Genomic DNA, 576,716 nt, shown 5'->3' with positions numbered 1-576,716 from the left:
ATACCCTCACAGACATACCCACAAGTATGGTTTAGTAATCTAGGGGTCCATCATCCTAGTCAGGTTGGCAATCATGTCCCGCCCAGACTTGGCAGCATAGGAAGGCTGATGATATATTATATATCCAGTATCCCAGTCACTGGAACTAAGCAGGTAGAATACCAGTAACTGTGAAAGGCAGAAAAACTAATGGTGTCACTGACTGAAAGTCTGACAGAAAGTTTGTTGCACTTCCTTGAATTACTCGGTATCCCATGCTGTTTCACTGAACATCTTCTTCCTATATCCTTCATTTGGATTAGCATCACCCTTTTCCACTCTCTTTGGCTGTTGACTACTGTACATAGGCAGAGCTTCACACTTAACTGCATCCTGAAGACCACTGTTACTCAGGTCAAAATCTTGATAATTACATTTCAATTTGTGAACATTTAAATATGCATTTAGCATCAATGGTTGGCAAGACAATTTATAATCCCTAACACACTTGTGTTTCTTTGCAATTCTATAACAGAAAAATTTGATTCTGTTTTGCTTCATGGCATAACAAATCAAACACCTCATTGAAGAACAGGGAATATTGCTACTATAAAACATCAGTGTTATTAAATAACAGTTAAATAATGATTTCTTTTAATTACTTTACAATTCCATTTCTCTTTCAAACCCATTTCCTAACATCACTTAACAAATAATTTCTTCCCCACTAATTTATTCTCTTGACATCACTACATGTTAAAGTATCATCTAAAATGGGTTATTATATATTTGGCTTATTCTGTTCAATTTACATAAATCATTTCTTCTCAAACTATATATTTTCATTATTATAAAGTTATTATACACAGTATCAGAAGGAACAAAATACAGTCATTACTTTTCTTTCTCATAAAATTCTTAGCTGAGCAGGACTAAAGAAATGGTGCCATGTGCTTGCTGCACATGTTTGAAAAAGACCTGGGTTCATATTCCAGAGCCCACAGAAAAAGCCAAGAACAGTATAATATGCTATGTAGGGAGAGAGGAAACTCACAGGAATTCACTGGCCTGCCAGTTTAACCTAATAGAAAGATCCAAACCCCAGAGAGACCCTAATGCAAAAAAAGCAAGGTAAACAGCTCCTGAGGAAGGATTCCAAGACTGACCTGTGGCTTCCCTGGTGCAGGGTAATTTCCCGAGCTAAAGCCCTAGATCTTGAAGGAGGGTTTATCAACATGGGATGTTCGAAGGCAGGTGAGACAATCCACTCTGCAGCGGAGCTCCTGAAACTGAAGAAATAACTCAGAAGGTTCAGAAAGTCCCTGAAAGGAATTCACTAGATCTGTCTCTCCCCAGGCATATACAAATAGTAAGGACTGCTGAGAGCTATTTTCTGCCAAGTTGAGCCTCCTGTAAGAGGCTCAGACCAGCTAAGCTGCCTGGACAAGGAACAGATCATCAGAAGTACCTGGAGGCTTGGATGAACTGCACAGCCTGGAAGAGGCACTCTCCAACCCATTGAGCTGCTTGCTTGTTCTAGAGTGCAAAGTTTCTAACTTTTGTGAACTGTCATTCATGCTGGGGTAGACTTCTGGTACTGCAGCTGCGTCTGAGTCATCTCTGCTCCTGTAAATAAGCCTTTACCCATAAGCCAGTAAGTATGAAAACATGTCTAAACACTGTTTCCTCTGAGAACAAATGAATATAAACATGACACTGTTTTCCTGTATCTTCACGGACAATAACACCTATTCCAAAGTACTACTCCCCAAACAATGGAATCTTGAAAGTCACAGGCAAGTGGATGAAACTAGAAGAAACTATCCTGAGTGAGGTAACCCAGTCACAAAAACACAAACATGGTATGTACTCACTCATATTTAGATTTTAGACATAGAGCAAAGGATTACCAGCCTACAATCCACACCACCAGAGAAGTTAGGAAACAAGGAGGACCCTAAGAGAGACATGCATGGTCCCCCAGAGAAAAGGAAAGGGACAAGATCTCCTGAGAAAATTGGGAGCATGGGGAGAGGGAGTTAAAAGAAAGAAGGGGAGAAGAGGGAGGGCAAGGAGAACATGAGGGAGCAGGAAGATTGAGTTGGGGGAAGAATAGAGGAGAGCAAGAAAAGATATACCATAATAGAGGAAGCCATTATAGGTTTAAAGAAAAATCTGGCACTAGGGAAATATCCAGAGATCTACAAAGGTGACACTGACTAACAATATAAGCAACAGTGGAGAGGCTACCTTAAATGCCCTTCTCTGATAAAGGTATTGATGACTATCTTATATGCCATCCTAAAGCCTTCATCCAGTAGCTGATGGAAGCAGAAGCAAAGACCCACAGCTAAGCACCGAGCCACGTTCCTGAAATTGAGTTGCAGAGAGAGACAGGAATGATGAGCAAAGAGGTCAAGACCAGGCTGGGGAAACCCACAGAAACAGCTGACCTGAACAAGTGGGAGACCATGGATCCCAGACTAATAGCTGGGAAACCAGCATAGGACTGACCCAGATTCCTGAACATGTGTATCAGTTAGGAGGCCTGGGCAGTTTATGGGGCCTCCAGTAGTGGATCAGTATTTATCCCTATTATACAATGGACTTTGGGAGCCCATTCCACATAGAGGGATACTCTCTCACCTAGACACACATTGGGGGGGGAGGGGAGGGCTAGGCCCTGCACCAGATGATGTGACAGAATTTGAAGTTCCTCCATTGAACCCTCCCTGAGGAGCAGAAAGGAGATGGGATAAGAGGTTGGGGGGGCAGTGGAGGAGGGGGGGGAAAGGGAACTGGGATTGACATGTAAAACAAGCTTGTTTCTAATTTAAATAATTACACACACACACACACACACACATACACACATATATATATATATATATATATATGTATATATAATATATATATATATTATATATATATATATAATAAAGAACAAACACACACACAAAAAAATCAAATTTATATATTAGCCTGCCCCACAAATTTGCTAGAAGACTCTTTAAGCATCTTGGCTTCCTCTTAACAATATGTCAGCCAGAAGCCAGAAGCTCATCATCAAACGTGTGCTGAGGAGATAATTGGAGTCTTTATTAGGGTGAGATATGACTTGGACTCTTCTTTGTAAATTGTGCCTTTTTAAGTTATAGTTCTAAGTTTCCTTTTTTCCTTTTTCTTTTTCTTCTTTTTAAGTTTTCCAAGAGAAGACATATACATACCATTGTGCCTTTTCTTCCTGAGAGCTATTGTCTTTTGAGACTAATTACACAATTAGAATATCATCATCTTAGCTCTTGTTTTTAGTAGACCTTCATTAGTTGGACAACTAATTAAGAAGTGAGCAGTGGGCATGTTTTATAGATTGAAATAAAGACAAGTAAAGTCATGGCTCAATTTTTGACATAGGTTTGAACTATCGAAAGCCTCCGAGAAGCTGTCTTTCTGCTACTTCTCTGTCCAGTACCAGCACACTCTTCATCCTTTCTCAGAAGTGATGAAAACTTGTCTTGGATAGTGGCACCATAAGGTACTTATGTCCCTTCTTTTTCCAAGCAGCATGGCTGAGAGCTGCAAAGGGTGGCTTCACTGGAGCCAAAGAAACTGCTGAGTCATCACCCAGGCCTCCGCTGCCAACAGGGGAGCATTCTTTCTGTGCTTGCATAAATCTTGTAAAATTTCAGAGGCATATTTGAAAAGTGCACCAGAGTTTAACTATTTTTGTTTCCTGAGAAACTTACACATTTCTTATTTATCTGTTTACTTTCTAGTTGTAATTTCATTTCTCTCAGTTTGCTTAGGGGGCAGGGGCCAAGCACTAGAGAGGTTTTATAAATGACAAAATTGTACTCTCCAAATCTCCCTGGAGCCAAAGTACAGTGGAAAAATGTGCCCTGTGTGTCTTTCCACCCCCATTCGATGCCCCTCAAACATTCAGTGGCCTCATAGGAGGCTCCAAACGACCATAACATGCTTTCCACAAAATTCGAGAACAGCCAGTCCAACCCATATTTCTAAACTTGTTCTGGGCTCTCCAAATCCAGTCTTATAGGTTTTATACTGAGAAACTTGTGGTGTTGACTTGTGAAGGATCAGCTCCTGCTTGGACAATTTCTCCATCTAATCTAGAAGTCCCTCCTTGTTAGTTCTATCCAACTGATGGGGAAACTACAGTTAGTATGCATAAGGTCTCCCAAAGGTAGACACTCATTTAACATTCACTGGATGTCTATCCCTTGTAGTTTACAGTGTGCTGTGAATAGAAGATTGAATGAGTCAAAACTGTTATCTTATGCACATTCCACTGTGTGCTTCTGTGAACCAAATGTAAGTTTGACCAAATTAGTCCTGTGTGCTGATGCTCGATGATCTTCCAGGGCATTAAAAGCTCAGGGCAATAATAGGACTCTCTTAAGGGTCCAAGAGGCAATGTGGCTATTCTACGAGGAGATGGTAAAAAGTTGCTGTCTGAGTGTTTTTTCTGTAGAGTAGCTGCATGCATGGCTAAAGACCCAGGAAATGGCAGACCATCGCTAAAATAAACAGTTTCTAAATGATCTCTCCAAATATCAAGAAAGAGTTGTTCAAGGTCCTTGACTAAAAGTAGAATTAGATGTGGTCTTACCTGAATGAATAGCATGAATGAAATATCACACAAAACATAGTTTTAGTTTTTAATAATCTTTAATTAAAAGAAACATACTAGCAGTCAAACTAAAAAGTGAGTGAAGAAAAAAATTAGTTGAGACAATAAAATTGTATGCAGAACTGGATTCTGGAAGAGCTACAGATGAAAGATGCATCTATGTGCCAGCATAACCTGTATCTATCTGATCATATCCCAGCTGCTGCTCCCTCCCGTACAACCTGCCTGACTCAACACAGCAATTGAAGTGAGCTGATTCTCAGTAAACTGCAAGTCAACTAAAGCTGCTACCCTGACCTTTTCATTGAGTTATAGTCTCCTTCACAGAAAGAAAAAAGTGAGCAGAAATGTATTTCTCATTGCATGCACCATCTCGTCCTTCTTCCTTCCCTTTTTGTTTTCTCTTTTCAGCTTTAAATAGCCTTTCATACTTCTTTGTTGTGTGGGCCAGACATGATCAGAGATGATGAAGCATTTGGGCACCTGGGAGGAAGTAGAGAAATGAAGAAAGCACTATAAAAGATATAGATAAAATATGGTCAATGATAAGTGTGTGGGGGCCTTATCATCCCACAGCACAAAGTTTAATCAGGAAGGTGGCTGTAAACAAACAAACAAAAGGAATCAGATAGCAAACCCCTCAAGCAGATGAGGTAATAACAGCTCCCAAACACAATGTCTTACAATTTTTGGTCATCTGAGTAATCTGATTTCCAATCTGAAGCCTTTGCCTAGATTATCTGAAAGCCTGTAAAACTGACACCATGTTCCCTATAATCCTAACATGACCATAAACACTGCATTAATTTTATTCACATTTCTGTGTTAATTTAGTACTTTTGTGTAAACCATCTAGGTGTGATCAGAATGCTGACACTGTAAAGACAGATGCCCAGTAATTAAAAAGTAACAGAGGATGAAAGACACATAATAAGGACCAAGCCTAGAAATTATCTGATGCAGGTTTAATCAAGGATAACATGTAAAATGCTTTGGCAGTTGTAAAGAGGAAGAAAAATGATTTAGTTAGTGTTTCCAATGTTGTGAAGTGATACCCTGACCACAGCAACTCTTATGAAGGGAAGCGTTTAAGTGGGGCTGGCTTATAGTTCAGAAGTTTTGTTCATTATCATCATCGTGTTAATTATGACAGTATGCAGGAAAACATGGTTCAGGAGAGGTAGTTAATTAAGAGTTCTACATCCAGATCCACAGGAAGCAAGAAGAGAGAGATACTGGGTCTGGCTTGAGCATTTGGAATCCCAAAGCCCACCCCAGTGACACACTTCCTCCAACAAGGTCACACCTACTTCAACAAGACCACATCTAATGCCACTCCCTAAGCATTCAAATTTGAGCCTATAGGGGTCATTCTTATTCAAACCACCACAATGAGTATTGTAATTTCAAAATACAGATCCAGGCATAGACTAAGACATGCAGTGGGAACCTTGTGCCCACTTTCCCTGCCTGTTTTTCCTGCTTTTGTCCATTTTGTCCTTCTCAACTGCATCCGTTACTGCCCCAGGACTTTTCTATGTGTGTCTGTCCCCCTGCATTTCCCTTGACTCTGGACCTCTGAGTTTTCAACTTCAGCCTAAAACATCTTGCGTAGCAACAAAGGTCTTATTAATGGTACTGACGGGTTTGCATTTGAATATTTTCAGAGATGTTATGCCAAAGGAATGGTGGCAACATTTCTGGTAACATTACAGGCTGGTTTTAGTAATGGTTTTGGATAGGCTGTGCATGGCTTTGAAGCCATACCACATGAGCTGCCACTCTCTCTACCATATTGTAGGGCTTTTCTCACAACCATGCTTACTGTAAAAGAAAAAGAAAAAAAACTGCAGAAGACTTCATTTAGTTCTAACTTAAATTTGATACCACCCACCAAGAACTCCACCCACCCACCCACCCTTCAGCATCCACAGTGCAGCCTTGTGTATTTTATGTCTTTTAGGAGAGCCAAAAATGACCTGTAATTACAAGTAAATTTAACTATTTAATTTTGTGTCTGTGTTGAATGTATCCTTCACCATTTACAAAGAAAGACTATAGTGTCAGAGCAGTTACTTTATGTGGTAAGCATCATGTTTCCCATTTTCCAGATAGGAAGAATCTTGAGGAAACATCAACTATTAGTTTCATGACCTTCTTGAAGGATCTCTGCCAACTTTAGATCCAGATGTCACACATATGCTTGGCTATTCCTGCCATATTCTTCCCAAATCACTTCCTCTTTCTTATTTTACATGTCCTATTATATCTTATTTTCCTTTTCCTTTCTTCCTTTATTTATTTTTTCTTTCTTTCTTTGTTCCTTCCTTCCTTCCTTCCATCCTTTTTTTGAGAAACCATCTTTCTATGTAGCCCTAGCTGTCCTGGAACTTGCCCTGTAGACCAGGCTGGCCTTGAACTTAGAGATTCAGTTACCTCTGCCCCCTGAGTACTGAGATGAAAAGTGTGGGCCACTACTACAATTGCCTTACATTCTTGGTTTAAAATCAAACAAGCACAACTTCATTTTGAGTAGTTTAGAATGTCACACCCTGTGAGAAAATTATAGCCCTTAGTATTGTAAAGATAAGTTTGGAGGCAAGTAGCCTAAAGACCAAAAAGAGACATGAACTTTGCTTAATCCTATGACAATGCCCGCCGTCTTAAAAAGAAGAGAGATAACTGGCAAGGACAGGTTCATTTCTTACCTATGCATTTATGGCTAATGAACAGATTTGTTCCAGGCATCATTATTTTTTTCAAATATGAAACTTTTACTTAGAGACCTGCATGTGAAAATGTAAGCTAGATATAGTTTTATTTACCTAACTCTTTTTACATTCCAACCACGATTAAGATTACTTCCTGCTCAAGATTTCCACCTTTCTGTTGAGCTCCTCCCTGACCATCAGTCTCAGAGGGAAGGAAGGTTAGACTCAGGAAAGAATCCATTTCTAGTCTGCTGAAAACAGACACATTCCTGGCCAACATCACACCCCCAACCCCAAGCATGGGGCAGTCTCACAGTGTCTGCTCCCTTGTACTTCACTGAAAAGTAGAAGGAAAACAAGGAAAGTTGTAAGAAAGACACAAACCTTTTCACATTAAATCGATTGCCTAAAATTGATTCCTGCAATGTTCTAGGCTCCCCCTCTTCGTTTGTCTACATGGACCCTTGGAATGTTCCTTAAAAGGAAAGACACATAAGCCATTAAAATGGAAGGCGACACTGGTCTGTGTCCTTTCTGGCAGGGGAGTTCTTCCTCACATAAACTTTGCTGTGACGGGATTCTGCTTTTTCCGCTCTCCCTGCCATGGAACAACACCAAAGGAAAGCTGAGAAAGTTCCCAGTTGGATAAACCCGGAGTAAAGTATTTCAAATGGCTGTGGTCCTCTGTGCCCTCTTTGCTGTTTCCCAACTTTCAGTCTTTACTTTGTCACAGGACAGTGAATACAGTTATGTTGGCATTGGTAATTAGGCATCACCCACAGCAGACTCTATTTCTGCACAGCTTTGAAAATTTGGACAGAAAAGCTTAGAATTGCTTAATTCTGTATATGTAATGATCATGTTCATTGAGGTGTTCATGTATGAACATGCTCAGATTCAGAAATGAACAATTTCAGAGATTGTGCAGAATAGGAATTTTTAAAATTTATTTATTAGTTCTAGTTAGGGAACAAGCTTCTTTCAAGTCCCTTCTCCCTCTCCCTCCCCTCACCCCCATCCCTCCTCCCCACCCCCAGCCCACCCCCATCCCATCCACCCACCACTCCCCAGGCAGGGTAGGGCCCTCAACAGGGGCTCTGCAAAGTCCACCAAATCTTCCTGTGCTGGTCCTGGGCCCTTCCCCATGTGTCCAGGGCCAGAGTGTATCCCTTCACGTGGGATGGGCTCTCAAAGTCCCTTCTTGCACCAGGGAAAAATACTAATCCACCACCAGAGGCTCCCTGGAGTGCAGAGGCCTCCTATTGACATCCATGTTCAGGGGTCTGGATCAGTCTTGTACTGGCCTCCCCGACAGCATCTGGGGTCGATGTGCTCTCCCTTGTTCAGGCCAACTGTTCCTGTGGTTTCTCCAACCTGGTACAGACCCCTTCGTTCTTCATTCCTCCCTCTCTTCAACTAAATTCCTGATTTAGGCTCAGTGTATATGTGTGGATGTCTGTCTCTGCTTCCATCAGCCACTGGGTGAGGGCTCTAGGATGGCATAAAGAGAAGTCATCAATCTCATTTTAGGGGAAGGGCTTTTAGCAAACTAGGAAACATGAAGGACTCTAAGGGATAAATGGTCCCCAGGAATGGAAGTGGCATGAACTCCTGAACTAATTGGGAGCATGAGGGTAGGGGGGGAGGGAGCTGCTACAATAAGAGCAAGAGAAGAGGAGTAGAGGAGAGGAAATGGAGGGGCAGAAATACTGAGTTGGGGGAAGAATAGAGGAAAGAGAGCAGGATGAGAGATACCATATCAGAGGGAGCCACTATAGGTCCGAGAAGAGATCTGGAACCAGGGAGATCTCCAGAGACCTACAAGGATGACACGATCTGACAATCCAGGCAATGATGGACAGAATAGGAATTTGTAGCAGGCTTTATATTTGTTTAAAATAATTGCAAATTTTAAAAACCCAATGTGGTACAAAATTAAGATTAATGCATTTGGGATTAATTTACATTTATTTTCAAATTTATAGAGTAGATATATTTTCATAATAAAATATTCAAATTGCATATAGAGAAACAAATAATTTTTGATCTGTAGTCACAAATGGATAGAATACAATAATTTTGTTTGCTGTTTTTACTTGGTGTGCATTTAATATTACATCTTCCTGAGAATACTTTATGAGTGGAGACAGAAAAATCTATAAAAGGCAAACATTCTGTTACTCAGAATTTTGTTGCATGCTTTTTTTTAAATGAGAAAGAAGAGAAGGAATAGATAAATAAAAAGAATTGGAACTCTATATGAGATAAAAAGGGAAAAGGAGAAAGGAGACTAGATTCATAATATGATCTCTCCTTTGTAACTTGCCATTTAGAACAACTACTAATTCAGAGTACTAGCATCACAATTAGGAAATCAGAAACAAATATAGCACGTTAGTGACTCAATATATTCTTAAATTCCCAAGCTACAGTTTCTTCACCTATGGAAATAATTATATGCTTCTTAGACACTTCCAAGCAAGGTGTGGGTTTGGTAGGAGAAAATCAGACCATTCAATACAGTTCTTGGAACCATGGAAAATATATAATTTTTACATAGAGTAGATTTTAAATATGTTACTGTTCCCATGTGGTATTGTCTGAAATCATTGTACTGTTTAGGTTGCTAGGGACATTATGAATATCTAATTTGCAACCTTTTGCTTACTTAAGTCTATTTCTTGGTTCCAGAGGAGAAATTGTCTTCCAATTCATGAGATGTGGTGAAACTTTATCAGAACTTCAGAACTGCATCATTTAGAAGGCACTCTCTTCTATCTAGGTAAACTCTAAGCATCTTTTTCAGATTTAAATATCACTTAGATGTCTCTTATCATATCTTAGATCTGAGATGTCTAGTCAGATGGACATTTGCATTTAAAGGAATTCTTTTACCACTTGGCATTCATGTCCATAGATTCAAGTCCCTTTAGTAAAGGTCCAATCAGTAGTTTCAATCCAGCAAAATCTTTCATAGTTAAAATGAAATAACAAGCTTAAAGAAGATGGACATGCCAATGACTTCACTCAGGCTACACTTTGGGAACAACCGGATTAACATTACAGCCTGGCTGTCCCCTGCTGACAACTGTCATTATTCCAGCATAGTGAGAGGTATAGATGTATATGGTTTCTGCTTCAAAGGTGTGTATGGAGCTTGGTCCTCATCAAATACAAAGCCTACTTGAGTATAAATACTGAGTTATTCTAACTATGCAGATGTGAGTAGGGATAAATTCCTTATGCTTACACAATGCACACCCCCATCAACCCCATGATTTAACTTCTGTACTAACAATTGCCTATCCTTGTGTCTTTAATACCCCTACTTTGCTGTTATATGGAAAATGAATTTAGAATTTTTTATGAAATCTTCATTGTGGGTATACAGTTATGAAAATAATAAAATATTTGTATTTGATTAATTAAGATACCAATTTGCTCAATTGTAGAATGTTGTTGTAGAATGTGTCCACCCTAGGTTTAGTCCCTAATACCATAAAATGATAGATACTAAATTTAAAATATTTATTTCTGTAAATTAAACTGAAATATTTAATAAAAACTTCAGGTACAAAATAAAGTTTTAAAAAAGTGATACACGCAAAGTTTGTTAATAGATTACAAGTTAGAAGGGCCCTATGCTGGTTGCAATGATAATAGCCTATATAGGTCCATATATCTCAATTCTTGGCCTCTAGCTGCCAATTGGTGGAACTGTTTGAAAAGGATCAGGCGGAGTGGCCTTAATTAAGGAGTGGTTTCAAAAGACTTGTAAAATTCCCAAAGTCTTTTTCTGTTTCCTGCTTATGGATTCAGATGTGGGCCCTCAGGCACTGCCCATGCCAGCTGTCATCATGCCTTTTACTTTATCATTATGGACTCTGGACTCCAACCCTCTGGAATCACAAGCCCTATTAAACACTTTATTTCACAAGCAATCTTGGTCATAGTGTTTTATCACTTCAATAGTACAGTAACTAATAAAGTCCATCAGAGATCATTTCATCCAGATATCCTTTCTATCCAGAGAGTTTCACAGAGGTAGGGCTAACATGGTTACTCATTGTCTGCTTGCTCACTTCAAGGGTTAAAGAATTCCTTTCTTCACAAAATGAGCATTTATAGGATTTGCTTGAATTTCCTGTCCATCAGCCTTTTATTATCCCATAGAAATGTTAGTCAGAATAAAGGCATCCTTTCTTGCAATCCTTCCCCCCAGTTCGAAATATAAGAGATTCTATTATACCTTCAGTTACATCTTTATCTTTTCATCCATTCCTTTATTGCATACTGATCAGGATAGATTCTAAATGATGTTGCTTTTTGAAATTATGAACTGCATTTGGTCCCTAATCATGGCATCTAGAACAAGTTTTAATATCCTGGATGTGGTCTGAGTAGTGCCAAATATAATAATGGTTAAAAATAATTTCGTATGATTAGAGCAATATCTTTCTATTGGTGCAGTGTAGAAACATATAGTTGCCATGTTCGAGGAAGGATGTGGATGCTCATTTTCACTTTATTTTGTATATTTTCTATTTTTGTCCTTTTTTATCTTCAAGTAGCAATTAAGGGTTGGTCTTGTTAAAAGAATAAAGTTTGTTTCTATCACTGTCATTCTAAATATTAATTTCATGTCTGTTTAGAGTTCAAGATTAGGACAATTTTTATTAAAAACACATTTGTGCATACACTCACGTGTGTGTGTGTGTGTGTGTGTGTGTGTGTGTGTGTGTGTGTGTGCGTGCATCTGTCTGTTTGTGTGAGTGTGTGTGTGTGCCTGCATAACAATAAATATAAAAGAAAAAGAGGCTATAAGCTTGAGAGTTGTAGGGATATAAAAGGGGTTTGAGGGAAAGCAGTTGGAAGGGGATGGAGGGATAAAAAGGAGGAATGGAAGTGCTTTAATTTTATTTCAACTAAAACATTAAAATGTAATTAAAAATAAAAAACAAAAAGGCTTCTTTTTACAAAACTTACAGTTGAAAATATACAAAAGCTGAAAAACCAGGATTCTAAGTATATGTCAGAGAGAGATGGAGGGAGGTCAGATAAGTACAATTAACATATTCTGGGTGTATCCATTTGCACCCAATGAACACAGGATAAAATTTATCAGAGAACTGAAAAATTTAGGATCAAAACAAATGAAACAGATAACATGGCAGCCAAGAACACTGGAAACTGATGCATACATGTCCAGGTTCAAAACTCAGATCTTGTCCTTCAGCTGAGGACTTTTATTTTGATTCTTTCCCTTTCTTCATGTCTAAAGCAGACAGTGTGATCATGCAATAACCTTCACTATGAGTTCCTTTTAAGGACTTGGTTAATTTGTACAAAGTACTTGGGGAAATACTTAACATGACAAGTATAATATGAGAGTCCACATTAATCTTACTTGATAACATTCTTATCTATCATTTTTGTAACAAGTTATAGACTTATTTTTAATAGTAAAAATTCAAAGGTTTTCTAATTTACCCTAAAAACATATCTAGAAGCTCTAGAGAAGAGCCAGTAGGTAAGCTTATGTACTGCTCTTACAGAGGACCTTAGTAGAGCTTCTAGCACTAATTGTAGGGCTGTTCTCTACTGTCTATGATTACAGCTCCCGACCACCCAGTGTTTTCTTCCCAATTCTACAGAGACTCACACATGTGTGCACATACATATATACATACATACACATATGAATAAATAAAATTATAGCAAAAATTCAGCCTATTATAAAAAAGAATTTAAATTCAACTCACCCATAGTAAATTTAATTCAGAAGTGCATAAAAGCACATGAAAAGACTTCAGTAACTATTCTTTTTTGAGACCTTTGCACAAATAAAATAATGAGCTCAGGTTTTATGTAAATTTTACAAACTATTTTAATAAATTTTATAATTGTATTTTAAATGAGAAGCAAATTAACTTAATTTCTTTATATTAAAAGTAAAAGTTGAATGATTTGAATATAAACCTTATTATTAAGAAATGATTATCATATATTCAATCATTTTGTAGTTAGTTCAAATGGTATGTTTTGTGCGCATAAAAGATTTTGAAGTGTCTTGATATTTTGAAGGGTAAGGAATTTTTGGGAAACAATGATCTTAAAGAACAAGATAAGACATTATCAATACTTTTGCAAAAGCCTCTTGAAGATGCTTCTGTGTACTCCAAAGAATGATCTTTCATACTAGATGGTCCCTGTCTGCTTAATGAAGATGACCTGAGAGGATGTCTTTGCATTCTTGGGATGTCATATATGTTGCTGAGGAACTATAATTTTACTTACATCCAATTTAAATAACAATCTAACACCAAATGAGTTGTCTGAGAAGATTTTAAACATTCAAAGCTGTTATGGTTCTGAATCATTTTAATTACAATTTTCATAAAATTTAAAACAAAATGAAATTCTAGACAGGTCGAGTTCAAGTTCAAGTAAATTTGAAGGCAGTTAGCATAGGAATTAAAGATGCCCTAAGTCTACAATTTGCAATTTATTTTGATGGCTGTGTATAAAGGGGGGCATAAAATCTCATTAATACTTTATACATTTTGTACTAAGTAAAATAAAAAATATTGGATCTTTTTGGATATATAAAATATAATATTTAAACTCAGTCTCACTTTTTGGCTTATTTACTGTGGTTACTAGTACGTGTGTATTTTTATTCACAGTAGTCTGCAAGCATATATCTTCTCTCAACCTCTCTGGGCAGACTGCCAGGAGAGCCAGGGACATCATAATATTTTCCTAACTGGTTTCCAGTGTTTTTACTTTCAGTTCAGCCTCCATCCATTAGCCAAAGAGATACTACTAATGCCTCCTGTGTCTCAGACCCTTCAATGTTTCTTTCCTACTTCCCTAGATTAACATCGAAAGATTTTAATCAAATTGAAGGACTCATCTCTGCTCACCTCTCTAACTTAGTTCTTGCCAATCCTCTTCTAATGTACAGTCCCCATCACAAGGCTATGCTGCCTCTCCCTCCCTCCTTCCCTCCCTCCCTCCTCTCCCTCCCTCCCTCCCTCCTCCCTCCCTCCCTCCCTCTCTCTCTCTCCTCATGCTGCTGCTTGGTTTGAGGTCAACTTGAGCCCTGCCTGCTTAGACTCAGATCCCTCCAGATTATCTGGGACAATGCAATCCCCTACTCACCTTTAGGTGTTTATTTACCCAAAGTTCATTTAGAGACTTCTCAGTGTCCTCGAAATTACATAAAAGACACCCAAACTGCTTATGTCCTAATTTACGTGTTTCTCTCTCCTGTCTCCTACATTTTCTTTCTTTGTAAAATGAGGATCTTCCATATTAGGGCTTTAATAAATATTACGTGAAACAACACATAAACTCATAAAACACCAGGTACCTCATAGTGCTTCTCCCCTGATATCTTTAGGAGCATTTAATAACCTTTAATAAAAATCACACTTGCATCGTGTTTAAAGATTTAACCTTTAACCTTGGTGGGTATATATTTCATTTTATAGTTTATACTGGATGCCTTAAAGCTCAAATCTCAGAGTAATGACTTTAAAAACAATGGCTACCACAGTGGTAAAAATCCCAATGCTGCATCAAATCCAGCCCTACAAAAAGTACTGGAAGGAAAACTCCAACCTCAGGAAGTTAACGTCACTCACAAAAACATGGGCAATAGATAGATAACCCCACATTACCAAAAGCCAAAAGAAAAAGCAGGGTAAATCCACATACAATATCACTAGCAACAACAAATCAAAAACAAACAAGAATAAGCACTCAATGATCCTTAATTTCCCTCAATATTAATGGTCTTAACTCGACTATAAAAAGACACAGGCTAACAGAATGGATAAGAAGACAGAAAGACAGAATCCTTCTCACTTAAAATACTTGGAGGAATTAAAAAAAAACAGGCTTGGTACATTTTTTTTTTACATTTTTTTATTTAAATTAAAAGCAATCTTATTTTACATACCAATCCCAGTTCCCTCTCCTCCCATCTTCCCATGCCCCCCACCAACCCTCCATCCCACCCCCCATCCACTCCCCAAGAGGGTGAGGCCTCCCACGGGGGATACTTCTTATAATAATGAGGGAAAATGTTGCTTAAAATTCACAGAAATAGGAAATGCTTAATAAAAATATAGTAAGAAATTACCAATACGGAGTCAGGTAGAAATATAAGGGTATTTAATAGGGAAAAGCCTTACTTACAGAGCGAACCAGCCAGCCGGTGGTAGTCTGTACAGCAAGAAGCAAAGAGAAACCGAAACCGAAAACGCAGTCCCCCTACTCACTCTGACCACGCCCTCACAAGCCCTCAGGTACTCTTGTAGCCAGCCCCTAAGAAGGCGTGGCTACAGCTTCCCCTACAATTCCCCTTTTAGTCTAAAAGAGGATTAAAACTTATACACTATCCTAAGTGACAACAATGGGGAAAGGGGGCGTAGCATTTTCCAAGTTACTTCCTGCTGAAATGGGACGATGATAGTCATGTGGGGTCCTGTAGAAAGAAAATGTTAGTATCCAGTCCATGTTAGATGGGATTCACTTGATTGAAGATCTCGCTTGAAATCCTCAACTTGATTGAAGTCAGTACCCGAACCTCTGGCCGGAGTGTCAGCTGAAATGGAGCAAGTTGGATCCAGTGCAGTCGAGGAGCTGTGGCCCATTTTCTTTCCAGGGTGTCCAGGGATTGCTGTCAGGCAGGTCTTCATTGGCTGTGTGGGACTCAAACATGAACAGTTAGCAGAGAAATGTTTGCTTGTGTATGTACACATGCTAGGGAATGCAACCATGAGAGCATAACAATTATGAAAGGGTGTACACCTTGAGAGAAAGATCCAAGAAAAGACAAAGACAGTCCCCAAATTCTTCTTTTATTCTGTATTACATCAATTGGCTTCTTGATACAATACAGAAACACTAAAGCTTAGTTAAATAATGTGCTTGGATTTTAGAGGAGGAAAGCCAAATCCACCTCTAAGTCCAGCATTGGTTTAATTGAATAGGGACTAGGAAATAAAGAGAAATAGAGTTTTTTGAGAGACAGCTGTAAAGTTTACCGTATGGCACATTCCTTCTATTTGATGGTTATAGCTACCTTTTCTTCTTAAGTATCTACCCATGCAGTGTCTTTTGCCTTCTGAAGATGAGTTTTCCTGTGAAGATAAAAGCAAAACACTTCCCTTTCCTTTGGGAGGCTTCTATTTAGTTTATAAGATATACCTTAGTAGAATACCTGTCATTTGTCCTTGTCGAGAGGTTTTTCCTTTTCCAGTCGAATCTTGATCAACTTTGATGGTATCCAAAGTGTTTCTTCTCCTGTAGAAACCAATGCAAAACCCCTACCCCAACGTAATACATGTCCTGGTTTCCATGCAGAGGTTAGTACATCTTTGAAGTATACTGGCTGATTGAGTTCAGCAGTTTTTTCCGTAGTCCAGTGTCTTTCTGCAGCTGTTTGTCCTTTTTCATTGGCATTAAGAAAGTTTAGTGTTAATAAAGCATTATGCAACCTATGTTTGGGGGGTTTAGTCTTCCAAGCTTGTTTGTTGAGCATCTCCTTAAGTGTTCTATTAGATCTCTCAACCACTGCTTGTCCTGTAGGATTGTGTGGTATACCAGTAACATGCTTTATGTTATAATATTTGAAAAATTGTTCCAATTTTGTAGAGACATATGCTGGAGCATTGTCAGTTTTTATTTGTGCAGGTATACCCATAACTGCCATCACCTCTAGCAGGTGTATAATAACAGAATCAGCTTTTTCAGAGTTAAGAGCAGTAGCCCATTGGAACCCTGAGAATGTGTCTATGGTATGATGCACATATTTCAAATTTCCAAACTCTGCAAAGTGAAAGACATCCATCTGCCAAACCTCATTTCTCCGAATGCCCTTAGGATTACAACCTGCTGGCAATGGAGTTTGATTATAAAAGGAACAAGTAGGACAGTTTTTCACTATCTCCTTTGCTTGTTGCCAAGTGATAGAGAAGTCCTTTTTCAAACCTTTGCTATTTACATGATGTTTCTTATGAAATTCTGAGGCTTCTAGCACACTTCCAATTAATAAACGATCAATCTCATCATTGCCTTGTGCTAGTGGGCCAGGCAGACCCGTATGGGATCTGATATGTGTAATATACATAGGATTACTTCTGTTTCTGATAGTTTCCTGTAATTGTAAAAACAGAGAAGTTAATTCTGTATTATCAGGAACAAATTCTGCAGTCTCAATATGTAACACGACTCTCTCTGCATACTGAGAATCAGTAACTATATTAAGAGGTTCTGTAAAATCCTTAAGTACCATGAGAATTGCATATAATTCTGCCTTCTGTACAGATGTATATGGACTTTGAACTACTTTACTTACCTCACCTGCTTTATAACCTGCCTTACCTGATTTGTTGGCATCAGTGTAGAAGGTAAGAACTCCAGAAATGGGAGTTTGTCTTACAATACGTGGAAGAATCCAGACTGTCTTTTTTATGAATTTAATTCTGTCAGTTTTGGGATAGTTGTTGCTAATTGTTCCCAAAAAGTCAGTAAGAGCTATTTGCCAATATTCATTATCTTTCCATAAGGAAGAAATTTCTTCATTAGTTAAAGGTACTATAATTTCTGCTGGATCTTTTCCAGTCAGCTGGCGAAGTCTTAATTTACCCTTTAAAATCAAATCAGAAATCTTTTCTATATATGTCTTTAACTTTTTATTCTGTTTATGTGGCAGAAATATCCATTCCAATATAGTGTCTTCCCTCTGCATCAGAATTCCAGAAGGGTATTCTCTGGATGGCAAGATAACCAGAATACAGTCTAAATTAAGGTTTATCCGATCTACATGTGCATTCAATATTCTGTTTTCTACCCATTGTAACTCTTTTTCTGCCTCATCAGATAATATTCTAGGACTGTTTAGGTCCTTATCACCTTTAAGGGCCATTTTTAAATGCTTTAAGTCATGTCCTTCTACACCAATAATTGTCTGTAATTGAGAAATTTCCCCTAATAATTTCTGAAGAGAATTAAGAGTTTGATACCGATCTCTCCTAATTTGTACCTTTTGAGGTCTGATTCTCTGTAAGTCTATCTTGTAACCTAAATAGTTAATAGAATTTCCTCTTTGTATCTTTTCTGGTGCAATCTGTAATCCCCAACGAGGCAGAACTTCCTTCACCATTTCAAACATACGTTCCAAAGTTTCCTTATTAGAATCTGATAAAAGAATATCATCCATGTAATGATAAACAAGAGATTGTGGAAATTTCTTACGAATTATTCCCAAAGGTTGCTGTACAAAGTGTTGACACAAAGTAGGGCTATTTAGCATTCCTTGTGGCAAAACCCTCCATTGATATCTCCTAACTGGCTGTGAATTATTAAGAGTTGGTACAGTAAATGCAAATTTTTCTCTATCATTTTCCTGTAACGGTATTGTGAAAAAACAGTCTTTTAGATCAATGACTATGATAGGCCATCCTTTAGGTATTAAGGAAGGTAATGGCATTCCAGGTTGCAGAGAGCCCATTGGTTGAATTACCTTATTTATAGCTCTCAGGTCTGTCAGCATTCTCCACTTACCTGACTTCTTTTTGATGACAAAGACAGGAGAATTCCAAGGACTGGTAGATTCCTCTATGTGTCCAGCATCTAGCTGTTCCTGTACTAACTTTTCTAAAGCCTCTAGCTTCTCAGAGGTCATAGGCCATTGTCCTACCCAAACTGGTTCATCTGTAAGCCACTTCAATGGCAGGGCCTTTGGCTCCTCTGAAGGTCCATCATTTGTACCTAGTTTCTGTACAGCATGGATGGTTGGTAACCGTTTTCCATAGCGTCTTACCAGATCTTTTTCATAATTTGTATCTGACACTGGAGGAATATTAATCTGAGTATTCCATTGCTGTAAGAGATCACGACCCCAGAGATTTATAGCTATATCTGCCACGTATGGTTTCAGTATCCCTTTCTGTCCTTCCGGTCCAATGCAGACCACTGAGTTAACACTCTGTCGAACTCTAGATAGAGTTCCAATTCCTAAAAATTGTACATTTGCCTCTCTAAGAGGCCATTTCTGAGGCCAAGACTTTTGAGTAATAATAGTTACATCTGCCCCAGTGTCCACTAAGCCAGAAATAACTTTATTATTAATTTTAACTTTTAACTGAGGCCTTTTATCATTAATAGAAGCTTGCCAAAATATGCGTTTCTCATTTTGTCCATTTAATTGATTGTCTTGTTTCTGGATCTGTTACCTGTAATTCTACTGCCCTAGTTAACCTTTGTAAGAAGTCCTGGAACTGTTCTGTAGGTCCCTGTTCTATTCTGGTATAAGCTTCTAGACGTTCTCCTGGCTCACGAACCTTATCCCAGGCATTTAATGCTGCTTTCCTGCAAAGAGACAGTATATCGTCATCATATTCAGCCTGAACCTGTGGGTCAGCATAAATACCCTGACCAAGAAGCTTATCTAGAGGCGCTTCAAAACCTTCCTTTATGCCCTGACGTTCAAGGAGCTTTGCCTCTTCCCTTACCAATGCCTTCCACTGGATTTGGCATGAATTCTCAAGTACAGCTGCTACCAATCGTTCCCAATCTGTGGGTGTCACCCTGTTAAAGGTTGCCCATGAATGTAATAGCTGTTTTACGTATGGGCTATGGAGACCATATGAGACAACTGATTCTTTAATATTCTTAAGATCCTTCGGCTGTATAGGTTGCCATTCATAAACCATTCGTCCATGAGGGTGTTTCTTAGAAGCTGGCTTTTCTACCATGGTAGCTGGGTACACTAATGGTGTACGAGTAACAACCTTAGAAGAATAGTCACGATACCTGGGTGGAGTAGGTGCCTGGGATTGGAGTGATTCTGCTTCTGAGGCATCCCACTGATCTTTAAGCCTAGCAATGATATCCTTTTGAAAAGTTTCAATCTCCTTAATCATAAAAGATTCTAAGCACGTTAGTGAATCTGTAAATTGCTCTAACTGCTCATCTACACGTTTTTCTAGGTCTTTCATATGATCATCCTTAGACAGCATCTGGATGGCATGGAAACTGCCTTCTAGGTATTGGAGTCTAGATTCCAGGTCATGATTTGCTGATTTTGAGTCCTCAGCAATCGACCGTATGGACCTATGTAATCTGTCAGCCCTGTACTGTAAATTATCTTCCAAACATTCAAATCTAGACTCAAATTTCTGATCTGTTACCTTGGATGCTTCAATAACTGATTGAATGGCATTGTCCAATTCTTCAACCCTATGCTGGGTATTTTGCACCGTTGCATCTAGTTGATGAGTAACATTGCCTATCTGAGTTTCTAGCTGGCTACAGATATTCTTTAGCTGGTCATGGTCTTCTGACAGCCTAGCCTCTAAGGCCTCAGACATGGAGGATCTCTCTGTGTTTATCTTATCATAAATACGCTGTATCTCATCAGACAGCTCTGTCTTTAGTGTATTGGACACAGAGCCAAGCTTATCATCCAATTTCTGTTCCACTTGCTGCACAATTGTGGTCTGACCTAATCGTAAAGCTGTTATTTCCTGCAAGCAGGTGGTGAGGTTATCCTTATCCCTATTCCTGTGTCCTCTGGCTAGTAATACTATTTGTACCAGCAAGCTAACTGCCATTATGGCATATAGGCCAGTAATTGGCACATTAACATCCTCCTCAAACAGTGAATTCACGTAATAAGCAAAAATATTACCAATTTTAGCAAATGATAAATATTCCGCCATAATTTTACCTGATTTCTACTCCAGATGCAGTAAATATATTTGATCAGCAGGTAGCACAGGCGTTCAGTTATTCCGAGGCGTTTGGCAGCAGTCGGTCAGCGGTGGAGAGAGGTCACAAAAGCGGCTGCGCTTATCTTAGAGAGTATACGGCCTTGCGGCTACAACCACTGAAACAGATTCGGGCTTTCCCGCAGGCCAGGGGAAGCCACAGCTGAAAGCGGAGGCCTACCTGGACTCTAGGCAGCTAGAAACTGTCTCTGAGCTGGGTGGATGGTTCTGAGCAGCTCAGCAGCAGTGGGTCGGCTGCTAGCCGGGAACGCCTGTGGAGAGTGGGTGCTTTCCGGGCCTAGGCGGCGGGCCCGATGGAACCCACAGCCTGTCCCAAATGGGGTGTGGGTTTCCAATATCCCGCTTCTGACACCAGATATAGTAAGAAATTACCAATACGGAGTCAGGTAGAAATATAAGGGTATTTAATAGGGAAAAGCCTTACTTACAGAGCGAACCAGCCAGCCGGTGGTAGTCTGTACAGCAAGAAGCAAAGAGAAACCGAAACCGAAAACGCAGTCCCCTTACTCACTCTGACCACGCCCTCACAAGCCCTCAGGTACTCTTGTAGCCAGCCCCTAAGAAGGCGTGGCTACAGCTTCCCCTACATAAAAATGTTAAAGAAATTTAAAAGTACAAAGAATATGCTTGTAGTACTTTAAAAGGTTAAATCTTTTCTATTTCAATACATTGCCTTCTTTAAAAAAGCTTAAAATTAACTGGAACTAACTTTGATCGATTTGAGGGCCAATTTAAACATTTTAATTGAAAAGAAATAAAATAGCCCATTTTGATTAAATTGCAGTTTAAAGCTTCTAGTACAAATTAAATGTTATTGTATATTTGATGACTTGTAAAGTAAATATGTCTGTATCATCTGCTAAGCCAGTAAATGCTTCCAAATTGAAGCAATTGTCATTACCCCCCCACACACACACACATATACATGTAAGCATGAACTAGGAAGTGTTCTCTTGTCAGTAACTGTTTAACCTAAGGCTCATGTGGAAGGAGAGTGAATGTTATATGCACTGCTCTTTGCTTCTGTAATTACTCCTCACTGGACATCCCACAATGGCAGTTGCTTGTACCCAAGGTACCCCCAAATCATTTTGCTTAAAACTGAAAATTGAATTTGCTCAAAGAGTTTATTCTTACCAGCCCAGCACATGTGCTGGGGCCTCCCTCATCACTCACTTAAGAAAATGCCCTCTAGGCTTGCCTACAACGCAAAATGATGGAGGTATTTTCTTAGTTGAGGGTCCCTCCTCTCAGATGACTATATCTTGTGTCAAGTTGACATGAAATGTAGCCTATTTATTTTCCCTAAGTTCCACCTCATTTCAGAGAGAAATATATTCATATCTCAACCAAATTTTACACATGCACTGATATCCTTCACCTTCACCAACTCGTCTCAACATACTGATGAAATCAGGTGGCTTAAAATGTGAAGAGTCAAGGCAGGGATTGGAGTACAAGTCCCATTAGTTCAATCACTGGTGTTGAGTAAGCAGTTTAGCTCTTTACCGTCTACTTGACCAATGCCACACAGTGAGAATATGAACTTTGAGATCTACAGAAGCAGCTTCCTTAGGAGTGGAATAATAGAGTGAGAGAAGCTATGAGTTTAAAAGAAGGTAGTTCACGAGGTTTCTATAACTAATAGTTACCAACTTTTTACTCTCCTGGAACTCTTTTTTGTTTTTTGTTTTTTGTTTTGTTTTTTGTTTGTTTGTTTGTTTTTCGAGACAGGGTTTCTCTGTGTAGCTTTGAAGCCTATCCTGGCACTTGATCTGTAGACCAATCAGGCTGGCCTCGAATCACAGAGATCTGCCTGCCTCTGCCTCCAGAGTGCTGGGATTAAAGGCATGCGCCTCCAACACCCGATTCTCCTGGAACTCTTAAGTCTAGATATTACACACATATTAAATTATTTCTTCTGTATAAAATACCTATGAAACAGATAGTATTATTGTGTTTATTTCTAAAAGAGGAAACAAGAGCATAAGAGAATTAAATAACTTGCCAATAAGTAAAAATCTATAGTGTTCAGGAGATCTTGTCCCTTTCCCCCTCTCCAGGGGACGATGTATGTCTTTCCTAGGGTCCTCCTTGTTTACTAGCTTCTCTGGCAGTGTGGACTGTAGGGTGGTAATCCTTTGCTCTATGTCTAAAATCCACATATGAGTGAGTACATACCATTTTTGTCTTTTTGTGACTGGGTTGCCTCGCTCATAGTGGTTTCTTCTAGTTCCATCCATTTGCCTGCGAATTTCAAGATTCCATTGTTTTGTTTTGGTTTTTCCCCCAATGAGTAGTACTCCATTGTGTAAATGTACCACATTTTCTCTACCCATTCTTCAGTTGAGGGGCAGCTATGTTGTTTCCAAGTTCTGGCTATTACAAATAATGCTGCTATGAACATCGTTGAACAGATGTCCTTGTTGTATAAATGTGCCTCTTTTGTGTATATGCCTAAAAGTGGAGTTGCTGGATCTTGTTATAGACTGATTCCCATTTTCCTGAGGAATCACCATACTGATTTCCAAAGTGGCTGTACAAATTGGCACTCCCACAAGCAGTAGAGAAGTGTTCCCCTTTCTCCACATCCTCTCCAGCGTAAACTGTCATTGGTGTTTTTGATTTTAGTCATTCTGACAGGTGTAAGGTGGTATCTCAGAGTTGTTTTGATTCACATTTCCTAATGGCTAAGGAAGTTGAACACTTTCTTATGTGTCTTTCAGCCATTTTAGATTACTCTATTGAGAATTGTCTATTTAGTTCTGTACCCCACTTTTTAACTGGATTAAAAACCCACAGAAACAGCTGACCTGAACAAGGGAGAGCTCTTGGTCCCCATACTGATACCTGGGAAACCAGCATGGGACTGATCCAGACCCCCATGAATGTGAGTGTCAGTGAGGAGACCTTGAAGATCTATGGGGCCTCTATAGTGGATCAGTACTTATCCCTAGCATAGGAATGGAATTTGGGAGCCCATCCACATAGAGGGATACTCCCTGAGCCTAGACACAAGGGGGTTGGCCTAGGCCCTATCCCAAAGAATATGACAGACTTTTGAAGACCCCTATGGAAGGCCTCACCCACCCTGGGGAGCAGAAAGGGTATGGGATAGGTAGGGTGTTAGTTGGGGGGTTTAATGGAGGGGGTGAGAGAGAGGAAACTGGGATTGACATGTAAAATAATTTTCTTTCTAATTAAAAATAATCTATAGTGTTGAGGCTAGACTCATCAAGCAAACATTACAAGGGTTTGCCTGCTTCATGCTTCAAAGGAAAAGAGAGTTGGAGGATGGAGAACGCCCTCCATTCAACAACCCAAGAACCCACAGTTCTCCAGTGGCAGAAGAGTAACCCCTGAAGAGGAAATGGTATTAGAAAATGCATCTTAACTAGAACACATACAGTAACACCAGCTCAATGGGCAGCTGGTGGTGTTTCTAGAAACCAAGGACTCTGAAGAAAGCTGCTGGTGTGGCCAGATTAGGTCAGGCATGAAGTGTAGGCATTTTCCTTTTGACAAGTAGGTGGCATCAAGACTTTAAACCAGACAAATAACTTCATGCACATGGGTTTTGATAATCTGGGGTTTAGTGTTAGTATGTCTTGTGTTTTTAACAATATAGAAATAAGCTCCTATTTTTGTAATGTTAATTTCTGCTATTAGAATTTTCTTTGTCATATACTTTAATATGTGATTTTCTAGCAGTCTGACTTGCTTTCATCTTCCAATGATATGCCTTGGATGGCAATGATGCAAAAGAATTCCTGACATGCAAATCAGTGAGTCTCATATACCATTTCTGATACTAACTTCCTCATGTTACATGACATTTCAGAGTATGACTAGCCTGAAGACTAGCTAATGCTCCCCAGTGAGCAACAACTTAAAAGGTATTTTGTCAACTAATGTAGGTCACACAATTTTTTTCATGTCTTAGAAAAAAATCTATCCTCTTTCTGTTGTATTTCCTTCCTGTATAATCAAATTAAATTATCATTTTATTGCTCTGTTCTCTCATTAAAAATTGATGCTTGCAAAATTTATTGATATTATTTTTAAAATGATGTTTCATGAAATTTTCTTTGCAAAGTATATCAGGTTGACACAAGTGAAATGAGAATGGGGAAAAGAAAATAAACCATGGAAAGTTTAGGTTTAAGGTATTTTCTGTGATCTAGTTTCACACTGACTCAGTCAATATCCATGAAACTAAGTAAAATTCAGAAACATAATGATATATTGGTACCCAAATGAAACATTTCAGAGATAATAAAACTGTTTTATTCTAAGTAATAAATCATATTAAATTTTAAATCATGTGACTTCGTTTGTGATACATTGACTAATATCAAGGGCAATTACATCCACATTAAAAATAAACCTAGAGAAAATAATAGGACTAAATTAACAAAATTAGGTTCCTTATTGTAGCTGGAATAAGTAGCTAGATTTTCAAAGCAGGTAAATGCATGCAATATGATGATATAATTTTAAAGTAGTTCAGAAATTAAGAATGAGCAAAGGGGATATGGAGTACACTATCGGGTAGAGGTGACACTTCAACTTTTTTATGTGCCTATCATTCATTCTTTCCTTCTGTTAGCAGTAATATATTTATAATGTCATAAAAGACTGTTTCTTGTTAATAACAAAATTACAGTGGTTATTAATATGTGATAGATTTATTAACATTTTATTATGGTAGATGAGAAAATGATTTTAACTGTGGAAAAAGCATAATTTTAAAAGAGAAACTCAAAATCTTTTTCTAGTTTGTTTTATTTCTTCAACTGGTTTACGATCCCTTTTGATTTCTTAATAAATGACAACATATGTGTAGGCATGTAGTCCATGTTTGCCAAGTAGACAGCATTTTCACTGTCATGGCATGATTTTAAATCTTGTGCACATGACACTGACACGTTTTCTCTGCTCTTTAAATGAATCATAACTAACATAATTGTATAGTATCTTTCCATAAGAAATGCCCAAATGTATTGTCTTGAGATTGTTAATGTGACTCTTGTCACATGGCTCTTAACTGGCTCATTTGATTTCATGGGGTCCTAAATGAGCCGTTCACGGAAGGTATTTCAAGTTGCTAGATGATTGAGTTCCCAGATAAAACACACAGCAGGCTTTACATTTAGAATGCCCTCTACAGGATGCTGTATTTTAGAATCTGAACTGGGGATGCAATTTTGGGAGGCATGGAACCTTTAAGGGGGTGGGGCCTATCTGGACGGAGGGTGGCTTGAGTGGGACTTGTAGGGGTTATTATCTGGCCTAGTTCCAACACAAGCTTTCTGTTTCCTGAGTGCCCACGGAATGGAACCAGTCATCTCAATCTCCTGCTGCTATAACTGTGAACTACCTTCACAGCCATCCATGCTCACCTTGATGGATTCTACTCCCTCAACCATGAGCATAATAAATCCTTTCTCCTGTCAGGTACTCTGTTGCTGAGGCAAGACAACAATTTAACCAGTTGTCATTAACTTTTACTGTGATAAGACAGTCGAAGAAGTAATGTCTTGGGTGTGCTTTTGCAGAAGGATGGTGATTTTACAAGATTGTATGGTTAGCTGTCATCATGCATCTACATTCAGTGTTTAATATTTACATCATTAGTTACAGATATTTTGCTTAGAACAAATCCCAAACACAACTGTGTTGACCATATATCATTTCTCTGCTCATTTGGATATTTTCTATAAGTGATATATTTCACTAATTTAAGCCCAGAACATACCTTACTAACATACCAAAAATGACTTTGGGTTTAGAGATTTATTATTGTAGGATGATGATCAAATAAATTAAACATTAATGGTGTTGTGAAAAACTTTAATATTACCAGCTAATGATCTTGATTTGCATAATTTAGTTAAAGCAAGCTGCACTATTAAACTATTTTAAGTATCTGCAAACCAATATAATGACACAGTCCATATTTTAAAATAGACATCTGCATTTCACCACAGGGATGTCTGGCCATGGAATGGGGCTTAATGTGCTCTGTTCAGTTCCTCATGAGGACAATTTCACACAATAGCATCTTAGTGTTATGCATTCACTAGTGCCCAGAGGCTCTTCAGAGATGCAGTCTTTAAAAGCACAAGTAATCCAGCCAATCAAAAAAAAAAAAAAACAGAATCATTATATTACTAACATTCCCATATTCTCTGTGTTGGTTTGAATGATGAACCTGAAAAACCACCATAGATCAATCAATAACCTCTCTATGTCACCTGCATTCATATGACATAAGAACCTGGAGACACCACTGAAGATTGGCATCACCATGTTTGCTATGTTCATTCTAAATAGTTTGCTTTGCCTATTGAACCTTTATCATGTCAGAATTATTCAATCCAGACAATGTAGTGTGCATCTAGAATCTCAGCCCTCTGAATGGAGGCCAGTTAGAGCTACATAATGTTTCAAAGACAAATAACAAAAATTGTACATTTGTGTATTTATACAATTAAAATATTCTTCTGGAAGAGGCTAAAGCTGTAGATTCTATAGAAAGCAAAGCAGGATCATGTAGCCTCTGAAGGCACATTCCAGGACTACCACCACCCCGACAAGATCTGCCACAGCTAGTACCCAGGATTCAGAAGAGAGGAAGATGGGGGATTTCCAGGTAGGATTTCTGCTAGGAGGTTCCTTGGTGACAGACAGAGATAAGAATTACCATGGAACATCCAAGAATGGGTTAGAGGGGGAACTAATTAGCCCAAGATAATTCATATGGCAAGAATATGTATCCAGAGGGAGGATTCTTCCAAACCCAGAATTGAGTTTTAAACGGGGACCAACAGGCAAGCAAGATCAACTGAGGCTGGGTTCTCAGAAATGGTGATTATTGTTCTTATGGCCTCATCTCAAAGGCTTTGGTAAGTTGAACTAAGCCAGGCAACCAAGTTGCTGATAGTTCATCAGGGAAGAATGCAATTTTAAGACACTTTGTTCTTTGAAGGCCTCATGGCAGATGGCAGATGGTCAACTACTTCATCAGTTGTTCCTATCATTAAGAGTTTTTCTCCCTTCAGCTGATTGTCAGTTCAATGGTGCCCCTTGGGCCAGTCACCAACCCTCACAAATCAAAAGTAAAATAGTTTAATGAGTTTCAGATGAACATCACAATGGATGGCAGTGTTTCATTAACTTTAAGGATTTCAAAGTTTCCAAAACCTAAATGACTGTTATCCTAAAATTTTGACCAAGTAAGTATCTGTATTTCAGAGCCTCACTCTACTTGTATTCCTGGCTAGTCCCAACTCGTGGGTGAAACCTCCTTCCTCAGGTAATCAGCAAGTGCTTTCTACTGTGTCAACTATGTCACCTTTATAGATTTCCTTTGTAGGCACAGTATTCACAGTGTGATAACCACCATGCTTGACATGGTGGGCATCCCTGTTAAAACCTAAAGAAGTGTTTGAAAGAAAGCAAGTGCCATGAGCTACATGGAAACCACATTGCTTTCTGCTAGAGACATGTGGTGCTGTTCTGACTCACTATCAAAATCTGTCACCATTCAGCCTGGAACAGCAGCTTTGTTCAGTGATCCTGTTCTGGTACCAAATGGAAGAATACCATATGCATTTCTTAACTCTTAAAAGTTTTATAAGAATTTTTTAAGAAAAATCATTCTTTTCACATGTTAAAAACACAGTGTAGTTTACTCTCGAGAGGTCACATAGCTTGGAAGTTATAAGTGTACTTGAACTCTGACTACATTTCCTTCATATCTGTGTCATCATGGTGCTTTGATCCAGGTCAGGCTTTCCACTTTTACATACTTTAGAACAAGCATTGCACCTGTAAAAATGTCTGCTTTAGCTGTGATTTTCTTCACTGCTTTAAGAAACATTTTGGTAATTTCAGAAAATTACCAGATTACCAAACTATAGAGAAAGTTCCAGATGGGCTTCTATTTCAATAACCCCCACAGATGGAATATTGAAAACTCTCCACTTCTGCTTCCTGCTGGGTTGTCTCTACAAAAGGATCACATGCTCCCTGCCATTCTGATCCATAGAGGGCCATGTGACCCCCATTAGTGGGCATGATTTTGGAATGGAGCTTTGAAGATCTTTTTCATGTGCTTTAAGACCATGATGAACAGACAAGAGCAGCTGAAACTATGGAAAAAAAGACACAGAGAAGACTGACACAGACTGAAAAAGATGTGTCCAAAGTTGGCCATAAAAGAAATGTGTAATAATTGGAACTTGTTTAGTTAAGACACCAAGACTAGGTTCAATTTAGGTCAGCCATAATTTAGACCAATCCAGTCGATAAGGGAGTCATCGTGGAGTGATACAGACTCTGGTAAAAAAAAAAAAAAGAAAAAAAGTCAGCTGCTGCCCAAATTTCATTGTACTGGATAGAATTGCACACAAACGCTACAGGGTCAGGAGCTATAATTCTATGAAAATATGGGTGAGTGTTGAATCATTAAAATTCCTTGGAAATAGTCATAGTAAGTGTCTGAGAAACAGTGGTGTAGAAAACATCAAAGATATTCTAGTCTATATGTTTCCACCTGTCTAATGTGCTTCAATTACTAGTTTGGGTTTTTACATTTGTTTTCTGGTTAAGGCTGGCAGAGTTAGCTTTTTAATGATGTTTAGTGATCTTTGAAAGTTTCATGTTGGACATATTAGCAACAATGAAACATGTATTGGCTAGATATATAACCCCAGACATAATAATTACTACCTTTGAACTTTGAAAACATTAGCAGTCAGGTGGCTGGAGTAAAAGCCATACCTGTGTAAGTATGAAAAGAGAGTTGAAATACTAGCACCCATGAAAAAGCTGTATCCACATGCACCTGTAACCCCAAAGTTCTAGGGGTGGAGTCAGGAGGATCACTGAGACTTGCAGTTGCAGGATCAATGAGAAACCCTGTCTTAATAAATTATGCTGGAGAGTGATTAAAGATGGGTGGTTGACATCTTGCTCTGGCCTCCTCAAAAGTGAATACCTGCACTCACATGTGTGCATACATGATAGACTACACACACACACACACACACACACACACACACACACACACACACACACACACACACACACACCACATATATACAGAGGGGAAGAGAAAGAGAAAGAGAGAGAGAGAGAGAGAGAGAGAGAGAGAGAGAGAGAGAGAGAGAGAATAAAATAGCAAGCTAGTGTTACTATAGTAAAGGCACTTGCTACTAAGCCTTTGGACCTGAATTCTGTAACAGGGACTCAAATGGTGGAAGGAGAGAACTAACTCTACAAGTGATTCTGTGACCTTCACATGGGCTATTCATATGCACAAATACACACAAAATAAATAAATAAATTGAATATAATAAAATGAAACTTACACTTTTAGCTTCTAAAACTTTAAAGCTAGAGTCGTATAGTGACCATGATGTCTGTATTTCTTAGTTTTATAGTCTTTGTTTACAAAGGTTACCATTTCAGAACTATTCATCTGGCTGCTATCCACACAGCACACAGCTCCCTCTCCCTAGGTTTCTTTCTTTTTTTTTTTAGTTTTTTTCTTTTTTTATATATTTGAATTACAAACAAGATTGAATACATGACGATCCCAGTTCCCTTCTCCCCCCTTCCTCCTATACCACCCCCCACTAAAATCCTACCTATCATATGTCCTTTCTTCTAATCTACACCTGACTCAAAATTTCTGCTTCCTCATAAACGCTCCCAATTTCATCCCTAGGCTTCTTACATGAATGAACATTGTGCTGTTCATGGTTCTTTAATTTTTGCCTGTTGACCCTTCCATGCGAAGTTCCTATTGTGTCAGTTTCAGTCTTGCTGATTCATTCAGAACTGTTTCTAGCATTAGGATTTTGGCTTGTTTTGTTTTCTTGTTTATATAGAGTTTTACTATTCCAAATATGAAAAACCTCAAGATTTAATTTGGAATTGTAGATGTAGAATTGAAATAAACAGTCTGGATTCATCTATCCATATATTCAATGTGTGTTAGTCAAATTCATTAGTTTTTAGTAATTAGTAAAACAAATTTTAGATAAGCTTGTGGTGTATATTTCTAACAATGATCTCAAGCAAGAAGGTGAAGATGGAGTTAGACCAGAAGCATTAATTGTCACCTAAGTAATATTACATTGCATAATTCCTTGACTTGTCATCTTGAAGAATTTTGAACAGGGTGTTTGTATATTGAGCACAGTATTTATTTGTATATTTGGGATCCCACTGCTTAAGTCATAGTAAGTTCTTCATAAATATTTACTTTATCTCCAGAACAGAAGCAGATTCTGTTTTGACAAATATTTACTGACAGTAGCTACTATTTACTAGGAACATTGTACTAGGCAACTTGATGTTATTTTTTTAGAAAAATCCCTGTGAGTTGCTATTATGGTTTAAAGGTGAAATGTGCCTCCATTGGCTTCAGTTTTTAGGGCCTGTTAGGGGAAGGTGAAACATTTAGGAGTTGGGGCCTAGCTGTCATAAACGTCACAGGGGTGGGGTGGGAGGGCTTTGAAGATTATAACCCAGTCTCTGGTAGCAGCTTCATTCTCTGAATCTTGGTTTTCATGGTATGAACAACCTATACTACACACCTCTGTAACCACAGACTGAATTGTTCCCATGAGCCTTTTCTAGCACAGAGAATAAAAACCTTCTGAAACCATGAAGTATAACAAACATTTCCTTCCTGAAATATTTTCTGTCACATACTTTGGTCACAGCAGTGATAAAGTAAACAATTAAATTTTATATGCAATTTCCATTTTATCAGTGAAGGCTTTAAAATTCCCATAGGGTATTTTATTTTATGCCAAACAACCAGAACTGGGTCATAATTTAAAACAAGGGTATAGTGAGTTAATATTTTATGCTCTTCTTACTTGAGTGCCATTATGTTATATTATTGAAGAAAACAATAACAAAATATCTTTTGACTTCATTTCTAAAAAGGAATATAAAGAAAAATGATGGTAAGTTTGAATGACGATGACCAACAGAGGCTTGTATGTTCGAATACCTGGTCCCCAGTTGATGCGCTTTTTGGGAAGGATTAGAAAATGTAGCCTTCTTGAAGGAGGTATGTTACTGGAGGAATGCCCTGAAGTTTCAACAGGATTCACAGCATTCCCAATACATCTGTCTCTTGCTTTCAGGTCAAGATGTGAGCTCTTGGCTGTCCTTGCCACCTTGCTTTTTCTCCATCAGCATTGGGCTCTAACCTCTGAAACCATAGCCTCATTAAATACTTTCTTATGAAAGTTGCCTTTGTCATGGGGTTTTATCACAGCAATAGAAAAGTTGCTAATACAGAAGGTACCAGAAAGTAAGCTATTTCTATGACAGGCCTGATCATGCTGTTTTTGGAAAATTGTGGAAGAACTTTGGACTTTGAACTCAAAAACTGGTTGAATTCTGTAAGCAGAGCTTAATGGACTTTCCCAGTAGGAGCTTAGATGACAGAAGTGCTGATTGCTTTGAGGTCTGTGAAGGCCTGGCTCAAGAGGTTGAGTGGGGAGCGGAGCAATATTAGCATTTGGGATAGAGATCATTCTTGTGATATTTTGGCAAAGAATGTGGTTGCCTTTTACTCTTGTCTTTCTGAGGCTAAATTGAAAAGTAATAAACAAATTTCTTTAGTGTAGAAGATTTTCAAGACAGCCTTATATCAACTCTGTCACATAACAGCAATCATTTTTACGCTAAGTCTGTAATGAAAAAGAGTAAGAGAGGCAAAACTAAATACAAAATATACAGTTTGAAGAGATAAAGATCACCAGTGTTTGTGCAGAAAGAGATAAGGAGAGCAAGATAAACCCTGATCTATCTTGGGATAATGGGAAGGATGCCCTCAGGATAGGAACTCACAGAGGTTAGCTTCCAATCTGTGAAAGGAAAAGAAAGACCTAAGGAATTTTCTCCTACAACAAATGAAAGCCTCTGCAAATGTGATACTGAGGGATCAGCATTTCTTCCAAGTTGTCACCCAAACTTGGTAGTGTCTTCCATGTTGTTCTAGCTGTAGAGTCACAAAGGAAACCTTATTAAGGGGTTGCGCAATCTTCATCCATAGTTAAAGACAGCTAAGGAGGTCAGGAAACATGAGGCAAGTCTGTTCCTGAATGAAGGCCTTGAGAGATCAAGAAATCCTAAAAAGCATTTTTTAAAAAGCTGTGAAACTGAATTCTGGGTTGCATTTCAAAATATTGAAAAATGTCAGAAGCATGTGCCATTTTCCAAGGCACATGGACATGGTACATGGAGTGGTAGACATGGAGTAGAACCAGCCAATGAGGGGAAAAAAAGTATATTGCAGGCAGAAAAGTAAGAATGGTTAAGCCATCTAATCTCTCTAATATCAGATAGGAACTACAGGATTTGAAGTATTCACTGCTGAATTTTGACCTTCCATTGGTACAGCATTTCTTCACTATTCCCCAGTACCTCCCTTTTATAATCTTGATGCATATTCTGTGTCATGGTATGTTGGAATATGAAATTAGCCTTTTGATTTTTACAAGTGATTACAATTAAGAGATTTATTTGAATCTCATAAGAGATTTTGAACTTCAGGTTTTAAACAGTATTGAGACTGAAAGATTATGGGGATGTTTGAAGTTGGACTAAATGAATTTTGAGTATGATATGGTCAGGAGTATAATGGGGACCATGAATGGAATGTACTGGTTTGTTTCAATAAGATGTTCCTCATAAGTCTTGACCATTTGACTACAACCACATGTTTCCTAGTTGGTGGCTGTTAGGGGAGAATTAGGAGATGTGGCCTTGTTGGAGGAGTTGTCATTGAGGGTTGGCCTTGAGGTATCAAAATCCTCTAGCCATACATAGTATGGTCTCTCTGCCTTCAGTGTGAGGATCAGGATGTGAGCTCTAAGCTGCTGTTACAATGCCATTCGAACCTGCCAGCTGCCATGCTCTCGGCTATGAGGGTGATGTACTCTGATCTCTCTGTAACTGTAAACCACAAATAAACTCTCCCTTCTATGAGTTGCTTTGGTCACAGTATCTTACTATAAGTAGAACTGCATCCAATACATATAGTATCTACATTGGGAGTAGAAAAAGGCCTTGTTGGGCCGATTTGATACACATTCTTATGTAATGTATCCGTCTTCAAGCCTCAGTACTCTTGGAGTTCTTTGGCCTTCTTTGTCACTCCAAAACATGAGTTTATGACATCTAGAATGTTCCAAAAGACATTATACTCTTTCACTACAGCTTTTCCTAATGCTTTTATATTTCCTGTATGCCTACATGAATAGGATATCCGTATGTGCCTATCACTGTGTACCCAGCAATATGTCATAGCCTCTAATGCAGTTTCCTCTACACTGGGGACTCCAGTGTGACTTGAATGACTAAGGAAATGAATGCCTAAGTCCTTAGAGTTGTAGAGAAAGCTTCCAGTTCAACTTCATGACCTCCTTTTCTTTATGACTGTACAGGAATTCCCTAGCCAGATCCTTCCTGGATAATGCAGATCTATGAATATGGAATGACCTAGAAGACCTAGGTTCACTGGACTGGGAGCAGCTAAATTAGACAATAGGATCCCAGATTACATGGACAAACTGCATTCTTATAAGCTCCCGTTAATAAAATTGCCATACTGGGGAGAAGGGCAAGGAAAATTAAAGTTTCCCTAATGTCTTTCACTAAAGTCAATGATTAAAGATTGCAGAACTAGAGACAGAAAGGTGAATGCTTAGACTTATCTTGATTAAACAAAGTGAATAAAATGAGGATACTTTAACATTTATTGCCTCTAGGGAATCAAGTATAACCAAGTGCTACGATAATACAGCAGAACTATTCATAACTTTTATAAACAGTTCTCATTTCTTCACTTTGCTGTCAACTTTTTTTTTCTAAATTGGTTTTCTTGAGACAAGGTTTCTCTGTGGCTTTGGAGGCTGTCCTGGAACTAGCTCTTGTAGACCAGGCTGGTCTTGAACTCACAGAGATCCACCTGCCTCTGCCTCCCGAGTGCTGGGATTAAAGGTGTGTACCACCAATGCCAGGCCTTGCTGTCATCTTTTTATTGCTGAATAATGACTCACACTTATGCTCTTATTGTGAGAAAGTATGTTATTTTGTTTTGAATGATAAGAGAGAAGGAGGGAGGAGACACAATTACTACTTCTACCTCAGTGAAATGAAATTTGGCAGAGACACCTTGGGTTGTATGGCACTTGTAAAGGAAAGGCTGTCAACCCAATAAGTCTGGGGAATGAAAGAAATGATGTTGAATCAAGGAATAACCAGACTCTAGGGTAATTGTGGATTGCTCTGGAAAATTACCTACCATTCAAAAGCCCTAGTGTTCTCTCTCTCTCTCTGTCTCTGTCTCTGTCTCTGTCTCTGTCTCTGTCTCTCTCCTATTTCATAGTTTTTGGTGTCATGTTGAATAGCACAGGTGCTGCACATAGAATTGTCTTTATCAGGCTGGAGAGATGGCTCGGAGGTTAAGAGCACTGACTGCTCTTCCAGAGGTCCTGAGTTCGGTTCCCAGCAACCACATGGTGGCTCGAGCGTTATGAGATCTGGTGCTCTCTTCTGGTGTGCAGATATACAAGGAAGCAGAAGGTTGTATAAATAAAAAATAAATAAAATTTTAAAAAACAATTGTCTTTATCTCAGTGATTCAGAGAGGAAATGTGTTGCGTGTACACAGTCACTGTCAGTCCCCTTCTCCTAGTAAGTAGTTTCTTTTTGCTTTTGTTTTTCTGGTGTGTGGTGCTGACTTTTAATTATCTTTAATGTGCATGTCCTGGTAATGTTACAATCATTTGTGTCTGTTAAATGAAATTGGGGAATAGATACACAGCCTATGTATTTGCAGACTAACCCTTATGTGACTTACCCCTCCTCAACCCCATAAATATGAATAATTCAAAATTATTAGGCAATGAGTACAATCCCTTAGTGCCTTAGTTATTTTTCTATTGCTGTGATAAGACACCATGACCAAGACAACTTATAGCAGAGATAATTTGTTGGGGATTTGTAGCTTTAGAGGGAAGGTCCATAGCCATCTTATTGAAGAGTTTTTGAAGTAGGCAGAGAGAAGTGATGCTGAGGTCATAGCTAAGAGCTTACACTTTGACACACAAGCAAAATCAGAGAGCTGACTGGGAATAGAGCTGCCTTTGGAAAGTCAAACTCACCACTGGTGACACGCTTCTACTTCATCTATTCTGCTCCTGAAGCACTCCTTTGCTGGCATTAAATGGGGACCACTCCTCTACTGCCTGTGGGAATGCAAACTTGTACAGCCACTTTGGAAATCAATATGGCAGTTCCTCAGGAAAATGGGAGTAAGTCTACCTCAAGATCCAGGAATTCCACTATTAGGCATATACCCAAAGGATGCACATTCATACAACAAGGACATATGTTCAACAAATGGAAGCATTATTTGTAATAGCCAGAACCTGGAAGCAACCTAGATGTCTCTCAACTGAAAAAGAAATGTGGCACATTTACACAATGGAGTATTACTCAGCTGGGGAAAAACAATGGAATCTTCTTGAAATTCACAGGCAAATGGATGGAACCAGAAGAAAACATCCTGATTGAGGTAACTCAGTCACAGAAAGAAAAATAAGGTATGTACTCATTCATATATGGTTATTAGCCATAGAGCAAAGGATTGCCAGCCTACAACCCATACCTCAAGAGAAGCTAGGAAACAAGGAGGGCCCTAAGAGAGACATACATGGTCCCCTGGAGAAGGGGAAAGGGACAAGATCTCTTGAGCAAATTGTGAACGTGGTGGGAGGAGAGAGGGAGCTAGGAGACAGAGAAGGGGAGAAGAGGAGGTGGGGAAGACATGAAGGACCAGGAAGATTGAGTTGGTAGAAGAATAGAGGAGAGCAAGAAATGAGATACCTTAATAGAGGGAGACATTATTGGGTTAAAGAGAAAACAGGCACTAGGGAAATATCCAGAGATACTCAAGGATGATTCAACTAAGATTCTAAGCAATAGTGAAGCGGCTACCTTAAATGCCCTTCTCTGATAATGAGATTGATGACTACATTATATACCATCCTAGAGCCTTCATCCAGTAGCTGATGGAAGCAGAAGCATAGACCCACAGCTAAGCACTGAGCCGAGTTCCTGAAATCGAGTTGCAGAGAGAGAGAGGAATGATGAGCAAAGGGGTCAAAACCAGGCTGGGGAAACCCACAGAAACAGCTAACCTGATAAAGGGGGAGCTCATGGACTCCAGGCTGATATCTTGGAAACCAGCATAGGACCGACCCAGACCCACTGAATGTGGGTGTCAGTTAGGTGGCCTGGGCAATCTATGGTGCCTCTAGTAGTGGACATTGGGAGCCTATTCCCCATAGAGGGATACTCTTTCAGCCTAGACACATGGAGAAGGACCTAGGCCCTGCCCCAAATGATGTGACAGACATTGATGATACCCCATTGAAGGCCTCACCCTTTCTATGGAGCAGAAGAGGGATGGGATGGGGGTTGGTGGGAGGCATGGGAGGATGGGAGGGAGAGGGAACTGGGATTGATATATAAAATAAGATTTTTTTCTAATTTTGCTAAAAAAAAAAGAATTTTCTGACCTGAACAATAAAAGGATCTATTTCTTTAGGATTCTCAAATACATTGAATACCAGCTGAGAAATCCAGCCTTGTAGACTGAATAACTATTGAATTCTTGGAATTTCCCTTGGGAGAAGGTTATTGTTGGACTAGCCTGACCACAGCATGGAAGGCATTTTAACTAATCCCTCTTGACTATATATAGATTTATTTTATCAGTTCTGTTCTTCATGAGAACCCTGACTAAAATAAATACCGTATCTTTAAATCAATAATATTTATTTAAGAAACTTACTGCAATGTAAGTGCTAAGATAGTTGTTACACTATGTTTTCTAGGTAATAACAAGAGAAAGAAGTCTATGTATTTGGTAAAACACAATCAAACTAGATCTGATTATGGTTTTCATATGAAGTTGATTGGAGCTATGTACATGGGGTCTACTAATCCATGAGCAGCAACTGCCTTTCAAATTATTTCCCAGTGGCCATTTGGAAACATTGTGCTAATTTGTTGGCATGTCTAGAAGAAATAACAAAACAATGTCACATAGATGTATGCCACTCCAGAAAGTTATACTTCTTTAAGAAACACATGGAAATAAGCACATATCAATAAACTGGTCTTCTTACTCATTTGGCTCAAGAGTCTTTCCTACTCTTAATTAGTATCTTATTCTGAAGGTATGAGAGGCACCACTAAAAAATACAATCTCAGTCAGAAACAAATCGTAGCCTAAAAGCTGCTGGCCAAAGGAGTAGATGTACACCTTAGTGTACCAATACCAAATGCCACATCTAAATAACAGGGAAACTCACATTTCATTAAAAGAATTTAATGTATGTTCATGGTCTGGGGGAGCTTCCTATAGTCAGAAGCTTTGGGTTGAGGATCTTAAGGGGAGAAATGTTATAGTTTTTAAGAGTATAGTTATATTTCAAACTTGAGAAAATTATTTTGGATCAGAAACTTACTGGAGTACTCAGCTTGAGCTACAGTTCACTGAAGACTAGATGGCCCATTTGAGGGATTGCCAGAGGCAAAGCTGGGAAGATGGCCATGTGATGGGTGTGTTGATGGCCCAGCTTGGATGCCAATATGACTACAGCTCATGAGAAATGATGAGCTTTGTAGGAGCATGCAACTTTGGTTCATACAAAAGTGTTAACATGATCTTTCTTAACCTGTCACATATGCAGACAGAGCCAGGTTTAAAGCTCAATTAATCTTACTACCCATTCTCAAACCAATGCTAACTCTGTACCATCAAAAGAAATGAAAGTTTTAGTGTCCTAGGTTGCTCCTTACTAATACCCACAAGCTATTTATCAACTTTTAGCAAGTCAAAAGCAACATCAAACAAATAATTGCTCCTTTCAAAACATTTCCAAGTCATTTGTCTCTCGGTCTGTGCTCAAGACCCCTCTAGCATTCAAAATACCCCTATGTCTTTCCACCAGTGTCTTATTGGAACCTATCATCTAGATTTCATCTTCTTTGAAATTTTTCATCAGAAAATTCTCTACCACAAGGAGACCCAGAATATCTGTTCTCTCATCTTCTATCAGCATAAACTTGCTCATGACCTAAGCTCATTTACTACCAAATCAAGAAGCCTTTGTATATACTTTAGTACATTCTACCTAATACATACACAATAAATGTTTCATATCAGTTAACTAATGAATTGCCTTCTTTCCAGTTAATGTGGTATGAATGCAGAGCTACATTCATAGTCAACAGAATTGCAAGAATTTCTTGGTTTGTTTTCTAAGAGTGTTCATACATACAGAAGGTTGCTGTCTGGGATGGACTAGAATCAGGAATAGTCCTGCAGATTCTCTGCAGCTCAATGAATATGGACTTTTTCTTTCTTTCTTTCTTTGTTTCTTTCTTTCTTTCTTTCTTCCTTTCTTTGTTTCTTCCTTCCTTCCTTCCTTCCTTTCTTTCTTTCTTTCTTTCTTTCTTTCTTTTTGGTTTTTTCGAGATAGGGTTTCTCTGTATAGCTTTGGAGCCTATCCTGGCACTCGCTCTGTAGACCAGACTGGCCTCAAACTCACAGAGATCTGCCTGCCTCTGCCTCCCGAGTGCTGGGATTAAAGGTATGCACCACCAATCCCCGGCAAATACGGGACTTTTCATCTGAACATGTTATAATGTCCTAATAGAAAATAGGTCCCAGTCAAATTTGCAGGAAACTGTCTCCTTATAAAATGCTGTCCTGTACAATTATAGAAAAATAGTACATATAAATTATTATCTGTGTGGATAGTAAGCTACTTTTATTAATACAAAACAAATTTCTTCAGCTCTACAAATTCTGATAATTTATTGTAGCTATAGCTTTAAATTCTTTACATTCTGTCTCAACTTTCAGTTGAAACAGAAACTTTATAACTTGTTTCCCAAGCTTTGTGTTCATTTCCTTAGAATATTGACTGCTTACTGTACCTGGTGCAGTCGATAGTCACTTGTGTTAGCTATTCAAAACTTTTGATTTCCCCATTTCCTTAGCAAAACAAATTAATCAGCTCCAGATGCACTTGGGAGTTTGTTATCCAAGTGGAAAAGTGTTGCCTTGTTCCAAACAGTGCAGAAATGTTGTTGTGTTTATTCCTTTAAAGATGAGTTGCCATAAACACCACACAATTATATAACATTTTTAGGAAACTCTCACCCATATCATGTAGCCATTTCAATAAAACTGAGTACTTGGAAACATGAAACAATTTGTGACTTCACATGTTGATAGATGGCAACTAAATGACATCCAAAATTATGATTGGGAGTCTGTTTCTACTAAGAAAAACTGTGTAAAATAGAGATGATGAGAGAAATACCACTAAAGAACTATGTTACATCAAAATTGTCAGAGGGAAAGCGTGCTACAGGGAGAGATGAGACAATCTGGGGAGCCTGGACAACCTTTTTTTCTGATAAATTGAGATACTTTCTGTGCAAATGGCAACTGTAACATTTTATAATAACACTTTAAACTACTTTGGATGCATCAGCTATTCAATACATATCTATCAACCTGCATGAAAATAAATACAAAATTGACAAACTATCTGAATGTAAGACCTGAATCTGTTAAAGAAAATAGGTCAAATACTTCACAACATAGGAATAGTCAAATATTTTAGGAAAAAACTATAGCACAGGAAATAGCCCCAGGATTGTCAGATGGAATTTCATGAAATCAAAGCTTCTGCACAGGAAAAGAAATAAGTAGCGGAATGAAGAGACAGCCCACCAACAAAATGGAAGAAAAATCATTGCCAACTTTACAGTAAGTACAAGATTTACATATAGTATCTATAAAGATGTGTGAAAGTGGGGTCTGGAGAAATTAGCCAGAAGTTAAAGGCACATACTGCCCTTTCAGAAGACCCAGATTCAGTTCCCAGCATCCATAAGGCTGTTCAAAAACGGTCTATAGTATTAATTCTATGGGATCTGATGCCCTCTTCTGGACTTTTTGAGAACCAAGCATGCATGTTGGGCACTCATCCATATACATAAAATTAAAATAAATTTTGCCACAAACACTGTGGAAATCAAAGTTAAGATTTCTCAAAAAATTAATACTAAAATTACTATAAGATCCAGCTAAACATCTTCTAGATATACCCAAAGGATTGTAAGATCTAGAAATACTGGCTTACCCATGATTGTTGTTGCATTCTTTACCTTAGCCAAGCAGTGGATCCAGCAGAGATGTTGGCTACAGATTAATGGACAAAGGTAATATTGTACATATACACACACAATTAATTTTATGGAATGGGAGAGAAAAATGAAGTCATGAGATTTCATGACTTCATTTTTCAAGAAAATGGGTGAAACTAGAAATTGTGTTAGATGAAGGAACACAGACTCAGAAAGACAAATTTTTGATCCTTATATATGTACATATGTATGTATGGTTATAGATCATAGATTTAGAAGGGTGACCCTCCTATGGGTATACTATGTCTTGAAAAGGAGGCAAAACAATTAAGGAGGTATGGTGGCTAACTTAATGTCAATTAGACACAAGCTATGGGAGAACCTCGATTGAGAAGAATTCTCCAGAAGACCAGGCCCTCAGAAGACAAATGTTTAGAGTATTTTCTATATTAGTGGTTGATAGGGGCAGTCCCAGTCGTTTGTAGGTGCACTCTGGGCTCGTGGTCTTGAGTTCTATAAGAAAACAAACTGAGTAAGCCCTGAGGAGCAAAGACAGTAAGCAGTACCCCTTCATGGCCTCTGAATCAGCTCTTGTCTCCAGATTCCTGCTCACTTTGAGTTATGGCTTAGGCTTTCCTCAAAGGACTTTGCCACAGATATGTAAGCAAAATAAACCCTTTCTTCCCAAAGTGGCTTTGGTCATGGTGTTCCATCATAGCAATAGAAACCCTAAAACAAAGGCTATTATTAGCCATATGACATAAAAGTAGGGCAGGGTTACCAGAGAGAAGAAAACAATACAACTGAACAGGATAATGGGGGAGAAGATGAGGAAGATGGAGGAACAAAAACAAAAGTATGGATACAATGTTGTAATGAAACCCCTTGCTCTGAATGCTAACTATAAACAATACAGTAAAATAAAAGAAAACAATAAAAATAAAATCATGGTGTTTGCATGAAAATATATAAATATGGAAAATTATTATGTTAATCAAAATAAGCTAGAGTTTAGAAGATAAATGCAATATAGTTTCTCTTATGGTTAGAATCTACATGTAAGTGTGGTGTGTGTGTGTGTGTGTGTGTGTGTGTGTGTGTGTGTGTGTGTGTGTGTGTTCTCTGTGATGAATGCTTTACAGTGACAGAAATTCTTATTTATTATACATTATTCCTGTTTTACATAATTAAACATTGTCAATATACTTTGTACATATTTATGTTACATATAGAAGTGCACACTTGATTTAGCACCTTAAATTAACAGCCATTTGATTGCATCTTGTAAGGAGCTGTGCAGATTTCTGAAAACCACAAAACAGAATGAATGGCACTTTTCATTATTTTTGTAAGTTCTGTGGTTTGCAAGGCAATGGAAAATGGAAAGATTTAAGCAGAATTCACATATTACATGCTAGTATGTTTCAACTTGCTTTTAATTTTGAAGGTTGAATGTACAAGCACTTTTGTTAATTTAATGGATTGAAAATGCAATGGATACGGGTGTGTGCATTCTGGCTCACCAAATGGCACATGATATACTTAGTTTTGAAAATGTGTTCTTAATCTAGTTTTTGGTCCACTCAAGTGCTTGTCTACCAACACTTTGGTGTTACCAAGCATTTTCTGTCTTTGTCAGGAGTCAGATAAAACTTATTTACTTCACTGTTTGCAAGTAGGGAAAATGGACTTCACTTGTACTTCATTGTAATCAAAGGAAAGAATAAGCATCAATCAAAGCTATCAATATTTGGGGGAAGAATCTCATTTGCCTATCATTGGCAAGTAAAATTATGAGCAATCTAAATTCAAATATTTTCTATTTCATCAGAAATGCCATGCTTTGACTGTGATCTCAGACAAGTCCTCTTACAATTCTCGGTGGTGTTTTCCATCTTGGAAACAAGGAAAATTACAGTATGTATATGAAAATGGCATCAAAATATTAATCTGCTAGCTGTAAAACAGGAGCCTAATGACTGTCTTGTAAAGTTTCAAATGTGTACATGAGGAATGTGTGGCCTTCAACAAAACTGACAATTGGATTCTTAATGTCATGCTTCACCTTAACAATCCATTATCTTCTATTTTAAGTAATCACATAAACCCTAACAGCTTTTGTTTTGTTTAAATGGAAATCATATCTCGTGTTAAGTTCTTATTGTTTTATGTTACTACTCTGTTAAATTGATAGTCCTTAAAGAAATGTCCCCATGGTTTGAGTCAATTGGTTTTCATTGCTGCTGAATGAATCTCCTCCTCAGTTCCCAGAAGCAGATCAGCTCCTGCCTCAACTTTAGTCCACAAAGAGCTGATGCATCAACTCTTGTGTGCATCCAGCTGTAGACTTTGGCTGAAATACGTAATCAACGGACTTCTGCTAGACTCATTACAATATCTCTGGTCATGATTCTCTTCATTCTAAAGAATACCTATCGAGATTAATAGCTTTTATTTTAAATCCTCATTTGACTACAGCATATGTTGCCAACATCCACTCTGTGTCTACTGCAACTCACAGAAACGCAAATATAAAAATGAAGTGAGTTATCCAGCCACCTATGTGACTTATGCCAGAACAAAGATATTTCTCTCTAATGGGAGGACAACAGGGGAAGGCAAAGCTTATGCCAGGAAAGCTGCACTTCAGAATATGAGAAGCTCATCTTGCTTCTTCACAGGAGGGCATCGCTTTTCCTCCCATTCAGTTCATTTGACTGAGGATGACCCTTTCACATTCTTGTGACACATAAATGTCTACTCACTATGTGAGTCACAGTCTCCTGCTCATGCCAAGAAAGATTTTCATAAAGTAAGAACTTTAAAAAGAAGCTAAGTGGAATTTTCAGCAAATTGTTTGACCTCATTTTATGAGTATTTAAATATTTAAATCATTCATAGAAGTGGTTTGAGATGTTACCATTAAAAATAAATTCCCCAAGCAGCTACATTATTGAATTGAACTAAGCTTTGAAGATGAAATTTGCTTGAGTAAAATAACATAAATGAAAGTAACAGACTTGAGTTGGAAAATAATCCAAAAGTCATGCATTAACTTCTATTTCCAATAAGCAAAGGGAAAAGCATAAGAAGGAATTTTACACTGAGAAAATATTCAGACTCTCTGACATTATTCTACAAAGGACAGACAGCTCTGAAATATGAAAGCATACTTCTACAATATTCTGCTTTGAATTCACAGTTGCATTGTTTTAGGTTTAAGATGTGTTACATTCTCACAGCCACGTAGCTATTTTATACAACTAGGTGATCATAATATTTTTATAACATTTTGTTTATGAAACTTCCTTTCAGAACATCATCAGTAAAACAAAATACAACTTAAAATGCTTAATTGACAGCAGCATAGTTATTCAAAATGTACATTGTGATAGTTTGATATGTCTACATATGGTATGATAATCACTGTGATTAAACCAGTAAATCTACCACCATTCATAGATCTCCAAAACTTTTTCCACCTATCAACAGTCAAATTTTATAGAGTTGAACATTGTTTCCCTAATTTGTTCATAACCTATTCCTCAGAAGTCATGTGAAAATGGCAGGATTTTTGTTACTCTGATGAAATACCTGAATCCAAAATAATTGGAAGCAGAAAAGATGTAATGTGGTCTTCAGAATCTCTGAGTCCATGCCTAGGTAGCTGTGTCGATTCATGGCAAAGCAAAACAGTGCCAAGTTGTTCAGCTCATGGTGGTCAGGAAGGATAGAACAAAGGGGAGGTATAGGGAGAAAAGAAGGTGGATGGGGAAGGAAAAAGGAGTGAGGAAGAAGAGGGGGAGAGAAAATATGCCTGTGCTCACTGCTTCTCTGTTCAGTATGTTCCATGTGGACATACAAACTGTTGGATGAACATGAACCTGGCTCAGGTTCCATGTCTTCTCCTCAGTACTGTGTCAATTCTGGTCTCTTCCCCTCAGTTCTTCTATCAATTCTTGTTGATTCCACCCATGCCTTTACAGACACTGCCAGAGCATGTCTTATTAGGCTTCTAGTCACCTCTCAACCCCACCAACTTAACAAGTTTCCCTATCATACTACCATGCAATGTTTGCATGAGTCGCCAGTGTTTACAGATTTCATTTCTAAGTGAGATCATGAGGAATCTGTCTTCCTATGCCTGACTTATTTCTCTTATCACATTGTCTTGTGGTTTATTTGGTGCTGCAACCATAGATTTTTTTTAATTTATTTTATCACTGAATAAGATTTTATTACAAGGTTTATTTTTGTTTATTTTTTATGTATAGTGTTTTGCCTTCATAGATGCACATAGGCTAGAAGAGGGCACCAGATCTCATTATATATGGTTGTGAACCACCATGTGGTTGCTGGGAATTGAACTCAGGACCTCTGCAAGAGCAGTCAGTGTTCTTAACCTCTGAGCCATCTCTCCAGGGAATGGGCTAACGCAGAGTGTGGGAGACAGAGTGGGAGATCAATGAAAGAGATAGAGAAAGCCACTATGGGGTTAGGGAAAAAAATTGGTGTTAGAGAAATTCCCAGGAATCCACAAAGATGACCCCAGCAAAAACTCATAGCAATAGTAGGGAGGGTAGCTGAAGTGGCCTTCTCCTGTAATCAGATTGGTGATTACCCCAAATGTCACTATAGAGCCTTCATCCAGTAATTGATGTAACCAGATGCAGAGATCCACAACCAAGTTCCAGGAACCCAGTACAACAGAGGAGGGAGGGAATATGTGAGCAAGGGAGGTCAGGATCATGATGGAGAAATCAACTGAGACAGCTGAACAAGCTCATGAAAACTCTAGACCAATAGCTGTGAAGCTTCCATGGGACCGAACTAGGTCCTCCATATGTGGGAGATGGTTGTGAAGCTTGTGATATCTGAGGGATCCCTGGCAGTAGGACTAGGATCTACACCTGGTGCATGAGCTGGCTTGCTGGAGCCCACACCCTATGGTAGGATGAAATACTCAGCCTTAATACATGGGAGAGGGACTTGGTCCTGCCTCAACTTAATGTTCCAGGCTTTGTTGATCCCTCATGGGAACCCTTGCCCTTGGGAGGAGTCGATAAGGGGTGGGCTATAGGGAACACAAGGGGGAGAGGGAGGAGACTGCAAGGGAGAACTGTGGTTCAATATAAAATGAACTTAAAATAACTAAATAAAGATTTTATTGCTGAAAGACAATTTAACTTTAACCTGTTCATGAATGTTTTTAATTTTTTTGACTTGACTATTGTTAAAATGTTTCAAGGAACAATAGGAATATTGATATCTTCTTGATATCTTGAATTTGCTCTTTTGATACAAACTCAAGAATAAGATTGCTTTGTCTTAGAAATAAAACCATAGTTTTATTTCTAACTTTTGAGAAACTCCAAGCTGTTTCAAGTATTCACTACACTGATTTACAATCTTGCTATGTGTGATATCAGTGTTACTTTGCTATTTTCTCCATATTTTGCCAATATTGTCATTTCTTATCATTTTATGACAATTACCATAACAGATGAGGAGTGATATCCCCTGTTAGTTCTTATTTGCATTTCTCTAATGTTGGACATATTTGCATATCTTTGCCTATCATTGTATGCATTTTTTGGAAAAATGTCTGCTCAGGTCCTTTGTCTATGATGTTTCTAATTTTTAGATTTATAGTGTTTTTTAAAGATATATTTGTTTTTTATTTTATGTGTATGAATGTTTTACCTGTATGTGAATGCAGGATGGGAATATCTAGGACATGATGATGCCAGAAGAGGGTGCCAGAACCCTTTGAACTGCAGTTACTGACATGTGGGTGCTAGGATACAAACTCAGGTCAACTGCAAGAGCACCAAGTGCTCCTAACAACTGAGACATCCCTCCAGCCCCTAAATAAGTTTCTTATGCATTTTATAGATTAGTCCCTCATCATATATTTGGTTTGCAAATATGAGACCTCATTCCACAGGTTCCCTTTTCTGTTCTTTAGTGTCATGTGGTCCCTTGTGTCATTTCATTTTTCTCTTGTCTGTGTAGTTCTTGCCATATCAGTAAAAACCAAGGCAAATCCCAAAATAATTTCCTTTATTTCCTGGTTGAAGAAACTTACATGTAAGTCTAAACAATTGTGACTTAAGTTTTGTAGATGGTATTAAGGAACCAAGTTAATTACTTTGCATGTGGATATCCACCTTTCTCTACTTATTGGAGAGATATTTCTTCCTCCACTATCCTCTCTTTTTATTCTTTTCAATTACTTGCTATCTATACATGTGGAACTTTGTTTCTTGACACTGTCTATTTTTCTATGATTCTGTTTTATGACTGCTATATTTTCATTGATTTGTAACTTTTATGAAATTTAATTCTTTTCTTTCCCTGATTGCTTTGAGTATACTTTCCAGTGTGCCAGACGTTCTATGTATGCGAGACTGGAAATTCATTTTAGAAGAACAGATTTTTAGATTATCTCAGATGCATGAGACATTAGCTTATATTGAAAGATATTCCTTTGTTATGTAAGTTTTTGAGACATTGTATTGTTGAGGAAACACATTAAATTTTGTCAAGGCTTTTGTCATCTACTAAAATCGTATTATTCTTGTCCTTTATTCATTTAATATCATATGTAATATTTAATGATTTATATGAGTTTAGGCATCCTTGGATCATGCAAACAAATACTCTCTGGTCTAAGTTTATATCTGATTTTTTATATATGTTCACATATGATATTGACTTATGATTTTATCTTGCTGTAGTTTGTTAGCACTGATATTATGCCTATCTCTTCATGATAAAATAAATTTGGATTTAAATTTGAATTCTCTCAGTTCAGGTTTTGAAAGACTGTGTTCGGTGCTTGGTAGAGCCAGCCCAGGGAAGCATCCAGTTATGTGTTATACTTCACTGAGATTTAGTTTTAATATTAAGTCAGTGTGCTTATTCACTACTAATATTCTTATGTTTTATAGTTATATTTTTGAATATAAGTAAGCTGTAAGTTTCTACAAATTTATCCAATTCTTGTAAATTAACTGGGTCTTTGTATGCATTTCGGCACAGAATTCTTTTAATGACTTTCCATGTGATATCATTTGTAATGTTTCCCCTTTATGTATCATTTTAGACTGGTATAATATTTTTGGTAAATTAAGAATTATAGCTTCTATCTTTACTGATTGATTTTCCACTATTATCTATATTTTGCATATTCTAACTTTACTGTTTTTATCCTTCTGTTGACTTTAGGCTTTGTTTTTCATTTATTTGTTTTTTCTAGAACCTTGAAATGTGAAATTAGTTTATTTTTACAAGCTTTTTCTTACTGGAGGTGTTAACGACTAAAATTTTTCTCTCCAACTTTGCTTTTAATGTACCTATAGGGTTTGGTTTACTGAAGTTGTTTTCATTGGTCATAAGATATTTGTTTTATAATTTTTAATTTTTTCCTCACAGTTTTCTCAGGAGCACTTTTTCATTTATGAATTTTCTGAGTTTCTCCTATTATTATATTTAGTTTTAGATTTCAACCATCGTATTCAGAAAAGAGACCTTGCATGGCCTCTGCCATCTTAAATATGCTAAAACTTGATTTGTGACCCAAAAGTAACTGCAAGTTTGCTCCATGTGTACTCTTTTGCTGTGAGAGAGAATATTCTGTACATTTATTTCACAGACCATTTGATTACTCATGTCCAATATTTTCTTACTGATTTCCTCTTTATTGTTTCAGCTATTGCTGAAAGTGGGTACAGAAAACTCTCTTACAATAAATGACTTTACAGCATCAAGTTTCAGTTTTGATAATATCTACTTGTAATAGCACACTGTTACTGAAAATATGTTGTAGAGACCATTCTACTAAAGGACACAGATTGTTTATCACATAGTGTAATTCATTCTAAATATCTGGAGAAATTTCACACAGTTCTTATAAGATTATATGTTTCTTAAAAAAATCTTAAATAGAATATGAGGCATGCCTTATGCTTATGATTGGGAACTAACTGAATTAGTATACATTTATTAAAATTCCTCAGGTAAGACTTTCATCAAATTAAAGTGAGTTTCTGTGGAAGTATCTTAAGATGAAGGACTATGCTCCCAATTAACTCAGGAGTTCCTGCCCCTACCCATTCTCTGGGGTCCATCCATTTTTCCCTTTGAGTCCTTCTTGTTTCCTAGTTTCTTTGTTGAAAAGGATTGTAGGCTGGTAATCCTTTGCTCTATGTCTAAAATTCATATATAAGTGAGTACATACCATATTTGTCTTTTTGTGACTAGGTTACCTCACTCAGGATGGTTTCTTCTAGTTCCATCCATTTGCCTGCGAATTTCAAGATTCCATTGCTTTTTTCTCCTGAGTAGTACTCCATTGTATAAATGTACCCCATTTGGGAGAGGGAGCTGACAGAATGAGAGCAGGAGAAGAGGAGGGGAGAGGAGGAAATGGAGAAGCAGAAATGTTGAGTTGGGGGGAGAATAGAGGAGAGCAAGATGAGAGATACCATATCAGAGGGAGCCATTATAGGTCTGAGGAGAGATCTGGCACTAGGGAAATTTCCAGAGACCTACAAGGATGACATGAACTGACAATCTAGGCAATGGTGGAAAGGATAACCTAAATGTCCTTCCCCTATAATGAGACTGATGACTATTTTTATGCCATCCTAGAGCCCTCATCCAGTGGTTGATGGAAGCAGAGGCAGACACCCACAGATATACACTGAACTGAACTCTGGAACCTAGTTGCAGAGAGGGAGGAATGAAGATCAAAGGGGTCGGTACTAGGCTGGTGAGACCCACAGAAACATCTGGCCTGAACAAGGGGGAGCACATGGACCCCAGACTGCTGTCTGGGAGGCCAGCACAGGACTGATCCAGACCCCTGAATGTCAATTAGGAGACCTCTGAACTCTAGGGGGCCCCTGGTAGTGGATCAGTAATTTTCCCTGGTGTAAGAAGGGACTTTGAGAGCCCATCCCACATGAAAGGATGCACTCTAGGCCTGGACACATGGGGGAGGGCCTAGGCCTGGCCCAGGATGATGTGGTAGACTTTGGGGAGCCCCCGTTGAGGGCCCTACCCTGCCTGGGGAGTGGAGGGTGGATGGGGTGGGGGGTGGTGAGGTTGGGGGGAGGGCTCGGGGGAGGGGAGGGAGAGGGAGATGGGATTGACATGTGAAGCAAGCTTGTTCCCAATTTGAACTAATAAAAAAATTACAAACAAAAAAGATGAAGGTCTATGAAGAATGAGAAAAGAAAGAAAAGGATCCTTGTTGGATTTCTCCCCTGAGAATAGATGAAATGTTAATAGATGTTCCCCATAAAAACAAAATCAAACCAGTGTGCACTAGTGGAAGTTACCTCTTGCCTGTCACTGAGAAACTGGGTAGGGAGAGTGATAGGATAGAGAGCCACAGAGAAGAGCAATGGAATGCAGTGGCATTATGGAAATGCACTGATCCCAAAGGAATGTCTGGATAAAAAGACTTTCCAGTGGAAGCCACTGAATGGCTGTGCCCATAGTGAAAATGAAAGTAGGAGCCACAGTTAGCCAAGAAGAGCATCAGAGAACATTCCACTGGCCAGAACAGATGATGAAAGCTGAGTAGCCGCACTCTGAGCCAGGTCTGGGAGAGTCTGGAGAGAGAGGAAGCCAAGGTGGGGCTGAAGTGGGTAGGAAAAATGTACCAAATCCCAAGTCATACAAGGAAAAATCTGCAGGGTTATTTGGGTACTCGCTAGTCATTTTCTTACGGATGTAATTGTGGGTTACAAATTCTGTGATTAGCAAGAGCATGTATTGGATGACACGGCTCCAACTAAACAGAGTGGCATTTGAAAGTTATTTGCCGGTACCTTAGTCATAAAGACTATCTACATATAGTAAATCTCTTGCTAAGAATATGGCAAGGTTTTATAAATTTTAAAAGATGAAAATAAATCAGGAGAAGAAAAAAAATTAACCTGGTAGTGTTACAACTATCAATTATCATATATACAAACAGACACAATCACACTTAACAGTGTCCCCTTAACTTGGACAATAAAGGGTGGTAGTTGGACTTTTGGGTCAATAATAAGGTTAGGAAGAAGACCATGATAAGAGAGAGAGAGAGAGAGAGAGAGAGAGAGAGAGAGAGAGAGAGAGAGAGAGAGAGAGAGAGAATAAATAATGATAGTAGAGTTAAAAATCATGTCTTGGAAAAGGCCACAGAGGGCTCTGTGTTCCCACATTTTAGAGATGAAACTGACATCCTTAGAACTGTCTATATTCACACAATTCAGGTGTAATGTCCTATCCACTCATTTCAAAAGCTGTATAAGCAGACATCACCTGTCTTTTGTGACAGGCAGTGTATGCCTGCTTCTGATTCCTTTCTCTCCGTTCTCCCTGAAACTTTTCTCCCTTCCTTTAGTCCCAATTTTTTCCAGATTTAAAATGTCTTCCCAATAATGTCATTCTCTGAAATGTTTAAACCATTATCCAGAGAATTTTAGAGAGAAAAAGAGCATTCAAACAAATCTTTATATGAAAGACATATAACCAAGAGAAGAGTATTCTGAAATTATATGATTATTATACCATTCAAAGTCTCGTTTTGCTTCTGTGAACCTAAAATTCAAGTATTAATTGTTTTAACAAAAAGTAACTTGTATTAAAAACAATGCAATCACACAGAAGCAAGTCACTACTACAAGGATTTTAAGCGATAACTGGTTTTAGGCAGACCTGGTGCTATGGATTTTGTAAGAAAAAAATATCTTAGCAATAATTTTGAAGTGTTGTCAACTGAAAGCTAGATATATCTTACAGATGGATTCCTCTTGTCTTTTAAAAATGTAATTATCAGTGGTCTATAAGAACCCCTCAAAACTTCAGCAAGTAGTAGGCTTTTCCAAGTACTGACATTTTCAGCAAATTTAGTTTTTAAAAGCAGACTTTATGTGACCCTAAAATTTATAGGCGTAAGAACCTCATGTGAACCGGTGCTCTCACTGAGCCAACATACATAAATCACAGTGGCACTGAATGTTGGGAAAGAGGCAGAGCATTAGGGCATTTAGTTACCCCAGCTAAACTTGAACAATTCTCTACAGCTAATTTTCTGATACTGCAAGCTTGGAGATTAGAGTTTCACATGATAGCACTCTCCCCACACCCTTAAACATCTATGAATCTCATGGAGTATGGACAGAAATGTCTAATGGCATTGCCCTAGAAGCTTTCTTCTCTCACTGTGACTCACTCCACCACCTTTCCTTGTAGGTACTGATTGCTGACATTCTCCTTCCTTTTGATGAGTTGTTGGACCACCATGGACACCTCATGGAAGAGACTTGCAAAGTCTATATATATCTTTTCATCATCTCCTAGAGATGACTTTTAGTTTTGTGGGGAAAGCCTAAAATATATTGCCATTGCTTGTTTAGAATAGACATCATATACTAAATTGATAATTATCCACAGCTAATTCACCTTGTCTAAATTTTCTAAAGCCACAGGAAAAGAAAAACATACTTTGTTTATTTAGTATTGTGAAACTGCCATGCCATTAAGTTTCATTCTAATTGAAAAATGATAGAGTCATTCTCAGGGAGAATTGGAAGACATTTTATAATATCAGCAAATGAAGTAAGCATAATGACTCAGAAAACACACATGTTGTTGTGTTTGAGCTGTTAAATTCTAAGAATAATTCATAGCTGTCAAGAACTTAAAATTTTTGTCAACAAATTGAAAGTACTTATATTCCAATACCAAGTTATATGAATTAAAAAAATGTATTTCCAGAATCACAACAGTGTCTACAAATGTTTTATATCATGCTCAATTTACTGATTTTTTAAAAAAAGTTTAAGTTTATAACATTTTTAAATAAAATAAAACAGAATGACACAACAGAATTAGCCAGACCCAAAGTCTACATCTCAGTGAACTTCTATACAGAATTGGACCCCATGGAGGAATGCTCTTTGCTGGCTCACTCAGTGTTGTGGTTTGAATAGTAATGGCCCCCATAGACTCATATGTTTGAATGCTTGGCCCAAAGGGAGTAGCACTATTAGGAAGTGTGCCCTGTTAGAGTAGGTGTGGCCTTGTTGCAGCAAGTGTTGGGGAGGGTTTGAGGTGCCATATGTGCTCAAGCTACTCCCTTACACAGTTGTTTCTGCTGCCTGTGGATCAAGATGCAGAACTCTCAGCTCCTTCTCCAGCATGTCTGCCTGCATGCTGCCATGAGGATAAAGGACTAAACCTCTGAAACTGTAAGCCAGCCCTATTTACATGTTTTCCTTTATGAGAATCACCATAGTTATGGCCATGGTGTCTCTTCACATCAATAGAACCCTAACTAAGATACAACGCTAACTTTCTTATACATCCCAGGTATATACGGAAGTTTCTGTCCTGCCAGTCCCACAGCCCTTTAGTCCCAAATAAGCATACAGAGGCTTATATTAATTGTAAACCATTTAGTCTATTGCTCAGGCTTCTTATTGGCTAGCTCTCTCTTAATTATTAACCCATTTCTATTAATATGTGTATCTCCACATGGCCTTGGCTTATCAGTGATGTCCAGGTCTCTTGTTTCCTCAGCAGCTACATGGCATCTCTTTGACTCTGCCTACTACATTTCTGTATCCCTGTTTGGATTTCCACCTGGATAAATCCTGCCTGTCCTTTGACTGAAACAGCTTTATTCATTAACCCATAGAGAAACATATATTCACAGTATACAGGACACTCCTATCACCAGGCCTACCTGTCTAGGAATAGTGCTGCCCACATTCACCTGGCCTCATACATTGAGTCATTGACATAGCCATCCACCAACCTACTCTGGGCAATCAATGGAAAACCATTCACATAATCGTAGGTTAAGTTAAGGTGACTGCTGAGGATAACTGGGACAGCAGCTACAGGTAATAAAAAAAAGATGTTTTATTCGTACTTCAAGTGTCAACTTGCACAAAATGAAATGTGCTCAGATTTTAGTTAAACTCCTTTATTAGGTTATTTTATGAATTATTTTCATAAGTCTAATATTCCTTAAACAGCACTGAATCGAAAATGATTCAGAAAGTGAAAAAATAAAAAAGTAAATCAAAATAATATTGAGTACTATAAACAAGGTTTGAATTTTACTGTGTAACTTGAATAAACTCCTTTTTGTAAGCTCTGATTTGATTCCAAATATACTAGAGGCAAAATAAAACAGAACTCAGCTGTGAATTGCTTTTTATCTAAAGGAACATTTCTTTGTTTTGCCACTGAATATAAAAAACTATATATTAGATGAATCAGTGCCAGGTGGATACTAAATAATGATTTTTAATATAATTTCTGGGGCACCATATTAAAATTAGTATGGAAATGCAAATATTTGTATTTGTAATGCATACATTAGTATGGAATGAATATTTTTGAACATGAATATTAATGAACAGACTATAATTAAGTAGATTTTATAACAATCTCAACACCACAGTGTACCTAGCTTAACAAAAAGTTAGCATCCTGAAAATAATTGCATCTCACACAGACCACAAGTGTATTTGTCTATTTAGCTATTGGTCTATTTGACGATCATCTATTGTCTGTCAGTCTGTCATCCATTTCCTGTCTAGTTACCTGTCTGTATATAGAGAAGAAATGAGGAAAATAAATGAATGGAGTTGAATTCTAAGAATTGTCATTGAAGGTGACTATGTTGAGCCATTTCTGGAAAAAGCTGGGGGAAAGGGCTGGGAAATTCTTTGGATAAGCAATTGAACTACTTTTTCCATATCTGAATCTAATGCCTTCCCAAAGGCATATCCAATGGCTTATTGAGCTCAACCAATAGCACATGCTCTGGTTTGGTAAATTAAACATCAGCACAAGTAATGAGGCATCTCCAGGCATGTACAAGGTTTTACACCACCGGTTAATTCTTTTCCTTCTTCCCCATGAAACGTCTGTGCTCCACATTTGCTGCCATGAACCACCATGGTGTTTGTTTCTACCATCTCAGTGTACATATGCTGATATGTAAACGCCTCACTTGCTTTAGAAAGCCAGGGACATTTTACACGTAATATCTGGAAAAGTGAAACAAACAAAACTGAATGTCAACACCATAATGAAAAATGGAGAACATTAAAAATAAATCACATGAAAAATCACCACAGAGAAATATTTTCTTTAATGTTTATTTCAGTATTTCAAGGGTAGCACATTTTTAGAAATTGTTCCTGGGAACTGGAGAAATGTTTTAATAGTTAATAACACTGAGTTGCTTTCAAAAGCCCCAGGTTCAATTCCCATCACTTACATGGGCTCACAAGTATCTGAAACTCCTGTACAAGGACATCTGATACCCTCTTAGGCCTCTAGGTACCAATCATGAATGAAGTGCATACACATATAAAACACCCATATAATACAATAAAATAATAACATTTAAAAATTGTTCAGGTTGACTGGTAAGAACAAAATAAAGAAAAGTACTTTGCACCAAACAGTGTAAAACCAATATTATACCAATTAAAATAATAAAATTTTAAAATACTAGTTAGAGTGTGTGCAAGCCCAGTGTGGTGGCACACACCTTTAATCCCAGCACTTGGGAGGCAGGGGCAGGTAGATCTCTGAGTTCGGGGCCAGCCTGGTCTATGAGTAAAATACTAGTTAGAAAAGGCCTACTTAAATTGACAAGTGAGTTTAAGTTTGTTTAAATGCAAGCTTTATATCTGGGAAAATATGAAATAATTCTAAATGTTTCATCATGAAAAATCAAGGACAACATCGCAGGAAATTTAAGACATAGAGATGATCAAAGTTCACATTTGAAAATGACATGGAGAATCAATGATAAAACTGTGAATATCTGTTTGGTGTTCATGGACAAAATATCCACAAAAGCCAACCAATTTATACTGTAGAATGTGCTAGATGAAAGTCCTGGTTCTGTGCACTGTTCTTTGACATCTCAACCTCTGCCCAGGATGTATCTTGATATGATATTACTTTCACTGTGCCTCAAGATTTAGGCTCTACCTACTCCTGTGTCAATATGTACTGTCTCTCTGTCCAGGCTAAGGGGACGTGCATCACACTTCAGCATCTTGCAAGTACATCTAATTCTTCCCTAGCACAGTGTTTTCCAGCTGTACCCAATTTATTGACGACTATACACAGGATGAGGCTTTTATGTTATACGTGCTTCAATGAATGTATCAACAATCCCAGAGGTTCTGCCAGATCTCAGAAGTACCTTCTTAGCTTCCTGGCAGCAGTGATTGCAGACCTTTACTTTAAATCCTCTTGAGTGATGCTCCATTATACTAGGGACATTTAGAATCTTTCTTTCTTCCAACACAAGCTCAATCATCATGCTGATTCCTTGAACCCAGACTGCACATCTGCACTGAAATGACATCAGAGCATAGAAGAACATGTAACCAAGGGCTGTCCCCAATGGGAATTTTGAGGAGAAAAAAAGATTAATTCTTTACAGTCTTAATGTGTAACGTTTATATATAGCCTTTAGCTGATACCCTACAGAGGAGATAAATAGAATTGCCCAAGCATAGGGATCTCAGACTCCTGCACCATTCAGATTGGCAACATACAGGGCATGCATGTAAAAGAAGATTCTTTATCTATTTTATCTTTTCATTTATAAAAATTTCTTCATGATGTCTACTGTCTAAATTTCATTGCTTAAAATTTCAGAACTTATATCTTGTTTCCTCAGATATAAAGACATTGTTAAAATACAAATTTCAAATGTATGAATGCCTAGTAAATAAGAGATACCCCTGTAAATGCTAAGTAAGTAGTGTTAGACAACATTGTGAGTTTAAGTTTTTGTGATAATAGCAGGTAAAGTAACTTTGCATGTATTTCTGTATCGTAATGACTTAGCCAATTGCCTAGGAAATAGGCAGCAGCCAAACTCAACAGAATACAGCAAATCAATATAAAAGAGCAAACACTACAAAAGGACCTGGATGCTAAATCTGGAATGGTTCCTGTCACTTTCACCCTCACAGCTATTTGTCAACCTTCCTATCTTTTCCAGTTGTTCAAAATAATTTTACAAGAAGACAGCACCGAGCCCAATTTCCTGTAAAGGCCAGTTTGAGGTGAAATGCTACAAGTTGGCTCATTTTTCTGTTCCTGTAAGGTCTCTTTCCAATTAATTCTTACAGAGGATTAAATCCTGATTCCTTAGCATAGTGTATGGAACCAGTGAAGTATGAAATACCTCCTTGCTGCTCCCCAAACTTCATTTCCTTTCGAAAGCGACATCCTCCAGTCATACGGAACAACTTAAAATTTCATTTCTCTATGGCTTTGTACATTCCAAACTACTGGAGAAAAATATTGTACAACAGTTTTGTTGCAGAAAAATGGAGCAGATGCTAGGCGTCCCTAACAGAATACTGATCTGATACTGAATTCCCTAACAGAAGTTTGGATACTTTGTTATAATTATTGTGCCATGTAGATAGATACATTATTCACTCAATATCTCTATGTTTTATACAGGTTTCCCTAGTTTTTAACCCAATACTCTATTCTGGTCCAGGAGCCTGTCCATGATTCGATATTGCACTGGTCCTTTGGGCTATGATGGTATCTCAGAGTTTGCTTGGTTTTGATGTCCTTAACACTGTTGAATTGTGCTAAGGAAGAACATGTTAGAGTTGACTTGTTAATTGTTATGGTAAGGCTCATTTGGCATGGCTTTTTGTGGAAAGTCCCATTGGGAAAGTGCCACTAAAAGGGCATCTATCAAGCAATTGGCTGAGTGGTGTTTTCAAGGTCAGTCCCTCATAAAATAAATCTATTTTTTCCTCCCTTTGTGTTGTTTTACCTTTTAGAAGAAAGTCATAATATGCAGGTCATATTTAAGGAGTGAACTCATGTGTTCCCTCTTATTTGTAATTCTTTAGGGTTGATATCACCCCTTTTCTCCCACACATTTATTTACCAATTGAGTGATTTGTCTATTTATTATCTGTATATTTGAATCAACATGGACTAGATCATTGTTCTCATCCTGGGGGTTTCAACCCCTTTGTCAAACTTCTCTCTCCAAAAATACTTGCATGACTCATAACAGTAGCAAAATTATAGTTATGAAGTAGCAACAAAAAAAATTTTATAGCTTGGGGTTACCACAACATAAGGAACTATATTAAAGGGTTACAGCATTAGGAAGGTTGAGAACCATTGGGTTAAATATTAATTTTGTATTTATTGATCAATTTGTGGAATGCTCTACAGATTGCTCCCTATGCTCACTTGAGCTTTATCCACCTCTGACAGTGACTGAATATGTCCTAACTTTCTGGTACTATGAGTTGCTCTCAGATCATCCTACATAGTTTATGATCCACTCCTAGATCCAGATCTTTCTCCAAGAATTCTTGGCTTCTTTGACAGCAAAGTGATCATAGAAATGAAGACCCAAACACTATTAGTGCTATTAGACATGCAACCAGGATTAAGGACATGATAGCAAAACATTCTCCTGATGAGCTATGGCTTCAGCATCACACTCCCTTTAAACACTTACCTTGCCATTATTCTTGAGGACTTTTTATTAATTAATTTTTTCATTTATTTTTACATCCTTACCACAGTTCCCCCTCCTTCTTGTTCTCTCCCCATGACTCCTTTTCCCTCTCTCTGCCTCCCCTCTGAATTCCCATCCACTTCTCCTTTGCTTCTGTTCACAAAGGGGCAGGCCTACTTTTGATAACTTTATATATAAGTAATGTATTTCAACCATGTCTGTTCCATACTCACCATGTCTAACTTCTCCCATGTTTTCCCTACTCTATCAATGTCATGACCTCTTTTTAAAAATCATTACATGTCTTATCTATCTGTATATCATCTGTATCTTAACTACCTACATATGAATATATAAATGCAATCTCTTGTATCCATTTAGTGTTGACCTTATGTATACGCTTAGGGATAACTGCTTAGAATTAGATAAACTTAGAGAAGACTGATTGTCCCTTTTTTTAAAGCAAGGCATTAATTACCAGTAGCTCATCATCTGGGAATGGGCCTTATGAGATTTCTCCCATCCATGCAGTGATGTCAAATGCTAATGTCATTGCACAGCTCTTGTTTAGTCCCAGTGCCTTTTAACTTCTGAATTTTGTTTGTTTTGTTTTGAGACAGTGCTTCATTTGGTTGTCTACAATGAACTAGAATTGGATGTCTATTCCAGAAAGGGTTCACTCTTGCCATCTTACTCCTTCAGTCTTTGGAGAAGCTGGAAGTACAGGCACACACTGCCACAGCTGGCTACAGCTGTGTGTTATTTTCAGAGGTGCAATACCTTCTGGGCTATTTTAACTGACAAAGCAAGGGGAAATGTATATCCATTTCTTTTCAAATGATAATTGTTAAACTACATAAATTTCAGATCTTGAATCCTATTATGTAAGAAAGCCTACTTATGAAAGTAGATTAGAACATTTTCAATCATTATACTTAGAAAATAGTATCTGTACATTAGTCTAACAATTGATTTGACATTTTAGAGTATATTTTCAGCTGAATTGTAATCGTGGCGAAAATAATAGATAGGATGAAAACCTCTTGAGCATAAAGTAATTATTATTAAATCAATCAACCATCTGTATTATCATTATGGAAGTGAATGACATGCTATTGGTAAAGTTTTTGAATTATGTATATACTAAGTGTTTCAGATCTCTATGTGGCCATGTAAACATCACCATGATTAAACATTTCAGTGACTCTGAAAAATTCCATTGTGACCCTATCCCATCATGTCAGTCTAGCCTGAATTTGCAATTGTTGTTTATGCAATTACTGAAATTTCTGGAGATTAATTTCACTCATCATTCAGCCTTCTAAAATCAGAATCAGTCAGGGAATATATTCTCTTTGGGGTCTGATTGTGTTGTGGTTCAACTTGAAGCTCTGAAGATGCGCCATGTTTTGACCTGGATCAGTAATTATTGATTTCCAATGCTGACTGTAGTGACTGCATCACAGCATGTCACTGTTTCTAATGATGAAAGTGTGCCTTGGTGCTATTTTCAACCTACTTTTAGTATCACTTAAATGACATTCATGGAACAGTCTAGTTTTCCTTCTTGGAAATAACCACAGTGCAAAATAGGGGAAATCAAATCAGGGGCTCAACAGCTTTCTTGTACCACCCTGCATTATTTCTACAGCAATGCCGGGATATTTTGCTTTCTTCACATCTTTGTTTGACTACTTAATTTTAGTATTCTACAATGAGCAGAATTTTTAATGACGATGATGAACATCCACTTTATCTTTTATGATATGGAATTTTGTCTTCTACAAGTATCCTTTGTGTTTTAGCAAGCTTGTATAGCAGTAGGTTTCAAATGATTTTTTGAGAAGTCTTTAGTGTTATCACTCTCATTATAAACACACATACATAAAAAGAGTTTAAATAACATTGCTATATAACAGGCAAGGATTCTATCTGATAGCACAGAATAATGACTACAAAGCTCAGGGACCGTAATGGGTTACCTATTTTGAAGATTTGGGAAAGTGAAGGCTCTTAGACCTCCAAATATTATAAGCTATTTCCAATGCTCTGTTACCTTCCAGCATGTGATGGTAAGACCCTGCTGCTGAAGACACCACATCTTTAAGTTACAGAATATGCATACATGAAGCTAGTACTCACCTGGCAGTTTCACCCCTACTGCCTACTTTAACACTGATGGAATATGCTGTGTACATGTAGAGGGCAAATGCAGTCGCCATATATACCCAGAATGAACCCTGTGGGCAATTGTAATGACTGATCTGATGAGATGTGTCACAGATATTTAAGTAAACAATCTCTTTCTAGTTGGCTTTAAATCCTGCTCCACAAGACAGGACAAATATCTGGCACCACATGTTGGCAACCTGTGGCTTGGTATTTCATAGGCCATATCAGGGGAGACTGTACTACTGTTAATTTGTTAAATGGACATATTACTAAGATGGCACCTAATTACTTACTATTATACCCCTAGACTAGTGTGCCTGCCATCCTTGAATCTGAGAAGCTTCTTTTGGAAGTAAATGGCAGTTAATGTAAAGACCCAAAACAAGTCAAGTTTCAAGGGATGAGAAACTGTGGAACGCTCAGTACTAAATGAGATATTAATACTGTAATCTTCCACCCAAGGCTCAGGAATCACTGCAAAAGAGGAAATGGAAAGATTGTAAGACTTATACATGGTAGATGATTACAAGGAAAGTGTTTTCTGGACATAAGGTGGTTGTACATTTGAATTTATAGAAGTTGAGCAATTGTGAACAAGATCTGCTCAAACTCAAACTCAAGTCAGAAAAAAATTCTAACATGGGGAGGGTAAATAGACATGATGTTCCATACCCATCACTTGGTACTAATTTTGATGCTTGTGATATTGGATGGTTACATAGTATTCACTTTTATTAAGTTCATATGCTCATAACAGTCATTTTTAAATTTTTTCATTAGTTATTTTTCATAACAGTCATTTTAATTATTCCTATTCTGGAATAAACTTCATTTGATTATGACATGCTATGATAGTTTATAATTTGTACACTTTGCTGTTTATTTAATTTTTTTGTTCACATCTCTCTGTTTGGCAAGTTTTGTTACAAGTGTCATTCAGTACCTGTGAAGGATTTGGCATCTTTCTATGTTCTGCTTAGTGAAACAATTGTGCATAATTATCATATTTTATCTAGATATTTGATAGAGTATACTTGTGCAGTCTTCTTGTTGTAAACTTTATCGGTGGGAAATGTAGTACTATGTAGACTCAATGAGTTTAAGAAAGAAACACATGAAAATGGGAAGGAATGGTGGTGGTTTGAATGGCGACAAGTTGCAGAGAATGGGATGGACTTGGTGAAGACACATTATATGCGCATGTGGAATTCTCATATAAGGAATAAAAGGTCTGCAGATTATCAAACACCAAACAATGAATTTAATTTCTTTACTTTGTAGGTTTAGAATAATTCCTATTTTATAAATTTTATATCAATCTTAATAAAAATATGAGGGAATTTATCCATCTATAGATTTCTTTTTTTAACCATTAGTATTCATTAAATAACTTATGAATGTCTTCTAATTTGCTAGATTCATTTTATGCAGTTGTTCATATGATTTATGTGTTCCCACAGAATCACAGTTATGAGCAGTGTTGTTCATGTTGACACTAACCATCTGATGTGGGTGATAGGAACAACTGTGTGGTTACCTGAACCAGCAATGAAGCTTGGCTTTTTTACATACAGAGTGCTCATTCTGGGATGTGGAAGGGAAGAAGGGTTTATTCACTAAGACCCTCTAAGGATGCAGAATCTTTATTCTGCCTCTTCATCCTTTGATGCCTACTTTTCACTGAACATTTTAAAGTTCTGTCTCCAGGTCTGTGGATACACTTTCAGTTCAGCCAAGCCACTCACAAGAGTTCTTTCATGTTCCGTGCACATGGTGGGGTTTCCCACCCCACGCCTCTCTCTTTCCTAGCTAGCCTTCTCCTTCAAGTTTTATTGGATGTTCCAAAGCTCATTTGCCAACAGCCTAAGCCAAAATCCCAAGGACCAACCCTACTGCTTTTAAAGAGAAAAGTTCTTCAAATGTGGCATTTGCCTGTGTGGTTCTGTATTTTCAAAAATACGATCTTTCTGCCATCTGTTTGCTGTTGTTTGTTGTAACACTAATGTAAAATATTTAAATTGTAAGAGTCTAGTATTTTCTGACTTCATTTACTGGATATACAAAGGAACTTTATCTGTTTTATTCACTTAGTAGCAGTTTGAGTGTTAGTTATAAGACATATCTCATATGAACTGTGGAAAAAGGAAATTCTCATAAAATGATGAACTGTACATAGCCTCTTTATGGGGAATTTTTAATGTAATGTTTTAAAACTATATATTTCAACTTTCAACAGTTAAATGATACTGCATATCTGAAATAGAGCTTCAAATTTAAAATGTACAACATGTAAAGTACATTATTAGCAAAAACAAACACAAGTTTTATGAATAATATTTTATGAATAATTTATGAATAACTTTTAAGTAACATGGTTAAATAAATATTTAACCTTAAAGAAAAATTAAATAAAAAGTTGAGGAATTACCAAATATGTGAGTAGGCTTTATACAATAAATACATTATCTATTTACCACATACAATAGAACTATCTTTTGTCTGATATGTATCTTCTTTATTTTTTATAAATAAATAACATAATTTTTACTTTCCACATAAGGATGTATAGCAAAGTTTTTGATTACTAATTTATTTTCATCTCATGTTCCTACCTTCAGAAGAAGGAAACGAAGATTTCAGAAACATGTGTCAAATAGGTAAATCCAACAAGTGCTATTTCAAAAAGAAATACATTTTGCTATTTTGAAAAGACTGTTACCAAATCCACAATTTTATGCAAAAATATTTAAGAATCTACTGAGCAATCTACTTAACCTATATTCCCAGACCCCTTCTGTGTGCTTGCTGTGGAAATATTTTACCCTGACTCTGCTCTTAGGTCTCAGCTAAGGATTAGAAAGGAAGAAATCATTCACCTGAGCATGCACATAGCCTCCCAGCAGAGCACATTTGCATGAATACATAATATTAATTGTGAGTAGTACATGAACTGACAAATGTGGATGAGGAGATTGTCACTGAATTTGAGAAAGAAGACCACTTGGACCATTGTGAAGACATGGAACAGTTCTTGGTACAAGAATAACATGGGCTATGGTGAAGACATTGAGTAAAATTAGAGGCAGAAAAAGAATGCTTTGTTTAAAAGTAGTAACTGGAGAATATACTGGTGGATGACTGCAAAGGAATTGTGGAGGGGAGAGGGGGGAGGTGGTATTGCCTGACTGAAAATATATGGTAGATTTTGATTATAAGGCTTACCAAAGGAAAGAGAAATAAAGGAACAGAAGAAAAGAAGGAAAGAAGGAAGGGAGGAAAGAAAGAAGGAATCATAAATGGAAGGAACTCCTCACCACCCCATTTATTATATTATAAGTTTCCATTTCTGAAAACTTCAAAATTTAGACTTAATTCTGTTGGAAAATTGTCTGGTGACTAAGCTGTTCTCTTGAGTAACTGCGTGTGGGCTTTTGCATTGATCATCATCTCTACCTGAGTCAGTTATGGAACATTAAGATTTTTTTTCACAGCAAAGAGCACACAGGATGCTACACAATTGTACTCAAATTGATCAGAATCTCCAAGATGAATCACAGCATCAGTAAGCCATGAGCAGGAAAGGCTTTACTGATAGCCAATCTCTTTCCATATCTCAAAAGAATGTGAGGTGAATGAGTAAAATAATGAATGACTCAAAGGACATCTAAGGCCAACACTTTGGGCAGGAGATAAATCAAATTCTGTGACCACAAACACACAAATGAGAAGACAAATAATTTACATTAAAAATCAGTAAGCGAAAGTTGATTAAAAATTGATGCCATTTAAACACACATATTAAGAATCTATATGATAACAAGACATTGCTATTTTTTCTGTGAAAAACACGAGCAGCACATTTTTCAAGAAACTTAGAATGTAGTTACCAAGACTGTAGAACTTCTTGTTATGCAGGTGGAAGGTGACAGGTGATCTAAGAAGACAATGTCTGTGTCATAGAGGTAGGGAAGGAGGATAATGGCAGAGAAAAACTCCACTTTGCACAGCCTGTGCAAAACACTGCATATGAATTTTCTGATTTTGTTTATTAATGATTTTATGCCATATATATTATTGTTTTGACATGTTTTAAAATTAGGAAGCTGGAACAATAAGGGATTAACTAATAGACTCAAATCTGAATTCAAGTACTCAGACGTTTCCCCCAACTTTGTCCTTTTAAATACTGCACTATATTTACTATCTACTAAGAAAAGACTCTATAAAATTGTGTAACTATAATCACACTGAAATTGGGGGACAAGTGTCCCGAACTGCAGGACATCAACCTGGGGCAAGAGAGTCAGGGATAGGGAATGGGGACAAGAGATGCAGAAAGAAGGACCACAAGACAGGATTCTGATCAAGTGGCAAACTTTGCTTTTCTCAGGCTAGCTTATATAGTCAGGATATGGGGAGGGGCAGAATGGGTTGTTTGTGCACCAGGTGTTAGTATAGGCAGGATATTAGGAAGCCACAAAGAGGATGTTTGGCAGGGTAAAGAGTTGAGTAAGAGGTCCAGAAAGGGTTGCCTAGGTGACTGAGCCTGTGGGTGGAGGGCTGGGTCAAGTTCTTTCTTTTCTTGAGCTGAGGTTCTAAGGAGCTGCTATGCAAAGGTTAACTATGTGGCCTGCCAAGCATGGACTAGGATCTCATGCCAAGCCCTGAGATTTGGCTCCCAACAGAAGAGCATTATGGCCTTCTCCAAAGTCACCAATATGGGAGAGATCAAGATTTTATCCAGAAGATACTAATAATGTCTTGGACTCAGTGTGTAATATATAAAATTGGCAAAAACCACATGCTTTAGATAAAGTATAAGGCTAAAATGCCAAGAGTTCAAGTCTCAAGAATGAAGGGTTTTGTCATCTTTGTTCACCTCACCTTTGGATGGTCAACTTGGTGAAACTTTATGGGTATAGTCTCTGATGTTACTAGAAAACACAGTATCACAGTAAAATCTCTGACCTTGCTCTTGCCACATGTTCAAGACATTCCCTGAACCTTAGGTGTAGGAGTGTTTTGTAGATGTGTCCACTGGGACTGAGCTCCACTCTATATTTTGACTGGTTATGGTTTTCTGTAGTGCTGTTCATCTGTTGCAAAGAGAAGTTTCCCTGATGAGGGGTGAAGAGTACATTTATATGCGTGTATAAAGACAGGTATTATAGATTGTTGTTAGAGATTCTGCTGTTTTAGTAAATTAGTGTTTGTAGATTCTTCACCAATAACTATGACCACTGGCACTAAGTAGTTAGTGGGGCTTCCAGTACCAGGTGTGGTCTCTCTCCTGTTGATTGGGGTCTTAAGACCAATTAGAGAGCTTTTGGTTAGCACAAAGGTATGCATGCAACAACTGCACCTCCAGTGTTATTGTGTCATGCTGGCAATTGATATGATTCATAAATGCCAAACTTGACGGAGAAAAACCCATGAGACCTCAGTCTTACACAAAGAACCATAGGCAACTGAGGGAATCTGGGAACAGGAGAGGTGGTCTTCCCCAGAGAAGAGCATACCAGTTGTTTGTCCAGTGCCAGTCAGCCTTGATAATATGTACAAAAGTGGTATTATACAGATAGACTTAATAAAACATACTTAGAATATATATATATATATATATATATATATACACATGTAACAACATTAATGAATTATAAGGAGAGCAGTAGTGGTATAGGGGGGTGTTTGGAGGGAAAAAAGAAAGGGAGAAATGGTGTAAATTAATTATAATCTCAAAAAAAGAAAGACATGGAGGGAGTGAGGGAGTAGAGAGAGATTGGTCTTGATTTTATGTGTACTGAGATGCCTTTCATGTGGAAATGACAACACTGTAATTTAAGCACAAAACTTCCTTTTCTATTGCCCAGATTGTAACCTTTTCCAAAAGGGATGTAGTACCCTGTCCCTATCCTGACTTACAGATTACTAACTACCAATGTTTGCCTGGGAAGGTCTTTTCCCTATTGTCTGTCTTAAAGGAACATTGATTCTAGGGCTGATGAGCTGGCCCATGGGTTATGAGAGCTGGTTGCTCTTGCTGATGGCATGAATTCAGTTCCCTATACTCACATCAAGCAGCTCACTAGTGCCTGTAACTCCAGCTCCAGGGATTTAGAAGTCTTCTGGGATCCTTATGTACCTGCACTCATACATGCACACATCACCACACAGATACACACATGCACAAATAAGGAAAACTACAAATAGATTTAAAAATAATTATTGATTCTAAACTATATGTGGCTGGAGAACTCATCCACATCCAATGTTGTGGTAGCCCATGTTTGCGGGGCTACTGTCAGATCCAGCTGACTTGCCAGGTTCATACCTGAGAGGGCGAGTGTGAATTGAGAAAAGACAGGTAAAAACCAAAGAATAAGACAGAAACACAGGATTGAGTCAGGAGGGCAAATCGGTGAATATTGAACACCCCAAGTTTATTCTTCGATATTCTTAAGTACCCCAACCAAAAGAGGGGACATTGAAGAAGACTTCTACTATCCTGTATTAGGAGCAAATGGACTTTCTTCCCTTAATCCTCCAAGCGTTTGCTAACCACATCTCTTATCCTGCCTTGATGGTCAAGAGTAAACACACCTGAGCCCAAGTCTGTTGTTATTTAGATAAGACACCTGTTATCAAGACCAAAACATCCTGTAGTAGCCAAGCAGACCTTTAGGTCTTTCGACTCATTAAGGACAGTTTTGAACTCTCTGACCTTGAGGCAAGATCAAGATAAGCCATCTGTATGGGCCCCAACACAATGCTATCATGTCAGAGATGACTAACCAGCTACCAGTGTTGTGCCCAAATTCTGAACCCCCAAATCACCAAGAGGCCCATTTTGATGCAAAAGCAAAGAGTCTTTTATTGTAGTTGTTTAATGAGCTAACCCCATTAGTTTGGGCCCTTCATCCATCCACTGAGGCAGATGACTGGAGAAAAGACCCCCCACAAAACCATGAGGTGGGAATATATGGGATAGCATAAGGGGAGTGTCTAGGGGTACAAAACAGTCTCAGGATTGGTGTGCTTCTGGGCTTGGATGACCTGTCCTGTGTTGATTGGTCATCTGGTTATGGCCTATAGGCTCTCCCAGGGTGCTTGCTATGCTCTGCACATCACTGTTGTGCACTTGTACATAAAGCACACCCAGAGCCATTAGGCAAAGCACCACCAGCTAACTTCTGATTGGTTCCTTGCCACGAAGAAGGCAGCTGACCTCCTAGTGACCATGACAGGAGGGGCAAGGTCAGGTGAGCACATTAGCCTGTTATGGCCACTAAAACAACGGGCTGGTCCATTCACCAGAAGCACAATACTATTGAACATAACCTCTAAGCTAGTGAAATTGAAGTTGAATTCAGGATCCTACCTCTAAATACTATATCCCCTTTTCTCTGCCTTATGTTCTTCTTAAACATGAGGTTGTATTCTCAATATCAGAACTTCCTTATGACAAATACTCATTGGGTATATGGATTAAGAAATCACAGTGAAGGCCATTTCTCAAAAAAGCTTTTATTTTGAAAATGTGCAAGCATATTATAAGAAATGTATAATAAATATACATATACCTTTTAATATGCATAATCAGTTCTTACATTTCTTTATCTCTTGTTTATGGTCTCTTTCATTGTTTCCCCCCCCCCCTCTCTCTCTCTCTCTGTTGCTCTCTCTCTCTGTCTCTCTCTCTGTCTCTCTCTCTGTCTCTCTGTCTCTCTCTCTGTCTCTCTCTCTCTCTCTCTCTCTGTCTCCTCTCTCTCTCTCTCTGTCTCTCTGTCTCTCTCTCTTCTCTCTCTCTCTGTCTCTCTCTGCTCTGTCTCTCTCTCTCTCGTCTCTCTCTCTCTCTCTCTCTCTCTCTCTCTCTCTCTCACACACACACACTTGCATCTGGTTCAGCTTCACTTTAGAAGTCTTGAATACTTGTGACAGATAGATGGTTTGAACAATCTAAGCTCCAGACTTCATTATCTGGATTATCTGATTATTTCCTATGGCAATAATTAGGCTAAATATTCTTGGCAGAAAGACAACCCAAAGGGGCATTGTGTCCATTTCAGTACATGGATTCAATAAGCAATGATGCCAACTTACCACTTATTGGTAGCATTGAGTTAATCAATTGGTTAATGTGGTATATAAGCAGTAAAAGGCTATCATACTGTGAAATATCTGGATTCCTAACTTGGTGCATCCTGTCATTTCAGATTATCAAACACACTTTACCTTTTATATTTTATAATTTCTAATCCACATAATTGTTAATACATTAAAATATTTCACCATCAACGACTCAATTCTCACTTTCCAGCTTCATCTGAATTCTCTAGGATAAATTTTTTAAAAGTCTAAAGTTTAGAATTCACTTTCTTTTTCTGTTTTCTGAGAAGATTTTTCATATTTTGAAACTTTAGTTTGCAGGTTCTTAACATTACAACAGAAATTGTCCAGGTGAGTTTTTCAGTAACATTATTGCTCTATTAATCAAAAAGGGAAACATCATTAAGCACCTAATGTTTTCAATCACGGCTCCAGTGAAAGCCATGGCCCAGAAGGCTTTTCAGCCCATTACTAATGTGTTTTCATTAATTTAACATCAGTATGTGCACAGTGAAGTAAGTTGTCTTTTGTTAATGTTGTATAAATATTGAGCAATTAATTAATAGAATGGTATTAAACTGTGTGATTCCAATTAAGATAGACTATGAAGCCAGAGGAAATAAGGACTTCATTTTAGAATACAAATGCATGAACATTGACACCATCTGAAGTTTTTGCCAAGGGGAATTAATTATTTCTCAGTGTTATATTCTGACTGATACCTAGTCTCACTAGATTATTTTTACTTGAATCTGATAACACATTGCTTGAATAAAAGTTAGTACTGTAATATTACTGGTAGCCTCATTCTAGCATCATTTTGCCTTGAACAGGGTTGTTTGCTGGTATTTAATTAGTTCTAGGCAGTGCCATTTTTTAAAAAATGGAAATTATTCTAAAAAAATCATCAGTGAAATCTCACATCAAAATAATTGTCTTGCCAAGACCGGTTTCTTTATTGTAGGATGGCTGCTGGAAGACTTTTCCTGTGCTACCGTGAATCTAGCTTTTCAACACTGACACAGTTTTTGTAGATTTCAGTGACTGACCAAAGACCACAACAAGATAAGAACAAAACATTTTTCCCAGGCCCACATTTTTCATTTTCAATAAAATCCAGAATTCTAAAGATTACTAAACTGTCAGTAAAAATACAAATTTAAACTTTCACAAAAATCCAATATCATAACTGTCTCTCTCCCCTCTATGATTTCTTAGTAAAAAAGAAATAAAGAAACCACACAAACTGCCAAAAAATTCTTTTTTCCTTCTTCCTTCCTTCCTACTTTCCTTCTCTCCTTTCCTTTTTCACTCCCATTTTCTTGCCTTTCTTCTTTCTTTCATTTTCTTGCCTTTGTTATCTATTTACTAATACCATCAATCATAACATACTAAATATTAAAAATAATCCACTAACAGGAGCTATATAACACTGCCCACTCATTGAAATGCACTCAAATATCTTCAGCTGATGGCTGCCATCCGTAGCAGGCATGTCCAGTCGACATAAATTCTCTGGTCTGTTACCTAGGAAGGAATCATAACAAGTGTCTATTCTTAACAATTTTGTCAGTTCCTAACAAACTATTTTTAAAACATAATGTTCCTGTGTGGTAGAATGTGATAGTCCAATTTAAAACAGTTTAGAGTAATTGAATCTCATAATTTGGAACAGTTATTTAGTCCAGTGTTTCTTTCTTCCTTTTTTTTGTGGAACTTCTTTTTTTTTTTTTTTATTAGTTCAAATTAGGAAGAAGCTTGCTTCCCATGTCAATCCCTTCTCCCTTTCCCTCCCCTCCCCCCAACCCTACCCCCCAACTATCTCCCACCCCATCCACCCTCCACTCTTCAGGCAGGATAGGGCCCTCGACAGGGGCTCCCCAAAGTCTACCACATCATCCTGGGCCAGGCCTAGGCCCTCCCCCATGTGTCCAGTCCGAGAGTGCATCCCTTCACGTGGGATGGGCTCTCAAAGTCCCTTCTCATACCAGGGAAAAATACTGATCCACTACTAGGTCCCCCCTCTAGAGTGTGAAGGTCTCCTAGTTGACATCCATGTTCAGTGGTCTGGATCAGTCCTGTACTAGCCTCCCAGACAGCAGTCTGGGGTCCATGTGCTCCCCCTTGTACAGGCCAGTTGTTTCTGTGGGTTTCACCAGCCTAGTACTGACCCCTTTGATCTTCATTCCTCCCTCTCTGCAACTAGGTTCCAGAGTTCAGTTCAGTGTATATCTGTGGGTGTCTGCCTCTGCTTCCATCAGCCACTGGATGAGGGCTCTAGGATGGCATAAAAGGTAGTCATTAGTCTCATTATAGGGGAAGGGCATTTAGGTTATCCTCTCCACCATTGCCTAGATTGTCAGTTCATGTCATCCTTGTAGGTCTCTGAAAGTCTCCCTAGTGCCAGATCTCTCCTCGGACCCCTCTAATATGGCTCCCTCATCCTGCTCTCCTCTATTCTTCCCCCAACTCAATATTTCTGCTCCTCCATTTCCTCCTCTCCTCTCCACTTCTGCTCTCATTCTGGCAGCTCCCTCTCCCTACCCTCATGCTCCCAATTAGCTCAGGAGTTCCTGCCCCTTCCTATTCCTGGGGTCCATGCATTTTTCCCTTAGAGTCCTTCTTGTTTCCTAGTTTCTTTGGTGAAGAGGATTGTAGGCTGGTAATCCTTTGCTCTATGTCTAAAATTCATATATGAGTGAGTACATACCATGTTTGGTTTTTTGTGACTGGGTTACCTCACTCAAGATGGTTTCTTCTAGTTCCATCCATTTGCCTGTAAATTTCAAGATTCCATTGCTTTTCTCTGCTGAGTAGTACTCCATTGTATAAATGTAGCACGTTTTCTCTATCCATTCTTCAGTTGGGGGGCATCTAGGTTGCTTCCAGGTTCTGGCTATTACAAACAATGCTAGAATACTATCCTAACACATTTGCCTATTTCATTAAGTGGAAAATGACACAAGTAAATCTAACTAAAGCTAATCTTGGGCAATGGCTACAATCAAACTGAATTAATAATTCATTATTCAGTTAGGCCATTTATTTTTAAATTTTAATTTTTGGCACTTAGCTACACTTTGTCTTTTGTTTAGAGAATTTAGTCCATTTTATTTAGGGATTGTTGGTAATATAAAGACTTATTACTGACATCCTGTTGTTTTCTGGTTGCTTCATGGGTCTTGGTTGCCCTCTCATGTCTCCCTTTGTGATTATTTTAAATTAATACCTATTTAGCACTGCATCCAAAACCTCTTATTGCATATTTTTGCCCCTGTCTACATTTTATATTTTTTATTTTACAATTTACATTTTTATATTACATACCCCTGACAATATTGTAGTGGTAGTTATTTTTTAATAGTTTTGAAAGTTAACATTTATATTAAAATGTCCATGGTTTTCACACTACCATTGTAGTATTTTGAATTTGATTATTATCTTTCTCAGAGTATTCATGCTTTTATGTTGCTAATCATTTATAATCTCCTCTCAATTTGAAGAGCTCACTTCCCTATTATCTGTAATAGTTCACTCAACATTTGCTTATTTGAGAAAATAATGATTTCTTCACATCCAAAGGGGAATTATGCTAAATAAAGTGTTCTTGGATGTTTGTTTTATTCCTTGTGGTTGCTTGAATGTAGTTGGCCCCCATCAACTCATAGGGAATGGCACCATTGGGAGATTTGGCTTCGTTGGAGTAGGTGTGGACTTGTTGGAGGAAGTGTGTCACTGTGAAAACAGGCTGTGAGGCCTCATATATGCTCAAGCCATGTCTGGTATATAAACCATTTCCCAATGCCTGTGCAAGATGTAGAACTTCCAGCAGCTACCTTTTAAGACCCATGTCTGCCATGCATGCTGCCATGTTTCACCATAAATTTAATGGACTAAACCTCTGAACTGTAAGCCACCAATTAATTATAAGAGTTGTGGTTATGCTGCCTCTTTATGGCAATAGAAAAGTCAACTCAGATGTTACTTCAGGACTTTGAATTTACAAACCCACCTTCTCCTGGTATGTTAGACTTCTTCTGTAAGGGAGTCTGCTCATAGTCTTCATGTAATTCTTTTATAATTTATGGCATTGGTCTGGACAAGTTTTTAAACATAACCCAACAATTACTAAGAAAAATGGATGGTTAAGATTATACCAATTTGGAAAGCCTTTGTACATCAAAGCTAACAGCCAACACAGAAGTAGTCATTAGTCTCATTATAGGGGAAGGGCATTTAGGTTATCCTCTCCACCATTGTCTAGATTGTCAGTTCATGTCATCCTTGTAGGTCTCTGGAAGTCTCCCTAGTGCCAGATCTCTCCTCAGACCCCTCTAGTATGGCTCCCTCATCCTGCTCTCTTCTATTCTTCCCCCAACTCAATATTTCTGCTCCTCCATTTCCCCCTCTCCTCTCCTCTTCTCCTCCTCTCATTCTGGCAGCTCCCTCTTCCCTACCCTCATGCTCCCAATTAGCTCAGGAGTTCCTGCCCCTTCATATTCCTGGGGTCCATGCATTTTTTCCCTTAGAGTCCTCCAGAAGCTACACATGTATGATATGCATAACTCATGCAGCCATGCACACACACACATGAATAAACAACTTTCTTAAAAGTAGTTTAGAGGTACCCTTAGAAGATTGGTTGGCCCCAAAGAAACAGCTGACCTGAACAAGGAGGAGCTCTTAGACCCCAGACTGATCACTGGGAAACCAGCATGGAATTGATCCAGATCCCATAAATGTGGGTGTCAGTGAAGAGGCCTCAGAAATCTATAGGGCCTCTTGTAGTATATCAGTATTTATCCCTAGGAATGGACTTTGGGAGCCCATTTCACATAGAAGGATACTCCCTCAGTCTAGACACATGGGAGAGGGCCTAGGTCCTATCCCAAAGGATATGACAGATTCTGAAGAACCCCATAGAAGGCCTCACTGTCCCTGGAGAGCAGAAATGGTATGGGATAGGCAGGGGAGGGTGGGAGGGAGAGGAAACTGGGATTGACATGTAAAATACTCTTGCTTCTAATTTAAATAAAAATGGAGATAAAAAGAAGATTGGTTGGCATAACAGGTTTTAGTGTATAAAGTATTTAAAATTATCTTCCAGTGAGATGCCTTGCTTGAAGTAGCAGTTTGCTGTCTCTTATTCCCCTATATTCACCCTTTGTATAATCTTGTCTTCAGTTATTAAGCTTGTTTTCAGATTTCTCTTTCTCTCTATAGACCCTAAACACAGGCATTCCTGGGATAGTTAGACTGTCATTTTCTTTCTCTTTTCTCTGTGTACTCTGCTGACACATTCCTCTGTAATGGTTTCAATAACCATTTCAGCAGCCCATTTACCTATGATTCAGGGCCTCACTCTTTCCAGAGCTGACAAGACCCTGAAAAGTGATACAACCAGTGAGACCACGCTCCCTCTCTCATTACCTTCTGAATATAATCTATAATAAGCATTTGTTTCATCAGTTCTAAAGTGTATAGTGTATCTTTCATCATTGGATCTTTATAATTTATTCTTCTGTGTGGAATAAATTTCAACAGTGAGCCATAAAAGACTAGCCTTCTATCAGAGTGCTTGTTACACTATATACTTGCTGGTTTCCTGGCATGTAGCTTCTAATAAAGTGGCTTACTTCCAGGAGAGCCACTGCATAGAGCTTCTAAGATTCATGACCCAATGCCTCTTTGATGTTCAGATATGTTGGAGGTCTGGACACATACAGGACTACTCAATGTAGCAATAGAAGGAATCCTACATACCCAGTTCTTTCCCTGGTACCATATCACAGCGTTTTAACATCATGTACTGTGTGGAACACATTGTCTTAGTTTTCTATTGCTATGATATAGCTCCATTACCAAAATCATGGGGAAGAAGGGGCTTATTTCAGCTACTATTGTAGCCCAGTATCCAGGAATGTCAGGGAAAGAACTCAAGGCAGGAACCTGGGGGCAGAAATTGAAACACAAGCCATGGAGCAAGGCTGCTGACTGTCTTCCTTCCATAGCATGCCCACTCTGTTTTCCTGTGCCACCCAGGACCAACTTCTAAGGCATGTTTCTACTCACAGTGAGCAGGGTCTTCCTAGGTCAGTCAACTCCCACAGACTCACCTACAGGCAATCCTATGGAGACATTTGCTCAGTTAGGTTTCCTTATTTCCATAGAAACCTATAATGTGTTAAGTTAACATAAAAACTTCTCAGGGGATGCAACAAATATAAAGAACTATAGGCAACCAATGAAAGCTGAGAGTCAACAAGATTGTCTTACCCAGGGAAGAGCACAGCAATTGGTTGCCTAGGGCCAAACATTCACCTCTGAAAACATAAAAACAAGTAGCATTATATGAACTGAGAGGGCTATATTTAGAATATATGCATATTTATAAATATACATGTATATATATTTATATATATATTTGAATGCAATAACAATTAATGAAAAAAAGGAGGCCAAATATTTGAAGGAAAGCAGGGAAGTTTTGGAGGGAGAAAAGGGAATGGAGAAATGGAGAAATGTAATTTTACTATAATCTCAAAAATAAAATAGTAAACTGGGGGGTGGGTGCTCATGCCTTTAATCCTAGCACATAGAAGGCAGAAGCAGGTAGATCTCTGAGTTCAAGGTCAACCTAGCCTACAGAGAGAATGTCAGAACATGCTCCAAAGCTACACAGAGAAGTCCTCTCTCCAAAAAAGTAAATAAATAAAATACAATAGCAAAAAGTAAAAACCCACTAGCTAGCATATATGTATGATTATAAAATGTGTGGTGACTAGAATTTATTTCTCAAGTTCAACCACAACCTAAACAATTTATATGCTTTCCTTTCCATCATTTTATTTACTAATTTAAGATATTATTGTTTCTTTCTTTTCCTACCCACTTCAAAGTCTGCCAGCTTTGTGTTCTCCTTCACCTTCCCTGTGAGCACAGAGCAGGAAGCCTACACCTTCTCATTTCAACTCTGTGATTCAAAGAATCACTGGCCTTCTCCCACAGGATTTTTCTTCCTCTTCCATATTCATCACAGCTCAGGCAGACTCTTCCTTCTAATTCATTTCATACACTCTTATTAATATCTCAATAACCCCATCAATTTTCTTAGTTAGGAAATGAAACCTTGGATCAGTATGAAGATGAGCAAAGAGATTCTATAAACTTGAAGATTTTCTTTTTAGCCTTGATTTTTTTAAGCTTAGAATTCCAGTTGAGGAGAGAGTGGAGGGATGAACAAAGGAGCCAAGACTGTGCTGGAGAAACCCTCAGAAACAATTGACCTGACCTAGTGAGAGCATGGAGACCCTGGTCTTAAAGCTGGAGAACCAGCATTGGACCGAACCAAGCCCTCTGAATGTGAGTGCCAGATAGGCCAGGCCAGACTATGGGACCTCTAACAGTGGAGCCAGTGTTTATCTCTAGAGCTCAAATGGACTCTGGGAACCCATTCCCTATGAAGGGTTACTATTGTAGCCCAGATACAGGAAGGAGGACCTGGGCCCTCTCCCAAATGATGTGATGGACTTCGATGATCCTCTGTGGAGGTCCTCCCTATCCCTGGGGAGTGGGTGGGGATAGGTTGGGGGGTTGGAGCAGAGAATGGGAGAATGGGAAGGCTAGGGAATGGGGTTATTGATATGTAAATAAGAGTGCTTCTAAAATAAAAAAATATTTAAAATGAAAAGTTTATTTTCTAAAGATGTAAACGTTAAAAGGTTTATTATGGTCACTAGATAAGTGTTTGTTGAGCCTCCATCACTTTTTTCAATAGTCTTTTGAATGAAAGGAATAGAAAAAATTAAAGCCTTTTCAAGTTCCTTATCTAGTGATTCATTATCCCTTTTCCTAGAGCATCCATGAAAAATACTGTTTACCAAGACAGTGTTACAGTAAAATTCTAAAAAGAAATTACTAACTAACTCTGTGTCTTAGATTTGGCCTTGTAAAAATGAGGATGAAAATAAAGATGATGATACAGGTGATGATGACATTAATGATGAATATGACAGTAGAGATGGCGATGATAATGATGGTGATGATGATGGTGATGAGCACTGAGTTGCTGACTGTGCTGAGTTGTGTAGTTTTGTAGTATTTGCTAAACAAATAACCACATATTAAATCAAAAAATAGATGCTAAGTGTTTCCACCCATTCCCTGTGGAACTCTGAAGTTGTCTATAAAATGCAGAACTCCTCTTCAAGAAAACTGTTCTCTTGTATGTGCTTGTGTAAGGGGTTCTTCATCATGGCAGTCGTTATTGAAAATTTAGACATTTGCTTTGCAGTTTATGAAGGAAGTAAACGCATGAAAATTTACCAAGCACCTTCTTATGTTACTGTTGGCAGGGCAACAAATCCATCCAGATGCCTGTTTACAACTGAGATCTCAAAAGCAAAGGCAGGGACATCTATGCTCTGAGCAGTCCCCAGGGTTACCAAGGATAAACTGAATATACAGACATCCACACAGTTGCTAGGTGTATTTGGTGGGAAGTGTATCATCCTCTCATTTCCATGGCAATCCTAAATAAATGCAAGTACTCTGAAATCAGCACATCAGCTACACATGGAGATATATTGAGCAGGCTGGTGAGCATTGGCATGCACCAGTAGCTTGATCGTGTTTCTTAACAACAGTGAGTGATCAAATAATGTCTGCTTCTTGTGTCTACTCCCAAAGCTTCACTTCATTTTGACCTTGCTGATGTTTAATGGGAATGTAGAGAAAGAAGTAACAAGGTTAAATTTCCCAGTGGAAAGACTAGCTCAATAGTGTCTTCACTTACCAATGTAGGGAGGAGAAAGAAAGTCTTTGGGAGAAAATAAAAGCATTATTTCAGCACTCATTTTATTAAGTAACCACGAGTCAGTGGTTTATGATCATTTTACCGTCCTTCTTAAAATATTTTAACTATATGATAGCATTATGGCAAACACATCACAGCTAATATCTCAGTTCATCTTCACAGCCACTCTTTAAATTGGGTTACTAGATCATTATTAATTAATTTCACAGAAAGAGGTCTTAAATGATTTGTTTCGAGTCACACGGCACTAAAAAAAAAATCCAAGAATTTTAACCCAAGTATTTTTTACTATTTCATGTTGGGATGAGCTTTTCCAATTGATATAGAAGAAGGCAAATCTTGAAATGAAACTACTGTGCATTTCTTCAAGCATAATTAAGAGGGAGCGAGAATACACACTAATGCTTGAGCTTAGTGACAATTTTGGAAGTAGTGAACTGAGAACAGATGTTTTTTTAGCTCATATCAAACAGTCTCTTTCCTCTAATCATCAAAGTGTCCATGAGTTGACAAAAGAAAACTGAAAAAACAGTAAATGCATATAAAATTTCAAAGCAGAATTAACTCTTAAATTTGAAATCATGCAAACACTACTCAATAAGACAAATGTGTGTTAGAGTCATACCATCTTTTTATTAGTCACATTAAGAAAATCTTATAATATGGATTTGAAAAGTGAATAAAATTACTCATAAACAATTTGGATGTATATGTTCTATAAGAGATAGCATGGCTATGACTACACAAATTACTAATATGCTCTCACTTTGACCTGATAATTTCCCCCTGAGTCTATCATACTTATTTACCCATCTGAAATGGAGTGCACACAAGCTTTTAACTGTAGCAATAGAAACATCTAAATGCCTGTTGCTGTGAACTGCTCTGTGGGTGCTAGGGACTGGACCTGAGTTCTTCAAAGAGCATCCAGTACTTCTATCTATTGAGGCATCTCTCTAGCTCCATTTCATTGAATTTGACTTATGCTGTAGTTTGGGTAAACAGCCACCTGTGTCTCCACTTCCACATGGCAGCTGACAGCCATCTGTCATTCCACTTCTGGTGCCTCCTAACATGCCTGCAACAGGTATCATATACAGACATACACCCATACAGGCAAAACACTCACGCAAAGGAAAATATATTTTAAAATTAAGTAGAATAAGAACCATACAAAATAAGTGATATCAGGACAATCTCTGAGAACCTCATAAATGACTTCTAAGTATTTCTTACCAAGATACTATGATTTTATGATACACTGAAATTGATTTTCACATTTATGAAAGTTTTTGATATGATTTATTTTTAGTAAGTAGGACATACAGGTGACACAATGTTGAGAGACAAGATACCAATAAGTATTTTTGATTCCTGGTGATTCCACTAAACATAGAGATGGATGCAAGGACTGAAAATATACTGGTGTTATTATTAGAGTGATACTATTTCCTCTGGGCAAATCATGTTGGAGTAGAGATTGCTATGGTGATCTACAGAATATCTTGGGCTTGTCATCACAGTAATCTTTAGTAATGTGATAAGATTATTAATATTTCCATCCAGCACACTTTAATTTGAAATCCCATCCACCAATCTTTCTTAACATTTAGCTGTACCTGGTCTTGGAGATTCTAGAGTACACAGGAGATGCAATGCTGACTGGGAGATGGGACTTGAGTTACAGTGTTTTCGTAATTTGTTACCCATGCTGAGGTGGGATTATTTTATGAATACAGCTGCTTTTGAGTCACGAATATTTCCTTTATGTGATCCTTCACCCATGCTTCTAATAACTGCAACAAACTTGTGGATTCACCATGCTGAAAATAAATAAATGAATATGTGGTGACACGTTATTTATGATTTATTATAGCTTGCCTGATGATTCAGAAAGAAATGCCAGCCTCATACTATAGAGGTCAGGCAGTGGTCATACACACCTTTAAATACAGCAGCCATGGAGCTAGGCTGTGGTGATACATACCTTTAATTCCAGGGCTCACTGTTAAGAGGTAGACTGATCTCTTTTAGTTCAAGGCCACACTTACTCCACAAAAGTGATCTAGTCCTAAAAGAAACAACTCACACAAAGCAGCCAGCTACTAGCTCTTACTCTGCTTTATACTCAATGGGCTGATCCACGAGCTCTTCACCAAGCCTGAGAATCTTGCCTCTCCTCAGCATGGCTGGAGAGAATCCTGAAGCTGAACTTTCCTATCATTCATGTGGCTGGAGAATGACTGCCAGCTCTGAGACCTGTTCCTGCCTTAAACACTTCTCATGAGTCCTGGGATTGAAGGCATGTGATCCCAAGTACAGAGATTGTCATTGTGTGAGCTGTTTCTCCTTAGAACTTGGTCAGTGTAGCTCAGTATGGCCTTGAACGAAAAAATCTCATCTACCTCTTAATCCTGAGTCCTGGGATTAATGGCATGTGTCACCTCTGCCTGATCTCTATAGCTTGAGGCTGACTTTGCTTTCTGAATCCCTGACAAGCTTTAATAAATAACAAATAATATATCACCATAGACAGGATTGCTATTTCAGCTGACTAGAGGTAACATCTAGTGGCTTGGCTGCTTTGCTTCTCTGATCTTGAGCCTGAAGCCTGAAGCCTGAAGCCTGAACCCCGATATCAGTTTATGAGTCTTTTTTTATTGTGTTACCTACACAAACAAATACATACATGCATACATGCATACATACATACATACATACATACATACATACTTGTTTCTGCAGTTTGGTTTTAGTTTGAGTGGCTTCCTCTAGGGTTTCTGTGTTGTAGGTTTGGTTTCTGTGTTGTAGGCTTGGTGCAGGTTGTGGTGATACAAGAAATAGTGGGCTTTTAATGAGTGAGATCTCCTGAAGGTGCAAAGACATGCCCTATGAAAGAAGACGACTCCAGCCTTGCCATCTTTCTGTTCTCTGATACATTCTTTCTCATACACACTTTTCTGCTAAAGTGTCTGTGAGTCCTTGTTAGAGCTGAAATTTTGGGAATTCCTGATTGTAAGCATTCAGTCTCCAAAGTTTCTCTTCAAAAAATTAACCTGCTCTTATAGTTTTCCTGTAGAAACACAAAACAGAGTGATCAGTAATAGAGCAATCAGTGTGGGCATTTCAGTACTGAACACAGAAAGATCATATATCTGATACATTTTAGCCCTTAACAAATCCCTACTTCACAGGTGGACTAGGAATGCAAAAGCAGGTATTGATGACCTCATTCTGTTGACTCCTCATTGGCCACCCAATCTTCTGCTGTCTTCTATTTATTTTCCTGGTAAGATTTATCCTTTCTAAATTGAAAGATACTTCCATAGTTCTGAAGAAAAATGTGTTTACCTGCTAACTAGTTGATAAGACTTTGGGTTTCTTAGGGCATTGAAGTATCACTCTAAATCTCAAAACACTCCACTTATCTATTTTCAAGATTGGTTGCTCTAACTCTTATTTATTATTTGATAATAGAGTTTTTCTGTGAGAGGAGTATGTCCATTCTCTATTTGCATATACTAAATTGCTGATTTTATATCCACATATTCCTCAACATTTAGGATTCAGGTGAAAAAAATAATAGTACAGGAGCCCTTTTCCCAGTAAGCTAACAGTTTAACTGATACAGCAATGGAGTAGCACATGTTTGAATGATGGTATTTCCATTCCATAGTAAAAGGAGTCTAATTCAGCTTAGCAGGTGGAATATGAACTACTAATGTCTCCAGGATAAAATGAAAATTGCATAGAGATGATAACTGAAAATAAAAAAGGACTAGAGTTGACTTTCTAAAGTACTTTTGTTTAAACCACTGAAAACCAAGGTGAAGGGCAGGAAAATGTACTTGATAATTAAAGTTCACTGGGGATGTGACTTAATCATTTTATCTGCTTAGTTATATTTGTTCTTCAAGAATACCAACATTGTAGCAAAAAGAAGTCTTTGTTTCTCTTTGCTTGGAAAATAATACAACATTTGTTGGCTTTTGTGTCCCTTCTTTCTTAAAAAAATGAAGACAAAGATGAATATGTTCTCTCACCAAAGCTACATCATCAATTTTACATAGAAACGTAATTACTGAAGATGGATTCTAGCCAGGCCACCTGAATTAATAACCAGCCTGAATCCCCTGATACAGGAAGAGCTGGGAAAAAGACTGTCTGCTGACCGCAAATGGCCACGACCTTTGTTATCTTCTGTATTCGAAATACCACAGGAAGAAGTCAGCTAGAATGATATGACATTGGAATGAATTAAACCATTATAGACAGCTGATGAGAACACTAACATCTTTCTTAATTTGTGCTGTTTACACAGGCCAGAAATAAAAAATGTCAATTTAGTATTTCCAAAATTAATACACATTTTTGTCTTTTTGTTAAATTATTATAACTAATAATTATTTTACCTCTGGTGAACATCTATATCCTCATTATTTGTTTGACTTTTCCACTGCTAGAATGAATACAGATACTTAAATTCTCACTCTGAAATCTTGTATGACATTTATTTATTCTTAGCTGAAAAATGTGTTCTCTAAAGGGACATCTAGTTGATGACTTAATTGTTCATAAATTGAGAGATTATGAAGTATTCAACAGAGAAAACTACTCAGACATAGGTTTAAGCAAACAGAAAGTCTTTATTGGGTGACTGAAACTGCAGTGGGTGTTTGGGATCCTAGTGTAGCCCTGAGCCTTTCTCAGGGTGAGCTTTGGTACAAACAAACAAACAAACAAACAAACAAAAAACCATAACTTGTAATGAAACACCTCAGTTAACAAGTACAGTTATCCAGAGGCAGAAGTACTTAGGCTAAAAATCCAGGTAAGTACTTTTATTGACTTTCCTGGAATTAATGGGCTTTAATGGATTAGGCCTTTGTTCTTCTTATGGCAAATGTTGCTGGCTTACATGCTGAGTGTCAAAACCTAAATGGTGCTTGCATCATGGTATTAATTGTCCTAGTATCTAGGGAGCCTATTATAAGGTTATATTTGTTATAGTTAAAGCCAAAACATCCAAGATAAATACTTTAGCTAACTTAATTCTAAATTCTACAATGAGACTAACAAAAACTTCATTTAACATAAATCGAGGAATTAACAGAGTAATTCTTATTTATTTTACTGAATCATTTGCAATAACTAAGAGAATCTGATTGTAGAAAAGTAGAAATGAGGGACTTAATGGTGTTAGCACTTTCCTCTCGTATTTCTACTATCCTATTTAGTTTTGGCTTTTTTCCTGAGGACCCTTTCTGACTAAAAAACATGTCACAGTTAAGAACAAAGCTCCAAATTCATTTCATGACATCTCAATCAAGCTCTGTTAACCTGTGTTAGATCATAGACAGCCAAATGCTTCATCAGAAAGAGATGGTGGCTGGGTTGCAAATAATTTTCTGATAGAAGAGGTTACAAAAGTCCTCATCAGATAAAACCACCAAGAGCATTGCATCAGTTCAAACACCAGAAGTTCTTCTCAAAATAAAATTTCATATCTGCACAGGAAAAGCAAACAATTACAGCAGCATGTCTGCCTAAGGATGGGTTGGTGGCAGTGAAACTGCTGTTGACAATGCCTATTGAGGAACAGGGAATTCTTTGCAAAGCATAGAAGTGCCTGTTTGCATAAATTTCAAAACATTAAAAACTATAAATTAATTTTCAAATTTTTAGTTATTCCCATAGGAAAGCAATTCAAAAGCATAGCTAAAAATAAAATTGTTGGGGGGCAAGTTGCTCATAAAATAAAACCCATTAAAATATAAAATAATCCTTGGCAAAGACCATTACTACAAAGATGTCTTGGAATCATATAGGCTGATGTTTTATTTCCTTGTAAATGTCAACATTCACTCATTTTTCATTGAACTAGAATTTACTGAAAAGTTTATTAGTAGAATGCTGCTATGTTAGAGAAGATCTGGAATTCTCAAATATTTCAAATAATTTCTGTTTTTGAGGTTGTACACTGGTGTGGACTCAGCAAATCAGACTCTCATAAAGGTATCAGATTTTTTAAAGCATATATTTTTCAAAGAAGGTTAATTATAAAATGGCACATGCAAGTACAAATAAAAAGTGAATGAAACACGCAGATAGGATTCTTGCAAAGGAAGAGCATCAACATCGTGGCCCATGGTTATTATTATCATTATAAATCTTCTTACATTAATCTTCAAGGAATGATTTGTTACAATAGAAGTCAAAACTGAGAGCTTAAGTTTTTCACTTAAACTATCCTTGACATCCCAGTGGCTCATCTCTCTCATTGTCTTCCCTTCAAAAAACAAACAAACAAACAAAAACTTGTCTTCACACTAAGGCACACATGTATGCAGATTGCATCATCGTTCACTTCTTAAAATTATTATTGCAAAGTACTAAAGTTATTTAATGAAGATAGCTGTAACATGAAAAACAAAAACCCAGAGACTGATATTGGGTTTAAGCTTCAAGCTGAAGATCAGTAAAATCAAAGCAACCATCCGCTAGCTTTTACCTCTACCTCAGATGGAAAGGGTGATCCAGCTAGCTCCACAAATCTTCAGACTGCAATCCTAAACTGCTGCCTCTCCTCAATGTGACTGGAGATTAAATCTTCACATGAGGCCCATTGCTTTTTCCTCTTACACCTCTCAAATCCTGGGATTAAAGTCTTGTGAACCCAAGTGCAGAGATCACCTTTGTGTGAACTGTTTCTCTTTAGGACTGAATCAATTTCATATAGCTCAGTGTTGCCTTGAACTAACAGTGGTCTACATAATCTGCTTGTCTCTTGAGTCCTTGGATTAAAGGTATATGCCACCACCACCTGGATCTATGGCTAGCTAGTATTATGGCTGCTGGGATTAAATGTATGTGTTGCCATTGTTTGGCACTATGGCTGTGGCTAGCTTTGCTTTCTGTACCCTCAAGCAATCTTTAATAAATTATAAATTTTATATCACCATAGATAGCAGTATTCTGTCTAGTAAAATGTTTCTGCTCATAATTGTACCTGTCTTCTGAATAAAATGATAATTAAAAATAAATAAATAAATAAATATGAATTAAGATGTTAGCAATAATTTGAAGACAATACAATGCAGAGGAAGGGTGAAGTTAATGGATAAGGACAGGTCATGTAAACCAAAAGCATTGGTGAAAAATGTCCCATCCACTATGTTCAGTAGATATATGGTCTTGAACATGCCAAACTAGATTTAGAAGCAGAATTGTGCATTTAAGTGGAGAAATCATCCGCAGGCATTGCAGATTCTTCTGTAGCATTCTAGAGCAATGGTTCTCAACTGATGGACCACAACACTTTTGGTGTCAAATGACCTTTCACTGGGGTCATCCAAGACCATCCTGCATATCCAATATTTACATTATGATTTATAACACTAGAAAAATTAAGCTATGAAATAGCAACAAAAATAATTTTATGATTTTGGAAGGTCACCACAACATGAGGGACTGAATTAAAGGTTTGCAGCATTTTGAAGGTTAAGAAGCACTATCCTAATGAGTTCTTTGACCTGGCTGGATTATGTACTGAATTACACTGTGGCTGGGAAAAGCTGCAAAACTTGTCAGTTTATTATTTCACATTCATACTTTGTTCAAAATGTATGAAACCTGTCTAAAAGCACCTTGATCTGCAATTTCCTACTCACTTAGGATTCCCCTGAATATGCCACTCTAGCAATATTGCTTCAATTTAGATCACAGAACATGAAATGCCAAATCTAACCACACTGCTTATCCAGCTGCATTTTCTATCTAGACTTTTCCCCCTCTTATATCTGCTATTTCTGTATCTTTTTTGAATGTCACTAATACATGCATATTTAGTATTTCTGACTATCTACTTTCTCATGGGAAGTCTTCTTTGACTCTAAGGGTTTTAGAGTACTACTGTTCATCCATTCTCCTCTTATGTATGTAGTTTTATTTGTGGTTGTATAGCAAGGTAGGCTAAGAACATGGGCTAAGCTTTTTTGGTAACACAAAGTTTATAATATTACATATGTATTGATTACTTAAACTGCCAGTGCCTTGAAGCTCTGTTTGACTTTTACATTCTAGGCACTAAAAGACACAGGTTCGGTATATTCAACAATAAAGTTTTCAAAAAACCATTAAGCTACTTAGTGAAAGTGACTAAGAGTTTCATAGCTAGAAGAATAGAAAAATAGTAACTTTTTATACCATGGCTACCCAGTGAACAAGACATGTTATACCTCTAATGTATTTTCATTTGGCTTGAGGAAAACTTAGTAAAATATCAAATTCCCAGAGCAGGTGACATTTAGATTCATATTATGATTTCCTTCTTGCTAAAATGAGTCCAGATAGGTATATATGGATGGCTAGACTCTGTAAGACCCCCAGAAAGCTCAGGCTTCCAGGATCTTAGCCCAGGACCTCGGCCACCCCAATCACCATGCGGAGTCAAAAGCTTGATGCAAATTGCATGAGGCTTTATTATAGTTGTTTAACGAGCTAACCCAATGTTAGCTTGGGTCTTTCATCCACCTGCCATGGCAGATGGCTACAAAGACATCTCAAACTGGCTTCATAGAGATCTTATAGGGCAGCATAGGGGAGTGTCTAGGGGTATGTACAGGCTCAGTATTGGTGTGCCTCCAGGCTTGGAGGGCTTGCCCTGTATTGATTGGTCAACTGGTTGTTATGGCCCATAGGCCCTCCCAGGGTGGTTGCTATGTCTGCATGTCATTGCTGTGCACTTGTCCTTAAAGCACACTCAGAGCCATAAAGCATAGAACCACCAGCTAACTTCTGATTGGTTCCTTGCCACGAGGCAGGCATCTGACCTCTTAGTGGCCAAGGCAAGGTCAGACAAGCACGTGTTCAGCTGTTATGGCTGCCAAAATGCATAGCTGGTCCCTTCAACTCAAACAGTCATAGTTTATATTTCACTTTTTGCCTATGGGAATAAATTGTCTTTTTCTGCCAAAGATGTGTTAATCATCTTTAATCGTTTAAGTCGGGACCAGGAAAATGCCATTAGATGATCTTGGGGTCCAAACCTCAGGTTCCAGTAACTGGGAGCTCCTTTCTGCATGGAATTGTGGATGTTAGCTGATTTGCTATTGAATAGCATGGGGAATGTCCCCTACTTTGCATCTCTACAGGATTAAGCATTTGAATAGGCCTGCATCAGGGCAGAGGGCTAGATGTGTAAGTAACAAGTCAACACAGATAGAATTAGGAGCAACCAGACAGAGGGGTCGACTAGAGGAGAGAGAAATGGCCTCATGGTCAGGGAAGCATGGTTAGGAAACATCCAGGAAGATGCTGAGTAAACAAGAGCTCCAGTTTTGCAGCAAGGAACTGAGAACTCTCTAAAGATGACAAGATGCCTGTATTTTGGACTTTATCGATGTTGGGTTGCTAGGAGTTTCCAAGTCCACACTCCCCCACTCAGGCCGAACCTTATGGCTACCATGGCTTGGTGCTGAGACATGCTGGGCCACGATGCCCACGACACTTCACAGAAGCTGGAATTGGTTGTAGAAATGCAGCATGTTTATTTGATTCAATATCCACAACTGATTCCCAGGACTCCATATAGTTTCAATCCCAAGACTCCCAGTCCCCAACCCTTATCAGGGTTGCAGTAATTGTGTTGACTCTAATCCCTTCTGAGACCATGGGTCTTGAAGGTCCTACATTCATAAAGACTTTATTTCTCCCAAAGTAAAGCATACCAACTCAAAAGTAATTTTAAATGCAAATGCTTTCTGATAGTACTTTCTAAAATCTCATATTTGCCACCAAATGGAAGTCCTAGCAATTCTATAAACATGATTCTTTGCAAGGGCTATTTTTCAGAGATATCTTAAAGTAAAGGGAAAAATTTGCCTTCTTATAAAATGCAAGAAAAACAAACAAATGAAAAACATGCTAACTAAATTGGCAGACAAATTCCTCCTTCAGAAAAAGTATTTTTAATCAACTGTGGTCTTTTCATCTGGCGTATACATGTAACAATAACTCTTTCAACCAGCCTCATGAGTTCTGCTGCCATGTTAGAGCCCCCAAATATCATACAGAGATTAATATTAGTTACCATGCTGCTTGCCAATGACTAGGATTTATTTGCTAGCTCATTCTTAATTTTCAGCCATAACTAGTGTCCATCTTTTTTTGTAAGTTCATCAGTCACTTTCCTGTGAGTTCTGCATGTCCAGTTTATAAAGCAACAGACAATCCAGGCAAGAGCAGTTTCTTGCCCAAATGGCTAATCTTGCCATCTTGAAAGCAAACTCCGTAACGAGTTTCTTCGATGTCCATCTTCCTCTCAGAAGCAATTGATGTTCCAGGAACAGTTGTGTCTCACTGTCATGAAAAACCCTAAACCATTTAAATGCTATATATTCTGTAGATCTTTGAAAGGTGTAAAATTATCCATCTCAAATATATCTTTGTAGATCTAGAAAAACCTAACTAACCTAATCATAAGTTCTGACTATTATAGGTGACTATATAATCTGTATTTAATTATGCATTACATTTTAAAAGATCAGTATGAACTCAATACCTAAATAAGAGGAGACATATACATACCATAAAATTGACCTTAAATTTGTATCAATAAATGAAAATCCATTCCAATACAAAGTATTATTTATATACCATAATCTCCCTTTTAACTTTAAAAAGGTATTGGTTGTGATTATTAACCATTTAACCAACCCCATTTAAATAAAAACAAACATTTATAAGCAATATTTGGGAATTTGGGTGTCATTCATTCTAAACTGCTTCCTGCTGGTTGGGGCCAATGTCCACACTATGGGGATCAGGAGAAAACACAGAAACCTGGCCAGGTCCTTGTTTTTGTAGTCTGTAAAGCTGAATCATCTCAACTGTTTTAGATATTGGATCACCTGGGACACTGTTTCAGGGGGTCTTGCTTCATTAAACCATATTAGTCTGGAAGGAATCCATAGCATTCCATTTTCTGTGGAAACACAAGCAAAAACCCTTTTCCCAAGTAACCTGTCCTTATATTTAAATTTAGAAGTCAAAGCATTTTTAAAATATATAATTTGGATTAATCAAATGTATTTTAGCAGCTGTAGCTCTTTCCTTGGCAATCAAACAATTTAAAGACAACAATATAGCATATAGTATCCAAACTGTGAGTATTTTCCATCTTTACGTGGCTTATTTATTTATTTTTTAACTCTATTTCTTTTGATTTTATTTTTTCCTTTTATGAGACAGGGTTTCCCTGTGTAACTTTGGCTGCCCTTGAACTCACTCTGTATACCAGGCTGGCCTTGAAATCACAGAGATCTGCCTGCCTCTGCCTCCTGAGTGCTGGGATTAAAGGTGTGTACCACCACTGCCCAGCTACTCTTTCTTTCTTTCTTTCTTTCTTTCTTTCTTTCTTTCTTTCTTTCTTTCTTTCTTTCTTTCTTTCAATCACTTTATCCTATTTCTTTTATATTACAAGCCTATGTATATTTTAAAACACATTGTAAATCTTTAGAGGTTTTACTTTTTCCCTCTAAGTCTGTTTACTGTATATCTTTATCTTTTTCTGGCCTTTTATCTCCTAAACAACATTGCTAAAACTAAAACCATGGCTGTTTTACCCACTCTCTTTCCAAGATGGCCGGGGTATGTTTACTGCCAGCACTGAGAGCTGTGCTCATTGCCTTGGTCTATGCTGCCATCAGGGATATGGTCACTGCCACTGCCAGATGCTTGTATACACCATTCAATTGTTAACAGGGCCTCTTAAAAGAGCGCTGAGTCAGGAAACCTCCTTTAAGGGAGCTGCTAGAGTCTCTGCTTGTCTCTAGCAAAACAGAGACCACCAGAGAAAATTCTGCTACCAAGAAGTCGGGCTTGTCTCTGTTCTTTTGCTTCTAAAATCCCTTTTTAAGCTTTTGTGAAGTTTTTATGTGGAAGTTCATAAAACCATGTGGGTGCCATTTGTAAAGATAACTCTTTCCACCATCTGCCTGAGTTCTGCTGACACATTAGGGCCCCCAAATAACACACAGAGATTAATATTAGTTACTCTGCTGCTGGCCAAAGACTAGGATTTCTTATTTGCTACCTCAGTCTTAATTATCAGCCATAACTACTAATCCATATATTTTATAAAGGCTTATCGAGGATGCCAGCAGCATGTGTCCTCTCTTCCCCAGGATCATATGGCAACTCCTCTTTACTACATTTCCCAGAATCCTCCTTCTCTCCTAGTCCCACCTATCTTACTTCCCTATTGGCCAACAGTGCTTTATTTATCAAAAAATAAGACAAACATATACACAGAAGGATTTCCCCCATCATATACATATATTCTTATCTCACAAAGGTTTTACATATATTTATTTGCATTCAAAATACCTGTAGATGAATATCATAACTCAGTGATTTATAATGTCAAATTTAAATTCCTCATGAATCACTAGTTGAAACATTAGAAGGGACCTATGGTTGTGCCATGTGGCATTAAGCTGGAATGGATGATACAAGACTGGAATATACTATCTGCACAGTTACTTATTCACAGGCTACTGACTGACAGCATCCAAAGCTGTCATCTGGGGCCTTGTTTTCTCTCCCTGTGCACTTTGCTTGGGCTTCCTCCCCATTACAAGAGCAAGTATCATAAGAGAGCAAGTCAAAAGTACTTGACTCCTTCATGACTCAGCACCAAATGTTGCATAAGTCATTTGTGTTGTATTCCATTGAATAGCAATGAGGCCCCATCTGACTCTAAGTACTAATGGTAGATAATATTATTCAATGAAATAGTGCCAACATCTGTTTGTAGGAATGGTCCTTTAGATTATATAGATATATTATGGCCTTCGAATTCTCATTCCTCCCCTATGAAATGTATAGCCATTGATCTCTCAAGTGGCTCTAATTCACTCCATCAGAAAGTCAGCTATAAGTGTAAGTTTTCACCCTGTGAATGGGGCCTGATGACAGTTGAGAGTTCTTTCATGCAGCGTTCACATATATTGTCCTTAAACCAAAGAACACAATTTTTAAAAAGGAGCTAGTTCCCGGAACACATTCACTATCAAATGATGTGAAAATAGTTTGGTAACTGCCATTGTCATATTGATTTTTACTAGGGAAAAAATGAAAGTTAGATGACGGTCCTAACATGTCTAAAGTCTAGCTCTAAGTACACGGTTGCCTTCTTGAACATGATTCTATCATATCAATTCATATGGTGGAGACTGTTCTTCAAGCCCCCTTTTCTCTTTCCCCGGGTCCTGTTCCTGTCTGCTCATTTATTCTTTTCATCCTAAAACAGCTCATTTTTATAGCTTACTTACTTTTGCACAATTTTTCTTTCTCCCAGATCTCAGGAATTCAAGGATTCATTTTTTCATGTTTTATTATTACATTATGTTAAACAAAATAATCATCCTAATAGCATGTGTTTCTATTTATTTACATTTCACTTTTGAAGGAAATCACACATACACATCTTTTCCATTCCTTGAGGTCCCAGTGAACCTATTGCATAAGAGCACTTGAGAATTGTTTAAAGTTTCATTGTTAAATATAGAGAATCTGAGTCATAGTGAAGCTCCTTGAAGGCTCTTTTATAGGCCTGGAAGTTTCGATGAGATATACACTTGAAACATCTGATGTTTTGATAAAGAATTTTACAGTCCAAACCCAGATTTAATCTTTGCTATAAAGTTATCGAAGATAAATTACTACACTGTGATTGAGGATAGTAAATAGTTTTATCTTTGAACTCTGAAACATTAGGTCTCTCTGTAGTTAACAATTTATTGTTTAGTTAGTCACTGTGCTATTATACTTCAATCCTAAGCAACAACAAGAAGCAAAAGAGCACTCACAATGTCTTTCTGGAAAGTCCATCAGCTGCATCACTGAGTTGAATGAGAATATTCCCTTCTTTCCAGGCTTATTGCAGAAAGCAAGCCTGCCAAATGTCTACTTCCACATATAGTCACCTTCCCCATTGGTAGTAAGAAAATTCTTCTATTTTCTACTCTGTTAAGGCTTTCTTAACAGTACATTCATAATTTCCTGCTCCAACCCCAACCATCTGACCATAGTGCCAAAACTACCAATTGGGTTTCTCCATGGAAAATGACTGTTCTCTGTACATAATATGCTTTTGGGAGTAAAGCCATTACATACAGCCTACAATTGAGACACAAGGATTTCTCCTCTGTATCCATAAGAGTACATTGTCTATAAACATTTTGGAATCTTTATTTATATCCGAATTGTCTATTTTTACTTATCTTGTTTGTATTACTATGTATTTGGGAGTATTTATCTCATAGATTGGGTTATAATGCAAAGGTATCTCTTAATCTTGTTTACTTGTTTTTAACCATCCCAGCCTTCACTATTACTAGCACTTTCATTTGGAATCTGTGTCATTTGCATGATTATTTTACATAGTTCTGATCTAGGTTTATTTTAAAATAGTCTTTAGTTACTACATTTAGTAAGTGGTGTTCAAACTCAAGGCTTATTACTAGGTGTGATACTGTTAAAAGAGTGTGATTTATTCTAAATTCACTTAGCTGAAATGGGCAGGCATTGTGTTTACTATGAGAGAATATGCAAACATCTGTTACATTTCTGTGTTACCATCAGTATCATCAGTTGTACATTTCCAACTCTACCAAATGAATCATTTTAGCCTTCTTGTTTTTCATTTTTATGTAGTTAATGTTTTCTTATAAGGAAAAAAATCTGGCTTTTCAGACCTGACTTACATTCAACTGACTGAAATTTCCATGCATCACAAACTCTCAGAAAAACTTCACTCTGCACTTGGAAAGAATAAAGTAAATACATGCTATGTCTGTGATAAGATGAATAAGTCAACCAAGTCTGAATGGTGTGAATCTGAAGGATTTTGCAGATTCAATGTGTCTCCAGGCTGTACTTCTACATTACTACCCTGTAGTCTCCATGCAATGTTGGACCAAATCTTCCTTTATTTTCATTTATTTGGCAAGGAAAACTGCCAAGATGGCCTTTACAAAATTAGATTTAAGTGACAGATTTATCCCATCAAAAGAGTTTTGTGTGTTACACATTTCAGTTACTATGATTTCTCTAACCTTACAAAAGTCTAATCTTTGGAGGTTTTATTTGTTTCCATTGCCCAAATATAGAAAAAAGTAGAATGAAGCCATTATAGTTATCATTTGAGATAGAAAACCCAAATTTTCCTAGAAGAGTATTCACTTGGTTATAATTCATGATTCTATTTATTCTTTATAATAGAATTTTTCATAAAACAAATGATCAGTTTTTCACTGGAATATTCAAACTATTGTTTTGGGCTGATTATTTCTTTGGAGAATTTATTCCTTCAGTAGAAAACGGATACATAAAAGATATTAAAGTTGTTAACATTTTAGTAGTTATTATTTTAACATTTTAAACTCTCATCCAAATGTGTTATGAAAAAGGCGCCAACATTTATGGTTGTATCCTTGATAGTACATGTTTAGGTTAATTAATTAGCAATTGGTCAATCAAAAATTAACATTTCATCTGGGTGGTGGTGGTACATGCCTTTAAAACCAGAACTCAGGAGGCAGAGGCAGAGGCAGGTGGATCTCTGTGAGTTCCAAACTAGTCTGGTCTACAAGAGCCTTCAAAGCCACAGAGAAACCCTGCCTCGGAAAAAAAAAAAAACAAAAAATTAACAATTCTGTTCATTTTGACAATCTAAACAATATTTATAATGAGAAACTGATTTACTGTCCACCTGTGTATCATAATTTTGTATTTTCTAGATCTTCAGAAAGCTAGCAATTATTAAAATAATTTAATTCAAATTTAATGTTATATACATATTTTGTTAAAATTAAATGTATTATAAATTCAAAATTGAGAGACTAACTCAATTTTTATTATTGTAGGTTTTAAAATACACAAGCAGAAAATTTGTTTTGAGCCTTATGTCTATATTGAAAATAGTTTACATTAGAAAATTAAATTATGCAAAACTAAAACTTCTTGAACACATTTAGTGATATATATAGATATAGATATAGATATAGATATAGATATAGATATAGATAGATATAGATAATGTTATGCTGATACTTAACATGTCATAGCTGTTTTCAACTTGGGGGTCAGAGAGGATACGGCTTTCCTTGGGGAATCAACAAATCCTGGCATATCAAGTTGAGGCAGAATCAAGCTAAGCAAGGTATCACACTATAAGGAGTAGGCTCCAAAAGTCAGTTCATTCCCCTGGGATAGGTCCTGGTGCCACTGTCAGGCCCTACCAACACACAGATCAAGTCTCATAACTAGACCACATTCAGAGGGTCTAGTTCAGTCCCATGTAGGTTCCCCTGCTTTTACCTGAATGTATATCTATCTATGCACCATGTGCTTTTGGTGCCTGGGGAGACCCTAAGGGAACATGGGATCCCCTGGACCTGAAGTTACATATCATTATTAGCTACCATGGGGGTGGTAGGAATCCAACCTGGGTTGTCTGAAAGAGCAGTCAGTGTCCTTAAATGCCAAGCCATCTTTCTAGTCCTAAATAGTAAAATTATAAAAAAAAAATCAAATTTTGAAGAAAGACGATTGTAATAAAATAAAACAATGTTTGTAGAGCATGATATAATATATATTAACATATACATGTAGATATATATATATATATTGCAATTATAAAAATATGATACAAATTACAGATGTCAAAGTAGAGAGGGTGATACATAAACTTTATTAGTAAAGTTCTCCTTATTAATGTCAATTTGTTGCAATACAACTGTAGATTTACTATAATGACATGGCAACTAAAATTTGGGGCCAAAATTCTTTTCTATAGACATGGACTCTGTAACTTGGAAAAGCATTTCCATCCTTCTCCCTAGCAGGTCAGGTGATGACATAGCTAATTAACTCCTTTAGCATTCTTTGTACTTTTGGTTGGCCTCCTTGGTGACTTGTCTCACATGAGCTTAGAAATGAGCCAAGAATTTGGTGGAATTTGTGTATGCAAAATGTGTGGCTTTCTTTCTCCAGTCTCACTGTAGTTGATTTTTCTGCTCCATTTCCAAGAAGTCTGGCAGGAAGCCTTGAGCTCTGACCTCTCAATCCTCAGTCAAATAAGGATGCTTATTTTTGCTCAGTACCGTTCCCTGTAGAGATTATGATGAATGCCTTCAGATCAGAGCCGGTTTCACTTGAACCATAGGTATCAACCCATATCCTTTTGAGTCAAAGGGTAGGTTCTATGTGTTTTTGGTGATGCATGTTATCTTTAAGACATTACTAAGTAAACATTTTTCCATGACTGTGTTAATATTATCTATTAAGTATACTAGTATTCTCACAACTACTAATTTTGTAAGTTTCTTTAATTTAAATTAGAAACAACTTGTTTTACATGTCAATCCCAGTTCCCTCTCCCTCCCCTTCTACCCTGCCCCCCACTGACCCCTTATCCCATGACCTTTGTGCTCCCCAGGGAGAGTGAGGCTTTCCACCGGGGATCTTCAAGTCTGTCATATCATTTGGAGCAGTGCCTAGATCCTCCCCCATGTGTCTAGGCTGAGAAAGCATTGCTCTATGTGGATTGGGCTTCCAAAGTTCATTTGTGTACTAGGGATAAATACTGACCCATTACCAGAGGCCCCAAAGAGCTCAGCCATTAAAGGCTAGGCTCACAACTAAAAAATTATGTAAGTTTTAGGAATTTATTGGCAATAATAGGCCTACATTAACAGGTTGAAATTTCAACTGCATTACATCTTGTATATATGGAAGAGCAGTAGTTTATGAGCAGCAAATCAGACAATTTTCCAAAGGTGGGAAGGACTACAGAGGGTTAATGTAAATGAGATCCTCGAGCAAAGGCTGAGTAGTATTCTTTGGCATGGGTAACATATTGAAATGACTACAGACCACTCTGTTTCTATATTTCTCACCAATATGGATCCCTTATTTTCCTATAATCCTATATTTCAGAAAATTGGTTAACAGTAGAACACTCTTTCAAAGCACATAACTTTCTAAAATTCTCTAAGATAGTTTTCATTAATGATCTCAGTGAAGAATTGAATGAACCACCTAAATATGGATAGAAGTATAATTGACAGTAAGGAAAAGATCTCCTTTGCTAATTCCTTATGTCTACCAATGTGTTTCTAATGGACAGGAGTATATCTCTAAAGTAAAATCTGTCACCATGATTATCAGAAAGCTTCCTGAAGTATCATTTGTTGGAAGATTGCTATTTTCTATGTGTTGTGAGACTTGTATATTTATGTTTGTAACTTCCCCTGCAATTTATGGTTTTCATTATAAAGAAATTGGTATCTTTTCTTCAGGCACAATAGCAATATAAATAGTGGTTCTTGAGAGATCTTCAAATAAAGATGGATGTAGCCACTCTATAGTAACACAAATAGAAGTAAAATATTAAGTTGATGGACCTCATAGTGTATGGAAGATAAAAGGCAAGTATCTTGTCTAAAGATATTATTCTTCACATTTCATGTAAGAAATATGAAACTGTTCTTTTTTACACAAAAATGCAATGGAGAAGGTAAATTAATGTTTCATGTAACCATTATACATTGATGCCATCAATATGATAAGGTGACAATCTATGCCACAAGACCAATATCTCTTAAGAGATAATGATAATGAAACACACACACACACACACACACACACACACACACACACACACACCATTAGTATTTTAAAATTAAAATCAACAAATAAACATACCAAATATACATATCTAAATTCTATTTTATGTATTGATAGAGTTTGGGCAAAGTTGAAACATATGCATGGTAGTTTAAATATCCATTAAGCTTTACTTTATTTCACAAACTAGTGAAAAGACTTTTCACTAGGGAACAAAGAAAACAAAGTCATATGGAAGGAAGTGAGCTAGTTTTTTTTTACAACCCTGGATCCCCTGAGAAACGTTATAGGCCCTGAAATCAACTGTGCTAAATTTTGTCAACCAAATGTGCTCTCTACTTATTTTTCTACATGCTAGTTAACAGAGAGAACAAATTGTTGGGGCTTTTTATATGCCAAGCATGGATTCAGGCTATCTATATATCTATATATCTATGTATCTATCTATGTATCTATATATCTATCAATTTATCTATCTACCTACCCACCTATCATCTATATATCACCTATCTATCTTATATTTATCCATCCATCTACCTACTTACCTACCTATCTATCTATACAAATTCATATTGATAATTCTTTCATTTGGAGGTATTTCATTATCAATTTAATGTTCTGCAATTTTACAGGTAATCACAAAATAGAAATTGTATTAGAGTTTAGGCTCAGGGTTTTTCATTTCCTTCTTTGTATTCTGTGAACTAGAGTGGCATTCAGGTTAGATGAAATACACTAATGTATATTTATCATATTCATTTTGGAAACTATTAGAGACATAAACTAGAAGAACACAGCAGATTCTCATTCAGACATTGGTTATCTGGGCCCATCTGCCAGACAGGCTCAGCTTTGTGATCAGTTTGACATTCTACTTCTCATATCCCTGCTCAACATTAAAGAAAAGCTGCTCCCAGTATTAGATTTGTGTTGTTTTCAAGTAAAATGACCTGTATCTGTCCAATATGCTGAGATCCTCCATGAAAACTGAACTTAGTATTTACTCTCAGTGTTGAAATTACACAAATTAATTCGTTGTGAAGACCTCGTAAGTCCATTAGCACACTAGGTAAAAATCCAGAGGATTTTGTTTATACCTTATAATTACCATGCAAAATTAATAATTTCAAAACTTCACAAATAAATAAATTGATATTAAGTAACTTGTGAGAAGTCCTTGAACTAATATCTGTAAAGCAGAACTCAAAGCTGGACTTTTGTCTGTCCTATAGAATGATATTTCCTCATGGTAACATACAGTAGAAAACAAACACGGGGGGGGGGAACCAAAGAAAATCAGGAACTATTTGTGCTGGCTAGTTGATTATTGAATTCATACAAGCTAGAGACATTATCAGAAAAGAGAGATCCTCAACTGAGAAGATGTCTACACAGAATTGACAAGTCACCGGGCGACGGTGGCACACACCAGGACCTGGAAGCAAGCTAGATGTCCCTCAACTGAAGAGTAGAGTGATACTCAGCAGAGAAAAAAAAAATGCCATCTTGAAATTCGCAGGCAAATGGATGGAACTAGAAGAAACCATTCTGAGAGAGGTAACCCAGTCAAAAAAAAAAAAGACAAGCATGGTATGCACTCACTCATATATGGATATTAGACATAGAGCAAAGGATTACCAGCCTACAATCCACACCAGCAGAGAAGCTAGGAAACAAGGAGGACTTTAAAAGAGACACACATGGTCCCCTGGAGAAGGGGAAAGGGACAAGATCTCCTAAGCAAATTGGGAGCATGGGGGAGGGGAGAGAGAGCTAGGAGAATGAGAAGGGGAGAAGAGGAGTTAGGAGGACATGAGCGGGCAGGAATGTTGAGTTGGGGGAAGAATATGGGAGAGCAAGATAATACATACCATAATAGATGGAGACATTACATGTTTAAAGAGAAATCAGGCACTAGAGAAATGTTTTCTGTGTTTTGAAAGAAGGGATTTCCCTGGAATGTTGTGGAAGTGAAGGGAAGAAATGCACAATAGATCACTTCTTTCTGGCAGAGCATCCAAAAAAACATGAAATTTAATGGCTATCTCATCCTACAAGACACATTCTTCAACCTTAATATATTCAAAGGTGGAAAGAGGGTAGCTCCTGCTGCTGTTGTTCAAATGTACAAATTAAGAGATTTTTTTCTTTTTAGAACTATGTTATTGTTCTCTGAAATTGAAAAGAAAACCGTGAAACTTGGTATTTGAAATGACTAAAAATAATAAGCCTCTTTTGCCAAATGACAAAGGTCATGTTTATGACGCAAACCTTAAAATCACTTGCAATTTAGACAAATGGAAGGGTCACTGTAATCAGGAGTGCACTTTAATTCATGTGAAAATATAAACTGGCACAGAAAATATAATGTGCTGGCAGTCCTCCCTAGTCTCCTACTCAAGTTAGTATTGCAGGTTTTAATAGACAAACTATTGGAGTTTTGGCTGAAGATATATCTTATGTTATTTTTTTATATATTTAAACATTTTTATCAAAAGTAAAATTAAAATTTGATCTGAATGCTATATATAAGGGTAAAGTTATCCCTTAATACGAAGCCACTGTTTTTCTTAAAATAAAAAAATTCCCAGTAGACACTTCCCCTCATAGTAAGGCTGGACAAGGCAACATCTTATTGCAACTTGATATTCTGTGTTTGATTTTCATGGGGGGACCTGCCCTTTTCTTTAGAGAAACAACAATGGAGGAGGATGAGTGAATGCTGGGGTGCAGAAGGGAGGCTGGAGGAAGGAACTGAGAGGAGAGTGGAGAAACTGCAGTTGAGATATAATAATAATAATAATGAATGAAAAATACGCCAGGTAAAAACTATTAATCCATTTTTCTTGCCACTATAAAGAATCATAAAGTAAGATTTAAATAATAGGATGAATGTGCGCGCGCGCGCGCGCACACACACACACACACACACACACACACACACAAACACACACACACGAAGTTTTAGGTTGTGATTAAACATTGAAATTTATTCTGAAAAAAATAAATTTCAGAAATTTATAACCACTGGATAAAGTTACATTACAACCACTCCACCCATCATCCCCTTCTGGCTTCTTCCTGGGCTTGCTCCTCCCACAGAGTGGACCTGCCCAGGCAGGTAGAACCACCATGAGTCTGGACACACTTCACTCTTGGTTCCCTCTCATCCCAATGCCCTTTGCTTGGGGAGGGTAGAGGAGAGGGAGAAACCACACCTGCACCCACTGGAAGGGATGGGAAGATGACAGTATAAGAACACACTAAACAGCAGAAAGACCGATATGACACCAACAGAATCTAGGGACTCCACACCAGCAAGACCTGAAAAGCCCAATGCAGAGGAAGAAGAAGAAGAGGTGGACCTTAAAAACTATCTTAAGAAGATGATAGAGACCCTTAAAGAGTAAACCAGAAAATCCCTTAAAGAAACAGAAGAAAAAACAAACAAAAAATACATGAAATGAAGGAAAAGACAAACCAAAAAATTCAAGAAATAAGCAAACCTCTTAAAGAATCTAAAGAAAGCCATACAAATCAACCAAACAAGTGAAGGAAACAATTCAAAAAGTTCAAGCCTTGAAAGCAGAAATAGACACAATAAAGAAAAGACAGAATGAGGGGATGCTGGAAATAGAAAAGATGGGTAAACTATCAGGAAACACAGATGTAAGTATAACCAATATATTACAAGGGATGGAAGAGAGGATCTCAGGTGTTGAGGACTCACTAAAGGATATACAGTCATTGACCAAAGAAAATCTCAAGTCCAACAAATCCCTAACAAAACATCTGACAGAGGCCTGATTACCAAAATATACAAAGAACTCAAGAAGCTAGCTACCAAAACAATAAACAATCCAATTAAAAAGTGGAATGCAGAAATAGAGAATAAACAACACAGGAATCTAAAATGGCTGAAAGACACTTAAGAAAGTGCTCAACATCCTTAGCCATCAGGGAAATGCAAATCAAAACAGCCTATCAGAATGGCTAAAATCAAAAACACCAATGACATTTTATACTGGAGAGGTTGTGGAGAAAGGGGAACATTCCTCCACTGATGGTGGGAGTGCCAACTTGTACAGCCACTTTGGAAATCTGTATGGGGGTTTCTCAGGAAAATGAGAATCAGTCTACCTTAAGATGCAGCAATTCCTCTCTTGGGCATATACTCAAAGAATGCATAGCCATACATTAAGGACATCTGTTCAACTATGTTCATAGCAGCATTATTTGTAATAGCCACAACCTGGAGGCAACCTAGATGCCCCTTAACTGAAAAAAATCATAGAGAAAATGTGGTACATTTACACAATGGAGTACTACTCAGTGGAAAAAAGCAATAGAATCTTGAAATTCACAGGCAGTGGGATGGAACTAGAAGAGACCATCCTGAATGAGGTTACCCTGTCACAAAAAGACAAACATGATATGTACTCACTCATTTATGCTTTTTAGACATAGAGTAAAGATTACCAGTCTACAATCCACACTGCCAGAGGAGCTAGGAAACAAGGAGGACTCTAAGAGAAGATTGAATAATCCCTCGAAAAAGGGGAGGGGGACAAGGTCCCTGAGCAAATTTGGATCAAGAAGGGGAAAGAGAGAAAGAAGGTGTGGAGGGGAGAAGGGGAGGAGGGAGGAGAACAAGAGGACTGAGAGAGGGGAGGGAAAAATGAGGGCAAGAAAAGAGATGCCTTGAAAGAGGGAGACAGTACATCAAAGGTAGTCTCTCCACCACTGCCTGGATTCTTAGTTGGGGAGATACCTGTGAATCCCCTAATATTTCCCCCGTGCCAGACCTCTCTCCAAACCTGTACTGTCTAAGCTGGACCCCGGCTCCACTCTTAGTGGAGAGGATGCCTGAACTGGTCTACTCCAATGATCAGATTGGTGACTACCCCAACTATCATAAAGCTTTCATCCAGTAATTTATGGAACCAGAACCAGAGATCCTCAACCAAGAACCAGGCCAAGCACCAAGAATCCAGTTGAAGAGAGGGAGGAGGCAATATGTGAGCAAGAGAGGTCAAGATCATGATGGAAAAATCTACAGAGACAGTTGAACCAAGCTTGTGGAAACTCACGAACTCTAGACCTACAACTGTGGAGCCTCCATGGGACTGAACTAAGCCCTCCATATGTGGGAGACAGTTGTGAAGCTTGGACTATCAGAGGGGCCCCTGGGAGTGGGACCATGATAGAACCTTGTACATGTGCTAGGTTGTTGGAGCCCATTCTTTAGGTTGGGAAGCCATGCTGAGCCTTAATGCATGGGAGAGGGGCCTGGCCCTGCACCACATATTGTGGCAGAATATGTTGACACCTCATGGGAGCCCTTACCTGTGAGGAGAAGTTAACTAGAGGTGGACTGGGGGAATATTGAGGGGGGAAGGGAGAAGTGAGAGGTAGGATGGGTAACTGTGGTTGGAATGTAAAATAAAATTAAAAATAAAACATGGCAAAAATTTTAAAAATATGAAGTAAAAATAAATACAATTTAGTGCAAATTTGCTTTATGAACATGACCATACTTCTTTCTTTTCTACAGAATAGATTCAGAACTGTAATTCTTGGGAAATTGTTTTAGTATCATTAAAATATATGCATAGAATAGGAATGCTTTCTAATATACCAGGTATGCTTGAGATCTTCTGTTCATTCAGGTTCATACAAAAAATGAAAACTTTTGCTTTTGCATGTAAGGAATTAAGATGAAAATGGGACCGCGTGGTAACTTCAACATAATTTGCCCTCAAAATCTCATAGGTTCTGGCACTATTAGGAGGTGTGGCTTTCTTGGAGTGGGTATGTCCTTGGTGGAGGAAGTATATAATTGTGGGAATGGGCTTTGAGATATTTATCCATTGTTTTATTCTACTTCCTATTGCCTTCTGATCAAGATGTAGTCAGCACCATGTCTGCCTTCATGCCTCCATGTTCCCCCCACTCCCATGATGATAATGGATTGGACCACTGAACTGTCAGCTGCCACAGAAATTAATTTTTCTCCTTTGTAACAGTTGTTGTGGTTATGGTGACTCTTAACAGCAATAGAAACCTTAATTAAGACAGACCAACATGGCAGGGAAGGACTCATCTTCTGCCTACAAAATTCTTCCTTTTCATTACAAGACAGAAGCATGGTACTAACATTTTAATCATTTAGCTTAGGCTTATATTCTGTTGTGTGAGTGTGTCCACACTCAATTCCTTAGTATTTTACTGAAGGACTGTTATTTTATTCAATTATGAATTATTCCAATTTGAACGTTGGAACTCACATTTTAATGTGAAGGAAATTTATTTTAATACACAGAAAATAATCTTCTGTCAAAATCTTTGTCTTAGTGATATTATGTTTTTCAGCTGTCTTGTTTTATATTTTAAGATTAATTATATTTGAAGGTCACTGTTTCAAGACATTGAGCAGATCATAGGCCACATTTGCAATTGTGCTGATGAACCATCACCTGAGAGGTGGTAGAAAGACAGACTGGTTAAAGAATTGTTACACAAACAAAGATAAAGGAGTAGGAAAGAAAATGTCAAGTTGACATTTATGTTTTAATTGTAAATATCTTTATTAACTTCCTTCTCTTAAGGAAGCCATTTTACATCCCACCATTACATCTCAATACAAAGTTCTGAGCCTGCTGTCCACTGCCTGTATACCTATGCATTTTCTTCTGAAAGCCATTTTTCTGAAAACAGTTGACAGGAAGCTCAGAATTAGTTATTAAAAGGTACACTGCTACATTTTGTTTTTGTATGGAAGACATTGTTTATAACAAAAACATTTCTGAATTTTCAATGTGTCTACAGATATAAATACTTTACAATGGGGGGAAAGCATAAATTGAACCCCCAACTTATTTACTCAAGATAGATTTTAAAATCATATTTTCTCATTGTGGTTTTTAAAATACAAAATATGAATTAAAGGCTTCGTTTCAGTTCAAGTAGCAAAGCATTTATGCAATATTTATGAACTACTAGATTCAATTACATTTTAATATTTTATGAATTTTAATAATTTGATACTATTTTGAATAATCTGTGTGGGGATAATACTAGAATAACTGTAAAGAAAACTACACAACTCCACTAATCTCCCCCCCAAGCCCATGTTAGTAACTAATCATAAAGTGCAATGAAATGGTGAGGGTCCCCTTGACTTAGCTACTATGATTTGTTAACTTATCCAACAGGCACTGTAAAATACTCTAGTCAACAAATGCAGAATGTTAGTTCTTCTCAGGATTACATGAACATTCACTAAGAAAAACCACATTCTGGACTATAAAAGTGGCACATAAATTGTTGTTAAAAAGAAGTCAGGATATGACTCATATGTCAAAATAATTAAGCTAGAAAGCATTAACAAAAGAGTAGCTCAAAAAATATCCAAATGTATCAAATAGAAAATGAGAAAATATACTTGTGAAGAAACAATAATAGAGCCTAAAATGAAAGGGGGTCACTTTAAAACATTGAGAGAAGCTTTATTAGGAGGTAGAATGAAGGACTGAGCTATGGACAAAGAAATATAACCACTATCACAGAGGTAATTATGGCCAGAGTGGGAGACAAGGGACACCTTTTCCAGTAGCAGTCAGGAGGCCCCTTCTGCCAGAGGAATTCTCTGGACCAATCCCATGATTGACTTCTTATTAACCTTCTAGGAGTTGTAGGAGTGGTGAGAAGTTTCACATCACATAACTTAGTTCACCATTGTGTACACACCATTGTGTGTATGACAAAGAACAAGGAAGAACCAAGTACCATAATTTGAGAACTGTCAAGTCATACCACAGACAACTGCTTTTTCTTATTTAATCTTTTCTCATTTTACATACCAGTGTCAGTTCCCACTCCTTCCCTCCTGCTGTTCTCCCCACCTTCCTCTTACCCAGCCCCATCTACTCCTCAGAGAGGGTAAGTCTTCCCATAGAGAATCAATAAAGTCTGGTACATGTCTTTGAGGCAGTCCTATGGCCCTCCCTGCTATCTAGCCTGACCAAGTTATCCCTCCAAATAGAATGGGCTCCAAAAAGCCATTTCAAACACTAGGGATAACTCCTGGTCTCACTGCCAGTGGCCTCAGAGACTGCCCAAGCCACACATATGTCACCCACATTCAAAGGGCCCATTTGGACCCCATGCAGGATCCCCAGCTGTCAGTCTTCAACCTACAGGCCTAGATTATCTGACAGACCTTATTGTGAAGTAGGAATTTTGACTGCCCTACCTTGTCTTGGAAAAGTTTTGCAGTTGCCTACTTTTGTGTCCTGTCTGTCAAATTTGGACAACATATTGTCAGCAGTTAAGTCAAGGGCAGTTTCTTGTTCAAATGGATAACTTTTGCCACAATGAAAGCAAACTCCATATGAATCTTGTTAGATGCCCAACAAACATTTTTGAAGTAAATTGGTGATGGAAAGAGCTGGCATGTCTCACTGTGGTGAAAATCCTTATGTTATAAAAATATTTAAGTGCTGTATTCTGTAGATCTTTGATGTGTTTGAAGACCATCTATCTATTTAAAATATATTTGTTTGTCCTTAAAACCATACCTAACATGACTGTAATTTTGATTTTTATAGATGACTAAGTAGTAACCTGCATTTCTTAGTTACCTTAGTTTGTAATAATAACTTTCAAGGACTAGAAATTTATATTACATTTTAAATGAGATGTATAACTATAATACCTTAAATAAGAATAGAACCATATATACATTATAACAAAAATAACCTTAAATTTGTATCAATATATAAAAATCCATACCCATGTAATATATTTAAGACTAATAGTTGTGCTATTATTTTAAAAGGAGATTTAACAATCTTCCCTTTATCCTATCATTCCTATACTATAGCCCCCATTTTCCCTTCAGAAAAATATACTTGAATTTAATTTCCTTTGTTTACATTTTTCCCTGTTTATGATCAACAATGACTTGCAACTAACCCCCTTAAATGATGACAAACATCCATAATCTACTGAACAACAAAAATCACCCATCCCACCTCTTAGGAAGGTGGGCATCATGTTCTCTTGATTCCTTCCTGTTGATTGGGGTCAACTGAATCTATTCAGCATTTTATTATGCCAATCACAGGAATACATCTCCACACAGTACAAATATCCCAACACGTGTGTGTGTGTGTGTGTGTGTGTGTGTGTGTGTGTGTGTGTGTGTAAATGTACATGTGATATGGTTTTTGAGAGTCAGTACTCTCCTTCTCACCTGAAGAACTTGAGATTTAAAATTAATTCAAAAAACTAGGTGGTTAATTCCTTTACCTGAGGAGGCCTTTTTTGATCACCAAACAATAAACTTTTATATAGCCCATAGTTCAAAGAAGAGATACAAAAAATCTGTCTAATATTTTAATTAAATGGAAATAAAAATATAATTTATTACAACATGTGGGATAGAGAATAATCAGTATTTTACACTAGTAAGTGGACATAAAGCATAGTATAAATGTAGGTAAGAGAAGACATTTAAAATATTGACATGTTGAAATTGATGAAGAGAAATTCATTCCTAAGACAGAATAAAGGTAAGTATTATAGAAACACAAAAATCAGATAAATAGTATTATAAAATTATTTAGCTTTAAAGACATCTCAGAAAAAGACAAAAAAGTACTATTAGAAATAAAAATGATGTTCATTTATTATTGATCCACCACATAAATAAAATGATAGAGACACATTTACTGTAGACAGTGCTTCAGGGATGTCTCAGTGGGGGAAGACACTTGCTTGTGAAGAGTGAGGACCAGAGTTCAATCCCTGGAACACACACACTGGAAGTAGAGAACCAAGTGCCAGGAGTTGTCCTCTGACATCCATGCAAATGCAAAGATACTCAGGCACCTTCCACATACGTGCAAGCAAATATAGTAAAATAATTTTAAAAATAAATAAAACTATGAAAAAACTACATGACTATAAATATCATGTTATCTGAAAGTGAACCAAGTGACTGAAAAAGTCAAATTATCAAAGCTTGCAAAAATAAAGATAGATAAGTAAAGAATTAAATTAAGGAGCTAGTATGATTTCTTCTGGGATTTTTTGTATAGGTTTTAGACCTCCTGAACTCCCCTTTTCTCATGTTAGGATGTCTAAGGATTTGTCCTTGTTGAGCTCATGTGAAGACAGTGATGTTGATGAGACTTTATGGATTTAGCTTCTGAGATTCTTAGGAGACATAATCTCAAAGAGCTATAGGCATTTTAGGAAAGTCAAGAGCTGAAGAAATAGTCTTCTGCAGGGAAGTGCACCGATTGGTTGTCCAATATCAAATGGTCAGCCCTGAAAAAACACATACCAGTAATATGAAGACACACATACACACACACACACACACACACACACACACACACACACACACACACACATTTGTTGCATACATGTATGTAACAACAATTAATGAAATATATGAATTGAAATAAAAGAAAGGAGGGGAAAACAGGCGGGCTTTGGAGGAAAGACAGGGCATAGTGAAATGATAGAATTATAGTATAATCCAAAAATAAAAGAATGGTCTCCATTGTTGCAAGGAGAAGTTTCTTAATGAAGGGCAAGAATTACACTTACTTATAGATACCAGTCTAAATATTTAATATTTAGTTAAGGATTATGCTCATTTAGTAGAATGACAGGGATAGGTATTACTCCAAGATCCATGACTCCATGAGCCCAGGGTAGTTGTTTAGATTCCCAGTTCCTGGTATTATTTCTCTCTTGTTGTGTGGATCTTAAACCTAATTAAAGAGCTGTTGGTAACCTCCATGGTATGTGTCCACTATTGCAACCTTAGAGTTATTCTGCCATGCTGGAAATTGTTCTGATTCATTGGCATAATAGTTTGGAAGAACTGTTGGTTGCTTCCATCTTTTAGAAACTTGTATGATGCCATTTAGTACTATGAAAAAGAGTTCTCAGGGAGGGAGCTTTAAGGTCAGTTCCAGTTCAGGGCCTGTGGACCTTGTGTGTGAAGGGCATGGTGTCTTCATCAAAGGGACTCACTTTTTATTTCTGGTTGAGGGGCAACCATGGGCAATAGAAATAGCCTTTATTGTTTTGGGATTCTCTTAGACAATCCTACAATTTCTGTACCTAAAGCTGAAGGATTGCTTTGGAAAAGGGGCTATTGGAAGAGGGAGTCTGTTGTTAGATTGTGTCTCCAAGGAATGTCAGAAGCTGTAGTAATAATGTCTTACTAATATGTTTGCATAAACATGAGCTGAACATGAATGATAATAGTAGACATGATTAGGTGGACAAGGAAAAGCCCATGACACTTCAACCCACCCAAAGAACTACAGGCTACTAAGGAATGCTAAGCATGGGAGAAATAGTCTCTGCTAGGAAAAACATACCCATTGTTTATTCAATACCAAATGGTAAAGCTTCAAAATAAACAAGTAGCATTATACAAACAGAGTAGTCTGTATTTATTTATTTTAAAAAATATATGTATGCTTGTACATATATAATTGTTGGGGAATAATCTGTTTTTCGACTGAGAAGATGTGTCTTTGCCAAGATGCCTTCTGATTGGTTTAATAAAGAGCTAAATGTCCAATAGCAGGCAGGAAGTATAGATGGGACTTCAAGACACAGAGAGGACTTGGAGCAGAAGGGAGGCAGAGAAGCCAGACTTAGAGAGGAAACAGGAGGTGCAAGATGAGAGGTAAAAGTCACATGGTAGAACATAGATTAATTTAAAAAACTATGGGTTAATTTAAGTTATAAGAGCTAGTGGAATAAGCATAAGCTGAGGCCAAGCTTTAATAATTAGAAATAAGTCTCCATATCATTATTTGGGAACCAGTGGTACAGAAAAAGACTTGCTACATAAAATAATAATTAGTAAAAAATCAGGCTGGCAGTTTGAAAGAGAACAAGGAACACTATATTATTAATCTGGTTGTGTTTTGAAACACAGGATTTTTTTTCTGTTTCTTGGTTTATCATCATCAGCATAATACATTTTCTCAAAATTTCTCAGGTAGATGGTATGTGGATATTTTTAGATACAACAAATATGAAAATGATTTTCTGATTAATTTTTATCCAGGTATGGAATCTGTAAATCAAAATAAACATTATTTAGCCTTCTGAAGATATTTGCCAGACTGTGCTCTGGATTTCTTCTGTCAGTACTGAACAATGAAATGTCATTCCAATGCCTGGTTGTTACAGAATTGTTGTTGTTGCTCTTATTGTCCTTATTTCTGCCAAAACATCTTATGGTGCTATGATTTCATAATGGTCTCTAAATATACTGTCTTTTTAAAAGTTATCTATGTAGTGTTGTATACCTCAAATTCATTCCCATTGGTTTATATCCACACTGTACTTTGAATGTTGAGAGTACCCCACAGGCACATATGTTAGTGTCTTGGTGCCAGACTGATATACCTGAGGAGTGGTGAAACCTCTAAGAGGTGGGCACTGGTGGGAATACTTCAGGCTACTTGAGGTGAACTCTGGAATGGCATTGTGGGCCTAGCTACCTTCTCACTATTTTCACTGGGCAACAATGAGGTCATCAGATTTCCTGTGATATTCATCCTGCCATGCTGTTTTCCTTTACTATACAATACCCCTGCCATCCAGGAAACACAACCACTGGTCTTGGATGAGAACTTCACCAACTCAGATCAAGAATACCCCCTCTCCCTAAAATTGAACATTTATATTTATTATAGTGATGGAAAGCTGACCAACACTCCCCTCTGTAGTTACCTGGAATTCTGTTTGGTGTGTCAGGCAAACTCTGATACACCACTTCTCTATTGCTACAAAATTATGGAAGTCATCTATCTGTCTTTCAATACTTACTGCCTTCTACATTTTGATCTTATACAATAACCACCTTATATTTTTAAGCAGAATTTACTGAGAGGGAAGATATGCATGTGTGCCAGTCTATCATGCTAATTGCAATTTTGTGCAACTAACTTTAAACTCAATTTAGTAATATATTTCCTGTGAGATATTCAATTCACTTATTTTGCAAACTTCTGTTGGTCCAATAGTGTTAGTGTTTTTAAAAAACCTAATTTTATTTTGATCATAATACTAGCTCCAAATATAGGCCTTCAGCATAGCATGTGGGAGAAAAACTATTAATTCTGTAGGACAATCAAAGAATTATTGAATAAGAGAATTATTAAAACTAATTTTTTATTAATTCATTGTGAACTGGTAGATTATTTTCAGTATAGATGTTCCTATGTATACTCATACAGTTGGCTATCTTTAGTAATTCTCATCCAGCAAAAACAGTGACAAGAGTAACAGGCTTCATGCAGCTAAATTGCATAGGAAGCTTGTTATGGAGAAGACACCAGACCATTATTAACTTGATTTTTTTTCTCTTGTTTCTTATGTCAACCCTTATAGTTATCTTTCTTATTTTCACTTCCCTGGGGCTCTTGTTTGAAATTTCTTCTTCTCTACTAGAATATATGAACTAAAGGTAAATCAAATTATAAAAACTAAGGCAAAGCATTTATTTAAAATATTGAATTCTGTTACTCTACTACTAAAGGCCTTCTGTCTCTAATATAGTGTAAATTAAATAATGGGAAAATGAAATTTTTTTAATTTAAAATATTTATGTCTTTCTTCTCGTTACTTCTGCTTTTCATGACAGGTTTAATTTTTTCAGTAGGTTTTTATATTTTTGTGTGCTTCTCCGGATACTATAGTTCTCCATGGATCCTCACTGAAGTTGAATTATCAGATGCATCATTTCCTTTAATGAAAAAAGAAATATTTAAATTTCTTAAATAAGTCATAAATCACTGTGCTGCATGAATTATATTATATCATATCACACAATATTTGCCTATCTGGCTCCTGCCTCTGCTTCACTTCATATATAGGGCAGAAGTACAAGGCAACTAACTTCTCTAAAACTTGGTTCCCTAAGATCGACAACCAAGACCATACCAGTTCCTCACACTTGGAATTTTAGTTAAGATAACTAAAAAGGTCATGAACTGCTGCTTCCCCCATGATAATTTTTAAAAGATGTTAATTTTAAAAAGATGACCAATGTTTAGTTTATGCATATGGATGTTTTGATTGCATGATTGTCTGTGAACCACATATATTCAGTACCTTGGGAAGCTAGAAGGTGAGAGATCTTCTGAAACTGTAGTTACTAATGGTTTTGAGCCATCCTGCAGCTTCTGGACATCAAACCCAAGGCTTTCAGAGAGCAACAAATTACTCTTAAACCTGAGCCATGCCTCCAGCCCTCCACAGTTGCTACTACACTGTAGTTTCTGTGTCAGTACTTGTCCCCAGTGAACTGGCCATCCAAAAAACTAAACATCTACTACAATAAAGGATGATTAGTCCTGAGAGAGGGAGATAGAGGTTAGCATTAAATGAAGGCAGTTCCATAGAGTTCAGTTGGAATTTGAGATCTGGTTTTGATGCTTTCTAGTTGTTGCTTTTGGCAAGTTATATAAATTGTGAAGACCTTTCTTTCTTCAATTATAAAATGCCTGTTCATGCAATACCTTCTTCAACTGGCAACAAGACTATCTGGATGGTAAAATGTTCATAAAATGGCTACTATAGCCCATGTCACCAAACTTTGCACATTCCCTGCCAGGATCACATCCTAATGTACTCCAAAAAACTAAAGGCAAATTTTCCATGAATTGATGTTGTACTTATTAATCATTATTTGTTATTAAAACATATATAAATATAAAACACATACACACATATATGTATATACATAAAATGTTTGTAAATATTTTGTGGCTAGTTCAATTTTTATGCCTTTTCTCGACTCTAAATTGAATCTTTTGAGAGCTGTTCATTTTTATTATTCTGTATTACATTTGTTCAATTATTTTATATATGTGTGTGGGCATGCTACATTGTGCATGCCAGCAAACAACTGACTGAAGGCCATTTTCTCCTATCCAGGGATGGAACTAAAGTCACTGGGTTTAATGGCAAGCACCTCTACTCTATAACAATCTCTATAACTCCCCAAATCATGCTAGAGAAGGTTTTAAGTAAAACTTTGGAATTCTGTTTTTTGTTTTGTTTTTGAACCAACTCAAGAGATATACCTTGGGCTTCTGATGAGAAAAGGTCTTTGCAACCTTTAGTTGGATTTGGATTTAGCGTCATCCTTCTTCTGGGATGGACATTTAGTCCTTTTTTTTTTTTATAGGAACTGAGAGAAGATCTATGTGTTCCTTCTTGCCTAGATCTTCTGAGTGGAAATATCTGAATTAGTCATAAAGGACAAATGATGCAGTTGTACAAAGCCTTCATTTATCTTTATGAATCATAACAATCCAAATGTTGCTGTTTAATTTCAGAAGAAAAGCAAATGTCACTTTTAGTAAAATAAACAATGTGAAATTATTACTTTATCTGTTCCTCTGCAAATAAACATGCCTGACATTTAGGCACACTTTCCCAAGTGATATCACTGCAACAAACAGTTCTGTGGAATTAGTTCTGAGAATAATCACATTAATTATACCTCATTAAAATAGATTGTTGGGGGTTATTCAATTACACTGTGAACTCTAAGTTTGCATTTGTATTAGTTAAGTAAAATTAACCTTGGGTCAGGAGGCTGAGTTAGCAACTAGTTGACAGAAAGTAATCATAAAGCATAAGAGGGCATCCAGAAGAGTTAGAATTGCACAGGAAGTAGCCAGTTGTGGTGGTACACACCAGTAGTATTTGCTGAAGGAGGCAGAGGCAGCAGGATATCAAGTTTTGTAGTTGGAATTTTCTTTGGGCTAGCAACCAACTCCCAAATAAAGACCTGGAGACTTCTTATTAATTATGAATTCTTGGCCTTAACTTCAGCTTGTCCCACTAGCTCTTATAATGTAATTTAATCTGTTTCTATTCATCAATTTTGCCTCAGGGCTTTTTACCTTTCTTTCATTCTGTATGTCCTACTTTGCTTCATCCTCAGTGTCTGTCTGTCTGGCCCCTGGCAACTCCCTGGCATTTCTTTTCTTTCTTACCTTGAGCCTAAATTCCACCCCTGTACTTACTCTCCCTGCCCAGAAATCTTGCCTATACCTCCTCCCTTGCTATTGGCTGTTCAGCTTTTTATGAGACGAATCAGTACCTTAGAGAGGCAAGGTAAAACATTAAAGCATCTTTACATAATTAAACAAATGCAACATATTATAACATAGTTAAAGAAATATTGCACAACATAAACAAATGCAACACATCTTTGTATAGTTAAATATTCCACAACACAAATATTTTCTGCATTTTCAATACAATGTCATTTTAGCACACATAAACAGAAGCTAGACAGGAAAAAATTCAACCCTTTGTCTATGGCAATATTTAATGGCATCTATAACAAAAGGATATGTTTTTGAAAATGTAGGGTGCTATTCCTTCCCTTGACTATATGATTATATGATTCAGCTGTAGTGAATATTTTCAAATACCCCAGATCTTAACCATTATTTAAGAAATTAACAATTGTAATATTTACTGAAACATTTTTATTGTACTAAATTCTGGTCTTTTCCTATGTAGATAGCTAATTTATCTTGGTTACTAAAGAGGAACATAAAGATATGTGCTTCCTGGGGCATAAAGCAGTCATTTCCATTTCATGACAGACAGGAATTTGTGAACAAATATGAAACAGAAAGGACAGAGAAAAAAACAAGAATAGGAAAAGGAATAAGCATTATACAAATTTTTAGGACAGGGTCAGTGAGATGGTTCAGTTGGTAAAGGTGCTCAATGCCAAGCCAGACAACTTGAGATCCATCCTGGGGAGCCACATATTGGAGAGAGAGGACCCACTCCTGAAAGGTGTCCTCTAATCTCCAGATCTCCAGATTCAGTGGTACACACACACACACACACACACACACAACACACACACACACACACACACAATATCTAAATATGTACATGTAAAATAAATAAAAATAAATTCTCAGGACAGTTATAGAAGAACAAAAGATACTTTCAGATGTTGCCCCTTATATCAGGTTCAGCGTTTTGTGAGATGTTTATTATTTTGTCAAGTGTTGCCACAGGACAAATATAAATTATAATTTACATTATTTATCAGAAACTGTTATATATATATGTATATATATAATTCATAAATTATAATTTGTAGTTACAGTTATAATTTATCAGAACCTGTTTTTTTCCAGAATTTTTATTTGAATTAGAAACAAGATTGTTTTACAAGTTTTTTTAATCCATGTGTGAGGCCCTATGTGTATTTTGTTTGTGATTCTAGTTAACACATGCATTGTGCATGTATGGAAGTTAGGTTAGTTTTTGTCTTCTACCTTGTTAGCTTCTATGGTCAGGCTGCTTGCCCCATGAGCTTCTGGGGGTTCCAGCCTTTGTTTCACACCTCATAGTAGATTGTTGAAACAGTAGACACCAACTATCATGTCTGGCTTTGTTTAGGCTCTGGGGTTTTAAATAAGGTCCCCATGTTTGTGCATTACTTTACCCAGAGGAGCTTTCAAAAGGTTTCAGTACTCAAAGTAATAGCCTTCAGAAAAATAATGGTGTCATAAATTTAAATACCATCAGTCAGACTCTCCTGTTTCCAGAAAAACCACGAAACTAAGTCAAAACAAAACAACAACAAAAGCCTTGGCTTCTCCTAAAGATGGGGGAGTTGACCCATCAGTTACTAGCTGAGCTCAGCATACAGCCCCTGCTCCAACTCTCACACTCTCTGAATCACCTAAGAACACTCTATACAAAAATCCTTCCATCATTCTGGGCCTCTAAAACAAACTTTCGAGATAGCTTCCAACTACCAACATATTTCTCTTCCCACTGAAAAGATCTAGATGACCAGTATTGAGAAGTTGTCTATACAGGTTGTCTTCCAAGGAGAGTGATCAAAAGTGAAGAACGTTTGCTGCTGGAGAATTGCACATCAGAAGAAATACTAAAGATTCTGTATATATTAAATTTTATTATACAGTAGGAAAGGCTAAAGCTCCTCCAAATAGTGTCTAGCTACATGGCAGCCCACAGAACCGTTTACTTTGCTTTAGAGTAAACTTAGCTCTTATTGTCCTAGAAATATTTCTATGTAGTATTCACTTTCTCTTTCTAATTTTACCCAGTGGGATACTAAATTGTATGGCCTGCATGAAATATGTATATTTTTTCTGATAAAACATCTCCTGATGTGGCAATGGGGATTTGACAACTCAGAGGGGACCATGAGATCACCTGTCCTACTCAGTCATTTCAGTGTACTCTAACACTAAGCTAAGCCTAACAGACATGATGACCTCATGAAAAATGATAATGCCAAGCTTCATGTTGATGTTCATAATCACCATGTCAGCATGAAAAACAAGTAGAGATGGCAGAGGGTATGCCTTGAAGAATACTAAAAATAAACCAATGACAGAAAACCCTACAACATATACTGCAAATACCGGTCTTAGTCCATTATCGCTGATTTCAAACCTTGCTCTAGGAATGTCTATTAAATAATAAGCTGTAAACCATCCTTATACCAAATATTTAAAACCATGAAATCAATAACAACCTATATTTAATCCAATTATTTCACAAAAATAATAAATGCAACCAATCTCTTTACTCTTTCAAATATAAGTAAATGTTTATTTGTTACAATTTGTTTTCAGAATATTTGAACACTTGATACATATTTATTTATTTAGTATTTAAAATGACTCTATAGATGGTAGTTTTGACTACCATCCTTCATGAAACTGATTAACTCATAGGTCTGGGTATATTCCATGACAAGGCAAGTGCTGAGCATCCATGAAGCCACACATTCATACTGCACAACCAGAACCAAATCATGAACAAAAAAATTGATTCTCTATGATTTTAAATAATTTTATCAAAATCACACAGCATTTTTGGAGGTCAGTGGTAAGATTATTTTTTAAATATTATAGCATATTGTTAGAGTATAATAGAAATTAATTCATGTAAAAATGTAGTATGCTTCTTAGACACTCATACTTACTCCTTGCATATAGTCCATAGATTCAAAACAGAAGCCCACTATAATCTTAGTATTAAATATAATAGTTTATTTCAAAAACCATGATATGCATCCAAGTTTAGTTTTTGCAGAATTTTTAATGCAATTACTTGGAAGTGACCTGAATAACTATCATTTAGAGTTTAGCCAAATAAATTATAGAAGACAAACAAAATAGTGACAGGTTTACAATTATAGCTACACAAAAGAGTTTGCGTGATACTTTTGTGTGGACATATTGCTATTTTGCCATGCTTGATGTAAAGCAAAGTATAAAACACTCTGTGTCATAGGTTAGATTTTTTAATTGATTTAATTTAATTTATTTTTTTAATTGCTGGGTAAAAGCTCATATATATATATATATATATATATATATATATATATATATAATATATATATTCATGGCTGTTCACAGAGGCATAGAAGTTAAAAGAAAACTAAAAAGCACTAAGGGGTAAGACGAACCTTCAGAGCCAGTATAGTGTAGCTGAATGGAATAGAGGGGGGATTTTCACTTTGTACTTTGGGATGTTTATGTGGTCTTAATGTGCCCAAAGGTAAATTAACTCAAATTTTAAGATGCACTGAAACACTTTCTGACAACAACTGCCAGATGGAGAATTTTCTTTAAAAATCAGAAATTGATTTATCATTGTAAAAACATAATAGTTAGAGATAAGCCCTATAAATAAGCCTTCTTTGTAGAGTGGCTTAAATGTCAGTACTAAAAGGAAGCAAGGAAGAATAGAAAGTGGTACGTAGTGAGTGAGGGAACAGATAGATTTGCCTGGCTTTCAGTGAGGTTCACATGAACAGAGTGAATTGCCCTGCCCCATTTCCAATGAGAATTGTATGAACACAAGAAGCTCATTGTTTTCCTGAGAGTCTTATCACATGCATCATGAGGCATGGTTACAATTCTAGGTGTTGATACCTTCTGTACAGAGACGATCTCTGCACTCTACTTTGGACCGTTACATTTTTGCCTTTGGAACAATGATGCTTCTGTAAGGACTATAAATAAACACCTTGTTGACTGCTTCCTTCTGTGCCTGAATTCCAAGGATGATGACTCTTTCCTAACAGCTCAAATAATCACCATTTAGTTTTACATCTCCCCAAGCTTCAGCTTGAAGAAGATGCTTTTCTTCTGCCTTTGTATCTGTCAACTTTCTCCACTGGCATGCTCATGTGCTAGCATTGATCAACAAAACCCTCTTTTCCTGAATATTTTTACTTTGATAACTATCACATTTCCTGTCTTAATTTCTTTCAGGAAATCTATCTCCTTAGTGATGTATAATAATGACTCTATTTTAAGACATACCCAATTCAGTGTAATGGAAGTGTTGGGCTCACTTGTCCCTCGAACCAAAGTTGAATGGATAGCATAGAAAAGTAATTTCACTTTCTTGGTCTAAGGTTGCTATTTTACAATAATCTACATAACTACTGCCATGTGCAGTACAACACAGACAAATAAAACTTCAAAAGAATTTTTCAAATGTTACATAAAAAATTGAGAAACATATTTTTGCAAAAGATAAAACTGAGCAACCAATTATCAAGCATGAACTAGGTCTGTGAAGGTCCAAAGGCCAGAAGCTAATAAGAAATTTAAATTACATTGTGCACTCAAAAAGAACTTCCTATACCCATAATTTAATTATGTTCTATGCATTTTCCCCATGACACCAATGCACAGTGTTTTTTGTTTCTCTGGTTAGTACATTTTTTAGAGTACCAAAGATTTATGCTACTTCTGCTAAATCTATGATGCACACTGTGTCAAAGTCTCTAGGGTATTATCAAAGATGTGTAATGTTTACTCTTCCTATCCCAGCATCAACTGATTGCATACTTTTTTAAATTATGAAAATAAAAGCAAGTATACTGAAAGCAGTAGGTGGATTTCATTGAAAAAAGAGGTAACAGTGACATATCAAGCTCTACCCATTTAAGATCATTTTTATTGTGATAACAATGACTACTTCAAAATTTACCAAAAATACTTGCATTTGTTAGACAGTATGAACTCAGTATGACCACGGTGACATTTAATATTAATGTGAGGCAGAATGTATTTCAAATGAGCTTTTAAATTGAAGATATGGTCTATTGTTTCTGGCACAGTAGAGTTTATCTTGTCAATGCTTGTTATCATAGCTCAGCTCTGAAAATAATCACAGAGGTCACAAAACATATTATTATGTTTCTGAAAGGCTCCAACATGAATTCAAGCAATGAGTCTCCCAATTATTTCAATGGAAGAGAGGCACTGTTATTGTGAAAACATGAATGTACAGTGAGTGCATTGCTATTCTGGACAAATCATTTATAGGGAACCTTTAGGAAGATTCTCTTTTAAAGTTCATTTTAAAATAGCAATATTGTTCTAAATTTGAATGGAAAGTTGAGAATATTTCATAGGTTCTTTGTTCCCTCTTAATATGTTTAAGGCCCTGTAATCTAAGGTATTTATTATTGGCTAAAAATTAAGACATTCAATTTCACCACTAATGAAAATTTCAAAATATATCTAAAATATTTTCTTCCCAACCATTTATTTGGATGCTTGAAATATGAAGAAGATAGTCCTATGTCTTTCTGTTTGGTTTCTTTACATTTTCTTTCATTTTATAAATAATAGGGTTGAACTGCATCCAAGATCGTGCTGCCCAATTAATGAGCATCTATCTAGTTTGTGTTTTAAAGTACTAATCTTTATCATTGGGTTTCTCATAGTCTTTTGAAAAGTTTTTCTCTTTGAGAATTTCTCACATATAAGTCCTTTCTGTGATGCAGACAAATAGTGTTCAACTGGAAGCTCAGTGTCCTACTTATTTTCTGGCAATCCTAAATTTTACTCTTAATTCAGTGTCAGTGACTCATCACAGGTTCCCTGTGCATAGCATCTAAGCCTGATGTGTAGAGCATGAACCATGTGCCAGCACTATGGAATGCTCTTTGTTCCATAGTGACACTATGAAATATTCAACATTGGTGCAAGCAGTAGAAGATTTTAGTGTAGCACCTTTCTTCATTTGACATCAGAGAATCTGATTATACTATTTGAGGACTTTCTAACCATCAAGGTCAATCAAATTTGGTACTTATGGCTGTGTCTATAAAATTATGTCTAAAATATTATAAATGCTCTAACTGGCCATGTCAATATTGCTTTGATTCCCTTTTTCTATGATCATGAAGTAGCACTCATTTCCTGTTTCCAAGGTCTAGGATTAAAACCCTATCGATTCTCTCCCAAATCTCCTAACCTCTGATTTTGTTCTCACCTTCTCCAAACCTCACATATAGGGTAAAGACAATAACAAAACAATGTCATTATTATTTGCCTTCTTTGGTTCATCTCAGGGCTTGTGCAATGACACCCATTTCAAATCTATCTACTATATTTATGGAATATAAAGCAAAGGCACACAGAGAGATTTCTTTAGTTATGAAAAGCAAAACATAGTAATTATAAACATTGATTCAATATAAATAGATGTCCCCTCCTTCTCCCAACAGTATTATATAGAAGAAGGAGAAAGTTGCCAGTTGAGGGGTCAAGGGATGTTGTACTAAGAAGGGGATGTTGTCTTCTGAGGCTTTTAAAGCAGAATGTACACATTGAACTTCCCAATTCATCAGAAAATAGTTTCTTCCAATAATAAGGAGCTTGAGGAAACATTTAATGTAACAGGTTTGTAAGGAATATGGTTGTATTTTTATTTTATTAGAGCATAACCCAATCCTGTTGATAATAGAGAAAGTAAGTGGAGAACAGGGATCTAAAAGTACTGAAATGTTCATTGAGGAACAATATATAAAGTTATGTACGATGGGGCTTGGAGAGATGGCTCAGGCATCAAGCACATTTTGGAATCTTCCAAAGGACAGAACCAATATCAAGCAGATCACAACCTCTTGAAACTTGAGCTCCAATAAATCCTTTGTTTTCATCTGACTTCCTTGGGCACACAAGCATATGTGGCATGTCCACATTCAAACATGTAATTAAAAAAGAAATCATGAAGTGATTTTATTGAGTTTGTTCTTCAAACTCTTAGATGTTTCATATAACTTAAGTGTGAGAGCTATTCATGAAGGATAATCCAGCAACAGTATACTAAGAATGAAAGGAAGATGTGTAGGGAGAATGGGGTTTTAGGAAGAATCATGAAGAAAATGAATAAAAGTATGTAGTTAAAAATCTCTTAGTAACAGGACTAGTAGAGAGAGATTATACCATGAAATAAGCAGTTTTAAATCTTCACTCATTGAGGGGAAAATGGCATAGTTGTCCATACTTGGAAATATTATAGTGGCACATCCAGGAACTACTTACCTTTGTTAGAAATTATATTTAATAATGTATGGAGAATCATGTAAGATTCACATCAGTGTGTTTCTGATCCACTGTCTGGTCATTATTATTCCAAAGCACTGATATCATTGATCAGGCTGTTATCTTTATCTATGAGAAAACTAGTAAAGACCTGAATGAATTTGCCCTTTTGCAATCAAGATTTTGAAAGTATCATAATTCCTCTACAGCTAAAATAAGACTATGCAAATTCTTGAAGTGATAACAACAAGTGGTAAATGGCAGATCAGGTCAGTTATAGACCTCCAGGAAATAATCAGAGCACTTGTGCACGGGCACAGTGTAGTCCAAATAAAGCCGTCACTGTCTTCTTTTGCAACTAAGTATTTATCTGTACCTGTTATAGTTATCCTTACTACCAATGACTATTTTCAACTACAAGGAGAGAAAAAGTAGTTATGAAAACTGAAATACTTAGCATCTGACTTATTCTTATTGGAGTCTGAAATGTCCCCAAAGCCTCAAGTGTTGAAGTCATGGTCCCCAAAGTAGCAATGCTCAGAGTTGGACCTTTGGTAAAGTGAGGAAATATAAGGGTCTTGACCTAATCAACACATTACTCTTCTGATAGTTTTTATTGCATGGTTATTGGGAGAAGATGGAGACACAGGAGACAGGACATAAATGAAGACATCCAGTCTTTAGGGACTTATCTTGTTCATGCATGGATGCTTCCTCTCACTCTATTTGGTTTCCCACTAGAGTGAAGTTTGCTCCATCACAATGTGACATTCTGCCTCACCACAAGCAAAGAAAGTATGGATAATTTAGCTAGTGTAGAATAAAAGAAATAGCCTTACTCTTTCAGATATTTCTGTCACAAATAGAGGTGTACATTCTTCCTACCAGTCATATGCACAGTCATTGTGCAAATGGAGTTTGGAGCCAGACAACCACCTGAATTCAAGCACATATTCTCCTTCATAATTGTGTTGTGGTTTGGTCTGAGTTACTTCTCTTACTTAAATTTTCTTATTTGGAAAAAATATATTAAATCCTACCTCATAGGAATTCAATGAATTTTTGTCTTTCTGGTTCTTATAAACATTAAGTACCATAACAAGTTTTAGATTCTTATTCCCATGCTATACCCATAAGACAGAATATTGACTTTGGATGATCAAGAAGCAGAAAATAAGATTCATTTTGAGGAGTTTCGAAGACAAACATTTGAAGGTTTTACTTGGATGTGGATATGAGCTATTGTATAATGTGATTCTCTGCTTATCCCAGAATTCTCCAATTGCTTAATCAAATGCACAACATGCTTAACGCATGCTTTTATTGTTCTTAACCAATTAATGGCCAAAGCCTTTCAATAAATATGCCTATACATATTTACATATATACATTGATATCTTTGTGTCATTTAGAAGTAAATATGGTAGTAACAACATTTTCACACGTGCCACAAGATACTACAATTTAATACAGTAGCACTGACAGACTTCAAACAAAACAGTTGATATCCTAAGGTATTATTAACCAAATTTACTAAATTAATTCAAGAAAAGTATCTTTTACTTTTCACAACAAAGAAAAATATTTGAATACTTCTATAGTACAATGTGAACCAGCCAGGACCAAGGATTTCAGGAGTAAGGCAACAAGTTAAAAGAAATGCAGAAGACCAACTATACTACAGGCTCCAGGAATGTTAAAAATGTTTGTCTTGTTGAGGTCTGGTTTCCAGTAGCCATAATACTCATTGGCAATAAACATGTCACCATAATTATTTGATGTAGGAGATGATTAAATTTAAGCCTGTAATTTTACATTAAATCTATATACTATATTAACATAATTGAATATAAATGGATAGTGTTAAATTATATGCTAATCTATGTCAAAGTATAGAAAAAAAAGTTGAGAAAAGTTTTCTCCTTACATGTTGTTAAAGTTATATTGGAAAATGTATTCTTATATTCTTAAATTGTGAGGAGAGAGAGAAATCCTGAAAAAAAAAGATTATTCTAAAGTTTTCATCTTAATTTGGAAGTACAGGAAAACAAACTGAGCCCTTGGCACTTGGCAAGCAAGAAATTTGTATTTTGTTTTGACTAGTTTGCATTATTATGAATTCTGAGGAGTGGCAAGTAAGTTAATTCTACAATCAACAAGACAAAATATTGATTAATGTAGTAAATGATAATATTAAGGTAAATAAACATGAAAAAGAAAGTTACCTGAAATTTAATAATGTACTTAGTGTCAAATGTAAATGCCATTAGAAGATGGAAATAGAAAGGGTTGGCTAGAAAAATCAATTGTTTGTACAATTTACAGAAACTTTAATGTGATTTGAACCTAGGGCTGAGAAGGTACATGAGGAATCTGCAGAGTTGACCTCTTTCTCAAACAAGTCAATTAGCCTACTTTGAAGACCTCCTTTGCTCTTATGGCAGAAGGAAAAAATGGCCAGAAACTCTCTTCTACAGAGCTAATATTTACATTTCAATTAGAGGAATAATAATAAAAGGCAGCATGATATCATGAACAGGAGATAGGGCCTGGTATTGGAGTGGGGAGTACTCTGATATGAATAAGTTGTAGGGACATAAGGAAAATAAAATTTAATAAAAAAGAAAATAAATTTAAATATGTTAAATAATATAAAACACAGAGACAAGACTTTTCTTGAAGAATATAGTTCTAGATATGCCCTAAAAGATTAGTTAGAATATCAAATTATATAGTCACATGCATTTTTGTAGGGTGAATCTTTATTTTTCACAGTACATATCAGTTATGTGATGAAATCAAAATGAGCTCATGGTTTATAGCCTAGAACATCTTAAAATAAAATCCACAAAGATTTTCTCAAATATTAGCGATTAATTTTTACATAAAATCTACATTTTATTACTTTGCTATAAGAAAAATTGTGTGTTGCCTGACCAAATAGAAACTCACTGTTCTATGTGCTAACATTCTTCCAGAGTTAGGGCCTTCACATTAGTTTTGCTTTACAATTGATAGAGCTTATATGGCAATCAACCAAATTTCAAGCATCTACTGTATTTAAGGTGAAAACAGACTTTGCAATTTTGCTTTGGAATTCTTTTTCTCTACTGTGCTTGAATGATATTCAGTGTTTATAAAGAAGTCTTTATTTTTAAGGTAGCATCTGCAGTTCACTAATTACTGCCTTTCTCTCCAAAGGACTTTTTGTGTCACAAATGATCACATTAGCAAGTGAGTCAAGACTGTGATATTTCCACTAATAAGATATTTGCAAATGAAATGTCTCTGTAGTGAAAAAAGTCCAGGATGTTACTGAGATATTATTATTATGAGACATTATTCTATCTCAGATACTTTCCTAGTACCATTGTGCATGTGACAGAAATACCTCTTAATATGCTCCCCAGAGTTTATTCTTCTTGTCATTCCTGGTAAGAATTCATTGGCTGCCATTCAAGATCTTAACAAAGAGGTGAAGATGGCTAAGGAGGCAAATGGGCATCTATGTGTAGACTTAGCTCAACAATAAATTACCTGAATGGGTATTTCCTTTCTGTCGTCACCTGGGAGCCACAAATGAAACTCTGCTCTGCTAACTTCTGGTTGGTGGTCAGGCTCAGACCCATTGGGGAACAGGAGGGCCAGGCACAATGAGTCATTCAGGTCTGAGCACAAGGAAGGAAGTGCTTAGATGGCCAAAGTGCTATGTGGGGTTCCATTCACATCACCACACATTTCCCTGAAACTTACTTAGGAAAACATTTAATGCTGTTTTTAGTGTGTTCTATTTGTCATTTTGAATCACAACACATTAGCTTCTTTGAACTCCTGGGCACTAAAAATATTTAAGTTACATAAGCATTTTGAGTGAAAGACTAAATGGAGCTTTTAACTCAACAAACTCAAAAGCATCTCCTCATTGCCCTAACGAATAGTGAAGCTCTTGTAAGCCACTGTGGAAAGCTGTGCAGCCGGCCAACCCATGTTGGACAGTGAAGAGGGCACCGGGACCAAGATAAACAGCCATGCATAGTTTCTGCTGCTGGATAGAAAGCAGTGTTTTGCAAAAATATAGACTTCTTTTCCTATTGCTTTTTATAATTCTTGCATGACTTTCTTGTTCAATTGTTGGCTTCATGGAATGCCCTAAATGTTTGACAGTGGAAGGAAATCAGAAGGAAGACACAGTGCTTTTGTACCTACGTGTCCTGTACAGACAGTATATAAATATTAAGGCACACTATCTCGATTTGTGAGGTACCTTGGCCTGAATTTTTTGTTTCCTTCAACATTTCTGGAGCTTTCATTTGCAGTCTAAAACCTTTATGTGTGGATTGCATTTCTATCTTTGATGGCCCTCTATAAGACCTCCTTTGGATATCCACTAACCAGTAAATCTAAGAGATTTGAAATTGACGTGTGTGTGTGTGTGTGTGTGTGTGTGTGTGTGTGTGTGTGTGTGTGTGTATGTGTGTGTGTGTGTGTGAGAAAGAGAGAGAGAGAGAGAGAGAGAGAGAGAGAGAGAGAGAGAGAGAGATATTAAATGCTGAATGATGAATCTTTATGGAGCCTTCTGTTGTAAACAAGTTATATTCTGCACATGAAACTAAACTGTAAGAAAAGAAAGCAAAATAAGCATACAATAGTCATAATATAATTCTCTCCTAGCATGACTGAAAATAAATGTGAAACCCTAGCAAACACACCTACACACCAGTAAAGCAGACCATTCACTTGAATAATTTGTTCAGAAAAGGAAGAAATCTTGGCATTATAAGGGTCATAAAATCTCAAAAAGTATTTTAATTCAATTTTATTATTTGATTTTTGAGTTGACTCGTTTGAGTCAATATATGAAAACTCAAACTGCAAGCTACAATTGGAGTTTGTTTTAAAAACTATAACTGTGCCTAAATTAATAATAATAATAATAATAATAATAATAATAATAATAAACAAATGCTTACTTTCTCTTTCTCAATATTGATCTTCACTTCAAAGTAGTTTCTGAAAGAATGACCTGAAAATATTCTTACTCTAGGGAAAAACAACAAAAGATTTTAGGTGGCCAAATTACCCTGAACCATATTCAAAACATACTGGCATAAATTAGGTATTTCTAAAGTAGAGATATTTGTAAATCTTTGACATTTTAAGAAAAAGAAAGAAATGCCATTAATTAATGTCAAACACAGATGTGAATACAATGAAGAGGACACAGGATATAGGAAAGTATTTGTACTATTTTAGCAATTGAAAATGTCACACAATCAACTGAGGGTTTGGAAGGTTTAAGGACTCGCTATAAAAATATCTAAGGGCTAATTTGTTATAACTGAGCCAAATAACAATATGAACAGAATATTCTGGAAAATTCTGCAAGCATAAGAGAATAGATTAAATACTGTTCATATTTTAATCTTAGAGATAGGGACCAAATAATTAAGAAGAAAAGCAATGTGAAAGCAGGAACATGTACAATAAAGGAACTTTCAGAGGCATCACCATCCCTGACTTCAGGCGCTACATAGAGCTATAGTAATGAAAACAACTTAGCATTGGCACAAAAACAGACAGGTAGACCACAGGAATCAAACTGATAGCCCTGATATTAATCCATACACCTATGAACACCAGATTTTTGACTAAGAAGCTAAAATTATCCAATGGAAAGAAGAAAGCATCTACAACAAATGGTGCTGGCATAACTGGAAGTGGACATGTAGAATACTGCAGATAGATCCATATCTACCACCACGCACAAAACTTAAATCCAAATGGATCAAGACCTCAACATAAATACAGCCACACTGAACCTCTTAAAAGAGAAAGTAGGAAGTAACTTTGAATGAATTGTCACAGGAGACCAATTCCTGAACATAGCACCAGTAGCAGAGACACTGAGATTGACCATTAATAAATGGGACGCCCCAGAAATGAGAAACTTCTGTAAGACAAAGGACACAGTCAACAAGACAATACGTCAGCACAGAGAATGGGAAAAGGTCTTCACTAACCCCACATCTGACAGAGGGCTGATCTCCAAAATTTACAAAGAACTCAAGAAGCTACTCTCCAAAACACCAAACAATCCAATTAAAAAGTGGGGTACAGAACTAGACAGGCAGTTCTCAATAAAGGAATCTAAAATGGCTGAAAGACACATAAGAAAGTGTTCAACATCCTTAGCCATCAGGGAAATGCAAATCAAAACAACTCTGAGATACTTACCATCTTGCACCTGTCGGAATGGCTAAAATCAAAACCACTGATGGCACTCTATGCTCGAGAGGATGTGGAGAAAGGGGAACACTCCTCCATTGCTGGTGGTAGTGCAAACTTGTACAGCCACTTTGGAAATCAGCATGGCAGTTTCTCAGTAAAATGGGAATCAGTCTACCTCAAGCAATTCCACTCTTAGGTATATACCCAAAGGATGCACTTTCATGCAACAAGGACATCTGTTCAACCATGTTCACAGCAGTATTGTAATAGGCCAAACCTGGAAGCAACCTAGATGCCCCTCAACTGAAGAATGGATAGAGAAAATGTGGTGCATTCAAACAATGGAGCACTACTCAGCAGGGAAAAAATGACATTTTGAAATTCGCAGGCAAATGAATGGAACTAGAAGAAACCATCCTGAGTGAAATAACCCAATCATAGAAAGACAAGCATGGTATGTACTCCCTCATATATGGATATTAGACATAGAGCAAAGGATTACCAGCCTATAGTTCACACCTCCAGAAAAGCTGGGAAACAAGAGAACCCTAAGAGTTACGTGGTCCTCCAGAGAAGGGGAAAGTGACAAGAGCTCTTGAGCAAATTGGAAGCATTGGGGAAGGGGTAGGGAGGTAGGAAAAAGAGATGAGGAGAAGAGGAGGGGTGGGGAGAACATGAGGGTTCAAGAAGATTTAGTCAGGGGAAGAATAGAGGAAATCAAGGTAAGAGATACCATAATGGAGGGAAGTTTAAAGAGAAATCTGGCACTATGGAAATGTCAAGAGATCTACAAGAATGAAGCCCAACTAAGAATCTCAACAGTAGTGGAGAGGCCACCTTAAATGCCCTCTTCCTATAATGAGATTTCTGACTACCTTAAATATCATGCTAGAGCCTTCATCCAGTAGCTGATGGAAGCAGAAGCAGACATCCACAGGTAAGCACTGAGCCAAACTCCTGGAATCCAGTTCTAGAGACAGAGGAGGGATGAGCAAAGGGTTCAACACCATGCTGGAGTAAACCACAGAAATAGAGGACTTGACCTAGTGAGAGCACAGGGACCCCAGTCATAAAACTGGGGAACCAGCTTTGAACCAAACTAAACCTTCTGAATGTGGAAGTCATTTAGGAGGACTGGGCAGTCTTTGGGACCTCAGACAGTGGAGCCAGTATTTATCCCTAGTGCACATATGGACTTTGAGAGTCCATTCCCTATGGAAGGATACTTACTCTATTGGCCTAGATACACTTGGGAGGTTCTGGGTCCTCCACCAAATGAGATGACAGACTCTGATGATCCCCCATGGAAGGTCTCACCTTCTATGGGGAGTGGGTAGGGGATGGGATTGAGGGGGTTGTTTGGAGGCCTGGGAAGATGGTAGAAAGAGGGACTGGGATTGATATGTAAAATAAGATTGTTTCTAAAAAAGAAGGACATGAAGAGAGAAAGAAAGAAAGAAAGAAAGAAAGAAAGAAAGAAAGAAAGAAAGCAGGAACATACTACCTTAGGAAAAATACTAGATTCTCCTCATGAATTCCTTCATTCCCCATAAAAGGACCTGAATGCACTTAACTTACTTCATATTTCAGCTTAAATTTGCAAGAATTTTTGTATTACTACGCAGTACTTCATAAATTAAAATGAAGCTAATATAAAAATATTCTTATATTCCACAGAAATACGTCCACCATATATGAAATAACTGATGTTTAACTTCTTAGAGCTTTCATGAAAAAGGTGTCAGCATAATTTATTCAAATCACTTTATATATTTAAAATATTAAATAATACATATACATTCATACTTTTATGAATAATTACCCATTCAATTATATGCAGTTATATCTGATCTCTTAATGCAGATCTTATAATTTAACAAAACTATTCCTTCCTATAGGAAAGCAAGACATGTATTGTAATAAATAAATGACATAAAGTCAAGTCTTATTTTCTGAATTTGAACTTGTCACTATTCAACTAACTTGCCTTATTATTATTATTTTAGTATCTCGAATACCTATAATTTCAAGAGACTGTGGTTTAAGACACAGAAACCTCTGTCTCAGAGCATCCTTCTCCCATTTGGAAGATATTGTACTGAGTTGAGTGTGTACACACAGCGACCAGACATGATAACCTTTTCAGTGACAAGTCAGGACTTCAATTCCTTTACTAACATCACAACTGGAACTATTTCACATCTGTGGACAGAGGTGCAATACATCTCAGTGTTATTTTCCTCATAAGCCCTGGAAGTGCTTACACAATTTTTAATAAATTCAACTAATGCACATAGTATTCTCTGTAGTACCTAATATTCTCCCCCTGCCCCCGCATGTCTAATGATTCAAGGGAGAAATTGAGATGGAAAGAAAATTCCTTTTGAAAGTCAAAAGTATGATCTTGGGTTTTTAGCTCTTCTGCATGTCAGCTCTGTCATATTGTGACACAGTTCCCACCTTACTACTGAATCTTGGTGCTTGTTCAGTGTCTAGGAAAGGGATCATTTCATGTCCTGAACTTCTCCATAGTTAAAATTTCAGAAGAGTAGTATACATACCACTCAGTAAGGTGCCTGTAGTTACATTGTTAAAGCAATAGCCAACAGCAAATTCTTAAATCTACATTATCATATATTGTAAACAAAATAAATTATATCAGTGGTTATTTTTAATATAACCCATTTTATTTATAGCTTAAAATTGATGAGGCCTTTCACCTCTATCCTGCTACCCACATTTCTTTCTTTTATTTTTGTTTGTTTTTGTTTGTTTTGCTTTTTCTCTTTTCACTTGAGGATGGCGAAGAGAAAAATGAATGGCTGTAACTTGTAGGGAGACACTGTAGCCCCGCCTCCTAGTAGCCCCTACAGGTGTGCCTGGCCACACCCATGGGGGCGTGGTCAGGGGAGGTCAAAGATGACGCAAGGACCGCGCACCCATGGATGCCCCTCTCTCTCTCTGGCCCCACTAGCATGCGGCCTCTGGGCAAGCTCTGGCTTGTAGTTTGGGCTCGTGTTTATCTGAATAAAGAAATCTTAGCCTTAGGGACTACAAATCATCTCTGAGTGCACGCAGCACGCAATACTCATCAGTAACTGATAACTTTTTCCATGTCTCTGTATTACATTCCTCCCTTCTGAGCTCTCCTCAATTTTCTTACCTGCCATGTACACCCTGGAAAGTGAATGAGAGCATTCTGGTATATTCAGACTGTGTCACTCTTCCATTTTTTTCTTAACTTTTAGTAGACGATGTGATGACAACTTTTTTATTCTACTTGACAAGCCTTCAGTTCCAAGGAACTGTTGCAGAGCAACGACACAATTTCTCCATCAGGAACTGAGAAGCTATTTGAGGAAGACAGGTATCATCATTGAAAAAAGAATAGATTTTCCAAACAGCATCTATTATTAACAACTACTAGCAATATGTTACAAGAATAACAAGCAAAATGCTGTAAAGTAAGGCAGACCTGGGCCCTTCAAGGGCTGTGTAAGTAGCAGTAGTTCTCACGTTTAGTCATGATTCACAACAACCAGCTGAATTACCCTGTATGTGCTTCTGTGTGTCCTTTGTTGGGATACACATGCATGCATATATATGTGCAGGTGTGCTCACACATGTGGATAGATGTGGAGGCCAGGATTTGACAATAAAATGCTTTTAATTACTTCCTCACTAATTTATTATTGAGTATTTTATATAATAATAGTTATATAATATTTCATATATATAAATATTTCAATGTTGTCTCAAATAATGTAATAGGCCAACTGATTAGTTCAGAATTAGAAAAAAAGAGAATGGAATGGGTGCCTGTGAACTTTGGGGATGGTTTGATTTCTCTTTTTATCTCTTTAGTGAGTTCTAAGTAAAAGCAATAGTGAATAACACACTTTTAAGAATGAAACAGCCCTATCTTGGTAAAGAAATGTTTTGACAGCATATACAATGAAGCCTCCTTGAAGAGACACTTAGTTTATCAGAATGAATCATCATGCCACATGTCATATTGTGGTTTCTTTCCTTTTCCTGTGGCTTCCTCTAAGATCCAAGAAAAAAACAAATCTTTCTTAGTAAAAGGCAGATCCTAGACAGTTGAAGCTTGTTCTCACTGGATACTAATTCTAGACTCGAGCAGAACATTTATTTTTAGATGTAAGTAGATTAATATTGGATGAAAAATCACATCCGCAGTTCAATATTTTCCACAATTATCAATAAAATATGCCATAGTATAAATGATATTTTACACATTCCGCTGAACAGTTTGATAGATTATCAGTATATATGCAGAGACAATGATAAGGAACACGTTTTCCCAACAATATAAACCTGGCCAATTACTGTATGTGCCTGGGTCACCCACTCATACGTCTGACATTTCTCCTCCATGCATGTGATCTGCAGGTGTAATAAGCAATACAGTTGTTCAGATTGAGGTAATAGTTCTTAGAGATTCTGTAGTACTCACAGAAGCAGCTTTAAGAGCTGGTATCTTTTTCATATTACAGTATTGGAATAAATACGGAGCTGAATTAAGCCCAAACTCAGATGGATGATTGTTACCTCATTCATTTCAGTAAGCACTCACATTCGGAACAATTTATCGAAATCCTTGGCCTCCTTTTCCTTTTTCATCTAATGACTTATTTGTAAAGCAATACACAGTAGCTAACTAATGGTCTCCTGGCCACTCCATCTCACCTTCTTTCCTTTGTAGGGAGAGACCCTGATGATGGATACTGCAGACCACGCCCATTTTGGGACGTAGTCACAGGTATGGTAGTAGGGTGTATAAGAGCAAAGGGGGCCAGCTCACTCTCTCTCGGAGCAGGCACTGGGAAGCATTCTGGGTCAGACCACCTCAGGGTCCCAACCTGGTCATTGGTTCCCTTGTGTGAGTATATCCCCCAATAAATTAACGGCTATTAACCTATCTCTGATTCCATTTGTATTCATCAATATTCCTTTGTTTTTACTTCCCATAAAGTAAGTTCGAATAATATTTCTACTGAACGTCCATGGATGTGCACACTACCTTCAAGACAGGAAACATCAGGACTTTCTGCCGCCTCTGAGATTAAAAACCTGGTAGCCACTTTCATCTGATTCGGCTTGAACCTGTCTGTGGCCACTGAGAGAGCAGACTGTTTAAAGTTCCTGTGGCTTGGGTGGAAGCCAGACTTTACAGACATGGTTTCACAGGAGAGAAATTTCTTTCCCTCTTCATAACTGGCCAACGTTTAAACGTTTCAGTGGTAGAAACTGATTGCAAAGCCCCGGGGAAAGAAGATGAGATGGAGTGGGCAGGAGACCATTAGTTAGCTACTGTGTGTTGCTTTACAAACAAGTCATTAGATGAAAAAGAAAAAGGAGGCCAAGGATTTAGTTTGGTTTCTGTATCTGTCTGGGTGCAGCCTGGACATAAAAATGCCTGCAGCATCCCGGGTGCTTCAGTAACACTGACTATTGCTCCAGGTCAACTCTGCGGAGTCATTTTGTCCATTCACTCACTTCCTTATTCACAGTGCACTAACTAGCACGTCCCTCACATTGTGGCAGAGACTCAATAAAACATGTCATTGCTCTAGAACCATTAGTCTCTAAGTGTATCTGGATCTAGTCTATAATCCCTTAATCCCAAAGCAGTGAATTTGCCTGGTACCCTAATGCAGTGTACAATGACAACCTTGAAAAACAATTCAACCTGACTTATTTTTGGAGAAATGTGTTTGATGCTTATCTTCATTTCAAAAGTATTGATGGAAATGGATATATTTTTGCTGTGTTAAAATGCAATTACCTTTGATGGAAAGATACATATTCACAAAGATGTAAATATGATAAAAATACTGAAACACAGTCACCAAATAATATATACAATACAGTTCAGCTTATATGAACATGCAAAATCTGTGATGGTAAATCAGGAAACAATATTTATCTCAGGATTGGAGGTGGGGATATGGAATCAAAGGATATGAATAGTCTTATTTATTGAGTTATGAACTCTATGAGCTATAATGAGGACCAGTCTGAAATGATGCCTATGGGTGCAATAGTAACGTTAGAGGCTTTACGGTCTGCTCCACAGGAGAATACACATTGTAACTCTGGCCCAGAATCAATGTCTGTGGAGTTTATGCATCCCATGGGACAACAAACTATTATTATTTTGCTAAATGCAGACAGTGTCAAAGTGCCCTCTAAGTTTGTATCTGTTTACCAATAAATGGGTTTGGCTCTCAGACTGTCAGAGAAGCTTCTTTGTGCAATGGACAGCAATTAATGCAGAGACTCACAACTAATAAAAGTACAAATAAATATTTTGAGACACATGTCACATTCCTTCACTCTAAGCCTTAGGGATGATAACTGAAGGGAGGACAAAAAGTTGTTAAAGACAAAATTTGAGGAGGACCACAGTAAAACAGTATGTTCTGGATACAGCAGGACTGCTGTATTCAAGAACTCATAGCAGTTGTATGTAGCTGCCTTTACAGGGCCTACATAAGATCAAGCCCATCAACATTTTACCATAGTGAGAGGAGAGTATTGTGATGCCACATTCCTGAGCTGCTGGGGCACAGAGAGTCTATTTTCTTTAAGGGTATGTCACCTAGTAGTTTGAACAAGCTTCTGTGGATGGCCCACACACCCATGGGTATGTGCAGCCCAAAAATGAGTTTCAATAGATTTTATATAGAGATACATACAAGCGGATATAGATATGGATATGGGTATAGACATAGGTGTAGAATATTGTTTTAAGGTATGTGCATTTGTTTATGCTGTGGAACATCTTTTTAATATTGCAAAGATATGTTGCATTCTTTTATGTTGCAATTGGTTAACTCTGTGAAGCTGTGTTACTTTGCCTGTCTAAAGTACCTGATTGGCCTAATAAAGATCTGAACAGTCAATAACACGGCAGGAGAAAGTATAGGCAGGGCTGGCAAACAGAGAGAATAAATAGGAGAATTCTGGTAAGGCAGAGGGAAGAGCAAAAGAACAAGGAGAAGAGGATCCTAGGGGCATCCACTGAGCCACACAGCCAGCCATGGAGTAAGAGTGAAATTCAGATAGATATTCAGAAGAAAGAAAAGGATAGAAGGCCAGAGGCAAAACACAGACAGGATAACATAAGGAAAGCTAGCTAGTAAAAAAGCCAAGCTAAGACTGGGTGGGCATTTATAAGAAAAATTAAGACTCTGTATATTTATTTGGGAGCTGGATGGCAGGCCTCCAAAAGAGTAAAAGAATAAAAAAAACAGATAGATAATATAGATATAGCTATAGATTTGGCTATGGGTTTACCTAATATACTGTGTTTTTGCCTCCACAGTGCTGGGAAATCAGCTACATGCTGCCACACCAGGCTTTTATATATAGAGTCTGAGGATCTGAGAAAGCACTTTTACCAACTCAACCATTCCTTAACCTCAAAGAATTGCCAAAATTTAATAAAAAATTATAAATTAAATCATTGAATTTCATTATTTATCAGTGAGTGATATTTTAAAATGGTATCGCAGTGGTATAACATCATTTAAAATGTTTCATCATGTTATTGATTAGAATATCAATATTATTACAAAATTAGTTCAAATTACATTCTGATTAAAATGGAATCTTTACTACTATGAACCTCAAAGCTCTTTGTAAAGACAGAATAATATACTTGCAAAAACATTGGAAACCTTTGCCTCCATGTATGACTCTTATTTCCTGTAGATGTTGAGTAACTATAAAGCTTCTGGGACCCATTTGTAAATGCTTTAATATATGTAGGACAATTAAGAACATTTATTTGGCAAAATTATAAATTGTAAACCTGTAGTGAATGACCTGAACCACATGAGAGTCTGAGTCCTAGAAATACTGTTCTTTCTCAAGAAGCTATTCTCAAAAACACCAAACAATCCAATTAAAAAATGGAGTACAGAACTAAATAGACAATTCTCAATAGAGGAATCTAAAATGGCTGAAAGACACATGAGAAAGTATTCAACACACTTAGTCATCAGGGAAATGCAAATCAAAACAACTCTGAGATACCATCTTACTCCTGTCAGAATGGCTAAAATCAAAAACACCAATGACAGTTTATGCTGGAGAGGATGCGGAGAAAGAGGAACACTCCTCTACTGCTGTGGGAGTGCCAACTTGTACAGCCACTTTGGAAATCAGTATGGCATCTTCTCAAGAAAATGGGAATGAGTCTACCACAAGATCCAGCAATTCCACTCCTAGGCATATACCCAAAAGAAGCACATTCATATAACAAGGACATATGTTCAACCATGCTCATAGCAACATTATTTGTAATAGCCAGAAACTGGAAGCAGCCTAGATGCCCCTAAACCGAAGAATGGATAGAGAAATTGTAGTCCATTTACACAATGGAGCACTACTCAGCAGAAAAAAACAATGGAATCTTGAAATTTGCATAAAAATGGATGGAACTTGAAGAAACCATTCTGAGCGAGGTAACCCAATCATAAAAAGATAAACATGATATGTAATCACTCATATGTGGACCTGTTTATGATACATATTAGTGACCGTGCTTTATCAGAGCTGTTTTTAATGATGTTTCTCAGAATGGTTTCCTCCCAGATGATGACTGAGAAGCTAATGTAAAAAAAAAAAAATGGTGCCAAGTACCACAAGAGTAACAGAACTGTGCTGTTTTCTGGGATTTTTTTTTTTTACTTTGTTGTTGTTTGTTTGTTTGTTTGTTTGTTTTTGTTTTTTGTTTTGATTTTTGTTTTTTGTTTAAATAGAGTGTGCTGGATGTCTCTACAATTTTGTTCAAATGACTGCAGAACCTGGAAAAGCTGTTGCTGCTATTGATGCATAGCATATTGCCATTATTGCTCTTTTTATATAAATATAAATATATATATAAAGCTATTTGAAACGCAAATATGTGATGAATCCAAGGTGTTTCAGTGAGTGCTCACCTGTGCATGTATACTTGATTTCATCTTTAGTAAGTAGTAACGTTATATGCTTGCCAAAAAAAATATAAATAAGTGACACACTGGAAGACAAATGTCACACAATTTCAATTTTATGTGTAACCTAGAAATGATGAACTTATGGGAACAGAGAGCAGAATTGTGGCTATTAGGCTTCAATGTGGGTCTTTTAACAATGGGGAAATGATTGGTTTAAGGATATAAAACTGCAGTTGGACAAGAGGCATGGACTCCGTGAAGTCTTGAGGTTTACTGAGAGCATGATAAATATGGTTGATAACAATATGCTATATTTTAAAAGTTGTGAAATAGTATACTTTAAGTGTTCTCAAAACAAAAATGATGAATATGTGTGATATAACATGTTAATTGGTTTAATTTAGCCATGCCATTGTGAACATAATGTATTGTGCATCATAATTGTGCATGACTTTATATATGAGCTAAATAAATGAATGGAAAAAAGAAATACTGCTCTTTTCATCATCCTGTTGCAAATGACTCTCCCTATATCTCAGCCCTCCCTTGGCATTCTTATGTCCCAATATTTTTACTTCTTGGTGTCTATCATTTACAAAAGTTCTTCACTTTACAGTGATCTTCCTTTGAAAATGTATTTACTGTGGATGGAGAAATGTCTCAGTGGTTAAGAGCACAGTCTGCTTGGCTAGATGTCCTGGTTTAAATTCCCAGCACCCACATGACAGTTCACAACCACCTGTAACTCCAGTTCCAGGGGATCTGACTTGACTTCTTCCAGCAACAAGAATTCACACAATGCATAGACATACATGCAGGCAGAATGTCCATACCTATAATATAAATCTTTTAAAATGTATCTATTATTATGTATGATGTGGGTGTGGGGTGCATATGTTTCACAGAGACACATGGAGGTCAGAGTACAAACCTGTAGAATTGGTTGTCTCTATCTGCCTTTATGTGGGTTACTAATGTCAACTCAGGATATCAGGCTATTGGTGCAAGCATTTTACATACTTGGCCATCTTTCCACCCCACAGAGCTCCTCTGTCTTTGCTTTTCTATTATCTCATACACCATGGAGTCACCATATATGCCTCTATGGTTTTGAATACTAAACAAGGTTTATGACAATTTGATAGGCACAGAATCAAAAGTAGACAATATTTGTGAGAAAGAAACTTACATCATTGCTATTAATTACAAAGCAGGGACAAAATGTGAGGTATGTCTTAATTATGTCTCTGAAAGGGACAAAAGTTCTCATTGTCCTTACTAGAAAACTGTACATTTTTAATCCCTCTTAATCACCTGAGCACCAAGCTCTATCATTTTCTCAACTTAGTAATACCCAAAATTTCTCTGAAGATTTATTAAGAGGTATATAATATGAAATAAAATAATGAAATATAATAAGAGAATCTAGATGGTGGGCATCATTATAAATTCCATTAACCTTTTTCAAAAGTTATAGCTTGAATAAAATTCTAATATATTCACTAAACCAAATGTCAGACTTGATCTAAGAATTTCTCTGTGGTAATAGACTTCCTAAAACAAGAAACACCTGTGAAAATGTTTCATTATTTCGATTTTCCACCCAATGATAATGTATTTGAAGTGGAGGTTTTACAGACAAGCTATTCTTAGTTTCTGATGCTATACCTTTGTGAATTTGAGTGTACTCTATATAATTACACAGTGAACATCCTAATACACATTTTCTATCTTAAATTAATCTGTACTGACTGTAGTTCTTGCATTGTAAAATGAGCACATTTGAACCTTTTGTGAATGATTAGAGAAAGTTGGCTTTTTTATGGTTTTGCTTATAATTTTAATGAAACCATTGTGCTAAGTGGGTAATGGTAACTCAGTCTATAATAGTGCATATTTCATCACAATTAATATCAGACCATTTGTTGTAAGCTTTTTGTCAAATAAATAACACGGTTATCCAGTAACAGTTAAAAAAGAAATGAATAATTTATGTAATCAGCAAATGAATGTTACCATGAAAAGTGTAATTCTCTGTACACGTTGACAAGTAGCTTTTTGGTATTGAGTATAGATCTTAATTTGATGGTTTTGAAAATTAACTAATTTTTATATACATATAGCTATCAAAGAATATCTATAGACTTAACAATGAGTTTTTAATTAGGAATTTGATACTTCCATATCATATCTGTGACATAACAATAAAAGGAACTAAAAGAACAATATATTAGCAATTATACTTGGAGATTCCAAAACCTCTCTTTCAGTGACTGATCATTAGACAAGAAAAGAAGCAAGGAGACAGAACTCTGAAACATCAATTAACATTTATAATGAAATACTCCTACAACGATAAAATACACATTCTTCTCAAGTAACCATAGAACATTCTGGTTCTTATTCTAGATCCTTTAACAAAAGTCAACACATAAAATGAGCTATAATCAGAAAGAGTATGGCCTCCATTCCAAATATTGAAATAAATGCAATAAATTCTGCAAAGATATGGAAACTATGTAACTAATCTATAAATAAAAAATCTCACAAAATAACTAAGGACCTTGTTCAGAAGTATCATGTACATGAACACACACACACACACACACACACACACACACACACACACACAGCTACAAAAGACCTTAAAGAAGATTAAAGAAACACAGTAAACTAATTGAAATGAAAATCAAAACCATAGAAACAAAGTTTGCACACAAAAACTGGAGCAGTGCTGAGAGGTATCAGAAGCCCTAAATGAACATGTCTGAAAGAGAAAAGTATTGAATCAATGATTTTAAATGGCAGTTAAATAACCTGAGGAGAGAAGAATCAAAACAAATCTAATTGAAACTAGAAAAATAGAAAAAAATCAACAAATCAATGAGGTAATTTTCTGAAAAGATATTAAGAAGGATGGCATGTCTAGCAAGATGCACAATGAAAGTCAAAATCAATATCAGAAATGAAATTAAGTATCTTCTACAAACCTATTAGCTATCAAAGGCTAGCAAACACAATGAACAATTCTATAAATGTTACCTTGACAATCTATAATGATACATTGTACAGAATGTGCAAACTCCCTTTTAAAATGTAAAAAGGAGTCCCATTTGTTAATTCTTGGGGCTAGTGCCAGTGCTTTGAAATTTCATTGAACAGTACTTGCCTTGAAGAATATTCTTTATGTTTTCTAGGAGCAGGATCATGGTTTCAGGTTTTATGCTAAGGTCTTTGGTCCAGTTTGAATTGATTTTTGTACAAGGTAAGAGATGTGGACATAATTGTTATGCAGGTGAATATCCAGTTTTTGATAGCACCATTTGTTGAGTAGTATATCTAAAAGTTTATAAACACACACACACACACACACACACACACACACACACACACACACACACACAGCAAAACAGATATCCCAAAGAATGGGGAAAATCTTTGATCTTCACCAGCTAAATTTCAGAAAGAATCTAACATGAATATTTTCCTAACATCTAACAAAAGGGAAAAAAGACTCCAAAGGAAATAATACTGGCAATCAACAAATGGACTTATGAAATGAACAGGCAGTTCTTAATAAAACAAATGGCAAACAACTATTTCAAATTGTATCTCATGTTCTTTGTCACTGGGAGGATAGAAATTAAAATTACTTTTACATACCACCTCCCCCTGGCCAGAATGGCCATGTGTTAGTTACTTTCTATTGCGGTGATAAACTACTATGACAAAAGTGGCCTCCTAAGGAAGAAAGAGTTTAATTTGACTTAGGACTCCAGAGGGATAAGAATCCATCATGGTGGGGAAGTTTGACAACAATCAGTAGATACCTTGGCCAGAACAAGAAGTAGAGAGTTCACATCTTCAACAACAAATAAAAACCAGAGGAAGTTAGCATGAATTAGGTTACAGATGTATAATCTAAGAGCCTACATCTAGTGATACACTCTTCCTCTGGCAAGACCACACCTCCTAAACCTCTCCAAACAGTACCATTTATGGGTTTCAAGTATTTCAATGTCTGATCCTATGGGAGGCATTCTTCATCTAAAACACCACAGGCTCTTATGATGAAATCAAGAACACTTGTTCACTGGTTTGGAAGGACAATCTTTGTTTGATTTTATTTTTTGTTTTTTGAGATAGGATTTCTCTTTGGTTTTTTGAGACAGATTTGGAGGCTGTCCTGGTACTCACTCTGGAGACCAGGCTGGCCTTGAACTCACAGAGATTCGCCTGGGGAGGACAATCTTATGGTCTTTCTGGAAATTAGTTCAGATATATATTATCTGATATTCTTTAAGCATACAGATGATCTGTTTGGAGGTCTGCAAATTCTAGAAAGTTCTTGATATTTATTACTTCATATTTTCATTTATTTCATTATTTTCGTGTTCATAACCTGGTATTCTAAATAATTTGTTATAAGTTTTAGAAATTTCCCATACCTTTATAATATTTTATTTGATTTCTGTTTGGTAATTGCTTGTATTGAGAAATACTCAAAAGAAATTTCTATTTCTTTGGCCATATCCAGTCTACTCATGAATTCACTCAATTATTCTTCATTTCTGTCAAAGTATACTTCTAGAATTTCCATTTCATTCTTTCTCCCAGTGGGAGAAATTCAATCTCTGCTTGAATTAGCCATCCATTCTTGCATACCATCTCCACTAACTGCTGGATCCATTAATATTTTATGCATACATATTGCAAATTTTTAGTCTGGTAATTCATAACATCTTTGGCATTTCCTGATCTTGGTTTCATTTGCCATTTCTTTTCAAGGTGTTTTTTATTCTCTTGTCATACATTGACATTCTCCGCAAAAAGCCTGACAGGATGTATTCAATAGTGCCTCAACTAACTAAATAAAACCTTAGTGTACAATACAGCATCGTGCTCACCTGGCTAGGAGTTTGACTTAGCTGTGTGTTTTCCATATTGATGGTAGAAGAGGCTAAACATCTTTCTAGTAGTGTTGATTTTGTTTCTCTTTCTTTCTTTTCTTTCTTTTTCTTTGGTTTCACAAGACAGGGTTTCTCTGTATTGCTTTGGAGCCTGTCCTGGAACTCTCTCCATAGACCAGGCTGACTTCAAACTCAGAGATACGTATCTGGGTTTCCTTAAAGGTTACAAAATTCTTCTGAAGATTTTAATTATTTAATTATTTAATTTAAACAAACAAGGAATGTAAAATCTTCTAGTATCTGCTTCCAAATATTGGGATTACAGGTATGTGCCCCAAGCTCAACCAAACCTTTTTTTTCTTAGAGCTGGAAGCTCCCAGTTCCTTGAGCTGTATCTAAGTGTTGATAGACTTCAGCCCAGTGATAAGGCAGGTAGGTACAGGCCTGGGAGAAGTACTCTACAACTCTATGAATGGGTCACAGTCTTTTGTGAACCCATGTGCCTATTTTGGCCTTCATGGTTGTGTTTTTGAGCATTCCCTTCTGCTTCTGTATGAGACAGGGAAACTGGAGGTCACTGCAGATGGGGAGTTCCCACTGTCCTGTATCAGATGAGGCTCCAAAAAAGTATGAGCCTTGGAGTATGGGCCTTACTGATGGAGAACAATATAGAAATGTTTCAAAGTTGCATTCTTCTTCTGCTGGGCAGAAGCAGAAGGATTTTTCTTGACTTGCCCCTGTGAGAACCTGGTAGGGCTACTGAAGCTAAAACTCACAAAAATACGAAGAGCTTCTAAGGCAATCTATTCTCACACAAATGAAGATTGTTAGGGATTCATCAAATTTCCAATCAAGTCTACGTATCAGCTCATGGTCTCAGCAACATCGTCTTCCAAGAAGCCTTTCTCAGTTTTGATGTTCTGTTTTTGCCTTTATTAACAGACATGGGAGGGTGGTCTGCTATGAGGCTTCAATGTTTTTTTTGGAGACCGGGTTTCTCTGTGTAGCTTAATAGACCAAGCTGGCCTCGAATTCACAGAGATCCACCTGCCTCTGCCTCTGCCTCCTGAGTGCTGGCATTAAAGGAGTGTGCCACCATTGTCTGACAAGGCCTCAGTTATTTTTTGAAAAATCAGGGGAAAATACCAAGATAGCCTCATTTAGTTGTTTTGTTGTGGCGTTGGTTTTGGTTTGTATTTTTCTTTATAGTATGAGAGTGGAGGACCTCATTCCTGCTAAGCACATGCTCTACCTGTGCTGTATCCTGACCCAATGCTACACTTTCTAAATAGTGCAAAAGCAAGAAAAGAAAAGAAAATATTCCAGATCCCAGAATAGCCCAATAACCCACAAAACAAAGAACCAGGAAAAAAAAAGTAGAAAGTAAAAAATGAAGGATCAGTCCATCCTAAGGCTAAATTACAGTAAGGATATAACATTAAAATATAAAACAAATTGCATAAATCAAATGAACATTCTGACATACAGTACTATACACATAAATTCTAAAATTTAAAATAAATTATCAACTACTCAAAAAGGTAGAAATGTATAGCTATCAGTAAAACACTTTTTGAGACATAAATGCTAAGAAAAATGCAAAGGTAATAAAAGAAAGCAAAAGCCTGAATAAATAGTAAAATTTTTGTGTCCAGGCAGAAGACTCATTATTAAAAAAAATTAAAGTCTAGTATACATAATGAATGTATCAAAATCTCTTAAGACAGTAAGCAGGGTTGGAGAGATGGCTCAGAGGTTAAGAGCACTGGCTGCTCTTCCAGAGGTCCTGAGTTCAATTCCCAGCAACCACATGGTGGCTCACAACCATCTGTAATGAAATCTGGTGCCCTCTTCTGACCTGCAAGCATACATGCAGACAGAACTCTATATAAATAAATAAATACATCTAAAAATATTTGATTTGATTGATTTAAAAAAAAGACAGTGAGCAAAATTAATACTTCAGGGTGGATATGAGTAATAGTCAAATGTACAGTGGTGAACACCTCAGAAAATACATACATAATAAATAAATATATCAAAATATATGAAATGACTTTAGACATCTAATAAATATGAATTAAACTATAATGGTATACTACCATATACTTTTCAAAATACAAGTATCACATATGACTATTAAAATACAAATGAGAAAACACCAAATGCTGGTTAAGATACACAACAAATACACCCCACACAAATTAATGTTGGACATGTATAATAGCACAGTGCCTCAGAGAATAATAAATGAAAGAACAAAGGAAATAATCATCGTAGCCAGATTTTGTGTACTCCTTATCTAGTAGTGCTTGCAATATTATAGACTAACGTCACAAATAGCATCTAATTACCATCAACTATTCTTTAAACAGTAAACATACTCCACCTTATAACTTGGCCTTATTTTCTCAAACACTTACTCTAGAGAAATAGAATATTGCTTTCCAGTGTTCATGAGGGCACCTGTGTTTTCTCTGGTTCAAACATAATATGTACATATATTGGAATATCACATGGCATCAAAATATGTGAAATTTTGTGTTTGTATGTCCATTAAAATAAATTTTTAAAGAGACTTTAAATTGGCTCCTCTTTGCAAGAAATCCTACAAAAATAGTATAGCAACTTTTCCCCCATGACACTAAAGCACTGAAATAACTCAGATATCCTTGAAAGGTGATTGCTATTGTATATCTATACAGACAGCATTAGTCACATTGGAAAGGAAGTGTAGGCCTATGTAATAACTCATGACTCTCCAGAGAAAGATGCTGTGTGAAAAGCCAACCCAGAATGCTCATATTTTTTATTGATATTTCCTCATAAATACAAAAAATGAAAAAAACCATTAACCAGGTAAGTGTTTGTGAGTGGTTATATGGTGAGTGTGAAATCTGTAGTTTTCTAGAAGGTTTATGACATTATTATATAATATTGCAAGGGTTGGATAGGGAGAACACAAGACATTATCTATGATGTTTCTTTCCTTTGATTTTTCTGTTTCTGTTTTTTTTTTTCGTTTTCTCTCTTATAATGCTACTAATCAAAAGACAGAGAAACTATGACTCTTGAGGTCTGTATTTTTCCTTAAAAATTCATTTAAATCTACATTTCTCTCAAAAGAAAATATTTCATTTGCATTCATGTATAATTAATCGTGTCTGCTGAATGGAACATGAACTGATAGTAGAAAAGGAAAGAAGATCCATTAAAATACAAAACAGGTAGCTTTATTTCAGGCTAATTAAACAGGATTTTTCATTTTATGTGGTGCAGAACTGACAGTTATTTAGTGGCAACTGTTACTCAGATTTTGAATTTTTATCTTTCCTCAGACTAGCAATATGCTTCAGATACTCTCTGATAATGGTGTGCATATCATTAAGCTGCAGATCCCAGCCAACCATGTGACAAGAAGAAACAACCATCACTCTACAATGTCCTCTGTTTCTCAACTGTGATGTTAGATTTGATGGCTGTATGCATTTTTACCTATATTATACATAAATTTGAATGGACTTAGTCTATCATGTCTCTGCAGTCAAGAAGAGTCTGTCTAGAAAGTTATGGGGAAATGAATGTATGGAGTACTGTGAGTGGCAGTGGTAACAATTAGAAGTACTGGATAAAACAGCTAAGTAACTAGGAGGGCCCAAACAGAGATGCACACGATTTTCTGGGAAGGCAAAATAGAAGAGATTCCCTAGTAAACTGCAGGGAGTGGAGATATGGGAACATGAGTTATCAGGTTTGGCAGGTTGGGGGCAAAACCGACGGGGAGAAGAATGAAAGGAGTATCTTGATGAACTGGCCTTCTCCTATAATCAGATTGGTGACTGGCTATCCTAATTGTCCTCAGTGAACATTCATTCATCCAGTAACTAATGGAAGCAGATGCAGAGATCCACAGCCAAGCACTGGGCTGATCTCCAGGAGTCCCGTTGAAGAGAGAGAGGAAGGATTGTGCAAGCCAGTGGGGGTTCAAGGACATGACAGGAGAACTAACAGAGGCAGATGATCTGAGCTCCTGGAAGTTCATTGACTCTTGACCCATAGCTAGGGAGCCTACATGGGACCAAACTAGGCCCTCTGCATTTGTTTGACAGTTGGGAAGCTTGGTCTGTTTGTGGGGCTCCTAGCAGTGGGATCAGGACCTGTCACTGATGCTTGAGCTGGATTTTTGGAAGCCAATCCCCAAGATGGGTTACCTCACCCAACCTTGATGCAGGGGGAGAAGCTTGGTCCAGCCTCAGCTTAATGGACCATGCTTTGTTGACTCCCATGGAGGCCTTCCCCTTTCTGAATGGAGACAGAGGAGGGAGAAAGGAGGTGGGTGAAGGGAATAGGAGGGAGGAGAACGGTGGTTGGTACGTAAAATAAATGAAAAACATTAATAAAAAACAAAAGGAGACCGGGCATTGGTGGTGCATGCTTTTAATCCCAGCACTGAGGAGGCAGAGGCAGGCGGATCTCTGTGAGTTCGAGGCCAGCCTGGTCTCCAGAGTGAGTGCCAGGATAGGCTCCAAAGCTACACAGAGAAACCCTGTCTCGAAAGACCAAAAAAAAAAAAAGAAAGAAAAAAAGGAAAAGAACAAAAGAAAGAAAGAAAGAAAGAAAGAAAGAAAGAAAGAAAGAAAGAAAGAAAGAAAGAGGAAAAAGAAGTATTGGATAGATTCGAAATGAAGCATAGAGGAAGGGTCAATGACATGCTTCACTGGGTATGGGAACTAAGAAGGAATAAAGGATGATTCAGAATTTTGAAAGGCCATTCAATAACATAAAAGACATGATCTGGGTGATAAAATGTAGTGGGAAGCATCTGATGGGAGAATGTAGAGAAACTACCACTTCAAAGTGTGGAAAATACATAGAGAAATAATTAAAATAATAGTAACTTTAATTATCATTGATGTATTTAAATCATTTAAGTAGAAATGGAGCACTTGTAGATCAAGAGGAGTGAATAACTAAGATGTCAATTGAATAAATATTACTCAGAAGAAAATTACTGAAAATCCCTAGGAAGGCTGGAGGTCACCTCAAATGGTAGCATGGCATAGCACGAAGAATGCCATGACACACTTGGAAAAACATGGAGTAGATGGTTGATGGCAGAAGAGAAGTTGGTTAGAACTTGTGGATGAAAAGACTGGGTTGTTAAAAGCAGGTTGGAACATACTGTTCCGTAAGTGGTACTGTCTATCTAACTGAATGATGATCGCTTGGTGGGAAAACATAAACTAGGAGTAGTGAAACACTTAAAGGAGGAAGTTTTATTTAAAGAATACAGGGACATTTGGTATAGGTATCAAGGGTAGTAAGAATTATGTCTATCATGGGGAAATTTCTTAGAGCCTATACAACAATTTGTAATTTATTATTTGTAATTGGAATTTAGAAGTGTTCTAGTTTCATTTGTCTTGCTGTGATGAAACATACTGAGGCAAAGCAACTTAGAGGAGAAATGGGTTTATTTCATCTCACAGATCCAGGTTAGAGTGTGTTCCTGTGTGAAAGCCATAGTGACAGGAGCTTGGGTCATATTACATCTGAAGGGCACAGAGATTATTAAGTGCATACATTTAGTCTTGATTTCTCACTTGCTTGTGCTCACATTCAATTCTCTACTCTCATACAATTTAGGACTCTCTGCTGTCTCTGCCAGGGAATGGTGTTGCTCACTTGCTTGTGCTCACATTCAATTCTCTACTCTCATACAATTTAGGACTCTCTGCTGTTTCTGCCAGGGAATGGTGTTGCTCACTGTGTACAAGGTGTCTACACATCAATTAATTTACTTAAGACAATGTCACACAAGCATGGCTATAAGGCTAACTGGATGAAAAGAATCCTTTATTAAGCCTTTCTTCCAAGGTGACTCTAGATTGTGTCAAGCTGACAAATAACCAACCATCCTAAGAAGCGTGAAGGCTTTTGGTGGTGTGAAAAGACATAAGAGAGATAACTGAGTGAGTCAGGAAATACCTCAAATTGAAATAAATTATATTCCAAACTTACAAATTGAAAAGACAGAAAGAGAAACAGATATCCATTATTGACTATATTCCACATGGTTGGCTAACTGTTTCATATATAGAACATTTATGAATAATATGCTTGTATGATTTTCATAATCAAAAAAATCTTTAATGGTGGCTTCCTTGCCAATGATTGTCTTCCTTGATTGAAAACCACATACACTGTATAGGAATAGAACAATGTTTCTATTTTGACATAAGTAATATTCCTAGGATTATAACTTCAGTTTGTTGACAAAGGACTCTTTCTGATATGTGAAACTGTCCTTGATACTGAGCCAAAAATCACCCTTGGAAGAAGTACAGTACTGTGTTGAACACCGAACTAACTACTTCAATGGCTTTTGAAAATAGCCTGAGTAAAAATACTTTAAGAAATTACTTGACTGAATAGGTTGTAAGCTGTCACAACCTTGCTCTTCTGCCCAATAGTTGGTGTTATTATAGAGATCTGTGTCAAAAAAGTTACAACTCTAAGATATTTATGTCAACCAGGTCTAGCTCAGAGCTCCTGATGTAAGCTTTAGACACAAAGTACAGCATATTTCTGCCAGAGTCCCACTCTGGGTTGATGGATTTGTCTTACAACACAACTCAGGCTTATCATGGTAGGGATAGAGCAGTTCTTTTGTGAAAAGTCTCCAAGGGCTTTGTGTTTGGCAACCTAAAAATTTTAATTTAGGTTAGAGTCTTGCAATGTTTTCTGTAGAGAAAACAAGTTCAAGATCCTTATAATCTGATATTCAACTCTGTGGAAGAAATGTGTGTTCTAGTAAAGTAAATAATCTATTCCTGACCAAGGTATTTTACCCCACCATAACTTTCTTGAAATGAAATAGATGCTTTCCAGCCTGCAGCTGTTAAGAATTCAGAGGCATGCAAAGAGTGTGTGACAGTCTTGTGAGGAAGAACACCTTCCAAACACATGGAAAAGGCCCTGTCAAGATAGAGGAATGAAAATGAATTATAGCATGCAAATGAAGTATCCATTTCATAGTTGAGTTGTAGCTTTACAGTGCAATACCAGATTCATACTGATTCTCCTTTTATCATTGATAGCTTTGCTGTTATCATGAGAGTCTGGGGAGTTAAGGATAAACATCACAATTGATACATTGATGGAGAAGAACAGTATCTAGCTACAACTGTGATGGAAAGCTCTGTGAAGGCTACTTCTTGTGTTTCACCTTCCGATTATCATTCCACCCATGTTGGCTTCATGCAAGCCAACAGCTGAACTACCGAGACCATTGGCCATTCTAACAATCATGTGTATGGTAGACTTGAATTTGACAATGTTTCTATAATTCTTAATGACAGTTTCTCCAAGTTTACTTCCAGGATAATAGGGAAATTACTTTCTCACTCACAAAGTATTTTAAATTATCTTTAATTATTTAGTAAAAACATACCATGTAGTTTAGGAGGAAAACCCCAGAATTAAAAAAAAAAAGTATCTGAAAGAGTTCATCATTTTTAGACTCATTAAAATTTGACTTTGACACAGTATTTTAACACTAAATATGATTATTCTCATTTTATTTTACTTAATTAAAATCTACTTAGAATCCTATGTACTCCTTTTTGCTTATATTAATTAGAACAAATGGGGAAAATCTCGATATTAATTAATGCCTACACTGGAACACAATGGACTTACATGTGATTGAAATCTAAAGAATAGGCCCTCAAGCTTTTACAATATTCTTAGATAAATGCAGATTTCTATGATCAAAGAGAAAATAAAAATCAAGAAGGTATCAAGATATGCACAAATAGGGCAGATAACTAGCCATTTAAGTAAAATATCAAATTACAATTGGCTTTTCATTTGAATTCCTTGATGGAAGCATTATGTGAAAGATGAATACAAGGGCATTATTAGTGAGCTAGAGGTCACAAAGGGCCAGGAGACAAAAGCTGTATTTATCATCTATGAGCAGCAATCTCAGAGCACCTTTCCCATGCTGCTGTCTTTGTTGGTGTGTCTTGTACTTCAGCATAGGAGGAGTACAGGGAACTCGGTTTCCTGGCAACAGGTGAAACACCAAAGACCCCCCCCCCAGTTCCCTGGAATCAGAGACCAGAGTTGCTTTGAGATGGGCACATTTAAATTTAATATTTCATTAAATTGTAGTACAATGCTGTTTGTAGTCATTTGCATTTTAAGCCAATTCAAATACATTAACAAGTAAGCAAATGCCAGTCCCAAACTGAACAACAGCTGTGTATAATATTGTGTATAATATTGCTCATCATCCTCCCCATTAATTTCTAACAGGTCCCCATTCCAAACTTTTTGTCATAATATCAAACTTCTTAAATTAAATACTTAGATCAGTCCTTTGAGAATTTTGTACAATACATTTTGAGCATTTCCACCACTCTCAACACCTCCTTTTAACACCATATCAACCCTCAACCCTTCCACCCTGCCCCTTCACACTTGGCTTTGACATTTATTTTGCTTTCTTTCTTTCTTTTTTTTTTTACTGTGCTAACCAACTCCAGATGGTATTGCCCAGCTAGTTTTGGGATTGTGGCCTGCTATGACTGACTCTCCTCTCTCCAAGACTCTCCAATACCAAAAGCCCCTGTCCTAGTGTTGAGATTACATATCTACCTTCCCCTTTCTAGACTGGGACTTTCGTGTGGCTGGAGCTTGCACAGGTCTTATACATGGTGTCACATCAGTGTTTTATGTGTTTATCTGTCTTATTGTGCTAAACTACTTCTTCTTTTGTTTATAGAGACATGGTCTCTCTGTCTAACAGTCCTGGGTGTCCTGGAACTTGCTTTGTAGAACAGGCTGTCCTCAAACTCACAGAGATGCATTTGCCTCTGCCTCCTGAGTACTGGGATTAAAGTGTCCCACCACTCCAAGCTGTGTCAAAAGTTTTTAACTGGACCATTTTTCTCTAAAGATGCTGACTTGAACTTCTGTACAGTTAGAATAAGAATTCTGGATGGAAGCTATGAATCTCCTGTTGGGTAGACTTTGGGTCTGATTACTTTTAGCATGAGATATTTTTATTTGCCACATTTTACAAAACAGTTTGTAAAATTTAAAAAGATAAAAAATGTAAGCCATTTCCTACTCTAAATAAAAAAGAGAAAAAAATCTGACTTGACTATGTTCCATACTGTCTCCAATGGTAATACCTATTTCACCTTTAACCACATGGATTTTGAACAGTGAATTGTCCACCTGGTTGTGCTATGGCCAAGCCAACTTACTACTTCTTCCTTCCTACTCTGACATGCTATAGGGTGCTATACAGCAACTGATCAAGATTTCCCTAGATAGTCATGCCTGAAATTCAAAGATGAAATAATCTTCCTGCTCTTAAAGAATTTCTACATTGATTTCTATGCCAATTTTGTTTAGTGATTTTTGCTGTGATGTTTCTGAGACTTTCAACTACATTTCTGCATTTTATATATACACTCTCTTTTTGCACATATGGACTATACATTCAAAAAGAAATAGTCCACTTACCATAATCATACATAAGTAATTCTTTGGCTTGTCTGTTACATAATGATCTAAAACATTGCTGGTATATTACATTACCACAGGACCAAATTTGACAGCCTGGTTTATCTGATGACAATTTCTGTGTGTATGTGTGTTTGACATGTTCTGTGAGACATGCAACTATTAAATACCATTTTTAGGCATTGCTAACATATTTTATATTTTTGTGTACTTGCTTGAGTAAATAGACTTATGGTGGCCATGGGTTTGGAAAAGAGAAAAAAGTAGCTGTTTATCTCTTTCTGTTACTTATAAGTACTGTAGATAGGAGAAAATATGTGTTAGATAAATAAAGCGCATGTATTTAACATTTCAAGCAATGTACATAATGTATTAATTCACATAAGAGGTTAAACCAGAAATATCTAGTTCTTTTCAAGAGGTTTACTATCTCCTGGGGAGGATGAGAATTGCCAATAAAATTGTTGAAATGGGGCAAGAAACACTGAAAAGAATCTAACAGTTCAGCTAACCAAATCACCTGTTGTGATTTTAAAATGGTGTTAGTGGATCCCAGTGCAATGATACAGGATAATCTTCCTAGTGAAAAAAGAGTTGCCTAGAAAGTAAGAGGGACATGGTGAAGAAATGTCACAAAACTGACAAAATGAGAAGATTTGTATAAAATAATAGGTGTTTATTCCTCAACGATGTACCAGTTATTTGCTGGTACTCCAATAAATAACCCTTACCTATATCCATATGGGTAAGCAGCCCTGATCAAATGTAGTGCAGGCACTCATACAAATGCAAAAGGCAGGATTTAATAGAAACAAAAAAGAGGTTGATAAAACGGGAAGGGTTGAGACAGGATAGCAGTGGGGATGTATATTAGATATGTACAAAACTGTGAAAGAATAAGATGATGATGGTGATGACCATAGTAAATAAGCATAACTAAACACTGTCACACGTGTAAAATAAGTCTTATTGGAATATTCTGGGAAATTTTAAGCTCAGAGTTAAGGACTTGGACTGTTTTGAAAGACATATAATTTCTTTCTCTCAAAGTATGAATATGAAAAAATAATTCTACTCTTACTCTGTGGAATATCATACTATTACATTGTAACAGAGAATAAAATTGAGTGAAAATAAGTGTCCGTATATATCAATTATATAAAAACTATTTTAATTTAGCTAACATAAAACCATAGTTTATTTGTTTTTATGAACTTTCTAGATGTTAATTCAAAATAAATATTTTCATTGCTTGGCATACAGGATATTATAATTTGGTACAATTATATATTTGTTTGTTGATGAGAGTGCAGTGGTATTTATTTTTCATTTACTTTTATGTGTATGAACATTTATCTGCAATCTCACATGCATAACTGGTACACATAAAGGCCATAAAAGAAAGTCAGATATTCCTTGTAACTCAACTTACAGAGGGTTGTGAAGTACCATGGGTGTTGGGAACTGAATCCAGGGCCTCTGTAAGAGCAGCAAGTGCTCCTTACAGCTTAGCTATCTTTCCAGGCCACAATAAATTGTTGATGTTATACAATGTTATGTCTAAGAAAATGCTAATGATTACAGCCATCATTAGAACTGCTAAAATGGCATAAAATGATTCTTTGGAACAGTATTTGTGTGGCTTTTAAAAAAATCTTTTAATTTTTGAAATTAAAATATAAGTACATCATTTCTCCCTCTCATTCCATCCCTCCAGCCCCCTCCCATATACTCCAAATCCTTTACTTTTCTTTCTAGTACATGGTCTCTGGCATCCTAATAATTGTTGTTCATCCACGAACACACACACACAAAAAAAACTAAATATAAGATAAGTTTAGTTAATGTTATGATACTTGTATGTATATAGTGTCAGAAATGGCCACATGGTATCTTAATGAATTGTGAGAAGTAGTTCTTCCCTGGGGAAGAATATTTCTCTCACTCTCAGCAGTCCTATGTTGCCTGTAGATCTTTGTGTATTTCAGGGAAACAGAGACATTTTTGCCCTTCTGGGTTGTGTGTCTATTTGTATCAGTCTTGTTAAGGCCCTTTTCAGGCAGTCATGGGGTTGAGACTTCATAAGTTTTGTTTCCCTGATAGTGCTTGGGATTGAGTCTCGTATCACATATCCTATCCTGTTCCTCTGCCTCTTACAATCTTCAGTGATGTTCCCTGAGCTTAAATGCAGAAGTTGTGTTATAGATGTATCAACAGTGGCTGAACACCACATGATTGCTTGTTGTCTGAATTTTTTCTGTATTGGTCTCCATCTAATGAAAAAAGAAGGTTCCTTGTTGAGGGTTTAGAGTCATACTCTTCTACAGGCATAAGGATAAACACTTAGAATATGATGAGGGACTGTGTTGATTTAGTAAAATAGCAGCTGTAGGTCTTCCTACAAGACCCACGAACTCATTAGTCCCAGGTCATTGGCTAAGTTTCCAGTATCAGATATGATTTTGGCTCTGTTGAGCAGACCTCAAGTCCAATTAGGGACTGTTGGTTAGCACCAAGAAATGGGTTCCATTATTGTATATTTAGGATTATCTTGCCATGTTGGTCATTGTTGGAGGTCATGGCACCATATCTGGGTAGGATTATTTTTTCCTTTCCTCTTCTGGAAGCCTGCAGGACAACTTCTGGTACCATGAAATCTACTCCTCAGAGAGGATTCTTTCAGGGGAGACAGTGCTGGGATCATCTAAGTCCTGTGTCTGAAGTGCATGGTGTGTCTTCAGCAATAGGGAACTTACCATCAACCTCAAGGAAGAAATCAGGGGCAACTTCAATACCCCATAAATTTGGAGGAGTCTTTTGGACAACTCTTACCAACAACTCAAAAAGAGGTTTATCTGGTCTTTTTTTTTTTTTTTTTGAGTTTGTGTTAGAGGGTCTCATGCTTTTGTATGTGGACATCCAGTTTAACACCACTTGTTGAATATGCTTCATTTCCAGCTATGCTTTTGGTGTCTATCAAATATTAAGAGGCTGAAATTACAGGTGGTAGTGCTTGGGTCTTTGATTTTATTCCACTGGTCTATGTGTCTATTGTTGTGCAATCACCATATTGTTTTTATTACTATGGCGTTTTAATATATCTTTTTTTTTGCTTTTAGTTTTTCATTTTAGAAACAATCTTATTTAACATATCAATCCTCTCATTCCCTTAACCTCCAATCCCCCCATGCTCCCCACCAACCCCCGAACCCACCCCCACCCATTCCCCAAGGATAATGAGGCCTTCCACAGGGGATCATCAAAGTCTGTCACATCATTTGGGGGAGCGCCTAGGCCATATTTCCGACGTCTGGGCTGCAATAGTATTTCTCCATAGGAAATGGGCTCCCAAAGTCCATTTGTGCACTAGGGATAAACACTGGCTCCATTGGTAGAGGTCTCATAGACAGCACAGGCCTCCTAGCAGTCACTCACGTTCAGAGGGCTTGGTTTGGTTCAATGTTGGTTCCCAGCTTTCCCACTGGGATCTCTGTGCTTTCTCTAGGTCAGGTCAACTGTTTCTGAGGGTTTTTCCAACATGGTCTTGGCTACTTTGCTCATCCCTCCTCCCTTTCTTCAACTGGATTCCTGGAGTATAGCTCAGGGTTTAGCAGTGGGTGCCTGCTTCTGCTTTGATCAGGTACTGGATGAAGGCTCTAGGATGACAATTAAGATAGTCATCAATCTCATTATAGGGGAAAGGCATCAAAGGCAGCCTTTCCACTAATACATATATTCTTAGTTGGGGTCATCCTTGTGATCTCTGAACATTTCCTAGTGCCAGATTTTTCTTTAAACATGTACTAGCTCCCTCTATTAAGGTATCTCTTTTCTTGCTCTCCTCTATTCCTCCCCTGGGTCAGTCTTCCTGATCCCTCTTGTTCTCTGCCCCCTCCTCTTCTCCCCTTCTTTTTTTCCTACCTCCCTCACCTCTCCCCCATGCTCCCAATTTGCTCCAGGGTTCTTATCCTTTTCCCCTTCTTCAGGGAACCATGTGTTTCTCTCTTAGGGTCCTCCTTGTTTCCCAGTTTCTCTGGTGTGGATTGTAGGCTTGTAGTCCTTTGAGGTATGTCTAATATCCATATAGGAGTGAGTACATACCATGCTTGTCTTTCTGAGACTGGGTTGCTTCACTCAGGATGTTTTCTTCCAGTTTCATCCATTTGCCTGTGAGTTTCAAGGTTGCATTGTTTTTATCTGCTGAGTAGTACTCCATTGCGTAAGTGTACCACATTTTCTACCTCCATTCTTTGGGTGAGGGGCATCTAGGTTGCATCCAGGTTTTGGCTATTACAAACAAAGCTGTTATGAACATAAATGAACACATATCCTTGTATGAATGTGCATTTTTGGATATATACCCAAGAGTGAAATTGCTGGATCATGAGGTAGACTGATTCCCATTTTCCTGAGAAACTGCCATACTGATTTCCAAAGTGGCTGCACAAGTTTGCACTCCCACTAGTAATGGAGGAGTGTTTCTCTTTCTCTACATCCTCTCCAGCATAGACTGTATTGGTGTTTTTCATTTTAGCCACTCTGGCTAGTGTAAAATGGTCTCTCAGAGTTGTTATGATTGCATTTCCCTGATTGCTAAGAATGTTGAGCACTTTCTTAAGTATCTTTCAACCATTTCAGATTCCTCTGTTGAGAATTCTCTATTTAGTTCTGTACCCCACTTTTTAATTGGATTGTTTGATGTTTGTATGACTACCTTCTTGTGTTCTTTGTATATTTTGGAAATTAGCCCTCAGTCAGATGTGGGGTTTGTGAAGATCTTTTCCCATTCTGTGGGCTGCTGTTTTATCTTGTTTACTGTGTCCTTTGCCTTACAGAAGCTTCTCAGTTTCAGGAGGTCCCATTTATTAATTGTCTATCTCAGTGTCTGTGCTACTGGTGTTATGTTCAGGAAGTGATCTCCTGTACTGACTGGTTCTAGGGTACCTCCTACTTTCTCTTCTAAGAGGATATATCTGTTTTTTTTTTCTCAATTTTCTATTTGAATTAGAAACAAGATTGTTTTACATGTTAGTCCCATGTCACTCTCCCTCCCCTCCTCCCCTACCCCTCCAACTAATACTCTACCTATCCCATCCCCTTTCAGCTCCCCAGGGAGAGTGAGGCCTTCCATAGGGGGTCTTCAGAATTGTTGCATGTAATGTGTGTAACCATTTCCCAGGATTACTTTGAATAATTGTGCTGTCCCTCTGCCATTCTCAAGATCTTGTTGAACTCCAACAACACAAATATTTGACCTTTCGATATTGGCCCAAGGTTCTTGAGTTCCTATGAGCTTCTTTCATTCTTTCTGATTGTTTTTCCTTTCTCCTCCAAATATGTATCTTCCAATAGCTTGTTTTTGCACCCACTATTTTCATAACTATTTGGTCTAGGATGCTGATGGCATTTCTATTATTATTTCAATTTCCTTATGCTTAATGTTTTGTACTTAATGTTTTACACTTTGGTTTTCAAATTTTAAGTCTATCCTCCATATTAAAATTTTAAATTATTTGTCAGTTTTTTCCCTTTTTTAATTTAAAATAGAAACAAGATTGTTTTACATGTCAATCGCAGTTCCCTCTCCCTCCCCTCCTTCCCTGCCCTCCACCAACCCCCTATCTCATCCCCTTTCTGCTCCCCAGGGAGGGTGAGGCCTTCCATGGGGGATCTTCACAGTCTGTCATATCCTTTGGGATAGGGCCTAGGCCCTCCCCCTTGTGTCTAGGCTGAGAGAGTATCCCTCTATGTGGAATGGGCTCCCAAAGTCCATTCCTTATGCTAGGGATAAGTACTGAACTACTACCAGAGGCCTCATAGTTTTCTGAGTCCTCATCACTGACACCCATGTTCATGGGGTCTGGATCAGTCCTATGCTGGTTTCCCAGCTATCAGTCTGAGGACCAAGAACTCCCTCTTGTTCAGGTCAGCTGTTTCTGTAGGTTTCACAAGCCTGATCTTGACCACTTTGCTCATCACTCTTCCTTCTCTGCAGCTGGATTCCAGTTCAGTTCAGTGTTCAGCTGTAGTGTCTGCTTCTACTTCCACCAGCTGCTGGATGAAGGCTATGGGATGGCATATAAGTTAGTCATCAATCTCATTATCGGAGAAGGGCATTTAACATAGACTCTCCTCTGTTGCTTAGATTGTTAGTTAGTGTCATATATTTTAACAGCTGTAATTGCAGTGCCTCCAGAGTTTCTTTTTTTTTTTCTTTTTCTTTTTTCTTTTAATGCCTGAGAATTGCTTTGACTATCTGGGATTGTTTTTGTTGTTGTTGTTGTTGTTGTTACATATGAATTTTACAGTTTTTTTTTCATTTTTTGTGAAGAATTGGATTGGGATCTTGATTGGAATTGCATTGAATCTGTAAATAGCTTTGGTAGAATAGTCATTTTCACAATGTTAATTCTACCAATGCATGAGCATAGCATGTATTTCTATTTTCTAGTGTCTTTTGATATCTCTTTCTTCAAAGGTTTATATTTTCTTTGTGTGGTCCTTCACTTGCTTGGTTAGGAGTTTTCCTAGATATTTTATTTTCTTTGAGCCTATTGTGAATGGAAGTATTCCATGTTATCCTTCTTTGAACATTTGGTGGTGGTGTGTAGAAAAGCTATTTTTTATGCAAGTTGATTGTGTATTCTGCGTGCTTTCTGAATTTGTTTGTGGTTATAAAAGTTTTCAAGTAGAGTTTATGGGATCTCTAATGTATAGTATGATATTAGATATTATCTGCAGATAGATATAATTTGACTTCTGTTCCTATTTGTATATCTTTAATTTTTATCTCTTGCCTTATTACCCCAGATAACACTTTGAGAATAATGTTAAAAGGGAATGGGTATAGTGGGTATCTGTATCTCATTTCTGTCTTTAGTGGGATTGCTTCAAGCTTTTTCACACTTAATATGATCTTGACTGTTAGTTTTTCTGCATATAGTCTTTAATTATGTTGAAATATGATCTCCTATCAATTCATTCTCTTAAAAATTATCAGGTAGGCATGCTGGATTTTTTCAAAGTATTTTTCTGCACCTATTGTGATGATCATGTGATTTTTGATAGTTTATGGCACTTGGAGTGAGCATTGCCATTCCAGGTGGGAAATGTTTATTTAAACTGCATATATGCAAATAGGCATTTGTTTATTAGGTTTGATTTTAGGTAAGTAGATAAAATATGATCCTGCATGATTTTTTCAGCCACCCTTGAGGCCACTCAACCATCCTCATAATAATAACACAGTGAAAAGAAGCAAATAGGAAAGGATGCATGAAGACATGTCATTCTCAGCTGCTGGGATATGGGACTAATTTGTAACTCCAGATAAACCAATTTTATATGTGAGATATATCCAATGATTGCTAAGAATATATAAAGAACCTACTCTGAATATTGAAAAATTAATAAAATATCTATGGCTCCTGAGATATTTTTCTTCCTTTTTTATAATCCATGGATCCAAGGTCACTGTACCAGACTTTACCACTGGACTGTGTGCTTTGAAAATATAACAAGCACAGATTTCAAAGTGTGAGGGGAAGAGGAGGGGCACCTCTGATGTAAAGCAGACCTTCTGGATTAAAAGCTTTCATAGTGAACACGATGATTTGGATTCTAGAGAAGCCTAATAAATATCATCCTTCTTCTGTCTCTGAGTTCAAAGCCAATTGCAAGTTAAACAAACAGCTGAAGAATGATAATATTAGCGTTATTACTGATAAATGCTGATCTGGGAGAACACTGCTGACATCTGCAATTTAGTATATTTGCTAATCCTTTAAAACAGTCCACTGGAATGACGGACTCCAGGTTTTGCTTGGTTCCGAGGAAGCCCGTGAAGCCGTGGTCAATAAGCAGCATCCAGTTCTTCTGACCTGAACCTGTAGTTGCCACATTCATGGGTGCTTCAATCATGTCTTCATAGTTGGAACTTGAAACTATACAATTAATAACACAGTTCCTGTTGAATAATACTCTCCATTGCCCATAATTCTTGACTCATGATTCTCTGGGAAGAGAGTTGTCCCCAATCAGTGTTTCTCTTTCAGGAGCCCACATCATATTTATTCTGTCTATGACTATTTGACAAATCTCTCTGTCTCTGTCTCTCTCTGTCTCTCTGTCTCTGTCTCTGTATCTCTCTCCCTCTCTCCCTCTGTGTGTGTGTCTGTCTCTGTTTCTGCTCTGCTCTTGGCATGTATTTCAAAGAATAAGAGTTTCTTCATAGAATACAAACTATTTAATTGCAATAAAATATTCACTCTTGAGTCTTATTATTTATATCTTCCTCCTTAGTAGATTGGCAGTTCCTCACAAGAAGGGACCATGGTTATTCATCTTGAGATACCATATTACACACACACACACACACACACACACACACACACACCCCTAATATCGATGTCAATTAAGGCATGAATTGAATAGTATCCCAACTATATCAGTCAGCCTGGGAAGAGGTTTATCTGCCCAGATAAAATTGGTTTATTTAGAGTTACAAAATATTATATCAAGACAATAATATATAGGCTGAAGGCTCTCAGTCTGCTGGTGTCTTTCAGTTTTTCCTCATTCTATACCAAGACCTGGGATACTCAGAAATCCACTATTTCTCATGAGGAAAGGTCCATAGCAAAATGTTCTCTATCACAGCGATTTGTTAGCTGCAAAGTGTATGTATTATTTATATTCCAGTGTTCAAAAAGTTTGAAAATTCTATAATAAACATAAAGGAATAGTTAAACACTGAAAATGTGTGTCTAATGAGCAAGAAAGTAGGACATACTTGAATGAATGACTTTTACTGATGCTCCTATCCTGAATTTGCAGTCTTCAAGTACCTGGAACAGTGTGTGGTGATGTGCATGTACCAATAAATACACGTGTGTGTGTGTGTGTGTGTGTGTGTGTGTGTGTGTGTGTGTGTGTGTGCATGTGTATGGAGGTCAGAGGTTGAGAGTGGGTCTCTTCCTTGATTGCTTTCCACCTTCATATCGATGCAGGGTCTTTTAATAACCAAGAGCTTGCAGATTTTTTCTAGTCTATCTAGGCAGCTTGCTCCAGGAATCCCCTGTATCTGCCTCCCAAGACAGATGCTGCAGGCAGGTCACAATGCTGGCCCTGCTTTGTTATGTAGGTACCGAGGATCTAAACTCTAGTTCCACATTTTGCAAACTAGCACTTTATACACTTAGCTATCTCATAAGCTCCTGCAGTAAACTTTCTAGGAGATATTTTATTGTTATATTCATTCATATATTCAGCATATTAAATATCACTATTATTATTGTTTTAACATTATAGATAAAAATGACCACAGACGGAACTGCTGCCCTGAAGGAAATTTTCAATGTCCAAAATTCATACTTAGTAAACCAAAACATATAAGCAGAAAACAAGAAAGGCAACAACAATAACTGTAAGTATTCCATACATTTAAAATTTATTATTTATGTATTTGTTTGAGAAGAGTCTTCCCAAGCAGCACATGGCCTCAAACTAATAGTTCCTTTCAGGTTTCCTCCTGAGCACTGACCCAAATTACAATGTTAATATTTTACAGTGAGGACAATGAGCTTTAAAGGTAACAAATTAATAAACTGTCTGATAGCTTAATGGAACCTTGAAGTTCAAAACCCAGTAGAAACCAAACAATGGCTTAGGCAACACTCACAAAATGAAAACCAATTAAGTTGTATTTATAAACTGCTGATTTCTTCCCATCATGTCACTCACATTGTGTGTTCCTTTAAGTGTTATGGTGAGAAAAAGATGTGCATTAGAAAGTGCCACCATGGCACAACATACTTCCCAGAATCCCTGTCATTCAACAAGTGAGGCAGTGACAGCCCACTCAGCTTCAGTATTGTGAAGCACACAACTGCAGGCATGGCATGGCTGTTGCCTTCCTGAACTATACTCAACTATAATTACCAGAGAGAGATCTGCATAAGATTGGGCTGGCTAATTGTCCATCATGGAGGTGGAAGGAACTCCCGCCTCCTTACCAAGAGTTACAGGAAATGTCAAGTGTCTGTGAGACACTTTCATCAGTGGTGTACCTTCCCTTAAGTAGACCAGGTTCCTGTACGTAATGCCAGCCAAACTACCAGTTCACTGGGCCACACTTGGGTGGGGTCATTTATTTTGGTTTTGTCATTGATACCCTGTCTGAGGTGAGTAGCTCTTTCTTCATATTTATGGAAAATTCTCCACAAAGAAACACGCATAAAGGCCCAAATCTGGGTTAGCTGTAGAGACTAATGATACTACAAACTGGCAAAGGGGGGCATAAAAGTCTAATTAGCCACAAGATACATTTATAAATGGAGCCAGTTGTGTTTCATTCAAGTTGGGACATAGAAGACCCACAGAGCTTCATGGTGGTGGCAGAGTGAGTAGCATAAGCGCTCCCATCCATGCTTTATTTCCAACTTTGGATGAGAAGACAGGGAAAAGAAGAGGTGGTGGTACTTGGGAAATATTAACAGTGAAACATCAAAGACAGAATCGGGCTTTTTGACAGACCTGCAACATGCCGAGGAAGATGCCCCTGCACGTGTAGAAACCATGGCCTCCTTCTAGGCTGCTGGTCTTTTTGAGGTGGTTGAAACGAACTCACAGAGGATCGCAGGGTCCCTAGCCTGTTAAACAACTTGACCATTGGTTATTTCAGGCTTTTTAACCAAACAACATCAGTGCAGCTGAATCACTAAGCTGTATCTTTGTGTATATGACACATTTAAAGGTTAAAAAAATAAAAGTTATATATTAAAGCTACAAATGTGTTAGTTAAAAAGGAACTACAACTTTCTATAACAATCACTATTGCAAAAATGTCTGTTTGACATGTCAGACTTAATGTTTAATGTAATTTGTAATTTGAAATGCTATAGTAAATTATTTTAAAATTTTCTTCCTTAAATATAGGAAGTAGGTAGTTCTAATTCTAATACTCTCTCTGCACGTGGCTTTCTGTTGGCACATGTTCTCAGAAAAGGGTAATCACAAACATCTGCTCTTTCACTGGTATTTTTTCACTAAGACACTATTCCACAGGTTCCTATTGGAATACAAATATGAATTTGTATATGGACTATTGGGACATTGTTTTACAAAGCACTGCTGAAATGTGGGGAATATGTAAAACATGTTGATTTACTATGTTTCTTAGAATCTCCAAGGAAACATTCAAAAGCTTTACTGCCTTTAAAAGCAAAATGAGATCCTTATAGAGGTTTATGATTTGGTAGATTCCCAGATTTGTCTTGGAAAATTATGATTGTTTTTAGGTGCACCATGGTTATCAGCTGAATTCAGTTATTGAGAGGCTCTCAGATAGTGACATGTAGGAATTCTTGTATTTACCTTCTAAAATCTAAGGTCTCCTTGTATGTAATTATGAATGCTGACTGTTAACCTACAGGTATAGGCTGAGAATAGTTCTGCCAAGAGACTTCTCTGGCATAATCTTTCATTGCCTGCATGGGATGCAGGCAGCCTGGAGTTTACCAGGGCCTTTTGGTTTAGCTGCAGGAACATTTGTGTCATTATATCATGTGTTTTTCCATGCTCATCCTTCTAAAAGAAACTGCCTTTATTTACCAAAACTGAAAACCAGGATGGTGTATTTACAATAGCCTTCTTATCTCCATTGCTTAATATATTCAGACATTTGGCAAAATCTGCCTGGTTATCAAAACACAGAACAACATAAACGATGCAGAATTACAACTTGTTTCCAGCCGCCCCGCCCCCCGCCCCACCACTCTCCCCTCTCTCTCCCTCAAATACACACACATTCTCTCTCTCTCTCTCTCTCGCTCTCTCTCTCTCTCTCTCTCTCTCTCTCTCTCCTCTCACTCTTGCTCTCTTTCTCTGTATGGCCAGTACCCCAGTGTCCAGTTTTCTTTTGTTTTTTTGCAAAATATGGACTACATTTAGATTTCAGGATATTTGAATGACTTTGATAGGAATGAAACACCTTGAAGATTGCTACTTAACACATTTTTATTCTATTAACTTCCTGATAATAGAATAAATAGAGCTGAAGGTGACAGAGAAAAGTGGTACATTAAGAATTACTAAAGGAGCAAAAGAAATGGTTCAGCAGTTATAAGAGCTCTGACCACAGTTCAGACACTGGCACCCACCTCAGGGAGTTCTCAGCTGTCTGTAACTTCAGATACCAGGGATCCAATGCCCTCCCTGGACTCAGCCAGTGCTCACATGGGTGTGCACAAACACAGCACAAACACACACTTACAAGCCATAATTAACAGTAAGACTTATAAAAGTCTTTAAAAATTATTAATGTAGAAAAATACTATGTTGGTAAAATGTGTCAAAAATATTATCAATCTAATTATTGCAACAGATTCTATATAAAGTTCAAAAAGGTCGCAAAAATGATGTATAAAATGTATTTGTGGTATTTAATGGATAAAAATGTTGTAGCAATTTACATAGAAGGTAATTTACTTGGAAATAAATTTTATAATAAAATTACTAGCTGTTTTATAATGAGTATTATTAAATGATAAAACACGATACAGAACATTTTGGGGATAAAATTATTTGTTATATAATCTTTTAAAGTATTATATCAAATACATTGTAACATGTGGTTTACAGGGACATATCTTTGAGAATCTGGGGACAATGAAGAATGGAATTGATCAAAGATACTGGTATATTGTCTCTGCAATCTACAATGACATAATAATACCCTCCATATGTCTAGTTTTATGTGAACAGAATCTTTGTTTACCAATGTAGTTGGATAATCTCCAACACAAGTAGTGAATTATTATACTTGATGGAAAATTCCTCCAAATAAACATTTTGGGTCATTTTTATGAATGTATAATTTTATGAACATTAATATTTTTTACTGGAAAATTCTCTGTCATCAACACAGGGATGCATGTTAAACAAGCCCTGTTAGCCAGTAATTTTAATTAAGTCAAAGTTTTTAAAATTTTATTATGTATCAGAATATCTTGAGGACCTAGTAAAAACACACCTTGCTGTTCCCTATTCCACTTTTGAATTCTCTGATTTAGTCAGTTGATGGAGGGCCCTGGAATTTAATCTGTGATAAATTCCTGAGAGATGCTCACTTTCCTGGTCTGGGATCTTACTGAAAGCCAGAGGTCTATAACCAGGCTTCTTACCCCACCCATGTAGTATAATCATCCAGGAGACTATGCCCAGAGCCATGGTCTGGACTCCATCCCCTCAGTAATGTCCTGACTTAAATGTCCCAGAGTGAAGCCCAGATACATAGTGTTTCAATAAGTCCCTGAATAACTTTAATATGTAGACAATTATGTAGCTCATTGCTACACTAGGAAGTATGATTAATATTTTCTTTTTTCTTTTCTCCAAAATGTACATAAACTCTACATTTAATAGACATCAAATCAACCAACCCACAAACAAGATATTACAGTTCCAAGGCATTACACTGAAGTGTGTGTGTGTGTGTGTGTGTGTGTGTGTGTGTGTGTGTGTGTGTGTGTGTGTGTGTGTGCATGTATGTGTGTGTGTGCACACATGTATGTGTGCCTCTATGTATTTCAGAAGAAATTAATAAATACTACAGGAAGAAGAAAAAAGCATTTCTCCTTGAGTCTGTATCATGTCTTGAATATGAGATGACCATTTGAAACAATATTTATTCCTATTAAAATATCCCTTTTCATATACATAAAATTTTATAGCAATATGAATTATTTAAGTACATATGAGGAAAACTGAATGTATTTAATCAACTGATAAATGTTAGTTTCCATTACACAGTTATTCAGGGGGATTAATGGGAGAAATTATTTTAGCTTAGGAAGACTGGAAGAATGGATGTTACTATTTCACCACCTGACACTCTTGTGTCTCCTCAGTGATACATTGGAATTTGAATATTATATCCATATGATCAGGCTATGAAGAATGAAGTCTTAGTAACTATACACAAAATCAAGGTTTTTTATCTAAGAGTAGCTTCAGCGTTCATTGCACAAACCTCCTCTTGTGATGCATTCTTCTTCTATAACTCAGAACAAACCAAAAACATCCACCTATGAAATATTCATGGCATATCTCCCTTTCTTCAAATAAAATAAAAAAATCTTTGTTGTCAACACTGATTATGCTTCTAGTTTGAACACCTGCACTTCTGTTACTTTTGACTTAACTACCTGTGCATTTTAATTACACACATCAAAATAGGTTAGTGGAGAGAAAGTGTGGTGGCTCAAGAAGCTCTTCATGGTTTTATTGGAAAAGAGGGGGTATTTCACTTGTGTAGGAAACACAAAAAAGAAACTAATGAAGGGAAGAAAGAATCAGAGAGGGTGATTTAGAGAGAAAGAGACAGACAGAGACAGAGACAGAGACAGACAGACAGAGACAGAGAGAGAGAAAGAGAACCACCTTTGCTAGATTGCATTTATCAATGTCCTTCATTCTTGCCCTCTTCCTCCATAGATAGCCATTGCATCTTGTTTTCACTTTCATTCTCACTTTGGCTCTCTCTTATGGAATGCTTTGGCCAATGTGATGACAGCATATGTAATGACAGCAGAGACTAGAACAGCATTCATATAGCTAGCTTCCTAGCTCTTTTAACTCATCCAAACATACTGTTATCTGAAGAAATAAATAATGGCTCAAATGCATCAAAAGCTTTAATAATCCTTAGCAATCAGATATTGTGTAAGTAGCCAACCAATGACTCATCCAGCCTGAGACCCATGCTATGAGATTGAGCCCACCCCTGACACTGCCTGAAACAGCAGGATACAGAGGCTGGGTGGCCTAGAAACCTAGGATAGAACCAAACAAGAGTGGAGAAAACAATGTCAATGTAAAGAGGCCTCATGTTATTCTGTTATACTCACAGAGTGGGGCCTAGCCCAATAGTCATCAGATGAGCGTCATCCACTAACTGGTGGAAACAGTTGCAAAGACCCACAGCCAAACATTAGGCTAATCTCAAGAAATCCTGCTGAAGAGGAGAAGGAAGGATTGTAGGTGACAAAGGGTTCAATGATATCACAAGACAACCCACAGAATCAAAGAATAACATGGCTCATAGGGGCTCACAGAGACTGAACCAACAACCAGGGAGCCTGACCTGGGCCCTCTACATATATCTGATAGTTGTGTAGCTTGCTCTACTTGCAGAACTCCTAACAGTGGGAAGAGGGGCTGTCCCTAATGCTTTGGCTGGGTTACCTTGCCTAGCCTTAATACAAGGAGAGGTGCTTAGTCCTACAGAACTTTAATATTCCATGTTTTGTTACTATCCATGGAAGGCCTGCCACTTTCTGAACAGAAAAAGAGGAGGAGTTGATGGGGAGGAAGAGGGGATGTGGAGAAGAAAATGGGAGGAGAGGAGAGAGGGGAAACTACAGCCAAGACATAAAATAAATAAATTTTAATTTAAAAATGAAAATGAAAATGATTTTAGTATTTCTTTATTCTTAACCTAGCCAGAATACCTAAGATCAACCAAACAATGAAAAATAAAGCTGGCAAGGATGTGGGGAACACTCACTCATTGCTGCTGGGATTACAAACTGGTGCAGCCACTCTGGAAATCAGTGTGGAGAGTTCTCAAAAAGCTAAAAATTGATCTAGCATATGATCCATCTATACCACTTGTACCTACGTGCCCATGGAGTTTGACATACTATTTTGCAGACACTTGCTCAAGAGTGTTCATTGTACTGATAGGGGGGAAATCATGCCTGGTTCTGGAACTTCATGAGGCTAGTGGAGACACGGCCTTTACCAGATCTAATTGAATTCCTGGAACTAGAGTTAGGCTTGTTTCTAACTAACTCTTATAACTTAAATGAACCAATTTCTATTAATTTATGTGCTGGCATATGACTCATGGCTTGTTACATTCTCATTTCCTACATGTCATGTTTCCTCAGAGTCTAGATGGTGACTTCCTTTCTTCTTCCCAAAATTCTATTTGCCTTGAAAGTTCTGCCTAGCTATTGGCCACTGAGCTTTTTATTAAACCAACTAGAATGCCACATATTCACAGTGTACAAAAAGATGGTTCCACAGCACTACCCAACAAAGGTATTTGGAATTGAACCTGGGGCCTCTGCAAAAGCAGTACAAGCTCTTACCTTATTAGCCCTCTTTAACTCTGAAATTGGACAACATTAATAATAATAAAGTCTGGGAGATAGATCAGTAGGTGTTGTTTGCTGTACTAGCAGGAGGACTTGCATTTCAATTCCCAAGTTAAAAATAAATGGCTGGGTGTGGCACCACACATCTGTAATCCCACCACCTGGGAAGTAAAGAAGGATCCCTGGGGATGGTCAGCCAGACAATTTAGCTCAGTTAGCAAGCTCCATTCAGGTCCAGAAAGAGACCTTGTCTCAAAACAGAAGTTGGAGAGCAACTAAGGATCACCCAATAACAATATATAAATTTCTCCCCAACACACAGCAGAGAGAATACATGTAGGCATATAAACATATTCAGCTCCCCAAGATGTACCATTTTTGTAAGTTGGGGTAATTATTATATGTAAAATGTCAGTATTAGCCAACACTACAAATGCAAACACTTTGGAAACTGAATGTTGTATTTCATAGCAGTAGAAAAGCACTAAATTATGTAGTGAGACACAAACAGCACAATCAGGACTTCCAAGGCTGAGACAGTAAAGCAAATACAGACAAATAGGATTACATGGGCTGAACAGACTTCTGAAAAGCAAAGCACACTGTGGCTGTGGCTGAAACTGGATTCACAATGAGGAAAATATTTACAAATTCTGCACCCCAATAAGGGATTGATATTTAAACTTAGAATGAACTCAAAGAACTCAACACCATAAATAAAAAATAATGAGATCAAAATGATGAAGGTACCTGCAAAGTCATTAATCAAGGAAATATACAAATGTTCAATGCATATGTGAAAAGTGCCTATACAATCCTTAATGTCTTTATGCATAACTGCACCAAAAAGAGATTTTATTCTTTTTTCTTTTCTTCTTTTTATTAGAAAGAAAATTATTTTACATGTCAATCCCAGGTCCCTTTCCCTCCCCTTCTCCCCTGCCCCCCCCAACTAATGCTCTACCCATCCCATAACCTTTCTGCTCTCCAGGAGGGGTGGAGCCTTCCATAGGGGGTCTTCAAATTCTGTCATATTCTTTGGGATAGGGCCTAGACCAACCCCTTTGTGTCTAGGATCAGGGAGTATCTCTCCATGTGGGATGGGCTACTAAAGTCCACTCCTATGGTAGTGATAAGTACTGATCCATTACAAGAGGCCCCATAGATTTCCAAGGTCTCCTCACTGACGCCCACATTCAGGGGGTCTGAATCAGTCTCATGCTGGTTTCCCAGCTATCAGTCTGGGGACCAAGAGCTCTCCCTTGTTCAGGTCAGCTGTTTCTTTGGGTTTCATCAGCCTGGTATGGACCCCTTTGCTCATCAGTCCTCCTTCTCTGCATCTGAATTTTATTCTTTTCAGCAAAATATTACTTACATCCAGTAGCTCCCTGCTCTCTCCTCTCTGCTCACTGGTGGTCCCTTATTCTTGATACTCTTGTCTCACTACAAGGCTGCTGCTTGTTGTATTGTCTGTGACGTGTGTATATGAAACATCATCTCAATGTTTTCATTGCTAATGTATCCTGAGGCAAGCGTTAATTATGACTGGTTGACATAACTGTTGTGAGAGAGTTCACACACCGATCTATATGGATGATTCTACAACCTCCAGCTGAATAACTCTGGGCCAATACCACACTGATTACATAATATGAAGTGTGATTATCTGAGAAGCATAAGCTGTTTGGGTGGAAAACATTGAAAGAAGTGGCCATTAAAGAGAGCAGAACCATCTCCCCTTTCTAAAGCCATTTTTAAAGCTAAAGAAAATTTACAATGATTTTTTCAACATCAAGACTACGTTTCTCCAATGGTGGTCATATTGCTTTGGCAGTTCCCATGTCCTTTGTGTCTTTTCTCTCTCTGTGAATTAATGGCCTTACTTAACTCACATGAAGTAAAGAGCCCTTATAACCTGCTAGGACATACACTAAGTTCTGCTCCTTTCCTGACCTCATGAGCATGATACATTTTCAAATGATTTACATAACCCCCTTTCATAGTCTTCTTCCAAAAATGAGTTTCCCTTGTATTTTAAATTCAGGCAGTCCTCCCATATTTAAGATCAATGGCATACATTTTGACAGCATTTGAAAGAGTATCAAGATTGAAGTAGTTTATAATGCCCCTTAGCTTTGCTTTGTTTTAACACAAATAATAAGGTCAAATTGTCTCCAAGTGAACCATGTCTAAATAAGCCTGGCTCTTTTCCTCCTTGTTTCTACTTGGCAGGCCAAAGGCTTCAAGGTCAGGTCAAGACCATATCTTTCCAAATTGTGATGGGGCTTGAAGTTCAGCCTCCTCTTTGCTCCATTCCAGACTATTAAGCGCCTTAAAAATAATAATAATGCATCCAGATGGAGTTTTTTATATACTGTACACAAGACTGTTTGGAATCAATTTGTCAAGATGATTCCAAGTTTAACCTCTCAGTGTTACAGAATCTTTCCAAGGAAACATTGTTTTCTAACCACAGCTTTGCATTTAAAATGTTTAAATAATTGTGCTTTATTTTTAAAATAACTGCTATATACAAACATCCTTATAGCTATAACTCTTGAAGTGTAACATACAGCAAACAAGGAGAGATTTGCATAGATGACAGATCACAATTAATTGAAATGCGGAAAAGGTGTCAATTAGAAGTTACAGTCATCCGGTGTCTCCTGGTTTGATTGATAAGAAGCAAGTCAAGTACAAGTTGAGCCCATGGTTTGCTTCACTGTGGGACCAGATGTTGAATTGGGGCTCCTTTGGTGAGGAACATAAACTTTTTAAATGACCATCTTGGGTATTAAGGGTAAGAGGGTGGCAAGGGATGTGAAATGGAAGGTTTCTAGCTCTAATTTCATCCCTTTCACCATGGAACCTCTTCAGCACAGACTTGAATAAACTAAATGAATTATGCCTAATAATGGTATGTAGAAGACTGATATTTACTTCTTCCTTGGCCTAATGGAAATCCTAGGATACAGTTAAGAAGGGAAAAAATACCATGCCTATTCATCTTGCTGACTGTATCTGTGATGGCTTGAGTGCCATTTTCTCACCCTCTAAAGCATCAACATTCATTACAGCCATGTGGATTATGCAATCTTAATATGTTATTTTCCCAGAAAAAATATAGATGGTAGAGTTTTGATGTACTACTACATTGAAAGATGCTGTTTCTGAACAAAATAATTCAGTAACACAAAGTAGGTAGAAGGATCAACAGTCAGAAACAACACTGCCAAAACACTAAGCCCACTAGGAGATAAGCTCCCAGATGACAGAGTCCCTTCGCTTGTGGATTGACACACATTCATTAAAAGTAAATTACTGTTCCCATCTGGTCTCTGACTCATTTGATGGGAACAAGAAGTTCCTTTGGAAGTACAAATAGCCAGGGCGGGTGGGAGTTAAAAAGGCAGGGGAGCATGGGATTGCTTTGTGTAATTTTCCCTGGGCCTCACAACCTCATATAAATTTTGACATATAATGAAAATTTTTCTGAGGAGAAAATGATCCAATCCACCAATGTTTCCCAGTTATTTCTTTCTCCTAGGTTGCCCCATAGATCAATTGAATTTTTAGTCTCTAACAACTGTCCCTCAATCTATCTTTTGAAACTATCTTAAAGTGTTAAATTATTGAAGAAAGGAAAGTATACTTAGTACATTCAATCTTATTCACTTTTGTAGGATCTGTGGGGTATTTCATTTTAAAAGTTAATAAAAATGTGAAATCTTTAGTAGGGGCACTTGAAATAAGTAGCCTTGAACTTTGGTCTGTAAACCTCATATAGTTGCAGGACAGCCTGTCATCATGGAGGGAAGGAGGCCATGCAAAAGAAAAGAATAGACAGTTCTTAATTACCATGACAGAAAAATATGTTAAATTAAATTTTACCTATTATTCTTTTGTCAAGGAAAAGATTATCTCAGATTTTATATGTCAAGCAATTATTTTGCTCATGCCCTTTCCAAGTTCTTAAATTACATTCTATTCTGTCTCAATCTTTTTAGCCTTGATACAACCCATGATGTCAGTAGCATTTATCTGAATTATTTTCACTGGTTTTGGGTGCTTAATCAAAAGATTAAAATTTCAAAAGTATATTTAAATATAATGAATTAAAATCATACAGAAACATAGTATGTTTAAAGTAGAGAAGTAACTGACAGAAAATTGTGTTTGTTATTCTTATGTGTAATCTTAGCTGGGATATCAAGGTAAGGATTCTATTCAGTAGATATTTTACACTCTGTATCTTTTTATCTCAAGGGTTAAAGATCATGAATACTAACCCAAAGATGTTTGCCAATTTTGACATATATTTTCTTTCCTACGTAAACGGATTATTTATTTCCTTTAGTCTTCTTTAAATTTGATATGTTTTTCTGGCAACAGACTTTAAGATATGTGTGAAAATAAATTTGTCTGTTACATCAACAGAGAAAACAATAACAATAACAGCAGGGCATAGTGGCACATGCTTTTAATCCCAGCACTCAGGAGGCAGAGATAGGGAGGGCAAACTCTATGGGTTTAAGGCTAGCCCGGTCTACTAAGTGAGTTCCAGGACAACCAAGGCTATTACATGAAGAAACCCCATCTCAAAAATAGCACACATGAAACAACAAACAAACAAACAAACAAAAAACAACAGATAACATATGCAAATAATCCTTTGCATACAATTTTAACCAAATAGAGTGGGCTTTAGTTTTGTTGATGTTGTTGATTTCACCTTCTCCTACACATTAAAAATATATTTCAACTCAGTTTGAATTAGTCTTAAATCTGAGGCATGAGAGGATCAAAAAAGCCTGGTAACCTTTTGCCCACAGGACCAGAAACACAGCACCATTTTTTAATTTTATTTTAGAAACAATCTTATTTTACAAATCAATGCCCCCATTCCCTAGCCCTCCCAACCTCCCATACCCCCAACCTACTCCCCCAACCCATCCCCCACCCACTCCCCAAGGATAGTGAGGCCTTCCACTGGGCATCATTAAAGTCTGTCACATCATTTGGGGGAGGGTCTAGGTCCTCTTCAGTGTATCTGGTCTGTAATAGTATCTCTCCATAAGGAATGGGCTCCCAAAGTCCATTTGTGCAGTAGGGATAAACACTGGCTCCACTGTTAGAGGTCCCATAGACTGCCCAGGCCTCTTAGCTGGCACCCACATTCAGAGGGCTTGGTTCAGTACAATGCTGGTTTCCCAGCTTTATGACTGGGGGTCTCTGTGCTCTCACTAGGTCAGGCCAACTGTTTCTGTGGGTTTCTCCAGCGTGGTCTTAGCTCCTTTGCTCATCCCTCCTCTCTCTCTACAACTGGAATCCTGGAGTATAGCTCAGTGCTTAGCTGTGAGTGACTGCTTCTGCTTTGATCAGCTACTGGGTGAAGGCTCTAGGATGGCAATTAAGATAGTCATCGATCTCATTATAGGGGAAGGGCATCAAAGGCAGCCTCTCCACTACTGCCCAGATTCTTAGTTGGACTTATCCTTGTGACTCTGAACATTTCCCTAGTGCCAGATTTCTCTTTCAACCTATACTGGTTCCCTCTATTAAGGTAGCTCTTATATTGCTCTTCTCTATTACTCCCCTGTCTCAGTCTTCCTGATCCCTCTTGTTCTCCTCCCCCTCCTCTTCTCCCCTTCTCTTTTTCCTACCTCCCTCCCCTCTACCCCCACCCTAGTGCTCCCAATTTTTTCAGGGGATCTTGTCCCATTCCCCTTCTTCAGAGGACCATGTGTTTCTCTCTTAGGGTCCTCCTTTTTCCTAGTTTCTCTGGTGGTATAGATTGTAGGCACCAATTTTTAATCTTTGAAGGGAACACCCACACTTAATTTGGATCCATGTTATCTTCACAACAGGGAGCCAATTTTCCCTCTAAAACCTCTTAGGAGATGGCAGCCGTGGTGTTTGACACCATGGTTGCCTGCCCGTTTAAACAGTTCACAACCCACAAATTAACTACTGCTGCTCTTAAGTCTGGGCTTGTGAAATGGACTCACGGAAGAATTGCTTACAGATGATGGCTGGATGCAATGGGTTTTCTAGGGATAATGCTTCAATTGAGCATCAGTAACCAAAGGTCTATTTCTCTGCTCAAGACAGAAATTGGATGTGGTTAGTACATTCAGAGATAATCCATGGTTCAGGCCCTGGTGGATGTGACCCTAACTTACAAGTACCATGTGAGTTGAATTTGGTTTCTGAGCCCCAGGCAATCTGGACTCCTTCCTGGAAGACAGCTCTGCCTCACAGTTTTCATGCTGCATCCCTCCCTGTCTTAGACGATTTCTGCTCTACTCAATAATCTCTAGAATATCTCTGCCTGAGAGAAATCCTGGCTGACAATTCTACCCAGAGTGACCCTGCACTGTTTCCAATTCATTTTATTTTTCCTCTGAGGACTAATGCTACCTGAAATCCTATTATTTGTGCAATTTAGGATATTCTTTACTCCACAAGTATGTTAGCATCAGGGGATACACTTAGACTTCCCTGTTGGTACTCCCTTAACTAAGAACAGGAAAAAGATCTGCTACTCAGTCTACTTACAGGCTGAAAGAAATGGGGTTACACATTACTCATGTGATATTAGCAACTGTTCAAAGAAGCAGAAAGAAGGAAAGTGGTAGCAATTTATTTTCCAACCATGAAAATGAGAGAACCCTGAGATTACAAATAGACACATTCCACCAAAAAGGAAGAACTTGAAAGGCTCTAATCATCCAGTATAAAAATAGCTTAAAAACTAAAGAGGAAATGCTGCAGTCTCCAGAGTAAGCATATAAAATGATCTCAGGAAGATCAGAGGATTTGAGCCAAGTAAACACAGGTAAATAAGCACAGCTCCTTTTAGAACACAGTTCCACTGTAGAGAAACAGATGGACACGGATTCCAAATTGAATTAGGAGAGTCACTAAGACAATTGAATGAGAAAAGCCATGTGAAAGCAGAAATAGAAATCAATGAAGGAAAAATTCAGACCTGGGTCCAACAATGGAAAACACATGTTTCCAACCCTGCAGTTGAAGGAACTATACTACCCTATCTGATTTCTAAAAATGAAGCAAAGCCATTTCTAACAAACAAACACTATGGAGTGGTAACTTACATTCCATGTAAAGTTCTTATGACAAAAAGTAGGATGGGCAGTAGAGGGCAGTGAAGATGAATAAGAAAAGCATCTATATGTAAGAAGATAGCACAGTGAAAACTCCTTTATGTGCTAACTACAAACTGTTTACAAATAAAAATATTAAAAAGCTAACACTAGTAGTAGTACAAAAGATAAGCTCTATAGATAGCAATGCTTGTCCTAAAAACATGCATTCAAAACCCAGAAAAACCATCCTTTCTATCATGTAAGAACTTAAAAGGTTGAAGACAACTATTTCAGATGTGAAAGAAGAACAGAAAGAAGTAGAAAATGTAGAACCAAGATAACTGCATTAAAGATAGATGTGAAAATGATCTCAGGAGATCAGGGAAAAATACTCTCTGTAATTTATATATATATATATATATATATATATATATATAATATATATATATATATATGATTGCTGCTATTATTCAAGAAGGAGATTAGGGAGAGAAGACTCCTTAAGGTAGAGAAGGAACAGGGAAAAGCTCAACCGAAGGAAACACGGTCACATGGTAACAATCCTCCAAAATAAAATTTAATGTTAGATAAATACAAAAATTATGCTCATAAAATTGACTTGGAGTTGAAGAAAATCTTTTGAAACATGACAACCATAGAAGACAGGGAAAATGATGTGTACAGTCTTTTCTCTATTAAAGATGTCAAATTTACAATAAAAGCCTTCTCAGGAAGAAAACTTGAGGACTGAGGGCATAGCTCAGATGGGAAGATACTTGCCTGACATTCATAAAGGCCTACGTTCAGTCCCTAGCACTCCAAAATTCAGCCATGGTTGCACATATCTATCATGCCTGTGCTTGGCAGGTAGAAGGAAGATAAGAAAGAGTTCAAGGTTATTCTTGGCTATATAGTGCATTTAAGTCTAGTCTCCTCTTCACACATCCCTGTCTCAAAACATAAAAGGGAGAAAGGTTGGTAAATGCCATTGAATAGTTAAAGGACAACTATTGCCAATATTATAGAAAATCCTCCAGAAGTTTGAAGAAAACATAGTATCAACCATTTAATGAGATCAGTATTACACTGATGGCAAAAGTCACACAAATGCTATAGATTAATAAAAGAAAACCTCAACAGGTCAACATACCTCATGAAAGAAAAAAGATGTACCTTGGAGGGCCTAGAGGAGGGAAATGGAAAGGGAAGTGAGATAACTATACTTAATTAAAATTGAAAAGTAAATTAATACCTACCCAATATCTATTTATGATAAATAAGACATAGCATCTTAGCTGAATAAAGGCAGGGCTACTACACAGAAATAAATAAAAATGAACTTTAGGTATATACTACATCATATAGAAATCTCAAAAGAGTTATATATGATGCATGCGGTGAAGACATGACAAAAAGGGCCAAGAAAACCTTGGACATGAAGAATTTATTCACTGCTGCCTAATTCTTGGTGATTATCTATTTAACTTTATTGTATAGTCTCACACAGCCTTCTACCATGATGTAATACCTCACATGGGTTCTAAAACCTGAGACAGGGAAACATGAGCTTACAACTCTAAAGCCAAGAACCACATAAATATTTCTTTCCTTAAGTTGATTTCTCAGGTATTTTCTGGAAAACGGAGTGTCTCTTCTGTATATATTCCCCCATTAAATGTTTTGCCTAGTCTTAGAAGCAGCAGCTATTTCCTCAATCTATCATTTTTATGATCTTTAGAGTCCTCCTATGTTTAACACCAAACTGTGATGTAGTTAGTAATTATTTTGAAATCCCATCAATGTTACTGCTTTATTTCTGCATTCTGATTAGCTAGACTGGGAAATAAGATTTAATCAAGCTGATTTTCAGTGTGTATCTGCTAATTATGTATCTACATAATGCCAGGACTTATCTTTTGTATTTGAAGATAATAGTCATTGTCCAGTGTGCTAATTCTTTAACATTTTCAAAATGGATATTGTGCTTTTATTTACCTTATGTTCAATAATTGGGAAACTTCCTTAAAAATAACCTTGCTGGCCATATATGGTGATACAAAACAGAATCTCTAGTTTTATGTAGTGGGGTCAAGAGGATCATTATGAATTTGGGGCCAGTTTGGCCATTATGAGACCCTTGTGTGACATAGAAAGAGAGAGAGAGAGAGAGAAGAGAGAGAGAGAGAGAGAGAGAGAGAGAGAGAGAGAGAGAAAGAGAGAGAGACTTTTGTTTTAACAATCATATCAAACCCAGCATCCAGCATTTGGGAAGCAGAAGCAGGAAAGGCCTGGACTAGTAAATTTCAGCGCAGTGAGTACTATATAGTGTGAGGTCTCAAAAACATAAAACAAAACATGAAGAAAAATATACAAATCAATTATTATTTGAAAAGTTTGGACATGGGTGTGTATTTGTCTTTTCTATATAATCTCTCAATATAATCAAATAGTTGACAAGAAAACTCTCTGTGTGGGTGCGTGTGTGTGTGTGTGTGTGTGTGTGTGTGTGTGTCATAACAGATCAAAATTGCCTCAAATTCACAGTGATCTTCTTGATCTTCTTGCCTCTACCACATAAAGCTTGTAATTAATAAATATACATACATATAATAGACATGATAGTTTTTATTTTGCAAAACAAAAAATAAATAATGAAACAAAAGCTATGATATAACCATATAGAACTGTGTAGTCTACCATATATAGGCATAGTCAAATTATAAAGAGTTATTAACTCCACTCATGAAAAGATAGAATATACCCATATACTCATGTAGAGATATAGACTACTGCCTATATAAAGATATAGTCTACACATATAGAAATATAATATACTAATATGATACTATATTGTACCTGTATAGGGATATAGATTACCCATATGGAGCCCTAGGACTTTAGTTTACCTAACTTTCACAGACATGACAGTATTTTTGTTTGATTCTCTGATATTTTGAATCATATACTAGTGAGTTAAAAGCAAGAATTTCTTTATATTTTATTTAGTGTTAAAATTTTTGTTCTTTCATTTATTAAGTGAGTTATCATTGGCTTTCTGACTTTTGGGGTTTCCAAGCACCTCACTCTATCTGAAAACACATTCTTTCAAAAAAGGTAACAGACCCCTGTGTCTAATTAATTTTATACATCAATGCCTTCACTATAAGTAAGGAAAAGTTAGTTCTGTGTAGGTAAATGTGCCATAAGGAAGGAGAGTTGAGACATCCTACCTGCCAGCATGCAGTAATCACTTGCACAAAATACAGGAACAATTGGCCTGAACAAGGGAGAGCACATCGACCCCAGAAGCTGTCTGGGAGGCCAGTACAAGACTGATCCAGACCCCTGAACATGGATGTCAATATGGAGGCCTCTGCACTCCCGGGAGCCTCTGGTAGTGGATTAGTATTTTTCCCTGGTGCAAGAAGGGACTTTGAGAGCCCATCCCACATGAAGGGATGCACTCTGGCCCTGGACACATGGGGAAGGGCACAGGCCCAGTACAGAAAGATTTGGAGGACACTGCAGAGCCCCTGTTGAGGGCACTACCCTGCCTGGGGAGTGGTGGGTGGATGGGGTGGGGGGTAGGTTGGGAGTCGGGGAGGAGGGATGGGGGTGAGGGGAGGGAGAGGTAGAAGGGACTTACATGTGAAACAAGCTTGTTCCCTAAATTGAACTAATAAATAAATTTAAAAAATATTCTTAAGAATGAATGCATAGATGAATACATTAAAAAAATCATTGTGATGTTACTGAAAACAAAGGGAATCTCTGAAACAACAAAATGTGGAGACCTTAAGATCAGAAGCAGCTCCTGTGGCTTCTCCTTCATACCCCAGCACTGGGACCTTGGTAAGTCACATGATACCCAGAGAGTAAAGAGCAAGTGTGATTCACAGAATACTGCTCTCCCACATGCCTGTTGACTGGGGAGCCCATTAACACGGAAACACTGAACACATGTGTTGAATGAAGTCATGTGGACACACATCTGAAAGAAAACCAAGAGACAGAATCTACATGATGACACAAAAGAGAAAAGCAGAACAAAACTGAGATTCTTTTAGAAAACGCTGACTTCCCTTTGGGCTTGCAAGATGATGTGATGCATACTGGTTCCATTATCTGCACTGGCTTGATATCTTCACCTCTAAACAAGAATGATATTTAATGTAGCAAGTGAAGAAGTGATTTGATGCCTTCAAATCAGGTTCTAAAGATATTTGCTGTCTTTAAATTCTAACACTAAATATTCCTGCAGATTCTACCAGAGCTAATAAATGCAGTCATAAATCAATACTGGACCTAATCTTAATCAGAAAAGCTGAGAATCGATAACAATTATCAATTAGATGAAAAAATGGAAAGGATAAAAAGAGCAGTAAGACATATTTATGTGTGAGCAACTAGTCAAAATGCATCAAACACCTATATAAAATAGTTATATTGAATAAAATTTATTAATAATAAAAGTCAAACTAAATGAACTAAAGTGACACCATGGCATTGACTTATAAAGAAAAAAAGATAGAAGGGGAGTAAGGAAACAAACGATGGCGAGGGGAAGGGGGCAGGTGGGAGTATAGTCAGGTTAGCCTGTCGCTGGAATTAGACCCTTATTTAATTCAGGTGTGACAGTTTAGCTCCCTCAAGGGCCAAGGCTGAAGTTGGCAGACTTCCCACCCTGTGGGGTAGAGGTGGAGAAGAGAATTCAATGTGGTAATTAGATGAAGTGTAAATCCCTAAGATTGCTTTTCAAGTAAAACATATTCAAGCACCAGTAAAAATCACTTTTAATGTAATTTACAGAAATTCAAAGTGACTGATTTTTAAATAATCCTCAAGAAAAATCAAGCTTAGCATAAGCTGTTGTGGATATACGTCTGACAAAACCACCGAAGAAACGCTGATAGGAGCATGCAGAACTCAGCTAGAAAGCACCCAGGTCCCCAACATTCTGATCAGCACTTGAACCATGGGGATTGTTTGTCCCACAGAAATAAGTCACAGAGTGCGCTCTCCCCTAAACCCACTGCACACGACATAGCAGGCCCCGTCTAGGAGAGATTTCATCCATACGTGTGAAACTGATCCTCCCACCCACCCCCAAGCCAAGGTTTTGGATGCCCTAAAAGCCTTCTTGTTTCTCCAGTCCTGCTTTGCAGCAGTCAAGTTCAGCATTCACGAACAGATACTATGGGAAGCAGTGAGCTGGCCAGGTTAGTAACAGACACCAGCGAACAGTCCAGTCTCACAAAGGCCACCTTTATGGTCTGTGTTCTCTGCTAATCAGGCTCCAGAGCTCTGACCTGTGCAGTAATTTTAGTTTTCAAAAAATGTTGAACCTCTCTAGATGGTCTATGTACCAATGAGTGATGAAGCACAAATGAAAAGTAGAAAGTGTCATTGAGCATGCAGCTTACTTATTTTGTGGCCTGCTGCAAATCAGCAGAGGCACCGTGGGCTTTAAAACAAAAGTGCCAGATCATACGTTGTCATAATGTTTTCTGTATGTTCTGAACTGTGAGTTTTAATTCCCTTTCATTGGACTGGTGATTGCAGAGAAGGAAAAAGACTAGAAGGATATTTTCATGGGGAATAGCTTTTTAAAGACTGCAATAAAATCTCAATTAAAGGTGAACAAACATTGACTTCAGTATCTTCAGTGTCCAGACCTTTTCCAAAGGAGCTAGTGCTTAACCTCAATCAACAATGTGGGCAATCATAGCTGTTAAAATTATTTTCTACTAAAATGTAATCCAGGCAACTGTACTGTAAAGCCAAAACCAAGAATAGTCAAATGGTGATGTGTGCACATTTTAAAGAAGGAATGAATTTAACTTTATACATAATCTATATGGTGCTTGCCAAGTGAAGAAGTGAGTTGATATGACTTCCGGTTTTCACCAAGATTCCATCCATAAATGAATCATTATTCATTTACTAGTAGCCCATGAGATAACACCATTCTAGAAACACTCAGGCAACACAAATTAACAACACTGCTCCTAATTATTGGTAATATCTCACAATTAGAAAAGAAAAAAGGTGAAGGTAAAGAGGAAATATATCTTTTGCCAGAAAAGTTTCAAATATTTGCAGTGACTGGCACATTTCTAAATTCTGTACACATCTTTCCTAACATTAAGGGAAACATTTTCCCATTACTTCACTACCACCAATGATCCAGGCACAAGTAAATATGAAGAGAAGGTAATTGCTTCTTTTCCCAGTTACTGGGTCATAGGGAAAAAAATGCTCAGCCCTTTTCCTTTCGACAGATATTTTTAAAATTGACTTTTTAGAAAAAATATGAGAAAAATGATTCTCTGTGCTTAGCTCTTACCTTTCCATTGGTAAAAAGCCCTCTCCATGAGAGTGAAACATCATCGGATTTACTAAGCACATCACAGAGGCCATTGCCTAGAATCTTATGGATGTATGCTGCTTGAATGCGTCAAGGTCTCAGTGAATTTGCCTTTCATCGTCTGAAGTACAGAGATTGCAATACAATAGACGGGGGAAGATGGAAATCTTTACATTGCTTACCTACATTACAACTTCTGTCCTAACCCTATCCCCAACCATTTCTTGGTATTTTGATTTTATTGTCTTAAATATTTACTCTGTCACTTTTTGTTTACTAAGTGTCCACTATATACCACACACTGTGTTTGAGAATGTTAATAAAGACTGTAAGATAGTGTTGTATGCTATTTTGATAGCTGTACTTTGTTTATTATAAATCCATGATCATTTTTCTACTATGGGTTGGACATCACTCCTCCTAATATTTTTTAAATTATTATGTGTCATTTTTAAATGTTTATTTTATTTTTTGAGATTATAATTATATCATTTCTCCCTTTCTTTTCCTCCCCTCAAGATACACACACACACACTCACTTGTTTCCTTTCAAATTTATTGTGGCAATTCTTCATTATTTGTTGTTGCATACTCATACGTATAATACACATAAATAATAGACATAATATATTGCATATAATATATAATAAATATATATACATATATTCTGAAATAATACAACCTGCTCAGTCTGTGTAGTGTTAGTTATATGTACATTTTTCAGGGCTGGTGTTAGATGACCAAAATGTGGTGCTCTTCCCTGGAGAAGACTGTTTTCCGGCTTTCTGCATTCCTTAGTTGACTGTAGTTCTTTGCATAGAGTTGAGATCTGCTGGTCTTTCCCCTGTCCACTTCTGCATATCTACTTTTGTTCTTACTCAGCTCAAGTTTGCTCAGTCATATTGATGAGACTTTATGGGCGTAGCTTCTGAGATACAATATCGGTGCTCTTACAATTTTTCTACCCCATCTTCCTCGCTGTTCTCTGAACCTTAGGTATGGGAGTTGTTTTGTAGAAATATCCATTGGGATTGCACTCCATGTCTTTGCACTTTGAATGGTTGTGGTTTTCTTTAAAATGCTCTGTTTCAAAGATATGTTTCCTTAGTGAGGAGGGAGCATGACACTTATCTGTGGGTATAAGGGACAAATATTTAGAATTTAGTTAGGAATTATCATCATTTAGTAAAGTAATGGTTATAGTTTCTCCTCACCCGTGATTTCACTATCCCTAAGAAGTTGTCTAAGTTTCCAGTACCAGGCATGATTTTCCTCTTGTTGAATGGGTTCTAAGTTCAACTAGGAGCTGTTGGTTACCACTAAGTTTTAGTACTATCACTGGACCCTTTGGGCTAACATGCCATGGTAGTCTTTGTTGTGGTTCATAGGTATCATAGCTTAGTGACACTGTTGGTTGCTTTTATCCCTCGAGAGGTTGCATGCCTCCTAATATCTTTATATACCTATGGATAAATTTCTCAATTTCAGAAGAAATAATTGATGACAAAAACCCAACAAGACAAAATTCATGCAGCTAGTTCTTTAAGAGCCAGCTGAACTTAGAAAAGAAGGGATAAGTTTGCATTCACTTTATCAATTAACCTCTAAAGCTAACAGTTCCATTTTGTCTTGTGTTTCTGGAAGTGTCTGCCCCAAATCCATTGGTGTCTGGTGAGACAATGGCATGACATACAGAGGGAGAGGAGATTGGGTATCTCAGCCAGAACATGTGATAGACAGAAGGGATAGAAGGATGGGCATCCACAGTCCTTTTGAGCTTGTGCTTGCCATTACCTAATGATCTCCAAGTAGGCTCCATATCCTGAGTATTGTACCACCTGCAGTACCATTCTGAAACCAAGCCTATGTAACTTCCCCTGTTCAGCCCACTCTTCCAAGCTATACCAGGCACCTTAGCCAATAAGTATGTAGGACAGACTTGTTGGATGTTGACGAGGAAGTCTGTCTGAGTTCAATGGTTCTTGACAAGTTTATTTCTTCACTACATTCTGGAACTAATTCTGGAACTTAGCTAGGGGTTCTATGCAAAACAATTTTACTTTGCTCAACAGCCCAAAAGAAATATAATCATTGATAAAAGTATTTTTCCTCTGAGTTATCAGCTGAATGTTATTTATTTAAAGTTTTTAACAAATTTTAGCATTCACACAAACACAGTAATTAGTTTTAATTTCCTTTGTTGACCTAAAATAAACACAAGATAAATGAAACCTTGGTATACGGAGAATTTATCCTCCCTAAAAGCTAGCTTAAGACATCTTTGGTAACATGAAAGAGTATTTGACAATTCAGAGTATCTTAAAACCCTGATGGCTCCTTCCTGAAAAGGTTGCTTTATGAATTGAACTTCTTTATTGAATGAATAAATTCACCCTCTCAGATTTCCTGGTGCCTATTTCTGTTCAGGGTTAATCCACCTGCTCATACAAGGAAATTTTGAGATTATGAGTAAAAAGCACTCTGAGGTTTTCTTCACCTGTAGGTAAATTGACATCTGATTAAAAGCATTTGGTGGATTAACAAATGTATTCAGTAATAGACCACTTTTATATACAAATTTGAACTCTGTTCTTTAATGTTTTATCATTCTGTCAAACCCTTTATTTTCCATATTATTTTTCTCTTCCTATGTGCATTGTGATATTTTACTGTTTTATGTAAGTATATTTTAATTAGTCATTTTTTGCTTTATTAAATACCTATGGTAATGTACAATATGTTATTACATCTGTGAGTTGGAAAAACTGAAAACAAGTTATATTTTTGCATATTTGTATTGTAAAAAGTATTAATTTATATAAAGTAAAGAGTATATTCTCATCTAAAAATAGCAAAATACATTTTCAATGATTGTTTAGCTTAGTTTATTTTCTCCGTTTTGTTTTCATCTTATTGCCTTCAGTGTTTATATTTAATTTACTCCAAATTCGCTGTTTACTTCATAATCATTATGATGTTTAGTGCCTCATAAAAATGAAAATAACCTTTCAGTGTATTGTTCAGATATTTCAAAATAGGTTTTGGCAATAAATGCCTTTTGATTTATCTTTTTACAGATTCAATGCATTTATTTATTTTGTGTATAAGAGGAATACACTTGCAGAGATCAGAGAACAACCTGCAGAAGTTGGCTCTTCACTTCCAATGTGGGATTCCAGGGATTGAACAGGGATGGTCAGATTTGGCAACAAGTGTCTCTACCTGCTGACTCATCTGTAGAAGTGTGGCTTCTTATACAGGTCCTCATTTCTATACCATGCATCAAGGAGTCTGTATTTGTGTCATTGTGATACTGTTTTAGTTCTATAGCTCTGTATTACAATTTGAAATATGGGATGGTGATATTTCCAAGCAGTTTTTAACTGTTAATAATTTGTTTTTCTATCTGAGGTCTTTTGTATTTCCATAGGAAACTTAAGAGGATTTATTCCAGTTTCTGTAAAGAATTGTTTTTGGATTTTGATGGTGGTTGTATTGGATCTAGAAATTGCTTTTGGCATAATGCCCATCATAATATTGATCTTACCAATCCTTGGGTGTTGAACATCTTTCCATATTTTGGTTCTTCAATTTCTTATACTAGGGTCTTAAAGTTCTCATTGTAAAGTCTTTCAATGCCTTGCTGATACTTATACCAATAATTTTTGAGGCTATTATAAATAGGATTGTTTTCCTGATTTCTTTCTCTGTATGTTTGATGTTGATGCATAGAATTGCCACTGATACTTTTTATGTTAATTTTGTATTCTACTGAATATGTTTATCAGCTATTGTTGTTTCTGATGGAGTCTCTAGAGAATCCATGTATGTTATATGTACATCTATATAATACATATATTATACATAAGGAGGAATTTTGACTTCATCATTTTTTGTTTGAATCCCCTTTATCTTCTCCACTGGTATCATTGTTCTAGCCAAGACGTCAAGTGCTGTGTGGAATAAACATAGACAGATTGAAAATCCTTGCCTTGTTCATGATTTTAGTGGAAATACTTTGAGTTCTTCTCTGTGTAGCACGACCTTGGTTGTTGGTTTATTGTATATTGCCTTCAGTATGTTGAAATATGTCCCTGCATCACTAGATTAATGAAGGCTTTTATCATGAAGGGATATTGGATTTTGTCATTTGCCTTTTTTGAAATAATAAAATAATTATGGGTTTCTATCTCTGAGTCTATTTATGTAGGGAATCCCATTTTTATTCATATCACTATATCTCTAAAATAAATTTATCTTGATCATGGTGGATAATCTTTTTTGATGTGTTCCTGAATTCAGAGTGCAAGCATTTTATTGACAACTTTTGAGTCTATGTTGATCAGAGACATCGGCATGTTATTTTACTTTGTGTTACATCCTTTTACATCAAGCGGGCTTCATAAAAAGAATTTCAAAGTGTTCCTTCCTTTTATATTATATGGAATAATTTAAGGAGTATTGGTGTTCATTTTCTCTGAAGCTGTATTAAGATCTATGGTGCACTTATCTGATCCTGGAATTTTTATAGCTCTAAGGCTTGTGTTTTATAGAATTTGTTTTTATTTTGTTTTTACTACACTTTAATTGAAATATAACTGTATTGTTTTACCCTTTCCTTTCTTCATTCCAGACTTTCCCACGTACACTGTCTCCAACTTCTCCTATGCCCTCCCCCCACTCTCATGTTGATAGGCTCTTTTTATTTTAATATTGTTGTTACATATATGTGTTTATACTTATATGTAGGTATAGATATACCTACATATACATATACAACAGAATCAGACTCTCTTGCCTTTTAAGTAAGAGTCATAGTTCCCTGAGCTCAGTCAGCCTCCTGGGCCCCTGTCACTCACCTCCTGTTTTCCACCCTGGACCTCAGCTTCTCCAACTTGTATTGTGTTCCCAAGTCTTATCCAAAGTCTACAAAGAACCACAGAGACCTAGGTGGTCATCTCTTCAGAGCTCTTTAAGCCTCCTCCTTCTCAAAGCTAAATAGGGACCGTTGTTTTCTTTCTTGGTACCGACATGGAAAATAAATAGGCAACAATATTAGAATTAAACCTATAAATATCTTAAAGCATTTTAAAGAGCTCTTGGCATTGCTTCTCATTCTCATAAATAAAATCTACTGAGTCCATTTTTTGTTGTAAGAATCAGAATACCTGGAATTCTGCTGCTAAGTAGTCTCTCTAAGAAATAACTGCATAAAAAGCCCTGAACAACAGTGATGTCAACAGGCACACAGACACATGGAAAGGGGGAAATCTCAGAGGTATCACCCCTAGATACACAACTATGGGCAACTAATGACAACTGAAAGAAGGAAAATTATCCTTTCCCAGGCATGAACTCTCTAATTGGTTATCTAATAACAATTGGTCAGTCCAGAAACCAAAGCACACAAATGGCTAAATGGATTCAACAGGTTATATTTATATATTTGTATATTTATATACATAGATATGTAATAATAATATCAAAGAAAAAAGAGATCATCAATTTGACAGTGAGGTGATGGGGATATGGGAGATGCTGGAAGAAGGGGACATGGGAGGAAAGAGAAAAGAGAGATGATGTAATTATATTTTAATTTAAAATGTATAAATAAATAAATAAATAAATAAATAAATGGTTTCTTTGTTTTCTATGCCCTTACAAATGCCCCTTTTTATCTTCTCTCTGTTGTTATCTCTCCTAGAAGTCTGGCTTTCTTTGATCATATCAGAAGGATCCCCTGCCTCCTGGATCTGTTGGATTGAATAAAGTTACACCAGATGTAAAAGATAGCTGAGGATGGAGTTAAAGTGGTTTTGCTCTTGATGCCCTACCTGTCACCACCGTTAAATCAAAGAGCAAAGCTGAACATCAAGTTGAAATGAAATCTGAAGAATAGGCACAACCTGAGAAGCTTTTGGAGATGGGGTGGGTTTTGGTGGAGGATGTGCCTTTAGCTCAGGACAGGGAGAGTAGGAGCCTAGATGCTGTTTAACTGGGTTACTGCCCTTCTTGTGGTTTACACACTTGACATTTTATAAATAAATCTTTTTGGAGTATGCTTCAAATGAGCTTGCTTTGTCTGTATTATCTTTCTTGTTGGAATACTGACAGGATACATGCTTCAAGTCATATTAAATGGTATTAACTGAGTTATTTTGTGGTCTGTCTCTGTAAGGCTTTATTGTTACTTATCAGTGTGAGCTTTCTGGCATTCTGAAACTGATAAATCTTTCAGAGCAGAGGTACCAGCATTGAGTGGATTCAGTGGTTTCAAAATTCCAATAAGTTGTTATTAAAAGATGTTTTTCAAGAAATTTGTCAACTTCCACTATGATTTCTTTAATAGCTAAACAAAATCACCTCTCATTAACAGCAGAGCTGTTGTGATACAGCACAGTACCACTAAGTTAGCTTTATTTTGTGTATTTTAGTTAAGCCTGTTGGTTTTCCTCAACTTTGCTCAACTCTAATAGATACCAAATTGTCCATTTAAGTTACATAAGAAATATTGGTAACAATAGAACATGATTCTAGGCTACATGTTATGTGAATAACTTCACCATTATTCAAAAGTCTTTGGACACAACTGCATTATACCAAGGCTTTCAAAGATACTGATGGAGTTATCTGATGCCACAAACCACAATAATGGCGTTAAATTATAGAAGGTTACTACAACCTTAATGCATTAAGACAGAAAATCTGAACTACCATCTGCCTTCAAAATGGAGAAATTAATGTCAGTCAGACTCTTGGGACATGAGCCTTCTGTCCTCTGATATTGTGCTTGCAATTTACTGGGAGTGTAGCTTGGTAGAAAGGATCAGATTTTAAATAGTGTTTAAAAGAGCCACTGACCACTACTTATTTGGAAACACGTTACTTTTATATATAAATCTCCAGCAGGAAAGCATTGCATTGGTCTCTTTTATGAAATCACAAGATCCTTTTGTTCCTGAGTTTGCACATTTCTTTGCTGACATAGATAGATTTCACTGAGATTATCACATCACCCAATTTCCCAACTGCAGATGATTTATAAAGTACATGAAATTTGGTTTTATTTAAATCTTGGTAAGCATCATAGTTCTGAGCTTATTTTTTTAATTTATGTATGTTTGTTCATGTGTGTAGCATATGCCTGAGGTGTGTGTGTGTGTGTGTGTGTGTGTGTGTGTGTGTGTGTGTGTGTGTGTGTTTGCATGTGTACATGTGTTTATAACTACATATACATATCTGCTCACATACATGTGGAGGTAAAATGTTTATGTGGGGTGACTTCCTCTACCAGTTACATAAATGTTATATTTTAATCAGAAATATTATTCATGTATATTAAATATATGAATAAGATAAATTCACTTCTTCAAAAGTTGGAGCATGGAAGAACTAGAGAGAGGAGGGTGGGTGGGAATGCTGTAAACATACTATTCTTCTATGAAATTCTCAAAGCAAACATTGAAATTCCTGCTTTGCTATTTTCCCAACAATAAAGTTCTAACTTTTTAGCACACTGAATTGAGTTTCGTTTTCCAGAAGTACTTTTTGCTACATGTTATCTGAGCTTTGGTTTGAGTCACTACTTCTAAAATGCATGAAATCCTTTCTTCTCCTCTAGATGATGGCCAACCTTGACCCTTTCTTGGAATGCTACCAGGATTTTGAAGGATGTGATGATGTTTGCAGAATTAGGAAGTGCATCACTTGTAGATGCTCTGAGTTCTTGGATTTCTGGTTGACAAAAAACTTCCATTTTTACTGGCCAGAAAGATAGCTAAGCCTGGGTTTTCTCAGTTTAGAAATGATACATTTCTATTTGAAATAAGGGCTTAATAGTAACAAAACTGACTGGGAAATCATTGCTTTATTCTAAAGCTGATTTCTCATCATCATGGCATCCATCTCTATTGAGTCTTTCTCACTTAGTTAGCAGGCGAAATCTGTCAAAAAAATTGTTGCAAGAGTCTCCTTTTGTTTCTGGGAACTCTCACACTACATAGTTCCAGCAAGTGTTCACAATTTTCATTCAGATATGAAGACAAGCCTCATTTAATCTTCCCACTCATCACCAGCTCTGCATCTATCAACAGCACTCTGACCAGGAGGAACATTTCATTTTAGTTTTTTGCTTACCCCAGAAGATTGTCCACCACAAACAATGCATTAAACCACACAATCAACAGGAATGGAAAGACTACCCAGTGCACTGAGGCTCTACATTATTGAACTGGAGAAGCATAGGTGGAATTTTCGTGTGTTCCAGCAGTCACTTCCTAATTAACTACTCAGAGACTTATTATTAATTATAAATGCTGGACCAATAGTTTAGGCTTGCATACCTAGCTCTCACAACTTAAATTAACCAATTTCTATTAATATATGTGCTTCCCTGAGGCTCATTCATGGCTTTTATCTCCTCTATATGTCCTTCTTCCTTTCCATCTGGCTGAAGACTCCTCTAACTCCACCCTTCTTTTTCCCAGCAATCTCTCTGACCTGAAAATCCTGTTAGGGTGTTGGCCAATCAGCATTTTATTAACAATGATAGCAACACATTTCACAAGGGACTGAAGGATTATCCCATAGCAGAGAAGGATTTTGCAGGGGTACACATTAACCACATGTTACTATATGGAATCAATTACTCTTGTTTACTTTTAATACTGGTCATAAAATTAATTGACTGAAAATTAAAAGAAAATGTCAGTCCAAGTCTATGTATTGGGCTTCAGTATTATTTCTTTAATCCTCACCCTCTGAGAATACTTATCACTGGGACTGGTATTTCAGTGTTTAAACACTGCATTAATGTCAAAATAATTGTATAAGTAATAATTATCAAAGAACTTCAAACTGAAGAACTCTTTTGTCCACTCCTACTTAGCTGAGGACTTGGTTGAGCCACACCAAATTCTCACTTGATATTTTCTTGACATTGTTATTGTTCCATGAACCACTTATTGTATAGTATATTCAACCATATATTTAAGGCTATGAAACCAGTATTAATTTATAATCTATAGACAAAGTGAGCTGCCTTCTAATGAAATAAAAACTTATTCTAGGCACATCAATGGTCTATTCATGACATATATTTACAGGTATATTATCTTTTATTGCTGTGAAGAGAAAAATGACTAAGGCAAATTATTAATAAAGCATTTAATTGGGGGCTGGCTTACGTCTGTTTGAAGAGGGTTAGTCCATCACCATCATGGCAGGGAGGATGGCAGCAGAGAGGCGAGAATACTGCTGCAACTGTAGATTAAAGCTTATATATTAATTCACAAGTGACACTCAGAGCACAGCTGAGCCTGATGTAGGATTTTGAAACCTCAAAACCCACTCCAAGTGACACATCTATTCCAAAAGGCCACACCTCCTAACTCCTCCTAAAGTAGTTTCACCAACTAGAGAACAAACTTTCAAATATATGAGTCCATGGGGACATTGTCATTCAAACCACATTTGCTTTCTTAGTAAGTCATTTCTCAATAATGGTCAAAGAAGATCACTACATTTTACAGATTCAGAAGTTTCTAACACTGTATACAGATAGAAAAAAAAACATTGCATGTGTTTTAATACTGTGTATATTCAGGTAGGATATAATATCATCCTACCATGAAATGATAAGGTACATTTTACTTTTTCCTCAGCACATTTCTTTTTTTAAATTTTTTAAAAATATAAATTAGTAACAAGCTTGCTTCTCATGTCAATCCCAGCTCCCTCTCCCTCCCTCCACTCCTGCTCCCTACCAACCCCCTCACACCCCCAACCCATGCCCCCTGCTCCCCAGGGGGTGAAGCCCTCAATGGGGAATCTCCAAAGACTGTTATATCATCCCAGGCAGGGCTTAGGCCCTCCCCCATGTATCCAGACTAACAGAGAATCCCTCCATGTGGGATGGGCTCCCAAAGCCCATTCATGTGCCAGGGATAAATACTGATCTATTACCCGAGGCCCCATGGATTTCCTAGGCCTTCTCACTAACACCCACATTCAGGGAGTCTGGATCAGTCCCATGCTGGCCCTCAGCCATCAGTCTGGGGTCCCTGAGCTCCCCCTTGTTCAGGTCAGCTGTTTCTGTGGGTTTCACCAGCCCAGTCTTGACCCCTTTGCTCATCACTCCTCCCTCTCTGCAATTGGATTTCAGGAGACAGTTCAGTGTTTAGCTGTGGGTGTCTGCTTCTGCTTCCATCAGCCACTGGATGAAGGCTCTAGGATGGCATATAAGGTAGTCATCAATCTCATTATTGGGGAAGAGCATTTAAGGTAGCCTCTCCACTATTGCTTAGATTGCCAGTTGGTGTCATCCTTGTAGATCTCTGGAAATCTCCCTAGCCTCAGCAAATTTCTAATATGCATCAAAGCACACATCCTGAATCTTAATTAATAACAATTTTGCTTCTCCAAGTCTCAAAAAAATAATTGTAATTTAATGATATAATTTCACCATCAAATCAGCCCTTGAACTTATTGTTTTGCATTATTAATGTAATGTTATCCTCATAGAGGATTTTTGTATTTATGTGCTTTAATAAACATATTATCAAGAATTATGAACAAATATTTAGTAAGAAATCACTAGTCAATTCAGAGGAACAGTCCCTGTCATGAAGAACCCATATGTTCGGCAGAGACATCACCCTTGTTCTGAAATGTTGCTTTCTGATATTGGTCTTTAGAAGCACAGCCACAATAAGTTCCCAGTGTCCATAGCAAGAATATCAATTTCTTACTTAATATTTTAGAATCCAGTATGAAGAAGTTATTTGGTGACTTATTCACTTCTGGTTGTTTGACTCATTCTTGTACTGTTCAGCAGGACTCTTGAATAATTTCAGGCAATTTTTTTGCATTATAAGGCTATTATGTATAATTTGGAAGGCACTGTACTCCATCAGCTTGTATTATCCTTAAGATATTAGCTGTCCTAAGCCAATTTTCTAGAATAATTTTTGGTCACAGTAAGAAAACTCACAGCTTTAGCTAACTTCAAACTTCTGACTATCAAATTCTATGCCTGTGGGATAATATTAGACCTTATTTTCTCTTGGTGTTTGGATATTAGGTTTTTTTTTTAATTTTCAGCAGACAAGAAGAACTGATGCAATAAACAAATGTTTTATGGTTGCAAGAATATTCATTGTCCTCAACACAATCCACTTTCTGTCTCAGTGCAATCTATCAATAACTTTTAATAACTTCTCTTGTGTTGCCTTGCATTTTATATTTATTTTTTACAGAATGCCTACATCTGAATATTTTAATTACAGAAATGTGATTATAGGAGATAATCACATGGAAAGTGAAATTTGAAAATAATCAAGGGTGAAGGAGGGACATGTAACACATGGTTGTATTATAATGCTTAAAGGGATCATTTTGTATTTACCTAAAGTAACATGCAGTGTGTGTGTGTGTGTGTGTGTGTGTGTGTGTGTGTGTGTATGTGTGTCTGTTTTTCAGTCTATCTGTCTTAAATGAAGTTATGCTATTTGGTATGATAGAACTCCACAAAAAGAACCATAAAGTAACAAAAACCCCAGTACGAGACACAAGAAACCTACTTTCAAGTGGTTGTACAAAGCAGTTGAAATGACTCCAAAAACAATATAAATCATTGCAGTTACTTTTGGATGCCTTTCATAAGCTGAAGTTAAGATCCTATTATTGAAGACACAGCACTATTAGTATATAGTACTCTGATTATTTGAATGGGGTCTAACCTAAAATACACATTCCTGTGTCTATCTTCCATAGTATGATAAATCACTATGCAAGTTTCCAAGTGAGGGAAACAATTAATAGTCCTACCCAGATGCAATATCTGTGAACCAAAACAATGACCAACATGTCAAAGATATCTGTAAAGATGAAATATTGGCATTAATATTGTTGTCATAACCAGCTGCTGTCTAAATGGTCTTAAAGGCCACTTAACACAAGGAAAACATGCCTGGTAATAGTAAACTAGCCAAGTTCCCTGGGTGAAAGAAGTCATGGATGTTAGAAGAAAACAAATAACCACCATGTTGCTAAGCCAGTCTATTTCTTTAACTACATTGTAAATCTTCTCTTTATACCAACAGATCAGTGTATCTTAATCATATACCAAAGAAGCTTTTCTATACCAAATGGAGACCATTACAGAAATCCACAACTGGACACAATGCAAAGATAAATGTATTGTGAAAAGCTAAGCCCTAACTAGCAGCACAACTGCTATACCAACACGTCAGAGGGTATCATAGAGTGTGGGTGGAAAGATTATAAGAGTCAGAATTCCAGGAAGTCTGCTGTGTAACTGCATCTCTTAGAAATAGCTTAATAAAAACACACTTGAATGAAGACAGTATCAACAGACATTCTAACATGGAGGAGGGGGAAATCTCATAGGTTCCTACCCCTAGAAAACATACTGTGGGAAACTAGTAACTGCAGAAGGAGATGAAGAATTAGCTTCTTTCTTAGGGTCCTCCTTGTTTCTTAGCTTCTTTGGCAGTGTGGATTGTAGGCTGGCAATCCTTTTCTCTATGTCTAAAATCCACATATGAGTGAGTACATATCATGTTTGTCTTTCTGTGATTGGGTTACCTCACTCAGAATGGTTTCTTCTAGTTCCATCAATTTTCCTGCAAATTTCAAGATTCAATTTTTTTTCCACCTAGTAGTACTCCATTGTGTAAATGTACCATATTTTCTATATCCATTCTTCAGTTGAGGGGCATCTAGGCTGCTTCCAGTTTCTGGCTATTACAAATAGTGCTACTATGAACATTGTTGAACAGATGTCTTTGTTGTATGAATGTGATTCTTTTGGGTACATGCCTAGGACTGGAATTGCTGGATCTTGTGGTAGACTAATTCCCATTTTCTTGAGGAGTCACCATATTGATTTCCAAATTGGCTGTACAAGTTGGCACTCCCACCAGCAGTGGAGAAGTGTTCCCCTTTCTCCACATCCTCTCCAGCATAAACTAGCATTGGTGTTTTTGATTTTGGTCATTCTGACAGGAGTAAGATGGTATCTCAGAGTTGTTTTGATTTGCATTTCCTTGATGGCTAAGGATGTTGAACAATTTCTTATGTGTCTTTCAGCCATTTTAGATTCTTCTATTGAGAATTGTCTATTTAGTTCTGTACCCCACTTTTTAATTGGATTGTTTGGTGTTTTGGAGTCTAGCTTCTTGAGTTCTTTGTATATTTTGGAGATCAGCCCTCTGTCAGATGTGGGGTTGGTGAATATATTTGGTCCCCTGTAGAAGGGGAAAGGGTCAAGATCTCCTGAGCAAATTGGGAGCTTGGGAAGAAGGGGGAGGGAGCTAGGAGAATGAGAAAGGGAGAAGAGGAGGGATGCAGAGGACATGAGGGAGCAGAAAGTTGGAGTCAGAGGAAGAATAGATGATAATAAGAATGGAGATACCATAATAGAGGGAGACATTTTTGTTTTACAGAGAAATCAGGCAATAGGGAAATGTCTGGAGATCTACATAGTTGACACCAGCTAACAATCTAAGCAAAAGAGGAGAGGCTACCTTAAATGCTCTCCCCTGATAATGAGATAGATGACTAACTTATATGCCATCCTATAGCCTTCATCCAGCAGCTGGTGGAAGTAGAAGCAGACACCCGCAACAAATCACAGAACTGAACTGGAACCCAGATGCAGAGAAGGATGAGTGAAGAGCAAAGGGGTCCAGACCAGGCTGGTGAAACCCACAGAAACAACTGACCTGAACATCTGGGAACTCTTGCTCCCCAGACTGATAGCTGGAATACCAGCATGGGACTGATCCAGACCCCAGGAACATGGGTTTCTGTGAGGAAACCTCGGAAATCTACGGGTTCTCCTGTAGAAGTTCAGTACTTATCCCTAGCATAGGTGTGGACTTGGGGAGCCCATTCCATATAGAGGAAGACACACTGCGGGTGGGCCTAGGCCCTATCCCAAAGGATACAATAGACTCTAATGACACCCTATGGAAGGCCTCACCATACAGAGGGAGCAGAAAGGATATGTGATAGATAGGGTTTTAGTAGGGGGGGTGGTATTGAAGGATGGGAGGGAGAAGGGAACTGGGATTGTCATGTAAAACAATCCTGTTTCTTATTCAAATAAAAAAAAGTTGAAAAAAATTTTAAAATAGAATTAGCTTTTCTTAGGGATGTGTTCCCTGATTGGTTACCCCACACAAAGTAAACAGCCCTGAAATCATAATATACAAACAACAAAAATTAACTCAGTGGTCATATTTAAATGTAAATATATACACATATTTTTCTGTTGCTGTGATAATCCATGATGATCACAGTAACTAATAGAAATGATTACACTGAATACAAGCAAAAGCATTTCCCTTTCCCTTACATTATTAAACACTTTACATATTACAGATAAAAAACAAATTATCCTCAAGAACCCACACACAGTTAAACATTTATCTTTTAGACTTCTCATAGAGCAGGAACCATTCAGCCATATATGTTTTCATAGGTAGTACCTTTTATAATTGCCAGAAGAAAAGGTTACACTAGTTTCACTTTTCATAGTTTAGAGTCATGTCCAATTATCTTAACTAACAATCTAATTCTTTGTTTTCTAGTTACATGAAATCAAATGTTTAAAGCTTTGTTTTAGCTATAATGCACACTGAAACCTGTGAACACATTTCCCAATATCAAAAAGAACTTGAGCTAACTCTTGGGACTGAATTTTTTCCTTAATCATTAACCTAAACCAGTCTATACTGCTCCTCAAGAGAAAATCATAAGTCCTAGCTACCTTGCACTTTCTTGCTCCCGTATTCCCTTTGTAGCCCTTGCTTGATCATGGTTGGGGAGCAACACCATATCATATGTTTATCTATATTAACTTTCCCACTAAACTAGCCTCTGTCATAATCTCTTACTACATTTATTAAAATACCCTTAATCATCAAAATACTATTTAAACTAACACTACTATTGTATAAAATCATTACTTCAGTTAAACAGTACAGCTTAAGAGGAAATCATCTTCATAATAATCCACAAATAGAAATACCCAGCAGAATGTAATATTTCCATTAGATAACCACACTAAATTAAAGGCAGTGGGGAACCTCCTCAACCACCCATTCACACCATGCCAGATACCAGAGAAAATGGCAGAGGGAAACATGTAAAGACATAGCTCCACAGAGACTCTGGAGCCTTACCTAGCGAAGATTCACCCATCAGTGTCTTTCTTTCTGTTGGGCCAAACTCCTGAAGCTCAGGTGCCGCCTGCTGCTTCTTTGACCGACTGGCAGGGCACCAAATAACATATAAGGCAAAAGGGGTAATTCTCATTAAAACCTCCACAATATACATTTATGTAACAAAGAAAAAGGAGCTATCAATTTGAAAACGGGGAGGGGGGAACCACAGGAGGGGATGGAGTAAGAGTACATGAATGGTGCTGGAGGAAGTAAAAAAAATAGGGAAAGTGATGGAATTATACTTCAATCTAAAATAATTGAAATCAAATATTGCCCTGATTTCATGAAAGTTATAAAAGTACAGTTTTCTCTGGTGTTTTATTTGAGCTTTGTAATCTAAGCTATAAGGTAAAACTAGGCTCTCTGCTATCACTCAGGGCAGCAATGTTTAGATCCACATTCAATTAGACTAATTTGTGGAAATATTGATGCATAGATTTTTTTCCTTTCTCCAAACAAGTCATTGAAAATCTCTTCGAATTTGAAGGTAGAATATCAGTGACGATCTGAAATAAATAAAATGCTATCCATTGAAACTATGGTATGATCTGAATTATGAAATCAATAGCCCTCAAACTTCACTGTGTGCTTGTACCACATGGGAAATCTATGAAGCTCCTCACACCTTCCTTGTGCTATGGTTTACTCACTCAGCAAGGAGTAGGATGTGGTTGAAGGTGTGTTAACCTACCCTAGATGTAGTAAGATGAGCTGGACTCCAGATATTCCTGTGTTAAAATGCACATCTGTATTAGCACAGGCTGTAATTTATAGCCATAAAATATTTAAAATGTAAGGTCCTTTCACAATGATGTATTCCATATAATCCAGAGTCAAGTAGTGATCCAGGTAGCTTACATAAAATATCTTCCCTTCAGAAATCTATTTGGTGCACACGTATGAGGCTGTTTTTCAGAAGTACTTTTTTTAGAACATTTGTAATATAAATTATAAAGATGATAGGAGTTATTGGGAGACATCAATGCTGAAAACAGACATACTAATTTTTATTTGCCAGTTCATCTGGATTATTATTTTCACTTGCTCGATTTGAAATTTCAAGGGTAGATTCAGGTTTACTAATGCCAGTGGGTGTTCCGTCTCACAAATATTTTGGCTTATTTCTTTAACAACTCCACTATCGTTGAGTAATGAAAAAAACAGATTTAACCTTAGTATGTAGGCAGTATAAGGCCTTCATGTGTAATTTTAGAATTATTTGGAAGACTATTTGTACTTTCAGAGGTTTTATTTACTTACTTGTGATTTGTTTAATGAAATCTATTCTCAATGGAATGATCTGGGTAGAATACAGCACTATGGATGAAATAGGTATGTATGTTTCACATTAAAGCTAACTGTCCAGTGGTTATGCAAGATGAATAAAATTGATAAGGTTTCAATCATTAGAAAAAGATCTGGTTGTATTATTGTGCATAGTTGGACAGTGGGAAAGTTTGTTTCAATGCCACTTCGTGATGGGCACACCTTATATAGAGTTCGTAGCAAAAAAAAATGAATAAATAATGTGGGGATAACAACACCACAGACAACACCTAGGAGAGCAATGATCTTAAATAGCATTAATACTATAAAATTAATAATTCCTCCTGAGACTTGTTAGGAATCAAATACTATTTCTAATATTTTAAGAGAGTTAATGGTTCCTTTTCAGCATGACCTCTAATTTGGTTGAGTCATACAATTACAAACACAGGAAGAAGGCAGCTATGATGAGAGCTTGGTGTCCTGCCACTTACCACTTCATTTACTCATTCAAAATGGCTGGCTGCTGGAGCCTGAAGAAAAGTTTGCCAAGAGTTGAGAACATTGAAGTTAAAGTGTCATTTGTAAATAGAACCTGGAAATAAGCACGATACTTTACAAACAACTCTGTTATTTCTAGCACAATCTGAAACAAAGTTGATAGGTAGAGCCATCATACCGATTAAGGTGAAGAGAAAAAGTTAATCTTCCTGAACCTTAATTTGGAGCACGAATGTGAGACCATCCCCTGTAGCTTTGTGGAGGCCAGTCATAATAGAGATAGAACACTAGAAGGAAATTAGGGCCCTACCTGAGAACAGTCTACATGTTTTGTATTTGATAGTTGAATGACCTCACACAATTTCCCAATCTCATCATTATTTATTCTTTGGAAACATTCTCATCCCAATTTCCACAGTCACTCTGTCTAACCCTAGCAAAGAGACACTGCCACCTGGAATGCTGTATGGAGAGGGCACACACAGTAAGTTTAGCTGAGAGAGAAATCATGTTCTATGGATGCTAGTCACATTTATTTTCACTTCTATGCAGTATTCTGTGGTAAAAGACAAAACTGAATACTTCCCCTGTCTTTGACATCCTTTACTTAATTTTGAATTTGTCATTTTTTACAATAGTGTAAGCGTGATAGACAGTCATACCTTGAAGTTTGAATTTTTAAGTTCTTCCTGAATAGTGATGTACTGCATAGTGCTACCTCGTGATACTGGACAGAAGCAAGTGATTCACAGCTCCCAGCCAGCTATTCGATCACAAAGGTGAATAGCCATTTCTTAATAGTGTTATTATGTCCTAACCTTTAGTGTTAAGTAAATTAGGTATAATTTAAGATTAGGTGTGATTTAAGAGCCAGCAAAAGCCTTAGGGACAACCCCTGCTCCCAGTGTTAGGAGTCACACCAATAGGCACAAGTGTCACATATATGTAGTGGTCTTAGGCCAGTCCCATACAGGTGTTCTGGTTCAGACTCTGTGAGTTCCCATGAGCCTGGGTTGGTTGTTTCTGGGAGTTTCCTTGTGATGTCCTAAAAGCTCAAAATCTTACATTTTAAAAAACTAACAAAAAGTGACGGGTGTCATGAATTTATAATATCATTTATAATATCATTACCATAAAATATACAAAACATTGTTTTACAGACTTAAAATTAAGCAAATGCACATTTCCAGAGTACATTCAGAACCATTCACAGTTTAAACCAAAACAAATATAAATGCAATGGACTGATTATAACTCCATAAAACTAAGTGCACAAACATCATACTCATCATGATCACACACCCTCTTCCTTTCCCTGCTGTGGTGAGCCCACCTCTGAGAGATTCCTTTCCAGTGCATATGATGCTTATCAGCTTCCAGTGGTAAATGTAACTCTAGCAAATTGCAGACAATAAAAGTGATCTTTGGTGATTTTCATGTATTTCCCACCATATACAATAAAAATGACAGGGCTAAATATGTGTAAATCAATTTTATATTACTTTGAACATATTTAGTCATCCATAAACTTAAGGAAATAAGTTTCTGGCAATTGATGATCTATACACAAGTTTTGTACTGCCCAGGGTTCAAAACCCTAACCATTGAATTATTCAGCATCAGTCTTACATTTAAATAGTCAAAAATCTTCTAGGAAAGGTTGTCAATTAACAATATTTAAAGACAAAATATAAACATCTAGACAAAGACTTCACTTATGTATATGCTTATCAGAAGAGCTTTATGAATTTCTCAATTTCTGTAAGTGAAATTATCTTTATTTCTTCCACTGAATTTTAAGGTACTCAGATACATTGAATTTCTAATGTCTTTATATTTTACCTGTATCCTTCCTCCGCACACTAATTAAATTCTATGTCTATTGTAATATCTTTCTATTATAGCTGAGATAAGATACATCATATTGTGACCTCCTCAATGAGGGCATTGGAAGATTAAAAAATATTCAAATGTTCAAAAAGCCTATACCTCCCCTTATTATAGCCTTCAATGACTGCTTTTTGTCACATTTTCATCATTCATAGACTTATGTGTTTTCAAAATGTCTTTAACATGGAAGACTGTTGAATTCAATTTCATACACACACACACACACACACACACCTTTCAAGTATAAAAAATAATTTTATGTGAATATGGACATATAAATTTTATATAAATATGTATAAAATGAAACCTGAGAAATACCAAGAAAGAAACAATATGTTGGTCAGACTCTAATCCTCACCCTCATTGTTCACAGGCACCTTTGCATTTAATTAACACATATTCTCTATATTTGGTCTAATTATAGCAAAATTAATGGTCTCTTTTTTGTAGCTCACACAATAATCATATTTAAAAACATCAAAATGGATGAGAGTATTTTAATAGTAGCAAATACACATGTAGCAATGAGAAAATATGATTAATTGCTTAATTGTGAAACATTGGGAAGCAAAGGTACAAAGCACAGTCAGAAACTGTAATGGTAACATGTCCCAGAAGTTTAATTAACCATTTACATAATTTTTATTGCAGCACAAATAGTAAAATCATGTTTTTCATGGTGACATTGAGACCTGACAATGTTCAGAGTGTTCCTTTCCACAACCCATTGATGGAAGACAGAATCTAATGCGTTTTAAAATATTTCTGTCCAAACAGGAAAAGGAGAAAATGTCTGTAGTATAACACTCAGAACAGTAAGTGATTTTTATGACAATATCTAAATGATCCTTCTTAAGTAGTTTTATCTTCTTTTTAATATGTGTTTAATAATCTAGTGTGTTTCCTCTAAATCCAAGGATATCAGTGGGGTGGGGGAAGCATTCAAATATAAAGGATGATTTCTATTGCCTGATTAACACCATTTTGAGAGTGCAAACAGCTCAAGTGTCAGTACAACAACAAACCTGTTGAATGATAATTTTGAAAAGTAAAAGTTTGTGAGTTCTAGCCTCATCCACGAAAACAACTGTATTTACTGACTACATCATAGTTTAGAATATTCTCTCAATGCTAATTAACTTTTCCTATTGTTAGAGGTGCATAATTATGAATCACTGAAGCTTACTCACATGGTGGCTGAGTACAGAAAGTCCTCCAGAACTTTGCTTGAGCTAGAACACTGGCAAAGACATCTTTAACCACTGTAAAAGGAGATGAAAGTTAGAAAAGAATAAAACCAGGCAAACAGACACAGATTCTCTTTTGCAGTGATTAAATGCTCTGCACTCAGCCCAGACGTTTTAGTTATCCAATGATACAGTATTCTCTACACAGATTCTCCAAAGGCCAGAAACTGAGACGTGTGCCAACAGCCCAGAGCTTGGAGAAGCAAATAAAACATCAGAAAAGTAATGATGCTTGAAATGTATTTTGACTTCATTTACTGCTATCTCTATAAAATATAATGGTGTTTTCCCTGTGTGGAACGTTGTCTTAGTGGAACTGCAGAAGATCAAAAATGTTTTCACCTGCTGATCTCTGTAGTAAATAGGAGCAAATTAAGGCTAAACTGATGTTTTCGTGGGTGCTGTACAACAGCACAATTGGTACAAATACTCCTTCACTTTGAAGAAACATTACCAAAAAAAATGTCAGATCTGACGGTTGAAATCAGTCCCCTTAGATTGAAAGCTATCAAGGCATAGCAGGGTTCTTTCTTTTAAAGTGTTCTTTCTTTCTCTGTTCTATGCCTTCCGGAATGGTTTATAATATTAAGAGAAGCTCAGAAAGTCGTTTATGTAGCTGGGTTTGTTTGATTGCACAATAATTCCCTGATTTGATGGCTGACTTTGGTTTATTATATAAATACTATTAAAGGGTGATGAGTAGACATTACATGAGATCAATTTTTTGACACTGTCTGAAATTGAAACGAAAAAGTAAATTTTCTGCTTTCAATTTTTTAAGAACACGGCAATTGTTTCACCCACTAACACCAAAAATGGATAAAGAAAAAAGATAAAAGTTGTGTTCTCAATTTGCAGTTAAATTCCACATCAGAACCATACAGCTAAGTATCAGTCATCTTGCACATATTATCAAGTGATTTCATTGCACATGTAGGATTGTGGATTGACTGACAGGACAGAACCTGTTCAGGGTTAGTTCTGACCAGTATACAGAGGTAAGTGTGTGTGTGTGTGTGTGTGTGTGTGTGTGTGTGTGTGTGTGTGTGTGTGTGTGTGTGTGGATCACATTCCTTCACATTTGTTCTTCTCTCTATTGGAAATGTACCTTATCAGAGCAGATTAAATTATCAGCTAAGGTAAAATATATTAACCCAGACTTGAGTTGGATTCCTTCTCAGTATTTTACCTTTACACGTTTGAGTTGAGTTCTAAGCATTCATTACTATTTATAAATTATCACCTGTTAGTCTGTTACAAAAATGTTTTCAATGAAGCATTTTACAATATTCCTTTAATGTGACCCTCAATTGATACAAGCTCTGGGAAGTTCCATATTATGAAACAGGTAAAACAAAGAACCACAAAAACAATTATCAAAATGTATCTTGGAATTATTTCAGTTTTATTACATAACAGTTACAGTTTTACTCTACAAAAAAGTTTACCCTGGGTATTCAGTGAACTTGCCAATTTTCACAGCCAATATTGCTGATTACTTACAGTACAAAATTTCAGATGTATGAAAAACAACATGAAAATTATGTTTGCATTTATAATATTTATCTTAGTACAATATTAGACAAAGATAGAGCACATAGGAAAACAACCTCTTCAACATCTTCAAACTGTTCAAGGCAGCCATGATTTGACATTAATTCTTCTAATAATGTTGACATTTTATTGACTGAATCTATTTGAATCTCAGAAATAAGGTAAAATACTCTCCTCATTTTTATAAATTAACATTTCAGAATTTCCCACAAGGAATGAAATCACAGTTCTTCCTAATACCTTTTGGTTATTTTTCTTCAGGCAAACAAACCAAATTTATGTGCAGTATTTAAATCAAGATCTGAAAACTTATTATACTCCCTGTTCTCACAGAGAAGAAAAATTCTCATTCTACACATGAAATTATTACCTATTTTGGAGGCCTTATAGTCTTAAAACCAATCGCTGAATAAAGATGTAAGATACAACAATGAACACACTAAAATTTGTCACTTTTGTATGCACAAGCAATGAACTGTCTGTAAAGGAAATGAGTGAATGATTAAATGCTCAATACCTAAAACAGAAAGGAACTACTAATAGATAATTGCAACACATTGATGAAACAAATTAAAGACAGAAGATACATGAAAAGACAGCTGATGGTTTTGGATCATAAAAAATTAAGACCATGAAACATCCACACTATTCAAAGTGATTTACATACTCACTGCAATTCCTACCAACAGTTCCAATGACTTTCTTCATCCTTTTTTTTAAAAAAAAACCTTAAAAATTTAGAAAGAACTGTAAAGAACTCTGGGCACTAAAAGCAATTTTGAGTTAAAAAGAAGAAAGTTGGCAGCATCACATTTCCTAATTTCATGTTATATGACAGGGCTATTGTAAGGAAAGCAGTAAGCAGATGAAGTGAAAAAACGGAGACTAGTAGATGGAAAAGAGAGACTGAAGGAAATCTGCATCACAGCCATTCCTTGACAAGTTTACAAAAAATGCTCATAGAGAACAGGACAGAGTCTTCCAGACATGCTGTTTAGAAAGCTGGTTATTTAGACACAGAGGAATAAAATAGGACACTCTTTCACTTCTATAGACCAAAAGTGGAGTCAATTTGGAGCACAAAGTCTAAAACAATAAACTTTACTAAAAGAAGCCCTAAGTACAAGCTTCTTCTTGAAGTTTGTCTATGTAATGACTTTGAGCAGAAGTAGGAATGGGGGTTGGGGAGTGTGAATACCAGAATCACAGACAACAAAAACAAAAACATGTTTCACTATATTAGACTGCAATGCTTCTACATGTCAGAGGAAATGACAGAATGGAAAAAGCAATATTTAGCATGGGAAAAGAGTTTAATATTTAATTCAACATCAAATATCTAGAATTTTGGGGATATATCCAAGAAAAAATCCAAAAAAACCCTAAAGAATGAAATAACAAAATGTATTAAAAAGAATCAAATTGAAACAAGGGCAAAGGACATAAATAGAATTTCTCAAAAAGGCATAAAAGTGTGGCCTAGTGTTATAGCTCAGCAGGTAAAAGTGGTTGTCACCAAGTCTGAGACAGGAGTTTTATACACTCCTTCCATATAATGGAAGGAGTGAACCAGTTCCTGTGAGTAGTCTTCAAACCTCCATGAGAACTCTGTGCTACCCATACTTACACACACATCACCCCTCTACAAAATAAATTCACAAAAAATCTAAATAGGCAAAATTGTGCCTTAAAGTTCTAGGAAAAAGTGCTGCTTGTCTGTAATCAGAGGTGAATTTTGACTCAAGATTATCAATTCACACCCTTTGGGGTGGTTATTTAAGAAAAAAATAGTAAGTGTGATGATGTGGACCAAAGGGAAGGTATACTACTGATTTGTATAAAGTGGTTTTAGCCTCTGTGGAAAATGTCTCAGAGGTTTGATTAAAGTTTCAAAAAGAACTATCTACCACATGATTCATCAATCCTCATTCTGGGTATAATATCATATGTAATGGAAACAGGACAAAAAAGAAGTAACTTCATTCCATGTTAGTAATAATCCTTTCCACAACAAGCAAGACACAGGACAACCTAGGTATTCTTTGATGAGTGAATGGACAAAAGAAAGTGGTATTTACATATAGAATCAAGTCAACCTTTCATAACAGCATGGAAGAACTGGGAAGCATTATGGTAACTGAAATAATCCAATGCTACATAAGGTCAATACAGGAAACAGAGAAAATTGGCCAAAAGGTACAAAGTTTAAGTTATATGGGGTCATCATGTTCTACATATGTGATTACAGTGTAATGACTACAGTCAAATATATAGTTCAATATTTTTAACACACATATCCTTATGTACACACAAACATGCAATTGCAACTATACCAGTTAATATAGCTGTTGATTAGCCTAATTATGGTAATCATTTCACAACGAATCTAAACACATTAAACTCCTAAATATATTTCTAAAGTATGTATTGATAAAGTAGAATATGTTTGATAATATGTAACTTTTAAAAGCATTAAGAGTGTTGCAGATATTTTCTTTGTAGTAAGTAGTATGAAGTCAATCTCTGGTACAGAAGTATGGGGTATTTTTAGAATCTAAGTCAAGAGGATTGATAGTATTCTCAAGTCAACTCTATTTTACCACCACATAGTATCTCTTATTCTTGGAATTATTATTGACCTAATTCTCTGTCATCTCATCTACCCAAAAATGTCCCTTTGTGCTCATATTACTTATGAGACTAGGTGCAATATTGTGAAGTCATAACATTTAAATATTGTCATGTCAGCTTCAGTAAATGAGATCTCATAAGCACAGTAATATTCACAGACTATGCGACATTTACTTTGTATTTACTGAATATGTTTTACCTCTTATTTCACCCTAAACTTTTTCTTTAAAATATAACTTGAAAATACATAAAGAGAAAATAGACATAATACATTCCAACCACATCCAACTTCTACAGTGGTTGTGGTATTTGGCATTCTGAGTTTGCATTTGTATGTGCATGTTCAAATGTGTGCATGCATGTGTGTGTTTGTGATTTTGTACATGGGTCCTGGTGTTGGAATTTTGGTCTTCAAGCTTGCAAGGCAAAAACATTGCCCACTAAGCTACTTCCATATGTTTACTCTTTGTAACATCTTAATATTTGTGTATGTGTGTATACGTAGACATATATGCATATACATAATATGTATACAGATACATATATACATATGTGTGAATATGTATTTGTACACACACACCCATACACACACTCCCTCAATGAAACTCTTCTTCTTTCCATCAATCCCCTACTTTCTTTGATATCTATTTTTGATTGACTGAATTTAATTTAATGAGTATGATTAAGGCTTTAACTAATGAAATATAGACTACTAATTAATGGTTACCCTACTGAGGAAAATGGCAGCCCCTCCTCATTGCCATTAACTGCCCATAGTCCCTCAATGAGAGACAGAGCCATCTAAGCATTGCATTTGTGACAGCACTGGGCCATTCTTGTCCAGAAGAAACTGCTTTTCAGCACTCCTCTAACCTCTGATTCATTCATTCTTTCTATCCCTTATTCTCTTGTGTTTCCTGAACCTTGATGAAGGTGGAGGAAGCTGGTATAGCTGTCCTGTTTAGGGATGAATACTTCTAGCCACTTACTCTTCACACTTTGGCCAGTTAAGCTTCTCTGATAAAGACTAATGTCTAACCAATGTATGGATATTAAAATCAAACACAAAGAAGTCAATTTGATACATTTTATATTTAGAAAAACAATAGTAGTTTGTTTTCCCATAGGGTCTATGTTATCCCAAGCTACAGGTTCTCATTTAGCTTAATAGGACCATGCATAAGTTCTCTACTGCGAAGCTAGCCTTAGAAATTTACCTTGAGTCTCTTTCAATGCTATTTTCTTTCCAATTGCCTAGAGGTAACTAATATCTTTCAGGATAATACACCATTATATTTATCATAATTTTATAATACACATTTATAAGTAATTCATAGAAATACATTCTAGGTGTTGACCTGTAGGGAGATACTGTAGCCCTGCCTCCTAGAAGCCCCTATAGGTGTGGCTGGCCATGCCCATGAGGGCGTGGTCAGGGGAGGTCAAGGATGACTTGGGAGCAATTCTTAAGGGGGCTGCAGACACGTGGAGACCCCTTCTTTCTGATCTCCCTAGCTTGCTGCCTCTGGGCACTCTCTGGCTTGTGTTTGGCTGGTGTTTATCTGGATAATGAAATCTTAGCCTTACGGACTATGGATCGTCTTCGAGCACGCTCTATTGTCCTCCATTTTTCTCTTTTTGTAGAAGTATTTTATATCTAGTATTTTCTGATTATTTTCTATCTTTGAAACTGTGAGCATTCAATATTGATTTATAATTAAATTGTTTTTCCTTTAATATGATTGCAATTATTTCTCCACTTCAAATCTTTGTTTGCATGTCTCAATTCCCTGAAGAATATTACTAGAAGTGAATAAATAACTTTTGGGTGTTACTATTCCACAACTTGGTCAGATAGTACCACATCACTTTCCAGACTAATTGTTCCAAATACACTGCAAACATCCACACTCTCTCCCTTTGTCTTTCATTCTTACAGAAAGAGCAATACTTGGTTTTACTTGTTTTCCATTTTAATTACGTTTAGCAGAACACATGCAAATTCAGTCATAATATTTTCCAGATGTTTTAGAAAATGGTACTAAAATTATGTCTAGATTAAGTAAAAATAGATCATAGTTGAAGGGCAAATCAATGTCCAGAACTGGTTGTTTGTTTTTGGTTTTGTTTTTTGTTTTTTGTTTTTGTTTTTTTTTTTTTTTGGTTTTTCGAGACAGGGTTTCTCTGTGTAGCTTTGGAGTTGGAGCCTATCGTGGCACTCGCTCTGGAGACCAGGCTGGCCTCAAACTCACAGAGATTACTCTGCCTCTGCCTCCCGAGTGCTGGGATTAAAGGCGTGTGCCACCAAAACCCGGCTCCAGAAATGTTTTTTAGAGAAAAAAAATTAAGTAACACTGGAGTTGTATACCAAGAGGCTAGCACAGTGACACTATATAGAGCAGATGTATATAGTGCTGGAAAAAGCAGACTGCAAGGAGATGTCTATGCATGTGTAGGAGGAGAGAGGATAAGTGCCCAAGAGGAGGCGCTGCACCATTTGTACTTTCACAAAGGAAGCAGAAATCTTGGGTGAGCACATCTGAAGCGAGAAGGCTCCTGCTGTTTCCTGAAGATCACTTTCGGGAGCCAGACAATGCAAATATTGAAAGAAGGACAAGGCTAGAGCAACACTGGAATGAGGAGGAGAGCTGTTGTGAAGTATTAGTGTAAGATGTGTTACATTCATTTGTGCTACAGAATATTTGTTTAATGATGCAAAGATAAGTTGGATTATTTTACATTGCATTTGTTTAGCTCTGTAAAACTGTGTTACTTTGCCTGCTAAAACACATGATTGATCTAAGAAAGAGATGATTGGTCAATAGCTAGGCAGGAGAGAGAAATAGGAAGGGCAATGCAAAGGAAATAAATAGGAGGAGAAATCTAGGGAAGGAAGGTAGGAGCCAGGAGTAAGAAAAGGGAAGGAGAGAAGAATGCCAGGGACCAGCCACCCAGCCACATACCCAACCAAGGAATAACAAGGGAAGAAAGATATATAGTATAAATAAAGGTACAGGAAATCACTTTTTGAACATAACATGGGTAGCACAGACACTGAGACCTACAATTAATAAATGGGACCTCCTGAAACTGAGAAGTTCACAGTCAACAAGACAAAACGACAGCCCACAGAATGGGAAAAGATCTTCACCAAGCCCACATCTGACAGAGGGCTGATTTTCAAAATATACAAAGATTTAAGAATCTAGTCACTGGGGAGCTAGAGAGATGGCGCAGAGGTTAAGAGCATCGACTGCTCTTCCAGAGGTCCTGAGTTCAATTCCCAGCAACCCCATGGTGGCTCACAACCATCCATTATGAGATCTGGTGCCCTCTTCTGGTTTGAAGATATACATGGAAGCAGAATGTTGTATACATAATAAATAAATAAAATCTTTTCAAAGAAAGAATGTTCACATCCTATAAAAAAAAAGAATCTAATCACCAAACACCAACTACTCCAATTAGAAAGTAGGGTACAGACTAAATAGAGAATTCTCAATAGAGGCATCTAAAACAGCTGAAAGACACATAAGAAAATGCTCAACATTCTTAGCCATCAAGGAAATGCAAATCAAAACAATTCTGAGACAACATCTTACTCCTGTCAGAATGGCTGAAATCAAAAACTCCAATGACAATTTATGCTGGAAAGGATGTGGAGAAAGGGGATCACTCCTCCACTGCTGGTGGGAGTGCAAACTCATACAGACACTTTGGAAATCAGTATGGAAAATGGGAATCAGTCTACCATAAGATCCAGCAATTCCACTCTTAGGCATATACCCAAAGGAAGCACATTAATACAACAAGGACATCTGTTCAACCATGTTCATAGCAGCATTATTTGTATTAGCCAGTACCTGGAAGCAACCTAGATGCCCCTCAACTGAAGAATGGATAGAGAAAATGTGGTACATTTACACAATGGAGTACTACTCAGCAGAAAAAAAGCAATGGAATCTTGAAATTCGCAGGTAAATGAAACTAGAAGAAAGATCTTGAGTGAGGTAACCAAGTCACAAAAAGAAAAAACATGGTATGTACTAACTCATATATGGATTTTAGACCTAGAGCAGCAGTAGCAGCCTACAATCCACACCGCCAGTGAAACTAGGAAACAAGGGGGACCCTAAGAAAGACATACATAGTCCCCTAGAGAAAGGGAAAGGGACAAGATCTTCTAAACTAATTGGGAGCATGGTGGAGGGGAGCAGGCATTAGAAGAAAGAGAAAGGGAGAAGAAGAGGGGAGAGGAGGATATGAAGTAGCAGGAAGATTTAGTCAGGGAAAAAATAGAGGAGAGCAAGAAAAGAGATAATCATAATAGAGGGAGCCATTTTAGGTTTAAAGAGAATTCTGGCACTAGGGAAATGCCCAGAGATCTACAACGTTAACCCCAGTTAACAATCTAAGCAATAGTGGAGAGGCTACCCTAAATGCCCTTCTCAGATAATGAGATTGATGACTACCTTATATGCCATCCTAAAGCCTTCATCCAGTAGCTGACGGAAGCAGAAGCAGACATCCACAGCTAAACAATGAGCTGAGCTCCAGAATCCACTTGCAGAGAGTGAGGAGTGATGAGCAAAGGGGTGAAGACCATGCTTGAGAAACCCATAGAAACAGCTGACATGAACAACGGGGAGCTCATGGACCCCAGACTGATAGCTTGGAAAACAGCATAGGACTGTTCCAGACCTCCTGAACAAGAAGTTCAGTTTAGAAGTCTGGAAAATCTATGGGGCCACTAGTAGGGGATCAGTATTTATCCCTAGTACACAAATGGAATTTGGGAGCCCACATAAGGGATATTCTCTCAGCCTAGACACACTGGGGAGGTTCTAGACCCTGTTCCAAATGATATGACAGACTCTTAAGATCCCCATGGAAGCCTCATCCTCCCTGGAGAGCAGAAAGGGATTGAGATAGGGGGTTGGTGGAGGGCCCAGGAGGAGGAGAATGGTGAAAGGGAACTGGGATTGACATGTTAAAGAAGCTTGTTTCTAATTTAAATTTTTAAAAATGTGACTAAATTCACAAGCATTTGATTGATGTATTTTAGGCTCCCATGATCCTGTCTTTTTCCATGTGTTTAATAAACTGTATTACATAAAAAAGAAAGAAAGAAAGCAAAAAGCCCAGAGTCTAAACTTAGGTAAAGAGAAACAGGATAAATCAAGTTAGAAAACCTGGGTAGAAACAATCCCAGCTAATGCTAGGCATTCATATTTAAGAATAAGTGACCCTGGATTTATTTGACAGCTGGGTGGTGGTTCTTACCCCCAAAAGCACAAACTACAGAGAGTTAACAGACTGGGAAGATGGTTTCATACCTTGGAAGCTCCTATGTTTATTTGACTTGTATCACCATGAATGTCAGGCATGTGCCATTTTCTCTAGTTAAGTTCACTTTGAAGATAATCAGTAGATGATAAGAAAGCCTATACTGGACTTGTATTTCTTCTTCAAGTCCAGTGAGGCAGGTAAAGGACAAGGAAGTTCAAGAGTTACCATGAAATGTTTGCTATGGATGATTGTAAATGTTAAGCTGAACGAAGAGCACAAGAGTGTATATTAGTTTCTTATGGGTGCCATAATATAACATGTAGAATAGAAATGTAGGTAGCCAGCCCCTAAGTAGGCGTGGCTACAGCTTCCCCTACAAATGTCCACTTAAATAATGAAAATAAATTTTTCACAGTTTAAAAGGATGGTTTCTTCTGGGTCATTTCTTCCCAGCTTGGAGACTATTAAACTCCCACTGTGTTCTCACAAGCCCTTTCCTCTGTCTGTACCTCTTCTTATAAGGATGCAGCCTTATTGGATCAGAGAACCACTTTGATGCCTCATTTAATCTAACTGCTAATTAATGGCCCATAATCCCAAATGCAGTTAAGTTGAGAGTGAATGCTTTCCCTGGAAGTTTGGTGGGGATACAATTCTGTCCATGAGAGAAGCTGCCCATCAGTGCATGCTGACGAGGGAAAGGGTAATAGGACCAAGGACTTAGAAGATACAGGTCAAGTTGCTAGGAATTTGAAAATAAATAGTTTATAAGAAACATCAAGTCTTTATTTCATGTATACTACTATTATTCCTTACTACTTTACCATACAGCAATGATTATGATAATTTGCTATAATAATTCCTATAATGTAATATATTAATTGCATATACATTTTAATGACATATTTCTTCAAGTTAAGTTTTTCCAAACCAAAATGAAGTAGAAGAGTAAAATGAGATTTAACTGATTTAAAACTTCTCTTCAATGACATCCTCTGGTAAACACACAATAATTGTGAGTCTAACTATGGTGGTTATTATTTCTGTTATTATCAGCCTTTGCTCTACAGCAGGTCATTTGGCTAGGTAATTAGCATATTATTTCTATCACCAAATACAATCAATGTGATTATCCCAATCCTGCCTGTAAGGAATAGAAAAATTTAATGGCTCACCCATAATAACAGTAAGAGCATGGCAAGAAGTGTTCTTGTCCTTTCAGACTCTAAGAACTACATTTTAAAATAGGAGAACTAAGTAATAGCTCCTAAAAGAAAAATAGGTGCATTCATAGAAGTTACTTAACACAGATGTTATGCGGTGTTTTCTGCTTTTACTTGGTTACGAAACTGAGTGGACTCTCAGCCATGCTGTTCTTACATCCCTCAGCTGAGAGTCCTCACTCAGAGACATAATGGCTCAAAACAGGGCTCTACCAACACGTTCTTTTGTCAGGTTCTTAGATTATAAAATATGTCCTAATGTAGTTCCAAAATGTATAGTAAATTAAATGTGTACATGTTTAGTACTGAAGTTATACATTAACAAGATGTTTTAGCAAATTAAACACATCACATCATGAAATTCTGGCAGCATGCACAGTGTGACAGTTTTTATAAACACGAGAGATAAATGCATTCATATTAAATTTCTTTCACTCAAGAAAAGTCACTGTAGATAGATAAGATTATTATATATAGACACAATTAGTCAGTGTCACTTCAAAATTCACGTTTGCTTCTCATTTATTTATGCTACTTAAAGTAATACAGTACAATTTATAGGAAAATATATCTTTGAATAAAAGCAAAATTAAAGAAATAATAACATCAATAATGGTCCATTAGTCATTATGAATGTATTATATTAACCAGAGTTGCTGTCGTTATGAGGGACTGAATGGAAGATTACAGCTCTTACTATCTTCATGGCTTGACTGTAAGGCTGAAACTGTCACAAAAGTAATTGATTAATATATATCAGTAATTCTAATATCCTCTTAGATAAAATGCATGAGGTGCAATCCATTAGAATGCGTTTTTCCTATGTTGTTCCCTTGTGTGTAAGGAAAAGCATGCACATCTCACCAAGCATTTATCCAGGTCTGACTGCATGGATTTAGGCTTGGCTCCTGCTGAGGCTCTATGACACTGGGAAAGTACCATCTCAAAGTGTCATCATACATTTGATGGACAGAGAAATAAGGCTGCCTTATAGGGGACTCAGAAACATTGGATTCATAAAATCAGTTCAATATGCTTAGTAAATAATTTCCATAATTTTTAGATTATTTCATATATTTTAGAGAAAATAATATCATTACATCACTTTTTCCTTCCCTTTACTCACTCAAAAGCCTCCCATATATCCCTCCTTGCTGTCTTTCAAATACATGTCCTCTTTTTTCAATAATCATTATATATTTATCTGTGATAGTTATAATTTCAAAATAAAAATTTCCATTTTGTGTCTCTTGCATATTGTGGTATTATATTTCCTCTGGCATTCCCTGCTTCTCTAGCATTGGCAAACATTTGTGAGTTTATTACTACTCTACCTAGAGATTTGAAATTAAGAGATATGTTCAAACATACATATTGTTCCATAGGACTTACAAAAGGCAACCCAGAGATAAAACAATAATGTCCCCAGGCTGGAAGAATAGAATGTCTCTTAGCCCACACTGTAGGATTTTCTTAGATAAGTGTTGGTTTTCCCATAAGCTCAGACTTATCCTATCAAGTCCTCATATAAGTGGACAAATTAACCTAAGGATGGGAAATGATTGCATCACTCTATCTGTAAGCTGAAAGGCAGGGGTAATACTGATATGCAATTACTAGCAGGTGAAAGGGATGCTAGACATCCCAAACATACTAAGGAGAAATCAGGATAGACAGATATATCAATTAGCTAAACACACCAAGACCTCATCTTTGGAATCTAGTCTCTCCTTTAGGTTGAACCCTTTTCAACTGGGCATTTCTCAAAGTCAGTGGTATTCAACCTGTCGTTCACAGCCCCACAGGAATCACATATCAGATCTCCTGCGTATCAGATACTTGCATTACGATTCATAACAGTAGCAAATTTACAGTTATGGAGTAGCAACAAAAATGATTTTAATTTTAGGGTCAGCACTATATGAGGAACTATATTAAATGGTCACAGCAATGAGAACCACTGCTCTAAGAAATACTACTTTTATACTAAAAATATTCTAGTTTAGATAATGACATAAATAACACACCAACAACATTTGGCAAATCATAGAAACTTTTAAATGAATATTTCCTCAACATTTGTCATCTAAAAATACATTAGCCAGTTGTGGTGGCACACAGCAATAGGATTTGCTGAAGAATATAGATGGAAGAAGATCACAGTTTCAAAGCCAGCCTGAGATACACATAAAAAAGAAAGAAAAATAAATTAAATATTTAAAACTGACAGATATTCATTTATTTATTTTATTTTCTTCTCAAAATCGCAGTTATGATTTATACATGCCATGCAGATAAAATCCAACCAAAAGAAAATACATATGCTAAAAATGACTACTAAAAATGAAAAGTATTATATTCATAGCAAAGGTTGCCTTTGTCGTATTTGTTTCCAATGAAACACTCACCAGACTTCTTTACTAAAGCTAAGGGAACCCAGTCACTATGACAAGCAATACAGAAAGCAGGAAGGAAAGGATTGCTCCTCCCTCAACTCCAAAGGGATGCAGAAGGATGCCTTCTACTTGGAAAAATGAGAGGGAATGAAGCCCACTTCTTATATATGAAACCTAAAAGTCCTGTCATAGAGAAATATGGTACAAAGCACAGTGGTATCACTTCAATCCCCAGGGCAACACTTACCAAACGCTGTTAGAACTGCATTAGCTAGCTGTCTGCCTTCCTCCATCTACTGTTTTCCAGATTTGGACATCACAGAGGAGACAAGACTCAATGGACTGGGAAGATTTCACAAAGGTACTATTGACTTAGTCTTAGGGCTGAGAGATAGGACATAAATATATGGGCATAAATAAAGGGTCTTTGTATCTATAGCACAACTCATAGACAGACACTCTAGACCTGATATGGCATAAATGAAACCTGCATATATAGTAGATACACTTGATTTTAAGCCTGTATCATCGTGTGCTTTAGAAAAATCTTGAGGAACCACCCCATCCTGAGATTGCACCAGTCTCTAGATGTGGGGTTCTGCTAGGATCCACCTTAATGTAAGTTGTGTGACCAAATGACTGTCCCGAACAACATTCCTCAACTTCAGGCAGCACAACTATCATCAGGCCAGTGTTTGTTGATGGACTGTCTACACTGGCACCATCATCAAGTAGAAACCTGTATCCTTATAGAACAGGGTCACATTTTTGCCTTCATAACCTCCATCAAATACTATGGCCCCATTTCTATCCTTAGATAAGCAATCCAGGACCTTGCAGCTATGAGACTCAAGCATGGCCCAGCTCAGCATCAGCACTGTGGCACATAAAACAAACAAGCACTCTTCACCAGCACTGCACTCACTGGAGTTATGAAAAGGTAGTTATCACAAAACCATGACTTGGAATTCAGAGATACCTAGTATTGGACACATCAAAACAACTTCATCTCCTGATTAGTGCTTCTGTATAGAACCTTGGGAACCTCCATTGCCATGTGGAAGCATGCATACCTAAATTGCCATATTCATTCAGGTATGCATCACATGTAACAGGCTGAAACCTTGGGCCATGAGTTGATTTCAGCAGTAAGCAGCTCACAGTAATCAGTATAGGGCACAATCTCCTCCCAGTACCTCACTGATCAGGGTGAGCAGTCTAGAGACAGATAGAGCCCTACATTGCCCAACCCTAGGAAACTGTGTAGGAGGCATATGTTCCACTGTGGTTCCAAGAAGAGGTTCAGAGGCATGGACTACACTTCTAGGTCATCCCTGAGTCATCTTGTGGATTTAGAAAAAACCCGAGCTTGTGCCATTTTTTAGTACTGAAACAGTAACAGTAATGTCATCTCATTCAATAACAGCAGAAGGGATGAAAGGTAGAAATAGAAGAAAAGCATAAACCAAACAGCCTATTTAGAATTAGTAAAAGTATAGGCATAAGCAAATCCCATTCAAGCAGAGTGGGATACCCCTTCCATATCAAGGTCATATCACCTACCAAGAATTAAATGTAATCATAATGCCATTATGTTACCTCTTCTAATGATCAAACTAAGTGCCTGGAAACATCCGAAATAAAACAAGTGTGTGATGAAAAATTTAAGTCACTGTTGTAAGGAAAATTATAATCTTTAAGAAAAAACTGAGAAATAAAATGTCCAGATATCTACAAGGATGATACCAACTAACAATCTAAGCAACAGTGGAGAGGCTACCTTAAATGTTCTTTCCTGATAATGAGACCAATGACTGTCTTATATGCCATCCTATAGCCTTCATCCCACAGCTGGGTGGAAGTAGAAGCAGACACCCACAGCTAAACACTGAACTGAACTGGAATCCAGTTGCAGAGAGGGAGGAATGATGAGCCAAGGGGTCAAGATCAGGCTGGTGAAACCCACAGAAACAGCTGAACTGAACAAGGGGGAGCTCATGGACACCAGACTGATAGCTGGGAAACCAGCATAGGACTGATCCAGACCCCATGAACATGGGTGTCAGTGAGGAGACCTCAGAAATCTATGGGGCCTCTGGTAGTAGATCAGTACTTATCCCTAGCATAGGAATGGACTTTGGGAGCCCATACCACATAGAGGGTTACCCTCTCAGCCTAGACACAAGGGGGGGGCCTAGGCCCTATCCCAAAGGATATGACAGACTTTGAAAGATCCCCATGGAAGGTCTCACCCTCCCTGGGGAGCAGAAAGGGGGTGGGATAGGGGTTGGTGGGGGGTAGGGAAGGAGGGGAGGGAGAGGAACTGGGATTGACATGTAAAGCAATCTTGTTTCTAATTTAAATTAAAAAAGGGAAAAAACAAAACTGACAATTTAAATTTTAACAGGGAGGATAGAATCAATTTAAAAACCAAAGTGTAAAACATTAAGATAAGTGTAATACATTAAGCATAAGGAAATTGATATAATAATAGAAATGTCATCAGCATCCTAGACCAAATGGTTATGAAAATAGTGGGTGCAAAGACAAGCTATTTGAAGATACACATTTGGAGGAGAAAGGAAAAACAATCAGAAAAAAAACGAAAGAATTTCATAGGCACTCTAGAATCTTGGGCCAATATCGAAAGGTCAAATATTTGTGTTGTTGGAGTTCAACAACAGCTTGAGAATGGCAGAGGAACAGCACGATTATTCAAAGTAGTCCTAGGAAATGGTTCCACACATTACATGCAACAGCTCAAGAACACACATTCTTTCCATTACCACATGGAATGTTCTCCAGTATACATAATCGGATAAGTCGCAAAACAAGTCTAAACTGCATTATAAGAAAACTAGAAATCACTAGCAAGAAAAACATAAAAGTGATTGGAAGTTAATCAAGTTAAACTTCAATAGCAAATGGATTGAAGAAGAAATCAAGAAAGGAAATATTAAAAGGCTTGATACCATTGAAAACATACACATGCATTACTAAAACTTAAGGAATGTAGCCAGTGGCACCCAGGTTGATTGTATTCGGTACCTATTCAACAAGCAAAGACACTGAATGAAAATATGCTCTTTTGTGTCACGTAACTAGAAAAACAAAAACAAGTCAAATAAGTGAAAAATGAGAATGTAAATAATAAAAAAATTAACAAACATAAGTGCTGAATCTGCTACACTATGAACAAAATTAGCAAACTGTTAGCCAGGTATACAAGTGGAAAAATTCAAATGTATACACTCAGAGAGGAAGAGGAAGACATTGTAATTGACAACACAAATTTGCAAATGAATGTACACATTTTATAAGCAATACCTGCCAGCTAATTTGATAACCTAAAAGAAATAGAGAAATTTTCGACATTTATGTAAAGGACATCAAAATGGAAAAGTCATGTTGTCTCCATGTGCTCTGGTAAATAGAAATCACTAAAGATGTTACTAAAACACTATTACAGCTTGTGTTCTCTCTGGTATAGTCCTAGGTGCTTGGGGACCATGTGTTATGGTGCAGACGTGAGATGTGGCCATGTCAAAGAACTACACCACACACAATCAGCATAGAAAATGGCACAGAAATAGCATCCATAAAAGCCTTCACAAAAGAGTATGAATCACTTGAGGGGAGTCAATTCCAAGTTACTGAGGAACATGAGCTTTGCCAAGATGTAAAACAAGAAAGGTGTATCTTGCTGTGCCAGCTTGCATTGGTAGCCAGACCCTATGGGCATGGCTTCAAGTGTGCAGACATGACCCCTTATAAAGTAGAGGAGGGGCTGGCTCACACTCTTGGGTTTCAGTGAGAGTATCAGAAGGACAGAGACTGCATCTTCTAGATCAGGAAGGCTGTGGCAGTTATTTACTATTTATTATTATTATTATTATTATTATTATTAGTAGTAGTAGTAGTAGTAGTATTTGATATAAATACCTATTTATCATTTATCTTAAGTCTGGTGGACTCATTTAAACCCTGCATTCAGAAAGGCCTGAAGAAGATGCAATCAAACAATGTGAAGATGATGAGTGCACATGCAGCCCCCATCAAGACACTCGAGAAACAAAAAGAAGTTACGCCTCAGATGTCAAATGGCCCCAACTAAAAACTTCATGAATTTGTTTTCATGGCTTATCCCAAACATGTGAATCAGATTTGTGGCTCCATACCCAAGGATCACAGATTTAAAGCCCAAGGCTCAAACCAAGGCTGTGGTCCCAGCTCTATCTCAGGCCTAAGCCTCAGCTGAAGTTGGAGAGGGAGCAGGGACATACGGATCAAGATACATAGTATCCTTTTCCATATATGTTATGGCTGTTAGCTTGGTGTTTGGTGGGACTCCATACAGTGGGGACAGGTATGTCTCTGATTCTTTTGACTGCTCTTAAGACTCATTTTGCTTATTGTCTTATTTTATCTTGTTTTGTCCTGCCCGGCTGTTGTTTCTTGGAGGCCTGTTCTTTTCTGAAGAGAAAATGCAAAGTGATCTGGAGGAGAGTGGGGGGTAGGGATTGGGAGACTAGGAAGGAAGGCTGTGTATGAGAGAAGAATCTATTTTCGGTAACAATTTTTAAAATGCATTGTATACATGTATAAAATTATCAGAATAAAAATATTAATTCAAATTCAGAAGCCCTTCACAAAAACATGAATATTTCTATACTAAGTATTTATTTCCTTTTACTTTAATATTTTATGCTCAGATAACTCTATTTAAAAATACAAAGTGGATCTTCAATGACTGAGATTCCCTCTTCCAGTCTTGTATTGGTATAAAAACACACAGGTAGACAAACGGAATCAAATTGAAGACCCTGACACCAATCCACACACCTAGGAACACCTGAGTTTTGATGAAGAAGCTAAAATTATACAATGGAAAAAAGAAAGCATCTTCAACAAATGGTGCTAGCATAACTGGATGCTGTCATGTAGAAGAATGCAGATAGATCCTTATCTATTGTCATGCACAAAACTTAAGTCCAAATGGATTAAAGACCTCAACATAAATCTAGCCACACTGAACCTCTCAGAAGAGAATGTGGGAGGTATCCTTGAACAAATTGTTACTGCTTCCTGAACATATCACCAGTAGCACAGACACTGAGATAGACCATTAATAAACGGGATCTCCTGAAACTGAGAAGCTTCTGTAAGGCAAAGGACACAGTCAGCAAGACAAAATGGCAGCCCACAGAATGGGAAAAGATCTTCACTAATCCCATATCCAACAGAGGGCTGATCTCCAAAATTTACAAAGAACTCAAGAAGCTAGTTTCCAAAACACCAAATAATCCAATTAAAAAGTGGGGTACAGAACTAAAGAGAGAATTCTCAATAGAGGAATCTAAAATGGCCGAAAGACACATAAGAAAAGTGCTCAAAACCTTTAGCCATTGGGGAAATGAAAATCAAAACAACTCTGAGATACCATATTGCACCTAAAATAAAAAACACTAATGATTGTTTATACTGGAGAGGATTGGAGAAAGGGGAACACTCCTCCACTGCTGGTGGGAGTGCAAACTCATACAGCCATTTTGGATATCAGTATGGCAGTTCCTCAGGAAAGTGTGAATCAGATTACCTCAACATCCAGCAATTCCACTCTTAGGCATATACCCAAAGAATGCACCTTAATACAACAAGGACATCTGATGAAGTATGTTCATAGCAGTATTATTTGTAATAGCCAGAACCTGGAAGCAACCTAGATGCCCCTCAACTGAAGAATGGATAAAGAAAATGTAGTACATTTACACAATTGAGTACTACTCAGCAGAAAAAAAAAATGAATCTTGAAATTTGCAGGCAAATGAATGGAACTAGAAGAAATCATCCTGTGTAAGGTAACCCAGTCACAAAAAGGCATACATGGTATGTATATGGATTTTAGACCTAGAGCAAAGAAGTAGCAGCCTACAATCCACACCTCCAGAAAAGCTAGGAAACAAGGAGGACCCTAGGAGTCATACATGGTCCCCTGGAGAAGGGGAAAGTAACAAGATCTCCTGAGCAAATTGGGAGCATGGGGGGAAGGGAGAGGGAGTTAGCAGAAAGAGAATGGGAGAAGAGGAGCAGGGAGTAGGACATGACGGAGCAGGAAGATTGAGTTGGGGGAAGAATAGAGGAGAGCAAGAAAGAGATACCTCATAGAGGGAACCATTATAGGTTTGAAGAGAAATCTGGCAGTAGAATAATGTCCAGAGAACTACAAGGATGGACCCAACTAACAATCTAAGCAATAGCAGAGAGGCTACCTAAATGCCCTTCCTCTATAATGAGATTGATGACTACCTTATATGCCATCCTAGAGCCTTCATCCAGTAGCTGATGGAAACAGAAGCAGAGACCCATAGCTAACCACTGAGCCGAACTCCTGGAATCCAGTTTTAGAGAGGGAGGAGTGATGATCAAAGGGGTCAAGACCAGGCTGGGGAAAACCACTGAAACAGCTGACCTGAACAAGGATGAGCTCATGGACCCCAGATTTACAGCTGGGAAACCAGCCTAAGACTGAACCAGGCCCCCTGATTGTGAGTGTCAGTTAGGAGGCCTGGACAGTCTATGGTGCCTCTGGTAGCGGAACAGTATTTATCCCTAGTGAATGAATGAACTTTCTGACCCCATTCTCTATAGAGGGATTCTCTCTCAGTCTAGGCCCTGCCCCAAATGATGTGACAGACTTTGATAATCCCCCATGTAAGGCCTACCCTCCTGGGGAGCAGAAGAGGGATGGGATGGGGGAGTCAGTTGGGGACATGAGAGGATAGGAAGGAGAGGGGATTTAAATGTAAAATAAGATTTTTCTAATTTAAATAAAAAATTAAAAAAATAAAACACAAAGTGTATGCAAGACGTGGTGGCACATACTTTAAATCCCAGGCCCAGCACTGGGAGAGAGGAGTAGATAGTTCTCTGTAATTTTGAGGCCAACTTGCTCTACATACTGAATTTCTAGACAGCCAGGGCTATGTAGTCTCTCTAAAAAAAAACAGAACAAAATAAAAACTTTCTCAGAAAACCAAAAAACAAATAAACAACAACAAAGCAAGAGAAATAGAAATACTACATAAGGACTTGATTTTTTTCATTTTATTTAACTTTCATATGTATTTATGTATTTATTTATTTTACATCCCTGCTACAATTTCCCTTCCTTCTTCTCCTCCCAATTCCTTCACCCCTCCTGTCAGTTCCCCTTCCATTCTTCCTTGATTTCTTTTTCAGAAAAGGGCAGGCCTCCCCTGGATATCAAAAAACAAGGCATATCAAGTCTCAGCAAGACTAAGCACCTTCCCTTGTATTAAGGCTGGGTAAGGCAACCCAGTTTGAGGAATAGAATCCCAAAAGCCAGCAAAAGAGTCAGTGATAGTGCTGTTGACACTTTTAGGAGTCCTACAAGAAGACCAAACTATACAACTATCATATACATGTAGAATGCCTAGCTCAGTCCCATGCAGACTCTCTGGTTGTAGGTTCAGTCTCTGTGAGCCACTATCCGCCCAGGTTAGTTGATTATGTGGATTTCTTGTGATGTCCTTGATGCCTCTGGTTTCTAATCCTTCCTTCCTCTCTTCATCAGGATTCCCTGAACTAGGCCTAATATTTGGCTATGGGTTTCTGCATCTGTTTCCAGCAGTTATTGGATGAAGACTCTGTCATGATAATTGGACTAGGCACCAATATGTGAGTACAGCAAAACATCATTAGGCATCATTACATTGACATTTTTTTCTCCAATCTTATTTAGCTCCATCCTAGGTCTCTGAACTATCCAGTCTCTTGGTGCTGGTACTCCAGTCAGTGTCTGGGGTAGGCTCACTCTCATGGCATGGATCTGAGGCTGGGACAGTCATTGTTGGCCACTCCCACAATCTCTGCACCACACTTACACATCCCATAAGTAGACAGATTGTAGGTCAAAAGTTATGTAGCTGGGTTCATGTTCTAATCTCTCCACTGGAAGTGTTGCCTGGTCACAGGAGATGACCTCTTCATGCTATTTATCCTACTTCTAGGATTCTTAGCTGGGGTCATTCTTGTAGGTTCATGGGAGTTTCCCTTGCACCAGGTTTTTACCTGACCCTGAAATGCTTCCCCCCCCTTTACAGTCATCTTTTTCAGTACTCTTCACCTACTCTCCCACCTGATCCCTCATATTCTCATCTCTACCTGCCTCCAGTCCACCCACAAAATCTCTTCTATTTCCCCTTTGCAAGGAGATCCATGCATCCTGCTCCCCTTGGGCCCTCCCTGTTACCTATCCTCTCTGGGTCTGTGGATTATTGCCTGGTTTTCCTTTACTTTACAGCTAATACCTACTTATGATTGAGTACGTACTATGTTTTTCTTTCTGCATCTGGGTTACCTCACTCAGGATGACTTTTTTTCTAATTCCATTCATTTACCTGCAATTTCCTGATGTTATTTCCAATAGCTGAGCAGTACTCCATTGTGTAAATGTACCACATTTTCTTTATCCACTCTTAGGTTTGGGGGCATATAGGTTGTTTCCATGTTCTGGCTCTTATAAATAAATTTGAACATAGTTGAGCAAGTGTCCTTGTGGTATGATTGTACATCCTTTGAATATATGCCCAAGAATGGGATAGTTGGGTCTTGAGGTAGATTTTCTCAACTTTCTGAGAAGGTGCCATATTGATTTCCAAAGTAGTTGTACAAGTTTGCACTCCCAGGACCTTCATTCTTAACATGACAGATAAATAATTCATTTTGCATGGCTCGTTTTAGTTAAAACCCATTCAGATACATGAGTTACAGATGTTCTCATGGCAAGGCCTTTGGGATGTGAATGCAGGGTGAAAACAAATATTTAAAAATAACTTAAGTAACAGACAGAAAAAAATTACATTAAAAAACCCTAGTGTAGTCTCAAGATTAACAATACGCCTCAGGGAAGGAGAATGTTCGTCTCATTGAAATTGTACACCCAGCAGTGTGGGTGCATGGAAGGTCACAGCATGTCATGTGTGACTGTGGGAGGAGATATGCTGTAAGGACGTCACTTGGCAGATGACAAATGTCCTCCAGGCTTTTCTAGATTAAAACCTGCCAAACATGAAATTTCTACATAAAGCTGTCAACTGATCTGTGGCACTATTGTATCACTACAGATTTCAGCGGAGATAGCCAACAGAATGAAACTGAAACACATGCACCAAGATTAAAAGCAGTGTCGAATGTTTGGGAGCAAAAGAGGACAAGGAATCTACTAATAGAACGTAAGATATGTGGCGGAAGAAGATGAAAAATTTATAACGGAGGAGATAATAACTTGACTCATAGCCACAAAACAAAATTCAGGTCTGTGGACTGTCTCCTTTTCATGTAAATTTAGAGTGTGAAAGCTGAGAGGGCTCTGAAGTAGTGAGGGAGGAGAGAGAGCAGGGTGCCCTGCTTCTACACTGGAATGGACTCCCCTTAGTTTCAACCTAGGCTCTGCCATGTATCTGCATGTGATCTTGGTAAATTAATTTATTGTTACTTTTCATGCAAATATTTCTTTCTCTAAAGTGGAAATGATATCCTTTCCAGAATGCCATGATAGGGTTTAAATTACATAATTCAGTCACAGATCTTGACTCCCATGCCGAGTCAACACCAAAACCCAAAGAATGTTTACTACTTAGTTGTCTACTTGCTTAGTCAAATAATGTGAGAATTAGTCTCCATAGACTAAATGACATTTATAAGATCACAGACAAATTGCTGTGATTGTGAATACTCTATGATTTTCTCTAGTCTCACCTTTGGGTGGTGTCCTGGAGGGACACTAGAATATGATTTGGGGTTGTTGTTATTGTAATTTATAAATTGACTCGGTCAATTTTAGTTGACCAAGTTTAGGTGTTTGTAATCCTTTCAGGTAAGATGATCAGATGTAATCAAGACAAATGATTCACCCAAAGTCACATCATATTGACACTATGTGATTATTTCCTTTTCATTACTTTCATCAATAGAGAGGGCAAAGACACCAGGACCAGGAAAGAGTCATAGCTTCTTATGGGCTTAGTGAAATATTCTGAACGGTTTATGTTTACTTTAATGTAGCTTATTTCAAATATTCTTAACTTGACATTCCATGCCTCATTCTCATTGGTTGTAGGAGCCTTCCTTATTCTGTGAATTTTCACAATGAATTATGAAAGGTCTGTTACTCAAAAAATAAAAGGACCCAGAGATAGTTATTGGGGTTTAAGCTTCATGCTGAAGATCAGATAGACAAAACAGCTGGCCACTAGCTCTTATTTGACCTTAGACTGAAAAGAGATGTTGGCTCCACCAAACCTCGGACTGCTGTCTCCTTGGCATGGCCGAAGGATCCTGAGACTTCAATGTCTTCCTCACCTCAATATGGCTGGAGAATGAATGCTGATACTGAGAACTGCTCCTAACTTATATACCTCCCTAATGCTGGGAATGAAGTCATGTGATCCCAGGTGCTGAGACCATCTTTGTGTGAGCTGTTTCTCTTTAGGACTGGATCAATCTTATGTAGATCTGGGTGGCCTTGAACTCACAGAGATCTGTCTACCTCTTACTCCTGAGTCCTAGGAATAAAGGTACGTACCACCACCTCCTAGCTTCTGGTAGCAGAGATTAAAGGTGTGTGCCTTCCTTCTATGGCTTGAGGCTTATTTTGCTTTCTGAATCCTCAAGCAAGCTTTAATAAGTCATGAATAATATATCATCACAAAGGTCAACTGTGATTATTAATGATGCACTCATCATTCATCTCGATGTAGAACTTCATACTGCTGGCTGTGGAGGCATCAATGCTGCTGACTGATACTGAGGCCAGCAATCTGACTGAAAATGGGCAGGAGTTGAAGAGTTCTTAATATTCATGAAATTTCCAATTCAGTTCTCCCTGTCTTCTCACAACACCAACCTGAAGGTGGATGAATGCTGTCTTAACATTATTCCAAGGATCCTTACTTCTCTTTCCAGGTCTAATATATTGATGGGTTGTTTTCTAAAAATGAGAAAAATCTATTGGCGATACATTTATATTTTAACAAGAATTCCAAGTTTGATTCATTGACATAAAACTCAATAATATTGATCAGCCCTAAGTTTTTTTTTTTTTTTTTTTGGTTTTTCAAGATGGTATATCTCTGTATAGCCCTGGCTGTCTTGGGACTCACTCTGTAAACCAGGCTCACCTCAAACTCAGAGATCTAACTACCTCTGCCTTCCAAATGCTGGGATGAAATGTGTGAGCCACCGTACCTGTCTTTAAGCCCTATGTTTTTAAATGGAAATTACCTCTAATGGTTTTGAAACATCATTCTCCAATACATTAATAGCTTAGTTGTTTAATGTTTGGCAATGTTGTAATTCAGATAATGGATTCAATCATTTTAACACATCCCACTCCATTTTAACACATCCTCTCCCACTGAAAGGCTTCTTTCCAATATGTCCCTTTCCTACCCTCAGGCCCTCTGTTTTATATGCAATGCTCTGAGTTTAATTAGAGTTTCTTGTCCAAGCATGGATGATAGGTTTCCCTTGCTCCTATACAATCCTTTCAACAAGAACATGCTCCCACAAAACCACAGCTATAAAGGGACTTTCATTGCAGTTATTAAGTCACTGAGTTCATATATCTTGGTGTTTAATGAAGTGTCACAGGAAAGGAAAGAAAATTTATAAGTAGAATAAGTCTCAACTCTATTAGGGAAAGATCTATGCCCTTCCATAATGGAAGAAGTTCAGTGTAATTAACCAGGTATCTATCTGTGTCCCTTGTGAAGTGATACCACAATTAGGGCTTGGTGTGTGTCACTACTAAGCACCAAGCAGCATTATTACTCACACCATGCTTAGTGAAGGGAATCCTGTGTTCCTGAGCCAATGCATTAACTTGGTCCTTATACTCATGGCTGGGATCTGTCATGCAATCTTGGGACAAGAGCTATGGTGGCTGAAGAAATAAAGTGACACACCCACAGAGTCTGTCATTTTGCCTGAATTTATGTTAAGACTGATGGTTGTTGTGGATTCTTTGGTAAGCTTTCACATCGGACACAAATACAGGTCTATCCGTAGAGAGCGACTTGTATCTATTCTCTTGTGTAAAATTTTTGTCAGTATTACTCTAATCTGCATTGTTGTAAGACTCTACATATCTATATTCCATTAACTAACTGTGTCATTTTGGGGCCGTCACCCATCCCAAATAAAGGAGGCAACCAAACATTCTGCTTGAAGTTGTGACTACAAGTATATTTTCCTGTCTCACACTCCTTTGGGCCATCCTGGAGATGGGGTCTAATGCCAAATAGATGAACATTTAGAGAGAAACAGAATATTATGAACATATATATGAATCAGGCTAACAGTCATATTTTCTTCATTAGCAACAGATTGTGAAGATCATTGCAAGAACCCATAGACATAGACTGAGGGAGAGCAGATGATTTGAAAGCAACCTGAATAAAAGCAGTCTGAGTCTCCTATTTATACACTTTATAATTTTGGAGCTTACCTAAACTGATTCTTAGACACCATTTCTATATGATCATAAACTTGTGTTGTATACATGCAATCTATAGCAGAGTGAGCCAGGCATCACTCAAGTTGCAGTGGTAGTCATGGATTCTGTGATCATCAGAGTCTTCACCAGGGCCTAATTGCAAGTCAGAAAATGTTCCCAGAAAGGAAGTTGAGTACATTTAGAGGATGGCATTGATTTCCTCCAAAATTGGTTTGTTCTGTGGTTCTGTTTTGTTAAATGGCAAACATCATATAGAACCCTTAGATTCTAGGATGACTTTTTTCCTTGGATGTTCTGTAACTTAAAGCTAAATAGCATGTTATTTATAATGGTGTATTAACTGCCTGAAAAGTTTTGTTGTGTTCCTCAGCAGAAGATGCTACTCTGCAGTGAATTCTAGGTGCATGAATCTCTTACATGGGCAGATGGTACAAAGTTCACTGACATTTTAGAAGATTATCTCAATAGTCTTTTGAACATTTGCTCTGACAGAGAAAGTCTATTGACTTTGTAAGATTTATCTTATGTCATCTAGTTTGAATAAATTTTATTGAGGCATCTAAAGTGAATTCCTTTCCTGCTTATCAGCTTCAATAAATATGATGAAATTTATGTAGATAGGACTTATGTAAATAGAATTAGGGAATATGTTAAGAGGATGAAGACATTCATAAGCTGTATGCTTCCAGTTAGATAGAAGATTAGAAACTATCTTTAAGTGACCTGATAAAAAGAGAAGTCAGAAAAAAACAAGAGTGGGGAAGACTTAAAAGAAAGTGTGTATGACAAAGCCCCATTAAAAATTCTCTGATGTTGAAACCCAGGTAACTCTTTAATTGGAGGTAACTGTAGAACACATGTAGCATAAAAGAACAGGATGAGAATTTACATGAGGTTAATGGTTTAAATGAGAATGGCAATAGGGGCATAGCAGTGAGAGGGAATAAGAGATGGCTTAAAACCTAAAGATGAATGAGGAAGCCTTATCCACTGGCATATAAACTAATTTAATGAACATAATATAAAAATGGAGACTGAAGCTACCTTGCACAGGTGGACTGTAGGGGAAGCTGTAGCAATGCCTGCTTAGGGGCTGGCTAAAGGTGTGCCTGACCACGCCTTCGAGGGCATGGTCAGGGTGATGTAGAGTGAGAGTTGGTCAAGTGGCTGGGTTCTAGTTTCTGTTTCGCTTTCGGCTTGCTGTACAGACTGCTGCCTGCTGGCTGGCTGGGTCGCTCTGTAAGGCTTTTTCCCTATTAAAATCCCTTGTAGGATGGTAATCCTTTGCTCTATGTCTAAAATTCATATATGAGTGAGTACATACCATGTTTGTCTTTTTGTGACCGGGTTACCTCACTCAGGAAGGTTTCTTCTAGTTCCATCCATTTGCCTGCGAATTTCAAGATTCGGTTGCTTTTTTCTGCTGAGTAGTACTCCATTGTGTAAATGAACCACATTTTCTCTATCCATTCTTCAGTTGACGGGCATCTAGATTGCTTCCAGGTTCTGGATATTATGAACAACACTGCTATGAACATGGTTGAACATATGTCCTTATTGTACGAACGTGCATTAATTGGGTATATGCCCAAGAGAGGAATTGCTGGATCTTGAGGTAGACTGATTCCCATTATCCTGAGGAACCGCCATACTGATTTCCAGAGTGGTCTTACAAGTTCACACTCCCACTAGAAATGGAGGAGAGTTCTTTTTTCTCCACATCCTCTCCAGCATAGATTGTCATTGGGATTTTTTTATTTTAGCCATTCTGAAAAGTGTGAGGTGGTATCTTAGAGTTGTTTTGAGTTGCATTTCTCTGATGGCTAAGGATTTTGAGCATTTTCTTAAGTGTCTTTCTTAAGTGTCTTTCAGCCTTTGGTGAAAGATTGGATTCTTTTCAGAAAAGGATTCTTTTCACCAAAGAAATTAGGAAACCTGAAGATAAATGCATGGACCCCAGGAATGGGAAAGGGCAGGAACTCCTGAGCTAATTGGGAGCATGGGGGGAGGGGAAGGGGAGCTGCCAGAATGAGAGCAGGAGAAGAGGAGAGGAGAGGAGGAAATGGAGGAGCAGAAATATTGAGTTGGGGGAAGAATAGAGGAAAGCAGGATGAGAGATACCATAACAGATGGAGCCATTATAGGTCTGAGGAGAGATCTGGCACTAGGGAGACTTCCAGAGATCTACAAGGATGACATGAACTGACAATCCAGACAATGGTGGAGAGGATAACCTAAACGCCCTTTCCCTAAAATGAGATTGATGACCACTTTTTATGCCATTCTAGAGCCCTCATCCAGTGGCTGATGGAAGCAGAGGCAGAACATCCACAGATACACACTGAATTCAACTCTGGAACTTAGTTGCAGAGAGGGAGGAATGAAGATCGAAGGGGTCAGAACCAAGTTGGAGAAACCCACAGAAACAGCTGGCCTTAACAAGGGGGAACACAGTGACCCCAGATGCTGTCTGGGAGGCCAGTACAGGACTGATCCAGACCCCTGAACATGGATGTCAATGAGGAGGCCTCTGCACTCTAGGAGGCCACTGGTAGTGGTTTAGTATTTTTCCATGGTGTAAGAAGAGACTTTGAGAGCTCATCCCACATGAAGGGATGCACTCTTGCCCTAGACACATGGGGAAGGACCTAGGCCCTGCCATGGATGATGTGGTGGACTTTGCAGAGCCCCCATTGAGGGCCCCACCCTGCCTGGGGAGTAGAGGGTGGATGGGGTGGGGGGTAGGTTGGGGTGGGGTAGTAGGGATGAGGGTGAGGGTGAAGGGAGGGAGAGGGAGAAGGGATTGACATGTGAAACAAGCTTGTTCCTAATTTTGAACTAATAAAAAAAAAATCCCTTTTATTTCTACCTGCTTCCATATTGGTAATTTCCCACAATAGTGGACAATGCTGGTTCCAGAAGACATGGTTAGTAAATGAAAATCTCAGTGCATAACACAGGATACCTCCCTACTAGTTATTGGTCAAGAAGTTCAAAAGGTCCGCTACACAATTAATACTACTGCAAATGCTCTTAGTTGCCAACCAAAACTAGTGGTAGGACCTTATTGTTGAAAATGTTGCTCTCTTTTGTCATAAGACCTAAGTAAGGCAATCTCAAACTGACTAGGAAACCCTCTCCCTGATAATCAGCTTTCATAGTACTGGGGAATGCTACGCAGGCTGCTTAGGATACACATCCATCAATTGTCTTGTCTTAGACTGGATTTTGCCTGCTATAATACCTACACAATACACAAGTTGTGGTCACTGGTTCAATAGTGGCATGACAGTTATAGGAGTTACCAGCAATTTTCCAATTGGATTTGAAGCTGCTCTATAGGCGATATATAATGCCAGTTATAGTAAAAACTGGTCAAATACCGGAATTTCAAATATCATAGGCCCTAGGGGAGACAATAATGTTGTTGTTTCCGTAAACGGTCTTGTCAAAAATTGTTCTGAATATTAGTGATCATACACAGGCTTGTGCTTCTATTAACCTTGTTCAGAGAAGTTTCTTTCTGCACTAGTACAGAGACTGAAAGTTGATCAAAGCATTTAAAATAAATTATTGTGACTACTCAACCCACAATGGGATATCTCATTCAAGGTTCATGGAATATCATGATAAAGGGGGTTAGAAAGAATGTAAGAGCTAGGACATCGGGAGAAAAGTTGTGAAATTCTATTTTCTTGACTTGACAATGGCTACTGAACACATCAATTCACAGCAGCTGTGGATGGCTTCACAAAACCTTCACAAGATCAAGCCAGTAAAAGCATTTCATCAAAGTTGTGTGAGAAGTCTCTCAATAATACATCTCTAGGGGAGTGTCTGTTGGTAGTTTATGACTGCTGAGGGAGTAACAATCACTTTTCTTTAGGAATATGTTCATGTTAGGTTGCCCAAGCCTCCATGGATAGATTGCCCTATACTAATGTTCAGTAATTTTATTCAGGGAAAATTGAAAATATAACTATAATAATAACAATAATAGTAATAATATAGGAAAATTAACAAAAAGGAGACCATTAAGTTTGGAAGGAGATGACTTAGGGTTCTTGGGCAAATTTGGAGGGGGAAGTAAGGTTATCAGAATACATTGTAGGCAAGCATGAATTTTTTTTTTTTTTTTTGGTTTTTCAAGACAGGGTTTCTCTGTGTAGCTTGGGAGCTTATCCTGGCACTCGCTCTAGAGACCAGGCTGGCCTCAAACTCACAGAGATCTGCCTGCCTCTGCCTCCCAAGTGCTGGGATTAAAGGTGTGCGCCACCAACACCCCATGGCAAGCATGAATTTTAGCAATTATTTGAAAATTTTATTTAAAATGCAAAACAAAAATAAACATTACAATAACTTTCTGACTTAAAGAAACACAGAAAGATAAGCCTGGGTGATATCTCCACAAAACAGGGAATAGGAGCAGCCACCAAGATGCACAGCCAAATCCTGCAGTTCATTACAGGACATTTTCAGTATTAGCATGTGGAAGCTGCTCTCCTTTGCTGGACATGGACCTTATCAAAAGGCAGAAGTGAGAATGACTGACCTCACTGCAGAGACATAGCCAGTACATGGATATCCCAAGATCGACCCATAGAATTTGAGATTAAGAGAATTACTCACATACTAACATATCTCAGGCTCACTAAGGCACTGCATTTTGATAATCTATTTTAATATCATGAATTTAATTTATAGGCTCTACTATTACAGTAGTGTTCTTATTGTGTGTACATAACTTCTAGCATTTGCTATTCCTTCAAATTGAAGATTTCTACCTTGCTACTTTTGACTAGCAACTCTTAGCTTTCTTAAACATAATTATTTATTGACTTTATTTGGAAATTTCACAACATGCACCCCAAGCCTTCTCACCTTCCATTCCCTCCATATCTGCCCTCACACCTCTACAGAATGATCCCCAAATTAATTAAAAACAAAACAAACAAACAACCCACCTTACTCCACCATCTTTCCAACACCTCTACATTCATCCCAGTGGCACTGGGGGCTGCAGTGTGTCATAAAGTATAGCCCCTTTTCCAGTCAGCTCCACCGGCAAAATGTTCATTGCAATGAGTCATTGGTCTGGTTCAAGACCTCTGGCACACCATCATCACTGGGCCCTCATTGAAACCCCTCTTGGATATCCCTCTGTTGTCCAAAGTCATGGTGATCCTGCAAATGTCAATCTGTAGGACCTGTCCCTTCACATACACCAACAGGTCATAGATGGGGCAGATATAACTCTTACCTTTCATTTTTAAGAAGTGACTTCAAGATTCCCCCCTCCCTCTGCAATTGTATTCCTGGCCTGTGATGCTACACATCCTTCAAATAAGAAAATTATTGGTTTTTTTTCCACTTGAAATTTCACAGCTTCTTTTGTGATCTGTGCATTATTTTTCCAAAGGAACTTTTGAAATCATATTTCTGTATTGTACTGTTTAATTATGTTGTTCTTAAATTTGTTACATTTAATTAGTGTTGTGTGCTTTGAATATAGTTAGTAGGAATGCAGACTTGATGGTAACAGCAGCAGAGTCGTGTAACTTTCCCAGTCTTTTCCAAAAAAAAAAAAAAAAGGGATAGAATAATGCCTAGAACAGAAAGAATGTCTTCCGATAAAAATATTTCCAGGAACCACACAGTCCAAACAGGCCAGATGAACCCAAATCTAGCAAGAGAAGCTTCACATGGGAAGCAATGGTAAAGAAACAAAAAGGGGAGCTTCTAATAGACATTAGGTGCAGAAAAATAGAAATTCAAAAAAAAATCCTCATTTCTACAAAATGGGGTTCTCTACCAGAGAGGAAGTGTGAGTTAGCAAATTGAGGAAGACTACTAAAAATATCCCAAACTACAGAAAGGGCAAGGATACGTGTGACAGTTAGAACACATTGCTATCCTGACCAGCACAGGTGTGTGAAAAACAGAGCAAGGAAGGAGCACTGATGAGTCTGCTCAGTACAAGCTGCACTTAGGGAAAGTTTCTCAGTCAAATGCAGTATAGGGAATTTAAATTGTGATTTGAACACACCATTTTGTTTTTTTATGGAATTATTAGGAAAAAATTAGCTGGATAAATGAGGTTATTACGAAATTATTTTTTGATCTGATTTTAAGTGTTCTGTGTCTTGCACGGTTTGATGATGTTTCTGCTTTCCCTGTTTATTTTCTCCACACTCAGTGCTATTGGAGCACAAGCCTAAAACAGTGGACTGACCCAAGAAAATAAAAGTGACTATGTGAACATGACCACAACATCATAGAACTCTGAGCTATGATCAAGAAATTAAGAGAACCATAGGGATGCCAGAAAGAGTTATGATAAACACTAAAAGCATAAGTGATTATAAAATTTCCCCAAAAGTAGGCAAACAAAATAAATATTCAATCATCAAAGGCACATGGAATCCCAAATAGATATGACTGGAGAAGAAACTATGAGCAAAATAATACAGTGAAAATGTCAAAAATAAAAAGGAAACACAATATTAAAAGCTGTGTGAAATTTGGTGCCAGAGTCTAGGTGTGTATTGTTTAGGTTTGCAATATCTTCTTAGTTAACTGTTCCTTGCTGATAAGGAAGTGCTTCTCTTTATCTTTTCTTATTCATTTTGATTTGAAGTCTATTTTGTCAGGTAAGAGGCTATTGATGTCTCCTTGTTTCCTGCTCCGATTTGCTTGGGAAATTATTTTCAATCCCATCAACTCTAAGGTAATACCTATACTTAAAGATAAGATGAGGTTTTTTGTAGACAGCAGAAACATTGAGTTTTGTCTCTTATCCATTCAACTTAGTTGTAGCTTTCGAACAGGCAACTGAGCACATCAGTGTTTACAGTTGTCTTTGAAAGGTGTCTGATGATTGTTGTCATTGCATCGTTATTTTTGGCATATGTGTTCTCAGCCTCACTTTGGCTGATTCTGCAGTTACAACTCCATTCGTTTTCTTTCTGTAGTCACTTGACTATGCTTCTTCTTTGCAATTTGAAGTATTGCTTTCTGTGTTCTCTGTAGGCCTAGTGAGTCTGGCATGATGTTTTTAAGGTTGTTTACATCATACTGAGTTTTTTTCTTTCTCATTCAACTGCCAGAAAATTTTGTGAAGAACAATAGCCTAGGTTGGCATCTCTGGTCTTTTAGAACTTAGGTACAAATATTCAGACTCTTCATCTACTGATGTTTCTGTTGTGAATAAAGCTGATATTCTGACCTATTTTTCTTTATATGGGACTTGTGGCATTTCTCTGTTAGCTTTCAATAGCCTTTCTTTGTTCTATATATTTAGTATTTATCTATAATATGCTGTGGGGAGTTTCTTTTCTGGTTCTGTCTAGTTTCAGTCCTGTGAGGGTTTGTGTAAGTCTTTCCCTATTCTCGGGAAAGTCTCTTCTTTATCTTGAAGAAGAGCTGGTCTATGCCATTGACTTATGAGTCTCCTACTATATTAGTATAATTATGAGATATCTATATCGTATTCACCTCATCCCAACTCTTCCCTGATTTATCTTCTTATTCTACTGGTAAGACTTTCCCCTGAGTTTTGTTTGTGTTGTTCAATTTTTAAAATTCATCTTTATTTCAATATTTATATCTCTATTTTATTTATATCTCTTTATTGAATTCAGTTTTAATTCCTGAATTGCCTTCATCTTTTCATTAAACCGTATGATAATTTGTTGGACTTCAATTAAGAATTCATTTTATGATCTTTCAGATGTTTATTAGTGTCCTCTTTAAATTAAATGTATTATTTGATCATGTTCATAATTGCTTGCAAGTCTATCCCCTGGGGCTCATCTGTCTGTTTATCAGTTCTACAGGACTATTTCTTGGATTTCTTGTATGTGGGAGTGGGTACTGTCTTGGCCTTTCATATTGTTTGTGGTTTTGTATAATGACTTCAGCATGTGTTCTTCTTTCACTGGTGTGTGCCCGATATGACATTCTAACCAGATTCTGTTGAGTGAAAACTTTTGCTGTCTCCCAAACTTAGGGACTATCATCCCCTAAGATCCATGGACTGTCTAAAAGCCCAAGTGCTGTGCAAGGGAGACCTCTGCAAGATTTGCTTGTCAGAGAGAGGGAGGTTGAAGAGTCTCCCTGCACAATATAGGTTATTTCCTTGTTGTCATTGACCTTGGTTGCCCCATCACCCAGAACTTACACATGAAACACCATTGCAGAAGATACTTCAGACATAGGACTCCGAAAAACTGATTTGGAACTAATTTTGAAACCTCCTACCAAAGGACAATCACTGATAGATACAGGAAAGTTCTGTACAAGCTGCCAAAGGAAAATGCAATTGGTAGTACTATCCAGCTATAAGCTCTGTGAGCCACAGCAATGTCTGGTCTGGCAAGTTAGCCTCACTGGCACAATAGTGACACATATTTTGGATACTAACCCATAGCTATCTGATTGGACCTATACCCTGGGAATTTGTGCCTGGTACTGTAAACCTCAGCAACTACCCATGGCCAGACAAGTGGGAGGTCCTGGAGCACAAACTGCTACTGTCATTTTCCAAAATCAGTCTGGTTTCTAACTATATTCTAAACTGTTATCCTTATCCCAACAAGATAAGTTTAGCAGCCATCCCTCACCAGGGAAGCTGCTTTTGAAGACAGACAGGGGCCACAATACACAGCCACTCCTCGCCAAATAGCCAGAATAAATGGCTGTGGGAAACACTACCTGAATTTGTATATCTACAGTATAACATCTATACTCAAGACTCAGGGAACGTTGAGGAAGAGGGCCCATAAAGCTAACAAAGAGCCAGATGACCAGCATGCCAACTATGAGAGAGTCTCTTTGAAACACAAAAAGTTGGAAACAAGACTTCCATAATGACGACACCAGCTGACATGCCAATTGTGGAAGTGAAATTTCACAAAGCCCCGAATTAACATGTAGAGCTACAGGAAATCAATGGCTGCTGTAAGATAGAGAACCAATTTTCTGCAAAGGTAAGTTTGCTGATAGGTTATTCACCTAGTCCCCAGTGGTCAGCCTTACATGCATGTGCATACAAATAACACTAAGAGAACTTAGTTAGGTGTGTGTGTGTGTGTGTGTGTGTGTGTGTGTGTGTGTGTGTGTGTGTGTGTGTGTGTGTGTGTGTGTAAAACAATAATAATTAAAGAAGAAAGTCCATTAATTCATGAGAGTATGGGAGGGATGAGGAAGGAGTTGGACTGGTGAAAGAGAGAGGTAGAAATGACATAAAGGCAGTGCTCACAAGTGACATTTTTACTATTGAAAAACAAGGAAACAAGAAATGCAGCAACAGACCAGAGTTCATCAATCTGCTTCCTGACAGTAGGAGTGATGTAACCTATTTCTTCCACAGCCACAAGCCACCACAATTCCCATGCCTGCCAAAACCGGATGGACTCATGTCCTCTCAAACTATGAGACAGAATAAACCTGTGTCCCTTCAGTTGCTTCTTGTGTTATATGTGGTCACAGTAACAAGACTAATATCGTAACTAGTATAAATAATGCCTGAAAAAATGATCAAAAGGCAAACTGAAATTTTTTCTTCTTTTTTTAGTTTTTTTTTATTTTTTATATATTTGAATTACAAACAAGATTGAATTACATGACAATCCCAGTTCCCTTATCCCTCCCTTCCTCCTCTACCACCCCCCCAACTAAAATCCTACCTATCATATACTTGAAGATTATTTGACATACAGAAATGGTGAATAGAGTACCTACTAATGCTCACCTACTACTCTGTGAAAACTAAACGAATGCAGCTTCAGAGTGGAAGACATAAATAAAGGCAATCAATGCATACGGACATCTGTTCAAGGTCAGAAATAAAGTCAACACAGTTTCAGAGTAGAGGACATAAAGGCAATCAATGTGTCCAAACAGCTGCTCTACCTCACCAGTGATAGGGAAATACAAACAGAAGCTAAGGAGATGTTTGATAACTACTAGTGAGGAAAGCTAAGTCCCATGGTAGTACTGTGAATGTAGTAATAGCACAATAAATATTTTCTCACACTTGTGGGTTTGCAATTCCGCACAACTGTGTTAGAGAGTAGTTTAGTAGTAACTAGATAAGTTAAAAAAACATCTTGTGCTGGGCAGTGGTGGCACAAGCCTTTAATCCCAGCACTCGGGAGGCAGAGGCAGGAGGATCTCTGTGAGTTCAAGACCAGCCTGATCTACAAGAGCTTGTTGAGGACAGCCTCCAAAGCCACAGAGAAATCCTGTTTGGAAAATCAAAGAAAGAAAAAGAAAAATCTTTCAGTACAGACTGTACATGCTTGTGAAAATTCTCTCTCTCTCTCTCTCTCTCTCTCTCTCTCTCTCTCTCTCTCTCCTCCTCTGTGTGGTTGGTGTTTTTGGTTTGGAATGTGGCTGGTGTGTTTCCTGTCAACATGTACAATGCTCACAGCGCTGGTAACAGACACATGTGACATTTAACTTCTAGGATATAAGGATAGGAATCAGTTGTAGTTGGTTCATATGACATATCAATGACAAAGAATGAGCTAAAAGGACAAGATTCAATAAAACTATATCACTCTAACCTCAGTTACTGTGACAAGTTGTCCCCTCCTCTCATGTGTCAAATACCCCTTCCCATATTTTTGATGGAAATAAAAACACTAATGTGGGAATTTAGTGATCACTTAAATAATTTGTAATATTATGCATCATCAAGATTGTTTAGTCACATCTACAATTTTCACTCTACAATGAAACCCTTACAGATGATAGAAATGGGAACACATATCTTGGGAAATAATTTTTCAGCCTACCACAAACACCTTACCTTTTCAAACCACATTTTAACCACGACTTCTTCCTTATGCCATCACTCAGAAAATGGGATTATGTGATTTAATATCTTGAGCTTATATGTGACCTATTGAATCTTGCTTAATAAACTGATTTCTGTAAGGATGCTAATCATAGACTCTGACTGTCTGGGATAAGAAGTTGGCTCCAATATGAACAAAGCATGTGATCTTAGAAAGAACTTCCTCATTTACCAAATTTTAAAAAATGCAATTATTTCATAACATTGAGTGAGGATTAAGGTAAATAACACCTGCAAAGTGCATGCAGCTGGACAGTGAAATATAGATTCTTTTATGTTGCCATGGTGTTACTTTGTAGAGCTGTATCTGGTTCACATTTTAATTAGTACCAAAAACAAAACAACATGGCCCAGAGGGATTTTTCACTTCCATTTTATGACCACTGATAACTACAGGGTAAAAAGAGCAGGGTGAACTATGATAGGTATGTGTGGAAGCCACTGTGGCTCTCATTTATAGCTCATTGGAAGATGGAAAATTAAGCTAAAACTTAGAATCTAATACATTTAATACAATTTAAGTATTTTCATAAGCGCTTAAAAACAGCTTATGTGTTGCACCAAAATTTTAACAGTTACTTTTATAAAAAATGGAATCAGCATCAGTAAAATTTATATTTAAAACATGGGATGGAGACACGAATTTTTCATGTGCATATTAATATTATAGTGGCATATAATGGTATAATGGGGATAATTATGAAAACCATATTTGCTCAAGAGATCTTGTCCCTTTCCCCTTCTCGGGGAGACCATGTATGTCACTCTCAGAGTCATCCTTGTTTTGTAGCTTCTCTGGTAGTGTGGATTGTGGGCTGGTAATCCTTTGCTCTATGTCTAAAATCCATATATGAGTGAGTACATACCCTGTTTGTCTTTTTGTGACTGGGTTACCTCGCTCAGAGTGGTTTCTTCTTGTTCTATCCATTTGCCTTAGAATTTTGAGATTCCATTGTTAATTTTTTTCTTCTGAGTAGTACTCCATCGTGTAAATGTACCACATTTTCTCTATCCATTCTTCAGTTGAGGGGCATCTAGGTTGCTTCCTACCTATACTGATGGCTGGGAAACCAGCATGGGACTGATCCAGACCCCATGAACGTGGGTGTCAGTGAGGAGACCTCGGAAATCTATGGGGCTTCTTGTAGTAGATCAGTACTTATCCCTAGCATAGGAATGGACTTTGGGAGCCCATCCCACATGGAGGGATACTCCCTAAACCTGGACACAATGGGGTGGGCCTATGCCCTATCCCAAAAGATATAACAGACTATGAAAGGGAACAGAAAGGGTATGGGATAGGTAGGGTGTTAGTGGGGGGGAGCAGCACTGGAGGGGAGGCAGAGGGAACTGGGATTGACAGGTAAAATAATTTTGTTACTAATTTAAACAAAAATTGGAGAGAAAAGCAGAAATCATTATCACCTCCATGATCCTCATCTAAACAATAAAGGAGTACCCTGGAAAAAAATAAAAATAAAATAAAAACATTAACATCATAATGAAATTTTATACATACACACACACATTTGAGTCAAGTTGTCTGTATACTAGCCACACTTTTTGAATGTTCTGGTTACTCTACAGCAGTGATGTAATCACAGAGTGCAAAATGCTAAATCACACACTTAAAACTAATATGATTGCTGTATTAAGACTTCCACACTTCTCAATGGATAGTTTCATAAAACAAAAGATTTGAAGGTTCAAATACAGAAGTGTTCATCACCATCTGCAACAGTGGAAGAGAGATTATTGAGCAGGCTGAAATCAAACTTAATTTTGATACATAAGTACTAAAGTTATTGACAGCACCTTGAGTATAATCAGAGAAATATCAACCACAATTTTGAGGAAGAAAAAAATAGTATATGCTAGAACTAGGAAATAAAAATCAGAAAATAAAATTCCCTTAACTGAATATATCAAATAAGACAGAGATCAAATCTTGCAAAGATTATTTTAAGAGTAAGATGAGAAGTTTGCACTAGACAAATAATAGACAATTAAGTAAATCTGACAAAAAACTCACATGCATGTGTTGCATGCAGTAGTTATAATCACAGTGATTGAAGAGTCACCGTGGTGACTCCAGTGAGTAGATACCTTTGCTTACCTGAGTCTCAGTACACAGAAAAGGTCATGCTAGTGGAAACTGAAAACAATTTGGTCTTGTGCTAGAGGGAAATGATGTTAGTAATTCTACAGTATTTAATATTTTAGGATGCATAGAATTGGAGATATCAAATGCTTATCAAAATTTAAATAGTATTCTATGTGCTAGCCAAAGATGTATATTATAATTAATTATATGGGTTTTTATAAGTGCACAATTTAAGAGAAAAGGAAACTAAGACTCACTTATTCAATAAATTAATTAAAGCTAAACTAAATGTAAGTGAGTCAAAATAAATATATTAACTTTTACCATATGACACAAGGCAAAGGGGGAAATAATTGTTCATAATCTAAGCCTTTATGATTCCCCTTTAACTCTTATTAATTTTTATTAACTTAAAAATAACGGGTCTCACTGTAACATTTTAGTACATGGTGTGTCATCACACAGAGCTCTTACAGCTTACGCTTTCTTTTCGCCTCAGCGTTTCAGTTATCTCTTTCTCCTCTGAAATAGTCCCTCTTCTGCCTCCGTGTCAGATATGGGTATCTATTTTCTGCATGAGAGAAAACATGTGATGTCTATTATCCTTATATCTCCCTACATTGCCTCTCTTTCTCCCCATCCATCTCAGAAGGCCACCCCCGCAATGCTGTCTTTCTTGAAACAGAGCACTTGGGCTTTAATGGATGTTTCATTTCTCATTTCTCTTTGAAGAATGACTCAAATATGAAGTTAATTATGGCTTTTTTGGTTGGCTTCTTCATGTTTCTTAACAAACAGTTTTCATCACTGAATTGTAAGAATTTACCACATATCAATATTTACTTAAATATTCTTTTTTGTAAATAATAGTGTCAAGGTTGTAGATTGTACATTATTTCCTTAAGTATGTGTTTCAAAGAATGGATCTAAGTTGTCAAATTTGTGGGGACAGATTTGTGGTGTTAACTCTCTCATCACTGATTGACAGATCTGCACTGATGGCTTCTCTTTAGCAATGATCCCAGAACTGTGCCTTTATAGTCTCCTTTTCTGATCAGTTCAGAGGATATTCCAATTTTATGGGTCTTTGCAAAATCACTTGTTTCATTGAATTCCCTATTTTGCTTGCTTTTACTTTCACCAATTTCTGCTTCTCTCATTCTTTATTTACTTATCTTTCAATGTAATTTACCTTGTTTTATAGCTTTCTGAGGTAAAAGCTGTGCACAGCAAATTTTAATTCTTAATTGCAGACTAATAAGTTATTTTGTATATACACATGCCAGCACAAATGGAGCTCTCATCTCCAGGGAACAAGATCAGATCATTCATCCTGAACCTAGTTTGAGTGACTACAGCATGGGGCATGGAAATAATTATATAAACTTTATAATCAATAGAAAGTTTTCATTCAAGATTTTGTTTTTCCAAAGGACATCAAGATATGTTACAGCAGAGCAGGATAATATCAGCCATGAATCTCAGATACTGTCCTTATACTGTCCTTAGCCTTGGAATTGATGAAAACTAGAAGCCTGCCAAATGCATTTCAAAATTTTTATATCATAGTCATAAGGGTTGTCCGACACAGAGGTGCACTATGAATGTCCAATAAGGATTCTGTCTTAGTTTGCTTTCTGTTGCTGTGCTAAACATTAGGACTAGAAGCAACTTTATGAGGAGAGTTCTATTTTAGCTTGCAGGTTACAGTCTGCCATCGATGGAAGGAACCAAGGCAGAAACTCAAGGTAGGGGCTGGAGGCAGAACTTGCAAAGGAATTCTGCTTACTGGATTGATCTCTCTGGCTAGGTAGGCCCTTCTATATCAATTAGCAATAAAGAAAATGTTCCACAGACATGCTCATAGGCTAGCCTGCTAGGGGCAATTCCTCCACTGAGGTTCCTACTTGCTAAAAGAGCCAAGTTGATATTAAAAATTAGCCATCGCAGTTACTAAAAATAACCCAAGATGCTATGATACAGGATGTGGAACTCTTTGTCATCATGTATTTCTAATGAGTCAGGCTGTTCTGTAGCATCTGTAATGTAGGTATGACTTTTCTTTTTTATATAGGAACCCCAGTTTACAGAGAAAGATTGATGTTTGCCAAGCATTACATTGTGTGTACATGGAGGTCAAATTTGGTTTTATGTTCCATGGTGCTATAACGGCTCATTTCTAAGATTTGCTAAAACAAATCTGAGGAGGAAGGAGAATAGTCTCCAAGAAAAGGAAATAGTTGGTGAAGTAATTATGGAATGATCCCTGGATCATACCAATTATATTAGTCAGCATGATCAACATGGAAAAATATTTACATTTCCTAGAAATAGCATCCTTGAATGAAGGCAAAGGTGAACTTGTGTGTACACTTAAGGTAATGCCTTCCCCTGTTCTTAAGAGTCAAACAGCAATGAACAGTTTCTATGATACAGGGTAAGTGTTACACTTATTTGTGGTTATGAGGACACATATTTAGAATGTAGTTAGGGACTATGTTGCTTTAGTAAAATGGTAGTTGTAAGTTCTCCTCCAAGACCTGTGACACAACTAGCCTTGTGTGATTGGCTAGGTTATCAGCACTAGGCATGATTTCCCTCTTGTTGAGCAGATCTTCAGTTCAATTTGGGAACTAATAGTCTTCACAAAGGAAGAGCACACCAACTGGTCATCCAATACCAAACAGTCATCCCTGAAAATATACAACCTAGTAATATTATACAGAGCAGATTGTACTTACATATGCATATATATGGCCTTGACTTTTAAAAGGAGCAAGGAGGAGTAGTTGGGATGGTTTGGAGGAAGGATGGAGGTGAAAGAAATGATGCAATTATATTACAATCTTTAAAGAAATAAAAATGTTAAAGCAGCAGAGGATACTCTCATACAAATGAAAAATTTGAATTAATTTAACCAGAGTTTGAAAACGGGTTTGTAGGTCGATAAAGTGATCTGAAACTTTTTTGAAAAAATTATTGTGTGTGTGTCCATGTGAGTTCAGTGTGTGTACATGCATATGTGTTTGTGTGTCCATGTGAATTCAGTGTGTGTGCACGCATGTTTGTATGCGTGTCCATGTGAGTTCAGCACTCAACCTGTGCCTTCTCTCTTTTCACTATGAATGTTTCAGGAGTTGAACTCAGGTTATCTTGTTTGGGAGCATGGAACTTTACTCACTGAACCATTTCTCTGGCCCTGGAATTCTTCAGCCTTGTAACCGATAATGAGATCATAATGCCTTTTTCTTTTGATAACATTTTTTCTCCCCTGGTTGGGGTTTACTGCAGAAGACAGTAAAGGGAGAAAAAAAGAAGGAGGAAGAGGTGAGCTCAGAGAAGAATAGATGAAAGTAGAATGTTAGAGAAAGTTAGACCCTCAGATTTTATATCTACACTTCTGGCATGGTTCCTGAAATTCTCTTATCATTCCCTTTTCCTTAGCATATTTTAAAAAATGATGCACTTCTAAAACATATTTTTGTCAAATAAAAAGTTCATTATTGAGGTCTGTTAATCCCAATTGGGTCATAAATTCTGTTAGTTACTTTGTCTCTTTGTTAAGTTTCTGTCTGTTGGTCCTGTCCAGTGGTGAGAGTGGGGTGTTGAATTCTCCCACTATAACTGTGTGAGGTCTTATTTGTGATTTGAGTTTTAATAATGTTTCTTTTATGAATGTTGGTGCCTTTGTATTTGGGGCATAGATATTTAGAATTGAGACTTCTTCCTGATGGATTTTTCCTGTGATGAATATGAAATGACCTTCTTCATCTCTTTTGATTGATTTTAGTTTGAAATATAATTTGTTAGATACTCAGATAACTAACCCAGTTTGGGTCCATTTGATTGGAATATCTTCTCACAACCCTTTACTCTGAGGTAATGTCTGTCTTTGAAGTTGAGGTGTGTTTCTTGAATGCAGCAGAAGGATGGATTCTGCCTTCGTATCCATTCTGTTAGCCTGTGTCTTTTTATAGGGGAGTTAAAACCATTAATATTGAGGGAAATTAAGGACCATCGAGTGTTTATTCTTGTTTGTTTTTGATTTGTTGTTGGTAGTGGTATTGTGTGTGGATTTACCCTGCTTTTTCTTTTGGCTTTTGGTAAAGTGGGATTATCTATTGCCTATGTTTCTGTGAGTGTAGTTAACTTCCTTGGGTTGGAGTTTTCCTTGTAATACTTTCTGTAGGGCTGGATTAGTGGTTACATATTGTTTGAATCTGGTTTTGTTGTGGAATATCCTGTTTTCTCCATCTATAGTGATAGAAAGCTTTGCTGGGTATAGTAGTCTGGATTGGCATCCATGTTCTCTTAGAGTTGGTAGAATATCTATCCAGGTCCTTCTGGCTTTCAGAGTTTCCATGGAGAAGTCCAGTGTAATTCTGTTAGGTTTGCCTTTATATGTTACTTGGCCTTTTTCCTTTGCTACTCTTAATATTCTTTCTTTATTCTGTATGTTTTGTGTTTTAATTATTATGTGACCAGGGAACTTTTTTGTGGTCCAATCTATTTGGTGTTTGGAGGCTTCTTGAACTTTCATTGGCACGTCTTTCTTTATGTTGGGAAAGTTTTCTTCTATGATTTTGTTGAATATGTTTTCTGCACCTTTGAGTTGGGTTTTTTCACCTTTTTCTATACCTATTATCCTTAGGTTTGGTCTTTTCACAGTGTCCCATGTTTCCTGGATATTTCGTGTTAAGTATTTGTTGGACTTAAGATTTTCTTTGGTTGATGAATCTATTTCCTCTATTTTATCTTCAGCATCTGAGATTCTGTCTTCCATCTCTTGTATCCTGTTGGTTATACTTGCATCTGTGGTTCCTGATTCTTTGCTCAGCTTTTGTATTTCCAGCATTCCCTCAGTTTGTGTTTTCTTTATTGTCTCTATTTCAGTTTTCAGATCTTGAATTGTTTCCTTCACCTGTTTAATTGCAATTCCTTGGCTTTCCTTGATTTCTTGCATCTTTTGGTTTGTCTTTTCTTCCATTTCTCTGAAGGATTTTCTCATTTTCTCTCTTAGGGTCTCTATCATCTGCATGAAGTTGTTTTTAAGGTTGCTCTCTTCTGCTTCATCTGTGTTGGGATGTTCAGGTCTTGCTGGTGTAGAGTCCCTAGACTCTAGTGGCATCATATTGGTTTTTATTTTGTTGGATGTGTTCTTATATTGTCATATTCCCATGTCTTCTTCCAGTGGGTGCAGATGCTGTCTCTTCCTTTCCTGGTGTGTGCAGGTCCAAGGTTCTCTACCGGTGGGTTCAAGAGGGTCTGATACTCTGATGGGTCTCAAAGTGGATGCAGGCAGGTCTGAGGCACTGGCTGTCCAGGTGGGTGGGAGCAGGACTAGCACAGAGATGTCAGCAGACTCAGGGTTTCTTGGTCCTGCAGACCCCAGGACAGGAGTTTCCAGAGTGGACAGGCAGAAGTTGGGCCCAAGGCAGGGTCCAAAGCAACTCACCTTTGCCCTGAGTGGGGCAGGAGTAGGCCAGTGATCTCAGCTGACTCAGGGTTGCTTGGTCCTCTGTTGCTGAGTTGACCTGTGTGCAGACGCCAGGACAGGAGTTCCCAGAGTAGGCAGGTGTTGGAATTAAAGGCTTTTAGGCATGTGCCACCACCACCCGTCTTCTTTGATACTTTTAAATTTTCAACTAAAGTAGACTTCCTTTCATTGCTTTTAGTATCTGAACTTAGAACTTTTAGCATGAGTGCACGTGCCCCCCACACACACACAAACACACACACACATGGAATATGAAATATTCCTTATTTTCAACAAGTTAAATTGCCATATTATTGAGCAGAAATCCAGCTATTAGAAAGCACAACAAATATCAGTATTTTCACACAAATTCTTGGATTTTTCCTGAAAAGTTTAACCTTCTATTATTGTATGAGCTAGAGGGGCTTGTGTTTTGGATCAGATGGATATTGCTATGAGGAGGGTCCTGGTAGCTCTGATTCCATGATCCATTCCCATAATCTCTTAAGTTCATTCTTCAATTTTCAGAAACATAAGTGGCTCAGAAACTGTGTGGTTGTTCCTTTGTGAATTTTCAGAACTAAGCTAATAAGCAGCCCCGTTGATGAAACTGCTGGTCCTGGTGAGAGCCCTGTAGAGATGGAGGAAAGAATTGACTCTTCTACTCAGCACCATTATGTGAGGCACTCACTTAACAGGGGCAAGCTTACAAGCATCCAGAGGGAAGGCAGAATTAGATACCAGAAGTGTGCCAGGAAACCCAAATGCTAGCAAATAAACCACTTTTCTGAAAGAATGGTCTGGAAACAAACATACAACAAACCAAACAAATCTTCTAGCTAAATGCTCTGAAACAAAGCAGGGGAATGTCAAACAACTACGTTAGGATGAACCACCAGACCATCAAGCAAAGCAAAGGGAAGTCAGGCCTCATAACTCATCAATAGTCACCCAGAACATTGAGCACTAAAAAACAATGATGCTACTTGGTACTGATCCAGGCGATAACCTCTGCTGAAAACATCTCCTCCCTGGAGCTGCACATTCAAGAACCAACACTGTCAACACAAAATACACCCTCATCTCAAAAGGAATAATAGATAATTTATTATTAGCCTAATATGTGACCGTGTCATAAGAACATTGGTTCTGTTTCTTCCCTATGATATATTCCAACTTGGGAATGGTTGCACAAACTTTGGTAGTTACAGAACAAAAGAAAGAAAGAAAGAAAGAAAGAAAGAAAGAAAGAAAGAAAGAAAGAAAGAGAAAGAAGTCAGGACATTTTCCAAGTTCATTGGCAGGAACATCAAGCAGGCAGGAGGGTACAGAAAAAAAATCTCTGTCATAGGTCTCAGATGTTGTCTGATCACATTCTTAGCTTTTGGATTGGTGGGAGCATTCTACCAAGATTATATTTGAAATGTTTATCTCATAGTCAAAGCCATGTTAGGCAAAACATGGAAGTGGGCATTGAATTGAAACATTCCCTACTAGAGGGAGGAGATTCTGAAAACAAACAAACATGGCAAGTCTGGGAATACTGAAACTGATAAGATCCATCTGCTTCCTCCATAAATTACAGAAAATATTAAGCAGTAGGTGAGAGAAGTAACTCACCCACTAGCTCAGTTCCTAGAAATGGTTCAAGGAGAGCAAGGACTACAGCCTCCAAGTGATTCATCACCCAGGAAGGAAAGGGATTTGGGGTAATGCAAGTGTCTCTGAACTGTCCCTACCTCTCTCAGCAACTCCTCACTCATACCTCTGCAAGCAACACCAATAAACTCATTGGTTCACCAAATTGTACTTTGATCTGTCGTTATTTGTCTGTTTAGTATTAGCAGATATTTGCTCACCTTTTCTTCAGGAAGTCTCACAGAACAGCAATTCATGGATAATTAAGTGATTAAAGACAGTCCAGGATAATTCGGCTGTGGGCTGGTAACATCGCCACTCAATACAATAGGAAAGTTCTAGTCAGCTAATTAGCCTTGCAGAATCCTACCTGAAAGCTCCTGTTTTGCCCAGTAACAAGCATGAGAAACATCTTGCCCTCACTACCACAAATTCTGAAGCTGATTTCCCCACATGTGGGATGCTATAGGTGTTGGCAAAACCAACATGCAAAAGATAGCCTCACATTGGGAAAATTACCTTTTGATCAGGGGAGCCTCCCAGCTAAGAATAATACCTTGCAGAAACTTTTGTGGCATTTTTTTCCTGTAAATTTCAGTTCACACAACACATTTTCTTTATCTACTCATTCATTTTCAACTGGTAATTTTAATAGTTTTTAATGACTTTTTCTACTGAGCTTTACTGATCCTGCTGTAGAAAATGCTTACCTTTCTAAAATATAAACTCAGAAATATTTCTAGGGTCCCTTCTGATGGTTCTACCTGCTTTTTGTTTTCTGTATAACTGTTGTCTGGCTTTCTTTATAATCTTTATCCTGGTGGAGTCTCCTGTCTGGTATTGAAATTTTAAGAACTGAATAGAAATTACAGACAGCTTTCTTTGAACTTGTCTAAAATCTCAATATCCCCATGTTTTACCCATGATGCTCTCGGGCTGTGTATACTTTTAAAGTACACAAAAATCACACAAGCAAGTGTCACTTAGACCAATTCTCTGTCCAAGACAGTCACTCTTTAATTTCTGTGTATTTGTGTGGGGCATTTCCCGGGACCTCTCATAAATGAGCAGTGTTTTCTCTCATCAGCTCTACTGTCCTCATCTTGAACCACTGAGGTTGCATAGCATCATTGTATAAGCAAGAGAAGGAGCATCTTCTGGCAAGAAGCCATGTATTTTAAGTTCTTAGCTCATACAGCAGTTTCCTCAAACATAAGTATTTTACAGTTTCCCATCCTTATATTTTCATTTGCTTACTAATCCTTACTTTTAAATATTATGCCTGAGTTTTTAATGACAAATTGTTACCTGTAGTTGGAATCACTTCTACATAAAGCTGTTTATGGGAAGAGTTTGCCATGTCTGCGGTATAATTAAAAGAACTTTCTATTTAAATGGACCTCAAAAGAATTGAGTGCTGTTAAGACGGTGTTATATTTGTGAAGACACATAATATATCCTCTAAATTCAAATTCTCTATATTTAAACCCCAATATGCAATACATCATCTAAATTTAAATTCTCATTTAATACATGAACTATATAATCACATATAATGGAGAAAATGTCTCTGAAACTGGACACCCATAATCAAATGCTTTTCTCAATTGTGACTTTTAGCAAGAGGAAACGACTCATGCTGAAATAAAACAGAAATGATCCTGAAGATGGTGTGTGCTCTTCCAGCACCCACTTCATGGTTCATGGGATAAAATACAGTTCCCTGTTTTATAAATTCAAATATTTCTTGAAGACATTCAGTATGCTTCCAAGATGAATGAAAATTCACTTTTATACAGGCAATAAAGAATAGAGAGACAAAACATGAGACACCCTGAATTGCCCATTTGCCACATTTTTCAGGGAGATTTAAACTGAATTTAATTTGCTCTTATTTTGTTTCCTTTTTTGTATTTTATCCTTTTTAGATAAAACTTGACCTTAATGAAAAATCACTGGGATTAGCAAAGCGGGACTTCCTATTTACTTGATAAAGACTATCAGAACTTGCATAGTCTTCTAATATTATCTCAGTGCATATACAACACAGTTGTCTCTTCATGAGATGCAGAATATAATTAGTTAATCCCTTTTCTTGACATATCTGTTAGTTTGCTTTCAATAGGGATATACAAACACTAGCAAATAGAAGTGATATAATTTCATTATAAGCTTAAAAATCATTATTTTAGTCACTTTTATTGGACATTCCAGTTTGTAAATTTTACTGAGGAAATTAGAAGACATATATTCAATATTTATGGACCTGTACTAAGAATTGCATTTTCTTCACCCATGGGCTGAAAGCATCTCAAATGTAAAGAGGTCTATAAACATCCTTAGATTCCCCAGAAAATACCACAATGTCTGACACATCATGAGCAATAATCTTTTCATGCAATTAATGAGTAAATTTTGAGTTTCGTTTTTTTACTCTCTTGTCTTCTTGGCACTTATTTCCAGGTAAGCCAAACAGTTACCTAGCCTCGTGGAAGAGAAAATCAGGTCATAGCTCAGCAAGAAAACTGACAGGCATTAAACTATTCAAGTTTAATAATTAGGGCTAGGGAGATTTGCTCTTTTTATATGCACAACTTTTAAAATAATATTTTATTAGTTCTTTTATAATTTCATGAAATATATTTTGATCATATTCACAGAAAAATAACTTCTTCTGAACTGAGTACTCAACTTACTTGGAGTTTCCTTTATGATCTGTGCCTCAAGTCTAGTTTGTGTTACCTATCTACTTTTGAGAGTCGACCTGTCTTGGAGTGAAACTACAAGGGGTCATATTATCAAAGAAAATGGACTCTCCCTGCAAATAACTCCCCAGTTAGCTGTGATATTTCCTGCCTACTCCCCCAATCCTGGCATTATGTCTAGCTTGAGCGAGACATCTCAATTGGCACACACAAACATACCCAGCCAGTGGCATATGGTAGATATCCAGCTATTGGTCTGGCAGGCAAACTTTTTCCATGAGTGGGGCTTACTTGAAGCAATTTGAGTTTACCTGGCAGGATCACCAACAAACCTTTATTAATTTTCCTCAGGGCTAAATTTCTTCTGCTATGTATCATAGTAGGTTTGTAGAATGAATAAAAAACCCAGAGACAGATATTGGGGTTCAAGCTGAAGATAGAAAAGCAAAGCAGCTAGCAACTAGAGAGTTCTTACCTCTACCAAGGCTGGGGCAATCCTGTTCTCATTGTGACATCGCACTGATTACAAACTCTCCTGTTTCCATCTCTCTTATACCCCCCATCCCTGGTGCTGGTATTAAAGGCATGTACCACCACTGCCTGGCTTCTATGGCTAGCTAGTGTGGCTGCTGGGATTAAAGGTCTGTGCTACCACTGCCTGGCCTGTATGTCTGACTAGTGTGGCTAGCTTTGCACTCTGATCTTCAGGAAAGACTTTATTTGTTAGATCATAAACAAATTATCACCACATATGGTTCACAGAAACTTCACTTGTCTGAGATGTGGTGATCCACTGCATTGACAATATTATGACTCTGCCTGAGATTAGGAAGTTCCAGATAACTACATGTTTTATGCCAGAGAGATACTATAATTTATGTGAAATTGAAGGGATTTGATGGTCTGGGATAAATAACCACTCTAAAGATTAATCTGGCCTCTGCATGCAATATCTGCTAGAACATGTACAACCTATGGTGGGGACCTCTTTAAACTTACAAAGCAACACAACCTATATTTGCATTCAATGGTCTTACTTAACATAAAAGTTAGCACATTTTAAGTTGTCCTGAGAACAGGGGATGGTTTTGCAAACCATTTAACCTATGATGTGATTAGTTTTCACACCTAGGTTTTGCAGTCTGGTAGAATTAATTAAGATGCCTGTGGCAAGCAAAGGTACTCTCTCATAAAACCTTTGTTGCAGAATCAGTACAAATCTCAATGGTTACACGAGGAAGCTATTTTCTTTTATATGACTAAGTACTGTCTTTGAGGAAATCTTTTTGTGCTACTAAACTCTTGTAGACTCTGAAAACATAATGAAAGATTACTATGTGGCTACATAAATTGAACTTCCTACCCTAAAGTAAGGGTTAGTGGATCCAAGATGCCATGAGACTGTATGAATTCATATTTCTGAGTTCCTTAATGAGTGGAAATGACACATACAATAATTTATTTTATTGGCCAAAAAGCACAATATGACATTTAACCATGTATTAATATTCTTGTATCAGCTACACTTACGGTGCTAATGAATTTTAATGAACTCAGAAACTACGGGTTTATATGGAGTTCCACATGATCACAGGAATTAAAATTACTTTCTCTAAAAAAAAAGAGAGAGGCTGGACATTATATAATAGCTGAAATATAGGCTAACTACTCATGGGTGAAGGTGAAACTTCATGGTGAAGGGAAGCCCAAGTTAGAATTTAAATCAAATAGCACTTGTAGTTATTCATTATAAACAGAAAAAGAAGTGGTACAATGTAGGGTTATGTATTAGTCAACACTAAAGGGTTGTTTGAGTGGTCTGGTATGTGGAAAGAACTCAACAGGAAAAAAAGAATTTTGGAAGAGTAATAGAAATGGAACACATCTTGAGGTAATTTTGCCATTGTACAAATATCATAGAACATATGTACATGAATATTAATTGGACAGACCACCACACAACTAAGATGTATGCTCTAGCCTATTGCTCCCATGCCATAAACCTAAACAGCATGTGACCTTACTAAATACTTTGGGAAATTAATGTAAAATTGATGGAAGTTTGTTTATGTAAACATGTCTAAACATACAAAAGGGACAATAATAGTATAGCATAGATGATTTATAAAACAGTGTATCTGCAGATCCAGTACCAAGAAGGAAGCTTACAGGGCTAGCAGGAACTCCATGTAATTAGTGAAGGAGAAGGGAAGTGAGGACAAAGGTCCTGGGCATTACTGTTCATTTCTATATTCTTTATAAATAATGTATACTTAAGCCACACACAATTTATAGAAATATTTCATTTCCTTAATAATGAATTAATCTTAGGTCAATGCAGGTTTTTGCTTTATAAACTTTTTAAAGTATGATTTAAAACTTTTTATTCTTGTAATAACTTGGCTTAAAAGATTAACACAATAAACTACTTTCTTTGTATTTTATTCTATGCCCTCTTCTGCCTTTTAATTGCTTTTACTGTACATGTTTCACAGAGTTTATTTTAAAATGCTTCAAATACTATATCAAAAACTAATACACAGACAAATACTGGTGTAGTCCTGCACAGGCCCAGGTTCATCACTCTCACTGTCTTCTTCCTCCACATCTTGCACTGCTTCAAAGCATTCAGGGCCATGATGCACATATGGTTGTACCATATGGCAGGCAACAGGTCCACCTTCTAGAATACATCCCAAAGGACCAACCGACAAAAAACACTGGAGGAACTCTTTCCACATAGACCTTGCAATTCTGGCAAAGGGCTGAGATCTAGCAACAGATATCATTATTCAGGAGTTCATGATTACCTTCATATAACACAACAGTTACCTAACTGACTAGGTGGCAAACAAGACTTCCTGACCTACAGCGATTATGAAGACTCTGGGGTTTGCAAAGCAAATGTATTAACTGCAACTTTGGCAAGGAACTGACTATTCTCACAGTAGACATCATCAGCAATGCCAAGTGAAGACTTTAAATTTATTTAGAGTCAGCAAGCCCTGGGGTCCAAGGTTGAAAATATGATAGATATTGCCAACTTTTGGTTGAAATACCCTCAAACAAAGCCCACCAAATACCTGTGGATTAAAATAAAATGTGAGCATTCTCCTAGAGGTTGTGATAGTTATAGAAATAAATTTTAAACATACAGACAGTGTTTTTTCATTTTATAAATGATATATATATATATATATATATACAATCTTTAGCTCTTTCTGTATGAATAGTAAGGAAGTGAATATTTTACAAATATTTCAATCTGAGTTGCATTTAAGACCCATCTATTCAATTCACAGAAAACATGAAAAATATTACATAAATGCACCAAGCATAGAAGAAAGTTCTCCCCTACAATTTGTTTCAATTCAAATGGGATCATTATATAAATTTTAAAATTTCTAGTGAATATGGTAAAACATATTGAATGAAAATTTTAAATAAAAATTACATTAAAGCTACTTTAAATACCAATTTAGCCTCTAAATACAATTTATAGTAGCAACAGCTTTCCTTTTAACTGGTGTGTATTTCATTGTCCTCATAACAAGAAAATTTTAATTGCAAAGAAACAAAATAAATTTCCTTAGGGAAAATGAATTACACTTTGAAGAAACAGAATTAATGATGTGCTCAGACAAGCGGTATCTGATAGAGCCTCTTTGTCTCAACTAACAGATTTGCAAGTCTTTATAGCAAAGAATGATTTTTAGAAGTATTATACAACAAGAGGCTTGGTCACAGAGTTTTAAAATGCAAGTTAGCTATTTAAAAATCTGTACATTCTCTATATTTATCTTGAAGCTCCGCCAGAAATATGTTAAAATTATTTGATTATAAAGAAATATTAAACTAGACCACAAGTGTAACAAATGAGTTTGGATGGGGTCATTTATACATAAGCTATATGGACTGGAAAATCAAATTAGTGTGCCTAGTTGTAACTGGAATTATATACCATATATGAAACACAGGAGTTATTTGAAGACAAAAGTAAAAGACCATCCCTCTAGAGAGAAATAATTAGTGGTAAAATAAATTTTCATTAGCAAATGGAAATTCTCAAGCTTCAACAGTTAATGGGGATCTTAAACTCTTAAGATAACAAATTAAACTTCTTCAAAAATATATAAATCATGGGGCAGGAGAGGTGGCTCATCAGTCCAGAGCATTTGCTGCTCTTCCAGAGGATTTGGGTTTAATTCTCAGCTTTCACATGGTTCACATTAATTTGTTAACTCTAGTCAAGTGGGATCTATTACCCTCTTCCGGCCTCCATTAGCACCAGGTATGCATATGGTACACATACATAACCACAGGAAAAACACATAAATATGACACATATGTTATATAATATATAGATATGTGTGTGTGTGTGTGTGTGTGTGTGTGTGTGTGTGTGTGTGTGTGTATAAAGCAAACTGATAAATTATATTATTACTCTGTGCAAAGAATTTTAGGCTAATGGGTGAAAAAGGTGAATGAAAAAAATATCATAGGAAATAAAGGAATAAAACCATTGCATTCTAGAATATTGGGCAGAATATGTTAATATAGAGTAGTCTCCTTTATCTACAGCATATATATTCCAAGACCCCTAGTGATGTATGAAATGCAGGTAATACTAAATATTATAGTAATTAGGTTTTTCTTTTAGAGATATAACTGGCAAGTTTGGGAAGAGATTAATAACAATAATACAATAAAATAAAGAATATAACAGTGTTCTAAAATAACATTATAAAATATACTATATCCCTTTAATTTTTTGTATTCATCATCTCACTTAAAGAAAACACTTTGACTTCTTTTAGTACATGTGAATGGCCAACCTTATTCTTGACAATGCTAAGTAAAGCAGAGTGTCTTGGACAGAGGCACTGTGACACCATGGCAGTGGCTCTGAGAACCAGAATGGGTAGTAAGTAACTAATGGCCAAGAAGGGTATGGTATGGATATTTGGACAAAAGGATGATTCATGTTCTGGGCCAGCATAAGATTTCACTAAGCTAGTCACAACAGCCAGCAATGTCAAATTTATTAATTATGTATTTCTGGAATTTTCCATTTAATATTTTTGTACTGTGGTTGAACAAGAATAGGACTGCAGAGAGTGAAACTGTGGATAAAGAAAAGCTACTATAGTTACAGAAAGATAAAAAGACTCCAAGGCAGAATGAAATCCTATGTAGCTTTGGATCAGGTGACAATCCTCACAGAAGAGGCATTTGCCTGCTTCATATCTGAAAGCAAATCCCATTTAATTTGTAAGGCTGCAAAAAATTTGTATAAATATATAAAATTCCTGCATAGATTCTAACTGATTCATTAACAATTTTAAAATGAGTTGACTACCTTGGTCACAATGCATCAAAACAATTGAAACTTAAACATGCCATTTAAAATCTCCAAGTATTTTAATATATTCATTCTCCTGACTTTTGCTTCCTAGTTTATTTAGAATCACAATATGATATGAATAAGTGGGTTCATCTCTGACTCTTTATTTGTTAAATATACATAGAGTGAAGACAATTAAAGCAATACATAAGAGTGGAGAGAGTCTTGTTCAGATTCAGAATAAAAATGCATAGACATAAAATTAAATGCCAAAGAGCAAAATGAAAACATGAATATAATGAGTGGTACATTATACAAAGAAAAATTCCAGAGAAAGACCCTAGGAAACATATCTGGTACTTAGAATATGGATATGATGGCACATAATGGACAAAGATTTGAAGGAGATATAGTTCAAAGATTGTTCTAGAAACATTCTTTAATAGAGATGTTAATTGCATCCATGCATCATATATGGAATTTCACAGTTTCTAGAAATCAATGCCTGTGAATATCTAATGGAAGTCATTTTTAGTTAAATTGTGAAAGTAAATAGTCTGGGTTGAAGATGTCTACTTTCTTTAGATGTTCACCCACCATGCTTCTACTCAGGTTGGTTTTGATAGAATGATGAGTTTTTCTTTACTGACTCTGGCTTTAAACAAAAGCTGTAGAATATACCAGACATGGGAAATACTTAACTATAAATATATTCTTCATAGATAAGACTCATATTCTAGGTGAATGGGTAAGAAACAAGCTTGCAGCAGAGCTCGCTGTTGAAAAGAGATAGGAAGGGCATTCCAGGCAACAGACTGGAAGGTCAAAGTACAGGATGGAAGTAAAAATGATGAGGACAAACATCTTTCATGCAGAGGTGGAAGGATGGGAGGTGCCCTGCTCACCTCTCATTCTTCAGAGCCAACTTCAGTGCATCCTGTTTGAGAGTTTGCTCCTTTGGTTGTGCTTTCACTCCCAAATTATGTATGAGCAGTCTCTCCACTTTGAGTTTTGAGAATTAATCATAGGCATTTCCTCCACATTTGCCAATACTGACATCTGTCAATTTCCTGCTCCTCCTTCTTTTTTTTTTTCCTTTTAGATGATAACACTCAAGAAATCAGATGAGTCACTCAAGCCAACACAATTGATTATTGACACCTATTCAATGAAAACCTGACCCTCCAGCCTTGTCTATCTAATGAGCCCATCATTTCACATGTTCCTTAGCTGTAATATACTTGGCACCATAGTCAGCACACTGGTTGTCGAGAACTTGTAAAGAGAGAATTAGAAAGCAGATCTTGGAGGGGAGATGGAAATGTTAAATGTGCTTAGAAATATAATTCAGCATGCAGCTGATGTACAAGTATCAATTTTAGCTATAACATTTAGTGTGTTGTTAGTCTTGATTCCTTGGATCTGGAATCAACTAAGAGACCAGCTCCTTGGTGAGTCTTTGAAAGAATTTCTAGGAAAGATCAACAGAGCAGAGAAGAGAAGACCCTCCACTAGAATGGATACCATCTGTGGCACATAAAAAGCTGTAAAGATATCTGAGGAAAAAGCTATGCTGGTGGCTTGCTCACCTTCATTTCTTGCTGAATGTATTAATGTAGTGTTGCTCTTCCTCTTATCATTTGCTGGAATCAGAGACCAACCCCTTCAGGATTCCTACCTACACTAAATACCAATGGAACTCCAGTCAACCTCCAGGTCTTCAGCACCAGTTTGGGGCTGCTGAGGCATCCAGCTGTGTGGACTGAGCAGCTGCTGGGTTGTTGGACTAGTGAGCTGTATTGCATAAGCCCATCTAATAATCCCTTTTCTATATCACATATTTACTCTGTCAGTTCTGTTCCTCAAAGAATGCTGACTAATATTCTCATAGCCACTTGATGGAACATGATATAATCATTGCCAAGTCACCACAGTTTATAAGCACTTATGTTAGAAGTCTTATGAAAGCAAATATATCATCCTGACAACACACCTATGCTTTAAGAGTCTCCGGGAATGTATATTTAATTGTATTTTTTAACAAAACAAATAAAGCAATATCCATCCGTATTAACCTTGTGGTAACTAGTTACACTCAGTTACTGTGTTTGTATTGACTCCATAGCTGACAGCCACATGATCCACAGGTCAGAAGGGATAAATGCAGTCTGTCATGTCAAACTACATCCAGCAAGTTGTCCTTTCTATAGACTCAAACAGTAGTTAAATCTGATGCCATCACAGTGATCTCTGCTGCTACAACACTCATTTGGCTTTCCTTACTCTGATAGATTCAAGCTAGATTCATTGAATATGTCACTAACTCTCCTCCTTACTTTAACTAAAACAGCAGACAGGCTGAAAAGAGGTACATGTCCAAAGCTTAACTGAAGGGAGGAGGGTGAGGTCATCTACACACAGAGTTGTTCTGCATTTAACCTAAAGCAAGCTTGGCATGCCATACCACAGCCCAGTCAGCAAGCTCTGTGGGAGGTGGCGTCAGCAGCCACTGCCTAAAGCAGAACTTCCAATAGTGACGATTTATTGAAAATGACTGAATGGATAAACACTGAAGTAGCTACTAGCAGTCAGTGACTACTCCCTCTGCAAGGACATCACTATAACCCAAATGGGTATATCCTATAAAAGTGGCAAAGAACCAGGACAAACTAGAGAACTCACCATGTCACCACCTCATAGTAAATCCTGGACTTTTGCCATTACAAAGCTCTTTTTGTGATACAGAGAAAATTGCTAGGCGTACACATTATGTAATATAAAGAGAAAGCAACAAGTATCTCAAATATGTAACAAAGATATATACGAAAATCTATCAGAAGGATTACTGCAAATAGACACTCAGGAAGCTATGGTGAACTTTGGCTTCAATTAGTATCAAAGATTTTAAAGATCCATAGTGTGTAGCTATCCAGACATTATTTTCTCTTCTTTCTATAATCTCCCTCTAACAGAATAAATCATAAGTCACGAATCTAAAAATAATAACAAAGCCACAACTTATAAAGAAAGATGTCTTTCTTTCTGGGAAGTAAACGCCACTAAATTACTGGGATTTATGTTATCAAATTTGGTGTTTGAAAATTGGAGAGTGAGGTGGAAGAGATATCTCAGCAGACAAGAGCTTTTGCAGCTCTTCTATATGGCTTGGGTTCCATTCCCAGCATTCACTTAGTAGCTAACAACTGTCTGTAAATAGTCCCAAAAGATCAGCTGCCTTCTTCTGGTTTCCTGCTTTTGACCCTTGCATCACATGTTATGGTACAGTGGAAGTTAGTCCTCAGGAAGGAGCAAATGAAAGCCTCTTCCAGAGGGTTTCCAGTCAGGCCCAGTGAGATTCCTCTTGGCCCTGCATCTTCCCCAAAACCCTAACCAAAAATTCAAAAGTGTGTGTCTCATGCATGTCACTGGTGGGTTTGTTAAATGGTTTTTGGCTCTTAGAGGGAGTATTGCTGTCTCAGATGAGAAAATTTCATTTGCCTCATCCTCGACATATATAATTAGCTCATGCCTTTAATCCTAGCACTCAGGAGGCATTGGCAGGAAGATCTCCATGAGTTCAAAACAAGCCTGATCTACGTAATACCACCCAAGGGCTACCCAGTGAGATGCTGTCTCAAAAATATCAAACAAACAAACAGATTACACTCTTTAAAAAGAAATATAATTCTCATATCAGTAATTTGTTTTTATAGTTAAAAATATCTTGAATCCCTTAAGGACTGAACTGCAAACTCAATTTCTGAATAACATTTTAATTCTAAATAAAAAATAGGTTAAAATTATTGGGTAAAATAATACAGCAAATGTTAAATGCCTGCCTGTGTGTGATATACAATATATTTTCTGCTCTTTCTCTATGTATGTTCAAAGGAACTGGATTCTGAGGAGAACAAATTGCTGAAAGCAAGTCGGTCACTCTCTGTGTCTTCTGCCTTAGATACCCCTTCTGAAACATAAAAGTGGCTACCTGAATATTCCTTAAATCAAATAAATGATGGCATCTTTTTCTTATGAACACAGTGCTTTAGCTGTATGTGGAGAAAAAAACTATGCAAATTTTGCACAAATAGAATTATGAGGTTTCTATCTTTTTTACAAAAAAACAGTAACAAGCTTGCTTCACATGTCAATCACAGCTTTCTCCCCCTCCTCTCCTCTCCTGCCCCCCATCAACCATCTCCCAAGCTCCCACCCCATCCCCCCTCTGCTCCCCAGGGATTGTGAGGCCCTCCATGGGGGAACTCCAAAGTCTGTCATTTCATCCCAGGCAGGGCCTAGGCCCTCCCCCATGTGGTCAGACTGAGAGAGCATCCTACCATGTGGAATGGGCACCCATTTGTGTGCCAGGGATAAATACTGGTCTACTACCCGAGGTCCCATACATTGCCAAAGACTCCTCACAGACACCCACGTTCAGGGGGTCTGAATCAGTCCCATGCTGGCCTCTTAGCCAATAGTCTGGGGTCCCTGAGCTCCCCGTTGTTCAGGTCAGCTTTTTCTGTGGGTTTCACCAGCCTGGTCTTGACCTCTTTGCTCATCACTCCTCCCTTTCTGCAACTGGGTTCCAGAAATTCAGTTCAGTATTTATCTGTGGGTGTCTGCCTTCGCTTCCATCAACCAATAGATGAAGGCTCTAAGATAGCATATAAGGTAGTCATCAATCTCATTATTGAGGAAGGGGATTTAAGGCAGCCTCTCCACTATTGCTTAGATTGCCAGGTGGGGTCATCCTTGTAGAGCTCTAGACATCTCTCTAGTGCCAGATTTCTCTTTAAACCTATAATGGCTCCCTCTATTATGATATCTCTTAACTTGCTCTCCTCTATTCTTCCCCTAAATCAACCTATCTGCTTCCCAATGTCCTCCTCTTCTCCTGGTCTCTTTCTCCCAGCTTGCTCTCCCCTCTCCCCATGCTCCCAATTTGCTCAGGAGATCCTGTAACATTCCCCTTCTCCAGGGTACGATGCATGTCTCTCTTGAGAACCTCCCTGTTTCCCAGACTCTCTGGCGGTGGGATTGTAGGCTGGCAACCCCCTGCTCCATGTCTAAAATTCATATATGAGTGAATACATACCATGTTTGTCTTTTTGTGACTGGGTTACCTCACTCAGGATGGTTTCTTCTAGTTCTAGCCATTTGCCTGCAAATTTCAAGATTCCATTGTTTTTTTTTCCCACTGAGTAGTTGTATTCTGTTGTGTAAATGTACCACATGTTCTCTATCCATTCTTCAGTTGAGGGGCATCTAGGTTGCTTCCAGGTATGGCTATTGCAAATAATGCTGATATGAACATAGTTGAACAGATGTCCTTATTGTATGAATGTGCATCATTTAAGTATATGCATAGGAGTAGAATTGTTGGATCTTGTGGTAGACTGATTCCTATTTTCCTGAGGAATCACCATACTTATTTCCAAATTGGCTGTACAAGTTGGCACTCTCACCAGCAGTGAAGGAGTGTTCCCCTTTCTCCACAACCTCTCCAGCATAAACTGTCGTTGGTGTTTTTGATTTTAGCCATTCTGACAGGAGTAAGATGGTATCTCACAGTTGTTTTGATTTGCATTTCCCTGATGACTAAGGATGTTGAACACTTTCTCATGTGTCTTTCAGCCATTTTAGATTCCTCTATTGAGAATTGTCTATTTAGTTCTGTACCCCACTTTTTAATTGGGTTGTTTGGTGTTTGGGGGATTAGCTTCTTGAGTTCTTTGTAAATTTTGGAGATCAGCCCTCTGTCAGATGTGGGGTTAGTGAATATATTTTTCTATTCTGTGGGCTGCTGTTTTGACTGTGTCCTTTGCCTTACAGAAGTTTCTCAGTTTCAGGAGGTTCCATTTATCAATTGTATTCTCAGTGTCTGTGCTACTGGTGTTAGAGTCAGGAAGTGCTCTCCTGTACAAATTCGTTCGAGGGTACCACTTACCTTCTCTTCTAAGAGGTTCAGTGTGGCTGGATTTATGTTGAGGTCTTTGATCAATTTGGATTTAAGTTTTGTGCATGGAGATAGATATGGATCTATCTGCAGTCTTCTACACACCAACGTCCAGTTATGCCAGCACCATTTGTTGAAGATGCTTTTTTTTCTCCATTGTATAGTTTTAGCTTCTTTGTCAAAGATCAGGTGTTCATAGATGTGTGGGTTAATATCAGGGTCTTCAATTAGATTCCACTGGTCTACCTGTCTGTTTTTTGTGCCAATACCAAGCTGTTTTCATTACTATAGTTCTATAGTATAGCTTCAAGTTGGGGATGGCAATGCCTCCAAAAAGTCCTTTAATGTACAGGGTTGTTTTGGCTATCCTGAGTCTTTTATTTTTCCATATAAAGTTGAGAATTGTCTTTTCAAGGTTTGTGAAGAATTGTACTTGGATTTTGATGAGGATTGCATTGAATCTGTAGATTGCTTTTGGCAAATTGCCATTTTTACTATGTTGATCCTACCTATCCAAGACCATGGGAGATCTTTCCATTTTCTGGTATCCTCTTTAATTTCTTTTTTTAATGATTCAAAGTTCTTGTCATACAGGACTTTCACCTGTTTGGTTAGACTTACCTCAAGATATTTTTATGTTGTTTTGGCTATTGTAAAGGGTTATGTTTCTCTGATTTCTTTCTCATCCCCTTTATTGTCTCTATATAGTACAGCTACAGATTTTTTTTTTTTAGTTAATTTTGTATCCTGCCACTTTACTGAAGGTGTTTATCAGCTGTAGGAGTTCCCTAATGGAATTCTTTGGGTCACTTATGTAGACTATCATATCATCTACAAATAGTGAAAGTTTGACTTCTTCCTTTCCAATTTGTATCCCCTTGATCTCCTTTTGTTGTCTTATTGTTCTAGCAAGAACTTCAAGTACAACATTGTACTTGAGGTTTCTTTCTTAATTTTAGGTTTTGGAGAAAAATACACTCAAAGAGAATCAAGAGTGAGTCCTCAAGTTATTGCTTTCTTTTTCACTTATGTGCATTCTTTTTTAAAAACTTTAAAATTCAGGCTCTCTTCTTGTCAGAATGACACCACTATCTGCTTACCAGACACTACTGCTGATGTTGTCTGGGAGTGACCATCTATGGTAAGGTGTTGCCAGGGATTTTATGCACCTCCCAGTTCCCTAACCTTTTAGTCCCAAGTAAAGACACAGAGACTTATGTTAAACTATAAACTGTTTGGCTGATGGCTTACGCTTCTTACTGGTTAGCTCAGTTCTCCTCATCTAGTAGCCTCACCTATACTCCCAGCCTGGCTACTGGCCAACCAGTGTTTTATTCATCAGCCAATAAGAGAAATATATATACAGAAGGATATCTGCCATCAGTAAGGGACCACAGGATACCCATGGGAGTGACCACCTATGGTGTGAGACTACATGATGCCCATGGAAGTTACCACCTATGGTGTGGGATTTCTTTCTGTTCTTAATTTTCACACTTAACATAGAAACTCAGGATCTGCAAATACTGGAAGCTAGGGCTGTGGGAAGGGCCAGTCCAGCAATTTACTTCCCTGGGCTGTATGGGATGGTAAGTGTCAATGACCCAGACCCCCCTCCTAGTCACCCAAGAGAACCACACTGGGTTGTTGAGACCTCTCAAAGCAGAGTCTCATTTTATTGCATCAAGCATGCATGTATATCGAGTTGAGAAAGTGGGTGAGGACCTTAGGATGGGGTGAAGTGTAAAGGCCAATAATATCTCACCATGTCAGCAGTAGCTGGGCACAGGCAGTTTTGCTGAGACAGATCTCCAAACTAGCCAGGCCCAGGAAGTTCCACTAGGCCTTGTGTCCGGGCCTTTTTATGCCCAACACCCAATGAAGGAAAATTATGGCTCCAAAGCAATAGCACTGTGCAAATTTCAGCCAAACATTTGCATTATAGGTAGAAAATAATTCTAGAAGTCCTTAAATAAAGGAGTATAGTACACATCTAGAAATCTACCTAACTTAAATGTATACTGCTCTTATGTTGACTTGCCATGGTCTATCAGAAGAGATGTCAGCATGATAGCCAAGAGATTTTTGGCAAATACATCAGTCTTTTGTCAGTCACACTGAGTTTTCATTCCTACAATCTCTTCACAAGCTTTAAAATACAAAGATCTTTTAAAAGCCCTACATGAAAGTACATGAATTATCATCATGTGAGTCCTTATCATGATCATTAATCATATGTTTACTCCAATCTGAGAGCTTTGTACCAAATACACTGCAGAGACTCAGAGTCAAAGGAGAGGGAGATCACTCAGGACAGTCTAAGTACAGCTAAGACAATCATACTTCCACTCCCTCTTGAGATTCCATAACTCTGTACACATTTACAGGACTTACTTATATTGCACATATCCGAGTACTTAGCACTCTCCTTTAACAGAATCACCTTGTTAATACATAACATTTTTGTTTGTGTCTTCACTTTCTATTCAGTATGTTGCTTAATGAGACAAATGCCCATTTTGAGTTCGTGTATGAAATTTTGCTTAGAGCCATCATTAAACTTAATAATTAGACTATTTGTTCATGCTTAAAATTAAAAAAGAAGCAAGCAACTGCTCACCGGCCTTAACTAATTAAATGCAGAAGCACTAACCTCGAAAACAGTTCAGTCATAATGTGTAGAAGCACCTACTTAGTTTTTTTCTAGGTAAGATTTTTTAAGTTATTAAATCTGCATTTTTTTGCTACAGCTTTGACCCATGAAGCTCCATAATTCCACAGAAACATTTTGCAAAGCATTGATTTCTGGTTTTATTTAGTATGGTCAAATCAGATTTAGCAGAATTCAGCCTTGTTCCAGCACATCAGGCACAAACAGTCTCTTTGATCTTTTTGCCACTTTCAAGAAACATCTGTATCTTTGTAGTAGACCTGGCAAGAGGGACCAAACATTTGTGAAAGGACAGCGCCATGCACAAGATGATAGAAAGGTCCGCCTGGAGAGCCAAGTGTCCTTGCTAGATGTGGAGACCTCAAGAAGGCTAGCAGGATGTAGGGCTTATAAAGATGGAGTCATTTTCCAGGCTTGACCTTCAGAGGGGAAATTATTCATTCCAGCTTCTGATTGAACAAACACAAAGGGGGAAGCTTTGTTTCTACGGTTCTCCAAACACTTGATAAATAAGGAAACTCACAACCAAGCAACTTATATTTTGCGCTCCCACCCCCCCCACACACACACACACAAGATGAGGCTTCAAACTTCCTTTGTCAAAATCTTTTTGTGTTTTGCATTTGTTATGACAGTGAGGGATAAGAATCCACTTTGTGGATATTCAGCATATGTTAATATCCTGGTACATGCAGGGAAAATGGTCAATCCCCACACACCTCCCCAACCCCAACCCCACCCCCATCAATGTTCACCAATCCTCAGCACCTTCCACTGCTCCTGCTGCATGCTTGAACTGGACTGAACTCACTTTGTACTAGATGAATCCTAGAGCATGCCAAGCCAAATAGCACTCAAACACTTTTCCTTCTTAGTGATGTTGCAAAGGACAAGATGGCAATTCTGGGAGCAGCATGCTGATGCCAAGGAAGGCAGTGAGCACCAACTTGGAGATATGGTTAAGCTAAGCTTCACCTACTATTTCTTCTGATGCTCAGTGGTTTACTTTCCCAAGCAGGTGGAAATGCACCACAGAATGAAAGAGAAAGCAGGGGGCCAGATGACAGATAGCAGACGTTTTCAATCTTAGCTCTGTCCAGGTTTCTAGCACATGTTGTAGATTGAGTGTTCTGTGAAGCCCAAAAAGCATGAACTGAACAGGAGTGGGAGCCAAAACTCCTGATGGCTTATTGAAAACATTCCCAGGCCTTGGAAATATATCCTAATAGGAATTCCTATCATTTCTGGAAAAGCCAGGCAAACCAAGATGTTCTGAGAACCCAATTCCCTTTCTAGCATGAGAATGAAAACAGAAAGTTTAGGCAGCCCATGTTCAAAAATAAACTTAAAACACAGAGCAGAAAAAGCATTATAGAAAACCTCACAAAACTCTGAATTCTCTTAAACTTGAATAGTTGCATCTGGACATGCATTTGCATGTATGCAATCGCATACTTGTGTTTATTAGGTGAAACATAGAACAGACAGAAAAATAATTAACCCAGATTTTAACCTGTGCCTCTTTATTCCTTAGATGCAGAAATGGTTTTACAGTTTAAGAACAAATCACTATATAATCTCTAAGGCAAATTCTATCCTGGTGAACACATTATACACTAATTAACCAAGTTCAGTAAAGAATAATTAATGTATCACAAGGCAAAACATTTGAAGTGTACAGTTATATGAGTTTTGATAGATGCACACACCCGTGAAACCAGCAACATAATCCAAGGGCAGAACACTTTCTTCTCCTCCAGCAGATGCTTGCCGTGCCTAGCCATTCCTTCCTTCTATTTCTATTCCAGACAACTATTGGTCTGTTTTCTGTCAACATAAAGGAGTGTGTGTTTATGCAAACAGATTACATAGCACATGCTCTTTCATGTCTGGTATTATTCATTTGAAATAATGAGTTTTGAGACTCGTGTATGTGGTTGCATGCATCAGTGGTTTCTTCATTCCAAGTAGTAATGATTTTGTTTTTAATCCAGCATCTGTTGATGGACATGAGGGTTATTTCTAGTTTTGATTTATTGTGATTAAATCTGCTATGAACATGCATGTACAAGTTTTTCAGGTATCTATTTTCATTATCCTTAGGTTAAATACTCAATAGTAGGTCAGTTATTTAACTAAAAATTTAAGATCTCAAATTACTTTCTCAAACTGGCTACCTATTTTACAATCTTATCAGTGTACAAGAACTCTTTTTCATCATCACTAAATATTTTCCCTTTAGTATTTTCAACTTCAGACAGTCAAATGCATGTATAATAGTGTATGCATACTTTACATTCTTTCAACATTCCTTGAAGATATGAAGTCAAAATAATTTCATGGGCCCATAGCCATTACTTTATATTTTTGTATGAAGTCAGTAAAATTACCATTTTTGTATGCTATCCTGTTGCTGTTGTTTTTAACTGTGGATAGAAATCCTTTGGCAGATTAAATATATTACAAATGTTTATTATATGTTTTTGAAATGTTTCTGTTATTTATCATTCAAGGAGACTATAGAAGCCTCCAAAGCAATAGAAGTACTTGCCATTTCTCTTTGGTGACCACTAAAACTAGATAATAAGAACTAATTGCTAAAGATACCACATGCCTTAGATGTATAATATTGATCAATTTAACTGGTGATCAATAGAATTGAGCTGGAAGTTTCTTCTCAGGTGGGAAAAGGAAGTTATCAGTGCTCTTAAGAAGCTATGAACTCTACATATGTAATCAACATTCCAAACAACATGCTTGTCTCCACTTGTTTGGTGGTGGCACCAGTGTTATGGGAGCAACAAATTATTCTCTAATTGAACTTGAGTCCAAATCTACCAATATGAATTCATGTCAGGTACTGTGCCTTGTGCCACCAATACTAAAAACCCAGATACAATGTTGGGGTTAAAGCTGCCATACTGATTTCCAAAATGGCTGTACAAGTTTGCACTCCGGCCAGCAGTGGAGGAGTGTTCCACTTTCTCCACATCTTCTCAAGCATAAACTGTCATTGGTGTTTTTTTTTTTATTGTATCCCTTCTGACAGGTGTAAAATAGTATTTCAGAGCTGAAAAGCATCTTGAAGTCCTTTTTGGAAAGAAATAAGTAAACAAAATGAGACAGAATAAAAATGATGATTTAGGGTTCTTCAGCCATGTTGGAAAGCGTTATTCAATGGTTTATTCTTTCCATGAACTGTAAGGCACTTCTATCAAACTCCTCCAGACTTTAGAGTGTGGAGTATCTACTTCTTAGATAAAGATGAGGGTGACGGGGAGTGAAAGCAAACTGTGTGAGCTGCACATGTCACAGAGAAATCCATCACGCCATTCATCAATCAGAAAAAGGAAAATGCTAACTGCAAAGTAAAATGTGACAATGAAAAAATAGCTAGACTTCTGTTCTTTGAAGAAAGAGTGTGTTCCATCCACATAGTATGGAAACTGTGCTGTGTAGGTGGTCTTGAGGAGACTGACTCCAATTAAGTTCCCTTTAACCTCATTGCATTGATAGCTAAGGCCAACTTCTATCTTAGTTCAGGTTATAGCCCACTGGGATGCAGTCTTTTTCCCTATGTATATGAATTAATAAAATTAAAGCTGGTGCAGAATGTTGTCATCAGTAAAGAATCCAGGGCTAGTAAAAGAGCTTAGCAGGTAAAGTCACATTGCACCAAGACTGAAGACCAGAATTTGATCATCAGGTCCCACATGGTAGGAAAACAGCAATGATTTATCCTCTGAGTTGTTCTCAGAACTTATGCACAAATACACATACATGCTTAAGTATCCCACTGTGTACATGAGGGTTCAGAAGACAATTTTATCATTTCAATCCTTACTTTTCAACTGTTGAGTTGTTTGAGGCAGAAATACTGTGAGCTTCATAATAATTCTCCTGTTTTGATTCCTCATTTTGCTGGAGGAGTATTGGGGTTATAGATGTTTACCATTCATCCACCAGTTTTTAAATTTATTCTTTGAGAATTTCATAACATGTGTATAATATATAATGTGTACACGGGTAGATTTGGTAATAGCCTGTAATACTTGGGGGTGAGAAAAATATGAGACCCATTTGACAAATGGCTCAATAAGATGTAATCTATTCCTGGCACTGGGGGTTTTAATTTGATGGTATAAGATGTCTACTTGGGGTATGTCTTCCCCAGTATATAGCAACTTGTTTGAAATTCTTTCATATGTTTCTGTATTTTAGGAAACAACTACAGTAGTAGATTTCCAGATGGTTTTATAAAGGTCTTTAGTGTTAGTTGTCCTCCCCCTATTTCTTCCTTTAACCTGTCTGACTTCTATACCCATTCCTATTTAATCTCCTATTCTAGTTTTCACAACATTTCTTTATAATATAAATTCTACTTCCCCTTGCTTGGCATATGCCATCCCCCCTTATGGTTTCCTAATAGCTACCTAAATGCTCTGTGCATTCAGATTGAAATACACATACCTAAAATTTAAAAGCTAACTTCACCTATGAGACAAAACATGCAATTTGGATATTTTGTGTCTGTTTCCTCTCACTCAGAATGACTTTTTTCTAACTCCATCAATTTAGCTGCAAATTTTATAATTTCATTTTTCTTAACAGTTGAATAGTATCTCATTGTGTAAGTGTACCATATATTCATTATACAGTCGTCAGTTGATTGACATTTAAGCTGATTCCAATTTTTGCCTATTACAAGTAGAACACCAATGAACATAGAAAAGTAAGTTTCTCTGTAATAAGATGCAGAGTTCTTTGGGTATATGTCAAAGAGTTTCACAGCTGGATCTAGAGGCAGATTGATTGTGAACATCCTGTGAAACCTCCACACTGCTGCATCAGTTCACAGTCCTGCCATCAATGAATAAGTGCTTCTCTTTAGATGAATCTCCACTAATATGTGCCACCATTTGTATATTGATTATGGCCATTCTGACTGGGGCAAGATGAAACCTCAAAGTAGTTTTGATTTGCATTTCCCTGATGACTAAGGATGATGAAGATTTGTTTAAGTGTTCCTCGGTCATTAGTATTGTATCATTTGAGAAATCCATGTTTAGTTGTCTACCTCATTTTAAAAGAATTCTTTGTTTTCATGAATTATTTGTTTTCATGATGTTCTGTTTGTTACCTTCTTTGTGTGCTCGATACTAGGCCTCTATCAGATGCAAAACTGGTACAGATGTTTCCCCCATTCTGTAGGCTGCCACTTTGCTGGGACAATGATGTACATTGCTATACAGAAGCTTTAAGGCTTTATGAAAGCCCGGTTGATAATCACTGGTTTTGAGGCTTGTGCTATTTGTGTCCTGTTCAGAAAGCCTTTTCCTGTGTCTATGAGTTTAAGACTATCCATTATTTTCTCTCTAGCATATATAGAATACTTGTTCTTACATAAGTTTTTGGATCCACTTGAAGTTGTTTTCTGTAGGGTGGTAGAATGTCGATCTATTTTCATTCTTCTACATGTAGGTATCCAGTTTGACTAGGACCCTATGTTGAAGAGGCTCTCTTTTCTCTAGTATGTATTTTTGGCTTCATTGTCAAAATCCAAGTAGATGTAGGTACGCAGAATTATGCCAGGGTGTTCAATTCCAATTATTGGTCAATGTCTCTGTTTATATTCTAATCCCTTTTTTATTACTATACTTCTATAATACAACTTGAAATTTGTGTTTGTAATAACTCTTACATACTTTCTTTTTTATTTAGGGTTTTAGCTATCCTGGGGTATATTTTTGTTTGTTGCCATATGAAGTTGAATTTTGCCCATTTCTATGAACATGTGTGCTGGAATTTTCATGGGGGGTATACATTGAATCTATAGCTAACTTTTAGCAAGATAACAATTTTCACACTATTGAACCTACCTATCCACATTCATGAGAGATCATTCCCTCTTCTGATGTCTTTGTCGATTACTTTCTTTGATATCTTTAAGTTTTAATTATAAAAGCATTTCACTTATTCCCTTAAAGAGTTATCCCCTTAAAGTTTTTGAGGCTCTTGTGAAAAGTGCAGCTTTTCTGAATTTTTTCTCGGTATGTTCATCATTTTTATATGGGGAAGTTTCTGCTGTTAATTTTGTATTCCATTGCCTTACTGAATGTGTTTCTCAGCTGTAGGCATTTCCTTGTGGAGTCTTTAGAGTCTTTTACATATAATAGTATATCATCTGAAAATAAATATGTTTGGCTTCTTCCCTTTCTATTTGTTTCCCTTAATGTCCTTCAGTTGTATCATTTCTGTTGCTAAGATATCAAGTACTAAAATACCGGCAAACAGAACATATCAGAAAAATCATCTGCCATGATCAAGTAGGATTCATCCCTGGGATGCAGGGTTGGTTCAACATTTGAAAATCTGTCAGTGTAATCCACCATATAAATGAACTGAAGAAGAAAAACCACATGATCATCTCACTAGATGCTGAAAAAGCCTTTGACAAAATCCAACATCCCTTCATGATAAAGGTCCTGGAAAGATCAGGAATAACAGGAACATACCTGAACATAATAAAAACAATATACAGTAACCCAACAGCCAACATCAACCTAAATGGAGAGAAATGCAAAGCTATTCCTCTAAAATCAGGATCAAGACAAGGCTGTCCGCTCTCTCCATAGCTCTTCAATATTGTCCTTGAAGTTCTAGCTAGAGGAATAAGACAACAAAAGGAGATCAAGGGAATACATATCAGAAAGGAAGAAGTTTCACTGTTTGCAGATTATATGATAGTCTTCATAAGTGAACGGAAAATCTCTACCAAGGAACTCCTACAGCTGATAAACAACTTCAGCAAAGTGGCAGGATACAAGATTAACTAAAATAATCTGTAGCCCTACTATATACAGATGATAAATGTGCTGAGAAAGAAATAACAGAAACATCACCCTTTACAGTTGCCACAAACAACATAAAATACATTGGGGTAATGCTAACCAAAAAAGTGAAAAACATGTATCATAAAAATTTTGAGTCTTTAAAGAAAGAAATTAAAGAAGATACCAGAAAATGGAAGGATCTCCCATGTTCTTAAATAGGTAGGCTCAACATAGTAAAAATGCCAATCTTGACAAAAGCAATCTACAAATTCAATGCAATCCCTGTCAAAATCCCAACACAATTCTTCACAGAATTTGAAAAAACTATTCTCAACTTTATATGGAAAAACAAAAGACCCAGTATAGCCAAAACAACCCTGTACAATAAAAGAGCTTCTAGAGGCATCACCATCCCTGATTTCAAGCTCTATTATAGAGCTATAATCCTGAAAACAGCTTGTTTTGGGCACAAAAATAGACAGTAGACCAATGGAATCGAGTTGAAAGCCCTGATATTAACCGCACACCCATGAACACCTGACTTTTTACAAAGAAGCCAAAGCTATACAATGGAATAAAGAAAGCATCTTCAGCAAATATTGCTGGCATAACTAGATGCTGGCATATAGAAGACTGCAGATAGATCCATGTCTATCACCATGCACAAAACTGAAGTCCAAATGGATCAAAGACCTCAACATAAACCCAGCCACACCAAACTTATTAGAAGAGAAAGTAGGAAATACCCTTGAACATAATACCAGTAGCACAGATACTGAGATCTACAATTAATAAATGGGACCTCCTGAAACTGAGAAGCTTCTGTAAGGCAAAGGACAGAGTCAACAAGACAAAAATGACAGCCAGAATGGGAAAAGATATTCACCAACCCCACAACCCACAGAGGGTTGATCTCCAAAATTTACAAAGAACTCAAGAAGCTAGTCTCCAAAACACCAAATAATCCAATTGAAAAGTGGGGTACAGAACTAAATAGACCATTCTCAATAGAGGAATCTAAAATGGCTGAAAGACACATAAGAAAGTGTTCAACATCCTTAGCCATCAGAGAAATGCAAATCAAAACAACCCTGAGATACCATCTTACAACAATCAGAATGGCTAAAATCAAAAACACCAATGACAGTTTATGCTGGAGAGGTTGTGGAGAAAGGGGAACACTCCTCCACTGCTGGTGGGAGTGCCAACTTGTACAGCCACTTTGGAAATCTGTATGGTGATTCCTCAGGAAAATGGGAATCAATCTACCACAAGATCCAGCAATTCCATTCTTAGGCATATACGCAAAAGAAGCACATTCCTACAACAAGGACATCTGTTCAATAATGTTCATAGCAGCATTATTTGTAATAGCTGGAACCTGCAAACAATCTAGATGCCCCTCAACTAAAGAATGGATAGAGAAAATGTGATACATTTACACAATGGAGTACTAGTCAGCGGGGAAAAAAAAAGCAATGGAAACTTAAATTTGCAGGCAAATGGATGGAACTAGAAGAAACCATTCTGAGCAAGGTAACTCAGTCATGAAAAGACAGGCATTGTATGTACTCACTCATATGTGTATTTTAGACGTAGAGTAAAGGATTGCCAGCCTGCAGCCCAGGCTGCCAGAGAGCCTGGTGAACAAGGAAGGCCCTAAGAGAGACATACATGGTCCCCTGGAAAAGCAGAAAGGGACAAGATCTCCTGAGCAAATTGGGAGCATGGGGGGGCATAGGGAACTAGGAGAATGAGAAGGGGATAAGAGGAGAGGTGAGGAAGACATGATGGGACAGGTAGGTTGAGTTGGGGGAAGAACAGAAGAGAGCAAGATAAGAGATAATATAATAGAGGGAGACATTATAAGTTCAAAGAGAAATCAGGAGCTACAAAGATGACACCAACTAACAATCTAAGCAACAGAGGAGAGGCTACCTTAAATGCCCTCTCCTGATAATGAGATTGATGACTAATTCATATGCCATAGTATAGCCTTCATCCAGCAGCTGGTGGGAGTAGAAGCAGACACCCAATGTTAAACCTTGAACTGAACTGAAATCCAGATGCAGAGAAGGAGGACTGATAAGCAAAGGGGTCCAGACCAGTCTGGTTAAACCCACAGAAAGAGGTGACCTGAACAAGGGATGCTCTGGGTCCCAGAGTGATAGCTGGGAAACCAGCATTGGACTGATCCAGACCCCCTGAATGTGGGTGTCAGTGAGGAGACCTTGGAAATCTATGTGGCCTCTTGTAGTGGATCACTACTTATCCCTAGCATAGGAATGGACTTTAGGAGCCCACCTCACATTGAGGGATACTCCCTGAGCCTAGACACAAGGGAGTTGGCCTAGGCCCTATCCCAAAGAATATGACAGACTTTGAAGACCCCCCCCATGGAAGGCCTCACTCTCCCTGGGGAGCAGAAAAGGTATGGGATGAGTAGGGCATTAGTTGTGGGGGCAGGGGAAGAGGGAAGGGAGAGGGACCTGGGATTGAAATGTAAAATAATCTTCTTTCTAGTAAGAAAAAATAAATAAAGTAAATAAGGATAAAAAGATTTCAAGTACTAAATTGAATAGGTATGGAAAAAGTGAAGAGCCTTTCTTGGTTTTAGCAGAAGTCTTTTGAGTTTCTCTCCATTTGGAATAGTATTGGCTGAGATCTTGCTGTAAATTGTCTTTATTCTGTTGAGATGTATTCATGTATCTGTAGAGTCTCTTGGAATTTTATCATAAAGGGGTTTCATAGTTCATCTAAGTTTTTTCTCTATCTAATGAGATGATTGTGGGTTTTTTATCTCCTAGTCTTGGGGATGAAGTCTACTTAATCATGGTTTATAATCTTTTTGTTGTGTTCTTGAATTCAGTTCTAAAGTATTTTATTGGGAAATTTTTTCATGTATGCTCATGAAGAATATTGGTCCTCTATAATTTTGTTTTTCTTTCTTTGTTGGATCTCTGTGCGGTTTTGGTATCAAGGTAATGGTAGTAGCATCATAATAAAAGAATCAGGAAATGTTTGCATTTTGAGGATTGGGGCTAACTCTTCTTTGAAGATCTGATAGAATTGTATGCTGATTCCATCAGGCTTGGACTTCTTTGTTTGTTTGATTGTTGGTTGAGGGGTTTTAAATTAAAATTTCTACTTCACTGGGGGTTATGAGTCTGTTTAAATTATTAATTTGATCTTGATTTACATTTGATTGATTAGTACCTCTGAATTTCCTGTGCTTAAAAAAATCTTAATTAGCCGGGGGTTGGTGGTGCACGCTTTTAATCCCAGCACTTGGGAGGCAGAGGCAGTTGGATCTCTGTGAGTTCGAAGCCAGCCTGGTCTCCAGAGCAAATGCCAGGATAGGCTCCAAAGCTACACAGAGAAACCTTGTCTCGAAAAACCAAAAAAAAACAAACAAAAAAATCTTAATTAATAAGACTTGTACTCGAGGTTTTAAAATTGTTCTTAAAAATATCTCTGATGAGTTATATGGCAAATTCTAAATCTACCAAAATGTGGAAAACCCATAGGATTTTCTGTGAGATTAAAGGCTAGAGCAATTAACACTGATAAAGGAGAACGTATAAGTAAGACAAATACATCATGTGTCAGCATCTTTAGTTCTAGGTTGACAGTCACATCAAGCATATATGGGCTCTGTTCTCAGTTAAGATAGCACCCAATTGGTCACGTATTTATGAGTATAACATTTTAACACCAAATCAGTCACATGTGCATGTATGAGTGTCATAAGTAGTGTCATTCCACTAACTAATAATGTATAAATAACTGTGTTTTACTCAATGTTCACACATAAATCTCAGACACTCATAGTCATATCATTCTTTGTCCAATGTTATTTGGAAGAAAAATGACATTTTCTCCCAGAATAACAGGAAAAACTGATGTCAGTAGCAAAATTCCCATCTGTTTGGCTATGTGAGGTTCATTAACTCACAAGATAAACTCTCCCAATGGACTCATAATCATATTTTAAAATATAAATTAGAAATTTGTTATTGAAGGTTCGAAATTATTTCCTTAAAAATTGAAGAATCAAGCATGGTTTGTAAAATATGCCAAATGTCTCTTAAGTAAGAAGAATCAAGACCTTACATACTCTCATGTTTTTTCCTCCCAACAATTTGGTATTGACAAAAATATACTGGATCACCTCATGACATTCATAACAGTTTACAAATCATAGTAGAAAGCTAATATTCAGTCTTTTAAAGGATTTTAGGATATTTACAATATTATAAACGGTAAAATATAAAATTATAGTAAGGATCAACCATGTATTTTCTGATCAGACACCTTAACTTTTAAGAAGCACAAGAATTCCCAGTTTTAAATGGGAATTCTTTTAGTATGGAAGCCATTAGAAAGCAGAAATAACTTATTATTTGAATATATAAATTAATGAGTAAAAGCAAACAAGGAAACAAGTAAGTAAATGATCTAGGGTCACCCAACAATGTACATTGACCTAACAGTGACAGAAAATTATGCTCGAGTATTAATGATCAATCATATTCCTATTTAATGTTTACTTCTATTTATCCAACAAGTACTTAGAAGCAGTTATACTACCTAACAGAAAGAATAAATAATATACAACCATCTACATAGTGATATGGTCTCGACAATATAAGTCTTCTGAAAGATCATCATTTATTTTCCAGTAGACTGGAAAGACATCATATTAATAGGCAGAGAATTACACACAAACAAGTAAACAGAGGCAAATAAAAGTTATTATATTATATAATTTACTACATAATTATTATATTTATTGTATTTGTAATATCATATAGCTTTTGTTTGGCTATGTTTACTTGTATGTTATCTATATCTATATCTATATCTATATCTATATCTATGTATATAGATATCTGCATGTGTGTGATTGATTAAGAGGGCTCTCAGAACTAAAATATCCAATGATATCTCCAGAAAATTATGTCAAGAAAATGCATTAGATGGAAATAAATAAGCAACAAAGACTTCAGTATTATTGTAATAAAGGAGAGACAATTCTTGCAACTCTACTGAAAGCAAAATCTACTAGGTTTTTAGGTTCTGGCTAAGGCAGCAGAAAAGTTCCAGAAGATGTTGAGAAGTAGATTGACCAGTGTGTTTCAGTCATCTATAAACTTTTCTTAAAAAAAGAAATAAGAGTTTATTGCCCAAAGCAACTATTAAATAAACATACTTTCTTTCTTAATCACATAGGATAGTGAAGGCTTAGAGGTTCTTGACAAAGGTATTCTTAGTTTATGAAGCTGTTAGGGATTTAAAACAAGATTTATGGCATCTTTTATTGACAGAGAAAATATTATAACAGAAAAAAATCCAATGAAATATACCTAAGTCGATGTGTGGGAGTGCTTTGTAATGAGATAGGAACTCACTTAAATAAATCAAACTGAGAAGGATTGACAGGCCATAAAGTTTAGTTCCAGGCAATATGTGATGAGCAAGGTACCCACTGGATATTAGGCATTCTATGAATATTCATAAAAATTTGTATAATTGATATTTGAGATAATCATAAGAAATTTTCATATATATTCATTCATATAACACATTTCAATAAAAATCTATCCTCCATTTCTTCCTTTCCTTTTTCTTTCTTATATCCCCCACCACTATTCCATTCCAATTTCATCATTTATTTTCCAGAATATTATCAATTTTAATATATAGTCAATAATACTAAGTAGTATAAAAGCAGTTTTTATTTATTTTTGAGGTCATAATTTAATTATAAATTTCTCCCTTCCCTTTCCTCCCTTCTATCCTTCTAGATGTCTTTCCCTGTTATCCTTCAAATTTATTTAACACTCTGAGTCTACTTAATCTGATTTATATGGGCCTGAGTCTCTGGCTGTCTACTGGAAACATGGTAGCATTTCAGGGGACACATTCTTAAACAAAACTGTCTCTCCCTCTGCTGGCACTCATCAACTACCCACAGATCCTCCTCTGCAGCTGGAAGTCAGGTTGTGGTGGCAGAAGTCAGAAGTGTTATTTTCGTTCTTGTGAAATAGTTTTATAGGAGTGCATTTTCCAGCTTTCCATCTGTGACTAAATGAACTATCACCGAAAGCTGTTTTTACCATTGCTATAGGACTGGCTCATAGACTGAGTCTCATAGATATCTCCATGAGATGTCTGCTGTGTAGTGAACCTATCACTTATACCATAGGGGCCTTTCCTTTACAGCCACACATTCCAGTTTCTCAACATAAATAACTTAGACACTGAACAAAATTACAACTCTAAAATTAACTTCTTCTGAAAATTGGAACCACAAAAATATGCCATACAAGGAGTTTGGATGGTATCAACTCTTGTGACCAAGATTAGTCATAAGTTTTTAGTGTCTGTTAATAGAAGAAACCTTGACGTGACAGAAAATTAGATTTCCTAAAATTGGCAAGCTGATACCAGTCATTACTTAATTTAATAACTCATTTCTTATATACATATATAGTTATTTGCTCTTGGGCAGGCTGTAGGTTCATATAGTTAAAAAGTTAAATTCCAGAAACTCACTGAAGTAAGCAGTGTTAGAGATTAAAAGGAAAACCCCTTTCCATTCTCTGTGGCCAATTCACCATCAACTTGATCTGAGGAAAATGAATATGAAAAATCAAGATTATTGTGGAAAAACAAATAACAAATTCTTGTAGTCATGATTAGGTCAACAATCCTCAATGCTTGTCATATCCAGAGAAGGACCAACAGCAGCTTAAGGTTCTGCTAGTCGTCCATAATGAGTAAAATCATGAATTTACAGTTCCAAGCCGATATTATTTTCCTTGCTAATTCCAGGAATTCTGTTTCCCTAAGAGAGTCCTGTGTTTGTGTGTGTGTGTGTGTGTGTGTGTGTGTGTGTGTGTGTGTGTGTGAGAGAGAGAGAGAGAGAGAGACAGAGAGAGAGACAGAGAGAGAGACAGAGAGACAGAGAGAGAGACAGAGAGAGAGACAGAGAGAGACAGAGAGAGAGAGAACAACAGCTTTGAATGTGATTGAAAATAGGGAAAAAGAAATTTAAAATTCATAAGTGGGACTTGTAATTTTAGAAATGAGAGAAAATGATAAATTAGCAATTAAGATGCAGAGAAGATCTGGTAGATGTGAATGGCCATTCTATTTTAACTAATAAAATATTGAGAAAGGAAATACTACTTTGAAAGTCACAATTCTTAGAGCACATTTCAAAGTTATATTCTAGGTCAAGGATTATAGCAGATCAGCTGTGGAGTTTTTCATTATTGTGCAAATGATTCTAAGTTAAAGTCCCAGTACTATAACAATAACAGTTTCCGCCAGCCCCCAAATATCACAGTCTTATATTAGTTACAGCGCTGCTGGCCAATGACTAGGATTGCCTATTTGCTTGTTTTGCCTTAAGTATCAGTCATAACCATTAATCTATATATTTTATAAAGACTTATCCTATTGAGAATGCCAGCGGGCAAGCTTCCTCTTCCCAGGATCACATGGCGACTCTTTACTACATTTCCCAGAATCCTCCTCCTCTCCTAGTCCTGCCTATCTTGCTTCCTTATTGGCTAACAGTTGTTTTTTATTCATTAATCAATATGAGACACATATACACAGAAGGACCTCCACCATCACAGTACCACTTAAACAATGCATTCCATGCCTCATCTAGAAATCAATTTTAAAGCATATTTTATAGTTATTTATTTACTTTGAGTGGTTCACATATGCCATGTTGTATGCGGAGAGAGGGAGTGGACAACCTCCAGGAGTCATTTTTCTTTTTTTCCCTGTGAATCTCAGATTGGATTGACCGTTAAGTTTGATGTCAATACAAGCCACCCTTTATGTCATTTTTTTTAAATAAAAGAGGCTATATTACTTTATTATATGGCTTCTAAAATCATACGAGGCATTGTCTCCATTCTAGATGATTATAAAGAATAAATGAGGACCAGTGGAGAATACAAGGGATATTTGTTATATGAGTTTAGAAAATGGCCCAAGTCACTTCTATGCATTTCCCATTAGGTATTACTGTCTTAAAGATGGCCACTATATGTAACTAAATAGTGGGATCAACTAGACAAATCATTCTATGAAATTCAGGAAGTGAGCATTTTAAAACCCAAGACCTTAAACTGTAAATACATGAAAATTTTCAAATAAAGGGTAGTAGTTGGCCTACCAATACATTTATATCTTTTTTTTCATTATTTCCCCACATAAACAATATACTTCTTCCTTTTTACTACTCTGTTTATACTTCTTAAGGAATAGAGATGATTTTCTTAATTGTAATATCTAGATATAAGGATTAGGTATTTTTGTGGCTAGTGTTAGGGACTAGATGTTTTCATGTTTCTGTATGGCTAGGACTTTCAGAAAAGAGAACTAGAGCTTAAATTAAAACATGTATGAGTGGTCTTCTGAGCCCTACTCCTGCCCAAGTTCCCCATCATCCCAGGATCTCTCTGGGACTTCAGCTGCAGAGAGTGAACCCGCCTGCATAGAGAGGACCCACCCAGACAGGAAGGACCTCTGTGAGTCTGGAAATACCTCACTCTTCCTTCCCCCTCAGCTGCCGCAACCTCTCCTGAGTGAGGAGACTACCAGGAGAGGCAAGACCATCCATATCTGCAGACGTTGAAGTCTTGGCCCACACACACCACCGGGTGACAAGAGGAGATAGAGAGACCCCACCTGCACCCACTGGAAGAAGAGATGGGAAGAAGGCAGAATAAGAACACACTCAACAGAAAGACCAATATGACACCACGAGAATCTAAGGACTCCACACCAGCAATATCTGAAAAGCACAACACAGAGGAAGAAGAAACAGACCTAAAAATCTACTTCATGAAGATGTTCGAGACCCTTAAAGAGGAAACAAGAAAATCTCTTAAAGAAACAGAAGAAAAAAAACAAACAAAAATTCAATAAATAAGTAATTCTCTTAAAGAATCTAAAGAAAAAACAACCAAACAAGTGAAGGAAACACTGGAAACAGTTCAAGGCATGAAAGCTGAAATAGGAACAATAAAGAAAACGTAGAATTAGGGGATGCAGGAAATAAAAGGCTAGATGAAACGATCAGGATCTAAGGATATGAGTATAACCAATAGAATGCAAGACATAGAAGAGAGAATCTCAGTTGTTGAAGACTCGTAGAGGATATGCAGTCATCGACCAAAGAAAATCTCAAGTCCAACAAATTTCTAACACAAAATATCCAGGATATATGCGACACCGTGAAAAGGCTGAATCTAAGAATAATAGGTATAGAAGAAGGTGAAGAAATACAGCGCAAAGGTACAGAAAACATATTTACCAGAATCATAGAAGAAAATTTCCCCAACCTACAGAAGGATATGCCTATGAAAGTACAAGAAGCTTACAGAACACCAAATAGATTGGACCACAAAAAGAACTTCCCTTGCCACATAATAATCAAAACACCAAACTTAGGGAATAAAGAGAAAATATTAAGAGCAGCAAAGGAAAAAGGTCAAGTAACATATAAAGGCAGACCTATCAGAATCAAACCTGACTTTTCAATGGAAACTTTGAAAGCCAGAAGGTCCTGGATAGATGTTCTACAAATACTAAGTGAACATGGAAGCCAACCCAGACTACTGAATCCAGCAAAGCTTTCAATCACTATAGATGGAGAAAACAAGATATCTTATGACAAAACCAGATTTAAACAATACATATCCACAAATCCAGCACTACAGAAAATCCTAGAGGGAAAACTCCAACCCAATGAAGATAACTATAATCACAAAAACATAGGTAATAGATAATCCAAATTTACCAAAGAGGAAAAGAAACAGGAAGACGAAATCTACACGCAATGACACTGCCAACAACAAATCCAAAACAAACAAGAACCAAAAATCAATGGACATTAATATCCCTCAACGTCAATGGTCTTAACCTGCCTATAAAAAGATACAGGTTAACAAAATGAACATGAATACAGAATCCATCCTTCTGCTGTATACAAGAAACACACCCCAACTTCAGAGACAAGCATTACCTCAGAGTAAAGGGTTGGGAAAAGATTTTCCAATCAAATGGACCCAAGAAACAAGCTGGTGTAGCAATCCTAATATCTAACAAATTAGACTTTAAACTAAAATCAATCAAAAGAGATGAAGAAGGGCATTTCATACTCATCACAGGAAAAGTCCATCAAGATGAAGTCTCAATCCTAAACATCTATGCCCCAAATACGAAGACACCCACATTTGTAAAAGAAGCATTACTAAATCTCACTTATAGTAGGAGACTTCAACACTCCTCTTTCACCAGTAGACAGGACTACCAGACAGAAATTTAACAAAGAAACAAAGGATCTAACAGAAGTTATGACTCAATTGGGATTAACAGATATCTATAGAACATTCCATCCAAACACAAAAGAATATACCTTCTTCTAAGTGCCACGTGGAACTTTTTCTAAAATTGACCACATACTTGGCAGCATAGCAAACCTCCACAGATACAGAAGAATTGAAATAACCCCCTATATCTTATCAGATCACCACACTTTAAGATTAGAATTCAACAGCAATACAAATTACAGAAAACCTAAAAACTCATGGAAATTAAATAACACCCAATTGCACCATTCCTGGGTCGAGGAAGAAATTAAAAGTGAAATTAAAGACTTCCTAGAATTTAATGAGAATGTAGACACAACATCCCCAAACTTATGTGACACTCTGAAAGCAGTGCTAAGAGGAAAGTTCATAGTACTAAGTGCCCACATGAAGAAACCGGAGAATAGTCACACTAGAGAATTGACAGAACAACTGAAAGCTGTAGAACAAAAAGCAAACTCACCACAGAGGAGTAGACGCCAGGAAATAATCAAACTGAGGGTTGAAATTAATAAAGTAGAAACTAGGAAAACATTACAAAGAATCCATGAAACAAAGACTTGGTTCTTTGAGAAGATCAACAAGATAGACAAACCTCTATCCAAACTAACCAAAAGGAAGAGAGAGAGCATGCTAATTAACAAAATCAGAAATGAAAGGGGTATATAACAATAGACACTGAGGAAATCCAGAGAATTATCATGTTATAATTTGAAAACCTGTACTCCAATTTGAGAATCTAAAGGAAATGGACAATTTTCTGGATAGATATCACTTACCAAAATAAAACCAAGAACATATAAGCATTTTAAATCAACCTATAATGCCTAATGAAGTAGAAGCAGTCATCCAAAACCTTCCAACCAAAAAAAAAAAAAAAAAAAACACAGGGCCAGATGGCTTCACAGCAGAATTCTACCAGAAATTCTAACAAAAGTTAATACCAGTACTCCTCAAATTGTTCCTCACAATAGAAGCAGGAGGGACATTGCCACACTCTTTTTACGAAGTTACAATTACTTTGATACACAAGCCATACCAAGATACAACTAAAAAGGAGAGTTACAGAGAAATATCCCTCATGAACACCCATATAAAAATACTCAACAAAATATTGGCAACTCGAACCCAAGAACACATCAGAAAAATCATCTACCATGATCAAGTAGGCTTCATCCCAGGGATGCAAGGATGGTTCAACATATGAAAATCCATCAGTGTAATCCAGCATATAAACAAACTGAAAAAGAAAAACCACATGATGATACGACAGGTTGCTGGAAAATCCTTTGATAAAATACAGCATCCCTTCATGAAAAGATCTTGCAGAGAATAGGAATAATAGGAACATATCTAAATATGATAAAAAGCAATATATAGCAAACCAACAGCCAACATCAAACTAAATGGAGAGAAACTCAGAGCGATTCCTCTAAAATCAGGAACAAGACAAGGCTGTCCACTCTCTCCATCTCTTCAATATTGTACTTGAAGTTCTAGCTAGAGCAATAAGACAAAAAAAAAAAGAGATCAAAGGGAAACAAATTAGAAAGGAAGAAGTCAAACATTCATGATTTGTAGATGATATGATCTTCTATACAAGTGACCCAAAAACTCCACCAGGGAACTCCTACAGCTGATAAACACCTTCAGGAAAGTAGCAGGATACAAAATTAACTCAAAAAAATCAGGAGCCCTACTATATACTGATGATAAACAGAATGAGAAAGAAATCAGAGAAATATCACCCTTCACAATATCCACAAGCAACATAAAATATTTTGTGGTAACACTAATCAAAATAGTGAAAGACCTGTACAGCAAGAACTTTGAGTCTTTAAAGAAAGAAATTTAAAAAAATACTAGAAAATGGAAAAATCTCCCATGCTCTTGGATAGGTAGAATCAACATAGTAAAAATGGCAATCTTGCCAAAAGCAATCTATAGATTCAACGCAATCCCCATCAAAATCCCAACACAGTTCTTCACAGACCTTGAAAGAACAATACTCAACTTTATATGGAAAAACAAACCCAGGATAGCCAAAACAACTCTGTACAATAAAGGAACCTCTGGAGGCATCGCCATCCCTGACTTCAAACTCTAGTATAGAGCCATAGTCCTGAATACAGCTTGGCACAAAAATAGACAGATAGACCAATGGAATCAAATTGAAAATCCTGATATTAAACCACACACCTATGAACACCTGATTTTCAACAAAGATGCTAAATCTATACAATGGAAAAAAAGATAGCATCTTCAACTAAAGGTGCTGGCACAACTGGATTCGGACATGCAGAGGACTGCAGATAGATCCATATCTGTCACCATGCACAAAACTTAAATCCAATGGATCAAAGATCTCAACATAAATCCAGCCACACCGAACCTTCTAGAAAAGAAAGTGGGAGATACCCTAATGTATTGGAACAAGAGACTGCTTCCTGAAAATAACACCAGTAGCACAGACATTGAGATCTACAATTAATAAATGGGACCTCCTGAAACTGAGAAGCTTCTGTAAGGCAAAGGACACAGTCAGTCCCAAAACAACAGCCCACAGAATGAGAAAAGATCTTCACCAACACCACATCTGACAGAGGGCTGATTTCCAAAATATACAATGAACTCAAGAAGGTAGCCACCAAAACACCAATCAGTGAAATTAAAAAGTAGGGCACAGAAATAGAGAATTCTAAACAGAAGAATCTGAAATGGCTGAAAGACATTTATGAAAGTGCTCAAAATCCTTGGTCATCAGAGAAATGCAACTCAAAACAACTCTGAGATACCATCTTACATCAGCCAGAATGGCTTAAAATAAAAAATACCAATGATAATCTATGCTGGAGAGGATGTAGAGAAAAAGGAACACTCCTCCAATGCTAGGGGAGTGCAAACTTGTAAGACCAAGCTGGAAATCATTATGGCAGTTGCTCAGGATAATGGGAACCTCAAGAACCAGCAATTCCTCTGTTGGGCATATACCCAAATAATGCACATTCATACAACAAGGACATATGTTCAACCATGTTCATAGCAGCATTGTTCATAATAGCCAGAACCTGGAAGCAACCTAGATGCCCCTCTACTGAAGAATGGATAGAGAAAATGTGCTCCATTTACACAATGGAGTACTACTCAGCAGAAAAAAGCAACGGAATCTTGGAATTCGCAGGTAAATGAATGGAATTAGAAGAAACCGTCCTGTGTGAGGTAACCCAGTCACAAAAAAGACAAACATGGTATGTACTCACTCATATATGAATTTTAGATATAGAACAAAGGATTACCGGTCTACAATCCTCTTCACCAAAGGAACTAGGAAACAAGAAGGACTCTAAGAGAAAAATGCATGGTCCCTAGAGAATGGGAAGGGGCAGGATCTCATGAGCTAATTGGGAGCATGAGGGTAGGAGAGAGGGAACTGCCAGAATGAGAACAGGAGAAGAGGAGAGGAGAGGAGGAAATGGAGGAGAAGAAAGGTTGAGTTAGGGGAAGAATAGAGGAGAGCAGGATGAGAGATACCATATTAGAGGGAGCCATTATAGTTCTGAGGAGAGATCTGGCACTAGGGAGATTTCCAGAGACCTGCAAGGATGACATGAACTGACAATCCAGGCAATGGTAGAGAGGATAATCTAAATGTCCTTCCCCTAAAATGAGATTTATGACTACTTTTTATGCCACCCTAGAGCCCTCATCCAGTGGCTGATGGAAGCAGAGGCAGATATCCACAGATATACACTGAACTGAACTCTGGAACTTAGTTGCAGAGAGGGAGGAATGAAGATAGAAAGGGGTGGGTAAAAGGCTGGTGAAACGCACAGAAACAGCTGGCCTGAACAAGGGGGAACACATCCACCCCAGATGCTGTCGGGGAGGCCAGTAAGGGACTGTTCCAGACCCCTGAACATGATGTCAATGAGGAGGCCTTGCACTCTAGGGGGCCCCTGGTATTGGATTAGTATTTGTCCCTGGTGTAAGAAGGGACTTTGAGAGCCCATCCCATGTGAAGGGATGCACTCTTGCCCTGGACACATGGGGAAGGGCCTAGGCCAGGCCCAGGATGATGTGGTAGACTTTGTGGAGCCCCCTTTGAGGGCCCTGCCCTGCCTGGGTAGTAGAGTGTGAAAGGGGTGGGGGAGGAGGGAGGAAGAAAAGATTGACATGTGAAACAAGCTTGTTCCTAATTTGAACTATTAAAAAAAAAAAAAGAAAAGTCTTTGAGAGCCCATTCCAGGTGAATGGATGCTCTCTTGGCCTGGACACAAAGGGCAAAGGCCTAGGCCCGGCCCAGGATGATGTTGTGGAATTTGGGGAGCCCCATGGAGGGCCCTACCCTCTATGGGGAGTGAAGGGGGGAGAGGGGAGAGGGAAAAGGGATTGGCATGTCAAATTATAATTTTGTAAAAATAAAAAAAAGATGCATTACTGAATAGTGAGAGTAGTGGGGGGTATTTGGTCCTTTTAAAAATATCTTTTGTATTTACTTTTATATTTTCATTTTGAGTAATATATTTTAGAAACATTTCTTTTCCTTAGGAAGTGTTTAAAGTATGAAGAAGTAAAATTCCCTCTCAGGTTCAGGAGCCAGGGTATTAAGTAAATTATACAAAATTCCACATTCCAAGTCTTCTGTTTCCTTGTCTGAAGCAAAGAAAAAAAAAGAGAAAGAAATATTTTTGCACATATCTGGCCAATCTACGGAGGATAAATGAGACAGTAAGATGAATATGGTCATTGTTTTAGATGATAATTGTATGCCCTGAGATTGTGTCCTTTCTCTAGAAGCCCGATGTTGCCTTCTATCTAGTGTATATTAATACAGGTATTTAATATACATCAGCTAAACAAAAGGTAATCTTTCAAACAATATGAACTACGGGTGGATGAAAAAATTTTCCAGAGTTGAATGAAAACTTAAGATTGCCATGCACCTTAAGTGCAGCATACACAAAAGTGAGTCTCAAAATAATTTAAGATTTGACAATAAAAGTAAAAGATAATATAAGGAAACCTGTATGCAGTCATAAACTAATGTGCAATAACTGTAAATGTAAAGAAGAAAATATAAAGAAGGTATAATTTGAAGACAGTACAGAGTGTGGTATGTTTAGAATGTAAAGGTAAGGATATCTCATTAAAATAAACTATAGTAGAGCACATTACTACTTCATTAAGATAATAAATGCTATGTTTGAACAGTTAGTTTGCAAATTTCTTGAAGAAATTTGTTAATGTGCTAAAATTATGAAATTACTTCTGATTTCTTCAAGCTTCTAAAATTTTATATTACAGTGAGGGTAGATTAAGAGTATCTTAGCCTGCTATGGCAGCCCTCACTTTTAATCTCTGCAATTTGAAGGCTATGGCAGGAGGATTCCCTCAAGTTCTAGGCCATCAGGGATTGCAGACTGAGATCTTGTCTCAAATTAAAATCCCCTATAAAGAGTATTTGGAGATCAAGAGAAAACACTAATCCCTCTTGTCTTATTTTTTATTCTGATAGATTATAAATACATATTTAGTCAAACAATGGTATTATAATTCAGATATATACCAGATAGTTTTATAAAAAAAATTAGAAGACTGAACATAATTGATACATCTTATATGGACTCAGAAAACTATTTACAGAATAGGAGAACAGGGTTTGTCACACATTTCATCTCTATGACAAATAGCTTATAGACGCCATGCAAATCTGTGGTGGGGTTATTTTGTTCACAACTTCCGATGTCTTGCTCAGTGGTTGGTTAGTTGACTACACTACCTTCAGGCCAATGACAAGGCAGAAACTTCATGAAAAAATGAGAAGGCTAAAGAAGTAAGAAGCAAAGAGGTGAGAGATTTGGAAGGTTCAGGGTAACATAGATCTCCCAAGGAAGATCCTTTGCTGACATACTACCTCCAGCTAAGCCCCACCTCTTAAAAGTTACTAGTACTTCTAGGAATAGGACCACAAACCTGGGACCAAGCTTTCAACAGATGAGTCTGGTAACATACTGTATTTAGACAACAGCAGGAACCCTTAATTACCAGTAGATTATTTCAGTCATTTAAAATTGGAAGCCAGTTTCATCATGAAAGCTAAACTCAGCTGCAAAGATGTCACAGACCCAGCAGTAGCTTTCAATATGTGGAAGCTAGAGAGGAAGACATGAGTTGTATCAAATCAGGAGAATTTCAAAGCTTGAGTTTTGCCATTACCATCCTATCTTTATAACACTGGGTTTGGTTTGATATTCAAATGGTTCTTTGCAACAGATACTGAGAAATAGAAGGAGATTCTGAGAGTAATATGGAGGGCATAGCAGAATACCAAAATGAAGTCAGGGAACTCATTTGAGAGCTAAGGATCTCAAGTCTAAAATACAGATGGCTGCCCAGGCAAGAGCATCCACAAACAGCAGTATTTTACTGTTGCTAGAAAAGAAACCTTCCCTTGCCTTTCACTTCTCCTCCAGCCCCATGCCTTGCCCTTCCACCAGATGGGTAAGGTTGGAGATACTCCACTCAAGGCTAGCCCTTAACTGTCTAAGGAGTGTCATTTTCATGGTAGTCTTCCCATAGTTCCCAACTCTAATCAAGCTCTTGTTCCTCTCTTCCTCATTCTTCCCTATATCCACCACTGTGTGAAATTATTCTTTTACTGTTTCCTTCAAAGTTTTATTTATTTATTTCAGGATGGGAGAGTGTATCAACAGTAAAGCACTGGTGTAGTATGTGAAAGGACCTGGGTTGATTCTGAAGCAGCAAAAGATAAATAAATAAATTAAATAAATAAATAAATAAATAAATAAAGTATATGAACATAAATAGGAAAACAAAATTTAAATGGTACATGATACTTTATTGTATTACCTTGCAGGAAAAATGACACAGAATGGGCAACAGTTATAACAACAAGTATTCAAACCACTTATTTTAATTACAAAGCTATTTGCATTAATGTGGAAATTTAAGTTTGCCTTTTTATCAATCCGCCTTTGTAAAAGAAAATTATGAAGACCAGCAGGTCAGTGTTATTAGTAAAGGGGCATGATTTAGAGTAATGCAAGAAAAATATCTTCAACTCACAAAGAATTCCCTGAGAAACAGAGAAAGCCAAGTCCCTGGAAGCGCTCAGGCTGAGGCTGGAAAAACATCTCACTGGAGGAGGGATTCCCGTAAGATAACCTCCCAGACCTTTTCCAGATGCACTCCATTAATTTACTAGTGAGGCATGCCCATGTGAAATAAAGGTCAGGAACACAGAAATAGCCAAACACTATTTCACAAACCCTTGTAAATTTTGCAAAGGCTAGTTTTAGAGTAGGAGCTGGAATCGAGTCTCTGGGAACATTTTCAGGAATGCAAGAATCAATGGACGCTTAATGAATTCTGAAACGAAGTCACTGGAGCCTAAAATATAAAAACTATCTGGGAAGTCAAATTCAACTTTAGTTCTTCCCCAGCCTGACTGCAATTTATACTTCAAATTTTCTGAATCACAAACAAGTCTAGAGCTTTCATGTTTTATCTTATCACTGAGATTAGCATAGACCTGTTTGTGAAGTTGATTATCTGTTATCTATCCATCTGCAAGTTATGCGCCCATTTGGAAATAGTTAGGGTTCCCTCACAGGATGAGTTTTGCAGGTCAGAAAAATTAGTAGCCTTAAAAATAATCTTATTGCTGGGTGGTGGTGGCACATGCCTTTAATCCCAGCCCTTGGGAGGCCAAGTCAGGTGGATGGATCTCTGTGAGTTTAAGTCCTGTCTGGTCTATAGAGAAAGTTCCGGGACAGCCAGACCAGAGTTTTTGAAACTCTGTCTCAAAAACCCAGAAAAAGAAAGAGAAAAAAGAAAGAAAGAAAGAAAGAAAGAAAGAAAGAAAGAAAGAAAGAAAGAAAGGAAGGAGAGAAAGGGGGTGGGGGAAGGAGGGAGGGAGAAAAGGAGATAGGAAGGAAGGAAGGAAGGGAGGGAGGGAGGGAGGAGGAGGGAGGGAGGGAGGGAGGGAAGGAAAGGAAAGGAAAGAAGGAAGGAAGGATCATCTCCTCATAATGGTTCCTTCCTGATTCCAGCTTTGGCAGGTGGATCTCTGTGAATTATAGTCTAGCCTAGTCTAGAGTACAAATAAAGAATCCCAGGCCAACTAGAACTGCATAGTAATACAATCAAATCAGAATCCAAACCAGATGAAATAGAATTGTCCTACTCTGTCTAATAAAATGTCATATTTGTTTGGTACTATCCAATAGTTTAGAACAGTCTTTCCTTAGTTCCTTTGCACATATCAGGTTTTTCTTTTTTCTTCGTAAGTGATTTACACAGGCCTGGGTGTACCATCATATTTGTTTTTAGTGAGTTTCATTTATTTACTCAATAAATATTTTTTTGCCTTTTTAAAAGTTTTTTTCATTTTTTGTAATTAAATTTTGTATTGAAATAGATTTTTTTTCATACAGTATATTCTGGTTAAAGTTTCTCCTATCCTTACTTCTCCCAGTTCCTTCCCATTACTCCTCCCATATGGCTCTATATCCTTTCTGTTTCTCATTAGAAAATAAGCAGGCATCTAAGAAATAAAAATAAAAATAAATTAAACTAACTGCACTAAGATAAAACAAAAACCAACAAATCAAAAATGAAAAAAACAAACAAACAAGAAAAAGAGCCAAAGAAAAGGCACAAAAAATGCATATAGACCCAGAGAGAAATCATGCAAAACAGAAATCATAATACATAAGCAAAGGTCTTGCAACATTAAAAAGCAATAAAGTCCTTGACATAATGTCATGAGATAAAGAACATTCAAGATGCCTTTGAGTTTGTTTAATGCTGGTCAGTTACTACTTAGCCTGGGCCTACAATTAAGAATGATTTATTTCCCCAGTGAGATTCCCTAAGATTTTATTTATAAATGTCCATCAATTGGAGGTTAGAGGCATGTGTCTAGTTCTCTCAGCTCTAACACCTGTCTGGTGCAGACCTGTGTGGGCCCTGTGTGTGATGTCACGGACTATGTAAATTCATATGTGTATGAGCCCTGTTGTTTCTGGAAGGCCTTGATTCCTTAGAATCCTCAATCCCCTCAGTTTTACCCTTTTCCTGCCTTTTCTTCCACAGAATTCCATGAACCCTGAGGGGAGGAATTAGATGGGGACATCGCTTTTGGTAATGAGTGTTCCAAGGGCTCCAACTCTTTGCATAATGTCTGGCTGTGTATCACTGTTTTATTTCCCATCTTCTTCAGGAGCAGGTTTTACTTGATGATGGCTACTTATTAGGTACCGATCTATGAATATAACAGATTGTCATTAGGAATCATTTTATTGCTATTCCTTTAGCCTTTTCTTCCACAGAGTTCTTTAGTTTTCCCCTAGGCCCCTGGCATATCTAGTCTCAAGTTTTTGGCTCCTCAGGCAATGTTGAGTATAAGTTGACTCATGGAGTTGGCCTTAACTCAAACCAGATCTTGGTGGGTTATTTCCACCAGCCTTCGACACTATTGTACGAGTGTGTTTATAGGCAGAACACCACTATAGAGAGATAGCAGTGTTTGGAGAGGGACTGGTGTTTGCATTTCTCCTTTGGTATCATGAAGACTGTTTTCCTGTACCATGAACACTAGTCTATAGAGGTGAATGCACTAAGTGGACACCAGCTTGACTTCTCCATGTTGAATGGACTGGGTGTATTTTGTCTCAACAAATGGATCTTTCTGTGAATTTTTTAAAATACCAACCAATAGCCTTGACAATAACCAGAGTTGTTTGGAGATTCCCGTGGGGCCTATTTGGTCAACAATTCAATTAGATGTAACCTATTCCTAGTACTAGAAAGCTTCATTTGGAAAAAAAAAAAAAAGGATGTCTAGTTGGGGCTCTGTCTTCCCTATTATTTGGTGATTTTTTCATAAGATGCCTTCATATATGGATATATTTTAGGAAGCATCTATTGTATTAGGTTTTCATACTACCCCACAAATGGCCCTTAGATTTTGCCTTCCTTCCCCATATACCCTCTGTCACTGCCTTCTTCCTTCCACTTCTGTTTAGATGTTCTGATCATGATTCAGCCTTATTAATTATCTATGTCTAAGAATTTCTTTCTTCTAAGTTCTCTGATTTTGGACCATAATTTCTCATAGTAGTCTCTTGCAACCCTGTTCCTGTATTATCATCTATAATAAACCTACATTTACTTCTGAAATTACTCATTCAATTCTTTTATCCACACTTTTTCAATAGTCATTTTGCTAGAAATGGGAAGCAAGCACCTCATCTCATCAAAGAAGGAAAGACGTTAGGCAAAGATCTCTAGCAAAGTAGAGACAATGTTCAGAGGCTTAAAGAATGTAGATTAAATATATCAGATAACAATAGAAAGCCAGTCACACACTCAACGTGTGCCCAGAAATGACTCCATGTGCTACAGTGCTCAAGTGGTCATTTTCTAAATAACAAAACTCTACTGTCATACCACCTTGAATGTACCCAATCTCATCTAATTAACAAACCTTTTCTTTAACAGCCACAAGAAAAGCTCTTTGTTACTTTTGCCTGATGGAATGTAGGGTGTACTTTTTATTGGTCTCTGTTTATGAAATCTGTGCTATGAAATTTAGAGAGCAGAGAGGTCATCAGATTTAGCTGGCCAAAAATACTTCATGAAACAACTTTAATTGTTAAAGAAAAGCCCTGGTGTGGAATGTAAACACCCGGAATTCACTAGAGCAAACTAATTGACATCATTTAAGAAGTTAAACTTACTCTAATCACAGAAAACATTGGCTCCCTGAAAATGAGGCTATGTTTTAAGAGAAAAGTGTATATTAACTTTGGCATTGGATTTGAAAAATATATTTTATGGTTTATGTGATTTAATGAACTTGGCATATTTGTAAGTAATTAGCTCTCACTTTTCATCTCCAAGAAGATCTGAAATCTGAACCCCCAAGAAAAGTTTCCAGAAAATAAAACATTGACATTTACAAATTCAAATGTGGAAGGATCCTACACACTTCCCTATTTCCTATAGAGACATCCTTGGATATGCATGACTGGGATTCTACACCACCTGCCCAGCAACACTGAGGAAGAGGACTTGTTTAAGCTTCTATAAACTAAGTGAGCTTTGGCATGTAAAGTAATCTTTATCATTGGGTCAGTAATGGAATGCAAGATAGACATTTTTCTCTTACATGATCTCATAAAACTTTGAATTTTAAAAAGTGTGTGTGTGTGTGTGTGTGTGTGTGTGTGTGTGTGTGTATGTGTGTGCACAATGCCATTGGAAAACCACAGAATAGCTGTAGTTATGACCTACAGTTACACGGTTACATTAATGATCTGTAGTTACATGGTTACATTAATGATCTCACAATTTACTTAAGCTTGTATGGATGTGAAGACTCAATTAAGTTTATCTAACACACCAGTACCCTCTCCCACACACAGAGTCTCAGCTGGTTGTATATCTTCCAGGACCTCCATACATACATATACTCTTATTTAGATTGTAAGTTATTCAAGGAAAGGTACCGAAGATTTCCTTCTATTCTATCCCACATTTTGCTTAGTCTTTATCTGAACATACACTGGGAGATAATTAATAAATGTTTCTGTATTGCTTTACTCCAAATTAGAAAAGGGAAATTCATTATTATTACTACCATATTTTCCATTTTCCACTTCTGTTTTGGCTTATAAGGATGGATAAGAAACCCCATCATCTAAGGAAATTTGTCTAGTAGGTTGATCAATGCTCCAAACAAGCTAGTGCAGCAAATGCTGCAAGAAGAAAAGCAAATGCATAGACTGACCCCGGGTCTATGAGCCTCTGTGTCTCAGAGACCTCAGCAAAGGAGTAAACAGGGTCTTAATGCATTCTGCAGATGATACTAAAGTGGGAAATGCTGGAATAGTAAAATGGGCCCTAGTAAAGAAAATAAAGTAAGGTTCAACTTGGAAAAAAGAACTAACACATCGACAGGAAAAATAATTCAAAACACAGATTGAGCAGGAGGGATAAACTTGGATTGCACCACTCACAGCAGGCTGTCCTGTATGGTCCAGCACCAGAGGTGACATGTCACAGTGTTCCTTCCTGGAAGTCTCAATGTTAAGTTTAGGAATTAAAGGTCCATTTTGAACTAGGCATGCAAATATAACTAAATTCAAATGTTATGACTAAAAATGTAAATAACAAAAAATAATAAAGGGAATGCTACATATACATAATATAGTTTCATAGAACTCAAGTACTCAGAACAAAATCAGGTGGCAAAGTACATTTTACAGAATGAAAAAGTGAATGCTAACACTCTACTACACAACACTCATGATTATTTTCGTTTAATAGGGTTCTTAAGAAAAATGTGAATTTAAAATGCTCTTCTATGGTTCCAGTGTTCTGGTAATTTTATTTCTTCATTGTTCCTACAGGGCAACTTATTTACCATATCATCACAGGACCATTTGTGGCTGTCTTCTCCCAGTGTCAGATAGTCAGCCAACTACTTCTAATTCCACCAAGGAAGAGTGAGTGGACCCACACTTCTGTTTGAGTCATACTGGTCATTCTAGTAAGTAATGATTTCTGCAATATGAAATATTTTAATCTAATTCAATAAATCATCCCTGAAAATTGATCACAACTTAAATGTCTATTTCACCCCATCAGCTGGTAATTAGTATATCCACATACCTTCAATCTCATCCACATAGAGAACTTTAAAAGAGCATAAGTGCCTCTCTACACCAAGGAGATTAGCATGAAAACCAGACAAAAGGGAAAAACAGACTAAATATATTATGATTTTCATCATTACACTGTTGCTCAACTCTCATTTGCTCCACCCTGACTTCTTTTATGCCAAGAATATGAAACAAGAATATAAAACAATTATATTCAAGGTTTCTAAGAAAAATCTATTTTTCCTCCATTCCTCAATAAAAACTCTTATATTTTCCATGTGTTGTTTAATATATGCTTTTATTCTGTTCAGTAATATTCAGACTGCAACTGATTTACTAAGTGAGATATCCTCTTGAACTTCAATGACTTCCCAAGATGTAGCTTGAGAGACAAGGTTGTCTAAAACAAACTGAACTAAATAAATATATGAGATGTGGTACGTGTGATAACATACAACAGGCAAGAAACGATGTTCAAGAACATTCATAGAAATACATAAATATTCAACACCCCAGCAAAGTTCACAATTTGCATCCAATAAAAAATTACAATGAATAAAAACAGTAAAATGTGATACACAATAAGGTATAAACAATTTAAGTCAGTATCGATAGATGAGGACATTGAAGCAGGTATTGCATACATAATGCATAGGTTTTAAAATTTAAAGAAATTTGAAAATGTGTTTTCAAATTAAACTTCTAGAGCTAAAAACTATAATATATGAAATGAAAAATACATAAGATAAGATCAATAGTTGAAGAAGAAAGTTTAGAAAACTGAAACATAGAGCTGCAGGAACTATTTAGAATGAAGTCTAGAGACAGGAGTAAGAACCAGTGACACATGGGAAAAAGACAAATTTTATGGGCTTATAACTTAAGTTTTAGAAGAATTTAGAGGCAAAGGGAAAAGAATTTGAAAAGCAGCTAAAGACCTCACATTTGAAACATCTCTAAACCTATGGAGTTTTCATTACTGAAGTCTAAACATAACTGTTTACAAGGACAGTGAAAGATAAAACACACAGACTTTGGATCAAATCTATTATTCATAACAGAGAAGTTCAAGAGTAACATGGAGTGTATAATGCTTTGGAAAGCTCTAAAAAACACACCATGTCAGAACTCAGCCCTTGCCTATTTTGATCGTATTATTCTGGGCTCAGGCTATAGCACTTATATTTTTAAAGCTCCTCAAAAACTTATCTGTTGGCCATGAGAATAGAACATCAGTTTTTCTATTTCAAATAGTCAATGTCTTCGGAAAAAATGATGGTCAATACCATTGTTGTGATTTTAATTTAGGTAGGCATGACTCCTTATTAAATAGCAAGTTGAGCTGATTGATTGGTATACTTACTAAATACAAAAAAGGAAGAGGAAGAAGGAGGAAGCAGAGGAGGAGGAGGAGGAGGAGGAGGAGGAGGAGGAAGAAGAAGAAGAAGAAGAAGAAGAAGAAGAAGAAGAAGAAGAAGAAGAAGAAGAAGAAGAAGAAGAAGAAGAAGAAAAAACATAAAGCTATAATGAGGTTCACTGGAATTATGCTCTTTTGAACCAGTGAGGAGATCATCTTACATTCATGGAATGAAATATTAGTGTGAGAAGACTACAAAATACATTTCCTAATATGTATACACTGCTCTGCCTGCACATACGTTTGCAGGCCAAACAAGAGCACTAGATCTCATTACAGATGATTGTGAGCCACTATGTACTTGCTGGAAATTTGTTGGGGATCAGGAAAGTTCCATTAAGGAATGTCTTAAGGTCCAACCTCCTGTTTCAGTAAACAGGAGTTCACAGAAGCTCCGGCCTACAATTTTATTTCAGATGTGAGCTAATCGGCTATTGAATGACATGGCCTCAGTGGAGAATGTCCCCTAGTTTGCACCTCTACAGGATTAAGCATTTGAACAGGCCTGCACCTGGGTGGAGGGCTAGGTGTGTAAGTAACAAGTGAGGACAGAAAAAGAGTGAGGAGCCAAATAGCAGAGAGGGGTTAAGTAGAGAAGACATAAATAGCTTCGTGGCCTTGGAAGCATGGTTAGAAAACAGCTAGGAAGATGATGAATAAAGGACAGACTCCAGTTTTGCAACATGGAACTGAGAACTCTCTAAAAATGACAAGATGCCTGTGTTGAGTTGCTAGGAGTTTCCAAGTCCACGTTCCCCCACTTAGGCCAAACCTCATGGCTACCGTGGCTTGGGGCAGAGACATGCAGAGCCACGACAGGAATTAAACTCTGTAGCTCTGGAAGAATAGCCAGTACTCTTAACCTAACCACTGAGCTATCTCTCCAGCCCTACATTTCCTAATTTGAAGATGGAGTTGAAAATGGATCATTATTTAATTTAGTAGAAGGCACATGCAAGGAAGCTACTATTCTTACACCCAGTGGTCAAAGACTGAATGTTTTTCTAACATTAAGAGCAAGGAAATCTAATACAGTAGACACTTCCAAAAATATATGGAGATAGATAGATAGATAGATAGATAGATAGATAGATAGATAGACTCTGTGTGTGTGTGTGTGTGTGTGTGTGTGTGTGTGTGTGTGTGTGTGTGTAGTCTATCTAAGTGAAATCATGAAATAACAGTGGAAACAAAGCCACAACTGGACATCTTTCATCACCAAATGCAGATTTTAGTAGTGGGAATGGATTACACTTAATTGTACAAAAGGTTAACATGGGAAACCTACAAACAACCCAGGCTATTGCCAGGCTATTGGTAGCTCTCTACAAACCGATGGTAAGGCCCTATTGCTGAAAACAACAGCCACCTACACAACTCCTTGATCATGGAGAAGTTGAGCTAGTTCCTACCTAGAGCCTTCACCCATTTAGACTAGTGTTAATGATATTGGAAGGTGTTCTGCACACTATCAAAGGAGAAAAGTGAACACTAACCTGGCTACAAACCATTCAATCTACAATGGTGACCTGCTTGCAAGATGCACTGGTTAAACAACTTTGTGCAAGTAATAAACCAAGACCTGATTTGAGTTAATGTCCCCTCTATGAGACTGAACCTATAGCCATACTGCTTGCATGGACAAGAACCTGAAAATAGATAGACCAGAAACAAAGGATTATTATGCTTAGGTCCCATATTAGTACTAAATGATCAATTCTAAGCAAAATCAAAGGCATCCTTGGATGTTCTTTGTCTCATAATGTTGTTAGGATATCTATATGCTTTGCTTTACAGGGCCTTTGCATATATGTTGTGCCTTCTTGTTTTTATGTTTATGTTTTATGGGATTGCTATGCATGCAAATGTGTGTCTATGCCTCTATATATTTTTCATTGGCTCTTTTTCTTGTTTGCTCTTTTGTACTAATTTTAATTGTTTGTTCTGCTTTATCTTATTCTAATTTATTATAATCCCTTAGATACCTGCTTGTTTTCTTTCCTCCTTAAAAAATAAAGTCATTGTTCCAGATCTCCTGAATGAGGATGTCAGGTTGGAGGTCTGGGCAATCTATGGGGCCTCTGGTAGTGGATCACTATTTATCCCTGGTACATGAATGGACTTTGGGGCCCACTCCACATAGAGGGATACTCTCTCAGCCTAGACACGTGGGGGGAGGGTCTAGACCCTGCTCCAAATGATATGACAGACTTTGAAGATACCCCATGGAAGGCCTCACCCTCCCTGGGGAGCAGGAAGGGGATGGGATAGGGGTTTGGGGGAAGGGAAGGAGGGGAGGGAGAGGGAACTGGGATTGACATGTAAAAGAAGCTTTTTTCTAATTTAAAATTGGTCTAATTACAGTTATAAAATAAATAAATAAATAAATAAATAAATAAATAAATAAATAAAGTCATTATTTTTATTTTATGCCCAGCCACAGTTTCCCCTCCCTCTTCTCCTCCCAGTGCCCCCACCTCCCTTCTGCCTTCCCTGACCCCATTCACTACTCCTTTGTTTCTATTCAGAAAAGGGTAGTCCTCTCATCATATCACCAAAACATGGCATATTAAGTTGCAGTAAAACTAAGAACCACCCCTTGTATTAAGACTGGGCAAGGCAACCTATTATGAGGAGTAAGGTCCCAAAAGCTAGTAAAAGAAATGGAGACAGTCCCTGCTCCAGCTGATAGGAATCCCACAAGAAGACCAAGATACACAACTGTTTCATATATATGCAGAATGTTTTCTTTTTCTTAATTAACTCTTCCCTCGTAACCCTGACCACAGTTTCCCCTCCCTCCATCCCTCTCAGTTTCCCCACAATTCCCTATTCCCCTATCTCCTCTCCTCTTCTGTTTCCCTTTAGAAATGAGCAGGAGGGATAGCAATTAAACATGGCACAACAAGTTATAATAAGACTAGGCACAAACCCTCATATCAAGACTGGACAAGGCAACCCAGTAGAAAGAAAAGGGCCCCAAGAGCAGACAAAGGAGTCAGAGATACACTCACTCCCACCATTAGAAGTCCCACAAGAACACCAAGCTACATAACTATAACATATATGCAGAGAACCTAGCTCAGATCCACACAGACTTCGTGATGTTGTTTCAGTCTTTGTGAGCCCCTATGAGTCCTGCTTAGATGATTCTGTGGGCCTTGTCCTTGTGATGTCCCTGGCTCCTCTAATCCTTACTTTCTCTTCCATTGGGGTTCTCTAAGCTCCACCTAATGCTTAGCTGTGAGTCACTGCATTAGAAAAAAATCATCCTGAGTGAGGTAATCCAGACTCAAAAAGACAAACACGGTATGTGCTCACTTGTGAGTGGATATTAGCTGTTAAATAAGAGACAATCATGCTACAATTCACAGACCCAGATTGGCTGAGTAAGAAGGAGGCCTCAAAGGAGGACACATGGATTTCCCTTCCAAGGGAAACTAGAATAGGTTTTGCCTGCTTGTTTTCCAAGGAGAGTCAGATAAGGCATGGATCCAGATCTGAGGGGAGAAATTGGGAGGAACTAGGGGAGAATACATTGTTTAAAAATTAGATTATATTTTTTAAAATCTATTTTCAATAAAATAAAAACATAAAACAAGTATGTAATGTCAAGGAACTCTTCTGACATATACATCTTAAGATCCATGCAGCAAAAATTCAAAACCATTGCTTAGAAGAATCAGATAAGGAACAGAAAAACAAGACCAGAATGTAGAAGAGTTGGCATTTTTCAGATATCAGTTCCACTCAAATTAGTCTCAATCAACCAAACCCCAGATCATTTTCAGCATAAATCAAAAACTAACTCTAAAATGAATGTAGTAGCACAGAAAAGGATTAAAACTAACTCAGCACAGACCCCAAATCACCTCATCTGAAATACTATGAAAGCAGCTCAATTTATGCAGCACCATATCAGTATTAAGAGAGACAAATGATTTACCAGAACAGAATAGAACTCAAGAATATATCAATGCTTTAGGGAACAGAATTCAAGACTATATCAACACTTTAGGGAAACACTCTCTTTTTTTCTTCAAAGATGCAGAGAAATTCATTGAAGAATACTTAGACGTATCAATGAATTATATCATAAAACTTAGATATTCACTTTTTAAAACATAATTTCTAAGCTAAGAATTAACTCAAAATGGATCTCAGAAACAAAATACAAGTATTAGAAAAATCGAAGAAATCTGTGTAATGTTTGCTCAGCTGCTTCTTTATGTGTGATAACAAATATGTGATCCATAAAAAAATAAACTTATTCCATCAAACTTAACATTTATCAAAAGTTTTGTTCAGAGATTTAGAGTATATTCCCAGTAACTTATAACCTTTAAAGTATTTATAACTTACCGATCTACTCACTCTCTTCCAGAACTGGCCTTGTAAAAAGGAATCAGAGAAGCTGTGCCAAGGGGATTGCAGCTATATCTGTCATTTTATTTCACACTGAAAGTTCCGGAAAAGGGGATTTAGGGGAGGAATGACTTATTTTGGTTCAGTATCATGGCAAGGATGGCATGGCCATGCTCATAGGGTGTTCATGGTATGGGAGAAGCTCCTGTACATTAGAGCAGGAATGTGAGGCCATGTGTTTTTGTGCTCATATCTCTGTGAGTCAGCAAACGGAGCTAGGGAAGTTACAATGGCTTTACTATAACCCACAAGGACTGCATCCCAACACCTCACTTCATCTAGTTAGGTCTCACCTCCTAAAGTATGTATAATCTTCCAAAACTGTTACCAATTATGAATATATCAGGAAGCTTTCATATTCAAGCCATTAAAAAGTGTGAGGTTGCCAGGTGTTGGTGGCACATGCCTTTTATCCCAGCACTTGGGAGGCAGAGACAGGTGGATCTCTGTGAGTGTGAGACCAGCCTGAACTACTGAGTGAGTTCCAGTAAAGGCTCCAAACCAATATAGAGAAATCCTGTTTCAAAGAAAAAAAGTGTGCTGTCAACCTGAGCTATAGACTTCAAGGTCTGCTTTGAATTTTCTCATAGAAAGACCATGTCTTTTTTTAAATTAGAAACAAGCTTCTTCTACATGTCAATCCCAGTTCCCTCTCCTTCCCCTGCCTCCCACTGAACCCCTATCCCATCCTCTTTCTACTCCCCAAAGAGGGAGAGGCCTTCCATGGGGGATCTTTAAAGTCTGTCATATCATTTGGAGCATGGCCTAGACCTTCCCCCATGTGTCTAGGCTGAGAGAATGTCCCTCTATGTGGAGAGGGTTCCCAAAGTCCATTTGTGTACTAGGGGTAAATACTGATCCACTACAGTGGCCCCATAGATTGTCCAGACCTCCAAACTGGCCTCCTCATTCAGGGGGTCTGAAACAGTCCAATGCTGGTTTCTCAGCTCTCAGTCTGGGGTCCATGAGCAACCCCTTGTTCAGGTCAGCTGTTTCTGTGAGTTTCTCAGCCTGGTCTTGACCCTTTGCTCATCATTCCTCCCTCTCTGCAACTGGATTCCAGGAGCTCAGCTCAGTGTTTAGCTGTGGGTGTCTGCTTCTGCTTCTTAATCAATCCAAAGCAACAAAACAGAGTTTAGAACAAAAGTACAAATCGATATTCACAACAGTTTAAAGAAAACTGATAAACTCGGGTGTTTATTAATAATTTGGTCAAATATAAATAAGATTATTCCACATATAAGAAAAATAGATTTCTTATCATATAATCTGATTAGAGTTTTACTTTCTTTCTCTCTTTACCACTTTTAGATTTCTAAGGGATTAAAGCACACAAAGAAATGAAATTTGTACTTGTAAATCAAGCACACATTATTCTACTTATTTCTCAACTGAGTTTTTTTAATCCAAATAATAAAGCAAGGCTATCAGTCTTTCAAGATTTATTTTGTTATTACTATTATTCTTGCTATCATGTTATTGGTTGCTTATCTGCTTTGTTATGCCATTCACTTTTACTAAAACAATCCCATAAACTTATTATATATCTCTCGTATAGGAATGAGAACATATCGATTCTTACTACAATGTCCAGTCTCCCTTCTGATTCACAATCCTCCTGCCTCATTCGCTCAAGCACTGTGAATACATATGTGCATAACTGTGCCTCACTTATAATTCTGATTTATAGGTAGTAAGGTTCTCTGAAAAAGTTAAACAATTTTCCAAAGATAAAGTGCTGGTTAAATACCATGTGTGAGCTTTGAACTCAACCATTTAATGCTAGATTCTCCATATAATTGCTACGTAATTAATTCCAACACTGTGAACTTAGGGTTGGGATTTTTATGTACTTTGGCCTGAGTTGCAGAAACATGTTCAAAAATTCTTCAAAATAGAAGGTATATCCATGGCCTATTCCTTTCTCAATACCAAAGGAAAAGCTGTCATTATTTCTTATTATTATACATTTGCAGTTAAAAAGGGACAACCCTTATAATTAGAATCATACAATTAATATAATTGTAAACAAATTTTGGAAATCCAGTTTCTTGACTTTCTGAGTGAGCCGTGTGTGTGTGTGTGTGTGTGTGTGTGTGTGTGTGTGTGTGTGTGTGTGTGTTTCACAAGAACAAACTTAAACTGAGCTCTGTAAATAGCACTATGATTCTCCATGTTACATATAAGGGTACAACTTTCTCATCAGAATTTGAAAACATTTAACCCAAGAATATTCAAACCTTAAAAGCTACTCATAACAGGATTGATGGAGAAATTACCAAAACTAATAGAAGCAGGTTTCTCTCTACATTTGAAGCATTGTCAAGACTTAAATACTACAGCTGGTAGATAATTCCTCTCAGTTGTTATATATTTATTTACTTTATAGTCTCAATCAGTCTATATGGCTTTAGAATAGTAAAGGGTTTTTCTACGGTATTTGTCTATGCTATTCACCACAGCATAGAGAATGAATACTTCAATTGTGTTCATTCCCTTTATTATTGCATCTTACTTCCTTTTCCCTTTCTTCATCCATAGCAAACTACACATCTGATTTCACATAAAAGAAAACAGATGATACTTAAATTTATAGCTAATTTCACTTAACATTGGTAAGGGTATAAATTATGCAGCCTCTATGGAGAGTCTTTATAAAATAAACTTAAAATATCAAGTGTTTACCATCCAAAGAATACAAATTATCTCACTTTGTGGACACTTACATGTTTATGCTTATAACTATGCTATTCACAGTGATGAAAAGACAAGGCCAGTGTGGGTGAGCATCACTGCATGAATGGATACTGTAGCCTGTGTACAGTGGAGTGGTAGGTAGTCAACAGGACAGACTTAATGTCAGAAGAACCACACTTCAGGTAACCATCCAGAGCAGAATGATATCAGAGTTATGATCTGGCTAGGAAGCTATACCAGAATTCAAAGCCAGCCTCCACTGCCTAAAACCTTGACACTGAATGGTTCTCCAGGTTCCAATTTTTGTAATTTTAAAAGAAAAGAATTATATTAGAAAGTAACTATCATGGCTATCTATGATTTCTCTGATCATGAGTTAGAATGGGTTTGTAAAAACCAATCTGCCTGAAAGTTTAATAATCATTAACAGAAGTAAAGTTGTGATTATACGGATTGAACTGGCACCTAGCCAACCTCAATATATAACTTCCATGCCTAGGTGTTTCTCACAGTCTGAGCAGCAAAGCAGAAGACCTGATGCTATTAGTTTAAAACATTGGTAATTCACTCATCAAAGCTCTAACACATTGAAGAAACATGATAGAATCAATTCTATTCTTGATGTCAAAAGTCAACTAAGATATCATCAATTAAATGAGATGTGACTGTTAATTAATGGCTAGAACGAACAGGTAACTGTTTTTAGAACATAGCACTGAAGACATTAATTGACTGGCAACAAATGACAAAGGTTGCTGGTCCCACTGTCAGGCATGATGAGTATCATCCAGGCTCTGTTTTACATCTGCATGCTGTATAAATAGAATACATTTTGTATGCATTCAATTCTACCTGAGGTTATGAAACTGGGGAAATTAATGTCATGCCTCAAAAAGAAAACAAGAGATGCAAACTGGCAACTGCAAAGCTACCGCTTCAAGGTCTGCTCTCGCGCTTGAGCCCTGCTTTGTGTACTCTGGCCTTGCAGACATTTCAGTAGCATCTCCTGGGTACAATAAAGGACCTTGATTTAGAGTGCACACATCCTCCTCCCCATTAGATGCTTACTCAATTGCTCCTGTGAGGATATTATATGACATCAAAAATCCACTGCAACAATGTAACTGGGAGAAAGTGGAAGTGAGAAAGAAGTAGCAAACTAAAAAGAGAATTTTGGTTATGCTGAAAGTTCAGGTGTTTAGTATCAAATTCATTTGAAATAAAAATTAATTGGCTTTGTTTGGAGAATAACTAAAAGACTAAATAAAATTTTAATGTAGTGATCTAACAATTTTCACAAATTAAACCATTTCTAGTTAGCATGACTAACTACTTGAAAAACATGAAAGGCTCACTTTAACATAGGCCCATAAATAATAAATTACTAAGATCACAATTTCCATCCCCCTTCTGATGTTAATTCTGGCTTTAGTTTGCATACTTACCAATCACAATTGTGTGACTATCCATTCATTTTTTTCAAAGGTTATGTTACTGAGCATATCTTCAATTGCTTTATGGGTAAGCGATTTACATGTACTCCAGGAGCAGAAAGATATGCAGATATCCACATGAAAACTTTATGAATAGAATTACATAGACTTGTTTGCTAAAGACATCTTAAGTAAGCTAGAGACAAGAAACTCTTCCTGTAAAAATTATACTTTTACTATTCAGATCATTTAATATTTATTATGAGATATACATTTTAGTATTATCTGTTTGGGAAGCTAGCTTCTTGTATGGCCAAACTAAACACTGAATTATATATACCTGGTGCTGCCCAATTTTCTCCTAAATTACAAGAAAGGTGAGTGAATAATAATTCCATGATGCTTAAATATCTGTGAGGTTGAAACAGCCTGTGTCCAGACACAAATGCTTTTTAAGTACCAATAAATGGCTCATTTGTACAATAGAGTTTGATTGACCTACAATCCTGGAGGCTAGGAGCACATGATCAAGGCTGTGTATAGTCTTTCCCTTCTGAAAAGAGCCCAAAGTTTCTGGATATAAATGATATCTCCCCGTGCCTTCAAGTCATCCCCCCTGTCATTACTGTGCTAAAATTTCCCTTTATTATGAGAACTCCATTTACGTTTGACTCATTAACTAACTACAACAATTAGATGAGCCCTGTACATTATAGTCTTAGGTTAGAACTTTAGGTTAGTATTTGAGGTATGGCTGTGGGAGACATAATTCAAATTGCCTAGAAGGCAGAGAGGTGTTTAAAACATTGTAACACGGGGCTGGCAAGATGGCTCAGTGATTAAGAGAACTTGCTCTTGCAGTAGACCCCTATTTGAATCCTAGCACCACATGGCAGTTCATAGCTATGTATAATCAAGTTCAATAGATCCAATGCCCTCTTCTGACCTCTGCAGGCACCAGATTTGCACACTCTGCACATACACACATTCAGGAAAAATACTCATACACATAAAATAACAAAATTAATCTTAATAATACTATAACAACTATTACTACCCAATTATTGGGTCTACATTAACTGTATTTAATTGATATGCTTAATTATTTATGAAAGGACCTAGGCCATAATTTGCTAAAAGCATACTATAAATTCTAACTTTGTATATCTGTCTATAAAAGTCGTAAATCCACAGAAAGAACTTTAAATACTAACAACATTGAAAAGAAACAAGAAAATAAACTCCCTAGATACAGTAGCTTTATTTTCAGTTTTTAAAAATTGATTTTTTTTTGTGGTTTTCACATCATGCATCCCAATCCCACGAGTGCCCCTCCCCTTACTTTCACCCCCTGACCTTGCAACCTCACCCTCAACAAAGCAGTTTAAAAATAAAACCAGACAAAGAAACAAACAAAACATCTTGGTGTGAAAGCTATAGTGTGGCCCAGTAGACTAATCCCACAGTACACCCTTGAATCTATACATCTTTAGTTATAGGTGTTCATTGCTATGAGTCATTGGTCTGCCTTGAGGCCTCCGGCTTCTGCTACCTATCAATACTGGTTTCTCACTGGGACTCCTCTTGGATATCCTGTTGTCCTGTGTCACGGGCATCCTGTAACTTTGGATCTGAGGGTCCAGCCTCTTCACATGCTCCAGCAGTCCATAGATGGGGTGGCTGTTGTGGTGGGTTAACTCATAGCCCTGGTTCTGGGCCTCTGGGGTGGGAGCTGGTGGCAGCCCACCAGCTTTCCCTCAACTTAGCCACCCACAGGAGCTCTCCAGCACTGCCCTAGCTAGCTCACAAGATGGATGCATCAGGCAGCAAAGAGCAAGGCTGGTTCTCCTACTCACATGTCCTCAGGTCCAGCTCACCTGCACTCATACCACTAGGGCAAACTCTACTGTTTTGCCCAGGTGAGGTGCAGGGCCTGCGCTCCCAATTGCTGGAGTTGGTGAGGGGCAGGATCAGCTCATCCATTTTAATGTCCCTAAAGCTGGCTCTTCCACCTGCCACAGGTGGCAAAGGGTTGTTGGGGGGGGGAATATTTCCCTCACCCATATCACCACTTGAAACATAAAGGATGGGGCCAGGGGCCCCTCTCCTTCTCTCATGTCCACAGGACCCATTTACCTGCAGTCTCACAAGTAGGGTCAGTTCTAGTATGTTCCCCAGGTGAAGCACAGGACTTGCTCTCCCTTGTGCTTCGCCCACTCCATAGTATGGCAGAAAGATGAGAGGTGTGGCCAGATCAACCACATTCATGGAGGAGGGTGTCACCTATACAGTGTCTAAAGTGTCAGCTCTACTGTGCTGCCCAGGAAAGACGCAGATGCCTGCTGCAGCTGGTGAGGGGCAGGCCCAGCTCTTTGCTCATGTGACCCTGGGACCAGCTTTTTCCACAGGCAGTAGGTGGCAGTGGATGAGGGGTGAGGGGTGAGGAGGAGCTCTATATCTCTCTCCCTTGCCTACTGCTGTGTGACAATGGGACTAGCTCTCCCATTCTGATGTCTTCAGGACCGACTCACCTGCACATCTGCTAATGGGGGCAAGTCTACCGTGCCACCCAGGTGAGGTGCAGGACCTGCTCTCCCCAGTGCTGCAGCTGGTGAGAGACAAAACCAGTTCTCCCCAGCGCTGCAGCCACTGAAGGGCCGGGCCAACTCTGTGCAACCTTAACCTCAAAGACTAACATGGCCTCAGGTAGCAAGCCACTGCATGGCCATTGATGGCAACAGGAGCTATGGATGTCATTCCAGGGACAGGCCGCAGCAGAACCATGAACTAAGACTTGGCTCCCAGCACCATTCTAAGATCAGACATCACCATGGTCCTGGGTGTCAGCACAGGCCTCCTGGGTCCTCATGGCCCCTTGTCCTGCATAGAAGAGCAGGCCTCTTATATCAGTCTGGCCCCCGTGGTGATACATCCTTGGTCGTCACCTTGACAACCTCTTGACAACCTCCAGGAGTCCGCAGGACACTCAGTGGCAACAGGAGTCACAGACATCAACAAAGACCCCATAACATGGCCCTTGGCATCAGCCCAGGCCTGGACATCACCATTCCTTACTGTCCTTACCTCTTCAGACCTGCCTCTCTGCCCAGCAAATGAAACACTCTATCTCTCTCTTTCTTTCCCATTTACCCATCTTGTACTCACTTCTAATGATGCCTAACCTAAAGTGTGTGTGTGTGGGGGGGGGTCTGTCCCTATAAAGTATCTTAATGATGTTAGTTTTCTTTAATGGTTTCCAATGGTTTATTAATATCAGCTCATGGAAAGTCACTAATGACATTCCAGACTGTAAGAAATGGCACACAATAATAATGAAAGCCTTGGACTTGACTTGAATAGAATGGACATGTGATCACTACCTTTCCACTTATCATCATAGTGCTAGATAACTCCATGAGTTCTCCATGAAGACCAAGAGCTATTTATAACTTCTTTGAATAGTTAAGACTATTAAGACTACTCTGCAAACAATGACACTCTTCACTAATTTGAGACAATGGGGATTGTTTTAAATAACTCACCCAATATGATATGCCAAATGATTGATATTACAATGTTTTAGAGAAAACTAGAAATAATTTCCTACTTTTGTCTAAAATCTCATTTTCTCTAGAACTTCCTTCTATTTCTTGATTGAGAAAATGATGCAATATTAATTCTTCAGATTACAATATTATATTCATAAATTTTGTGAACATAACAGGCAAACACTTGGACAAATGACTTCTCCCAAAAGCTGCAAATCTTATTCTTATTTCAAAGTAAATTATGAAACAACCCAAATTTACATTACTCATCCAAGTGATAAATCAGATTATGCAATGTGAGATTTCAAAAGACAGCAGATACTAAAAGGACAAACTTTTAAACACAGACCAGTTGGCAGCTATAGTGGAGATCACCCATGCTCATCCATATTCAGCTGTCCTGAAAGCCATTGCTTTCCTGCTTTTAAATGTTCAGTGGGACTTCATGACTGGACAAATGTACGCTTGCATTTATGAAGTCACTGTATGTGAGAAGTGTGTTTGTCACCAGAGAGCAGTGTAGTCTACCCTACCACAGACTATTTGTTTATCTGTCACTTTTGAGCTATTTCAGACTAGTCAAAGGGTTTAGCCATTCCATGTGGTCAATCACAGAAGCCCTGCATACAGGTGAAAAAAAATGATATTGGCAACACACAAAATGAAAGGCCTGCTTACACAGTAAAATCTCTATTCTTCACAGAAGTCTAAATGTATGGGGCAGATGGAGAAACAAATTGCCATCATAAAATTGCCAGCTTTGACATTCCTCAGACAAAAACTGAATGCTTCCAAAAAGGCATAACTCCATGAGCCTTCAAAGTCTGGAGGACTAATTCACTTCAGCGCCTTCATCAAATTGTTACCAATAGTACAATGTCCAGTGGCATAAAACTAATGGGGAAAACAGGAAATTTCCTGGGGCCTTTGTGAAAATTAGGCATTTTATTTTAACATTAAAATTTTGCACAAACTACCCCAAATATTTTGAATTTAGGAAAGTGTGAACCAATCCAATCGCTCAAAAGGTATGTGTTTTGTTACATAACTGTCTACAGCAACTATAAAATTTCAGACAGTGTCCTTGGAAAAGGCATAACTTGTTTTATTTGCTGAACCATTTTAACTGAGCCATCAGCTGGACAGCTGCATCTCACTGCGCTTGATGCTAAGCTTCTCTGCTTAATAGAAGCAACTTTGGAAAATATATTATTTTTGCTTCTTTTAGAGTGTAGGTTGTATTCATATAATAAGATGCTAATCATGACTCTTTAGCACAAAAGTGGTTATGATATATGATATTTGTCAATAATATTAATAAAGTCAATATACATGATCATAGAAAATAGATAAGAATTATAAGCAACTTGCAATCTTTAGCTTGAAGTAATTACTCAATGTCCTTTGCTGTACACTTGTTCACTGAAATAAACCACAGAGACCAACTCAGAAAATGTGGGAAGTATGTGTGAAAAAAAATATGAACCCCTCACAATTTTGATACAATCCTAATCCTAAAAGTCTGGGGGAAGTTAAATATACACAATTTCTATTTAGAAAATCATTAATTACAAATACAGAAATGTTCATTTATTGTCCAAGTTATACTACAGCAAAAGATAAACATAATAGAACACTTGTTAATATAGGAAGCCAGTTCTCAAATTATGAGTTTGGAGGCAGGAGGATGGCTAAGAGTTTTTGCAGCTCTTCCAGAAGACCCATCAATAACTCCCATGACACACATTGTATTGAATATAACCATGTGTAATGTGTAACTCTAACTTCAGGTGATCTAATGTCCTCTTTTGGGCTCCAGTGTAACCAGCACACATGTGGCATAGAGACACGTGTATACATAAAAGTGAAAATAAATCTTTAAAAGGCTTAAAACAAATCAGAGCTTTAGAAATTTTATTGGAAAACACTATATGATGTAAGAAACACTAATAGGTCATATGCAGAACGAAAGCTAGTATTTTATTAGTAAATATACATATAAATAAATATAATTAATAAAATAAATTTATAAAGGCCACAGTATTCTGCATGCAAATTGTAAAGTGGATCCAATGGAATCTGTCCATGCTAAAACATTTATGGTATACATTGTTGGAGTGTGATTGCTTGAGACAATGATTAAATTAAAAGCTTGCATTGTTTACCATTTTAAATTATTTTAGGGTAGTATTAAGATAACACATGCAGTTGTAATACACTATTTCAGCTATAAAAACTTTTTTTAAAAAAAATTGAGATTTAATTTGTTTCACCCTTCCCAGTGTGGGATACCTCCCCTCAAGCTGTTGATGGGTGTCTTAGAGATCCCTTAAACAATACAGGCTATGTCCAGTGCTTTCAGTTTCCCAACAGAACTGATTGCTATGGCCCTATTGCTGAAGATACCACTTTTGTCATAAGACTTAGAATACCCTGGCAGCTACAGACGTGGAAGCTTTCTAACCATCAACTTTTGGTCAGATTTACAGTGACAGTAATGAAACCCTTCCTGTGAAATAGGCCTCAGAGACATTCAGGAAGAAGTTGGTTATTGTTGTAACAGTCATGACATTATTTCACCACGGGACGCATCTACCCTAGTAGGTTGGTATTATAGCAGGCAGCATCTGGCACTGGTTAAGACCACTGATATCTTTTTTTTTTCTCTCAACAGTCCATGTATCACGTTTGGTGCTATAAAGGTAAACCAGCAAAGAAGAAGTTCCCCAGTTAGTTCCAGATTGGCTTCTCCATGCCTTAAATCAAAGTGTGTGGTGTTTTCTAGTTGTGGTGGCCAACCAACAGCCATAGAATACCCTGTCTTGCTTTGAGGGCCTCTAGGACCTCTACAATTAAGAAATAAAAGGGGAGCTAAGTATGAGATAAATAAGAAAATAAGTAGGAATGAGGGCAAGTATATGAGATATAGGTGAAGAACACAGTAAAAAAAAATTGCTGATAGTAACCTGGGTAGAGAGATGTTAATAGCATTGCTTACTACTAACTGAGCAATATACAAACAAAAGCAAAGCCATCATGCCATAGATATGCAGAGTGGAAATTAAATTGTAAAAAATAAGAAAAAAAGAGAATACTTAAGCAGTGAGTTCCTAGAACAATTTGCTGAAGGAAGAGGTGAGTTTGCAGATACTCCTTGTTCCGTACAGTGCTGTTTGCTTCGACTTTTTAATTATTCCATGACTTTCGATATTAGAGGGTAATCTTTGAATTTATGCATATTGAAGTTCTATGGTAATGAAAGGCTAAACATAATTATAAAATTAAATATTCTTAGTGATTGAATACAATCAAATCTGAGAGTTGGTCTGCAGTATTTGAAAGTCCTCTGTTTCCTACCTTAGTAGGGTGGATCCTTGATTTATTAAAACACACCACACACACCAGGACTGACTTTTAGTCTAAAACTAATTGTGGTTCAATAGTAGGTTAAGAAGGTAAATTAGCTGATGTATTTATATCTCAATGAAAGAGGCAACAGTGAAAAATATTTTTTGAAAAATATGTGATAAGTAAATCATAAAAAGGATTCACTTAGCCTGGTTACTTGGTGTGAAATACAAGGATTTCAACTTTTGTCCTAAAGCTTCAGTAGAGAAATATTTGAACACTCAGACTTCTTGAGTCTGCCTTCTACATTCTCATCCTTGCTCATGTCACATTCTGGAATCACTAGAGATGTTTCTGTCAAATGCTTCAAGCCATTTTCTTCTTTTTCCTTATTGTAAAAAATATTAAAGGAGTCAAAACTCCAGCAAAAGTGAGTGTTGTAATCTCTACTGTCCACTCAGAACATGGAGTCTGCCTTCTGTGACAGAGAGAATACTCTTTCTTCCTCTAAATGTGATGGTGACATGAATGCACACCATTCACAAAGTGGCTGCCATGTTCTGGTGTGAGCACTTTTACGTGTCTCAGCCCATGAGTAAGCCAGCTTTAGAGGCTTCAACAATGATATTTTTCTTCTCCCTTTTTCCTTCCCTCCTACTCCTCTTCCCCTTCTTATCCCTTCTTTCCTGTCTCAACCCTGTCTGATGGAATGACTCATTACCCAGCTGTGTTCTCAAAGCGAGTTCTCATGCACAAGTGTGTCAGTGATCTACCAGGGCAGGTGCAGGCACTCCATTCCAGCTGTGCATTCTGTGGATTCTCTTGCCTTTAGGTTGTTAAAACTCACACTAGTCAGAAATGACAAACTCCTAATCTAAACACTCTGATAATAATCTCCTTATTAACTCCTACTGCATTGTGAAAGTATAATGTTTATAAGATAAAACATTTTAAACTATTTTAAGATTATGATCACATACCTATTTCTGCTTCTTACTGTTTCAGTTGCACACTTAGTCTGATTGTTTACATGTTCAAATTCTGCATCATCTAGCTTTCTTGGTTTTTAATTTGGTTTTGCATTTAGTGCTGGAGGTTAATCAAAGTCCCTATGACACATGCTAAGCACATATTTTTCTGTGCCCATAGACTGAGTTTATTTTCTTAATCACATTACACAGTCTCATCATAGCCTAGATAAAGTTCTTGTTGACAATGCACATTACTCTCCCTTTATATGCATACCACATATATACATGCCACATATTTTTCTTCCACCCGTCAGTTGTTGTATACTTAAGTCACTCACTTTTCTGTATAATTTTGCAATGATCATAGAGGTGCCAATGTTTCTTCAGCATATTGATCTCATTGTCATTGGCTGTCTACACCTTGCAATGGTGTTACTAGATTATATGGATACACTTATTTAAATTGTTTGAGGGATTTCTATGGTGCTTCTGCTACTGCTTGTGCTTATTTTAGTTCTCACCCATAATATGAAGTGGTTCCTGTTTTTCCATGTGTATACCTTGCTTCTTTAATTTCTGGATAATAGCTACTCATACAAACACAAGAGAAAAATCTCATATTTTCAGTTCCAGTTTGCCCAATGGTTAATTGATGTATTAACAAGCATCTTATGGCCATTGCTGTCTTCTTTTAAGACCGGTCTTATTTAGGTCTAATGCTCAATTATAATAGCTATTTGGTGGTTTTGTTTCTGTCTCTCTAGTTCCTGCTATGTTCTGTATATCATGGTCTTGTATGGCACACAGTTTTCAGATTCCTTCTCCCATTTGGTGGTTCCTTTACTCCACTGACTGTTTTTTTTTTTTTTTTTTTTTTTTTTTTTTTTTTTTTTTTTTTTTGCTTTGACAGAGATTTTTCACTTATTATGATACTATTTATTCAATTTGCTATGAATGTTTGTGCTTTTGGTGTTTTCTAAATAAAAATCTCATTCTAGTAGCCTCCAATTTTCTTGATACTTTTGGCAAATATTCTTAATTTTAGCGCTCACAAATTAAGATTTGGATTGACTCTTCCAACTGGTAATATATTGGTGTCTAGTCTTCATGTGGGTGGTTGTACACTGTACCCAGAATTTTGTGAAGACTAAGTCTTTTCAGAACTAGCATGTTTCAGGAAAATGGCCAGTCACAACTGGATATATATTCTGTGGTAGATTTTACATCTTTTTCTATGTGTCTGCATTTATATCAAACATTATTCTACATTGCCATAGCCTTGCAGCATGTTTTGAAGTCAGGTAATGCATGCTACATAGCTTGTTATTTTGACTAGTTATCTTTGTGATGTGGGATATTTTACAATTATATACAGATTTAGTATTTCTCTAGTTATTGCAAGAATTCCATTGGTACTTTACAGGAATTGCAATATGTCTACAGTTTTCCTTGAGTGTTACAACCATTTTATGAAAATGGGATGTCTTCCCATCTTTCTATTTTTTTAATTCTTGTATTTTTTTCTAAAAGTTCTCTCATGGCTGTTTTATAGTTTTATGAATGACATTTCATCCTTGACCTTCATTTCAGATAACTCACCACTGGAATACACCAACACTGCTGATATTTTTTGTCATTTTTAATCCTGAAGCATTCCTGAGCTCATCTCAGCATTCCATTTGATTTTTGTGGAAAATTCAGCCTTTTCTATTTATATAGTCATAAGCAAAATTATAAAAGAAATGAGATTAGTGGCCCACACTCCAGTGAAAAGCCATCATTCATTTCTAAGCTCTCCTAATCAACTTAGTAGGCCATGTAAAGAAACAGATAAACATGAAAGAAGGGTCACTTGCTTGGAAGACATCCTGGAGCCTGAAGGGAAGTGGACAAGAGAAGGTAGAGAGTGGATGAGAACAAAGTGAACTAGATAATGTGGGAAATTGTAAAACAATAAAGAGACTGAGACAAAATAAAATAATTATCAAAGAAAGGACAGGCACAAAATGGCTTCTCCCACTGAGTTCTACATCCTTCCAAAACAAAAAAACAAACAAACAAAAAACCTAACCAGAAAACAGCTGTATATGCTAGGTTTTAATAGGCATATGCTTCAATTATGAAGACAATGAAGTTAGATCCTTTATAATAAATCAAGAGCTATATAAGGAAAACCTACAAGACTCCTTTCTATGATCTGAAAAAAAAAAGCAGATTTTCACTTTCACCACTGCATTCAATATAGACCCATGAGGCTGAACAAGAAACGAATGGGCATTCAAACTTGGGACAGCTACTGTGGCCACTGAAAACTTTGTTTAGGATGCTTTATAGAAGGAAAGGAAATATTCCAGGTTTCATTGATAAGATGTAACACAGTAGATGGACAAGGGATCAGCAAATGAAATTTTGAATTAAAGAAAATACAAGCCCATACTCGATTTCGTGAAGGAAGAAAGATGTAACCTGTAAGTAAAACGCTAGATTTGTAACCATGAGTAAAAAGCAGATAATACCAAGTTATACCTAAATCTCTTCATTTGAGGACAGACATGATACATTTCACAATGTAAATTGTGTTTTCAGTATTTATTCCTAGTGTATGAATGGACTTTAGGAGCCCATTCCACATAAAGGGATACTCTTTCAGCCTAGACACAGGGAGGAGGGCATAGGCCTTGCTCCAAATGACATGAGGGACTTTTAAGATCCCCCATGGAAGGCCACACCATCCCCAGGGAGCACAAAGGGGATGGGATGGGGGTCCATGGGGAGCAGGGGAGGAGGGGAGAGGGAACTGGGATTGAAATGTAAAAGAAGTGTGTTTCTAATTTAAATAAAAAATATGTGTTACAATAAATCTTTCCACCAAAAGCCACCCAAGCCCTACCACCATGTGGGCAGTCTCCACCAGCCACCTGAGTTCTGCCCTCTGAGTTAGGGTCCAAATTAATGCAGAGACTTGTATTAGGTACAAATGCTGCTTGACCAATGACTAGGATTATTATCTGTTAGCTCAGTCTTAATTATCATAAATCTATATGTTTTATAAGACTTATTGGACACCTTCCATTGGCGTCCTCCCTTGCCGGTGGATCACATCGCACTGATGGAGGAAGAGCAGAAAGGAAAAGGGGCCACTTTCTGCTTGTCACTCCTTAAATATGAGTCTCCCTGCTATGTCACTTCCTGCCTGGATTACCACTTCTTTACTACATTTCCCAGAATCCTCTTTGACACCTAGTTCTGTCTAACTTGCTGCCTCATTGACCAAATAGTACTTTATTCAACAATCAATGAGATGAACATACACAGAGTACATTCTCCATCAAATATGTTTACATTTAAATAATTTGATATCCAAATGTACTAATTTTGTTTACATTTAAAACACAATGTTACATTTTTTAAATATTTTTATTGTTTGAGGTTTTAATACATGCATAATGCATTTAATCAAATGCACCCATCCCTTGCCCTCCAAATCTTTTCCTACTCCCCTCACCACTTTCCCTCTCTACTTCATGTGCTCTTTTGTGTTGTATTAAACACACTGAATTCACTTGGTGCTGCCCATCTGAGCATGGTTGTTCGAACATCTACTGGATCCTGGCTAGTGTCTTAAGGGCCATATTCCTGAAGAAAACTTATTCTCCCTCCTCAAGAATTCATCAATTAACAATATCTCCTCATCTAAGGGTAGAGCTCCTGGAGGCCCTCCCCTATCCTTTTTGGGACTTTGGCCAGCTTGATCACATTCAGGTCTTAAGGGTGTAAATTTCTAGTGACGGTTCCCAGGAGAAGGAAAAAGGGGCAAAAACTCCTGAGCAAATTGGGAGCATGGGTGGGAGGGAAGAGAAAGAGGAGGAGGGAGAACATGGGGTATAGGGGATTGAGTCCAGGGAAGAATAGAGGAGAGCAAGAGGAGAGATGCCTTGGTAGATGGAGCTATTTTGGGTTTGGGGAGTGGTCTGGCACTAGGGAAATGTCCGGAGATCCACAGGGATGACCCTTGCTGGGACTCTGAGCAATAGTGGAGAGGCTACCTTAAATGCCCTTCCCCTATATCCCGCACGATCGTCTCGCCAGAAAGAACGACACAGGACACTTGGATCCTTCTGCAGTAAAGCTTTAATGCATCTTGAGAGACAGATGATCAGCTTCCGATTAGGGAGACCCTGAGCCAAGAATCCCGTCCCCTTATAAAGGCTCATAAGCTCCGAGCAGTGCGTGTACAGCTGGGATAGGTGGAGGACTCATCACCCTATGATGCCACGGGAGAGGCAAGGCTAGGCAAGTGGAAAAACACTGGGCACATGCGTACCAATGTTGTTTACTTGGTCCGGCAGCGGATGTCAGCACCATCTTGTAATGGCGAATGTGAGTGCGGCTCCTCACACCCCTATAATGAGATTGATGACTACCTTATATGCCATCCTAGAGCCCATCCAGCAGCTGATGGAAGCAGAAGCAAACATCCACAGCTAAGCACTGAGCCCAAGTCCTGGAACCCAGTTGTAGAGAGAGAGGAGTGATGAGCAAAGGAGTCAAGATCAGGCTGGAGAAACCCACAGAAACAGCTGACCTGAACAAGTGGGAGCTCATAGACCCCAGTCTGACAGTTGGGAAACCAACATAGGACAGAACCAGGCCCCCTGAATGTGGGTGTCAGTTAGGAGGCCTGGGCAGTCTATGGGACCTCTGGAAATGGAGCCAGTATTTATCCTTAATATAGGAATGGACTTTGGGAGTCTGTTCCCCATGGAGGGATAGATACATGGGGGGAGGACCTAAGCCCTGCCCCAAATGCTGACAGACTTTGATGATTCCCTATGGAAGGCCTCTCCTCCCTGGGGAATGAATGGGGACATGGAAAGAGGCCAGGGAGAGGAAACTGGGATTGATACGTAAAATAAGATTTTTTCTAATTTAAATAAAAATTCATTTTAAAAAAAGGTTCTAATATTGTTTTGGCAGTGCTGGTATCTTTGTTTTTTTTATTGCATGTTCCTTGGCCTGGGAACTTTGCATCTCTTAGTGCCTCATGATTGAATAGCATAATTGAAGGCATGCAATGATTCTCTCATAGTAAAGCAAACAGGAAAATGGAGAGCACTTTAAGGTTATATGTAGACTCCCCCATCATGTAGAAAAATCATTGTGAAATTAAAGCATTTTTCTTTTATTTCTAATTGTCCCTTGTAAGGTCACGTAAATGACCCCAAACTAGCTTCTGGCAATAGAAAAGAAATGTACCTTGAATCACATTCCAGGCAGTAAAAAAAGTGAATCCTGGAGAGAGGAAGGCTCTGGATTCAGAAGGGAAAGGCCATTTAGTAGGTAACCAAAGAGCCAAGGCTGTGACTAAGTCTAAAGGCAAGCACATGTATAGTTCACTCCTGTGATAGAAAGCCAGGAACCAAAGGATGTGGAAAACTGAACATCAGTATAAATACTTGTTGTTGTTGTTGTTGTTGTTTTAATTTCCAGTATGAAGACATTTTATGCTAAAATCTTTTTGCTTTGTTTGTTTTTCAGTTTTCCTTTGGTTTGGTCTCTTTTCACGAGAAGAGAAATTGCAGTAGCTGAAGTGTGCAAACCGGATGAGAGACTGATTGCTGAACAAACTAGCAGGTTCCCTAAGTAGATGTAATGGTGGCTTAATTTAGAATATGACTAACAGACAGAGTAGAAAATTGACTCAATTTGCATTGCAGAAGAGCTCTTCCGGAGAAGATTGTGGAAATTTGATGATGAGCCAGTACGGAGGAGACTCCAACAGTGACTGTGAAGCTTGTGGCTCAGCTCCCTGGGAAAATAGCACTTCCCCAAAAGGGTAGAATTGGAGGCAAGTGGTGACTCTGAGGAAAATGATGAGCATACTTCCATCAGGCTTAAAACAGCAAAGGCACCCTTTTGGTCAGTTGTTTATCCAAAATTATGACTATAAGAGTCAAACTGGCTAGGTAGTCTAATCAAACTAGCTGAGTCAGTATGCTCTGCTTTCATCTAGAGGCCCTACGTTAGTAAGTAAAGTAGAAAGATCAAAGATGACACATGACTTCAACTACTGACCTACACACACACACACACACACACACACACACACACACACACACACACACACACGCACGAACACTCACACTCACATGCATGCACATATACACTCATAAAACAAGAACAATGAAAACAGACCATATATTGGTATATAGCGATATGACAGTACATGACTCAACTATTTACTCAGATCAACTAATCTAGTAACCCAGGCAATAAATGCAAAGGCAAGTTAAAAGTCATGTAAACCTAGTATTGTATTTCTATACTGCGTATTTTAAAACACATATTAGAACAAGAGAATTAAAGTATTGTATGGAAGCGGCCGATGAAGAGGCTCAGTGGGTAAAGTCAATTTCCCCCAAGCTGACAACTGGACCTCAATCCCTGGGACCAACATGCTGAAAGAAGAGAATAAAATCTCACAAGCTGAGCCCTGACCTCTACACACATGTCATGGCACACAGGAACCCACACAACACACAAACACACAAATAATTAATACATGCAATAATAAGTATTGTACATAAAAAAGATCTGGTTTGTTTTTTATACTCTGCTCTTGATGATAGAATATAAATTTTGAGTTTTCTTAGTTAAGAAAAATAGAAAAGATTGGACAATTTTATAAGACATATTGTGGCAAAGATTCTTTTATTTTCATATTCCCTTTAAACTCTGTTTAAACAAGTAATGAATATCAATCAGGTATTTTAAGTGTCCTTTGGCAACATAGTTCTAATACATTTAGCAACTTGCAAAAGAAATAGAATTCAATGAATTTCAAATGAATATTTTCAAATTGTAAAAGAGCTGAGATTTTTTTAATGAACTTTAAAAGAAGGACTTTATAGTTTTATTCTCAAAGAAAAATGTCAATTACTACTGAGCAAATCATACTCCAGTCTTTGGAACATTAATCTATACTGACATAGAAAAATGTAATTATTATGGTGAAATGAAAGAGTTACTTTATATTTTAAATAAATCATTACATATAAATTTGATGTCCATGAAATAGAACTTTTTGAATAAAAATTAAATGTAACTGTTTAAATTTTTATTTCCTGTAATATTTATCTCAAACATTCTTTTCATAGCTAAAATATATTAAGTAATGCATTAAGAAAATACTATTAACAGTTACAAAATAGTGAGAATGACTAAAAGATTAACAGAGGAGGACAGATTTTAAAACACATTACAATTAATTATAGTAATTTTTCTATCCAATTGCTACCTTCATAACAAGCTTTATTTTAAATATAAAGTAAAATAAGTGATCTCCCTGGCTGGTTAATAGAGGAACCTCACCACCCATCCTCTTTCAGAGCACTTGACAATGTGGATATGTTTATTTAGTAATGTGAGCATGTACATATTTTAGAATTCATCTTTTTACATTATCACTATAATTGCTGGGAACATATGACAGAGACCTAGCATCTAGGTCTCTAGATGTTTCTAGAATAGCAGAGTCATTCTAGGATAGCAGAATCAGCTGAGGAGAAACTGTCACAGTGTAAGGATTCACCATCAACCAGAACACACAGAAGTCACACTAGGTTTGGGTTCTCTGACATTCCTGGTCACACAGATGCTAAAACCATTCTAAGAAATGTTTTTCTCTGCCCAAGACGTCAGGGCAATTATCCTTTCTTGTGTTTCATGTATTATGTGCATATATAATTAAATAGTAAAACTCTTATTTCAACCCACATATCCATATTCTTTAACAAACATTCTTCTGATTAATTGCTCTTCAAGCTAATCAATAAATATTTGAAAACTTGCAATTTGTCAATAATATAAAAGTTCTACTTTATTATTCCTAATTAGTCTTAATGCACAGTTAGCTCTCATTTTGGCATTACACTTGTTTAGTCAGTTTTTTATTATTAAAATGCAATGCATTCCCAGCTCTGAGAAAGATTTCAACATTTGTTAAAATGAATTGAATTACACTCTCCATGAATAATGCATTTGAAACCACACACCAGTGGTGAACTTCCATATTAGCTTCAAATTGCAATCGAAGATTTTCACCATCAGCCTAGTCATATCTCAGAAAAGTAAAGACCTTGTATTGTACCTAATTAGTACACGATTAACAATGGCTCAGTGGTTTATGTTTCTAAATAAAGTCCTGAAGTTTCCAGTGCAAATGTTTCCCACAACTCTTCACTCTCCAGCCATATAAGAACCACCTAGGGGATTCTTATCATATGAATAACACAGTCTATAAAGGCAGTAAAAGAAAGAGTGCTAGCGGTGTTGATTGCTTTTCTGTTACTCTGATTTCTACTGCACGCAGCTCACCTACACCCATAATAAACTAAAGTCACTCTTAGTGTCTTCAAACTAAGGAAGCTGGTTCATCTCTTTATATTGACCTCATTATAAAAGTTGTTCTCTAGCCATCCATCTTTGAAAGCTAAAATATTTAAGGAGATTTTTCAAATTTGTGTTTACATGATACATCATGCCCCCCCCAAATAAAGGCTGTCGTTATCAGCTGTTTGACACAGGTGACTGATGACTTGAGTGTAACAGAATTGTCATTAATTATTTTTCAAAACTGACAGGATTGATTTTTGAGAGGAACATCAAACATCCTTGTTCATTGATTAAATCTAGCTCCATCATCAAGTGCAGAGCCTCAGATTGTTCGTTTTGGCTCTGCCTTGTGCTGTAACTGGAACACCTCAGTAGCTTGTTACAGCAGTTGTTTTCTTTGTCCTGTGGGAGTATTTGTTTTGGTTTTGGTTTTGGTTTTGGTTTTTTGAGACAAGGTTTCTCTGTGTAGCTTTGTAGACCAGGCCTGGGGGGAGTATTTGTGATTATCATATCAATACATAAAACCATGTTTTCTACATGGCAGTGGTAACCACAGAAAGCAGAGAAAAAAAATGACAGGATGCCCCCTAAGATCCCCCTGCCAAAGTCTGTAAAATGCTGGAGTCAAGTACATTCACATTTGTATTAAAAGTTGGGAAATGAAACAAGGAAATACTAGGAATAAGCAACTGCAATAGCTGACATAACCAGAATATCACACAAATTTTAACTCTCAGAGAAGGCATTGTTTTTCTTTGCACAGTGTATGTTAGCAACCTAGTGTTTAACATTCCATTAATCAACAAAGAAACATTTGGGAGCAATAAATCCTCTTGACCTTAATGAAGAAAAGACTGTTAGAGATCAATTTAGGGAAATAGGCATTTGATCCTTAGCAATAGTAGACTCCATAAATAAGAAAGTAAAATTGTTTTTCAGGAAAGTTTCAATGTGCCACAGAGTGCCTCCCATGAAGAGCCAAGGTAGGCAATGTCTACAGTAAGGTTAAGATTTTATATTACCCAGAGGTTTATTCCCTGTTGAGGACATTTTTCATCATATAGAAACTAAAGGTGCGTAAGATGGGAAAGGAATTTGTGACAGCAATTTGATAAGGATAGCCTGCATCCCATAAATTCCCCTATGATAGCAATTTAATAATTTCCAATTGGATATATGAGTAACTGGCTCTATTTATATAGATAAGATAGTAGTTATTGTCATGAATTCTTTCTGATATCATTCTCATACATAGAATTTGACAGATCCATTTAAAAATTACTTCAAAACAAAGTATCACCTAATTTGCTAGCATAAATGGAATAACTGAGGTTAACTATATCACTACACGATGCTAATAAAGGATATAAAAGAGTGTGAGTTCTCCCATGGGGATCATCAAAGTCTATCACCTCATTTGGGCCAGGACTGAGACACCCCCCACCCCTATCTGGGAGGATGAAAGGGAGGGGGAACTGGGATTAGTATGTAAAATAAGATTGTTTTTTATTTAAATTTAAAAAATACATAAAAGAAAAATATTAGTATTTGTCCCAAAATTGTATGTGCGCGCCACGCTCGTGTGTGTGTGTGTGTGTGTGTGTGTGTGTTTGTGTGTGTGTGTGTGTGTGTGAATAAACATAGTCTTAACCTTCTGAAGCATTCCAAACATTCCAGTAACTTCCCAAGACAACATCAGATCAGTGATTGAGAACTGGTTAAAACTATCAGACTGAAAGGGCAGCCTGTGGACAATGGGGTGGAAGGGCTATGATTTGAGGTTTTGCTGATGCTAACATCTGTATTCATACTCCCACTGATGCCAATTTCAAGCTCTCAACATGATGTGAATGTGATCTGGAGGAAAGATGTATAGTAACCAATTATTATATAGCATTTCCAAGATACAGATATAAAACAAGTAAATGGTTTCAAGATAATGGTAAAATAACAAGAAACAGCAAAGTTTGGTTATCTGTTGCATTTTAACATATATTTTATTTAACTGAAAGATTATATGGCATATGATTTAATAATTCCTGTGCCTAGCAAACAGAATATATTTTTAAAAATTAAAGAATCACTTCTGAGTTACTAAGAGCCAAATCTAACCTAAGAAATAGCCTGAATTTTCAATTCCCTTAACTCTAATTATCCTCAAAATGATATCAATGATTGAGAATACATGTATAGATCCATATGTTATGATCAATCTCTCCTTAGACAAAGGACCAAAATCATACAGTGGGAAAGTGTGATCTCTTCATGAAAAGTTGTAGGGTAACTAGATAGCCATGTGCAGGTTAAATAAATTGAACTATTATGTCACTGATTTATAAAAAACAAGTAATGAAACAACTAAACATAAGACCTGAAACCGAAAAATTATAAGAAGGAAACATAGGGAAATATATCTTTAATGTCAGACTGGGCAATAACTTTTTTGTGGCAACAAGTGCATAGGCAACAAAAGCAAAACCAGTCAAGTAGGACTGCATCAAGTTAAAAGCTTCTATGTGAAGACACAGTCAGAGAGTAAAGAAAGAGAATACATGGTGGCTAATAACCACAGTACACCAGGAGTCTTAGTTAAAATCCTCACCAGTAAAAAGCAATACAACTGAAAGATGAGCAATAGAATAGAGATGAATAGATACTTGCCAAAGACAACATATGGAAGACCACAATGAGAGAAAAATGTTCACTGTTATTAATTAGGAAAATGAAAATTGAAAACCACAGATATATTCCTTCTAAGAATGGTTACTATAAAAAGGACAGCATCTTACTGTGCTGATGCATGCCTGTAGTCTCAGCACAAGGGAGAAAAAGAGAGGAAGATCATAGATTTAGGGCCAGCCTGGACTATGTGTCAAGGTCCTGTCTCACAAAGCATGCCAAATAAAAATACCCTGTACAGTATTAAATTGTTCACAGTAATGTAAACCTTGTCAGTTATGGAAACTATAGAGATTCCTTAATACTATAAAATAAAAATATCGAATGGGCCAGAATCTTGACTATGGAGTATACAAAATTAAAGTGTTGGAATGATAACTATCTCAGCACTATTAATAATAAAGTAGATGAGATATGGAGCCAATCTAAGTAATCATCAACAACATATTGGATCAGTAAATGTCACACACACACATACACACACACACACACACACACACACACACACACACACACACACACACACACTTCACACATTATAAAGGAAGAAAATTTACTATTTGCTACAACATGAGAACTAAAGGATTGGAGAACATTATGCTTAACAACAGACACCAAGTACAGAAAAACAAATCCTACATAATTTAATGTTAGCTTTTAGTTAATATAAAATAATACCCATGTAAATCATCTTAACAGAGAAAATCAATAAAATGCATGGTTTTAATGTGTTAGGTCTGCTGTAACTGTTGTTCTGTGGGTTCTGGATCATGTTGAAGCAAGGTTTCAGGGAATGGTGCACATGGAACCCCACTGTGACAGAAAACAACAAAAACAAGTAACAGTGCTAGGGAATTTTTGTCAAGAAGAACACTTCAAAGGTACAGGTTTTCCAACCAGTCTTCAGCTATGAATTCAGCAGTAAATTATTCTGTCAGTGAGATCACAGGCAAGTGAGCCAACAACCCTCAGTAGTACTACCAAGTGAGAAGCAAGCCTTCTGCACAGGAACCTTTGGGAGGCAGCTCCTACCCAAACCACAATCTTCATGTAGGTGTAGAATCTGAAATAGTGAAATTCTAGAAGCAGAGAGTAACATGTTGGTTATCTGACACTGAATGTGGCAGAAGTTAGCAGAATTAGTAGTGGTAAGAGTTTTGTCAGAGGGTACAAATTTAGGAGAAACAAATTTAAAAGATGTAACCATCTGTTGGCCACAGCAAGTAATAATATGTGGTGATATTTATGATTTATTAGAATTTTCCTGAGGAATCAGAAAGCAAAGTCAGCCACAAGCGGTAGAAGGCAGGCACACACCTTTAACCCCAGCAGCCAGAAGCTAGGAGGTAGTGGTACACACCTTTATTCCTAGGACACAGGATTAAGAGGCAGACTGATCTCTGTGAGTCCAAGGTTATCCATAATCTACACAAGATTGATCCAGTCCTAAGGAGAAACAGCTCCCACAAAGATGAATCTCAGCACCTGGGATCACAAGCCTTTAATCCCAGCATTAGGGCAATAAATAAAACAGGAGCAAGGTCTCAGTATCAGGCATTCATTCCCCAGCCTTGTCGAGAATAGAAATGTCCCAGTCCTTTTAGAAGTAAGATCTCTCTGGTAGTTTGGCTGCTTTGCTTCCCTGATCTTTGGGTTGAACCCCAATATCTGTCTCTGGGTCTTTTATTTATTGTGTTACAGTAATGAAATACATTCTTGAAAACCACTGAAAAATTGGATGTTAAATGTTCTGATCAGAAAATTGATATACAAATGTACCAGTTGTTTATTTTTTTCCTGCTGTGATGGAGTAACACAACAAAAAAGCAGTTTATGGCAGAACCAGTTGTTTCTCCCTGCTGTGATGGAATAATGCAACCAAAAGCTATCTATGGCAGAAAGGATTCATTTTGGCTAAATGTTCTCTAAGGCAATCTGTGCTGGAGAGGTAGGTAGAAAAGCAAGTGGCCAGACAGCTGAGGGATCACATCTTCAACTAAGCATGAAGCAGCAAGCCATCTAGAGGTAGCATAAGGCTATAACTCTCAAAGCTCACCTAGAGTGAAATACTTCTTCCAGCAAGGCCATACCCACTAGTTCAATCGTCTCCTCAGACAGTCCTACCAACCAAAGAACAATGGTTCCAATACTTGAGCCTACAAAGGATGTTTCTGATTTAAAGCAAAACAATGAGGTGGTTAGTATGCTGACTGATTCAGTTTAGCCATTAAATAATGTATAGATATATTGAAACACTGTACACAAATCGCACATAACTAATTGCATAAACTTCACAAAATTAAATATGCTTTAAGTTTTATTAAAGAAGAAAGCAGGGCAACATCCTGGAAATAATCTCTGTTTTGAAGGAATTTTTTCATTGAAAATTTTTCACTATTTTTTATTTGGAGTGTTAACAATCTAAAATGCCCCTCAGTTTCATCTTTGTCTCCCTGAACTCTATCCCTCCATCCTTCCTCTACACCTGATCCCTGCTGCTCCCATCCCTACCCTACTCAGTCCATCTATAATTTATTCTATTTACCCTTCCCAGGGAGAAACATGCATGCCCTTTTTAGCCCTCCTCTTTACCTGACCTCTCTGGGTCTGTGGATTTTAGCTTGCTTATCATTTACTTGACAGCTAATATCCACTTACAAGTGAATACCAACCATGCTTGTCTCCTTGAGTCTGGGTTATCTGACTCAGGTAGATTCTTTCCTAGTTTCATACATTTTTCTGCAACTTTAATGATATCAATTTTTAAATTATTCTTTCAAGGACACTGCTTGCATATATGCATCTCATTCTCTATTATTGTTGTTTCCATTAAAATATTTATAGAGAAAAGAAGAATGAACTTACTTTTTGCTAACAAGTTAACATGCTACCAATTTGGGACACTGCTGAAATGCAAGTGAGATACTTGATGTAATTTTTTAGTAGACAGGGTTACAGAGAGGCCGAGAACTCGTATTTTGGATGTGATATGTGTATGTTGTCTTTTGCCACCTTTCAACGCTATAAATGCAACCAAAGAGAAAACATTAAAAAAATAGCTTGTCTGTGTTCCAATGACCCTCACTTAGAACCATAGATGCTAGATAGACTCCATGTGTCTGTAGACCATGTTTTGGATGAAATTTAAACATCATACATTATCCAAGAAATATTCAAGGAACATTTTTAAATCTATAGCTTTTGTTTGATTCATAGAATTTAAGGGATTTTTTTTCTTCATGGGCATGAGAAATACCATTTAACTTAAAGTCAACAAAACTATTAATTTACTAGATCACTTCCACTTTCAGTCAGTCTAAAGAGGTATCCGATTTTTTTTTTTTTTTTTACTTTAAAAATGGTTTAGTCTAGTGCTTTTTATTAACTCACATTATAAGAATTGATTTTGTGAGAAGCATGCCTGCAGGCAGACTGGCCTCAATTTTATCTCATGTTTAGTGGCCCCTGTGCAACCTTAGAATAATGGGAAACTGTGTGTACTACCCCTGCAATCAACCACCACTTCATCAGAAGGGAGTTGTCTGCCTATATCCCCATGTCATGGTAAGAACAAGTGGTGGACAGAAAGCCTGACTGGCTTCCACTCTTATTTCTTCTCATTAAAGTTTCCTGGGCTGATGATCAGAGCCGAAGCCATGATGACAAGGTAGCTTAGGAAATTGGCAGTTATCACTTTTTAATATTTGAAATACTGCTTCGTCCTTCAAGGTGATGAAAAATAATTTCTTTAACAAGGGGAATGAGTGTTAAATTAAGCCTTCCTTCTGCACATGTCATGTCTTCACACACCTTGCAATCTGAGCTCTGGTTGAAAACACATCATGTGAAATCAAGCAGAGATGAAATCAGAAGGAAAGCAAATTAACTACTGGAAATTAAACCTACTTTCAACACAGACTTCTCTACTGATTTATTTTAGTTCTTTGAACTAAGCATTCAGTGTTTTTGTAATATCAAACCAGAGAACATAGTTTTACAAAGCAAAATCATCAGATCTCTGTTAAAAACATAAAGGATGTTGTGCTTCAGAAACTTTAATATCTCCTAGAATAATATAACCAAGTATGGCAGTATGTGTGCTGTTTTATAACCTAAACAGATCTCTAAAATTTGATATGAAATATCTCAAAATGTAGCAAGTCTGCAGAATATTATTTTTTCCTTCTTTCTTTATCCTGAACTCTTAAGAAATCAGTTTGGATTTCTTCAATATGAAGGTAAGCATATTTATTTAATATAAAAATCTAACATTTTATATAATAATAATATTTGGTAAAATGAAATGAAAATATATGTGGGTAAAATGAAACACCTCAAAATATACATTCTAACAGTCACAAATGAAACTCAAATATTTCAGTTGAGCTCTAATTTTAGAGTTGTAATGTCTTGGTGTTCATGATGCACTCAATGAATGCCAGACCTGGAATTAAGTCTATATCCCTCATTCCTCATCTGGTCCAGAGTCTTCCTCAACAAATTTGGTCTGCAAAATCATGTGAAAATCAAAGCCAACTTTCACTTTCCAAAGAACAAATGACAGCTGTCACTAGTAATGGAGACCCTCACCATAATTACTGAATTTCAAATTCTTTGAGAAAATCTCCAATTTATTTTTTCTTGTGCTTTATTTTCCTATCTTTTGTTCATCTCTTCTTTAAGAAATAATAGGGGGGAAAGTCCTTAATACAAAAGGAAATTTACACTATTTACATAATCTTGTCAAATTTTCCATAAGAAACTAGACATGAGAGCATTTAACTTTTTTGAGCGCAAACACATTTTGTTTATTATTCCAATGACTATTATATTAGTAATAAAAAGAAAATCATTATCAACCAGATATTTGTACAATTAAATAAATATATGTGGTATGTGTTTTAAGCTACATTTTCTTACAACTCTTCCATGAATACATTCTACACATATTCTCTCTGGTGTTTCTAAAATATCTTAATAAATTACAATATGATTTTTTACTTCAGATATCTAAAATTTTACTTCTAACATTAAGTAGCAAGCAATGAATATGAATTCATTTATCATTGTCATTTTTCCATTTCTTGTTTTACAAATCATTAAATGCTTATAAATACATAATTATAAAATTATTAACCTATGGAAATATTTTAATAAACTTCATTTTAATGCTGTAACTACATATATATAATCTCTACTTTAAATTATATTAGTTTCATAACAATTTAGCCAGCTATGTGGTCTCTACAACTGTCTCACTTTCAATAGGAAGATGCATCCATTATTTTACTTAATATTTTGTGAGCATTACTTTTTCTATGGTACTATTCTTGGTTCTGAGTACTCTATGAAGAAAGTCAAACAATATTGCTATGTGAAACTAAATTCTAGACCCAAATTCTGTCTGGTTTTCCATAGACATATTAAAATACAAATGTAAGAGCAAGTTCATTAGAATTGGTTTCCTTGGTGTGGGATCTGAGATGCTGGAGAACCAGGAAATCTTTAAAATGTTCTATTTTTCTTTCTGTTTAACAGTGCTCTGCTTGCTTGTTATTTATTTATTTATTTATTTATTTATGTGATCATATGTATGTAGACAATATTTACATCATTCTGAAGTCTCCCATCTCCTTCCCCTTACTCTTCCCATATCCACCCATTCTGCCATTAAAATGTGCCACCTCTTGCTAATATTCATATTTTTATTACATTTTAATGCATACATTTTAATCATGCTTTAGCCTTCCTCAACTCATTCCAGATCTTCCCCACCTCCTTACCCACACAACTGTATTCTTATTCTCTCCCTCTCTTTCAAAAAATCAAAACAAAAACCCAATAAGGCAAAAAAAATGTAAAAAAATTAAACAAAAAGCTGCACCCCTCCAAAAAATAAAAGAAAATATCATTTGTTTTGTGTTCATCAATTGCTTATGGGCATAAGGCCACTGGATTGCTGGTTGATATGCTCAGTGACAGAACACTGGAGAAAACTGATTTCCACTTTCTCAGTCAATATCAACTGCAAATGGACTCCAGATTAGGAGTGAAACCCCACACTCAATTCCCTCTGTCAGTGCTGGTATCCCACTTGACATTTTGGGAGTCTCATGCATACTGCTACAGTCTCTGTGAGTTCATATGTGCATGAGTCCTATTGTGTCTGGAAGACACTGCTTCCATGGAGTCATTCATCACCTCTAGCTCTTCCAATCATTTTAGGGCTGACTACTTGATATTGGATAATCATCTAAGGGACTCATGCCTGGAAACTCTTTCTCCCTCACAGAAGCCATTAACCACCTGTAGCTCTTGATCTAGTGATGGGTCCTTGTGTCATTTACCCCATCTATATTGACTGTCAACTGGTGGTATTATTATTCTGGTCTTGTTTAGGAAACTATATTTCTGAGAGACCATGGGCATGGCTTTCCTGTGCATAAGGAAGACACAGACTCCCAACAGACATCCTGGTCTTCTCAGCTATTACATTTTTCCCATGTCCTATTCTGCAGTGTTCCCTGGGCTTTTCATATAGGTATTGAGTTGCAGATTTATCACTTAGGGCTTGGTGCACCAAGGTCTACTGCTCTCTGCATTTTGATTAGTTGTAAATTTCTGTAATGGTCTCTGCTGCAAAAGGAGTCTTCTTTGATGGATCTCTTAGTTACATTTGTAAGTGTGTGAGGTAAACATTTAGAATTCAATTAGAAATTAAACTGGTGTAGGAAAGTAGCCACAGTAGATTCTTCTTAATCTTCATGGCTTTACCATCCATACCTGATCTTATCTTGTAACATTTTTATGTGGACAGATATCATTCTATAATCTCAGTTTTCAGGGAATTTAGACAACAAAGAGATAATTTTAGCTCCCTCCAGACACAGCTGTAAAATGAGAAGCCACTGAGAACAGGAGACAGGATTGAAGACACTGTGTATCAATGTTTTCATGCTTAGTCTCCTCTGAAATTGTCAGTGGGAAGAAAACATCTTCAAAAGACTGTATACCACTCATTTTATGTGTATGGTTGTGTTTTCTAAGATGTCATTATTTCTTTTATAAATCTGAAGTACTTAATACTAAAGGATGTGGTGAACAGTATCAGATTTGAAATCAGAAAGACCTAGGTTTTGGTTCAGCCACTGCCCTATGATGTTGCTGTCCTAAACCAATATCCCTGTGTCTCCACCAATCTCTTTCTCTGTAGACTTAGTACCAAATCTACAACAAAGTTGCTGCAAGGATCAAGTAAAAGGGCAAATTCCTGTTTCTAGGTCAATGCTAAGTACCTATTGTTGTCATGTTACTGCTGCTTTATTAGCAGAAACACCACCCCCCCACACACACACACCATTTGTTAGTAAGAATTTTAACTGAGGAAATATGGGAAAATTTTAGAGATAGCACAGATTTATTTTTCACATAATACTTTTAATAATACTTTCTGTATTTTATACATTCATATGAAGATATTTGATCATATTCATTCCTATTCCATCTTCCCAGACTACCATCTGTGTTCCCCTCTCTCAACTTCGTGTCTTCCTTTTTAATTTTGAGTGTTTGTAGACCTACCCTGTCTAATTTGTACTGCCCATTTACTAACAGGTGTGGGAACATCCACTGGAGTTTCATCTATATAGCAAGGGTGAGGCCTTTTAAAGGAAACTGACTCTCCTTTCCCGAAGCCATCAACCATCAATAGTCTAAGTTAATGATGGAAAATCCTGAGGTTCTTTCCCTCTGTGATACCATGTTGGTTTGACCTTGTACAGACAACCACAATATTTGAGTTCACGAGGATGGCTGTCCATATATCCAGAAGATATTGGTTTGTTCCTTTTCTCCCAAGTCTCTGTCTCTCATGATCTTTTCAGTCTCTCTGTCCCCTCTCTTGTGATAATCCCTGAGCCTTAGGGGAGGTAGTGTGATGTTTATGTCTTTGGTGACTGAACATTCCACAGGTGTTTATTCTCTTAAACCAGTTGTAAATTTCTATGTTAACCACCATCCACTGCACAAGAAAGTTCTCTGATGAAACCCAAGAGCTGCACAAATTTACAAGTGTAGCGATACAAGTTTGGAGGGCAGTGTGACAATATGTCCATTTGGCAAAATAATAGCAGTAAGTTCATCCCTGAGGTCCATCTGCTCTCCAAATGGACTTATGGTACTAGACATGAATTTCCTCTTGTGTGATGGGCTTTAAATCCAATCAGAGAGTATTTGATTTCCCCCACAACATTAATGTTGTTATTGTACCCATAGGCATATCTTGCTACATCTGTTATTGCAGTGCAAACTTTTTGTAGCTTGGTGACTTTATCCTCCACTAGTCTCCATTGCATCATTGGGTAATATGAAATCTACCCAAAAGGCAGGAAGTTTCCTGGTTGTTAACCACTTGCTTTGTTCATGTCTGGTGGCCAAAGTATGTCTTCCCATACAGTTCAGCTAGTTATCTGATAGAAATGGCAATAGTCATATCATTTGGGGAATATCAAGGGGAGGTATCCAGTGACTGGAATGGGGCTCTTCATTTTTCAACCTTTGGCTTCTATGAGGAGTATTTCCTCCTGTTTAGGATAGCTCCAATTAAATAAAATAGTAGTTTTTCCAATATCCTTAGGGGTAGTTATCCTCATTATTCCATCTGTTTTACTGCCCCATCTTTCTCCTCTGTTAAAACCTCTTCTCCATTATTCTCCATTTCCCTTCATACCACCTGCATTCCTCTATCTACTTTCCCTTAAGGTCTTTCTGCTTCATCCCCACCATAGAGACACATCCTTTTCCATTTTCATAGCTTCTCTATTCACAATAGATAGCACATGGTCATAGCCTAGATGCCCATCAACTGATGAATGGAAAACAGAAATGAGGTATACAAACACAATGGAATTTTCTTCAGCTGTAAAATATAATTGAATCATGACATTTGCCAATATAGATGAAACTAGAAAACATACTGAGTTCTTCCAGACCCAGAAGACAAATGTCGAATGTTCTTACTCATGTGTGGATCCCAGCATCAATCCTTAGATTAACTTGAAGTACCTGTATAATCCAAGGACTTCAACAAGATGAAGACCTTGAGAATGTGAGGCTTCTGTCAGTCAAGGTTCATGACTGAGAATTAGGGAGGGAGTAAAGAAGAAAGCATCAACACAAACCCTGATAAGTTTCAAAACTGAATTTATAAAGGTAATAATAGCACTAAAACCTCAGTCAGGTTTCCTAACTTCTGGCACCAAACTGATTCACATGTCTGGCAAATAAGTCATAAATTGAGAGCCTCAGTAGATATGCCTCTCAGAGTTTCAGCTATCTGACCTTCAGAAAGCAGCTCTGCCCATTTGCTGATGAGTTTCTAGAGCACTGGTGTTCTATATCCACTCCAGATGACATGGTTACAATGAGCATGAGTCAAATTATTTGTACGCATTCAGCATATGTGCATGTAAAAGCAAGTATACCATATACCATGTCTGTGGTAGTATCAGCTAGAAAGGTACTCACCCCCTTGGGACACTCTGGCACCTCAGTCATCTCTGTGGTTATTTGTATATCCTCACAACATGGGCAGGTCTTAGAGTTTCTGAAGCATGCTACAGGGTCTGCTTTTCCGGAGCACTCTGTGTAGACACCTTGACCTCCTGCCACTTGTCCTGATGAAGCTGTTTTCTACCCTCCGAACATGGTAAGGCTGCCTATCCCAGGCACCGGTGGATAAATGTCTCATTCTTATTCCCGATTTCCTTTTTCCCTATCCCTTAAAATCCATGATCAAAAGAGTGACTATGGGAATTCAATTTTGGTCAAAACATACAAAATGTCCATAAGTTAAGAGGAATAATATCAAAGCAACTAATCTACATATGCATACCAAAAATCAAATTGGAAGATATAAATTCGTACCTGTTTTGACATTAAATATTTTGAAAAGAAATGAGTGGACATGCCACATTTGTTTTCAATTCATAAGAGAGTTTTGGGTCCATTCCAATAAATATGCAGAGGGAAAGTTTGAAGGAAAGATGCATTTCTGCTAGCCATTTGGCAAACCTGATCTCTGGAAGACTACATCACACTTTGATTTGCTCATAGGAACAGCTGGGAAGTCAACAGGAATGAAGGAAATTGATGCTTTCACCTGGGCTGTAAGGAAGCCACAGCACTTAACCTGTGAGGTGGGCTAAGGAATGGAGAGGACAGGCTATCCAGCAGCACAGCCTGGATCTTGGTGACTTTAGACAGCTTCATACCAATCCATCTTTTCTTGAATTTAAAGCAGCATGAACAAAATGGATGTTGACATTTCCAATGCACTAATGCCTTCTATATAGGTTCGATAGTTACAGAGACTGATTTCTCTGTGCCACGTTTTAATGCTATTCACAGCTCCAGTTGCCATAATAACTAAAGGTGTCAGGTATAAATGGCCCCATTAAGTTATTGGATATGATTAGTCCTATTTTGTTATGAGAAAACTGTGTCACACAGGGCAACAAAATTACTTTCACAAGCCCACAATTAGTGGCAGTTGTTAGCCTAAAAATTCTGTTTTTTACCTGCTGACTCTCTCACATTGCTTGTCTTTCCCCTCTGTTCCTGTAGAATTAAAACCAAGAAAGCCCAAGACACGATTCTATGTTGATGTGCTCAGCAGGTAGCAGCAGCAATGAGATTCCCTAAGTCCTTCTTTGAAGTGGACCGGATATAAATAAAGTCTAAATGAACCGACATCATTTCACATGCGTGGACATTTTAAGAATGATTTCACATGAATGCAAAGGCCTGGGGAGCTGTAATTGAGTGAGAGAATGAGAAAGTTGCAGCTGGCTTTTACAAATGGCTCAACAGGGAGTCTGAGAAATTAAGGGAACTGTGTTGTTACAAGAGAAGCTGAAATGGATTCTAGAGGTCCCCAGAGGGCTAGGCTAAGTGTGGAAATGGAAAGGAAGCACCAGTATGTTAAAGCTGAATGGACAGAGACTGTATTCTTGTGTCTCAGAAAACAGGTGTAGATTTTAAGATTACTATCTTTCAATACATGAAGTAGATGTGTCTTTTGGAAAATGCAGCAATGAGCAGTGTGGGAGAATGGCAGGAAAAGGGGAGAAGCCCGAGATCTTGAATTGGGGCAGAACCATAATACCCCAAACTACATTTTAAAGATCCCGGGTGTTAATATTTCACAATGGCAGCAACTAAAACTCAGGATGAGTTTTGGGTGGGACTCTCAAACCATAACAGAAGTCAAATGCAAAACAAAACAAGAAACCAAGTCCCCTCAACTGGCAGGGCAACACCAAGGAAGCTTTCAGTCCCCCAAACTGCAAGCTGGACTTTGGAAAGTTCAGTAAAATAGAGTACTGTTCCTGCACTTACTAACAGGGAATTATTTTTATTATTGTTTATTATAATTATTTTCTTCTTGCTTTGAATTTAGAGGATATTTTAGCATGTGAGGTTTTATGACTGCTATAGAGAAAGGAAATAAGAAAGAGGGTAGTAGGAGAGACAAGCAAAAGAAACAAGCTTGGCAGCATAAGGTTTGTTTCCATGTTCGTATCTCCAGAGCATATGCGCTAAGATGAAGGCCACAGGCAAAAAACTTCACCAAAAAATGTATTTTTTATTAAATGACCTAAAAAGCTGCTTGAAATTTTCGAACAACTGTATTTCATTCTAATCTCTCCAGACTGAGTCTCCAATTAGATCCCAAGATCAATTTAAAGATTCTCCCCACCCTTCTGTCCTCTCCACCTGAAGCCTGGTCACACAGCCCTGATGTCGATGTCTTTATAAACACATATTGTCTGAGAGGACCCACCCAAGGCAGAGACAAGCAAGAATTGTCTTGTAGAAGTGACTGGACACAGCTGACCTCATTGCCCCAGCCCTCGGGAACACTAAAAAGATTAGGCAGTGCAGGAATTAGAGAAGTTGGAAGAGGTAGGGGAGGGATGAACACAAATAATTGAGTCCATCTGGTCAAAAGTAAATTCAGAACATAAAATGTAATTGTTGTTTTATCCCATCATTGTACTACCCCATAGTTGCCTCAGATTAAAATGTGTTCGTTCCTATTCTTTTGAAATTGTTGACTCATAAATAAGTGTTTCTGCATCAAGTGAGTGTTTATCTACACGTATAATTAAATTCAATCCAAAAGAAGAATTGTAATTTTCTCTTCCAATGAAAGTCTTCTTAGGCTGCCATTTCACTTCAGGTAACTTGAGAATTTTACTCTAACATAACTTCGATGCATTGCGATTTTATTGTATTCAAAATGTGATGGTAGATAAATACAAAGAGATATATTAGACAGTGACATTTTAAAATGCAGTGTGAAGCTACACAACTTCCATTATAAATGGCTATTCTAAGTGTTCGTTGAAATGTATAGGTTCTGGGTCTGGGGTCTGGTTAATTTCGGGATTTATATTTGAAATTTTTCTATAATAAAGTTTATAAATAAAAAAACCAAACCACATGAATTTCTTCCATTTACCTTTGAGACTAGAAGTAAAAATGACTTTTCAAACTTGAAAACAAAATCATAAAAGGAGAGGAAAACTGGCTGAGGTTTCTTTTTGCTTATCAAAAATATACAGAAGTCAAGCTAGAAACTATGTTGTAAACATCTATCAGTGTACAAATAACAAGGTACAGTGATAAACAAGGTCAGCAAGAATAAAAGATAAAGATATTTCACAAAAGCAAGTGAGAGGTAAAGCTAATAGAAAATGATAAAGATATAAGCTTGTAATTAGTGTTACAAAATTCAACCTCACTCCCCAAAATGAAACTTCAACATGGGAATAAAATATTCTTTTTCATCTACTAGGCAGTCAAATAGAAAAAATCCAATGCTTAGCACATTTAAATTTCAGCAAAATTGACATCTTATTATACACATGCATACATACTTACTATCAATATAATGCTTCCTAGGAAATGCTCCTAGACTATAATTTAAACTTGTTACTGGAGTCTGCCCTTAAGAAGTAAGGTAGACGCAGAGAGTCAACCAAAGCACAAATGCATTAATTTTTCTCTTGATACTTTTCTTATTCAATTTGAAAAAGATACTCTTAATACTTATTATTTTTCAATTGACACATAAAAGCAATTCCAAAAATCATTACTTATATATTTTATGTAGTGATATACACTATATAATTATATACTAGCTGAAAGTTTACTAATAAAGTCCATGTGTGTCTTTATGCATGAAAAGCAGGAAAATTTGACAAACCTATAGGATTCAACAAGAAACCTGGGTGCAGTATCCAGGGACACATCTTTAGCCTTTGTCACGCTTGTCACTAGAGTGAGATGCCATTCAGTTGCATAAAAAGCACAACAGTGAAACCTCCAAACACTTGTCTAAATTTAGGAGTCACCAGGATTATCATTCATGAATCTCTGCACAAACATTAACACAATCATAACTAAGATTTGGGAACAGGAACTCAAGTCAAGTGAGGAAGAGAAACCATATACCATAGGACAGGAAAGATCCTCAAATCATTTAGGGATGATGGTGTATTATAAAGTACCAGGCAAAACTGGGAATGAAAACCAAGAACACAAGAATCCTGCCTCAGCATTTGAAGAAAAGAGATCTGGCATGCAACCAATTGCATTGCCAGGGTGCTGCTTGTCATTTAAATACAAGTATCATGGAGCAAGGTACTTTCTAAAGCCAACTAATATTCTATAGATTTTCTGGCCAAAATAACATCAGCTACAGTAACTGTTTTAATTAGAACTAGTTTACATAAGATAAAATTTAATATAGTTCCTCATTTACATATATTTGCATTTTTCAAATTGAAGATCTGGCAATAAAGTTCAATAGTAGAAAACTTGCCTTGTTTGCAGCAGGTTCTGGGTTCAATTCCAGTTCTAAATATTAAAATTAAAAAATTCAGTTGTTTGAGTTTAGCACTTACTGTGCTGAGCAATTATAGAACTTTCCATCATCATAGACATTCAGAATATTCTAGTAGCATGAATACCATATATATATACAATAATTCCTTCAACCACCTGTTACACTGTAGACTGCATCCAATGCTATGCAATGACAAACAAGATGAAATAGCCCCTTGTTTATTTTATCACTTATATCATTTGATTGTGATAGGACAGAATTCCCCAAATGTGACTGGCATGGTGCAATCTATTTCTCACTGGCTCTTTTTCAATGGGGAATAGACAACTGTATTGTGAATGCTCCACTGGCCAGCCAGTTTAAGCTGGCTCAGTTAGGGAAGATGACCAACTACTGTTATTAACAACCCATTTGTGGAACAGCTGTTTGTTAACTTCCTGTCTAACAAGGTCTAGCTCATAATAAAGGAGAGGGAAGGGCGCAGAATGATTTGGCTTTATTTTGTATGGTCACTTCCACCTCCTACTGCTGGCAGCACAGGGAACCTTCTCCATCATTAACCATGACAGGTAGTTGGCACTTTAAGGGTAAAATTCACCGGAAACTGCCCACCAGTAACTGTCTCCTGATACATGTGATGCTCAATCTCAAGAAAATCCTCCCTTACTTTTGTTTTCCCCCTACCAGTTGCTGGCTCCAGTAGGCACTCTTTATCCTAACAAGCTGTAACTCCTGATTTTCACTGTCTTTGTTAGTTTTTGGAGTAGCAATTTGATTTGTGACATCAATTATCTGACAAATATAAGAAAGTTGATTTTCAGCTTTGCCGTTTTTGTTTTTCTTTCTTAAGAGTAAGAATGGTTTTCCAAGCCTTTAAAAATCATGCCAGAAACCAAAATTTTTTCCTTAACTCTGTTTTACAGTAACTCTTGTTATATAATTATAATCATTTTAAACTATTATTTCAATTAAATCATACTTGTCACCTGAACATCTACATCAACCAATACTGAGTGGCCTCTTTATAGCAGATCCTGTGGTAGGTACTGATTTAAATCTGGTATCTTACCTTCCAGAAACATGATCAGCCATGGCTGATCATTGCCAATGGACCAGATGATACAGAAACTAGAAGTTACTCACTTTGTCAGTGCAAATCAGGTTCAGTAAGAGCCAATATCAACAACATTCATACCCAGGATCTCAGAATTAAAGGAAAGAAACTGGGGAGAGGAGCATATATAAAAATAAGTTATGGAGCCAAGAGTAAGTCTTGAAGACTGTAGTACTTTTAAGTATTGAGTGATAAAATCAGTTGTAGAAGGATTTCACCAACTGACAATCTAAGCAATAGCGGAGAGGCGACCCTAAATGCCTTTCCCCTATAATGAGACTGATGACTACCTTATATGCCATCCTAGAGCCTTCATCCAGTGGCTAATGGAAACAGAGGCAGACACCCACAGATAACGACTAAACTGAACTCTGGAACCCAGTTGCAGAGAGGGAGGAGTAAAGATCAAAGAGGTCAAGACAGGGCTGGTAAAACCCACAGAAACAGCTGACCTAAACAAGGGGTAGCACAAGGACCCCAGACTGATGTCTGGGAGGCCAGCATGGACTGATCCAGACCCCCTGAATGTGGGTGTCAGTGAGGAGGTCTGGGCACTCTATGGGGCCTCTGGTAGTAGATCAATATCTATCTCTGTCATAAGAAAGAACTTTGGGAACCCATCCCACGTGGAAGGATGATCTCTCAGCCTGGACACATGGGGGAGGGCCTAGGCCCTGCCCAGGATGATATGGCAGACTTTGGGGCTACCCCATGGAGGGCCTTACCCTCCCTGGGGAGCAGAGAGGAGTTGGCGGGGTGGGGGAGGAGGGGAGGGAAAGGGGAGAGGGAAGGGATTAACATGTAAAGCAGGCTTGTTAATTTGAACTAATTTGAACTAATAAAAAAATATTTCTTGGGAAAAATGAGTTGTAGAAGGCACAAATAAAATTAATTAAAAAGAAACTTGGAAGATAGTTGAATTATGACTCCAAATATAGGACAGAATGATTTGAGAACATAGGTGATGAAACCTGGCTTTTGGCCGGGCGTTGGTGGCACACACCTTTAATCCCAGCACTCAGGAGGCAGAGGCAGGTGGATCTCTGTGAGTTCGAGACCAGCCTGGTCTACAAGAGCTAGATTCCAGGACAGCCTCCAAACCACAGAGAAACCCTACTTGAAAAATCAAAAAAAAAAAAAAAAAAAAGAAAGAAAGAAAAAAAACCAACAACAACCGGCTTTTGTCAGAGGAAACCAGACCCTTTGAGGCAAGAACAGTGCAAATAGTAAAGGTCCTTCTCTTAAGTTCTATCCAAATATTTTTGTGTAGTAACACAATACCTCTGCTAAAAGAGAAAGTCTTGGGACCAGGGAGATGGCTCAGCAGTTATGAGCACTTGTTGCTCTTACGAAAGACATGGGTTCCACAAACCTGGAAGCTCACCACAATCTGTAACTACAGACAGGATCCAACATGCACTTTTGGCCTCTGAGGACACTGCACACATGTCACATGTAGTTCTCAAACACATACACAGACAAAGCACCATAAGCAGAAAATGTTAAAATATAAATAGATTAAATAGATAAATGTGTGTGAGAGAGAGAGAAAGACAGAGACCGAGACAGAGAGACAGAGAACCACACTAAAAGGGAAAGTATTTGGACAAAAAAAAAAAAAGAAAGAAAGAAAGATGTGTGTAGGCATCTGGTCTATGAACCTGTAATGGCAGCCACACCCCTTTGGGAGTGGCTTCAGGCAAATGAAAGCAGAGAGAGGGATGCTTGAGGTGTGGCTTTCCTTCCCTCAGTCTTTCTTTTTTTGTTTTTTGTTTTTTTTACCTTTTTATTTAAATTAGAAATAAGATTGTTTTACATATCAATCCCAGTTCCCTATCCCTCCCCTCCTCCCCTGCCCCCCACTACCACCCTACCTATCCCATACCCTTTCTTCTCCCCCCAGGAAGGTGAGGCCTTCCATGGGGGATCTTCAGAGTCTGCCATATCCTCTGGGATAGGGCTTAGGCCCTCCCTCGAGTATCTAGGCTCAGGGAGTATCCCTCTATATGGAATTGGCTCCGGAAGTCCATTCCTGTTCTAGGGATAAGTACTGCTCTACTACAAGATACCCCATAGATTTCCGAGGCCTCCTCACTGACACCCACGTTCATGGGGTCTGGATCAGTCCTATGCTGGTTTTCCAGCTGTCAGTCTGGGACCATGAGCAAACCCTTGTTCAGGTCAGCTGTTTCTGTGGGTTTCAACAGCCTGGTCTTAACCCCTTTGTTCATCTGCAACTGGATTCCAGTTCAGTTCAATTTTAGCTGTGGGTGTCTGTTTCTGTTTCCATCAGGTGTTGGATGAAGGCTCTAGGATGGCATTTAAGGTAGTCGTCAATCTCATTAGCAGGGGAGAGCATTTAAGGTAGCTTCTCCACTGTTGTTTAGATTGTTACCATAATAGAGGGAGCCATTATAGGTTTAAAGAGAAATCAGGCACTAGGGAAATGTTCAGAGATCTACAAGGATGACACCCCAAGTCTTTCTGATGGATCAGTGGATCCAGTAGAAAAGCAGGGAAATGCTCCAGTGGTTCTTTGTATTTTTCTGTGTAATTGTTCCCCAATAAAACACATTTATCATTTATTTTTGGTTTAGTGAAGCCATTACAACCTCGCCTTCAGATGTGAAAAGGAGTGAGTCAAAAATTTTGAAGCCCAGAATGTAACAATTATCTTCTTTGAAGGCTAAAGAGCAGCCACAAGGACAAACAGGACAGCATCACACTGTAGCTGGGAAGGTCCTGGAATGCTGATCATTGTGGTATAAACTGTTCAGTCTACCTGGACGTGGGCTTTCCCCAAGTAAAGGAGCATTTTATCTGCTTATATTTTTTGTTTTGGGTTTTCTTTGTTTTTTGTTTTTTACTTTTTAATTCCTCTAGGAATGTGGGAAAAATAAAACAAAACATCATGACATAAAGAAAAAAATCTAACATGAACAAGAGAAAAGTAATCTCATCTGAAAGGAAACGAAGGAACACTTTAGAGAAAACTGTGATGAATAGATAGTTCAAAGTAGTGAAAGAAAGTGTACACTTGTTGTCACTGAGTCCATGATTCAGCTGGATGCAGAAGAATCTCCGAGTCGGAATTTCAAAGTTCAAAGGCATAGCTATGAGGACAGTGACTAAACAATGACTAAAGGAGGGAAGCAAGGAAACAGCTGGTGGGGAAAGGACATCAAGGAATCCACAATGAATCTTTGGGAGTGGTGCAGCTCTGACACTGTTAACACTTGCAGTCCTAAAAACTAAACTAAAAAATGAAGGGCATGATGAGAAAGTGTGTGGAGCTCAGTGACACCATGAGTGGATAATACTCAGTCTGTTTACCGGTCCATGAACAGCTGCTGCTTTTCTTGAGCCAGGAGGGAAATGTAGACAAAGTTCAGGGAGCCAAGAGGAAGGGGTAGATGAGACAATGAAGGAATCTAGGCTCCAGGCAGCTGAAAGCAGAACTGCCTAAATTATGTTAGTATTTGATGAGTTTACACATATGAGAGTAGAGACATTATCTTACCATGTTACCATCTGTGTGACATGAAAGATACAAATATTGAATTCTAAAAGCAGTAGAAAACTAATTTCCAGAATATTTACTGCTTCCAACACAAATACATCCTGCAAATCCTGCGAATATATCGGTACAGGCATGTCATAAGACTCTAACTTGAGAAAGCCATGCAGTCCTCCACTTTCTTAGTCTCACCTCAGATGTATAACCCACCTTCAGAATGCAGTCCCCAAACTAAGACTACTTTCTCTTTAAGATTTATTTTTTAGTTATGTGTTTATTTGTGTGGGGCTGAGGTGAGGGGTAAGTGCACATGAGTGTAGGTACCCAAGGAGCCAGGAAAGGACATCTGATCCCCGGGAGCTGGAGTTAAAGTCAGTTGTGAGTCATCCAAACTTGGATGCTAAGAACTAAATTCAGATTTTTCTACAAGAATAGTGCATGCTTTTAACCACTGAGCTAAGTCTCCAGCACTCCATCTACTTATTCTTCAATACCAGTATGCAGGTTAGATGCTCATAGCTAGTGCCCTAATCACTCCACCGTATTATTTTGAGATAGGTAGCTCACTGAACCTAGACCTTGCTGTTTAGGCTGGCGTGGCAAGCTAGTGAACTTGGAAGGTCCACCTATTTCTGTCTCTTAGCACTGCAGTTGTGGGTTGCACTGCTATGCCCTGATTTTTTAAATAATAATTTTCAATTAAGTTTTGAAATTATTTTATTTACATATACAATGTATATGAGACTACACAGCTCTGACTGGCCAGATGACTCCTACAAGATGTACCAAATAAATTTGAGATGGAGGAGAGAGTGCCTTGCTGCCCTCTGGTAACACTTGTCCAAAGTGAAAACAGTCAAAATGTAACTACTCCCTTTAAACTTTCCTATCAGTTCAGTCCTGTGCACAGATGTAATGATTGTTCAGTACTGTTTGCAAGATGGAAGCTTAGTTTGGCTGCTACTGACAACATAGTTCTTTTATAGGAAAAAATGAAAGCTCTATTTGCCATAATATAGGAAATCACTTCCTACACCCCTGGATTTTAAAGGTGTGTGTGTGTGTGTGTGTGTGTGTGTGTGTGTGTGTGTGTGTGTGTTTGAATGCATATATGTGTACCACATATGTACAGCTGAGTGCTCATACTATAAGAGGGCACTACATTCTCTGGACCTGGAGTTGCAGGTGATTGTGAGCTGGACAATGTGGGTGGTTAAAATAGAATCCTTGTTCTTTTTACCATCTTGAAACAGTAAAGATTTATTTTAAGAGGTAGAGAGATGGCTTAATATCTAAGAATCCAGGTTTGGTCCCAGCACTCACATGGCAGTTCAGAACCATCCACAACTCCAGTTTCTAAGGATCCAATGCCCCCTTTTGTCATCCACAGACACCAATGACATGTACAGACATACATAGAGGCAAAAGTTAATATACATAAAGTAAAATAAGATATTGTATAAAAAATAAATGTAATGAAATGACAACTACCTATAATTCCTAATTCCTTACATTGTAATACTGGGTTCCAGTAGGTAGATTTTCAACAATAATCTTATTTACCTACAGAACTATAGATACGTAGATCAGGAAAAATGCATTAAGGCATGCATAGGTATATATGAAAGGAGTGTGTGTGTGTGTGTGTGTGTGTGTGTGTGTGTGTGTGTGTGTGTGTTCATAAGTTACATATTGGTACATAGATGGGTAAATGAATATTGAAATAGGTTTACCAGCTGAAATTACTGAAAGGTGCATAAAGGAAAAAGGAAATGGAGAAAATGAATTCTGAGTAACACCCTTGAAACATAGAAACACCATATGATAAAAACATAGGGCACATCTTCCTCTGAACTTTTCTTTGTGAGGGTCCTGTGGATCTTATTCTCTTTTGCCATAGCTGGACATAAGGGGACACACACACACACAAACTCACTCAAATGTAACTGTCCAGAGGATTTTTTAATGGATTGATTTAACTTCAGAGTGATAATCATGTCTTCTCACAAACACTTCTTAATGAAAGCTATATGCTGTTATTCTAAATTTAAAAATGAATATATTGGACTGGGGAGATGGCTCAGCCATGAATTTCCTTTTTATGCAAGCCTGAGAACCTTAGTTTGATGCTCAGAACGTCAAGTGCAATGAGGGTCTGAGTCCAAACGTTTTCCTCTGACAGCTCTACATATGCACTGTGACACAAGCCTCTACACACACACACACACACACACACACACACACAAACATACACATGTACACAATATAATAATAAAATAATATTTTTCATATGGCTATAGCTTATTACTCTATGTCCTTTATACTTTTTGCAGTAAGTTAATAACTAGTGATTATTCCCTACTCAATATGATTTTCTGTACTTCACAAATACAAAGATATCTTCTCATAACAAGCAATACTCCTATTCATTTTACTTCAATATAATTTTAAAAATACTTTTAGCTAGTGCTGGAGAAATAGCTCATCGGTTAAGAGCACTGGTTGTTCTTCCAGAGAACCTGGGTTCAATTCCCATACGGCAGCTCACAACTATGTGTAACGTCTGTTCCAGGGAATCCAATACTCTCACACAGTCATTTGTATAAACAAAACACCAATGTACATAAAATACAAATAATTATTTTTAATTTTTAAATTACTTTTAACTAAGTTATCATTAAAATTGAATTTTTCATATTCCATTCTTGTAAAGGAAAATATGTACAATGGTTTGAATGAGAAGTGCCACCATAGACTCATATATTTGGTTGCCAGTTGGTGGAACTGGTTGTGATAGATTAAGAAGTGTTGCAATGGGCATTGGTGGTGAATGCCTTTAATCCTAGCACTCCCTCCCTCCCTCTCCCCTTCTCTCTCCACCCAGGCTTGTGGACCAAGATTCATGCTCTCAGCTACTTACTACTCTAGAGCTATTCCTGCCTGATTACTGTCATTTTACCTACCACAACAGCCATGGACTCTCTCTCTCTCTCTCTCTCTCTCTCTCTCTCTCTCTCTCTGAAACTGTAAATCCTAATAAACTTTCTTCTATAAATTGCTTAGTCATAGTGTTCTGCCAAAGTGATGGAAAACTAACCAACACAATATAGGAATGTCTTTAAAGCTCATCATATCAGCAATCCAATACTGGAGACCTAAAGACTTGGAGTATTCATAAGCCACATCACCACAGAAACAGAGCATCCTTTGCACACACTCTGAGATGAATTAAACCAGTGTAAAAACATATCAGATTGTCAAATTGTCTGTGATATGATTCAATATAAATGTTTCAGTTTCATAAAGTTAAATATATTCATCAAAACTGAATAATTTTCAACTTGTGATAAAAAATGACTGACAAATTCACTAATCCAAAGGATATATTATTGACTACCAGCAACCTATAACCTGGTACCTAGAATTCTAATCTTTTTCCTGTCTACTGTAAAGCTTGTCTTTACAATGATCTAATTCACCATACATTAACAGCAGCCCTAAAACATAAATAAGATGTGGTTGACCTGGGATAACTGAAGTTCGTTCTTGAACCATGTTACGGCAGGCGCTGGTTTGGAAAACACCACGTGTATGGATAGACTCTGATGCCCTCCACCCTTTCATTTACACCTGCTCCATCCAAAGACTTTTGGACAATTGGACTTGCTCCAATTTGAAATATCTTAGCCTTTATCTTAGCCTCTCTCCCAAGCATCAGACTGCTTGGTTTTTAATCACTGACATTTAAAACAAATGCCCCAAACCACCCCATTTTCATGGCTCATTATTATATGTAAAGGAAGCACCAACCAAGGCTTAAAAGAGTCAGTTTGGAATTTAATTACTCAGGTTCAGGCTCCATATTTTGCCTCCATATGTGGCACTTTTCTGAACTGGTGTTACCAATACTGCTGAACTAATATTCAGTTATGTCCCCATCTTATGTATTCACATGCTCTATTACTTCAAACGTCTTTACTATTATTCATCAATTCCCAAAGGACATCAGCATATTTGAGGAATTACTATTGCACACAATGAAAGCTTTACCCTGGCAAAAAATATTACTCAGCAGGCAGTAGGATAGATATGTTACCTCAAAGAAATACAACATGATAATAATGTAATTTAATATAGTAGAACTGTAAATCAAATGTGCATCTTACTAAACTGCAAAACTCAAATTATCTAAGGTCTGTCTTTAATGACAATCCTTTAATAGTACAGACAAAAAATTAATTATAGGATTGCAATCTCTCTAGGCATCATCAAATGTAGTTGTACTAAATATTAGAAACTTTATTTGCAGTTAAGACCTTTCCAGAACTTTTGAAGAGCTCTGAGTTTCTTGTCTTGTTTGTATACACGCCAAAGCCCTCTGGTGGTTTAGTATCTGGCAAAAGCACCTTAAGAGTCTAGTTACTTGGAGTTATCCAGGTCTCCTAGAGAAGGAGGAATCTAAAAATGCAAATTGCATGAGCTTTGAGTTAGAGATCAAATAGGAAGCTTTGCATATCTGAGATCCTTTTTCTTTGGCAAAACAACTCTTTCTGTTCCTAAAGGGGATAATTTGCTGAAAAATACCTTTTTGAAAGTTGGTTCTACATCAAAAGGATGTAAAACTCATATTTGATTATATAAATGCAAATGAATTAAAGCCACGTGGATAGAAGTTCTCGTAAATACATGAAGTTATATGAAATATGTATTGCACTTTTCTTAGTCTGGCATAGTATATAATTAATTTAAGATGTTTGGAGCATTAAAATGTGGCTAACCCCAATGGTTTGGGACATATTCTAGGAAAATTTTTATTTCAAAGACGAATTCTTGTGGTAAAGGAACATATATATATATTTTTTGTTTTTAATGACACCTAGTTGTAAAGATCTTATGGGAGAACAAAACTCATGCAAAAAGAATGAGGATCCAAAGGATATTTGCTGCAGCTGAGAAATATTTTAAAGTCATTTACTTCTGGATGCTTTGTGCCAAGTTAGCATATAACTATTTGCTTACAATTCATTACACTCATAAAATCATTTCCATAGTTCATAAATCACTAGCTAACAACTTGCACAGTGATTTTATTTAGAGCATCCCTGTTTCGAAAATAAAATAAATTTGTTGTGATTTCTGCATGGTGTTAAGAAAGGAACTTTCAGCTCCTGGGAGCCTTACATTTGCACTTAAGCCTTTCACATAAAAAGACATTCTAGCCGGGCATTGGTGGTGCATGCCTTTAATCCCAGCACTTGGGAGGCAGAGGCAGGCAGATCTCTGCGAGTTCAAGGCCAGCCTGGTCTCCAGAGTGAATGCCAGGATAGGCTCCAAAGCTACACAGAGAAACCCTGTCTCTGGAAAAAAAAAAAAAAAAAAAGACATTCTACTGTTTCTACTGTCACTAGGATCCACTCTATAGGATGTTATTGAATGATTCTAAAATGAGAACAGTTGATTTAAAATGGACCTGAAGGCCCATAGGTTAAAGGTTTGGTCCCCAGGCTATGGCATATTGGGATATATAAATTTTAAGAGATGGGACCACCTAGAACTCTGGTCATTGAGTATGTGCCATTAAAGAGGTGTGCAGACTACTGGTGCCTCTATTCTTTAACTTCTGAAAATGTAGTGAGCAGATTTGATCCACTGTGCCTTCCTCACCAGGATAGACCAACTTATCCAAAGTCCAAAAATGATAGGGTCAGCAGAATATGGACTAAAACCTCTAAATCCAAGAGTCAAAATAAATCTTATTTCTTCATAATGTGATTATTTTAGGTATTGTCACAGTAGTAAAAATTGACTCATACAAAGTAAAATTTATATATGTGTACACACTCAATCCTTTACACACATGCACACACATGCACACATGCATATGTGCAGGGCAAATAACTGCAGTCAGGATTTTCTAAGGTTTGGGCAGTGAGATGGCTTAGTAAGATAAAGGTGCTTGGTGTCAAGGCTGATGACCTGAGTTCCATCCCTAGGACCCACACAGTAGGAGAGAAACAGCTCCAACAAATTGTACTCTGCCCTCTACGCTTATAACATGGTATGTACACATCTACAAACATACACACAAAATATAATTAATTAAAATGCAATAATATCTTGCAAAATTTGATATGGTGCACCGGCTTTGTTCACAACATACCTTGATGAGTAGCTGAAATCAAGCTCCATCCCCACCCCCACCCAGACATCAGCACCCTGCTCTCTGTGCCCTTCCTTCCTTATGTGTTCCTTCCTGAATGTGGTTCCTCTTATTTCACACACTCTTTGGCACACCAAGATCATTTCACCCCCATGAAAACATTTCAAGTATTCTGTCTCCATGAAGATATTCTAAAGACAGACCTATACTTAGAATTTCATTTGGAAACTGGTACTGCTCTCTTACATTTTTTTATTTGTTTCTTTTATATAGGTGTGCAACCAGCCTCGAGAATAAAACTATGAACCATGAAGAGTGAGTGTGGTACATACAGTGCCTTCCCATCTCCTTCACACGTGGTAGACTGAGGTCTGGGATGAGATTTCTGCAATTAGAAAATACTTTATTACTGGGTGTGATAGTGCAGGACTGCAATCCCAGCAATAACGAAGTCAGGACAAGGAGATTACAAGCTAGAGAATAGATGTGGCCTCACAGGGAGACTGCATCTCAATAAATAAGTAAAAGAATGGAGAGAAGGGGAACAAGAGGAAGAGAGAACAGGAAAACTAGTGAGAGATAGGATTCCTTGATGGTTATTCCATCAAGGTTATTAGGGGAATGAAGGGGGCAGAAGTTCCACCCTCTGCCTACCCCCCAGTGAATAAAACTGCCATGTCTTATATATCTTATACACATGCTAAGTACAAGGTTTGGGGTATGAAAAGAAGAAGGAAGTCTTCCACGATGCATGACTTTCTACCTGGACTCTCTCAAAATAAGAAAAGACTTCTGCACTAGAGGATTGTTTTTTAGAATGTCAGACAGACAGTTCATTAGAACCCTAACACTGATTGCTTTCCTGCTCCTGCTTTTTCTGCCCTTCTCATCATTGTCTCTTACTTTTGTATAAAAATAATATCTGTTTACTACTAAGAATCATCAATTCTGAAGAATTAATAGATCAGCTACCACTGCTTCATCTAGCAGGTGGTTTGTTTGTTTTGTTGTTGTTGTTGTTGTTTTTTCTTTTTCAGGTTTATTTATTTATTGTAAGAGTGTTGCCTGAGCCCGGTGGTGGAGGTGCACACATTTAATCCCAGCTCTCGGGATGCAGAGGCAGGAGGTTCTGTGAGTTCAAGACCAGCCTGGTCTCCACAGCGAGTTCCAGGACGGCCTCCAAAGCCACATAGAGAAGCCCTGTCTCAAGAAAAAAAAAAAAAAAAAGAGTGTTGCCCGCTCATATATATGTATACTACATATCTGTCTGGTGTTACAGAGGTCAGTGAAGGGCACTGTATCCCCTGGAACTGCTGCCTGCGTGGAGGTATTGGGGAGTGAAACTGTCTCCTCGGCTCTTAAGTGCTGTACCATCTCTCCAGCTCCACGTGTGCTTCATCCTCCAAGTTTCATCTTAATTTGTCTCTCTGCTCTGTGTGCTTCTGTATTTCCTCCTTATCTGGCCTTTTCTATTCTCATTACGGTATGTTTGACTTTCTTTTCTTCAGAATTCTGGGTGAGCTATAGACCTTATTTCTACTTCCATTTTAAATGTAAGAGTATTTTTTAAATCATGAGAGGCATGGCCTTTACACCACCCAATTTCTTCAACTTTTACATGCTCTAGCGTATGTGGTGGATTATCATTCTGAACTATTGAACTATTTACAGCCTTGATATCATACACTACTATCATTTTCTTAACTCAAATGTACATGGCTAGCATTAGTGGTAAAAGCTACACAGATCATGTATTCATCTTGCTGTTCATTTTATAGCAGCTTTTCAAAGTGGGTATGGGAGAAAATTTTATAGAGAAACAGTTTAATGCTATCTAACAGGCTTCCATACCAAATGCATATTTAAACCATCCTGGATCTTGTAGTTTATATTTGGGGGAATGCAAAACTTAATTTTGTTTTCTCGGTAATAATAGGCTTTCTTCAGATAACTTATTTCAGGAAAACAAACTGTGTGCTTAAATTTTTTAAGTCTAGATTTATTAGGAGACCTTCTTACAAAATATTTCATTCTATACCTGTGTCAGACATAGATGACATTTTAAATATTCTCAGTAATTTTTGTTGGGCAAAATTTACATAAAATAATATAGAACCATATTAACCTAATGATGTTTGACAATATTCAAAACATGGCCCATCACCACCAGGATGTTTTCCCAAAACATTGTAATCATCCCCACCCCTTCCTTTGGCCCCAGTCAACCTACCCCTGCTTAGTTTGTGACACTGGATACTAGTTTTGCCTATTGAGGAACAGCATAGTGCTATGTCTGCTCTCATTCCAGACCTCCTTTATCGGCATGGTTTTGAGACTGACAGCTTGTTCTCTGTCTTAGAGCTTCCTGCTGTTTGCCAAAGAGTAGCTCGTTGTGTGCATTGCCCAAAATTAGTTTCAACAACTACCTTCTGATGAAGACAAGATACTTCCAAGACAAGTTCTGAGGCAATGATTACTAGAGCTGCTATCCACTCATTAGGGTTTTTGTTTTGTTTTGTTTTGTTTTGTTTTGTTTTGTTTGTTTGTTTTTAGAGACAGGGTTTCTCTGTGTAGCTGTGGAGCCTATCCTGGCACTTGCTCTGGAGACCTGGCTAGCCTCAAACTCACAGAGATCTACCTGTCTCTGCCTCCCGAGTGCTGGGATTAAAGGTGTGCGCCACCAACACCCGGCCATTAGGAGATTTTTGCAGACACATATTTTCATTTCGTGATAAATTCCCAGAGTAAGAATTGCAGAGTTATAGTAACTGAAGACTGAGCTGAACAAGTGACTTGCAATTTGTTTTCCAAAAAGGCTGTGCCATCCCACATTGCCTCCATCAGCTTCTAGTTCTTCTACTTGTTCAACAGTAACAGTTGTGTTTTTTAGTTTTTAACCATTCCTGTAATGACATATCAGTTATGATTTATTAAAGCTTGCCTGAGGATTCAGAAAGCAAAGTCAGCCTCAAGCTATAGGGATCAGGCAGTAGTGGTACACTCCTTTAATCCTACCGCTTGGGAGGTAGAGTAGACGGATCTCTGTTAGTTCAAAGCCACCCTGAGCTACACAAAATTGATCTCATCCTTAAGAGAAACAGCTCACACAAAGATGATCTCAGCACTTGGGATCACACACCTTTAATCCCAGGATTCTTGAGAGGTATTTAAGACAGGAACAGGGTCTCAGAGCTGGCATTCACTTTCAAATTTTCTATAATCCTTTAAACATATTGAAGATAACATGTATCAAATACTTGTAAAGCAACTTGGAGTTCATATGTAAATTACCTTGCACAAATTTCAAAACGATTGTGACTTAAACGTTATCTCCTTAGCTTTTATCTCCTACATTTGTTCTATCTTTAGTTAGATTCATCTTTACAGCTGTACCTGAATTGTAGTACATTATAGTCATTGAAAGTTCCAAGAAGTTGCCTGAAACTTCATTTTTTTATTTCATAGTACACATTTTAGAGATGATCTATTTCTTTCAATAATTCTTTACAACCCACTCCTCTATCCACCTCACATGCTATCAGATTTCAAATAAATATTATTTCTCCGTGTTCCAACATGACAAAGTTTATTATGTCCTCATAAGATTGCAACATACCTCTTTACCACATGGACAGATTCATTTTATTTTTTCATAACATAATACCTAGTTTTGGCTACCTTATTAACAAAACAGGTGTGGCTGTTCATATCTTTGAGTAGTTCGAAGATTTTGAAGCCCCAGTCACACTAGTTATCCATTTGGCATTTACTAATGGTTCTTTGGGTAATTCACAGTATGGTACAGCAACAGGGAATGAAACAGCTCTGTGCAGAATACACACACACACACACACACACACACACACGAATGTTCACAATAATTTTACAAGCTTACTTCATTCTTTGGGTTATATACCCTCTAGCAGAATTACTGGATCATCTTGTGGTTAATTCCATGTTAAATTTGGATGAGCCTCCATATTTTTGTCATGATGATTCTACTTATTTCCACTATGTTTAGGCTACATTTCCAAAGATCTTTACTATTCCTTCCATTTGAATAATGGCTGCTCAAACGTATAGGAAGTAATATTTCATTGTTTAATTTCCAATCTTCTAATACTCAGGGTAAGCATCACTGTTTGATGCACCGTTGCTATGATGTCTTATTTTAAAAATACCAATTCATGAATTACTAATTCTTTATCAGATGTATGGTTCACAAACACTTCCACTCATTCTGAGAAGTACCTTTTCGGCCTGTGTTTCTTTATTTATTTACTTATTTACTTATTGTACAGAAGCTTCATATTTTGACTTAACCCCAATTTTTAATTTTTAAAATTATGTTGCCTGTGCTTTTGATATTGCATGAAAAAACAAAGCAACAATGAAATAATCCACCATCCCCACTAGTGATGCAATAGAAATTTCTCCTAACTTCTGTCTACTACTTTCCATGTTCCCTATGACACATTTAAGTCCTGTCTAATTGTTTTTAGGTATGGTATGAGATATGGATTCAAACTATTTTTGCATATAAATCAATTTTAGCCCATAGCACCATTTAGACATACTGTTCTTCCCCAATGGTGACCTCAGCCTCTTTGACAGATCTGTAAAGCATGCCATTGAAGTATCCCTGGAGATTGTGTTGAACCTGATGTCAAATAGGTGCTATGGCTACTTGAACAATGCATTTGATTTTATATCTTCCACTTTTCCTCATCAATATTCTATAGTTTAAAATGCATGCTTCTTTTATTCTTTAATTAAAGTAAACCCCAGGTGTTTTGTTTTTGTGATGATAATAAATTAGGGTTGTTTCTTGATTTCTTTCATTGATGGTTCACTCTTACTTTATAGAAATGCTACTGGCATTTTATTTTTGTCTGTTGACTTGGGATGATGAAACTTTGCCAGTTTTGTTCATTAATTCTCACAGGTTTTTGGTGCACTCATTATAATTTTCTTTGTATAAAATCAGGTTGTATACCAACAGAGATTATTTAGCTCAGTCTTTTCCTATTTTTCTTGCCTTGGTGCTCCAGTTGGAACTTTAATACAATGCTGAATAGAACCTGTGAGAGCATTTGCTTTTTCTCCTGAAATCTGGTGTTGACAATAGGTTTGTCATATGTGTCTTTTACTAGGTGGAAGTCACCACTGTACTTGACATTGTTTAGAAATTTGTTATGAAAGTTTTATTATTTGCCAACTTTTTTATCTCCATCAATGACAACTATGATGACAATGTGGAAACAGTGGTAACATGATGATGTTTAGATGATGATGGTATTGGTATGATGATGATGTAATGATGCTGACCTAATGAAGATTTTGCCATGATGTAATAATGATGTGATGATTAGTGGTGATTTGATGATGATAATAATCATGATGATGATAAAGATAATGATGAGGATGATGTGATTATTTTGTGATGATGATGTGATGACTTGTTGAGGTCATGATGATGTAATGTTAATATGATGTAATGGCATAATGATGATGTCATGATGTTATAATGATTATGATGCTGTCCCTCCCCTTACTAATGTGGTTTTGACCTTCTTCATAAACTAGTGTTGCTTTCCTGGATTAGAGTTGTTGAATATATCTTTCCATCTCAGGAAAGTCTGAGATGTTCCTTGTGAACAATATCCTCAACATAGTGTCAAGTATAGTTTCATAATATTTGTATCTAATTAGTTTTGCACCAAAGTTTATCATGAATACTGACTTTTTCTCATATTTTTCTGGTTTTGATATCAGCGCCATGTTGGCATGAAAATTAGTAGGAATTTATATCTTTACTTTGTTTGCATTATTTGAAGGGGTAGAATTCAGCAGTAAAGTGAACAAATCCAGATGTGTTCTTCTGTGGGGTACCATTTAGTAGTGATTCAATCCCATTACTCATTATTGGTCCATTAAAGATGGTTTTTAATCCATTCATCTCTAATAAATTCTACAGGGGGTTCAGTATTTTATTTATTAACTGTGACTATTAAGACATATTACAAGACACTTTCAAAACAGGAATTCATTACCTAAAAGGTAACATGACTGATGATTAGAATATAGACTAATTCTCTAGGCCATCTAAATTCTAGCAGATAACTTTATTATATTTGTACTACAGTGACAGCCACATAACCAAATCATTCTTGGCCATAGATTACTATTTTTAGTAAGAGATGTACAAAAGAAATTAAAACAGGAAATACTTCCGAGTTATAATTTTAAATATATGACATATATTACAGCACTTGACAATTGATTAGCCCCACCCACTGCTTCACACCCCCTTTAAATTAATTTCTCAAATCTGAGTCCTTGTCATGATTACTCTTTCCTGTGACAATCATTCTCAAGCACATAGCCCTACTAATGATTCAAAAATACATCCACCCCAATTCAGAAAAGCATCTTCTATTTATATTCCACTCTTGTAACAAATGGCTAAATTTTTTCTTGATGGTATTTTAAAGAGTATCATGAGCTTTTACAAATTAAATTTTTTCTTACTCCTTGTTTAATTTATATTTTTAATTTTAATTTACAATATTTTCTCTCCAAAGTAACATTCAATGATGATAATTAATGACCATAGGACAAATACTAGAAATAAGAAATTTAATTATTCTTAAATTGATAAAAACGTGAAATATACTTTATAGTTTGATGTTTCTTAAATTAACATTTAATGTTGAGTTAACATTCAATATATCAATACTAAATTAATAAGGCAACATGATAATTTAAAATTAAATTAATACATAAAACTAGAGACCTTTTTTCTTTTTAAATAGCACTTTGGTTTTCAAATTACAATTATTATTAACACACTGTAACTATAAAGTGACAGATTATACTTTCACATTTCATACACACATATATTGTACATTGATTAGGTCCACATTCTCTCTGCTCTCTCCCCTTTAATAATTTTTTCAATAGTTTGTATTTCTAGATTTAAGAACAAATGTACTTTAACTTTTTATTTTAAATTTAAATGAAACTCAACACGTACTTAATATTTTTTTTATTTTCTATACAGTTAATGACCCCTTTGGAAATGCCATAATTGTAGCTGGAACAGTTCATTCCAGGAAAGAAATATCAGTACCTAAACCACTAATTACCTAGAATTACAAAGTTTATGAAATAAGAATATACATTTATTCACTCATGAGGAATTGAGTTCATATATTTAGAAACCACTTAAAAAACCAGGAGTGGCCATGTGCACTTGCAACCCATCAAGTCTGGAAAAGGAGTCAGGATCATTGGTTGCCTTTACTAACCAGCTGATCTAACTGATCTTGCTAGTTTGGGGTTCAATGAAAGGCCTTGTTCCAAGGGAATAAAGCAAAGAATGATGGAGCAGGACATCCACCACCTTGCTCTTGCATCTACATAAGTACACTTGCACACACCTGATCACACACCACTCACATGTAAAGTACACACACACACACACACACACACACACACACACACACACACACACACACACACACACGAAAATTTTTAAAAGATTGTTAGAGTAACTAATTATTAGTGAATGAACCTCTGAGTTTTCAAAGTGAACACATGAGTAACCAGAACTGTGCAACATCTCATCTCTTTGTTTTTACTTGACTGTGTTTTCAGTTAGTACACAAAACTCAAATATTATATACATTAGTTGTCACATTATGTCATGATGCATGCACAGATTGTATACTGCTTGAATCAGACTAAAGAGATACATCTTCAAACAATTTTTATTTCTTCACTATTAAGACTCTTTCCTCTAACTTTTTAAGATGTACAGTGTAATACCATTTTGTATAATCTTCCCTATTGTCCAATGGCACTTCGTAATTTCTCACTTTTGGCTATAGCTGAGAATCGCTTTGAACTAAATAATTTTCATGCTGTTATACAAAAAAAAAAAACCTGATAAAAGCAAAGATGTATTTGAACTGACTGAGGATATAGTCCATCTTGGAAGGAAGACATAGCAGAAGGAGAATGAAACAGCTGCCCATGTGGTACCCACAGTCAGGATGCAGCCAAAGATGAATGGTGGAGCTCAAGCTGTCTCTTCAGTTCCCTTCTATTTAGCCCAGGACTCTAGCACATGGAATTGTATCACCCACATTTGGAATGGGATTTTTTCTACTCATTTACATCTCTCTGGAAACATTCCTACAAACGCATCTTCTGGCACATTCTAAATTTGGTCAAGTTGACCACCCCTTGTCAACTTGGCACCCAAACACATTACTCAATCCATAATAATATTGATCAAATTTCCTCCTTTCTGGCCACTTCATATTCACACCATCTTCTGGGAATCACCTTTCTATTCTCAGAGAGAGAACAACTTTTCAGAATCCACTTTGTTTGACTAAATGAGAACAATGGTACAAAGCATGTAGGGAGTAGTGTGGTAAAGTAAAATAAAATTCAGTATAAATTTATTCAGAATGGTAAACCCTACTCATCAGCTATAGAGATTTTAAAAGATGGCAAAACCTTCACATGACAAATTGTGCCTGCTAGCAGTCACATCTGCCATATGATTTTTTTTCCTGCATCTCTGCTATAAGCCTCGGATATTATCTGATGGCATTTTAGTTTGAGGGTTGGGAGAAACTAGAGGTCAGTGATATAGCCTGAAGATTTTTACATGAAAGTTATAAGGATGCTATGCCAGACAATGAACTGAACAACGAATAAATATTAAAGGAACTAAAGATCAATCATACTTCAAGAATCATTACAGTTTTTTGGTGGGAACTTAAATTCATTAAGCAATTTATTCCTCAGATTTTCTCTTTTCATTTCTTTGCTTGATCTGCCAAGCAAAGAAACGAATCTTTCATGTTCTGAATTTCTAATTAGTTCTTTATAATTGCATTCTGCTTCATATTACTTCTCATGCACATTTTAAGTGATTGATTCCTCTGTGTCATTAAATTTTATTGGCTGGTTAAATATTCTTTTATTCTTACTATATTCTTTTTATTTCCCAGTTCTAGTGAATTGTCCTATAATCATTTAGTCAGAGACATCTGCACAGTGCCTGCACTCAATTTTACTATCATTAAAAAAAAGTTCATAGGAGTTCATAAACAAGAAATAGACCAAAGTTAAAACAGATGACCTGGGCTGAGGAGCTGTTGCCTATGCATGAAATAATTAACATTGTCTGCCCTTGACTTTAAGGAATAAACTCAATCAGACACCTGGGGTCATGTTGATATCCGAGTGCCACACTGCCACTGGAGCCTTACTGATCAGAATGTGGCCTGCACTGTCAACTGGGGCCAATGTGACATCCAAACCCTGGCCAAATTATCACCCACGGGCCATGCTGCAAGCAGGACCACATCAATTTGGGTGGCTTGTGCTGCTGCCTGGAGCCATGATGTCATCTAAGCCAGGACGGCTGCTGAGGACCATGTCTGTGACCATGGCCCTACCACAGCCAGGGTCTGAGTTGATTTCCATTGAAGGGCATGCTAACGACAGGGGTCTGGGCTGTCACCTGGGGCCATGCACACAACAGAGTCTAGGCTGCTGCTGAGGACCACGTGTGGGTCTGTGGTCTTATCACACACAGTCAGAGTCTGTGATGTTCATGGCCCTTGGTGCCACCCAAGGTCACAGAGATGCCCAGGGTCTAGGCTGCATCCTATGGGCATGTTTGTATACAAGGGCCATCTCTGTAGTTGGGGCCATGGTGCTGTCTGGGCCAGGGCTACTGCAAAAGGCCATGTCTAGGTCCTTGACCCAGCATCAGCCAGGCTCAGGCCTGATGTGCATGGCTTGTGTTACCACAATTATGCATGTTGAAATCTGAGGGCTGTACTGAGTCAGTCCTGTCACTCACTGACCTTGGGAAAGCTGGTCTACCCCTCACTGGATACTGCAGCAGGAGAGCTGGAGCTGCCCCCACAATGAAAGAGATGGCCCCACCCCTCAACACAGGCGTGGGAGAGCTGAATGACATGGGCCTAAAAGAGATGGCTTTGTCTCTCCCTGAAGAGTTGGTCTCAATGGCCCAGACCGATCAGCTCATCTACCACCCAGACCCAAATGCTGGGCCTTGGTTTGGCCCATCCTAAGTAGTTGCTTCATCTATGACATGCTGGAGTGACAAAGGGACTGGTCCTACTGAACAATAACTGCAGGATCTCCATGACTCGGGGCATCTATGAGATATCGGAAAGGAGTTCCAACGAGATCCCAGTGATGATGGTGTACCAGAAACCAGAGGCCTTGAAGCAGACCAATGAGTCATTGCAAGGAGAATTTTGGAGGTAGAGCTGAGTGAACAAAAAGGATGCTGAATTTCATGCTGTAGCTCCTGATGCCACTGGGATGAATGAAGAGGTATAGAAAGATGGAGGAGTGAAGTAAGTCTTTTGTTTATTTGTTTTGTGTTTAATTAATTTGGGGGGCATACTGCAGGGGTGAGGGACAGATATGGACGGCCTGGGAGGTGAGAAGGATTGGAATGAATGATAAGAAATTTCCAAAGAGCCAATAAATAATTATGTTTAAATCTAAAACAGAAAAACCTCAATCATACTTGGTTAAGGTTGCTTAAGGTTACTGTGTCCTGACTGTAGACACAGCCTGCTTAGTAGGAATGAGAATGTCCTTCTGAGGACACCAGAGTTCCACAAACAGCTAACAATGATAGACAAGCAAATCTAAAATAGAAAACATTCATTTTCTATTTAAACAATAGAAGGACTCATTTAGTGAAAACAAAACAGAAGTATGTGGAGCGGATGCAATGGAAGCTTCTTGGTTGTGCGAGGAGGTGCGCTGAGCAATTATTTTAGGACCTTCCCTTGAGCCACAGAACACAAACAGCACAGAAGAACTGTCTGGCCTAATGCTCTGTCTCACCCAGGAATAAACATGGTGAAATCCAGCTGCCTAATCTGAGACAGTTTGGCTGGGGGTCATTCAGTGCAGTAAACCCATGCTAAGCAACCACAGAAGCATTTTCTTAGGTTTGTTAACAGAGACAAGTGCTCATTGCTGGAGATCAGTATTAGGATGATGTGAGACTGGTGATCTTCCAGAAAAATGTGAAGTTGGAGAAGTTTGCCTTAATAATAAACTAAGCCACATGGATGCTGGCAAAGGAAAATCAGAGATAAAGGGAAGAAAAAAAGAGAAAGGGTGGTAACGCCGTAAGAGCATCTAGATTGGCCCTTCTCTAACCCTTTAAGGCTTGTTAGTTGGCTGGTTGGGATTTGTTTAAGTCAATTGGAGCCAAAAGAATAGAATAACCATGGGTAAAGCAAAACTGCTATCAGTAGTGGAGCACACAAAATAATGAGCAGGATCATCTTAAACATGTCTAAATATTGCACAAAAATGTAGCTATACTTACTTATGAATCATATGCTTAAAATTTTTCACATAGTAAATTTTCTATTATATGTAATTCATCATAGTTCTGATTTTTAATTTTAAGAAGAGAGAAGAGAATGTTGATATTGGCCTACTGAGAGGAAAGTTTGTTGAACATTCTTCTTGCTTTTAAGTTCAATAGTGCTTTTTCCAGTTCTTCTGTTTGGAGAATTTCCCATGTTCTGAGATCATGCAAGAAACTCGTTTTTCCAACACCTTTCACAGTCAGAGCACAAGCATGTATATGACTTTACCCTGACACACAGATGAACTCTTGCAAATCTTCAGGCCCAGTGCAACATGAAGAAGCAAGTATCTCCTAGGATGTGTTCCATTGAGGGCAAGGCCACAAACCTTATCACAGCTTAGCACACACAGAACATCAGCCATATGCTACTAGGCTGGGGTCACCTTGGAATCTCTAAAAGAATAGAGCAGTGTTGTGACCTACAGCTGTTCCCTTCTTCTCAGCACCTACATCTGCATCTCTGACTCTCTTGAGGCTTATTTCATATAATTTGCCAAGATTTATCTTCTCAAAATTGTCAGTATATAATCCTGTTATCTTTATTGATAGTTTCTCTTGTAGAAGATAGTCATTTTGCTTGCTAATGGTGACTTCCTGCAAGCCGAAAGAGTGTCTTATAAAATACTCAAAAAAAGCATTGAATTAAATTGCCTTGAAGGTAAATAAATTATAGCTGCATTTGGATTCTTTATCACTACAAGGAACTGATTTTATATTTCTGTTGCATTGTTTACGAGCTATTCATTTGTGTAGTGTGTGTGTGTGTGTGTGTGTGTGTGTGTGTGTGTGTGTGTCTGTGTGTGTGTGTGTGTGTGTACCATAATGTACATGTCAGAAGACAATTTGAGAAAGTTGGTTTTCTCCTCCCACTGTGTGGGTTCTGAAGATGAAACCCAGATCATTAGCCTTGGAAGCAGGTGTCTTTATGTTCTAAGCCATCTCATCAGTCCTGGATCTGATTGCTTTAGAGTTCAAATTGCAAGTTGGCATTCACTATATCTTGTCAGTTGTTAGTCTTTTAGTTTCTAAAAGTATGTTTGTGATATAAGAATTTTCCTCCTTGTACAGATAAGAAAAAATGAAATTAGAGGTTTAAGAATCAAGCTTAATATCACATTTTAAAACATCATAAAGAGGCAGGAATAGTTGCTCAAGCCTTTAATCCCAATAATCAATGGTCAGAGGCAGCCTACTCTAAATATTGAGCTCTAGGCCAGGCAGGGCTATATAGTGAGACCGTGGATCAGAAACATGGTAATAAATATGTCTGATGCCAAAACTTACCTTGGCAAATCATTTTGCATTTAACATGTGTGTATATAAACACAGAAATACAGAAATGGTAATTTCACTACTTGTCTCAGTCTTCCTACATTAATGTGATTTCAATTTACTAAGTTCCCACTATCTCTTGGCACAAGATTGTATATTCAGGAAGCCCTGAGTTCAAGGCTCAGCACTGTATAAATCAGGTGTGATAGCACATGCCTGTGTTCCCAGAATTGGAGAGATAGTGGCAGAAGGATTCAAAGTTCAAAGTTATCCTTGGCTACATGAGAAGCTGTCTATGATATCAGTTAGAATATCATTCAAGTAACTTCATGGTAATTATTGCTGATTTGGGGCAAATATTATGACTTCTCTTCTTTTTTCTCTTTGAATCTCAAATACGCATCTACTCTCTTCACTCAGCTAATTCCACTAAAGGAAAAACATAATCTATATAAAGAAGTGAGTCCTAATTTTCAGTAGAGAGCATCATTATAGATTTGATCATTATAAATTTCATTTTGTTTTATGATGAATAAATATTGTGATTTCAATAGAAAGCATACAATTGAAATTGCTATCAAAAATTTTATAAAGCAGAGCTTGCTTTTCTAAAAGACTATTTTATTATATTTAGTGTGTGTGTGTGTGTGTGTGTGTGTGTGTGTGTGTGTGTGTGTGTGTGTGTGCACGCATGATGTTCACATGCCACATTTATGACTGCTTGTGAAGGCTGGAGACAGCATGCAATCGGATAGAGCTAGAGTTACAGATGGCTGTGAGATGCTCATCATGGGTGCTGAGAACTCGCTCTCTGGAAAAGTAACAAGCGCTCTTAACCACTCAGAAATCTTCTCAGCCTCTAAAGAAATTTTAAGACAGAATTGAAACATAAGAGAATGAAAGGCACTCTGAAAGGTAATAAAATATAATGGGGAGCCTGAATGTGGGTTTTGGCCACCTTATCAATGCAAGACTAAAAATGGTTTGTTTGTTTGTTTTCTACAAAGGTGTTTCATATATTTCCAGCTGTGCTTCTCAGAGTCAGGTCAAACAATGGCTAGACACAATGCCATCTAACTCAGAAAGGACTCTTATAGCCAGCAGTCCCTAATATAGGGTTTGACTGTAGAGACAAGATTTTCCCAGAGAACACCATCTATCTTTCCTTTATATTTAGTTTCTTAACCACAAATGCGCTTGTCTACACGATGTTTAGGCAAGGCCTGTTATCCCAGACTTCTTAACTAATAGTTCCAATGACAACAAGAGGAAGGAAAGCAATTTACGGTTAAGCCCTGCCCAAGGGTGTTCCAAACCTTGAAGTGTCCCCATGGCAAACAAGGAAGTGACTTTTCCTTTGAAGATTTCTAAGGTTTTCTTTCTTCTCTTTGACTCTAATTTATAGACAAGTAGATTATATTTGGTAAAAAAGTAAAAGACTCTTTTGGGTTGAATGGTCACCTTGTTTCTCTACAAAACACTTCTTTGGTCTCCCACACAGTGTATTTTCTCTTCCTTGTTGAGACACAAATGGTAAATGACTTCATCTGGGAACACTGGAAGCAAATCAGGGGTAGGCTGCTTTTAAAATGATTTGTTAGGATCTGACTCTCTTGTCCACATGAGCACATTCCATTCCATCACATCACACCCTCTCCCCCACTCCACCAACTCTCTCTGCTAGGTGCCTGGGCTCAAACTCACAACCAGTAAGAGGTAAAGACAGTTGATATTCACGATGCAATTCACAGTTCATAATTTGAACCAACTATAAATTCACCTAGTTTCATGCTTACATTTATAATAGTAGTTTGCAAAATCCCAAAGTCCCTTGAATAAATATTTCCATAAAACACTGCTTTCAGGTGAGTAACACTGTGTATTACCTAAATGACTTTGGATAGACAAGCTCTATCTGAAATACCTTAATTCATTTGGCTAATTCTTGTGGGGCCTTAACTCAATTCTAGTGCTCTTTTTCAAGAAAATATTCCTTGGTGACTCTTCACAGTATTTCCTAACTCGGAATTTCTTCCAAATGGCTCCTATAGTAACACCTATTAGAATAGCTAACAGATGACATTTTAATTACTAGTTCCCGGCATAAAAGCATGAGCTCATTGAAGCACTAGTGCCTGATACACTATGGAGTTGACAAATTGTTGCTGCATGAGTACATTAGCACAGAAAATGTTAATGTGTGAGTACATTAATGGATGAAGTTACTTCTGGCATAGTCCATATTACAGTTACAGTCATCACTCATGACCCCCTTTCCTAGTGTGAATGAAAATGCCTAGAGAAAAAAAAAAAAGATTCCATCAATGTTAAAGATTCTACAAAGTTGATTGATTTTCTTAAACTTCATGTCTGTGATAGTTGGAATGTTTCCAATTCAGAGGTAACTTTTCTTGGGCCATCTGTAGCCCTGTTTAAGAGCCATCCACTGCCCACCTCCATGTTTGATCAACACACTATACACTATCATGTGAAAATATTTGGGATGTAATAACTTAACAGGCTGTTAACTTTCAACAACCCCCAAGTATAAGAATGTCATTAGAAGGCATATGAAAATGATAGCAGAGACACTTTGCTGTGACTCACTTTCCGCATGTCTCTACCCATATATTTGAAAAGTGACTAGATTAATGACTTTTTTGTTCTATAACTATAAAAACTTGTTTAAACTATTGCCATATTGGAACATGTTATTTGGAACATCAGCTTGAATTGATGTTTCTGTGTCACTCATTTAGCTACAGGATAAAATTTCTCTTATTCTAATTAAGTTAAGAGCTCTTTATGATTTATTCAAGCAAAATGGTTTTATTCTAGTTAACTCACAAATATAAAAAAATTAATACAGCTGCTTTAAGGAAGCCACTCAAAAGCTATCCCAGTCCCAAACGCTATACCTCTCAGTGAAATTCTATCCAATTAGAATGCCCTTTCCACAGGACTTGCAGACAATCATCTCCTTGTTCCTGAAGTATGTCTCCCTCACTGTATATTTGGCAAAAGTGCTATTATTGTCCCTTCAAGGAAAGTTATAGCCCAGTGGTTCTCAACTTTCCTAATGCTGAAACCTTCTAAAACAGTTCTTCATGGTATGTGACCTCCAACAATAAAATCATTTCATTGCTCCTATGTAATGATAATTTTGATACTATTATGAGTCATAATTTAAATATTTGATATGCAGGATATCTGAAATGTGACCCCCGGGTGGGTCCCTACCCACAGGTTGTGAACCACTATTATAGTTCATCCCATTGCTTTGTCTTTAGCCAAAGCAACTGCTTTAAGAATATGTATGCAACCAAATCATAACTAGTGAAAAAGAGGCACCTCACAAAGAAGGGGTTCTCTTGCATGCCCTACAGAGAGGGACAGCCTCTGTTCTGATCATATGGAGTATAGCTTCCAAGCATGCAGGAGGTCATCTTGCTGAAAGAGAAGGGTACTCAGAGACAATAGCATTAAGGATTGGCAAGAGAGCTTCTGCCCCACTCATAATGCCTAATACCAGGGAAGAAGGCCTTGGATTTACTCTCGGGGTTAATCAATTAGGGAAGCCAAAATTATTTTTATGTAATTTGGATTGTTTCTGTTTGTGGACCTTTGTTGTTGTTAAATGGCTCACCTTTGTTACGATAAATCTTTCCACCAAAAGCCGCCTGAGCCTCACCCCCACGTGTGAGCTTTACACCAGCCGCCTGCCCAAGTTAAGCCCAAATGAATACACAGAAACTTGTATTAGGTACAATGCTCCTTGGCCAATGACTAGGATTCTCACCTATTAGCTCAGTCTTAACTATCATAAACCTATATATTTTATAAGACTTGTCTTATCAGACGCCTTATTGGCGACCCTCCTTGCTGGTGGATCACATTGTGCCGCTGGAGGAGCAAGGGAAAAAAAGGACCCTTCCTGTTTCTCCTTCGCTTAAATATGAGTCTCCTTGCTATGTCACTTCCTGCCTGGATCACCACTTCTCTACTACATTTCCCAGAACCCTCTTTGACTCCTAGTCCCGTCTAACTTGTTGTCTCATTGGCCAAACAGTATTTTATTTAACAATCAATAAGATAAACATACACAGTATATTCCCATCACACCTTCCCATCATCTCATCAGTCTAATTAGAACTTCCACTTGATTTAATATTTCATCACCTGTTTCAGATACCTCACTGGTGCATGGCAGAAACAACAAGTGTTTTAAATCCAAGTCAAGAGCACTCTTTGTTTAAATGATATATTTTATAATTTGCACACAGAGAAAATTGTTTTGACAATTCTGTTCTCACCTTCTCAATTATATCTATTTTAGAAGTTGGTTGGGGGTTTATGAGCTGGCTTCCAGCATTTGAAGTTTGTGAATACAGGGGCATATGTGAAGATTATCTAGAATAACACCTGCAAGAATGTATATTATTAATGGAAATATGTATTTTCTTTCCATAATGTTCACTATTTAATAGTGAAAGCTATTTCTTTACATAAGAAAGACTGCTGAAAATTTAAACAGAACATTTGCTACTCATACATAGATTGTATACAAATGGATGATGACTAATCTAAGATTTTATACCTTCCAAGATCTTTTAATAACTCCAGATTGATGCTGCTCTCTGAAGCAAATAGATTCCATATTCTTCAGCTCCCCTCATCTATACCAGATCCCTGCCCCAACCCTTGCCAAGCTCAGTTTCCTGGGATCAATTTGGAAAGGATTGCATTATTCCTTGAACAAATCTACAAGACCTCTCATCTGGCAACATGACAACATCCTCAGGTTTCTGCTCTCCACTGAGAGGTGATCTCACTGCAGACCCTGAGAGATGTCTGAGCTCTTCTCTCAGTCTTATCTAAAAAAATCTTCTTTGCCCTCATCACCTGGTTACCAGGAAATGCTTCCGTGTTATTTTAGACCTTTAGTGGGAGAGTGCTGTTTTATCTTTGTCACAGTGGCTGTGCCTTAACCTACTTCTATTTCAGCCAGCAAGTGAAACTTGTCATTGTCTGCCTGGTTCTGTGGCAATGGCCCGGCCTCTCAAGCCACAGCCTAGCAGGAATTCTGTTCCCTCTGGCACCAGCTCTGTCGCTGCCACTAAAGGTAGATTTAACCAAAACTCTATCATTCTATTTATAAATAAGGATCAAGATTCAAAGCCTGGGGTGAAAAATCTGCTAGCTCTTGAAAGTTATTGAAATATACACAGAAATAAAAATCCGTGGGATTGCATGAGTTCACCTGGAAAAGAAACAAAAGTTGTGACAGTGACGCCTGGAGACAAGCCATAGGAAAATTCAAGCTGATAAAATACCAGCAAAAGGACAGCTGACCAATAGGAGGATGGAAAATGGCAAAGTGGGGTGTGTCATTATTAATGTTATCAATATCATCACATCAGCATTGATCAAGTGGTAATAAACACCAAGAATTGAATTATCCACGAATAGCCCTAATGACCTACTATAAAGGAAAAAATTAATTATTATATTCTACATAGCAGTTAAACAACCTTCCATAGATCAAAACAGATAATAGAAAAATCAAAATGTGATCATCTGCTTGCATAATGCAGCTTCTTCACTCCTCTAAGAAGGAATCAAAATGTACAGAAGGGTCTGTAAGACAACTGCACAACTAACAGAAACAAACCTGTAATACATTTTAGTCCTCTGCAGTACTACATACCCAAGCACCATAATTAATCATTACAAGCACTTACAGGGGTGTTTAGCTATGTGTATGCTCTCCTGCCAGTACTCCATGCTTATATATACAATCTGAGAGGAGGAAACACCCTTGTTCTCACTCCAAACCACCAAATCTGGGTGCCATATGTAATACACATGGCCTTGTGGAAAGCATACAGAAATATGAATAAAGACATGGAGACCAGATTGCTGTCCTAGCACGGAAGTCACTAATAAGACCTTGGTCAAGTCATGGGCCTATGTAGGAAGCCTTCTTTCCTAAATCAGTAGAAGGAAGTTGCACTGGAATGTTACCTCTAAAATGTTGTGTATTTGTATCTGATCTAAAAATTCTATGCATTTTGGATACAAAAATTCATGTTTCATATTAAAATTGTTTTCTGAAGTTCCAATGTGAAATATTTAAGTAATAATTTCTTCACAGCTATATATAAGACCATGAACCCAATGTACACAGTTATATAAAATATGATTTCAAAGCTTTCATGTATAAAAGTACAATTGACTTTGTAAGACATTGTTAAAATATGTAATTTTATGAATATAATGTTAAGGAAAGCACTGTTACTTTATTTTCTTCATAATATCTGTTTTAACTTAATCAGATAACAATGTCTGATAACACCATCATCATTTTGTTATCATTAAAACTTACATAATAAAATAAATAATCTGTAACTAGGACTTCCAAATGCTAAGATGTTGTCATAGTATTTAATAATCCTTAGTGAGGTTGCTTTTATTCATATAAATATGTTTATGAAAATTTAGTAAATACAACAGAAAGAATGTACATCATTGTCAGTTACTCATTTCATTATTATTAAACCACATGTTTAAATGTAGTTTATTAAAAACAGATCTTTGCTTGCCATGGAAAGTATAAATCATTGTAATTTATCCCAGAAATAAAATTATTGAGTCAAGCTTCCAAGTGATGGCCATTGTTACAGGGTCTCCAAGGATTGATACAGTAGCTAGAACTCAATATTTTTTCATTAACTTCATACTATTAGAATAATTGTAAAATTTCTTTTAAACCAATAGTTATTCACAAAAGAATTAAAGAAATTCCTACAGTTACCCAATCCATTATCTCAAACAGCAATGAAGCAATGCTCTAAAAGATGCAATTGGATGATTTCAGGTCTACTGAATTATCATGGGCTGGTCTAAGATGCTGCTTCATCAATAGGCTTCATCATCCATACTGGAGTCACCAAATGCTTTCCGGTTCGAATGGCAGGTATCCTGGTCCATTCCAGACCTCCTGCATTCACAAATATGAAGAATGCTTTCTGAATTCCTTCTCATTGCCAATACGTGGTCTATGTTAAGAGGCTCTAAGCATTCCTTCACAACTTTATCACACTTTACCAAGTGACTCATATACGAAATGGCCGTTCCCACAGGGAAGGATCATAAGGTGGTGAGAGGAGGTAAGGAAACTAGATGCTGGAAGCCTGTTCAGGAGCTGTGCCAAAGTGGTCTGCTGGAATCAACATGGTGTGGCTGGCAGCAGGCTGACATGAACTTGACAGGCATGGATTAGACTCTAAGGATGCACGATAAGAAACCATGTGGATAAAAGAGAAAAACATTTGGAATCAAGCACCAGACTTGCACCCTATCAGGCAATAGGAAATGTATATTATCAAATCAACCTACATTATTTGTTCTGTTACTAAAACTATCAGGAAACATGTCTTCAGCAGCCACAAAATTATCAACAGATACTGAAAAGCATAGACGAACTTTCTCCCTTCTTTCTGTATGAATAAAGATAGTGACATTCAGGAGGCAAACGTGTATCAGAAGAGACAAAAAGAATGTAGCATTGCCTGTCACATCTTTGGAATAAATTATCAAAATAATGATCACCCAAAAAGTGAAGGAATGTCAAATTATGATACACAGAAGTGATGCTTTAGCTTTATTAAAATTTAAAGTATTCTGTGGAAGAGCAAGCTTGAGTGGAAACTCCTCACATGTGGTAAAGGGTTTGTACTAAGTGAGGTGATACAGACCCCTAAGTAAACAAAAAAAGGAAAATCATGTGTTCTCTTTCATACAAATCTTAACTTTTAATGTCTCTATGTACTTCTTAGAGAGTATAAAAGTGACTATAGTTTGTGAACTAAAAGGAGGCTATGACAATGGGAAGAGTGGTTAGGAGGAAGGAGGAGTAGTGCCTAATGAACGCTGATAAGAGGCTACTGGAAGTAGAAGGTTACAAAGGGGTGTAAGGCAACAGCGAAAACAGAGAGAGAAGGATTTGCAAATACAAGGGTTGTTTGAAGATGATTTTAATGAAACCTATGACTTTGCATACTAATCCAAAATAAAAATAAATGATAAAAATATTTGCATCCAAAGTGTGCAAAGAAGTCTTAAAATTGTACTCTAAGGAAACAACCTACTAAAAATAAATGAGAGGCTCCATATCTGAAAACACTATCAATAACCTAACTCCAGATGCCTAGGTTATATGGCAAAAGTTCAAACAGGAATAACCAAGACAATAGATCTATACAAAAAAAGTCGTACCTCCATAGTAATGTTCCCTGAATAAAGGGAGACTTTGATGGACAAGACAATAGTTTCAAAATAGCAATAATAAACATGATCAAGAAGTCCAAAGAGGATTTGAACAAATGCCAGAAGGATGAGCACAAGAACATGAACAGTTAAATGAAATATTAAAAAAATAATTTAAGGTATTAATAAGGTATTTAATAAGGAGAGAATGTTGGAAGAAAAAGTCAAATAAAATGAAACCCAAAATGCAAAAAAGAATCAGTAATTTAATTTAAAAAAACTCAGAGGAAAGACTCATGAACAGATTGGATCACATAAAAGAGAGAATATCAGGTCTCAAAGCCAAGGTATAGGACTCAAATCACTCAGTCAAAGAAAATGTCAAATATGGTTATATATTGTTTATGTTTTAATAAAGTTTGTTTGGGGATCAGAATGCAAAGCTAGTCACACTAGCTAGCCATAGATGCCAGGCAGTGGTGGTACACATCTTTAATCTCAGGACTCAGGAGACAGAGGCAGATGGATCCCTGTGACTCCTAAACCACTCTTGCTACACAAGAGTGAATCAGTCTAAAAGAGTAACAGAGCTCACACCTTTTATCCCATCATGAGAGAGGTGTATAAGGAAGAAGCAAAACTTTGGCCAATGTGCTTGGTTTTGCCTTTAATTTGAACAATATATAATTGCAAAGTTGGTAACAACCATATTGCATGAAGTATACCAAGAGAGTCCTTTATAGCAATAATAAAAATGTGAATAGGCATGTCATGTGATATTTTACCAAAAGATCTATACAACAGAGAAGGATATGAATAATCAAGTGGATGGGTAATTTGTTCTATGTACAGGAGTCAGCCCCGTGCCCAGGATGCTATTATTACTCAATAAGATTATAACCAGCAAGGTATCCTACCATAGGGAATGGACTTCAAAAAGTCAGTTCATGCCACTGGGATAGGTCTTGGTGCTTCTGACAGGGACCCCCCAACAGATGAATTCTGCCTCAGCTTGGTATGCCAGACTTTGTTGACTCCCCAATGAATGCCTTACCCCCTATGAGGAATAGATGGTTGGGTGGGAAGGGAAAGACAGGGAGGCAAGAGAAGGGGAGGGAGGGGAACTGGGGTTGGTATATAAAATGAAAAAAAGTCTTACATAAAAATATTATAACTAGTATAACTATGTATAACAAGAGTTCTTAGGTCTTAATAATAAAAGCCCAGAGTCAGATACAGGGCAAAAGCTGAAAGATCAGAGAGTTGAAGGAACAAGCCACAGCCACACCTTGCCTTGCCAATTTCACTGCTGAAAAGAGATGGAGTTGCTGTTTCCTCCTGCCTCTATTCCTTTCTCCACCCAGCCATCTCACTTCCTGACTCCACCTCCCTAGTGCTTGGATTAAAGGTGTATACAACCATTGCCTGGCCTCTATGGTTAGCTAGCAGCAAACTCCACCCTCTCATCTTCAGACACACTTTATTTATATAAACAAGATATCACCACAGCCAAGATGACAGGGCAGAGGCTAAGCCTGGTTTCAGCAGCACACACTTGAAATAGCTACAACTAACTGTCCAATATTCCAGTAACAGTAATCAATGCTGAAGCTGCAATGTGGCATTATCCCAAGGGAGATGAGCCAACTACTTGGTGGTAGGTTGATTGCATCAGACAGCTGCCATCACAGAGAGGAAAAATTCTTACTGAGTAGACATATGGATTTAGACTTTCCTGCCTTATATGTACTGCTTCCACCAAAATTTCCAGCCATTAACTTACACCAGTATCATATTCCATACAGCTGTGCCTCTGATCAAGGAACTCAGGGAATAGGACAATAGTCACGTGTTCAAAGGATTCACTTTTCTTATTTTGTTCCCTAAAATCCCAAACCAAAAGGGCTGATAGACCAATGAAATAGCTTGTTGAAGATTAGTTGCATAGGGCCACCTGAGTAGAATTACTTTATACACCTACTGTAAATTTCTACAAAGACTGTCCCTATGTTGTGTATATTATGATTCCAACATACACTACATAGCACCATTTCTCCAACAGGTAAGATACAAAGACATGGGAATCAAGTGGAAATGAGAGTAGCACCACTCAGCAACACCTAGAGGAATCCAAAGCAAACTTGTCTATTGTTCTCACAAGCCCATGCTCTGCTCTGTTAGGATCTTGATAGAGGAAAGCTCTTTCTAGAAGCACAATGAGTCTACTGAACTGGAAGTTAAAGCTACATCTACTTTGAGGCAGAACACCATCTAGGGAATGATGGTATTGAGTGTTATAGTAGTTTTCTGTCCCTGCTGGTCCCACGGTCCTTGAGCCTCAAATGAACACACAGATGTTATATTAGTTACAAAACTGTTGGCCATTAGTTAGGGCTTCTTATTGTCTAGCTCTGTCTTAATTACTAACCCATTTCTATCAATCTATGTATTGTTACAAGGCTGTGGCTTACCTGGTAATGCCTGGCATGGTGTTTCTCCTCCAGCATCCTCACTCTGTTCAGCAGGCTCACTCCACCTACCTTTCCCAGAATTCTCCTCCTCTCCTATCTTCCTGCCTGCCCATTCAGTGTTTTATTCACCAAACAATAAAAGAAAAATATACAGAATAACATCTCATTCTAACTACCAAGGGGAGATTGAAGTATACCTCAATGAAAGCAAAGAAGAGGAAGCCAGGAATATGGAATGTCCATATGGCAAGTGTCTCTTAGCAACTCCATGTCTTGTGATTAAGATGGGCTGTCAAAACTTTGGATCGCTCTACTAGGAACAAGAGAATCATGACCATGTGAGGTATTCACTGAAGACAAGAGGAATACAAAATATATAAAACTATACACGAAAGTTATCACCACATGACTAGTTGCAGAATTGAGCAAGATCATTGCTAAATGTATCACTTCTCTATTTAGTTAAGTATGTATATGTATATACAAGTTTATTGTAAAAAAAATGCCAGGTTTATCTCCTTTCTCGTGTTATGTAACACAAGCTGTATTTACCTTACATAAGCATCTAAGTATTAATTTCCATTAAAACATTTAAGTTACAGGATACCAGAACAGCAAATGTTATTTGACTTCTCCTCCTCCTCTGGCAAACATGCTGGTGTGTTTTCAGTTCTGTATGAGTTCTTTGTTTCATATGTGAGGCAGAATCGTAACTTTTATCTTTATTTGGAGACTGGAGGTGGTACACTGCATTTCACATGATCAAGAGAATATTTTGAGGCTTAATATTATATGTCAAATTGATAGACTAAAGGATACCCAGATGGTTGGCAAAACTATTTTCTGAGAGATTAATATTTAAGTTGGTAAGATACAGACAATCAGATCCATCCTGTGTTAGAAGTAAATTCCACAGATAGACAAAGCTATAAAGAACTTTATTTAGGAAAGTATTTTGGAAACTGAAATTCCAAAGGGTATGACACAGATTCTCAAAGAGCTAGGTGGGGCCAACCTCAGCCCTTTGAACAAACCCTTGTGAGAATTAACTAGGTGTCCCATTGGGACTACATTAATCTTAACTGAGGGTGTGATCCCAATGGGGACTATACCATTAGATCTTCATAATCAAGATTAAACTAGAGACAGAATCCTACCACCCACACTTTCATTCTCAGCTTACAGAAAGTGTATCTTGTATATCTCAGATTCCAGAATTACAGGATTCAGCTCCCATACTAAATCCTTTTAGATTGATACATACACAAATGGTAATAAATAGAAGATAGATATGATAGATAGATAGATAGATAGATAGATAGATAGATAGATAGATAGATAGATAGATAGATAGATAGATATGGAAATGATAAATATGATTCACTATTCTGAAAAAAAAAGTAATCAAGTGACATCATGCAAAATGATTTGCCTATTGTCAAGCTAGATCCTCATCTCATCAGTACTTGAAAACTGAGGAATGGCCCCAAAAGTGACCTTCCTCCTTAGGCGATTATGTACAGGCCTGTCCAACTTGTGACATGTGAGCTGCCTGTGTACCAGGATCGATACGAATACAGCCTAACAACTCACCGTTATGTCAAAAGGGCAGGCTCCTCTGACCTAAAACTTGCTCATTTTCAACCATTTGGAACAAACGTGGTTTCGTCTCATTGACGTTGAGATGGGTGTGGGAATAAGTTGCTTATATTTATTTTTGCATTTTTCTTCAAAAACTTTTCCATTGCTATTACTACTAATAAGTTTGTTTCACCCAACAGGGAAAATTATCCAAACACACTTCACCTCATTCTCCTTATCATGAAGGCAGAGTTGGGACTCTATTAGAATATTTCTAAGGCACATATACTGAACCTCAGTAAACTGATCAAAATCTGTTCATAATACCTAAGAGTTCAAATAGCAAATATTCTGTATTTTAGTTCAACAGATACTCACAAAACTTCAGTGCTGGAGTCACCCACATAGCTGGCAGGCTCTGAGCCAGCTGCACTCATCCAAGCTTCACATAAGGGAGTGTTAAGAAAACCAAACCAGAAAACACATGTGGTTCCTGTCAATCAAAGCAAAACAAACAACAACAAAAAAGGATAATCACAAAGTACAAATAAGAAACAAGGAATTGATTATTTAGCTGTAGTCTGAAGTCCAGGTCAGGTTGGGAGCAGTTTTGCGGTGCCTCAGGGACAAGGTCCACAAAAGACTATTGGCATGTCAAGACCTTGGTTCCTGTAAGTGCCAATCATTGTATGTGCCACACAGCTCCTTAGAAACAAGACCAGAGTGTAGAAAATAGTTGTCCTTTATACCAGAAGACTAATACTTAACATATGCGACTTGGAAGAAGGAAAAAAAAAAAAAGACTGTGGGATTGTCAGAAATGCAAATATCAGAAGCAGAGCTGGAATACCAGGAGCTGCCTGCTCCCAGGGGTGCCTTCTCATCTGCTGAGGCTGGTCTCAGGATCTCTGGTCTCAGCAGGTCACCAGAGGTTATTGGCACATTAAGACCTGAATTCTTGTAACTGCCACTCCATGTGACCACAGTTTTATTACTTAGGGTAATAAAATAAAGCTGGGGGTGGGGAGGGAAGAGAACAAAAAAGGAAATTACAAAAAAAGAGAAAGGAGCAAATAAATCAAAATCTGAGGCTGTTTTTGAATTTATTGTCACTCCAAGAAATAACAGCATGTCAAGCATGTAATGTATTCCTCATACTGTGGATCAGTAATGACATCAGAATTAAACCTAACCTACCTCAAATGCTCCTTTGACAAAATATGGCTAAAAGAATAGTATATTATTGAATTAATAAGCTACAGACTAGTTTTCATTAGAGTTCAGTTATGTGTATGTAATACTGTGTCAAATATGCTAATAGAAAAAAGGAAGAGGAAAGATAGATGATGAATGAAGAAAGCATGATCTATAGTTTGAGTTAATTAGATAATCCTACACCTATACATAATAAGAGGCATGCAGTTGACTTTGTTTATTTGCATATAATGTTTTCATGTATTTTTTGATATTTCAGCTGTTTTTTAAATAATTTCATTTATCTTTTGAGATTATTATGTAATTACATTATTTCTTCCTTCCATTTTCTCTCTCCAAGACTTCCTGTATAGCCTCCAGCTGTCTTACAAATCCATGACCTCTTTTCTACTTAATTATTGGTACATACATGTGAATGTGTGTGTGTGTGTGTGTGTGTGTGTGTGTGTGTGTGTGTGTGTGTGTGTGTGTAAAATGAATATTATATATACATTCTTAAATAGATAAATATAACGTGGTCAGTCTGTGTTACTTTTGTTTATTCTTTCAGGTTTTGGATTACCAATCGGTATGTTGTTCCTTACAGAAGACTATTTCTCCCAATCTCAGCATTCCTTGAAAAGTGTTGCTTACTTAGACTTATAGGGTCTAGAGAGATGGTGTTAGTGACTGAAGGCACTAGCTGTACTTTCAGAGGGCCTGAATTTAGTTATCAGCACCAACATTAGGTAACTCTAGCTCCAATGGCCTCTTCTTGACTCTAAGGGCACCTGCACACACACAAGCAAACACACACACACACACACACACACACACACACACACACACACACACACACTGAAAATAAGAACAAATTGGCCTTACAACACCATGGTTTTCTGAAACTACTCTATTTTCAGATAATAGTAATATATGCGCTAAGAATACTTACAAAAATTAACTTGAAGAAGCTTCAGATTATATTGTTCTAAAAACTACTTACACATGCACCCATGTATATTGATGATTACAAAGTGGAGTCAGAGATAGGTTGATAACCGGTAGTTTATTGGGGGAAAATACTCACACAATGAAACCAGTGACCAGGTTTGCACCTGAGCAGGAAGGACCCAGAAATGCTTCCCAGTCAACTGGGAAGTGAGAGAGAGAGCATGCTTGCCTCTCTCCTTCTTAAACCATTGTTACATAACTGACCATGCCCAAGTGGTCGTGGTCAGTGATACCTATAATCAGGGTTTCTCCCTACACATGTATGTGCACACACACACACACACACACACACACACACACACACACACACACACACACACAGAGAGAGAGAGAGAGAGAGAGAGAGAGACAGAGACAGAGACAGAGACAGAGACAGAGACAGAGACAGAGACAGATTTTCCAAAGGAAGAAGAGTAAATGTTTCATCCTTAGTGAAGACATGTTAAACTTCTAAGTCACAAGGTCAAGTAGGTAAAAATCAAGCTAATAATTGACCAAGGAAGGTACAAAATGTAGTTGGAAATAATGGTAGAGGCCACAGAGACTAGGCATCCTGCCTGCTCAGCTCTTGCTCTCAGTACAGAGCCATTACAGATAGGGCACACATGTAGCCAGCCCCTAAGTAGGCATGGCTACAACACCCCCTACAAGCCTCTTTGTTTTCTTTTCACAGGAAGCAAAAATAAAATCTGAATTTCCAAATACCTCCAACTTTACATGTTAGTTCAACTTTATAAAAAAAATACTAGGTAAGCTTTACCAAACACAAAAAGTGTATGACCTCACCAAATAACTGATATAGACTGAAGCATTTTATGTCTGCCTTTACATATGAATATTTTAAATAAAACAATTTGCTTAGTATAAAATTCAAAGAAAAAATATAAAATTATATCAATATTAGTAGTTTAGACTTTCTATTATAGTACCAATAGGAATAGGGTTAGACAGAGTTTTCATTTCCTCATTGAAAAGAGCCTATTCAATTCATGACATTTTTATTTTAATATATTTTATACAGAGTAATCAAGGATAAAAGACCTAGCATATGTACCCATGCCCAAATTCATAAAATCCCAAATCTTGGCATACTTACCCAGTGTGCCTTAGGTAATTAGACATTGCACTGAATGGGAATTTTCTGGGTGCCCTTTAACTCCTACTTCTTTTCCATGCCTGCAGAAGTAATGACTATGTAAAGCTGGTATTTACCCTTTTAATACAGAGATGTGTGTGTGTGTGTGTGTGTGTGTGTGTGTGTGTGTGTGTGTGTGTACATATATATATGTAAGACACCAGTATTTAATCTTTCTTGGTTCATCCTACAAGCTGGTTGGGCTACACAATAATTTATTTTAGAATACAACTACAATAATACACATAAGCTTTGTATATTTTTGGTAATTCAAAATTCTAGTCTATTCTTGAAATTTTCATATAAGTATACATTGAAACATGATCATTCCTATTTCCTAACTCCTTATCCAGACTCCACACTCATTTTTTGTTTACATAAGCCTTTATAATTCCTTTAATAAACTCTTAAGAAATTCTAGATGCTCAGAAAACTAAAAAAAAAAAAGAAATTTCAAATACATCTTTTATCTGGCTTTCTCAATATTAATAATGTGTGAACACATTATAAAATTGTCAAACCAGAATATCAAAAACTAATAAAACAATAAATGCTAAACCATAGGTCTTTATTTATTTCTCCAATCTGTTTCTGAATTCTTCTTTGCTTTTTAAGGACCTCAACACATTGAATGAATAGTAAATAATTATTTTGAAGAAAGTCTTTCAATCTGAATTCAACCAATCACTTTATAAACATTTATTGGGAGGTTGATGTGTAAACACATTTATATGCCACAATTCATACCAGAGATCAGAGGACAATCTTTAGAAATTAATTATCCCTATCCACCAAGTGGATTCCAGAGAATGAATTCAGATCATTAGCTAGACAGAAACACTTTACTCACTTACCTATCTTGCTAGTCCTCATCAAATGTTTTTTTGTTTGTTTTTATAATTAGATTTTCTTCTAATTTGTCATATCTTTTGATTCCTTTATGAGTATGTTTTATATAGTCAAATTTGTCAGTCTTTTAATAATGAATTTAATATTTTGAGTCACATATAGAAAGTCTTTGTATAGTGAATAGAGAAATTCCTCTGTGTTTCTATCTCATATTTGCATGACTTATTCTTGTACATGATTTATATTTTTGAATGTGATATGAGAAGTATCTCTAATTTTATCTGCCTATGAATAGATAGCCAGGTGTCCAGCACACTCAATGGAAGATTTTCTGTTTCCAGATCTATGTTGTATGGGATTTCAATTTCAGTTTCTGAAATGTTTGTATGTTAATATCCCAGAACCTTGCTGTTCATTTTTGAAAACTTTATGATCCATTTTACAGTCTGAAACCATAGGTTCTCCCAAACTGATTTCTTTGGCTGCTTCCATGGCTATCAGTTTGTTTTATTTGTACATATTTAGTATAAATTTGTTTAATTTCATCAAGTAACTCACTTGTATTGGATTAAATTATAAATTAACCTTGGAAGAACTATCATATATAAGTCACCACTAATTAACATACCAAATAAAAAGCAAAGAGAGACTTTTCTCATCACCTACATATAATTTGTACTTATTAAAAAAGTTCTAAATTTTTCCTTTAATTATATATATATATATATATATATATATATATATATATATATATATAGTTAATACTTCCAAACAAAGAGCTGCCAAAGAATGCCAGTTTCAAGAAATTTAAATCCAGTTGTTAGGCATTAATAGCAAAATGAACTCAATAATTTTGGGCTGATTGCAGCTGCTAAGTAATATGAAATGTGTAAAAATGAATGTGGTATAATTGCCCTCTTGTGTAATTTTGCAAGTAGAATACACAACCAAAGTCAATAGTGATTGCAATTCTAGGTTGGTATAGGACCCTTGATGTGATGAGAAAACTAGAAGGGAAGGATGTGAGAGTTCTGGCATGAAAGGTTTCTGAAGTTTGTGCACTGAATATAAGAGGGTGTCTTGTTGCAGGCAAAGCCATGTGGGAAGAAATTGAAAAGGAACCTGAGCAAACACCAAACTGTGCACTAGCCACCATTCCTTACCTGCCTACTAAACCCGAAGAAATGCCACACTGGGATGCAGCATGCTGCATTCATCTCTGGCAAAGACACCAGCAGGACATTTTCTGTTCTATAACAGGACACAGCATGGGCTTTTCTCATTATTGAATTATGCCTGGAAAAGCCTCACCTCTATTTTAACCACTGTGTATAGCATATATAAATCTTAGACATGTTTAATGCAGCATGATATCATAAATTCTGTAATTAGCAATGTGCTCCTAAAGTAATGGTATTTTCCTTTTAAATTATCTTTTGTAAGCATCAATAAAGTTTTTGAAAAATTCACTTTCACATGAAGACAGAGTTTCTATTATGGGAACTGCTAATTTACAATTAATCTAGTCTATAGTGCATTACACTTCAGTAATATATGCTGCTTTCTCTAAACCCACTCACTTATATGAAAAGGTATGTCTTTAAAACCATGATACTACCAAAAGGGAAACATTTAATCACTATCTCTTGAATATAATTTCATCTATTTTCTGTAATTCTACTGTAGGGGTGTCATTCTGATTTGGCAAGATTCATAGTCTGAGTTAACCACTACTCAGAAATCTTTACCATCATCAAGCAAAGAAATATGATATCACAGTATTTTAAATAATTAACAGCAAGTTTTGTATCACTCCTTCTGGAATTATTTGTTTTAGCCCTATTCCTTTGGACACAAAACGAACATTATCAGTACTGCTTGGTAGGGCTTCAAGGAGAACCAGTACGTCGCACTATTATTCACATTATGAACAATTAGGAAACAAAACAACACAGAAATGCACATGGGAGTTAATGCAGCACTGGCATGAAGTGTGTATTAGAGAGTGGCTGCTATTCCCAAGGACAAATGTAGCTCCTAACACTAAATGTCAGAAGTCAAGTCCATTTGAACCGGCATTACTAACCATAACAAGGCAGAGTTTCGAAGATCATGAAGGGCTCAATGAGTTTTCTGAGTCAAAGTCTAGTGAAAAGGTTTATGCTTCCAAACTCAACCACCAGCACCTATCCCGGGGTGCATGAAGAAGAGAAGGGCAGAGCCCCATGAAAACAGCGTTCCTAGCTCATCACAAGACAACACATCTTCCAGTTCTCTGCAATCTATTCTATTTTTGGAATTCTAAGTTCTGGTGAATTAGACAAGCAAATTGGTTACTAGGTTTTCTCAGAAATTTTTAGTGTTCCTACATCAAAATAATAAAGAGAAAAGATAAGAAACTACATTGAAAAGATAAAACAATAAGGAACTACAATAAGTTATTAATTGTGGCATAACCAAGGAAGCAGCAATGCAAACTGAAAAATGGGTGACTGGGGTTTCATTGAATAGTGGTTTTGTATATGCATATAGGGAAGGCAAACCTGGCATATTTGATACCTATATTTTTAAGGATATCATTTTATAAAATGATATTTTCAGTAATAAATCTTAGCATTAAATTACAATAAAAAGCCATAGGCTTTAAAGAGTTGTTTTGATTTAACTTTGATAACTATATCATAAATATATGTACCATAATATACATATATTCAGAAGATTCTTATAGATAAAAAGTAAAATTTCATCATAAAAAAGTACTGGATATTTTTATTGCCTTTTTTTTTTTTTTACAAAATAAGGAAACTCTACCTACATATGCCCCATGTCTTAGTTTTGGCTACAATAAAATACCTGAGGATGGGGGCTGGAGAGACTGCTTAGTGTTTCTGAGTACTTGGTTATAGAGAACAAGAATGTGTTCCCACACATCTTAAGATGTGACATCCACATAGTGGATGGTTAACCAGCTGTAACACCAGTTCCAAGGGATCCAAAGCCTTCCACAGGCACCAGGCAATACAGGAGGGAAAGGAAAAGACTTTGGGGGCAGAGATAGTAAGTGAAAGACAGAAAGTCCAGACAAAATCCCAAATATCCATGATGCATCTGTTAGAAGGGCTTTCAGTCCACTGACCTAGATGGTTTTAATTGCTCTGCCTCTCATAAAGACCATGTATGTTAATATTCACAGTGACCATTAAGGATCAACACTTTTAAAGGACACAGTCAAACAATTACTGACTGCCACAGCAATGAACAGTAACATCTTATGTTTCTCATATAAACTATGCTATGAATATGCATCTTCTGCACACATGGTTATTCTCCACACTATATACTCAGATTTCTGTTAATTTGCCTCTACTCCTGTTCTTAACCAATTAAGGACAAATTATTCCTCTTGCTGATAACTTGTACTGTTTCAATGAAGAAATGGGTTCATAAATATCTTGGGAACAAGATAAAGGATTTTTGTGGAAATTCATTAAAGTCCTTTTTAAATCATATTTCAGAATGTGAATTATTATTGGAGGCCTTTCTTCGAATTGGAATAATTGAAGCAACTTCCAAATACCTACCTGAAATTTTTTCTTAAAACACCTTTGTCAGACAATGCATAATTCTTCATTGTAGTCTTCCAAGGTTCTCTTCCTTCTGTGAAAAACAGACCAAAAGCCTAAGTGATGCCACACACTGGCTTCATGGATTCGTATTAGACATGTATTCAGCTTTTCCTGACAACAAGGGTGCACTTAACTTTGTTTCTCTAGCAACATAAGAACATCCTTTGCCATCTTTCTTTGCATGCTTCAAACTGTGTACTTTATATTTATTTACATTTGCTGTTGCATGAATAATGTTTTTCATAGATATGGTAGGCCACCCAATCATCAAGAGGCAAAATTTGAGTTTATTTTTCATTCCTCAAGGTTAATTCTGCTGTTTTGAGTCCACACAGGCTTTCAGACTGATGAAGTAATTAAACTTCACTTCATGTGTTTACAATCAGCATCTGTCATTTTTATAAACATTTTAACATGAAAATGTGCTCCCCTGTCAGACTGGGCATAGTACCAATGACAGAAGGTAGCAGTTCTTGATCATTGGAACTCAGTAAGGAACACAGCAAGCAGTGAATTCCTTTAATGCTGGAAGCCTTCTGTGCCATTTTTATGCGATTTATACTGCAGTCAAAGCATTAATGATAATCATGCACTTCAAACATAACTATCATTTGTGTTTCATATAGTTATGTACATGAACTTTATATATACATGTATACACACATGTATGGATATATACTTCAGGTATATATAACACATATCATGCGTCAAAAGGAAACGCAAATGACAGAAATAACATAAAATCAGGGTTAATAAACTACTTCTTTAAGGACACAGAAAGTAAACATTTTATAATTTTCTAACCCTATCAGAAAATTAAAAATGTAGTTGTTGTTTGTAAGATAAGAGAAAATGCTTAATATAATGTTAAAATGCATTTACATTATGTTATATTTTGGATGTAAGTCATACACCAAAGTTTGTCAGGTTTCAGGAAATTTGACAAAATAGAGGGATTTGGAAGGTTAATTATTTTAATCACTGGCATCAATTTTAAAATCATCAATATAATGGGTTTTTAAAATATAGACACACTTTGATTAGTATCTTTATACAATCCACTAATAAAGCATTTCTCTATATTATTGATAATAAGCAACCAAACACTCATTCTGCTGCCAATGGATATGAACAGAGTATAAATCAGATGATACAGTATTCTGAGACACAGAATACTGCATAGAGTATAATCACACTCACCACTTCTGTATATTCGTCATGCTACATTTTCCAAGTTTCCATTATAAACATATACAGTGAATTATAATTCACAGATTTTAAAGTCATTTATGAAGGTCAGATTTACAATTATGTCCATTTTTCTTTTAGTCAAAATTCTGAAAGGTTAACAGGAAAACGACCTTCCTTGTGTCTTTCAGTAAAATTTATTTTAAATATTTTATTATAAAATTAAGCAAGTAATAACTTTCTTTATTTTGATAATTATTTACATACTGTGAAATATCCACCAGAGTAAAAAATTATTATAAATTTGGCAATTCCCACAATATTACATGGAGTAAAAAAATATACACATATTTTATAAATACATTTTTATAAATATATAAAATTATAAATCCTTTTTCACTCAGATTCTATGACATTTCCATATACTGGTATTAATTGACAAATTATAGAGCCAATTATCAGTATAGTGTTTGGCTACAAAAACTTTCTGTTATAAAAGAGATTCAAATACATAATAAACATGAATGCCAGAGTAGGCCAGTGAAAATCAATGATCTTCAAAGTAAATGGACTGATCTATTCTGAAAAGTAGCATCCTGACCACAAGAGTTTTAAGAACAGACCTTTGGAGGGTGGCCCAAGCTGTCACTATCTCTTAGAATCCCTGTTAGCCTATAAAGATCCCTAATTTCACAATGTCCAAGAATTTTTATCGTTATGAATAAGGTCCTTAGATTTTAACAGTAATTTAGGAGATGGTGTGATTATGTTCAACCGATATCTGAAGAGAAGCTTCCTTTATGAAACCCAGATTTGACACTGTCCCATAAAGATAGATGCTCAAGTACTTCCTAGACAAAGAAGGTTATGGATTCTTTTTCTAGAATAGAAACACATGAATGCATCCAGTGGCTCTCAAATTACTCATAGACTAAGCAAGAAGAGAGTTGAATTATTTTTATTTTCCTGTGTATATTTTTTTCAACTTTTTTATTTCAATTAGAAGCAGGATTGATTTACGTGACAGTCCCTGTTCCCTTCTCCCATCCGTCCTCCCCTACCACCACCACCCCAACTAAAACCCTATCTACCACATATCCTTTCTGCTCCTCCTGGATGGTGAGGCCTTCCATAGGGTGTCATCAGAGTCTATTGTATCCTTTGGGATAGGGCCTAGGCCCACCCCCCCGTGTGTCTTGGCTCAGGGAGTATTCCTCTATATGGAATGGGCTCCCAAAGTCCACACCTATGCTAGGGATAAGTACTGAACTTCTACAGGAGGTCCTGTAGATTTCAGTGGTTTCCTCACAAAAACCTATGTTCCTGGGGTCTGGATCAGTCCCATGCTGGTATTCCAGCTATCAGTCTGGGGAGCAAGAGTTCCCCTATATTTAGGTCAGCTGTTTCAGTGGGTTTCACCAGCCTGGTCAGGACCCCTGTGCTCTTCACTTGTCCTTCTCTATCTGGGTTCCAGTTCAGTTCGGTGATTAGCTGTGGGTGTCTGCTTCTACTTCCACCAGCTGCTGGATGAAGGCTATAGGATGGCATGTAAGTCAGTCATCAATCTCATTATCAGGGAAGGGCATTTAAGGTAGCCTCTCCTCTGTTGCTTAGATTGTTAGCTGGTGTCATCTTTGTAGATAAGAGAGTTGAATTTTATGTCACCTCAAAAAACATCTCAGGATTTTTAGTATGTTGAGGTTTTAAACTCTAAGATGTAACATAATACAATGCATAATTCTAAGTGTTTAGAGTGGTACTAAAGATATAACAGAGATTAATATTGTAAACTATCGATCACTGGTACTTTTGAATGGCCTACATGCAATATCTGTTGCCCTACAGATTTGGGAAATGTAAATTCAGAGAGCAAGATCCATTTGTCCATATTGTCTTTGGTTGCTTTGGGCTACAACAGCCACACCAAGTAGTTGCAACAGAGTCCTCATGATCCAAAATACCCAAAACATTTACCACCTGGCCTTTTCAGACAAGAAGTTTAATAACCCTTTGCCTAACTAACAAATCTAGCTTTAAAAAGAAATAAATGCATAATGATAGCAAAAATTAAAGTGGAAAGGACTACACTCTGTGTCATATGATCTTTATAAATATAATGTGTCTGTAGCATATGCATTAAATGTAAAAGTGTTATTTCTGTACTGGTGTCATTTGATCTAAATTCTCTATTTAGATCAAAGATGTCTGCCTTTCTGTATTCTCCATTCCAATCCAGTACATACTATTCTAAGAAGCAGTTTTCCCACCAATGTTTCAAAACCAACTCTCTATCTAAACTCTTGGCTTCTTGGTAAAATTTGTTATGATACAGTTCCAAAGTTTTCCATTCCCTACAACATTGGGAATTTCCTAAATCTGAAGTTCCCTCTGTGGTGAATCATAGTAATAATAAGCTTTGAATAATTTGTTTGCTGTAGTATAGCAATGTGGTAGCCAGGGTCTAAACTGTTCCAACCAGTTGAGAAAATATAACCCAAGTCTGAGAGTACCCAGAGGGATAGATACACTAGCAGCAGCTGTCTTGAAAACAATTGAGGGATATAATTTTGGTTTTATAAGGTAAGTAAATATGACTAATACATCTTAGTCCATTGCGTAAGATCCTACTTTATGCTCCTAAGCACTCTCCAGGGGTGCCTAGAGGTGAAACCCTGCCAGACCTGTAGGACATTAAGAAACTTTACTCATAACGTATTTGCTGTCCTCATCTGCTCTGGCTTCCATCAAAAGCATTTGCCACTAGTTGAGAATTCAGATGGGATTTCTTCTTGTCCATGTGTGGGACTAGATTTGGCACAGGAACTGAAGTAGCTAGGTTAGAGGCAGATGTGGTTCCCCAGTTTTGGATTCTAGGGCTGGAATATGGTAAGTAACTGGGAAGCAAGGGCCACTACAGTAATGCCAAAACAATCAATTCCTTACTCAATGCCCTAAATGTATTGGGTTCAATAAATCATAAGCATCAGCAAAAAGACTCCAAGACAGAATGTGACCTGTTTTACAGAGTATGGGTGGGTGTCATACTAATTATCTAGCTCAATTGAGCCCTAAAAGCTAACATTATCCATTGAAATCATAACAGAACTGTTAACACTAAAGTGAACCATGATTCCATAAGGACCTACAGTCATCTTTTTGTGTTTACCAAGGCATCACAGTTTAAACCATGAATGAAATTACCATGGGCTTTAATAATCACATGCTTTTCTATATAAGTTTTCTACTGTGTTCACTTATGGCACTTTCTTTCTTTCTTGATACCTAGTTTGAAGTATCCTTAAAGAAGAGGTAGGAAGCCTTACCAATATGACACATAATCCTTTTAATATCCATTTAAGCACACCATGTGTATATATTCTTTAAGTATAATTGTATAGCATAAAACTAACATTGTAAAATGTTTCAGTAATGTATTCTGTCAGTGTTACATTTTACATGATGATTATTCAAAGGGTACACAATAATCTAGAATATCTATTACTCATGTTTTCCAAGATTTTCTATGTCAACAATATTATGAAGACAATCAATCACTATTGCTTTAGGCAAAATATCAAAGAATAAGAATTTTCTATTATGATTCGTGTGGAGTATTCTTTATGTTTAGACATAGTAATCTAATAAACCATACTACCCAATTGTCTCCTAGTAAGATTGTGCCAATCTTCCATCCTTTTCAGACAACATTCATGAAAGGTGGACATGGAAGGTGCAGAAAACCACTATTACAATGGCCTTGTACTAAAAGAACACACCCAATTCAAATTTTCTTGTTTAAAATGGTAAGATCTACTTTCAAACAGAGAAAAATCAATTGCAATGCAAAACTGAATAAAATATCTCCAGTATCCACTTGACACAGACTAATATCAGGTGGGAGAGTGACAGGAGACAGCCTTCAGACTCTGGCCTCACTTCTTCTTGGTCAACCCCGCCCTTACTTTCTTACACCTTTCTTGCAAAGATACACATTGGTCAGTGTCTGGGTTCCTCCAGTTGTTCATGGAGACCTGAACCCAAAGTAGAGTCTGCATTTGCCATCTGTCCATGGTCTTTTAACCCACAACTGAAATATGAAGAGAAATAGACATATGTTATCTGTTTCTTCTTTTTTGCAATCCTGGAGACAGACCCTATGATCTCACCCATGTTTAGAAAGTACTGGAACACTGAGTAATAAGCCCAGTCATTGTTTACTTTGAGACATGGACTCACTGAATTGCTTCGTCAGGCCTTGAACTTTCAATCCTCTTTCTTCAGTAGCAGAGAGTATAAGCCTGTGCCACCAGGCTCAATCCTAAGCCAATATCTTGACCTTGAAGGTAACTGGTGTGTGTTTCTTCTTTAGCTATGGCTAAGTGTGAGAGGGTGTGTTAATTGACTTCAAAGTCTCTCCCCTTTATAGTTTGAATTTCTGTCATTGTTTCAGAAAAGGAAAGGGAAAAATTGAAAGCATACAACATATTGTATTTTGGGGAGCTGTGTAATCTAGTTTCAGATCAGCATATGAGTGCTTCTCCAACAGTTCTCCATGAGGCAAGACCCATGGAGATAGTCTCTCACTCAGCAAAGTATGCAGGACCCTTTTGTAGGATAAGGAAAAATTTAGAGAAATACAAGCTAATTGCATGCAAGCAATTTATGACAAATCACCTCTGTCTCTATAAATATGCTTTGTTAAGTTTTGATAGCATTGCAGTTCTTGAGAATGTGTACCTACATTTATCACCTTTTAGCTTGGTAAAGACAGGATGTACCTGACTCAATATTTAGCCAAGCTAGCAAAATACTGAACAGTTGCTTTTGCTTTAAAAGTTGTTTTAATGTAAAGGTCGGGGAAAAACATATTTGACATATTTGTTTCTACCAGAGGCTAATGCTGGATGGGGAGTGGGGAAAACATGCTTGTTTTTGAAGTAGAAATAAAGTCAGCTCAAGATATTCAGGGCCAGCCACATGTGTGAAACTCATCTGGTAGTTGGACAATTCCTCCACCAATGCCCCTTCCCTGTCTCAGGACCTGAACCCAGGCTGTGGTAGGTCTGCAGCATTGCAATATCCTACAAATTATCTGAATTATTTTCTCTTGTATTAGAGTTTCTAGAAAATTAGAAATTTTTAAAACTCTAGCATACAAAATTTCAAATGTTCCATAAAAGTTAAAAGCCTGAATTTCCCCCATAATGAAACACAGGCAAATAATATGAATTGAAATCATAAACCCTCACTTGTGAAAGATAATCTGCTTAGGTTTTCTGAGTTCTTCTCCATTATTTCTGCTCCCTTCAAAAACTTTAAAACATACCAACTTAAGTCTGCAAAATATACCAATTGAGTTAATATGAACATTTTCAAATTCAAAATTGATGAAGGTTACATACAAAGGTAAAGATTCTATACATAAAGACATGCTGGGTAGGGTTTCTTTTTCTTTTACTTTTTGAAATTATAATATAATTACATCATTCTCTCCTTTGTTTTCCTCTCTCATATCCCTGCCATATACCCCTTACTGCTCTCTTTCAAATTCACTGCCTAGTTTCATTAATTGTTATTGCATGTATATATTGTTATTGCATGTATATATTTAGAGATATGCACATACATATCTCTAAATACAACCTGCATAGTCCAAATGATATTACATATATATGAATTTTATTTTAATTCGATTTTAGATTAATACTACATTAGATATAAAAAGTCACTTGTATTACACTTTAGATTTGTCTGATGAAATATGAGAGAGTATATTTTTGTCTTTTTGTCTTTTTAATTGGATGTAGATTATTTTTTAAAATTTATTCTCATACAATACATCCTGATTATAGAATCCCCTCCCTTTACTTTTCCAGGTCCTCCCCACCGCCCATGCCCTCCAGTTCTTCTACTTTCCTGTATCAAATTAGAAAAGAACAGGAATTTAAGAGATAACAAAGAAACATGACAAAATAAAATATAATAAGAAAAAGCAAGAACTATCATATCAAAGTTGAATGCCGTAAGCAAACAGAAGGAAAAGAGACCCGAGAGCAGGCAAAAGATTCAGCAACCCATTCATTCTCACAATCATGAGTCCTATAAAAATTACTAAGCTAAAAGCTATAATATATACTCAGAGGACCTGGTCAGTCTCCATGAGCTCCTATGTGCCTTGCTCAGCTAATTAAGAAGGTCTTGCTCTCCTGGTGTCCTCCATGCCCTCTGACTCTTGCTATCTTTCCACCTTCTCTTCCTTGATACCTACAGGTTTGTGAAGAGGAAATGGAATGAGATTAAAACACTGAAAGTAAATACAACATAAGCAACTAAGATTTCATGTTTTGCAGCATTTGAGAAATACAAGTTTTCCCAAGAATAAATGTCTAAATTCTGAATGAAGGAAATTTTGATTAATGATCTTATAACTAACCACCATAGCATTAATCATAAGCATAATGAATAGATAAAACAAAGACTAGATGACTTGAAAAGTTTATCACTTAATAACATGTTAACCCATTTTTATTCCAACTATTCTCCAAAATCTTGTCTGAAAATTTAGTTAAGTACTAAAGAGAAAAAACCAAAAGTGGAAGCCTCATAGAAGAACTGAATAAATTACAGAAAGATTTAAATGTGCAAATGAACAACTATAAAAACATAGCTATAAAAACAATATAAATTCTATATATCTTGACAAATTTAACTGTCAATACAAATTAGAATACTGAGGGAATGTAGTCATAAATATGTATTGATTTTGTGAGTGAATCAGTAAATCACCAAATATGGTTGTTCATAATAAACAAAATTTCTACTCTTAGGTATATATGTACCAAAGTAAGGAAGAAATTTGGTTCACACAAGAAAGTGCCAGGGCCTATCACTACATCCATACATACAAATAAATCATATTTAATCTTGATATTTTTATAAATACCTAATCTTTCTAATATCACAGGTATTTTTACAAAATAAGAGCTATTTTGTGAGAACCTACTATTTCAATATTTCCTTGAAATTTACTTTTTCCTATAAAACAAAATTTTAAATATTTATTGGAAATATTCAAGATTCAATATGATTGTGCTTTATATCTATGGATATTTTAATGTATCTAACAACCTTCACTAGTAAATTCCATTTCTTAGGTCCGGGGCTCCCTAGATGTAGAAAAGCAATGATGTGGCTACAGAGCTATAAACTGAAAAGTGCCAGAGATAAGAATTCCCCAGGAAACTTGTATTCTTAATGACAAAATACAAGTCCATTGCAGGATTGCACTTTCATTTTCTTTGTGCTTAGAATGTAGATGCCTGGATCTAATGTAGCCATTTTGCCACCATGGGACCCAAATTGGGCATAGAGAAAATAACACTCCAAACCAATATGCATCATTGGATTCTATCATGGAGTTTCAATACTTTGCCGAAGGGGAGAAGAAGTTGTGTACCTTTGTTGGTTTACAACTAAACCACTATTTATTTAATACTGGGAAACTTTTATTGAAAGTGTTCTTACTTTACACATTGTCTACACACAGAGAACAATAAATGTGCATACAGAAGTGATTTTCATGAAATGCCATTAATTATATGTTTTTTCTGGGTAATGGAATTCTGACTATATTTTTTTGTTTTTATACTTTGGAATTTTTCATAACCAGAATACAACAGGTTTTCAAAGAAAAGGATGATAATAGATTTTTCTAAAAGTTTGAGTGGTTTTGATGTTTGATAAAGTCATTAATTCAGAACACCAATATTTATTTCTGAATTTTGGTGGAACATGACTTGGGGTTCAATCTTGTAAACATTATTTTGTTGTAAGAAAATTCCAAGAAATTTTGAACTGCAAAGATTTGCTCATGCTGAGTCTAATTTACTGAGTAAAATAAATGTGTTAGTTTTCTAATGGCTATTGTTGTTTCTTTCACATACAGTACCTATCATTTTCAATTATAATTTGAAAGTGTGATAACATATCATAGTGTTTCATTCATTTGTATACCTTAAGTTAGATAGCTAATAATTTAGTCACAGATATGAACACCTTCATGTTTTTTACGATTCATATACTAAAATACATTTATGGCATAATACCCAGACAAGTATTTATTTGCCTTATTTAATAGTACTATAATGGTGTTAGAAGTGAACATTTATTTGAATAATAATTGATTATACATTACATATCACAGTTATATCAAATGTATTTTTAATCTACAGTGATGGGGAATGTTCTACTGTGTATAAGTTTGTCTTTTTGGTTGATGAATAAAACACTGATTGGCCAGGCATGATGATAGGTAGGACCAGGAGACAAGGAGGATTCTGGGAAGTATAGGCAGAGAGGAGTCAACATGTGATTCCAGGAAGTGATGTAGCAAGGCAGAAATTGCAACTAGTTAACCATGGAGATCTGGGGGGTCTGTACAGATAGACAAGAAGTGACTTAGCTGGACAGAATCAGAATGTAAGCAGGAAAAACAGGAAATCCCTCTCTTCTCTTTTCTGTGGACATGCTGAGTCAGTCATTATGTACAACAGGATAGGAGTAACAGGTCCAGACCCTTTCTCTGGTAAGAGAAGATCACATGGAAATGCTTAGATTGATAGAAATGGGTTAATAATTAAGTCAGAGCTAGCCAAGAAGAAACCATAGCCAACGGCCAATAGCTGTTCAATTAATATTAGTCTTGTATGTTCATTTGGGGTTGACATGGATATGGGATCAGGCTGGTGGGAAGAGTTCACATTACACTACAGTGTCACTTTTCTCATGTCAGTTGGCACTCTTTATTAGAAAAAACTCACAAAGGGTTCCTACTATGTGCCATAATACATTAAACTGAGTATTTTTAGAGTCATAATTTAATTAACATACACTTGAATAGTTCTCTTGGTTGGTTAATGTTTTTGCCTCATAATTAAATGTATTATATGCTACTCCATTATTAATTGTTTAAATCTATCATGTATAAAGCAGACTGTAAAGGAGCAATAGCTTAGAAAGTGTAACGATGCAGGGTCATGTGTTTTGATTAAAAGAGTTTGTACCTTTAGCACATCAGTCAGTTGGATCTATGTTCTATTTCAAGAATTAAGTGAAGAAAGGCAGATTTGTTTTATTAGTATCCTTGCTTGATTGTAGTTACCCCCAAAATAAGTAGATATATTAGACTACTTAAAATATGTGAGATTTTTCTTTATTTATTTCTCCTAACATTATTCTGTCTCAAGAGATTCTTGGTCTGTTTTTTTTTTTCATTTTTCTTCCCCAATTTCAGAAATGTTTTGTAGAATTCCTTCCAAAATAAGATAAACAATGATGCAAAAAAAGTCAGTAGGATTATAGAAAGAAAGAAATCCTCTGCTGGACAGCACACATCTGGTCATCTGTGACCTTCATGAAGTGAAGACCTAGAGTCTAGACATTACTGTAAGTTCCTCCTTGTTTCTGTATCTAGACAGAACCAAGTAAGAGAAACAAAAAGTATATAAGGTGGAACAATTATTGTGTAAACATGAAGTAAAGAAGATGACATTTCCCTGAATGACAAACAAGGCAAAGGGACATATTTTTTTCTCATTGTTCTAAAATGTAACATTGAGAGGAGTTCATTTTTAAATCAACAATCTGAAGATCAGAATGTGATATATTTATTGCCTGATATTTGATCTTGCTAGGTTATGCAAAGTAAAGGATAATAGATTTTGCAGCAAATGCATGATTATACAGTATCCTTGGTTGAGCAGCAGAGCAAAGTATAAAAGAAACCAATTATACTCCATGCTGTGAAATTGCTTTAAATTCCTACTCTTAATCCCTGTTGGTTAAACTCCTGATTAACTGTTCAAAATAAGTTATTGCAAGACTCAGAGAGCTCCTGGGGTCACTAAATCTCTGCTGCATACTTTTGTAGGCAAAACACCATGTATCTGCTGAGGGCAGAAGGTTAGTGAGGAGAAGAATGAAGGAGAGCACTCCATCAGCATGCTGGGCTGTATGCCTCTGTGCCATTCCATTGCAGTTGTTTCCAGGTAATATCAAATAAGCAATGAAAATTAGTTATTAAATAAATGGAAGACTCAGGAACTATCCAAGGTACTAACCAGTCTCTGTTTAAAACCTGCCCTTCTGATTGGTCTTGGGAAACAGGAGAAGAACTATTAGAGAAGAGAGAAGAGACATTCTTCTGTCTTTTTAATGAAACTCCAAAGTGAAATGATTCTGAAAGAAGCATAGATTATAGGTAGGTTGACATAATCATCTCAATTCACCAGACTCCAAAGCAACAAAGCAAGTTTGAAGGGTATGAAATTCACAAAAATCTATTTTTCTCTATTTCATGAGAGCCACCTGGACTGTGCATAGCTTTGTCAATCTCACTGTGTTGAAAATACCATACCTTAGAGAACAATGAAATTTACAAAAACCAAAGAAGCCCCCTATGACTATATATTTCTAACCAACAAGTTTCTCCTTCTATGTATTGAGCCCCCAAATAAAACTGGAAGGGGTGATCAGTATAAAACTAGGCATATTGAATAGAGAATAACCCTATACAATTAGAATGGTGGTCAGAATGGCTTCTTCATTTAGTTTCCCTGTGGGTTTGGGGCTGGTGAGAGATTTCATAAGCCACATACTTATTTGCTTCTCTCTTGATAATTACATTTCTTCTTTTTGTAGGGAGCCACCCAAGACAGACCATAGCTCACTTACCATAATCAAATCAAAGAATTCAATGGCAAATAAATGTCTTGAAGTTTAGTTGATTTTGCAGTCTTGTATAGGCTATATGCTTTCTCATTAATGATGCTTAATTATGTAGATTCAGAATAAATGAGCTAGTAAATTCTACTTAAGCGCAAATTTATTGTATAATGGTGACAATTTGCATTTTAGCATCATTGAAAGGGAATTTAAGCTTTCAAATGTGTGTTTTAAAGTTAGTTGGACTAGTTACCAGAGCCAATCAAAAGGCAATAAGGATTTTATAACTTGTCATCAAAGCTATGCATAATAACTTAAAATGGGTTTATTCAAATAGAAATGTAGTGAAGTTATAAGTTAGGATCATAGACCACATTCATGTACTGTCCATTATCTGTGTTTAATCTGCATATTATTATAATCAATATGAAAGAAATGGCCCTTTAATAGATGTATTTAGAATTATGTTCTATTTGTTGATTTCATGGTGATTTTTGAGTTACACTCTTAAAATCACAAGTGCAGTTGTCTACTCTTCATAGCAATGAGGAAAGTTAATTTGATTCCAAAATACTGTGAATCTTAATATCAAATCAATTGTACAAAATTAATTTTATTAAAATCAGCCTAAGTACATGGATGGATTTCCTGAATAAAGAAAAATCTTATGATGATTCCATTTAGATGTTTTTGAGGGTGTTGTATATCAAAATTCGGAAATAAAAATACAAATATGTATTTACGGAAACCACATTTTAACCTCTTATCTAGTTCTGTGTACGTATAACTCAGCAATTGCACTCTATTGCTGTACTGTGAGAATAAGAATCTCTTGTTATAATGGACAGCTTAGCATAGCTTAATTTAACTAGCCATTTAAAGTAGCTGGTCAACTCCAATATCATGCTATCTGACTAATCAGACTTCCTGAATAGAGTTCTTTTTCTCCTGTTTATTTTTGTAGTGCTAGGAATTAAAACTGTACCTTGTGGATGTTAGGCAGGCCATCTACCACAGAACTGGATCTTCAGCTATGAACAAAATTTCAGAACAGAGAATGCATACAGAACAGCCAGCCTATGTCAGCTGGTTTGGAGTTGTCAGTCCCCACAGTGGTCTTTACTTGGGAAGCAGAAAGAGCCACAGATATAGAAAAGCCTCTGTCCTGCAGAAACTTAGAATGCACAGTAGATATGTTTTTGTGTTTTTATTGCTTTCTAAATTTTAAGATACACATGCCCTCAAAATATCTCAAGTGATAGCTTTTATTTTAATCACTTTGACAGCCCCGCTGTAGAAGCCATGCCATCCCCTTCTGACCTCCACTGGTTGTAATAAATCACTCAAGTGAATCCAGATTCAGTTCCCTCATATTCTCCATACTACATATTTTCTTACTATTTAATTGTTTATTATATGCCTTCCTGCCCTAAAATATAAGCTTTTGTGTGGGCAGGAATTTTGTATTACTGTTCATTTGTTCACATGTCCTCGGCACTAAGCATTACCCTGACACACATTGGCTTAAATAGATCTTTCCCAGACGGGTTAATGAATGTGCATGGTTTCATATTCCCTATAAAAGCATGATGAAACCACAGTTGCAGTAAGACACAGAGATGCTGAGTGTTCAAAAGTGAAAATCGTACTCAAAACCTAGTGAGCAAAATGTGTTTTCTAGAATATGCAATCTGTCATACATGGTACAAAATGGGTCCCATGTTTCTATACTTCATAAACTCTGAATGTCTGTTAACTCCCCCACCATTTATATTTAATATGCTAAACATATTAACTCATTGAATTCACTTTCCGCAATTTAATGACAAAATAGTTGTCAGCCTCCTATGAACAAATCTGCAGTCAGCTCTTTCATCCTACTGTACACTCGGTTTCTTAATATGTATGTGATCCAAGTCTACAGAGAAGCAGGCCTACTCTCTGATCAACATGGCAAAAAGAAACTATGAACATCAATAAAGTTGCTGAAATTACAAGAAAAGAGTTACTGGAAAGATGAAAGATGAAATTTGTTCTTTTTCTGTTATGAAATGTGCCTTTCACAATACCACTTGCCTCTTAGACTCACAGACACAGCCCTACCTCAGACTCATCCTGTACAATGGCTCTTCTTCTAAAAACCCCTGAGAGATACAATTTGTAATCACTCTCAGTAGCCTGCCCCCATTATTTATCAAGTAAAATTCTGCCTGCAATGCAGTGTCATTCCATTCCACGGGGAGAGCACTTTCTTTGTTAAGCTTAAAACACTCTATTAAAAAAATAATAATTTATGATAAATTCACAAGTACAATTTGCACTTGTGCCTTGGCCAGTAGGCTGGTGGGGCTTGGAGCATGCACTCAGTCCTTGGCTCCAGGCCCCAGTTTAATGACAGTCTGAGTCCTCACACTCAGGCCTCGCCCAGCAAGGCTGCCAAGTGTTTGTCATAGTCATGCATGTCAGTCAGTCACAGGAACGGAATGTGAAATGGTCCCGAGTGCAGCAGACCCTAAGGCAAAGGGTATTCAGCTAAAAAAAAAAATGCAGAGTCCTGGAAATGTAGTCTCTACATGAGCCAGTGAAATAATAAAGCATGGACATCATCAGATCATTAAATCGTCAAATTCTGCTTTTATACATCCTCAAAGATTTTAATAAACCCACTTGCATTCAGCTCTAATGACAGTTATAAAGCATTTTCTGTAGGTGAGGAGTCATCCAGTTGTTCACCATGTGGTGTAATAAGCACCAGCAGAGGCTGCCGGAAGCTTCCAGTTTGTGGGTAAGTAGGGATAGAGCATGTTTGACTGGAGTTAAATTACATAGAATATGCACATGTATCAAACTATTCCATGGAAGTGCTCTACTGGGTGAAATTGTGTGTTTCATATGTCATTTTTAAAGTAAGTTGAATCAAGTTTGATTTCCACTCTATAAAAAGCAAAATGATATTTTATGCACCTTGCCCATGCTACATAAGACTTTGCAGATTTCTTCACAAAGGTAAAATTCCCACATCTGAGACAGAAAAAAGGAGGCACAGCCTCACTCGATTTTATGAAAGTTAAATAAACACACTTACTGAAAAACATCACTATTCCTGGTGGAAAACAGAATAAGTTTTCAATAAGTATTCTATCCTGTCTCATACAAAAATTAAAATTTTAAATTCAATAGTTGTCTCAATAACCAAAAAAAGTCTGACGTATTTATTTACCATATTGATCTCCATGCAAACGACAGCAACTCATTCTTGTATGTAGCTGAGCAGTATTGCATTGCACATACAGACCAAATTTTTATGCACTTGTCAGTTATTAGACACAGGTTGCTTCCACTTTTTGTCTGTTATAATTGTATCTGGCATCATGATATCATATCCTTTGATGATATACCCAAGAAAGGCATATTCCTGCTTCATGCATCAGTTCCAAATTAGCCAGGCATGGAAAAACAAGTACCACATGACCTCGCTCATTTGTAGAGTCTAACAAGTCTGGCCCCATGGAAGCTGAGAGTGCAGTAGCAGTTTCCAGAGGCTGTGGAGGGGAATTGATGGAAACCTTTCATCGATGGACTAGATCGATGGATCTAACTACTTAGATGGATGGGAGTAAGGTGTGCTGTCATGTAGTAACTGAGATGAGAATATATTTAATCCCAGGCCAAACTTACTTAATATGCAGACATGTAGTTAAGCTACCTTCTAAGTATTTATGTTTACTCCACCAGTTAGATTCTTTTGCAGTGCATGGCAGTTAATGCAGAGACTCACAAGTGGTCACAGTGCTAACAATAAGTGGCAGTTGAATGTTCAGCCTCTCATGCGCCATCTAAACAACCCTTTAATGGCTAAAGACACATCCAGAAAGAAGTGATTAAAAAGGTGCAAAAATTGGAGGCTGCAGAGGAGTACAACCAAATGTCATCTTCAGGATATGGCATCATCATTGCAATCATGAAACACGTTAAGTGTACTGATCTGCCCATGTCTACACAAAAAGAGGCATGAAAGTAGGAGAAGAGCTAGCTGGGAACACCTAGAAATGAGAGGAGTCGAGAATAAAGTGGGTAAAGGGGCTACAGGGAGTAAAGTCATAATACATTGTATGTATACATGCATGAAATTGTCAAAAATGGGAAACATTCTATAATGAATACAGGAACCAATCAATAAATGCATACATGCACAGACAAGTAAAGATTGTGTCACCAAGTTGACAGTTTTAAATTTATTCTACATTTCCAGTGTGATTCTATTTCCCTTATTCACCATTAAAACTTTTGCATCTCAAGCACAGGCTTAATATCCATCATCTAAGGAATGAGAAACTCTCTTCTAAATAAAAGTAGACTCCAGAGCAGGCCAAATTCCATCTCTAAAACCAAGCATTTGTTTGCCCTCATCAAGCCACTTTTAAGCTACTTGAGTTAGGATCCAAGAACATACCACTAGGCTTTCCCAAGTGTTTTACGTGCATATAAGTAGTCATTAACCAGCATTGGGCCTTTCATCTATGGATATCATCCTGGATCAGTCTGAAGCTTCTCTGTGATAATAAGTGCTACATTTTTTGCTTTTCACCCCCTTCTTTCCTGTGCTAGTCCTGATCACTAAGCACGACCTGTTTCTATGTTCCTGATACTTCACTGCTGTTGTTTAAGAAGACACAGGCTAAGCCCATACAAAGATAATGTTTTCAATAGGCAAGCGAACAACAATGTGCTGTTTACATTATGTTTAACCTCAGTAACCTAAAAGCATGGAAATTTCTCTAAGCAAAATAGCATTTAGGCCTAGCAAAGACTGTAAAATGCATACAATGGTTGCAGTTTTACATTTCAACTCATTTTTCTGTAAATACATATAAGCGTTACAAAGCTAAACTTGAAGCTCACTTGTGCCTCAGACTATAGAGGCTCATTTTGTACCAAGTGTCAACCAAATCTGCAAGCCGTTTGCATGGACAGGAAGAAGACATATTTCAGCACCTAAAGGTCACTTCCTGATATCTCAAAATGAAATTAATCACCAGAACAATTTAATCTGAAAATAAATGAAGGTTGTTGTAAACCAATTTTAAGAGAGAAAATTAAAACAAAAAAATATTTAACTTGATGGAACACTTATCCTATACCAAGAAAATAGCTGGAAATATACCCAGTCTTTATATTATCCTGTTGAAATGAAGTTAGACCTCAACAGTAACTAGACTGTTCCAAGAAAATATTAGTTATTGCTGTGTAGTTGCCCAAATTCAACTCCTCTTATTCTATGAATCCATTGACTCCTATTGGTCTGATATTTTTCCACTACATCATCATCCAGCTGACCTAACCAGCCCAAAGGGAGTGACTATCAAATGTCACTTACTATGAAGGTATGGAAAATATTGTTCTGAGGTGAGATGGCTCTAGGTCCAGGAAGTGTTTGATAAAGAAGCATGTACAGACATATAAAATAAGTGTGGTTAGGAAACACTGAAAAAGTCCAAATGAATCCGTGAACAAGGATCATTTTAAGGTAGGGATAATGACTGGCACAGGTCTAAATGCCTGAAGGATTGGAACCTTTGTTCGTTTGTTTTACTTCTCTAAGAAAAATGTTGAACTATGAGCAGAGAGCAGAGAGCAGAGGCTCTCAGCCTTTACCCTTGCATACTGAGTGTTTTTTGCATCATTGAAAGAAGAGTCATACAAAAAGAGAATCAGTGTAAAGTTGTGAAAGGTAAATTAGTGAGATCTGATTGTCACATGAAGACCATACATGGTAGGAATAAAGAAGAAAGAACAGAAATAGATACTAAGCAGAGCTTTTCATTCCTAGGTGATAGAATTTCCTGCTGCTCTGAGGGTTCTGAGATTCTCTTCCATAGTTCACTCATTTAGCAGCTTGCCCCAGAACCAGTTTTCCTGTTAGTGGGGAACACCATCCCTGTGCCATCTTCTCTTTGGGGAAGCAGCCTTACCAATTTCCTTATCTATTTTTTCTGACTCTAGCTAGTGCCAAATGCTTAGACTTGAGTCATTCAACAACTATAAGTCCCCTTTCTGCTAAAATGGAGGTCAAAACTCTTACTTACTTTGAGTGTTTGCTTTTTGTTTACTTGAAGGGCACCTGCCTTTGGAACCTTAGCCCTTAATCTCTATGTCTGTACTGAAAATATTGCCCTTCTACTGTGTGGATACCCTTTGCTGGACCAACCCCTCCCTAAGAGCCATCATAAATTACATTACAGAATCTATTAACCAGATGTTTTAAATACAAAGATGTGATAAAATTTTTATTGAACTATACAGATTTATAAGTATAATCAAATTGAAGAATGCAATGAAAGTAGTTGTAAAGGAAATAATTAGGGATTTGTCATAAAGTCCTATTACATGGTCTTGCAATGCAGAAATGAGTCTATCCTGTGTATGTGTATTAGACTGACATGTGAGAAGTAACCAACATTTCCAGATGTTTTTAAAAATAATTATTAGCAAATTGCCCACCTCTGGTTCTATAGAAAGTGATCCTGATGGTCTTCAGAAACAATCACCGTATATGATAGTAAATTTGCATGTCACATCAATCTAATCAAATGGCAGAAATACACAATTTTTGATAAACTGCCCTCTCTACCCAAAAATTTTATAATTTTTCTTAGACCTTCCCCAACTCCATAGAGTCCTTTATAAAACCACATACATCTATTTATGAAGTGTAAATATTACAGTCCTACCTCATACTTCAGACTGAATAATATAAAGCAACAGAGAGCACCTATTTCTAAAGCTTGCCCTTATGCAAGTCAGTACGTTCCATACGGAGAGCATTGGTTAATCTGATGATGCTCAATGAAGGTATTTAAATGTGCTTCTGTTGTCATTTACCCTTCCAAAGATATATGGCCCAGCTAGCCCCATGGCAGCCATGTTAATGATACACATCTAGAATTGGGTCTATTCGAAGGACATGTTTATATGGGCATTTGATTCAAATCTTAAATCATATAGCACTCCTCTGAAATCAAAATCACAAGGTCTTAGTGTCCTAATTGTAAAATCTTTAATATCTACTTTTATAATGTGTAAATAAAAGAAAACCAATCATTTGCCCATAGGGATTGAAGAGATTAGGTGTATGTGTCATTTATGAATAGCCCAGTGACTGGAATGTACTAGATTAGCAGTAAATGTTGGTTCCTTCCCTTCCATCCACCTTAGGAAAGCAGAGATGAAAATGATTCAGAGAAGCACACAGCAAAAGAGTCCAAACCAGGCTCTTCTGTTCTCACTCACAATAACAGCCAATCAGTTGAAATTTGAAAGGTCTATTCAACTAACATGTTCTGTTTCTAAATATTAGCAGGGTTGGTACATACAATAACAGATCCTTGTTGTTAAAGACTTCACCCCACCTCAAAACCCCAGTTAATCCTTCAAAAATAGAAACTATCTGGGTACCAGACAGAGACAGACCAGTGTTGATCCATGACAGTTTAGGAGACTACTCAGGGATGATGGGTCAGTAGCGCCATCTATGTGTGAGAGAACTACGTGCGCCTCTCTTTTAACATCCCCAGGTAAGGGTTTCTGCCTGGAAGATTTAAAGAGGCACAGTAAGAACACTACAGGGATTGTTTAGAAGCAATCAGCGAGAGTGGCCAGCTTCTACTTCAATTTCATAATCCATTCACTCCGGACCTTACTCTCACTGGACTTCCTCTGCTCCCTATACTTGGCAATGCCTGTATTCCTGCATAATAGTCACCTGACAGGCATCCATTGATAATGTCATTTCTGTCTGCATTTCCCAGATGATTTTGTATGCCTCTTGAATGCTTGCATGTCCTCTTTTAAAAACTAGTTAATGTCTGTTGAGGCTCAAAATATCAAAAATGACTATCAATGGCATGTCTTTCTTTTTTGGCAAAACATTTTTTTTTTATTTAATTTTTTGTGTTTTACATACTGGCCCTGGTTCTGCTCTCCCCGCCCCATCTCCCGCATCTCACACCACCCACTTCTCCAAGGGAGTAAGACCTCTCTTGGGAGTCAACAAAGTCTGGTATACAAGTTGAGGCAGGACCAAGCCCCTCCCCCTGTATCAAGGCATAGCGAGGTATCCCACCATAGGGAATGGGCTCTAAAAATCCAGTTCATGTACCAGGGATAAGTCCTGGCCCCAATTCCAAGGCCCCTCCCCAACAGATCAAGCCACATAACTGTCACCCACATTCAGAGGTGTTAGTTCAGTCCCATTCAGGATCCCCACCTGACAGTCCACAAGCTCCAACCAGCTCAGGTCAACTGTGGTTTTCTCAATCATGCTCTTGACCCAGCCCACCCACCCCCATTGTTCATATGATCCCTCCCCCCTTTCCCCAGGAACCCCGTACAGTGCTTGGCTGTGGATCACTTCATCTGCTTCCATCAGTTACTTAATGTAGGTTCTATGATGATGATTAGGAGAGTCACTCATTTGATTAAAGGGGAAGGCCCATTTAGGCACCCTCTCCACTATTGCCAGGAGTGTTAACTGGTGTCATCCTTGTAGATTTCTGGTTTCTCCCTAACCCCATAATGGCTCCCTCTATCAAGAGATCTCTCTTTCATTGCTCACCCTCTCCACCCCTCCCCCAACTCCATCATCTCGATCCTCCATGTTTCCATCCCTATCCCCTCCCTTTTACTCCCATTCCCAGTTGACCCAGGAGATCTTAATTACTTCCCTTTCCTGGGACAATCCATGTGTGTTCTTCTTAGGGTCCTCCTTTTTACCTAGCTTCTCTGGGGCTGTGAATTGTAGCCTGGTTATCCTTTTCTTTAAGTCTAATATCCATTTCTTATTGCCAAGATAAAAAAAAAAAAACTTGCCTTAGATTGCGATTTTAACATTAAAATAGACCTAAATAAATATAATTTCCATCCAGTGGTGGGTAGAATTAAATACTACTAGCAATTATGTTATATCATCAGTGGTGCTTCCCATCTTAGATTTGTATTTTCATTTTTAGGCAAATGTTACTTTGGATTCTGCTGAATTTTTATCTCTCTTGTTTTCTTTTTATCATTGATTCTGGTGTCTTTCTATAAGAAATATTTTTTTCAAGTACCGATAACAAATGAATAAAATTCATTTTGAAATTTTGAAATAGCTGAATTTGTCTTTCATTTAATAGTTTTCAGGCATTATTTTTCTTCATAATAATAATTACCATAGGTGTGTAACAATAAATACACCTACACTGAATATCATTATATTTTTATTTTCAAACATTAATATACCAGATGGAAACCACTGTACCGTGAAATCTAAGTCTAAAACATGTCTAAGAACCCTTCCTTAGTCAATTGCAAAAATGGAAAAGAAGACACTGGGGAGAAACAAGACTTCTTGTCAAACCTGATGACATAGTAAGCCCTTGGAAGTACTAAGGTGTCCCTTGACATTTCCTTTGGTGTTTGATAAAATCCAGTCTTCCTAACATTGTATTAGTGGGTTTACAACATGGTGAGTTTGTCAGATTGTAAGGGAAAAAATAAAATTGAGTTTCTTTAAATATTCTAACAAAGATTATTTTGTTCCTTTGTACAATACATGGATCTCCCTTGACAAAATATTTTAGCTTGCATTGGAAATGACTTTTCTCTAGCTGTCCTACTTACTTTGAAAAGGTTGAATTTGAAAGATGTTGAGGCAGGAGACTAACAATTGCTAAGTTTCAAATCAGCAATTAATTCAACTCAGTTAAATTATTTATAAAATTCCAATGACCTTAAGGAATGAAAGAGTCAAGATCTGTGTTCTAGTTAGTTCAGCTTTAGATCATGAATTGGATCCATTGGTCTATGCAATACACATAAAGAAATCATATGACCTGGCATGCTAATGCTCATTTGTAATCCTGGAACTCTTGAGATGAAGATGAAGGCCTGCTTGGGTTACACAGTAATACCTCGTATCAACAAAGATAAAAAAGAAAGAAAAATATTACAAATTGTATGCTGGCTTTCAAAATCCAAGCACAAAAGAATGATTTTTCTTTCTTCTAATAAAGCAATCAAATGTAAGGACAACTAACTGTATTAGAAGCTAGGACAGTGCTTATTGTAGGCAGGGCTGATGACTGGAAAGGATCCCAAACACAGATTATGCTGTTCAGAATTGTTTATTGTGTGACAATTCATTGAGGTATGCACTGATGGTTTCTATACTTTTTATTTTGCTCTTATAAAAATATTCATTTTTGAGATAAATGAGGCATGTTACATGGTATTTAGGCTTGAATTCATTCCATAAAGTACTTCTTTGAGCTTTTAAAAAGCCTAACGTCTGGGATTTGAAAATCTAAGGAAAGTATCTTTCCAAATCAACTTTCATTTAAGACCTTTGTAATTCTATTTCTGAGACCATCAAATCCTCAGAGGTCAGAGGTGAATATTTAAAAACAAAAAATATGAGCCATTTGTACACTGCCAGCCACATCACAGATGACTTGGATCAAGAATTGGCTTCTGTTACCAAGGATGTGTTTTTGACTCTCATTATATCAGGTTGTTTGGCCCAGTGCTGCCTGGAGAACACAACAGAGTCCTGATTTATACTCACCCCTTAATGTAGAAGCATAAGTACAATAAAAGAAAGGAATTTGGAGTCAACAAATATCCCTGCTTCTTCCTTCTCCCTCAATTCAATGGCACTTTTATCCTGCAGCCTTTGACAGAGTGCTTACTTTGAGGTAGCAGACAGCTTATAATATCCAAACTGAAAACAGTATAGGAGAAAAGAAACAAAGGAAGAAAACAATGGAATGAGAAGGAAGTTTTGGCTTTAGAACTAGATATTGACATTTCTTGATAAACCATTGGAATAATTTATTTGGCCCATGTTTAGAGATGATAGCTGAGAACTATCAAATTATTATAGTTTACATCAGAAAGTACTATAAGGTATTTTGTAATGTCAGCTTAGTATATAATTTCAAAGTGAAACACAAAGTAGGCAATGTTATGAAATCTCGCCAAAAATACTTAACTTGCATCCTATTGAACAATTGCAGCTCATTTCCAAGCTAGAGGAACAAAGAATGGCAAGGTAGACCAGAAAGCTCCCCCAACTCTATCAATTGCTGTTTCACAGAGATCCCATGTCCTGGTCCTAGGAAATCCTAAGAAGCAGGCAAAATGAATGGGCAGAACACTCTGGACAAAAAATAAACTTTCATAGTTCTTTGTAATGGTGTTTATCTATCACCCATATAACAAACAGCATCTTAAACACAAGAAGTCAAGAACATGCCTAATTTAAGTCTTGACAAATAGACCCTTCAGAGGCCCTCTCTGAATTGTGACAAGGTTCTTGAGAAAGCTTACATATTATGTGATGCCTCAAATAGTAATCTGTGAAAACCAGTACTTCATAAACTAAAAAGCTGAAAGGATATTTTCTCAATATCCAAAATAATTTGTTAGTGCTCAGCAATGATGAGCTTGATTGGCATGGATTATAGAAGAAGATAGATTTAACATTGACTGTGGCCTTAGTAAAGGGGTTTCTTTAGGGTGTGAAAGCACAAATTAAGTGTATTTGTACTGCATTGTTGCATATATTTAATGCAAATACCCATTGCAAGAAAATATTAAACCTTAAGGCAAATATTTTTTTGGACTCTAGGAAAATCATTACCATTTTTTATTGATTTTGAAAGACAGAAATTGTGGAAACGGCATCATTGGACCCTAGAGTTCTTCAGTCACACTCAAGACATAGAGGCAAATAGACTGAGCTTATCCAATGGCAAGAACAAGAGTCCACATGAAAAACAATGGTCTTCCAGCCTTCCCTGAGGAATAAGGTAGCAAGTTCAGAGAAATTAGCTGAGAAGGGCAAATCTGCTAGATTTTGTAGATGTAGAAGAAAAAGTCTTGGTTCCATACACACTAAATACCACAAAACTTGTACAAGTCCTAAAGGTAAACTTTGCTTCTCACTTAGTCATGTACAGAAACCACCCATCACAGAACATATGGAAGATGTCTCCCTAACATACATTTTCTCCAAATGGATTTCCAAAACTAATGGAAACAAACAAATGCCATTGAAAATGTACCAGCCATCCAGCATCATTCAAAAGACCTTTACTTGAGGACAGACAGCATCAAGAACCACTTTTCACCACCGTACACAGCTTTACTTAAGACTAACCTGTGGTGGATTAGTATTTTTCCCTGTTGCAAGAAGGGACCTTGAGAACCCATCCCACAGGAAGGGATACACTCTGGCCCTGGACACATGGGAAAGGACCCAGGCCCAGCACAGGAAGATTTGGTGGACACTGCAGAGCCCCCATTGAGGTCCCTACCCTGCCTGGGGAGTGGAGGGTGGATGGGGTGAGGGGTAGGTTGGGGGTGGGGGAGGAGGGATGAGGTAAGGGGAGGGAGAGGGAGAAGGGACTTACATGTGAAACAAGCTTGTTCCCTAACTTGAACTAATAAAAATAAATAAATAAATAAATAAATAAATAAATAAATAAATAAATAAATACTAACCTGTGGCAACTTTTAGTAAATAAAATAAATACTGTTAAAATTTACATTCAGTATACTTCACATGTGAGACCTGAGAAAAATCATTAGGAAAACAGTTCTCCTTTTACTGTAATGCACCGTTTAAAAGCTTCATGAGTGATTTGGGCAACTTTTGTTCAGGTTCTGTCATGAAATATATTGACCCAGTGTAAGTTCTTCAGAGTAAATGTCAAGGTGTGGCACTCTGAAATTATATTATTTGCTAATAATCAAAGTTTTCCATTTCAGACACCAAACTCAAACATAAGTATGAGCCAAAAGGCATAAACAAAGTTCAAAGAAGACATTAGAGGAAAAACAATGTGTGCCTTGTGTGTAGCACAGGTGGTATTTGCATCTTATTGATTCGTAAAGGTTAAAGAAACAGAACTTCCTTGTCTAAAATTGATCTTGCTTTGCTGGTAAAGTTTCTGTGACAGGAGGAAGAAAATGACAGGATCTGCTTTACCTGCTCCTGGGAGTTCTCCGTGCATTTAATACAAGAGACATCTGCTCACCTCCATTTTCATTTGGGGATTCTCCATGTGTTTAGTGCAGTACTAACCCATCCATCTCTAGCTTCACTTGAGATCTTTATTGCTATCATTTCAGTTCTTTTTTGTTTGTTTAAGAAAATATTATTATTGGTAAATTATTAAGGAAACAAAATGTCAAAATTATGTCCAAAACTTAAATTTAAATCATTAAATAAAATTGTGCAAAGTGCATCCAATAGGTCATTTACAGTATTAATGTGACTTCTAGTATTCACTGAGGAATAGAGAAATTAGTGCAAGAGCACATTTTTCTTCATTCCCTTTTCAGTCACATTTTATTCACAAATAGCAGGATTAAGCTCATTTCACAAGGAGTTAATTTCTAATTGACTATGAAATTTTATGGAAGTGGATTTATTCTTTGTTTTTTTTTTTTTTTTGAAACTTAGTTAGAATAAGGAGACAATGGTATATATAGAACCAAAACTGATGACATCTTGAAGTAATGAACTAAGTTCTGTCCTCAGGCTTTCTTTCTTTTCTTCAATTTTTTAATTTAAGTTAGAAACAAGATTGTTTCACATGTCAATCCCAGTTCCCTCTCCCTCCCCACCTCCCCTGACACCTACTAACACCCTGCATATCCCATACCCTTTCTGCTCCCCAGGGAAGGTGAAGTCTTCCATGGGGGGTCTTCAGAGTCTGCCATATCCTTTGGCACCTTCCCCATGTGCCGAGGCTCAGGGAGTATCCCTCTATGTGGAATGAGCTCCCAAAGTCCATTCTTATGCTAGGGATAAGTACTGATCTACTACCAGAGGCCCCATAGATTTCTGAGGCCTCATCAATGACACCCATGTTCATGGGGTCTGGATCAGTCCCATAGCTGGTTTCCCAGGTATCAGTCTGGGGACGAAGACAGATCCTCCTTGTTTAGGTCAGCTGTTTCTGTGGGTTTCACCAGCTTGATCTTGACCCCTTTGCTCATCACTCCTCCTTCTCTGCAACTGGATTCCAATTCAGTTCAGTGTTTAGCTGTGGGTGTCTGCTTCTACTTCCATCAGCTGCTGGATGAAGGTTCTCGGGTGGCATATAAGTTGGTCATCAATCTCATTATCAGGGGTGGGTATTTAAGGTAGCCTCTCCACTGTTGATTAGATGGTTAGTTGGTATCATCCTTGTGGATCTCCAGACATTTCCCTAGTGCCTGATATCTCTTTAAACCTATAATGGCTCCCTCTATTATGGTATCTCTTATCTTGCTCTCCTTTATTCTTCCCCCAACTCAACCTTCCTGCTCCCTCATGTTCTTCTCATCCCTCCTCTTCTCCCCTTCTCATTCTCCTAGCTCTGTCCCCCCTCCCCCATGCTCCCAATTTGCTCACGAGATCTTGTCCCTTTCCCCTTCTCCAGGGGACCATGTATGTCGCTCTTAGGGTCCTCCTTGTTTACTAGCTTCTCTGGCAGTGTGGATTGTAGGCTGGTAATCCTTTGCTCCATGTCTAAAATCCATATATGAGTGAGTACATACTATGTTTGTCTTTTTGTGACTGGATTACCTCACTCAGAATGGTTTCTTCTAGTTTCATCCATTTGCTTGCAAATTTCAAGATTCCATTGTTTTTTCCCCCCACTGAGTAGTATTCCATTGTGTAAATGTACCACATTTTCTCTATCCATTCTTCAGTTGAGGGACATCTAGGTTGCTTCCAGGTTCTGGCTATTATAAATAACGCTGCTATGAACATAGTTGAACAGATATCCTTGTTGTTTGAATGTGCTTCTTTTAGGTATATGCCTAAGAGTGGAATTGCTGGATCTTGTGGTAGACTGATTCCCATTTTCCTGAGGAATCTCCATACTGATTTCCAAAGTGGTTGTACGAGTTGACACTCCCACCAGCAATGGAGGAGTGTTCCTCTTTCTCCATATCCTCTCCAGCCCAAACTGTCATTGGTTTATTTGATTTTAGCCATTCTGACAGGAGTAAGATGGTATCTCATAGTTGTTTTGATTTGCATTTCCCTGATGGCTAAGGATGTTGAGCACTTTCTTATGTGCCTTTCAGCCATTTTAGATTCTTCTATTGAGAATTGTCTAGTTAGTTCTGTACCCCACTTTTTAATTGGATTATTTGGTGTTTTGGAGACTAGCTTCTTGAGTTCTTTGTAAATTTTGGAGATCAGCCCTCTGTAAGATGTGGGGTTGGTGAATATCTTTTCCCATTCTGTGGGCTGCTGTTTTGTCTTCCTGACTGTGTCCTTTGCCTTACAGAGGCTTCTCAGTTTCAGGAGGAATTGGCACAAAAATAGACAGGTAGACCAATGGAATAAAATTGAAAACCCTGATATTAACCCACATATCTACAAACACCTGATTTTCAACAAAGAAGCTAAAGTTATGCAATGGAATAAAGAAAGCATCTTCAACAAATGGCGCTGGCATAACTGGATGCTGGCATGTAGAAGACTGAAGATAGATTCATATCTGTCACCATGCACAAAACATAAGTCCAAATGGATCAAAGACCTGAACATAAATCCAGCCACACTAAACCTCTTAGAACAGAAATTGGGAGGTACCCTTGAACGAATTGGTACAGGAGATGGCTTCCTGAACATTACACCAGTAGCACAGACACTGAGATCCACAATTAATAAATGGGACCTCCTGATAAACTGGGAAGTGGATTTATTAAAGTAAAAGAAAATTCTTCACATGCCAGGATAAAGTATTACAGCTTTGTGACCCTCAAACCTAAATCTCCCAGGATTGCTTGAATGGACATCCTCCTTCCATTCCTTCAGTCACCAAGATTATCCAGAACACCCCTGGACAGCATTAATGACATCAGCATTATCCTTAATCAACATTTTCCTTAGCGCCTCTGAAAATTCTATTTGTCTAAAAAACTTTCAACCAGTCAACTCTTGTTGATGGTGGGTGGAGGAGATGGCTCCATCAGTTAAGCACATGTAAGTCATGTATGTAGACCTGAGTTCTATCCCCAGAACCCATGTAAAAAGAAAAAAATAGCCAAGTGTGATGGTGTGCACTAGGGATCACAGAGCCAGGGAGGTAAACACAGGCACAACTCTGGTACTCAAGAGCCAGCTATTATCATGTAATTGGTAAGATCCAGGACAATGAGAGGTCCTGTCCCAAAGAAGGCAGATGATGCTCCTGAGGATAGCGCTTGATTTTTTTTTTTTCTGGTCCAGAGCACGTTCGCATGCATGCACTCACATCCCCCCCCCCCGACACACACACACGTATGTGTACATACATAACCACATACACATGAATTCTTATGTACACACACACACACACACACACACACACACACACACACACACACACAGGCATATGCCCATTCAAATAATAATAATAAAAAACATTAATGTGGTTTGGAGAGGAGGCTCATCAGTAAAGAGTGTTACCTGCTCTTCTAGGAACTGGAGTTCCATTCCCAGCATCCATCTGGCAGCTCACAGCTGTCTGTAACTCAAGCTTCTGGGATGTGACACCATCTCCTAGCACTTACAAGCACTGGGCACACCTGCATAGACATACATGGAGACACATATGCATACATTAAAAAAATAAATCTTTTTAAAGAACCATTGAAGGTCCAGTTGAGTAAAGAATTAAGGACCAACTTAACTCTTGATCAGTCTTATCCCCAGGAACCCAACAGGTTTCCCCAGACTCGCCTGACATCCTATATGGAAACCAAGGCAAACTAATGTGATTTCTATCTTTGTCTGTCTGAAATTTTTCTTCTGAATACACAAATGTCTCCAACCTTCAAACACCATTTTAAATGCTTCCCTCAATTAGATGTCATTCATTCCATCTTTGAAGTTTCATGGCTCTTTCCCTGATGTCCTCTAACACAGTCAGCCCATATCATACACTGTAAGTACCCAAGAAGCTCCCCGAAAGAGAGTACTACATCCATTTTCCAATAGATCCTGGAACTTCCTCAAATATGAAGAGTGCCTGGCAAAACACTCATTTATTTCTTTGTCCATCTTAAATGACCATGGGTCTACAATAAATGTTACAGTAGTCCAAATGAGTGTTACATCTTGCACCCATTATGAAATGTGAGGCTTACATTTCAAACTTTATTTCTCCCTTTAAGTTATATGTGTTCAATAAGTCATACAATCCCAAATATTAGTGCTGATTGTTTTTTTCAAATCCTTACTCCATGTGATGCAAAATTTGAAAACAAAACATATAACAACTATATTCTTATTTCTGTCTTAAAATTTGTTTTGTGTTATTTGTATCTACAAAATTCTCTCAAATAAGCTATTAAAAATGATTAGAACCATGTTTTAAAATTACAGCTTAAACTCATTTTAAAACTGATACCAAATGTCAGCATACCGTAGGACTGACATAGGAATCATTTCACAAAGGGCAATAAAAATTCCTGAAGATGTTAGAAGATTCTTGTACAATTAAATCAATGAACTGGGGGAGGATTTTCCCTCAACCCCATATGGTGTGAGCCACATTTGTTTCTCAAAAAAAAGTAAGAATAAGCATTTTTTTCATGAGCATAAAATTAAAGAAAACTTAGACTTTCTGCATTTTAAAAATGTGTCAGATCTCTACTGGTTTAAACACTGGGCTTTTGTTCTTAATTTTGCTCCATATAACAAAAAAGTAATCCCATGAAAAACCAGGGAGATTCCTTGACAACATTTGGGAAAGTAAAGTCAGTTGACACTTCACACTAATTTTTCTTATTCTCTAATATAGTATATCAAAACAACAATGAGGGGCACCAGACAACTTCCATTAATTTTTGTGGATGTCAGATTCTCCTGAGCCTTACTTTATTGTTTATGGGGATGGTGTTTTTACAGTTTTAGAATTGTTTGTTTCCAATCAACACTCATGGTGCAGCCTAACAAAATGCTACCTGGAGTTCACTAAAATACTACTACTACCCTGAACATGCCTTTTGGTTAACCACTATAGTCATTCTTTAAATTTTTGTATCTCTTTCCACAGGGGAAGAAATATTGTCCTATATAAACCTAATGCCAAGAAAAATGGAAGATAGTGCTCATTAAAATAGCCACGCTTTGCTAAAGTCTGCTTTGGAGTTGTCAGGGCAATGCCCCCCAAGATATCTTTGATGCCACAGTAAGTTGTTCCTACCATCTTCCAGCTATTTGCAGTGTGGAACAAAACACAGACCATCTTCCCGAATGCATCATTACCTTGAAAGTCTTTGACATGCTGGACATGCTGAAATGAGTGTAATTGTGACTTGGGAGGTACAAATCACTTTTACTTCATTATGGTCTCAAGACAACTTATGCTGTAATACCATTTTCTCTTACAATTGCTCTTAAAATTCTCAAATGAAAGACCTTTCCCTTGTACAATCAGACTTAAATTTACCTTTTATATATAAAAATATGGACAACAGCAGCAAAAATAATCCATAGGAAAAATCGTTGATTTGTTACATAAAGATTACATAAAACTGTGATTATTCCAGTTATATTCATACTTATGGGTCCTAAGAGAAAATGAAATGAAAGCATTCTTAAAATTTAATTGGCTTGGTAGATAAGCATTTAAGAGTAACACTAAAGAACTATATTTCCATTTATATAAGGACCTGTGTTTTTACACTGTATTGGTTGCCACAAATAATGAAGTTTATATTCTTGTAAAAGCTAATGTTATCCATTATCAAATAACATGTTTAGAAATCATTATTGATTTTGAAACCTTAAAATGTATCTTTATATTAATTTTAAAAAGATGTATTCAAGATAATATTATTCAAAATTGTTATGTTACAACTAGTTGGTGAATTTTGGTGAATACTTTTACCCATTGGAAAATGCACTGATCTTTTTTCACACTATAATGATGTTGTCTTCTGCCAAATGGTGAACTACAGGAAGTCCTTTTTAGCATCACACCCAGTAGCTGATGGCTAATCTTCGTTGACGACTTCCTGGATCTGAAATCAACTAAAAAAGGATCTGTGCCTCTTCTATAAAGGATTCTCTTTTACTGGTTGTTTTAAGTGGGAAGACACACCCTAAATGTGAGCAACACATACTCTTAACATCCATATAAAGGAAGTCCAAGGGAAAATACTTTCCCTTTTGGCTTCCCTGCCTTTGCTTGCCTTTGGCTTTCCCTTCCTGTCACACCTAGCATGTTGCTGCTGTTGTCATAGCTGCCACTGTTCTTCATGGACATCTGATCCCATCTTATTAGGCCATCCAAGGTGGACTGAAGAGCAACAGCTCTCCAGGAATCCTCCAGGCCTTCAGCACCAAACTTGAACTGCCTAGGCATCCAGCCTCATGAACTCAGCAGCTGCCAGGTTCTCAGCCTCTCCAGTGTGCAATAGCCATTGTTGGACTACTCAGACAATGTTGTGCAAGCCAATCTAATGAATACCCTGTTTAATAATATCCATCCTACCAGTTCTGTTCCTGTAGGTGACCCTGGCCAATACATAGGCCCACCTGTCCTCCTGGGCCTCTCAGCACATTTGCTCTTGCCCACTCCCTTGCAACCTCCCTTTGCCTTCTTCATTCATGCTAGTGCACTGCATGGGCCCACAAACTCAGGTCAGAGCTTCTGCCTTCTAGCCAGGCTTCTCTAGCACTGTGCACACTCTGTGGTGGACTTCTATGCTTTTCACTTTGCTTCTAAGCATATTAACACATACAATACTTCACTGCATGTATTAATTTATATTCGATCCACCATCAGATTCTATTGGTCCTTCTTGTAAAATGCGCCTCATGTTCATTGGCTTCCTTACACCATTCATCTCAAGCCAGGCAACATCATTATGGTCTCACTAGTTCCATCTTGGCCTATCTTTCCTCTTCTATTTTGACTCTTTTACAACCCACATTCCTTAAAGGCTTTACAGAAATTCTTTCGAATATTAAATTTTTATAGATGAAGGATGTGTTTTAAATTTTTTTTACCAGGCTCCTATTGCTGAAGTCACCTCCAGAGGCATCCCTTATCACACTGAAGTAGTTCCTTCCTAACTGTTCTCCCAGATTGCACATACTGCCCTGTTTATCTATGTGTACTCCATACTGTATGTGGATTTCTTCACTTGCTTACTGTGTCTTCCCTAGATCCTGAGGGTCCATGAGGACAAGTCTCCTGTAGGACTGGATGTTGCTCTTTCCTCCTATCAGTCTTTAATGCCAGTCAATTTGTGGATACTGTAGAATATCTGTTTAATTCGATAATTGCTAGAGGGATTTAAATCCCAGTTATACTATAAGCTCCTTGAATTTAAAAAATATTCCTTATTTATCTCTATATTACAGAATGTAGTACAAACTGTCTTTAATTAATTGTAGGTGAGATAAATGACTATCTTTTTAATTATGGTTTGTACACACCATATATAAATCTATCTGTAGAATAGTACCAGCATCACAGAAATCATTCAATAGGTGACCATAGAATAAATGGAGAGAATGTGTGAAGACTTATCTCTCATGTTGCACATTCAGTGAAAATGAAGATTCAAATATCAGTACAAAAAAAAGAAAATGTCAGGACAAAGTTTTTGCCTTGGGCTACTAGCTCTAGCCTCCCATTCAATATCCAGAGTCTTTCAGGAATTCATGTTTATTCTTCCTTTCTAAAAAGTCAGGAAATATTGGGAACTCAGTACAAATACATTGTATGATTTCTGAATCTATTACTCCACCAGAAAATCTGGTCTTGAAAATACATTTTAAAGAAATATATCTAATTCAGCAAACACTGTTGAAAAAGAAGGTGCATATTCTTTCATAACTAAAGTTTCTAAATTATTTTATTACCATCCAGAACAGTGAAAAGATTATCTTTGGACCATGTTGCTGGTAATGATCTTGCACTGTGAAAGCAGAAAAGGGCATCTTTGTAAATAGTTATTTTTAAAAATATAAAACCTGTTTGGGTTAGAAGCAATCATCCTCTTGCACCTATGTTTTAGAATAGAATCTTAAGAAGCATTCACAAGACTAAAACCATTACACTGCAATTAATAAGAGATCATAAATAGCAACAATCCTACTGTTAAAAGTCACATATTTGTTTCCTAGCTTCTCTGGCAGTGGATTGTAGGCTGGTAATCCTTTGCTCCATGTCTAAAATCCATATATGAGTGGGTACATACCATTTTTGTCTTTTTGTGACTGGGTTACCTCAATCAGAATGGTTTCTTCTAGTTCCATCCATTTGCCTGCGAATTTCAATATTCCATTGTTTTTTTGTTTGTTTGTTTGTTTGTTTTTCCACTGAGTAATACTCCATTGTGTAAACGTACCACATTTTCTCTATCCATTCTTCAGTTGAGGGGCATCTAGTGGCTCCACGTTCTGGCTATTATAAATAATGCTGTTATGAGCATCATTGAACAGATGTTCTTGTTGTTTGAATGTGCTTCTTTTGGGTATTTGCCTAAGAGTGGAATTGCTGGATCTTGTGGTAGACTGATTCCCATTTTCCTGAGGAATCTCCATACTGATTTCCAAAGTGGCTATACGAGTTGGCACTCCCACCAGCAGTGGAGGAGTGTTCCCCTTTCTCCACATCCTCTCCAGCATAAACTGTCATTGGTGTTTTTGATTTTAGTCATTCTGAAAGGAGTAAGATGGTATCTTAGAGTTATGTGATTTGCATTTCCCTGATGGCTAAGGAAGTTGAACACTTTCTTATGTGTCTTTCAGCCATTTTAGATTCCTCTATTGAGAATAGTCTAGTTAGTTTTGTACCCCACTTTTTAATTGGATTATTTGGTGTTTTGGAGACTATCTTCTTGAGTTCTTTGTATATTTTGAATATCAGCCCTCTGTCAGATGTGGATTTGGTGAATATCTTTTCCCATTCTGTGGGCTGCCATTTTGTTTTGTTGACTGTGTCCTTTGCCTTACAGAAGCTTCTCAGTTTCTGGAGGTCCCATTTATTAATTGTCGATCTCAGTGTCTGTGCTACTGGTGTGTTGTTCAAGAAGTGGTCTCCTGTACCAATTCATTTGAGGGTACCACTTATGTTCTCTTCTAAGAGGTTCAGTGTGGCTGGATTTATGTTCAGGTCTTTGATCCATTTGGACTTAAGTTTTGTGCATGGTGACAGATATGAATCTATCTTCAGTCTTCTACATGCCAGCATCCAGTTATGCCAGCACCATTTGTTGAAGATGCTTTCTTTTTTCCATTGTATAATTTTAGCCTCTTTGTCAAAAATCAGGTATTTGTAGGTGTGTGGGTTAATATCAGGGTTTTCAATTTGATTCCATTGGTCTACTTGTCTATTTTTGTGCCAATACCAAGCTGTTTTCTTCCAGGGCTTGTATCAGTCACAAGCTACAAAGGCTATCTATTCTGGACTGATGTCTTTGGGGCTGCAATCAGAGGCAGTAGAATGGCCCAGGTCCATCTCTGAGTGGGGTTGTGCTGTACCAGGAAACTCTTAGCTACCCAACAGTGATAAAGATGAGAACCAGACAACTTGTCATTTCAGGAGGGCTCACAGTCCATGCTGGAGTCTGGAGTCTCTGGTTTATTCAAGCATCCCTTAAATACCTTTCTAACAGTGGGAGTTACCACAGAAGACATCTACTATCATGTATAAAGTTGATATCAAAAAATTCTTTTAACCCTAGTGGCACAGGCACTAGGCACATAAACAGTCCCTAGGCACATAAACAAAACCCTTAGAACAGGTTTGGGCACACCCAGGGCCTAGGACTGTTGTTATGCAAACTAGGAGACATTCTCCACTGAGACCAAGCCATCCAGAGGTAATTAGTCGGACATCTGAACAACAATGTGAGATTTGAGCTACCTGGATAGAGTTTGAGGCCTGTATCTGAAATACCATAATTGATATTTTTCGGCCCCCGACAATTTTCAGGACAAAAGTGCTATAATAGAGCTGGAAGTCAGAGATGGTTATGCCTCTGATTTCCCTTTATTGTACAGCATTGTTTTGGCTATCCTGGGTCTTTTGTTTTTCCATATAAAGTTGAAAATTGTTCCTTCAAGATCTGTGAAGAATTGTGTTGGGATTTTGATGGGGATTGCATTTAATCTGTAGACTGCTTTTGGCAAGATTGCCATTTTTACTATGTTGATCCGACCTATCCAAGAACATGGGAGATCTTTCCATTTTCTGGTATCTTCTGAGGACCCTAAGAGAGACATACATGGTCCCCCATAGAAAGGGATAGGGACAAGATCTCCTGAGCTAATTGGGAGCCTGATGGGAGGGAAAAGGGAGCTAGAAGAAAGAGAGGGTTGTTAGACCCCCGAAAACTCGGGGTCCCAGGCCAGGTTCGCGGTCACCCCAATCACCAGGCGGATTCGAGAGCTTGCTGCAAACTGCACGAGGCTTTATTGTAATTTAACGAGCTAACCCCATGTTAGCTCGGGTCTTTCACCCACCCGCCATGGCGGACGGCTAGAAAAGACGGCTCCTATGGGCTCCCAAAAGATCTTATAGGGCAGCGTAAGGGGAGTGTCTAGGGGTACGCACAGGCTTATGCACAGGCTCACGATTGGTGTGCTTCCAGGCTTGGAGGGCTTGCCCTGTGTTGATTGGTCAACTGGTTGTTATGGCTCATAGGCCCTCCCAGGGTGGTTGCTATGCTCTCTATGTCATTGCTGTGCGCTAGTCCGTAAAGCACACCCAGGGTCATAAAGCATAGTGCCACCAGCTAACTTCCGATTGGCTCCTTGTCACGAGACAGGCATCTGACTTTCTAGTGACTAACTTCTGATTGTTTCCTTGTCACGAGACAGGCATCTGACCTCTAAGTGACCAAGGCAGGTTTATGGCAAGCACGTGTTCAGCTGTTATGGCTGCCAAAAGGGAAGCCGGTTCCTTCAGGGTGAGAATAGGAGGGGAGAGGAGGACATGAGAGAGCAGGAAGATTTAGTCAGGGGAAGAATTGAAGCGAGCAAGAAAAGAGATACCACAATAAAGGGAGCCATTATAGATTCAAAGAGAATTCTGGCACTAGGAAAATGTCCAGAGATCTATGAGTTTGAGCCCAACTAACAATCTAAGCAGTTGTTGAGAGGCTACCTTAAATGCTCTCCTCTGATAATGAGATTGATGACTACCTTATATGCCATCCTAGAGCCTTCATCCAGTAGCTGATGGAAGCAGAGGCAGACACCCACAGCTAAACACTGAGCTGAACTCTGGAATCCAGTTGCAGAGAGGGAGGAGTAATGAGCAAAGGAGTCAGAACCAGATTGGAAAAACCCACAGGGACAGTTTATCTGAACATGGGGGAGCTCATGGACCCTAGACTGAAAGCTAGGAAACCACCATAGGACTGTTCCAGACCCCCTGGGCTAGATTGTCAGTTTGGAGGTCTGGGCAATATATGGGGCCCCTGGTAGTGGATTAGTATTTTATCCCTAGTATACAAATGAACTTTTGGAGCCCTCTCCACATGGAGGGATACTCTCTCAGCCTAGACACACAGGGGAGGCCCTGTTCCAAATGATGACAGACTTTAAAGATCCCCCATGGAAGGCCTCGCCCTCCCTGTGGCGCAGAAAGGGATTGGGATGGGGTGGGGGAGCAGGATAGGGGGAGAGGGGGAGGACACTGGGATTGACATGTAAAAAGAAGCTTGTTTCTAATTTTAAAAAATCACATATTTGTGGCTGGTGAAATGTTTCATTGGATAAATGTACTTGCTGTCAAAATCTAAGGACCTGAATTCAATACCTATAACCCACACAATGGAATGAGAGAACTGACTCCTGCAAATGGTTCTCTGACTTCCATATGTTCAGGATGGTATGCATGCACACATACATACCTCCCTTGCACAGAGGAACAAATGTAAGAAAAATAATCAAATTACGTAGTTGACCATTAGTGTTAATCATATGTACAAAATACTTTTAAACTTGGAATTTTAGAAAAAAATAGACATTTCTTTACAAAACTTTTCAAAAACAAAAAGAATCACAGAAATCTTTAAAATCAAAGTAAGTTCCTCTTAACTCTAGGATCATGGGAGCTATGTATTTACATACAGGATGGAATTCTTGCAGTAGGAGATTATCTTCATGACCCAATATTATGACCATGGTCAAATAAAATTGTCATACTATTGACCTCCCACAACTTCCCTGAGAAGAAAACTGTTACTGTGAAATTCTAATCAAGAAATCTATGTGCATTATATGATATTTTGATGGGAAAAGAAAGAATACGGTGGCCATCCTGCCATTCTTGGCTATATAGGAACAGGCTGGATTCCACATCCAATGCCTCCACTTCCCAAGGTTGGATAAGAGGCTTGTGTTGCAACACCTGGCCTGCATTCACATTGATGATTAAGGGAGATGGTGACAGCTCATGTCCGTGGTCCAATTACATGGAAGACTGAGTTAGGAATATTCCTAGAACCCAGGCAGCCAAATTGACCATGAAGAAACAAACAAACCAACCACCTTTGGGAGATCGATTAACAGAACTTGATTATGCTCTAATCTACTCTAGGGTGCGGCTGGGGCTGGTGGTAGCCAGCCATGGCCTGGTTTTGACACCCTCTTTGTTATTGTATGATGAAATCTTCTTGAAGCCGGAAGGCACTCCTGGGAATTTACAAATATTTTAACAATACTTCATAAAAGCACTAGATTGGAGATGCCAAAGTTAACTCTGTATCATCAATTTATGATCAAATCCCCATCAAATTAATGTCTAAGGCAATTAGTACCAAGAACAATATTGAAATCTAGTTTTTATATACTCTCTAGAGAAAACAGGGATGGACTACATAAAAATCAGCTTAGTCGAAGCATCAGCAAAGCAAATTTTCAAAATGAAGCTGGTGCTTGCTAAGGGAATTCCAATTTTTCAAAAGAGTTTAAAGGGAAGTTACTCCATGTTTTACTTTCAAATGTGTCCAGTTGGCAAACAGAGTAATAAACAAGAATGTGTATTAGAAGTTCAGGAGGAAAAAAAAATAAACCCCCAAATTCAGCAAAATGGGTCATTATCTTTCTTTTGGCTAAAATTGTTTTAGTAAAGTATTTAAAATACATCATAAAACTAAAGTTTATATTTATGTATTACTGACCTCTGTTTACATGAAATAATTATCATATCCAATCAAATAAAATAACTTAAAATGCACTTATTGTTAAATTATACCCAAAGGCCTGACAAATTGAATGCTTTATTTAGATAAGGTAGAACCATCACCACATGGGTAACCCTCCCCCAAAAATAGTTACTTTTTACTATTGTGTATATTTGCATCTTTGATTCTGCTTCACTGTGGCATTCTGTCCTTAAGAAACTTATTGTAACCTTTTCCTCTAACCCAGTCATGAACTTCCTATGACATCATGACTGATTGACACAAGAAAAGGGCATAATTCCACTGTCACTTACATGATCAAACACAACCATCTATTGGCTATTGAACAGCTTATCAAGCTTATCAAGAGTCAAATAGTAGGATGTCAGAACTATGAGCTTGGAGATCATTTCCTGTGTTTTCAATGATATATTCAAAGTGAAATTTCCCAGTACATTATAAGAATTTTATTCATTAAATAAGAAACAAAACATACCAAACCAACTACATTTCTTCCTCTTTGAAAACTCTACTTCATTTAAATAAATAAAACTTTGGTTCAGTTTTCAAAAATTTGAACCACTATATTTTTATTTTCATAAATTTAATATATTATACCATCATGTAAACTTACGGAAATTAATATTTTCAAAAATTCTCTTTCAAGTACCCAAATATTTTCTTTCAATGCCAACAAAGTCCTATGCAGTATGAGATATAATTTTTTGAATAAATTTTTTGCATCTAAAGAGGTAAAATTTTTGCCCTAAATTACTCAGTTACTAAGTGAAAAAAAATTAATCAATCATATATTTGTCATCCTGTCTCTTCTCCTGCTTCCTTGGATATAGCAATCATATTATATCCCCTTACCGATCTACAACTATATATGTCATATATCCTTAGACCACAAGGTTCTAGCCTAAAGCTTCGAGGAGAAGATGAAGGGTATGGGAAATGACCTAAAGTCCAGACATTTCCATCTCCTCCCAGTTACTTAAACAGTGGACGGGGAATCACTTTGCAGAGAAACTGGCCTCACTGTGAAAGATGATTCAAAACTGGAAAACTGGTGAAATGCTGCCGATCATCTGTTTCAGATCTTTCACTTTACCAATAAGAACACTGAATTCTTACAAGAGTATGACTGAGAGGCCATGAAATAAGCTTAGGAATCCAGATTTCTAAATAAAGGAATAGTGTGGTATCTCCATCTTAGGAGGGAGCCTTAAAAGTCTGAGAAGTTTGAGTACAGTAACAAGAATGGGTTTGGGAGAGATGCCAGCCTACATGAAAAAATGTAATGGGAAAGTATTTATCCTCATGCAAAAGCTACCAACAGAGCACTTATCTGCCAGACTTCTGAACATGTTATTGATTATCAATATTTTACATTTCATGATTACTTGCACACCATCTCTCTCACTCTTGCCTTACCTCTTTTCATCCCTTAACAAGACTGCATTTCATTTCACATGTATGAAAAGTTCATTTGTGCTGCAAGAGCAGAACCTAACTAAGCCCATTGCAAGAATAGCAGACTATATTTCAGCTATGGACCTGGAATCCACCAACTAGCTGGCTTTGCATGTTGCCAAAGAAAGAAGATTGAAGCCATGTGTCAAGTCATCTTCTCCAGAAGCTTCTGGTGCACAAGCCTGGGCATCAGGAAAACTGTCTCACACACCCCAGATCAGCAGTGTCAAGTACAGCATAGAGCAAGAGATGAGGGGCTATGAGAAGCACACTAGCTTAAGAATAACTTCCCTGCAAGCAGGTGTTGAAAAATGAGTAATGGGCATTCCCTAGCAGACTGCAGGAGAAGGATATCACACCAATGACCACAAAAGCTCACGCAATAAATTCAAGTAGTTCCATGTGTGTCATCACTTGAAAGAAAGGTTGCTCCAAATGAGATTTGGGTGCATCAATCCGCTTGCCTTCTCACATCTCTTCAGTCACGTGTCAAAACTATGGGAACTCGGGTCACACCCAAAATCCCATCTTCCTAGCACCACCCCTCAAATGCCCAAAGGAACAACTTCAGCATTGTTTTTACTGAGACTTGGGCTCGAAACTCTGTACCCAAAATAGACACCTCATACTCCTCCTGGAATGCTTTTTGGGTGGCTGTGAGAGTGTGGTTTCACATAACCTCAAGGACATTTCAGCCTTTTTTTTTTTTTAAGTTGTTACAGTTTGGTTGAAAAGAATTTTCATTTGATCTGGGACTGAGTAGACTTCTGGGAAATCTACGTGGTCTGTGTCAATAATAAAACATGCTACAATTTTGCTGTGGACAGTTCACATCTAGCTATGAGTTACAATGATTTTCACTGGAGTTTCACATTAAGGTTGTAAAGTAGTCAGGATACAAGCACAATTTTACAAGGCATGTTTGCCTCTAAGTTTTAATCTGTTTTGAGGATGACATTCATCAAACGTTACTGGAGAAATAATTTTGTGCTTAAAAATCTATTCAGCACCTTAGAGACACTTTTGAAATATATTCTTTAAAGCTAGACATCATCTTAATACAAGATTAAATGAATTCAAATGAAACCCTCTACACCCAATAATTTTAGGTGAATTCTATATTTAAGCTACCGAATTATTTCCTGTAGTTCATGTTCAGCTTTTCCAGGGAATAAGAAATTTATTTTATACAGAGTTTCTTCCAGGAACAAAATTGAGATTTAATGTGGTATTAGTCTATATTTTCAGTTAAATACTTGTTTATTCGATAGTATTTTTTAAAATCAAGTGTAATGTGTATTATTAGTAGTAAGTTAGAAAACAAGTATAGTGACATAACCCAATAGCATTCAATAGTTCCTCATAGAGAATCAGTATTTACATTTCATATCCTTCTGATTCTTTGATGAATATTTATGCATCTATTATTTTGACAAAATTGCAAAACTGCTTTGGGCATAATATTTTATAATTATTTTTAGCTGCATGATTCATTGTGAACAATATCCTGTCATTAATTATCTGCAATGCAATGTCAATGCCAAAGTAATATTCTATTACATGAAAAGTAGTATTCCATTATATATAAATATACACTATGTCCAATTATTCTGGTGTAAATTAGCACTAAACTGTCTCTGATATTTGTCCTTAATGATGCTGCCATGAACACCTTTGCATAAACATCTCTCTATTTGATCTAGCAATGTTTTATGTGTTTAAATGGATATTTATAGGTTAGTGGATACATTTAGTCTGCTTAAATTGTCCTACAAAAGGCTTCCACATATATGAATTTTTCCCTATTCTTTAGCTATATCAAGCAATGAAATTATACTCTGTCAGCATTGTGTTGGTGGGGAAAGGATGGAAAGGGTTGTTATAAGGACTGACTGCTGTTCTGTGAGTGTTCTGCTCTTCTAATTACAGATGTCTACTGAGTCACACTTGCATTCTATCCTCCCAGACTGACTGGGATCTAATCCAATATTGCCACCTTCTTTTTATATTGGATATAATCCTTACTGAGCCTCAAAGGGAAGGTCCTTAATGTTTTATAATGAAGTCACCTGGTTCCCCAGACTAAGATACTTCCTACCTCCAACCCCTGATCATTTCCACTGATGCAGTAAAAAGGGTAGAGGACTCTATGAGTTTGGAATTAGCAGAGGAGAGCAGATCAAACAACATGTGTGGTCCATGTTCTGCCAAGTCCTACAAATCAAGAGAATGATTCTTTTCTAAAGTGCCAATCAAATTCCTCATAACTTTTACAAGGCAGTACTTTGGAAGTGGAAATTGGATTGATGGAGAGACCCTCTAACCACCTTAGAATTATTGCCCTTCTGCCATATCAAACTATCCTGCATCTGAGTTCTCTTTCCTGGTGGCATAACTATCTTCTTAGATAGCAAGAAATAAAATCTTTGATTCATCCTTTAGTCACTATTATCTAAGTTCTATGACCAAAGTTCTTTGTACACATTTCATCCTTTCTAGACCTGCCTCAGTGGCTTTATGTCAGGTTATTGCTTCCAGTTTGATTATGGGCTTTTAAACTACATGTGAGGCCCCTGGAAAGACAAAGTAATTGGACTTGCTCCAGAAAATTGCGTAGTAAATAATAGACCCTGCAACTCTTCAAGCTTTACCTTGATACAATCTGTGGGGTTATATGTTGGGTACTATATTAAGCAAATGAAAATACAAGACACTCATCAAATTTTTACATCACTTAAACAATGAATTTTTCACCAAAAGAATATATCAAATATTCTATGGGACACAGTGTTATTAGAAATCTATCACTGATTATCTGGAATTCAATATAAACTGAGGTTTTGATCTAGCGCTCCTCATTATTGTTAGCAAGACACTGGACAGGTGACACTGGTACCTAAGTCAAGAATTCAACCTGTCTTTATCTGTGTCTCCCTTACGCTGTCTGACCCAGGGCCTGGTTTCACATACAAGGGAAAGAATTTCCACAGTAGGCTAGAGTGTGGGGCCCAAGATCTCTTAAAGCTTTCAAATATTATCAGCTGTACTCCATGAGATACTGATAAATATTGAAACTAGGCTCTAGGAAGGATTTGGAAAGAATGTAGATCATCCAATCTGGTTTTAAGGAATGGAACAGAATTGGGCTTTATTTGTAAGGAGAGCACTGGCTGGCACCAAAGAAAGACTTTGGTAAACAGACATTTCCATTGGACAAGGAGCACAAGTAACTCTAATTATTTATAGTACATGAACCATATTTATAGGAAAAATACATATATTGAACACTGTTGTCACACATAGTTTATACAAATAAGCAGAACTATACACAGATATATAATGTTCTGATAAGATATAAAATAGTTAATTCTGCTTATTTCTGGGTGGTAAGATTATAGTGGAATGTTTCAGGCATTTGGGATTTTCTAGTTTTTCTCTATAACCCTCCAAAAGGCTATTCCTAGTACAGCCCACTATCAATAAGGAAGTTTATTCAAATAGATAGTATAACGCTTGAAATAGTCTGTTTTCCCTAAACTCTCAAAACGGTCCAACACATTTCTCAATGTGTTTCTCTTCAAACTATACTCAAAATACCCTTAAACTCAACTCTATTAGTCAAAACACTTTCTGTTCCAAGTCTTAGATAACCACATCAGAATAATTGCATTTGGAGGGGAAAAAAATGAAAATGAAAATATATTGGTTTAAGTAACTGAAAAGTCCAAGGGTTTTTCTAACTTCAGACATAGCTACATTGTCACTGTGAGTGTAATTCATGCCTTAGACTGTGACTTTGCAAGTCAGAATAATTATCCATTCGAAATTCAGTGTATTAACATTCCAGCGGGTCCTTCTTGGCACACGCCTTTAATCCCAGCACTCCGGAGGCAGAGGCTTGCAGATCTCTGTGAGTTCGAGGTCAGGCTGATCTCCAGAGTGCCAGGATAGGCTCCAAAGCTACACAGAGAAAGCCCTCTCAAAAAACCAAAAAAAAAAGAATTCCATAGTAAAAATAATAATAATAATTAAAGTGGGGGCATGGAGTTAATGGCAGAGATGCTTCTTCCTGGAGCTTGTAGTTAAATTTAAGTCTTTGTACTTCATTTATCAGCATATGTCATCTGTAACTAAGGTTTACTGTGTAGTTGCACATTTATTCCCTTAAATATTTAAGCTATGGTTTCATGTGGAATAAATTTAATTTGCTTCTAAAATATACCCAAGTGGCTAAAGAAATCTGTATGTACTTCAGTCATTCTCATACAGCTGTAGACATGAATGTGAGATGAGCTTTGGGATTTCCAACTTGTTCTAATAATATTTTAAATTATACAAAATCAAAATGAAAATTCACAAGTTTAAAATGATTTAATTTTTGATCACTCTTATTACTCTGAAGGGATAAAATTGCCCATAGCCTCCCTGAAATGTCCAGACTTCTGAAATCCAGGCAGATTATTTTCCTCACAAAGCCAGTAGCACTATGGTTTTTATTTATTTCATTATTCTATAATTAATCCTCAGGACCAGGGCTTTAATTCTTCTCAGAGTGGAATATGTGTGATGCCAAAGAAGCAGCTGTCTTCCTATCTACTCAGCTAAGTTTGCTTGGGGAGCAAAAATCATGCATACAACATCTGAAAGTGTAGACTCCTAAAGCAATATCCTAGATATAGTTTCTATAGCTCTAATAAAACACCATGAGCAAAAGCAACTTGGGGACCAGAGGATTTATTTATTTCATCCTACAGTGCTCAGGTCACACTGGGGAAAGTCAGTATGGGAACTCAAGGCAACTATCTAGAGGCAGGAACTAAAGCAGAACTGTGAAGGAACATGCTTCTGCCTTGCTCCTCCTGTATTGCTCAGACTGATTTTTTATACAACCAGGACAACCTGCCCAAGGGAGACATCACTCACAATGGGCTAAGCCTACCAATATCATTAATTGAGAATATACCACATAGGCTTGCCTACAGGGCAATATTAGGGAGTCATTTCTCAACTGAGGTTTCCTTTGTTCAGATGACTCTATTGTTTCAAGATGACAACAACAAAAACCAGCATAGGTAGTATTTTTTTCATGTCCCAGGGTTTGCTGATAAATTCAAATGTTCACATCTTTGGATTAAACCCTATCATTTCTACAGTTCTAACTTATCCCAGTAGATAAAATCTTTGCAAAGTAAATTCAATATTTTGAATTTACAATATAACACACAGATAAGTGGTTGTACATGTAGATGTTTAGATATGATCTACATGTATAGGCGTGTACTATAGATGTATATGTTATATACATAATACATACACACAAACACACTCATGCACTAATCTGTTTGAATATTGAAGTCATCCTGGATGTCTCAGCTCTGTGGGACATTTGCAAGGCATCTGTGTCAGGTCTAAGGCTACGTATCATGCCAGGTCTAAGGCTATGCATCATGATGCATGCTCAAAGTCCAGGAAGCAACATTCCCACAGACTATTCTGTAAAGTGGACCTCCTGAGAATTAAAACATAGGAGGACCTCTACAAAAACACTGAGGTCAATACATGAGACTTTCCTCCACTATACCCCTTATTGAACTGCCTCCTGTCTTATTTTATCTTCATCTCCTAGCTTTATTGAAAGATAACCTCTTCAGGACAAGCACAGAGTGTAGACACAGAAACTCTGTAATAAATGTTAATTCCTTCACATCACATTCAGAGTCAGTATTCCATTTTTCTTAATCAACATCTGTGAGATTTGGGGCAACATATTTAACCTCACTGTGCCTTTGGTTTCTTATTCATAAGTGAGGACATGAAGAATTTTTCTGGCACACAAATTTGTCAGAAAGAATAGAATATATATAAGCTTTTAACATAACAGCCATTTCCACAAAAGAATGGATGTGAGGATCTGAAGACTGACACTCTACAAGTTTCTTTCTCTTTCTTTCTCTCTCTTCCTTCCTTCCTTCCTTCCTTCCTTTCTTCCTTCCTTTCTCTCTCTTTTTTCTTTCCTTCCTTCTTTCCTTTCTCTCTCCCTTTCTTACTTTTTTCTCCTTTTTCATTTTCATTTTCATTTTCACATAGGAACCACTAATCTTTGATTCCTCTCTCCCTTAACCATTTGTTCTTCAGGATTATAACTGATTCCTTGAGACTTCTTCGACACTTTTGAACATGTCAAATGTATTCCCTACACTGCGTCTTTAAAGTTTCCCCACACCAAAAAATTAGATTGTAAACAAATAAGATAAAAGAAAAGCAAAGGCAAAAACAATTTAGTGAAATTTCTTTATTTCATTTTCAATGACATAACTTTTCTAAAAGTCTGTGTTTTGCTGACTTGCATGACCAGTCTGTAACTTTAGCCTTGTTCTGTACCAAAATTACTGTTTTCCCTAAGTTGGTGCAGCACTGCCCTCTCTTCCAGTAGACTATTTGAACACTAAATAGGATTTGGGTACTGTGATGTTTGACCCATTGCATTTCCCTTAAGACTTAGCAGAAAGCCTATTATATACTAGTATGGGCCTTCAGCGTGCAAAATCTGCAATAAAAATATGAGTAATATTTTCATCAAACTCAAACATGATATAGAAACAAGAAGGTTACTTGCTTTAATTAATTACTAACTAAAATGCAAAGAGGCCTTTTGAGGTGGTAGAGCAGTAAAGAATCTAGTAAGATGAAATATGATAAAGTATTTTTATCCAGAAAAAAAACAAGTATAATGTTGCCTAAAAATCACAAGTCAAACACATTCTAAAGTAGGAAAACTTTTACCCTCTGCCAGAATATCCTACACATCTTTGTAGCTTTCTAGGACTACTGAGTCCACAGTTGTTCACACTGGGTTCATCTGTTCTTTCTCTTTCATTCCAGGCTCTCACTCTTTCTTTCAAAGCTCAGCCTGAAATTGTGAGCCACTGACTATAAGTATAACATCATATCTCATGAGTTTTCTATCTAAGGTCATCTTTTCCACTGAAGAAAAGAGATTTGTTACATAACATTTAATGTATTATAAAGTTGTTTGTATAGTATCCCTTAATTTAATCTTTCCTACATGCTTCTCTGAAATACTCAGTGGAAATACAATTGTTCTTATTTTTAGACCAGACATTTCAAATTCAGCGAGAATGGGTTTATACAACAGTGTTGTAGGGAAAAAAAAAAAAAAACAAGATTTAAACTGAATGACAATAAAACAAAATTGGTACCTAACCACCTAATCTGAGTGTTTCCTTATAGCATGGAAGATAAAATGAAGGCTTTTCCCTGAAAATATAGTTGGTGCCTATAAACTGAAGCATAGGATAAAGATACCAAAGAAAATATTCCAGTTTGCCTGAGTCTGAAATAACTATAATTTTTTTCCTTTGAATTGTCCCTGATAGCAATTGACTGTCCCTAAAACTTACTAATAAGAACCTGGAGTTACATACTTGGTATATATCAGCCTGTAGCAGGAGTAATGAAAAACAAATAGTTCCCAGTGTGCTATCTTAAATATTCACCCCTTTTCCAGAACTGGCACAGTGCTTGAAGACCAACCCATCTCCATAAATAACTCCATTGAATTAAAGAATATTTTATAACAGTAATAGATCATAAAAAGCATAAATAGCTACCATTGGATTTTAGGGAATTCCAGGGTATAATTTGAGGGTATGGTTTGGCCAGATGACTAGGTTGTCTCACCACAAGTGTGAACTGAGGAACACACATTTATCAAATGTGAAACATTCAGTGACTGCTTCTACTGTGTGCAAACCCATTGTGGACTTCTCATGATCATGAGGTTATGACTGAATGTTCAGTTCCCTTGTTTGGAACATAAATGAATGCCTTCCTTCATAAGCCAGATAGTATTTTTCAGCTGATCTCTAAGATTTCCCCAATGCCTCGAAGAGGAGAGCACAGAGAGACCCATGTAAATGCCATGTAGTTACTGATACCAATTTTGACTCCCGCTGGCAGAAATTATATTTTACCGAACTGAAGAGAAGACTCAAAGTTATTGTGTGGACCCGAAGCAAAGTCATCTTCACTAGGTGTTTACTTCAGGTTATTGTTTATTTTTTCCTGTGTTTTAAAGTGTCAAATACAGGTCTTTTGCAGATTCACGTCCTTGTTTAAATGGGGAAGGTTTCTGCTTCAGAAATCATTGCCCCATCAATGGAAAATTCATCAAGACTGCACCCAACCCTTGTGTCATTTAGCAGTCTGAAGTTTGTTCTTATAGTTATGTCATTATTTCATTAATGCCCTACAAGATCCTAAAATGGAGTGGCATTAAATAGATGGATGGCAAGAGGTCAGAGATGTGGCCTATGGCAAGTCTTTAGGATATTGACTGCAATCATCGCATGTCTAAAACCAATGAGCCAAGCCAAGGCAGAAATGGTGATCAGATCCACAGGGAAATACTATACAGCAAACGCAAGCCTGTGCATGCAATGTTACATCTCTCTTGGTTAAAATTTCTAACCTTCGCATTCTGTTTGCAACATGTTTATTTTGTATCTTTCACACTGACAAAGGAGGTAAATTTCTGAGTGTCTATGTTCCTAAGAAAGGTAAGATTGAGACTTCTGGAAACTGTAGCAGTGTTCATGGAAGAAGAGTAGTTTGGGACACTGAGGGGCATAGAAAAATAAACAGGTCAACAAAGTTGTGTGGCTATAGGAAGAATGAGGTGGGGCTTTATGGGATGACTGACCTATTGCATGGAAAGTAAAAGGAATCCCAAGAAACACTTCATCTGAAATCAACACAAGTGACCTCTGGCTTGTATTTCTCTCCTAACATATGCACATGCAGTACACTAGAGGACTCTTCTAGTTTCCACATGTATCTGTCCCAAAGACAACTGGAGGAGGCATGTTGGAGACAGGCAGCCCTTTTAACCCTAGTGTTTTACTCACAATTTTGAACACCTCAATGTAGCAGAGAATGATTTTTCCTGTGGTGGGTTGCTGTATTAACTTAACTCACAGGTAACACTTTCAAACATAATAAATGCATACACAAAAGTTGGAAGGCCTGTTTCTCAGGCTCATATGCAAAGTTTCCCTAATTGTCTACCTTTTATCTTTCCCTGACTTTCTCCGCTTAGAAGAAGCTCATACCAACAAATAATCAAAGACTCTTCTGGGACTGGCAAAATATATACTCATACACACATACCTGGGTCCAAGCTCATCGTGTGTTTTCTTTATTCCATATTGTATTGTCATTCAAGTTTCATCATTTTTAATTTCTTCAGTAAATCATGTAACATTATATTGAATGGAAACAAAGTAAAAAGAGGGCTCTGAAGGCTGGGTGGTATCATGAATGCTCTATAAAGTTGCTGTAACAATTTTGATTAACTTTCACTAAGGAAATCGTATAACACATCACTGGGGAATGTCACCTATCAATCATTTATTGTTATGCCTCCTCATCTAGCTAGTGAATTATTTGAAATATGAAGCATATACATGCAATGTTAAACTACTGGTAATTATAAATAGTGGTAAAATTGTGAGTAGAAATAATTTTTATTAATAACAGTAAAAGTGCATTATTTTTAAAAGAAAAGTCACTAGAGACAGAATTTTAAGATGTTATTTTCCATGGTTCTATTTAATTTGCATTCCAAAAGTTTATGATCAGAGCCAGAAAATAATATCAGTAGTGATTAACATTAGATGATTGATATATACCAACAATGTAAATTATTGGATTTAGCTTCCAGAGTATACGGAGATAGCCTAGACACATAAAAATAGTGAGGAGGAAGACCCAGAGAGATACAGTTGCTCATAATAAGCCAAAAGTGCAGTTACCCTCCAGGTTGGAACCAACTGCATCTGAGTCCTGACCTTATAACAATGAGTGCAATGCTCACTAAGCAGTCAAATGGAAATAATACTATTTGTAGTCACATTTTATGGGAAGACCAATCCAAAATATCTTTGGTGCTAAAACAGCAAATTTCTGTAAATTAATTAATAAAGGAAAGTTATACTATAATGCAAAAGGAATAAGTTAACTATGAATCAACTATGATAGTCATCTGGAAAATATATATTAACAGAATTAAATATGTCCCTGTGTTGCTTCCTGTTGATCTCTGTGAATGGAGAACCTGTGTCTAGGAAACCTTTAAGTGGCATGAGAAGGAAGGAAAATATAATACATTCCTAAATAAAATAGCTGAAATGATTGTTTTAAATTCAAAAATTATTGCCTGCAATTTCCTTAACTAAACAGAGCACTCCATCCTCTTACAAAATATATAACTGCACATTCTTAGAGAAAGCACTGAAAATGCTATGATTCACAGGAGTCCACACTGAAATAATCTGCTTATGAATGCTTAGTTTCACATTTCATGCCCAAGTTACCAAATCTGTTATTTGATTTTCAGTTGGGCATGTGTTACCACTCTACTCATAGTAAAGGAGGAACTGTCAGATGAAAACATACTACTTAGTAGGCTGTATTGCTTTTAATGCACAATGGAACTCAATTGCCTAACGTGGAAGCCTAGAAGACACCCCGTTCCCTTGCCTTTCCTTCCTCATCCACCTCATATAGACGCTGGAGTCTTGGCTACAAATCTCCCGAGTATCTCTAAAAGTCCTGTTCTCTCTCCATTAGGCTGGCTTCACTGAGTCTCCATCCCACCTTCAATCTTAATCTACCCCTTCCACACTTTATCTTCCCATACATCAATTCTTCTGGAGCTCGAATGTTTATATTGCTCCTTCAAGTACCACGTTATTATTATTTAGCTCAGCCTGGCTCATGTTCTTGTTTCTTCACCCTGTGAACCACACCCTCAGCTGAAGTTCCTCCCAGACACTGATTGTACCTTGCATCTCAAAAGATGCTGCTCTTTGTGTAATGTCATTCTCTTCACTGCTATTTGCCTTTTTACTGCTGCTTCTCTTTCAATGCTATCCTCAGAGATCTCTCTTTAACAAAACATTTCAGGTTCACTTTTGTATTTTAAATCCATTCCTTTCCCATAGGGCTCTAAAAGGCCCCATGCCTTTAATACATCATTTGCAACACAATTCGATAAGACCAAGTGAAGGCAATGTTACTCACGTATGGATTCTCATAGCCTGTCATAAGTGGCACACAGTAGACACACAAAACACCGCAAAATCTAAAAGAATGAAACAAGTCAAATATCTTATCAGGACTCATCTTAAATAGTACCTACTAAGAAAATTAAACCCCAAACAAAAGAACAGAAATGCAATAAAATGAATAGCACTTCAAGCAATTGAAATTTCAAAGTATTTTCAAATCTAATTAAAGTATATATGACTGTCTATACACCATATTCATATAATCCAATTACAGCAAATATAGCCCTTTTCATGCAAACATACCAAAAAGGCTGACTTTACTTCTGACTTTACCACTGTTCCTAGTAATAGATGGCCTGACTCTTAGACCCAAAAACAGACAGTCTGACAGTAAAGTGCCCGAAAACACAGATGTGACAGAATAGTGTAGAAAAGGCCAATAAACCCTCAAACTTTAGCCCCACATTCCAAGCACAGGTGCATCATCCCACAGGAAAGCTGCGATCCAGTCCTGGCTCCAGCCAGCCCTTCATCCAAGCATTCCTGAAACCTTTCCACCTACCCACCCTCCACTAAGTGCTTTCTAAGCTTTCCTTTAGAATGGTACCAAAGGGAATGTCTTCCAGACATGCTCCAGGGCAAATGGGACGGGGTGGGGCTTACTTCTTTTTCCTCAGATTTTCTCTGAGTCTTGAAGGTCTATTTGGTGCTTTTCCCTTACTACTGGATAGTGGATTCAGATGCATCAAATTTAAACTTTTAGATAACAAACATTTTCTTCATCAATATCCTCTACCTGAGTTACTTAGCTCTCTTGTTTCAGAGGCCACAACTCCTCAAGCAAACATTCCAGTTGACATACTCTATTCCACAGAAGTACTCAAAGCTGTCTGTTGCCACCTGAGGAGCTGCTGCAAACTGGGCACTTTTGAGTTTTTTTTTTCAGATTTTTTATTTGATTAGAAACAGGATTGTTTTACATGGCAATCCCAGTTCCCTTCTACCTCCTGTCCTCCCCTACCACTCCCCCCAACTAAAACCTTACCTATCACACATCCTTTCTGCTCCCCCTGGATGGTGAGGTCTTCCATAGGGCATCATCAGAGTCTATCGTATCCTGAAAGCTATAAGGTTCTCCATAGACATTTTGCAGACACTACTCTACTGCATGCATATCACTTTTTAACCTCCACGAAATAAAAAAAATCATAAATTGAACCTACACATTGGAGTACTACTGAGCAGGGGGAAAAATGGAATCTTGAAATTCGTAGGCAAATGGATGGAACTAGAAGAAACCATCCTGAGTGAGGTAACCCAGTCACAAAAAGACAAACATGGTATGTACTCACTCATATATGGATTTTAGACATAGAGCAAAGGATTACCAGCCTACAATCCTCTTCACCAAAGAAACTAGAAACATGAAGGACTCTAAGGGATAAATGGTCCCCAGGAATGGAAGTGGAATGAACTCCTGAACTAACTCCCTCATGCTCCCCCTAACCCTCATTGAGAGCATGAGGGGAGGGGGGAAGGAGCTGCTACAATAAGAGCAAGAGAAGATGAGTAGAGGAGAGGAAATGGAGGGGCAGAAATATTGAGTTGGGGGAAGAATAGAGGAGAGAGAGCAGGATGAGAGATACCATATCAGAGGGAGCCACTATAGTTCGGAGAAGAGATCTGGAACCAGGGAGATCTCCAGAGACCTACAAGGATGACACAATCTGACAATCCAGGCAATGGTGGAGAGGATAACCTAAAAGCCCTTCCCCTAAAATGAGATTGATGACTACTCTTTATGCCATCCTAGAGCCCTCACCCAGTGGCTGAAGGAAGCAGAGACAGACATCCACAGATATACACTGAGCCGAAATCGGGAATTTAGTTGAAGAGAGGGAGGAATGAAGAGCGAAGGGGTCTGTACCAGGTTGGAGAAACCCACAGAAACAGTTGGCCTGAACAAGGGAGAGCACATCGACCCCAGATGCTGTCGGGGAGGCCAGTACAAGACTGATCCAGACCCCTGAACATGGATGTCAATAAGGAGGCCTCTGCACTCCAGGGAGCCTCTGGTGGTGGATTAGTATTTTTCCCTGGTGCAAGAAGGGACTTTGAGAGCCCATCCCACGTGAAGGGTTACACTCTGGCCCTGGACACATGGGGAAGGGCCCAGGACCAGCACAGGAGGATTTGGTGGACTTTTCAGAGCCCCCATTGAGAGCCCTACCGTGCCTGGGGAGTGGTGGGTGGATGGAGTGGGGGTGGAGGCTGGGTGGGGAAGGAGGGATGGGGTGAGGGGAGGGAGAGGGAGAAGGGACTTACATGTGAAACAAGCTTGTTCCCTAACTGGAACTAATAAATAAATTTAAAAAAAAAGAATTCTAGAGTTCTAGAGTTCAAATACATATTTTTATAAATCCTATTTTACTCAAGAAATACAACTAAGTATACCCACTGCAGAGTTATTAAATGGAATCAGTATTTTCGATAGATCACTAAATGACTCATATGGATACTAAAAAAAATTTAAAGACTAAATTCCTAAAATTCTAAGAGTCAGGCACATATCTGAGGCTGAGAAAGAAAGATCATGAGTTGGAGACCAGCCTAGGTAAGACATCAGTAAGACATCTAAAGAGAAGACAAGAGGATGAGCAGAAGGAGGAAGAGGAGAGGGAAGGGGAAAAGAAGGGAAGGAGGAAAGCAGAAGTGTGTCAGGATTTCTGTTGACTGCAAAAGTTAAGTATTCGTCTTAAAATGTCATTTGAACAATTTTGCTGGTTAAAATGCAATGTTGCTTTCAATTTTTATCCCTTCTTATCACCATATAAAAAATAATCCTGTAGCATCTTTTTGCCTTCATGGTTGGTCCTGGTACAGTTCTATCACTCTTACAGATTTCATATTGATGACAGTTTTTAATCCTGTATTGCTTGCTCATTTTTGCCTCTACAGTTTTTATTTCATTAAACATTTTATATATGGTAAAATGCTAGACATACTGGTAACTCTTGATCCATTAATGTAATTTATAACTCAATTTCATAAAGCAGTTAACATATGTTTAGTTAATTTAACCTTAACACGTTTTCTGTCATTTCATACAATTTTATAAGCATTTCTTCTGTGAGGCAGGATGCAATGTAGCTATCATGAATTGTTTCTTTAATGCATTAAAAAATGGAAATATTTCTTGAGATATTTAACAGTGTATCTCATATTTTAATGCTGTTTGGAGAAAGTTTTATCAGTGAAGCAAAGCAGCTTTACTTCCTACTGTGTGTAAAATGATAGCCTTTGAAAATTTTCTCCTTTATAACAGCAGGAGATAGAAGCATATAGTCATCTCATAGCATATTTCCAATTGGGACTAATGTAGATTATGTCTATTTTGACTGGTAATATGTAAAAATATGAGTCAACAAAGTTAAGCTGTTGAAAAATATTCTTAAATCAGAGGGCAAATTAACATTACAAGAAATAATAGAGTCAATGACTTCAAGTCTCAATTTGAAGTCTGCCTGGCTTCAGATTCATAATGATACAAAGTGGCAATGTAGTCTAGTTTAAGGGCAAATCTAACACAATTGCTGTATATTTTGTAAATGTCCTTGTTAGCATACCCCTTTAACATCTAAGTAACCAAATTAAGTTTTCTTTTAATTCACTTAAAGCTATCATTTGATCATTTTACAAAATGAAAATATTAGTTTGAGTCCCTAACGTTGAGGTCTTAATGATTTTTTTTATGTATTTTCTCGTTATCTTTAATATCTAGCAACAAGAATAGAATATACTTGGAGTTATTTTTATTCTTCCTTCCAGAGGTTTCCTGTAATGTGTTGAGCTGCTATCCACTGCCTATAACTACTGGTAAGAAAATCCTTAGTTATGATCTTTATATGGCATTTCTTTCTCTTTGCCTGTGTTATGGTTCTCTTCCTATTTCACTCTTGGGCTACACTCTGATGGACAGTTTGATGTTGGGCTACTCTCTGATGGACAGTTTGATGTTGGGCTACTCTCTGATGGACAGTTTGATGTTGTTTCACAGTGCTATGGATTCCCCATTCTGTTTCTGTGTATTCTACTTGTATTTCAACTTCAGTAAAATCAACTGATACCAAATCCCATTTACCTTTTCCTGTGACATGCAGTTTTTATTAGTAAGTCTATCATAAGAATGCTTACTTTTTGATACTGTGTTTCCTTAATTTTTCTATTTACCTTTTTAAAGTTTCTACTTCACTACTGAAATTTCCAAGTCTTCAAGAATAATGTTCAACTTTCTGCTACATCATTAAATATAATAATTGTTGTTTAATTTCTCTGAAAATTCAAACATCTGGGTCATCTCTATAAGCAGTTGGGTCGATCATTTCTTGAGTATGTTAATTTTTGCATTCTTTTGATGGTGAATTTTTATTTTATAATTAATTGTAAGACAGAAGAGAATGAGTCATATCCTGTTTACACATGGGTTGGCTCTTCTGATTCCTTTCTTATGCAGGATGTTTAGTCACTCTACCCAGGGGGTTAGCTAGTACATAGTTCTGTGCTTCTCTGACCTCCTCCAGCTCATCACAGGCTTCATTTGGGGGGGGGGTGGAGGCATAGACAGCTGAGTCTTATACTTGGGATAGGCTGCACTGCTAAGTGAAAGTCTCACCATGTGTGTGTCCTTCCATCTTTCAGTGATTCCGTTATACCTGCACCTCATTTGGATCCCTTCTCTGTCCTCTTACTGAACTTCCCCAAGACAGCACTGCTGGTTTTGGTACTTAGAACTAGAACTGCTTCATCATGACAGGGTAATGTCCAATTCATCTTGATGCAGCTTGTCTCTAAAGATGTACCTATGGTCCTGAGCCTGAAAATGGGTTTTTCTCTATACCGCTCATCTCCTTGGCTCATGAGAGTTATGCTATGTTTTGTGAATGTGTGTGCTTTCCTTCACTAGATGAGAATCTCTGCTTTCTGCCCCACTTAGTTCAGGATCCTCAGTGTAAGAGTCTTTCTTCCTCCCACCCACTTTGGGATGGAGGCACTATTTGTTTCTAATCATCTATAAAACCTGTGGAACTTTAAGTGAGCTCCAGGAGGCAATGAGTTGGCTTCTGTACCACCCCATTAAGGGACCTGCCCTCAGAGCTATTGATTGCCCCTATTCTTTCCTAGGAGAATTTCTTAGAGTCTAATATAAAGTATTTGAATTCAGTCTACAGATATCCAGTTACTTTAAACTATCAAGTTTATCCACACTCTACTTTCAAGATTTTAATGAAATCTTAACTATATCCCTATTATCCACTTTGGGATGCCTAATATGGGAAAGCTTTATTTCTCATTTCTCTTGAAGCATCAGATAGTGTTGATAACTTAGTCTATGTAATTTCCTTGAAACCTTAGTTCTCTAATAGACTGAATTGAAAAATGTGCAGACATCTATGATCCTTTGTCATTGTAGAAGTGGTACACTCATGTAGCTTTCTATATCTTAAGCAGAGAATTTCAACATCCTAGCTTCTTATTCTGGAAAGCTTTTTAAAGATAAGTGAAATTTTAGTAAGACATATTTGAAAATCAGATAAGTATACCAGTTATGGCAATGATCTCAAAATCATTTTTGCATTATAGGACAATGCTAGAGTTATATCCTACCATATATAATTTTGAAATATGCACTTGTAAGGTCCTTTTAGCATATTTACAAATGGAATTTAATGTGAAGAATCACATGTATCAGACTTAGAAACATTACAACCTTCCCATTACTCTCTTTTTCTAGTTTGGATGACATTGGTACAGCTCTTCAACTTTTTATTTTAATAAATTACTTTGCATAAATTTGATTTTTGGCTTCCAAGTGAAAAACCAATAATTCTTATTACTATCTAACAGAGAGAGACAGAGACAAAGATTATATTCATATCAGAATATCCTAAGTATATACCCTCATGACCTATACATTAGAGGTTGACAATATTTTCTAATTAACTATGCCTCACAGTTACATATCTTACTTTCAAGGTACATACTCTTCCATGTTAATCTTCTTTTTCTTTACTTTCAGTTCTTACCAGATTATTTTAATATATACTCTGTCTCTTTAAAGGCCACCATGAATCCTTCTTTTGATGTCAGTTCAAATACAAGATTAACTCCTTTTTTTTGTTTTGTTTTGTTTTGTTTTTCAAGACAGGGTTTCTCTGTGTAGCTTTAGAGCCTATCCTGGCATTCACTTTTGTAAACCAGGCTAGCCTCGAACTCACAGAGATCCACCTACCTCTGCCTCCCAAGTGCTGGGATTAAAGGTATGCTCCACCAACGCCCGGCAATTAACTCCTTTTTTATGTAGAAAGAAAAGCTAACTGGAAAAAGTTCACAGAATGTCTTATTATATGTGTCATAGTGCATGAATGTCTGTAAGCTAGAAAAGCAACAGAAATTGCGAAAGAAACTACAGAGTATGAAATGAGATGGTCAAATTTATTTGATTAGCATATTACCCTAGATGCCTTAAGACAAAACCTTCCAAGACACTTCTCACTAACATTTTCCTTCTCAATTCATCTCAATTTTGAGAAGAGTGGTAGCTGTGATCAATGCAGACCAGATACTGACTTAGCCCAGCCAAAATCAATACTCATGAGACCTTGTGTTAAAACAATATCAGTGTGAAGTAAACATAGCCCATTGAGATATTATCAAAATAATGAAACTTTACTATTCAAATTGCTTAGTAATTCTAAACATGAGTTCTAAACATGATTGGTTCAGATCTCCTTCCTTCTGTATCTGTCTCCTCCACCTCCCTAGAGCTCCACCTACCCTCAACCAGTCCCCCCCCCTTGTTCCACTTCTTGCTCTTATTCTCTAATCCACTTTCTTCTTCTCCTTTTCCCTTAAATATCCTTTTCATCTCTTTCCTCTTGTCATTGGCGACACAATGCTCCCCAAGGGCATTTTTTGCTTTCCACTGACCAAATGGTACCTTCTTTGGAGTGGACCTATCATTCCCATCACAGATTGGCTGAGACATTTTTATTCACTGACTATTCCTTAAATTCACATTGTGGATCTTCAGAGCTCAGACTTGTTTTATGAATGTGGAGACTGACAGTCTGAGGTTTATGGCTATTAATTACTGTGTCTTATGACACTTAATGGTGCTAATTAATATTCATCTTACTCTGCTGTTATAGAAGAGTGATTGAAAGAAAATAAATAACACAGAATACATAGGATACTACAAAAGAGTTGGACAGACATGATTTCTGTCATTTATCAACTTGCATAAATTTGCCATGAATCCCAGCCACTTACCTCAGCTGTAAAATTGTGCTAACAATGTATTTCAAGTATTGTAAAAATTAAGAAAGACCTGTGTGTATGTGTGTGTGTGTGTGTGTGTGTGTGTGTGTGTGTGTGTGTGTATGTGTGTGTGGTGTAGAACATTATAAGTGGATTCACAAAAAACAAGCACAGGTATGTTTGTTACTTCTTTCTCTTTTCTTTGCATTCTCTCTACATTGAGCTTATGTTCTGTATTTAAGGTCTCCAAATAAGCAGATTCAGACAAGGGTATGCCAACATACTAAACAATGCTCTGCATGTAATGTTATCCCTGACATATTGTTCACCAAATCTTATCATTTCTCATACACATATATTTAAAACATAAGTTGAATGTATGAATATGTAGAAAGACAGAGAGATTTAACTCCTAAATCCTCCCCACTAGGAAACATATGCAAGCCCTTAAGCAAAGGTATGCAAAATCAAACAACCAAACTGAAATAACTCTGGAGATTTCCCAAAAGGCTAACATACTTTCAAACTGATGAGTCTTCACAATTCAACAATTTATCTTGAGGGAAAAAAATACATTGTTCATACGGAAAGTGGTACCCAAAGTTTACATCAATTCTACTCTTAATCAACCAAAGCTAGTGGAGGAATCCTAATGTTCTTAACAGGGTGAATAGGTAACAAAATGTCATAAAACTGCACAGTTTTCTTTAGTGCTTTTGAATTTTAGTTCCATAACTTTGGAAGTATGCTTACACTTCACTACTTGGCTCAATCTTAAGTAGATTTTCTCACTTATACTTCACTACTTGGGTCAATCTCAAGTAGATTTTCTCAAAGGTGTATGTACTTGGGAATTTTTTTTGATACAAATACAAGTTGGTAGTAGTCAAGAGGTTTTTAGTGGGTGCCAGGATTTAGGGGTGAAAGAATCATGTAACTTGAAAGTGACAGCTTGAGCTCATTTAGAGATGAATGAATTCTTTTGTTCTGATTTTCATTATGTACATGTGTGTGTTTATAAAATTTATAAAGTTATATGTTAAAATGATCAGTTAGCAAATTTTAATTGGTTTTCGTGTCTCATTCAATAATAGCAAAATGTTCTTTTGAACTCAGAATGTGATTTATTCTTGCCTCAGGAAATATCTATGTAATTGGTAGCCTATCTTAAACACTTGCCATCTATCCTAATTTTTGGTTTTACCACAACTTACTTTAATACTATCACAAAAAAGACAATAGTTGTCAGGACATTTCTGTGTTTCTAAAAGTGGCAGGCAGAAACCTAAGTACCTGATACTCATGGCTCTGTGCTTTGCTCAAACTTCTCACTCCAGACCTATTTGTCAGTTATGATAAACTGGCTCATCTGATGCCAACATACAGAATAACTTCTTCTAAAACAGTTGTCAGGCATGACCCATATGATTTGATGTCCTCAACGGTGAAAGGAAAAACTGTCTCAGGAGTGCCTGGTAGGATAAACAGAGCAGGCGGCTCCTGTAGTCCCTTTGTCCCCACAGCCATGGTGATTAATGAAGGAGGGAACTAAAAATAACTGCACAACAGATGGCAAAAGTCGCAGCACCAGCACCTGGTTTTCTGAAATGCTTTTCAGAAATGCTAACCTGCACACAGCATAATGAGAAGGGGTTTGCTACGTCAAAAGTGGCAGTGTTCAGAACATTCTCGAAATTGAAGAGTAACAAAATAAATATGGATCATTTGTCCTTAGCTACTAAGATTTTAAATTCCAGGAGCTCTGGAAATGCAGCCAAAGGATGCAGTCTTCTTGGTGTTTATGACAGAATTATTCAGCTGCTCCAAAGACAGCACACTCCATGTGACCAGTGTATAGTATCCTGTCTTGGCACGACACTATTCTATGAAGTGTTACAACTTGGACTCAGCAGCCAAAAAAAGCATGAGATTAAATGAGATTTATGAAAACAATCTTGTGTGAGAATGAGAACAGCTATTGGAAAAAAACACAGAGAAAAAAAAAAAGACTTGTCCCTAGGATAATCACAAATGCAACTGTAAGAAGTTGACTTGATGGCACTTACTGGAATAATTTACCCATGTGGCCTCCTCTTGAGGGCACTTGATTCCACTTACCTTGCTGTACACCTAGATATTATATGGTCAAAATAACCTTGTATTTTTTAAGGGGAAATGATGTAATGGAAGTTTTCTCTTTTTATTAAAAGGTAGTTCGCTAATTTAACAAACACTGAAATAAATGCAAGCTTTGTCTGAGTGGCAGTGACTAGCATGTAAATGCTTGACTTGTGAGGTTAACTAAGTTATGAATACATTAATTAATTAGCTTATTAATTAATGTATCAGTCTAATTGCACAGGTATACATGTTGATCCATGGCTCCAGAGTAGGTAAAGGCTGAAATCTGGTCAATCACTATCCATAGAGACTGCCCCCAGATGACAGGCCTCCTTTTACTAATTTGTTCCCCTACTGGAGATATATATTTCCTATTAGTCTCTTGAGTATGAACGCCTCTTTCTTATATTTTTTGTTATCTCCAGTCCAGAATGCCTTTTTCTAATTCACAAAAATGCAGTTTAATATAAACAGAAGCAATGATACAAATATGACAAAGAACCTAACTAAACTGTAAGAGAATAAAGTCCAGTGAAATAAGAAATACACTCAAGTTGCACAAGTAGAGTTTTTATAGGTCCTAAAGACTAGACACTGACAGGCAAGATTAGGTAGCTGGAGAGAGGTTCTTGGGTATCCAGAGCATTGGAGTCTAGTAGAGTCACACCATACTATTACTGCCAAACTAGATACTGTATTCAAAAATTAGTAAGGCAACAGTAAACATAGGTATAAGAGAGCATGGTGGATCACTCAGCGGTTCTTACACAACTTGTTTTCACCTTCCAGTGTTTATAACACTACAGCTTTGTCAATGAGACATTTGGTAACTTCCGAAAGCATCATAGAAAAAATGTGTCAAAAAAATCCTTAGCAAAAGCCAATTCTTCTGGAACATGGGAGTTCTACCTGTCATTTTCTCATAATTTATAGACATGCTACAAGATAAAGAATAGGTAAAAACTCAATTCAACCACACATTTGAACTAGCCCATCAAGCAAGTGTAGCCAGAGATTCTTAAATTAAATAACTACAGTATGAGACTGAAAATTAGATACATAAACTGTGTGAGCAAAATGGGCCACTGGTATTCAATAAACTATTATTAACTAACTAAAACATACAGCACATTATTGTGAATATCAGTCAAGATTACACTTATGGCTATGATCCCCTGTTTGAAGATGATGAAGCAAGAGAGAATAATTTGACTCTTGATAGGTCTCCTAATAAAGTTAAACCAGGAATACTGAGAAATAGTGAATCTAAGCTCAAAAGATAGAGTCGATAATTCATTCGAGCCCTGACTTCTTTTACCAAGTTAAAACATATTGTTTTCTCAGTAGATGAGAAGACAACAGGTTTCTTTCCTAGGGGAAAAAATGTTAAAAATAAATCTTGATACTCCTTTAGTCCAGATGTGGTGAGAAAATTGAAAGTACAAGACCAATCAAATAAATAAAGTATGTTAGACAGTGCAGGAGAAACACTATGGTTCCCAGAAATACAAAGATAAAACAAAAACAGCAAATATTGAAAACTCACAGACCCTAGAGAGTGTAAATATAAGAACACTTCGTGTCACACAGAGGACTGGGCTGAGGTTAGGCTGACACCTCTCATGAATCATGTCCTAAAACCAGTGTCAAGTCTCCACCTACTACCAGTAATTATATCTCTCTGGAGAGATACAGCATCCTTAGTCCTGCCACAGATGAGGCAAGTTGCCAGGAACATGGCAACATAAAGATCAGAGACAATCAAAAAACTTGGAAGGAACAGGAAAACTTCATTTGCAATTCAGGGAATTGAGCCAGTAGCTTAAACTATACAACTGCCTTAAAACAACTGACAAGACAAAACCATCAAATCTTTTAAACTTTTCTATCAAGATAATACTGCACAGAAATGTATGTTCAACACCTGGAGACCATGTGTTATACGAGAACACATTGCCATCCAGAACCCTGTGGTCACTGCTCTCCCTCTCTCCATTCTGGAGGAAAGAGACCCAAAGACTATGATAGCCCCATAGAAGTGTTCACATACTCAACGTGGTGACTTAATGGTGCTAAGTAACACAGACTCAGCACTGCATGAACCTTAAAGATGAGCTCTGGAAGAAGCCTTCCCACTATCACTTCCATCCCCATGAACTTCTTCTAGTGTCTTGTTTCACATTAACAAGAACTTAGAGCACATTGGAGATACACATAGAAGGCTCTGTGTGATGATTTGGGGTTTACACTGCTATAGAAACCATATCATAAACTGAAATTGAGATGATAGTCTATAGATAAATCTGACAATCAGCTACTTGAGTTGTTTTAAACTTATTTTTGGTACATTCCTTTAGCTTGTATTCTCATTCCTATTGTTCTTTGAGAATTATATACAATGAATGTTGATCACATTCACTCTCTCCCCCAACTCCTCTCATCCCTACTTCACTGCTTGCTCAACTTTGTATCCTCTATTTAGTTTGTTTAAACCTGTCAAGTATAGTTGGTTCTGACTATATACTTTGGATATGGGGCTTTCCACTTGAGTGTGGGCATCCTACCAAGAGCCATGTACCCTTAAGGAAAAGAGACACCCCTCTCTAAAGTGGAACTCAATGGAGTTGTGCCAGCCCCCAAGCAGGCATCGTCAGCATTTCCCCCTACACCTCTTCAAGAAGCTATCAATTATCAGTGACTCCTTAGCTAGGGGTGGTACTTCTTGACTATCCTGCCTCATGTTTGGATTTTGTCTGACTTGACAAGCTTGCAAAGGTTTTATCCATGTTGTTTCAACTGCTGGACATTCATATACATGACTACCCTAATATTTCTAGGAAAAATATATTTCCTTGTAATCATCCACTGCTTTTTGCTCTTATAATCTTTCAGCCTTCTCACCCACAATGACCCCTGAGGGTATGATTTAAACACCCCATTTACAGCTGAGCATTATCAATCTTATTTTCTGTACCTGACTGATTATGGGTTTCTGTGTCAATAACTATTCACTGGACTTCATATTTTTAAACTTAACATTCTTCTTCAGGACAAAGGAGCTCCTCTGGGATCACACATATGCTGCTTTAACTGCTTGGAATCACACCCCCAGGGGTCTTAAGTTTCCTGCAATTCCATCTCCACAGCTTGGTGCCAATCCATTGGTGAAGCCTCTGGCTTCTTCTCACTTAGTGAACCCAACAGTACTAGATTCCACCACTCTTTGTGGAAAAGGAAGCAAGCCAAACCCCTAACATTTACCTTGACGCTAATAGAAAGAAGGAGAAATGAAGGGGAGGGGAGAGAAGAAAAAGAAAGTAAAGGAAGACAGAGGCAAGACGGATAATTCTAAAGAAGAGAGGGCTTTTCAAACAGAATAGTTTTTGATGATCATAGCATTGCTTGGCAATAATCCCAGCACTCAGTAGACTGGTTTAAGAGAAACAAAAAAGGAGATGTGCATAGACAAAATGATTTCAATAATTTCATCAAATATATTACAGAAGCCCCTGTGATGGTTAACATTAATTGTGACCTTGACAGAAACAGAATCAGCTGGGGGTTTGCTTCTAGGCCTGTCTGTGAGAGATTATCTCCATTACATTGACTAAGGTAGGATGTCAACGGCACCACCCCCAATGTGGAGGATCCAGGACTAGATAAGAACTGAGAATGGTGGCTTAACACTAACATACATGCATTCACCTCTCACTCTGTTTCCTGATCGTGGATCACATTTAACCAATTACTTCAAGATCGTTCTGCCTTGACCTCTCACCATGATGGACTACACTTTGAACTGTTAGCTACAATATTTCTCTTAAGTTGCTTTCATCGGGGTATTTCATGACAGCAACAGAAAAGTATAATTAAGACATGTTCATTCTACATGATTAAGTGAAGAAATTAGTAGATAAGAAAAGGCAGAAGACAAAGGAGTAGCTTTTGACTCACTATATGAATGAACTTTGTTAAGTTACTGTTATCTGAAAGATGGGAAGGCATTTCTGTGGATCTCCATGTAAGTGTTGAAGATTTCTTTAGAAAGATACTTGTTCAGGGATTAACAGTAGAAAACAGTTGAGACAGATCAACACAACACAAAAAGTCTCTCAACTGAGTATTTGCAGTTACTGAATTCTGGCCCCTTCTGGAGATTCAGTCCTTTGACTAAGATTGTTTTTCTCTCTTTTGTTCTAATTGTTGAGCCCTGAGTGAGGGTAGTATTCTCAACAACAATTTATTTTCCAAATCTTCATTGGCCTTCTGAAAGAACTAAAAACATTTCATGAGGTCCTGGTGGTAAGCTATCACGTTACACAAATTGACATCTGAAAACAGTTTTAAGAGTACAAGGTAATGACACATGCTCCAAACAAATACTTTATTCCTACTGTGCATGGGAGAAAAAGGAATGAAAGATTATGAATCATGTTTCACAGAGGAGTGTCTATGTATAAGTTAACAAGAGCCATGAGACCACATACAAATAATTAATATAATCTCTACATATGATTATCACACATTTATAGCATGTTTGGGTTTGTTGCATGTGGGTATATCTAAATGTTTTGTGCTGATCAAAAGTCAAAACAGCTTTTTGCCAATATTTGGAATTTGGCAAGACTTAAAGTGATTTTTCCATTATTTATTAATGCCATATGAATTCCAAGGGTTATTTATGAGAAAGGTTTAATTCATTGGGTAAGTTTCAACTGATGAATTTGTTTATAAAAGCCTGTTAATGTCTAGAAATTTTTTGTCAATTAAACAAATGTTTGAGGTGAATTTTTCATCAAAAAGAGCATTAATTCCAAATTTATTATAAGGATTTTGATTCTAATCCCTATTTGGCCACATTTCCTTAATAGAATAGCTATCAGCCTCATACCCACTCCATGCCATGTACCAAAGAAGCCTTGTGTGACTTTGTTCCTTAAGAAATTTCTTTTTTGATTGAGAAAAGACTAATAAGGAACTAGACTGTGCTTGATGTAGCCGCCCATGAATTAGACAACTGATGTCCACAGATGGTCTTATTTAAGAGTAAATAACTCAGATTTCAGGAAAAGAAACTTGTGTTTGGCTATGAAAATCCAGTACATCATCTTTGAGGAAACAAGATCAAACTGGGGTCTTACTAAACAAAATGTATAGTGAAAAATATTAGTGAGATATGTAGGGGTTGTCTTCAGCACCCACATGGTGGCTCACAACCATCTGTAAATCCATTGGTAGGGCATCTGACACTGATACCCTCTCAGTATGGGTACCAGACATACAGGTGGTGCATCTTAAAAATTGTGAATTAAAAATAAATGGCCCAATTCTAAATTTGGAACTTCTGGAACCATTTAGAATTCATATTCTTCATTATTCAGACTAATGGTAGGATGTAGTAGATATTTTTGAGGCAAACAGAGCCAACTTCTGCTAATCTGAAAACAGAAATAGAGAAAAAAATCGAGGGCTTTAGGTGTTACATGGTGACAAAACTTGAATATATTTTGGAAATAAAGGAGATTAAGTGCATGTCTAAAATTAGTCATTTTTCCTGAGTAACACAGAGTACCTTTGTTAATATGTAAACTTCATTAGGCAGAATCCCAGAGTCCCTAAGATATCTGACTGAATATGTTATGATTCACATTCAGTCAAATCCTGTATAAAAATTCATTTCTCAGAATGAATAATTTTTCTGTTGTTATACTGTTTGAACTAATATTGAGACTTGCTGGATACAGACAATGAAACTGGACATGTCATATTGAATTAGTTACTTTTATGTTACTGGGATAAACACTATGACCAAAAGCAACTGAAAGGAGAGGGTTTATTTTGGTGTCCAGTTCCAGAGAAACAGAGTACATCATTAAATGAAAGTCCTCCCTAAGCCACATACTCCATGTAGTAAGGCTTTATGTCCTAAAGGTTCCATAGCTCCCAAACAGGGGGAAGAAATATTTTAATACATGGCCTTATGGGGGAAATTTCTCATTCAATCCATATAGTTTATTTCCTAACAGTCTTCTGTTTCTTCCACTTGAGCAATGAGGGATTGAGTCTCAGATACATTTATGAAGGTTTGATGGGAAATTTGGGCTCAGAGGTTCTTGACTTTATCAACAGTTCTATTCATGGTTGCACATAAGTTCCCAGTGATGCTGGCAGAATAAAATGATTCATACGCTAGCCTTGCAAACCAAGTTCTATGGAAATATGGGAAATATCATGTCTGATGGGGATGAGGACCGCCCCATAGATATTAGACTGAACATGACCTGGTCACTCATGTAGTTTTTAAGGAGTTTGCATTTTGTTTATGAGGCCACGGGGAGCCATTAACAGATTTTTAAAGAAACAGTCAGCATGTTCCAAGTGTTACTAAGAGAATAACTTCAGCAGCTGTAAGAATCAAAGATGAGAACTGCACTTATTTCCCAGTCATTCTGATTGCCTGTGAAGTCCCATATAAATATTGCTGGTAAATTATATTGCTGGCACCATACTACTAATAGTATATATTTACATTACAGAATTAAACAAAGAAGAAATGAAACAAGATTCGATTGGTACTTCTTTTAAATTCTATGTTATTGTTATTAGTAAAATAAATGCAACCTAGTGTACAGTGAAGATAGTAATAACTGGCTGTGTTTGATAAGGTGTCACATTGAAAGGATGATCACTGTCTAGTCCTGCACTCTGAGGAAACCTTACAGATTCTCATTCCATTAGACAAAATGGCTCTTTTACTCCCAAGGGAGGTACTAGCATTGACTCATATTACTAAGCTAATTTCCCATTTAAAACTTACTTGTTCTAGATACTATTCTAGATTAACTAATCCTCACAACAGCTTTATTAAGAAGATACTAAATTATCTTCTTAATATGTATGAGTAAGTTAGTTATCTTTCTTATTTTATCTCTCTCTCTCTCTCTCTCTATATATATATATATATATATAGAGAGAGAGAGAGAGAGAGAGAGATCACATATGATCTAACACATTCCCATGCATTAGGAGAGAATCTTCATAGCCCTGTGGTATACATTCCTACTTGGATGACTCACACAGGATAAATGTGACAGGGTGAGGGGGAGATGATAGAACAAAGGGCCATCAAGAGCTAAGAGATCAGAGATATTTTGATCTAGAGATACGAATGATGAGGAATAGCATTTACAGATTTCATTGTCCTTGAACTTAAATTCAGCAAATACAGAAGAATCAACAGTGACACAAAAGTCATCTTTCCCACAGGCCAGGTTTGGTTGAATATAAGCTATTGGTTTGATTCCAAAATATATGTTACTGTTTTGTTCTTTCCAAAATTTAATGACTTAGGATTTTGCTTTCAAATTTGCTAGTCAGTGGATCTCTGAATCTTGTCTCAGCTGCCCAAGGAGTAGTTACAGATGGCTGAAGATGCCTTCCATTTTGATTGTACACAGGATTTGTGGTCCAGACAAAGGGAACAAGAGAATGATGACTCCCAGCCACAATATTTTTGTTGCTATTTCATAATTGTAATTTTTCATCATAATATAAATACCTATGTTTTGGTGAACCCTGTGAAAGGATTGTCTGACACTCAAAGGGGTCATGACACACGGGTTGAGAATCACTCACCTAGGGGAACCATAGAACACAAAATTTATGAACATAATAACAAACTTCATGAAAGAATTCAGAGTTTAAAGAAGACACAAAGAAACAGTTAAATGAACATAAAGAGAAAAAAACTTAAAGATAATAAAGCCATTACTGATGTTTAAGAAAACATAAACATAAGGCTGATGGAAATGACAAAAACAACCCAGGATTTGAATGGTACATGATAGAAATAAAAATGTTGATGAGGGCTCAAGCTGATGAACATGGAATTGGAAAGCCCAATAATCCAACTAGAAGACTCAAAGGAAAGTCACACAAGTAGAATGAATCAAACACAAGAAAGACATTGCTGCGGAATATTCATTTACACTGTGAGAATATATGTCAATGTGATTGGTTTAATAATCAAGCTGACTGGTCAATAGCTGAACTGGATACAGTTAGGCAAGAAAGCCAAACTGGGCATGATGGGAAGGAGAAGGGCAGAGTCTAGAATTGCCAGTGAGATGTAGAGGGAGCAGGAGATGAATGTACCAAGCTAATAAAGTTACCACCATGTGGCAGAGCATAAATAAGGAATATTTATGCTGTTATGGGTTAACTTAATATATAAGAGCTGGTTAGTAAGAAGCCTGAGCTATTGGCCAAGTATTTATAATTCATATTCAGCCTCTTAGTCAGTTGTTTGGGACTGGGAAGTCAGGGCAGGAAACATCCATTTATAGAATATCACGAGTCAAAGAGAAAGTGGAAGGTCTAGATGAAATAAGCAAAGAATATGAAAATTAAAAAAATCAAACCACAAATGAAAGTAACATACAGGAAATGTGGAACAATGAAAAGACCAAACCTTCAAATTGTAGCAATGAATGAGGGAGAAAAATCCCAAGTCAATGGCATAGACCACATCATCAACAAGATCACATGAGAAAAGTTCCTCAAACTAAGGAAAGGCATATTCATACAGATAAAAGAAGCACACAGAGCACCAAACAGAAAAGAAAATCCCCATGGAATATAATAATTAAAAGACTGAGTATGTAGAACAAAGAAAGCGTATTAAAAGCAGTAAGAGGAAAGAAACCACACCATGTATAAAAGAACACCCATCAGAGTAACAGCTGATTCTTCAATGGAAACTTAGAATGCCAGAAGAGCCTGGAGCAATACATTCCAAATCCTAAAAGACTGTGATGGCCAATCTAGACTATTATACTACGCAAAATACCTGACCAAATTGAGGGAGAAAGAAAACTTCATACAATATAAACAACCTAAAAAGTTCAGGAACCAATACTTTCTGCTGAAGAGAGGGATTGGCATAGCCATGAGACTACAGAAAGAAATAAAAGTTGTGTTTACTAAAACACAAAGTATCACTGGGAATACAAACAACAGTAAAATGTCACAACACTTGACTGCAATTAACACAAACATTTCAGTGATAACTCATACACATACTCTCTTTCACTCTCTCTCTCACACACACATACACATACAGAGAGAGAGAGAGAGAGAGAGAGAGAGAGAGAGAGAGAGAGAAGTAGAATGGACCTCACTGAGAGGAAGACTAGCACTGTAAGAGGGGTTAAGAGATAGTGAGGGGGTAGAAAGGATCAAAATGCATTGTGTACATGTATAAAGATACCATAAAGAAACCCATTATGAATAATTAATATATGCTAATAAAATATTTCAATAGAGAAGTGAGAGGCTCATTTTCTCCTCCTACTTTTTAGGCCCCTAAAAGAAATGAGAAGGCTCCTCTTAAAAGGATTGCAGACTAAACAAATGTTTATAAATTTAAAAAGATTGAAATAACTCTGTGTATCCCATCTGATCACAATATAATAAAACTTAAAATTGATAGCAAAAATATCTCTGGTAAATACACACACTCATGGTAATTAAACTATTACTGAATGACGAATGGGTCAAAGAAGAAATCAAGAAAGAAATAAAATGTTTTTAGAATTAAATGAAAATAAAAACACAACAAAGCACAACAAAACACCTCGGACACATTGGAAGTAGTCCTAAGAGAGTAATTTAAAGCTCTAAGTGCCTGCATTAAAAAATCATAAAGATGCCTGTGTATGTTTGCATGTTTGTTTTCTAAGGAGAAAGAAAGGGTGTAGAGTGGGTGGGTGGGGAAGTGGGGAGTACCTGGGAGGAACTGGGAGATGCAAAAATCATGATTAAATTATACGAATTTTTTAATAAAAATAGCAAAAATATTTATGATACAACTCAATAATTTTGTAAAATGAGTAAATTAGATCTGAACCCAGTTGATGGTAAGAAATAAAAATTAGAGCAGAAATAATTTAGAAACAAATAACAGTAAAAAGAATTAACAACCAGAGACCCACAGGTAAGCACTGAGCTGAACTCCTGGAATCCAGTTATAGAGAGGGAGGAGTGATGACCAAAGGAGCTAAAACCAGGCTGGAGAAACCCACAGAAACAGCTGACCTGAATAAGAGGGAGCTCATGGACCCCAGACTGACAGCTGGGAAATGTGGGTGTTAGTTAGGAGGCCTGGGCAGTCTATGGGGCCACTGGTAGTGGAACAGCATTTATCTCTAGTGTATGAATGGGCATTGGGAGCCCATTCCCCATAGAGGGATATTCTCTCACCCTAGACACATGGGGGAGGGCCTAGGCCCTGCTCCAAATGATGTGACAGACTTTGAAGATCCCTCATGGAAGGCCTCACCCTCCCTGGGGAGCAGAAAGTGGATGGGATGGGATGGGGGGGGGGTTGATGGGAAGCATGGGAAGATGGGAGGGAGAGGGAACTGGGATTGATGTGAAAAATAAGATTGTTTCTAATTTAAATAAAAAAGAAAAATAGAATTAATAAATCTAGGATAAGATTCTTTGAAAAGATAAGGAATAATAAACCTTTGGCCCAACTAACCTAAAAATCCAACAGAATCAGAAAGAAATGAACAGGCAACATTGTAATAGATGCTAAAGAAATTTGGAGCACTGTAAAAGAATCCTTGAAAACATGTACCCTATTACTTTGGAAAATCTAAAAGAAATGAATGACTTTCTAGATTTAGCCAAACCACTAAAATTAAACCAAGAAGAAATTAACAAGTTAAACAGGCCCATTATAAATGAGGAGACAAAAATGATAATAAAAAGCCTTCTTACTAAAAATGTCCAAGGTCAGATGTATTTACAGGAGAATTCTACCAGACTTTCAAAAAAGTTCTACAGCCATTTTTTCTTAAACTATTAGAAAGGTGGAAACAAAAGGAATATTCTAGAAACTATTTCTATGAAGCCAGCATCTCTCTAATAATAAAGCCTGGTAAAGGTACAGTAACAGCAACAACAAAAAAAATGAAAGAAAAAATACAGGTCAATATCCCTAACAAACATGAATTGAAATGTTCTCAAAAATAATTGCAAACCTAATATGGACAAACATAAAAAGATTATCTACATGGAATTCAGGGATGGCTAGATATATGCAAGTCAATAAATGTAATAAACGACAAAAATGGAATTAAATCCAAAATTACATTATCATATCAAACAACAAAGAAAAAATTGACAAAACTGGACATGGCTTCATGATAAAAATTCTAAAGAAAGTAAGACTAGAGTGAATATACCTCAAAATAATGAAAGATACACATGAGAAACCCACTTTCAACATCATCTTAAGTGGAGAAAAACTTGAAGAAACTCCACTAAAACTAGGAAAGAGATAGGGCTGTCCATTATCCTTATTCCTTTATAATATCATGCTTGAAGCACTAGCTGTGGTAATAAAGCAAGAGAAGAAAATTAATGATGTACAACTAGGAAAAGAAAAATTAAACTGTGCCTACGGGCAGATGTTATGGTATGTATTATTAACAAGAGATCACCAAATTCTGCCACAGTACTTCTAGAAATGATAAATAAATTCAGCAAGGAACAGGATACAGAATTGACTTGCACAAACCAATGTGTTTTTTTCTACACACCACCAGCAAACATACAGAGAAAGAGGTCATGGGCAAATTTCTATTCACAATAACCTCAAAGAAAAATGTCTAGAAATAAGTCTAACCAAAGAAGTGAAGAACATTTACAATGAAAACTTTAAACCTCTGAAGTAAGAGACATAGAAAGGCACTAGAAAATGGAAATACGACCCATGCTAATGGATTAGGAGAATTAATAAAGTGAAAATGACCATTTTACCAATAGCCATTTACAGATTCAATGTAACCACAACACAATTCCCCATCTCATTCTCCATAAAAATAGAAAAAAAAAACTATTCTAAAATTCATATGGTACCACAAAAGATCCTGGATGGCCAAAACATTCCTGAGCATAAAGAACAATTCTGGAGGGATTACTCTTCCAGATAAAAAACAGACCTGTGGGACAAAATCAAAGGCCCAAAAATAAGTACACAAAGCTTCAGTCATTTAAAACTTAGCAACAATACAAAATAACACTGGAGTAAAAAAAGCATCTTCAACAAATAGTACTTGGAAAAATGGATGTTCCCATGCACAAGAATGAAGTGAAATTCCTACCTATCCCCTTGCACAAAAACCAACTCCAAATGGACTAAAGATATAATTGTGAAAATTGAAACACTGAAACCGCTAGAAGAAAATATAGTAAATACTTTAAAGGTAGAGGTGTAGGAAGGGTTTCTTGAACAGGATTCCATTTGCCCAAACATAAGACCAACAACTGAGAAGTGGGGTTTCATAAACTTAAGAAGCTTTTGTACAGATAAAGAAACAATCAACCTGATGAAGAGGAAGCCCACATCATGGGAAAGAATTTTTTCCAACCATACAGATGTATTAACCATACAGAGGATTAATATCCAGAATGTATAAAAAACTAAAAAATAAAGAGTAAAAAAATTCAATCCACTCAAGAATTAGGCCTGTGATCTAAACATAGAGTTTTCAAAAGAAGAAAAGAAATGGCTAAGAAATATCTCAAAAATGCTTATTATTCCCAGAAATTAGGGAAATTCAAATCAAAAGAACTTGGAAATTTAATCTTACCCTAATAAGAATGGCAAAGATTTAAAAAGAAAGGAAAAACATAAGTTCTAGAGAGGATGTGAAGAAAATGGTACCCTCATTCACTCTTGGTCAGGATTGCAAATTGGTCCAGCCCCTTTGGAAATCAGTGTGAATAATCCTCAAAAATTTTAAAATGAACCTACTGTATGACCCAGCAAGACCACTTCTTGATGTACGAACAAAAACTCAGCATCCTACTTTATAGATAATTTCTTAGCAATATTCATTGATGTTCTATTCACAATAGCTAGGACATAGAAACAATTTACATGCCCTTCAGCTGATAAAATGGGTAATGAAAATGTGGTATATGTACACTCTGAAATATTTTTCAGTTGCAAAGGAAAAAATCATGAAATAATTTGCAGATAAATGGATGGAACTATGAAAGATCATATTGAGTGAGGTAAACTAGATCCAAAAGGACAAATATTGTATTCTTTGTTTGCTCAGAGGTTCCTAGCATCAAATCTTCAGATTTGAGTATATAACCTGAGGTACCTACAGAAACCACAAAGTAAAATGGAACCATTGCAGTGATGGGGGAGGGGAGTGGGGTAGCAATACAGAGGGTAGTATTAGGGTACAAGTGACCCAAACAAGTGGGAATAATGGGAAGGAGATCTAGCTAGGGAGGGAGTATGGAGATAAAACAGGAAATGGAGGGGGGTAAAATAAGAGAAATGATGTTTAAAGTTACAAGGAACTATATGATTAGCCACGAGCTTGGGAAGAAGGAAAAACAAAAAACCCTGGTGTGTAAAAGTATACATATACAATTTAAATGAAACTCTCACATCTGGGTTGACAATACTCTCCCCCAAAGCCATAGACCATCTAAAACCCTCAACAGAAGGTAAGGGAAACCCTCTTTTGAGTTGTTTGTCAGTGTTGTCCAGGAGATTCCCAAAACTTTATAGGCTATCTCTTTGTTGTCTCCCAGAGGTTGAAGGTAAGTCCTTGTTGCTGAAAACACCATGAACTTAAGATATAGGATCCGGGGACTCATAAGCTGGAACTGATCCCCCACAAAAAAAAACAACAGTCCTACCCAGCTATGACATCTATAAACCATAACAATGACCAGCATGGAACCGTAACAGTAGTGGCACACACACCTTGATGGTAACCAACAGCTCTGTAATTGGACTTAGTATCTTTTTAAGAAGAGGGAAATCATACCTAGTATCAGAAACCCAGCCTAATGAACTACCCAGAGCTAATGAAGTTATGGATTTTAGAGGAGAACCTACAAATGTCACTTTTCTAAACCAGCATAATTCCCAACAACATTTTAATTATTTGTTCTTACACCTGTAGATTAATGTAGTTTCTATCCGTCATCAAGAAAACTCATTCTTGCAACAGATAGAGGCCATTACAGAAAACCACAACCAATCAAACTGCAGAGGTGTGAGGTCTAGTCCCAAATGATACATCTGCAACCCAACTCCTACATCTAAAGCTCAGGGAACATTGTATAAGTGTCATAAACATTGTAAGACTCAGAAATACAGGGAGCTTTATATAAGAGTGTGTCTCCTAGAAATGTCAAAAGCCACAACCATGAAGTCTTAACAATGTGACTTCTAAAGGTGGTAGGAACAAAGCTGGCACCAATAGACATGCTAATACGGACAATGCAAAACTCACATGGCTTCAACCCTGGACAAAGACTAACAGGCAATTAAGGAATGCTGAGATCTGGAGAAGCAGTCTTTCCCAGGGAAAAGCACATCATTTGGATATCCAATATCATGGTCATTCCTGAAAAATATACATGTAAACAATATACATACTATGCATATTGAGTTTATGTATTTAGGAGTATATATATATCTATATATAGATAGATAGATAGATAGATAGATAGATAGATAGATAGATATAGATATGTATGTATGTATATATGTATATGTATATATATGCATGTATGTAGTAACAAATAAAATGAAGCCGTGAATTTTAAAGAGAGCAAGGGGGTTTGGGGTAAAAAAAAAAAGATGGGGTGATGATGTAATTGTTAAAATCTCAAAAAATAAACAAAATAAAGTATTGATTAAAAATTAACCTTTTGTTTGTATATATACTACAAAATGTCCTTACATTTTATATAATTATTGTGTTTTCCTTGCGCTTAAATTAGTTATTAACTTATTTTTAAAATATAAGCAATGATATATGGGAGAATTAGTTTCTCAATTTTCTGCTTTATAGTTACTTAACAAGCTTTCTTCTTATACCTAATACTTGTTAGTACCTATTGCCTTTAAATGAAATTATCATAAGAAACATGGCAATTTTTTTCTTGATTTCTAGTACCTCAGATTTAGTTCATTTTGTTGCAGACATTGTAGTGGTAAAATATTCATGACTTTTAGTTCTAGTATTAAATGCCAAAATCATGACGGAAAAAAAGGTTGATTTTAATTAACACAGAGTCATTTGCATTTTGTCATCATTTCACTGTTATACTAGGACACAGAGTACAGATGCATTCAAAATATCATTGGTAGTCTAGGTTTGTCTGTTTTGAGTGAATATTCTTGGATTATCACCTTTCAAGTTCCCCTTACTATGTCTCTATGTTTCTAGTGGGTTTTACAGTTTTTTATGATTTGGCCCATTAAGAGAAGCACAGTAGGAATTATTTTAGACTGTCTGCTCATGATGAATCTCATTCTAGCCAGCTATCTCAGCCTGCACTGTTAACCTGGTAAATACAGTTTTCAGTGTTAGCTTTAACCAATCTGAAGATATACTGCAGAAAAGGTTTTTGTTGAGTAAGTGTCAGTTTGAAAATGAAATATCAAGGAAATGCCTTTCCAGTGAAAAACAAATATATTCTAGCATCTTATCCATATGATTAGGTACAAATGTACTCAAGGCAACGAGAAGGAAGCACTGTTTATTCTTTCCACAGTAACCCCTCTGCTACCCATACTATCATAAACCAGTGAGAAGTCCTGTCCAGGAAGACTTCTTCTTTGTTTATTACATAGTCTGACTGAAGACCTCAAAGAGACAAATCTATTTGTTGATGATTAGGTCAGTATAACAGGAAACTGATGAGGAGGATTTAGCAAGAGATATATGTGCCCACATTGAAAACTTTGGTTAATGGGAATAAGAGTATGAAAGGGAGCATAGTACAATCTCACAGAATTTCAAAGTATTATTGTGAACTAGGAAATCCCTTGTGACTCTCTTGTCTGTATAGGTCTTCTTTGCTCTTTTCTAATTTATCCCAATCCAAGTTCACATGGAAGCCTATATTAATATGGTAAAAAGGGTACCTCTTTATTTATTATCTTAAGCAATTTGTATATATCTCCATCCTAACACCTACCATATGGTAATTGTATTATTTGCTAATGTGACCTTTTTTATCATGGCATTATATATTTTCAAGGAATACTGAAGAACCCAAAGATGAAGGCACAACCATAAAGACTGTGTATGACTAGTTTGATCAATGGTATTTGTGTTGAAATGGTATGTACATTTTCCTGGTGCATCCTTAAGGAGAAAGCTTATCTTATCTGCCTTTTGAGCCCTGCCTGCATTCATATGTCCTTTCAATGAGGACATCATGGAGGTATCATCATTAATCACCACCCTCATTGCAAGGAATTCAGACTGCAGGTCTAGGGAGTTACAATGTAGGAGCAAAGACTGGACCTCTCCAGAGAGCAAAGCCCTTCTACCTGAGAGAAAAAAATGTATTTCTACCTGTTTTTTTTCCTGTTGTAAATGATATAGCCTGATAAAAGAATGGAAGACTAAATCAACGTAATTTGGCAAAATAAACATATATTAGCATATAGAAAGGGAAAAGCAAGTTTTATGCCATGACATTGTTTGCAAAAGTAAGCTCTGAGACATGCATTTGCTTCTAAGTTCCTAGGAATAAAATAATTAAAATGAAAGTCTTATTAGATGTTACTTTCTTTCCCAATACTATGTAAAGACTTTTACACTTTAACTACGAGCTTTTTCAAGTGTTGTCATATATGAGATGTTAGTAATTACTGTGATAGCTGTGTTGGGAGTTTAACTGTATTTTCTTGCTGTGCTCCTTAATAACAATGATGAGGACCACTATAGTCTTAGAACCAACCGATATGGGCCTGGTATAATCACCATGAAGATTTATGATGCTCATGATTTATTTAAGCAGAAAATCTAAAATTATTACAGTACTAGTTTTCGTAGTTTTTTTTTTTTTTTGGTCAGAATATCCCTTCTTTTCAAATGAAATTTATGGCAGAACCCCAAGACAAACACAAGTCTCTTGATTTAGGTGGGAAACATAGGCTCTGAGACCTGCCAATTTGACTTCTCTTGTTCTTGAAACTCAACAGCAGGGCTCTAGAACACAATGTGGAAGTCCCTGAGTTAAAACAGTGGGTATCCCATATGGGATTTAGACCATATGCTCTCCTTTGCTTAGGCTTTGATAAGATTTGGACAGCAGACCACGGTTGTATGCTTTGGCAAATCCCCACACATTTATATAGATTATGAAGACTGGCAAGAGCACATTCCAGAAAAGTTATGAAATGTTTAGACAGTCTCTTGTGTATTTTGCTGATCTTTATAAGCATATGAACCCTGGTTGCTTGGTGATTTAATTTAAAGTGATAATTTACTGGCCAGAATTGATTGGTATAATCCTATCCTTATGAATTAATTCGAGAACTTGAATTTACCCATTAAACATTTCAAATACTGCCAAGCCGGGAAAAAACACAAAGGCATATATGAAAAGAAGTGCTGGAGTGGCAGAAAAGAAAATGGAAAATTAATTCAGAGGATTTGGAACTGTTCTAAAGTCGGACTCATTCTTTAGATGGAAACACTTAATGGAGCTAACAAGACTTTTAGGGAGTGATTTCCTGATTGATCCCAGATTTTGGAGATGTTATTTCCAAATCTCTGTCTGAGGTATTTTTTAAAACCATGGAAATAGAGCTGGTAGCTTAGTTACTAATACTGCTTTGGAGATTAACGTTTTCAAGACAGGCACCTTTGAGTTCACAAGAAGTATAGAATCCACAAAAAGTAATGCCACTTGAAATACAAAGTAGGCATTTTAGCTCACTCCATTGAGTTAATTAAGAGCCACAGAGAATAAGGACACTCAGAGAATTTAGGACTTCAGCATGTGCTCCTCTTATAAAGGAGATAATAGTATTTACAGGGCAAGGTGAAAGTTACATTAATAGAGCTTGTTTTCAAGGTTCCTAAATGTTTCATTCATAGTTCTGAAGCAGTTTAATTTCTTAGTTTATGATAACAGAAATCTTTCTGCAAACTTGTTTATTAAAGAAAAATTGATGAGTCCAGGTTAATTTATTCTATTTCATCCCTTCCCATCCCTTACTCATCCCCCTGACATAGTATATATAGATGTGCTTAAAAACAAACCTGGCTTTGAATACCTTTCTGTAGTAGTCTATAAGAATGCCCTGGTTCATCAGTGGCCTGGATTTGTAGGTTGACACCAATACTGGTGACATTTAGTGTGGAAATAGGCTGCTTCAGTAAGTGATTGCAACTGTGGGAATGAAGTCATGGTTTATTGCATACCAGGGCCACACTGCTTTGAGTGTGGATCTGGGTGCTGGCAAGTTGTCTTTTTAAGAAGTAACAATTATCACTTGGCTTTGAGAGTAAATATTTTTTTACTGAAAGAAAATATGAATTGGGCTTTAAAGAATATAAGGATGGAATTGATGCAAGACATAAAGTGATAGAATTGGATTTTAGACTCCTGGAGTTTACTCCCAGATCTGCCATTATTCTGTCTATCCTTGAGGGAACAGTTTAAATGCAGCAAATAACATTTTCTCCTTTATGTATTATTAATGTTTAAATAGAATACTTCTCACAGGATTATTTAGTATAGCTATGGACACACAGTAAATGCTCAATATTGGTCACTCTGTTTTATGGCATACTAAGTTATCGCCAACATTATATTGTCTTATTATCTTATGAAACAAACCATGATGTAAAGAGAATGATGTCATATTACACATTGGGGAACCAAGGCTCAAGAAGGCTATGTAAATGTTAAATGGCTGATCTAGCCTTTTATATTTTTCAACCCAGGTCAGTTAGGGTAGCTGTTGGGGTAGCTGACTATTTCAGAATGTTTGGCATGTCATAGAAGTGTCATAATCAGTAAGCTGTGCAAGTTAATGTTTTGCACATTAATTAGTATGTTTTTGCTACATAACAAATAACCCTCCAAATTGAGTGGTGTAAATCAGATAAGGACTCTTACTTTGACTAGATGGGACAGTCTGAACTAAAACTGGACATCAGTATGTTACTGGGTTGGTTCTTTTTCAATGGTGGCTTGCAAAGTGAGTGAGTTTCAAATCCCCAATGTCAGTGTCATTCCAGACCACATTCTTCTCATGACTCCAGAGGGTAGACTAATATGCACATGCCACATTTCAAGCTTTGAGTTGCATATATCCTGTTATCATCTTAGTAGTCTGTGCCAAAGGAGAGAGATAGGGACATGTGGTCCTTCTTCTGTGGAATGGACTTGAGAGAAATATGACAGGTGGCATGAAGAAAGAATTGAGGAACTGAGGGTCCATGATATCATATAATGGAATCTTCTTTGCTTTAATATGCTGATCACAAGGCAGTCAATCAATAACAATTCTATTCTATGAACTGTTGGAGAATCTGGGGTCCTTCTGTTTTCTGTCTTGTTCCATTGCCTGATTTGGCCTCAATTACTAACATTAGGAATTCAACATTTTTTGTCAAATGCTAGATGACAAATGTGTTATTTTTTGTGGGCCATATGGTCTCTGTCTCAAATGCTCGACTCTGCCAATAAAGCACAAAAGTGACAGTAAGCAGTGTGTACATGAATGAACGTGGCTTTGTTCCAATACATTTTATTTTTGTGAGCACTGACACTTGAATTCTTTGTGATTTTCATGTGTCATGAAATACTTCTCTGATTTTTTCCCAGCCTCCAAAAAAATATAAACCCACAAGGTCTGCCAGCTATATAAAAATAGTCAGGTGGCTGAACTTATCCCATGAGCTACAGTGTTGACTTCTGCCAGAAAGCTTAAACTTTATGCCTTCAAGGAGCAAATAAGTGAGAAGTCATCACAGCTGTGTCAGTGGGAAGGAAGCATGGGTATAGTAAAAAGAGACAAAAAGTTTGTGCAGGCTGGAATTTAAAGAACTGTCTGAGCCAATGCTTGGCATTTCTATTTGTGTCTAAATAGTGGGGGTTAGTTGCATAGTCACATGTAGCTGCAAGGGATGCTGGGATAGGTAGTCTTTATTCTGCCTGCCCAAACATAGTAGGTTCTTTTGCTGTGGATGAGAGTTGTAGCAGAATATGGGTGGATCAACTATAACGCAATCATCTCAGCTGTTTTGGATGCTGGATCATTTGGGCCACTGCTTCAGGGGGTCTTGCTTGATCAAACCATATTAGTCTGGAAGGAATCCACAGCTTTTCATTTTCTGTGTAAACAAAAGCAGAATTTTTTCCAAAGTAACCTGTCTTTAGACTTATATTTTTAAGTCAAAGCATTTTAAAAATATATAAGTTCAATTAACCCAGCAGCATTTCTTTCAGCAGTTGTTACTATTTCCTTAGCTGTCAAACAATCCAAAGACACACAATAGCATACAATAGCCATACTCTCTGTGTGTTTTACATCTTTATCATCTTTATGTGGCTTATTTATTATTATTACTCTATTACTTTTATTTTTTATTTTTTGAGACAGAGTTTCTCTGTGTAATTTTGGCTGCCCTTGAACTCACTCTGTACACCAGACTGGCCTTGAAATCATAGAAATATGCTTGTCTCTGCCTCCCAAGGGCTGGGATTAAATGTGTGCACCATCACACCCAGCTACCCTCTTTTTTTTTTTTTTCATTGTTTTTTTCTCTCCCAAGACTACGTAATTTTTTAAACACACAGTAAACCTTTTAGAGGTTTTTCACTGTAAATCTTTACCATTTTCTGGGCACTCATCTTTTATCTGCTAAACAACATTGCTAAAATTAAAGACATGGCTGTTGTAGCTGCTGTCTTTCCAAGATGTCGGGGGGGGGGGTACATTTACTGCCAGCACTGAGAGCTGTGCTGACTGCCTTGATCTACGCCTCCATCAGGCAGCATGCTGCTGGCTTGGAGATGTGGTCACTGCCACTGCCAGCTGCTCATACACACCATTCAATTGTTAGAAGGGTCTCTTAAAAGAGCCTTGGAGTTTTGTGCCACTTGCTGAGTCAGGGAGCCTTCCTTAAAGTTTATACCATTCCTGATATCAAACCTAGAGTTATTTTGACCAGATCATAATGTGGCCTCTTCACTTACCACATAGTCAACAACTTCACTTATTCACAAATGGATGTTGAAAGAATGCTTCAAAGGTACCTGCCCTTGTTGCTGGCCAGAAACACCAAGCCTTAGAACTGTGGCAGGAATTAATCTCAGGGGATTGTATTACCGGCCCAGGTTGGTATGTGTGTGAATCCAGAAAACTCTCCCTTATATTGACCCATGATTTTCAGACACTTCCAAGATCTTTACCCACTCTTGCCTTCTAATGCTCATTGTTAAACATTCACCATTGACCTAACTGTTGTGAATGATTTCTTTTCAAATCAAGAAGCCATAAGACCGAATCTGATTTATCAGTATTTGAGTATGAAGTAATACTTTCTTGTTTGTACAGCTGTAGTTTTGAAACTAGAGTGCTAGTTCACCAAGCACTGAGATGGAATTGAGCCTCCTGAGTCTCTTTATCAGTCATTAAAATGGGTTTCAACTGTATTCTCATAGCGTTGCTTATAATAAGTGATGCATACACAACACTCAGAAGAGCACTTAACATCCAGACAAATGCCTGACCTCAGTGATCTGAATTGGACTCTAGGTTCACTTGGCCAGGCTCTGCTTGCTGTCTGTCATCCTCTGCATGTTTGTTCCATGTCATAAGATTACTGTGAATGCTTGACAATCAGACCCATGAGAAGTACAGGTGAGGATGCTGAGTGAGAAGTAGCCTCTTGGGGCTTTGAGTTTCTTCTTGTTTTATCAAGGAGAGAAAATTGCCACACAAGGCCTGTTTGGAATCGTTTCATGGCTCTTACACTAGCATGGAGACAATAGAGTCTACAGTTAGTACCTTAACATTGTTGTGGGGGTTGTGGTCTGTAGAGGAAGGAGTGGGAAAGGTATTGCTTAGCAGCATACAGTACCTGCACACATATTGAAGTAAAAATAGATGTTTAATTTAAGGGGAAATTTTAAGTTAAGGTGTTGAAGGAACTTCTCTTTCCTGCCTCCTTGCTCATACTCATCTTCCTACATATGCAACATCTAACCAGAGGCAAAGCCAACCCTGGGGGCCATCTTTGATCATATGCTAAGTTAAACATGAACACTTGATTTCTGACAGGGACTGTGCCAACCAGTTTTTATGTCAAGTTGAATCAATCTCAAGTCATCTGACAGGACTGAGAAGCTCAACCCTCAATTGAGAAGTTGCCCCTCCATAAGATTTGGCTGTAAGTCAGCCTGCAGGATGTTTCCTTATTTAGTGATCTATCTGGGAGGGCCAGTCCATTGTTGGTCCATACTTGGGGTGGTGGCCCTGGGTGCTACAAGAAAGAAGACTGAGCAACTCCAAAGAACAAGCCAGCAAGCACCCCTCATGGCCTCTATATTAGTTCCTGTGTAGAGGTTCCTGCTCTGTTTGAGTTCCTGTCCTGACTTCCTTTGATGAAGAATAGTGATATGCAAGTGTAAGTGAAAATAAGCCCTATCCTCCCTTTTTATGGTAGTGTTTTCTTGTGGCAATAGAAACTCTAACACATGGTCATTTTTAAGAATATGGTTTTCTTTTTTTTTTCTTTTCTTTTTGAGAGAGAAAGTCTCACTCTGATTAGCCAGGAATTTACTGTTGTAGTCAAGACTGGCCTCAAATTTACAAGAATCCTCCTCCCTTAGTCTCCTAAGTGTTGGGATTACAACTGAGAATCATCATACCTGTATCTTTTCCCTTTTATCTGTTCAAACTTTGTAATTTAATAAAGATTCATTGCATGCTTGGGTTGAGTCATGGTGATGGTCAACTTGAAGGAGACTCAGAAGAAAAGTAAGACAATGTTGTGGTCTCAAGAAATTTACTATCTGTACCTTGAATAATAAAAGACCCAGAGACTGATATTGGAGTTCAAGCTTCAAGCTGAAGATCAGAGAAGCAAAGCAGTCAAGCCATTGCCTTCTACCTCAGGCTAAAAGGGCTGATCCTGTCTCCATGAGCTCTCACCAAGCCTCAGACTGATGCCTCTCTTCAGTGAGATTGGAGAATAATCCTGAAACTACTGAAGATGCTGCTCCTATCTTTTATGCCTCTCTAATTCTGGGATTAAAGGTATGAGCTCTGTTACTCTTCTGCTTTTGTCTCCTGAGTCTTGGGATTAAAGGTGTGTGCCTGGCTTCTATGCCTAACTGGTATGGCTGTTTTGTTATTTTGATCTCCAGTGGATTTAATAAATCATAGACAATATACTACCACAACTATCTGTGATAGTTTGAATTAGAAATGTGCCCCACAGGTTCATTATTTGAACAATTAGTCTTCATCTAGTGGCACTAGAGAAAATGACACAGCAATGTGTCACTGAAGATGGGCTTTCAGAGTTTATTTCACTTGCTTTTTCTTTCTCTCTGCTTCCTATATGTGGATGGAAATCAGCCATCTTCTTGTTCTTGTGGCCATGCCATGCCTTCCCCACAGTGATGGACTTTCACGCTCTAGATGGGATCATAGGCTAAAATAACTTTCTTACATAGCTTTTGGTCATTTTTTTTAATCACAGCAAGAGAAAAGTAAATAATACTGAAATTGGTACCAGCAATGTGGGATTGTTTCCATGAAGAACTCGACAATGGTTTTTTGTTTTGGAGGGATTTGGGACACTTTTGAAATTTGGCCTAGAAAATTTGCTCAAGGCTACAAGAGTAATTTACCAGGCTCTTCTAGTAGCAACCTGGGAGACAGTAGTTATGAGAGTAGTATGCTCAGTGGCGCTATGACTCCTGAGCTTTCAGAGGGGAACAAGGAACTAGACAAGAGGTCGGTCAGTGTCAATTAGGCAAAGAAACTGGCTGCATTCTGCCCCTTTCCTGAGAATGTGTCTAAGCCTAAGATAAGAAGAAATGAATTAATTTATTTGGCAGATGGAATGCCAAGGCAGCATAACCTTGGATCCCTGGTATGGTTGACACTGAAGACTCTTAAAAGCATCTTTGAGGAAGGAGTGAGAAGAAATAAGGAAAAAACAGTTTGGAAAGGAAAAGAGTATCAAAAATCTTAAGATTGTAATGAAAGCCCTGAAGGCGTGGAAATTAAGGATTCACCAGACCCAGTATGAATAATTAGTGGAGTTTTATTGGTGAGAGAACTTACATAGAAAACAGTAACTGACTGTTGATGCCTTCCTGCTCCAAGGATTCAGCTCTGCCTCCTAGGCGATCTCAGCTCCCTGCCCCCCAGCCCCAATTCTTTCCCTTTAACTGGTCACATCTGCACCTGTAACCACACCCAAAAGGCATGGGCACTGTTATAGGTGCCCAGACAGATATACGGCTACAAAATCCTGTGTTGAAAAGAAGGAACCCATGGCTAAAGGGATTACTGCCTTTGAAGAGGAGCCTCCTGCCCTTCACTAGAACAACTGAAAAGAACAATGCTCTCAAAGCAAAATGTGATCCATCTATTGCTCTAATTTATGTAGGGGGGGAGAGACTAAGGAGTTTCCTGCTTCTAGAAAGCAACTGCATACAAAGGTTGATGCAACTGTGGTCCTGATCCTAAACTGGCAGATGAACTTGTCTTTGTCATCCATGTGGTACTGATTTGGGGAACAAGAAAATGGCAAGATTAAATGGGTCATAGGTTCTTCCGCTGAAGTTTCAGAGAGCCGCTGAGGCCTCTCAATATGTGCAAAGATTAAAGCCCCTGCAAGGAGACCCTAAAGGGCCATTGTGTTGTTACTGTGAGGGTGAAGCACGGGTTATGGTGGAGACTCCAAATACTGGAGGTGCTAAAGCCCTGAGACGTCTAGGAGGAGAGCTGCACATAGGAGTGGGGACAGCTCAAGGGAGACATTTACGTTACAGGTAGCAAAGCTGGAGGGATGAAGCCATATAAGCCCTTTGAACCTGAAGCCACAGATACTGGATATGGAGATACAGAATTTGACATGTGTCCTGAGACTTTTCTGTGTTTCTCTGCTGCAGTTTTTCCTTACTGTTCCCTTGATCTTCCTATTTTGAAATGATTACATATATTCTGTGTCACTTATGTTGATTTTACAGCTTGTTACAATTAAGAGATTGCCTGGAGTCTCAAAAGAGACTTTGGACTTGTAACAATGTGAAGATCATTCAAGGCTATAGGCGTTTTTCATTCTTTTATTTTTATTTTTGAGATTGTAATTACAATGTTTCTCTCTTCCCTTTCCTACCTCTAAACCCTGTCATACCCCTCCCCAACTCTCCTTCAAATCCATGGTCTCTGATTTTATCAATTGTTATTGCACATATCTATGTCTTTGTGTATACATACACACATACATACACACACATGTATATTCATACATATGCTCCTAAATATGACCTGTTGAGTTCATATAATGCTACTTGTTTGTATGTTTTCAGGGCTGGACATTTTGGATTGGACAACCACATAACTAATGTCCCTCAGAAAGACCATTTTCCTGTCTCAGCTTTACTCAGCTATCTGTAATTCTTTGTGTAGGGTTGAGTCCCTGTGGGCTTTTTTCCTATTCAGTTTGGCATGTTTCTTGGTGGTGTCCTTGTTTAAGACAGTTGTGAGCCTATAGAGACCATGGATAGAACATGGTGGTTTGAAGGAGAACTATCCCTCTCAGACTCATGTATGTGAACACTAGTTCCCTACTTGGTTCCACTATATAGAGAGGTCAGAAAAATGTGTACAGTTGACCCTTGATGGAAGGAGCATGTATGTTTATTTTACTGTATGTAGCTGAAAGGCAGGTGGTGATTTTCTTATTTCCTATGTTTTGTTATTACTTGCATATTGATATGAATGATGAGTGGAACAGATCTTTTCTCATGGTTTCTAGATCAGATGTATTTTAATAATTCCTTCTACTATCAATCAGAGGTTATGCAACTTGGAGAACCTTACAATATTGAAAATTAGAAAAAGAAAAAATTAGAAGAGAAAAATAGGTGAAAAAGAATAAAAGGTAACTGAAAAAAGTTGAAAATAATCTTGGAAATAGAAAGATTTGTTACCATAACTAGCTCTTTATTTGCTTTTATGTCTTCAGCCTTTTGGGCTTCATCTAACTAGCATATTTTCTGCATGCTACATAGTGGTTAGCATCTCCTTTCAAAAATAACAAAATTCTTATGGTTTGCTGCATTTTCAGGTGACTTATCTTTAGGAATAGTGGGCAGAGCACAGGGAATGTCAGGAATTCTGGACATGGCATAATTCACTATTTGTCATCTTTGAAAACAATTTTGTTATGGATGGAGATAGTAAGATACATTCTGGATCAAAATGGTTGAATGTGCTTCTGAAGTTTTCAGTTTTATTTTCTCCTGTTGGAAGTTGAATTGCTGATTTAATACATGATGTTTATGGAAAAGTAATATCATTTTCAATGTAAAAACATTTTTTCATCTACTCATAAAATTCTTTATAAATGTTTTCTTTATAATTATAACAGAATTGGATCTTCATGTTTGGATGATTGTGGAAACCAGCAGCCGTGCAAAGCTTCTTGTCTTGGATTGTTAAGAGTATTTGCTCATTATTTTTCAACTTTTAGAATAAAAACATAATTTTAGGACCCATAGAAAACAAATATGAAGAAGTCATGCTGGTGCCTAAGGAGAGCCTTCACCCCTACTGTACTATTGTCCATGGTGTTGGAAGGTACTCTGCACACTATCAGAGGAGAAAGGTAAACACTTGCCCAGTTGTGGAGGTTTGAGTAAGAATGGCCCCCATAGGCTTATATATTTGAATGCTTGGTCAATAGGGAGTGTCAATATTTGTCAGAGATTAGGAGATACGGCTTTGTTGAAGTAGTATATGGCTTTGTTGGAGGTTTCACTGGGAGTGAACGTTTGAGTTTCAAATCCACGAACCAGACCCAATTTCTCTCTCTCTGATGCCTGCCTATTCAGATGTAAAACTCTCACCATGTCTGCTTGTGTGCCTCCATGCTTCCTACCATGTTGATAATAGATTAAACCTCTGCAACTGTAAGTCATCCCCAATGAAAATGTTTTCCTTTATAAAAGTTGTCATGGTCATGGTGTCTCTACACAGCAATAGAATATTAACTAAAACAAACTCCTTCAATCTACCATGGTGACCAGCCTGCACGATACATAGGTGCAATAGTGGCAGAAAAGGTCTATAAAGTAACCAGCAACTAACTGATTGAATTTAAGGCCCACTCCATGAGATGGAACCCATACCTGACATTGCTCTGATGGTCAAGAACCTAAGATTAGATAGACAATGCATCTAGGAGAAAACCAAATAACTATTGTTGGGCTAAAGAAGCAGTTCTCAACCTGTGGGTCACTAGCTCTTTGGAAGACAAATGACCCTTTCATAGGGGTTACATACCAGATACTCTGTACATCATACATTTGCACTATGATTCATAGAAGTAGCAAAAATATAGTTATGAAGTAGCAATAAATATAATTTTATGATGGGGGATCACCACAACATGAGAAACTGTTTCAAAGGGTTGTGGCATCGGGAAGGTTGAGAACTGTTGTTCTAAAGGAACATAGCAATAAAATGACTCTTAACGATATTCTTGTATATCAGACTCATTCAGACATCATCGGAGAAACTCCATCCTGTAGGAGATGGAAACTAATACAAAGATACACAGCCAGACAATATACAAAACACTCAGCCCCAAAAGGGATGTCACAATCAAACCTCTCCTCCTAGAGTTCAGAGAGTTATGTGGAAGAGATGCAGAAAGGTTTTAAAAGCCAGTGGGGATGGATGACACCAAGGAAACAAGGCCTTTCAGACACAACAGGACAGATGCACACATGAACTTACAGAGACTGTGGCAGCATGACACAGGCCTACACAGGTATAACCAAAATGAAGTCCCATTGATGAGGAGGAAGTGGACATGGGTCCCATCTTTAATGCATAACTATCTCCAAGTGTTAACTGCTTACAAAGGAAAAACTGGTTTTTCCAATGGAATCTCACTGGGTACACAAACCATACTTAGGGCAGGCCCTATTCTCAGCAGCAGATGGCCATCACAAAATAAACTCAATGATATTTTGGAAAATATTTTGTCTCATAATGTTTTGCTTGGGCATTTTTCACCTTACTAGTCTTTTGGTTATTTATCATAGTTTCTGATGTTGTATTTTTATGAGTTTTGTATGCAGGTGTGTGTGTGTGTGAGTGTGAGTGTGTGTGTGTGTGTGTGTGTGTGTTGTGTGTGTGTGTGTGTGTGCATGTGTAGGTGTTTCTCATGCTTTCTCCTCTTTTTTAATGCTTGTATTATTTTATTCTTAATTGTTTACTTTTTTGCCTGTTTGTTCTCTAAAGAGAAAGAGAGGAAAAGCAGCATAGATTTGGATGGATGGGGCATTGAGGAGAACCTGAGAGGAGGTAAGAGAGGGGAAATCATGATCATAATATATTGTACTAAAAAAAAGTAATGTAAAATCTAGATGAAAATGGATAAATGCTAGAGATAAAATCTCCCAAAATAAAAAAACATATAAAGAACGTTAAAGGCTCCATTAAAAGTTAACAAGATTGAAGCGATAATAATAATAGTAATAATAATAATAGTGTTAATAATAATAATAAAACTCAAAAAAGAAAAGTCCAGAGAGCACCTCCTAATTCTACCAAACTTTAAAAAACTGACACCAATGCTCATCCAACTATCCCATTAAACTAACTAGTGAAAGAGGATTTTAGTTTTAAAAAGAAAAAGCCAGTACTACTCTGACAACAAAACAAGATATGGATACAAGAAAACTGAAGCTGAATTTCAGTGATAAACAAAGATGCAAAAACTCTCCGTAAAGCTCTAACACATCAAATTCAAAAACCACCTAAGATCATAAGCCATGACTAATTTAGTTCTCTTCCAGAGATGTAAAGCTGGTTCAATATACTCAAATCAAAAAAGCATATTACTAATAAATAGACTTACAGACAGAAACCCATGACACTCAAAGCACAAAAAAAGGATTTGACAAAGTTTAATGCCACCTTCAAGATAAAAGCCCTCATGAAACTAGGAAAAGAAGGAAAAATACTTCAACGCAATATAGACTACATACAAGCTCCCTGTAGCTGACATTGTACTAAATGAGTAAAAACTGCAAGTTCCTCCCCTATAATAGGAAAGACACACACACAGGTGTCTACTCCTTTCTTCAGCACAATCCTCAGAGTCTCAGAGCAACAAAACAAGTTGTTGGAATACAAATAGGAAAGAGACAGACACCACCAGCCTGAGAAGACATGATCCTATATTTAAAAGACCCCAAAGATTTCACCAGAACACTCAGATCTGATAAACACTTGCAATGAGGTAGCAGGATACAAAACAAAACAGCTTAATTGTAAATAAAAATAACTATAGTATAAAAAGCTTTCTGTGTTTATATATTAGGTTCTAGTAACTCTAAATTGTTGGTAGTCTTGTTTCCCTTCATTTTAAGATGACTACAGTCTGATGGAAGCATGAGTGTGCTTTTAGTAAAATTTCAACTAGTCATCCTGAGGCAAGATGGAATTTGTATGTAGATTCCCTGTGCTTATTTAATTCACATGAGCATAGTGTTTCTTTAAAGGGCAAACAAAGAGGGGGTTAAACAACATTAAAAATGGAGTTTATGATCTCCCCTGGGTCTCACCTTTACTCTTAAGTACTAGAAGATAAACAGGTGACTGGCATAAGAGTGCAGAATCTTGCTCCTATATAAGATTAAGAGAAAAAACAGTTCCATGAAGACAGACAGCACAGAAGTAAGCAGCAGAACACTCACAGAAAACTGTAGGGATGGAAGGGTCAGATGCAAGCTTATGCAGACATGATCAATAAAGGTAGATAGTCAGCAGTAGCAAAGTGCGATGTATACATAAGCGTGTTCTATCAGATGCCAAGAAAACAACCAAATTCATGGGATTCGTTTCAATTCCCTTATCTTGGAGGAGTTGAAACAACCAGCAAGGTCTCTTTTCCATTTTTTTTGCCACCAAAGCACTAGATTCTAAATGTTGTGATGGAAACATCAGCTGTAAAGGTCACTCTATTTCTGGTTTTGATCATTAGCATTCTGCACAGCTTGTCTCAGGAAGCATTAAACAAGATGTTCAGATCTTAATTCTTACAGATAAATTAATGAAAGAGCCAGAAAAAGATGGTAACCTAGATACCAGATTTATGAATGGACAATGTCATGAATCACAGTGGGACTGGCATTTCAGTTGTAATTCTTCCTGTTAACTTTATTCTTAAATCTGACTGAAATATTTCCCACATAAAGGAATAAAATTTATTCACGGCTTGCTGTATATTATATACAGAGATGAGAAAATTATTTTTACATTTTTAAAAATAATACTGAAATTTCATAGTACACAAAGTAATACAGGCAGTCTTCAAAATCTTTTTGCCTTTTAGATGTTCAGAATCAAAATTACCATTTTAAAATCTTAATATTAAAAGAAATAGAAAAATACTTTGATCTATTATAATAACAATTTGTGTCAAGAATAAGGACTATAGAATGTGAAATTTTTATGTAACATAACTAACATTGGCTTCAGGTGACTAAGGATGTTTGGGTTTAAAGGGAAGAAACATCTGGCACTTACTAAGATAATCATGCTACCATTGAAGCCCTTCCTATCCCTATGGAGATAGCTAGACCCTATTCCTGCTATAGGTCCTGGGGACTCTGACCTGCTGTGCTACTTTCCCTATGAAATGAGCAAGTATCACTGTAGGATGATTCACAGTCTACTAAGAGAAGCTGTTTCAATTAACACTTCATTGCTATTTCTATTTTGTTTCAATCACTAGGTTTCATTGCTTCCTTTCCTATTGGTTTCTTACAGCCTTTGAGACTACTTGCCTTCAAGCCTGCTGAGAGAGGCAAGCTGGGAAAACCACAGGCATTTCCCACAGCCAATGCACCCAGAGTGCAAGGAATTTTACAGCTGAGATCTGAGCTGTAGGGCCTAATGTGTCTGCTGGCAAACAATGCACAGTGCTCTACCCGTTTCTCATATCTTCCCTCCTGGCCTCAGCCACACTGTGGAATTCCAAGAGTGTCTCATAACACTATTCAATTCTAAATCGGTCTTCATAAATCTTTTTCATAGCTTCATCTACTTTCATCAGCAATTTGTGATTGCCCCTTCAAAACCTTTTGACAAATTTCTTACTCGTAGCTCTCCTTGTAGAGAAATTTTCACTGACAGTGAAGTGAAGGCTATTGAACCTCTGAATACGAACCTTTCCCTCAAGTTTCTGTATCATCACAGTTATATTCTCATCCTCACAGCACACAGTCTCTGTGAGCTAGAGAAGAAAGCTGAGATTTCCAAGTGGTATTTATGAGTCTAGAATGAAAGTAAGGTGCATGCCCTTATGTGAGCTGGGGTTTCCATTTTTAAAAGTCTGCACTTAATTAGCCATGGTACCCAGCATGTGAAGAACAGGCAAACTATAGTGTGAACCTTGAGATACAAGCCTTTCATGCCCTGCTCAGTAACTACATGAGGGTCATTAGCACTACCTGGAACCATGACAGAGCAAGAAGGCTCCTGAATCACAGGCTATTGTTGGATGGATACAGGGAGTGAGACAGGCTGAACAGAGGCCCTCATCTCAGCATCAGCCTCTCCCAAAGCTGCCTTCTCACCAAAGCCATCCAGCTTCATCTAGTCAAGTCTTTACACTGACAATGGTGTCAACTAGTCCAGGGCCATGCAGAACTGATTCTCATATTGTCTTAAATCTATTTCAGATATTTCTTCCCTTTCCCAATAATTTGATCTTGACACCACTATGACCATTATCAGAATTTATTGCTCTGGACTTTTATGTGGATACAATGATGACAGATGTTGCTATTAAACTCTCCTTGTAAATGCTTTCTTATTTGATCTTCCCAACTATGCAGTTTGTATTTTAATTATCACTACTTTGTAGATGATGAACCCAAGCTTGGGGAAGGGTATCTAAAATAAAGAACTTCACCTGCTAAGGGTACAGTCAACTCTAATCCAAGCAATGTTAATGCATCATACCACAAGAAATTTTGAATGAATCCATTAAAATAGAGTCTTTATTATACACCTGCTTCTTCTATATCATACTGACTCCTCTTGAGAGAAAATGACACAGTCAAGGGCATACTGATTGGCCACAGAACTATTTTCCATTATACAATGTGATGCTGCATTTAAAATATGCCAAGCCTTATCATGCACTAATCATCTTAACTGGTATTTCTTTATTTAATTTCTATTCAATATATTTAAGTGATCTACCTACAGTCAGAGAGCCAAGCTTCTCTCTGCCTGTTGTACCCATAGCTTCTATAGGTACCTATACCTATAGAACAAAATGAGGTCTTCTCATTTTGTTCTGAATATTCTTTACAGCTGGGGAGAATGAGAAGAGTAGTGTGATTTTTTTCCCAAGAATGTTAGACCTATGGCACGTGGCCTTATTCACTGAGACAGAAAACACTGCCTGCAATAAACAATGGGAGAAATGATTAACTTAGATTTTAATGATGATACTTTCAAAAAAACCTTAGTAACTAAAAGCCAAAATTTAAAAATCAGTGACACTCTGAAACATGGACTCAAGGCACTGGGTGATTCAGGAAACACAATGTTTACTGAATACATCTTATGCACACACAAAACATAGCTGTGCGTTCTCATGATGAACTTCTATAACAAATAAGGTTGTCTCAATTCAAAATAATTTAACTGTCAGTCAATGATGGGACATTATTAAAGGAAAATCTCCAGTTCATAGGTCAAGTGGGCTTAAAAGGTTTTGTTCTTTTTGCCTAGAGCCTCCAGCCAATAGCACAATGCTTTCCCAAGTATCAGACACTCCACATAGAGAAGACTGCTTATCTTTGTGGGTCCATATCTTCTACCAGGCATTTGGCTACCATGACTTCCTCTATCCCATCCCTTCCTTCCCAACGTCTATTACATCAGCAGAGTAGTTGTTGTGGAATATTAGTTTAATATGGGTTACACTCATTTATTCTGTGAAATGTGGAATATTTGTTTAATGATACAAAGTTGTGTTGCATTCTTTTATGTTGCATTAGTTTAACTATGTAAAGCTGTGCTGCTTTGCCTGCCTAAAACACATGATTGGTCTAATAAAGAGCTGGACAACCAATAACTTGGCAGTAGAAAGGATAGGTGGGGCTGGCATGCAAAGAGAATAAACGGGAGAAGAAACCAAGGAACAAGAAAAGGAAAAGGAAATGAGGATGCCAGGGGCCAGCCGCCCAGCCACAGAGCCAGCCATGGAATAAGAAGGAAAGAAAGATATATACAATGAAGAAAGGGAAAAAGCCCAGAGGCAAAATGTAGTTAAATAGAAATTGGATAATTTAAGTTAAAAAAAGCTGGCTAAAGCAAGCCAAGCTAAGACTGCACATTAATAAGCAAAAATAAGTCTCTGTGTATTTATTTGGGAGCTGGGTGGTGGGCCCCCAAAAGTAAAAAATAAGACCAACTACAGGTCATCTTTTAAATACACCCTCCTCAACTATTATAGTGTTATTCCAATGAAACGTACAGTGCCACCAACTTGGCCCATGAAAAAAAAAATTCTAAAGCCACCTGAGAGTTGACAAGTCTAAGTAGGCAAATCATTTTTCCTAGACTGAACTATAATTAGAAATTCTCTTTGAGCAGGGCCTTTACTCTTCTCCAAAATCACAGTGCAGGAGCTAATAACAGTCCTGAGTCAGTGGGCTTCCAAGACATTTCTGGATCATAGTCATATCACAGTGTGAGTAAATACTCTACTTTGCCATCTCTTTCTAGGGAAGCCAGATGGAGTTATGTGTTTCTAGGTTTGATTCTCAGCTCAGGTTGTTGCCAACAAGATCCTTGAGATGGTCACTAATTTCTGACATGTGCTTGCTTCCATCCTGAGAGCTGTGGTAAGACTGCCTGTCTTGAAATTAAGCAAAATTATATATGGAAAATTCCAAGTACAATACCATGCCCATAAAAGGTTCTCCAAAAGTTTCCAGTTCATAACTAAACTGATAAGTATTTAGTACAAATTGTACATGTTATCATGGTTCCGTGATGCCTATCCAACACATTGCAGGAAAGTTATCTTAAATTATTAGTTTAAAAGACCGTATATTGAAATACTTTTTATTTTTCTACTTCCTAGGGTGTTTCAAACTATGCTACAGAAGTAGAAACCAGGAAGACAGAGATCAGGAAAGACAGCAATCCAAGAATGACACCAAGGAAATGAGGGGGTTAATATTATGGGCAATCAAAATGATTTACACAGTTACGAAATCAATTAAGGAAAAGTGCCCTGCTTGAATAAATATTCTGTAATCACAAGGTGCTTCTGTGTTTGTAGACCATACTAAGCTACCAGGGATTTAGAGACTGATTAGGCAATTGGCTCTGTGACCTTAAAGTTGAGTAATCATTCAAACTCTGCTACTTTAGTGTGAGATCTTATATATAAATTATAATGAGAAAATCCATGTTTCATTAAATTATAACTAAAAATGCTACAAAGGACATCTGTGCCCTTTTATACAAGACAGAGCAAGAACACTTAATGTAATTATTAGCACACACATCAGCATGGATATATTAAATGGAGCATTATTTGTAAGGAACTATAAATATTATCTATTAGAACATACAGTTAGCAGTTTCCTGATCTTGTAAAAGAAATAACATAATTAAAGCCTACATTTTTTTCTGTTTGAGTTTTATATATAAAGGAGCCGACAAAAGTATCTCTCTTGCATAATAACTGTCAGACAAATTTTTGTGGTGACAATGGTCACTGATTGCCCAGCACCTACCACAGCTCAGAAAAGATGGGAGGAATAGAAACTGAGTTTGAATTTATAGACAAGGATTTCTCAAGACTCATCATGATGTTCTGAGGTATACCATACCTACAGATAAAAAAAAATGTAATCGCAGCTGGGGTTCAGAATTTAGAACAAGTGTTCTAGAAGGGGTGTGATGTTTCTAATGATTGTCCACTTTCTCCTTCATAATCCAGGAGTAGATTAGGTGAAATGAACCAGAGCTGCTCTGAAGACATCCAGGTCAAAAGCAGATCAATTAAAGCTTTAGTCTTAAAACTCCAGACCTGCCAGATGATTGTGCTGTGATCTCCTCCAGAGGCAAGAGCAATCTCCTGCCAGATAACTAAGCCAAGCTAATGGTGCCAGAGCTTCGTTTACCTCATTGACCCACCCTTTACAAACCTTCACCTTGGCGTGGGTGATCAGAGTTGGCATTAAAAGTTAGCTTTAGGCGAATCAGTAAAGCTTGTGGCTTCAAATGCTTTCAACTCTTTTCCATCATCATCTTTTATTTCTATTTTTCCATCACCCGTGTAGCTCTTTAATGAGCTTTCTGTTTCTATGTACCCAGTAAAATTCTAACTCTCCTGGGTTTCATTCAGTGGGCAATGGAGTGTATCACTTCAAACAACAGGTACCCAATATGTTGTGAGTCCAAAGAAGCACTGAAAAGACAATTTCGTTAGCATGCCGTATCTACCCAAGAGAAATTTACCAACCTAAATTGGAAGAAAGGGCAGGCACAAGAGATGGTCTCCACAAAAGCACCCAATGTGTGAAGGACTTCAAGAAGCCAGAAGGAAGTAAGCAATTCAAAACCAGAGTTAGTTTTGAAGGTGCATTACTCGAAGGAAAGGTTGCTACATGAGGAGACTAAAACACTGCAGGTGGAAAACTTTACATCATCTTCAGATTAAAATAGTGGATTTAATGCCACCATATTTAAGAAAATGTGAAGGTTTTATACTGAGGTTTCACTTCTACAGCTCAAACAATGGTCACATATATTTGGACACTAAATTGCTAGTACCATATTTAGGCTGAGAGAGACGGTTAAAGCTCTTGATACCATGCCTTGTTAAAGGCATCTAACCACCCTGCACACCTGAACAAGTCATAGGTAGCTTGAAAACTAGTATCCACTTTGGAAATATTCCTTGGAACTTCACAGAAGTTAATGCATTTCTTTAAAATCAGATGTGCATCTAATCCTATTTGCTTTTTTTTTTTTTTTTTGGATGCTTTACCAGAACAGAATGTTTTCTCTCTTAAACCAGCACACACATACATATGATTCTGTTTTGTATGTTTTGTTAAGATCATGTCCAAAGTGTCTGGACAAGGAAAAAGAACACTTAAAAAATATTTCACTTCAAGAATATCAATGCCATGCTATGTACTAGCCACATTTATATGACACTAAAACAATGAATGGAAAAGTGAAAACTTTAGTCAAAAATATGTTTTGGCATCAGATGGGAAAAAATTAAAATCCAGTTGCATTTCTGAATCAGGAACCCAGTTGGGGTGGGTTTATTTTTGAAGCTGAATTTGATCAAACAGGTATGTGTGAGGAAAACCTCTTTCCATATGGAACTACTTTGCAGAGCTAAAGAACAATTTCATTGTGGGAAACTTAGTAAAATGGAGATTCCAGTTCGGTTGGTCTGGGCAGAATCCTTGGAGTCTGCATTCTTCACAAGCTCCAAGAGAAGTAAAGGCTATGGTGCGTGGCCATACCTGGATTGTCAAGACTGGGAAGGGGGTGTGACCTGAAAGCTCTCAGAGGCTTACACTTCACACTTTAGAGTTACACTTCACACTTTATCAGGGGAAGTGTAACAAAGCTGGAAAGGACAACCACAAGTGCTTAGTAATGAGTCCGAACATTTTAACATAATCATTTGTCTCATTTGTTCAGAACAAGAACTTGTTTTAGGAGTTTGTTCTTCTATTCCATTTCATTTTTTGCCCAACCTCATTAATGAAGGAGCAGAAATAAAAGAGAGGGGGAAGCTTGCTTGGATCATAATGAAGAATCACACTCCATTTCTGATGCTTGAAAAAAATGCCGACTCTGCCTTGCCTTTACTAAACCTGGCAGAGTAGCTGGAAAGCCCAGGTGCTCCATCTCCAGGTGCTGTCAAGGACGCCAAGCCAATTAAAGTGCTGTCCTCACAGGAACCCTAAACACCACAACAGCCCTAGCCAGTCTACTTTCTCAGCTCTCTTGAGCCATTTTGAACATAGTTGGGAGCACCTTACTCTTCCTGTAAAGCTCCAAGATGAATAATTACCCCGTTTCTAACCTTCTGGTGCACATGTTCCACTCCCAAGGTGCACATCTGGAGCAAATTTGAGGCTGAGATCCATTTTTCTCTTCAGTGTCTCAGAGTATACCAGGCATATAGCAGAAGGGAGGGAAGTCATCAATGAAATTCAGAACGGGACTTTGAACAGATTGATGTATTCTTAAAAATCAAAATCTACATAACCACTTATGCAATCTGATCATCATTTCTAAAAATGGATTAAAAGTAAAAATGTGAGAGAACCCAATTAGACTTGGTGGTTAGAGGGGAAAATATCCCGCTTTACTCTCCCTAAGTTATGTCTTCAATTTTAAAAAGTGATATTCTTTTTAGAAATAAAAGCAATTTTAGTTCCAGTGACTTCATATCTTAATTTTAGCATGACAAGGTTCATTTCATCTAAAAAGTACATCTGTAGGAACTAATCAATGGTATGACATGCCTCCCGCAGATCTATATCTCCAGTAATAACAGTCATATGTGCTCTATGAAAAGGGCCAGGTAAACTTTAAGATGGTCGATCACACCCAATCCAAACCATCACAAATCAAGTTTCCTTAGAAAGTCTTGGCCTCACAAGGTCTGAAGGCAAGTGGGATAATTCATGTTTTATGTGCATGTGGAGACCATGAAGCCGCAATGCTTCTAGATCATTCTCCTTCAAGCTGCACCACTCTTTTATACATACTCAACTTTTTTCATCTTTCCTTTGCCTAGATGTTCTTATCCCTGTCTCTTCATAGTTAATATTTACACCTTCCTACTTTTCTCCTTGCCACGTCTACTCCTTTCAAAGTCCCTGTGAGGATGCACTGAATCCTATCTTTGTGTCCCTGAATGTTTGGTTGGCTTCATCTTTGAGATTGTTGTAAATTAGTAATAAGCAAAAAGTTTAGTGGGAAATAAGCTGAAAACAAATCACCAAATATAAGCATTCCTGTACACGATAGTGTGTTTCATAAGTTACAGTCTATAATAACCAAAAACATGATTTCAGATTATAAGTGGTCCACATTATTAGGACTATACCTTATAAGAATCTCTATTCTATTCCTTGTTCCAAACCCAATAGCCAGAGATAAAAAAAAAAGGCCATGCCACAGATAGCCCCTTTTCATTTATATATGAGGTTAGGTAATAAGTTCACCCTGTAGAGAGGGATCTGATTCAATGTCACAACTTCCTGAGACCTAGTTCTAAACCTTGATCTTTATCTATTGACTAATTTTAGCTGCTGCTCCATTTAGATTGTATCATTTTATTAACATACAAGTAGAAGTCTCCTATTAGTTTAGATACCAATTTGAAATGTTTCCAATTTTGACTGATAGTGGGTTTTTTTTCCTTTTTCTTTGTTGTTTGGCTTGATTTGGGTAGGTATTTTAATCCTTACTTGGTTTGATTTTAATTTTGGTAAGTACATTTAATTCCAAAGCATTTATTGTCACATGTTTAATGTAATGCCCTTTTAAAAATTAGTTAAGGTGATGTCAGTCAGGATCAAATCCTTACTCTTCAAAGCCTCCCCCAACTTCTAAGTCATTATTGACCTTTTCACTCAATGTTTTTTCCTCAACACTCACTGTGACACAGCCATGTTTATCCTAGGAAACTGGTTTGGTTTCATCCTATGAAACTAAATAATATTCTACTCTGACTACCCAAAAGCTTGGATCCTACTATACATACCAGCTTACCTCCTGCAAAGGAAATATCAACCATGTGACTTCAGGAGCTTGACTCTATATTTTCTTTTTCAGCCTCATTTTTATTCTTTTGCTTAATTTGCTCAGTTAGCTATATATTGCATATCCTTTCATTGTGGATCTAGTAAAATGTGAAAAAAAATTACACCAACTCTAGTGCAACCACAGTTCCCAGTAAAACAAAGTTTCACCTCAGTATGCTCACTCCTACTGACTGACACAATTCAGTCTTAAAAATAAAAGCATCCCGAAGTGAAAGGTTCGCTGTTCATTAAGGCACCAGCACACACTGTTCAGTTGCATGAACTTGGAATTACCCTTTGTTCCCATTAGTGCTCCATGTACACAAAGTATATCACTCCCTTCCCAGAGGCCAATCACAAATCGCTCTTCTTCCATCTGCTGCTAGTAGAATATTCAATATTAGGCATTGCTCCCAAAGCCCTAGGGCCATAAACTTCTCTTGTCTCCCATTTGCAATACCGATGACTAAGTAGGCACAAAAAAACAAAACAAAAGCTAATACACCAAACCCTACAGAGCATGGCTCCTACACGCGATGTGTACTCTTCCCCACCCCTGGGCCGTGTTTTCACCCACCTCTCCATGGCATGTTTATTTATCATTCACATTCAGAAAAAGAAATCTCTCTCTCTCTCAATCTGACTTGTTTAGCTTTCCGTTCAAGATCAGGCCCCTTAAAAGAACTCGCAGTTTGATGTTATTCATTTAAGAATGTTTCCACATGGATATGGAGCCACATACTGGAATATATACATGTATGCATAAATGAAGAAAATTTCACCGGGACGAATCAGTATGTCATTTCCAGGGTGCCCCATGCCATCAGCAGCTCTCTCAGTAATGTGCAAGGCAGTGATCGGGACCCAACACAGCCTGCACAGTCCTGCGCAGTGACCAAGCAGGAAGCATCCATTAAGTGTCCCTGTGACTCATCCATTTGCTCTCCTCATTGTAGCCTGCTCATTAGCACGAATACTGAGGGCTAATGGACACTTGGTAGGAAGTAATTTTTCATTGTCAATGTCCAGGGAGGAGAAAAAAATGGAACTCAGTAAGGACTGCACTCCACTGGAGCTCTCCAAGACTGGGGGAATGTAAGTTTTACATGGTCCAGCTACAGAATTCAGGACTGAATGCCATGTTCTTGGGCCTGATTCCATTCTTTCTCAGAGAGGTTTTCAATCACACAGATGCACACACCCAAAAGTCAATGATTTTTTTTTACAAAAAAAAAAAGCACCAATTTGTCTGTAGATAAAATAAGAAATGCTAAGGCGAAGGGGATGGCCCGTGTTTCCCTCTGTTTCCTTTGAAAATATCAGAAGGAATGTTTTAAATCCCATGTATTGCACCCATATGAAGCAGCAGGGTTGAGTGGGTGTTTGTCAACTGCCTCTGGAGAAGAGGAAAGGGCCCTGGTTTGCATCAATGATGTTGACCAGTGTGAACACACCCACCATGGCCAGTTCCAAGTGAAAACATATCACTAAATGCAGAACTGGAGAAACTGGGAATAATCACCTTTCCTGAGAACAGGTGAGGGTTAGCCCCAGCACACCCACAGCGGCCTTAAAAGCTAGGATCTCCCTGAAGAGACATGAAACAGCCTTTTTCATGGTGTCCCCGTCAAAATTCAAGACCTGATTCTGTTTAGCCAAAGACCACTTACCTTTATGATACAAGTTTTTTGAATTTGTGTGTTTCCCATTCTCAGTCCTGTTTCCCACTCTCATTCCTGACTCATGGCAATCTCTTCTCCAGATGCCCTGGGTGATCTTGAAATATTACAGGATGATTCACTCACTTCCAACGTAAGCTGAGCTAGTCTCTGATACAAGGCAATTGTTTGCTTGATTATTGTTAACCTGTTTACAGAGATAGCTCAGGCACCTAATGGTAAAGGATATTAAAGACATTAAAGGATAAGGTTCACAACCGAAACTCCAAAAACTAGGTAGGGTATAGAAAAAGTACTATTAATTATATAATAAAGTTGGGCATGAGTAGGACTTTAAAAACAACAACAAAGACTGAAGAGTGTGAAGCCATCTATTTCTTGCACTTGAAGACCTAGTGTTAGTCAATATAGATTATGTTCTTTTACAAACATACAAGTATAATGTTCTTTTCCATTAATTTTGCTATCCATTTAAAATGTTTTCAATTTTGAACTACCCATTTTGTTTCGGTTTCATTTGAGGAGGTATTTGACATCTAACTTTTGGCACATTTTAATATCAAAATATTAGGTGACTAACCATTTGGCAGGTGAGCCATGGGCTTAATAGCGCTCTCTGGAGGCTAATGCAGGCTGTGCTACTTACCACCCTCTTTGTGCGATAGTCTCCATCCTTAACTAGGAATCCTATCAAATGTATTGGGTCCTAATCCAGGTAAACACTTCCAGAACATAAAGTGATTCCATACACAGTCTATAAATAGTGTGTGTGTGTGTGTGTGTGTGTGTGTGTGTGTGTGTGTGTTTGTAAACTTTCCTTAAAATCCCCAAGGCCATGAAAAAAAAAAATGGATGAGATGGTAAATCTCAACATCTCGAGAGATCTAGGGTAGACAGTGTACTACATGACTGCTGGCCATTGAACCTATGCCCTTGACAATGCAGACATAGCACAGTGAGTTCCAAGTAAACAATTAACTCTGAGTAAAAGAGTGGCAGTGGACCTGGGAATTATTAAAGTAACGACACACTGATGGGGGATGTGTATATATATATATATTATTATATATATATAATATATTATATATATATATTTCTCTTATTGGCTGATGAATAAAACACTGATTTTCCAGTAGCCAGGCAGGAAGAATTCTGGGAGGAGGAAGGCAGAGAGAAGCTGCAGGGCAGATGCCATGTAGCCGATGAAAGAGTAACATGCTAGAGTAATAGGGGTAAGCCACAGCCTAGTGACAATACATAGTTTAATAGAAATGTGATAATAATTAAGAGAGAACTAGCCATAAGAAGCCTGAGCCATCGGACAAACAATTTCTAATTAATAAGTCCTAAGGTGTTTATTTGGGGCTGAAGGGTGGCGGGACCAGGTGGGAAAGAAGTTCCATCTACAATACACAGATTCAAAGTTCCCCATTGTGACTGTCAATGATGGAGTTCATGAGAGCTGTGAGGTTGCCATCTCTAGGGTTCCACAGCAGCAATGAGGGTTGGACATAGCTCAGACTCTGAGGAGTTCTATGGTATTACTGATCATATCTGAAATTCCTCCTCCTTCCAAAACCAGAGTCCCACCAGGCATTAGAGGTGATTTTACTTCAGTTATTACTTTTTGCTGGAACTCTCTCCCTAGGTGATTCCAGCAAGACATTCAGGGTGAGTTTGAAGAGGCAACTGTGTGCTTTCTTGTCACATTTGTCTTCCTGTGTTCACTGGCCTTTTAGGGTTTCTATAAGAACTCATATTGTCCAGGTCAACTAAGCTTCAAGGTCTCCATCCAGCAGCAGCTACCCTACACCACTCAGATTCACAGCAATCTATTGACAAGACTCCAGTTGCCGTAATTAGTAAAAACAATTCTTTTTTTTCTTGTGTGTAGTAATGTTTGCATGCATGCGGATGCATATGAAAGTATACATGCACATGCGTAGGTGTGTGTGTGTGTGTGTGTGTGTGTGTGTGTGTGTGTGTGTGTGTGTGAGCTACAGTTTGATATCAGGGATATTCTTCAACCACTCTCCAGCTTATTCTTTTTGAAGTAGGTCTCCTAATCAGACACTACTCACAGACAGGCCTAGTCTCACTAGCCAGCTTCCACCAGGGATCCCCTTGCATGGATGGAGTTTCCCGAAAGCCTCCTAGGACGGTGGGTTCTGTACAACTGAACTCCAGTCCTTTTGCTTATTTTAAGCACAAAACCATCCCTACAGGCTAACTTTTTCATTATTAACAAAATATCAGTCAAAATTTCCTTCCACACAATGGGACATTTGAAGATGATGCAGTCTAACAGAACGATGACGGGGAACCATTTGGAGCAGAGAGACATTTTTAGTTTCATCTTGAACCATGATACAAGTGGTCCTATTCTCTCTTTGATAGGATTTTTATTCCATATAAAAATTGCCTAAAGCATTAAGTATTTCCCTAAGTTCAATGAGCTTAATTTACTATTCCCTTAGAACTTTGAATATCACAAAGGTTTGACTCATGTTTTTCTGCTCACTAGCTTCCTTTTAAAATATCTAACTGGAAAGAGAGAAAAAACTGACTCTCAAGCTCCTTTAGACAACAGAGCAGAACTTATAAAAATCAGCTGGGAAATACTGCTTATATTTCTTAAGCAGGTGATGGCTTGTTTGTTTATTTGTTTTTATCTCTCTGATGCAGACTTTCACTGTGTTGCTGAAGCTGGCCTAGAATTAATTGGCAATGATTCAGCCTCCCAAATGTTGTGATCACAGGTGTGAATCACCATACCCTGCTAAACAAATGTATTTTAATTGCAAAAATAAACAATGTAAGCATCTTTGCCATCCGAATTACAATAAGCATTTTGGCCTCCAACAACAATAGCCCAGAGAGCACACATCACCATGAACCAGGACAAGTCTTGTCAGAAAGCAGCTGGATGCATTTCTTTCCTGTATTCTTACACCAAAGAAGGTTACCACAAATTACCTTCTAAAATGCAACGGTTAGCCTGCACAATGTATCTTTTGAATGTGTTCAAAGTCCAAGGCAACTTTCTTACCTCATAGTCAAATCACTAAATAAATTTTTAAAAAAACAAAAGAAATGTCCAGTAACAACTTCCCCCAGGCACACATGCACATAGACATAGTCACAGAAAAGCACTAGAAATCAATACACTAAATGTCAACAGTGGCTATTTCTGAAGAGACAACTGATAAGCTTTCATTCTGATCTATATTTTCTAAATTTCTGAATTGAATGTGTACTAAGTGTATGATAGAAAAACGAATATATACACATATGTACATACATATATATATGTACATGTATATACACTCAAACACATGTGTGACTAAAATCACAGCACAAATAATTACAACTTTGGGCTTTGAAACATGTTCAAATTAAATGCCAACTGAATTCTTATAATGAACGGTATATAAGTACCATCTGTGAGGGTTTAAATAGGAATGGCCCCTATAGACTCATGTGTTTGAATGCTTGACCCATAGAGGGTGGCACTGTTAGGAGGTATGGCCTTGTTGGAAGAAGTGTGTCACTATGAAGGTGCGCTTTGAGGCCTCATATGCTCAAGCTAGGTCTATTGGTCTAATGTGGCAGTCTCCTTCTGCTGATGCCTATGGATCAAGAGGTAGAACGCTCAGCTCCTTCTTCTGCCCCATGTCTCCCTGCATTGGACTAAACTTCTGAAACTGTAAGCTACCCTCAATGAAATGCTTTCCTTTGTAAGAGTCATTTAAAAAGACACCATCCAATAATCAGCTCACTCACATTGCTCAGCATTAGTTATGAAAGTTTAAGGAATAAAAATTTTATCAAACATGATGAAGGATGGTTTTATAATTGAATCTAGATTATTATCAATTTGTCTATTTATATTATGCACTAATCGAACCTTGTATTATATTTTGACATAGAAACATCACAGCAAAGTTTAATAAATTACTACTTGCATTTAAAAGTTGACTTAATTCATCAAAGGGAATATTGAATATAAGGATTCTTCTAGTTTGTGTTGCTTTGACAAACCACAAGACCACAAACAACATAGAGAAGAAAAAGTTTCAGATTACAGGTTACTATCACCATTGTGAGAATTCCAGATGCAAACTCAGGCAGGCCAGCTTGTATTCCACACAGCATCACCTCTCACCAGGAAACTCACTCACAGCCAAGAAAGCACAGCCAAAAAACAAAGGGACAGCTGCTTGCTGATTCACTCACACACCCAGTCTTATGTAGTTATCTTATTCAACCCAATACCACCTGCCCTGGGGAAAGTGCTGACCACATGGGCTGGGCCTTCCCACATTAACCAACAATTAACACACACCCCCACAGATACACCCACAGGCCAAACTGATTGGAAGCATCCTTCAATTGAGACTCCCTTCTCAGGTGACTCTAGGCTTTGTGAAGTTGTCAGTTAAAGGAAACTAGTACAAAAGATCTCAGGAGGCAGTTGCAGGCAGATCTCTGTGAGTTTGAGGCCATCTTGGTCTACAAAGCAAGTTCCAGGATAGCCAGAGCTATTACACGGAGAAACCCTGTCCTGAAAAACCAAAAGAAAAAAAAAAACACTCAATTAATTTTTCTAACTTCTCTGATACTAAAATAATATCTCAAAAACAATTTCATCTGAAGATAGCAAATCTTTCATAAAGATAGGTTTAGATGTTGATTTTGAAAAATTCTTACCATTAATAAAATAAGTAGGCTTACAATGTTATAAAAACACATGTTCAATTCATAGACTCATAGATTTGGACATTTTATTTTGAATGTAGTTGTATAAAATATGAGGGAAAAGGTATTGGTTTAAGTATCTGGTCTTTAAACATTGACTCAAGGAAAAGACATCTTCTACAAGAGACACTTGTCATTTGGGTTTATAGCTGCTCTTCTTTCTGAGATCATCCCAGAAGGATTAGAAAACCAAGGAGGTAGCCATTGTATTTCTCAACAGCTAAGCTTCAGGATTGTTGGCTCTGCGGTTGGTGACTCATAGCCTTGACCCAACTTGAGAGTACAGTGTCTGCTGCTAACTAGATGTTCTGTGCCTTGACAGTGAGCTTCACTAGGGAACAGAGCAGAGCTGGTTGCTTTCTGTGACCACTGGAAATGACTCCAGTATTTGGCAGAATGGATACTGTTCCTAGGGTCACATACTTGCTTGGTTCTGTTTCCATTTTGTTTCTGTCCATTTTCCTAATTTACTTCATTAAAATTCCCATGGATCTGTGGAACCCTTCAAGTCATACGATTCTCTTTTAGGATACAACTCACAGTTTTTAACTGGCTTTGTACAAATTCAACACTTGACCATGAATGGACATGTAAGACAAACCTTATTAAATAAGGCAAAATCCTTTGGATAGACAGGGTTTATGGGGGTGGGATGTGTGCCTGTTGACTGGAGCAGCCAGATCAATGAGCGGTTAAACATTTGCCATTTTGGAAATCCAACAAGTAAGTCTAGTATCAGTTTCAAAACCAGTGGGAGTTAAGGCCTCATCCTCCCAACACAGAAACTAAGGAAACTCTTGCAGACCCATGACAATAGTATAAATGATGTGGGTCAGACAATTGATGTTTACACATAGGTTTGGAATATAAAGGTTGTCACCAAAGTTTCAGAAAAATGCATAGATGGTTCATTGATAATGTAGCTGGGGTGGTAACATAGCACCTGGAGGAAGGTACACATGACTGGAATCGAGGCTGGGTGGGAGGTGGTGGGGGGAGGGTGGGAAGGAGAACATTGGTTGGAATGTAAAATAAAAATCTTAAATTAATTAATTAAAAAGAAGAATGGAGTACAGTCCCAAGCAACTTTTTTTCATACCATAATCAGGCGAGGCATTCTGAGTATTGATAGAAAATAACCTTAAAACCATTGGCCTTTCTTGGTGCCTGTCCATCTATTAAGTCTGATGTTCCAGTATCTCTGCTTTTGAACCCTGTACAATTCCCTTCTAACAAAAGTCCATCCCACCATATACAAACAGCTGCATCTGGTCCTGCAGTCAAATAGGACAATTATTAAAGAGCTAGAGACCCCAAACTGAACAACAGAAATTACATTTTTCATAATTGTCCCTTTGTTGTCAATAAAGATGTCATAAAATGTTATAGAGCTACTGTTTTGAAGTTTGCTAATCCAGTGTTATGATGTCATCTCACTAAATGCGTGACATTGTGGGAATTTTTTTTATCTTATTGTTCCTCACTTCCCTCATCTGCAAAACAAAACTGATCCACACAGATAGTGTGAGACCTGCTCCGGGAGGACATTTTTGGGTCCTTACTCCTCTCTTCCAACTACACTGGTGTTTTTGCTGCCATTTTCTTTTTAATTTTTTTAATTTGACTTTTTTTTCAAATGCCTATCCTGTACCTTATGTAGATCATTTACCTTTAAATGAGAAACCTGACTGCTTTTTTTCTTCAACCTTAGAGTCTACCCCGTTTCCTTTTATGATACTTGGCTCTCACACATTCTTCAGGACACAGCTAGATATTCAGTTCCAAAACTAAGAATGTTTGTCAACTATCTGTTTATATATTCCAGGGCCATGTCAACCATCTGTTTATATATTCAGTCTTGGCACAAAATTTCTATGCACAAGTTAAATTTTCTTTCATTTAACTACTGCAATATATGTAACATATATATTATCTTGTACTATATAAAATACTAATGAAAACAAATGTTTAAACCAAATATATATATGCATATATGTATTTGCTAAATGAAAAAATATATAAGTTTCTACAGAACATCTTTCCTGAAAAGAGGCCATAAGTAAAAAAAGTGTTTGTTTAATCAGCTGTTTCAGAGGGTTATAGTCCATGATAGCAGAGCTAAAACATGGCAGAAAGAATAGCTGAGAGCGCACCTCTTGATTGGTGAGCAGGAAGCAGACTGAAACACAATGGGAATGGCTTCAGTTTTAAGAAATCGCCAAGCCCACCCTTAGTGCCACACATCTTCCAACAAGTCAACACCTCTTAATCCCTCCCAAACAGTTCCACCCACTAGGGACTAGGCATTCTCATGAGCCTATGGAAGCCATTCTCATTCCAACCACCCCAATAATACATTTTCATTTCATTTGTTTTTACCAACTCAGCTTTGAAATCCAGTGTACAGTAACTCCTCAATAGCCACATATGGCTGGCAGCTGCCTTATTGGACAGCCTTCAGTGCACTGAGTTGGCCTTTTCACTCATTGTAAGGTTCATAATTCACATAGAGTCAGAAGGCATTGGGTGGCCTTCAGTGAAATTTTAAAATATATGTCATCTACTGATCATTTTAAAGAATTTTTGACATTCATATATTAGAAAATGCTATTGTTAAAAATAAACTTCATACTTCCACCTCTCTATGAGATCAATTATATTGTCCCATATATTGGGAATATGCATTATAATATACATTAAAACTAATCTATCATCTCCAACCCTCTCCACCTCCTGGTCCAGTCCTCCATCATATCTGTCCTGGGTCAAATATGTGTTTCCTTGTTCATCCTTTTAACCTGAAGCCTATTTTTATTATTTCCAATTTTATGTGGATAGGTGTTTTGCCTGCATGTGTGTCTGTGTACCAACTGCATTCCTGGTGTCTTCGGAAGCCAGAAGAAAGCATCATATTTCCTGAAACTTGAATTACAGGTGGTTGTGAGCCACCAAATGGGTGCTGGAAATCAAACTCACATCTGTGGAAAGGGCATCCAGTGCTCTGAAACACTGGTCCACCTCACCAACCCCCCGCTGTCTAGTTTCAATACAACATTCAGAGTGAGCTTATAAAAATATAAGCCAAGTGGTAAGAACAAGTGAACCTGTATGGGAACTTCCTCTCTCTCCCTACTTGTCCCCCTGACCTGGCCTCCTTTTACATGCCCAGTTCTTTCTCATACTAGTTGCTCTTCACTCATTCTTCAATCATTTCCGTGGCCTGTGTGAAGTCCTAAGACATACCAGGTATGCTCCTGCCTCAGAAAGGTACCTTTGATCCTCTCTGTCACTAGTAAAAGTACGACTCTTCTCCTTAACTCCTCATGTTTTTTTGACACATTTTCAGTGGAGCCCCCACTGTCCACCTCTTTAAAGTTGTACCTATTGAAAACATCCATCTCTAAGCATCCTCTTGCTTCCCTTCACACTGTAGCATTTATTTTTGTATTCACTTTCTATACTTTCATTTTCTCTTTATTAAAAACTCCCACAGGAGTAAAGGTCAATGAACATAGGAATTTTGTTGGTCGTCTGTCTCTCTGCCTGGTACATACAGTAATCAGTAAGTATTTGTGTGAAATGTATTCTTGGACGGGGGACAGGGTGCTAGAAAGATGCCTTGGTGGTTAAGAGTGTTTACCGCTGTTAGAGAAGACCCAACCCAGGTTAGATTCACAGCACACACATAGAGGAGCTCACAATCACCTGTAACTCCTCTGATGCCCTCTGGCCTCCTTGGGAACCTGCATGCCCATGGTGTATATAAACTCATACAGGCATACACACACAAAAATAAAATAAATGAATAAGATGTCTAAAATGTATGATTTTATCTGTAGCTATCATGCCCACAATATTTTAAACCTCCAGCGGGAAATGGTTAAATCCTAGTTTTGCTCACAATTGTATTCCTAAGTATAAGTGCTCTTAATCATGTAAATATGTATTATATATTATATATATATAATATATATCACAAATGTCTGTTTTTCTGGTAGAGGTTCAATAAATATACACTAAATTAATTAATGTATGCATATCCTTACAATTTATTATGTAGTAAATTCTTCTAAAGTAATTGAGCAGGATTTAATATTAGAATAGCAATATCATAAACAGTACTTAAATATGCTTTGAATTATAGAACCTAAAAAATGATAGTGGTTCATTTATGGGGACTATTCATTACTTTAATGAGAAAAGAATAAAATAATCTGATGAAAATTAACTGGAGACTCTTTTCTTTTTCTCCAACTGTAGCAGCCCTGCTTCAAGCATTTGAAGGTAATATCATAGATGACTATCCCTGACCCCAAATGAAAAGCAGTCATTATTAAATAGAAGAAGAAATGTGAAGACCCCCAAAGAAAAAATGTTCAAGTAATTCATAATTTGTAGCTAGGTCAGTGAACATCTATTCTTTAAAACTGAGGCTATTAACATGTTTTTTTCTATTTTTCTGTAAACTGGCTGTATCTCAATGCTTAATTTTGCTAAAATTTTTATTAAAGTGATTTTTACAGAAGAGATTCAGATGTGTACAATTCATGCCATTCTATCATATAATGAAAATCTTCAGGAGAACTGAAAACAGATTAATTAATGTGCCCTATTTCCCCACCAGCATCAATAGGATGTTCATGTTGGGTAATTCTTTCCAAGCATGAAAAGGGATTTGCACTTTTCCACTCACGCCATCCTTGGCGTTCAGTTAATAGTGTGTGTTAGTTAGTAAGGGGCGACTGGAGGTTAAGGGTACAAGCATGATTAAACAGGCAGGCCCACACAGGAACAGGGTTCACAATGTGACTTCATTCATATGGTGCTTTAGCTAACCAAATTAAACAACCACAGTTAATTAAAGACCTAATGCTTGTATTCACCCAACCTACAAATCAATCCATTCATCGTGTCTCCCACACAGCTGAACACTTTTGCTTTATAGATGGGTTTAATTAACAGCCAGTTATAAAACTTGGGTCCTGGGGATTTTTCTTAGTGTTTTTCTCAGCAGAACAAGTTGTGCAAAGAAAAATTTTTGTCTTCCCCAAACTGGCAATTTTGAGAATGGTGGAAATGGCAGAATTCGCATAATGAACGCCACCATGGGAATGGCTTAATGTCACTTAAAGTGTAATGCTGAGAAAGAAAAGGTCAGCTTCAGGCTATTGAGGGTTTAAGTCTTGCCTAGGTCTACTGTTAGTGTGAACCATGGACAACTTAGCTTCTCTCAGCCATAATTTCTTTCTGGAATAATGATATTTTCATGAGAATTAAATGGTCTGTTGAATAAGTGATTAGAAAATACTTAAGGAGTTTTCTTATTAGAGACCTCTTACTCTAAAAGCTGTATCAAGTACAGGTTAGAAGAGCCCCCAAAAGGAGGAAAAGAATGTGACAGGAAGAGTGATGGCAAGCTTATTTATTTCCTTAGGAGACAAGACTTCTCTACCTCGTCTAAGAGACACTAAGAAGACAGAATTGACGTGCATCTGGGATGGGGTAGCAATGCCAGGAAGTGTGTATTAAGAAAACAAGAACAAAGCAAAGAAGAGGGAAACTCGAAAAAGAAACAACAAAAAAAGATAAGAACAAATAAGTGGTGCTCTAGAAGATACAGTTATGGGAGAGGAAGGACTCAAAGCTGGCACCAGGCATGTAGGTTTTGCTTTCATGTTTATGTTAAAGCCCAGTGTTCCCTGGTTCTGGGCTCCGAGTCTGAAGTAGATTTCTCATAGGGATATGTCAAGCTCCAGGAATACCTGCCTATTCTTTTAAATGAGAGGGAAATGGCATGTATATGTCATATGCAATGCTCTTACTGTTTTCTTCAGCAGAAAAATAACATAAATATATATTTACCACTTTCTAACTCTTATCAGTGCTGTGATGATTAATTAATACAAATTCTTATACAGATGTTTCTGAAAGGTAACCTCTATGGGTATTAAATGACAGACACCACGCTATATTTTCTTTAAGAAAGGATCTTGTTATTTAAAATAATGGTAATTATGTCACATTCTATTCCCAATAACCACTTTCCAATTGGAGGATTTTTTTCTGTTTCTTTGAGATTTGATGCATAAAGGCACAATAGGGACTTGAGAAACAAACAATGGAATATTATGCTTCTAAACAATGCCATGTTTGGTAATCATTTTCTTTGCATAGCTATTTTGACAGTGTGACTATTCTTTTAATTGTGACTACACAGCTGGGCAGAATTCTGTAGCACTCATCTCCCCATTAAACCCTCTAACTGACCAAAAATCCTGTGTGGAGAGTCTTGTAGGTAGTCTCAGGAGAATCTGCATTTCCCTTTGAAAGAACTTCGTTTGATGAGTCAGGAGGAAACCAACATAAATCTGTACACAGCGGGAAGGGCTAAATAGAGAGATGAGTTGTAAACACTGCCCGCCTGCCATTTTGACACACCCAAGGCATTAGTCATTGAATCTGCATTTTCAGTTAGATTGTCCTCAGCTAAGAAAAGTTACCAGTATCCAAGTCAGCGAGGATCTGGGGAAATAATTGCTACCAGCTCATCTTTCACCACCAACCCATTTCACAGCCTGCTTTACAGCTCTCCCAAGAGAAGAAAATAGTGCTCCATGATTTCTTGAAAAAGATGACAGTTTTTCTTATTTTATTTTTCCTGGAGGCTCAAGACAAGAGTATGTTCTAGCCTGTTAAGTACATTTACAGTGGGCATTCTCCATTCCTATAATCCTGCTGCCATCCCACGCACAGCACACAGACACCACACACCCTTTTTATTTTAAAGTATTTTGGTAGAGTTTAGTATTTGGAAGAAGCTTTGGCCACATGGTAAGCATTGTCAGCTCAGCATCTGTGCTTCACAAAACCAGAGTCAATACTTGCAGAATTTTGCTCTTGGTGAAAATAGCAGAAATGAATTTCAGATTAAATCTGACCACTAAAAGTCTGTCTGAGAAGCCTCAAGTAAATGGAAAACTTACAGGACTGGGAGCTCTGAGCCAGTCCTGCCTCATCGGACACCTGCAACCACTAATTGAAGGGCTAACACTAGACAGCATCTCCCATCTTTGAAAAGGACCAAACCCATTGTTTCTCTGAGATGCTTGACCATCCACTGAAGACCTTACATCTTTCATATTTTTCTGAATGAGAGACTCAAAATTATTGTCCAAAGACACTAACTAAAGTACATTTCAAAAATATATTTTTATATCTTTTCTGTACTGGCCTTCTCTTGTGTCAAAAACTTAATTGAGTTATTAGTCCAAAGAAATCCATTTAAAAATGTGAGAATGAGACATCCATGTATTAAAATTCCTGCTGACTCAAGCCAGTGGAAATGCTTGAAAAGTGTACTAAAGAAGACATTGGAATAAATGATTCATTCATTCAGAAGTATTGGTTAAGGAGTTTAAAACAGGGTAACAGGGTGATATTTGCCAATGTTTTTTGCAACAAGCTATTACATGAGTCTCTTGAACACAAAAGGTTTACCATTACCATTGTTATAAATATAGGCATTAATAAAAAAAATAGTGTGTCAACTAAATTTTAAATGGAAGAATGGTTATTGTGGCCCAATCAGTTTTCAAAGCATGAGTTAAATGAATTAAGCAGATTTTTTCTCTCCTTACAGGACCTCTGGGAATATAGTAAGAAGACTTTATCAAACTCACCAACTATAGAAACTTTTCCTAAGGTATGTTGGGGACCACAATAAAAGAAAGATCTGATGGTGATATGACCTGAGGTAAGTCAGAGAACAAACATATTGAAAAAAAACATATTCATTTGCTCTCATATATTAAGGAATTTATATGTCATCTATAAGACAAATCAAATTTGATTATTGGGATTTTATTCAACCAGGAATAAAAGCATTTTTTTTGAAATGACATTTACCCAATGTCTAAATGGTTCTTAAACTCTCCACTATTATCTTCCAATACAAATATGTCTTACATACCTTTTAAAAGTGGGTTTTCATATTTATGGACTGACAAGCTGAGAAGGAATGGAATAAAAATGATTTTTTAAAGTGATCTATGTTTGTCTTCCATGGAATTTTTTCCATCTTTTTAAAAAGAAGTTCCTTAGCCAATCCTGGCATCTCTCAAAAGCTCTGAGCCAGGATAGCCCAGGAGCTGCTCTAGCACTTCATTCTTGTGCATCACTTGAAAGGCATGTGTGCTTCGTGTGGTTCCAGAAACACTCGGCATACTGCAAATGGGTTCACGCTAGACACCATTAATACTGCTGTGTCTCATCGTGCAGGCTTGGTGAAGAAAGGAAACTTGTGGAAGAGAGGGATCGTGTTCTAGAATAACATACTCCATTTTTTAAATAAATTGGAGATTTCAAGCCGACAGTTAGACAGGAGGGGGCCTATGAAACACCACCACCCTGACTTTAAAATTGAAACTACATTTTATTGCAGCACTGATATTTGGAAAGGTTTCTGTGCCCTCTCTATATAAGAAGCACTATTAGAAAAATTAGAATCTAAGGTTCAAATTAAAAGAAGAGGATAAGCTGGTACACTAAAGAAGTTTTTATTGGTGTGTGGTATTTGGGGGTAAAGCATATGAACTCTAACTTAAACTACATTCAATTGAGGCACAGGACTCAACCCTATGCATATTGGGGATATGAGTATATCAGAGACTAAATATATAACAGAGATGAAAACCCTGACCCTAGATAAAAAGCACCGAGGAAAAGAATCAAAACATACCTGTTTGGTTCAAGGATAATGTGACAGATTTAAAAGGTTGAACATTACTAACCACTTATGTCCCCCTCCCCAGTGCACCTGACTCATGGCTGAGAACTAGAAAGAGAATGCATCCACGGGAGACCAAACAGAAGCATCCAGGCTGCAGGGAAGGAACACAAGGTAAGGTCAGCAATAGGACAGCAGAGACTTTGGTGGAGACTTCTAAAGAATCATGAAAATACTGAGCCACAGGCACTGTGGGCCTGGGCATGGGCACTGTCACTTTCAGAATCATTTCCACGACGTATCATTGTCAGCAAGGGTGGTGATCTCACTTTTATCTTGAGAAGCAGGAGGCGTACTGCATAGTGTCAAAGGGAAAAAGAAAATAGAAGCCTTTGAGTAGGAAAAGAAAGATAGGTTTCCTGATTGTAGATGATCCAGATCTTAAGAATTCTATAGCTACTTAACACATGTTGAGAGATACACAGCTATCAGTGAATAAGAACAAGTCAAGAGAAACACCAAATTGAATCGATCAATATTCTCTTCTTCTCCCCAGGCTGCTATTCCCTGAGAATTAAGAATTGCTTAAGAGGACTGCATGATACTGGAATTGCTTGCGTTGGAACACTCCTAGCTGGATATGGTAGTCCTTACAAACAATGGAAATTTTCATTCAATCCAGTTGGCTTGCATATGGTCAATTTGGAAAGGCCGTGAATTTGATAGCACATTAGGTTATCTGTGTAATCACCGCAAACACCCTAATGAGTATTGCATTTTTCCGAAGTTCCTAAATATCAAAGCACTCTGGTACCTTCTGAGTTAAGGTTTATAATTTCCAACCTGTGTGTTCCAGTGTATAATCTAAAAATTCAAAATAGGTACAATGACCATGTGCTTAACTATCCTCGTATCAACAAATGATTTTAATGAAGACGATAGGTATTTTTACAGCCCGTTAGTTTTTTCCCAAAGTTCTTCCATTTGATCACATCACCCTGTAAGATGTAAGATGTGTGATAGATGAAAACTGATCTTGTTGAACTGGCCAAGAACAAGCCATTACTGGATAATAAAGTTTGTCTAGAAAAGACATGTCTGAATTTCTGACTCAAATGAGCTCCTTGAACCATACAAAGGTAGCAGCACTACCTGCCAATCTTCAAGCCACTCAAACAAGAACACATGTTATCTGTATCCATCTGCAAAATATCTGCATCACTAATGAGCTTCCATGGATTGCATTACCCAGATGGACTGGGCAGTTAGATCTCCCTAGAAATTTAAAATAGTTACAAGTAAAGGGTGCTTTTCATTGAGTTTTCAAATGCTGCTTTATTAGTTTCTTAAATAAAATGAATGCCAAAACTGGTTTATTTGTTTCTCATCTGGATGTTCCTACAAAACATTCATTGGTGTGTTCCTCTCCAAGCCGTAACACTGTTCTTTCCATGATTGCACAACCCAACCACCCAGCCAGAAGAGAGAAAAGGTAACCCCCTACAGCTGCAGTAACTGAGTCTATGCTCAAGAATAACCACATTCTAGTCAGAACTAATTCAATGCAGGAGAGAAATAGACAATGGGGGAAATAGACACCAGCTAAAACACCCGTTCTTCCTCAGCAAACACTGAGATATTTCTGTTACAGACTCACATATATGTATACACACAAAATAAATACAATCAATTTCCTCATAAAAATTATTTCCTCTGTCTCAGCTGGAGGAACCATCATGTGACTTGATTTTTCTTTAAGACTTTAAAATTTTTATTTGTGTGTATATGTGTTGTGTGTGTGTGAGGGGGAGACATGTGGGCATATGAGTACAGGTAGCTATTGAGTCCAAAAGAGGGTGTCAAATCCTCTGCAGCTGAAGTATAGGTGGTTGGGAGCCAACCCATATGGTGCTAGAGTGTTTTATTCCCACCTTGTATGGGAATAAAGAACCCTGATCCTTTGCAAAAGCAGTTGGCTCTCTCAGTCATCAAGTCATTTCTCCAGTCCGCCTAACTTGATTTTTAAAAATCAATTCAAATAAATAAGTCTTCCACCTCAGGTCGGAAGTTATCAATTTGATAGACACACATAAAATGGCATCTGGAAATTCTCAACATTTGTGCCACATTTCCATGAAATAAGAGTTTGTATATCTCAAACACACACACACACACACACACACACATACACACACACACACACACACACACACACACACAGTAAAAATAAAAAACTTATTTGGTATTACTGTTTATAATCATCGTCTTCAGTGTGTAATATACTATAACACTTCTTTTTCCAGATGTTTTTTACCAGGTGAGTGAAATAATGCATACCAAATTCATATTATCTTTCATTATCTTTTTATTTCATACTTTCTTACTTCCTCATTTATCAAATACAACTTTATCAAAATCAGATAACAGTTTTAAAAGCAAAATTTTATATTTTCAAGGCAATCTCAGATTGTACTCATACAAAAAATGTGGAAAGTGCTATTTTTTTCCTTTGTGTAGCCCTGGCTGTCCTGGAACTCACATGCTGTCATTGAAGTCACAGATCAGCCTGGATCTACCTCCCAGCTGTGGGGATTAAAGGTGTGCTCTACCACCGCCTGGCTGAAAGTGCCGTTCTTAATGCTTTGCAAAGAATGTTATAGGTTGCAATGTCTATACTTAACTTCATGACTACTCAAAAAACTGGATTGCCAAAATGAAACTGCTGGAAATGTGATGTGTTCCTTTGATTTGGAACACTTAAAAGGACATCTTGCATGGGAATAAAGACACATACATATAGCATACATACTATAGGTGTGTGTGTATGTAATGTATCGTGTAAACATGATTATTTAAAAGATTATATTCAGAGGGACTCTGACATTTTCCTGACCCATAGAAAATATAGCATTGTGTTTAACAGAGAAGTCCCTCTATAGGGTGGGCATTAAAAAAAAAAAAAAAAAAAACTCTTAAAACATTTTAGTAACACAGTTTAGAACTTCTTCATATTGCTTACACTAATCAAAAGTCAGAAAACCAGATGATGTTCATTCAAAATAGCTTTGCCTGACTCCTAAGCAAAGCAGAGTTTTAAAGGTCTAGAATTTTAATGCAAGATTTCTACCTTCATAAGTTTTTAAAGTTTTCCTAGATCTCATCATTATGGAAAGAAAGACTGTGGAAGAATCTCCTAGAATTGGCTTCACAGACACATGGTAGCTGTACAGCAGAAAGGCAGCCTGGAGATTGGTGGGGAAGGGATGTACACTAAATATATAGCCTAGCCTCTCCATAGCAACCATTGTGGGCGGGCAGAGTGTGAGCAGAAACCCGACAGGTTTGTGTCTCTTTTGCGCCCCCTTCTGGTTGGTTTCATGGATTGAGTGCTTTGATCTCTCCATGTTAACAGTTTCAGCCATGCTGGAAAACTTTCAGAATTTCAGAGTCAGAACTTGTGTACTTGGTTTACTATCATTGCGTGCTGTTGAGTCTTTGCTTGCCTTATTTGTAAATGAATGATGTGTCAGATAGAGAACCAGCACAAATATGCAAAATCGACAAGATATGATGCAAAAGGGAATACATGGTCTCTATTCTAAAGCAGTATAAAGTCAAGGAGGAAAATTAATACATGTACACATGCATAATTACATTTAAGCATAATATGATATATATAAACATGTGTTCATGTATATTATAATATGATGTATATGTGCATCATGACTTTAAAACAGTGGTTCTCAACCTTCTTAATGCTGTGACCCTTTAATACACTTCCTCTTGTTGTGGTGACCCCCCCAACCATGAAATTGTTCTTGTTGCTTATTCATAGCCATAAATTTGCTACTGCTATGAATTGTAATGTAATTATTTTTGGAGATAGAGGTTTGCTGGGGGTCACAACCCACAGGTTGAGAACCACTGCTTTAGAACAAGGCAATGTGTAATTAGTACTAATTTATAATATCCTTGACTGACTATATGTCTTAAGAGATCAGAGACTGGAAAATCAACAACTAACAGTAACTTGACTGAAACTCAGAAATGACTGTGGAGAACAGAGACTAATAGGAAAGGCTATTGCAGGATTCAATAGGGAGCCACTGATTACTCTGAGTATCTCCATCCAAACACAGCCATCTACCCACATACATAACTGCAAAGAAGCAATAGAACAAAACCATCCCCATGACTGACATAGCAAAACTATCCAGGTTCCAAGTGAAAATGCGTTGTCATCCCCAGACGTGAAACTCGACAGTTTTGACAGAGGTCATGATCTCTGTCCCTGAAGAATTTCAGGCACTCTATTTTAATGGTAATTCTGGTAGGATGCCCTGATTTCTATAGATCAAACCATAAAGTTTACTTCTAGAAAGTCAACTAATGATTACAACAGAGCCCCTCCTCCACCAAAGTCTTGTCCCTTATGTCAGGAGATCCATGTCTTTGATTTGACTCAGGTCAAGAAAGATGTGTAGGGCCCAGAATCTCCAGTGTGATTGGTCATTAGTGCTACTAGCCCAAGAGTATCTTTAACTGCATAATGGTTTGTTCCTCAAGATATCAAGATGTCAAGGTTGTCATCAGTTTGGGGTTCAGTTCTAGAATCCCCATGACCAGCTAGCTGCTTCCATGGTGGGTTTTATTATTACCACTCTTGCCAGGATGGTTGTAGAATCAACTCCACGTTGTCTGGTAAACTAAGTGTGAATGTCTGGATTCAGTTAATAAAGAATTTCATGATATGTGTTAGAATTGTCCCAGTCTGGACATGGCGACCTGTCCTAAGAACTGCAGTCTATTGATTCTGTGCAGTGGGTTTTTAATGTCTGGTGAAGGCAGGATTTTCATTGCTAACTCTCTTGAGGAACAAGGTTGAGAAACATTCAATCTCTGTATAATCTGGGGGTTTAATTTTAGTACAATACCATTTTTTTCTAGTATTTCAACCCCATTTGGTACAACTCAGGCTTCTAGCAACCACTTAAACAAGTTATAACAACCTCCAATGCACTTGGACTAGTAAGTTAAATTATCTTTCTGCATTTAGTGATGCACTTATCTGTTCATTTAATATTCATTCAGTTTTTATAGGTATCAAAAACTCCAAGTAATAAAAATATAATGTCGGATAGCTCAAAAGTCAGTTTTCTTGAAGCCTACATTTGATGAGTGACCAAGAAACAATATTTTTAAAATACACAGTATTTTAAAAGGCAATGGGTACTTCTACATAGTGACACAGCATGCAAAGCACACTGGGAACATAAGGACATTTACATTTAAGCAGGAATGTCCTAGGGAAGCATACTCCAGGAAGAGGCCACTGCAAGGGCAGATGCTCAACACACAGGAGCCCAAGAAGACTGGAACCCAGTGAGCTCGTTATATTGGTTAATAAGATGTGCACATGGTACCTGGGCAGTGGTGGCGCATGCTTTTAATCCCAGCACTAAGGAGGCAAAGGCAAGCAGATCTCTGTGAGTTCAAGGACAGCCTGGTCTACAAAGCTACACAGAAAAACCCTGTCTCCAAAAACAAAAACAAAACAAAAAAAAGATGTGTACATGGCTTACCAACATTTTATATCGACAATTATTAGACAGCAAGCAGTTTATTAATGTTTGTGTATGGATTAAAGGGACAAAAAGTATTCAATTGAGTTCTTTCCCACTTACTCTCTTAGAGCTATAGCATGAGTTATCTGCCCTGGTTTTTCCTAATCACTATACATCATGGCAGAATCAGCATCATAATCCAGGCATGTATTATAAAGTAAGAATGCAAGCTGAGACTTACACAGTCTGATCAAGGAAGGGTAATTGACGTTTATTTTCAGATATAGTGCTGATCGTCAGATTTTCTGGGAAAGCCTAGTAACATCTTCGTGTGTGTGTGTGTGTGTGTGTGTGTGTGTATGTGTGTGTGTGTGTGTGTGTGTGTGTTCTTTATTTTCAACTGGCATTCTACTTTAAGGAAAGCATCCTACCTACAGCTTTTGAATGGGTAAATTAACTATTGATTTGCCTCCAGACAAATGATTCAATTATGCAGAGAGAGAGAAAGAGCTGAATTTGAGAAATCAAAGGTAGGAACTCATTCTGTTTAAAAGAAAAAAAAATTATGACTCAGCTCCATTATCCAAATAGAGTATATTTTGTTGAAACTATAAATAGAAATATGGTGGGCATAGCACACATTAGTAATCAGTATTGAAGAAATCCCCTTGACAAAGAAAAACCTTTCTGGGAAAAAAAAAATAGCATCAACAGCAGGATTCATGGTATTTTCCCCAATGATAAACTATTGACTTTTGACTTAGTCATAATTACATATAGAGATAGAGCAAAGTAAGAAGGATACAATGTAAATTTTCACACTAATCAGTCAGAAACACATTTTCAGTTTATGAGTTGTGTGAACTGTGCTATATAACTATATAACCTGTCTCTGCCACTGAACTAAAGCCTCAATCACAGCAATCCTATTGAGCATTGTCCTAATTAAGGTTTCTATGGGCATGATAAAACCCCAGGGCCAAAAGCAAGTTGGAGAGTAGAGGGTTTAGTTGGTTTAAAATTCCACATCACTGTTCATCAGTGAAGGAAGTCAGGACAGAAACAGAAACCGGGCAGGAACCTGGAGGCAGGAGCTGATGCAGTACCCATAGAGGGATACTACTTACCTGCTTGTCCTCAAGGTCAGTTCACCCTGCTTTCCTGTAGAACACAGGATCACCATCACAGGAGTAGCCCCATCCACAATAGACTGGGCCCTCCCACATCAATCACTAATTAAGAAAATGCTCCACAGGCTTGCAGGCAGCCAGATATTATGAAGACATTTTCTCAATTGAGGCTCCCTTCTAGCTAATAACTGCAGTTTGCGTCAATTTGACATAAAACTACCCAGCATGGGCATGTTCTATGATTCCTAACACAGAGATGAAGAAACTGAGCCTCCAAGGTAGATGGGACTTCCTGAAATCAAGCACAAAGGAAACAAATGGCAGACTCAAACTGGAGCCAAGACATTTTGATAATACCCCTCTGTGCCTGTGGCCTCCCTGCAAGCCTGCCAAATACAAATCTCTAATACTACTTTTATCTCTTCCTTATAATCACCTCCTACATTATGTTCATCTTAGCATTGGTTAATAATAAACTAGTGTGTCACACTGCAAGCACCAAATGCACCTGTAACCTGTAAGGTAAGCAACAAAAATCCTTCCCAATATTTGCACAGAAATTTTTATCCAATCATGCTTGTTTCTTACAGAACATGAAACATATAGAGATGCATCGGGTATGTGGAAAGCTGCCTTTTTACTTCAAATTCTAACACACAAACACACACACACACACACACACACACACACACACACATATATATATATAATATATATATATATATATATATATATATATATACACCCATATACAAATCCTATGAAACAAATAACAATAACAATATTTTGGCTAAAACAAACACATAAAAGATTCTATGCATTTTTCTTGTGTGGCTCAATCACCATATACCTAATTAATTACAAACAGATATTTCTGAAAATACTTTCAATTTTCAGGTTGCCATAAAAGAAATCATGAATACAATGGAGACAAGGCTTGAATACATTGTTGCTTAAGCATTAGATTATGAATTACTTCTGCAGGTAGTATGCGGTATGGGCTCCCCTCTCGTACACTGCCTGGATGACCAAGAATCAGAGACTCAGTAGTCCAGACATCTAGGGTAGAACCAAACACGACTAGCAAAAAAAAGCAAAAAATTAAAAATCCATAAAATGATTCCTAATGATATTCTGCTATACTCAAAGATCAATGCCTTCTCCAGTCATTTCAGAGGCTTCCTCTGGCAGCAGATGGGAATAAGTGCAGAGACCCACAGCCAGACATTATGCAGAAAGAGTCTAAATTGGAGGTCTCAATTGGGTCCCTCAATTTGAAGATTGGGGAACCCCATGGAAGAGAGGGAGGAAAGATTGTAGGAGTCAGAAGATATGGAGGACACCAGGAGAACATGAATCAACTAGTCAGGGCTCACACGGGCTCTCAGAGACCAAAGCAGCAAGCACAAGGTCTGCTCCAGGTCCTCTGCGTGGCTGTTAGCTTGGTGCTTTGGTGGGACTCTTAACAGTAGGAGTGCGTGTGTCTCTAACTCTTTTGCTTGTTCTTGGGACTTTGTGTTTTCTTCTATTGGGTTGCCTTGTCCAGTCTCAATATGAGAGTTTTAGCTTTGTCTTATTGTATCTTGTTTTGTCCTGCTTGGCTGTTACTGTCTCTTGGAGGCTTGCTCTTTTCTGAAGGGAAACAGAGGGAAAGTAGATATGGGGAAGAGTTGGGGAGGAGAAGGGGAGACTAGGATGAGTAGAGGGAGAGAAAATGGTTGGGATGTATTGCATGTGAGAAGTATCTATTTTCAATATTTTTGTTAAAAAAAGAATAACTTTTCAATGCTGTACAACTTTCAAAGCACATCCTTAACATACAAACAATACTGGCCCCTCATCTAACACTGAACTTCCCTGAAGATTAAAACTATAATTTCACATAGTCCTACAATTTTCTCACATACCAAAACAGCCTGTTCCGGTAACTTCATTTCATTCCAGGGCAATTTGTCTCAACCCCACTGTGTTCCATTCCCTTGATATCTGAAGACCAATTTCTATTCAAATACAAAACCAGGCAGAAAACGACTTCTTCAGTGAAAAATAGCATCTAATACCCAATCTGGTCCAAGACTTTAGTTTTTGCATTAAGTATTTTCCATCTTATCTTTATAACTTCTCTATACTAAGCTATATCTCAGAGTAAGATTTGCCTCCTGGGTCAATTATTATGTTTTAAATTTTCCAGTTTTCCTCTGTGAGAGCACAAGGTACCAGCAATAGAGGGTGAAGCCCTGGGGCTGGACCACAGAACTTAGTCTGGCTGCTTCAGCACTGCCTGTAAAGGGGGCTCAGGATGAAAACAGAGTGGTAAAAAGAATCACCCAGAGGTAGCTGCTGAGGAACAGGTCTCCAGGAGCCCAGGAGCTGCGCCCCTGCTATCCTGCACTGCCAGTAGCCTAACCTAGAGACTTCCCTAGAGACTCCAAAGTTAAGCCAGGAATGACTTCTGTTTGCTTTCCCAATGGGAAACAGGCTCAGATCTGTACAAATTCCTTGCCTGATGCCACAGCTTGACTGTAGATACAAGTAGACTGTGCCCACCAAATGGCTCCAGCGAGAGAATTAATGATTTCATCAACCCCCTACCTCCCGTGCTTGGACAGTGATACCGTACTCCACAGAGGCGTGCGCTCATGGGACAATATGGGTCCATTTTATAAAGTTTCTAGAAAAAGAAGCTTGTGAAATGGGGAAGAGTGGAATTCACATAAAGTGTGGGCTTTGGGTGGTGCCACATACTGTACACTTGATTGTCATGCTTCCCTGAGAAGCAGATCCTTCCATCACCACAAAGTGCTCTGCACTCTACCTGGGTTTCTCTTGCTTTTCATCTGGAGTACCCACTGTCCGATGGGTGACTCGGCCAACTAGATTGGCTATGATTTGTGGGGCCATGTTCATTTAGCCATGACTTTTGCTTTTACTTGATGTGTACCTCTTGGACAAAAGATGCCTCTCATAAATTTGAATCTTACTTTGATGCACTACATATCTAGTCTGATAACCTGTCTTTTAAGTAGAATATTTAGTCCGTTGATATCTATTGCAGTCATCAATTTTGTAATAACCACTAATAACTAATCCTTGGGTTTGACAACTTTCTGTATGTTTTCTGTTTATCTCATTGAATGTTTTCTTGTTCATCTCCTTTTGAATTCCTTCTAATTAATTTTTAATTGCAGTCATATTTTCTTCTTCTGGTAGCTTCTGCAGTAGTTACAGTAAGCATTCTTACTCGCCAAGGGTTGGCTTGGATTATGTACTAATACTTCGTTGTGTGACAACATCCCAAGGGTATTCCATTTCCTCACTTCATCTCTTATGATTCTGTGAGCCTGTATTATGGTTTCATGTTTTATGGCCTTTGAAATGTTATACTATTGTTACTGCTTTAACTGATCAGTAGTCTTTTAAACAGCTCCACAGCTTCCATTCCTAATGCCTAGTATAACTACATATAAGTTCTTCAAGATGTATAGATTTGGGACCTGTTAATTTCAGTGTGTGATTTGATTTCATTTGCAAGTTTTTATAACAAAGCTTATTTTTAAAGGAAAGAAAGGTTTTAGGTAGTCTCTTTTTTAACCAGACATTTCTCTTTTCTGGAGTGTCTTATTCCTTCCTATTGATCTGGCTTTTGCATTTTATAGCCCAAAGAACTTATTTTCCTGCTACAGATAACAGGGGAATAGTAGATGTGAATTCCTCAGCTTTGGGTATCTGAAATAATTTTAAACTAATGCTAATTTTTTGAAGTGCATTTTTGCTGAGTATAAAATTACGAGCTAATATTTTTGGTTTATTTAACTACTTTAAAGATGCCATATATTGGCTTGTTATGATTACAAATGCCTCCAATCATCTATTTATCTCGGGGACTCACACCTGTCTCTCTTTTTTTTTTTTTTTTTGATTGTTTCTAAATTTTCTCATCTTTTGTCTACAGCATGGTCATTGTGCTGCGTCTCTGTGGGTTCCCTATTTTGTTTCTATAACATCTTGAATTTGAAAAGTTATGCTTTTAATTTGGAATGCTGCTAGCACTATTTCTTAAGTGTTTCGGTATCCTCTCCCCCACCACTCTCCCTCTTTCCTAGAACTCTCTTTTGTTCATGTGTGACATTACGTTAGTCTCTCTCACAGACCCAATGTTACACTGTTGTGTTTTAGCTCTAATCTCAGCTCGTCCCTCAGTTTCAATGACTTTTTCTGACTTTTTCTCAGTGCACCATTTCTTCTGTGTCTGGTTTGCTGTGAAACCCATTGAATGCTTAACTGTTCAGGGTACTATAGTTTTCTGTTATAAAATTTATATTGTTTCCTGAAGTTTTCTTTTCTGTTAACACCCTTCACTTTTCATCCCATTTGTCAAAGTTTTCCCCTAAATTACAGGCTAAATATATAAAGGTTAATCTAGAACCTTCTCTGCTAATTCCAGTGTCTCCATGAATATACTTATTTTCCACTGTAATCAGCATTCTATGAGTCTTGGTTTTGCTGATGGATGGACAAGGTGCTTGAAAGCAAGATCACAATCAGTAGTATTTTTCCATAGAAACAGCTCCTGTTTGTTCGGTTGGAATTCTTGGAGGTGCTTACCTTCGGTGTAATAAAAACTGAGCAGACTCTAGGGCTGGTTTTCCACTTTACCTAGTTTTACTTCACTTCTGCCTTCACATGCCCAAGGGGCTGGATCAGTTCTTTTCCACAGAGGTTTGGGATCAAGTTCCTGATGAGGTGATTTTTTTTTTTGTCTTCCTATGCCCAGGTCCCCTAAGTAGGGGCCAGCAGTATCTCTGAGCCTGTGTTTGCTTCACCATCAGATTCCAGTCCACAGTGACACCCTACACCATCACCAACCGGTTCAAAGCTTTTTGATGACAAGATAGAAAGCATGGGCTTTTTACAACCTCCTGGGGGTTTCTCCTGGTTGTGTTAAGAGCAGTGAATTTCTGTAAGCTCCTACATTCTCGATGGAGCCAGAACCAACAACAAGAAATAGAGACCATCCACCCAGACTTGAAATGAATGGAAAGTATTTACACCTTAGGCAAGAGTTGCTATAGGAGTACAAAATTTTTCTTTTAAAAAGGATGACTAAAATGAAAGAGTAACCAACAATGTACATAAAGAATCTCTTAAATAGTATTACCACGAGAGTTCATCTATCCTGTTCTTAAAGAAAGATGCTTTTTAGTCTGGGATTGTCCAGCATTTCACTATTTGGGAGCACGGATAGATGTGGAAGTCACTTTAGGTCTTTCTCAGTCATATGCTTCTAGAATAGATGAATCTTTTCACTCCAAGTCTTTTCTCAGTGGTTTATGACTGGGAAGAAAGGCCTGCCAAGAGAAGCAGAATGGGAAAGCGATCCCTAAGGAGAATTAATAATTATATTTAAACACAGGAGGAACAAAAGACTACAGATGTCATCATAGTGTCCAACCCATGGACCTGGATGTGCTTTACATGCATTGTCTTACAGAACAAAAAAAAAATGGGGATTTGGGGAAAATCATGTGTTCACATTTATACAGATAGGAAGTGACTCAGCCAGAAAGTCTGATTCGAAAGTACATGCATTTACTACTGCACTGTATGGCCTGAAACTTCAGCAAATCCTCTGGTGAATCTTCTCCTTGGCTCAGGCTGAACAGACTTAGAGGTCAGCATTGCATAGGGCATCCCTTCAAACAGGGTAAAGACCTCATTTGTCATCTTGTAAATCTGTTTATGTTTGCTTTTAATATTATATCACACTTTAAAATTTTACCTAAAGACTATCTTCATGTCTATGGTTTACAGTAATACATTTGTTTTTTAATGTATTTTTATTAAAGTTCCATATCTGCAAACTATTCATAACACACACACACACACACACACACACACACACACACACACACACACACACACACACGTTAACATACACACATACATATAGACACTTTAACAAGTCTACTTTCAATGTTAATAATTTCAGTGACTTTAACAAATGCTTAGCCACTTGGCCACGAACACAATTCTTGCTTTTGGTAACTTCCACCTATGTCCATATGGCTCAAAGGAGTGCATCCCACCAGTGTGTCATTTACTCTCTCCACATGACAGTAACATTACTTTAGCCTAAGACCTTTCTTCATCTCAAGTTTGTGATATTTGTATGGATCTCGAATTCCCAGTCTTCTCCCAGATCCTCATTCCTTTGTTAGATCCTGAACATGGAAGTGTTTTTTTGTTAATGATGTCTAACAATATCTGCCAAGATGCAACTTTCAGACCAAGAATGGCTCAGTAGCCATTGACTTTGCAACCTGTACATGGGATCAACTATAACAGAAAAGGAAAACATAAACAAGAGTGTAGAAACCTAGCAGAAGTTATAACCCCTGGAAACATAAAATTTTCATGTTCCAATTCTGTTCTTCACAGCAACTCCTCCCACAACTATTAAATATGATCGAATTATTTTACATTTTTTCCTTGGAGGTGACTTTATAAATTATTCAGATATTATTTATTTAGGCTAATCATAATTTTATGTAGATACAATAAATGAAAAACTAATGACTCAACCAAGTCATGGTGGCTTACATCTGTAACCCAGCACTCAGAAGGCTGATGAAAAGGAATGGTTGTGAGGTCCTATTTTAAGACACTTTTTTTTTATAAAAGAAAGAAAAGAAAGATGACTCTGAGATACCATCTTACTCCTGTCAGAATGGCTAAAATCAAAAATACCAATGACAGTTTATGCTGGAGAGGATGCGGAGAAAGAGGAACACTCCTCCACTGCTGGTGGGAGTGCCAACTTGTACAGCCACTGTGGAAATCAGTATGGCGACTCCTCAAGAAAATGGGAATGAGTCTACCACAAGATCCAGCAATTCCACTCCTAGGCATATACCCAAAAGAAGCACATTCATATAACAAGGACATATGTTCAACCATGTTCATAGCAGCATTATTTGTAATAGCCAGAAACTAGATGCCCCTCAACTGAAGAATGGATAGAGAAATTGTGGTACATTTACACAATGGAGTACTACTCAGCAGAAAAAAACAATGCAATCTTGAAATTTTCAAGAAAATGGATGGAACTCGAAGAAACCATTCTGAACTAGGTAACCCAATCACAAAAAGACAAACATGATATGCACTCACTCATATGTAGACCTGCTTTATGATACATAGTAGTGACCATGCTTTATCAGAGCTGTTTTTAATGATGTTGCTCAGAATGGTTTCCTCCCAGATGATGACTGAGAAACTAATTTTAAAAAAATGGTGCCAAGTAGCACAAGAGTAACAAAAAAAAGAAAGAAAAGAAAGATGAATAGGAGACAATGGATGAGAAACAGAGGAAGAAAAGGAGGGAGGGTTAGAGGAAAGAAAATAAGAAAAAAGAAAAAAGAGGAGGGAGGAAGAGACATACTAATGAATCAAATAATCAAATTTATTGTATCATTATCAAAGTTAATTTTCTAGATTAGGGGGACTAGGAAACAGAAACAATGGAAGTCTAACAGCAGTAGGATGAAGTCAAATAGTTGTGTTATCAGTAGCAATTCTTAAATGTAGTTTCATTAAATCAACATTTTTATTCTTCTCTCATATATTACATCCTGATTGCAGTTTCTGCTCCCTCCCCTCCCCCAGTCTCCCTTTCCCCACTTCCCTTCTCTCCAAATTCCAACTCCCTTTGCCTCCTCTCAAAAGAACAAGCCTTCCAGGGATATCAACCAAACATGGCATAATATGCTACAATAAAACCTGGCACATACCATCACATCAAGATTGTAGAAGGCAACCCAATAGGAGAAAAGGGTTCCACAAGTAAACAGAAGAGTCAGAGAAAGCCCCCATTCATACTGTTAGGAGTCCCATAAGAACACCAATATACTCAAGGTAATATATATGCAGAGGACCTAGGTCAGATCCCTACAGACTCCCTGATCTCTGGGAGCCCCTGTAAGTCCCAGTCACTGGATTATTAAATCAACTTTTTAGCATCTTCTTTCTTCTTCAGAATAAGACTGCCTCCTCTCAGTACTGATTGTATCGACCCCACCACTCCACACAGCAAAAGTCAGTGCACAAGACCGGCAGGAGAAGCAATACAGGCACTAGAAAGAAATTTTAAAAAAAAGATCAAAGGTGTTTATACTCCATTTAACACGGTAGTTATGAGTAAAAGCAAAAATAGGAAAACTCATCACTAAATTCTCAGAGTAGCACTTATCGCCTCTCAGGGTCAGGTGGTTAAAAGGTGAGAGCAGCTATTCCATTAGATCTGGCAAGTGCACAATCCATTTAAGAGCGCAAAGCAGGGCCTATAAACGCTTCTGCAAGATCAGGTAGCAATAAAGAGTGTTAACAGTCACAAGCATCTTCTGAGTTGTTAACTCCATAAAACACACAAAACATGAAATCAGAGCTGAGGCCAAACATGTTGCAACACAACAGATGTCTGCCGAGACCTCAAATGCCTGTTGCCTTCTCTGAGTTTCCCTGGAGAAACCTCCTTGACTCATAATCAAACTAACTGTGTGTGTGTGTGTGTGTGTGTGTGTGTGTGTGTGTGTGTGTGTGTGCGTGGTGTGAGTTTATTTTTTCTTTTTTATTTAATTTAGAAACAATCTTATTTTACACATTAATCCTAGTTCCCTCTCCCTCCCATCTTCCCATCAACGCCCCTTTCCACTCCCCAGGGAGCTGAGGCCTTCCATGGGGGATCATCAAAGTCTGTCACATCATTTGGAGGACGGCCTAGGCCCTCCTCCTTGTATCTGAGCTTAGACAGTATCCCTCCATGGGGAATGGGCTCCCAAAGTCCATTAATGAACTAGGGATAAGCACTGGTTCTACTGTTAGAAGTCCCATGACTGCCCAGGCCTCCTAACTGGCACTCACTCGGAGGGCTTGGTTCAGTTCAATGCTGGCTCCCCAGCTTTATGACTGGGATCCATGTATTCTCACTTGTTCAGGTCAGCTGTTTCTGTGGGTTTCTCCAACACAGTCTTGACCCATTTGCTCATCCCTCCTCCCTCTCTAAAACTGGATTCCAAGAGTTTGGCTTGGTGCTTAGCTGTGGATGTCTGCTTGTACTTCCATCAGTTACTGGATAAAGGCTCTAGGACAGCATTTAAGGTAGTTATCAGTCTCATTAAAGGGGAAGGGCATCAAAGGCAGCCTCTCCACTATTGTTCAGATTCTTAGTTGGGGTCATCCTTGTAGGTGAACATTTCCCTAGTGCCAGATTTCTCTTTAGACCTATAATGGCTCCTCTATCATGGTATCTCTTTTCTTGCTCTCCTCTATTCTTCCCCCAACTCAGTCTTCCTGATCCCTCATGTTCTCCTCTCCCTCCTCTTGTCCCCTTCTGTTTCCTACCTCCATCCCCCATCCCTCTGTGCTCCCAATTTGCCCAGAAGCTCTTGTCCCTTTCCCCTTCTCTGGGGACCATCTATGCCTCTCTTTGGGTTCTCCTTGTTTCCTAGCTTCTCTGGAGGTGTGGATTGTAGACACTTGAGTAGGAAAACACATAGGAAATGAACACATGGATCTACAAATATTGAAAAGGAGCTAGAACAAACCAGATTTCCTTTAAGAAATCCTACTTGTTAGGGTTTAACAACCAACAAATAGATGCATATTTCTGTCTTATCTTCATTTCCTGTTGCTGTGATAAAACATCCCAGCAAAAGCAATGCAGAGAAGACAGAGCAAAGCCCCATAAGTTCCACATTACAGTCCATCACAATGGGAAAGTTACAGTGCTGAAATTCAAGGGATCTGCTCACATCCCAAGTGTAACCAGGAGAAGAAGGCAACAAATGCATCCTTGCCGGGGTTCAGCAGTGCTCTCCATTTCATCAGTCCACATATCATCTCATGAGTTGGTACTGCCTGCCTTCAGAGTGGGTCCTCCCATGTCCGTTAACTCGATAAATGAAATAATCTCTCACAGGCAGGCCAACAGGCCAACTCATCTGGACAACGCCTCATTGAGATGCCTTTCTGAAGTGATTCTGTGTTGTGTCAAGCTGACAGTTTAAAGTAACCGGCATAGAGTCTACGGCTTGCATTTTTATGGTCACTCATTTCTGTTTACAAGGCACTCAGCACACTTTGCCATGAAGCTCTTTGTTCTTCTGCAGGCTGAGTTTTCTGATGACTTACATTTCCATTCTCATCCCTCATCTCGGGTATCTTTTCTCAAGCCTGCTTGCTTGTCCTGTCACCTACTGCTGAAGCTTTCCTATGAGGTGACTCATCTCTGTTGTCTTCCATCATCCATTTATGTAAAATAACAGCTTCTCACCACCCAGAGCATTATCTGCTCATTGTCTCCTCAAGAGTCAAGCATATTATATAAGTAATGCTCTTGGACATTACCAAATTCTGCACCAAGTCTTCCACTCACCCCTTGAAGCCATAGTACAGTAGACACTAAACTTGTAAGTGAGCTGTACTTTGATGGTATCTCAGAAATATAGTGGCAATTTCCATCACTCTATTCATTTATCTATATTCATGTTGGCACATAAGACATATTGTATTTTAATTTCCTGCAATGTAGGTACTTTGCTAATTTAAAAAAAAAACTACACTATATGACACACAGAGAGAAACAACTGAATTTTTAAATGGGTTTAGCCTTCTTGATATTCATATTCCCACTCTTTGTCTAGCCCTGAGCATCTTTCTGTGAGCTACACACATCCATGTGACAAATGGTTTTAAGACCAGCTTCTACTAATATAACATTTCAGTCAACTGAATGTTTTTGCATTTAAAAATGCATCCCATGATAGCCAGAGAAATGCTGGAGTCAGATTCATTTCTGTTCTTAAGTTTTCCTTAATACATGTTTCTCATGTGTGCATTTCATATGCATAAGACAATAAAATGCTCACTGTGGCATAGCAAATGTGGGTACTCACACAGCTCTGCAGTTAAGGAATATTGTTTTCCTTTGTGACGCATTAGCACTCTCACCTTAGAAGCAAATGAACAGAGGCTTGGGGCCATAATCTTACAAGGCAATAAAAGTGCCATTCTGTTGTGACTCACGGGTAGATATGACACAGGAGACTTAATCACAGTGACTGTAACTGCCATCAATCCCCTATCACTCCTTCAGTGTCCCACCTATGCTTGCAGGTCACATAGTCCAAAACTGTCAAGTAGGCCTCTTTTCCACCTTGTTTGCACTTTTAAGTGGACATGAGACATAATTGTGAAAAACATGAAAAAAAATTATGAAAAAATATTTTCACCTCAGAGATACAGAGATGGATAGAGTGGGGATGGGGGTTGATGCCATCACATTGGAACTGGCTCAAGCAGCTACCGCAGCCCTCTTTAAGGACAGATGAGCCAAAGAAAACAGCCAACTTCCTGAGGATAAAGACTGAAATGGATGTCTTCTTGCTTACATCAGCCACCGAGTCAAGAAACCCCTACTGTGCCCCTTTTAGCTTCTCCCTTGTCAAATGAAACCTCTTAATGGTTTAGGACACCTCTGGTTTTCTGTTCCCTGTGGTCAGAACAGTCACTCTGATTGACCGGGCCCATTGCCAGTGAGATCACAAGCCAAAACCACTTTCCTACCAAAGACAATGAATTGTAAACTCCTTTCACATAGTGAACCAGAGAGAGTAGACAGCAGAAGGTATCTCTGCCACAGATCTATAGATCAGAGCCTGATCAGAGAGTTTGCAGGTCAATAAAATACACACAAATGATTCATCAAGCAGCCAGGGTCTCTGTAGAGCACACAGGAGTAAAGCCAGTGTTCATGTGACTCCGTGGATAGACACTGTAATAACAATAAAGGCCTGGAACCAAACAGAACAAGGTTTTCATGGGCCCCTGGGGAAAGACTAGACACAAAGACAACACAAGCTGCAACTGAGCCAACAGTCACTTCCGCCACTCTTCCCCACTCCCTACCCCCCAACCCCCCCTCCCCATCCCAGCTACATTATTTCCAATCTGAAGTAATATTATTTGTCCGTGGAGAAAAACAGATTTGTGTGTTTTGATTAGTTTGTAAAAAAAACTAATATAGCCAGAATTCAGTTTTTATTTTGATATATGGAGTAAAACTTTAGCTAATCAACATTCAAGATTCACTGATTGCGTGATTGCTTGTGGAGAATCCAGGAGAGACAGAAGGATAGATGTCTTCTTGTCTCAAGGGCGGATTGGTGATTTTTCACTAATTGTTGAGCCATAACTCACTACCCTTTCCTGGGTCTACACCCAGGGCAACTGGAACCACAAGTCAACCTAGTTTGGCAACAGAGAAAAAAGAACAAGGACAAAATTTCATTCTTTCAAAGGTCTCAAGAAATTTTTCCCATGTCAAGTGCAAAATACTGTAAGAGTTCTTTTTCTTTTCTACATGGAAAGACTGCCAAAGTCTAGGCCACTTCATGCAAAAATAAAGTAACAGCCAAATGGTGCAAGAAAGTCAAGATATAGAACTAAGCCCAATATTATCATACATTTCTAATTTTTCCTCAAAAATATTTTCTCTAAAATTACCCATTGTCTTGCTAAACACTAATCATCTCAGAATCCTTTTGCATTGTATATTATTTGGACATCACATTCTCTCACAGATGCATTTTTTTCCAGAGACATAATAATTTAGCACATTTTCCACAATTAAATAGAACTGTTTTTAAAATTTAAACAAAGCCACTAAACAAGACTAGACTAAAACTCACGTTCATTGAACTTCAACACTGGGCTTCTAGTGGGAGCCAAGCTATCTCCTACCCCCACCAGCATGCTACAACAAAAAATTTTAGCATCTCCTTTTCTATAAAAATCATAAATTGATGCTTCCATTTCCTAAAAGACACAAAAGAGCCTTTCAGTAGCCAAAAGAGCACTCTCTCTCTCTCTCTCTCTCTCTCTCTCTCTCTCTCTCTCTCTCTCTCTCTCTCTCTCCTCCCTGTTTAATAAATCAAAACCCCATAAAAACCACAGGCTAGTACAGTTGATTGCCAGCACACCAACTACCCAGTCTAAAACTGCCCTCCTCTTTCATCACCTTGAAAGTCTTGCCCCTTTACTTGCATAGCTCACCAATCAGTGCGTGCCCAAACTGCTTTGGGACTTACAGTAGACACCAGGTCACATCCCAGATGAGTATCACTTTGCTTAATAGTAATACTTCATTTTTTTTAATTCATAGCAGTTTAATCATTCCAATTCTTTACCAGGGAAGGACCTGATTTCTTTGGACGTTTCCCAAATACAATATTTTTGCACCAAGTTTGAAATCTTTTATTGTTGGATACAATTTGTAAAGCCTGCTATGGTCTTATGGGAGAATTCCCAAGAGAAAGTTCAGCAGTGACTGCCTCAAGGTAGCACCCATTAATGGAATACGAAGCCTGCCATGGTAGTATTACAGTGGTGTCTCCCATAGGATTAACTTTGTCTTAGTGTATAAACTTTGACATTCTATCCCAAAGTACATTTTACTCAAAATAGGTTCAGCACCCATCTATGTGAGTTTGTAAGGCACAGTGCCAAAGGAGAGATTTCACAGAGGTTTGTAAAGCCATCCATGTAACTGCCCACATTAAGTCCTCCAAGGGTCATGCTTCTCTTGAATGATCGGTGATTCAATTGCTGCTTCTTGCAATATGACGCATTTCAATTCAGTCTACCAATTTCCCCATTATGCCACTTTTAAGAGAACACTATGGCCAGTAGACCATTTTAGTGAATTGCCCACTGTAGAAATGAGGAGGGATGCATTATAACACCTTTTCTTTCGCACACAAGAAATAGCTCACTGACATTTTGACAAGTTAATGAAGCATCGCTTACTCGTCCTGGGGGAAAAAACAGTTGGGATTCCTTCATCAAGCACATAAGATTCCAAGTGTTTCTTCATTTGACCCTCAAAGCACCTATTAACACTTTTCTTCTGAGTGATGTAACTGGCACGAAAAGCCCTTCTGAGCACTCCTGTTCCTTTTAAAAAGAATTCCATCACATTGGCTAATCCTAGGGGGTCTCTCCAGAGCTAAGTGCACTTGTAAAACTATTCATAAAAAGGGTGTCCAGTTTCTCTCTGTACTTCCTTTAACACTCCAGTTATGTTTTAGTTGGACCACGAAACATAACCCCCAAAGCTTAGAATATTGCTCCCTTTCTCAACTGTTTCAAGGAGCCAGTTATCTGCACTTCTATCCTTCCGACCAATAAATTTGATTATGGTAAATTCCCCTTTGTGAAACCAGAAACTGAATTGTTCTGCTATACTCCTGATGTTTGCATTTGCTTCTGTCTCTGTTAATTAAGCACTTGCATGTTTAAAGGCATTAGCTCCTTTCCCCCCGTCTATGTATATATTCTTAAAAAAAAAAATCCTGTCAGCAGTCAGTTGAATGTTTAGTCTTGCTTGAAATTAATTTTCCACTCTTATTGTTCCAATTATTTGGCAGGTTTCGTGGCTTTATAATAATTCCCCAGAGCCCTTTGAACCTGTTATGCTTTTTATGTTTGTCCATGAGGTTTCCTTAGCAACACATTGATTCCACTGACTATCCCATGAGATTCAGAACATGTCCAAGATCTGAAGATGAAGAAGACTGTCATAGGTTATGATGCCTTGGTGACCTAAAATGATTCTTTTTGTATAATTGCAATCAGATTGTTTAATTCAGTCTGTTTTTCAGGCATGGGGAAAGACTTGGTCAATAAACAATTTGTCTTCATGCATGAGAACCTGAGTTCAATTCCTTGAACACTCATTTGAAAATCCTAGATATCTAAAAGCTAGTCACCAAAACACCAAATAATCCAACTAAAAAGTGGGGTACAGAACTAAATAGAGAATTCTCAATAGAGGAATCTAAAATGGCTGAAAGACACATAAGAAAGTGCCCAACATCCTTGGCCATCAGGGAAATGCAAATCAAAACAACTCTGAGATACTATCTTACTCCTGTCAGAATGGCTAAAATCAAAAACACCAGTGACAGTTTATGCTGGAGAGGACTGGAGAAAGGGGAGCACTCCTCCGCTGCTGGTAGGAATGTAAACTCATACAGCCACTTTAGAAATCAATATGGCGATTCCTCGGGAAAATGGGAATCAGTCTATCACAAGATCCAGCAATTCCACTCTTAGGCATATACCCAAAAGAGGCACATTCATACAAGGATATCTGTTCAACTATGTTCATAGCAGCATTATTTGTAATAGCCAGAACCTGGAAGCAACCTAGATGACCCTCAGCTGAAGAATGGATAAAGAAAATGTGGTACATTTACACAATGGAGTACTACTCAGTGAAAAAAAAAAAAAAAAAAAAGGAATCCTGAAATTCTCAGGCAAATGGATGGAACTAGAAGAAACCATCCTGATTGAGGTAACCCAGTCACAAAAAAGACAAACATGGTATGTACTCACTCATAATTAGATTTTAGACATAGAGCAAAGCATTACTGGCCTACAATTCACACTGTCAGAGAAACTAGGAAACAAGGAGGACCCTAAAAGAGACATGCATCATCCTCCAGAGAAGGGGAAAGGGACAAGATCTCCTGAGCTAATTGGGAACATGGGGGAGGGGAGATCCCATAGGAGAAAGAGAAGGGGAGAATAAGAAGGGAGTGGAGGACCTGAGGGAGCAGGAAGATTGAGTGAAGGGAAGAATAGAGGAGAGCAAGGAAAGAGATACCATAGTAGAGGGAACCTTTATAGGTTTAAAGAGAAATCTGGCACTAGGGAAATGTCCAGAGATCTACAAGGATGACACCAACAAACAATCTAAGCAATAGTGGAAAGGATACCTTAAATGCCCTTCCCAATAATGAGATTAATGACTACTTTATATGCCATCCTAGAGCCTTATCCAGTAGCTGAAGCAGACACCCACAGCTAAACACTGAGTCAAACTCCTAGAATCTAGTTGCAGAGAGGGAGGAGTGATGAGCAAAGGAGTCAAGACCAGGCTGGAGATACCCACAGAAACAGCTGACCTAACAAGGGGGAGCTCATGGACCCCCAGACTAACAGTTGGGAAATCAGCATAGGACTAACCCAGACCCCCTGCATGTGGGTGTCAGTTAGGACACCTGGGTAATCTATGGGGCCTTTGGCAGTGGATCAGTTTTTATCCCTAGTATACAAATGAACTTTGGGAGCCCATTCCACATAGAGGGATACTCTCTCAGCCTAGACACATGGAGGAGGGCCTAGTCCCTGCTCCAAATGATATGACAGACTTTGAAGATCCCCCCCCCGTGGAATGCCTCACCCTCCCTGGGAAGCAGAAAGGGGATGGGATAGGGGGTTAGTGGGGGGCAGGGGAGGAGGGGAGGATAAGGAACTGGGATTAACATGTAAAACAAGCTTGTTTCTAATTTAAAGAAAAAAAGACCTATTGTGGAATATTTGTACACTGTATGAAGATATATTGCTGGGACTGGTGTAATAAAAAGCTGAACAGCCAACATCTCGGCAGGAGGTATAGGCAGGATTTCTGGAGAGAGAAAGGGAGAGGAGGATGAATCTGGGCATGCAGGAGAAGCCAGGAGACATGGAGATGAAATAGGAGGTGTGAGATGATAAGAGTGAATATTAATTTTAAAACATTGGTTATTTTAAGTTATAAGAGCTAGCTGGGCACAAGCCTAAGCTATAAGCCAAATTTTACAAGTAATAAGCAGTCTTTATGTTGTTCTTTGTGAGCTGGCAGTCCAAAGAAAAATCCGAATTTAAAGGCCTACTCAAGGAGATGGAACCCATACTGAATACAGCTTTAGTGGCCAAAAACCTGAGACTATATATATCAAGGATTTAGGGGTAAACCAAATACAAATGCTACTGTTCTCCTAAAGGAACACATCAATAAAATGGCTCCTAACAATGCTATACTCGTAGATCACTGCCTTGCTCAGCCATCATCAGAGAAGCTTCTTCTTGTAGTAGAATGGAAGAAATGTCAAGACCTACAGCCAGACAATATGCAGAGAGTGAAAGATCTTAGAACATTTAGCCCTAAAAAGGATGTCTCCATCAAATCTCTCCCCCTGGAACTGAGGGAACTCTATAGAAGAGGAGGTGGGGAAAGTGTAAGAGCAAGATGCAATGGTTGGTGCACATATGAACTCACAGAGATTTAGGCAGCACACACAGGACCTGCACAGGTCTGCACAAGATGGGGGTTCCAGAACTAAAAGGAGAAGTGGACACATTTCCCCATCCCTAACCAAGAAGCTATTTCCAGTTGAGGGTGGAACTGCCAAGGATAAGGAACACGTAGCACATACAGATGGCATTCCACATAAAAACTAAGGTTGAGACTGAGCATAGTGGCATATGCCCGCACTCAGGAAGCTGAGGCAGGAGGACCTCAAGTTCAGGACCTAAGCTATGCCACAAACCCCTAACTCTAGAAATCAATGGTGAGATCCAGTAAGAATGCTCAGTGGGTAAAGTACTTGCCTTGTGAGCATGAGGACAGTGCTCAGGCCAGGAGAACTCATGGATCTGTAACCACTGGGCTCCTATGATAGCCTAGGAAGCACAAATAAGGGAATCCCCAGAGATCACAGGCTAGCTAACCTGACCTACACAGTTGTGAGCAAGAAAAAGGTCCTATCTCAAACAGCATAGGGGGTAAGGACCCAAGGCTGACCTCTGACCTCCACACATTTGCCCTCCCTCACATGAGAGCACATGCATGCCTGCACATGGACACATACACACACACACACGCACACACACATGCACACGCACACGCACACACACACACACCATATACACAAACCAAAAATAAATACCTAAAAATTAATTATTTTTAAACAGAGGAGAGAAAGTGAATGAAAGGAGGGAAAGAAGAGGGTTATTGCTCTCAGAAAAGTTCATTCTTCACAATGTAACTAAGGTGGCTAAACAGCTCTACTAGTTCCTGAGAGAGAAACTTGGAGACATCTTTCGTCTAGCTCAGTGGTTCTCAACCTTCATAATGCATGTTGTGGTAACCCCCAACCATAAAATTATTCCATTGTTACTTCTTAACTGTAATTTTGATGCTGTTATGAATCATAATGTAAATACCTGATATGCAGGATATCATATCCTAATGTGTGACACCCCTGCCTAAAGGGTTCTTGACCCACAGGTGAGAAATGTAGTTCTAGAGTCTCTGTGAGGATTACACACCTGGCTCACAGACCTCCTGCATCATCACACTGGACAGCAGAAATAAGACTGGCTTCTTTGAGGACTACCTGCAGAGAAATCTCTGTGTAACATGCTTCCCCAGACATGAGCAGGATAGCCACAAACATGACTTAACAACAGACGTTCTGCCAGTTGGAATAAGAAGTACAGAGAAAGAACAACATGAAAGAGAATTGTCAGGCTCTTGAAGTTGTATAGGGAAAAAAAATGTCACTAATGAAACTTTTCAGCCTTTAACACACTCTGCCATTCATGAAAGAGAGTGGTTCCTAGGACAAAGCAAAACCCCATAGCCTTGAGCCAGAAAAGCAGTTTCAAGTCACAGGTTGCTACTATGCCTTGAAACAAAATGAAGTTTGCCTGGATAATACAATTTTGTGAGTTATTATTTTCCTTAATTTTAAGGTTGCCCATTCAAAATTATTCCCTGCCATTGAAACTGATGCCAAGAATTGCTAGTAAGAATGTAGGAAAAAGAGAAAACATAGGCACTGTAGTAGGAATGTGAATTGCTGCAGCCACTTGGAAAACAGTATGGAGATTTTTGAAGAAGACTAAAAGTAGAAACCAGCTCTACCATGCCTAGGTATCTTCTAGATGGACTCTGAGTCAACATATTACAGATATGCCCACACATTCATCACATAGTGTAAATATTGAGCCATAAAGAAAAATAAGATCATGACACTTTCAGGAAAATAGATGGAAATGAAAATTATTATGTTATGTGAAAGAAGCCAGATTTGGAAAGACAAACACCATGTGTTTTCTTTCATCTGTAGAAACTCTGTGTGTGTGTGTGTGTGTGTGTGTGTGTGTGTGTGTGTGTGTGTGTGTGTGTGTGTATGTGTGATGAAATGGGACCCCATGAGAAGAGGAAGAAAACACAAAGAAAGGAGAACAGGGCAGGCAAGAGATACGGTAATAAAATTGAATGTAACAGAGAAGCAGAAGCAGGGTGTCTTAGTGTTTCTATTGCTGTGAAGAGACACCATAACAACAGCAGCTCTTAAAAAGGAAAACATTTAGCCGGGCGTTGGTGGCACATGCCTTTAATCCCAGCACTCGAGAGGCAGAGGCAGGTGGATCTCTGTGAGTTCAAGACCAGCCTGGTCTACAAGAGCTAGTTCCAGGATAGCCTCCAAAGCCAGAGAGAAACCCTGTCTCGAAAAACCTGAAAAAAAAAAGGAAAACATTTCACTGGGGTGGTTCACTTAAAGTTTAGAGGTCCAATCCATTATCATCATGATGGGACATGGTGGCATGAAGGCAGACATAGTACTAGAGAAGTAGCTGAAAGTCCTTCATCTTTCAGACAACAGGAATTGGTCTATCTCACTGGATGTGGCTTGAGCATATATAAGCCCTCAAAGCCCATCTCCGAAGGGACACACTTCCTCCAACAAGACCACATCTATTCCAAAAAAGCCACACCTCCCAATAGTGCCACTCCCTTTATAGAGGGCCATATTCTTTTCTTTTCTTTTCTTCTTCTTTTTTTGTTTTGTTTTAACTTTTGAGACATAGTTTCTTTGTAATGCTGGAACTCAATCTGTAGACCAGGCTGGCTTTGAGCTCACAGAGATCCACCTGCCTCTACCTCCCAAGTGCTGGGATTAAAGGCATGTGCCACCAACACCTGGCTGGGGGACATTTTCTTTCAATCCACCATGCAGGAACTATCTGGGGGTAGGAAGAAGGCTAGAAAAAGGGGGAATGGAGGAGGAGTTGGGAAGGAGCAAATAAGAACAAAGTATAGACACACACACACACACACACACACACACACACACACACACACACATATATGAAAATGCAATAATGAATCCTATTGCTTTGTTACTAACTTTAAAATGTTAGACCCCCGGAAAACTCAGGTATCCGAGGTCCCAGGCCACGACTGCGGTCACCCCAATCACCAGGCAGATTCGAGAGCTTGATGCAAACTGCACGAGGCTTTATTGTAATTTAACGAGCTAACCCCATGTTAGCTCCGGTCTTTCACCAACCCGCCATGGCGGATGGCTAGAAAAGACGGCTCCTAGGGCCTCCCAAGAGATCTTATAGGACAGCATAAGGGGATTGTCTAGAGGTACGCACAGGCTCACGATTGGTGTGCCTCCAGGCTTGGAGGGCTTGCCCTGTGTTGATTGGTCAACTGGTTGTTATGGCCCGTAGGCCCTCCCAGGGTGGTTGCTATACTTTGTGTGTCATTGCTGTGTGCTTGTCTGTAAAGCACACCCAGGGTCGTAAAGCATAGCACCACCAGCTAACTTCTGATTGGTTCCTTGTCACGACTTTCTAGTGTCTAGGAGAAGGTCATAGAAGCACGTGTTCGGCCGTTATGGCTGCCAAAAGGGAAGCTGGTCCCTTCAAAAAATTCAATAACAAAAAAGAAATACATGCCAATGCTCTATGAATTCAAGGACAAAACCATAACACTGTAGACATTTTTCCAAAGAAGACACACAAATAGCCACTGTGCAGCATGAATTGCTCACTATCGCTATGGGGGCAGGGGCAGCAGGGGAGATGCAAATCAAATCAACAATAAGAGACCATTTCATTACCCACTAGAATGCCCATCATAAGAAAAAGAATTAAAAAATAAAATATTTACTATAAAACCACTAATGTCTACCACTGCTTTTAAAAATATGCTTTAATTTAATGAAAGCCAAATTTATGCTTACATTATTTTCTATGTTGTGGTTTCCAAATGTTCTGCATTTATCAAACTTCTTTGAATGTGAAGACAATCATATGTGTAAATTACAGAATTGTCACTTTGGCTTCTCAAAAGTAGAAATTTTGAGTGCAATATCTGCACTAAGTTGCCTGAAGTTAAACCCCTCTTCTGCCACTGTTAACATGTGGCCTCTAGCAATTTAGCACACTGATGGCATGCAAGAATCTTTCACTCTATCTGAGATATAAGATTTGAATATTTCAGGGTTGTTATTTTAGTGTCACCCAAATGCTCTCACATGTTGTTAAACCTTGGCTCCAACTTTTATCTACAGTGTCTTCCATGTATGTTTACACTCAGGTACAGAAATGACAAACATTTGTTTCAAGGCTTCAAGCAGGTGGACCCAAAACAGTGGGAAAACAAATCAATGTGTTCTTGACCTATAAGCACTAGGCTAGTGTGGATAGCTCAGGGCTGGTACACAATGGTAGTAACACTGACTGAAACTGACTTCATTTCACAACTTTAGGTTTTCAAAAATATTGCGGTATAAGTAATAATTTGGTTGGTTGATTTTAACATAATTCTAAAAAGATATAGGTAAGAAAATGCATATCTCTTAGGAATAAAACTGATAACTTTGGTAATTTGGCCTAGAAAAAATTTAGCAATGTCAATTGTGTCAACAGCCCCTGATCTAAATATCTGCTATCAAAGACAAATTTGGGATATTTACCCCTTTCTTATTCTTAACTACCTTTGAAGGGACCTGCTCCCCTTTCGGCAGCCATAACAGCCGAACACATGCTTGCCATAAACCTGCCTTGGTCACTTAGAGGTCAGATGCCTGTCTCATGACAAGGAACCCATCAGAAGTTAGTCACTAGAAAGTCAGATGCCTGCCTCGTGACAAGGAACCAATCAGAAGTTAGCTGGTGGCGCTATGCTTTATGACTCTGGGTGTGTTTTACAGACAAGCACACAGCAATGACATAGAGAGCATAGCAACCACCCTGGGAGGGCCTATGGGCCATAACAACCAGTTGATCAATCAACACAAGGCAAGCCCTCCAAGCCTGGAGGCACACCAATCGTGAGCCTGTGCGTACCTCTAGACACTCCCCTTACACTGTCCTATAAGATCTCTTGGGAGGCCCTAGGAGCCATCTTTTCTAGCCATCCGCCATGGCGGGTTGGTGAAAGACCGGAGCTAACATGGGGTTAGCTCGTTAAATTACAATAAAGCCTCGTGCAGTTTGCATCAAGCTCTCGAATCCGCCTGGTGATTGGGGTGACCGAGAACGTGGCCTGGGACCCCGATACTTGAGTTTCCGGGGGTCTAACACCTTTATATAGTAAAAAGTTATAATGACAAGACTAACACATGACAAGACTAACACATTACCCTAAATGGCCTCTAGGGGTGAGCAAATTCAGAACACAGGATAAAGAGTGACCATCTCTTTGAACACCTATCATTCTTATGTTAATATAAGGACCTGAACACCTATCATTCTTATGTTAATATAAGGACAAGAACACCTATCATTCTTATGTTAATATAAGGACCTGAACACCTATCATTCTTATGTTAATATAAGGACAAGAACACCTATCATTCTTATGTTAATATAAGGACATGAACACCTATCATTCTTGACTACCTTCATTTACACTTGATAATGTGAATCCAAAGCTAGTGTCTCCATTTGCTGATATAAATATTTATGCCTACTCTCCAAGCACTTTTCAGAAAGCATGGCCGTGCACTTAATGATTTCCAATCCCTTTCATAGCCAAGCTAAAGAAATCAACATGTATACAATGTTGCCAGAATGATGCTAAGAATCAGTTCCACAACTGAGCAGCAGTGGTGCACGCCTTTAATCCCAGCACTCAGGAGGCAGAGGCTGGTAGATCACTGAGTTCAAGGCTAGCCTGGTCGGCAGAGTGAGTTCCAGGGCAGCCAGAACTACTCAGAGAAACCCTGCCTCAAAAGTAAATAAATAAACAAGTCTAAAATAAAAAATAAATTAAAAGAACTGTTCCACAATACACTCTAAAAACTGCTCTTAGATTAAGATAAAAAAATTTGATGTCCTTCTTAGCTTTAATTGTTAGCTAGATACAGCCTATAGACGTCTGAGAGGAAAACCTCAAATTGAGGAACTAACTGCCTAGATCAGATTAGTCTGTGCATGTATCTATGAGTGATTGTCTTGGTTGTTCATTGACACAAGAGTGTCTAGCTAACTCTAAGCAGCACCATTCCGAGGCAGGTGGTCCTGAGCCATATATATACATACATACATACATACACACACACACACACACACACACACACACAGTTTTTAAAAATATAAATAGTTGCAGCATTTTATAAATCAAAGATAGCTGAAGCTTTTTGTCAAAAATTTCCTTAACTAATATTTTATGGGCTCAGGGTATAAGCTGCTAGCAACTCTACCCATCTGGATCTCTCATGCTAATATATGCTAACTTTTCAACAGTCATTTTAAGGCCATCAAAAGGAATTTTTAGGAATTTCAGGGGTGGGCATAATGTAAGACCTCTCAAGAAAGAAGGTATCAGAAAACTTATTCTGATCTAAAGAGATAGTGTGGAAAGACAATGGCCACTGAGATTCACAGTCAAAGCCTGGGCCATTACCATCAGTCCCTGGAGGTTATGTTAACTCAGAGAAGTCTTCTAAATCACTGAGGTTTCAGAGTACAGAACTTGTTTAGCTATGAACCTCTTCCATCTGTGGTTTGTATGAACAGAGATAATCAAGAGGCTGGGTAAAACCATAAGAGCCTTAGCCACACTCCAAACCCTGATATATCCAAAATCCTTTGTAAAATGATTAATTACCAGCTGTGTGGGGGACAGGGAGGATGCATCTTTAGGTGAAATCCTTACAAACTACATAAACCATAGCTTTTAAAAAGTAATAACAACAAAGGATAACTGCTTTTAAAGGTTTTTGTAAAGGATGAAAAATTAGTGGGAAAAATCATCTGGTCTTTTCCTCCATGCTCTTATGATTATGAAGATTAGAATAGAATAGCAACATCTCCAATCACTAACTACATCCATTGTAAGCATCCTAGTTATTGACAGGTGATCTGTAAGTTTCCTCTGAGATTGAAACATTCCATCCTGCAGAGAAGCACCTTAAACAGGAAGGCATACAACTCAACATAGCTTCAGGAAGTCCCTTAAATGGACCAGATTCACTAGGCCCCTCCCTCTAAGAGTAAAGCTGCTGAGAGTCATTCTCTCAGCAAGTCAAGCTGCAGAGAAGATTCTGAAGCCAGACCAGCTGCCTGGAATAAGCAGATAACAGCCGAGCTGCAGGGAAAAGGTTTAGAATAACTGGGTCACCAGGAAAGGACACTCCCCACTCTATTGAGTTGCCCACAGGCTGTGTGCAATGTGCTCCAGGGTCCCGGCTTTTGTGAGCTCTCATCCATGCTGCAGTGGGCTTTGTCAATGCAGCTGCCTTTGAGTCATTTCTGCTCCTATAAGTAACACCTCACCCATATTCCTGTAAGTAACCTGAATTGGTTGGATTTTTGGTGGTATCTGTACTTTGGTCTGTTGTGTGCTATCTATCTGGGGTGAGTAGATGTATGTGCTACGTCTCTCCAGGAAAATTCTTGTCACACAACTGACAAGGTCCACAAAACAACGGTTTTGTGACTCATACAGCTCTATTTGGCTAGTGTTAATTTCTTCTCGAAAGCAATCATTCTAAATATTTCTAATCAACTGACAGATTATACAAACATTTATGAGCATATTAATATTTGCTAATTAGTTTTTTCATCGAATCTATTAAGGAGATATTATGAAACAGTTTGCAATTCTATCCATGAAGCTGACCCAATATCAAATGACACCCCAAAATTATTTTATCCATCCACAAGTGGGGGAAATCACATTGATTGTAGTCAGGGCCAGCTTTGTGAGTACAATGTTTAACTGAGCACAATATTTTTAACTGAGTAAAGTCAGGTATGTGAGATATCATAAATCTCTATTCAGCCATAGAAATTAGTTCTCAGGAAATTTGCTGTTGCCCTGTCACTCAGTCACTTCCAAAATTCTAAGCTCAGTCATCTCAGACTTCCTCTCATAGTTCTTGAAGTGGGTGAAGGAGCCTGGTATTAAGCCGATGGTTGGCCTCAGACACTCATCTCTTCACCAGGCACCACAGAGGTGTCCAGTGGGTGCCTTTGTTCCACAGTCACTCAGCCACAGCTTCTTCATCCCTATCTCCCCTCCTCACAGCTGAAAAAAAAAAAAAACTGAGAGGCCATGACTTCTGGGTAAGTCATACTATTTTTTGAAAACCAAGCATCCTAGGGTCTCACTTCTTTCTGGCCACACAATGTAATCAGGCATGGTGATCATTGTCCTAGGCTCCCAGAAAGAGGCACAGACCATCCTCCAGGCTGTCGGTATTGTTCAGAATCTCTTCATATGGTGCAGGTAAAGTGGGAATGGATGGATTTGTGTTACTGAGACTCCTAGCCCATGGGAACTTCCAAGTCTTAACTTAATTAAACTCTGCCTCCAGACCCTCCCCTCTGCCACTCAGTGTTCCCAAGCAATTCATCAGATGTAGTTTCTCACAAAAGTTACTTACCTGAAGGTATCTGTAAGTGATACATCCAATAAACAATTCTGCAGAAAGCCATAGGCAGTCAGTCATTATCTATGACTGCCTGATTGCCTTCATATTTTTCTGAAAATCATCACCTTTCAATAACTTCCAGCATATTTTACCTTCTTTGATAATATAAACTTTATTTTTCCTCTCTTCCATCACAACAAACATTACACCCAGTGTTTCTTTAATAGGTGGATCTGAGGAACACTTTTCTCTTCAAAACAGTCCTTTCAAATTATTTATTGGGGATGCTATATTCCCAACCTGAACAAAAACATAGGTTAAGCTTTGATGGTGAGGTCTGGAGAGATGGCTGAGCAGTTAAGCTTTGATGGTGTCACCACTGCATCCAGCTATTCTAGTTAGGGGTCAAATTAGATCCAAAATAGCCAAAAACTCCAGGTAAACACTGTAATTGGTGATAGGTATGTGTTCAATGATTTAGCCCTGCTATGAGAACTAATGTAGAGTATTTCCAAAAGTTCATAGATGTTTCCAGAAGAAAAGAAATATAACAGTGGAGATTCTGCTGGGATCCTAAAAATAGGAGGCACTGTATGTTTTTATTTTTCTTTTACTGCAGTAAAAGGTGTTTGCCATGTTACCCACATAGCCAGAAATTATAGGCATCCTGAATCAGAATCAACTGAGTGTGAAATGAGGAACTCCTGCCCACTTTCCTATCCATGGTGGCCTTAGCATCCGCAATCCTTTCATTAGCTGTTTAATTGTCCTGGGAACATTCTGAGTCAATATTTTTATTTCCTATTTTCACCTGCTAGTGATGAAAATTTTTCTCCATTTTCTGAAAATATGACTAAATTTAACATGGGAGGAACGACAAGATGCATAGGATGCTTCCCAGGCCAAACAAACAGGAAACCCAAACAACTTAATATATGCTTCTTAAGAAAAGTTCTTCCCACCAGGTTAAAACTGAAGTGTTTCAGTTCCTTTTAAGACTTGGGAGTGTGTTTTAAGGATCTGTTTTGATGAGGGATTTCTCAGTCACCATGTAGAATCACCCACCTCTTAAGCGAATTTACTGAAAGTAAGCTACACCTCCAATGAAACCCTTTTGAGTTTCATTGAATACATCTCTGAAACTTTACTATTTGTTCTTGTTTCTTTTACAATTTAAAACCCAATTAGACTTGGGAAGATTATTAATCCACCCAATTTCTATCAATCCTATGATAGGTGGTGGTCTTTTGATCTACAAATGAAGTCTAGCTAATGTAACAAATACATGAAATATCATCTTTATAATCTTTTGGAAATTTCTTTTATTCCCATTTTCAAACAAATTCCATAAAATTCCATAAAGGATGCCTGGTTCCTTTTTGCATAGCTGATCACAGGATAAACCTCTAAATACCCTTGTGTGAGTCAGAAGTTCCAATTGCACAGCGCATCTAATATGAATAAGTAAAACATTCTCTTACTGTCTTTAAAAATACCTAAACTGGTATATGGTTGATCTCCCAGCCACGTTTTTTCTAGGAGAGAACTAGAAACAACTGAATGACAACAAAGGGTTGAAAAGGGTGAGGGAGGAAGGCTAGTCTTGGGATAGACAAGCCCTAAACACATTGGCAGCAAAGGGAAAAGGAGTAACCATGACTTTCTGATCACCCAGCAAGCAATTTAAAGTCACTGTTATAAACAAGAGAATAGGAACTAAGGGTATCTAATACTCCTAAGTAGAATCTCTTCAATTGATTGTTTTATTTATATATAATTTCTATTATTATAATTATCATGTTATAGTAATTATAATATTATATAGATATTATAATAATGACCTTCACTCATCATAAGCATGTGTACACTACATGCTTTTGTACTTCTCTTATCCTTTATCTTTTCATGTGTATGATGTATGATATATGTATGTGTGTCTACATGTCCATGCCTATAGCACATATATGTCTATTTGCAAGTGTGTGCTTGTTTGTGCCTGTGGAGGTTAGAGGTTGACACTGGGTGTCTGTCTTCCTGGTTCACTATTTACCTTCATTTTTGAGACAGAGTTTCTCACCAAAGCTGGAACTCACTGATTTGCTGAGGTTAGCTGGGCTATGCCTTTTTTTTTCTCTGCCCCATCCCAGCACTGGGATGGCAGATATACAATTCTGCAATCAGCTTTTATATGGAGTTTGGGAATCTAATCTCTGGTCCTCATGTTTGTGTAACAAGCACTTTACCTACAGACCATCTCCTCAGCCCCCAAAGTTTATTTATTTTGAAGAACAAAGCCAAACACCATGGCTTGGTCTTTTAATATATATATATATATATAATATATATATATATATATATATTATCTGAAATTACTTCTTAACATAGTGGGAGGACTTGAAATTATTTAAACAATGGTACCTTTTATGCAGTTCATTTATAAAGGCTTTGCAGTGTCATGAGGAGATATTCATAAAAGCTTTTTTTTGCTATTAAGAAAAGTATCTTCACTCTCATCATAGCAATTATTGTGAGGTAATAATATAAGGTACAATGTGCGCTATAAGACATCTGACATCTTCTTAAGTGTTCTTTTGGTATTTTCTTCTTTATCCCAACAGTGGTCCTTCAAACCGAGTATATTGCTGTCCCCACAGCCTAGGCAGTGGGTAGCACACCCAACCTTTGCCCCCAAGCATGCTGACCAGGGAGTACTTACACCCACTACCACAACACAATTCAGCATATTGCTTAATCTACAGCTGCTGTTACATCAGTTTTCAGAGGAGAAAATTGGGTCTTGGTAAGGTTAAATCACTTCTAGCCTCCCCTTTGCCCTCTGCTAACATGTGACAGACACAATGGTTAAATGTAAACTTTCTAATTCCAAAGTCCATGCTCATCAGTGCTTCTAAGTTTCTAAAACCACTGAGGCCTCTAAATATGGGACCTCAGGGAAACACATGACATTCCATGGCCATCTAACACAGGTGAAGCAAAAGGGGACAAGCCATAGTACTGGCTTGTCTGTCCATACTAGTCTATTGAGGTGGCTCAACATACTGTATATCCCAGTATTTCCACGACACTAATCACAGGACAACTATCCCGAGCCAAACCTCTCCTCTGGCCCAGAGCTCTCCTGTCAACACTAAAGATAGCCTTTATTTCACTGATCTTTACCAACCCTCATGACAGTGCTTCTGTCTCCAAGAATGGCCACAAATTCAACCCAGGGACCCAAGATTGTATTCAAAACAGGAACTATCCACAGCCTGAGTCAGGAATTTTTGTCCCCACAGAGTACTTTGATCCTGAAAAAGGGAACTAACTCTCTGGCACAGAGGAGAGAAGTGGCTTAAAGATGAGAAGGGCTTTGTTGCTGGGGTCTCTTCCCTGTGGATGAGCCATCTAAATTTCAGAGTGGCTGGTTCCTGCTGCGCTTCTGGGAGTCCAGCCACTGCCTCTAGACAAACCAGGAGGAGAATTTTAAAGTCAAACACAAAAGCGCAGCAGCAAGCCAAGAAGTCCACAGCACAGGCCTGCTGGGAGTCTCAGCCAGTTCAGACACCATATGTGCCCCTGCTTAACCATCTGGCTCACTGGACGAGGCCAAGAAAAACAGTGCAAACAAATGGCAGCAAGGCATTGTAGTCCCTGCCTTGAGACAGCCTCTGACTTCACCTTGTAGAGATTTTTCTGCAAACTGCCTGTCATTACAAGTATTCTGTATAAGGGGCAATGTCCAGTTTGTACAAGTTTTAAAACTGGTGAGAGAAAAATGTTCCAAACTTAATCTGATTAATAGACTAGTCTCCACTGTATCCTTCAGTTTTTTAACAGTGTGACTCTGCAAAGCAAAACCTGAGACTGCGTGAAATCATGGAAGCATGTTGCTTGGCCGCACGTGACTCTAAACCCAAAACACTCAGTTTCTATGGCCACCACAGAAAATCTCTACTTTATTAAACTGTTTCTTAAAATGAGGTTTGGGATCATTCATTTAAGCAAAATTCCACAGCAGTCAATTTTGGTACCATGAGAAGTTACATAATGTCTGAAAGTTCACTCTCTGCATCTGTGTTTTATGTGACACTTCAAATTTGGACCATTTGTTCAAGCTAACACATTCTCTGACTAATACATGCATTGACTTTTTGTGACTTTATTTTCATTCTTTGAAAATTTCATACACCCTGGTATTGATCATAACTCAGTGGAATATAATATATATATATATATATATATATATATACATATAGCATATACTGCAAATATATTATGTATATCACTATATACTATATACACGCATGTGCCCATGCACTAAATTTTGAATACTGATCCAATCATTCTCATTTATATGTAATCAGGAAGAGCTACTGCTCAATATTGATAATGCAAGGCAGCGACTAGTTCTGTTGTCAGTTTTTTTTTCCAATTCATGGTCATTTGTCTTTTGAGTTTATACAAATAAAGTGATAATGCTTTTGTTTTTCTGAACATCACAAAAGTTTATCATGCACAAAATTCTTTCTATCTTAATGGAATGAATACATAGTAGACATCTGTCATAGATTTTTGTCAACTGGATGCAAATGTAGACATAACAGAAAGAGGAATCTCAATTTAGAAATTGCCTCCATCAGATTGTCCTTTGGGCACACCTGTGAAGCATTTTCTCGATTGGTAACTGGTACTGAAGAGCCCAACCCAGTGTAGACACTGCCATCCCTGGGCAGGACAGATAGGAAAGGCAGCTGAGAAAGCCCAAGGAAGCAAACCAGGAAGCAGTACCTCTTCCTGGTTGTGCTTCAGCTCCTGCCTCTAGGCTTCTGCCTTGAGTACCTGCCCTGACACTTCTCTTAGTGATGAATGGTTATCAGGAAATGTAAGCCGAAATAAACCTTTTCCTCCCCAGGCTGTTTATTATCATAGTGTTTATTATAGCAAGAAAAAGTGAAATAGGGCAGCATACATATACCACGAAATTAAATATTGAATCTTTAAAACACATATTTCCCATATTGATCCTAAGCCCACTCATTAAACTGCATAATTCATACAACAGAGATAGAGATCTTTTTATTTTAATCAAATAGACAAAACTCATGAGTTATTTTTAAATGTATGTAACAAAAACAAGTGAGAACAAAGAATAATCCATAAAAGCCTGTGTTTATCTCCCATTTTGTTAGACTGGATGAGAGATGTCAAAGTAAATCAAGCCAGCATGAGCCTTTACTTGAAAAGGAAGATAAGCAACAGAGAAGGAAATGGGAGAAAAAGCTAAGTTATTTCCAGCTTCTGTATGGAGGAATTGTTTATATATAGTAGGTAGATATGAAGGAGAAAGGTTTGAGAAAGGCATCAAGCCAGGAGTATGCATTCTGTTTTGAGGTTTGAATACACCCCCAACCCCAAGGTTTATGTATTTTAAAACTTAATCTTGAGGACGGCCGTTGGTGGCACATGCCTTTAATCCCAGCACATGGGAGGCAGAGGCAAGTGTATCTCCGTGAGTTCGAGGCCAGCCTGGTCTCCAGAGCAAGTGCCAAGATAGACTCCAAATTTACACAGAGAAACCCTGTCTCAAACAAACAAACAAACAAACAAAAAACCTTAATCTTGAATACAACCTTTAAGGAGGCGTGGTTAGGTAAGCAGTGCTCTGTGCTTATGAACGGATGAATTCTGTTTCCTTGAGAGTAGGTTCTTCATCTTTATTGAAGTAGGTTTAGAACTCCATCACTCTCTTGTCTTCTCACTATCTGTCTTATGATGATAACCAAGAAAAAAAGACCATAACACATACCGAGCTCTACTGACACATGCCAACCTTTATAACTGTACTAAATGCCTTGCACTTTATAAACCAGTTATTCTTTTATAGCTTTCTGAAGTATCACAAGTAGATTAAACAGAAACTCTGTACTGGGTTCAATAGTACAGATACAACACATACCTGAAATGGGAAGGTATCTCTCTCAGTAGATGATTAACACAGAACACAGAAGAGTTTGCACTTGTACATATATGGACTTGCTTGCATGTACACACATACACACACACTGCTGGTAGAAATAGATAATACAGGTCTCTCTAATTGGAATCTCAGTCAGAAATGAGGGAAGTTATTGAGAAGTAAAAACAAAACAAAACAAAATGTCCTCCTATATACATAGTTGGAAAAACCAACTTAGCAGAGTTGTGTTCATAGTCCTGGATTTCCAGGAAAGCAGAACTCTAAAGATGAACAGAGATTATATAGTGAGCAAACACATACAAAGTATTGAAGGTTATGTCTGCCTCCTTTATCCCAAAGCAGTGAAATAAGTTAAGAAATGATTTAAAGAGAAAAATCTGTATTTGAGGGAATAAGAATAGAAAGAAATATAGAAACCTGCCAGCCCATGTACTGATGAACTTCTGGGTTCTATTTATCAAGGAAGTAGATGAGAAACAATGTTACCAGAGAGACATCCAAGGGACTAAAGACCCAAATTGCTCTTGGAAATTTGGCCACTGGTTCTCAAAATGCCACTGGGTCTATTGCTTTGGAATGCCTAAGTCTTTGCAGTGTTCTTGGTCAGGAGTCAGGGTATCAATTCTACCAGAATGCAGACTACATTTCTGTGGGGTCAAAGGATGTTACCAAAAACCTAGAGGCCCCGTAAGAGACTCTGCCATGGCATGAACCACCAGGGAGAGTCCTCACTAGGGCAATGTTCAGTAGAGCTCAAAAGAATGCAAGAATAAGATCACTTGTAAAGTTCCCATCAAGGCAATACCTAGTAGAACCATGAAAGTGAGGCACCCCTTCCAAAGTCTCTGAGTTTTGAGACCACCAACTGACAATGCCAGCCTGAAAAAGTTGCATCATGAGATTCTAAATCACCAGAGTTACTACATGGTTTAATATCACCAATACCATGGAAATGGGTCTATTGGAGATCACAGGTTCCCATCCCTAGTCCAAGAGTGCTGGGTATGGAGGATCTGGAATCCATGGATACTAATGTACAGCTGTAAGGCTTAACTTTGTTTTTATTGTTGGCTTTTGAACTTTGTTAAGACAAGCCAACTCTCTTTTCTTATGTTTTATAGGTAGATTGTGTCTCTCTTATGATCCAGGTTTATCTCCTCATGGTCCTTTTTATGCCTTCTGTATAACCATGTACTTGCAGCTTCCTGGCCATAGTGAGTTTCCTAATGTTGAGCACCAATTGGTTACCTATTACCCACTTTTGTAACTGTTTTTTAATCTCTTCTCCCTGTGTCACCCAATGGGACAGATTTATTCTAGGCCCATTGCCAAGCGTGTCCTATTTGTCTGAAATTAACCCTCCACACACAGCTGGGGAACACAATGGCAGGAATCTGACATGTGGGAAGGACATCTGGGAAAGAAGAAACAAGCAACAAGGAGCATCAGAGCAGGCTGTAAAGAGTACTAAGTAGGGCCTGGACCACAGGCTTCATGTTCCTTAGGGAAACCTAGAAAAATATGTTTCAGTGCAAAAACAAATGGTTTTTATAGTGTGCTTCATACAGAAATACTCATTTCACAATTAAATATAATACATAAAATCCTCATTCAAATTTTCTAAACTTACCATTTTAACCTAGGGCCATTTTTAGCAAATCTCTTATAAGACTCGCTCTACTTAAATCATTAGTCTCTTTCGGTTCCAGATGTTTCATTTCCTTTAAATAATTGCAGAGATGGCAGATCAAATTAGCCCTTCCCTCTAGAGAGTGGGAAGCCTCAGTGAGGAAAGAAAATGTTCATGACAAATTGGTTAATACCGAGATGTCTCAGGGGAGCAGCGACTCTCAGTGTCTGCCATTGCCTTTGGCAACCTGAATTTTTCCTTCAATTACTGAGAAGTATTTCTGGATTAACCACAATCATTATACTGAGTAAATTCATCCCCTATTTAATTTAAAGCAACAACAACAAATAAACAAATATTGAATTTGCTGAGAGAAACTGGTGTAGTTCTGTCATGATGTATCAGGATTTTGCTTCAACCCAGTGAATATATTTTCCTGTCAGTTAGCTAATCTAATAAGCAAAATCCTTAGCATTTAAAACTTCACCTAAATTAATGAAACTGGGAACTTAAAATGGTACATGAAAAATGCCTAAAATGGCATCCTACTTTGATTTTCAAAAAATTGGTTATGAATCAATGGAGAAAAAAAGAGTTAATGTTGTATATACAAATAATACCTCCCATAGTAAGAGTTTAAGTAAGCATTTATTGTGTGATGACTTGAGCTCCAGCTAGCATTACACATAAACCTGCAAATCAGGTGTGATTTCACAGTCTCTGGCATCAGCATCAGCCTTTTGTCAAAGCTCCAGGTGATTCCAAAGAGCAACCAATGCTAAGAGACTGCAGGATGGGACCAAGTAGCTAATAAAACAAATTTTGTGACAGAAGACCCTGGAAATCCAACTAATATAAATCTATCATCAGTTGTCAGGTACCATGCATGTCAAAGAGCAAGACAATTTCTGCACGTTAGGAACTATCAATCAATTGGATCAAACAGACAAAGTGATTCTGCAGTGGTAAGAAAGGATATTTCTACTTAGATACAGCAAGGAAGGGCCCCAAAGTCGAGGCAGTTGACGGGATTTGATAGATGAATGAGGTTGTATCAGGAGAAAAGAGAGAAAAGTGGTAGTGGACAGACACACAAACCTGTTTTAAAAAAATCCATGAGCAGGAGAGTGTAAAGCATCTGCACACTACAGAGGATCCAAAGAATTTAGACAGTCTGAAGCTGGAACCCAACTGGTCAGAAGGACCTTCAAAACCAAGCCAGGCCAGGCAGTGGTGGCGCATGCCTTTAATCCCAGCACTCAGGAGGCAGAGGCAGGTGGATCTCTGTGAGTTCGAGACCAGCCTGGTCTACAAGAGCTAGTTCCAGGACAGCCTCCAAAGCCACTGAGAAACTCTGTCTCAAAAAACAAAAAACAAATAAACAAAAACAAGCCAGGAAATACTGATACCTCCCTGAAGATAAAATGATGCATGTTGGGAACCAGATCCTCTGCAGAGCTGTGATCCAGGTTTCCGGAGAAGGGAAGCAGGCTTAGAAACGAAATCACAAGCTAAACTAAGCCATAAAATTTGTAGTGAAAGTCTCCCTTCTCAAATTCCTTCTATGAAAGAAAATAAAGGAAACACTTTATTTTTGAATGCAGCACTTTATATTAGATCCACACATGATTTTATATAAAATTGTGCTGGGGAAAAAAAAAACTTGAAAGGGAGAGCGTGAACTTCACAGATAACAGAAAATGACTCTGAAAATTATGGTGAGAGTGATAGCTCAAAATTGTACACTTCTTAGCATAATCTTTTCTGAACCATTTTCTTTACAAGTTACTGCTGCATGTAAGTAAGAACTACGTATTTAAAGACCTTGAATGTTGAAATCATCCTGTCATCTGTCTCAAGTACTTGATGATGGTCTAGTGTGGGAGAAGCATATCAGTACTGTTCTAAGTTTTGTTTTCCAAATGCAGAAAGTAAGGATTAATTCTGCCAAATAAGTATCAAGAACTACTAGGAATCTTATATTTTATTCTTCCAGAAAGCCAATGTGTTAGCTTGTGACAGTTTCATCAATATTTATTGAAGACACTGAGACCCCACCCCCAGGCCAGAAATAGAGCCCTGTCTTTTTTATTCTCAGAAACAACAGCTTCAGGATATCAGCATTTTCTTTCACCATCTTGCATAACCCAGTTCCTATAGGACTCTGTAGGGCAGAGCAACACAGAGACTTGTCACAGATAATCGGGCGGTTGTTTAACAGGGGCTGTATGTGTTTCAGCCATCTTCACAGTAGAGATTACGGCAATTTTATGGACAAGAAGCATGCCTGCCTCTTGCTATGAAACAGGACACTATTTATATCTTCAAAGAGATTGGTTTTTATGCAAATGTCTTCTTTTGTCTGAGTTTGGAATTTTTCAATTTTATTTATTACTATTTTGTATACAACCATCGTGTGTCTGGGGGATGCACACCTTGAGGCACATGTGGAGGTCAGAAAACACCTTTGTAGCATTAGTCTTCTCCTTCTACCTTTATGTGATTTCTGGAAATAGAACTCAGGTATCCAGGTTCACACACTGACCCGTTTCATCAGCTCATGCATGTGTGTATACATGTGTATGGTGTATTTGCATGTTTGTGTGTGTGCATGAATTCAGATATGTCCATGCCATAGCACACAAGTGGAGATCAGAGGATAGATAACCTCAAGTATGAGCCCTCACTTTTCACCTTGTTTGAGATACAGTCTTCCCCTCTGTCATTTGGTGCTATATATGCCAGCAATAACTTCCAGGGATTCTCCTCTCCTCACTTTTCATCTGATATAGTGAGCACTGGATTCATCTGATATAGTGAGCACTGGATACGAATGCACAAGGCTGTACCTAATTCAACATGGATTCTGGAGATTCAAACTCAGGTCCTCATGCTTTCATGGCAAGAATTTAATCCACCAAAACATACCCCCAGTTCCTTTCCAAACATCTTTGAAACAAAATCAGGACAAAGGCAGTTAGGGAATTAATGGGAGGTTAATTATGATAAGTGTACTGATGAGCTGCCCAAGTTCACAAAATTAGTGACAGAACAAAGATTAGAACCTAAGTCTACCTGGTTGGCACAACTAAGCTCCACCTGCACTGTAAGAGCATAAGTCTGTCTGGTTGGCACAGCTAAGTTCCACCTACACTGTAAGGACATAAGTCTGTCTGGTTGACATGACTAATTAAGCTCCACCTACACTGTAAGAGCATAAGTCTGTCTGGTTGGCATGGCTAATGTCCACCTACACTGTAAGGACATAAGTCTGTCTGGTGGATGTAGCTAAGTTCTCACTATACTGTAAGAACACTCAGTAGAAGACATTTAGACTTTTGGAAAAAAATCCACATCTTCTAGTCATTGTAATGAATAAAGAGCCAAGAAGATATGCACAGACCCTTAGCTGTCACATCGTTGGTTAAGACTTCTCTCTAAAATTGTGATATGAATAACATTCACTCCCTCTGAAACATTACAGACCTCTTTAGGCTGTGGAGAACACTTTAAAGACATTAACTATGATAGTTGCAGGAAAAAAATATCTAGGCTATCCTTGGATGCTACTTCTAAGGCATTGAATTTTAATTCTAGCTTCAGTTAAACACTTGATGAAAGGAATTTAAACACTATTTATATGATATAGCAGAATTTTATGGAGCAGAATTTTTCCACAGTAGGCCATTTCACACCAGTAGATGCTCCATTCAGAAAGTATTTCAAAGTGAGGAAAATGACCATGATTTATGTTCTTTCTAAAGTTAGAGACTTGAGTTTTATATTTTGCTACTCGGAGGGGAAGAAATGCTGTTGCTTCAAATGCCACAGACTGCCACACCTGCTCTTGGGCAAGTTCCTTCTGCCACACCAGGCTTGTCAGGATGGACCAAGGGTGGACACGCAGAGCCTCACCCACTCCTTGCATTCCTAAGTGTCTCCTCGTCCTGAACTGCTGCCCAGAATCTCACTGTAGGGAAGACTGGATTGCTACAGTTTAGAGTCAAGGCCAGTGTAAACACCCACTTTAACACCAATGTCTAGTACACGGAGACCAGGCTGTTAGCGCTAACAGGCCTTCACCTTTTCCATGCTAGTACCTGACTCCTTCATCACCACAGTGGCCACAAATAAAGGTAAATGATATTCTTCTGACCTCTTCGGAGAAGAGGGCTCTCTTGCAAATGGGGAAATGCCTTCCTCTGGACATAGTTGGAGAAGCCTTAGCAGGAATGTTATAGTGGGAAATTGCCAATATGGAATCAGGTAGAATGCTACTTCCAGAGCTTTGTGACCAGCTACTCAAAGGTACACTAAAGTCTAAGTCTTTTATTCCACCCTCATTGCTGCGAAGGCCGTTTTTCCAGGTCCTGCTCTATACAAATGAAGCCTGCTGGAGATTCCTTTCTGATTCTGAGAGACAAAGTGTGAAGACCATCCTGGGTCAGTGAAATCATCTTTTGCCTTAGATCATGCCCCCAAATAGGAGGAGCTTAAGTCTCCTTTCCAGGATTTGAAGTCTGTCCTGAACCCACAGCCCAAGCAGATCCTGGTATGCTGCCTAGTATTTGGGGATTTCTTACTGGTGAATATGATATAGCCAAAGCCTCGCTTGGCTGCAAAGGAAAACCAGAGAAAAATAAAGATGTGCTTTCATTGGTAACAGACTGTGGGGTCAGGATGTTGTTCTAGTGACTCACTTGAAAAAAAATGGTAGGAAAATTAAATTCAACCTCATGACAAAGTTGGGATGGCTTTCCTTCACAGTAGTTCCAGCCAAGACTACTTTTGTGCCGGCTACATCTATGTGATTCAAGAGTATCTAGCAAACTTGAGTCTAAAATCTAGCTAAAGGACTAGCTGTTTTGCTTATTAAGTAATTCTGACATGAGCCACTTCAGACAACTTATGAAGCATGTATGGTAACTGATAATTTGATTAATTATTAACAGCCTGAAATTTCTAAATGTCTTTCATATAGGCATAGACACAGAAGCCACTTGATCCCCTCTTCTCCTTCTTGGCTTCTACATTAAATTTCCTTCTCAGCCAGAGTATCCCATTGTTGTTAGGTGCACGAGGAGATAGGTTAGAGGTGTAAGTGATCTCCTCGGGGCTTTATACTCCATCTTCAGTGAGTTCTGTCAAGTACTAAGCTTGGGAAGTGTGGACTGCTTGAATTTTTGTACACTTTAATCATTTTGTAAGAGACTTTCTTATAGTTTGATTGTTCCTTAAATCCTTTTGAACATAAAGAACAAACTTACCTCATCCATACTAGGCCAGTACTCAATGGCTGGGGCCTATCTCCAGCCATTGGTTATTTTCGTTATATTGATGTGTCCTTGGTAACCATAACACATAGCACACACATTTCTACCTAAATGCATGAACCTATCTTCATCCCTTACACCCAGGAATGACATTTCCTCCAAACTTCAGCTTTTAAATATTATTCAGGTTTTTCAGTCTAGCTCAAGGCCACTTACTCTACAAAATTAAGGATGATGTTTCTCTTGTTCCGGGTAATAATGCCACTCAGGTGTTTGAAGTTACGTAATAGCACATTGTGTTCAGCAGTACCATTCTGTGTGCCACTGGTGGTGCCACCCCTCAACTGTGAGCCCTTGGGGCTCATTCTCCTTTGATCTCATATCTCCCAAGCAAGTTCAGTTATTTGTTTGGAATAAATGACTTAAAAAAAAATGATGCCACACGCTTCCAATAATGGGCTTGGAAAGGAGGTAGGAAGGACAGAAGGAAAAACAAATTCAAACTGGAAAGCTGACATGTCCTAACATCTAATCCATAATCACTCATGACAGGAAACCCCAGAATAAAAAGGCCAGACAGTTTAGTGTTTTCAAATGCCTTGGTCTTTCCTTTTATGTAATTATTCATTCTGCAATGCTTTGTCCTGGACAAAGCGTGGACGTGACTCTTTGGGTTCCCTTCTTTCAAAGGGAACAGACTGCTTTATAATAAACTTATTCTGTTTATAATGCAGATCTTCTCTCTGTCACTTAACTACAACTGCATCCCCTTATCTTAAAGCAATAATTTGATGGATGAGTAACTGCCTTTCCCTTAAGGCAAAGAATGGAGAAGACAGAGCCAGTAAAATTAATTCAAAATAGTACCGCCATGAAAACACAGTTGACAACAGTGTGGGCTACCACTGCACACTCACAAAGGTGTTGTCCAAGCCACAGTAGCACTGGTTTCTTGAAATAAAAAGGGCAAAATTATCTTCAAATGCATTTTAACACAATTAAATACCCTGTGTGAGGCAGATTTATTTCAGAGACCATGACTGAACCACTGGGAATTTGATTTCCAGTATGGGAAATGTTCAGTATCTGTGTTTTGCCATCTATTATTTCAATAGCTGACTCTGTTTTCTTTCAAATACATGGCACTGAATAGTTGATGGTCCTGTGATCTTAAAGCAGTTTTAACTGACCGTACCATTTGGAAATGCTCTGCCCATTAGAAGCAGAGAGGGTTGGGGGGCAGGGGGAGTTACACTACACATCACAAATCATGAATCTTTGTTCCTGCCAATACTGTGCTTGGGATTTCTAACACCTAGCAATTTTCTAACTTTGTGGTTGAGGTCATCTTTGAAAGACTACATTTATATTTTCCCCTTGTGAGACAGAATCAATACCTCACTGCTGAGAGAAAGTGAATTGCTCCATTCATGCTAGCATGCTGAGTAAAAATTCAAATGATCAGGCAACAAGGCCTGCATGTTTTGGAAACACAGGAACTAAAAAGGGGGAAAAAAAGAAGAAGAAAGAGCTCCTGATTGCTGTCTTTTGGAAATATTAAATCTGTCCAGGTTTTAGTTTTATAAATTCCATCTCTCTGCCTTTCCTGAAAAATGGCTCATAGCGAGCATGCTTAATTGCCAGAAGGAAACCCTGAGTCCATGCAACACTTCACAGAGTTTCCAACTCTTTCCATGTTTACTGCAAGGCCAAGTCTCCTCGAAGCCCCACGGCCCCATCTCTCTCCTTCTCTTGCTCACTCAGACAAACGACTTCCAGCAGTTGCATTCATGAAGCAGTTGTTTCTAAGATGCAGTGGAAAGTAAGCTTTAGATAAAGTGGGATCGTTATAGTTTAGGAGCATCTTGAAATGTTGTTCGAAGTCAAGACAGTTAAATTTGGGTTGCATAGAGAGAAAATTGGTTGCAGTTTGTATGGGAGAGCTGGAAGATTTAATCACACACTTGAGTGTGTTTGTTTTTCCTTAGAGGCAGCAGTGTTCCTCACTAGGCACTTTTGCTTATCAATGGGCATCCTTCCTCTTCTCGCCTGTCATAGGAACCAACTTTTCAAAGTAGTTCCTTCTAGAACAGTGGCTCCCAAACATAAGCAAGCTGCTGAGGTCCCTGTAGAATTGAGTTCCACACAGATGGCTAATTCAGTAGCTCCAGGGCTTGGCCCATGAATGTGTGTATATGCTGTGTCTCCAAGGGGGCCAGGCTGTGACCTGAAGACAACACTTTAGGCATCACAGCTTTGAGAGGAAGCAAAGAGAAGCCTCAGGAAAATGAACAGGACTGTTGGAAGTGAGGACTTCATCAGAGAGCTTAAACACAGAAACCATAGAAGCAATGGTCTATATCAACAGCTACTTTGTGAAAGAATATATTAGATGTCCATGAGCTCAGACTGAGCCAAGAGTTGTGGAATGAAGAATACAGAACAAAATTTGCAGAAGCAAAAGAAAGATTGCAGACTGAGACCTTTCTAAGAATGCAGCAACATTAAAAGACAGGTGGCAAGCTAAAACTATACTACAATAAGTAGAATCATCTTCCAATTCTCTTCCTCCATTACAGTGGAGTGGGTTGCAATCCTTCCCTCTATGAGCTAACCACACAAGGTTAACTATCCATGGATGCATGATGGAAACAACATTCTCCTGATTCTCCAGCACACTTGCATTTTTTGTTTGTTTGTTTGCATCTTATTTTATGTGTATGGGTGTTTTGCCTGCATGTGTGTCTATGTAACACATGCATTCGTTGTTTTTGGAGGCCAGAAGAAAGTGTCGGGTCCACTGGGGTTAGAGTTACAGATGGTTTCAAGACATTATGTGGGTGCTTGGAAGTGAATCTGGGTCCTCCAGAAGAGCAGCCAGAACTCTTAATGAGAGCCATCTCTCCACCCCCAGCACACAATTTTGTCACCAGGTACAAGCACTATCTTAGTGGCAAAGTATAGCCTCAATTGCTCACCAAGAGTCCACAACAACCAAGGTGGGGCTGCCATTCAGAAACTTCAGGATAATCCTAGGCACGGTGCAATGTTCAATGATCTGTGGCCTTCAAATAGCATTTATCACCCTACATGGGTCACTATCAGCTGCTTCTTCACAACCACTTTACCATAACAGTCTTTAATGAAACATCTGTACGCTAATATGCATGCAGGCTCTACTGAGCAACAGCTTCCTAGCTTCTAAAAAGCCCCATTCAAGAAGCTCCATTGCTCTACTGAATCAAAGTTGAAACTAAGATTTGAACCCTCTAACTTCTATGCATACTTGATTGTATGTCCCCAAAATTATTTTCTTCATTCATCATTTTTTAAGCTTTTAGGATTTAGGCCCAAATGCCTGAGAGTTCAACAGGCATGGGAGCTAGGAAAGTAAATAAGAGAAGCCAGACAGTAGTAACATGATAAAGAGTGATGGAGAAGGCTGGGCCCTGAGACAGCAAACTAAAAAAACACAAGACTCACATTTTCTAAGGCTGAGGAAGCCAAGCAACACATATATTGAGGCCAGTGGTGCATCAGTCTTCTAGACTGTGAGCATCACTGAAGTTAATGGGAACCAAAGATGTGATGTCTACCTCTCCTTTCCTCTTGGCTGTTCATGAGGAATTGGATATTGCAAGGCTGTTTTCTCAAAGGCAGGGATTTCTGGCCTGTCCTGCTCACAGTTCTCTTCCCAGCAAGTAGAACAGTGCTTACTGCACAGTAGACACACTCTGCAAATATTTGCTGCATGACTGACTAGACAAGAAAAAACTGAATAAGTGATTGCTGAATGGAAACAAGTGCATTATTATCCTAAGACATTGTCCAAATTTGTTCTCTTTATTCTATGCAAATCGCACTGGCTACTAAATGCCATATTGTACAGAATTAGTGCCACAATTATGAACTTGAGGACTAGTGTACATAGATCCATGAGGGCTGGGGCTCAGCCCTTCTTTCTGTTTTATTTTATTTGTGTTATTTTGTTTTTTTGTTTTCTCATTTGAGACAGATTCTCAGTCTGTAGCCTTTGCTGGCTTAGAACTCACTATGTAGATCAGGCTGGCCTTGAGCTCACAGAGGTCTGATTTCCTCTACCTCCCAACCACTAGAATTGAAAGTACCTGCCATCATGCTTGGCTATTTTATTTTTGAGACAGGTCTCTCTATATACAAGAATAAGCCCTAATAGGCTCAGTTGTTTGAATACTTGGTCTCCTTTGGTGGAACTCTTTGGGAAGTATTAAGACCCTCCTGTCTCAGCCTCCTTAAGGCTTGAGCTACAGGTGTGTATCACCTACAAGGTCCTAATCCTCTTCGTTGGACCATCTACCACACCCAGCAAGAATATAGCGATAAAACTAGGAAAACATGTCAGGCCTGAGTGTGGCTTAAGTGGTAGTGAAATGAATAATACAGATGGTCATCATAGACGTCTGTAACTTCAAAAGCCAGTCAAGAAACAGGCTGAAGAACCCAAGCTTAGAAGCTCAAGTTTAATCTGAACTGTGCTGCGCTCCTTACAGGCACTGACTAGTCATCTGACCTCTCTTCCCCTTGGGAACAATTATCATTACATTGCTGCCATCTGCTATCCTTTCTGATCCCACCGGCCTTCAGAGTACATGGCTTTCTGCCTGCTGCTCCCTCTTTTATCTGATGCCATTCTACGAGACCCTGATCCACTGGAAAGAAAGTTAATCTTCTCCGATCTGCATGGTTGCTTCCACCCATAGATTGTTTCCCTTGGTGAAGCATTTAGCACAAACCAGGAGCACACAGGCTCTGATAAAACACTCTGGAGGAAGAAAGGCTTTGCTAGTGCAGCTGTTTGGTGTCTGTGAATTTCTACAAAGATGGATATGTTATGACTGCACAGTTTGAGAAGTGTGTTGGTAAGAAAGTGTGGATGGCTGGAATCACTGATCGTTTCTACTTTATAACAAGAATCCCCTCCATCTATTTAAGTCCCGGGTCTCTACTTCAGCTTTGTGCACATTCCAGGCCACATTGCTGAATATGAATCCCAGGTTTGCATCCCCTGAACTGCTGCTTCTTAAAACCAATGTATAAGAGCTGTGACTTGAAGCACCCTGTGATAGCAAGATCATGAGTCAGGAGCTTAGGAGAATTTCAGCACTTAATCACCTGGACTTGCTTAATCACTAACCTGCAAAATATGTTCTTAGAGGAGATGTAAGAAAAAAATATGGCAGGATGGTTGTGAGAGACAAGTGAAGTGAAAATACGAGAAAGTTCTTAGAAAGGGTACAGAATAGGGAAATGGTTAGTTTTTTATTGTAGATGATGATAACATTATGAATAAGAGGAAAGTGGGTATCAATAAGGAAGATGTCATTGGGAGATTAATAATAGAGTCCCAGAAAACCTAGTTAACAAGAGGTTGCCCAAAGAGAGAAAAATGAAAGTTCTATCCTGATGGGGGTATTTGGGGGCTAGGGAGAACTCCCAGGAATCCATGAAGATGACCCCAGCTAAGGCTCATAGCAATAGTGGAGAGAGTGCCTGAACTGGCCTTATCCTATAACAAGATTGGTTACTATACTAATTGTCATCAGGGAACATTCATTCATCCAGTAACTGATGGAAGCAGAGGCAGAGATCCACTGACAAGGACTGGGCCAAACTTCAGGAGTCCAGTCGAAGAAAGAGAGGAAGGATTGTACCAGCCAGGGGGGTCAAGGTCATGACAGGGAAACCCACAGAGACAGCCAACTGGAGCTTGTGGGAGCTCACCAACTCTGGACCAACAGCTCAGGGGCCTGCATGGCACCTGAAACTGACTTAGACTCTCTGCCATATGTGTGACAATTGTGCAGCTTGGCCTGTTTGTGAGGCTCCTACCAGTGGGATCAGGATCTGTCCCTGGTGCTTGAACTGGCTTTTGGGAAAACAATCCCCATGCTGGGTTGCCTTGCCCCACCTTGATGCAGGGGGAGGAGCTTGTTCCTGACTCAACTTGACTTCAGGCTTTGTTGACTCCCATGAAAGGCCTGCCTCATTCTGAAAGGAGACTGAGGAGGAGTGGATGGGTTGGGGTAGAAGGAAGGTGGGGGGAGGGAATGGGAGAGAAGGGAGAGGAAACTGTGATCAGTATGTAAAATAAATGAAAAAAAAATAATTAGAAATATTTTTTAAGTTATGGTGGTAGCAGGAAAGATAAAGGTGGAAGTCCCATCACTCTATGATAAGTGGTAATTTGCGAGGGTCAGGATGGCAGGGGCAAGGAAGGTTAGGGCTTCAAAGAATCAAATACTGTGTGAGGAATCTCTGATCTGTTTCCCTGAAAGAAAGACAATCAATAACTCGACAGGGGAGAGGGGTGTAAAGATGAAGCACACAATACAGGGTCTGGGCAGTTTCTACCCTCTCCCTAACACAGCAGGCTCCATAAACTCATCAGAGATAACAGGAAGTAGTCTGAGCATAACATAAAGAATGAAAATAAGTCCGGATTGCAACAAGGAATATGATCCTGCTGTCCTTATGTGTGCTTTATTATTATATTTAATGTATTTGAAACTAAAGCCTGGTGACATCATTCTCCCCCTCAGCCTTTCCCACATGTCCTCTCTCTAACCCCTCCCATGTTCCCACCACCATGGCCCCTTTTACTGTTTCATTTTGTTTGAAAATATATTTTTCATACAATATATTCTGATGATAGTTGCCCTCCCCCAAATCATCCCAGATCCTCCACACCTCCCCAAAATGTATAGCCCAGGCTGGCCTCGAACTCATGATTCTCCTGCCTCCACCTCTCTCAGCAAATCTATCAGCATGAAAAACCACAACAGGCCCCTTTTCCTTTTATTATTGTTATTACGGGTAAATGTACAAAGACAGAGATACACACACGAATATAAGGACACATTGCTGAGTCCATTTCTGCTGTTTGTGTGTATGTGGCTTCAGGATGTCTACGATCCTCAAAAGCTGACAGGCAAAACACAAGTGAGGAGTCACCCTCTGTCCCTAGCTAATGACAATGGGGCTGAACCCACAAGATCCTTGGTCACCCTGCTCATTTGGGGAATAAGGCCACTGAGACAGACATGTACAAAGGGAACCAGGGAAATGGGAGCTGGAGCAAACTCTCTTTGCTAGAAGCATGCACAGAGAGTACCAGAAGGTTGATATGATGAAGTACAAGGAGAGAGCTCATTTAGATGACACAGATTATGAAGTAAAAATATAAACATGAAAAGGAAAAAATAAGGCAGAGCCTAAGCTTTCTGTCTTCCCAAAGGCCCTGGAGAAAAACTGATAGTAATACCCAGGACTCAGCATACAGCTCTAAAAGAGAACTTGAGAGTGGGAAGGGCACACCAGAACCCACACAGACATTTCCAAACACAGCAAAAGCCACTGCCTTACCTGTGCACAAGATGTGATGGTTAACACCGAGACAGGACCTATATCCATGTAGAACTTGATCTAGAATCGTGTAGGGCATGCTGTGGGGGATTAGCTACATTGAGTTAATTGAGACAGAGAACCCACATTCACCGTGGATGGCACCATTCTCAGTGCTGGGGTCCTGAAATGAATGAAAACGAGCAAGCACACTAAGTACACGACTGACTGGACCAGATGCCTCATGATCCCACTGCCATGACTTCCCTCAGAACAGAAAGCCCAAGGAAACCCACACTTCCTTAAGTTGCTAGGGTCAGGTATTTTGTTGCAGGATTAAGGAAAATCACTGATCCCCAAAGTGGAGAGGCAAACACTGAGATAAGTAAGTAGCATCACACACAAGAAAACCCAATTCCAGGCGGAAAGAAAATGCACTTCAAAGAACAGCCCCTGTTCTTGCCTCCTAGTGCGCAAGACCTTAATAGGAATATGAAGAAGAATGAAACAAAGCACAAGAAACAACAGTTGCCGAAAGGCAGACAGCAGAGAATAATTGCAAGTCCAACAGTGTCCTTAGAAGAGCTCCATGTCTGTTTGATAAATTGGAAGTACAAATAAAAAAGACACACTGGAAGTCTATTAATGGGACAGGGGAAAAGGCTGAAGCTACAATTAATGTCAGAAAGCACGTTCAGAAGAAATTGGTTGAGGGCAAAGTTATATAATGATAGACAGTGTGTGTCCTTGTCATCATAGCACCAAATGATTAAGACCAGAAACAGTTAGAAATGTTACAAAGAAAACTCCCTGAAATTAGAGAGAAATGCAGTTTAGAGGGCAGGTCTTCTCTCCTTAAAAAGGACCCAGAGGGATCAACATTGCACATGTCCTGGTTAGGTTTTCAAGATGCAGGGACAAGGGACTTTTTTTTTTTTTCTTTCAAGCAGAAATGTGAGTGAAATAAAAGAGGGAATAAAATCAGGAGTTTCTTCACTGCAGCACACTTTGCCAGAAAACAGTGTTACAGTATCTCTAGTGTCTCAAGTGGGAAAAAGAATGACTTCAAAATGTAATAGCCAGACACAATAGGAAACAGCACTCTGGTGTCATGGAATATGAAAGAATGTTGGAAACAGAATACAGGAGACCTTCCTGGGAAAAACAACTGTAAATAAATCAAGCCCAGCAAGCAATGGCTGAGGGAGATATAATACAATGGCCTGCTCAGCACCCAGGGCCATGACCAGATAAATATCAAGAAAACTCAAAGGCTGGATCTACAAACCCTGATGCGTACGGTGAAGAGATGGGTGTGCAAGCAGCCAACACAGCTTGCACTCAGTGAACTGGAAAATGTCATTTAGCACTTGAGGAAGCTATAGCAATGTCCCCATTAATGCTACAAGAAACACAGGAGTTTGACTCAGTGCTTAGCTATGGGTATCTCCTTCTGCTTCCATCAGCTGCTGATGGAAGGCTCTAGGATGGCATGTAAGATAGTCATCATTCTCATTATAGGGAAAGGGCATTTAAGGAAGACTCTCCACTATTGCTTAGATTCTTAGTTAGGGTCTTTCTTGTGGATCTCTGGACATTTCCCTAGTGCCAGATTTCTCCTGGAATCCACTTGTAGAGAGGGAGGAGTGATGAGCAAAGGAGTCAAGACTATGCTGGGGAAACCCACAGAAACAGCTGACCTGAGCATGTGGGAGCTCATGAACCCTCTCCATACAGCTGAGGAACTGGCATAGGACCAAACCAGGCTCCCTGAATGTGGGTGACAGTAAGGAGGCCTGGGCAGTCTATGGGGCCTCTGGAGGTGGAACCAGTATTTATCCCTAGTACATGAATGGACTTTGGGAGCCTATTCCCCCATAGAGGGATACTCTCTTAGCCTAGACACAAGGGGAGGGCCTAGGCCCTGCCTCAAATGATGTGACAGACTTTGATGATCCCCCGGAAGGCTTCGCTCTCCCTGGGGAAATGGGAGCATGAGATGGAGAGGGAACTGGGATTGGATATGTAAAATAAGATTGTTTCTAATTTAAATTTAAAAAAAAAAGAAACTCAGGATGTTGGATCAACTTGGGTTTGATGTGTTAAAAAGAACTCAGAAATCTAGAAAAAAAAAAAACTTATAACATCTGTCACTGTAAAAAAAAAAAAAAAAAAACTTGTTATGGGATAAATTGTGTCCTAACAAAAAAAAATTATATGCTAAAGTCTTCAGCCTGTATGTATTAGTAGACTATATTTGAACATGAGTTCTCTGATGATGTTGTACTGGGAGGGGGGGCAGAAGGACTCAGTTTTCAGTTTTCTTTAAGGTTATAACTTCTGGTTGGTCACCTACACTCCAGGGGATGTAGAAGTGGATTCAGAAGTGTGTGGTCAGCACAAATTAGAGTCAAAGGGTTACTAAATTTAAGAAAAGAGAGAGACCACTCAGCTGGGGATAAGGAGGTAGGGGTGGATTTGGGAGGAGTTCAGGGAAGAGTTATGGTGAATATGACTCATATTCATTGTATAAAACTCTCAAAGAATTAACAAACATATTCATTTTCAAAAGAGAAGTAGTTAAGGTAAAATGGGGCCATTAGAGTGGACTGATGTCCTTGTAAGCAGAGAGATTAGAACCCAGGTGCCACAGGAGTCCACTGTGCTTGGACATGGTAAGAAAGCATTCACCCACAGGTCAGGGACAGGGGCCTGAAGAGGTAAGCCACTGCCAGCACCTGACATTGGGCCCCTACCTTCGAGAACCCTGAGAAAGTGACCTGTTGTTTAGGCCACACAGTCTGTGGCACATGGTTCTGGCATTTTAGCAAAACAACGCAGTACCCTAATCTTTTTATTTTTTGAATTTCTTTTGTTTTGACATCAAAATTGCATCATCACTCCCTTCCCTTTCCTTCTTCCAAACTCTCCCATATACCCCCCTTGCTCTCTTTCAAAATCATGGCATCTTATACCATTAAATGTTATTATATACATATACATATACATATACATATACATATACATATACATATACATATACACATACATGTGTATTCCTAAATATTAAAACACAACATGCTAGTTCCATATGGTATTACTTGTATGTATCTTTTCGGGGCAGGCCATTTGCTGCTGAATGAGTGTGCTCTTCCCTGGGGAAGACTTTCTCCTTCTCTCAGCATTCCTTGCTTGCCTGTAGTTCTTTGTGTAGGGTGGAGGCCTCGGAGCTTCCCCCAGTCCACTTTGGCATGTCTATTGGTATTATCCTTGTTTGGCTCATGTTTAGGCAGTCACGTTGGTGACACTTTATGGGTGTAGCTTCTGAAATTCCTAGAAGACCCAATCTCAAAGAAAATCCTCTGTTCCTCTGGTTCTTGGTATCTTACCGACCCATCTCCCACAATGATTTAATGAAAACATTAAGAAAATAACTGAAAGGCCCAGTAGGATGTTCCCGAAGCAGAGATTTAACAGTACCTTACTGATATTTTTTAATTAATTGAAGCTGTTCTCTGACAACTCCATGCATGTGTATAATGCATTTGGGGCACTCTTATCGCCTACCTCCCTTACCTCCTTCTCACGGGTCAGCATCCACCTCTTTCCTACAAATCCCCTGCTCACACTCATGTCCTTTTGTTTTATGACCCACTGAGTTTAACCAGGGCTGTCTGGGTTAGCATGGCTTTGAAATAACATACTGGAGCCTGGCAGATCATCTATGGTACGATATCACTTTACAATGCTGGACAATCCATTTGTTTTATTTTTCTTAAATGCAGAAGAATAAAAGTGAATTAAAATACACATGAAATGAAGGTATTTTCAGGTGACCCTACTCATATATCTTTATTTGTTGCTATGAGCATACATGAGATGTCCAAAATGATGTTCAGTTATTGCTAAAAATGGTAGTTTCAGGGTTGGACTATTAAGAAATTCCTATATTGAACGTATACAATTTTTATCAAAGAATCTGCAGTGTGATTTATAATAATAATAAACCTGTAGTCTCAATTCACATGAAGAAACTTTGTTGCTACAACTCCAGTAAAGATCTTTCCAAGAGTTGAGCAAAGGAGCCAAGACAGGGATGGAGAGACCTGCAGAAACAGTGGACCTGACCTACTGATAGAATGGAGACCCTAGTCATAAAGCTGGGGAAACAGAATTGGACCAAACCAAGCCCTCTGAATGTGGGTGCCAGCTAGGAGCCCAAGACAGTCTCCAAGTCCTCTAACAGCTGAGCCAGTCTTTATCCCTAGAGCACAAATGGACTTTGGGAGCCCATTCCCTATGGAGGGATACTATTGCAGCCCAGATACAGCAAGGAGGGCCTAGGCCCTCCCCCAGACAATATGACAGACTTTGAAGGTCCTTTGTGGAGGGCCTCACTATCCCTGGGGAGGAGAGGGGGGATTAGGGTGGGTTGCATGGGGAACATGGGAGGATGGGAGGATGAGGGAATGGCGGGGATGGATATGTAAATATGAGTAATTAAAAAGAAAAGAAAAAAAGAAATCCACAAACAGCATGGTGACTACAGTCAGTCATGGTGTAAATCAGAATTCAAAATTGCTGATGTGGGTTTTACACCACACCATAAAAAAAAAAATAAAGAAGGAAAAGAAGAATATAAAGATGTGTCTACATATCCTAAAATATTCCACTGTACTCGATAGAAGAAAATATTATTTGTAAATTAAATTATTTGTAAAAAGAATATTTACTAATAGTGAAATCCCAGGTGATTATGTTGTTTTATTTTTCTTTATCTGTATTATGTGCTCATTTGGCCACAAAAGAAAACTTTTTTTTTGCCCAAAATAAATGATGAGTTAGAATGCTTCAGAAAAAAAAAAAAAAAAAAAAAAAAGAAAAAGATCTTTCCAAGAATATATCCACATAGCACACAGACAGGCAGGCAGGCAGGCAGACAAATTACACTTTACCTCACAGACATGTTCACAGATATACTTAAACACACACACACACACACACACACACACACACCACACACACACATGCATTTTAAGTGGATTCACACTTCACTTGTTTTGTACAAAACTTAAGCCTCTTAGGAAATACAACTGTATAACATCTGCTTAATGTCTACTTACTCTATACTTGGAACATATGAGTTAACTTATCCCAGCCATACCCTAGTTTAGGACAGTTGTCTATTGATCCTTGTTTTCATACACCCCTGTTACGATAAATCTTTCCGCCAAAGGCCGCCTGAGCCCCACCACCACGTGCGAGCTTTATGCTAGCCACCCGCCTGAGTTAGGGCCCAAATGAATACACAGAAACTTGTATTAGGTTCAAAGCTGCTTGGCCAATGACTAGGATTCTCATCTGTTAGCTCAGTCTTACCTATCATAAACCTATATATTTTGTAAGACTTATCGGATGCCTTTTTAGCGTCCCTCCTTGCTGGTGGCTCACATTGTGCCGCTGGAAAAGGAGCAGAGGGGAAAAGAGAGACGCTTCTGGTTTCTCCTTCTTTAAATCTGAGTCTCCTTGCTATGTCACTTCCTGCCTGGATCATCACTTATCTACTACATTTCCCAGAATCCTCTTTGACTCATAGCCCTGCCTAACTTGCCGTTTCATTGGCCAAACAGTATTTTATTTAACAATCAATAAGATAAACATACACAGAAGTACTTCCCCCATCACACCCCATAACACCTCGTCCTAGAATACATTTAAAGAGAAGATTCAGAAGAATCTTAAAGGAATAAATCATTAGGACAAAGAAGAATGTATTCACAAATGTAATGGTGACTTACTATAAAGAACTATATTAATATAACTATCATGTAAGGAACTTAAGAAATAATTTAATCTACAGTACTCAGGAGGCAGAAGCAGTCAGATCTCTGTGAGTTCAAGGCCAGCCTGGTCTCCAGAGCCAGTGCCAGGATAGGCTTCAATGCTACACAGAGAAACCCTGTCTTGAAACCCTGCCCCCCAAAAAAGAAATAATTTAATCTCAAAAAACATTGGCATAGACTTATTGCTCAAGGCTTAAGTAAACAAATACACGCTCTCTTCAGGAATTTCTATCTTAACTGAACAAGTATTATAGTTCAAAATTAGATAAAGTATTAAAAATAGTTTCTCTGTCTACCAACAATGAAAGCATTAACAAAAATCCAATTAATGCTTTCTACAGAAGCAATAAAATAAGAAATGATCAGAATTTCTGATAATGTTGAGTAAAATGCTTATAAAAAAACAATAATTGTTTTTCTGAAGCATGCAAGGCTTCCTTAAAATATCTAATATGATCCCAAATGGTAAATCTCAGTGTAGCAAGACAACAGTTATCTTAAATGAATGCATGAAATGGAATTGTGTGGAAACCTCACAATTATTAAAATAATTATTTTAATTATTAAAACCTCACAATTATTAAAAATAATACTTTTAACCTTATTTTAGAGAGTGTAATAAAACAATGATTTGTATATATCTCTGCTACACATAGAGATAATTTCTTCTGAAGATAATTATGGAATATATATCAAGCAGGGTAATATACATCTCACTTTATTACTTTATGTGTGTGTTCATGCATGTATGTAAGTATTTGTATGCACATGTATGCCTTGCAGGCACACAGATAAGTCATGGTACATGTGTGGAGGTCAGAGGACAACTCTCTGCTGTTGCTACCCTATGGAATCTGGAGATCAAACTAGGGTCATCAGGCCTTCATGCAAACAACTGTCTCCAACACCCCACAGACCCTCAAGCAGCTTTTGTCCATTAGTAACAAATACAATTTTATGTATGCAGACTGTTCTTCAAAAGTCTAGGGCTAAATTGCCTAGGAAGCTGAGATAGGCATTTTACAGAGTAATTCTGGAAGATTACTGAGACCAACACTGTAGTAAGAGGCAAGTCGACATGAGTTTACTCACTGAGTACACCTCAATATGGACGTGAGATCCACACACAGGAGTGTTTTAAATAGCAACGAGCAAAATAGCTGCTTCTGAAAACAGGTATAAGAACACACTATGAAGGTCTCTAAAGGGAGAAAGGCCATGTCTTTTGGAGATAAGAGTAAATTCTGAGGGCAGAGTAGTGGGTTTACTTTGAAGTTAATGAACTTACATCTCAGCATCCCTTGATTAAACAAAAGACCTTCCCAGATCCCAGGAGGGGACCTAGAAGTATGGGCCCATAAACATATACTTTTGTTTGACTGAAATTTATACTGATGGATATTGAAACCTCTGTCCCTTTCTACTCATCCTCCTACTGGTTCATTTCCTTCCCTGTGGGCTACAAGCCCAGAAGCTCATCTGCAGGCAATTCCTTTAATCACCACATGCAAAGGGACTGGCACCTGAATGTGCACCAAATACACACTCCTTCCTGCCAAAAATACATGAAGAAGAACAAACAATTACAATCCCATTAAACTGCTTCCTCGCTTTTGAGCCAACCATGCAGGCAATACAGAATTCATCACAACCTGTGTTGGTGCTACACAGCAAAGGTGTGAGACAGCGAAGGGTAAGAATGTCAGTTGCATGTTGTATGTATCCCACTTCTTGATTATAAAAGACAAATTTCATTCAGCCATGCTAGAAGATAAATGGAACTGTTTGTTCTCTCCATGGAAGATTAGAAGAAAAACAAGTGCCATTTACTAAGTCACAGATTGTACAGGCAACAATAACAAAGGAAAAAAGGACATTCGAGAGATACGTCAGGCAATTAGTGTAATCACTGTATGACTTTTCTGAATTCTATGGTGTTTGTGATCATTGTCAGCTTTTGGTTTTCATAATGCACTCTCTTTACGCATTCCAAATAAATAAATAGCTGCTTTGTACATAATTTTATATTTTTAATTTTGTATTCTTTTTCTTAAAGACAATACCAAAAGTGAAAATGAGTAGAAGATTCCCATGAAATTTTTATATGCCTTTGCTCAGTGGAAATATTTTGGGGGGAATAAAAAATAACAAAAAGGATTGAGGTCCACTCTCCAAATGTCCAAAGTCTCCAATATCCTGAGGTGTATTTAAAGGAAGGGACTTGGCTAACTGAGGATACTTGAGACCCATTGTCAGGAGAAACGTGCTTCTGCAAAGCCTAGAGAGAGATGGAAGTACAGCCCCCCCCTTCATTTCCGTTCTCTTCCCACCATCCCCTCAACGTCGATCATCACCCAACAAAACTGGTTTTCCTTAAGTGTGTGCATATTGTTCTTAACCATACATGGCACATCCTGCTGCAGTACAGCATGGCCTGTTCATTGAGTCCCACACACTCCTTAGAATAGCTTTTGTTGTGATTGCTGCTTCTTGTGTCTTTGTGAATTTTTGGTTTGGTTTGGTTTAGTTTTGGTTTGTTTGCTTGCTTGTTTGAGACAGTGTCTCGCTATCTAGCCCAAACAGGCCTCAAAATTGCCATTCCCCTGCATCCACTTGCTGAATGTAAGGATGGCACAAACTTAGATGCTGTTAATAACGTCTTTGTTAAACTTTTCATCTTCCCCAAAACATAGTAGAACAATTCAGCGCTTTTCCTCTATATGCCTCACGTATGTGATTTCCTCTTTATCCTAGGAAGCTATCCAATTCACAAAGCTGAAAGCAGCATTCGAGCAACGTTTGAAGTGTCTGGCAAGTCTCTCCTATAGCAGATTTATTTAAAGGAAGTAAGAGACAGAACAAAAAGAAATCCAGATATATTTGCCTGTACCTTAAACTCTAAAGTAAATAAAAACGGATTCATTGCTTTGGAGCTTTTTCAAAATCTTGTACCTAGGAAGTGAGTACAAATTAAATAAAACAACACTAGCTTATGGTGTAGATGCCAATAATTGTAACTAATGATAACCAACCCTGTTGCAACCTGCATGCATGCTCTGGGATTGGTCCCACTCAGGTGAAAGAGAATGAAGAAACAACACATAGAGAGCAGTTGGGATTAGGTGGGCCGTCTTCTGTGATGGAGATGCACAGCATCCAAGAAACTCAGCATATTTATTATATGCATCTGAAGAAGGAAGTGGGTTAGCTAATCAGTACAGGTTCTCTGCAAGGGAGCAGTCTCGGGTGTCAGTTATCCAGGAAGAAGGAGCTATAGATGACACTTTCCTGCACACACTGTCAACACAGGTACTTGGACCAATGAAGACCTTGACATTCCCCTGAGCTTGAGGCATTGGCATCCTGGAAATGCCCACATTCTCTTTTATGCAAGGGGGTATACTTGCTTTCCAAACAACCATTAATCCAATCTCTTCAAGCGACCCTCTATGGGATAAAGGATGGCATAGAGAATACCATATAGAGGACCAACAAATGACTCCACAGAGGCATTTTATTCTGTTGTATTTCTCATGATTAATGTTTTCATCAATTAATCAAGGTCTTGCCCAGTTCATTAAGTATAGATCAGGAATTCAAGCAAATAAGAGAGAAGGGTGAAGGGAGGAATGCAGGGAAGAAGGAAGGAAGGAAGGAAGGAAGGAAGGAAGGAAGGAAGGAAGGAAGGAAGGAAGGAGGGAAGGAAGGAAAGAAAGAAAGAAAGAAAGAAAGCGATTTAAACAGCAATAGAATTGCAGCTATGGAAAATTGACTTGATTTGTTGCTTCTATTTTCACTTTTCAAAACTAGGAAGAGAAGCAACAACCAACTCATGAAGAATATAATAAAGGACACACAACTTCCTAGAACACCAAGACAACTGACTGCTATAATATACACCATCATTTAAACAAACATCAGAAAAATACAAGAGATTTAAGATTTGAACTAATAATAGAGATAACTACTGCTTAAATGTGATCATTGAATAAAAAGTAGTTACTTCATCTTTTGGGGAGAAAAACATAACAAGAAGTCATTCTAGAATTTTTTAATATAGATTCTATAAACAACGATAAACTATCTCAAACTTGACAATTTTCATTGAAAATTTGATATATGAAAGCTGGTTACACTTACTGTAATATTTTCCAGAATTAAAACATTATCATTCATGAGGAAAAGTAAGCTACTATATCTATAAAATATCAACATTTAACAGTTTCTAATTTTTCAACACATTTGGAGCAAACACTTGTAGCATTATACAATACCAGGATATGAGTGACCCAGTCACTCTTTGGTTTAGTTTTAAGCTCATCTTCTATTATTTGATTAAAGGACAGGTTGTTTTCTAAAAGGCATATGAAGAGGTCTTAAATCATTCTTTCTACAACTTCAAAGAGTACGATGTTTATTAGTGAAAAAGTCATTTTGTTTTATAGGCTCCAGGATATGAAGCTTCCAGCTGGAGTTGTCTAGTCCAAAACCCTGCTTCAAAGAGCACAGAAGCTGAGCATCCAGGCAGGAGTGAGGACGAGGAGTATGATGTGCTTGGCTGGGTGCCCCCTCAGGAAGCTTGTGCAATTATGGAGTTGAGAATCTCCCTAAACAACAGTCACTAAAGACCATTGAGCAACTGGTAAACCCCTAATACTGTCAGGTGCTGAGGCCAGAGATACCCAAAAAGAATGCAGATTTGCACTTAGCTGGATGAATATGGCTCTGTCACTGTAACCTAGTTGCTTGGGGACAGTTCAGCCTTTTAGGAATCCAATTTGTGCATCATAAAGTGTGATTATCAACTAGAGAGTGTCTTAAGAGAGAAATGTCTGAGCTACGTATCATCAAACTGTAATTAAAATTTTGTGAGAGAATGTGGACACAGAGAATAGAGAAAAACCTAAGCATGAGAATGGCCAAATACATTATGTTCTCTTCCGTGTCTCTTTAGGATGTATCTTTAAATAGAGAAGATTCTCAACCAAAAACTTTGGAAACAGAAATGGCAGTGCCCTCTGAAGTTCATGTATGGGGCAGGATAGTATCTACATAAGTAGAACTTACTGTTGCCTTTTTTTGGATAACGATATTTCTCCTTGAAGTAAATGCTTTTATTAGAAAATAAAACCTGCTGGGCGCTTGTAATTACAGCATGAGATGCTAAAACTGTGGGGCTTATCCACAGCATATTTTACATTCAGGCTTGCTTTGCCCCAAGAACTTGCCATCAGTATGGCTGAACAAAAACTAGCATGTTCTGAAGCAGCATGGATTTCAACATGAATACAGGCCAAGTGATCCTAAATGAAAATTTACAAGACCAAAGAGAAACAGCTTAAGAATTAGCCATTAACTTTGTTCTATCTATGCCACAACACTCTTGTTTTAGTGGCTAATTCCCAGAGCTTTTCTTTTTAGTACCTGCTCTCTCTCTCTCCTCTCTCTCCTTCTCTTCCTACCTCTCTTCCCCTCCCCTCTTTCTTCCCACCCCTACCCCCATCCTTTCCTCTCTCTCTGTCTCTGTCTCTTTCTGTCTCTCTGTCTCTCTGTCTCTCTCTCTCTCTCTCTCTCTCTCTCTCTCTCTCTCTCTCTCTCTCTCTCTCTCTCTCTTTCTTTCCATAGAGCAGATACGAAAGATTACTGGAAAAACTGAAACAGAAAGTTCTCGGAGTGCACTGCCGAACTTCTTGAGACTGTTTTGCACAAGTAGATGCCAGCCTGTCTGGCCCTGGATAAGGGCTTCCAAAGCTTTCCTCAGACTGCCGGAAGCCTATGATTCCAAAGTTAAACTCTGTATCAATCTCCAGGTTATACTTTCTTTGGTACTTGGTTGGAACTTTTTAATTTTGTTTTGTTAGCAATTGTCTAAACCCATTCTATCCCTAAACCTAGATTTTTTAAATGTACACAAAAGCAAAAATATTTTTCATTTATTATTTATTGAGACAGTCTCAGTGTATATCAGGCTGGCCTCCAAATCTCTTATGAGGCCAAGTAAGACCTTGAATGCCTGGTAATCTTGTCTTTACTTCTCAAATACTGGGATTGCAGACATTTGCCACCAGGACAGGCTCAAAAATATTGCTTAACTCAAAATCACACAAAAAGTCCTTATTACCTATAGTAGATGTAGACATTGTTTTCCTATAAAAGTTTGCTATTCTCACAACAGGACAGCATGAGATAATCAATTAAAAGGAAGCAAGAATTGTTTTGGCTCCAGAGATTTAAGCCCAGGGCCAGTTAGTTCTATTGGTTTGGAGTCTGTGTCATAGATGCAGGTCATCCAGGGGACTGTATGGTAGAGCAAATCTTGACCAATCTACAGCAATTGGGAATCAAGAAAAGAGAGCGAGAGAGGTAAGGGCTAGGGTCCCAGTAACTTCCTTCTCCTTAAGGTTCCACACACCCCAACAGTACCACAGCCAAGCATCCAAACTTGCAACTCAGCCTTGGAAACCACACAAGATCTAAACCATTAAAAACTAGCATATTTCAGCTTGCTGCTTAAGGAGCAACAGATTGCCTGTTTGGAGACACAACATGAGATCACAATTGCTTCAAGGAGGCCAAGCAGTGGTAGTGCACGCCTTTAATCCCAGCACTCAGGAGGCAGACAGAGGCAGGCGAATCTCTGTGAGTTCGAGGCCAGCCTGGTCTACAAGAGCTAGTTCCAGGACAGCCTCCAAAGCCACAGAAAAACCCTGTCTTGAAAACAAAACAAAAAAATACAATCACTTCAAGGTACTCTGATATGTGGCTCTATTCTTAACAGAATCTCCTTAGGAAGCAAAAGACATGCTTGAACTCGATAAAGCCAGCACCCTTCTACTAGGTGAACTATAGAACTATAAAGTTCAAGTGTGGCTGTTTATATGCTGCAAGTTTCACCATTAGTAAACTCCCCACAAATCTAAATAAAATTTTCTCAAATTGCACTACTTTTAGTACCAAAATCATGGATATAATCCAATTCTTCTAGCCTCATATATGATTTCAAATATTAGAATAAACATAATCAAATATACTATGTCTCATGAATTACAGAGATTAATAACTGTTCTATTTGCTTATTATTATGTTCTTCAAAACTTCTCTGAATGTATACTTACAGGTAAATATTCTGTTCCAAACCACCCAACTGCTTAGAATATGTAATATTATCTAAATGCCCAGCTTAAGTTTTACTAACCCAAGAAACTTAAGCCTAGTAGCTGCTGGTTCTATTCTTGTGAACCACCCCACGGACTTTGTTTGGCAGCTCAACAAAAACCTCACATGCTGAAATAATTTATTTTTAAACCTAATGTCCCTCCACAAATTCCTCCATATGATTAATTCTTTTTTGCTTTATCATCCCATAGATGTTTTAACAGAATAGGAAAATTGTTCATTTCTTCAGTTGTGAAAATAAATTTAATAAGAGAAATTTGAGAGAGCAGAAAGACAGGGGAGATAAAATGGAGAATTTGCTTTTGTAAATGTCTTATACATGGCTCAAGTAAGTTAAAGATGCTTTCTTGTTTTGTTTGTAATCTATTGATAACCCAATAAAGAATATGTTAAATACATTAGACTCCAAAACCTAGTTACAAACCCTTTACTTGAACTTTTAAATCAACTATCTGTAAGCAATTCCCTAAGCCACTGGCTAGTAAGTGGTGGGTGCTATCAAAATTGAGCTTTCATTCTGGCCTCTGGAGAATATATATATATATATATATGTATTATTTGTGAGAAAGGAGCTTTTATTCTGAGTGAAAACAAGGGACAGAACACATGGCTATTTGGGTTGGAATCAAGGAAAATTAAGCAGAAGCAGATGTAGGCATTGGCTCCTTCTCTGTCCCCAAGTTTCAGAAGCCCTTTTCCATAAAAGGAGCTACTGACAATACCTTGCAGAAGAGGTGCTTGTTTGTGTCCCTAAAAAGAGGAAAGGAAAGAGAAAAGAATGAAGAGGAGGAGATGGAGTGGTAGGAGGAAGAGTGGGGGTAGGAGGAGGGAGAGAAGAAAAGGAGAGGAGGAAAAAAGAAGAGAAGCAGACAGAAGATGAGGGAGGAGGGTGAAGAGAAGGATGGAGGAGGAACAGGAGAGGAGGAAGTGGAAGAAACGGAACTCCTTGTAAGTTTGGCCCACCACTTCTCCAGCTCCTAATTCCACTAGTTGAAAAAGAATAGTAAAATAGGCATTGTAGAGACCCAAGTCAGTCATGTTATACTTCCTGGAACACGGAGTTGAAAGCCAAGCGATTGGCACCAGATGCCTGTGCTCTGACAGGGTTGAACTGACACTGAAGATGGAAGAAGTAGGCTATAAATTATTGATGAAGTTCATGGGAACACACTAAGAGAAGCAAACATTGTCCTTGTACGCACCAGTGGCTATGGACCTCTCCTGAGGTATTTTCCAGTTAGTGTTGCCTTTTTATACCATGGGTTCCAAGCATCAAGTAAGTCTTTTAAATGTATTTCTGGTAACCACTGCTAAGTGATCTGTTTGACTGTTTACATTCCTATCCCCGACATGCTTGGCCAGTGCCTTTTCATGAGAAACCAAGACCATGTGTTTTCTGTGGCCAACAAAACCTCTCTGACCAGAGTATATCTATGGAGATTTTGAAATCTATGTTTATACAAGGAGATACATCCTCGGCACTAAACAGCACCTAGGCAACTATCAGTTAATATGATCCCAGAAGGGAACAAGTGATGACTATTTATTCTCTCTCACCCTCCCTGCAGTTTTGAAAGTCCAAATAGAAGCACTGCAAAAACAGTCCAAATGAATGGGATTTAAAGGTGTTTGAGCATACCTCCTATACACTGTGGAGCTTTAGTTTTATAAAACAGAAAACTATTATGTTATATATTTCAATTCATTAATATATAAATAATAAATACTATGTGGTTGTGGGGTTTAGTGCTACTGTCAAATGTAAAACCCCAAGATGGTACTTTATAGGAAGCAAAAATAAGACTAAGGAGAATGGACTCCATGGGAGGCCCGTTTAGACATCCAAGTTCTGGGTAATATTGACAAGGCTCATAAATTTGGAGGGGAAAACCCAGAATATTCCATAAAAGCTTTGGAAATAATTGAAAAGAGTATTTGTACAAACTGTGATCTAATATCAAGAATTAATCAACAAAAGAAACAAGACTGTGCCAGAGTAAGCAAATTAACATGATTGGAAACTCAGACAATCCCATTTGTCAGGGAAAACACAGAAAACAGACTTCAGTGCTGATCCATTCTCTCTGTCCAATTTCCACTTCGATTTCTGCGATGAGAGCTCTTCTACTGGAAAAGAACATTGGCCCAGAAAGAGTGAAGTCACCACCAGAGTATTGAAAGGAAGGGTCAGTGAGGAGTTTTTCTCCTGGAGTCCTCGAAACTCTATGTGTGAAATACTTATGGCCAAAGCATAGCCATGAGTTCTTTTGACACCTCAGAGAGACTTCATGAAGATCAAATCCAATTCCAGTGCAAATGCTTTTGCCTATTGAAAAACATCTTCCACATTGAAGTTACATGTGCTGTGCAGGAGCTGGGTCTCCTGATAGTTTGCAGCATTACACAGAGCTCAGAATTGGCATTTGTTTACCGCCATCTCTAGCAGTGCTGCGTTTTTCCTAAGTTCAAAGGAATAAAAGGTTCAACAGTATCTAATCATCTGGATATAACTGCACTGGGTGGAACCAGCGGGAAGGTTGCAGGAGTTGGGAATGCTCCAGCCAAAGACTTACTAGGTGAGAAAGGAAGTGTCCACAAGAAAGTGCTGGTGACTTTGCTTCTCATTTTGCTTAAATAATTTCGCAGCAAATTTTCATTTCTGGGAAAATTCCAAATATCATTCATTTAATTTCTCATGAAGAGATACTGAAACCAAAATAGAAAGGAAAAATATGTTTTCTATGGGTCATCTAGTCAGCCATGTTTCCAACATGGAAATAGTTTGGAGCAGCTGACCCCCAAAGCACTTTCAATAGCCCATAGTGTACCACAGGTTATTCTTCTTAAATTTCTCTGTGTATAGGCACGCACATGTTCACACAGCATGCATGTAGAGGTCGGGGAACATTCCTGGGTGTCAGTCCTTATGTTTCATCTCAAATTGAGACAGGGTCCCTTTCTCACTGATTCATACTTCAGACTGGCTGGTTCACAAGCTTTCAGAGATTCCCCTGTCTTCACTTCCCATCTCAACATAGGGATATGAGGATTACAGACACCCACAGCACTAGATTTACATAGGTTCTGGGGATCTGGATCACACCCTCATGCTTACACAACAAGCACTGTACCCACTGGGTCATCTCCCAAGCCCCTGCCAGAAGCTGTTCTATGGGAAGCTCCACCCACCCCCAAAATAAAGTTCTTGGAGAAGAATTTCATGTACTAATGGAAAGAGGTTTCTTCAGGGTTCTGCCAAAATGCTCAGACTGTCCAGTGTGCGACTTCGGGAATCCCCAAACATGCCTGCCTCCTCTATTAGGAAGGCTTCTATGTTTCCCGTCTCTCCGTCATGATTTAAACAAAACATCTCTAGATTACTCAGTACACATATTAGCTACTCAATACTTTTGGAAATATATCTTCCATTCATGTTGCCATCCTGTTCCATAATATAAAAACAATCAGGCAAATAATCCTGGGTCTCCAAGAGATGATGTAACAACCCAAAGACATACATACAGATGGTGAGAGGACAGAGCTCTGTGTATTCCTAAACTCAAACAGCTTCCACTACTGATAAGAAAACTCTTTAACAGAATTTGTGATGTATTTGCACAAACGCACAGCTTAGATAGCTGACACTACCCATTATATCTCCTATCCCAAATATAATCTGTGTTCTAAAAGAAGGTTGCCTTAGAACAGAAGACTTGTAAGCAATATCTAGATGATTAATGGGCGCTGCAGCTGATGGTGATAACAGCAAACACTCTGGCATTGACTTCTGAACTCAGTGCTCACTCTAGGTGAATGTAGCTGTGAATAAATCTCAACCACCCACACCTTGACAAGGTATATGCTGGTATGCCCATGTCATTGATAAAATGAGGTACAAAGAAGGTAAATGACTCTCTGACAATGCATAGTCAGGACAAGGTGTAGGGGGAAATCCTGTTTAGAGGTACTGCTGACCACACCTACTTGGCTGGCCACAGGTGCACTGACCACGCCCACTTGGACATGATCAGAGTGACATAGCAAGAGTTTAAGTAGCAGAGAGGCATGTACACGGCCCTCTTTTCTCTCTCTGCCTGGCTAAGCAGACATCTGCAGGTCACTGCTGCTCCAGTGTAAGCCTGGTCACTGGCCCTTGTGTGAGTGCTATCCCTTTAATAAACTACCTGTTGTCAATCTAGTTCTGACTTCATTGCATTCAGCATTAACAAGGGTCAAACTCAGATGGACTGTCTTTAAGGTCGTTGTTTGAGTTCTCTACTCTTCTGCCCCAGGGAAATGCTAGAAGCTGTATTTGGCAAGACTTGCCAAATCTTGGTCTTATAGGCAATACGGGGAGTGTGGGTTAAATTAAAGTTAAACATACCTGTGTTATCAAACAACTTAGGTTAAGAAATACTGGTTAATGGTGGTGTGAATCAGAGGGGTGATTTCTAGACACAAACCAATGGATTCCAATCTGTGCATTATTATATATCACTTTCATGAATGCAGTAGGCATGCAACATCCAGTTCACTGATGACACCTCCCTGAGACTCTGCAAAGGGTTGGATGTTATAACTACTCTCTTCCTCTTGTCTCCTTTTTAGCCACACTTCTTTGTTCTTTTTTTTTTGAAGGTTTATTTTTAGTCTATGTGTATGAGCATTAGGCTGCAAGCATATAAGTATACCACATGCTTACCTGATGCCCACAGAGGCCAAAAGAAGGTGCTGCTGGATCCCCTGGAATAGAAGTTATGACCCACTATGGGTTCTGGGAACCAAACCCATGTCTGCTGCAGGAGCAACAAGTGTGCTTAACTGCTGAGATTTCTCTTCAGTCCCTCTTTGTTCTTTTTTAAGCTATAGTCTGTTGCCTGGCCTACTAAAAATGTGCCACATAGAGTGTGCTTGCCATAATTCAGTCTCAGTCTGGTATTTTGGACCCATTGTTCTGTTCCCACTTAGTCCACATTAATAGTTGATGTTTTCTTGATTTAAATGCAGAGTTGCAAAGTTCCTGCACAAATTCTAGGCAATTTCCACTTGAAAATAAAAGAATAACTCATTAGGCTCCCCTCTTCTGGTAAACCTACACTAAGCAAGCATGGTGTTTTCAATGTCTATGACTTCCAGGTATTCCTAAAAAAGAAAAACAAATGGAATAGGAGCTGCCTAACACTGGGTTGAGAAAAGGCCTTGCAATTGACAATAGGCTGGGCAATTTCCTAATGCCAGGTAGAAGGGAGCTTTCCAAGGCTTGGTGCTAGAGGATGCGCCCTCTACTGGCTCCCAGCCTGCCTTCCGGATTCTGGCATCCACAGCTGGGGTTTGAGAAGTGGAAAATACAAACAAGAGGAAGTCATTTCTGAGTTCCGGAGACCTATAGGTCATCATCCACAATAGAGCTCTTCCACACTGCAAGCCACTCCTCAGTCCACCTGACCCTGATCTCATGTTGTTAGGGAAAACACAAGGCAGATCCCTGGGTGGACTGTGGAGAATGTGTTAGGGCTGCTGATCTCTGGCTGTGACATCAATTTGAAGGGGCAGGACATCAAAGCTACCTCTTGGCCTTCTCCATTGTTTATTAATGCTTCTCCCTGCTGAAAACAGGCGCTTTGTCATTATGCCTTGAACCACCCTTGAACTCATTTGTGAAGAAGAGGGAAGGAGAACACTGGGAAATAGTTTCTTTCAGACAGACATGCTGATGAAAAGTTACTCAGTGCACGTCCAGATTTCTGCCTCTCGCTGAATTTTTAATCTTGTTTGTGTTGGATGAGTCCCCTACCTCTCTGGTTTTTGACTATTGATACTTGAGGAGGGGTTATTTTATTCTTAAGCTATAGATTTTGTTTGAAAGTGGCAGACACTGCACCTGGAAAAGTAAGCTGGAGAAACAATAATATTGTTTTATTAACTCCCTGGGTACAGTCCCTATTCCTCACAGCTTGCATGAGAGATTGTGCTCATAAGAAAACACATTTTCAGTGAGCAATTACAAGTTAGAGACTTCTTGCTTTGCTGAAAGGCATTGCTTTCAAATGGATGCCAAGGAATGAGGTTGTATACTCAAATGGGGAGGGACATTATGTGTTTCAGAACTTCTAAATCGCCCCCTGAAACCTGCAGTGTGCAAAAGGGAGTGGATGCCTTCATGTAAAATTAAAAAGAAATACTGAGACAATATCTCCCATAGCAACAGCAATTTCAGAAGTTCCAGTATGATTAACAAGTGTCTGTTTCATCTTTTCCTCTGTTTAAAATCAGACCACAGCCTGCAAAATCAAAATAGTACAAAGACTTTCACAAAGAAGAAGGATTTCTATGGACTTGCTTTCTTGTTGAGTTCAATTATTTGCCATATTCACCTGTTTTTAATTATTAGCCAGCTATGATGAAGTGAAGAATCTGGCTGTTTTAGAGAATCATAAAAGATTATTAAAACAAAAATAGTTTATTTTCATTAATATTTAAATTGATTTATTGGCCAGAATAAAGCTCAATGAAGTTATGGAGGTTGCAGTCACTGTCAACACACAATGCAATTGTGACATTTGACTTATGAGTCAATAGCACATTCAAAGCCTGGATTTCTCAGGCAAGGTACCCTAAAGTGTCTATTGGGAGAACTCCTGGGATCAATACCCAGAGGATTGGCAATGGGTCTTTAATCCCAATACTACCAACAGCATCCGGTTTTAAAAGTAGAAAGCCCTTCACTGACTAATCAGCTCTGACACCATCCTCAAAGATGGCTAATACATAAAGAAATTTTGCAACATTATCATCAACTAAGTGAGCAATTTCTAAATTCTTGAGTGGGTCTTTAGATGGCCCACTTATAGTCTATCACAATACAGAAGCTAAAATCTAATGCTCACTTCTTCAATTGAAGATGGAAATGTGCTAACTTTATACCCTATGCAAAAGTGAGGGAATATTTTCACCTGAATTCCTCCATCAATTGCTATGATCAAAACACCTAACAAGAATCAACTTAGAGACGGGGGGGGGGGGGGGGGGCTTTATTTTTTACTTATATTTGAGTAGACGCCATCCCTTATGGCATAGAAGGCCTGGAGGAGTGCCAGGTACCTGGTAGTGATGCATTCACACAGTCAAGAAGCAGAAAAAGATAAACAATAGTTTTCAGCTTACTTTCACTCCGTTCATGAGCACAGATCATGAGACAGTACTGCACACACTCAGGGTGGGTCTTACCTCTTCAATCAACTTATCTGGAAATACCATCATTGACAAACCCAGAGTTGTGTTTCCATGGTGACTACAACTTCAGGCAAGTTGACAATTAAGATTAACTACCATACTAATACATCTGGAAAGGGAACAAATTTAAACTTATTGAATCATCATGGAAAACATATGAAATAACCACTTCTAAAAAGAAAAACACATTAAAATACAATTACTCAGACCATTTGGAAATTAAAATATTTCCCTGTGTTAGTTTCTAAAGTAAACTCCATAGATATTATCTTAATAATTAAGTAGCTTCCTTTGCTATAAATGCACTAAACTTGAGAAATGTACCTTCTTAAAATGTACTTCGTGTAAATGCAATGTCAGTGACATCAATTACCATTTCAAAGTCTGCCTTTGATTGAAGTGCACGTGTTTAAAATGCAAATCAGATGCACAAACATTCTGTCTTGTTTATGAATGTCATTGGCACCCTTTAGCAGCTACTTGTATCTTTATGTAAGAGCAATAACATGCATGTTCAAGAACTCTCAGAGAAAGCTAGGTAAGGTGATATCTTTCTGTTATTCCAGAACTCAGAAGCTACCACAGGAGGATGGCAAGTTTGAGGACAGCCAAGGCTACAAAGAAAGACCCTGTCTTGTTGCATTTCAAGTTGGAGTAAATTGCCCTTTTGCTAACAAACAAAAGATTTACTTGTGTTATGGGATTGTCTAATATTAAAGTATAATTCCAATTTTCATAGCAGGTAACCTAACAAAACTACTTTGCCAAGCATTTTGGAGAAAGAACTACTAAAATATTTACAGGTTGGCAAACAAGAATATCTATGGGCAAGAGAGACAATTCAGAAATTAGGAACCCTTGATTTTGTAGAGGACCAAGGTTCAGTTCCCAACACCATGTGGCAGCTCACAACTCTCTGTAATTCTATTTCCAAAGGATTTGATGTCCTTTTCTGGCCTCCAGAGACACTGCAGGTACATACATAGCATACAGGCAAAATACAATTACAAATAAAATAAAAACAAATCTTAAAAGAATATTTGTAAGTGCACATATTTGTTCCACATCTGATCACTTCCAAATTTCCCTGAGTCTTCTTAGAGCCCAAATTAATTTTTACAAGAATGAGTAGGAAAAACATAAATGAAAAACACAGGATGAGTGCAAAAACAGCATCACCAAAGCTAACTGTGCTGTTACAAAGCACCAGGATAAACTCAGAAATAGCTTGACCCTAAACAGTTGCAAATAGCCATGTCTTGCCAACTTGGAAGTCCCCAAATCCAAACACCCCCCATGTCTTAAGTACTGTAGTCACTACACTCTCCTCTAGAAATAGAAACAGAACCACTCTGTATTTATGTCCCATTAGTGGCTGAGTTTTGGAAGTCAAGCCAAGAGGATTCCAGAAATGAAAAAAGAGAGAGAGAGAGAAAGAAAAGCTTTTGTATGAATCATCTGTTATGAGCCTCTGTAAATCTACATCATTACCAAAATATGACCAAAATTGCTATATAAATACCCAAGAATTGGAACAGAGGGAAAAAGGAGGGTATTATGTCAGATTTCAATTAGCTTGGTATAAGGAAGCAGCATCAAACTGGAAGGCCATGAGAAGTTCCAGTTGTTGAATTCTTAGTTTTATTCTTTTTGTGTGTGTGTGACATGTTGAGTTGAGCTTAAACCTGATGCAGAAGACTGGTAACATGGATAATACCCAATGTTACTGCCTCAGTCGTATGCAATGGTTCCCCAAACACACAAACATACACTTACTTAACATTAGATTGGTGGTATTTTTAGAATATATTAAAGCAAGACTATCACTCACTTTAATGACAATCTTCAAAAGAATGACTCCTCATTAATTTTTATAGATGTTATCTTAATTTTCCTGTGGGACCTTCTCAGCCAAATTATACTCAGCACTCAAATTTATGACATAAATAGATGTCTCAATTCCTATGTCCATAAGTCACTTGGAAAAAGACACATTTAAACTTTTTTCTAATTTTTTGAAAATTTTTACTGGCAAAGCGTTTAGAGAAAACTGCCCTAGCTATTAAATAGCAGTGTTTTATGCCTTGTTAAGTTGTTAATCATTACTTAGTTCCCTTAGTTACAATCAAATCCTGTATGCACATTCATACACATACATATCATTGCCTCTGATCCCCATAGGGTTTTAGAAAATGTTTTAACCGGATAGCATGGAAATTCCTGTATGGAATTTCTGAATACTTTTCATGCATGTGCGAATTCATTCATATTACTCTAGGATTTCAAAAAATAATAAATGGAGGTGTCTTTTCATGGACATGTGCAATATTTTAGGAAAAATAACACTGTAAGTATGTGGAATGGTTAAACAATATGAAAGACTGTATGATTAATGTCCATTATAAATGGTATACATGAGGAATCATAAAGAGTCCTAGAAGCAGAGCAATAGTGTAGAATAGAATAGTTAGCAAAAGGTCATCCAGAGGACTTGAACTGAATTGTGACACTTGAGTGAGAGACCATCCCCACCTGGAAAGAAACAAGATTTATGTGTACAGTAACTAAACTCATGATAGACGCCGTATGTGAAACACAAGGGGCACATAAAATTGTATAACAACATACTGCACTCAGGGTTGATTTATTTGGAACAGCACCTGTTAGCTAGGTTAAAGAATGGTGTGTTTGAATTCTGCATGATCCATGTATGCAAAATTCAATGACAAATAAATCTTAACTGTGAGGGGGTCATTAGACATGGTGACCAATTTTAGACAGGATGTGACATCCAAATAAATAACCTTCAGTGTAATTGATATTGACTTGGATGGAGAAAAAGCAAATCCACTGGGATGTAGACATAAACTGTGTCTTGACCTCAGTGGTAGGGATTACACTGATGCAAAATTTCACTAAGCCCTACACTTTGGGATTGTGCACTTATAAGCCACAAGGTATTAGATAAATGAACAAAGGTTACAATCTGTGAGATAAAATATGGTTATTAGGATAATATATACGGAGCAGTGGAAAAAGCTTACACAGTTGCCTATCTTAGCTCCAGCCTTCACAGACCTAGCTCCAGGAAGATGCTGTGGGTCTCCTTATTCTTCGGGGCTTGTTGGCCACCAATCTGTGAGAGTGGAGGGAGCAGCAACAGAGACCAGGGTTCTGATGGCTGTGGATATGATGGAGGAGATAGCCTTCTGGGGGTTGACTTCAGTGAAATGTTGCAACTTTATTCCAGAAGATGGGAAATAGAAAAGATTGGGGATGGTAGTTGGGGAATCACCCAATTTGCATTATACAGCATACTTAGATCATAAAGCTGGGTTAGTGGAAGCATGGCCCTATGAAAATAGCTAGCACATATTACTTAATGACCATGTGGTCAGCAGGGGAAGAGCATTTGCAGGGAACTACGCTGAGTCATCCTTGAAATAAGTCAGGCCTCCAGGCCTAGATACATCTTCCAAATAAGGGCAAGTAGAGAGCAGGGAGCCTTCCTGGGGATGGAGTCCTCCATGTTGCTGAGCTTAGAGAAAGTTACCAGGCCATGATAAACTGCAACATCTGACAAGCAGGGCCTCCCAGCAGATGCAGAGAAATTCCCTACATCCACAGACACTCATGGGGGACATGGTGACTGATGCTGAAATTTTTTCCACTTCTCTAAGGACTATTTCATATGCTACATTTTACTTTTTAAAAACCCTTTTAAAAATAAAGACATGCTATTGAATTCTTTATAATATTTCTATATTATTGTTTACATTTACTACACTTACTTTTCATCTTCAGTCTTGATAACTTTGAACTAAATTGTTTCAAGTTTTCCTTATTATTGATGCTATTTTACATACTTATCTATAATCTAGTTTCCCCAAAGATGCTACAGTATATGTTCAAAAAGATTCTTTTCTATCACAGAAATCCAGTAAATTGACCTGTTCTAGACTTCCATTCTAGTTGTTGTATATTGGCCATATCTCATGGTCTAGAAAGAAAAAGATAAACTGGTGTTATGACAAATCTTTCCGACAAAAGCCGCCTGAGCCCCACCACCACGTGTGAGCTTTACGCCAGCCCCCACCCCTTGTTAGGCCCAAATGAATACACAGAAACTTGTATTAGGTTCAAAGTTAGCTCAGTCTTAATTATCATAAATCTATATATTTTATAAGACTTATCTTATCGGACGCCTTATTGGTGTCCCTCCTTGCCAGTGGATCACATCGTGCTGCTGGAGCAGGAGCGGAGGGGAAAAGAGAGAAGGGACACTTCCTGTTTCCTCACTTAGATATGAGTCTTCTTGCTATGTCACTTCCTGCCTGTAACACCACTTCTCTACTACATTTCCCAGAATCCTCTTTGACTCCTAGTCGCATCTAACTTGCTGTCTCATTGGCCAAACAGTATTTTATTTAACAATCAATAAGATAAACAAACATAGTACATTCCCCATCAAACTGGTATCAATGTGGATGGCATTGCTTTGGGTAGATGGGTCCTATCTTTTTCAGAGTATCTGCTTATATTGGGATCACCTACTCTATCCATAGCAAATACCCTCCCACTATTCTCAGATATTTCCATGGCTTTGACAAGGGTACCTGAAGAAAAATTTCTAAATTTCTAAACTTTTCCTCTATAGAAATCCCTACATTTTCTACATGATATGCATGTCCTCGTATCATGATATATGTGCACAACACACAGAATACCTCATCATTTCATTCATAAACAACTTTTAAAAAGATTCTCATTTAAATACTTCTGAGGTTAAAAAAATGGAAGGCATATTTGTGTTTACAGATAATGGCTATCCCACTTGTTGATACTTTACAAGTACATTACTTTACCTATATTTTGAGATGTGGTAATCTGATGAGATCTATTCCAAGTATCTTCAGAAGAATCATTTAGAGTAAAAAGAAGACAAATGCCAGAACTTTGCTATTCATAGAAAACCTATTTGTGAACCAATTTGTTTCATATTCTTGTGTTCTGACATAATTTTATCAATTTGAATGAAGGAAGAATGAGAGAGAGAGACCTCTGGTCCATAGCATCATGGAAAATTCTAACATCACTCTGATGAATTGTGCCAGATTTTTTCCACCTGCCCATTTATATCTACTCACACTCCCATTCATCCTGCAATGGGTCTCTGGAGGCTGATTTGGAGGAATCTTTTCAATGATTATATTTGTGCTTTTCTAGTTCATACTGGGTAGCCTATGGATCATGGATAAGACACTTGCAAAAGAAAGAATAAGTGTGAACACTTTTCTGTAGTTCTTTGTGAGGATGGTCATATTAGCATTCTGTATGCTTTGCGTGACTACCATTTCCTATTTGCTTGCTTTCTCCAAAATTTCTACAAAATCTTTGGATTTTGTCAGTGTCTCCTCCCCCTGCCCCTGTCTCCATCACTTGTTCTAGGAATAACAATGCTCCTCACCTATACTGGTCACATACACCCACATATTTTCCCCATACCCTGCCCATATCTTTTCAAGTAAACTGCTTGTTAACAGTGTTGAAATGTTGTGCTATTTCATGTTTTATACAGAAACTTCAAGATGGGTTTGCAATGAATTAATGAGAATTACTTTGGAAATTTGGTCCATTTTCTAAGAAGAAATGGGTGTGTTTCTCTCTCCCTCTCCTGTCTATACTCCAGACTGGTGGAAGTGGACTATTGAATACTAGATTGTTGTCTCACCCTGATAGTCAGTCTAAGTTTCTTCCCAAATCTCTTAAAGGTATCTTATCTATTTCAAGCTAAAAATGTTTTTTAATCTAAACTCAAAACTAAATAAAATAATGAAAAAAGAGAGAGAGAAACAAAGAAAAATGACATTGGGGCTAAAGAGATGGCTCAGGAGTTAAGAGCAATTGTTGTCTCTCCAGTAAAACCAGGTTTGAAACACACATGATGGCTCACAAGTAGCTTAGAACTCTACTTCTAGATAATTCAATACCCCTTTCTGACATTCAAGGGCACTGTATACATGTGGTGCACTGACATATATGCAGACAGACTATTAGCACACGTTGGATTAAATTTTTGTCTAAAACTACTTCAGAGAAGATTATTTTAAACATATGCTTCTAACATTCAATTAATATCAATTTCTGCCCCCCATAGAGCAGCATTTATGAACTAATGATGAGGATAACTAGTGAGAATGGCAACCCTACTGATAATTAAGTTTTGTGCTTCCTAACATAATGCCAATAATGTTTCAAGCCGTAAGTCTCTGAGTTCCCTTGCTTTCCCATTTACAGTGTCCACCACCACATTTGATTCCTTTGTTTCCCAAGAAAAAACTGCTTCATGCTGGCACCAGTAGGGAGCTTGTAGTCATTTACCTAAGCCCTCATGACAGCAATTCACCATGCCTCCATCCATAAGTCCTGCCCCTTCCCTTTCTCCCTGAGTCCTTTCTGAAGTGGGTTTCTCCTTGCTATGGCAAAATGAACAATTCTCACGTTTTTTTAGATGTTATGGTATTATGAGGTCATTGAGAATGGGATGAGGGGCAGACAGTCGACTATCACCAGTGCAATCACTGTACTATGTTTTGTGTATTCTCTTGAAGTGTTCTCTCACTCTCAAGATCCAACCTGTAGCTAGAGGTTTCTTTCCCGCCTGGTCCCACTGCCCATCAGCCCCAAATAATAGTATATCACCCAGCTGATAGCCTAAGAATCTCCTAGATTCTACCCTTTTCACTTTCAGATGTTAGCTTTATTATGACTGAAGGAAGCAGAATCATAACTGTGCCACTTCCCTCACACCAAGCACCCAAACTCTGGGACGTAGCACATACTTTGGGTGACACTGAGCTAAGTTCCCCTATACAGGACTGAGATTGACAGCACATCTTTACCTCTCTGCTTCTTTTACCTAAACTGACCCAATTTTCTAGTTGTTTTTTCATGGGAGTGCTTCCAAGTACTTTTCTCCTGGATATTCCTTGAATATTCTGCTTCTGCAATATACTGGATTGTGACAAATGCAATCCAAATTAAGTGAGAATTAATTCAGTGTAGGCTTCTGGGGAACTAACTGAACATCTTACACAACACCAAAGTACATAAGGGAGTGAGAAAGGTAAACAGTGGGGGAAGACTCAAGGTGATAAATTTTAAAAGCACAAAGACATGCAGAAAGAGTCTACAATGGTCCATTAGGCACATGAGCACCAAGTATGGACTCTGTGAGATCATGGATGGCTTTCGGGTCACATTTATAGATTTTGTTTTAATCATCTGGATGGGAAAAAATGTTTACACTTCAGATCCTCCATCCTGCTGACTGTAAAAATACAGAGCTAGTTGGAAGTCTCCTGCCAAAACTGAAGCAAAATGTAAGCCATTGAAGTAAGACACAGACTGGAGAAATAAGAAGTAGAGTTATCTAATTCTACTAGATGTTGGGATTAAAGGAGAGGAGAGAGCCACACAGGACTCTAAGTTGAAACTAAGGAGGTAAATTTGGCACCAAGAAGGTTTTACTTTGACATGCACTAATACTGAGCACACAAAAGCATAAGAAGAATTGTACAACCAGAAACTGGAACTCAGAATGTGGGCATCATTGGAAACAAGGAGAACAGGGTGGTAAGGGTGACTCCTAAAGAAGAAGTCACTCCAGACACCAGTGAAAAGAACAGCAGTGTGAGCGAGGGACCTTGTGAATCCTGTGTGTAATGCATGGGGGAAGGTATGCGCCCACAGAAGAGATGCACTGTGACAATATTCTGTACCTTTAATCCCAGGCTGCCCTCTCCCTGTCTCACCTGTCATCCAGAGATTTATGGAATCTGTCTCAGGAAAGTGGTAGAGTTCTTTTAATAGTTTTATGCCCTGAACTTCTTTCCTGGCCTGAAGACAGTGCCTTTTAATTAGACAATGTGCAATGCTCTTTTCAAAGCCTGGAGAGATCCACAAATGGAATATCTCAGTGTTTTCTACACAGGTGGTTGCTAAGCCTGGGGAAATGGGAAATGCTATTTACATACTTAGGTATGCTCCTGACATTTCTGCGCTTCTCTGTGAAGAACCAGCCATCTTTTCAGGATCCCTTTAAAGCAAGGAATACCAATTCTGCAGAAGACTCCTGTGTCCAAGGAGGCTTGGAAACAGCCCACTTCCCTGGCTACCTTCAAATTAGTTACACACCAAACTGAACCATGACAGAAGTGCATCAGAAGCCCGGAAGCATTCATATTGAAAGGATAGTGCTAGGATATTTCTGGCAGCCACATATGTAGCCACATAGTCTAAAGCAGCACTACCACTGGACATGTGACACAGATTGATTTATTGAGGGTTTCCTTTATGTCAATAAGTTCAGTGATTTCCTGATACTTTCTATTTAATAATCAAAATAATACTTTGAGTACCAAATTATAAATTTCTATCTTTTAAATAAGACACCTAAGACCAAATAAGAATTCAAAGTCACATGATACAAAATATGGACACTGTTGAATATATATTCAAGGAAATAAAATCAAGGGGATATGTTAAAGTGGTAGCTGTACTCTCCCACATTTATTGAATCACTGTTTACAACAGCGAAGGTGAATAGCCTAAGTATCCATCAAGGCATTAATTAATGAAGAGATTTTGTGGGGTGTATGTATGTGTGTACAATAGAATATTATTTAGGCAAAATGAAGGAATCCTGGCATTCATGACAATATGAATAAGCCTAGAGGACATTAGGCTAAGTAAAATAAGCTATTAATAGGAACATAATTTCTATATGGTCTCACTTATTTCTAGAGTCTAAAATTCTTAAACTTATAGAGTCATAAAGCATAAAGATAACTGGCAGGGTCTGAAGAATTGGAGGTGATGTTTATATGGTATAAACTTCTTTTTGTACCTTATAAATATAACCTGTTCAGTCCATATGTTACTTGTATGTATATATGTTTTCAGAGCTGACTACTTAGCACTGGACAACTAATTGGTGTACTCTATACCAATTGATTGACTTTTAAGAAAAAAAGAGTATTGCACGTCTCTACTCAGAGGCAGATTCCAATATTTTGACTAGAAGGCAATAAAGCTTTTCCTTAGTGGCCCTTCAACATCTCTGTGATATTCCCTCTTCTGAAGAGATAGCTCTAAAATCATTTAGGAGATGGGCTGAAACTGAGGAATGGATATAGCCCACTTCGCCATGGAAATCTAGGGGCTCAGTTCCAAAGATACTCACTAGAAGGCATTAATGTCTGGACTGGAGTAGTCACTCCCTTGCATCTATAGGCAGAGGTGCTCATTTAGAAGGAGATAAGAATTCAGAGCTCCCTTGCTTCCTTCTGTCTTCCTGGCAATAGTATCAAGGATGTTCTTGGGTGTCTGGGACCTTGGATGGTAATCCCCTTCCCTAAGTCTGCCTAACTACTTTCTTTCTCCTGATCTAAGCATTCCCCCTCTGAAGTGGTATTCAAAGATGTGAGACATGATTCGATCTGGTTTCTTTAAGATAAGCAGAGTTGACAGGTATAGTAATTGGAGTACATCTCCAGTAGCACTCTCTTCAGGATACCAAACTCGTGACAATTGTTCCACTTATACAACTGCCGTGTGTGGGGGAGGAAAGGAAGTGGCTGAGTGGTGCCTGGATAGAGATGTATGGGAAAAATAAAGGAAAGAGTTAATACCAAAGGCAGAGAAGCAGAAGAAACTGTAACAAAGGACATTTTTAAATGTCTGAGTTAAGGCCTCTTAGACTCTCTTGATATAGGCTCAGAAGAGCATCTCTTCATTGACTTTCCCTTGCTGGTTGTTTTGTTTTGTTTATGGTCGGTAGGAAGGAGTTTTCAAGACTGAATTCAAGAATGGTGAACCCAGGATTCACTTTTAAGTGCTTAGGTGTTGTTAGAATGATAGTGTGGGGTTCCTTACAGTTGGCTACTAGAGAAGGAAATGGAGGAGCAATTTAACAATGATTTGTTTAAGTTAAAACAATTAATTGTTAGCCCCTCTCTCTTGGCTGCAGGCCCATCATGTAATTGCTCCAGTGTTAATTGAGCCAAGGTCATAATGGCCTATATCTGGACAGAATTTTATTTATTAAGAGGAATATCATTAGTGATAAATAGCTCTCTAAATAACATCTTATGTGGATGTAAGTCTAGTGTCTGGGGAGTGTGATCCCTTGGACTATTAAAAAAGACATGCCAATCATTTTAGTCTTTGGTTACACTTTCCTGATGGGTGTATAAGACAGTTGGCCAAAATTAACCTTGTTTTCTGTTTTGTTTTGTTTTACTGTCAAGGCCAGTTAAAGATCTGGTCCTCAAGGATCATTTGTCTTAGAAGGAGCCCCTGGCTCATTTAGCTAATTTTTTTTTAACTAGTTGTTCCATCTGTTGAGAATGAGTCAGAGGCCTTACTTGACTGTGGCTTTGCTTGGCAGCAATGAAGACATTTTCCTCTGTTTGACTCTCCCCTTTGCAGAGTATACTCTGCTTAAAAATCTGCCCAGGAAAGTCTCTATAGCGTCTCTGCAAAAGAGGGCAGATGACTCACTAGAGCTGTAGGACATTTTAAGAAATGCTCCACAGTCCCCTGGGACCTGAAGACAATTGGAGAAATGGGTTCAAGAAAGTATACCTTTTAATCACTCAAACTATGGAGGTTAGTATAGGCCTTCAAGTATGATTATTGAATCTTAGAAGATTGGTTATACCAGTCTGGTACTTTTAACTTTGGTCCAATACTTATATGAATCATGGGTTTACAAAAAACAAATACTTTAATATAAGCCTTGATTAGACATATATGTTTGTTTGTTCTTTTAAGCCAGTACTCATCAATTATTACCAAGGCAGATCAATAACTTAAGAGAATTCATTTATTTAAGTAGAGGTCTGAGTGAACTTTGACCTTGAAATTTTTGATGTATGTATATTTATCAACCCTAAGTCTCCTCTTTTACAATCCTGATATAATGTCCCCAAATTGGCATGACTTCTCTGGGATTTCCAGCTTTGTCTTTATCTTTCACATTCTGGAAATATCTAACCATCTTACAATGAAGCCTTATCACACAGAAATCACTCCTCACTAAAAATTCCTTAATTTCTACAACTTTTAAAATTTCCTTCTTCCACTTTCTAAGTCCATTTTGTCTGGTTTTTTTTCCTTAATAGTATGAGATGTGGTAATGTTAAAGAGTACATTTATCATCTTATGAAAAGAAAGCTAAATCCAGACTACATACATAATATAAAATAGCTTAAGAATACCCACACACCCATACTGTTAAACTGAGAATTTGT

The 576,716-nt window shown here is 37.6% G+C and overlaps 1 non-coding gene across 50 annotated transcripts; it reads right to left on the bottom strand.

Annotated features, from left to right (window-relative positions):
• Positions 1–180,011: 180,011 nt before the first annotated feature.
• On the bottom strand, positions 180,012–569,522 carry LOC103161076. 50 transcript variants are annotated; one of them, XR_004769670.1, is made up of 13 exons: positions 568,446–569,522; positions 560,742–565,510; positions 429,092–429,152; positions 406,824–406,942; positions 385,749–385,867; positions 378,371–378,446; positions 370,979–371,093; positions 199,571–199,642; positions 196,484–196,584; positions 194,682–194,767; positions 188,658–188,733; positions 184,332–184,491; positions 180,012–180,603 (listed from the first exon to the last, which is right to left on the bottom strand). It is a non-coding gene; the product is annotated as an uncharacterized LOC103161076 (transcript). The 50 variants fall into 50 exon arrangements; XR_004769678.1 differs by having other exon boundaries at positions 184,332–184,487; XR_004769682.1 differs by lacking the exon at positions 188,658–188,733.
• Between the last annotated feature and the right edge of the window lie 7,194 nt (positions 569,523–576,716).

This window comes from Cricetulus griseus, chromosome 4 (assembly GCF_003668045.3).
Source record: "Cricetulus griseus strain 17A/GY chromosome 4, alternate assembly CriGri-PICRH-1.0, whole genome shotgun sequence".
NCBI lineage: Eukaryota > Metazoa > Chordata > Mammalia > Rodentia > Cricetidae > Cricetulus > Cricetulus griseus.
Note: the sequence above shows the minus strand (reverse complement) of the source record. Positions and strands in the feature narration are given on the sequence as shown.